The sequence below is a fragment of the Halichoeres trimaculatus genome, unplaced genomic scaffold, assembly GCF_033239565.1.
Source record: "Halichoeres trimaculatus isolate MK-OKI-2021-1 unplaced genomic scaffold, fHalTri1.1 fHalTri1_scaffold_9, whole genome shotgun sequence".
Taxonomy (NCBI): Eukaryota; Metazoa; Chordata; class Actinopteri; order Labriformes; family Labridae; genus Halichoeres; species Halichoeres trimaculatus.
The window spans coordinates 22,262,749-22,806,460 of NW_027437188.1; the positions used below are offsets into that span (position 1 = coordinate 22,262,749).

The 543,712-nt window shown below is 39.5% G+C and overlaps 18 protein-coding genes across 61 annotated transcripts; 7 read left to right on the plus strand and 11 right to left on the minus strand.

Moving 5' to 3' along the window:
* Positions 1–12,566: 12,566 nt before the first annotated feature.
* On the plus strand, positions 12,567–14,704 carry ssr3 (signal sequence receptor, gamma). Its single transcript, XM_074679792.1, has 5 exons — positions 12,567–12,785; positions 13,208–13,334; positions 13,737–13,835; positions 14,108–14,239; positions 14,426–14,704. The coding sequence occupies exons 1-5, from the start codon at positions 12,653–12,655 to the stop codon at positions 14,490–14,492; spliced, it is 558 nt and encodes a 185-aa protein (XP_074535893.1). The 5' UTR covers positions 12,567–12,652; the 3' UTR covers positions 14,493–14,704.
* Positions 14,705–15,711: 1,007 nt separating this feature from the next.
* kcnab1a (potassium voltage-gated channel subfamily A regulatory beta subunit 1a) lies at positions 15,712–137,254 on the minus strand. Of its 2 annotated transcripts, none has more exons than XM_074679247.1 (14): positions 136,968–137,254; positions 55,534–55,577; positions 44,637–44,674; positions 32,614–32,693; positions 31,366–31,410; positions 30,676–30,720; positions 28,955–28,998; positions 28,760–28,846; positions 25,675–25,760; positions 24,058–24,178; positions 21,915–22,009; positions 20,706–20,826; positions 19,440–19,528; positions 15,712–19,352 (listed from the first exon to the last, which is right to left on the minus strand). In XM_074679247.1, exons 1-14 carry the CDS (start codon positions 137,237–137,239, stop codon positions 19,263–19,265), a joined length of 1,257 nt encoding a protein of 418 aa, XP_074535348.1. In that variant the 5' UTR covers positions 137,240–137,254; the 3' UTR covers positions 15,712–19,262. The 2 variants fall into 2 exon arrangements, with proteins under 2 accessions (XP_074535348.1, XP_074535349.1); XM_074679248.1 differs by lacking the exon at positions 136,968–137,254 and adding an exon at positions 107,418–108,583 and having other exon boundaries at positions 15,714–19,352.
* Positions 137,255–155,077: 17,823 nt separating this feature from the next.
* Positions 155,078–161,029, minus strand: vmn2r1 (vomeronasal 2, receptor 1). Its single transcript, XM_074680184.1, has 14 exons — positions 160,806–161,029; positions 159,950–160,241; positions 159,629–159,871; positions 159,320–159,511; positions 159,083–159,208; positions 158,725–158,909; positions 157,798–157,921; positions 157,100–157,327; positions 156,903–157,026; positions 156,591–156,751; positions 156,297–156,492; positions 155,975–156,213; positions 155,677–155,876; positions 155,078–155,399 (listed from the first exon to the last, which is right to left on the minus strand). Exons 1-14 carry the CDS (start codon positions 161,027–161,029, stop codon positions 155,078–155,080), a joined length of 2,856 nt encoding a protein of 951 aa, XP_074536285.1.
* Positions 161,030–163,260: 2,231 nt separating this feature from the next.
* Positions 163,261–175,079, minus strand: gmps (guanine monophosphate synthase). The gene is made up of 16 exons (XM_074680020.1): positions 174,838–175,079; positions 173,242–173,414; positions 173,007–173,121; positions 172,182–172,279; positions 171,234–171,337; positions 169,792–169,985; positions 168,932–169,097; positions 168,629–168,780; positions 168,353–168,526; positions 168,131–168,236; positions 167,910–168,025; positions 167,195–167,320; positions 165,954–166,069; positions 165,726–165,856; positions 165,338–165,510; positions 163,261–165,225 (listed from the first exon to the last, which is right to left on the minus strand). The coding sequence occupies exons 1-16, from the start codon at positions 174,862–174,864 to the stop codon at positions 165,124–165,126; spliced, it is 2,073 nt and encodes a 690-aa protein (XP_074536121.1). The 5' UTR covers positions 174,865–175,079; the 3' UTR covers positions 163,261–165,123.
* A 2,273-nt stretch (positions 175,080–177,352) lies between these two features.
* On the plus strand, positions 177,353–183,117 carry slc33a1 (solute carrier family 33 member 1). Of its 3 annotated transcripts, none has more exons than XM_074679266.1 (9): positions 177,353–177,494; positions 178,157–178,607; positions 178,693–178,846; positions 178,956–179,151; positions 179,270–179,469; positions 179,572–179,756; positions 179,849–179,966; positions 180,653–180,868; positions 180,961–183,117. In XM_074679266.1, exons 2-9 carry the CDS (start codon positions 178,198–178,200, stop codon positions 181,126–181,128), a joined length of 1,647 nt encoding a protein of 548 aa, XP_074535367.1. In that variant the 5' UTR covers positions 177,353–177,494; positions 178,157–178,197; the 3' UTR covers positions 181,129–183,117. The 3 variants fall into 3 exon arrangements, with proteins under 3 accessions (XP_074535367.1, XP_074535369.1, XP_074535368.1); XM_074679268.1 differs by having other exon boundaries at positions 177,353–177,471; XM_074679267.1 differs by lacking the exon at positions 177,353–177,494 and adding an exon at positions 177,501–177,645.
* An 89-nt stretch (positions 183,118–183,206) lies between these two features.
* On the minus strand, positions 183,207–192,027 carry rps6kb1b (ribosomal protein S6 kinase b, polypeptide 1b). Its single transcript, XM_074679269.1, has 15 exons — positions 191,839–192,027; positions 190,567–190,610; positions 190,350–190,470; positions 190,120–190,188; positions 188,588–188,735; positions 188,268–188,325; positions 188,009–188,109; positions 187,725–187,815; positions 186,176–186,266; positions 185,969–186,076; positions 185,548–185,610; positions 185,329–185,406; positions 184,970–185,077; positions 184,721–184,833; positions 183,207–184,560 (listed from the first exon to the last, which is right to left on the minus strand). Exons 1-15 carry the CDS (start codon positions 191,905–191,907, stop codon positions 184,305–184,307), a joined length of 1,518 nt encoding a protein of 505 aa, XP_074535370.1. The 5' UTR covers positions 191,908–192,027; the 3' UTR covers positions 183,207–184,304.
* An 813-nt stretch (positions 192,028–192,840) lies between these two features.
* Positions 192,841–196,124, plus strand: tubd1 (tubulin, delta 1). 2 transcript variants are annotated; one of them, XM_074679877.1, is made up of 8 exons: positions 192,841–193,146; positions 193,232–193,382; positions 193,760–193,976; positions 194,059–194,290; positions 194,454–194,618; positions 194,824–194,952; positions 195,107–195,290; positions 195,463–196,124. In XM_074679877.1, exons 1-8 carry the CDS (start codon positions 192,996–192,998, stop codon positions 195,566–195,568), a joined length of 1,335 nt encoding a protein of 444 aa, XP_074535978.1. In that variant the 5' UTR covers positions 192,841–192,995; the 3' UTR covers positions 195,569–196,124. The 2 variants fall into 2 exon arrangements, with proteins under 2 accessions (XP_074535978.1, XP_074535980.1); XM_074679879.1 differs by having other exon boundaries at positions 193,235–193,382.
* A 933-nt stretch (positions 196,125–197,057) lies between these two features.
* On the minus strand, positions 197,058–210,862 carry vmp1 (vacuole membrane protein 1). Of its 2 annotated transcripts, none has more exons than XM_074678654.1 (12): positions 210,772–210,862; positions 210,116–210,223; positions 209,635–209,767; positions 209,283–209,373; positions 208,695–208,805; positions 203,360–203,521; positions 203,050–203,181; positions 201,644–201,724; positions 201,315–201,431; positions 200,042–200,103; positions 198,577–198,676; positions 197,058–198,046 (listed from the first exon to the last, which is right to left on the minus strand). In XM_074678654.1, the coding sequence occupies exons 2-12, from the start codon at positions 210,192–210,194 to the stop codon at positions 197,903–197,905; spliced, it is 1,212 nt and encodes a 403-aa protein (XP_074534755.1). In that variant the 5' UTR covers positions 210,195–210,223; positions 210,772–210,862; the 3' UTR covers positions 197,058–197,902. The 2 variants fall into 2 exon arrangements, with proteins under 2 accessions (XP_074534755.1, XP_074534756.1); XM_074678655.1 differs by lacking the exon at positions 210,772–210,862 and adding an exon at positions 210,402–210,759.
* A 559-nt stretch (positions 210,863–211,421) lies between these two features.
* Positions 211,422–219,127, minus strand: npat (nuclear protein, ataxia-telangiectasia locus). 3 transcript variants are annotated; one of them, XM_074679841.1, is made up of 18 exons: positions 218,738–219,126; positions 218,394–218,512; positions 218,252–218,312; positions 218,079–218,151; positions 217,940–217,980; positions 217,336–217,578; positions 217,044–217,119; positions 216,703–216,826; positions 216,465–216,556; positions 216,261–216,342; positions 216,042–216,138; positions 215,841–215,957; positions 214,369–215,691; positions 213,933–214,033; positions 213,688–213,781; positions 213,552–213,578; positions 212,281–213,458; positions 211,422–212,048 (listed from the first exon to the last, which is right to left on the minus strand). In XM_074679841.1, exons 1-18 carry the CDS (start codon positions 218,772–218,774, stop codon positions 211,968–211,970), a joined length of 3,966 nt encoding a protein of 1,321 aa, XP_074535942.1. In that variant the 5' UTR covers positions 218,775–219,126; the 3' UTR covers positions 211,422–211,967. The 3 variants fall into 3 exon arrangements, with proteins under 3 accessions (XP_074535942.1, XP_074535941.1, XP_074535940.1); XM_074679840.1 differs by having other exon boundaries at positions 212,281–213,578; positions 213,933–213,973; positions 218,738–219,127; XM_074679839.1 differs by having other exon boundaries at positions 212,281–213,578.
* Positions 219,128–219,198: 71 nt separating this feature from the next.
* On the plus strand, positions 219,199–245,896 carry atm (ATM serine/threonine kinase). Of its 4 annotated transcripts, none has more exons than XM_074678852.1 (63): positions 219,199–219,321; positions 219,573–219,708; positions 219,836–219,954; positions 221,319–221,464; positions 221,619–221,783; positions 221,956–222,121; positions 222,227–222,465; positions 222,656–222,825; positions 222,961–223,127; positions 223,229–223,600; positions 223,691–223,900; positions 224,076–224,177; positions 224,355–224,589; positions 224,676–224,807; positions 224,926–225,051; positions 225,134–225,220; positions 225,308–225,494; positions 225,657–225,850; positions 225,939–226,018; positions 226,199–226,354; positions 226,491–226,566; positions 228,163–228,305; positions 228,433–228,550; positions 228,637–228,807; positions 228,889–229,064; positions 229,158–229,401; positions 229,587–229,702; positions 229,785–229,911; positions 230,028–230,227; positions 230,328–230,502; positions 230,867–231,025; positions 231,913–232,045; positions 232,138–232,233; positions 232,309–232,480; positions 232,579–232,720; positions 232,805–232,981; positions 233,065–233,242; positions 233,346–233,451; positions 234,914–235,072; positions 235,176–235,284; positions 236,177–236,265; positions 236,390–236,492; positions 236,640–236,788; positions 236,906–237,010; positions 237,122–237,241; positions 237,346–237,580; positions 237,697–237,867; positions 237,984–238,103; positions 238,405–238,622; positions 238,704–238,911; positions 239,028–239,153; positions 239,324–239,464; positions 239,705–239,843; positions 241,249–241,331; positions 241,570–241,710; positions 242,495–242,611; positions 242,792–242,941; positions 243,024–243,189; positions 243,544–243,630; positions 243,827–243,941; positions 244,181–244,244; positions 244,338–244,480; positions 244,561–245,896. In XM_074678852.1, exons 2-63 carry the CDS (start codon positions 219,637–219,639, stop codon positions 244,739–244,741), a joined length of 9,273 nt encoding a protein of 3,090 aa, XP_074534953.1. In that variant the 5' UTR covers positions 219,199–219,321; positions 219,573–219,636; the 3' UTR covers positions 244,742–245,896. The 4 variants fall into 4 exon arrangements, with proteins under 4 accessions (XP_074534953.1, XP_074534955.1, XP_074534956.1 ...); XM_074678854.1 differs by having other exon boundaries at positions 219,201–219,372; XM_074678855.1 differs by having other exon boundaries at positions 219,201–219,321; positions 219,576–219,708.
* A 6,492-nt stretch (positions 245,897–252,388) lies between these two features.
* Positions 252,389–264,528, minus strand: bace2 (beta-secretase 2). The gene is made up of 9 exons (XM_074680388.1): positions 263,961–264,528; positions 259,737–259,825; positions 259,316–259,532; positions 257,602–257,733; positions 256,989–257,123; positions 256,571–256,672; positions 255,994–256,143; positions 255,715–255,880; positions 252,389–254,786 (listed from the first exon to the last, which is right to left on the minus strand). The coding sequence occupies exons 1-9, from the start codon at positions 264,252–264,254 to the stop codon at positions 254,545–254,547; spliced, it is 1,527 nt and encodes a 508-aa protein (XP_074536489.1). The 5' UTR covers positions 264,255–264,528; the 3' UTR covers positions 252,389–254,544.
* A 13,913-nt stretch (positions 264,529–278,441) lies between these two features.
* On the plus strand, positions 278,442–403,182 carry dscamb (Down syndrome cell adhesion molecule b). Of its 4 annotated transcripts, none has more exons than XM_074678857.1 (33): positions 278,442–279,217; positions 298,816–299,133; positions 299,388–299,534; positions 357,327–357,473; positions 358,014–358,292; positions 359,350–359,625; positions 361,599–361,895; positions 362,791–363,063; positions 365,896–366,174; positions 366,384–366,503; positions 371,876–372,055; positions 381,949–382,145; positions 382,283–382,379; positions 382,489–382,617; positions 382,755–382,922; positions 383,601–383,671; positions 384,687–384,930; positions 386,310–386,456; positions 387,195–387,350; positions 387,482–387,621; positions 387,802–387,955; positions 389,088–389,205; positions 389,307–389,473; positions 389,784–389,882; positions 392,309–392,497; positions 392,974–393,264; positions 393,846–394,022; positions 394,128–394,158; positions 394,360–394,475; positions 394,610–394,774; positions 397,092–397,292; positions 397,385–397,687; positions 401,788–403,182. In XM_074678857.1, exons 1-33 carry the CDS (start codon positions 279,175–279,177, stop codon positions 402,339–402,341), a joined length of 6,273 nt encoding a protein of 2,090 aa, XP_074534958.1. In that variant the 5' UTR covers positions 278,442–279,174; the 3' UTR covers positions 402,342–403,182. The 4 variants fall into 4 exon arrangements, with proteins under 4 accessions (XP_074534958.1, XP_074534960.1, XP_074534959.1 ...); XM_074678859.1 differs by having other exon boundaries at positions 394,610–394,759; XM_074678858.1 differs by having other exon boundaries at positions 278,443–279,217; positions 387,482–387,615.
* A 57,468-nt stretch (positions 403,183–460,650) lies between these two features.
* On the minus strand, positions 460,651–469,773 carry igsf5b (immunoglobulin superfamily, member 5b). The gene is made up of 9 exons (XM_074679548.1): positions 469,725–469,773; positions 468,972–469,286; positions 465,685–465,809; positions 465,271–465,433; positions 464,590–464,721; positions 464,144–464,168; positions 461,638–461,747; positions 460,953–461,017; positions 460,651–460,758 (listed from the first exon to the last, which is right to left on the minus strand). The coding sequence occupies exons 1-9, from the start codon at positions 469,771–469,773 to the stop codon at positions 460,651–460,653; spliced, it is 1,092 nt and encodes a 363-aa protein (XP_074535649.1).
* A 2,260-nt stretch (positions 469,774–472,033) lies between these two features.
* Positions 472,034–482,459, minus strand: sh3bgr (SH3 domain binding glutamate-rich protein). 27 transcript variants are annotated; one of them, XM_074678865.1, is made up of 12 exons: positions 482,244–482,458; positions 480,767–480,952; positions 480,574–480,654; positions 479,964–480,059; positions 478,190–478,378; positions 477,559–477,588; positions 477,330–477,350; positions 476,622–476,645; positions 476,222–476,248; positions 474,903–474,929; positions 473,361–473,423; positions 472,036–472,613 (listed from the first exon to the last, which is right to left on the minus strand). In XM_074678865.1, exons 1-11 carry the CDS (start codon positions 482,286–482,288, stop codon positions 473,406–473,408), a joined length of 744 nt encoding a protein of 247 aa, XP_074534966.1. In that variant the 5' UTR covers positions 482,289–482,458; the 3' UTR covers positions 472,036–472,613; positions 473,361–473,405. The 27 variants fall into 27 exon arrangements, with proteins under 27 accessions (XP_074534987.1, XP_074534988.1, XP_074534989.1 ...); XM_074678861.1 differs by having other exon boundaries at positions 472,037–472,613; positions 478,190–478,381; positions 482,244–482,453; XM_074678864.1 differs by having other exon boundaries at positions 472,037–472,613; positions 477,559–477,585; positions 478,190–478,381; positions 482,244–482,452.
* A 2,134-nt stretch (positions 482,460–484,593) lies between these two features.
* get1 (guided entry of tail-anchored proteins factor 1) lies at positions 484,594–488,601 on the minus strand. 4 transcript variants are annotated; one of them, XM_074678894.1, is made up of 5 exons: positions 488,527–488,601; positions 486,960–487,125; positions 485,917–485,984; positions 485,714–485,828; positions 484,594–485,032 (listed from the first exon to the last, which is right to left on the minus strand). In XM_074678894.1, exons 2-5 carry the CDS (start codon positions 487,114–487,116, stop codon positions 484,959–484,961), a joined length of 414 nt encoding a protein of 137 aa, XP_074534995.1. In that variant the 5' UTR covers positions 487,117–487,125; positions 488,527–488,601; the 3' UTR covers positions 484,594–484,958. The 4 variants fall into 4 exon arrangements, with proteins under 4 accessions (XP_074534995.1, XP_074534994.1, XP_074534993.1 ...); XM_074678893.1 differs by having other exon boundaries at positions 488,483–488,541; XM_074678892.1 differs by lacking the exon at positions 488,527–488,601 and adding an exon at positions 488,367–488,439.
* A 4,001-nt stretch (positions 488,602–492,602) lies between these two features.
* brwd1 (bromodomain and WD repeat domain containing 1) lies at positions 492,603–512,545 on the plus strand. Of its 2 annotated transcripts, none has more exons than XM_074679842.1 (44): positions 492,603–492,815; positions 492,913–492,971; positions 493,091–493,120; positions 493,329–493,388; positions 495,422–495,572; positions 495,761–495,859; positions 496,208–496,368; positions 496,490–496,711; positions 497,875–497,975; positions 498,779–498,849; positions 499,443–499,543; positions 499,671–499,711; positions 499,800–499,901; positions 500,093–500,243; positions 500,361–500,495; positions 500,626–500,754; positions 501,055–501,203; positions 501,552–501,628; positions 501,782–502,012; positions 502,142–502,325; positions 502,905–502,995; positions 503,180–503,281; positions 503,396–503,466; positions 503,595–503,823; positions 503,961–504,077; positions 504,288–504,395; positions 504,641–504,765; positions 505,091–505,173; positions 505,574–505,685; positions 506,106–506,167; positions 506,256–506,426; positions 506,541–506,661; positions 506,807–506,932; positions 507,022–507,088; positions 507,180–507,230; positions 507,376–507,501; positions 507,601–507,753; positions 507,906–508,066; positions 508,271–508,434; positions 508,611–508,724; positions 508,888–509,067; positions 509,143–509,472; positions 509,604–509,705; positions 509,796–512,545. In XM_074679842.1, exons 1-44 carry the CDS (start codon positions 492,779–492,781, stop codon positions 511,205–511,207), a joined length of 6,669 nt encoding a protein of 2,222 aa, XP_074535943.1. In that variant the 5' UTR covers positions 492,603–492,778; the 3' UTR covers positions 511,208–512,545. The 2 variants fall into 2 exon arrangements, with proteins under 2 accessions (XP_074535943.1, XP_074535944.1); XM_074679843.1 differs by having other exon boundaries at positions 506,271–506,426; positions 509,796–512,544.
* A 749-nt stretch (positions 512,546–513,294) lies between these two features.
* Positions 513,295–530,809, plus strand: LOC141798062 (mitochondrial intermediate peptidase-like). The gene is made up of 20 exons (XM_074679844.1): positions 513,295–513,563; positions 513,755–513,884; positions 514,005–514,178; positions 515,847–515,935; positions 516,079–516,165; positions 516,249–516,312; positions 516,420–516,602; positions 516,756–516,912; positions 517,033–517,081; positions 517,362–517,422; positions 518,022–518,074; positions 518,682–518,835; positions 519,014–519,091; positions 519,239–519,446; positions 519,759–519,868; positions 520,115–520,189; positions 520,774–520,890; positions 521,964–522,085; positions 524,045–524,118; positions 530,376–530,809. Exons 1-20 carry the CDS (start codon positions 513,532–513,534, stop codon positions 530,474–530,476), a joined length of 2,118 nt encoding a protein of 705 aa, XP_074535945.1. The 5' UTR covers positions 513,295–513,531; the 3' UTR covers positions 530,477–530,809.
* Positions 530,810–531,211: 402 nt separating this feature from the next.
* Positions 531,212–541,813, minus strand: LOC141798064 (tumor necrosis factor receptor superfamily member 19-like). Its single transcript, XM_074679845.1, has 10 exons — positions 541,390–541,813; positions 540,941–541,014; positions 540,220–540,333; positions 535,760–535,938; positions 535,537–535,622; positions 533,689–533,853; positions 533,389–533,514; positions 532,706–532,808; positions 532,293–532,573; positions 531,212–531,945 (listed from the first exon to the last, which is right to left on the minus strand). The coding sequence occupies exons 2-9, from the start codon at positions 540,992–540,994 to the stop codon at positions 532,342–532,344; spliced, it is 1,059 nt and encodes a 352-aa protein (XP_074535946.1). The 5' UTR covers positions 540,995–541,014; positions 541,390–541,813; the 3' UTR covers positions 531,212–531,945; positions 532,293–532,341.
* Positions 541,814–543,712: the final 1,899 nt, after the last annotated feature.

Consider the following 543,712-nt stretch of genomic DNA (forward strand, 5'->3'; position numbering starts at 1 on the left):
ACAAGGTCATGCTCCTGTTTCCCTTCAGCTTTGCAAACTGTGCTCAAACCCTACAGTTTCAGAGCCAAACCTTTGGCCCATTTGTTAAACCTGCTTCGTCCACAGATCATCAGCTCAAAGCAAGTCTGAGCACATGTGCTGTCAACATGCAAATCTGACAGCTAGAAGTCCCGAGACAGCTGTTTGGTGGGCTAACACATGATTCTGCAAACTCCTATCATACATCTCTTTGAATTAGCCCTGCTCATGAAGGGTGGAGCTTAGTTCAAGACAAACAGGATGCGTTATGAAAGGTTACATAAAGACAGGATATAGAAAATAAGTCAGATCTTACACAATAGGCATTGCATAGAATGTGAATATGACTCTGTGTTTAAGGAGACTCAGACGGTCTGCAGCAGTAGTCCTGCAGCTTTGATCCCAGTTACTGGGTCAGACTTGAAGTATATTTTAAGAAGAATTCCTGTTATCTCGCACATGTTCTTCAAACACACAATCTGATCTCTTATGCTCGCCATATGGTGATATGTACAAATCCCAAGACTCAAAAACACTCACAGGGGGTGTGCAGAGTGGTGTGTTCATGCACACACAAACTGTCTCATTTCATCTGCACCACATACTAACCTTTAATATGCGTATTCTGTGGTTTACAGTTCAAATAAATACCAGTTTGTTTAGCACTGTCTGTCTCCTTTCACCACTAAGGATTCACCTTGTAAAATATGACATTCTTAGAACACAGATATTTCTTTTTTATTTTTAAGGTCCTTGTGTCTCATGTGCCTTAAAATTATCTTCACCTTTCACTGACCTGTTTGGCACCTTCATGCTTAGAAAACAGAAAAAAGTAAAAGAGTAGTTTTATTTTGTAAAAAAAAAAAAAAAAAAAAAAGGATCACATTATGACACGAAAAGTACAATTTTTGAACAAGAAACTATTTTTTTTTTGTCAAACATGAACATTTTTACCACTATCAGCTGATATGATCACAAGGGACAGCTCTTATCACAGCAGTTCACACCTGCACATCATGCATCATTAAACATTCCCCTATAAACTCATTTGATCTGGTTTCACTTTCTTGCTGCTTCAATGTGCAAATCTACATAAAAAAATAATAATACACCTATGTGAGCTTTAAAGTAACAGGAAAAACATGATAATAAAACGTCATACAAATGCTGGCAGAACAGAGAAGAGTGCACTTTGTCACAGGAAGCTCAAAATCTATCCATCCATTTTCTTAACCGCTTATCCTGCTCAGGGTCGTTGGTGGCTGGAGCACAGACTGTATATAGAGTGGACAGCGTGGCTCCGCCATTTATCATTGTATGTTATTGTATTGAAGCTGTCTCAGGCGCAGCCATTGGTAGCAATTGCAGCCAGAGTCTGTGCAGCAGAGACAATGAGGGATTCTGGGAGAATCTGAGTGGAGCTGGGTGACAAAAATAATATATTTTTTTCTTTCGAGAGTCTAATCACTTCTTGACTCTACCTCCCGACATGTTTTACAATCCCGGGAAAAATATGTGAGAGCGGCAGCTATCAATCATTGTTAAAAGTTACGTAAAGAATCATTTTTAACCTCATATAACTAATAAAAACATTTTTTTTTTTTAAAGAGGACTTGAATACAAGACCGCCAAATGATATCTTCAAATCACTACAACAATCGGACGTGACAAACATTTCTACGAGGAGTATTAATATTTGAAAGTTTGACCACAGCCCATCTGAAATGTCTGGAAAGCCGATTTTCTAACCTATGCTGCAGCCAGCCACCAGGGGGAGCAGTTTTTGTGGAGGCCTCACTCCGAGCCGAGCAAGCTGACGTCCATTTTTTTTTACAGTCTATGGGCTGGAGCCTGTCCCAGCTGTCATTGGGCGAGAGACGGGGTACACCCTGGACTGGTCGCCAGCCAATCACAGGGCTGACACAGAGACAGACAACCATTCACATATGTAATCACACCTAGGGACAATTTAGAGTGCTCAATTAACCTGGTGAGCTTTTTTTTGGACTGTGGGAGGAAGCCGGAGTACCAGGAGAGAATCGAGAGAACTGGCATGAAAGAAATATTATTCCATATTGTGTCAATTTTGCTTAAACATATACTATACAGATACTATTGTGTTTTCAGCTGAAGACTTTATACCACTAAAATACTACTGTATTTTAACATTTTGTTATCTCATCCATTCTGCCATGCAGCATGTCTCTTTACACAGCTTGACAAAATGCCAAGAATGCAAACCCAGCTTTCACACCATGTGCATTGAGACTGACTGAACTTCTAGCTCCTGACACTCCACACATTCAGTACTTCTCCAAGGATATCTTCACCGTTTTGCAAATCTATAAAATGGGCTGACACATACAGCCATGCTCCCATTGTCCATGTATTGTCTGTAAGACTGTGAACAGCTGGGACATGCTGACATGACAATGATAGAGTCTGCGTGCTTCTCTTTGAATCCAAAACCTGGGTGGGATCATGACCACCAGGTCACAAAGTTCTTATTTAATACGACACAAGGACAGACCTGCGCTGGCGTTACGACAGACTCAGACCATGTTTTGGATTTAAATCCTTGCAGCTGCTTCTACAACAGCTGATCAACTGTGAAACCTTCACACATTAAGTTTATCAGAGGTGACAGTGAAGTGAGCAGCCTCGGCATATCAGTACAGTGGATTGGGGTTTTGCTTGATCACCAGCCAACCTTATAAATGTGTAGTTGTTTTTTAATACCAAGTTCAACACAAGTCTGTTTCCTCATGATCTTCATCCAGAACATCCTGCAGTGTGCCTCTTCTGCTAAAATAAATTATATTTTAACAAGAAATGCATGTGAAAAACTGCATCCATTCAAAATGAATCAACAACAAGGCAATGTGGAGAGTTGACAAGCTGATAAGGTAACAAATAAGTAGAGATAGACCGATATGGATTCTGGGGCCGATACTGATACTGATTATTAGTGGGCAAGGAAGCCGATAACCAATATTTGAAGCCGATATTCATTTGCAGTCAAAGTGAAAATATTGGTTTTCAAAAATTTCTATGTAACTGCAATAAAATTGGACAGAATTGAGTATGTGCTGCCTTTTACAGGCATGTAATGCAGTTGAATTTTCTGTTTGGTTTTAACGTGACTGATTTTAAACGACCGTCTAGGGCTTCCATAGTGTAGACAGGAAGATTTTCTGTGCAGAAAAGCATCAGAGTCAAAACAACACAATTTTCATGGTTGGTTTCATATCGGCGGTCAGATTAAAAAAAAGACAGATGACGATATGCCCCAAAACGCCAAATATCGGCCCCGATAATCGGCCGGCCGATAATTGGTCTATCCCTACTAATAGGCAATTCCTATCAGCTAGAATGACAAACTAAGGGGACGTTTACTCAACAACGGTTTTAGGGTGAAACACAAAAGTATTGCGTTTCGGCCTTGCGTTTACACGGAAACTTGATTTAGCCGACCTTAAACGCAAACTTTTGAAAATGGCCTCCAGAGTGGATTTTTTTTTAAAATGCTGACACCACGCTCCGCTTCATGCATGGGCATACAACAGTCCAACAGTACTGTTGTTAGGATCGTTGCGTACTACCATCTTGTGCTTGTGCTGCTAAATTTGCTGAATCTTCTGTCTTTCAATAAAAAGCTGCTTCTGGACAAGAAGTGCCAACTACTGGCCTGGCATGCTTACTACAGTGTTTTTAGTCTCTCAGCGTTTTTGGGTAAGTGCCGATTTTTTTTCACTTTTAGCGTTTTCCTATGAAATGTAAACAGGGCCTAAAAATTAAAATGTTGAATGGACTTTGAAATGCTTGGTCTTTAACAGTCTGAGCTGTAATGTAACAGAGAATGTAGGGGTGTAAAATCTGCTGGAAGGCTTCTTCTAGTGTTAAAGAAAGTGAGTGTTTCACAAAGATAACACTGATCTTGATTCTTTTCGCTGGACTCAGCTGGCAGGACAGAATTTCTCAAAATGTCAGAGTATTCCTTTAACCGTAAATGTTTGCCTCTGGCCTGTTCCTACATAGTTCCTATAAACATCTTCAAAGCAAGAATTTGTGTGTGTGTGTGTGTGTGTGTGTGCAAATGCAAGAACAAATGACTGTGTGTGAGTGAGAGAAACAGGGGGTGGAGTCCAACCGTTCTGTTTGTGCGATGCCCAACACTTCCAGCATCTTTGTTTATAGCCCTCCTCTGCTCTTTTCACACAGAATGATGAGAAAGACACACACATTAAACACATTGCTTTTGGCACTCACAGGGATGCAAACACACACATGCACATGTACGCACTTGCACACATACCGTGCTCCAAAAACCCACCGCAGTGACCTTTCAGATGCAGATGGAACAGCAGCTTCCCTCCACTGCCAAAATGTCAACATCTTCTGCTCCCTCTCTGCAGCTGAGACAAGCCAAGTTGGCAGCAGGTTAGCCTTCATGTCTGTGCACATTGGTTACATGCGCAGAAATGCTTACAACCTGCACACCACACCGACTGCACTGTGCACATCTAACTTGTTACTGGATGTGCTTTGATATACTCTCCTATGTCATTCACTTACCAACAAATATCCTTGCAGTAGATAAGCACACTGTGATGCACAGTGTAACCACGCATTTAAACAGAGCAGCACTAACTTATCTCTTTGTTACACTGAGTACACGGTGAAATCAGGGCCTTACTGGAGTGAAGGAATGAACCACGTGAGTGTTTGTTTTGGGACTGAGCTCTGCCTGCAGGGTCACCACAACTCTGCCAGGCAGAGCTGGGCCTGTGTCATCGCAGTCCGAATAGCTTTGAATCTCAAAGCCCAGGTCTGGCTGACCTGATAAATAATGTCTATCTGACTGCAGCCTCACTTCCACGCCCACACCCTGACTCACGCTCTACTGTTGCTGTCATTGACCAGGAAACGCAAGAAATGTGCAACAAAAAGTGACGCACATTAAGGTCACACTGACAGTTTAACTGTATGATGTGAAGGTGAATCGTTTTTTCTTTTTCTATTCTTTCTTTCTTTTTTTCTTTCTTTCTTTGTTTCTTTCTATCTATCTTTCTTTTTTTCTTTCTTTTCTGCCATCCTTTTATCTCTCTCTTTATTTTGGTCTCTTATTCATTCTTTCTTTTTCTTTCTTTTTGCTCTCTTTTATTCTTTTTTTTACCTTTCTGTGAATTCTCTCTGTCATTTATTGACTCCTTACTTTGTTCGTTCCCTCTGTTTTTTCTGCCTCTTTCATTCTTTCTTTGCCATTCGTTCATTCTACATCTTGCCTCTCCATTTCTTTTTTCTGTCTCTCTGTCATTCATGCTGTTCTTTTCTTCCCTCACTCTCCTTCATCTTTCATTTTCTCACACTCTTTCTTCATTCTTTATTTTTTATCTTTACTTGTCTCTTTATACCTATTCATCCATTCTTTCTTCCTCTGTCATTTATCTATTCTTTCCATTTCTTTCTTTGACTGTCTTTTGTTTTTCATTTGCCCATTACGTATTTTGTCTCTTTTTACATTCTTTCTCTTTCTTTATCCTTCACTTCATTATTTCAATCTTTTCTTGTGTTTTTGACTCTTTATCTCTTGATTTTTGGCCTTTATTTATTTCTCATTTGCATTTGGTACTTTTACCTTTTTGTTCTCTTTTAATGTTTCTAAAATTTTATCATTTCTCAAAATAGAAAACAGATGAAAGATAAGATTTGAATTGAGTTTTGATCTCTTGCTCCATCTCTCTTAGCTTTATCATTATTCTCTCTCTCACACACACACACACACACACACACACACACACACACACACACACACACACACAACACACACACACACACACACACACACACACACACACACACACACACACACACACACACACACACACACACACACACACACACACACACACACACACACAGTGAGAGAGTGTCTTATGTTTGCATGATGGTTCACATGCAAGTGTGCAGCCCTAAGGCTGAGGAAACTATTTATGGAGAAAGTGGGCAGAAAGTGTAAACACATGTCCGGCATCCTTTGAAAAGACAAATATTTCACTCCTTTCCCTCCCTTCCTTCATCTCTCTGAGGGACCTCCAGCCCTCACCTCCACCCACCACCTCCACCATATCACATTCTCCTTCATGCCTTTGAGCCCAAAGGGGAACGTAAATCACAGCACATGGAGGAGATAGGAGAGGAGAAGCACACGCAACCATTGAGCAAATGTCTGTGAAAGGGAGAGATGTGACGGGTAGAGTTAGAGGGATGGATTTTAGGCTGGTGGGAGGGTGAATATAATCCCTTCCTCAAGGACAGAGGAGACGGTACATGACCCTAAATGATGCACAGCACCCCAGTTCAGTTTCACAGTAGCCTCAGCCCATTTTTCCCAAAATGACTTCAGACTTTTCCCACATTGGTTGTAAAACATATTTAATTGTAGGTTTGAGAGATTACAATACATGATTAAAACAAATATAGAAGGAAACTTCTTCCTCATGGCCTGTACCATAGAGCTGTTTAAACCAACACAACACCCTCACTCTTTTCTTCCCATATCCTCAGTAATGATTGAGTAACAGCAGGAGTCATGTTGGGCCATTGAATGTCACATGACCTGAGCCCAACTGCTGCCAATGTGCTGAAATTACCTCACAGCCATGTGCTGGACTGAGGGTTGCCAGCACAGCCAGAAACCTGAGACACTCTGAGACCAGACAAACAAAGTCCCAGCACCGCCATCATGCTGTGCATGCAAAATGAAGTGGAAAAGCATAAAAACTGAAGAAAAAGTAACAATCGTTCCAGTCCAGTTCTTATGTTTGCTTTCTGTGACTTAAGCTCCAGATTTTGCAAAAAGTTTATCCCCACTGTGCTCTGCTAAAGCATGTCAGAAAGGGTAAGATGGCTGAAGAAAACAAATTTACAACCCAATTAACCTTACTTCAATGTTCTGTTATTGTGATTACCTTTCCGCTGAAAAGATTCTCATTACTGGAAAACAAAGAACCACAGTATTATTTTTTTTCTAGACAAGTCTGAACATTTCTTTACCTAAAAAGTGGTTAAAATGGGAAAGTTTTGTACCTAAATGTGTTTGCTCAAAAGATACTTACAATGATAAGCCAACCTAAGGAGAGACCTTTGTAGAAGTTGGGAATAAACTTTCATGGAATTGCAGGAGCGGCAAGAGAAATGGTTCTCCCCATGTCAAAACAAAGTGTCAACCCTTGGTCTAACGATATGATGTCTGTGTGGAAGTGCTAAATAACTGCAGATCAGTTTCTGAAACAGACTGTTGAAGCAAATCGTCAGCTGGGGCCACATTTGAAATAGGGCAGGCTTTGAGCATCTACACTAAGGCCCCGTTTACACGACAACGTTTTATCTGAAAATGCTAAAACGCTGTGAAAACGCAGTGAAAAAAAATCTGCATTTACACGGAAACGCTGAGGGACTGAAAACACTGTAGTTAGCATGCCAGGCCTGTAGGTGGTGCTGTAACTGTCTTGTCCATAAGCAGCTTTTGGGAGATCTCCACCGCAGTAGAGTTGACTCAGTCATCTGGTGTATTGGTGAATAATAAGTTAAAAAGTGGAGCAAAAGATGCACATTTTGTTGAAAGACAGTCAGCAGATTGAGCAGCACAACACGGTAGTCCGTGGCGATCGTAACAATGGTACTGTTGTCCTGTTGTATGCACGTGCGAGGCGGAGTGTGACGTCAGCGTTTCCACTGAAAACTCCGGCTTACTGTTTACACAGCAACGGTGTCGGCAGCATTTCAGAAAAATCCCACTCTGGAGGCCATTTTCAAAAGTTTGCGTTTTAGGTCCGCTGAAGCGCCAATTCCGTGTAAACGCGAGGCTGAAACGCAACAAAACTTTTGCGTTTCACCCTAAAACAGTTGTTGTGTAAACAGCCCCTAAGATCTATGGGAGTAGCGCATGCAAGAACCTGCTGCTGGCGAATCCCAGGGCATGATGTGAATAAAAGAATGTGTCTAAAATATATCACTGCCACTTTCTCTGGTCCCAATCCAAGGATAAAGCAGGAGTATTGTTATTTTGACGTCTTAAAAAAAAACAATAATTGGCACAAGAAAGTGCATTTCAGGTTTTAACCATACTCATGGTGTTCTTTACTCACTTATTGTCTCTCCTACAATGTTTTTTCTCTCTCCTACAACTTCCATGACAATTCCATGCAAATGGTCAATTTTGCACATTAGGTGATAACATGCTTTAGCGACTCCGCTAACAGCCAATAGCTACTTCCTTACTAAGGAGTTAGCAATGCTGGTTGAGTTCAGCATTTTTAATATGGCGCTGTTGTTAATGAGCTTCAAAACCCTGTATTGACAACAAATGGGTGACATCACTAACCCTTAGTCCATATATTATACAGTCTATACTGATAACTTGCAGAACATATGAAGAATATACTATTTGCTAAGTCACACCTGATCTCATGGAAGCCAGTGCTAGTAAATGCAGCTAGCTTGATAATGCAGTGACTTGCAGCTGTTGACCTAGCCTGCTGTATCTTGTCAGGCTAGCACATAGCAGAACAGGAACACACTTTTCCTATGTTGGAAAGGATTTCAAAGACACATGGATGAAGAGTCAGGGTCATATTGTTCCTTCCTTTACCCCATAAAAAACAGAACTTGCTGTGTGATCATAGCCTGCTCTGACAGGCTGTTCCAAATAAGGTGTATGAGTAATGTTAGCAGAGGCTGGGGACTTCCATAATGTGCATTACATGGAAATATACTTCATTCTATTTACATGTTTTGCCAGCTTGTGTCTAAGTTAACTTGAAGATCATCCGGTTTTATGGGCATAGATTTGAAAGAAAACTATTACGTGCTAAGAGATTGATGTTGCTCCTATAGTCTGGATAGCTGATGGGGCAGTACTACTATTTTTACACAGTATCATTAAATTGCACACACACATGTACAGTGTTGTGGCTTTGAGATTTAAAAGATGTGGAGCTCCTGAAGCTACGCTTTGGGCAAGCATGAGATGGTAACTCAAAGAGATTTGTCACTATGATAGGTGATGTGTCATAAATGATCCTGTGGGTATGATCATAGTGAGCTATAGGATACAAACTGCTGCCAGGCATACTGCTCACAGTGTGTGTGTGTCTGTGTACAGTTGTGTTGTCCCTTTTTTTCCTGTCAGCTGTTGCTGTTCGGTGTGTGTGTGTTTGTGTGTGTGTGTTTGGCCCTGTGGATATGTCGGTGGTATCACCAAAGCCAGAGTAATCTGGCACAAACGTACACACTCACACATTACAGGGAGAGGCAGAGAGGGAGAGATTACCAGCCTTGCCTGGCATTGTGTTGGCAGGCCTCTCGGCATCACCTCCTCCCTCACTCTCTTCCTCTTCGCCTCCTTCCTGCACCCCTGAAGTGCACGGTTAATCCCTAAGCTCTATCCCCATTTAAAAGACAGGGACATCACGCAAACCTGCCTGGATGCATTGAATTCTAACACTCACTCACACACACACAAGCCCATGCACTGTACTCAACCACACGCACATGCTGCTTTCTCCTGCAAACACAGGGAAAGAAAGGGAACAGCTCAGCAGGGGGTTAAGCACTGCGGTGGCAGCAGAAGCAGCAGTGGGCAAAATATCTGTCTCTTTTTTTTCCCTCCATGCTTACACGTCTCCAGCAGTAGGCATGTGACAAGATCAGGAAGAGAATGGACTTTTGCTGATGCTCATTCTCTACTAATGGGTGATGTATCTGTCTGAGTGCGTGGTCACACTCTCGTGCTCACCACAGACTGTGGCATGTTTGTCAGATAAGGCTGTGTGCGAGGATGTTGAGTTTGTACTCCTTTGAAGCAGGAGTTCTACAGCAGGCAAAATTTGGCCCTGTAGGGAAGTAAGCAGTCATGTTTACTTATGTTTATGAAGACTAGGATTCTGTCTGTCGTTGCCCTTTGCAGAGAAACGTGGCCTACTCATCCCATCAGTCTCAAACATCTCTCTACTGTCAGTCCACATTGCTGCTTCAGGGCTTTCATTCATCACTCCTTGTGATGAATGAAATCCACCTTGTAACTCCTCTCCAAACTCTTAAAGCTGGAACTTCACTTTATTGCAGCATCATAAGGATTATATGGACCACGAGGACATGACCTTACTTTCCACGATTGTCTGTGAGCTACAGCCTCAGACTTGTAGATGTTGACCTCTAGTGGTCAAAATGAGGATGCAGCAAGAACTTGAGCTCAGAGCAGTGCTGCAGTGACTAGAAAGGTTTGTGTGTTTACTCTTTGAATGATGACAAAAATGAATTTCTAAAGGCAGTATCTTTCTTTCAGGTTGAGACAATGTACTAGTGGCCATGTCTGTTGTTTAGTTTAACAGGAGGAAATTTTATATAGGAACAAAGAGTTATTCTAAAAAAGAAAAGAAAAAAACCTTGAGCAAGATTTAAAAAGAAACCCAGAATCGGCTAATTTCTTTGAGAAAGATGTTTTAATACAATGAGATGCATGATAGCTTGTCTCCACCTTTTGTTCTGTAAGTATTTACCACAGCACATTAAAATAAAAAAGGCAGAAAAATAAAGAAATGTTTTTGCGTTTTTAATGTTTGAAGGAACTTTATTTACACAATAAAAATCAAACAGGCAACATTTAACAATAACTTAACTTTACAACATTACTATCAGTTAAAGAACATACAGGCCCAGGTTATTCACATGCTTGAGTATGCAGACAGCCACATCCCTCCATACTAAGTCTGGGGTCCCTCTGGATAAATTGTATCCCACAGGTGGCTGTTCTACTAGCCAGGTGGACAAGGCCTTGGTTCCCTTCTTGATGAATAGAAAACAATACAGACTGTGGCATCCCATGAAAGCCATTCAAATAAATAAATGATAAAAAAAAAAAGTAGAATAGCAGTTTCTGAATAAATTGTGCTGTGAAGCAGAAGGCTGAAGCAGCTTGCACCAAACTACAAATGCAGAAGAATGCTGAAGATGTAGAATGACTGAAGCAGGGCTGAAAACGGTTGAATACTTTGTGGAAAAGTTTGTGCTGAACTGCTGAATGCTGAAGAAGCCTGTCATAAGCTCTTGTATTAAAGTAGATGAATTAATAGATAAAGTCAAAAGTTTGAATGAATGAATGAACATTTTTAATGACTGAAGTAATTTATGAAAAAATGTTGAATGAATTGTGGAAAAGCTTGCTGCTGATGCTGAATGCAGAATGCTCAGTGCACAGAATATACCTCTGTATTTTTTCTGTGGTCGTGGTGTTGATGACTTGCTCATGTTCGTTAGGGTGAAAAAGGGCAAGGATCGGCTTGTTTTCTCTGGACAACAGATTTTCGTTGAAATCACCACAAACTAAGGTGGGATAATAATCCATGATTTCCAGTGCATCTAGTAAGCTCTGCAGGTTTAACAAGAATGACACAGAATAGCATGGAGGTTTGCAATCGTTGCAGGGATTGAGGCTTCAAGCTTGACAAAAGTCAACTCAGTTTCGCTTAAATACCTCTAAATACCTCTAAATACCTCTAAATACCTGTGCCTTTTTTGTTTGACATGTTGGGATAGTTTTTGTAGCAAGTTTTTATCACGCTCGAACATACTGTAGCCATCTAAATGGAGACTTTCAGAACAAAGGAGCCTTCAAAATGAGTTTCTCTTTGCCACAAGATATCTGTAAGATGCAAATCGACATGACTTTTGATGTCGGTAATGTGTGAAGGAAGTCCCTTTGTATTACGATGGGCAACAGCGAGAGTATAAGCTGTCTAACCTCTGTAACATGAAGTAGTGGCATTGCATGTCCTAGAGAAGCTTCTGTCATGGCAACAAGAGCGACATTCGTTAGCCATATTCATTCATATTCCCCTTGAGTTGTAGACCAAGTTTATTAACATATCATGCACCAACTCTTGTCACAATTTCTACAATATGTGCAAATTCCTGTTGCAAAGGCCAGAAAAGAAACTGAGATTCTTCAGCAGAAAAATGTATAATATATGCTAACCCAGACAGTTCATCTACAGTATTATCTACTAGTGTAGTATTAACCAGTCATGAACGGTAGTACAGTTGATAATTGGTATCCTTTAGTTCTGTGCTGTAATGTAAACAGGAATTGTAAACAGGGTTTAAAGAGGTGGTGATGTTCTTTTTTAGGCTTTAAACTTCTGCCACTGGTGCCCCCATAGTAGCTCTACATAATTCATTGCTGGAAAAGAAAAAAAACTATTTTTCTTACACTGGTCTTAAAAAAAAAAAAAGCGTATTCCAGTCTCTGTCTAAAACACGTCGTTTTAGCTGCTGTCTCTTTAAGAAGCTTTAAATATGATACTGCCGAAGAAAAACCTTTGCAACTCAACTGTATCTACTTTTCTTTTTCTTTTTAATGTTCAAACCAAACTGTACTCACTAGTTTAGTAGCAGGTACATTGTCGCAGTCTTCCAGGAGAGGGCAGCAAAGAAATGTGTCGTCTCTATCACGACAACGAAGAAGACTTACTTCCGGGTTTTTGCTGACGCGTCCCTCTTCTGTCCGTACACCGACGTGTCAGTCCTCTCGACTCCAGAGCTGAGTAGCACACAAGCCGGTCATTTTGCAGACATGGCACCTAAAGGCAGCAACAAGCAGCAGTCAGAGGAAGACCTTCTTCTTCAGGATTTCAGCAGAAACCTTTCAGCGAAATCAACTGCTCTTTTCTACGGAAATGCACTCATCGTTTCTGCCATCCCCATCTGTAAGTATCAGAGGAGCGGCTAGCTTCTACGAGCTAACAAGCTAACACTGATTAAACGAATGATTAATACCGAAAATTAAAAATATTGAACGATGTTCTAATGAAAATCTCTCCGACTAAATATCTTTAACCCTTTTAAAAGTTACTTAATGATTCTTCAGTATCTGAACAAGAATTAGTAAGGGTGACTGGTGTGTCAAAATGAATTATTACCAAGACTATGATACAAAGTGTGATTAAGCTGACATAGTTGCATTATTTTAAGGTGTAAATACGAACTCTCATCTGAAAACTAAAAAACTAACTTGTAATGATTACCACACAGATGTTTTTTTTTTCTAAGGTTATGTGTACCCTGCATGCTTGTAATTAATCAACCTTGCATTTGATAACTTTGTTATTGATGGATTCTGTCTTTTTAGGGTTGTTTTGGAGGATCTGGCACATGGACCTTGTCCAGTCTGCAGTGTTGTATGCTGTGATGACTTTGGTCAGCACTTACCTGGTGGCCTTCGCCTACAAGAATGTTAAGTTTGTTCTCAAACACAAGTAAGTAGAACTTGTTACATTTGCGTATCACCCATTTTAAAGTTTCACTGCTGTCTTCATACAGAGTAGCTATATATGAGGTGTAAAGGGCTAAACTGACAGATTATTTGATTGTTAATATTGATCATTCTGGTAATATGATGTTTTGTGGTTACAATTACAAGAAGAAGTAGAAAGCTCACCATATTTTTTCAGTCATGTGTCATAATTGTTTACAATCACAAATGACCGAAAAAGCATCAAAACCTTTTTTTTTAACTTACCATAGCAAAGGGCAAACATATTTGCATCAAAAACACTGGCTGAAACCTGATCCTTTTGTTGCTTAGCTTTTGAGGTCTGTTTTTGGAGTTTATGAAATATTTTGTGAGTTTTTCTGATTGTTCTCTCTCCGTCATTCAGGGTTGCCCAGAAACGTGAGGATGCTGTGTCAAAGGAGGTAACCAGGAAGTTGTCTGAGGCTGACAACCGCAAGATGTCCCGCAAGGAGAAGGATGAAAGGTGAGAAATTCATTATCTTTTAATGATTTGCCTTGTGTATTGAGGTCAGTGCATATATCTGGGCATTAGTTTCAACAGGAAAGAGAAAGTGCCACCTGAATGGCACACATCCCAAACAATGAGGCAAGGTGTAGAATTTGCAAATGAACGTTGAAGTATTTAGCAAGTAAATCCATGTGTTATTAGCTTACAGCGGACTAGAGAAGAAAGACATACTGTACTGCATTTGAAACAAATAGAAAGTGATTTAAACTGTTATTTCCTCATCAAAGGATCCTGTGGAAGAAGAATGAGGTTGCAGATTATGAGGCCACCACCTTCTCTATCTTCTACAACAACACTCTCTTCCTGGTCCTTGTCATCGTCGCCTCCTTCTTCCTGCTCAAGAACTTCAACCCCACCGTGTATCCTTTTTATCATTCATGTCATCAAATAACCATTTTCTTCTTCTTGCATCTCTCAATCCAGAAAGAGAGATGCCACTTGTTTTCACACAGCAGCTTTTGAAAATCTGTGCTACATCTGTGTCATACAATGCAACTAAGCTCTCTGCCAATGTGTGTTTTGTCCTTAACTCTTTTTTTTATCAGGAACTACATTCTGTCCATCAGTGCCTCTTCGGGACTCATAGCTCTGCTGTCCACAGGCTCAAAGTAAAAGCAGAAGGGAACAGGGGTGGGATTGGGTAGGAGGGTAGGGAATGGGTCTAAAATTGGTTTACTCTACAATGTTTTTCACTAAAGTTAAAAAAGTTTAAGGGAGGATCGGGGTATCACATTTCAGCTTCATGAAATTCATGATCAAATATCTGGAGGATCCTCCTCCAGGTTTGTCTCTGTCTTTTTGTAACAAATAAAGCTAGCTGGTTTATTTGTCCTCTGTGTTTGTTTTGATATCTCTTCTGAAACTCATGGGTAATAACTAGAGATAGACCAATATGGATTTTTCCAGGCCAATACTGAATATTTGTAGTCAAGGAGGCCAATAACCGATATTTGAAGCCGATATTAATTTGCAGTCAAAGTGCAAATATTGGTGTCAAAATTTTGAACAATCCGAACTCCAACACTTAACTTCATTCAAATACCTTAAGCATGAGTTTATTAAACAGCTCCCAGGCTTAGCAGCATGTTTTGTAAAGTTAAATGAAAACTTGGAAAAAATAAATAGCTAAAGTTTCTACAGCAAATAACGTTTTCCAAAATTTACCATAAATAAGAAATGTAAAAAAAATTTTAAACTCAAGACATTCAGTATTGAAATACAGAAAAATAATTTCTTTAGATCACATGAACTTTAAATGTACAATGCATTTTTACACATAACCAAGTTGGATTTGATTATTTTAGAGCTACTGTAACAACCTGGTGACAGACACAGAGCTCTACAGTGCAAATAAATGAAGTGCTACATTTTATTTAAGGAGCTTATTTTTCAGATGGAAAATAATAATAATCCTAACTGAATAGCACCTTATCAGCTGTGCATATAGGCCGAAATTTTCACATCTGCCGATACCGATAAACGTGTTTTTAAGCTTTTATCAGCCAATACCGATATTGTGCCGATAATATCGTGCATCCCTACTTGTAACCAATCAGATGGTACTGTAGGTGGGACAGTGCTGGGGACTGAGTAGTGACTGCAGACAGCGGTTGCATTAGAGCCGCAACAACGCAGTTTTAAATTTTTTGCTTATCGGCCGTCGGATTAAAAAAAGTCAGATGCCGAAATGCCTCATAATGCCAAATATCGGCCCCGATAATCGGCCCGAGCAATAATCGGTCTATCCCTAGTCATAACATACAGAGCCATTTTTCACACACCACAAGTACAAATACAGTTGTATCAAATAAAAGTGAGACACACATTTTAATTGGCAATGCATTTATTTATAATCACGCTTTCTTATAGAATATGTACAGAGAATACACTGCTCAGGAGAGAAATAAATCACAGATGGCTTGCATGGCTAACAGAAAGATCAACCTACCCTCTACATCCATATGTTGTCGAAAACAACACAGCCATAGAACACATTACACTCACTAACAGTTTCACCAGAATGGATTCAAGGTTTGCTTCACACCAGCACAGGAAATCTTCAAAGTGTTAAACGTAAATTCTACTAGAATCTGTGTAGAGCTCATTTCATTGATGCGGTTTGTTGCTTTGTTCTGATTTAGCTGGGATGTTTACCCCAACAACTGGACATAATGAAAAAATCGTTCCAGTTTTCTCTCAATTACCACCATGAGTGCATCCACAATGTCTTTTTGTTGGTAAAGAGAAGAGTAAATGGATGGCTTGCTTTCTGATCATGGAAGAGTCAAGAATTAGTTTTAAAAATGGACAAGGGAAGACACCCTTTCTAGTGAAAACTTAGTGTATGGGGGAATTTGGTTAGGGGAGGAGAAGACTGTTTGGTATTGTATAACAAGAAAAATCCCTGACAGCAAAATTACAGGGCCAAGAAAGGACAGGGTCAAACGACTAACTACAGTCAATTCTAGGAACTCTCTACTTACCGAACAGATAAAGGATCGAATCATTTATATTCTGCCTACGTTTAGTTCTGTTTTCACTGTGTGTAGAAGATCTTTCAAAGACATTTTTACAACTCATAATGAAAGACATCCCTGAATGTTTTTTTTTTTCCTGTAGCGGGACTCAAGTCAAGGCACTCTGTCAGGTGGAGTAGTCTCCACACACACTGGCAGGCCATGGTCCGTCAGTCACTGTTAAGTCAAAATGATTGAACTTGTTGGCTCATGCAGAAAGTCTTCATAACACATTCACAGTCATGAAATAACAGTAACAGAGGTGATGTGACCCAGAAAAGAGACTTTGTGTAAAGCAAATATTCAGTACTTTTGTTTACCAATCAGCGTATGAAACTGTGTGATGAATAACATAATGTTCAGATTTTCTTTGATAAGGAAATGATCAAATGCATCAAGTGTAATATGCATAGTTTTAATTGTAATGACTCTTTGAATCAAAATCACAAGCCAACAATAATCCTTCTGACAGAACAGTGACTGAACTTGAACCTGGCCATCATTTCTGTGGATCTCTGTGATGGCTTGTTTTCCAGAGGAAGAAGAACAAGAGCAACAACGCACAAAGATAACAGCCATAAACTCAAACAGCTGAGACGCCATGTGAGAGAATATGTATCACTGACGGTTTTTAAGATTCAACAGAGGCTTTTCGTGTACAGAAGACCGTTCCTCAAATAATGCCACTGTCATGATATCATGGCCTGACTTCCCATTTGAAAAACAAGTAACACAACCAATTATAAGTATACACACACTTATAATTAAGAGCACAAACTGACTTCTCCAACAATATGAAGTCAGGCAGGAGGAGGAGGATGTGATGAGTGTCAGAAGAGGAACAACAAAATAACTTTATTTACATCTTATTTATATATGAACCATACAGTACAGTGAAGTTCTCTTTGTAAGAGAAGCTTCCTCATGGTTTTATGTTACAAGGTATACTTTAACATTTTCTGTACATGTACCATCCCAATATTTCTTGAAACATAAAGCATATCTTTAAATAAAATAATGTTTTCTAACTACTCTAAAATAAATACTGTTATCTTTGCCACATCCCAAATACTTTTGTGCTATTGAGAAGCCACTTTTGCAGTTTAACACGACCAGACACAAGGTCATAGATTTTTTTTTTTAATTCATCAAAGTCTTTTTCTGCAAGGTTCATTAAGGCAATGAGCCATGCAGGTTCAGTTCACAGGCAAGAACAGAATCTTTTTGTGAAAGTAGTCCACTTGTTTGTTTGTTTGCCAAGCAATATTACTCTCTTGTGTATCTAGTGTTGCAGAGCAGTGGTAGCTCAAAAAGTCCACATGGGGGCGACATGCTCTACTCTTTCCCCCAAAAGAGTTCTTACCCCACTGACACTGCTGTTTCTGTGCTTCTTAGGCAGTCAGAGACAGCAGACAAGCCTGCAGGGTTTAGAAATAAACTCCTTTCTGTACGTCTTTGCTTTTTGCTCTTTGTAGAAAAGAAAAGAGAGGCACACTATAGCTGGGTTTACATGCATCTGTTGGTTAATACACTCAGGAGTTGCAGCCTATATATCATCTACTCACTTTTATTCTGTGCTATACTAAATAGGAGATAAGAGTACATTTGGTAGGTAGTTGAAAGCTAATTCAAGCTAACAGGAAAGTGGCTTGTTGAGGCCTCGTTCATAGCAGCATAGAGCAGTTCATGTGTCGTTGCTGAATCTCACGTTTCATGGGAAAATAAGTGAGTCACTCTTTCCCGTGACTTGAGCGTGCTCCTCTGACACAAGAGGTGAGAGTATTGAGCTCATATGGTAATCTTGTTTGCTGCACTGCATAGCAATTGAATGAAAGCACTGACTCGGGGGGTCATTCATGGAGCTGAAACTCTTCAATGTCACCTCTCTGAAGGTACCACCCAATTTGAAATCTAAGGTGTCATGATGTTCCTCTATGGTTCAGTGAATCCCATGGGTTAAAAACAACTATTTAATCTGAAGTTTGTGCTTAAATCAAATTATAAGACGATTGCACACAGGTGCCTTTGAGCAAGGCACTTCTGCACTTCTAAAGCATCTGTAAGGACTTTGAAGTTTTTGTCAATTTGAGTGACCTCTGCATACAAAGTGTTACTTTTACATTTTTAATTGCTAATCTTTTCTCTGACAGAAACTTGCATCCAGCTGTCTTTTATTGTCAGATGTGTCTCAAATTGTCAATATTTGCGTGTGAAAAAGTCTGTTAATTAGTATGCATCTCCATCGTCTGAAACGTACACCTGCTAAAAGATCACTAAACTGAATTATTCACACTTGTCGCAGATGGTCTCATTTGCTTTTGAGGCTCCAGTCTGTCTCATAACTTGTTAAAAACTCCTTACAGAGGATCCAAATGTTTATGCATGATTTTTCACTGTGCTGTTCAAACTGTAAATGTGTACAATTATGTGAATGTGTATCAAAAAACTGTCAAACTGTTCATATATCTTAATGAGACCCCTGAATGTGTCATGAGAAATAAGCTCTGCATAGTTATATTCAAATGGACCAGTGCTTTTAATTTACTGCAGTAGACTAAGTTGTATTCGAGGCTGCTAAAAGCTGAGTTAAGCGTCGCTTGGCTGATCTGGACTGGACCTGAGATGAACCTGGTAGAGTTGATCTAAAAAAAATCAGGAAAAGTCTCGAGATTACAGACGAGGTTACGGTATGCAAGGCCGGGTTTAGCAAGGCTTTATTGTTCCAGGCTGAAGTTGGCTGGAGCTGAGTGAAGCCCCACGGAGGAACCATGGACTCAAAACTTTGAACTACAGGTCCATGGTAGCAGTATGGTGAAGGAGCTGGGAAAGCAGATAGGCTGACCTCCACTTTGTCCACCAGCCAGGTCTAAGAGCGGTAGTCCTTCTTACTGTACGGCCTGTTGCCCAAGATGTGGTCGATTTCAGACACAACATGAGACGTCATCTTTGGAAGGACCTGGAGTTAAAAAAAGGAAGCTAGAGTAACTTAAGAACTAAGGGGCGAAAACTGTGCAAGGAAGTGTGTGTTCTGGCATATTCTCACCTGAATGGCCCCAAGGTTCTCTGTGAGTTGCTCAGGGTTGGATGTTCCCAATAACACTGAGCTCACTCCTTCATTTCGTAGACACCACGCTGGTGAGAGAAAAAAGAAGGTTGTAGTTCACATAGTGTCCACCTGATGGCAGACCTCTGCTTGTTTTGATCTCAAAAAGACAGCAAGTAAACTGTTTAGCTCTTGGTTTTGCATGTGCACATCTTGTGAGGGGGTGTGACAAATTTCTCATGATATCGATATTTTTTTGATCAGATTTCCAATCCTTTGCTACTCCACCTAAATTTTAGCCATGTTTTGAATTATTGGATGTATTTTGAAATCAGTTGTTATAACAGTCTACCTCACGCTGCTACAGCTACAGCTACACCGATGCCAGATCAGGGGGACAACTTCACAGCAAACGGTCTTCATTTTTTGAATGATTAAACAGATGAGCTGCATTCAGGAGCTGCATCAGCTACATATGCCATGAAAAGTGAATGTTACGGTATTCAGAAGCTACAAAATAGCTTCTTGATACCATGACATTCACTTTTCATAGCTTAGTTATCGCATTACTCATGTAATGCAGTACATCCTAGTGAAGTCTGTGAATTTGTCACCCTAATCAAACATCGGTTTATCATCAGTTTGTAAAATGGGTTTTGTCTGGAAGTGAATAAACAATCGCTCTGCCTAAAACAGCCAGCGAGCGTCTAGGGGTGATGACATAGCAGCGATTGAGTGGTGTTTTGTGTCTAAGGGATGTTTTTTACCATTTCTCCTTGGCCCTTAAAACAGAGGGCCATGGGGAAGGGGTAGACAAAGGGGTAAGACCAAGGGGGAGGGGTATTAGGCTTGTCTCTCACCCTGCTCCAATTGAATCAAAGAAAATCTTACTTATTAAAAAAAAGAAAAAGAAAATAACTTAATATCAGTAAACCTGGCACTATCAACAGACATTTTTCAAGCTACAAAGCCATCTTTCACACATTTGAATGCCTTAGTTCTACCTCTGGGCTGCTCACTCATTTTGTCCTTGATGAACAACAATGCAGTGCAAAAAAAAAAGTCAGTGTAATCTCTTAAAGCTGGAGGGAATGCAAAAACAAGCAGAGGCATTGCATTGTGTGTGATAATCTGCATTTAGTCCTGCTGTAAAGGAAAGCTGGGAGCTGTATCTGCTCCCGTTAGCTCGGAGCAGATATGTTTTCAAAGCCTGTCTTTAAGGCAGCTTTCACAGAATTTGTTCTTAGATGATGATCTGAAACTTACCAACAGCCAGCTGAGGCAGGGTGCAGCCCAGCCGCTCTGCGATGTGGTTCAGCTCCTTTAGCTTGGCTTGCTGCTTCCTTCCATCCTCACTTACTATTTTCTCCTTTAACCACTGATATGACTGGTGTAAAAGAGAAGGACATACAGATTATGTGAGCAAAGAAGAAGATCCTTGAAATCAAGGATCAGACAGAAACACAATAAAGAGTAGAGATGGATCAAAGCAGGTGGCAGGGATGTGTGGAGGTATGTGAGAAAAATGTCTCAGAGTTGAGACACTGTGCCTGTGAGTCATGTTGAACACACCACACATTTTGTAATATGTAGACTCATTAAATTGGAAAAAAGAAATTAAGTTGTGTTTGATCATTGTTGTAGCTTGTAAACCTATTTCTACTCTGAAAAATAAGCTGTCTGTGGAAAGCACATGCAGCTCCTACCCTTAAGTGCAGAGTATTGTGCCTTTTTTCATGGATTCATACCATCCCTGTGGGAACCTCATTGCATCACATTATTTGAATAAAAATAATCCATATTTTTCCTCATACTGGTGTTTTAGAAACTATTCTTTTTTTCGCTGCTGTCTTTTTAAGGCTCCCTGCCCCACAAAGCCCCTTCCCTCTCATTGGCCAGACTTTCAGAGGCCTGTCAGGGTCAGAACTATGGACAGACCTTGGTGTTTGAGGCCCTCCCTCCCAAAGTGTCATGAACTAGTCAGGATATCTTGATGTGATGACCTCATTATTTCAGCAAGTCTCACAAAGATCTTGTTCTACTTTGAGAATGATCCGTTTTGAGCAGTTCACTAACAGATTTAGGGATTTTTATAACTTATTAATAAAAACGTGCACACATTCAATATAGACATCCCGCATTGTGACTTTATATGCATGTTTAAAATATGGAAAACCATATTATCCCTCTTTAAAGGGTGAACTCTGAGTTTTCCACAGATTTCAACATAGACCACCTGTTTTTCATCATGTGCTACATTTGTAAAAGTAAAAGCTGTGTTGTTAATTAAAGGCACAGTCTACTATTTATAATCACTAAATAGGGAATAAAACATGTCACTGCTCATGCCCTCCCCTGTATGGTTGTACGACTTGTAAAATAAGAATGAAGGAGAAGTAAATGTTTTGCTTTGATCATAAATTGTGCTATTAAAATTCATTTCACACAGTCCTTGAAAGTCGACACGTAACCTACCTTCATGGAGGCCCTGGAAGATTCAGGAATGCCATTTTCATATTTCCCTGTGATGATGCCGCAGGCCAGCGGTGACCACGTCATGGCCCCGACTCCTGTCGCCATGGAGAGTTAGAAAGGGGGAGTTTTATTAAGATGCACAGAGGTGTGATGTGCGAAGAAATGTGCAAGAACAGTGCCGGGGAAGTGAAAATGTATGAGAGGATGAGAACAAATGCAGTGATGAGCAACAGAAAGAGGAAGAGTTTATTTATCTGAAGGTAAACATGGGATGTTTGAGCTGATTTTTAATAGAGGATATGCACGTGATGTCCCAACAAGCAGAATTTGCTGCGGTTACGCCCACTGAGTGGCAGAAGGAGGGAGATGAGTGGCAGCGTTGGCTTAAATACCGTCTAAACTCTAAAACAAAATCAAAAATGGGGAAGAGCTGTTGCTCGATTGATTGAACAAACAGGTTTGAAAAGCAATTAGAGCTATCTTTTGACAAGCCACTGAAAGACAAAGAGAAGAGAAACCGATGAATCGCTGCAATTTTCAGAAACAATCCAGGCAACTACAGCTGGATTTGCGGTTCCCATTTTGTCAGTCAACATGAATTTATGCTGTATTTTTGGGTTAAATCATTTACGAAATCTCTAAATGATAGCATTTTTTATTCATCATATTTTTCACAACTGAAACATTTTTGTCTTTGTATGATTATGAACGTTTTGCTCAACATGATTGGTAAACTAAGTCAAACTGAGGCTAACCCAGTTTTCTAAATGGGGGAGAACTACAGCACGAGCAGCTGTAGCTCTGTTGTATAAAGTATTTGATATTAACTGTACTTAAATACCGTCGCGGAGACTAAACATTAAAACAGTCTATGTTAAATACCAAAAGTACAAATAGATAATACTAGAGCTGGGCAATGATTAAAACTTTTAATTGTAATTAATCACATGATTTCCCTGATTAATCATAATTAATTTCATTGTAAATTCAAAATCTAATAATGAATTCAAAAGCAGTGTATAGTGCACTTTTATTGGAATTTGCCATATGAACGAAAGTGCCATAACATCTGTCATGCAAACACTAAATCAGTACTTGTTATACAGTAATAGTTAAATCACATATTTAGTGCAAATCAAATTTACAAAATGTAAATACAAAATTAAAGCTTATTGCCACTGTCAGAGCATTATAGTGATACTCCGGGATAGAACAAGTTGGGTCCTATCACAAGGTTTAGGGCAGAAATTACCCCTACAGCAGTGTTTTTGTGCAGCAGAAGCCCAGAGCGCTCACACCAAACACCCCCTCCCTGCTCGTCAGACGGTTTCCTCTGCACTCAGACGGGGCCATATTTTACTTGACCAAAAACACAAATGAACGGACTCCCACCGAAAAACTCTGATATCGGTCTGCATTCACGATTTATTTAGAGAATTTCCAGCACGTTACTTTCACACAAAAACACCGCTAAATAAGGCTCTTGTTCTCTTCGTGTCTCTTCGTCCTGGCAGACTGCCTGGGTTTGTTTATATCTGGCACGCCGTGCGCGTGGATTGATACACTAAGCGGCGAGCGCCTTTAAGTTCCGTGGCGTTGCCCCTCTTCTCCATGCTTGTTTTGGTTACTCATCGTGTTTTTCCACCAATTTCACTTCCGGTTCCGCCGCGGTCAGCAACAGACATTTACAAAATAAAAGCATGTGAGCAACATGCACTAATGTGCGATAAAATATTCAACGGTGTTAATAGATTGACGGGTTAACGCGAAAATAAGCCCAGCACTAGATAATGCGTGTATTCACTTGGGTAAATACACTTAATACTGTAAATTGAATCATGTAGAGGCTTTTGTAACTTTCAGGCTTTACATTGTGTGTTTTCCTGGCACTGAAATCAGGTACAAATAAATGTCAGGATAAGACCCCTGGTTCTTTGGTAGCTTTAACAAATCGATGTCGAGTCCAACTCTCCATAACTTTATGTCATATTCCACATTTTAACCGGTCTCATTGTGTTTACTGCCGCACTCAACAATGCTAAGTGGTTTTTTTTTTGCTGCTTAGTCCAACTGAAGTGGGCGTGTCCCAGAGGGGAAGTGATGTAAATGCATACCCTCAACAAGAGTTGGTTTTTGTACTTGCCTATCTTGTGGTAGAGTTCAGGGAGTTGAACTTCTACCTTCTCCCTCTGGAAGAGATGATACTCTGCCTGCTCACAAACTGGAGGAATAAGGTTAAACTGCCTCGCCACAGAATACGCCTCCTAGAGACGAGAAAGGAGACAGTAGAGAAAGAGAACAAGATATCTACATCACTCCATTTGTTTTTTTAATTTTTCTTAGAATAAAACAACATCTGAAAGAAAAACACAGGATCACAGCCAGGAAGAAGGATGCACAGGAGTCCTGGTGATGGGAGGTGTTAATCAGCCTGTGGGAATGTGTTAAAAGATCCAAATGCAGGGTCCCTAAGTAAGTAATCCATTAAGATTATCAAAACTCCCCAGGACATCAAGTTATAATTTCATCACATACTATCTTATCTAGATTCACACATGTTCCTCACGTGGGAGCTTATGCTACAGGAATTACACACTCACAGATATACATAATGTGCTCGGTTTGATCCCTTAAAAAGTGTCCCAGCTCTTTTACTTCATGGTCTTCTGCTGGAGGGGGTAACCGAGCCAACATAACACACAGATAATGTTGGTATCATCACTCAACTTACAAATTACATGTTGCCCTTTTCCCCTGAAAGCCACGACACAAGCCTCCAATCTCTGTGTGCATGTGTAAAGTGTGGGAGTCTGTGTGCATCTATACTGTGCTGCTGCCTTGTCTCCTACACAGAGCAGCCCTATTTACCCCCCTTCATTATTGATGCTATCTAAATTACACAGCTTTCATCTGGGCTTGTGTTCTACAAAGATATCTGCTCGCTTTCACCCTGATGGCACAGAGAGGATGTCAGTGTCGCGCTGCGCTAACTGGGGGGAAGGTGACACCAGAGAGAGGGTAGGGAGGAGAGGATGGGTGTTAGGTCCTTGATATCACTTTAAACATATGCTCGTTATGTAACTGTATAGTGGCTTCACGCTGTATGTATGCATATCTGAATGTATCACTGAAGTGAGAGTTTAAACAGGAGGTAAAATTAAAGAGACAGAAGCTTGAAGAAGCCGCTGTGTCTCTGTGGGAACATTTCCTGCAAACACCTGCTCGTCCTTACGATGTTAGACTGTCCAAGTTTCCATTTTCCTCTCGCTGCCTTTTATTTCTCCTTCACTATAAGATGGTGCAAAGTAATAGGCGGCTAAATCAAGTGGCCGTAGCTACACTTTTTATCGGTTTATTAAATGGATCATTGGTTCATCAGAAAGGTCAAATAAAATGGTATGGGGTGAGGTTTCTTTCATCAAAGAGAGTTCTGTCTGTAATTCAAATCAGTGGGATACAAAATCTAATCTACCAAACAGCATGAAACTCTCCTCCTCACTCTGAAGTGCATGAAATTAATTGACGTCATTCCTCACATCTGGCTGTGTGAGGCGACAGTGGGTGTTAACGTAACCTGAAACTGAAATTAACACTTATTCTGCTCCTTACAGTAGGTGTTGTTTAGAAACTTGTTATGGCACAGTTTAATTAGCGACTTAGGGATGAGCCATGTTTTACTATCATTATCTATTTGTCTATACTCAGAGAAGATGTTGGTTTAATTATGTTCTTATTCTACCAAAAGCTCCTCTTTACTTACCATGATCTCCATGGCCGTCCACCGAGATGTTCCCCAGTACATCGCCATGCCTTGGTTGATTACGTAGGTCATAGCCCGAACGATTTCTACAGACATACACACAAAACGAGATATCAGTCAGTTGATTTGAAGTTTGAATTGTTTTAATTCCACCACCGCGCACAGAATATAAAGAGAGGGGTCATCAGTATGTTCTTTCAAAAGCTGTGACACTAATCCTTAAAGGCTCCTTGTACAAGTACACCCTTCACTCTGAGAACTCAATCAATAACACTGTCCAGTCCTTCAGGCTGAGTTCATGAAACTCTTTGTTGAGGGGCATGAGGAAAGGCTTAAGCCCCATTTCCACCAAGCATTCCGGTTTAGATCAGTACGGTTTGGTGCAAGTTTGGTTAAGCCTGGTCCTGTTTGTGTTTCCACAGCCAACCATGCCCCCTCGTGATAGGCGGCGTGTTAGCCAGATGCCGATAGCCACATCAGTTAAATACTGTGACACCATTGCAGTGTGACACAGTACACCCGCTAATAAATCCAACGAAGAAGAAAAACACAACACAGTAAACAAAGAGCAACGATGAAAGACATCCAGCAATTTGGCTTCTTTGTGATTGGCAATCAAGCTTTGTTTCATAGAAGGCTGTGTGCCAGGAGGAGAAATACTGCCATTGTCGCACAGTAAGTGACGATTTTTTCGACCAATCATCGGACTACAGTGTTGTAGCTCCACCTTCTGGGATTGGATGTGTTTAGTTTGGTACCCCTGCAGAAGGGTCCCTAAAAGTGGGACCGTTCATCTTGGTTATTTGGAGATCTGTCCCAGGATTAGTCGGTGGAAACGCTGTATGATGCGAGCCATGCCGAGATGAACTGAAGTGAACTGCTTGGTGGAAACAGGGTTTTAGTGTGAGAAAAAGATATTTCTTTGTGTTTCTTCTTTTCTTAAAGGATTCAAAGAAGTGCAATGAAAAGAAATTGTTTGATTTAATCAATTATTGTGATGTCCTGTGTACTGTGATGTACTGTGGCTTCATCAGTAAGATTAGAAAAATAGGAAACTGTTTTGTGTAATTGAAAATGAAAGTTTGATCTTTATGCAACTTTCCAAAGGATTTCACATCAGGCCATTAGTCTTATCAAGAGGTGTATGATTTCAACAAAGGATGTTTTTAAAAAGTGATTCAAAGAGAAAAAAGTCCAAAACTTCTTTCTTTCTTTCTTTCTTTCTTTCTTTCTTTCTTTCTTTCTTTCTTTCTTTCTTTCTTTCTTTCCCATATAAAAGATCAGCTCAAAGAACATCTTGCACAAGGTTGAAGTGACTTTTTCAGAGGTGGCAACATGTTCTGAATCAATAATAGCCAGGCCTCATGAAAAGACTACGCCAAGGACAGGGAAAAAGATGAATGAAACCCAGGATGCAGTCAAGCAGAGAGAAAGAAAGAAAGAAAGAAGGGAGAGGGATATGCTTTTACGCCAACTTATTCAGAAGTTTGAAAGAGAGAAGAAAGAAACTAGAAAGTCAGGAAGTGTTTAGGATGAACATTCAGGACAAACAGTGGCCTTAAGAAAGTAAACTTTGTCCTTTTTCATTTCTGAAGTAAGAAAAACTCATTGAAGGCCACCTAGCTCCCTCAGTCTTTTATTTCTACCTGCTGACACCCCCTCAACTCTCCCTGACAACCCTGGCACAAACTAACAAGCTCACATGCTACAGCTCCTCTGATCACATTCAGGCTGCTGCATTTTTAATAAAGCACTTAGCTCCAACACTGCCGACTCTAAGAGCCAACGTGCAGTCAGAGCCAACAGAAACTCAGATTAGTGCTGTCATTAGGGTTGTTCATCATCGCCCTCCGCTCACTCCAATTATACTGCAATCCCTCACTGTGGCAGGACCCTTGTATTTCACTCTGCCTAACTGGTTCTGGGCAAGCCAACAGAATATGAGAGGTAAGAAGGTCAGCTGAAACGCTGGTAGGAAAGAAAAGGTTAGAAACAGAATAAGGTGTAAAAGATGAAGAGATAAAAAAAAAAACAGCAGAGGAATGTAAAAACATGAAAAACTCACCCTTTAGTTTGTAAGTCATTATTAAAACCTGGAGCACAGATGGCTTTCTAAATACCATCCTGCCATGGGAAATAACACACACAAACTTTCCTGCCTATTTTCTGTCTCTTAATTGTGTCTTCCAGTGCATCCCTCTCCCTGCCCCTCTGCCACGCAGGTCCTGCTGCAAGCTGTGATCATGCACCCTGTGTGCAGTGCACATTTAAATACTTCTGAAAGCCTTAATTTCCGGCAAAAACAACAGACGGGGACAGAAGATGAGGGGGTGAGAGTGCAATAAGTCTAGAGGAAGGAGGGGCAATAGATCAGAGGCTTGGTGGAATTGCACAGGAAATGAACAGAGCACAGATGATGGGAACAAGTAGATTGTGTTGCCTGCTGGTTGTGTATGGAGGTGAGTGCTTGAAAAAGTATATATGTGGCTTTTCGATATCACATGGTTCACTGCTGCAAGTTCAACAGGGCTCCAGTATCGCAAGACAAAATGATACCAGTGGATAGCACCCGATGCTGTTCAAGGATTCACTCTTTAATTAACGCATTGACAAAGTTAGACCATTCATTTTTATAGTTTTCTTGCCATCACATCTTTAGTTTCACTTTTGATTTGTTGAGATTGATAAAGGCTACACAGAAAGTCCGGCTAAGTTGAAAGCACCACTGAAGCAGAGACAAAATAGAGAGAAAAGCAAAGTAATTAACATCCACCCTTCTTATTGATTTGGCCTAAACACTAATTAATAAGGTATTGACCAAGTGCCCACTGTAAAAAGAATTTAACTGTAGAATGCAAGAGAACAAAACTAATTTATGAAGACTAATGAGGAACCAATGCTCCACTAATATGCTTGTCAATAAGCAGCTTTCTGATAATGCATCATGTTTTCTGTGTCACTTTAATTTTGCTGCAGAAAAAGTTTTACAGGATGAAAACATCCCCTCTCATCATTCTTCACATTCTGATGACAAACGATCTGACCTGTTGTATTATGAGTGATGAGTGCTGATTGGCTGACTCACCCTCCATGGGAGTGTTGCTGTCAGGGCGGTTGGCAAAAACTACATCCACATACTCCAGCTGCATCCTTTGTAGAGAGCCTTTTAGACCTGAGGGATACAGAGAGGTGTGTGAGATGATCGGGTACAGAGTTGTTGAGTTTTTAAAACAATTTTAAAAAGTGTGTATGTGTGTGTGTCTTGAGTTTAATCTCTTACCTTCAATAATGTGTTTCCTTGATAGTCCTCTTTCCGTCTCTGCTCTGATGGGACAAAACATACCACGGCATGAGCAACACTGTTAATCTGTAGCAGCTGAGTTTAACTTAGCTTCAGGTTTTGGACCTTTAGGGAAATAAAAGTTTACATATTTAATTCGTTACTCAAAAGAATGAACAGTTGTTTTGTCCTAAATCTTTTTACGATGAATATAATAAAAAGGATTAGTTTGTCTTAACCCCTTGATGCCTGTTGTAGCAAATTTGCAACATACCCTGTCAGGTCTCGATGCAGACGAAATGACCTTTGTATCTCATTATTACCTATTGATTCATATCCTACACATACTAAAGATCGTATCACATCCACTATGTCACAATATATTGATCAGGAAATGAACTTCTCATGTCTATATCATATAACTTAGTTTTAAATATTGTGTGTACTATACTCAAATTTACAATCTCCACTTAATTCAACATCTGTAAGGATGCAAAAACACATAAAAACTTAAATCTAGAGAAGCTATGGTTTTTGCAGAAAGGATCATTGTCATCTTTCCATTTATATATATATATATATATATATATATATATATATATATATATATATATATATATATATATATTTATACATATATATATATACATACATATATAGGTTATAAGTGTATGAGCGTGCATGTATATGTTTATAGAAATGTGTGTTTATACTGTATAGACTTTTATTTATTTATTTATTCTTTAATTTGATGTCTATTAGCAATCATGCCACAGTTGAACTCATTATCAACTACCTCTGCTTTTGTTTGAAATGACACTTTTGTCAATGTTTTTTTTTTTTTGTAATATCTTCAATATATGCAGATGACCTGAAATATTATTGGACAAACTTCTTTATTTTTGTACTATCTGCAAAAATAATAATAATAAAAAAAAAGATTTAGAAAAAAAAACACATAAAACAGTCTATTTATATATATATATATATATATATATATATATATATATATATATATATATATATATATATATATAATAACTTTTAGATCTGAAAGTTGAAGATGTGCGAGTGTGAATCTCATGCTGTCTTATATAAATGGGTCAGAGAGCTTTCAACAGCTCAGCATCATTATTCATCCAGAACTCCAGAGGAGAGGTACAGGACTGAGTCTTCCTCACAGGAATGAAGGAACACTCTGAAATGGAGAGAATAACTTCGCTCTTATCACCAGACCCAGGTGGACTGTCTCTGCCTGTAACTGTGACAGCCTGCAGGAGAGTGTGAGAGTGTGTGCTGAGGGAAGTTAATCTCCATATTGTGTGCACTCAAACCAAAAAGTATGTGTAGAAAAACCCATGTGTGTTTCAAGTGGTGATGATAGTGGAAGATCGATGTCATGGCAGATTGTGACACTATCATAGGTTTAAGTTGTGATCACATAAAGTTGTGCAACAAAAAGGAGAAAAGAATCATGTGTTGCTATCTTTAGTGAGTGGTGGGACTCAGCAGGAGAATTGGTTCCACTGGTTGCAACTGTATGTGACAAGCTGTGTGTCAGAGTTAAAAAAAAGGCATGAAAAGTTTGAAAAACAAGCTGCTGAAAGTTCACAGCCCTCCTCTGCGCTGAATGACTCTGGATCTCATAAATGAAGCTTAACCAACATTTCACACATATCCTCCTGGCATGAAAATGATGTTTTAGAGAGTCTCTTACTTACTTTCCACCCCAGTAGAGTTTAGTTGTAATGACCAAGCTGGATCGCCTGAGAATGTGAGAAAAGAAATGATATAGAAGGAGAGAAGAAGGGGGCAGCACAGTGAGATGTACGTAACAGATGGCGGCTGCTCAGTGCATGTTGTTTAAAGAGGGGGTACTATTCTTTACTGTGTTCAAAACAAGGATATAAAGTAACAATGCTGGATGCCATTACTAAAAGTGTGTAAAGTTTTAAACTCTATGCACAACAGAAGATTTCAGTCAGCCCTCAGGTTGTGTAGGGTTGAGCTGTATACTATAACAACTGGGGGGAAATGATTCTTTGCAAGGATGTCTTGATGGCTCCATTAAGTATATCTTTAGATGATACAGCTTTTCTGCTCCCTGAGTCTCTAAACAAGGAGGTTCAATAATAATGGTAATAAAAGCTATAAAGGGAAGATTTGAAACTTTATGGAAACTTGACAAACCTGCATGATGGTTGTTTCAAGCTACTGTTATGTGATGCAGTGCGTGAGTGAATGCAAAATACATGTACCTGCACTAACCACAAGGAAAGTAACAGCCATCCTTTTGTTTTATCTTTACTCACACACATGCAACAACTTACAGACTACACACACACACAAATCTATCTTTTTCTCTCACATAACAGTAATGAAGCCATTTGACATATTTCCGTCTCCATTACCTCCAGCATTTCTTCTTGATGATGTTTCCAAGAATAATTTCAGCCCTGCAAGGCAATATAAATGAGCAGCCGTTATGAACTTGCAGTTAAAATTCTTAAAGCATACCTTCGCAATATCAACCCCACCAGTTTACTAGACAACGCTACAGTGCATCGAAATGATGGGTAAATAGTATGTGAGGGAACGGAGGTTTAAAGTTATAGGTGCATAAAAAAATACACAGGGGCTGAGACGGTAAATGATCTGCAAAGGCCTAAATGATCTTGAACAGGAGAAAACATTAAAACCCAAGGAAATTGAGAAAACCAAAAAAGTTAAAACAAAATATACAAATGATCCAAAGCGAGAAAAAAAGGGAATCATAAATCAGCTAAAAGTGTCAGTCTTTTTGCAGCAAGGTTTCTCATTCCAACGGAATTGTTTGCATTTGATTTTGCTTGTATTTCTGAAGATGCATCATTTGTGCATTTGCACCTCAGTCCTCCTGTTGACTATCTTTTCAAGGGAAGATTGCCCTTGTCAGCCACCGTACAAACACCTTGAAAAACAAAAATTTTCATCTGGGCATCAGTGTATTTTGTTACTTCATTTATTTAGTTAGATATTTGGTAAATGAATGGAAACTGTGCGATAAGGTTATTTTAGCAGAAAAAAAGATAAAAACCTACAGACACTGTGCGGGTTTCTAAACCTGACTGTCTCTACTTATAAACTTTTTGAAGGCCCAGAACAGGAAAACTATCTTCTCACTTACCACAATAAGTCTAGTGTAGTTAGTTTTAAAACCTTCACTGCCTCCAAGGAGGAAATTTGTGGTACAACCAAAGCTTAACTAAGGTTAAAAGGTGTGCTGCAGAGTCAGACATCAGTCTGTTAAAATATCTAATTTTTACAGGCTGTTACAGCTGTGTTTCTTTTTCAAAGCAAAATTTCCTGAGGTCACATGAATTTAAACATGACCATTAAAAAAACTTCCCTAAAAAACACACATTTTATTCAAATTGAAACAATTACAAGAAGTGTTGCCTCACATCAACAGCGAGGACACCTTTCTGATCAAATTAACCACTGAAACTCAAGCGTCAGCTGTTACTAAACTGTTCTCTTAGTGTATTAAATCTCCCCATCAAACATGCCTGCTAAAAAGACTTGACAGTGAGACCAGACACCTTATCACACTGAAATATGATCAGGTTAATGAGTTCAACAAAACTGCAAATGATCTCAGAGGTTCACATGACACCCACCTGCCGCCTGCGTAGACCTCAGCTGTGTCGAACAGGTTGACTCCACTCTCATAGGCTATGGTCATTAGCTGCTCTGCAACCTAGTACAATGTAAGAACACACACATGTAGGCAGAGAGAGAGAGATACAGAATGCAAAAAAATTAGTTTTGTTTTAGTTTATTTCACAGATTTTTTAACACATGAAAAGAGGAGAAACCTGGAATTAGCAGTAAAACTGTAGAAACTGACTATCTAATGTTTTCATTTCTACATGTTTGCACTGCTGAAATCTGTGAATTTTATCAAGGCAGGGCAGCTTTATACTTCATCACCATGTCTTTACTTCTTCACTTTAACTTTAAATAGGGATGGCCATTAAAGAGATTTTGTCAAGATCAATGCCCTTATCGATTCTGCTTATTGATCTGATTCTTTATCGATTCCCTTATCAATTCCTGTTGTGAATTTTCTTGGTACAAAAAGTAGCTTTACAGGTTTTCTGTGTCAACAACATTTAATTGAGTTTATACTGTAAGTAAATAAAATGTAGTTGGTCCCTGAGTCTGGATATTTCTGGGCATATGATACAGAAACAGGTAAAAATTGCACACAATGTGACATTGATGTGCTGTGTTGTAATATATTAATAATTCAAGAAGGCCCTCTAGTGTCTCAAAGTGGTTATAGAAATGGTTTAAGTTGTTTGGAAGCTTTCCGTAGCTATGAAGTCAGCCATGAGCCTTTCAATTGCCCGTTAGCTTTTTACAAAGAGTTGATGTGATATGTGTCTGTGATGAAAGTTGAAATTCTATTCTGAAGCTGAAGTTATACTGATGTATGCTAACTGCTAGCATATCAATGCAGTTTCCCATATATGTTAGCATCAAGCTTGACCTATTTTGATAAATAAAGTAATTTATACCATTTCGAATGTACTGAATGTGCATCTCCTGAGAGAGTAATGTACATTTCTTTATGAAGTCAGTTCTTCAGTAAAACTTCAAGCTGAAAATCCTGAATCAGAGTTTTCTTGGGAAACGTTATCTAACTGCTAAGCTAAGATAGTTGCAGCAGACTAGTCGACGTAGGGTCCAGCGGCCCTGGCACAATGGAAAGAATTGATAAGGGAATTGTTAAGCACAAAGGCTAACAATATAGATGGATTGAAACATTTCTTATTGATTCTCAACATGAACTGGTTTTCGATTCCAATCCCTAACTTTGAATGTTTCTTAGTCTGTTAGTCTCACTCAGCTGTAACACTGAGGAAATCAAAACAGTAGCTGACTCAGTGAGAGAGACTAGAGAAATAGGAGTCTAAGAAAGTCAACAAGGGCAGGTAAAGGGGACCGAAGACGGAGGCCAAACATCCACCCTAAGAAAAGGAACACAACCCTTGCATTATTCATCAAGATATTCATGGCACAACTCTTTCTGTCAGTTACCATGTGAACAACTGGCTGTAAAAACCTACATCTGTGTATGCAGTGAAAACTACTTCTGACTGAGCATAACCAGAACCCTTATGTGGTTGCTGCGGTAAAACTGGTCTTATGAAACGCTACATGAGCAGCACTGCAGCAAAAGCACAAAAAGCTAAAAGACAGAGCCCTGTTGCAAAGGATGTGTTGGATACTGTACATGCTGCAATATGTCCTGTGTGAGTATGCTGCAGTAGAGCTCTCAAGTTTTCTGCTTGAACCCACACATACACACACAAAAAGAGAGTGTATGTGTGTTTGTGCTTGCGGTCAGTCTGTTGAAGCACAGATTTTATTGACTAAGTGGGATCACAGTGTAATTATCTGTGATAAATGGCTCTTCTCCGGGATGTACGGTGGTGTCAACTCATTTCTCTTTAGTGAATAAGTGCTTAAACTTAAGATAAATGTGAGTGTGTGTACGTGTGTATATGTGTGGGGCATAGGCGTTGATGTATATTGCAGACACGGTGACCATTTATCATCAGAATGAGGTTGAATTTCTCCATGCTGAGTTTTATTATGAGGGGGCTTTAAGTGAATTTGCCATCATTTCCCTGTGGAGTGTAATTGGTTTGTGAATGTATGTGGACAGATGTGTGTCTGTAATGTTAGTGTGTTTGTATTCAAGTCTGTCTCTGAACATAATGAACCTGTTTTTGTGTGTGTGTGCGTATTTATATATAAGTGTGTGCATGTGCGTGCGTGTGTGTTGTTGCCTCAGTGGTGGTAGACAGTGGAGGTGTAGATGAATTAGATAATCTGCCCTCTGAGACTCAGAGTCTCAACCTCCTCTCTGCAACGAGCTCAAACTGGGCAGCAGTCCAAGCCTTTGTGATATATTTGATACAACAACAATAAACTTCAATAAATAATGCATACACATTGAAGTCTGACACAGAGAGAAACAAATCAAGACAGCAGAAGTATTGATGTAGCATTGTAACAATGCCACAGAAGATAAACTGTGAAATAATACAGAACGTGTTATAAGGAAAAAAAGACCTTGAAAAATGACGGCAATTACAAAGCATGCTCTGGTTATTCCAGCCCAGGGAAGCCTTGAATGTAGATGTAACAGGGTCAGGTATACACCTGATATGTTCATTGTATTTTTTTGTTCTGTTAAAGCAACAATGCTGGATGCCCAGACTGAACATGTGCAAATGTCATGAAATAATGAGGTATTTCTACCTAAGATTTGCCTGACTGTTTATAACACATCAAGGTCCATCCATAGCTCTACCCTCAACTGGCCTCCAGAGAGAAGGGGGTATGTGGAACAGAAGGCATTAAAGGGACAGGAGCCAAAAGCATTTCAGAAAGAAGGCTGAATTAAGATTTTTTTTTAACTCCAAAAAAGGAAAATGAAAGGATTTTTTTTAAGCTATAATGTAAAGCTACCAGAGGACAGAAAAATCCAAAAAAACAACAATATACCCCCTCTTTAAGATACCCTTTCAAAATTCAAAGTTTGGACTGTATACATTTGTCCATTACAGTGTTATCTTTAGTTTAATGTTGTCCAACTGACTTAACAAGACAGTTATTTTAACAGCCAGCTTACATACATATCAAATAAATGGTACAAAGATGCTGTGTATTTGTTTTATATGTGTAGGGCTGTGATATTTACATACTATACTATTTATATACTAAAAAAAATGGACGTCCTCTTGCTCTGCTTAGTGAGGTCGCCACAAAAAATGCTCCCCCTGGTGGCTGGCTGCAGTATAGGTTAAAAAAATCTGGCTATCCAGCCATTCCAGATGAGCTGTGGTCAAATTTAAAAAAATTAATACACCACGTAGAAATGTTTCGTACGTCCAATTCCTGGGGTGATTTAAAGATATCATTTGGCTGCCTTGTATTTAAGTCTTCTTTTTTAAAACCAAAAAAGTTTCGTTTTCATTAGTTACACAAGGTCAAAAACAATGATTGACAGCTACCGATCTCGTGTACTTTTTTCGGGGATTGTAAAATATGTCGGGAAGCAGAGTCAAGAAGTGATAAGACTCTTGAAAGAAAAAAAAAGAAAATTATTATTTTTGTCATCCAGCAGTTAGCAGCAGTTAATTTAATGATACTTTAATACAATGCATTGTGCATTAATGATCTTCACTCATGTGAGTTAGGACCACTCATATGTTTTTGACTGATGTAATCTATCCCAGAAGACATGCCAAGTGTTAATGCTATCCTAATTAAGAGATCAGGAATAGTGAATAGTCTTGGAAATAAACAAGGATCTGTCACATTATGGCCAAGTTTCCTAACAAGGTCAGCTCTCACTGTAGCAATAAAAGAATTAAAAACGTGCACAAAAATAGCATTTCTCTGCCTCATCTGACTGTAACAGTATCTATTTTCATGCTTAGCCAGTGTAATCTGCAGTGCAGCCCTGAAGTCATTCATATTTTAAAAATGCATCATTATCTGATGCTCATCCACTTCTTAGAGAAGAGGCTGAATGGTCAGTGAGGGAGGGAAATGAGAGGAAAAACAGACATGTTTCTAAACAGCTCATTCAGTCAGTGAGCTCCAGTCTGCCATCAGACCAAAGCAGAATGCAGAAACAGAGCAGAATAACGGAGAGGTGAAAGACAGAACAGGTCAGGTAAGGAAGGAAAGTATTGGAAACAACAATGGACTGAGCAAAGAACAGTTTGCTCTTTCTCCTAACTAGTCCCTGCAGAGCACAGGGAGGAAACCATCTGTGTCGCAGGTTTTGGGCACACAGGAGGAGGGTTTTCAGAGTTTGTTGTGCAGGAAAAGACTAAAGAGGCGGCGGATAAAAAGTTTGGTACCACTGAGTGGTTGGGTTAAGTTGTGAGAATTTCACAACAAGCAGTAATTAATGCTAGTTTTGAGGTCAAGGCAAGGTGAGGAAAATGCTGACAACAACTTCAGGCAGGCGATGAAGAGACGCACAACACTGACAGAGATCCAAGATGAGGGCAGCCGAGTCATTTTTCAAAGTGTGACTGTTTGGCTTTTGGTGATTGCTTATTCACAATGAGTCGCAGAAGATACCAAAGGCCAGTCACTGTCATGGAGGGCTTATGCTGACATTCACAAGGTTGAAGTGTTTGTTTAAAAGATGAGGCACCAGCGCTTAGGTAGATAAATGATTATTTATGGCTTTGGATGTATTGGATAAGCTGAATTTTACCCATGTGGTGCATTTATTGTCATTTTAACATGGCGAACAATCTGTCGTACACAGATAATACACCTTCACATCAGAAAAATGCAAAGTCATTGTAAAGTTACAGGAATAGAAAGCAGTCTGAACCTTGGGCTTCTTTTGTCCTGGGGCGGGAAAGGTGCAGCAGAATAGAACAGACATAATAACGAAAGCAAAACTTGTTCTCTCTCAACCCCAGAATCAAGGCTGTGGTAGCCTCCTACATATACCCACACACAGCTCTGAGATGGTTTTGTGGCTGCACTGCATCCTTTCTCCCACTTTTCCCACATCAAAGTGAACATCAGCAAGAGACTCTGTCTCTGAGTTCACTTTATGATGTATGGATCCACTTCTGATTTTTTTTTCTTTTAGAATGAGGAAGCTTTGTTAACTTTTATCCCACCATCCCTCTTGCAGGCCCTTTGTCTGGTAATGTGCCACTGCCCAGACAACCATACCTAAGTGAGACAGACTTCCTGCCCCTTACATAAGTTAGATCAGTGTTTGTCAACCGTTTTTTGAGCCACGGCACATTTTCAACATTGACAAAGTCTCATGGCACACCACCAACCAAAAGTGTTAAAAAATAACACTCTGTAGCCTAGTCTTTTAAACTCACACACTGCGAAACCTGGGCCTGTTCAGATGAGCCAAAGCTGATATCCTGACTTCTTTAACCACGTCAGAGCTGAGCACCCCCTTAGCAATAGCTTTGCAGGCAGGTGGTATTAATGACTCTGTTACAGTGTGCAACATTTTCGATTCAGCAACCAGTTCAGCAACGTGGTAGCTAGATTTGAGGGTTTGCTCCTTTGCGTTTTTTCCACAAAAGCTGGCTGTTTCACCATGTTTTCACACAGGCAAACAAAATCGTATCCTGCTTATTTTGAAGCATTGGGTGGTTCATTCAGAAATGGCATATGCTTACTTGGGACCATGGCAGTATTGCAGTCATTGCATCCTGGTAAAAGTAAATCCAAATGAAAGCTATAAAGAAGTTCACAATCTTTGCTTTCCTTGACTACCACCCATACTAGAGCCTTCATCAAGGTTTGAATTTTGTCCTGGACCTTGTTCAAAGTTTGGACTTTCTTGTCAAAAATTCTCCATTACTGTTGAGGCTACTTGTCTCATGCATCACTAAAGCTGAGTATTAAAGCAATTCGTTACCTGCTGCCACCTACTGACATAAAAGAAAGTACATTACTTTTAAAGCAACTTGACGATAGCATGTTTTCAGGATTTTTAGAAAAATCAAGTGAAACTGGATTTTTTTCCCACGGCACACCTTACAGTATCTCACAGGGCACTAGTGTGCCGCAGCAAAGTGGTTGAAAAACGCTGAGTTAGATAGTATAAGTCAGGGGTAGGCAACCTTTTCCATGACATGTGCCACTTTAAAATACACCCATGCCCAAAGTGCCAAGACTTGCATCTTTCATAAAATCATTGACAGTCGATAAGAAAGTCTCTTTTAAATGGTTTTCCATGCTTAGCTATGCAGTAAGATTAGCTATAACTTCCTTCTGTTGCCTGGTTTTTAACAGTACAGAAAGTTTAGAATGTGTTGCTTTGTTTTGCATACTTTGATAACACTGTTTTGCCGCTAAAAAATGTGATTCTGAGCTAGCAGACTGATGTCCCAAGAGATGCACTTGTAAGACACATTTGTACACTTGTAACTTCAATCATTTAAATCTATTATTAAGATTATATTTAAATTTGTTAAATTTTTACATAAGGACATTTATTGTGTGCTCAATTTCTTGTTAATTGTTACAACACAAAAGTTTTATTATCTTTTTGATTTATTAATTAATTTATTTATTTTGTCTCATTGTAATTATTTTTTGCATGCCAACACAAATAGCCTTGCGTGCCAGCTCTGGCACCAGTGCCCTAGGTTGCCTACCCCTGGTATAAGTCGTTGGTTTCCAAATGGCAAAGATTATTGGAATACATGTAAAATCAGAGACAAGGGGCTTGGTATTATACAAGTGACTTCAGATGTTGTGAGTGTTTAAGAAACAGATCTAAAAGTTGTAAAGTTGATGTATAACAATATCTTACATCATGTTTATGTTACCCTGCTTGCTTTCTCAGAACAGTCCAACTCAATCAATTAGCATTCATTTGAAGTTTCAACCAATATTGTTAGAGAAAGGGTATTTTGCTTGGTCACAATTTGAACATGGACATCAAGTAACAGATGTGGATGGTCACTCTGGACTTGTGAAGACTGAATAGACAGATATCTATTTGTTGTGAATCTGCCTTTAAACTGCTCAGAATATTCATTTGAAAAGTAGCATGAAATCTTGACAAGATCTTTATGTTGCTGAAATGAAGAGTACATCACATAGGATATCCTTCCATCCTTGGTTTATGACACGTTGGGGGGGGCGGGCCTCAAACACCAAGGCTTGCCCATATCTCTACTCCAAACAGGTCGCCATAAGGCTGGCCAATAGGAGATAAGGAGGTTTGTGAAGTTGAGAACCTTAAAGACACAGCAGCTAAAACAAAGGGTTTCAGACAGTGGCTAAAACAAGGGTTCTCTTAACCACCAGTGTGAGAAAAACTTGGATTTTTCCTTTAGATGTAAAATAAAGAAAAGCTGCTATCGGGTACCAAAAGGACAGAACAATACCAAGAATGAAAAAAAAAAACCTCTTACAGCATACAATTTGCAGGTGTAGATCTGTTTGTTTTTGTAAAGAGAACATTTGTTGTGATTTGGTGTGATAAAAACTGGTTGATTGACAGTATGATCTCTACACTTTTTCTTCCTCTTCATCCTCCTCCTCTAACCTTTAGGAAGGGGAAACTTTATTTCTGAAATGTCAGATTTCACTTTTGAAGGCTGGAGTCTTTGAGCACAGATACTCTGCAGCAGTGCTTCGCAGCTGTACTTTGCAGGATAAAAGTCTAACAAACCATTTGAGATATCCTCTGGTTCAAAAGCAGCAATGATTCAGGGAAAATGTTCATGTTTGGTCAAATACGGCTTATCAGAAACGATACTGAGCAGAGAGCAGGTCGGTGCAGCTCTCAGTAGTTGAGCAGCCCTGAAACACATTTTTGTGCAGTAAGTGTGTTTGTGTCCCGCAATTGTCCATGTATTACCAAGGACACAGACCCTGACTGCTGCTAACCACACATTTCAGTTGTTATGATTGCAATGACATTGAATGCGGGGCATTTAGAGCTGTAGAGGACGTTTTAAACCCACAGCATTGCATGTGATTTTAGCACTGAGGCTGTTGTGGAATCACTTTGTGTTTGCGTGTCAGCTGAGAGCGTCTATCTGCACAGGCTTCTTTGTTTCCCTTAGTGGAAATGATCCACTTTTGTGTGTCCACAGGGAGCTTGATATAGTCAACACTGTAATGTTTGAAACCCGTTGGAAGAAAGCCAACCTGAATGTTGAGAACAAATACAAGCTGTCTGTGCCGAAGCCTGTTGGGCTGAGTTTTAACAGTGACATTGAACTGTCAACTTTCAGACTTTTGAGGCTCAGACTCTAGTGCTAAGCTTTGAGTGTTCCATGTGAGCTGATGGCTCATAGCTTTACAGTAAGAAAAAATATATAGTGTTACATAACCTTCCAGGTTCTGTGTCCCCTGGAGTGAGCTCTGTAATCTTTTTTTCTTGAAGGTCACTGTAAGAGCATACATATGTGGTGACCAACGCTGAGACACCAGGAGCAACATCAAAGCACAGGTTTCATCAGAGGGAATGTAAAGGGGGTTAGATCATGTGCACTAACACTCACCATGCCCTTTTTATGTTCTATACAGAAAGAAATTCAAGTTAGTCTGAATGACTGAAATCACTTCACTGAATGAGTCTGAAAGGGCTGTGGAATGTGTGCTGTCATTGTGACATGTGAGGGAGGAATAAAACACAGAACCCAGCTGCAGGCTGATTGGGCCTGAAGGTAATGCAGCTATGTCAGCCAGCAAACTGTCTGATCAAGGTTAACTGTGACACAACTCTTTTAGAATAAAATGTCCCACAGTCACACCAGCAGCACTGGGGTTCACGTGTCCCTCATCACCAAACCGTAGTTTGACTTAGCTCATAATACAGCAAGATGGTCCTACCAACTGTAAGACTGTAATAAAGACAACAAGTTATGAATTGAATGTACATTTTTGGATGTATCTGTTTGCATAAAAGTTTGCAGCTTTCTTACAATTTACAAGGCAAATAGTGATCTCAACTTCTTCACAACTCAATCCCCCTTCTCCCGTCTGTTTTCAGGTTTCTTGATGTCCACTTAAAACTCACTTCCACTCCGTGGCCATGAATGGATGTTAATCTGAGGTGTCTGTAGAGCCATTTTCAAGGTAACATCTGTTCCTTTGTGGTTAGTAGTGATGGGAATAATGATTAATACACATTGATACATGGACACATGCAGGCATGTGAGCATCAGCAGAGAAGATGAGTGTAGATTCAGTTTTGAGATGAAATCACTCTGTTCGAAAGACTTGCTAAAGTGATTTGGTCATCACGTAAAGATCTCCAAAATAGTTTGTGACACACTGAAGAGATGGATCTCAAACACCAAAGTCTGCCTATAGCTCTGCCAACTAGGACGTGGTTACACTGTGCTTAAGTACACTTCAGCCCTATAGCCCAGTTATTTTGGCCAGTGTAACAACAAGCGTGCCATGCTTAGGCATGATTCACTTCTTTGCTTGGCACACTTCCGAGACCTTGGCTTCAGTACGGTTCACTTAATGCACAAGTACAAGCACACGGACAGCACGTATGATCCATAATGTACCGCAACCACTCCTCTTGACAATCATTTTGAACAACAGTGGGGGTGTTAGAAAACTGTGAACTACATTCCATTCGCTGGCCATACTACTCCAACGGGGGAACAGCGCTGCAGGGGGGCGATCGTGCTTGAGCACAGCATGGTTTGGATGGCCAGTGTGACCGCACTCTTAGAGAGTAGAGGGTCTGTGGAATAGGGAGCCCCCTCAAAGAGGATAAAATAATGGCTTTCTAAACCTCCAGTTTGAGAGAAACAGGGATTTTTGAGCTGTAATTCACGTGAAGCTACTTCAGGATTATCAGAGGTTCAGTACAAAGCCTCAAAAAAGCACAATCCCTCTAATTTAGTTTTATCCCATCTACGTTAGAAGTTGCGTCAAAGTGAACCACTGATGCGTGCTATTGTTATGGAAAAACAGCTAGGGAAATGCTGAATAAACACTGCGGAAACCTGTGATCTTCAAATCAAGTCTGGCTGCTGGAGTTAGGGCAAGAGAGGCAACTTTCAAATTGAATGCAGTTTTTCAAAATGCGCCATGGTGCTCCAGAGTTCATCAGCAGTATGACAAACCTTATAACTCACCTGAAGCAGCTTGGCACGAGTTCATCTAATCTATGGTTACTAGCCCTGTGAGTGGTATCGCAAAATTGCCAATTTTTTTCCATGCTCCACTGGGGAACGGTTTTCATTCAAAGAAAATAACTGACTCTTTTATGATAGACCTTTGTGAGAGGCTATTCCTTTTTCCAAGTGATCATAATATAGAAACTGTTTCCTACTGCTCACTGTTGAGATACAGTTGAGCACATAAGAGGATAAATGGTAAATGGACTTGAGCTTATATAGCGCTTATCTAGTCATGGACTACTCAAAGCTGCTTTACACCACAGGTCACACTTACCCATCGACACCCATTCGCGCCCACAATCACTCACTGATGGATCCAAATTTTTTACTACGATAGTTATCCATCAGTATCTTCATACCCATTCACACACCACTGCAGTGGAGCAACTAGTGGTTAAGTGTCTTGCCCAAGGACACATCACCATGTGTCGCCCAGAGCTGGGCTTGAACCTGCAACGTTTCGATCACCGACCAAGCGCATTCTCCAACTGCGCCACCAACGCCCCTCTATTTGATAACATTGACAGGGGGATAACAATCAAACTCATTGAATTGCACATCACAGTCATTTGCTGTTGAATCACAGTGTACTGAATCAAACCGGTGAAGCTGAATCACTCTACGCTATGACTGGAATGTGAATTACATCTTTTGCATTAGTAGTTGCTGCATATGGTTTTAATGGGCCAGACCATTCACAGATGTATAGTGCACACTGCTGCCAATAAAGTTGGAGTAAAATGTTTTCCACCTCTTTGTGAAACGGCTGTGTCAATAAGATTGATCATTCAGAGGACAAGTGTATACCTTGAAACTTGAGCAATCTCTTCAAATGTATCATATCACACACTCACAATCATTCGAATTACATTGTCTACAATGATGAAAAGGAGTCAAAAATGCTATATTCTCACTTTATGGGTGACTGTGTATTTGCCTCCTGCTGGAGCTGCCCAACACGAGTGGTTTGACACATTAGATCTCTCATTTTCAGTTTGTAGAGTTTTGGTCCCTGTATCTATTTGTTAACATCGACGGGGGGGGGGGGAGGAGTATTTCACCATAGTCAACTCAACCAAAGTGTGACCACAATACACAACCTGTTTCATTTTTCATTTTTATAAGTTAAGAGAGAAAACACACCTGTGAGTGTAAGACAAGAACCATGAGTTTACAGAGGAAAAGTTTTGACAAAGTTTGAGGAAGTGCACGTCACCCAGCCTGCAGCCTGGTGCTCCCAGCCAAGTGCGGCTCCAAATCACTAGCCAGACTCTTCTCCTCTGTTGTGCCCAAATGGTGGAATGAATCACCTAACTCAGTACGATCTGCAGAGTCCCTTTCTACTTTTAAGAGACGTCTGAAAACTCACCACTTGTGCACCTAAGCTGGTCCTTCTCCTCTTTGCCCTCAGGGGTAGAATGAGTCATTAGGTCCAAGACTCAGCTCTTATGATTTTTAAGCACTACTACTGAATATTGTTGAAGACTGAAGTATACTTAACCCCCCCCCTGATAAAAAAAAACAAAAACCTTGCACTTAATGGCAGCACCTGCAGCCGAATAACTTGTAGCACTGTTGTCGCACTAACTTGCTTTTCCTTCTGTCTAAATTCTTGCTTGTGTTGTACGTCGCTTTGGACAAAAGCATCTGCTAAATTAAACTGTTAAGTGTAAAGTGGATGCAGTATATTTGTTGTTACAAGTCAAACAGAGGCATTTTTTACTAATTAACTTTTGCCATCTTCTACTGAGAACATTTTAGTATCAATGTCTTATCTAAATGTCACAAAATTTCCTCTGCACATGACATTTAACAACATGATGTTCACTTTCGGCACACGTGTTCAATACGATCCAGACTGATCCTTACAACATATATCGTACAACAAGTAATCTGTATGATCAGTCAGCTCAGATAGAGGAAAAGTTAAAGAAAAAAGAAAGTGTCCATACCTCATCTGTAATCTGTCCTCCGAATGTCACCCATGTGCCTGAGGGAAGAAGAAGACATGTCGCCATTAGAATACATCTCAGTGCTTTCCTTTCAGTGTCTTTGTGTGTCTGCATGCATGATTGATGTCCTGGAGTACACACTGCTAATACTCCGAGCTGTTGCACCAGATTAGGAAGGGTATCACGTTCCCAAGTCAAAATCTGTCCTTTTCCAGCTTACTTCCCATGATCAACTTGTTTCTGGCCTGTTGGCACCTTTTGTCTTCACTAATCCTTTTAAATCCAATTGAGTCCTTTATTACTTAAACAGCCTGTGTGCCCTTCACATGTCTCTGTGGTTTTATGTGTAATGAGTACAGTTATGCACGTCTGACTAGGTGCTCGTGATTTCCATGTTAACATGTCTGATACAAGGCAAAAAACAGACACTATATTCACTAGGTTCCCTCGCTGACTTATGTATGTCTCTTTGTAGTGGTGAGAAATGCTTTCTCGCTCAGGTTATATCAAACCATTTTTAGCTATCTTAAACTGTTTTATTCTGTCAGACAGACGGAGAGGGAGCAGGAGGGAAGAGTAAGTGTCTTTTTATATCATAAAACGTCTGGAGCAGACCTTTAAAAGCTTACGTGCCTTCTGGGAGTTCCAGAAAAATCTGGGCTGCTTTACACCATATGCAGCAGTCTGTGTTAGAGTGTTTGACTATTAGCAAGGGAGTACCAAAGGACTGACTGTCACTTTTTATGTGTTTTTTTTTTTTTTGCATTATATATATATATAAAACTACATGGGTAGTTACCCGTGACAGGGCTCCTTTGCATGGAAAATGGCCTGTTTTGCTTTAAATCGATACATAACGGCTCATTTAAATGTATGCAGATAACTGTACCACAAACAGATGTCAATAGCAGAGCAGTGAGCAGAGAATCTAAGCCTTGGCATGTGCTTTGTAAATCAGATGATGTCTTTTTGGCTTATTTCCACAGGTTTAGCAAGTGCAATCGCTGCACATCCCTTTGTAATTCAAGCTACCAGGATGTTTTGATACAGTAGGGTTGATTACTCTCCACATTGTAATATCATCATCATGTCCTAGGGGTTTAACTCAGAGATGACATCCTGAGAATAACTTGGCCCTGTTGGTGTATAACTGTATTATCCTGACTCCATCAAGAGCAGAAAGCCGTGGTTCTCAACCTGCATCATCAGCAGAGTCATGAGCGAAGGTTGTCTTTTCACTGGAGGAGGGGGAGTTGGGATAATGGTAACTGATGGAACAGTCGCTTTTGGACTCTATTAACACTAGTAACCATGGCAGCCTCACCAGGCATCTTTACAGCCCCACAATTACGGTAATTAGATATCCCCCATGTTATGAAGTATATGCATGTTGTTTTTGCAAATTCCCCCCACACGCATATTTATGAAAAACTCACCGGTGTTTGTGCTATTTGCGTGCATGCAGGAGTGTGTATGGTTTCCAGCGTGACCGAACTGTAATCACAGCCAAAGCTTTGTGTTTGAGCTGGAGGCTCAGCATGGGAGGAACACCCTGCAGGGCTCTAATGCCACAGCCACTGCTCTTTGAGTTCAGCTAAGTTTGATGTTCGATGGAAATAAAATCGGTCCAAATGATCAGCTGTTGTTCTGGCAGCTGATTGCGGAAAGTGCACTTTAGGTGTCACTTGATGCTTCTTCATACAAGATTCAATCTGATGATTTCTTCCTGACACAGTGTAATCCAAACTAAACAAATGGTGAGCCTGTAACATCAATATAAACTGTAGAAAATAAAGTCCTTGTTTGACTGGATTCAAAATTTCCTCCTCTCAATCTTTTCATCTGTGGTTAAATCTCCGCTCTTTTTCTACATATGTCAAGCCCTTCACACAGAGATTTGTAGAAACGAGGCAAAAAACTCGCACGAGATCATCTCTACCAGGCAGAAAACTAGAGAAGAAGAAGTCAAAGGAAAAATATGTGTCCTGGACTCTTCAAGCTTCAGTCCTGGCAGCGTGATAGATGGCACACATTTGCATGAAACATTTATCTCGGCTGAACTGATCTCCAATTTTTTCAAATGTTGCAGCTTCTCTGCCTACAAATTTAATTGATGAGTCGTTTTTTTTTCTTTTTCTTTTTTAAGCCCAGTGCTGAGCTGGTTGTGCTTGCATGGCTTTTATTCAGACAAGACGCACAAAACAGCAAACCAAAGTTTGAACTGGAGTACAAAGCAAAACTGTCCCAGCATAATAAAAAAGGGTATGTACCACAACTGGCTCAGATGTAATTAAATTGTATATTATTTATTATGTATATTTATTATTGTTTATTATCTTCTTTTTCTTGTAAAGTTTCTTGTGAAGTCATCTCAATTAAGTTATTCAGTTAACAGTAACCCAACAGATGTTGGGATGTTCAAGAATAAGGATGGCTACGGAATTAGGTACTTTTATAGGTATCGACCAAATTCTGTCAAAAGCACCAGGTACTGATTCATGTAAAATCAAAAGGTACCACTTTTAGGTACCTAAATGCATCTTTGTGACTGTGAGGGAGTGGAAGAGTAGATAATTTTCCATGCTGGACATGAACACAGCACTGCAAGGTTATATATATGGAAGAATAAAAACGTTAAATTGAAAAAAAAAATATTATTAAACAAATTGATATTTTTTACCACATACACATAAAAAAAGGACCGAAAAGTGGTACAGTTGAGTACCGGTACTGATTGCCAGGTACTAGGCACCGGTACTGTATCGTTTAAAATGTGAAAGTTACCCACCCCTATTTAGGAATGATTATTAATTATGCAAATGAAATCAGGTGTATTTGGCAACAAAGCCAAATATGTAGCTGTTTGAAAACTTGAAAATGTGTAGTGTAGACATTCAGCTGTCCTCTACAATCTTGTAAGGGTTTTAAGGATCCCTGGTTCCTTAAGGTGCTCTGGTTAACAGAATGTCTGGAACAGAGTGTTTCATCTTATCGCGAAAACTCGGGGGATTGAGATTAAACCTGAACCAGTATTGATTAACTTGGGCGTATCTGAAAGACTAAAGAACCTGGAAGCTGCTCAGCAGTGTTTTCTATCCTATGGGCTTCTCACTGCTAAGAAATGAATGATCTTTGAAGCACCTACAGTTAGGCACTTGGAGAGCACACTTCACTTGGGGGGGAATAAGATTTATACTTAAAGATAAACTTGATAAATTTGAAAAAGTGTGGCACCCTTTGATCTCCTTTTTGCAGAGCTGACTAATCAAATATTGTTTAAGAAATGTAAGATGGCAGAAGCTATCCAACTAGCTCTGTCAGTTGGAGATTGTTAACTCAGGCCTGTAGAAATTGTTGTTATTCTAAAAAGAACGATCTATTTAAATGAGCTGTAGAGATCTTGTGTTTTTCTTTGAAAAAATGTATTGAAACACAGGATCCCTTGGTGCAGCCCATACACAAGAACACAGAGAAACAACAGAGTCTCGTTAACATGCATATTTCCCATTTCTTTACTTAAGTGTCTGCTAAAACTCCTCTGAAACAGCTGAGTTGACACAAACTTCATATTCAGGAAACAAACTGTTCTCACTCTTGACTTCACAAATTTAACTTCTAAAATGCAATTTAGGTGTAACACTGTTTCTCCACTGTCTGGATATTACTAACTTTCTTTCCCAGTGAAAGGGAATAATAAAGTCATTTCAGAAAGTAAAAAGTAATAAGAAATTGAGGCATGGCTATAAAACCTGATCTTATTAGTTGGGAATGGCATAAGACACTTCAGTGATGTAGAAGCTGAAGAAAAAGACTCAGAGTGTGAGTCCACAGGACTCAACCTACCTGCTGTCTTTTCTATACCTCAGGACTGCAGAGTTTCCTGGGAGAAACATTTTAAGAATTCATCTCTCAGTAACTCTGCATCATTGCAGAGAGCACCCAGGAGAAAGAGTGAACCTGGACAGCATGTGTCATGTGTGCTGTGAGGGGGAAGAAGTTACCCGTTTGCACATGAGTGCTGATACTTCAAATAATGCTGATCCCAAACCTCTGCATTTGCGTTTTTATTTTGTCAGCCAATTAAAATGGGTTTGCACTTTCAAACATGCACAAAGAGCCGGTGTTCCCAAACCAATTACTGCAGCAGGGTTTAGGCCAGTGTGTGTTGACAGCACGGTGAAGCCATGCAGACCACCCTGCAGTCAGTCTCTCTGTTAACTACTTTCAGTGAATGCGGAGACAGTGAATTATCTACAGCTGCTCACTGCCTGTGAGGGGTCATGATGACATTACTTATCACTTCACTTATCAATTTTTCCTTCTGTAGGCCTCCCCTGGGGGACAATTAGTTTTTAAAAAATCAATTCAGTTTTAATTAACTACTGTGAGGTATTTCTCCTCTAGAAAGAGAAGCTTGTTACAAACTCTGTGACATTGCAGATACACCATAATTGAATTTGTATTATATTGTGCTTGAAATGTGAAATACGTTTTTTTTTTCTTGTTAATGGAATCTAGATAGTTTTTCAGTTCTTCTTAGAAAATGTGGTTGTTATAGTTTCCAGCAAGAGAGAGAGAGAGCATCTTATCAAAACCTCTCCTACTCACTTTGTATGAAAGTCAAGAATGGAGGAGAAGATGAAAGCAGAAAAGCTCGGATCGAAAAGAAAGAGTGAAAAACAGAGGAGAGACAGAGGCCAGCGGGACAAAAGTTAAACTGTGAAGTCAGGAGTTGCATGAATCCTTTTTAATTTTCTCTTCACATCTCATCACCACTCCCTCCGTCCTGCAGTCCGTCCCTTGCATAATGACAGCGGGTGCAGAATACTAATTCAACTGCAGGTTCAGCTTGTCTCCCTCATTAGCACACAGCAAACAAACCCATTTCAAAGAGTCAGTGTTCAGACAATGTTTCTCTAAATCTTCATTTTCCTTGTAATTTCTCAGCTGTACACTCTTAATGAGCTACAAATACGTTTGTAGAATCTGGAGGGGGGATTTCTGCTTATTAAGAGTTATTACAGTGTGTGCAGAATAATTATAGAATAACAAGAAACAATGATTTATGCTCAGGCTAAATTTAAATTTCAAATTAATAGCAAGAAGTTAATGTTTGGAGAAACAATTAACCATGAAAATGACTTGGATGTCCTTTAAATCATGGCACAGCTGGTGGTGGACTTTAACTGTAGCTTTAAACTGTATTTAAATAACTAACGAGGTTTGAGACATTATACTTGGGTGCCATCACATCTGAAAATGTTTCTTCTGATGTCAAATACTTATTTAGGATATTAAGTGCTGCCAGCAGAAAAGCAATTACCAGAAGATGGTTGAAACCAGGGAAACCTACTGTGGAGGAATGGATCGATATAGTTTATGATATGTTTATGATGGAAAGGATTACTTTTGCTCTGAGACTCCACCAAGAAACCTTTTTAAAAAGATGGGAAAGATGGATAAAGTATGTCACACCAATCCGACCATCATTTGTCTGAAGTGAATTTTTTTTTTTTTTTTTTTTTTTGGTTTTGTTTTTGTATATTCCCTCTGTAGAGGGTTTTATATGCCACTGAGATTTACCCCATTGTGTGTTACTTCCTAGTGTTCTTGTTCTTATTTTATTGAAAAAAAAAAAAAAGGTTAAATGTAAATATCACTGATAGTGTTGATATAAGATGGGTACCTCACACTTTTGGACTGCTTGCTGAATGTGGGATACAGTTGTACATCTACAAATGGTCAAATGTGAGATATAACATGTATCATCATTGTTTGTGTGGACCTGGACTTTCACAATAAAAAAAGAATTAAAAAAAAAAAAAAAAACTAACGAGGATAGACAAGCCATTAAGACAATGTGCTCCCAGCATGAAGCCCTGCTTGTTCCACGGACAGTCCCTAAAAGTAGGATGGGAGGTCGCGCCTTTAGTTATCAGGCCTTTGTAATCCTTTGTGTGTCATTATACCCTATACAGATCTTTATCTGCTTTGACACAACTCTTTTATAGAAAAGTTTTGAAACAGCATTTAGTGTCCCTGCTATGTGCCCTCTGTCCTCCTCCTCTCCCCTGCCAGCATCAGGTCCACCCTGAGCGCAGCATGTGGCAGGCAGCTGGCATTATGCTGACCTTTTCCTGCACCACTTTGCTCAGCCAGTTCGAGTCAAACCTCTCTGTCTACCATGAACCACCTGGGGCAGCAGATCTTAGAGCCCACCTCAAAGCCAGACTCTGTTCCCTGAAAAACACAAAAGTTTGACAGTGCAGCGAAACACCTCATTGATCCACCAATAACACTCAGAGAAATACTTTTGGTGCTTTAATCATATGAAGCATGCTTACTGCTTTTTGAATATGTTTTTGGTCTCTTACTCTATCAGAAAGATCATCAGACAGATGGTGCAGCTTAATAAAGAGATACAACCAAAATCAGAAACTAGGATTTTTTGAGGTCAGTGCTGCTGCACATCATAGAGGCTACTCTTTCAAACTCACTTCATCTGCACAACTAAAAATGAGGGAAATTACCCTGTGAATACTGGAGTGTAAAATGCTTCACACTGTGTGAGCCCAGCATCTGATCTTCCTTATGCTGTCTCTGAGAAAGAGAGTTTATTTAACTTTAAAGAGGTGGGATTCCATCTGGGGAGGGAAAATGAGCATATTTTAAGCTGAATACCAAATTTCTTTACCATGCAGACTGTCTACAGTATGAAATGGTGAAAAATGGCCAAATGTGTCTCCTTTTTGAGCATTTGAGTTCTGTACATATGTCATTTTCTACACTTGAAGCTCAAACCTTCATTTGAAGTAACATCGAGCAAAATTCATTTGAAATCATTGCTTTAATAAAAGATACATGTGCCTTGATCCCATCACCAAAACATTATTTCTATTGATTAAAGCCAGTACAAGCAGCGTCTGAAAAAACCATGTTGGTATCTATGCGAAACATACGCCTTAATACGGCATTATGGGGTTTCCTCAGCCAACGGGGATTATAGGTGTTTAACCATAGACTGTATAAAACATGGACGTTGTCTCGCTGACGTCACCCATCTGTTTCTGAAACGGAAAATAAAGCACATCAGCTATAGCAGCCATATTAGTAGTGGCAAGGGCTTCGCCTACAGCCATAGGGTGCCTGTCGGTCCTATGACCCTGAGCCGGGCCTCTGATTGGGGGCGCTCGCGATCTTAATATCCTCTGAACGGCCGAGCTAGAAAAAAATTGACCCCCCTGTACAGTGGGTGCCGGTATTAAAATTAGCGACTCAGACAGGAGATGTTTTTGAACCAGGCTGTAAATAGGTTAATTTCTGCTTTAAAAATGGTTTTTTTTGGCTTTGTATGTATGAGACTTCTGGTACTTGCGGAGCCAGCCTCAAGCGAACACTCAAGAAACAGCAGATTTTAGCACTTCCGCATTGTCTCGTATTCTTAGACTGGAGGTTGCCGCTTGGTCACAACCAAGGCTGTTCCTGTCTCTCAACTACTTAACACAGTTTCCAGCGTGTATACCATTCTCAAACTCAATCTATACTAATATATTCATGTATAGGGGCGGGAGAAAAACATCTAAACACATTGTATCAGGGTTTTTTGTTGGGCAACAGCAAAATCTGGATTTTTTGTGGAAAAAAAAAAAACTTTTTTTTTTTTTTATTCAATTTTTTTTTATTTCAGTCTTTGTTTATAAACTGGATTGGAAAAAGTTACCACTGTCCTCCAGAAGGGGGTGAAATGTTTCTCTATGACTCATGTTATGTGCATTTTATGGTAAAATATGGCTCCTGATAAAGTCTCTACAACTTACAACAGGAGGGTCGACAAATTCCTAAAAAAAAAAAAAATACCCTGCCAGGACCAAACACAGAGTCACAACCATAGACTGTGTAAAACATGGACGTAGTTTAGCCAACGTCACCCATCTGTTTCTGAAAGGGAAAATGAAGCACGTCGACTATAGCGGCCATATTGGTAGTGGCAAGGGCTCCACCTACAGCCATAGGGCGCTTGTTGGTCACGTGACCCTGAGCTGTGCCTCTGATTGGGCGAGCTCGCGATCTTAATATCCTCTGAACAGCCGAGCTAGAAAAAACTCAGCCGTTCGTCATCATTTAACTTTTTCACATGGTCTGGTTTTAAAAAAAGCAAACCAAAAATCACTTAAATTGTAAATATCGAAGCATTGCAATTTAAATCAAATCGGCAGCCCAAAAATCGTAACAGAATCGAATCACAAGAATAGCATACAGTCCCAGTCCTATTCATGTATGCATATCAGAGGCAAGATAACGGACAGCCCATCAGCACTAACTTATGTCACTTCCACACTTTTATAAACTGTTAGCTGTATCTTTGGTAGTACTTCTGAGTCACAACCGTCTCAGTCTTGATCCTGACGCTCTTGCTCAGCACGTTATGTTCACTTATCTACTCTTTCATTGAAGTCCAGAGATATTTTACCCAAAACACTGAGTAGATCACTCCTGGTGAAGGTTGGACTCTTAAAGCTTGCTTAACACTCATTTAGGGACCCAACTGCTGAATTGGGTTTAAACTATGGCAGCTAATCCAGGCCTGGGGGCAAACTCTTGGAGGAAAGAGCCTTTTATTTCAGTATTAATTTTAGAGGATTTTGCAGACCAGCCTGTTATATACCCACAGTAGTTCCTGCTTAAACCTTCCAAACTCCTCAGAGAGTTTCTCAAACAGTTATCATCACAGCTGGTCCACTGATATGGGGCAGGACTTAACTCTGGGGAAAAAGTTCCTCTTCCCCTTGGAAAGAGGTTTCAGAGTTGATGCTTGGAAAGATACATCACATATTTATACATGATATCAGAGTATGCTGTTATAACTCAGCAGCTCCTACAGTTTAAACCGGTTCTCTGTTAGAAATCAGATAAAAAAAGCTATAAATATTACAGTTTCTGGGAATCTGAGTTGTTGATAATTTGGTTTTTCTCTTAAACTTCAAAGATGGACTGTGGATTACTGTATAAATTAATCACATATCTCATTCTTTATTCAAGTACTCTGGTGATCAGTCAAATAGTAAACTTTAAATCCGTCTGTCTAAACCCACACTACAGGGCCTGAATAATGAATTTGGAATTCATTTATAGCACATCAAATGGGAAATGTTTTAAAGAATGACTTACATTAAGATTTTCAATCTTTTACTACGATCCAGAGCTGAAAGAGTTCTTTCATTATTACAATACTAAAACATTCAGTTTCCCCTGTTTTTTTTTCCTGTGTTAATTTATCACAATCTTTTTGCTTTATTTCATCCATGTGATGTTTCTCCATTGTCCAGTCATACATTAGTTCTTTAGCTTTAATAAGTTTTATTTGTCTGTTTGGTGAAGTTATAACCCAATAAAAACATAACACACAACAAAGAGGTTTCTCTGGTATGTCCTGTTTGAAACTCCTGAATAGTAATAAGGATTTTTTTTTTTAATTACCCATTTTATAAATGTTTGATTTGCAGAAAACATATGTATTTCACAGATATAGGCAAGTTCCATGTCTGATGGTATATATCCCACAATAAAGTGACCCATACTGTTTGCTTGTCTTAACCTGGAGCTCCCCTCACACCAGAGAGAGGAGGAAGGTACTGGACGAATATTTTTGGTGGACAGGGGCAGAAAACCAAGAACAAGTTTAAAAAAACACACATACACACCTCTCACAAAACACACACACCTCTCTGCTGTTGTTTGAGAGCTCTCCATGGTGACAGGAATAGATTGGTCAGTGTGTGTGTGCGTGTGCGTGTGTGTGTGTGTGAGCCTGTGTGTGTGAGCCTGTGTGTGTGTGCTTGTTGTCTTCTTCCCACTCTCAGGCTAAATATTGAAGCCGAGTTGGGGGTGGCTTTGACTCTCTTGTGTGAGAAGTTAAGAATTCTATCAACAACCCACACACACACACACACACACACACACACACACACACACACATACACACACACACACACACACATATTTTGGAACAATACCAGCTGATCAGGTTACATTCAGTTTACCTTTTTTTTTCCAGAAAGAAACCTGGACTATTTGTGTCAGTGGGTTTGTGTGCTCGGTCTGTGTGAGTAATTATGATCTGCAGAGTTGTTGCTTAAAGAGACACTAGTATGCCTTCCCATGTTTGAAACATGTATATACAGTAACAAATCTGGATGGCTGCATGAAAATGTGTACAAATTTTCAGGCTGCTGAATTCATATGTTGCAGAAATCCTTGGATCAGTTCATAAATTTCTCAGAATGGTATAGTTTTTTAAATAGAACAAGAACTTCATTAGATCTTCACGCGACTTGCTATAATGATGTCACCACATAAAGATCTCCAAACTGGTTCATGACACATTGGATGAGTGGGTCTCAAACGCCAAGGACTGCCCTTAGCTCTGTCCCAAACAGGCCTCTAGAGGGGTGGCCTATTAGAGGAGAAGGGGTTTCTTGAGGAAAGAGCCTTAAAGAGACAGCAGCTAAAATGAAGTGTTTCAGACAGAGACTGAGATAAGGGTTTTCTAAAAGACCAGTCTGAGAAAAACGGAGAACTTTATGAGCTGTAATTTATGTTAAGCTAATAAAGGGGGACCAGAGGGAAAGTATAACGCTGAATAAAAATGCATAAAACTCTGTCTTCAATATTAAATAGTCTGTACCAGAAAGTTTTACTCCCAATTCTGAATTTAATACTGTTTAACTTGAGCCAAAGGAGTTCATTAAATGTATGAGTACAAGGACTTAGTCAGAGTTCGTTTACAAGAGCAAAAACTGTATAGTGTAGACACAGATTAATATGGTCCTGAGAGGATGTTATCTTTACATCTCACAGAGGATTGCCTTTGGTGAAACAGAAAACAGTGTCTACTCACCAAGTCCTAAGCAAGATACTCTGAGTCCTGACTTTCCAAGGTTCCTGCGAAAAACAGAAAAGGAAATATTACTTCACATGTACTAAATAGACTACACAAGGTAACAGGTTGCATGTTTTGCAAGTCTTGTTATTATGTCTTTTAGCCATGTCCGTGAATAGCATGATGCTACTCTGCCTTCAAGTATTTCTTCTGTTGCTGGGTTAGCATAACTAGCTCGTCCATCTTATTGAAGATAGATCTTACGTTCCTAATAACGATGGATGGAAGGACAGGTGGATGTTGTCACTTCTTAGCTCACACCTGTGAACCAACACGTCGTCCTCACCTCCTTCTCCTCACCTTGTGGGAAAACATCAGGCCTTGCACCAGTTAGCATTGAAATGCTACAGGCTGCTAACAACTGATTTCACATGTAAATAATGTGGCCATGGTTACATGTAGGATCTCAAGACAAACACAGGAGCAAAAATAGTAAAAAAAAAAAAAAAAAAAAAAAACACTGAAGACACAAACATTTTGGTGCCCATAACCAACAAATGCAGGGCTTGAAGCAGGAAAAAATCCTGTGCCTGAAAGCGGGGGGGGGGGGGGGGGGGGGGGGTTTACTGCGTTTAATATTGTTTTTTTTATTAATAATAATAATAATAATAATAATAATAATAATAATAATAATGAAAACAACATTAAACACAGTAACACTAATTTTTTGTTCACACAAACGGTCAGTCAGCGATACAGCATAAGTACCTGTGGCCATCGCTTCCGGTAGGGTCCACAATTTTGTTGTTGGATAATTATGTTTGATATGATCAAGGCGGATGATGAAATGCTAAAGTTTACCTGAAATAGATTTAAAACCTTTTTAAATATAAATGACCCCTGTGCACACTCAAATAAAGACTACCTAAATCAGGTATTCAGCTCTGAAATGGTTGTGCTCCTTAAATATGAAAATATGCAGACTATTGAAACAAAGTAATTAAAGGAGGAGCATAATATTGCATTCAATGAAAGTTGTGAAGGTTGAAGATTAATTGAAAAAATAAAAACTAAACTGAAAAAGCTTTCTAGAAACACTGTCTACTTTAATATTTATTTACAACAGCAATTTTTCACTAATAAACTAGTACCATACTTTCTGGACTACAAGTCACTTCGTAGTACTATCATACATTTTTGAGGTCGTATCAGTCAAAAAAATGCGTCATGAAGACGAAAATAACGTAGGCCTACATAAGTCACACTGGACCATAAGTTTCATTTATTTAGAATGATTTGGTTTGTTTACAGTATTTCCAGAGTGAACTTTTTACATATAACTTTTAAAATGTTTGTTTATTAGGAGGCTTAAATACTGTTCCTACGGCTTCTCATATCTATGATCAGTTTCACTTCTCTACGTGTCCTCCTGTCTTCTCCTCCTCCCCTGCTCAAGGTGAGTGTTACTGGTGAGAACGGTGCACTGTGAGCTTAAATGAGCTCCATCTGATAAATGTCCTCACTTTTAACAAGTTACGGAATATTTGGCGCTAGATTGTGACTTAAATCCCGGAATCCGTTTACCATAGAGAGCAAATAAGACGCGAGGAAGTTTTAAAACACGTTATCAGGCGCTAAACACCGGGAGCTGTCACAGCGTCCGAGACGAAGGCTGAAGACCAGCGCGTCTGGGGCGCCTCTCAGTAGAAGACTTTGCGAAGGGACCAATGAGCAAACACTGTGTGCAGGCAGTGCTCGTGGGAGTTGTGGTGTCGTAGTCTCATACTGCAATGGGTTTAGTATTTCAGATGCCGTTTCAGAAAACTACAATTAAATAATTCAACCCGCCGAAGTCGCTAGTAGGAGTGACGGTTTTACTGAAATTCGCATGGATAAAAAATACATCCATGCGCGCCCGATTGCGTGATTACAGACTCGCTGGCGGCGCAGTTTTCGAGCGGGTATCCCGATTACGTGGTAAACTTGCTCTCTGAAGCCAAGCTTCTTTGTTGTCCAAAAACATCTCTCAATATCACAGCTTCATTATAAGGGGTTGCTACTCCGCTTCTGCTCTCCGCCTCCGTCATTAATTACTCTCTTCACGAAGCACATTTATCTGACAAATTAGACGGACAGTGCCATATTGGACGATCGTTCTGCCAGTCACACTCGTCATAGACCAATACGCATCAAGCCACGGTATGACATAGCGGATTTGGGCCGCTGCTGCTTGTTTGTGAAAGAGAGGCGGGAGCTGCTCTCTGCAGCTCCCGCCTCTCTTTCCTGACTGGTTCAGTCGGAACTCGATCGAGTGAAATCAACGGAGGGCAGTCAGGCCGACCTGCAGGATTTCACAATCTGGCAGGTTTGTCTACGCCGGAATTCCGGCACTATGCCGGAGGTCTTCAAGCCCTGCAAATGAACCATACAAAGTAATGAACCACTCCAAATGCAGAGATGACGATAAAGAGATGACAAATTACAGGAAACGGACAAAGAAGAGAGAGCTGCCACAACAGGCAGCCACAACCAACAGGGCGGTGCCTAGCAACAAATATATTTTTATATTTTATGATACTTTCATGTAGAGAAAACAAACCGAAAGGTGTGATTACGGGGAGGTTTTTCATTCAGAGGCTGAATGTAGCTCTGTTTGTGATCATCACATGACAGCTTGACAGTGTTTGAAATTGCTCCTTGACAGGAAATTGAATTTCGATCTCCTGAAACCCCCTGGTTGGAGATCTGACACTGTTCACCTTCCATCATGTCAGGGAATTGTTTATTGGCTCTTAAATGTGACTGTCCAATCAGCAGGGTGGAAAAAAAAACAGGCATGCAAAACGGAGACAGTAAATTTAAAACACCAGCACATTAACAAATGAAAAACCCTGATTGGAAGAGTGCAAACATTGACTGAAAAGAAAATGCCATTAAAAAGAGAGTATGTTTGTTTACTGGAGAGAAGAAAATATTATGGAGTCTGCCTGTACATTTACTGGTTATTTAGCTTCCTTATAGCCTCATAATGTGTTATTAGAACAACATAAAATCTCTGGTGTGTAAAGTTTCTATGGAAATCTCAAAGACATGTAGACTAATTAATACATCCCTCTATGACTCCACACCTGTCTCCACAAACTCATTAACCCCAAAATGCTGAAAAACAACCTGCTGAAGAAAATGCACATCAACTTTATCCAGTGAAAGATCTCACACAGAAATAGGGATGTCCCGATATTACATTTTCACTTCCGATACGATACCGATACTGCAGCATTGAGTATTGGCCGATACCGATATTAATCCGATACGATATCAGCATTAAACATGCACAATTTTATTACTTTTTCTGTAGTATGTCTGTCATGTTAGAAAAGGCTTAATTAAGTGATATTATTCAAACAAAGAACAGTAGTCAGCAACAGTAGGTATGAGCAAAAAATGACCTATCTATTATTAACCAATGGGTTACAGAAACTGCTTACATCTGAGTGCTTATATCGGAGATTTTAGATGCATTCCGATACGATACCGATACTTGTTTTTTTGCTGATATCGGACCGATATCCAATATCAATATCGGACTGGGACACCTCTACAAAGAAACACAAAAATTCAAGAACTGAGATTGTTTCTGCTTCAACTGTTAGATGTCATTATCTATTTGAGAATACTAAAACACTTTTTGTTCACAAAAGAAATTCATTTTCAACTCCTTTCACTCTCCAGGTCTGTTTTGGTCTCCACCAACTCTACAATCTCCCGTTGCCTAGCTGATTTGCTTACTTTTGGACAAATTGAATTAAATGCATTTAATAACAAACAAAACACAATCCTGACATTGTTCTGATGATATTTATGGGGAAAATCAAAACAGTTCAAATTCATCAAAGCTTTTCACCCAGGAGAAGCTTGACATTGGAAGAGACACAGTTTCACTCTCAGGTTACAGAAATACAGCAGAGGTTGAACCTCCTGTCTGTTTCACTGTTGTTTGTGATCTGGCAGATCCCTGCCGTGTCTGATCAAGCTTGACTATCAATTATTGTACTGTCATGTCAGCTTCCTAAGAGCATGCACATGAACTGATGAGTAAACTGATGCTAAAGGACACACACATGCACACACACACACATTTAGACACCAACCCTCAAACCAGACCTACAGTTTTCGAGCAGGTGCGAAGCTATAACTGCTGCTTTAATTCATCAGCTTGTACAGAGCACAGGTGGTGCAGTGTTCCTGTGAGACCAGGACATGCTTTGTTTTTGTGGCTACTTTTGCTTGCTCAGGAGCCTTGTTCGGAACGAGAACTTAGAATTGATCTGGAAATAAAACCCACGTCATCACTTTTATTTCTGAGCAAATTATTTCTTATCTGACCTCAAAGAGCAGAGGGAAGGAGAGAAAAATCTTTTGGTGTCACACTGTGAACTCCTTGAATGAAACACCAGCTGGGTTTCCATTACACCTAGAATTGCGCACAACTTGAGTAAAGTAAAACGTAACGTCTGTCCAGATGCTGCACTGATAATGATGATGATTCATGAACATTAGTGTTTTTATTCTCTGGTCAAACTTTCGCCCGTGATCACGCTAACTCAAAAAGGCAGGAACAAAACACTGAATGAAAATCATCATCTCAAGCTCACATTCTCTGACGCACACACCTCCGCCCTTCCCTCCTGCTGCTCTCGGACTCTGATCGCAATAAAATATTGCAATAAAGAAACAGGTATATGTTATCATATTTTATCTGCTCTGCTCTTATTTATATGTTAGGGTTAGGATTTTTGTGTTTTTGACCGATCCTTGTGAAGGCATCAGGATGGCTGTGAGCCGGTCAGAGTCCGAGAGCAGCAGGAGGGAGGGGCGGAGGTGTGTGTGTGTGTGTGTGTGTGTGTGTGTGTGTGTGCGTGAGAGTATGTGAGCTGAAGATGATGATATTCATTCAGTGTTTTGTTCTGCCTGTTTTGAGTTAACGTGAACACAGGCGAAAGTTTGACCAGAGAATTAAAAACACTAATGTTCATGAATCAGCATCATCATCAGTGCAGCATTTGTACGGACGTTACATTTTACTTTACTCAAGTTGTGCGCAATTCTAGTTGTAATGGAAACACCGCAATTGTACTTTACGGAAACTTCAGAAATATTGCTTTAATTTTGCGAAAAAGTGTAATGGAAACCCAGCTTATGTCACAGTTAACCCCTTGAAATTTGCAACATACAGGTCTCAACACAAAGAAGATGCCCATTGTATCCAAATAATAGAGCCCAACCGATATGGGATTTTTGGGGCCGATACCGATACTGCGGGCAAAAAAAAGCCGATATCCAATATATCAACCAATAGCCAATATATCGGCTGATATATATAATATATAATAAATTCATTGATATACACAGGATATATACTGTATATAATCATAAATCATTATAATACCCATATGATTCAAGACAGAGACAGAACACTATTAAATTAAAACAAGGAACTTTAATTATAAAACTGTCAACATAAGAACTGTAGTGTAAACCAATGATAAATAAGAACAAGCTGTAAACACAACAATAAATAAAGAAGTCAAACTGTAAACACCTTTGATAAATAAGTCAAACTTTAAACACAGTAAATATAAAAAAAATTAAAAATGTAAACACACAATGAGCAACTTAAACGACCTTAAAACGCCGAATTATAGTCTTACATTAAATAATGGTGGATGTGTGAATTAACAGTAGCATTTATCTCTGTTTCTCTCACAAAAAAGCAACTAACACGACGTTAAAATGTCGTTTTAAAGTCTTTCATTCGATAATGATGGACAGAGGGGGTGGGCACTCAGGCAGTGTGCAGCCCAACACACAGACACACAGGGAAAGGAACGACAAGACCGGCAAGACCGATTAATCGGTCGGGCTCTACCAAATAATGCCGACTGATTCATCTTCTACACATTTGATTTAACAATTTGTTTTTGTTTTCATCTTAGATTACAAAATTGCAAAGTTGCATTGACTGAAAAGTACATTAGTCACAGGTTTGTTTGGTTTGGTTTGGGGGGGGTTGTATGTTTTTGGTTCGTTGTTGTTTTGTTTGTTTGGGTTGGTTTTTTTTTTTTTTTTTTTTGCAATGTTTCATTTTTACTCACCTGGCATAACCTCCTAATGCTATTCATTGCTGTCATGTCACCTGTGTATCCTTCAATATCAGAATCGTTAATTGGGTGTTTTGAATTAAGTCACCCATGGCAAATCAATTTTAGATGATGGATGAGATCTCACAAAATCCCAACACAGCACACTCACCGTTTCATACAAGGTGAAGAACAAGTAACAGGAGGTTATTTGTTGTATGTACATGAAGGCTACAATTGACTTAAAAGCTGTGGCCACAATTTTTATTTTTTGTTTGTTTGGGGTTTTTGTGCTTTTTTTAAATAGCTGGGTAAAAGAAATCTGTTTGCAGGAGTTAATGTTAGTGTGATTAATACTATTTATGAGTCATCTGCAGTCTTTCAGCAAAAGGCAAGCTTCAGCCCTGCAGGTAACCTTGGAGAGAAGGCGGAAAAACAGATGGATGAAAAGTATCTATATACCTCATCTATATTACCTACCCATAGGATAGTTACACTTTTCAGCACTCTGCTGCATGCTGTCTCATGCAGACCTGCATAAATCTATTGAACTTACTTCTGTGTACATATAACTTGCCAATACTGCTAGTTCTGACTCTGAAAAATTAATGTGTTTTTTATTCTGATTAAAGACGATCCTTTAAAAAGTTTTGAGTAAAGGTCTCTTATAGTCTAGTCAGGGCAATCTTTTAAATTTAGATCATGTAGACTGGAGGCGCTGAGTCAGGCACAAGATGCCCCGCCAGCAATTAATGATGATGTCCCTGTTCCCAGCCACGACCATGAATGATGAGAGTCCAGGTGAACTCTATTTCAGGTTTTAAAAGAAACGCTTGGCTGGAGTTGGAGCAGATGGAGACAGATCTCTTTACAAAGCTAACACACAAAAAAAGAAAGAATGAAAACTGAAAAAAAACCTCCCTGCAGTGATGAGTGGAATGAAAACCAACAGATAGTCAATTTGGACTGAGCACTTGCAAAGGAGTGTATTGTTATTATGATGGCGTCATTTTCATAGCTGATGTTTAACACTTCCTTTACACACCTGACAAACAAAGTCTTCCTCTCATTTCAGTGTTACTCATTTTTTACACCACATTTCAAAAAGCAGAGCACAACTTGTTGGTGCAGCTGCTCGCTCATAAAGGTTTTTGGCTTACAGTGTGGGGCAGTGAGGTGGAAAGACGTTTGAAAAGTGGGGTCCACTTTCTTTTAACCACTCTGTGACCTTTTTCTTCCATGTTGACTAAAGTAATAAAGGAACAAATTACTTTTCCCCGATCAGCTTGGTTGGCCTGTGTTCTGCTGAACCTACACAATACATCCTCCCATTCAGCTTTCACTGAGGTAGATTGCAAGATGGATGAGAGAATGGCACTGAAAGGAGGCGAACAGATGAGATGGAGGGAATGATGCAGGGATGAAGAAAATAAGATTACTCCTCTTGGGAGATAGAGTGAGAACATGATCCTCTCCCTCATTTAAAACCTCTTTCAAATCGCTCCTCATAGATATGCAAACTCTTATAGCCACACATATATAAATAGCCAACCCCCTACCACTAAACACACTCATGCTAATGCAGCCGTCCTTGCCCATCAAATATTTATTGAAATATAAACCCCCATAGCTGCTTTCCCAAACAAATCTACCATAACAAGCCTTCTCCTTCAATGATGCTATTCATCTCCACTTAAACATGTCTTCATTTGCCTGGTGATAGACAGTAATGACTTTCTCTAATACCCCGGGAACTGTTGCAATATCATCCTCTCTCTTTATCTGCCAAAACACACTCTCTCTATCCTGCATGTCAACAGTCATCACGACTGATCTGTCACTGATTTGCCCATTACCTCCTTCACTTTTGAGGAGGGAGCTGCTCAGTATTCATCATGAAATGTATTTAGGTTATGCTCCCAGTCTGCATTTTCACCATGATGATATTTTACTCCACGGTTGGATCTAGGCTAAGAAGGCTCATCTCGAGTTGCTGCTCTAGATGTGACACATTTTAAAGAGCCTCTTTGAGTATTTGGCTTATTACAAGATAAACCACACATGATTTGGCTTCACTCATAGCTATGATAGTGTTTTATTTCTAGGTGCACTTTTCCTTTAACAATTACATGGCTGACTTGCAGAGGGACTGCTTCCACCATTGTGACCAATTTTCCAAATGAACGTTGAATTGCCGTTTACACCGTTGAAAACAACAGTTATGAGCCACCAGAGGACATCTGACACACTTCTCCACCTTCTCCATCTAGTGTAAAACTGTGTGTGTGTTTGTGCTTGTGTTGGAGAGAGTGAATGAGACTAGGGGAACACAGTTGAGGCAGAGGTGCATGCCTAAGGCCACCTGAGCTCTAGATAAAGTAGGTTACCATGTCACACTAATCGCTCAAGTTCTAGCATCACACACATTTTGTCTGCAGTGATGCTTCCCACCTTATGGTTATTACACACAAGTTACCTCATAGTTCCTCATGCTGCTTATGTCACTGCTACGTATACGTTTACAATCTCTAGACGATTTCCTCTCTGCATTCTTTTACTTTTGTCCTTGTTGTTTTTTCTTTTATGTCTTTTTTTATCTTCTTTACTTCTTTTTCTGCATTCTAAAACCTCTTTTCCTAGACTTGTGCTTCATTTCAGCCCCCAGCAACCAAACAACCCAGTAAATTAAAAGACGGGTCTGGCTGCAGACCTCACATCTGCTGAAATTTGGGCTGGAAACAGAAACATTTCAATACAGAGTAACTTCTACTCTGTAAAAAAGTTCACATCATAAGAATTAGGAATGGGAGAAAAAAAAATAATGCATTTTTTTTTTAGCGCATTCAGTCCATTTACATTTAACTCCTTCATTTTAGTCTTTATTAAAGGCTGGGTTGAAAATAAATTGAGATGCTAGATCCTCTGAATAAATCTTAAAAACCAACTCACATGTGATGTGTATTTTGGGGGAAAATGTGGCTCCTGATATGGTCTGTAAACATCATCATCTTCATTCAACTTTTTCACTTGGCTTATTGATTAAAAAAATTAAACTAAAAGTCACAAATAACAGAACTATCAATGACCAAATCAACTGGAGTGTGTAAATAAGATACAGTATTGATCGTAGTATACATTAATGAGTAGAACAATAAACTAGAACTGACTTCCTGATTTTGTTTTCAGGTATACTGCTGCTACTCAGAACACAAGCATAGGACCAATGTAGATTTATAATGGTTATGATAAACTGTGATTGGAAAATGGTTTTATTCATTACAGGCCTGACAGTGGAGATTTAGGTCTGCAGGATAAGCATACCTGTCATTATTTGGATTTAAAAATAAGGGAAGTTTTCTAGCTCCTGCTGTGAGCTGTCTCACCAATGTTCGGTACTTCGGTGTGTGTTCATGTGGTGAAAATTTATATATTTGTCATATAATAAAGTACTTAATTTTTTCAGTTTAACACACATATTCTTACCTATAAAAGTACCTACTTTGGTACCCATCCCTAGTTCCACCTCGATATAAAGGGGTAAAATACTCTAGCTTCCCGCCCAAGACAGAAGACTTGACAGCTATAAGGGTAGGAGCTTGAGAGGTGAGGAGCTTGAGTGGTGAGGTCTGCAGACAGACTCTCTTGCAAGTAAATTACTGACAAAATTAATTCTGTGGAAGGGTCCCTCTATTCAAGTCTTTGCTTAAAGGTCCCATGCAAAAATCCCCCCCAAACCCCCTCCCTGCTGCTGCTCCAGCAGCCATCACTGCTTTATTTTTGGCTGTAAACAGCCACATAGTTCCATGCACAAGCTTCCCATCTCGGAAGAAGACAAGACTAAGTGGCTAGAGTTCATTTACCAAGGAAATGTGCCAGCTACACTCAGTAAAACTGTGCATGTGTGTGCTAGTTACTTCACGGCCAACTGCTTTTCCAACTTTGGACAGTACAACAGAGGGCTAGCAAATAGACTGGTCCTGAATCCAGGTGCATTACCAACCATCCGCTAACAAACTTGTGCTTTTCCTCAGTGCCCCCCCTGTCTCTGTGTTAGCTTCAGGATGCTAACTGTAGCTGCGGCGGTGTAGCTGTCGTTTTAGCCTGTAATGTTACGGTAAACCAGCTTCGCTGTTTTCTAAACAATGTGCACTCAGAGCTTGTGGCGCCACTCTCAGTGACACGGAAGAGCGTGGCGGTATCAGGTGTGGCTCATTTACATATGAAGGTCATGCCCACTAAATCAGACCGTTTTGAACATGTTACTACTATTTCACAAAGACATCAATGATCAATACTAAACTGCAAAAAAGGAGCATAATATGGGACCTTTAAGCTTTTTTTTCCAGAAAAAAAAGGCTTGTAATAAAATTCCCTTCCTTTTAACTTGTTTTGGAGTTTGTAAATTAAGCATTGTTATCAAAATAACTACAATCTTATCTTATAAGACCAGTTCCCAGTGACTTGTAAGGGCATCCACTGATACAGCGAACAAACGATATAATTCAGGTTGACTGGATGTCAGTGTTGTTATTCAAAAGCAGGAACAGATACTAGAGGACAGTTATGCATATATGCATTTCTCCCCTTTCCCCTATCACATGAACAATTTCCCCCTCACTTCTTTTTCTATTTTCCATCTGTATCTCAGCATATTTAAACCACTCTGGGTAATTGCTCTTTTGTGCAAATCCAACAAAAGCCTTCACATGCACAGCTCTGAATGTCTGTCAAGGTGCCTCAGCAAATAACTTTTTATTCAAATCAGAACTAATCTTTTTTTGGGTCTTATCGCTGCTGCTGCTGCTGCTGCTGCTGGTGATGATGATGATGATGATGATTTTACTCCTCACAGAAACATGTTGAACTTCAGATTCCTCATTGTTATATCTTTGCTGACTTTACAGCAGAGCAACATCTTTACAGTCTTGTGTTTTTATACCTGTAATCTGAAGAGAGGGAATGTAACTCTTCAGAGATATTTGTAATAACATATTTGTATAAAATCCTCTATTGGCAAAAAAGGATGCCGTGTTAATGACTTCATTTCAGAGGAAAAGAGAGCCATCTGCAGATAATTATCATGTTGTGTGGACTAATTACCTCTCCATATTTAATTGAGTGAGTAATTAAGAGAGGAAGATTGAGGCAATGATTGATTATAAAAAAAAGAGGATCTGCTGAGATTTCAACTATTCAGACATAGCAGTGAAATCCAGACGAGAAAGCTGAAACTCTCCAATTAAATGTTGCAAGTGACGTGCAATATGAGCTGTGTAAGCTTTAATGTAAATAAACCTGTTGACCTGTTAAAATCTGTGGAGAAACCCAAAAAGCGACTCTGAAAAAGGACCGCGCAAGCAGAAATCGAGAAGACAGAGAAAGCCTGACAGTGATAAACCGCACCATAGAGGCAAAGATCACAACAAGCATTAATCCAGAGAGAATGTAGAGAGTTTGTGTTGTGATTAATGATGAAGAGAGTGAAATAAATATTTAATCTTAATTAGACTGAAAAGAGAGAGAAGGAATAAAATCAGATTCAGTGTGCTAGATATGCAGATTCATGCACAGGAAGACAGCCATGCTTTTTGAAGTATTGTTTTCTTTCACTTTGTTAGCACTTTGTTAGCACCTACAAGATCTAACACTTGTGCCTGCAAGGAGAAAGCACATGAACAGAGGACAGACAAAAGGAGCATGAAAGGAGGCAGAGAAAACGGTGATGGATCAAAGCGGATGGTGATGGATGGTGATAATTGACACCTTTCACTGACCTTTGACCTCAGTCAATTACACATGATTCTCCTTCATTATCATGTTATTTAGAAAAAAAAGGAAAAAGCAGTGTATAGTGTGTATATTCTTGTTGCTAGGCGCCGTCCTGTTGGCTATGGCTGCCTTTTGCAGCAGCTCTCTCTTCTTTGTCTGTTTCTTGTAATTCTTTTGTCTCTTTTTCGTTATCTTTGTATTTGGAGTGGATCATTACTTTGTATGGCTCATTTGTTGGTCATCGACACCAAACTTTTTGTGGCTTCAGGGATATTTTTACTACTTTTCTCAGGTGTTTGTATGGAGATCCATCCATCCATCCATCCATTTTCTATACCGCTTATCCTGTTTAGGGTCGCGGGTGGCTGGAGCCTATCCCAGCAATCATTGGGCGAGAGGCAGGGTACACCCTGGACTGGTCGCCAGTCAATCGCAGGGCTGCCACATAGACAGACAACCATGCACGCACACAGTCACACCTAGGGACAATTTGGTGTGACCAATTAACCTGGTAAGCATGTTTTTGGACTGTGGGAGGAAGCCGGAGTACCCGGAGAGAACCCACGCATGCACGGGGAGAACATGCAAACTCCACACAGAAAGACCCACCGGCCGAGATGGGGATTTGAACCGGTGACCTTCTTGCTGTGAGGCTGCAGCGCTAACCGTTGCACCACCGTGCAGCCCTGTGTGGAGATCCTGCATGCACATTAGCAGCCTGTAGCATGTCAGTGCTAACTGGTGTAAGGCCCGATGTCTCCCCACAAGGTGAGGAGAAGGAGGTGAGGACGACGTGCTGGTTCTCAGGTGTGAGCTAAGAAGTGAAGACATGGACCTGTCCTTCCATCCATCTTTATTAGGAACATAAGATCTATCTCCAAAAAGATGGATGAGCTAGCTGTGCTAACCCAGCAACAGAGGGAATACCAGAGGGTAGAATAGCATCATGCTATTCACATACATGGCTAACGAAGCTAACATCAGACACCAACACCATGTTGGAAGAGCTTCACCTGCTGTGAGCAGACAGGATCTAGGAGACAGAGATGGAGCATGACTGAAGAAGCTCAGTCCTGGACCCTGCGTAGGTGGAGGCTGGCTGAACTGGAGAATGATGGACAAGCTGTCATCATCTATTTTCTTATGGACCTTTTTGCACTTTCTATATACTTTCTTACTTTTGTTTTCTTGATTGCTGCTGTGATTTCAATTTCATTGTACTTGTTACAATGTCAATAAAGTTCCATTCTATTCAATTCTATATGTTGTATTGTGCAGGCTGTAACCCCATAGCAGTTATTCACATTTATCCCATGCTTCAAAGTTGCTGCCTAAATCAGTTTTGATATATATTTATATATATATATATATATATATATATTTTTTTTTTTTTTTTTTTTAAGAAAAGTAAATCCAAATCATCACTTTAAAAAGCTTCATCTGAAAAGTAAGCAATCCATAACTGTGCAAGTCACTGTGTGAATGTGCCTCTTCTGTCACGCCTGGCACGCATACATTAACACGTAAATGGAGTTGTGCACACTCTCAGCTCTACATGCACCTGCTTGCATGTTGTGCCTGTGCGTCTGTACCTGTGTGTCCGTCTGAGATAAACTGTTTACCCTGAAATATGAAGCAATCTCAGCAGTAGGGCTATTTCATGCTTATCAAAGCCCAAGCACTGAGTGGAGGGGTGGGGGGGTTAAGAAGTGAGGGGAGAGACTCTGAAAGCCTATGTAACAGTAGAGTAATACAGCAGCCTGTGTATGGGAGTAATATAAAAGCTGTCATCGAGCAAGCAAGGAGAGATAACACCACCAATGGCACCTCGAGGAAGCACACTTTCAGCCAATCACTCCTTTGACACCTTCCCAGCTGCAGCTGCAATACTTACTGCAACAAGGTCAGTAAACGTGAGCTGAGGGAGATTTGTGGTGATGCCTGTGTGCACATGTTGGTTTGTGTGATTATACAGGTCCGGACCAGGGAAAATGTGCATCACTGAGATTTACAGTGCCATATGACTTTGAGCCTTTTTATTTAGATATATGAGAGATCAACAACATCCAAATAAGAATAGGGAGATGTGAAGAATATGACTCTCAGACAAACTCTTTACTCTACTCTTGGCTTTCTACATTTCAATGATCGAAGGCTTCAACAGCCCACTCATACAGAATATGTTCATAAAAATACAGAACATATTTGTAAACACTTACTAATTGGGCTGAACAGTATGCAAATGTCTCCCCTGTAGCATCAACTTTTCATTCAGGTTATTGAGTTCTGTTTTGCTGGTGCAATGCCTCTCTGCTTGATGTATGCCTTGCATCTCCATGTGGTCGTTTTGTAACGTCCAATGTCACAAGTCAGATCTACAGCTTGTACAAGCATCAATGAGTGTCAAAAACCGAATTGAAATGTTGAATTTTAGTCTCATGTTTTCTATAAACATTGGCAAAGTAATTCAGAAAATAAAGTTTTAAATTTAAACTGTGACTTTGAAATTAAATTCAACAAAACTCAGACTGCTTGAAATTACTGAATCTACTTAAAATTCAAAGTCCACAACCACATTCCTCAGTTCATTTTCAAATTTTCAAATTCCATCACAGTCTTCTGAAACACAACTCTGGTTGTGAAGGGAAAGTGTAGATACACAGCACTCTATTTGCCTTAATCAAAAAAACACAAATGACTACTTCCATAGCAATCAGCTATATTCCACTTTCACAAAAAGCAATGCAGCACAAAGTAATGCAATGCTACACTCAGTTTCTATTTTGGTCGGTGGTGGACTGGGACTGAAAAACAGCCCAGTACTTTGACTTGGGCCGGCCCACAACAACGGGAGTAGGGTCTGGAAAAGACTGGCTGCTCGCGAGAAGTCCTGAATTTCCCAACGGCCAGCCCGCCCCTGCAGATTACGCAATCTTCAAATCCTCCAACAACGCTGTCTGGCACTGTCCCCCGTTCGAGCATCATGATTGACAGGCCACTCTGCCACAGCCTGATCCACCCCGCCACCTCTCTCTCATGTTGCGGCCGCGGCCCACAGGCCCATCATCCGCGTACGCCAGTCCGCCCTTGATTTTGGTAAACTCAAACTTGTCTGTTTCCCCTTTGTGTCTCGACAAGAACCTGAACAAAGTTGGTTGGACTGTTTAGTTAAATGCTTCAAGATTTCAGACCTTGTTAGCTTCCTTAACTTACTAACCTTAACTAAAGAAACTTTGTATTTGAAAACAGCCCTTTTATTTAAAGTTAAAAACTAAAATAAATTCAATATAACTGTCAAGATACCCAAGAAGATTTTGAAAGAAAACTAGAATAAAGGAGGATCATATATTTATGATCTAAGACATAAGACCATCTGTCCGTAACATACACTAAACTAATTAATTAGGTCTATGTAATTGCAGCTTAAAGGTATAATTGGTAGTTTGATTTAGATACACTTTTTGTTATGCTGCCCGCCTCCTGCGCGTCCATTTCACTGGCGTGCACATGATTCAGTGCGCATGGCCAAGCTGAGAAGGACGGAGCAGCGCTGCAGAATGGCGGAGAAGCTACCTATACCTCGATTGCCCATTGCCGCTCCTCCAGCTAAACAGAGCAAGAAAAGAAAGACGGAGGTTTTCTTTTCTTGCGCTGTTCCCCTGCCTCTAACTACTGCCCCTCCCGCTCGACCTCGGGCCTGTCCCCTCTGACCCGATGAGGTACTTGGTTCTGGGCTGTAGTTCGGATCAGAGTCTAATAAACTCTAACCACAGGGGCTCTGACAAGCAAAAAAGAAAAAAAAACTGTGATATTTGGTGAGTCCTAGAGAAAATGTACATGTACTATTTGTATTATTGCTTTACTCCTGATATCATGTCACAGGTAAAAGTGGACGACTCTAGCATGACAAAAGCCACGTTTGTTTATTGTTTTTTTTTGCTTTACGTTTCAACGTTTTGGTGTTTCCTTACCTCTAAATGAGACATGACTCTACATAGTGCAAAACATAAAATGATGTGCTGAGTCCGTTTTTCAGACATTCACAATCATAGTTGCAAATCAGCGGCGTCCATGCATGTGAGCGGGGGCGTTGCTTTGAGGGAGCTCCAAGGGGAGGGGAGGAGGGGCTAGGAGGAGTCCTGATGAGATGCTACATTCAAATTCATGCTAGTTTTCAGGACTGCCAACCCTGCCTTTAAGTAGTCAGTTAGTTGATGTGGTAATATGAACCACATTCAGCTGAAAAATACGGAAAAATGTCTTATTCTAAAGTAATAAAAAGACAAATGATCTACTAATTAGGAAAGAAAATTTACTTCATTAGTATCTCAAACAATAGTCTTATTCCAAGAAACTTGACAAGCAAAAATTTTTAACCCAATTGCATTTTCCCCTTGAGATAACTTCAGTCTCTTTTTTCTGGACTTGTCAGGTGAGCCTGATTTTTTTTTTTAGTCAAAGAGGAAATTTTTTATGACTAAAATAAAAAAATCAAACAAAAATATTGTCATGTAAAACAATACAACATTTCTCACAGATACAACTGTTGATCTGATGAAGTTTGTGACTTCCATGTGGCCCATTTGCTTTCTAATAGGATCTGCTTTTGCCCTTGCATGCTATAATATTAAGGATATCAAATAAATGACACTCTCTATATGGAAAATAAATAAAGAACATATGTACGTAGAGCAATCTTGTTCAACACCCACAGTAAACAACATACCACCGGCAGGCATGATGGATCATTATGGATCTACAGCCACGTCCTCTTAGCTCTGTCAGAACAGGGTTTCTGTCTTGGTGGTCTCTGTTGTGTAAATAGAAACAAGCCTCTAGATTTTTCCTCCTGAGGCAAATTTACATTAACATAGGTACTCAAAATGCAAATTACCCATAATGTGCTCCATGCTTTCCGAGACAAACTGCCATGTATTTGTACACGTGTAATGGCACTTATTCACATGCACATACATTAATTTGTGTGTATGTGTGTACATCAGAGTGAGTGCAATCTGTTACTGCAGTTACAGAAGGGCAAGAGCAAGCACAACCCCACATGTGGCTTCAGTGACTCAGAGTGGCTGCGTAGGCAAAGATCCTCACATTTCAGGTCTGAATCACTCTTTCTGCCAAAGTCCCTGATCTGTTTGTTGTCAAGTGGCATCGCTTTTCAGCTGGTTTTCCAAAGCTGTGCAAAGCAAAGTATATCTGTGAAAGGACAAGCAATTTCCTCTGGCCAAGATCCATAACAGCACACAATCGTTCTCAGCAGCTGAGATTAAAAGGAAAAAAAACAGGACAGAATTACCTGACTCTCTGCCGTGAGAGAATCAAGCTCATATCCATCATCCAAACACGGCTCTGCTTTTTCATCACGATAATCAATGTCCTTGCAACTTTCAGAGGTGTTCAAGGGAATCCAGGTTATTTCAAACAGACGGTTAACAATGTCTTGGGGAGGATGAACTAGAAGCAAGTGGTAGTTGTTTTTAAAAGTGAGGCATTTTGGTTTCTGCACAGATTGATTTTTGTTTCTGAATAGTTCTCCGTGGGTATCACACATAAACTACACATCACACACTGTGGAGTGGGGTCTGATGGTAAAATGACAGTGATACAAGCTCAACGATGCTGAGCAGCATGGTTATGTTCTGAATTTGTTAATAATGCAAAACCCCAGCTGGATCTGGAACGATCTTCCCAGGCTCATGCATGCAGGACTTTTTGCTATTTGAGAGTGAAAGAAATCAATGTGTTCTCTATAGTGTGTAAGAACTGCAAGCTTTAGTCTTATTTCCCCAAACCTCGACTGTGGACTGAGATGACTCAGAGCCTTGAGGCAAAACAAAACAAACACCAAATGAGATTCTTAGAAGATCCCAGATTTTTCAGCAAAGACTGCACCCACACAGAGAGGGACTAACACACAAATAAACGTAAATGCACACAAACACACACTATACGCTATGAGGTAGTTGTAATATAACCCTGTATAAAGCAGTAGGAGAGTCTGCTCTATCATGATTGCTTTGGCTTTTCAGTTCTTGAATTGGATTTGCTTTCCAAAAAGTGTGAGGAGAGTATGATGCAAGAATTAGTGAATGGACAAACAAGAAAGAGTGAGTTGTTACATATTGACACAGGATAAAGGACTACCCTTTGAGCCTGTCTCTTTTATTATCGATATATTACCTAGTAACACGCAGTCTGAAATCTTCCCTCATAAAACATACCAACAAATGCTGCCCTGGTTAAAGTAAGTTCACATGCTGAAGTGTCCTTGAGCAGGACACTGACCCTCAAAATGTGCATGTGTACGATTGACATTAAATAATACTGATGGTCCCAACAGCAGCCTCTGCCACCATGTGTGGATGTGGTGTGGAGAATAGCTGTGTAAAAATACTTTGAGGGTCAGAAAGACCAGACTACATAAGTATAAGTCCATTTACCACCTGCTGAGACCAAGATTGCTAAAATCAAACTTGAGTAAAAATACCTGTTTGTGTGGGTTTGTTTATTTTGGGCTTCTGTTAAAGCAAATAAAACCCGATTTATTCTGGACATCAGCCGTCTGTGTGTGTTTATAAAGAGTATAGACTTTCATAAGAAACACTTTTCTATGCCTTTGTTATTGTTTTCCTTTGAGAAACTTTTCCAGCTTTAGAGCAGTCCAAACGCCACCATATTGATTCTGACCTAAGGACAAATCTCTGCTGGCTTTGTACTCAGAGAAGAGAGAGCGCTGCTGCTGAGTGACGGAGCAGGGTGGTACCAGCAGGAAGCAGAGAGAGGAGGAGAGAGATGGAAGGTTTTTGTAACCTGCATTTAGTCCATGGCTAAAAACATGAAATCTTCCTTGCTCATAAATTATGTCAGATTGATCATAGATTTAAGTTAATACACCTGCAGAAGTATAGCTCTTTAATTGCATAATTATAAGCTCTATGCAGTAACATTCTGGGCACTTAGAACCAAACTTTACACCAAGCTGTAGCACTAGCTCTCACCACATTGTCATTATCAAACTCTTCTAACAATTGCACACTTAGGGGTTCAGCTGACAGGTGGGCATGTTGCAGCAGTTTGTAAGGAGGCTGAAGATCCACCCCAAATCCACTTCTCTGTCTTTGTCAGAAATTGATTTCTCCTCAGAAACAAGTCGTTTACACCATTGAGATTATGTCCTTGGTTTGTACAGTCTGTAATTCAGACAGATAGAAAAGGCACCAAAAGCTGTTTGTGGTCTTATCTTATTTTCAGCACAGGTGCAAACATCACAAGTTCAATGTCTTTCTTCCTTTCACTTTTATTGTTGGAAAAAAAATATATTATTATTCAGAAAGTTGCATTCCTAAGAGAGGTTGTAAAGCAGAGTGTTGGTGCCAGAACCACTGTAAGTGGGCGACAGGCAAGGGGCGACATCCGGTAAGTAAAAATGAAGCCTATGCGGAAGTGCTAAAAGTCGCTGTTCGTTAAGAATCCGCTTGAAGCTGGCTGCAAAAAGACCGTAAGTCACATACACACCCAGCCATGAAAATGGACTTTTATGGCATTAAAAAGCATATTCACATCCCGGTTCAAAAAACAGCTTGGGTCTAAAACGCTGATTCCACTATTGGCACACACTGTACGGTGAGTGAATTTTTTCTTTCTCTGCGGTTTATAAGATATTAGGCTTGTTTGATTTTTTTCATTCAGAGGCACAACTAAGGGTTTGTGACCGCCGGGGGCCCTCAGGGTATGCTGAAATCCTGAGGTTGAATTCAATACCTTTTTAAGACTTTTTAAACAAACTCTCAGAAAGTCTTAAGACCTTATGTTGACTAAAGCTGTTGTCAGCAACCAATCTTTGACAATTGTAGTTTGCAGTCTAACATAAAATTAGGTAAGCTGAGATTTGACATTCCCATTACCACAACAAGTAACAGAAGTAATTTAAGGCCAAATTGCAGAAAAAAAACAATAATTTATTTCATCATTATCAAAATTTAGGACATGGGCCTGAGATTGTGTTATTTGATTTCCATCAGGGCTACATAAGGATGGCTACTAAACTACTGTACAAAAAGAGTTTGTTGTCATATTAGCCTTCGGGTATGTTGGGCTGCTAGCTATACATATAGCCCGCGCCTCACAAAATTACAACTTTGCTTGTTGTCACGTTTCAAACAACAGCGGTACGTAACTGTATTGATAAATACCTTATCTCGTCGCATTGTATCCAGTAAAAAGTTAATTTGAACAAAGAAAATTTGTTCCAAAACAAAGACATGCTGGTCTGTGATGAGTGTGTCGAGCAAAATGATCGCCCAATCACCAGGTGCAGTTATTTTTGAAGGTTCAGCCCCTGAAAACATTTACGAACCAGATGGACTATTTCCATTGTGGATAGATGGAACTGTCTGTCTGGCGTGTCACTTTAGTTTGTAACAGTCACAAGGAGGAAAATAATATTCATGGAAACTTTTGGAGTCAAAGCTTAATACCTCATAACATCACAATTAAGATTTTTTAATACTTTTCAAGGGCCTTCATTTTCCCACAATTGATTTATCAACTTTTAATACTTTTTAAGACCCCGCGGACACCCTGGCCGTGTAGCTGCTTGAAGAAAAACTCACAACCAGCGTCAAAGCAAATGTGGCAGCGTCTGCGAATTGGCTTTATTTCATGGTTTCGGGAACAGACAGGTGACATCACGGATGCTTTGTCCACGTTTTATATAATATAGAGATAGGTTTAGCGACCAGCGAAGAAGATGAGAAAGCTGCCCCTTCAGAGGAAAACTTCTGTTTTCCCTGAGGTGCATGTCTGTATTCCATTCATGCAAAAACTTGAAAAACCAAACAGATGTGTTGCCTCTTTTGTGCATCTTCCTCTATCTCTAACTGAGATTTTCTATCATTCAGTTTGTTTAAAGATTTGACTGGAATAAGTTTTGTGCGCATGACAGACACATCCTAGTTTTGCTCTGTTGCGCACACTCTGCACATTACTTCATTAAGTAATGAAGTCTTCTCAACTTCATTATCTTAAACTTTCTACTGAGGATTTCCGCCACTATTCAGCCTGGATGCCACTGTGCAGGGACGGACCTGTGGTATAACTATCCTGTGCCATGAGTGGAACTCCTGTGGATCTTTTGCACAGGACTGAGCTCTTAGGAGTCATGCTGATCTTCACTTCCACTAAGTGAACACGAGCAGCTGGTCGGACAATCTGCTGCATGGCAAAAACATGAAGAACTTGACTTTGCCTGGCCAAATTAGTCTCTGTTTAAATGTCTGTTCTGCTGGCAGGGTGTTAAAAGGTTTTTCTACATTTCTTTACTTTAAACTTCCACCCACATGAGAAATTTATGTTAAATTAAAATATAAGAATGGAACCAAAGATATCTACCCATACCAGACTCAGATATACGCTAATCCAGTTTTAACAGGAATTAGAGGGTTTTATAAACGTTCCTAACAACTGGATGGGGATTTTAAACTGCTGACAAATGAACATGCTCTTTTGCTGTAATTTAGCAGAGTACCCATGAATCTCTAAAGGTCCATCTTTTAATACAGACTGACTCCTCAGCTGCTTACAGTGATGACTCTGCATTGTGCCTGATAAAATGTATAAATTAGGAGCAGAGGCGGGGAAGTGTGCCAGGCCAAAGCCGTGAAATAAAACTCAGCAGAAATTCCTGTCTCAGGTCCAAAAATCTGTCTCTCTAATGTTGCCACCAGAGCAGCTTCACTCAGGTAGTAAAGAGGAACATGTGGCTGATTTGTTTCCCTAGCTCTGAGATTCACTGTCGTCTTCAGTGTGCAGCCAGGGACAGAAGGAGACGGACAAAATGAGACAGCAGCCATCCAAGAGACACTCTATCTAAATGTATTATAGGTTCAAATCCCTGGAGCAGCTTGGGAAGAGAGGAATGAAATAAGAGAAACCCTGGAGCATCGTAAATTGTACAAGAGGGAACAAATGTGTTTTAGGTTGCAGGCTTAGAGTGAAAATATCTTTTTCCTCTTTGTCTTCGCAGCTTCTTCTTTTCTATTTTGGGATATAATAAAATTAGCAATAACAAGACAAAACAAGGACAAGAAGAGAGCTTGTTATGTGGTTGATGAATCTGTCCATCAACTGCTCAACCTTACTCCTGCTGGGCCATTTAACAACCTTAATATAACTGTAATAGATAAATAAATATATAAATAGTAATAGCAACTGTAGTTGCTAGCATCGCCCTGTTGACTATGGCCACCTCCTGCAGCAGCTCTCTCTTCTCCGTCCGTTTCTTGTAATTTTTTCACCTCTTTTTTGTAATCTTTGTATTTAGAGTGGATCATTACTTTGTATGGCTCATTTGTTGGTCATAGACACCAAACTTTTTGTGGCTTCAGTGATATTTTTACTACTTTTTCTCCTGTGTTTGTCTGGAGATCCTACATGTAACCATGAACCATGGCTGCATTGTTTACATGTGAACTCAGCAGTTAGCAGCCTGTAGCATGTCAATGCTAACTGGTGTAGGGCTTGATGTCTTCCCACAAGGTGAGGAGAAGGAGGTGAGGATGACGTGCTGGTTCTCAGGTGTGAGCTAAAGTGACAGCATCGACTTGTCCTTCAATCCATTATTATTGGGAACATAAGATCCATTTCCAATAAGATGGATGACCTAGCCGTGCTAACCGAGGGAGGGGCAACAGAGGGAATACCTGAGGGCAGAGTAGCATCATGCTATTCACAGACATGGCTAACAGAGCTAACATTAGACACCAACGCCATGTTGGAAGAGCTTCACCTGCTGTGAGCAGACAGGATCCAGGAGACAGAGACTGAACAGACTGCTGAAGAAGCTCAGTCCTGGACCCTGTGGAGGTGGAGACTGGCTGAACTGGAGAATGATGGACAAGCTGTCATCATCTATTGTCTTATGGACTTTTTTGCACTTTCTATACACTTTCTTACTTTTGTTTTTATGATTGCTGCTGTGACTTCAATTTTGTTGTACTTTTTACAATGACAACAAAGTTCTATTCTATTCTATTCTATTCTATTCTATTCTATTCTGACCAGTGAAGGAGACTGATGCAAATGTGCACACAAAGAGACACATACTGAATGTTTTCAGACAGAAAAAGAGAAATATTCACAAACACTAAGAGAAGCATTAACTCAAATAGTTCCAAAAAGTTGCTAGGGTTTCAAATATTATGAGTCAGGAAAACACATCATGTTTCAGTCAAGCAGCAACATATAACCATGACAAATACAACAGTTGCTGATGTGTTAAAGACTGCAGTTCCTGGAGTGTCCACTAGATGTGTTCTGGAAGCAACACGAAACCAGTATCCATCTACTACCATAATCCATCATGTAGAGTGTTGAGGCTGTCATTTTGAGAGAAGCTAAGCAAAACAAAGGTTGTCTATACTTGAGGTCATTTGGACACAATGCTGCATTTAATGTCATGATATTTTTGCCACCTGTCTGCAATGCAAGTGTCCAGTAATGGAGGACAAAATAAGTTTACATTTTGCTGCAGGGTTGCATGTATTTGTTTGCGCCCCTCTTAAATTTGTTTATCTTACCTGATGGGAAAAAACACAAGGGCAGCCAGATCTTAAAAGAGCAGGAAGGAAAGAGAGAGGATGACCAAATCACTGCCAGGAATATGGGGTTTGTTCTGGCATTAAAAGTTACTGAAAGACATCAATTAAAGCGTGAAAAGATTTTTAAAACTCAATACACATCCGTTTGAGGAAAAAATCTGATACCTTAAGCAAAGATTAACATGTTTTTAGCCTGGTACTGAAACATTTTGGGCTGAGGAGCCAATTTTGCTATCAGCACACACTGTATGAGGGATGACTCAGATTTTCCACCATGGTGTCCACAGATAATAGGCTTCAAAACTCTTCTACAGAAAGCAATGGATGACATCACTGAGGCATCCATCTTTGGTTTAAGTTAGTGTATGACATGTTTCAAGGAAAATAGCTCCAAGACCTTATAAAAATCTTTCATTGCCTATTCTTTGCTTGCATTTGGCTCCTCTGAATTTAATGTAAGCTTTGTGAGGTTCTGTAAAACCAATCCTCTCATTACCTGAGTATTTTCAGGAAAGCAAACAGTTGACCTCAGAGTTTATTTTCTGTATATTTTATGCATACATGAATAGTAACAGAGTGAGAGCTAGAGCTGACTACCCAAGCTATACATGGACCAAAGCATCATAACACTTAATGTACATTAGGGAATTGTTTGGTGCAAAGGCTTCATATGCCACTCCATAGGGACTCCGTGTTATTCTAGTCAGTGCATAATAGAACAATGGGGAGAGACACAATGAAACCACCTGACATTACCTCCCATTCAAGTGGTCTAATGAATGCAGCTTATAGTAAGGAAGCATCATAGCTCCTATCTGACAATGAGTCCAGGCTTTCATTAATTATTCATACAGGATAATCATTTCTTTCATCTACTGGGTCATGGCAACTACATGAGAGGAGCATTGTTTAAGACTAGTATGTTATCACATGAATGGATGGAGGGATCCATGAGAAAAGTCTCAATTCAGCACAGTCATTAACATTCAACACATGAAAGATTTCACTGGAAAAAAGATTTCACTGAGGGAAAATATCAAATGAAGTAAAGGTAATGTATGCCTGAGAGTCAAGCTAATTAGTCGAAAATTCAAATTGCCTATAGGAAGAAAACTTCGACCTATATTGCTTAATGTTTCTGCATATGAGAAATCATCAAGAAAAACTCAACACAACCCACGTACAAAAAGTATGTACTGCTGCGTCTAAAAGTGTGAGGTAGGAGCCGAGCTCGCCTTGGAGAGGTATGACCTTGTGCAGTCACAAACTGAGAGTTGAATACACTAATGGAAACAGCCTAGAGAATAACAGAACCTGTGAGTGGATGACAAGCTCGTGAATGGATAAAAGTAAAACCACAGGAACTAGCTTCACACCATGAATTCTTACTGTAAGACACAATAAGGATTAAATGAGCATACATTTCAACTGTGCTGGTGATTTGTTTATACTCACATTCACCTGGTTCATTAAGTCATTATATCACTGCAGTGACTTAGTGAAGCAAAGACAGTGTTTTTAACTGTTCAGCAGCCCTTTAAGTAAAGGGTCTGGAGCTTGTAACAAAAATTCACGATGATTTGCAACATTAGTTTTGATATTTTCATATTTTCATATTTAGAATGATTTCTTCAGACTATTGAAAATGGGTGAGTGTTTTGCATATTGTCTGAGTTCTCCATAAGAGAAATGTTGAAAGTGCTAGAATTTTGTATTGTTATTGTGGGCAGTATTAATTCAATGAGGCTCATCGAGACAGGTTGCTTCATACTTCTGTTCATTTTTGTGGTTTTGCATTGAGGTTACTTGTTTTTCTGTTTTGATCAATAATACCTTAGTTTTAAAAAAGCAGCTTCAGGTACACTGTAAAGTTACAGGTGTAATCTTTGAGCATAACCATTAAATGTTTGGCCCCTCCATGTTGTTTTTGAACTTACAACTGATCTTGAAATGTCAGTTTTTTTCCAATCCCTCAAAGAAACTGTACAACCTGTAAAGTAAAAGATGCTAACATGGCCAATAGTACTTTATCTCACGTGGTCTTAGCTTTCAGGTCCATTTTTACTGCTCACTGAACGTAGATATTTGAAAGGAAGATGAGTGGCATGCTGCTGACCAGTCTTTGCCCTTTCCTTCCTTTTTTTTCTATAGGACCCTAATAACAGCCTGCACCAGCATTCTCATTCAATACCAGGAAAAACAACTTCTACAGGGCTGCATGGCCATACAGTCGTATTAATACAGGAAGGAGTTGGTACAATCCAGGGGTGGCCAACTAGTCAGAGACCAAGAGCCACATCACACACACACTTCCTCTCACACATTAACGAAAAGACATAAGATGAAGATCAAAAGATTTCCAAATTTTGAAGTGACATTTATTGCGTTTGTAAGTGTGTCTCAGTTCGTACCAAGAGCCGTGTCAAAGACAAATTTTTGTTTTTACTGCAGAAGAGACAAAGTTTCATCCATCTGTCTATCTAGATAGCTACGAGCACATGTGCGATGTAGAGAAAAGAAACTGAACTATCAATCTTATCACCCAAGTATTGATCAATACTGATCACAACATCAATATATTAATAATTTAGATTGATTGGTACACCACTACTCATAACAATAATGAATGGATCAAAGAGCCGCACACCGAAAGACAAAAAGCCGCATGTAGCTCGCGAGCCGAGGGTTGGCCACCCCTAGTATAATCAAATTCACTCACACTAAAGCACAGGTGTTTGCACAGCAGAGTACAGAGGCAGGAGCAGCTGCAGTACATTGAGAAAGAAAAGCAGTTTTTACTTTTATTTCTCAAGGAATAAAAAAGTAAGAACATCAGGGCTCGGCTTAGGAGCTCCAAATGTGTGATGTTGGTGTGCCCTTGGTGTATAATTAGTTCTTTATGCCAGCCTTTATTAAATAAGAGGAAGGAAACAACTTCTTTTGTATTAAGGCGTTAGCATGATTGCAGGTAATTACATCATGCCTTGCCTCAATGCTTATCCATTAAAAAAAGTATGAAAAATTAAATAAATAAAAGGCTAATTTAAGCCTTGCCTTCTCTACAGACTTTCTAACACTGTTACTGCTGACGACATAACATAAGCAGTTTAGCAATGTGTCATTAATATTAAAGGCGAGTATACGTTCAGTCTGATAGGCTGTAAATGTGTTCAGGGGCCTTTGATCATGTGTAGGGCTGTAAATAAACACTCATAACCACTCACACATGAACCTGAACAGATACGACCACTGCTGAGACTGAATTAAGCGAAAGAACCTTGTGAGATAAGCGCATTTATATCTTTCATAACATACCAGAGTGTCGAGGGACACACGTCCCCGCAGCAGAGCGCACATTAAATTGAATCCACAGAGCACATGGGATGTGAAGAAATGACAGAGCCAGCAGTTTTCCTAGTTGATACTACGTGTGTTGGGGAGCTGGAATGTGTGGGACACAGTCAAGAAATTGCATGGAGCTCAACAAAAAGAATTGCAATAGATTTTCACTAAGTTGCTGTTTTATAGAATTCTCTGCCAACACACAAACACAGACTCACTCCTGCAACAAGCTCTTGGGTAAACACACATTCACTTATACTGAGCCAGAAGTACACACAGTTAAAATGAGCAGTGTAATAAATGTCATCAAACCACTGCGGACTATAAAAGTATAAGATACTAGCCGCTCTCCCAGAGGATAGACAAGCCCTACTGACTCTCATCATCTCATTATCATCAATTATTGCTCTTTTATGGCTGCTCCGACTGTTTATAGAGCTAATAAATGACACTTAAAGTTTATGTAAAATCAGCTACCTTTCTTAGGATAGTTTTCCAGTAATCATATAAAGCTGAGTGTTGTCAGGGGTAATGAAGGCTCTATAAATTGCTGCATAACACTACAGGGAGGGGTTGAGAGTGTTTGTGGGTTTCCATGAGGGGAACAGCAGCTGCAGCATTTCTAAGAACAGGAGGTGGCAAAGTTCAAACTCACAGTGCGTTTACACATAAAGGCACATTCCCTTTTTTTACTTCACTAAATCTCTAACAGCAAGTCACTGATGACAACATGAGTATCAAAAACAAAGCAGGTTGCAAAGTGTGTTCTTTTACTGTTTGCTTGTGTAAAGCATCCGTCAGACTTTTGAAAAGATAGTCCCCAACTATATATTGCAATTTTGTTGCACTTTTTGCAATGACAAATAAAGTTCTATCCTATATTCTGCACGTTAGTGTACCCATTAACAACTTGTAATAACTTGTAATACTGTATAATACAACACAATAAGGCAAGGCTCTGCAGCCTGCAGCTCTTTGACTCATTTGAAGTGGCTCCTAGTAGCTTTAAAAAAAGATATTGAAATCAAGGATTTTGGTTTTCTTACAAAAGGTGTTGATTATTAGAGACACTGTCATTAAATAAAATCATCTATTGACTTTTGATTGAGCTAAATATTCATTACATCTTGCAATAAGCCTGCCACCGCTCTACTTCACCTCCTATGACATCAGCAGCCCACGGCCTTTTACCTGTAGCTAACCTCCAGTTTTACACCCCTGGTAAGATAACTAAATCTACAAAAAGACAAATCTGGAGGAAAGTATAGATTTTATCTCTGTGTGGATGGATCATTCAACTGCCAATGTGGCTTTTAGATGCTCGATTTGTGGCAAGGCACTATCAAACAACAGGAATTGATGAGTTGAGCAATTTTATCAATATATGTTATCAAAATGAAGAACTATTACATTTCTTTAAAATTTTTGTTGATTTACAAAATGTATTTTTGAAATTTTCATAATTGTTTTGAAAATTTAGTAAATTTTAGAAATTCCATAATTGTTCACAATTTTTGCAAATTTTTCCAATTTAAACTTTTTTTACATTTTCTTGCAAATGTATTAAATTTAGATTTTAAAAAAATCTGCTAATTTTCAAATTCCATATGTTTTTAAAACATTTTGCAGATATTGTTATTTCTGAATTTTTCCATTGTTTTTTATATATCTTTTTTTATTTTTGAATCTGTTTACATTTATTTATTTATTTATTTATTTAATTTTGTCAGATTTGATAAGAATAAAAAACTAAGACATCACATGTACAATTTCATAAATTCAAAAACCTCTTTGTTTAGATAATTATTCACAAAATTCCAACTATGCATAGAATTTTATACAATTTATAGTCTGTATTGTGAGAAAAAGTAGATGTTGTGGCTCTGGAACAACTTTAATCCAGGTGAGCTCTGGCAAAGTGGCTCTTATGAAAATAAAGGTTGCAGATCCATCAGCAGCAGCTACATCAGCCCCATGTGTCTCCCGGCTGCGTGACAACTTAATCCCTTCAGGGATCAACAAATGTCTTCAGCTCTTTGATTTAATTGTAATCTAAATAAAGGTTAATGGAACTAATTGAATCTTAAATGAGAAACAACAACATGACCTTTGAAACACTATAGTATTAAAGATTAAGACACTTACTTCTTGGTGCACCAGACAGTCATACACAGCCAGAACATATCTGTATGTCTCTGTAGCTCTAACACTGATGCAGTGAGCCATGACAAAATCAGGCAGCAAACACCACAAAGAAAGATCTCTTTTATCTTCATTTTTTCTTATTGAACATTTCTCTTTCTAAACCGACACGAGAATACATGAGCTGTCAATCTAGCATGTAAGCTGTGAATCAGCTCATGTGGACCAAACTCAGTAAACCTTGCAGGATCCTTCCATCCTGCATTATTCACAACACAGCACCACTGCTCACTCGGCCGTGCACCACACTGCAGCACCCTGACTCTGTCCGACTACAGGAAATGCTGTATTGCTTGCTGTCACCCTAAAAGAGTCTCTTCTCCTATGTCTGTTGTTTCTCTTACATAAACTCTTTTCAGGTTGTGTATCACAGGAAAACATTTACTAATAAGCACACTCTCTCACAATGGATTAAGTAAAGTAAGGAAAGTTAAGAGGATGAAAGATTATTCTTAATCTCATCATAGATCTAGGAAGATCTGCAGGGATTTTACTCAAAGAAAGGTTTCACTAGGTAAAAGTTTAGAGCTATCTTGATTGTTTAAGGTTCATTTTTCTAGTTTTAACTCTACAACTTAGAGGTGTACAACTTATTTCATCCAAATTAATTTGCGCCATTTGCTAATACCACATCATCTTCTGAGTCAATGTTTTATACAACAAAAGACAAGGGCCATGTTCAGTATTAAAAAGTTTAGTTTTGAGATTTAAGTATTTCTGTCATAAATAAAATAGTAATAAAAAAGACATCCATTTATTAGAACAAGGGTCTTCAACCTGTGGCTCTGGAGCCTCATGTGGCTCTTTGACTCCTTTGCAGTGGCTCCTTGTAACTTTGAAAGATTATTAAGATGTTAAAAAAAAAAAGTTATTACAGACAGTATTAATGATTGAATACACTGACACTAAATAAAATCATGCAATATTTTTTGATAACTAAATTTGCATCCTATTGTGCAATAAAGCTTTTAACTTAAAAAAAGCATTTTATTTTACATTTTAAATTCAGAAAAAAAAAATTCTGAAGATTTTTGTAATGTTTTTTTTAAACTTGCAGATTATTTGAATTATTTTTTAAAAAACTAAATATGCATCCTTTTGTGCAATAAAGCTTTCAATTAAAAAAAATAGCACTTTTTTAAAAACATTTTTCAATTTAGAAGAAAACAAAATTTTCTAAAGATGTTTGTAAAAAAAAAAATTAAGATTGCAATTTATTTGAATTCCATTTCTTTGAAAAATTCAATTTTTACAATTTTTTGAAAATTTGGCTTATTTTTGAAATTACTGTATTTTTATGCAACTGAATGAAATTTTGCCAAATTTACTACAATTCAAAATTTAGGGAATTTTTGCACACTTTTTTAAATGGATTTCTTGAAACTTCAAAAGTCTTGAAAATTTTTGCAAATCTGTTAAAAAAAAAAAGACATCATATGAACAATTTTATACACACAAAAAAAACTTCTTGTTTACAAAATTCTCAACTAGAATTCAATATGTTTAGAATTTTGTCCACTTTTTTTTCTTCACTGTGAAAATAAAGTCGATTTTGTGACTCCTGAATGACTTTAATCCACGTGAGCTCAGGTAAAATGGCTCCTATGACAGTAAAGGTTGCAGACCCCTGTATTAGAACAAAGTAAAAAAAAATACAGTTAACTTAAATCTTGTAAATATATGACATTTGCCAACTTAACCTTTAAAAATGTTGTTTTAAAATTTTGTTTACTGGTCATTTGGCGTCTGCATCAGCAGTCTGACTTTGGCCATTGATGAACTTTATTGTTGCAAATCTAATGTCCTCGAACATTAAAAGAATGAAGGTCTTTCCTCCCTCTTATATGTAAACTGAGCTTGTTAGGATACAGTTAACTTGACTTTCTAACTGAGTCAATATTCTAGACAAGTTGGATGAACAAGTGTTTATGTCTGATTGTCTTATTAGACTTAAAATGAGTAACAATCACCTGAAAAGTAAAGTAAATTCTCCCATTTGAATACACTAAAAGACAAAAATGAAGCCAGAATTGCTTGTTAAGATAAAAACAAATTAATAACAGATAAAGATAAATTTAACAAGAAGATTTTTCTTCTTTCTTTGCAGGTTGTTTTACTCTTACAAGCAACTCAGGCATCATTTTTTGTCTTTTAATATCTTTTTTTAATATCTTTTGTCTATTAATATAACTTTGATGGACTTGTGGTCAGTCAATTTGAATTGTCTAGTTACACAATTTCTATGAAAAAAAAAACAAAACACTTGCTTTGATTTCAGGTGCCACGGTGTAATTTGCATCACAGTTATTCATCACCTTTGGTTAAATTCACGTTATTTTCACTTCTCTCACTGTATCTGCACCTGCTGCTTTTCTTTGGCAGCAAGTTTCAGGCTGTAAACAAGGCGTATAATGTGAATCATTTATGTAAACAAAGGTTCCCTCAGAGTATTTCTGCCAGGTGTTGATGGAATAATTTATTTGCTTCTCAAGGAGTATGTGTAATATCTTAGTCTTTAGTTTGGAAGTGCTTGCTCAGTGTCAAGTACTGATAAATACAGTGCTGGCTGTGCACCCCAAATTCCCTCTTTTTCAAGCAAACTTGGTTCATTAAAATGTAATCTCTACTGGGTCTCTGTTGACCTCTTTGCCTCAGTTCCTCACCCAAAATTAGGAGCAATTTCTAAACTACACTCCAGCAGTAGAACTCCCACTCCACTACACATGCTGATAACTGTGAAAAACAGGAAGAAAAAGGGTGAAAAATGAGGAGATGGGGTAATTACAGAGGAACTCGGGTAGAAAGGAAAGAGGTCATTCACTAAAGCTACAATTAGCAAAGTGTAAGGGTGTGTTGCTATGCAGATGTATGCAGACCAAAATGAACATGTCCTCTAAGGGAAACTGCACACACCTCATAAACTCATGATATCAAGCAGAAGTGAATGAGGGTGGGGGAGGGGTGGACAGATGCAGAAGGCATACAGAACACAACTGTTATTCTTTTAGCGTACCACATTCAAATGACAACAGAAGCATTTTGAGCTATTACACATCTGCATAAAGAAAAGAATAGAAGCCGACTCTTCTTCCTCAAACCATTGCAGCATTTCATGAAAACTCTGATATTTCAATTTTTATGGTGATTGGAGTTTGTAAATAAAATGCCATGGCCCTGTGGGACAAAAATCATTTATTCTGTCCTTTCCTATAAACAAAACAATGATGGATGGTTTCACAAACACAGAGCTTCAACTCTGGGAGCAATTTGATGAGTTTGAGAAAATGAAAACCCTTTGGTTGAGGTTGAATGAACACTGTGGACTGTGGTTGAATTTTAATGAAGTACAACATCCATGCTTACTGCTTCTATGAGATTGAGTGCGTTTGATTTTAGAGGGAAAAGAAAATCTGGTCCTTCTAATAGATGCACAAACACAACCAAAACATTGCTTTCAGTTGCAATGAAAGTAAAAGTGATAAACTGAGCAGTGTTAAGTCAAGTCAAGCTTGGCCCATTGAAAGGAAAGAAGCAATGAATGAACTCCACCAAACCATCAGCGAACAACATACAGCTCACCCAGACAGATTTCTCATCACAGCTGTAGATTTCCAACCTTCTGACCACACAGATCTCACACAACCACACAGAAGTCCACAGCCCCACCCCCACGGGGAGTGAACAGGCTGTGTGTCTGGCTCCAGCCAGCATGAAGAAGACCCTCTCCAGGATCAACCCACGCAAGGCAACTGGACCAGACAACAACCTGGTTGAGCTGACAGATGTCCTCACTGACATCTTCAACATCTCCCTGAGCCAAGCTGTTGACCTCAAGGTCGCTTCAAAGCTGCAACAATAATATTACAGTCCCAAAGAACTCCCACCCATCCAGGCACAGCGACTATCGGTCCATAGCACTGACCACTACCATCATGTAGTGCAGGGGTGGCCAACCCGTGGCTCGCGAGCCGCATGTGGCTCTTTACCTTTTAGGGTGCGGCTCCTTGATCAATTTATTAAAAAAAATGTAGGTATTTATATATTATTAAAAGTAGTGGAAGGACGATAAATCAAAAATACAAATATATTGATGCCAACGTTGGGACCAGTATTGATGAATACTTGGGTGATGAGATTGAAACTTAAGTTTCAGTTTCTCTTCTCCACATGTGCTCCTCTCAATCACTCATGTGCTTGTAGCCATCTATTTAGATAGATAGATAGATAGATAGATAGATAGATAGATAGATAGATAGATAGATAGATAGATAGATAGATAGATAGATAGATAGATAGATAGATAGATAGATGGAACTTTGTCTCTTCTGCAGTAAAACAGAAATTTGTCTTTGACACGTTCAAGGCTTCAAGTACAAATTTAAACACACAACACAATAAATCTCATTTTGAAAATTGGAAAATGTTTTGATTTTCATTTTATGTCAATTCGTTTATGTGTGAGAGGAAGTGCATTTTTAAGACCACGTGTGATGCGGCTCTTTGTAGTACCACAGTCATTTTTGTGGCTCTTGGTCTCTGACTGGTTGGCCACCCCTGATGTGGTGCTTCAAGCAGCTGGTCATGGCAAAATCAAATCCATCCTGCCTCTGTACCACGAACCTTTTATAAGGGTCAAAAGTAACGCTGTGAGAGTCGGCCTCAAATCCCCAAACCACCGCACATGGCACAGGAGCCCCACAAGGATGTGTGCTCAGCCCACTTCTTTTCCCCTTACTAACCCACGACTGTCTCCCTACCTCCAGCTTCAACCACATTGTCAAGTTTGCGAAAGATGCAATGATGGCGGGCCTCATCACTGACAACAATGAGACCAACTTCAGGGAGGAAGCACTGGTCCTGAGGTGCAACGACAACAACGTATTCTTCAGCGTGGGGAAAACCAAAGATATTGTTGTTGACTTCAGGAAAGGACATGCACAGCATCCCCCACTGACCATCAACAGAGCTGCTGTGTAGAGTGTGAGCAGTACCAAGTTCCTGGAATTGCACATGTTGAATGACCTCTCCTGGTCTAACAACTATATCCCAGGCCAAGACAGTCTAAAGACGTCTCTTCATACTCCACAAAATGAGGGAAACACGAGTCCCACCCCCCATCATGTGCACATAGCCATCGGCACTCCTCTCCCCTCCTCTACAGACATATTCAACACCTGCCTTACCAGTAGAGCCATTGGCATCACTGTTGACGCCAGGCGATGTTACAGGCAAGGAATAGTTCATGTTTAGACACACATGCACTGATGCACATACTGGTACATACAGACAGGAGAGAGGATGATGAAAACAGTGTGAGTCAGCATGTCATAGCTCAAACCTAATGAGGTTTAAAGTCTGCTGAGCTGTAGATTCCAGTTGCAGCCACAAATGTGAAGCCAAGAAAGTTGAAACATGAACCTGATGTTTTACTATTACAGTTATGACTTGATGGAGTAATTAAATTGTCTGCAATCACCGTTAAGACTAAGTTTCCACATTAGCTTCAGCTCTCTTCTCTGATGATGGCTGGACAGGATCAATGAGAGGATCCACACTTTCCTTAGATTAGGAGCTCTAATAGGCATTCAAAGTTATACCCATTTCCTTTAATGGACAGGTACCAAGGAGTACTTTGAAGTGCTGCAGCAGGTTTAAAGTTACAGCTGCATAATGAGGTCGAACCCCTCATTTTCACGGTTATTCCAAGGGTTACTTTTCCAGGCTTTTCTTGAAAAGATTTAATTTAGTCAGCTTTATGTTGATCAAACAGCAGATTTGAAGAAAAGGAAAAGAAGAGAAAATCCATCTCATTCAGATTAAAGAATTAGCTGAGGGAGGCTGCCTCACCCGGTTTGATTAAATATTCCTCCTCCCTGTTCCTGATGCAGAGCTGTTTCATCCACCACACCCTGACTAAGTCCAGGCAGTGTTTAACACACAGATCACATGCTACACACTTACTCTTACTTCTTTCAACCTCTTGCAAAAGTCTGTTTTAACTGTTTTGCCAATGCTCATCTGTGTCCAGAGGACATACTCCTCTTGGACCGTTAAAGGTTGTTGAAGTGCACACCTCATTTATAGAGTCCCTGCTGCAGCAGTGGCTGGATCAACTCCTGGCCATGGTCCTCAGCTGCATGTCCTCAACCACTTTCTACCCCACCACAAACTGACTATCTTCTGCTGTCCAATCTTTTAGAGATTAAAAAAAAAGAAAACTATCTTATAAGCACTAAAATACCAAAACTTAAAGATGGGGTATTATGCTTTCCTATATTTTAAACATAGTTATAGAATAACAATGTTGATGCACAAGCTTAACATAAGCAATTTATTTTCAAAAATTACCTATTTATAAATTGTAGAAATGCCTGAATCTGTCTAAAACTGTCCAAAACAGTACATTCAGGTAGTAGCAAAAGATCTTCAGGAGACTTGCTAAAATGATGAGGTCATTAAATAGGGATCTCCTGACGTGTTCATGACATGTTGGAGGGGTAGGCCACCAAGATATGACCATTAGCTTTGCCCCTGATAGGCCTTCAGAGGTCAGACCAATCAGAGGACAGGGGGTTTGTGGTGCAGGGAGCCTTAAAGAAACAGCAGCTAAAACCTGTTTCAAGAAGAGGCTGAGAACAGGGATCTCTAAAACCCTCGTTATGAGAAAAATAGTTTTTTTGTTGTTTTTTTTTTAAAGCTGTAAATCATGTAAAGCAGAGGGACAGTACAAAGCCAAAACAGTACAATGCCCCTTCTTTAAATACTGTCTAAATGGATGCGTTTTAACTTACTTGTGATCTACATATTATTAACAAAAAAATAAAAATCTTTAACTGCTTAACCAATTTTCATGATTGTGATTAATTTCTTGATTTAAGACATCTGAACTGATCACAAGCTTTATAGTAAAATTTAACTCAATAAAGTCAAAGGAGACAACAGAATCACAAGTCCTTTTGATTTTTCCCTTTATTTATAAATCTCCAGATATGTACTCACATTTTTACCAACTTTTCATTCTGTCGATAATTTTTGTAACTTTCACTTTCCCAGACTAATTAGAAGTCCTCTTCTGTCCATTTCATTTCAAAGAACCTACATGGTTCAGTATTTCTAAGACAATTAAGACCAACTCTACTGCACAATAATGCCACACAAAAAAAAAACCTCCACTGAGTCAAACCACACGCAGAGACAAGCCCACACGACAGAGCATATTGTACTTGCACTTGCAGTTTCTCCAGTCAGTCACATCTCCATGGAAACTGAAGTCAATTATATGGCCTTCATATGGATACAGACATAGAAACACAGAAAGTCCTTCTCCCCCACAACTCTGCCATGCACATACAGGCAGAATAAAGTAGGAGCACTTTTGTTTTTCGGCTCATACCTCATAAACATGGATAATAAGGACAGTCTTCTCCTTTTGTTGTGCTGAATGTTCAGAGTCATATCAGAACTGAAGGTTACGCTCCTTTCATTCCCTGGATACATATTTCAGCCATCATCTAGAAGCTGCTGCTGCAGCAACCAGCTCATGACAAAGTTTGATAACTGTGTTGACTGGTTTGCAGAGCACTGCTGCAGGAAACTGAACCTTTAACAGCATTTCATCCTTTTTTCAGTCATCCAGACATTTCCACACAATTTGACAAATTTCACTGCTGTTTTCTAAGAGTTCAGACACCTGCCCTGTAATTGCTTTTAGTATTTTCAGAATTCAGACACAGCTGATTGATTAAATTATGAGCTGTTCAATTAAGTGAGTCAATCAATAAACAACAGCCATGACTTCTTTTTTTAAGCTCATCCTGAAAATGCGAATACAAACAATGAATAGGCACAGTTAGCAATGACTGTTTTTCGTCTCAAGCTTATCGCCTAAATATGAGGCATTTAAGGGGTATTTTGCAAAGAAAGTTGAGTGACGGAACATTTTGAGGGGAATATGTTGTTTTCAAACTCTTTCATGTCCTGTATAAGAATATGACCCCTGCCATGTTCCCGTTTCTTGACAGCCTGCCCCCTGTTCCACCTGCCTGCTCCTCACCTTTGTTTACAGACAGATGACAGATGACTTGTTGAAGAACAGTGCCTCAAACATCTTACATGACAGATGATTGACTGCGTGCAACAGACTGTCTCTGAGTCCTACATCTCTGTGTGCAGAGGTTTTGTGGTTTTACCATATACTGTATAAAACATGGGCATGGTCTCCACCACGTCACCTGTCTGTTCCTGATACAATGAAATAAAGCCAATCTGCGGACGCAGCCACATTTAGCATTATGTGACTTTGAGCTTCCTTTCTAACAGCTATGGGGTGCCGGTCAGTCATGTGAGCTGAGCTGGGTCTCTGATTGTACAATCAAACGATCCCAATATCTTCTTAAACTAAAAAGTTCACCCCGAACATTGTGTGCTGATAGCAATTTGGGGTTTTAGACCCAAGCCATTTTTTTATCCAGGCTGCAAATATGCGTTTTAATGCCATAAAAGTCTTTTTTTTGGCTTGGTGTGTATATGACTTCCAGTCTTTCTGCAGCCAGCCTCAAGTGGAACCTTAAAGAAAAGCAACTTTTAGCATATTCCACTTGAGGCTTGACTGGATGTTGCCCCTTGGGTTTTACAGACGTTCTTTCAATGAAGGTCAATTAAAATGCCAGCACACTGCAGATCTGTATCATTTCAGAATTTAAAAAAAATTGAGCTGTAAAATATTAGATTATAAGCAAGATTTTTTCCACATTTTCAAGTCAAAAGTCACATTATTTAAATGCATCTTTTGACTGAGTGACTCATATCCCTTCAAGGAATCAAGAGGCTTAAAACACAGACTTTTTCTCTTTAATCACAGAGTTAACTTCACAACAACATCATTTTGTTGTTTTGTTTTTGATTGACTAACAAAATTATTCAAACTTTCTCAGCTCTTCTTCACAGAGACACGTCTAATGGTAAAGTGCACTCGTGTGATGGTGTTAGTTTCAACCAGCTCCATGGCATGAAACAATTTAGATGTTAACACTGATGCAACCAATGTGTGTTCATTTTTAACAAATTCTCTTTGTTTGTGTTTGTGCAATGTAAAAGTGAAAACTATTTTTCACAGGGTTTAGTACGATACTGCTGTTTGTGGAGAAATGGGGAGAAAAAGTGAAAAGGGAAGGAAAGAGAATGATTTAAGAGACGAAAGACAGAGAAACAGAAGGAAGGGTGGAGAGTAATTTGGAAAGATTGAATGAGAACAGCTGTAAGGGAAGGAAGTAGTGTTTCTGTGTATGTGCGGCTGAGGGATCAGCAATCCACATACACACATCACACACTTTTTCAGAGCTTATTCACAGCTAATTCTGAAATAGTTCTGTGAATCTGATCAAAGTTATTGAAAAACTGAATGAACAAAGAACATTATGCCAGAAAACATTCTCCATCTACATTTTGACTCTTTCCATTAAAGTAGGTTTTGATGGTAATGCAACACAATTTGTCCGCAACACAGTCAGCAGAATCTTAAACCCGTTGAATAATACAGGATGGAACGGAAAAGAGGACGAGATAAGTAGTTTTGTCTTTATTGCTCTGGATGAAAATACTCTGAAATATTCTTTGTGTTTTGCAGTAGTATAACTCTTTTGGAGGATCAAACAAAAAGTTTAAGATCATTTCAGATCGAATATCTGCATTAACACTGTTACCCTATATGACTTCTTAAAGTATGAGAAAGCATGATAGCTGATCTTTGAGTTCGTTAGCGCTCTAACTTTGATTGTTCCAATTATTCACAAAAAGTTTTGCCAGGAGACGCAGGCTACATTTCAGTGTTGAATCCTCTTCTCTTGTCAGCAGGAAGACTCACCATGAGTCCTTATAAATCTGGTGAAAGAGCAGTCAGAGAGCTTGTACAAAGGAAACAGAGGCCCTTAAGATGTCAGATGTTATACAGACAGCAGCAGTCAGTCTGACAGGCCTGTAGCTTCAGCGCTGACAGGAGATGGAAATGTTAAGTCGGAAACAAGGAGGTTGTTTTCCTGCTTGTTCAGCAGTTGTTCAGCTTTTTGGACAGTTTGCAACTTAAGAGGTGCTGGAAATGGGGAGAAAAAGGAGAATGAAATGTGGGGGTGAAAAAAAGGATGCCATACAGTTCCTTTAAGAAGTCATTACAGTTTAAGTTCCAAGCTCTTTCTTCTCAATCACCTGCAGCACAGGGTAGCACCATTAAAAGGGGACATATCATGCTTGTTTCTCCTTTTCACTATGCCAGACTAGGACGCCTGTAAAGCATTTCTGCCCTCAGTACAAGTCATTTAGTTTCTTCATTGTCCCACAATAGCGTTCTCAATATCCTCATTTTAGGCCATTCTGAAGATCTCGTTGAAACGCTCTGTTTTGAGAATGACCTCCAGTAACCTCGTAACGTCACAGCCCTTTGTGCTCTGATTGGTCAGTTCTATCAGAGGGGCGGAGGGGGTACAGCCAGGGGGCGGTTTTTGCAGCATGGCAGTATTTACAAAATCACCACATTGAATGGAGCAGACTGAGCGAGTTTGCTGTTTGCCAAAACTTCATCGTAAGGCATTGATAGCACTAATAAAATGGCAGAGTGTAGGATACGTCCTTTTGTATTGGACCCCGAGTCAGACCTGGACGGTTCTGCAGCTCAGGAGGGAGAAAATCCACCTCCACACAGATCATCTCAGGACGCTTCAGTGTGGTGAGTTAAACTGGTACTGTAACATGTATAGTTTATACGTGGAAATATAGGCAGACTTCACCATTAAACTATTTCTATAACAGGGCTACATCCTGCTCCTTCACTTTTCTCTGTCTGTTTTATCCATCATGCTGAAAGTGTAGTCTAAAGATCACCTCTACCGTCGGTTTGTCACTATGTTATTACCGCCTTTATGCTCGGCTCTTGGTGGGTGTTTCCCTCGGTGGCGGTTGTGTGACTAACTGACTTCACAGAGGAGGAGCTGCTTTATCAGATTACTCCAATAAAAAGAAAAGATCCTCGTGACGTCATGAAGGTCGAAATCTCGAAGCCAAATGTCAATGACCTATTTTCAGAGGCATCAAATCTCGTTCTAGGATATCAGAAAAAATACAGTATCTCATTTTTTGACAATTCAGGGGGTGAAAGGTCTTGTTTTCAACTTTATTATTTTATATGTAAGTATTAAATCGTGGATCAGCATGATATGTCCCCTTTAAAGATACATTGTTGTAAAAGTTAGGGTGACATCTGGCTACAGATGCTTTGCAGGACACAAAACCATGTTCTAAGCGCCGTACTGTTCTCTTTCAAGTTTCAACACAGAACACCCAAAACAGCCTTACAGTTTACTTATTAATAATAATTGCAAGAGAGCCTGAGTGTTTACTGTGATATTGTTCCTGTGATGAACATTAATTAGCAACCCAAGAGGGCTTTGGAGGAACTTTTGTTTCTTAAAAGAGGGAACTTTGTTAAGAGAAGAAAGGTCTACTTTTACAAAAGGAGAGCAGATGTAGGTAACTAAAAACACTGTTAGGGTGAATTAAAAAAAAAAAATCACTGATGAGCTCTTTAAATTTACACAATCAGCTTCTGTTTCTCTTCATTTTATTCACGTTCTATCATTGGGAAGCAAATGACAGAGAGATAACAGATTTTAAATCCTTCACACCAGTCTGGATTGATGCCTTCCTTGATTTCTGGCTTTCAGCTCTGTTTAAATCATTTTCCTGCCACAGTCTCAAACAAACCTGACAGGCTGCATGGCTCTGCTTTTAATTAAGACAGCTACAGTGAGTAAAGAACTTGAAGCTTCCAAACCAGAATAGCACAGTTATTCCACACTCTACTGCACAAAAAACTCAGCATTGATATGATTAGCAGATACAAGAGGTCACAAAAACTGGAAACAAGACAAATGTCATCTGTGCAAGCTCACCCGCCACACACTAAGTGGAATATTCTGTTGATTCAATAACCAGTCATCTCATCAACCCCTGTCTTACATCGGTTAAGCCTTTCTGTGTGTAAGGACACCCAAGGGCACAGCCACAGTTCACAAAAAAACTGTCAGACAACAAGAGACTGTCACTGTTTGTTATCCTGCCTTCAGATCAATATAAATGCCTCCTGTAGGGATTGACTGTGATCATTCATAGATATGACAGACTTTCTCTTTGCTGTCAGTCCCTCCCCATGTTTCTTCAGTGGTTTCTTTAATCATTCCTGCAACCCTCTGAGGAGGATGTTTTCTGCTTCACTAGCGCTATCAAACAGAGTTCACACCCATGTCAAAACTCTAAAAGCCAAAACAGCCTCAACTCAGCACAGCTGTCAACCACTACGTATCCCTCTGCACAATGGCTAACTCTGTATCTTCAGTGCTGCCAGCTGTTAGTGCTACATAACCTGCCAAGATTTCCTTTCCAAAAGTCCAATTAGCAACTTCAAAAGCAACCGTGTGTTTAAATCAAAAGCTGTGGAAAATGAATATAACCCCTGTTTCTGGTAGGTCTCAGCTTAACTCTGGCCCCTTTCAGTGATATGAGTTGAAAAACTAAAAGAAAGGGGTTGACTTGCAATTGTAATTATATATTAAAAAAAAAAAACTTTTTAATTGTGCAGATTTTTAACAAGTAAAAAAACTACCCTTTAGTTTAAACTAGAAAAGCACTCAGAGAGCGGAGCATATTGTGATTGTCACACAACACTTTAGTCCTACTTTAATGTTATACTTTCTTTCAGCAGACTGTCTGCTACAATAATTTGTTACCTCACAGTGTTAAAAATCAAGATGACCCAGTACATATTTCATATTCTGGATCTTAGTATCCAGAATATTGCTACGATCTGGATCCTATTTTTACATCTGCCAGAAATTATAGTGACCTTGTCTTGTATTGTTTTGCAAAGCAATCCGACCATTTATGGTGGAGTTATACACATATGGTGAAAACGACCCTATCTCACAATAATAAAGAATCTTTAAAGAACTTCCGGATCGAGACACACTTCTGGATCACCTCTAAAATTTAATCACTTTTTCCTTACCCTATTTTTAACATTTCCTGAAAATTTCATCAAGATCTGTTTGTTACTTTTTGAGTTATGTTGTTCACAAACAAGCAAACTCTTCCAAAAATAAAACCTTCTTGGTGGAGGTAATAAGGATTGATTTGATCATTTCTGATATGTTCCAAACTGTCAAGAAAAACAAAAGATTGATAGTATGTACTGAACCATGGGCTGCAACCATGGGAGACTGGGCTTTTGTAGCCTCAGTAGACCAGTCTGGTTTACAAAAATCTGTTAAAACTTTTTAACTTAGACAAAGCTGACCAATTTTTCCAAGGTAATCTTCAGGATCTATGCCTTTTTTTCATGAAACTAAATATAATCTCATGGGAAAAATAAGACCTTTGGGATATGTTGGGCAATGAAGGATGCTCCTGTTGTATCCTCTGCACTCTTTTTCCTTTGTACACCAAAGTCTAAACATGATCCATCCGTGCTGAAGGTACAGAGCAAAACCGTTCCACTTCAGTTCAGGAAGCCTTTCAATTCAAACCTAATGACCTATACATAGTAGTAAATATATTTAGCTGGTAGGTTTGAGTGGATTTATGTGTGTATGCCTGTCCTTTAAAGTGTTCCGAGTTGAATGATAGCACTACAGAGCCAAGGACATGATTACCATAGCAACAAGCAGTGATAATGTGTTGGTTAGGGGCCTTCGACTATTTATTGTGTGCAGGTTTGGAGCACAGCCAGGAGGCACAAAGAATTTCTTCCTTTATCCATTATCATTTTTTTCCTCTCATCCTTCTTTTTCCTCATGAATGATTGTTCTCACATTGAGTAAAGCAATGTAGAAATAAAAGGATGCTAAATACCCAACACACAGTTACACACACAAACATGGACTTCTGGTTCTGATATATTCACATTTACTGCATATGTGAGATTAATAAAAGTCTCAATTACAACTGAAACATTTAGGTCTTGCACACACACACAGAGGACACCTTCACACCTCCTCCGCAGAATGAAACAGCACACAGACACTTACAGTAGTTGCTAATCTGGCCTTTAACACCACTTTGCTGTGCAAGCTCTCAGCAGGCTATGAACAGCAGCTGAGCCGACACCGGCCCCTTCTCTGCCAAATTAACACTTTCTGAGTCGGCTCATGCAAAAGCTTGCCAAGTACTCACAAGGCTTTCAAGTTTTGTTTTGTTTTTTTTATTTAACACATGTTAAAATGTCAACCAAACTGGCCTCTTTTTCCACATCACAGCCTTTCAGAGATGATCAGTGAGGAGAGAATTTTGAGAATTGTAAAGCTGTACTGTTACTGTTAAAACCTTTCACTGGACAGGAAAGTTAAGTGACTGTGATGAGTTAGTCCACAGATCTTGACCCTGGCTACTTTAATCCATTAAACCCCTCCAGTCTCCCTTACCAGTTGCCTCTTTTTCCACTTTTCTCCCTTCAGTGAAAACTGTAGTGAACCAGCAGTGTTAGCCATCATAAACACTCAGACGGTCAAATGGAAATTATAAATGGTGTAAAACACAAAGATTAATAGGAACCCACTGTTTACACGTGGTTTTCAATGCAGAAACTGTCAGTTTTATTTCAGGCTGAGATGAGATGTACTTGCCTGGAGGATTATTTCATTTTTCTCTCACAGACGTTGCTGGAAGTACACGTCTTTCAGTCATCAAACTGATCAGTTGTCTCATCTCATTATCAGCTGGTGGCATGCCATTTTTAACAACATCCATCTCTGCTCTTAGAGTACTTAGTAACATGAGAACAGGCTGCCTGCTGCTGTTAAGAGCTATACAAGCTTCACAGAGCTGAAAGTCACCTCAGGTAACAGGATGAGATACCCAGACTTAACAGAAAGGAGATCAACACATCAATGAAGCACAGACTTTGAAATCTCACAAACACAAATGTAAGACAGAATTAAAAAAAACAGGAATCAGCTTTTGACAATCAAAAAGTCTTGTTCTTAAAGACCTGCAGCAAACTGTGAGAGAAGAGGCAGTAAACACCAGGATGACTACTTTTCTCCCCATCTTTCTTATTTTCTTTTAACCCTCTGGGTTATAAAAACCAACCACAATTGAAACAATGTCTGTTTTCAAACAACATACTATACTAACAGCAGTGGTGTGCACATACTTTGTAAAGGGCAGAGGTCAAAAGAAAAAAAAATACACCTTGTTCTCGCCACGGTAGAGGGTAGGAAGATCTTCACGTTTTTTTGAGCCAAGAGGGCAGATTATCATGTTTTAACCAGCCAAGGGGGCAGTTTAGTGTGTTTTACCAACCTGGAGGGCACATAGGAAACCGGCCCACAGCTAAGTTCACTTGATTATTGTAGCACATAGCTTAGTTGCATCTAGCATTTAGCTTGGTTAGACCATAGCTTAGCTGACTTGTTTATTGTATAATGTAGTTGAATTTAGGCTTGCATTTAATATAGCATGTAGCTTAGCTTAGCCGATAGCTTAGCTGACTTATTAATTGTAGCACGTAGTTTAGTTGAGGGTAGCATTTAGTCAGGTTAGCCCATAGCTTAACTGACTTGTTTATTGTAGCATGTTGTTTAGTTTAGGCTTGCATTTATTTAAGCATGTAGCTTAGTTTAGCCCAAGAGTTGGGATGGGTACCGAATTAGGTACTTTTATAGGTACAGACTGAAGTCCGTCTGTAGTACCAAGTACTGATTATTGTAAAATTAAACAGTACCATGTTTCGGTACCTAAAAGCAGCCTTGAGACTGTTAGGGAGTGGAAGAGAGGGCGATTTTCCCTATTGGACATAAACACTTCATTGAAAATTGATATGCTGAGAAATAAATATGTAAAATTAAAAAGGTTTGAAATTTATACAGATTGATATTTATTACCATATAAACACACACAAAAGTACTGAAAATTGGTACCGCCAAGTACTGATACCACTTGCAAGGTACCATGTATCAGTGCCATATTTTTCATCTTTTCAAATGTGAAAGGTACCCATCCTTAGCCAGGAGGGCCAAAATAAAGTACTATTTAAATAGAAACAGGGTCTGCTTATTCTCCTTTTTGTCTTATGTTGTTGTTTATTGCAGATGACACATAGTTTTTAGGTGCATTAACAGCCTCTACTGTGTTTGCTCACGGGTTAGAGTTGTCAAAGCTACTGTTTAACAGTGTGTTACATTAAAAAAGGAGTAAAGCTAATGATAAGGTGGTGAATTTTGACAGTTAAAGTCATTACAGAGGGGACTCCTCTGGCAGGTAACGCTTGTTTTATGTGAAAGTTAAGTCAATTTATTCTATTTATGAACTCTTTTTAAACCTGGTGTTAACTCTTTCCGTCAAAGCGCCATGAGAAAATATGTATGATTATTTGGTATTATATAAAAAGGTTTGATTGACTGATTGAAGTAGTTTTGTCATCAGCTTGGCCATCATTTTCTTCAACTTTCCAAAACCAAAGACCATCAAAGCCTGGCCCAGCTATACTGCAGAAGAGGTGAAACAGAACAGTCATACAAGGCCTACCCCCAAACATCGTATGCTGCATGCAGTATAAACAGAATACTACTAAAGGTATCATGTGGTTTTGTTTCCCCTGAGCATACCTGATAGGATCTGATATCATGAACCATGAATAAGACATAAAAACAGGTATGCAAATAAAAGTTTTTATTTGCTGATGATTAAAAAACGTCAAAACTCTCACATTCCTGATCACCCCGTCATTTAAACAAGTCCCTGTTCATTTTTTTTTCCAGTTTTTCCCTTCCCCCTCTTATTTGTCTTTTCTTTCTTGAGAAAACGTCCATAGAAGTATAAATCCATAAATACCACTGCTGCTCATGTGTATTTCAAATGCTGCAGAGCTCATTATCACAGCACTGAGCAATGCAGGATAGGGGACAGTGGGATAGTTGCACCCTGGTGGCTCAATCTATACAAGAGTACACTGTAAACAGTCGTCATACAACAGCATGAGGCTCGACTCCTCTCATAAGATGTATCTAACTCCAATCTTTCTCTCCCTCCACTCTGTCCCCTTCCACCTGTCTGATTGATCGACTGATGCTAATGTTGTTTACCGAGCCTTGATGTAAAGGAAATCGTTAAGAATTGAATGAGCTCTCACCACTGTGCATCAGAGTGACAGCAGGAGACTGGATGTGGGTTTTTTAACAGACTTTGAAAATAGGCCGGTGAACCTTTTGTTTCAGCTTGACTGTCAGAGGGAAATGCTAAGTGTGGGCGCATTAATCCACAATAATCCAGTATTTTGTCATCACTGTATTCAAATTTATAGCAATGCATAATCACCCCCACTCCTCTGTGCATACACAACCCCAGCCTGCTCCCACTCTAATGCTCTGCTGTGGTCAGGATTGATCAAATTGTACATGATCCGACCAGTCAAACTTGCACAGGGTGATGCAGGAAGCTTTAAGATGAGTCAACTATTGGAAATCTATTCCTGTTCTTTGAAGAGTATCATCACAGACACCCTGACAGTATTTACCTGCCTTAAATTCAATTTCCTTGTCCCTGTCGAAGAAGTGGGTGTTATTTTTTTCCATAATTTCCTCTTGTCAGACTGATGACAACTTGACGTTTGAAATGTGTTCTCTCTGCAAATAAATAAACTAACAGCCTAACCCCTGTGTTCTCAGCATGTGTTACGTGACTGGAGCCCGCTGTATAAGGAGACCATGAAAACAAACAAACACAAGTCCACACTGAGAAGCAGAACATTCTCGCTTGTCATGCTTTCACCTACACTGCAGTGCCAGAGCAGATGGCGTGCATAACCCTAGGTTCACTTCCTGAAACAAAAGAAACAGAGAGAGGGAGAAAGGGAGAAGCTGTTTTGTCCGTCCTGAAGCACCACTGTCAGCAGAGGATGATGCAGTAGTGAGTGATAAGCACACACACACAAATAGGTATCGTCTCTTTCTGTCTTTTTAAGTTTCCACCCCCCTCCCTTCCCCTCGTTATCTTTACTTCCATTGTTCCTATAGAGATGTGAAAAGAAACTCTAGCCCGTCCTCGTCTATTGTTGGAGGTAATTTTCACCATCATCTGCCAACTGAACCTCCATGACAGACTGACAGGGAGACTGCACTGGCATATGGTTTGGCATCCTATAGTGGGAGCTGTGAGTGTGTGTTGTGTTTTGTTTTGTATGTGTAGGTGTTGGTGTTAGCTTTTATTCTAATAGCTGTAAAATTGCTCCCACTTATTGATGCATTTATCAACAATCAAACTTTTCAGTCCATTAAATTCATGTGTGAACTCAGAAATCTGCTGCAACAATTTTGATTAGAAGCACCAATGTTTTCAATGATTGCTTTTTCCATTTAAGTCAGCCAAGCTGGGGGAAGTGTCAGGTTCCATTTATACTCTGTGTGGCCTTGATTTACACTATACAATATGAAAGAAATAACTTTTGTTCATTATCAACACATACATCAGACCTGCCTTTCTTTAGATCACTTAGTCAGTTGTTACAACTGTAACACATGTATGATCCCTTGTATGGCTGACTGGGCTGACGTGGGTAAAGTTGTGTTGTTAACCCATTATGGGTCAAGGAACTGGTTTTGGTCATTCTGCACATTAAAATAATGAAAGAAGTTACACATTTTCACAAAAGTAAAAATGTCTTAGGGTGCGGTCACACTGGCCATCCAAACTGTGCCATGCTTAAGCACGATTGCCCCCCTGCAGCACTGTTCCCTGGAGTACGGCCGGCGGTCACGTTACCCCAATATGAACCAGACTTTAGCAGGTATCACACACGCGCATGGCCCACCTATGTCATTGTGAAGCATCTGTTTTTTTTTTTTTGTGAGATAAACAGAGATAAATGCTACTGTTAATTCACATGTACACCATTATCTAATGTAAGACTATAATACGGCGTTTTAGCGTCGCGTAAGTTGCTCATTGTGTGTTTACATTTCTAATTTTTTTTTATACTTAACTGTGTTTGAAGTTTGACTTATTTATTTAAGGTGTTTACTGCTTGTTCTTATTTATCATTGGTTTACACTACAGTTCTTATGTTGACAGTTTTATAATTTAAGTTCCTTGTTTTAATTTAATAGTGTTCTGTCTCTGTCTTGAATAATATGGGTATTATAATGATTTATGATTATATACAGTATATATCCTGTGTGTATTAATGAATTTATTATATATATCAGACGATATATAGGATATCGGCAGATATATAGGATATCGGCCGATATATTGGATATCGTCCTTTTTTTGCCCCAAAATCAGCCCCAAAAATCCCATACTGGTCGGGCTCTAGTCAACTTGGCTCCATGAGTGAGAAACTCAATTCATCTAAGGCAATGTTTACACAATGTTTCATCCCAAAATGTAAAAATGCAGAGAAAAAGAATACTAAGAGACTGAAAAACGCTGTAGTAAGCATGCCAGGCCTGTAGTTGGCGCTATAACTGTCTTGTCCAGAAGCTGCTTTTGGTAAATCTCCACTGAAATAGAGTTGGGCCGATCATCTGGTGTATTGGGGAATGCTAAGTGCAAAGGTGGAGCAACAGATACGAATTTAGTTGAAAGATAGTCAGTAGATTAAGCAGCACAAGCACAACATGGTAGTTCACAACGATCATAACAACAGTACTTTTGGACTGCAGTATACACATTCACGAAGCGAAGCATGATGTCATCGTTTCCACTGAAAACTCTGGCTTGCTGTTTACACCGCAACTGTGGCGGCAGTGTTTCAGAAATTCCACTTTGGAGGCCGTTTTGAAAAGTTTGCATTTTAGGTTGGCTATGACCCCTAAATTTCTGGTGAAGACTATGCTGACATTTCCAATCCAGATTAAGCACTGGTGCAGCAAGCATTTGTGAAAGTAGAGTTCCAAAACATAGTAACATTGTAACAGCATGTAAAAAATATTAGACAACTTCAACCATTCAAATGTCTGTGTCACTACAGGGGCTGCTGTCACTGGTTTTCTTGCAATGACAGAATTTTTGCCAGACTTTGAGGCCTTCTACACAAGTAGCTTAGTATTTTCAAAAACGGATACCCCCCCACTTTCATCCACACACACACCTGTCAAATCTGCTGATGAATGCGGCTCGAAGTATGCCAAACCCATGTTTGGCAGTGTTTTTCAGATGTGAAACCCACGCCATCCAATCAAAATGAAACCCAGTCATTCAGTCGTGGTGTTTGAGAACCAAAAACTCTATTTTCTGGCGTATACACAAAACCATGAAACCAGAGTTTTCCAAAATCTTCACTTTGGCCAGAGTTTTCAGAAAACATTCCTTTAGTGACACAGTTCTGTGGTTTTGTGCGAACGACAGGCCTAAATGTATGAAAATGTATGCTGTTTCCCAAATACCCATCTACATGTGGACATAGCCTAAACAAACTTGGCATCAGGCACATTTGTCAGTCTTTGAGAAATCTTAAATTCAATAACCTCAACCTTCTTGGCTTTTCCCCATAAAGCTGATTTTCTCAAATGTGCATGTGAGCATGTCTGGTACTGTAAATAACATTTGTGTCCCTGTAGTGGTCATTCAGCTGTTTTTTAATAATGTTTATGACTTTCTGTGATCAACCAGAGCTGGAACTAGTAAAAAGAAATCCAGCTTTTCAGATGTCTCTACCTCAACAGAGCTGAGCTGTTTTGTTGTGGCCAGGATTGTTTGCCCTCAGCTCAGGGTCACCTGCCAGGTGGAGCTCTGTATGTTTCACTTCTGAATCATCATGTTTACTCGCTGCCCTGACCAGGCTGGGCAGCCTTTTCCAAAGCTAAGTGACGTGGCTCAGAGTCTGTGTGCTGCTCACCGGTCAGCCAGCTCTCATTACTGGTCAAGCAGCCTCACAGCCCACTTACATTACACATGTCTAGACTGCTTCAGAGTCTGGACGGTATGTAATGTTAGTCTGGTCTGACTGTCAGTCTTATATTATCTTTACAGAGTGTCACAGCAACACTTCATCAAATCAGTCAGAAGGCCCCATGTCCTGCTGATCTATTCGCAGCATACAACACAAAGAGCAGTAGTAAAAGTTAGGAAAAGCATGCATGGTGTCAAGCTGTTTGTTTTTAACAATAAAGTTTGCTACATCAAAAGCATATCATTATTCCAAGTCCCATTCAGGTGCCTGAACACCCCTCCAAATAGGACGATAACTGAAATTGGCAGCTTGTGTATTTCACTGGAGATTTGATTGAATTTCCTCTCTAGTGTTGCTAAAAACAGCATCATTAACTTAATTTTAGCATGTGGACAGAGCCAAAAGCACCCTCATTATTAAAGCAATACTCATGACTTTTATTTGTAGAATGTAACTTAAGCCCTAAAATAGCCTTTAAATGCTCTTTTTCCAAAGAAGTGAGACACCATCACACTAGCTCAGCACTTCCTCCAGCATACAGTCTGTCATCTTTTCTTCTCAAAGCATGCTAAAAACATGTTCTCTAAATACCCTCTGACAAACAGAAACACAGTCTGCTTTCAGAGTGATCTGCAAAGCTTAAAAAGAAAGTAATGGTAGCACATTTTACGTAATTCACAGCCTGGGGCCGGAGAGTCAAAAACACAAGTCAGCTGAGCAGCAGCACTGCTGAGGTCAAGTCCGACTCAGACACTCTGCCCACACTGCAGAGCTGTCTCACCAAAGCACACAGAGAGGCAGAGAGGAGAGAAGAGAGAGGCAGAAAAAGTGTTGAGGTGTGTGGGAGAGAAGCAGAAGCAAAAGAAGCCTCTTCCATTCATTTAAAGCATTAGAATCAAAGTGTTCGAGTTCATCTAAACAAAACAGATAAGTGCCTGGAAGAGGTTTCAGGTTTGTGTGACGCTGATAGCAGAATTGAAAATGTGGGAAAGATGTGGCAGACTGAACAGACAGAGAAGCTGCAGGAGCTGTCAGTGAACTCTTAAGAGGAGCAGAGGGTGTTTATCCAGAAGCTCTGTCAGGTTTGCTAGTGAATAAATGAGACGTCCCTGCATGGTTTTCAAGGGTCGATCTTAAAAAGTGTGGCAATGCTTACTGAGAGCACACTGCAGTGTTGGCAGAAGGTGCTGGCATAAATGGTCCTGTGAAATTCTACATTATGGCAGCTGCAAGAAAGCGGCACAGGACAAGACGGTCAAGGCAGAGCAGGGTCATTTTGGGTATTTTAGCTATAAACAAGATTAATGGATGTTTTCCATCTTAGACAGAACTGATGTTTGGATCTATTCATGAGAGACTTTTCTTGGTCAGAGTTACTGAAGGTTGGGCTTTGTGGCTGAAACCAGCAAAAATATTTACACTTCCTATTAAAATCATGAACAGATAAGTTGTACAAAACTAAATAGATTTTAAAAATGAGCACATCGCTGATTAAAGAGTGTTAGGAAAAACTTTTCTCATGCCAAAACAATCTTTAAAAAAAAACATTTTTCTTATAATAACTTGTTGGAAGTCAAGCTAAAATTGATAGATCCTTCACTTTGGGATGAGTTTGTTTATTTTGTGTTCCTAGTTCAACACCCTAAAAGTGTAAAACTTGTACAACAAAGGAAAAAGCTGCACTCAGACTCACAAATGGTTGGACAACTTGGTTGTGATGAAAAATTGAGCAGCATGATAAAAGAATAATGAAGCTGTGGCAGCTGAGGTGGAGTGGATGAGAGAATAAATATAGACAGAAACATGAGTAGCATGGCAGTTTATGCCAAAACTACAAAACTCTCTGAGCAGCATGCTGGACAATATGCACATGGCAAAGACATATGCAGGCACAGCTCTGGCACACACCTGTACTTCATGCCAGTGTGTTTCCCCGTTGACTCCTTGAGGGAGATGTGTCGGGGAGTGAAGGAGCCAAAGCTACGGGCGATGATAGCCACTGTGCGGAACTTTGCCCTGGCTTGGTTCACCACATTGGGACTGGTGGCGCTCTGCTTACTGTGGTCCCCATTCCCCCTCTTCAGGTTGTGGTCCGTGCAGGCGATAGACACCTGCATGACTGAGCTAATGTGGAGGAAGCAGAGTCTGAGACGCAGAGGAAAAAGTACAGATGGGACAGAAGGAGAGTCAACACAGCTTCGAAGAGCGTGCTTTTTAAGAATTCTCTTGATTCAGCAGCTCGTCGCTTTGTGAGTAGAGCCTGTGCACAGGTTCTTCTTTGACTTCTGCAGTTGTTTTCTTTCTTAGGAAGCGGATTTGGTCCTCAGCTGCTCACTTTCAAATGCTGTCCCCATTGGCATCGCTTTGTCTCTTGGAAAAAAGAAGAGCTGCACAGGTTTTTTCTCTTTTCTTCACTCTCTCAAGTCTCCCATTTCAAGTCTTTCCTCACAGAAGAAAAAGTCAGTCATCAAAAGCCTGAAAGAAGAAAGGACTCCTCAGTTCTTTGCAGGACCCCCAAATTACTCTGACCAGCTTTCCTTCTCTTCTGCGTCCGCCTCTGATGTCAAGCTCAGGGAATTCTCTCACAGGGTTTGAGCTGCAGAGAGGCTGCTGGAGGAGAGTGAGGAGGGAGATCGCAGCAGAGAGACAGAGATGCAACCCATGCACTCCACTCTCCCTGGTCTGAGTGGAGGAGGAGGAGGAGAGAGAGGGAGAGGAAGGAGGGGGTGAGGGAGGAGGGGGCAGGGTCAGAGAAGGGATAAAGAGACAGTGAGGAGAGAAGCGACAAACTGAAGGGATGGGAGTCACTCGCAGGTCCTGACTTCACTTCTTTTCTCCATCTTCTCTTCTTTCCTTCACCCTCTCCGGTGCTCCATGCTCCTCGCCTGCGTGTCACTAATACGCTTGTGCTCCAATTTCTCTCCTTTACTCTTCTTTCTCCCTCATGTGACCCTGATATTTTTCAAAGCGATGTTTGGATGCTCCTTCCTCCCAGCTATTTCACCACCAGCGCATCTTAAGGGAACTGAGAGGCATGTGGTGCAACACAGCTCTCTCCCTCTCCTTCTCTCAGTCCCACTCCCACACTCTGTGTCTCTCTCATTAGCTCCCACTCTACCTCTCTAACTCAACCTCTCACTCTCTGTTCTAACCTGTCAACAGTCTTTAAAGGTTAATTTCTCTCGTTTTGCCCTGATAGCTTTCCAAATGTCCTCTCTGAATTTGCCGTCATCTTTTGTTATTTTCGTCTCCTCTTTTTTTTTTCATTTTTCTAACCTGTTCAATCACCAGGACCAAATAACTGTTGGCTCTGCATCCTTCAGCTGTGGCAGCAAGATAATCCCTGCTGCTGTAACCGTGCCACCCTCCAGCTCTTTGTTTAACATTAAAATTCACTTCGTGTAAACCGTTCTCACTGCAACAGTCAAATTGACTCTTCAGATTTCGTTGCATCTTGAATGTGCACACACACACACACACACACACACACACACACACACACACACACACACACACACACACACACACACACACACACACACACACACACACACACACACACACAGATATGCAAAAGCCATAGCAGAGTGCACAAGGCAGAACATACATTTGCTGACATTAACAAATAATTTCCCAAAGATGCCCTAAAGCGCAGGATTTACAGAACCAATAGGGAGCATCCAGTAGGAAGATGGATGGATGAGACCGAGGAAAGTGTGCAAAGATCAGAATCCAAAAATCAACATCAAGTAGAATAGAATAAAAAAATATGTGCTAAATTAATCCCTGTATGGAAATTCAGAGTCGCAGCAACAATACAACGAAGTGTATAGTGCAAGAATTCAAGAATTTATACATAGAATAATATCACAAGCGTCAACTGGAAACAAAATGTCCATTAGAGACGACAGATTGGCCATAATTCTCCTTTCAGCCACAGGGTTAAGGACTAAGCTGGCCTTCTTCATCAGTCTGTTCAGTCTAGCTCTCCTGTATCATGTCCACTCACAGAGTGTGAGATCTTTCCAATGTGGTGTTTGTGTCGAGTGTTGTTTCTGTTAGCCATGTCTAAATGGCAATGGTGCTACTCTACCCTCTGGTATTCCCTCAGGTGCTGGGTTAGGACCGCAATGATGGATGGAAGGACAGGTCGATGTCATCTCTTCTTAGCTTCTTACCAGCGTATCATTTGTGCCTCCTTCTTCTCAGTTCCCAGGAAACATTGGGCCTAGCACCAGTTAGTATTGACATATTACTGGCTGCTAACAGCTAAAATTTCATGTGTAAACAATACAATCATGGTTACACGTGGATCTCTGGACACACACAAAGGAACAGAACAGGAAAAACACTCAAGCAGCAACCTCTGGTCTAATAATATGAGACAATGCGGAAGTGCTAAAATCTGCTGCTTCTCGAGCGTTCGCTTGAGGCTGACTCCAGAAGTACCGGAAGTCACATACACACCAAGACAAAAAAAGCTGTTTTCAAAGCAGAAATAACCCATTTATAGCCTGGTTCCTAAAACGTCTCCTGTCTGAGTCGCTAATTTTACTACCGGCATCCACTGTTCTGGGGGTGAATTTTTTTCTAACCTGGCTGCTCAGAGGATATTAAGATCGCAAGCTCCCCCAATAAGAGGCACAGCTGAGGATCACGTGACTGACAGGCGCCCTATGGCTGTAGGCGAAGCCCTTGCCACTACCAATATGGCCCCTATCGCCGATGTGCTTCATTTTCCGTTTCAGAAACAGATTGGTGACATCCACTACGTCCATGTTTTATACAGTCTATTAAAACACCACTGGAAACACAACCAGTTTGTTTTCAGTGGTCAACAAATGTAACCTTGCAGAGCAGATGGACCTGCCTGATTCAGCTCCTGAACTCCTGCAGATCCATCTTGTCAGGCTCCAATGACCAACGATTTCACTCGGCTAAATTCTAACCGGCCTAATCAGGGAAGAGAGGCGGGAGCTGTGGGAGCAGCGTAAGTGACGAGAAGACGTGACGTTGGCAGACTTTCGTACTTGTCAACGTTCCTTTGATTCTTAAGTTAACTTTACAAAAACGGAAGCTGTCGCCTTTTTCACAGCTGTTTCTCATGTTCCTGTAGTTGTTCGTCTATTGTTTCTCAGCAGCGGCACACATAAGCAACGTCATACCGTGGCTTGATGCGGATTGGTCTGTGGTGAGTGTGTCAATCAGAACGGTCGTCCAATCACCAGCTGCTAATTTTTTTTTAAGGTCCCGCCTCTGAAAACAAACTTGAAGAGCCGCTACCCAGATGGACTAGTGAAATATTTCCGTGGCGGACATATGAAACTGTGTGTATGGCATGTCAGGTTACAACAAATGAGCCAAAAAAAGTTATGGCAAGCTCCAAATACATTACTAAAAAGATAAGACAAAAAAAAGACAACAAAGAAAGAGTTGCTGCAACAAGCTGCCACATAAGTGGCGCTTAGCAACGAAAAGTAGTGTAAAAGCAGATAATAGCTGCAGATTGCAATGTCACAGATCAGAGAAGAAAGGAATTAATGCATCAGTGTTGCTGTTTCAGTGCAAGTGTCTGCCTGGGTTTGACTTTTAAGTGCATGTTTGTGTGTGTGTGTGTGTGTGTGTGTGTGTGTGTGTGTGTGTGTTTTGCCATTCATTTTGGGGGGTTTGTATTATGTTGTGTGCTTTTCAGTAATTCTATAAGAGGTGTCAAATGGAGGTGAATGGAGCATTTTGCTGCAGGGTCTCACCAGTCTCTCTTTGTATGTGTGTGTGTGTGTTCTTGTGTGTGTGTGTGTGTGTGTGTTTGTGTAAGCAGATGTGGTGTAAATGTCAGCACTGCAGGGCTTGTTACATGAGTTGTAAGGATAAAAGAGACGGCCGTGTCTAAATCTGGACCCAACCATCTTTTTTTAAACACCTTGATTATGTGTGTGTTACATACGTGGTGGAATTTCTCGTTAAGCTTCTTGTGTAGCCCATACCTTCAACAAAGAAACAAATAAATATAATGATGGCAAACCCAAACAAAGGCTGATTGACTGACAAATAAGCACGAGAGTGTGCCTGTAAATGTCATGTAAATGTCATGCCAACCCCCGTGTTATCAGTTAACATGTTCTTTTAATTTCAACATCCAAACAGGAGGAGAGGAGGCACAGAGCCAAGGACAGGTGAGTAACTGCAGAGCATTCTGTCAATGAAAAATAAATATTCTGCTCATCACGTCACACAGCAGCAAAGTGTGAAGCACATGAGCTGTTGCTGTGTTACAGCTGTAGTGTGAAGGCTCCGGAAACTGCTTCGTAATAAAGACAGCTGTCTCAGAGCGAAACTCAATATCAATCCATCCCTCCATTGATCATGACTCATTACAGCTGTGCTAATGACAAGGATAAAGGTATTTGGCTAATGAAGACGTTGATAGGTGAGGGAAACGTTTGTTTTTCTTTAATGCTGTAAATCGTTGAAAGCTACTACAGGGTACCCAAGGGATTATATTCAGCCCCCCAAAAGCACAATACCTCATTTTTGACGCCAGCATTTCAATGCTTGATCTATCTACTTAAACTGCTGTTGTTGGTATCATCAATCAAATGATCTACTGATCCTGAAATGGGTTCATACACTTTACAAACATGACTAAGTCGTGCCAAAGCCTCAACTGGTCTGTTGCTGTTTAATGGCCCCTGTCTAAATGGACTTAAAAATGACCAGAGTCTTTTTTCTGGAAAAGTGTCTCATAGAAACCAGGCCCAGAGCTCCCTGTGGAGGTAATTGGTTTTATCTGACTGTGACTGATTTGGATCTGGCCCTTTGTTGTTGTCTATTGATTTGATTTCAGCAGCACAGAGGTTAGAAACAGCTCTGAATAACAGGTATGTAGGTCTGACTGTAAATAGTGGTGCAGTGTAATGTAATCTACATTTCTGTTTCATTTATTATGTATCACAGGTCAGACTGTGGGTAATTTCTCAAATCAAATTTCTCTAAATGAGCGCCTTAACTCACCTTCATGCCTGCCTCCTCAAATTTATCACATATCAGTGAAGAGGAACATAACCTCGGATCAATCTCACACCTAATGGGAAAGCCTTTCCTCAGGAGCTTATTCCAGATCGATCCCATCGTTCCCCTTGGGGATCAGAAGATTCTCAACCAATTCAACACCCTGAATTGGAGCTGGAGCTTAAATCTCTTCCCTGTAATGAGTCGTAGAAAACTGCTGAGTGAAAGAGGATTGTGGTTGCAAGATGTGTTTCAGTCTTGAAGTGTTAGCAGCATATCAGTCGTCATCCATCATTGTCAAAACACGAGTGTTGCTATGTGGTGTGTGAGTACAGCAGGGGTACAATTTTCTGCAGCACTCCTAACAGTAAATAGTAGTACATGTGTGTTTTTTGATTCACAGTGTGTTTTCAGCTTTTGAAATGTAGGATACCAAATATGTGTCAGTGAAAAACAAAAACGTTTTTGTTAACGTAACAGTTCTGCAGGCAAAAGTAAAAAGGGGTATGACTGAGGCTGAAAAACATCAAATTTAATGTCACGCAGCTTTTTTTTACTCCACCACCTTCTTTACACACCAGCCAATAATAACTGAAATACAATCTTCAGATTCAGTCAGCGAATAAACCAGTGCTCCTATAAAAAAAGCTAATGCACTCATTACTGTGAACAGAATACATACTGTGGTGGTGTTTTATTATCCGAAACACACATTAAATGCTCCACTGAGCAATAATCAGGGTTTCAGTTTAGCAGCAATCAATACAATCATTCATGTTTCATTAGAATTTTACAGCCACTCTGAGGTTTACAGAAGCCAAAGACAGTTAAAGGAGCTACTGGCTTTTAATGTTTGTGACAGCTGCGGCAGAGCTGTAACTGTAACCACCAGTGGCGTGCACAGACTTTCTGAAGGGCAGGGGCGAAAAGAAAAAAAGGCACCAACAGTGCAATTCTTGCCACTGAAGGAGGCACTAAGATCAGTGTGTTTTTTTCAGGATGCTTTGGACTAGGGATGGCTACCGAATTAGGCACTTTTATTGGTACCAACCAAATAGTGCCAAAAGTACCCGGTACCGATTCACGTAAAACCAAAAGGTACCATGTTTAGGTACCTAAATGCATCCTTGTGACTGTGAGGGAGTGGGAGAGAAGGCGATTTTCCATGGTGGACATGAACACAGCATTGCAAGGTTATACAATGAAGAATAAATATGCTAAGCTGAAAACTTTTTATATCTTAATATTAGACAAATTGATATTTTTTACCACATAAACACAAAAAAAGTATCAAAAATTGGTACCGTTGAGTACTGGTACCAATTGCCAGGTGCCGGGCATCGGTATTGTATCGTTTCAAATGTGAAAGGTACCCATCCCTACTTTGTGCATATTTATATGTCAGGGTTAGGGTCAGTAAATAATGTTTTTTTCAAAAGGGCATTTAAGTGTGTTTTGCCAACCAGGAGGGCACTTAAGCGTGTGTTTTTGGCTCCTAGAAGGAGAGTTTATCTTGCTTTAACCAACCAACCAAGAGGTCAGTTTGGTAGGGGTGGGAGAAAAAAATGAAAATCAATATATCAGGATTTTTTGTTTGGCAATATCAAAATCGGGATTCTTTGTCAAAAAATTGTGTTTTTTTTTTCAAATTCAAAGTCTTCATTTCAGTTTTTGTTTTTAAACCGGATTAGAAAAGTTACCACTTTTCTCCAGCAGAGGGTGAAATGTTTCTCTCTAACTCACATGGTGTGCATTTTATGGGAAAATATGGCACCCGATATAGTCTGTAGACATTACAATCATCATTTAACTTTTTCACATGGTGTGGTGTTAAAAAGGCAAACTAAAAATCCCCCAAATTGTAAATATTGAAGAATCCCAATTTCTATCAAATAAGCCCCCCAAAAATCATAACAGAATCGACTCATGAGAATAGCATATCGTCCCAGCCCTACAGTTTAGTGTGTTTCATCAATCAGGAGGGTACTTTGGTGTAAGGAAGTTCGTAAGAGACAATGGACATGATGTGACTTCATGAAAACAGAAAAAAGAAAAAGAAGCCATGTGTATTGTATATATATATTGTATATATTGAGTTGGACATAAAAATAGGTCATCCTTTATGTACCAGCTAATGTGTAAACTGGGCCCCTTGGTTTTATTTAGATACAGATGTAAACTCACTGCAGTGCATGTTGTATGACCTCGTCTGTGGGTCTGCCTCGAGTGTCATGACGCAACGTGTCAGAGCAGCATCAGGGATGTCATCCCTTCTTACTCCTGGAAGCTGCTCATCCCCTGGCCATCGGCCTGAGCTGTGCACACTGCTGTAGAGTCAACTATGAGTGACAGCTGCAGGGTGGTTGTTACTGAGATTTGATGGTCTGCAGCAAATGAGATTTTTCTTTTTTTAACCATTTCTGTTTTCCCATCAAGAGAAAACAGAATTGTTGTCTAAAGGGTAAAAGAAAGCCACTTCTCCTAGTGTAGTTAGCTCATTTTTCACCGACTTTCAAGATTGATTAATGGATTACAATGGCAATGAAATAGGTTGGTGGCACACTGTTATTTGAGCTTTGTAGATTTTTTATAGTGTTTAATAAATAATATTTACTTATCTTTGTGGGGATGTCACTGGAAATCATTTACAAATAAGACAGCTTTAGAATTTACCAGCATTTCAACAAAATGAAATATTGGAATAATAATGAAGTGGCAGAAATCTTGTCACAGCGTGCCCCACAGTTTGTGTACAACTTGAAATGGCTTCACTCACTCTCCACCATGATATTAAATCTCCTTTACAAGCTGAGTGTATGTTTAAAGCAGCCTTAACATAAACACAATGATAGCTGCGCACAGCTGAGTGATAGCTATTCAAAATTATACTGTACCCACACGCACAGCGATCATCCTGCCATTAAATCTGATTTCCAGCCATGACCAAAAGCCACAGGTCAAGGGGCAGAATGACTGAGAGGGAAAAGGGTTATGAATGCTTCATTAGTCAATCCATTAAAATCCATAAAAGGGGTGTACCCAATTTCACCCCAAGTGTTGCATTGCCCTCCGCTATAAAGACATCTGACCCTAATCCTTTCCATGACATTTTGTGCTTGTGGCTAAACTCAAGGCTGCTCATGTGTTAGATCTTGTGTTTTTATAACACATTTACTTACTACATACAAAGTGAAAGTGAAGATTAATGTATCTATATGTTTTCAGAGCAGGGAATGCATTACATATTATTACATATGCATACATATTCACAGGTGTTTCTGCAGAGGTATCAAAATGCTTGTACTGTCAAATGAAATGACGGAGTTTTCCTTTTTTTTTTTTTACAAGCATCAGCATAAGTGTGCATATGAAGTGATGGTATTGGGGCTTCACATAATCTTTGTGAGCGCTCATATGTGTTATGAGGGGATGATTTTATTTCCTGTGCAGATATTTTATACTCACAGAGCATCCTTCATTATTAGCTTAAACCGTATGTATACAATCAATAACTGCCAAGAGAATATCATTCATTATTTTTTTCCTCTACCATTTCTGCAGTTTACACACTGCAGCAGAGTAGATCATTGGTCAAGGATGAAGCAGCCTTACAGGGGATGAGATGAGTCTTGGCCCTGAGGTCATCACTATGTCAATCATCATCTGTTCCCTGAAGATCCATTTGTGCTGGTTGTCAAAGCAGGAGAGCTGGGACCATGTTTACAGAGGAAGCACGTGTGAGCTTGTAATGGATTCAAATGCGATTTTAAAGACCGATTACTGAGCTTTTTGCAGTTTGTTTCGAAAACAGATGTGAGAAAATAACTAGTTACTCTTATTTGAACCATTTCTTGCTTTTAGTACATGAATAGACGATTTTTGGGGTGCCGATTCAATTTAAATTGCAATTCTTTTATATTTATGATTTTTGCAATTTCTAATTTGCTTTTTTAACACCAGACCATGTGAAAAGTTAAATGATGATGATAATGTCTATGTGGACCAGCTCTATACCCTCAGCAGGGTCCTCGAGGGTGCATGGGAGTTTGCCCAACCTGTCCACATGTGTTTTGTGGACTTGGAGAAGGCATTCGACCGTGTCCCTCGGGGAGTCCTGTGGGGGGTTCTCTGGGAGTATGGGGTGTCGGACTGCTTGTTACGAGCCGTCCGTTCCCTGTACGACCGGTGCCAGAGCTTGGTCCGCATTACTGGCAGTAAGTCGGACTTGTTTCCAGTGAGGGTTGGACTCCGCCAAGGCTGCCCTTTGTCACCGATTCTGTTCATAACTTTTATGGACAGAATTTCTAGGCGCAGCCAGGGTGTCGAGGGGGTCCGGTTTGGTGACCTCAGGATTGGATCACTGCTTTTTGCAGATGATGTGGTCCTGTTGGCTTCATCAAGCCGTGACCTTCAACTCTCTCTGGATCGGTTCGCAGCCCAGTGTGAAGCGGCTGGGATAAGAATCAGCACCTCCAAATCCGAGTCCATGGTCCTCAGCCGGAAAAGGGTGGAGTGCCCTCTCCGGGTCGAGGAGGAGATCCTGCCCCAAGTGGAGGAGTTTAAGTATCTCGGGGTCTTGTTCACAAGTGAGGGAAGGATGGAGCGAGAGATCGGCAGGCGGATCGGTGCGGCGTCCGCAGTAATGCCGACTCTGCACAGGTCTGTCGTGGTAAGGAGGGAGCTGAGCCGGAAGGCAAATTTCTCTGTTTACCGGTCGATCTTCGTTCCCACCCTCACCTATGGTCATGAGCTTTGGGTAGTGACCGAGAGAACAAGATCACAGGTACAAGCGGCCGAAATGAGCTTCCTCCCTAGGGTGGCTGGGCTCTCCCTTAGAGATAGGGTGAGAAGCTCGGCTATCCGGGAGGAGCTCGAGTAGAGCCGCTGCTCTTCTGCGTTGAGAGGAGCCAGAGGAGGTGGCTCGGGCATCTGATGAGGATGCCTCCTGGGCCCTCCCTGGTGAGGTGTTCAGGGCACGTCCCACCGGGAGGAGACCCTGGGGCAGACCCAGGACACGCTGGAGACACTACATCTCTCGGCTGGCCTGGGAACGTCTTGGGATCCCCCCGGAAGAGCTGGACGAAGTGGCTAGGGAGAGGGAAGTCTGGGCTTCCCTGCTTAGGCTGCTGCCCCCTTGACCCGACCCCGGATAAGCGGAAGAAAATGGATGGATGGATGGATAATGTCTACAGACTATTTCACGCGCCCTATTTTCCCATAAAATGCACATCATGTGAGTCAGAGAGAAACATTTCACCCTCTGCTGGAGAAAAGTGTTAAATTTTTTCCAATTCAGTTTATAAACAAAGACTAAAATGAAGAATTTAATTAGAAAAAAAAAACAACAACAATATTTTGACGAAGAATCCCAATTTTGATATTGTCAAACAAAAAATCCCAACAAATTAATTTTCAAATTTTCCTCCCGCTCCCGACAAAACATGCTGTATTTACAGGAAAACAAGGGGTTTTTTAAGTGTACCAGGACCATTGCAAGACGACTAGAAAGATATTTAGTATAAGACACCGAAAAGAAACAAACATTACAGGGCGATTTTGGAGTTCTCATAATCTATGTTTAAACGTGTCCCATGTACTGTGTGTTGTGGGGTAATATGGGGCAGAAACTTCAGGTGATCTGTTATTAGTATAGCTCTGAATATATCTAGTCACATCACTCTCATTAATACATGGATCATTAAGATGATTCACTTTTCCTCCAGACATTTAAGTTTTTAAACCTAAAACCACAAAAGCTGCCAAATGAAGTCCTTGGCTGGAACCTGGAAGAACAATCACATCTCTCCTGTTTAAGCTTCCCTATACTGTCTCTTCCTAAAATCCAAAATAAAATTCCTCCCTCTTAAGTTCTTGATTGTCTGACACCAACCAGGTTTAAAGACCTCATAGCCCTACTACTGTTCATAGAAAATTATTCTCCCCATGAAGGCCTGTCATCCCTAAAGTCTCTAAGGGTGGTGTGGGAGACCGAGCCCTCAGTTATCAAGCTCATCTTCTTTGAAAACATCCACCATTCAGGGTCCAAAAGGTAGATCTCTTCTCTACTTTTAAGAGTAGGCTTAAAACTTTCTTTTTTGATTTATACTTATTGCTGGATCAGGCTTGGACCAGCTCTTGGTTTTGGGATTGTAGACTTGGACCCCTGGGGGAACTGGAACGCTGAGTTCTTATCTGTCTCCCTCTATCCTCTGTCTGTCAGCTTGTCACTAACTTTAAGTCTTAATGTTCTTTTAAAGTTACTAACCACAGATCGTTCTGGTAGTCCCTGAGCTGTCTTATCTTGCAGGTTCCCCTGGATCCTTCTACAGATGGCCTGCTTCTGTGGACTCCAGCTGCTATAATGATTAACATCAATCAAACCATTATTATCACTGTGACCATGCTGGTTTTACTTTTAGATCAGCCAAACTCTGACTGCTTCAGTGACTAAACCATTCATACCACGATTATCAAGTTTACCACTCTAAATGCCAGGATGATACTTGTTGACTCCACTGCCACAAATATTAAGATCAATCTCTCAAAGTAAATTTACATTCCCAGTGTATAGGACACACATTTTTATCATTTTTGCTGGCACTGTGAACAAAAGTCTGAACCAGTTGTTGGTGTTGACTGTTTCTGTCCCACTCTCACCATTTCTGCTTCTCTATCTTTCTCTCCGATCCCAACACAGTAGTGACAGATTACTGTCCAGCACAGGGGTCTGCAACCTTTACTTTCAAAGGAGCCGTTTTTCCTTTGCTCACCTATATTAAAGTCATTGGAGCCACAAAATCTACTTTATCTTCAAAAGAAAGATGAAGGGGAATAAAATTCAAAACAGTAAAAATCTAGTAAAAAAAAAATAACTACACAAGAAGTTTTTTGTGTTTATGATTACCATATTTTTTTAAATAAATTTGCAAATATTTTCAAAAAATGAAAAAATTGTAAGTCATGAATTTTCATAAAATTGCATGAATTCGCAAAATCTATGAAATTTCAAAAGTTTGCCAAATTTTTCAAAAAATTAAAATTGAAAAAAATGTGCCATTATTTCATACATTTGCAATAACAATTTATTAGAGCAGAAATTTTAAAAATTGATACATTTGCAAAGAATTTGTAAAAATCTAAAAAAAATTGCAAAATTTTTCAAATCATGGATTTTACAAAAATTTGAAAAAATTTACAGAAATAAAAAAAAAAATGAAATTTGCAAAAAAATTGCAAGCTCTTCATTGTTTTTTTATACTTGAAAAAAGGTAAAATATTTATATATATATATATATATATATATATATATATATATATATATATATATATATATATATAATTGATTTTATTTAGTGTCAGTATCTTCAATCATCACTATACTCTGTTAGAAAAAATAAGAAATCCTGTATTTTAATATTTTTTTTAAAGCTGCAAGGAGCCACAGCAAAGGAGTCAAAGAGCCGCATGAGGCTCCAGGGCCACAGGTTGAAGACCCTTGGTCTAGCATGAGTCGGAAGTTTGTCTTTACCACTTGTAAGATGCTGAAAAGTTCTCTGCTCACAGTGGATTAAGACACAATTTCTTTTACCAGTAAAACATAGGTATCTGTAAATCTTCTTGAGTAAATAAAGTGTACTTAAACCACAGCTGTGAAAGGGCGTCAATGTGAAAAAGATAGCATGTGGTCTAGAGCTGCAACCACTAACCTTAAAACATCAAACCACACATCCTCCAGATGAAAAGGACCTCACAGTGGCGATACAATATCTCATCTATGAAACAATACTACTCTTGTCGATCAAGAGTTCACCATCAGATAGGCTTTTAATTAATGTTATTTTGAAATTATAAGAGAAAACCCTGACGTGTCAGTGAAAAATCAAGGATGCTTATATTCTCTCTTCACTCCCTCACACACCCCAGCAGGTCCCTGCTGGGTCATCATTCAGACTGTGCCCCTTTAATGACTGTCATTATACTCGGGAGCGTTAGATTTCAGCTGATCGCTCATACTTGGGGGCAGCTGGTAAAGATAAGAAGGGTCAAGGCCTTCAGCACAGTCACAACTTGTAGCCTATCTCACCTTCACTTTGTATTCAAGTATTGCACTTTGAATAGGATCAAATAACATAACAACTATCAATACAGATCAGGTCAGCTGTGAGCAGTCAACGGCAGTATTGATAAATGGTGCAAATGCAAAGTAAAAAAAAATTTTATAAAACTGTAGTTCCGGGAGTGTCCACATGGTGTTGGCCCCAAAAGCCAAGGATTCCCAATCAAGCTTTAAATTAGACAGCCTATTCTTGCAGCAGGTATGAAGCTGTAATGATGCATAAATGTCTATGTATAATATTGTTTATGACTTATGCCAGTGCCCACATCAGTCAACAGTAATTTTGGGACTTACTGTGAAACAAGGTTTTCTCCTGGATTTCTTCGTTTGTATAAAGTTAGATGGATTGGAAAGTTACACTTAACACATACTGCCATCTGCTAGTGTGAAACCGTTCCCACAGGTTTAAGTCATTCTGCAGCATCTGTGCATTGAGGAAATTAACAGTTTGGACCATAGACTGTAGAGTGGACAGTGTGGCTGTGCCGTTTACAATTGTATGGTTTTTAAGCCAAAATACCCCTGTGACAGCCGCAGCCATTGGCAGTGATCGTGCAGCCAGACTCTGCACAGTAGAGGCTATGAGGGACTCAGAGAGAGAATCTGAGTGGAGCCAGGCAACAAAAGTATATATATATATATATATATATATATATATATATATATATATATATATATATATATATATACTATATATATATATATATATATATATATATATATATATATATATATATATATATATATATATATATATATATATATATAGAGAGAGAGAGAGAGAGAGAGAGAGAGAGAGAGAGAGAGAGAGAGATAGATAGATATTATTTAAAGTTTGGCCACAGCCCATCTTGAATGTTTGGGGAGCTGGATTTTTTGACCCATACTGCAGCCAGCCACCAGGGGGAGCAGTTTTTGCAGCCACCTCACTTTGAGCCGAGCAAGATGATGTCCTTTTTTTTTTTTTTTTTTTTTTTACAGTCTATGGTTTGGACCATATGTCCACTCTGAAATGTTACAAAAAAACTTAATTGGTAACGTACTATACTTTCACACTTGTCGCAAACAGCTTCCACTGTGTTGTGTTTGTGAATTCCTTAGTCAAATTGCTCCTCTTGGGATTCAATGTGTGTTAAAACAAGTCTGTGTATAGTTTTGCACTTCCTCTTACAGCAGCTCAGGTCATATCTTTATCCACACAGGGTCCTTGAAGTGTTTCAGGGGAGTAATTGAAAAGAGGATACAGCAATCTTTGTCTGTTTGTTTTGGGGTTTGCTCTGTGAAGCAATTTCCTGCTCTGAACACTGCTCAAAGTATACAGGATGAAAAAAAACAAGCTGATCGAATGCCTTCAAAATATTTCACATTGTTATAAGACACTATTACTTATTTGTGTCAGGGCATCTGAAGCACATTTATAAGGAAATCCATAAAACTGCATGACACAACTGTCATACATACACTTCATTCTAAAATGCCTCAGCATGACATGATACAACCATTTACAGACTTGCTCAATGTAATGAGCACATACTCCCACACTACCTGCTCCACAATTAGCTATTTGTTGCAGAGAGCAGTGTTCCTAGCTGCTGGAGAGTCTCAGATATGAACACTTGATGGTGAAGAGTGGTAACAACGAGAGAAAACCGTCATCTCAGTAATAGCATTGCTATGGAAACAGTATGGAGGCGTTATGTGTGTGGGAAAAGCAGCAATAAAATAACACCAGGAAAGAATAAAGATGCCACATGGCAACCAGGCAGCATCTGGAGGGAGAAGGCAGCCTGGCTACCTTGAAGCCAAAATTGTACAAATTAGGGATTGACGTGATGTGAGGTGTTTAACATTGAAAGTGATGTTTCAGAGAATGAAACGTCTAAAAGGAAACCAGAAATTTGAGGAGGAACACTGAAGCAGAGCCAAAACCCAAACCATGTTGGGCTACGTTTTATTTATGCATTTCTTTCTGCTGTTCTGGTGACCTGATTACCACAACCCACAGTGCTACTGTAGATTTGTTTTTGATGCAGGAAAAAATGTGAATGTAGTGTACAGAGAGTGAGTATATAAATACCTGAATCACTGTCTAGCCTGTTCAGTCATATTCCTCTTTTAGTAGTTTGAATAAGTCTAATTTCGAAGTAGGGCTGTAACCACTAGGTAACCAACAAAGGAAGGGAATCAAAGATGAGATGTTTACAGCTAAAAAATGAACCAAAACTTAATTTTTAATGTCCATCAGAATCCATAAAAGTCCACTTGGAACTCAAGGAATGATGTCATGGTCCAACAACACAGAGGAGTCAGCACAGAGACACTAGTTAACGAGCAACAGGTGTGGACACAGGTGAAACTAATAAAGGTAATCAAAGTGGAGGGAAACAGACAGGCGGGGGAAGTAAAACCAAACAAGATAGACAGGAATTTGCAAGAACAACAAAATAAAACAGGAAACACAATAGACACCGTAGACCCCAACAAAAAAAGAACACGAGACATTAATCACTGATAAACACATAGTAGAAAAAGGAGAGGTTAGGTAGAAGAAGATAAAAGATAAAGAAAAAGACTGTCATAAACAAATTCTTCTGTCAACATCTAACTGTGCCTTCTTATGCATGCCTCAATGTTCAGGTGCAATCATACATGATTGCTCTCTCATCCACCCTTTGAATGTTTGAGGGATGAAGGAGTGGGCAAATTTGACAGTTTGCTTATTTCATCCTCCAGTTCTGATGAGTTCATTACTTTGTTCACTGGACTGTGAAAACCAACCCATGTCTATTCAGACATGCATCTCCATCTGCTTTGATTTGATTCTCACAGTTTTGTTTGTTACTGGTTGGGGCAGTAAAAATGAGGACTGCTTCATACCCTTCTTTTTCTCTTACATCACTGTTAGGGGGCACAATGGGGAATACTGTTTTTTTTTTTTTAAATTAGTGAGTTTTGAGGGATTAATTCCTGGAAATCTGGAAGTCAATTTGATTTTGATAAGTTAAAACTCCAGGGGGAATGCGGGATGGCACGGCCGTGTATGTGCTGGGGTTTGGCCTCATAAAGTAAGGTCTCCACAAAAACTGCTCCCCCTGGTGACTGGCTGCAGTGCAGGTTAAAAAATCCGGCTTTCCAGCCATTCCAGATGGGCTGTGGTCAAACTTACGTTGACCACAGCGTCCGATTGTTGTGGTGATTTGAAGATATTATTTGGCTGTTTTGAAATTAAGTCCTCTTTTTTCTGAAAAGTTTCGTTTTCATTAGGTTAAAAACGAGGCTTTACGTATCATTTAACGATGATTGACAGCTGCCATTATTGTGTATTTTTCTACGGGGATTGTAAAATATGTCAGGAGGTAGAGTCAAGAAGTAATTAGACTCTCGAAAGAAAGAAAAAAGTTATATTTGTCACCCAGCTCCACTCAGATTCTCCCAGAAACCTCATCATCTCTACTGCGCAGGCTCTGGCTCCAAACTGCTACAATGGTGGCGCCTGGGACAGAGGAATTTTGGCTTCAAAACCGTACAATGATAAATGGCGGAGCCACGCTTTCCACTCTATATACAGTCTATGGTCAAGACTCACAAGAGCAGGAAACAAAAGGTGGAAGACCCAAGTGCAGATTTAACAAAAAATGTTTTATTTAACTAACCTCAAAATCCAAAAAACTCATTAAAGAGAAACAAAAGCAAAAAAAAAAAAACACTAGAAAAAAAACCACAAGAGTACACAGATTGAGCCAGGAGATGCAAGACAGCAAACACACAGCGACGCACAACAGGATACACTTAACTGACCCAGAACTCAAGGGCCTGAGTCTTTTTCAAAAAGCTTTCCTTGAAACCACTGAACTTGTTTTTAATCTTGTTTTACTCTTTAGAGCTTTGAGATCCTTTGATGAGAAGTGCTTTACAAACAGAATTTATTATTTTTATCTTTTTCATTACCAACTCTTGTGTGAGATTCATCAAGAGTAGAACAAACTTCATTTAGGACCAAATTAGACATTGCACTACATAATTCCCATTCCACAATGAGACATTTATGTACAATTTATGACTTATCTTATGAAGAGTTAAAACTACTTGGCAGTTTCTTCTTTAAATGGTAATTCTAAAACAGGAATTTATGTCACTTTACTTTTTGGAGAATGATCGTGAGCAAATTGCTTAAACCATAAAAGTGGTGGAATGAAACCACTTTAGGTTAATGGGAGGGTAAAACTGTATGAACGAGAGCGCTTACATCCGTGCCAAACTACTTGGCTCTTCAAAGAAGTGTTAAATTATGGCAAGGCTAATCGTCAATGTCAGACTGCGTTTTAGGTCTTTGCCTCAGAACAAGGACAAAGTGGTCATTTGCGGGGTTAGGCTGCAAAAAAGTCAGGCAGATTTATTCATGACACAATCCCCCTTTCTGGTAGGGCCCTAAAGTCAAACACAAGGTTTGAGTTACTTTGAAATAAGGAATCAGATGTGTTCTTTACAAATTTACTACTGACAATTTCAAATATTAAGAAAAAAAAACATAACATAAAAATAAGAAAGTGCATCCTGCATTGTGCAAGAAATGCTGTGCTGTCTAGCGCTGTAAGCATGTGCGGGCTGTGCATCTGTCTGTATTGATTTACTGTGATTGTGCATGTGTGAGCACAATGATCTACACAAAAGGGACTCCCCACTGCTCATATTTGCTGACACTGAATTTCTGCCCTGCTTGTCACATCGTGTATCATCTCAACAACACACAACTCATGAAGATCCACACGCTGCATCTCTGACAAATTGGTTGGGAAGTGTTTTCAGGGATGTGTTCTTGCAGGAAAGATGGTATCGTTTGATGTAGTGTTACAGTGAAAAAATAAAACAGATTGTGATCATTTTTAAGCGAATGTAATTGATTGTAGACAATAGCTGCAGTCCCGACTAAGAGCTTATGCTGGTATATGAGTCTTGGCCTTGGTCTGATCTCTGATTTCAAGTTATGATGACTAGAAAACCGAGCCTGACAGTCTGTTTTCATGAGAAATAAAAGGGTTTTATTTTCGTATTGTTTTTCTGCCCAAGTCAGCTTTTGATGTTACATCTCTTATTTATAAAGAAGTGGTCTACATGTTTAATCTATGTTTGTAAATCCTCTGTAAGAATTTGAATGGGAATCTGCAGTGACTGCTGTATTTTTGCAAAAAATTGCTGCAGTAAACATTAACCGCTCGTATGGATTATGATTGATGATGCTACTTGACCTGTAATCACACTTATTGTTCATTATTCTGCAGATATGAGCAGTGTGGCTCTACACTTTTGCAGCAAATACTGCAGTGAAGTCCACGCTTGTGTTTGTGTATCTTTGTATAAGCTGAAGCTGTTATTATGATACCGATTTCTCATATCTGTGCCTTTTTCCCTGGTTGTCCTGACCCTCTTCACTTAATAAGCCTTGAGGGAGGCTTTGTATTACACTGGTGTTTCTACCTTCATTACAAAAGATAACAGCACAAAAAAGTCCATATATAACAACAACATATATGACAAACTATAATGGCACAGTCAGTTGTACACAATGAAGACAAGAAAAGGGAAAATACTGGAGAGTCCACATCTCAAGTACATCAGTGCATCAGATTCATTTTGTAAAGTTCGCACTAAAGCAAATAATAAATGACAGTCTTGGTAGGAAGGAGGCAAAGAAACATTGTAATTTTGAAAGAAAGAAGCAATTTAGGACAATAATGTGAAAAGGGCAGTACAATAAAGAGAAGCTTATTGGAGAAAGGTTAAATTCAACAGAGAGGAGAGTTATGGATTAAAGGATGAGTAATTGTTATACGGTTAAGGAGGGGTTGGAGATTGTAATACCCTGTCTCTCAGGGGCCACATTCACTTTTGTGTACGGCTGTGCACAGACTGTATTTAAGCTATAGACAAAAAAATGAGGTAAAAGTGCTCAGGAAGAATGAAACTATGAACAGATAAATACGGCTATAGTTTTGTTATAAATGCTTCATCTGTAATTTTCTTTGAAGCCACTTATAGGATGCTCTAATGAAAGCAGATCCTTAATGCTAAGTATTAATTCTCCTTGGGACAGCCTTAAACACAGAAACATGAGCATTCGCATGCTCTCAAATGCTGTCAAAGTGACAGCAGGTCCACGGCTCCCCCTAGTGTTGACAAGAACAACCAGCACCAAATAATAAACCTCAAAAAAATGTGGAAAAAACAAACAAACCACCTTTTTAAATAGTCTTCATTTCTCATTCTTGTATCCTCCCAAACACTCTATACACTGTATCATCATCATCATCATCATCATCATTATCATAATCATCATACAGCTCATGATGTTAGACTGCAGCTTATATCTTATCAGACGTACAACATAAGAAGTTTTAAGTGATCACCGGTTGCACTACATCACTGTGCACCTCACAGACTGTTGTTGTGGACTGAAGTAATTGCAGGGTTCATACAGCTCAAGGCAAGTTAAATTTAAGACTTTTTAAGACTTTTAAGACTTTTTTAATGACGTTGGAAATCAAATTTTAAAAAAAAGTCGACAACGAAACCAACAAAACTAACAAACAAAAACACCACATGAATTACCTGGGTTACAGGCAATTTTAACCCAATGTTTATTTTACATAAAACATCACTTTTTACCTTTTTTAACTCCATTTTTACAACTTTATGCCTATTTAGCCCCCATTCATCTTTTTTGGCCACTGTCACAACCATTTTTGGAATTTTTACATGGTTTTTGAAATTTAATGTCAAATTTATTTCTCAATTTTGCTGCCATAATCAATTGTCCTAAGCCACTTTTGGATTTTTTTTTGCCAATTTTTCCTCATGATTTTCTATCTCCAGGCACCCTAGGTAGAACCAAGACATGTGTCTGCTTTAAAAGTTCCTGGTGCAACCACATCACCGTTTTGTTAGTTCCGCTATTGTGATTACGCGATGTTACCATGAGAGTAAATCTGGAAATTATTTAGAAAAATTGATAAATGTTACTTAATATTTTTTTTACTTCAAACTAACATAAATCTTACCAATGTGTTCAATTTTTTAAGACTTTTGAAATTTGAAATTAAGACTTTTTAATGCCAATTCAGGCCTTTTTTTTAGAGTTATGAATTCAATGCCTTTTAAGACTTTTCAAGGATCTGTGGGAACCCTGAAGTGACCGTTGTCTCCTTTGCCAAAAGATGCAGAGCCACTCTGAACGTCATTTAATAGTTATGAAGTATGAGTGTGTAAGTGTAGGTTACACAGCTACAGAGCACAGCTCTTTTTGGTCTGGGAGAACAAGACAAGGCTCAGCTAAAGCATTGTCCTCAAACGACCTCCCTGAGACAGAGCACTGGCTCTTAAATAACAGCTTATCAGCCCTCATAAATTATGGAGAAATACCTAGAGAGATGAGCGAGGTAGCGAAACTTAAAGACCAGAGCAAGGAGAGAGAAGTCAATGATATTTGTGCCTTCTTCACTCTTTTCTAATTCACAATAGTAGAACTTATATCAAGGTTTTACCTCTGAAGCTGTGTCAAAGTGACTGCTCAGCTGAGCGCAGTGATCATCAGTGACTGCTCCCCGATAAAAGTCCAGTCCGGTCAGGCACTTCACTAAATCAGCATGTCAATAGGACAAGCTGATGTCCTATCGATCCCCACAGTCAGCTGGTGCAGCTGACCGGGGTGGAATACCAGAGACTCAGATCAGTGTGGGTGTGAAAAGTTGAGGCACTCTGTGCATGGGCCCATATACACAGTAGAGTTGATTTATTAATGAGATTCACACTAAGGATGTGTATTAGCTGGATCAATAGTTGCCTAATGAACTGGTTATCCGTGACTGAGTGTATAGAGTAGTAGGAGTGAGACTGATTTTTTGTGTGTGATTTAAGGTTCAAATCTTAGTGCAGATTTTAGTCACGTCTATACAACTAATGTTGAACTAAACTGATATTTCAGACTGTTTTTATATACGACACATGCAACTTGAACAATAACTATGTCTATCCATGTTTTTGATAATTTTTTTAAGGTTCCGAGGTTCAACTTTTTATGATTATAGAATGCAGATTAAAGTTATTTTAGGTCAGGTTAGTATTGAGCATTACTTCCTACAACGTTACACCTGCTAAGACACCAAAACTTCAATATTCTTGTAACTCATGAAGTTTGGTCACATCAGATCAGAACGCTCTATTTAAATCTTATTGTTGGTCCTGCTGTTATTTCAGGTCAGACATAGAGGCATCTCAGCAAAATATGATTGTTTATCTCTACATCAAAGAAAATTACGAGCAAAGAATTTACCAATGCAAAAGAAGTGTACAGGGCTGTCAGCATGGAATGCCAATTTTGCCACCAAAATCTTTTATGACTGTGGTCCTCTGTTAGTTATTTATCTGTAAAACAAAGGTGAGAAACAAAGCAGTGCTGCTTAAACAAAACAGCAGGATGAAAGAAACTGTTATCTAAGTAAATGTTTATGTCTTATTGTTACCAAAAAAAATATGGTATCGGTACTAAGTGGTACCACTTTTTGGTACTTATGTGTGTGTTCATGTGGTGATAAATATTAATTTGCTTGTTAATAAAATCTCAAAGTTTTAATTCAACTTATCTATTTCTGAATATACAAACTGGAAAATTGCCTACTCTTCCACTGCCTCACAGTCGCAAGGATTCATTTAGGTACCTAAACATGGTACCTTTTGATTTTTACGTGAATTGGTACTCTGTACTACAGACAGAATCCTGCTGGTATCTATAAAAGTACTTAATTCGGTACCCATTCCTACTGACAAGTCCAGAAAAAAAAAGTATTTTTCTGAGATATTCTAAGACAGATGCAATGAGATACAAAAAAATTACACATCAAGTTCTTGAAATCTGAATAATGTCTAAATACAAGAAACTGAACATGAAACTTTCCTGACCACATTGGCAGACTTCTTCTTACTCTTTACAACTAATTCAAGTGTCTGTTTGCCATTTAATGACTTAAGATCAGCCTTTTTACTGGAATTAAATCAACATTAGATTCAGTTTTTGCGGTGCAAAAGAATAAAAGCTTTTCACAAGATTGTTCTTCCTCCACTGTTGCTAGCCAGCAAGGTTTGTAAAACAGAATGCGTGGTGACTTTTCTGCTGGTTTTCTATCTCTTTTAACTTACAGTCATTGCATGTGTAGGTGCCGATGTAAGTAAGTTCACCTTTACTCACAACACACGTCGCTGCAGGTGAAATACAGCGCCGTTTATCACCAGTTAGACTACCGTCATCAATCAACTGTTGCAGCCCAGAGGGGCGCTGTTTCACAAGTTTGAGAAAATGGGTAGTAATTCAATGAACATGGACAGTTGGTGTGTGTGTGGGGATCAGACACACACACACACACACACACACACACACATACACACTCATGTCTGTGCCCAACAAATTAAGTATTTAGTGAGAATAGCAGCTCCTCTGTTAAAAATTCACTTGTTTTCCAGCATGAATTAAGGATGAGCATTTGATTCATTTATCTGCACGGATATGTCTGTGTCTGATTGCAGACGTGTGTCTGTGTGTGTGTACACAGTTTGACACAGATGAGTAAACCGTTCGCTCAGTGCTTCTCAGTTGTGGAATAGTTAAAAAGCAGTGCTTCATTAGGCTCTGGACAAGAATCAAGGCTGACACACGCAGACGCACACACATATATATGGATCAGTCAACATCTGTTTAACACAGATTATTGAAACACACATGAAAACCATGTAAAAAGAGAGAAAATAAATGTACATCCCTCAATCCCACTCACTTTTCTTCTAACTCATGCTGTTTCTGTTTATGCAAAGCAACATAAAACGTAAAGAGTATTAGAGCTGGAACGATTCCCAGAATGATTCGAGGTACTCGATTACAAAAATTACTCGAGTAATTTTCTCCGCCTTGAGGAATCATTTAATTTTAAAAAAGATCAAGGAGTGGTATTTCAAATAGAGCTGAGGCCATATTAAGAGAGTTTTCAGACCCCTCAAGCTACCTCTTATACAAAATAGCAACTAGCAACAAATGTAGCTTCTTTTCTGGAGTTTGGAGACTAATGGGTCATTCTACGAAACGGGTGCCATTTGGGTCCACAACATTTGATGAGATGTACAAGGCATAAAAAAAAGTGTCAAAGTGTGCTTACAAATTTTGGAGCTACCAAAGCAAGTGCTCTTATTGACATGCTGTATCAGAAAATTCTATTTTTTAAAGAGAAAAAAAATCCTTGAAAAATAACTGCTCTTTAACTAAACAAAAATATATTTTATCCGATTACTCGATTAATCGATGGGATTTTCAGTAGAATACTCGAATACTAAAATATTCGATAGCTGTAGCCCTAAAGTGTATGCCTGGACAGCCTGTCCTTACAAAGGTAGTTGCCAGAATAAATGCGCCTGAACACAGGGAGAGTAAATATACAAGACCACAAGTATTGAATAGTTTATTTCATCATCGTTCTTTTTCTTTTAAGAAGTCTGGTTTTAAAAAAATTTTGGGAATAACAAGAAAATAATCAAACATAAAATTAAAAGAAAATACTCTCGTTCCTTTGAACATTTCAAGTGTAACTGATGTCCAGAAATTCAAGTTCTTTGAAACTTGAACGTCTAAAAACACTGAAGGGGCATGAAAGATGGGATGGAAAAAGTGAGTGGCAGAGGAGGAGAGGAACAACTGTGGTGAAGCTGTAACTGTCACCTTCACACCAAAGTCTATCAGCGGGCAGAGCCCATTTAATCAGACAGACTGACAAACATCCAGACTGTCTGCCAATGCAATCACACACACACACACACACACACACACACACACACACACACACACACACACACACACACACACACACACGCCATGTGCACATGACATATGCTTCATAATGTGACCTTCTCCCCTCTGGAGATTTAAATGCCCCCTCATAGCCACCTCCTTACTTGAACGGCCTTATAATATCATGAGCTCTTGAATCTATTTTCCCACTTGGCTGACTGAATTGATGTCTACTTTAATTTGTCGGGTGTGATGAAAAAATCAGAGGAGTGCAGTTGCCTCTGTGCCTGCTCTGACATTTAGGTTAAAAGGGGATGTACCCGGTTTATACTTTGCAACAGGAAAGCTTGATTAATTCAGTAGTTTCTCTTTCAGCTTAACATTTATCTGTTAAAACCTTTGACTTTCCTTGTGTCCAAACTCAGCTGGTGAGTGGCTTCCAAATTAAATCTCACAAAGAGTGTTTTGAGCTTTACAAAATCATAAATTGTGTTCTAAAACACTAAAGCAGAAAAATAATCCTGGACGATAATTGTACAATGCATTATTTTATAAAGTGAGAGAAATTGTGACTTCAAACTGTGCAGAGTTAAAATAAAACACCCATTCAGTTGTGAAGAGTTGAGGAACAACATGTGCATTGAATGGGGCTGAAAGTCAAAGTCTTTCAAGAGCAAAATATTTAATCTTTCTCTATCTGGGTCACTGACCATGTCACATGACCACAGTATCTGTCCCTGACTAGATAAATGGCGTTAACATTTGCGACATTTGCCCGGAGGGAATATTGAATGCATATGTTCTGATGGTCACGCTGGCATGGTCAAGATCAGCCCTTATGTTACACTAAGCACGCATACATTAGAAGCACTAACTTAAATATATGAGATGCTCCTTTACATCTGAAGAGAAATACATACTCTAGAAGAGGCTCATATCTGCACGTCTCTTCGTTATCTTTCTATAGGCTCTTCTTTTTTGTACCTTAGATACACTGACAAAAGAAAAATAAATAAGGAGTGCGTCACTCTAGCCCATTACATGAGGATGCCATCTATGTTGAATTGCTTTAGTCTCTTTCTTTTATGTCAGATCGTGTTGTGAAATTTGCATAATCTTCACAGGACTTTAGGCAGCTGTGAAAATCCAGACAATAAAGGACTCCAGGAACCATCTAGCTCTTAAAAAAGATGTTCCTGAAACCAAAAGTTCCTGGAACTTCCTGTCTAAAAGCACCTTTAGGATTTGTTTCTATCTTTCTTTTTTTATCCTTGTCTGTGTGAGGTTGGAGTACTGAGCACAGGTCTGTGACACACTGATACACACTGACCTGGAAAAGAACGCGGACAACCAGCTGTTTTATTATGTTAGCACAGCAATGAACGTGAGCTCTCCAACACACACACATACACACACAGAGGCCCTTGTACACACATATGCCAAGGTCCTACAGCAAAATGCTAATAGCACATGGCAAGATGAACACTCAATAAGAAAAACATGTCAGAGAAAAATTACTTGGGTATGCTGGTACATGGGGCAAGCTTTGTGGCCTATTTTCCCGTCAGTCACCAGGGGGAGCTCTAAAGGACTGTGCTTACCCTTAAAGAACTTGGGCCACACAGATAGCAGGTGACCCAAGTCACCTACAACTCACCAGGTTTGCAATCTGAGGGCAGCTGTTACCTCTTTCAATTAATGTATACATGTATAGTATTTCAGAACAACTGAGAACAACTCACCAACCAGTTCATCAACCATCAGATGTATGCTGATGACTTGGTCATTCTTTCACCTTACAGTGCTGGCCTACAGCCACTCCTGAGAATTTGTTCTAGCTGTGATGTGCAGTTTGACATTAAATATGACTGTGAAAAGAGTGTGATTGTGGTAATAAGAACAAAAGATGATCAGAAGCTGCAGTTTCCATTATTCTTTATCTCTGATCTAGTCCTCAGTGCGGTGGAAAAAGTCAAATACCTGGGGCACATTATCAAAAGTGATGATGATGATGATGATGATGATGATGATGACAATGTTCAGTATCAGTGCTGTAAGTTATATGTACGTAAATTTCAAATGTACAGAAAAATGTTAAAACTGCTCATTTATGGAGCAACTACAGTAAGGCAGAAATGAAAAAATTACAGGTAGCATAAAACGATGCATTCACAATATTTCTTAAATTACCTCGATGGACGAGTGCAAGTCACATGTTTGTTTATACCAATGTGCCCACATTTTACGCTGTTCTTAGAAACTGTATGTATAAATTTGTGGGTCGATTGATTGAGTCAAACAATGAAATAATGTGACTTACTCAGCTCACAATGAGCAAGACAAGGTTTACATCTTGTTACTGGAAACATTGGAACAAATGTGTCTTAGCGTTTTAATTGGTGTCAATATATGAACTGTGTTTTTCCTTTTAAAGGGGACATATGCTGATGCCTGATTTAATAATTATAAGTATTCAGGGGGTGTAAGGTCTTGTTTTCAAATTTATTATCTTATATGTATACATATAAGATAATAAATTTGAAAACAAGACCTTACACCCCCTGAACTTTCAAAAAATGACATATTGTATTTTTTCCAATATCCTAGAACAAGATTTGATGCCTCTGAAAATAGGTCATTGCCAGATGGCCGCGAGATTTCAAACGTCCTGATGACTCGAGGATCCTTTCTTTTTATTGGACATCTGTGATGTCAGTTAGTCACACAACCGCCACCGAGGGATACACCCACCAAGAGCCGAGTATAAACGTATAAACTATACATGTTACAGTACCGGTTTGACTCACCACACTGAAGCGTCCTGAGATGATCTGTGTTGAGGTGGATTTTCTTCCTCCTGAGCTGCAGAACCGTCCGGGTCTGACCCCAGGCTCACACTGAATCCGTTGCGGGTCCGGTGCAGCTTCCGCATGTAATCCGTATCATTAAAATCACTGTTGTAGGCTCACATTAGTCCCGCGCGGTGCGAGTCCGGTTGCGGGAGCCGTACAGCACTACAGAAAGAATCCGCAAGAAGTCTATCTTTTCCGGACGCCGGAGAGGGTCTACGTCAAGCTGAATGAAATATGATGAGCTATACAGGAAATGAATTGCCGGATGGCATGAAGATCCGTTGTTTTTAAAATAAAGTCAGTGTAAAAACTAATGTAACTTGACTCTTCTTTGACAGCACAGTCGCGCTAGTAGTAAATGTAAACATTATTACACCCGGTGACATGAGGTCGCATTTTGACAACAAAGGGACGACGAGAGACTCATCCTTGAAGTGGAAAGTCATCCCATTTTATATGATACATCCCATACTATTATAAGAATAATACAAGAAAAGAAAAAAGTAACTTGATTAAAAATAATAAACATTAGAGGAATAAAGCTCTCGCGCAAGTCCAGACAAGAACGTGAACCCACGTGAGCTTCTACTCTCGCGAGTGCAGTTTCCGTATCCGGCACCAAAGCCAGCCACAGCCTCTATCCGGAGCTGATGTGAGTGGCAGCTTGCGGAAAATACGCACCGTATCTGGACTGCAACCGTTCCGGAGCCAATGTGAGCTCGGCGTGACTCGGGGTCCAATACAAAAGGACGTATCCTACACTCTGCCATTTCATTAGTGCTATCAATGCCTTACGGTGAAGTTTTGGCAAACAGCAAACTCGCTCAGTCTGCCCCATTCAATGTGGCGATTTTGTAAATACTACCATGCTGCAAAAACTGCCCCCTGGCTCTACCCCCTCCGCCCCTCTGATAGAACTGACCAATCAGAGCACAAAGGGCTGTGACGTTGCGAGGTTACTGGAGGTCATTCTGGAAACGGAGCGTTTCAACGAGATCTTCAGAATGGCCAAAAATGAGGATATTGAGAACGCTATTGTGGGGCAATGAAGGAACTAAATGACTTGTACTGAGGGCAGAAATGCTTTACAGGCATCCTAGTCTGGCATAGTGAAAAGGAGAAACAAGCATGATATGTCCCCTTCAACTTGTGTTTTTTCCATTATTTGTAGTTTTGCTGTCAATATATTTATATGGACCTAAAGGTCTGGAATAAAGTATACAGTAAAGTCAAGTGAAGTTCCTACCCCACCTTCCTCCCTCTGTGTTATTGGACATGCCAGACTGATAAAGAAGTCACTCTGAGCTTTACTTTCCTCTGCACTCAACAATATAAATAAATGTTAGCAAAATATAGCCATAGAATCGGTGGTGACAGAGCCCAGGGAGTGAATGAGCAGTTCAAATGACCAAAATACAGCTGATGGAAATGTTAAGCCAGCAGCCTTCAAATAACCCAGACATGACCATTCAACAGAGAGCGTACAGCATGATACTAGTGAGTGGAAAGAAGAGCAGCATATGAAGAGCAGGTGTATTTATCTTGAATTCACTACCCTTGAATCAAAGCTGTGTTGTGAAGCTGAAGGTGCTTGTCTTCATCAACATTCACGGCTACGTTTAAGCTGAACAGTCATCTGAAAGCTCCATCAGAGAATTAAATGCTTTGTTCTGGATCATTCCCTCCCTCTCTCTCTCTCACTTCATTGGAAACAACAACACAATGAAAGCAGAGCAGCTTCATGCTGCTTTCTAGCCTGAGGGCTTAGCAGCAATCCTCAGTGTCCCAATCACACTCACTCAAACCACTCAACAATATGCAGCTTTGGCACAGCTGACAAACCAGAAGAAAAACAGCACACGAGAGGAACACTCTGTCCCAAAGTGGATTAGTTTAAATAAAAATTATTTAACAGCTGCTTTGGGTCATTTGAGGATGTTTCGATGTATAGATATTTTATTATTTGAAAAGGACGTACAGTTTATTGGTTATTGCAGCGTTAACAGTAGCCACAGTGAAAGTTTTGGAAAGCAATAAGAACAATAACAAAAACAGGGGAAGAATACATATTCACAGGAGCCTAGACCAAACTTTTATTTATCTAACTTTGCTGCTGTTAATTTTTAAGTTTTCAAAAAAAAAAAAGTGCAAATGTATTGTACATATTTTAGAACAGGTCATTCCTTCTTATAAAAGAAAAATTCTTTCAGATCAGAGTTACTTTCCATAAGTACTTATGCAACACACTGACACACTTTCATTCAGCTGGTGGGTTTCACTTTGGGATTCACATTTCCCATGATGATCTGTGCACGGTGCACTAAAGGCTGATCATAAAAACACAGGAGACAATGTTGCCTTACAAGCGCACTGGGTTCCAAATTTATCTCCAATAAAACAAGAAGGACCTCCACTTAATCCTGTGAATTGTGAGCAGCCAAATAACCACAAGCCTTCAACCAATCACCATCCAATGACCAAGAGTCACAAATCCCTCAGCCAAAACGTATGAAAGCAAGATCAAGCCCTCCTGGCACCGATGCTTCAGAGGGTTGCAATAAATCATTCTTTGGATGCAAGTTTTTCACAACTAAGGAGCTCTGCTCTGAATAGTCAAAATCAACACACAAACACACACGAAGACACACCAGGGATGTTACCTGTACACCATCCCGGTTCGGCCCTTGACTGTGTCATGCAGCGATAACGAGTGAAAGTTCAGAAACTCCTCCAGCTGTTTGAGCTCCACCACACTGTTGGGTTTGTGTGCCGTCCATATCAGAGGAGCCAGAGGTCGGGGGCCTGCTGCTGAAGACGTCTGCCTGATGAGCCTCCCCTGGCCCGGGCCCTGAGACTGAACCCCTCCCTGACCCCTGGGCCCTTTTTGTTTAGGGTTAGGGATCTCAGGGCATGTAGCTTTGTACAAGTACATCTTCTTTCCTCTTCACTTAGTCCTCTCTTTTAGTCTCTCCCGTCTTCTCTGGCTCTGTTCCTCAGACATGTACGCTCAGAGTAATCCAGGTAGGCCTCTCGCCTACACACATACACACACACCTCTACATGGAGCAGAGGACTTTAGAGGAGAGTAAAGCTCAGAGGGATGAGAAGTTTTCTTTTGTATGATGCACTACGAAAATCAAACTCCTTTTTTCAGAAAGAAAAAGAAGAAAAAAGCAACGCGGGAAAATCCAGCTTGGAGAAATCATGACTGAAAATAGAAAAAAAACAGCAATTAAGAGTCCGATCTGTCTGCAGGCTGCACATCCGCACGGAGAGGAAACAGCTTTGTCTTTACATGTTCTCTTCCATGTGCCCTGTGCCACATATGTTGCCAGAACACTTACACACATGCAGAATGAGAGAGAGAATCATTCACAGATTTCCCCCTCTCCTCTTTCTCCCTCCCTCACACACACACACTCTCCACTCACACCCTCATCCTGTCACTTTGCCCCCTGCTCAGCCAGTCCACATTATGAGCTCACTTTGGTTTTGCTCCATATTAAATGGCTGGGGAATCTGGGACATTTTTTCCCGCCCTCCCTCTGCTTCTCTCCCTCTTTCTCTCCATCTATTCCTCTCTCACTCTTTCTCCTTTCAACCTTTTTTTCTCTTTAACTGCATCTTATCATGCCTCCAACTCTCTTCCCCCATCATCCCTTCTTTGTCTGTCGGTATTCCTTTCGTCAGAAGCCCTGTCACTTAATCCACTCTTCTCTCACTTCCAGCATGTATTCCTTTGTTTTTTTCCTTATCTTCCATCTTTTTGTGAATTTAAACATGTCCCTTTTTACTTAACTCATGCTGTCTTCTCATGTCTCCCTTTTAATTTCATCTCTCTTGTCATTATATCCCTTCCTCTCTTTTTGCTCTCACCCCCTTCAAACAAAGTGTACTTTGGAGTTTTGCCCATAACAAACACCTAAAATAAACACACACACACTCTCTGACACACACACATGCTCAAAGCTGATGGCAGAGCTTTAGTGTCACAGCTCGATGTGAAATGAAAGGGAGAAGCCTTTTTTGCTTGTCACCTCAAGTATACGTCTACATTCACAGACACCGTCCCACAGTATATGATCTCTCACCTCTGGCCGCCTCGTGGGAGCGTTCAATGACATCACGTCTGGTCCCCAAGTGGATTGTGGGAATCATGAGAAATACCATTCTCCCATATCAGGAGATTTTAGTTCCAGCACACGCTGTCACTCTTCCTACAAATCCCCCTGCACACTCACACACGTACACTTGTACAGTTCCCTGGACGTCTGAGCCTCTGTTCACGTTCAGTATTCAAGGAACACATTCAAGGAATTTTAGCCTGAGCAAAACATCCAAATACAGCCAAGTGTGACATAAGCATACACACACACACACACACACACACACACACACACAAAGCCCAAATAAGACATCAAATCATTGAGGTATTAAAGCTTCTGTGAGGAACTTTTAGCTCATGATGATCTATTGAGCCACCCATGACCAGTGACGTCAGTAACGTGCTACTAAGTAACGCGTTACTCTGATTCTACTGCTTTTTTCAGTAACGAGTAATCTAACGCGTTACAATTCCCAAACCAGTAATCAGATTAAAGTTACTTATCAGAAATCACTGCGTTACTTTTGTTTTAATTTTTCTTGTAAAAAAAGCTATATGCTTTTTTCTTGTGTCTCAAGGAACGAATCGTGTCGCGCGTTCATCAAGTTTTCAGCATGTGAACAACTCACGAGAGTTAGCAGCCAGCGACACAAAGGTAAACAGAGGGGGAGAGGAGAAATGCGCGTTTTCTAGCTGGAAATACAGTCACTGTTTTGAGTTTTTCAGCTAAAGATGACCGTTCAGTGTTCACTCTGTGCTGGCAGTTTGCTTAAGATCTTTGACTGAAACATTTAGGAATCAATTAGAGAGGGATTAGCGCACTGCGTACATAAACGCTTGAGAAGTTGTTTGACTCTTACTTGGGGGAAAGGTGAGTCCCGTCTTTCACTGTACCTCTCTCTTTAACCCCCTCTATTCCAAGAGCTGAACCCTCTGTTTAGCATAAATCCATCCGCTGAGGAGCAGAGCAACATAACGTAGGCTACAACAATACACCCGGTGGCAAGCAGGGGCGTGCCCAGACTTATCAGATTGGGGTGCCCCGAGCAGGGTACTGAGGATTATGTGAGCCCACACTCCAGCAACATTTATTTTTGCTTATTGTATTACAAATACAGAATCAGCTTTAACAATAAATGAAACTAATGGAAATCAAACTAGACTAAAATAAAGGATTTAAAAAGAAAATAATTTAAACCCAAAATTTAACTGAAACAGTGCTGTAGTGTACCAAAAATAGTACTGTAAAAGCTTTTGGTTGTATTTGAAATTCAAAATGTATAAAATGAATATTTTTGTTTTTAATTGTTAAGTACATGTTTTACAACTACCAATGTCTGCATGTTACTTTAAAAACATATTGACTCATATCAATATTCATTTTAATTGCTTGTGCAATTTTTGCCAAATTATGCAGCTGGAAGTATTGTCAGCAGCTGCTAAAAGTAACTGATTAAGTAACTTATAATCTAACTTAGTTACCTTTAAAATTAAGTAGTCAGTAAAGTAACTGAGTTACTCAGTAACTAGTAGAATCAGTAACTAGTAATCGGATTACCTTTTCAAAGTAACTGTGACAACACTGCACATGACACAAAATGATTGAATTTGAATTTAACATATTACAGGGTAAAATGAAGTCATTTTGCCTCAGCAGATAGCCAAGCTACTGCGCCTGGTTTCCAAGAAAACACACAGTTCAGAATTAAAAATCATATCTACCTATGTGGCTGTTTTGCTACTCAAAGTTTACTGCTTCTGTATTGTATGAGCGTTTTACTCCTACTTAGTGCTATTCAGTTTAAAAATATGTAACTACTTAAAGATGTGCTTCTGGGTGCTACAAACTAATTTAACATCACTAATTGATTCTATTTATGTAAAAGTAATGTGTATGCACACACACCAACGCACACTGAAAGTGTGAGTGTATGAGGACAGAGACCTACAATCAGCTGTGTCCATTGTCCAGCACGATGGGTGGAAAAAGTGATCCTGCCTGGCAGCAGGAATGTCAGCTGAGCTTATGCAACACCAGTGTGTTTACAGTGTATTTATAGACACCAGAGGCAGAAACATCCATACACATGGAGCCTACACATGCACACTTTTCAGTGCTGTTTTTAATACAGCTTTCAATTTTGGGTAGTTTTATGTTTTCAGATTTCTTTCTCTAAAATTTGCTCTTCATTTGACCTTTATGATCTTTCATTTTTGCCTCTCCCAATAAGCACAGTCAGTTTTTTTCACAATAAAATCCTCTGAGCACAAACACTGTAGATTTTTCCACAAGACGCCTGTAGGTCCCTTCATGTTTGTGGTCAGAGTTTCTGGGTGTCAGTTCCAAAGACACAAGATCTTGAAGAAACCTGAGAGATAAAACGTGACCACTGAAGACAACCAAACGTGAAGGATGATCAAGAAAACGATCACTGGAAACGGAAAATGGGGCACTATGCACTGTCGGTTCTCGGTGAAAACTTGCTTGGTTTGACTTTGGACCTTCACTTGGATTTTTTATAAGAGTAACCAACCCAACTCTTCAACTGAAGAAGTACTCCTGTCATTTTGCCATGTCACTGTGCTTTTACAGTTAAGTGTTTCAAACTGCAAAGTTTGAAATTAGTTCTGAAATTTTAAATTCATAAGAATTCAGGAAGCTTTAGGTTTCATAAGATGGTTAATATTGATTATTAATTTACTAAATTACGCCTTTTTAATATGCCAAGTCTTTTGAATGTTTATAAAAAACATTCTCCATCTTTTTTTAAATTAACTGAATTACAAATACTATTATTGTGAAATATGAATCATACTTCCAAGCAACAAACTAGAAAGAAAACCACTTTATAAAATAAACAACACCAATAATATGTCCGGATAATGTGTCCAAATAATAATGTAAAAAAAGTAGTCTTAAGATCCAAACCTCTCCTATTTTGTTGCCCTAATACTATCCTCTGATGGTAAACTCTGTAAATGCTCAGAGTCATCCTTTGAAAATTACAGAGGGGGTATCATGCGCCCCCATATTTTAAGTAACAACTCTTTTCTATATTTTGTATAATTCCCTGAATCTGTCTGTAAACTGCTCAAAAAAATCTGTTTTTTTTTTTCAAAACAGCTTTACATGACATCTTCATGAGACTTGCTGAAACAATGCTTTGTTATGTTATTGTTTTTAGCTTTTAGCTATGTAACCGCAACTATGGAGGTACTGGAGGGACAGTAAACAGCCTTTAAAAAGGCACAATTCTCCCTCTTTAAAGTAACCTGTCAAATGATAAAGTTTAGTTAAATGTATTTAACTCTGTAGATTCACTCTCAAAATTTGTAAAGACGACAGGGCCACAGATTCTTTTTATTCAGCTTTTTTGTCAGAAGACTGATTAGCAGTCTTTTTTTCTGTCCATTTGACTTTATTTCCAGTTTTATTACCACCACCCCCACATTCACTCTTCCCTTGGACTGAATTGTTAACTATGTCTGATAATTAACCAGAGAGCTCAGCATGATACTTTTAGTTTAAGAGTGCTCAAAATAATTACATGAATAGAATATTGTGTATTTGAATAAGGAAGCTCTCCCTCTGCCATCTGACTCCTGCAGCCATAATTAAGCCAGTGATCACTCTCCATCCCTCAGGGACTGCCCCGCTCCTATTTAACACCAATGTGTTGGCCTATATTCTCTTCTAAATCCCATTGTTACTATCACTGAAAATCTAAACCCACTTAATGCAAAAGCCTAAGAGCAAAGAGGGTTTTAGCACTATATTCACTGACTGACTTTAATAGATACATGGACAGTCAACCAAGCCCAGTCATTTAATAGACTTATCAGCTGTCCTAAAGCTCTTTTTACTGTGATTCTGCTTATCTCATAATCACTAAAAGGTTTCAAAAGACATGAAAAAAACTAACTCTATTTTGTAGTTTGGCTCCATCAAAATTTGAGCTAATCAAGTTTTTTTATTCTTTTTTTTTTTTTTTTTTTTTTTCAAACTAGCATTCACTTAAAGAATGAATAAATTTTTCAGGAGCAAATGCCAAAAAACATGCTGTGGTATGAATAACACCATTACAATTATGGACAAATTAGTTGGTACCCATCAGTCAAAGAGTGAGAAACCCGTAATGGTCAAACTTAAAACTGACAAAACTAATAATACATAAAAATATTTCTGAATATTAAACAATGGAAATCAGACACTGGAATTTTGGCTCAACTTGATTACTTAAGAAAAAAAAATAGGACAAAATTGATGTGACCCCTAGAAAAGGTTGAAATATTGTGGTCTCAGGGGCTTATCATAATCAGGTGTGTCCTGAGCATTACAGGTTTCTTCAAACATGCAGTCAGTCAGTCTGTGTATTTAAAGGGTGTGTATTATGCTGGACATGGAGCATAGAAAGCTAAGAAGAGATTTATCTCAGGAGATAAATTATTGGCAGTTATGTCAAATGTAAAGGCTATAAGCCCTTCTCCAAGCAGGTCCATGTTCCTTTGACTAGTTTCACATAATATTCAGAAGTTTAAGGTCCTCTAGACTGTTGCAAACCTCCATGGACAAGTCCACAAGAGGAAAACTGATGACAAATTGGAGTGATGGATAATAGAAATGATAACCAAAGGGCCCAGAACAACTTCTAAAGAGGTGAATGATGAGCTCTGAGGTCAAGGTGCACCAGTGTCAGATCACATAATCTGTCACAGCCAAAGTAGACTTAATGGAAAACGAAACAAAAGGACACCAAATCATTACAAATTGAGACCAGAATATGCCAAAATGCACTTGGGCACGCCACAAAGCTTCTTGGAGGATGTTCTATGGACAAATGAGACAAAACTGAAACCTTCTGGCAAGTCTCAGATGTTCATTGCTTAAGTAAGTAAATTAATAAATAAAACCTACAAAGGAAAGAACATGTTACCTTCTGGGAAATAAAAAAGAGACTTGGTTATGTTCTGAGGCTGCTTTGCTGCATCTGTCTTAGGGTGTCTTGAATTAGTGTAGGGCACAATAAAATCTCAAGACCATCGAGTCCTTCTGAGGCAAAAAAAATGTGCTGCCCATTCTCATAAAACCCTGGTCCCAGTCCCAGGTCACAGGTCTCCAAAAGCACACAGGTAAAGTAACCAAGAACAAGACAAAAAAACAAAACATAGGGATGTTCTGAAGTGGCTTTCTGTGAGCTCTTGTCTAATTCTTACATCTGTGGATGGAGCTGAAACATGGAAACCAGAAAACAGTCAGACCTGAGACAGGTACTTCTTTGGCTCAGTGTCAAAGGCAGAGCACACCCACAACCTCTGACGTGACGACGTGATCACATCCTAGCCTAGAAACCACATGGTAACTACCTGTAGCACCGTATTTCTACATGGGAGAGCCTAGAGAGTCATCTCCTTGTCTTAGCATGTTAGCACATGCTAATCGCGGGTATTTCACACATACCTGTTAAGCAGAAAGCCAACTCATTTCCGGTGCTGCTCTCCAAGTGTCCGAAAGCGAGTGAAAGTCGAGCCAAGCTTCGCCTTGTGAAAAAGTCAGTAAAAACGCCTCATCTAGTAAAAATGTTTATCTGTTAGGCGTTTTGTTTCACTAAGGTTGTGTTTTTCTTGTGCTATGTCCACTATTGTAGCAACGCAGGTTAGCTTCTTCTACTCGCTAATCAACACGCAAAGTCACTAGCATTAGACGCGCTCTGATTGGCTGATGTAACCACGCTCACTCTCCGCCCAGAAACGTCTCGATACAACCATAACATCAACATACAGACAGAGGAGAGGGTTAGAAGCACTGACACACATTTATTGAGGCCCAGAAGTGACAATCAAGCAGGATTATTGCTGAAAAAGGTTTTTTTGTCTCGTTTGTTTTTTTTTTTTAATCCTGCAAACTCTACTTTTAAGGGTAACATTAGTTTCGTCCAGGCCAGTTTCATTAGTGTCTTTAAAAAAATGTTATGCTGAACAAAAATACAAAAGCATGTTTGATTTTCATGACTCTTTTAAACAAACTTCTTCCTGTTTTCTTATAAAAAGATACTGTATAACTAAACATAGTAAAAGAGAAGAGGGGGACTGTAAATGATGTTATTGTGAACTACAAAAACTTACATACTATAATCCAGTCACCTTGATCCAGCAAAGAAACATATAATAATTTAAACGCAATACCTGATTATAATGAGGAAAACAGGGAAAGCTTTGACAGAGTGTCTGTGAAAAGCACCTAACCATCAGAGTAATTTGTTGTAGAAAAAGGGCTATTTTTAACTCGTTTAAGCCTGGGAATCCTCTGCTTAAATTCTGCACAAGGTTTTATACAGAATCACTGGGGAGTTGGAAATCCAAGCAATTGCTCTGCTTTAAATGAGAGAGAGGATATCCAGAGGATATGAGAGGATGGTTGGCAAACGGCAAGTTTGTGTGTGTGTGTGTGTGTGTGTGTGTGTGTGTGTGTGTGTGTGTGTGTGTGTGTGTGTGTGTGTGTGTGTGTGTTTGTGTGTGTGTGTGTGTGTGTGTGTGTGTGTGTGTGTGTGTGTGTGTGTGTGTGTGTTATTGGCAGATTGGCAAAAAGGGGGCTTTAAGAGGGGTTGTCTTTTCTAGGTCACAATCAGCCTTTGCTTTTTTCAACAGCTGACTTCCCATCATTAATGTAGAGGTCTTCTGATCAGACACTTTGATCATTGTTGGCTGTCCAGGAGGACACATGCTCTTTCTTTATATGTGTGTATGTATATTAGTCATGCACGGATCGATCGGCTGGCTGATTTCCTTAATTATGGGAGATCGGTGTCGGTCCTTACATATAAATCTTATCTTGTATTCCTCCGGGAAGGTCTGACTGCCAGCCATTGTTGCTATTTGCTCTGAGACCTAAATACCAGGACACTTTATTGGTTGTTTAAGTTAAAACATCAAAACTTTATTGTTTCACAGGTATTGTTCAATGTTTTTCAATAGAACAAGATTGGAACATCGAAAGTATATGCTGTCAGTTATAAAAAATGGGGGAAAAAAATTGGTATCGGCAGGTCAGGCTTTTTTAAAGATCGGTGATCAGCGATCTGCCAGAAAATTGTGATCGGTGCACCCATAATGTATATGAGTGTGTATGCACAGCGGTCATACTGATTTTCTACTATCTTTAGAGGGCTGACATTCACACAGTCACACACACACATACACACACATACTCACACACACACACATATGCAGCTAATCTGTCAGTTGAGCCTTGAGAGGCTGTCATCATATCTTCATGAGCCTGTAAACAAGGAGTATGTGAAGTGTGTAACCACCAGCATCTCACCAATCCAACTTCGAAATAACATCGGGAGCCCTGTCCGTACTGTCCACACAGCAGTTCAAATGTGTTTACATTTGACATAGGTAATGATTTATCTCATTTTTTTTATTTTAGTATAACTTCACTGAGTGTACCCTGTAACACTTTTGCAAAGAGAAAGTGGAGGGTCAGTTCATGCTAAAGCTCAGTGAGACTAAGGTCACATAAGACAAGACTAGAGTTGCCACCTTTTAGGCAGAAAAATAAAAGACACCCCAGGCAGTGGTGGTGCCACTCTGCAAGGACCCAGGCGCCAATGGCCTGATAGGGGAGTGGGGCACCAGTTTTGGGACTTTTAGCGGGGAACTTAATATTAGCCTTAAAATAACTCATTTACTTTGCATTAATTCATTAAATTATAACAAAACAACCAATGCCATTTTTCTGTCAGTGAGCCTGCCAAACTGAACAAAAGCTTGCAGTTGTTTTTTACGTTTGTTGACATACAGTTGACAGCAGAGTTTTCTCATTTCCAGATATCCTGCATCAGTAGGAAGCCTTTCTTGCCCACCATAATAGTGTGATGCTACGTGATAATGATAAGTTGAGTCGTACGTGCATTGGTATCGTACAGTTCAAATTCAGCTGTTAGAACTACACTGCTGAACATAGATCAACTAAGTGATGAGTTGTACTTTGACAAAGAATTCCCCTTAGAGTTAAAAACTAAAGGAAACAAAAGAAATCAAAGGAAATGACTACCAGATAACTAAATTAAAAATAAATCATACTACACTGGTCATTTAAATGTTTAAGGTGTGTGTTTTGTTGTAAACAGGTTTTGTTTTTTTAGCTGGTTTATAGATATCTTCAAATCCTGTTTACAATACTGTTTGTTCATGGCTGATGAAACACTTATAACCATGTAACCTGATGAGTGACTAATAATGATATGGTTTAAAACACTCAACATCCAAGATAACTCTTAAATGACTGAGATTACGTGTTGTATTTGTATTCTGTTATTTGTAATAAAAATATGATGGAGAAATCATAGCACTTGTTGATGTCAAAAATCCTTAAGACTATGAAGTCACATGAAACATAAGACAAAATATCCTGCAAACCAGGCTGCAGATACAGTAATCCCCTGTGACCTTGTGCCAATTTATTTTCCCTTGAAAAAAAAAACCATTTTGGATTATGAAATGCCTGGCTTCATTGTTCTACAAAATTAATGGATCCGTAAGTATGTGTGAGAAGCACTCTGTCCCCCACATCGTCCTCCTGGTTATTAATCATCTTTGACTCTTCTCCCTGCTCTGCTTTGATTTTCTAAATGAGAGCCTGAACAGAGCTAAAGCCAGCAGTGAGACTGGAGAACACAGGCAGGTTTAAGTCAGATAGGGGGATACAAAGAAAAAAGTAAGGATGGACCACAGACTGATATGGTTGAACTTTAGGCTTAAATGATTTGAAGAGGACAGATTAGACATTTGAGACCAAAAAAGAGCAGTGGGACAACAAGAGGGAAGACGTGACAAATGAGGCGGTCGAGTAACCCAACACTGAAAATGCCCATGTGAGAAAAAAAACGAGATGCCACAGACAAAAAGGAGAGATAGGAAAAGGGATTTGCACTTGCTGCACTTATATTATAACTTCCAAAAGAGGAAACAGACACACACCTCACACTCTGTAAACCAACTCTATTGGTGCTTTCTGTCCATCCGTCACACTGACACGAATCAAAACACTCCCTCGGCCTTCATGTGTTTTGTCACCATGGTGTTAGAAGATGTCAACACAATCTAATGTGGCAAGACAGATGCTGGCTATTAGCATTACGACCAGATCAGGTAACACAACTCTAAGCCGGGAGTCGTTATGAGCAGCGTGACTCCTGTGACACACAAAGGGGAAACACTTGTCATCAGATAGCACTGATGGTCCAGACCAAAATACTTTAATAATCGGAGTGCATGAAGAAACCACGTGTTGTCACTGTTTACTGCAAACTCATGCACAATTTGTTGATTGTATTCTTGATGGTTTGAAAAGTGTGTCTATTCATGAGAATAACTTGTAAACTGTGTGAGTTTTAGACCAACAAGAGCTCTACACAATACATGAGGCCTTAAATGTGTCTCCATGTCAAATAACTCTGTGGCAGCAGCTTATGCTCCTTCTCTCAAACACACATACTCACACCAGCTCAACTGACCTGTAGGGCATGCCAGTCTTATTAGCAACTGTGTCTTCTTTGCCTAGTCCGAACATTTTCAGGTACCAGTTGGTCTCCATTTCTCTGATAAGTGCTGCCTTGTTCTTGTACTGCGACCCCTGCTTCCCGGACGAAGAATTGCGCTTGGCATCCTGGGAGTTGCTGCGGTGGGCTTTAGTCCCACTGAGCGAGGCCACTGATTGTTTGCGGTGCACGTGGTGCGGCTGGTGTCCAACACCGGGTCCCCCAACACCCCCTCCGCTGCTGCGGGCCGCCAACATGATCCCAGGGGGCGCCCACCTCCCCTCAAGGGCAGAGTTCAGAGAGCAAGGTGAAAAGAGGGAGCCTCAAGTTTCCAAGTCCTTCAACTTTTGCCTTCCTGGTTGATCCGTCTAGTCTCAGGGGTGATGCATATCTAAGGCACACTTGCACAGTTGTACCTTCAATACCTTCCTTTTTGGGCATCCTCGTTTGTTCTTAAACTGCCATCATATGTCACCTCAGTAATGTTTAAATCTCTTTGAAGGCTTTTTCTCTACTCTCTTAAAGTCTGTGTTTCTTCTTTCTGAGTCCTTCTACGTTTGTGTCTGTGCAGTGTGCTCTCTGCTCTCTTATAGCCTCATCCAGCCTGAAACAGGATCCTGGTTTCCTTGTCTCGTCACTGCCTACCCTGGCCTAAAAGGAGGTAGCCACACATGCCAGGGTGTCGACAATGTGTTTACAGTCATACGCAATTGCACACACACAGGTACACATAATAGGAGTACATAGGAAAGTTGCTGAAAGTGCTAAAGCAACATAGTAGAAATTATATGAAGACACAAACTTCATTCTATGCAAGAATACACTGTTATAGAATAATGCATTTCAAAAATAGATAGTAAAGTGAATATAAAAATATGATCATTCAAATTCAGGCCCAAGAAAATGGTTTATAACAAATTACACACCTCATATTTACACAAAGCTCGGGATTAGTGGAAACCATAAAATGTTTCTTTTAATCTTAAAGGTTAGTATTAGTCACAACTCTAAATATATACACACATCCTGGACCTTGTCCTGACACCATTCCTTGTGTAATGTAACTCCCAGTTAGAATGAGAGAAAGACAAGTTAACACCTGTGTCAGGCATAATAATGTAAAAACTAAAACACATCAAACTGCATAAGGACAGATACATACTACATGACATGATTTTAACATTTAGACTTCCACCTTCGAAACAAGACATATGTGAGGAATGTATAGCGTACACTCCCTCCACCCCTGTAAATTCTAATATAGGGGTTTTGTGAGGTTTTATGTTTCAATGGGGCTCCGTTTGTGTGTGTGTTTGTTCTGTCAGAAGTTCAAAGTTCAAAAGGCATAAACACACAGGGGTCTCTATGGATTCCCTCCTTCCCAGAAACTTTCAAGTAGACATGTTGGGAACTTATTTGGCTGGTGATAATGTACAGCCATATATAGACTTTGTTTCTTAACATAACAGCAAAGCAGCAATATGCAAGAACGTTTGGGGTGGGGGGTGTTAATTAAAAGTTCATGGAAGGACAAAGGAGACACATTATGATCAGCTTTGGAGAGAGTCCTGCAGAGTAGATGCTAGTTAATGTCAGGTAGCTTCACAATCAGAGCAGAGGGCTGATGTGGTCCTTTAATAAATAAAATTAAATTAAATAAATAAATAAATAAATAATTTTGTGCACAAATGGAAAAAGCAATATGTGCTACAAGCAACGTGTACAATGCAGTACCTTACTTTATTCACTTCCAATTCTCAAGGGTTGAAACATCTAATCTCCTGTGAAATTATTTACCCTGTAACCGGCATGAACATGACAGATGATGTGAGGAACAAAATGAAAAAAAAATATTCCTATTCAAAACAGGAATATAGAGGTGATCACTGGGAGAAAAGTGCATGAGGTCGTGCTATTGTTGTAGTCTATTGTTGTCTATTGTGTTTTAATAGAATATAACACTTTATCATGAGGTTTTACACTGACTTAAAGGAATATATGTTTTATTGACATGTGTACAGAACCGTGTAATGCCTCTTTAGACAAGGTGTATGGTCTATTCTGATAGCAGAAACACAGAGACGTGTGTCTTCACAGGTCAGCTGAATAGATCGGCGATGGAGCGTCAGCTCTAAATTATTTAGCTGGGTAATGAGACCCTGATGGCTCACTGGATGTGTCTCAGGGGCCTCAGGGGAAAGGCTGGGGTCAGTGCTGACTGTACTTTGTTAAGGGGCAGATGAGAGCCCTCTGACTTGGTCTGCAGTCAGCAGCTGGTTAGAATCAAAACTTTGCTTTAAATTCCAATTGTACTGGATTAGCGCAGATGGCCTGGCTGTCTAGGTCACACCCAATGAGATGTGTCCTGGAGCAGGTGGGCTGGGTTTGAATCCAACCTGTGGCCTGTTTCAACCCATTTTCTACTCCATCTACTGTCCTCTCCAAAATGATTAAAGGCCAAAAAGCCCAAAAGGAAATTGAATCGCACTAAATGGTTTTATGATGACAAAGTTATGATATTCGCAAATGAATCAAATAAATACCTTCAAGCTCTTGTGAGAAGTTGTTAAGTGGTGATGGTACAGACTGAAACTAACAGTGAAGATTATTCAAACGTGAAAAGCAAAGCAAACATGAGTTTTGGCGAGAAGACACTTTCAATTTAACAATTTAAAATTCCTGCGATTACTGTGAGGGATAAGTCTCAGACAAGGTATTGCACAGCGGACTGAAAGAAAGACCTTTTTCTATTTTTTCCTGAGAAGTTTTTCATACTGAATTAAAAATGTGACCTTTGGAGAATGGGATACTTGCCTGAAAGACAAACACACGTAGGAAAAGTTCAGGGAAAAGTTTACACAAAGTGGTAAATATGATACACACCATTAAAAAAATAGATCATGTATAGAATGCAATGTTGCTCATCAGTTCCACCAGTGTTGTTATAAAAGCCCTTGGGTTGCAAGTTTTTTGTGTCATTGAAGTTTTTGGTTCATTTTAAATTATTCAGGTATTCACAAATGCAATAGTAAAGAAATGAATGAATCAATACAGTTTTAATTTTACTAGTCTTTACAGCTGGAACAGATGAAGGTCACAGAAGTTCTGTCAACAGAAGTTTTCAAGTGTGCAGGGCTGCCTTCGATCTTGAACATTTTCAAGTATATTTGTCCATGTGCTTTTGGGTAAACAGCATCTGGCATATTTGAAACAGCACACACACACACACACACACACACACACACACACACACACACACACACACACACACACACACACACACACACACACACACACACACACACACACACACACACACACACACACACACACACACACACACACACACACACACACACACACACACACACACACACACACAGAGTGGATGACCTTCTGTCACTCAAGGTTGCTGCCTGAGGAGTTTCGTCACTCAAGGTGAATTTAATCTGACTTCCTGGTAAAGCCTCCGCTTGGTGAGAAATTCTAGAAAGGACAAAATCTGAGTCCTTTACCTCGAGCCCCAACTGAGAGGAAAACTGATACAGGGCACAAAGCTAACACTTCGGGCACACTCACATGATGAAGTGATGTTGGTACACTCCAATAATTAGAGCTAAAATGCTGATGCTTTTTTAACTAATTAGCCATCAGTAGCAGTTTTTTATTATCATTTCATGTGCAGTAAAGACTGCTTAGATTTTTAGATACAATTTCAGTTTTATCATAAATTATGACAATTTTTTCTGCATATGACCAAGAAGTGTCAAAAACATACACCAAACAAAATTAAGCACATTGAGATAGAAATATAATAATCAAATGATTTTCACAGATGTTTTTACCCATCGCATTAGTTGATGGGTAATCACAACAAACTCCTAAAAACTCATAGGTATAATCATGATAATAGAACATTCCTGAGCCATTCAAGACGGTTGTCTTAAAACCATCTGCTGCATGTGGTGCACAAGTTTCAGAAGCAGTAAAGAAAGAGTGTGAGCAGAGGGGAGGACAGGGAGAACAGATGAGAACAGAAAGCTTGATGCCATCAGTTGGCTGAACAGTAACAAAAACACACAAACACACCCATGCGTGCATGCATTCATAACCATAAGAGAAACAGCTGTTCCTTCCTCTGAAAACCAGGAGGGGCAAACTGAAAGTTTACTCCTTTTCTAGGTTTAACTGCTCTGCCTTTGAATGATGCTCACGTAAAGTCATGCAATAGCCTTTAATAATATATTGGTATCATATTGTTCTAATTTTTTGTTCGCTTGCATATTATTTGCTCAGAAAAGCTTTTGGAAGAAGCTCTCTGTGCATTTTACCTGTGTCTATATAAGACACATTACAGAGGAACCCATATTATATTTAACAAGAACAAAAGCCATCAACTTTACAAACCTTAAAAAGACTATGGGACACGAAAGCTAAGCTGTGTGCAAACCCTACTTACACTCATAAAGTGATAACATAATGAATATATACACACAGGCTCAAACGCACATTTTGTCTTGATTTAGCACCACAACTCTTGTCAGCTAACAATAAATTATTAATCCATGCCTTCATCGCTCTGTCACCGGGAGAATTTATAACCCTCTACAATGACAGCTTTAAGCTGGCTACACTTCACACCCCCACAAATTCTTGGAAAGCCTGAGTGCTGAAAGGTAAAGGCACACATACTGGAACAGAGCACAAAACCCGGACAGACTACTCGGAAAACAACGCCCATAATGGCACAAAGGCAAACATGAAAAAAAAAGGCGGGCTGCCCGCTAATGCAAAAAAAAAAATTGACAAACTAACTAAATAATGTAGAAATATTATGTCTATATATGAGATACATTAAAAAAAAGAAAATAAAGCTCATCATGATTCATGATATAGTCAATACATACACCTTACAAGTAATATTGGGGCTGTCTTCCTCATGTGTTATGTGAGTACTCTTGAAAAATAATTTCTTTGCCTTTTTTAATTAAAAAAAAATATTGTAAGTCATCCATCAAATCAATCCTGTTTTTATCTCTTATCCAAACAAAATGATTTCAAAGATCAAACGTTTAGTGAACAATTATGTTCCTTGAATCTTTTGCACTCTAAACTGCTGGTGGGCACATTTTTTTGAGAAAAAAAGAGATTAATAACATTTTTTTTTCAATCAAATTATGGCCTCCAGTTTTGTAAATTTTGTGAAGATTACTCTATCTAAAACTAACCTTCATATCTTCTAAGTCTGGATGAAGACCTGAGTTGTGGCAGCAACAGTATCCACAGTGCAACCAGAGTGTTAATTCTTGCAGCTGCTTCCTTTTGCTCCCTCAACTGGATCACTCACCACTTTACAGATGCATATCTACCTTTTCCATTAGGGTCATCATCCTGGGTATCAGATGTACTTTTAACAGCATAATGTTTTGTTTGTTTATTTAAAATTAGAAGCAAGACATGAAACACAAAATAAATCTACAAAATAAAAGGCAGATTATCACATTGAAAGAGCATAGATTTAGATAAGCCTGGGTCTGTTATTACATGGTAATTGTGATGTAGTTACAATAATGAGTTTGTTATTTCATTACTTCTTTGTCATTCGACTGCTCTACACTACAGTCCGGTTAAAGCTGGTTGCCAGCTGCAAATTAAATCAAGAAGGTGTAGATTTAAACATGAAAAAAAATCAAACTAAACAGGAGCAGCTTGTAACATTCACAATAAAGAAATAAGGAAACCTTAGGGCAAAAGTTATTAGTCAGAGGGCTAGCAAATAGACTGGTCCTGAATCCAGGAGCATTACCAACCATCCGCCAACAAACCTCGGACCCTGGAAATGTGAGTATTTTAAATGCTGTGTGCAGCAGATGTAAGAGCTTTTCCTCAGTGTCCCCCCTGTCTCTGTGTTAGCTGCAGGATGCTAACTTTAGCTGTGGTTAGCCTGTTGTTTTAGCCTGTAATGTTACGGTAAACGAGCTTCGCTGTTACTTAAACATTGTGCACTGAGAGCTTGTGGCGCCGCTCTCAGTGACGGGGAAGAGCGGGGCGGTATCAGCGGTGGCTCATTTACATATGAAGGTCATGCCCACTAAATCAGACCTTTCTGAACAGAGGGGCTATGAGAGCCTGGAAACAATGCTGCTGTGCTTGATTTATTGGCTTTTTGGACCAAAACATGTTACTACCATTTCATGAAGACATCAATGATCCATATTAAACTGCAGAAAAGGAGCATAATATGGGACCTTTAATGTAAGGATCCTTTTCCTGTCTTAAGTTTTTCAGCACAATGCTATCAATGCAGTACTTAAAATCCATACTTTTCAAAACTTGAAAGCCAGTAAGGGAAAAATAAATGAGATTCATAGCTTTATTGCTTTAAGAGAAAAAAATAGACCAAAGTTACAGATTTTATCAGGCAATGTATACAGGGGAAACTGTGTTTTCAGCAACGCACTTTGATATTAAGGTCATCAGATTTTGATGATACAAGGAAAATAGCACAGTGTATTTATTTATTTATTTATTTATCAACTTTTTTGTGTAGGTATACATGAGTTACAATCAGCTTTTTGGCAGGATTGGTAACAGTAGAAAATGACATTTACAGTGTAAACTTTTAATGTGAATGATTTGAATGACTTCAGCTACATGTCTTCACTTTCAAAACTGTCAGATGTGAAATGCAAGTTGGTTAACAGAAGTAGTACATTCATCACAGGTAAACGCTGACTTCACTTTAGTTCTACTACCACAACTGACACAAGAGCAGCTTTGACAGTAAATCATCTCAGGGAAATATGCTTTAGCAGGATTTATATCAATATACATCATATCAAAGCATGTGAAGTCAAAAGAGCTTACGTTTTAAATTGAAGTGTTGTTCTTATATAACTTGTTGTTTCAAGAGGTAGAAGTTTCCTATGCACTGGTATTTTAAACATCAAAGTAATCTTTCTAACCTTTTTCTTTCTTTAATTATCGGCTACAGTAGCTGACAGTTAAGTATCTGTAAATATAACACAAGGTGACCTAATCAGCTGGACCAATTGCCAACTACATTTCTTTTTTAAAGATATTATTCTCGTGGCTCTGCTAAGTTTGTCACACTGCTCCTCTAATCATCAATAGAAGTGGATGCAATCGTAGCGTTAACTTCAGTAGCAGCTGTAGCGAGTGAGGCCGAGGTCCCAGTCAAAGTGCCATCACGTGGTTTGGCACGAGGCCTCATCATCTCCTCCGTGTTGCGTTCAGGCTTTACCAGAAGAATGTAACACTTGGGCAGGAAGATGCAGGTCAGAAGGCCAAAGCTGGATGCCAGGATGGCAAAAATCTGGACAGCCACCATGAACTTGCCACGTGTGCTCAGGTAAGCCGGGACAAAGGAGATCCAAACAATGAAGAAGACCAGCATGCCGAAGGTCACACACTTTGCCTCACTGGAAGATAGAATAACAAGAATAAGTCAAGAACATGTATCTTTTTATATATATATATATTTTCATAATTACATAACACAGTAAGAGTAGTCTCTTTATTTGTTGACTTTCTTTTGTTATCCTTTCTTTTTTTTAACTTCATAACATTTTTTTTTAACTTTATTTTTTAATCAGAGTCAAAACTCAACAATTATCAAATTGAATTGGCTTAAATAATAATAAACTTCATAACATTTTGATACAGATTTTTAAACTACCAGTCACTTTTATTTCCTACCTGAAGTGATCCTCCAGTTTACGAGCAATGAAAGCAAAGATGAAGGCCAGAAGAGCCAGCAGGATGTCATAAGCAAAGATACAACAAATAAAGACCACAGAGCCTTCATCACACTCCAGGATGATCTTTATATTCTGGGCTGAGGTGTTTTTGACCGGATGTGGAGGGAGGATGATGAGCCACACAGTGCATGCTATAGCCTGGGAGGAGTAATGATGATTACAGATATATTAAAACCACATTCAGATTCAGAGCTCATGGTAAGATTTAAATTTGTGTTAAATTTCCTTGTATGTACCTGTATTAAAGTTGCTGCAGCAGCTATGGCCCTCTGGTGGGCAAATGTAAGACTGTCAACTTCAGGGTTAGCAAAAGCATTGGCATCATTGTTATGTATTGTGTTGGTTACAATGACGTCTGGGTTTCCACTGTTCGCTGCTGCCTCAGCTGCAGCCTTGGCGGCTTTGGCAGCTGCCTTGTGTCTTGCACGAGCTGCTTTCAAAGCCTGAGCTCTCAGCATCAGAACAGCAGCTTTACCTAAAGTGAAGGCACATTAGAGTGACGTATAGTTCATTGAACTTACACCTGGATTATGTAAACAGTTTTGACCATATACCCACCCATGATAGAGGAGAGGCAGAGAGCAAAGCCCAAAGCCAGGCCTACTTGGCTGGTCATGCAGCTCCAGGGCTGAGGTTCTCCCAAAAAGACGATAGAGCAGAGGAAAGTCACCACCAGTGAGAACAGCAGCGAGAAACTCAACAGAGCATCATTTGCTTTCACAAGGGGGGAGCCAATGTTCAAAACAAACTCCACCTGAAAAACAAAGAGACGGCAAAAAAAAAAAACATTTAATCCCTCACTCACTACATCAAGGGATCTCGTGTATCTGCTTTCTTCTATGTGAGTTTTACCCCAACAGCAATTGTTACAAGAGCTCCAAAAGCTGAGATGACAATGAGAGTAATCCCGAGGGGCTCTCCAAAGGCCAGGAACTCGATGATCTTTGGTACGCAAGCATCATGAGCCTCATTGGACCAGTCATCACCGCTACAGAGGACACACTCACGAGCATCTGTCAGAGAGGAAGGAGTCAATAAGAGGACAGCAGGGTTGTGTTGCAAAAGCTGTTTTTTGACTGTAGGTGTGTGTCGTGGAAATTAGTTAATACTTGTCTGGAACAATTATGTAGAAAGATGGAGACACTCTGAGATCTTTATACTGACTTGTTGTGTTGCTAATTTCTCCATCTGCACATGGGATACAGTCAAAACAGCAGACTGGCTCTCCCTGTCTAATTCCCTTCCTGGTGCCTGGCTGGCAGTTCTCACTGCACACCGACCGAGGAGGCTGCAACATACACACCAACACAAGTTAAACAGAAAAGCTTGCTACATTCACTCTGAATGAGTATGCTGCATACCTCCAAAACGTCATTGTTCCACACAATGGAGTCATTCATGATGGTCATGCTGTCCTCAGGTGCTGCTGAGCCATTGTAGTGTCCTACAGTGACGTACGATATCTCCCCGTTACTATTGACCTGCCAGTTAATGATGTCGTAAAAGGCTTCTACATCTCCATCTTCAAAGTAGATCTCTTCGTCAGTGTGTGGCACTTTGAAATGCACATTCTTCAGGTAGTACATGAGCTGTGGAAAAATAGACAAATCAACATTGTGGTCACTAGTGGTGGGAAAAAAAATCAAACATCGACATATCAGGATTTTTTGTTTGAAAGTATTAAAATTTCTTTGTCAAAAATGTTTTTTTTTTTGTTTTTTTTAAACAAAATTTTCATTTCAGTCTTTGTTTATAAACTGGATTGGAAAAAAGTTACCACTTTTCTCCAGCAGAGGGTGAAATGTTTCTCTCATTTTATAGGAGAATAGGCCCCTGATATAGTCTTTAGACATCATCATTTAACTTTTTCACATGGTCTGGTGTTAAAAAAGCAAACTAAAAATCCTAAGTGTCAAAGAATCACAATTTAAATTGAATCAACACCCCAAAAATCGCAATAGAATCGAATCGCAAGAATATCATATCGTCCCAGCCCACCCGGTCACACACACAGCCATAAAGCGATTGTATTCACTCACATATACAGACACAAACTTGCCTGCCATGGCTCAAAGTCAGTGATGTTGGCACATTCATTTCTTCCATTGAACGGTCCCTTTCCAGGTTCACAGTGCTCCAGGTTGTGGAGTGCATGGGCCACAGCATACACAGCTTTATACACACTGTGGGGTGACATCATGAGTGCAGCTTCATATGTATCTTTATCAGTTTTCTGATTTAACATTAGAGAGTATGATCAGAAGAAGATAAGGGCCACTGATAAAAACATTTTTTGGGGCTTGTTAAAAAAGATAAAGGAAAATAGAAGCACTGTTATGGCTTAACGGTGAGGCTAGCCTTCCAGCAAGTGGCTTGAGTCCAACCTGCAGCCTTTTTCCTGTGTCACTTCTGCTCTCACTGTTTTCTGCTCTACCCACTCTTCTGTCCTCTCTGAATAAAAGCATAAAAAAAAGCTAAATAATAATAATAATAATAGTAATAATAATAATAATAATAATAATAATAATAATAATAATAATAATAATAATAATAATAATAATAATTTAAAAAATAAAATAAAATAAAAAAAGAAGTACTAGTTTCTTTTTTTTCTTGCCTGGCCTCCTTTCCTAGCATCCCCAAAATCTTTTCAGTAGCTCCAATCCTCTTCTGTAGGATCATAGAAATCAATGTTTCTATCTTGTTCCAGTTTTCTGGCTGCAACTGCAGCACATGTCTTCCCATATTAAATGTCTTGTTTACCCTGACACAGCTATTACTCCCCAACAAGATCAGAAATTCCCAAGACATTCTGTGCTAAATGGTGTGATCTGTGTGCCCTCTAGTGGTAGATGGGTTCTGTGTTTCTATGTTGGTGGGAAAGACAGAAGCTGAACAGGCAAGACCATCAGCACAAGGACTGAAAAAAACGTAATAAATCTAAATTGGGGATTCTTGATGCAGAATCTGAGCTGAGGGAACTTACCTGTAAGTGATCCGTAACTGGGAAACATCAGAATAGGTGTTGTTAAGCTGTGCCAGAGACTCACGGCCCGTACAGAGCCCATCAGGGAGTCCCCTCACTGCTATGGACTGTGTGCTGTTCTCCACTTTAGCCCTTTGCTTGGCCTGCCTCACAGCTCTGCCATAGTTCAGTGTACAGTTGAATAACTAGAAGAAAAATATGCAGTTAGATTAGATTAGAAAAATTTGGGTGACATTTGTGGCCATTGAATTTTGTTTCCTTGAAATATATGCAAAAGAAAACCAAACATGACCTCTGTATGAGTTTTAGTCAGGATCAGCCAGTATATAATTTCTAACCAGGTAAAACACACACACACCGATTCCCAGAATTCCTCAGTGAGCTCATCATCATAAGGATCCAGATCCAGTAGATGACGCTGAAGGCCTGGTATGTTTGCCCTTTTTACTCCAAATCCCAGAGTTCCACCCAGTACTGAGCTCACCTGCATACACACACATGATAAACATCAGCTCGTTTGTTGTCCATCTTTAAATCCCCCTTCTATAAACTCATTTACATCATCAGTCTGTAATGATCTGGTTTAAGGACTCACCCCGGGCTGGTTGATGAGTGCAGAGGTCACCCAGGCCTCACTGGCAATCCAGGTGCGATTGGTCACATTGTGGCGGAGAAGCTCAACAATAAGAGGACTGAGGTCCACATCGGATGAGAAGACCACAATGATTTTTGCTGTGGCCTCTACTACAGTCTGAACAATACGCTGAATATCCTCTGGAGAACTCACCTGAAGTTTAGCAGGAACATCACACTTTTTTACGGCATTTAAATTAGACAAAGATTGACATTTAAAGCAAGCCTTGAAATTATAGGATGTGAACACAAATGGAATAAAAGTGTTTACCTTGGGCAGAGTTTCAGAGAAGGAAATACATACACCAGCTTCTTCCACCTGCTCCTTGAAGTCTTTGATGCCATACTTCCCGTAATCATCATCAGCAGCTATGGTGCCCACCCAAGTCCAGCCAAAGTGAAGCACCAGCTTGGCGATAGCTGTGGACTGGTGACTATCATTTGGGATGGTCCTCAGGAAGGTGGGGAACTGGAACTTACTCTTCAGAGCAGAGCAAGTTGAAGAATAGCTGACCTGAGGATGACAACAGAGAGGAGTTTCTTCCTGTGTTCATATTTTCATAAACCCTCATGAGACTCAGCATCAGCCTACCTGTGGGAAGTGATAAAGCCCAAGTATCCGAGCAGTAGCAATGGAAAGGTCAGAGCCCCCAGCGCCCACTAGAGCTGCCAGAGGCACCCCAGTCCCACACCTGTAGTTGGGTACAGCCTCATCTTGGCCTGTCAGGTAAGTTAGGGTGCCCTCTACAGCTTTGGAGATGGTGAAGCAGGAGTCGTAGATGACATAGCCCAGGTCAGTGTTGGGCAGCAGGTCGTTTCTCTTGTTGATTTCATTGATGGCAAAGAGCATGGTTTGAGTCCAGCGAAAGGTTCGGAAGTTAAACCTGGAGAGTATATGTCAAGTTTTATTCTAACAAGAGGTTAGTGACTCCAAAACGTGAAACGCTTGACCCCAGAACTGCCCCCTGACTGTGCCACGGATGGGTGAATGGGATGAGTCAATACTGAGAGGTATGCTGTAATAGCATGCTCTGCCATCAGTGAATGAATGTTGTGTGAATGGGCGCAGCATAAGAACTACTTTTGAAAAATATCTTAATAGTGATAAGAAAAAAGTTCAGTCTTTCTGATAAATTTTGCAAATCGCTTGGTAAAAGGCCCTCCTCCATAATGATCTAGACTGGCCCCGGAGATGCTGCCCTTCTCTGTCTGGACTTCTGAAGTGAAATCAGAGTTAAGAGCTCTCTTGACCTAACTTTTACAGTTAAAACTAATAGTTTGCTGAATCAGAAAATATAATTTATCTTTCAAGAGATAAGTACTGAAAGGTCTAAACTGAAGAGGCCCTTCATATTATTTGTTCAGGTAACTTAAGCAGAAAGATTGAGTTAACACAGCAAAAATGATGAAAAAAGACACATGAATACTTCCACGGATGCTTTACTCACCCCTCACATCCTGACGACACAGGCACCCTTGAAGTGTTGCCATCGCTGGATGCTATCCGCTTGTGTACAGGAAACATTCCCCCAACAACAACCTTCTTCTTTTCCACATTCTTGTAGCCACTCAGGTTGAACTTTGCCTTCAGTTTACATGTGGCCTCTGCTGAAACAGATCTGGAACAGAAGAAAAAGACACATAGTCCAAGCAAGAAGCAACGGATTTCCATCCTATGTGGACTCAGGGAAAGCTGTCGCTGTGAACACGGTGAAAGAAACAGTGAAGTGTGACAGGTGTCCCACCTGCTCTCAGGGGAGATGTTGGAAGTAAGAGGTAACGTGAGAACAGATTCACCTGTTTGGAAAAGAAGAATACTGGCTTAATGCAAATGACAGGTTTTTATTAATCTCTATGTCATACAAACAAATAGATGGATGATTTATTGTAAACTCTGAAAACATAATGATCGTCTTTTATAATATCTAAAACCGAGGGTGTAAAGTTATTTTCCCATCAACACCTCTCAATATAACACTCAGACACAAACATATCTACATGATGTTGAGTATTCTGAAATGAAAAGTCTTTTTTTGTTCATTTCCTCCTGTATATCAAACCAGTCAGCACACAGGTCGTCTGCAGAGTGTTAACTGCTACAGGCTCTGAGTTAATTAGCCGCAGCATGTGGTAACTTGTACCATCATTCTGCACAGATACTGTTCCAAAATCCTGTCCCTTCCCCCAGAGTGTGTGTCTGTGTTGTGTTGATATCTGACTGAACATGTCAGCGCTTGTCTTTCAGTCAGCAGGGACCAGCACACACCTGAAACCCTCAGTACACTGAGGGATGTAGACTGGGCAACAAGGACCAACTGTGCACAAACAGACATTAACAAAACCAGATTATCATTAAAACAATGTTCCATTTTTTATACCATATGTACAAGAAATCAAATTAATGAGACATTTCACACAGGAAGTGTAACCTTTAAAAGTTGGAGGAGAGATCTTTACCTTGAATATAGCTGCTGTTCAGTGATTTGTTCCTGAGCGTGTGCATGCGTGATTAATCCCTCGAGATGTGGCTCAGGCACATGAGTCGACTGATGCGTTCTGCAAGAAATCAATTATGTGTAGTAACCTTCTAAATGTTGCACAGTGGAGACATTTGTAAATACCACAAAAAGAGAAAAGGGCAGTCTAGAAAAACCTGATCAGGTTAACCCTCAAGTCTACCCATATTTTATTTCACTCAGCTTTATCATATAGAAATAAAAACAAAGCTGGACTCCATTTTTATTGAATACATCAAGTTCTGAGTTTGCTGTGATACCTACACTTATGATTTAAATTATGTAAAGAGTCACATAAGCACACAAGGCTCTAAAAAAGCTATCAATCAGGTTTGAATAGAAAGACAGTATTATGAAACAGAAACACAAACCAAGGACTCATCTATTTGGATGAAACTCTCAGAAATATTACAAAGGGTGAATGTTTTATTGTAAATTGCTATTAGGGGATGGGTACTCTGAATCTCATTGATAGTACTGATTCCCATAGAATCGAATGGTACCACGTTTAGGTATCAAGATGTACCCTTTTAACTGTGAGGGAGTGGATGCTGGACATGAACACAGCATTGCTAGTTAATGTATTGCGAAAGAAATATGTTACACTGAAAAACCTTGAGATTCCATCAAATGAACTAATTAATATCTATTAATGCATTGACACACACGAAAGTACCAAAAATTGGTGCTACTAAGTACCGATATTGTTTGCCAGGTACCAGGGATTGGTTCCGTATCGTTTCAAATATGAAAGGTACCCAAAACAAGAAGCTTAAACTGAAATATTAACCTTATAGAGCCCAGCATTTCGCCTGCGCTATGATTTACATTATTTCATTTAGTTTCGAGGGACAGTTCACTTGAAACCGAATATGTTATGTCAATCATTCTTTTTGCGTATAAAATCTGGTGAGTTACACATTCATATTACCTTTTCAACATGTCCTAGAGATCTTCCCTTCCACTAATGTCTCCAGAAATCCAGTTTAAAGAGTAAACAACAAAAACATTGTGATCCAGACTACAGTTGTTCACATTGCTTCTTAAGTTAAATTCACATCATGTTTTTTCAGTTAGATTTTTGAGGGATAAAGCCATGACAATTCTGTATTTATTAAAAATACGTATAATTTTCATTTTCATTAAGTTTAATTGCACTTTTCAGCAATAAAATGACACTACAGCATGTAAAAATGTGAAGATATGCTCTGGCAGGCTTGGCATTGTCAGTCATTAAGGGTCAAAACAGCGAACCTCCATTTTTATTTCTGTTAGAATTAAACACAAGTTCCCTAATGTTCCTATAGAATTATTAAAATCACTGTTGATAGAGGGAAAATATAAGCAATTAATCATAGAGGTAAGAAGTTTCAACATGAAGGTCTTTATTAAAGCTCAGATTTCCATTGTACAAATGTCATCATAGATGAAACTGCATGCAGTGGCTTGGTTTGAGGCACGTTACTAAAGGAGAATGAGCGTTGTTGAACAGAACCAAAGAAAATAAAAACAGACAATAAATTGCATAACTTAATCTTATTGATATTGCAATTTAACTACAAAATTTTATCCCCATTGTCCTTGGGCTGTTGTATGTAATGGAGACATACTGTAACAGAAAAAAAAAACACTTAAAGGCAAAGAAGAGGGAGACACACTAACAGCAGGAAAATATTTTTGCATCGAGGGTATTCTGCAACTAAAGATTAAGGATTAAACAGAGGATGAGAGGCACAAAACAAGTCCTGGAGGCATGAGAACCACCACATCTGAGTGAAATGTCTCTATTTTGGGGACAATACACTTTAAAACTCAGTTAAACCTGAGCACTGTATCCACTGAGATCTAAATGACAAGACAGAAGACTACCGATATGAAGTGCTGCATGTTCAAACAGTGGAGGACAGAAAAACTGATCCATCTTAGACACAGTGAGCTTATGTTAAAGGGGACAATAGTTTGTCCTCTTAACCTGACCTTTGACACATCAAAGTGACACATTAACAATGTGGAGTTCTCAATGAATGTTATGCTGATAAAGCACCAATACTTAAAGGGTGAAAGAGGTCTAAATGTGCAAAACAATGTGCCCTTGTACAACAATGAGCAGCCAAATGATGATAGATGAGTACAGCAATTTACACAATGTCGTTATAAACTCTACTGTTCTTATAATTTTATTATTAGCTAGTCCCCTTGCTATTTTAATCTTCATGAAAAGCATACATATTGCAGCATGAGGAGAAAAAGTGTTTTATTCTCCTTTCCAGGAACATCCACATTCTGTCACCCCAAAGGAATAAACAAAAGCAATCGAACAGGCACATACAAAGTAATCCATCATATTGGCCTCCAGCACAGCTGCATACTAGTCTTCATAATGAGTTTAATCTTGGCTTGCTGTCCACAAAGGGTTCAGCAACGAGTCAAAAGCCCCTGTCAACAAGTGTAGCTTGGAGAAGATCGTCAGAGGAGCCCACAATATCATGTATCACCACAGCATATTCTACGTTTGGCAAAACAAAAGCTTAAAAGTTATTGATTGGTCACAAGGGTTGTCTGTCGAGTATAATCTTAAACAGATAACCTTCTTCATAGCACAGTTTAGAGGCAGGAAGTGAAAAATAACCAACAGAAAGGATCGTCTTCAGTTAAAAACACTCTGACCTATGATGGTAAGACGAACACAGCAGACAGAAAACAACTGCTTAAGATGTTTAGTTCCTCCTTCAGGTGGTCTTTTTTTCTGGACACTGCTGTTTGTTTTCACGTTCAAGCTCGTCCCATAATACGATCTGAGGCACAACATCAAAGTCCACACTCTGAACTTTCACAGCTTCTCACTGCTTGCTTTTATACGTCGGCCTTTCGAAAGGAAGCAGCAATTTACCTTTTATTATGGAGAAGATAAACACTGTTGTACATGGATCAAAAATGACAATATATTATCAATAACAAACATTAATCAGTCCCTATCGCCAAAATATTAAGACCAGAGAGGAGTTGTGGGGAGAGCAGAGTAGAAGCGCCTTCGTGTGTCTGCGCTTGTCACAGTACGATCTGCTTTCCATGGGAATGTTGAAGAGAGGGATGGAGGTACAGGAGAGAAGAGGAGGAGCAGGGTGAAGATAGTAGAAGGAAGGACTGAGGAGGAAAAGAGTTCACCAGCCCTCTCTGTTATCTGCTGAGTGTGTTTGTGCATTGTGTGAGTGTGTGTGTGTGTCCTATAAGAACAATGTTACAAGGGTTTTCATTCCCACTCTGTGGTGCCGGGTGGTTTGGAGGTCAGATCATACATGACTCTGGAAATGCCGGGGATCTTCTTGATCTCATTTACCATCTTCAGAACCACCTGCAAACAAATCAATAAATAGATAAATGACTCAAAATGTAACTCCTACAAAGAAAATTATCTAAAAAATAATCATTTGAGATGAAGCACAGAAGGGTACATGATGTTATACCTCTTCTGGGATATGATTGCCCGGCGTGGCAGGGATGCCAGTCATAAAATCGCTGGTGATAAAGGTGCGGACCACCACAGAGCGCCGACAGGATGGCTGCTTTTGCAGTGGGTCACGGTCAAAGTGCAGGGGGGTCAGGATGACTGGCATCTGGCTGATCTTACTGGAATAGCCTAAAAGAGAGGAAGAGCAAAAATGTCATGAAGAACCAGAGGTAGAAAGTAGCTGCAATACCTCTGACTAATTTCTTTTTAAAAGGAAGGGCCTTCTGATCAAAATAATGCTTAGGAAATCTTCAAAAGGAAAAAAGACAGATTTACCAGATTTGTCTCTTGTGTATCTACTGAAGCTGTAAACACGATAATATGGGTGTATCCTGTACACGTACCAGACTCTCTGAGGATAGAGTGAGCTACGAAGTCAGCCTGTCTAAGCGTGCTCAGAACGCCTGTGGTCAGGAAGGTTGGAGTAATGTCTGTAGGCGGTTCTTTCACGTGGGATCCAAAAACATACACGACTCTGGAAAAACAGACACACAAACAATGAAGTGACCTTGTGTGTTCGTATGCAGAAGCGACTGCCTAAGACAACCACATGGGTGAGAGCTGCCTACTACCTGTTGATGCTATGGCACATGCGAGGGATGAGTCTGGCCAAGAACATGAGAGATTCCCAGTGTGGAGATTCTTTACTTGTGACACCGCACACGTAACTGTAGGACCGGCAATCCCCCTGTGACATGAGCACATTTATTTTTTTTAAATTATGAAGAAAAATGCTGTGTCTATAGTGGGATAGAACCAAAAAGAGAAATACATACAACTTTATGGGTAGCTTTTCAAAAAATAGTTCCAGTTAAATGAGCACTTGTGTTTATATTAAGAAAAAAAAACTCATCAGGTTTTCAAGGCTCCTTGTGTTTGTTTTCTGTCTGCACAACAGTCTGAGGTCTGGAGGTCTGGAGTAAAATTAGAACTCTGGCATCAAACAGGAAGTAATAGGTAACAGGCAAACGCAGTCACGGTCTGACAGCAGTACGTGGGTGACAACAGCAGGCAACACTTCAGAGCAGTACAAATAGCTGGGAAGTTATCTTTTTCTAACTGCTTAATTATTGCAGAGGACATCCTTGGTAGGTGTTGAAAAGAGTGAGTGTTGAAAACTGCAGCAGCTAAAACAAATCCCCCCTTGGCTGAAAAAACCACTGAGTCAGAAAGAGTGGTTTTCTTTGGGTGTGTGTGTCTCGGGGTTAACCTCACAATTATAGTGGAAATGCAGCAAGACAAACAGAAAAAAAAGAACATACTATTTATGGCTTCTTCTGTTTTTGGATACCCGTATGTAGCTCCACACACATCTGTTTTTTTCTAACACAAACTAAAGTAAATTACAAACACACAGCAATGTCTGGCCCTGCCTAGATAAATCCTTGTTTTTACTTAGGCCTTTAGCACATATCAATCAAACTTTTGAAAAACTATTTTAGCGCAGGTAAATACATGTTGACTTCACAAAGAATTGGATTCTGTAAGCGGTCGCTGGATTCCATTAGTGCTTTTCATATTTTTTAAATCCAAAGTTTAACACTGAGTTTGTAAAATAAGACTATGTGCTGACAGCAGACAGTTCATGTCGGGGACTGATGAGACAGTTATTTCACTGCTCTGTTCACGTGTTCAGGAACTCCTAGCTGACCTGTTATGCTCATAACCGGGTTAAGGAAAAGCCGATCTGAAGTAACAGTCATAACTTCACGCTGCTTTTAAAGCAGCAAATTCACTGGACCTTTCATGGTCGGGAAGTGAAAATCAAGAGCAGCTGATTGTTTTTTAGCAAGTGATTAACCAGTCTGATTACCTGGACGCCAACAGTTTTGATAGGCAGCAGAAAGGCATTTAGTGAATGAAGGCTGGTGATCTGCATGAGCTTCTCTTCCTCCTCATCCGATATGCAAGATTTGACTCTTTGCAGCAAGGCGTGGGGCTGTAAAAAACAGGTACAACAATTCATCGTTAGTTTGTCCGAACTGAGTGATCAAATTAACATCTGTTCTCCACAATCTGCAAAGAGTCCAAGCCCGAGTTTCATTGTAAGAAAAAGCAGCAAGAAATTCATCTTATCCACTATCAGGTTTTGTTTCTGGTCTTGATGGTCCTATGAAACATACATGACACAATTTTGATCGAAAATGTCCTAAAATCAAAAGTATGATATGGCTTCTTCTGTAGTATGACCAACCAACCAGCAGGGGCTGCACATCAACTGGGATACACCTGTCAAGATGTGCAGTTATTGCCCTATCAGTGAAGTGTGAAGAACAAGCTTTCACTGCACTTTGTTTGAACATATTTGAATGCATTTGTGAAAAAACCTTCAGCACAATGTCACCACCCCCTGATATGAATACTGATTCTACCAAAATTTTGGAATGTTTCTGCCAAACTCACATTTTTATGTTTGAACTACTGAACTTTTGTTAGTTTTAAAGTAAAGAATTAAGAAGAATGATCACAGTATTTCATGTCCACTCATCAAGGATGAACCAGTTATGTAATTTCTTCGTTGCTCTGACCTTTTTGACGCTTGCTGAGAAGTCTGTGACAATTTTAAGAATGTTGTTCGTTTCAGCAAAATCCTTACAGATGTAGGGCTCCTCTGCACAAATCACCCTAATGGACAACCCAGGACCTGCATGTTAAAAACAATGACAAAATAAAAAGCAGGAAAAGTTAATTGGTACAAGAACTAAAGATGCATATCTTTGTTTTAGCATGCATGTGTGAGTAAACTAGCCTGGGAAAGGGTGCCGGGAGACGATCTCTTCTGGTAAACCCAGCTCTCTACCGAGTGCTCTGACTTCATCTTTATGGAAATCTTTCAACGGTTCGATGACTTTTCCCTGGAGAATCAGAGTAATCGGATCAGCTTTGTGACAGTAATTGTAGAAATAAGAAAAGTGCTGCATAGTTGTGCATTTTGGAAAGAAAAAACAAAAATGTTAGGTATGTGCGGTACCTCATCTCTGAGTTTGCGGATGAGCTCAGTATCGTTGTGGTGGGTTTTGATGACCTCTGCCTTTCCACTGGCGATATGGGAGGCACTCTCAATGAGATCAGGCCGCAAGGTACCCTGGGCCAGGAAGACCTCTTCTGGCTTTAGATTCATCTCTCCTATTACTTCGTTTGCCACCTGTGCAACCACACAACTCATTTAGATAGCTACAACTGTGAGCCAATAAGTGAAGCATTCAGCTGAAATAAATAATAACAACATTTCATATTCTGCACTCACTTTGACAAATGTATCTCCAATTATTTTCCTTTTCTCTTCAGGGTTGGTTGTCATGTTCAACGTCTTGCTGATGCGTTTCCGTGGTGTCCTGTCTTCCTCAGAGATGGGAAGGGTTGTTGTTCCATTGTAGAAGGTGTGAGCTGCATTAACCACTAAAAAGAGCAACAGAGTGAACAACAGACGAAAGACGACATAAGTAGAGAGTAGTGATTTACCATTTCATCAGAGATAAACATGGTTTCAAGGGTACAAAAATGTATCAGAAATCAATTCATCACAATAGCTTTTCATTCCTGCTCCCACCTTTAAGTTTGATCCCCAATTTGGTGAGAGCCTCCTCCACACTTTGACTCTCCCTCTTCCTCATGAAGCCATTGTCAATGTGAACGGCTATCACCTGATCCTGGTTCAGAGCTTTGTTAAGGAGAGCTGTGCAAACTGTTGAGTCAACCCCACCACTCAGCAACACCTGGGGAAATCATAAGAGACAGTCACAAATGTTAAGCATTAAGAAGAGGTATCACACTTCATTTGATATAATCTCTCCCTTAGATTTGCTCTGTAGTAAGTTATTTAGAATTTAAATTCACACTGAATTTGTTGTTTTATAGTGACATATTTTCACGTCATTTAGCAGGTGGTAAAACACAGCACATTATAAACTATGAAGAAACACACACCTGCCAATCTTGAAACCTTGCTAACAAGTTTTGTGAAAGCTTTGTTTTGATCATACATTTATCAAGGCTACAGTTAAGAAACAAGACAAAGAATGTGCATCTGTGCCTTTAAATATAACTCTGCTTTGAGTCTGTTTCCAACACTCATTTATCGCCTTTCCCTCCTGAGATGAAGCCCAGTTTGGAGCTGCTCAGGGAGTCAGCTACCTCTTTTCAGATAAAACAGGGTTTAATTTGTGGGTTTAATTGGTTCTGCTAACTTCCAACCAATTTGGCTGCTGTCTGCCTCAGCAGCAAACGCATTTTATGTTCAATACCACGAGCAAGACTTGAAATCATTTCCCATAATAGGCTGAAACTACAGCGAAAGAATCTCAAAATTATATGTCCTTATTTTGATTATCATTTTGGCTTTTTTTCTGCTGTTACAGAGTTGGAACTGTGCAAACACTGACACTGTTACATTGCTCCAGTTTCACTTACCAGCACTTTAGACTTGTCTACTTTTTCTCTGATCTCATCAATGCAAGCCTGTTGGCGGTTCTGGACCGTGAAGTTACTCGTGCATCCTGCAATCTCGAAAAGAAAGGTACGCAGCATTTCCATGCCTCTCTCTGTCAGGTCGACCTCAGGGTGAAACTGTGTCCCGTACAGCTTCTTCTGTTCATTAGCAATTCCTGAGGGGAAAACACGGGGATTAGAGCAGAAAAAATAATCTGGACTGAAAGTTTTCAACACATTAAACACATTACAGAATAGCTCCACACATAAGCCTTCATGGATTTGAACTGTTTTCACCATTTTTTTTTCATTGTTGCAGCTGATAACACTGAAGCTCATTTTAATTGGGTTTTACAGCAGCATTATTTACATTTATACAATAAAACAATGCTGGTTGCCTGTGAATTCTCCTTGCTGGCAATAAAGACAGAATGGTTTCTTTAATTACTTGTATCATATTTTGCATACTTCATTGAAACAGTAGTAAACTTAAGCTCTTCTCTTTATTAAGTGGAATCAACAGCACCGTTTTTGTCTCTGAGAATCAAGCTAGTAATAAAGAAAGCGAACAATGAAAACCCAAGCAGAGAACAGGAGCACTACTTTAAGAACTTAGAATACTCTCAAGCAGTCATGTATCTCTTTATTTTTCTCTTCTCAATCACAAAATGCAGCAAATTTAACTGGTTCTAGCTCGTTAAGCTGTGTTGTTCCACCTGCGTTGTATAATCTGCTGTATCAACAGTCATCAGGTGTTTCTGGCAGCACTGTATGCTATGGTTATGAGGTCTGGCTGCACATAATCAAATTTGACTCACAGCAAACTCTGACATGTTATACGTTTTCATTCTCCGTGTTTCACTCTGGTCAGAGAGGAAATTAGGTAGCTGTATCCTTTACATTATGTCAGGCATGACCAGAAAATGCATTTAAAATTACCAAACATGACATAATGTCTCAGAGGAGTAAAATGTTCTCATTTCAACAAAATACCACAGAAATGGAATACTACACCCACATCAGTGGATTTCTGAGAGTATAAAAAAAAGACCCAAGTTTATGTTACCTACTCTTTATCTCTGCTTTTATTTTTACTCCATCACATTGATACAGTTAAACAAGGGATATCTGTCATACCAAAGACAACACCGGTAAACAGCTTATAAATCTTCATACATCTACTACCTCAGTGCTTTGACACATAAAATAGTAACAAAAATACTCCAAAGTAGATTTTGGACCCTTTATTAAAAGAAAATCTGATTGAACTGTCCCCTTAAAGGCTATGTTGATTTTAAATACATAAAAACCAGAAGAGATGCAAACAAGAAGAAAAGATCTTAAAAGATTACACACTTCTTTTTCTTCGTTATAGTTTCAGATTGTGTTTACGAGCATTACAGTCAAGTATCTTCTTAACTCACCAGCAATGATATTCCCTGACTGGGCCACGACTTTAAAGCCATCAGCTACCTTATCCACACTGTCTCCATGGGTCAGCAGCACCAGTTCCTCCTTATGAAGGCCTCTGATATAATCAGAACGAGTTATTTAAAAGAATCCATTTTGAATGAGCACATTCAGTCATTACATTTCACAAACAAAAATGCAACACAGCAAAGAAGATGTTATATTCATTATTTAATGACATGATCTTCAACAAATTGATGGAATTAAAAAGCATGAAAAGTGAAATGAAGTACATTAAGTGGAATTTCAGATAAAGTTTGGTGGTCAGCTGAACTATTTTCCAGTGAAAAATATTTTTTTAGGCTCTACCCACACTCTTACACCTTCGCACTATCAATAAGTACTTGTGCTGCATGCCAACGGATACCTGTGATATAGAACTCCTGGAGCTGTATGTCCAGGTAAACACTGGCTCAATAAGTAATTGGCTATTACTCGACCCTGCTCCTTCACTAAACTCTCACCAGTCTGTGAAGTGGTACCATCTTCTGTCAGTTCATTTTCTCTAACCTCTCTATGTTGCACTATCACCAAATAAGGATGTTAGCTCTGCACCCTGGATCGCAGTCAGTAAATATCATGGTCATTTCACCTGCTTTTATTATTTTGGCAGTGTGGGCAGGTGCTGGAAAATGAAACCTTTAGAAGGCGTTTCTAGTTAATTGGCTAATAGGATACCATCAATTTACAATATTGAATCTTTCACAATAAATTGTTTTTCTGATACTGAACTTAACGTTTTTATTCGAGCCATGTTCTGAATCCAGAACCTTTATTTGTATCAGGGTTTTTTAGATTAACTTTTCCACAATTTTCTGCTTAATTGCCTAATTGCTGCAGAACTTATTTCACCTTTAAGATGCTGTATAAATGGAGAAAAAAAACAAGAGCAACTATATTACCTGAAGAGAGAGCAAGTGTTGTCCAGTCCAATGCTGAACACTCCATCTTCCCTTACACTCTTTTTATGAACTGTACCGCCAAACACTTTATTCATCATCTGTCAAGACAAAAAACAAACAAGCAAAACAAGATTAACGGCTGATCACAGAGACTACATTTTGGTATAGAAGATAAATATATGTGAAGTGATGGTTGCCGGTAGGGCTGCACGATATTGGAAAAAAGTGACATTGCGATTTTTTGGGGGGGTTGCGATGTATATTGCATTATTAAAGATAAAAGAATTTTCGCCAGATGACTTGAATAGCTCTGTTTGGAAAGAATTTGGTAGACTCACAATGACACCATTGTATTCCTATAATACCTATCTGTGAATGATGAAGATTGCTGTATAAGAAAAGGATCCAGGAGGCTATGTCTCTGTACAAAATAGAATAGGTTTCAATTTCAGTTGCTTTTTTTCAATTTCTCCAATACATGAGGGAAATGCGATAGTCACATCACATGCGTGATGTGACTATTGTGCATGTGCATATTGCGATGGCAATGTTCAAACGATATATTGTGCAGGCCTAGTTGCCGGTGTTAATCAGTAAAAACTGGGGAATAAATGCTTTTATAGCCCTCAGCTACAGTCAGAGTCGCCTTGAAGGAGTTAAGTGTCCCAACTGGTGTTCAGGAGAGAAAAACAGCTAACTGCTGAATGATAGAATGATAGTTAAGTGTAGCAACTTAGAGGCACAATGCAAAACAAACCCTTCCTGGAGTAGAACAGTGGTGAAAAACCCCACACATCACATAAATCTGCATATGTGCATAGATACCTGCATCCCATAGCAAATCCCAAGCACAGGCTTTCCTATAGTGAATATTGCTGGGTCAAACCAGGGGGCATCTTCTGCATACACAGAGGCTGGACCTCCTGAAATGATGACAGCTCTAAAAGAGGAGTAAAGGAGAAAATTATCAAACCAAATTTCAACATACAGAATACACCCAAAATTTACAGTCACAAAAATATGAGGGAATAATAGTTCTTGTATGCTTCTAAATGCTCACCTGTAGCCCTGTTCCCTTATAGCAAAGGCTGGGGTCTCTAAAGGGAGGATCTCAGAGCGCACACACAGCTCCCGCACCCGCCGGTCAATCACCTTACCATACTGGGCCCCAGCATCCAGGATGGCCACCGCTCCCTCACAGGACCCATTTTGCTCTGCGCTGCTGATCTCCAGCTGTGGAAACACACATTCAGAAAAACACAGTGTTGTGCTTTGAGTGCCTGCAGAGGTCATGATGCACATCAGAACTGAAAAGTACAAGAGCAATTTTGTTACATGTGTTAACAAAAGTGAGGTCTTATTGATGTGTTCAGGGGTCAACAGATTGCCTGTGGTTGAAGCGGGACTACTCCTGGTCTTGACAGTGCTCCATCTCTGCCCACCCCGAGGAGCATGTGACCGAGCAGGGCCTAACACAATTATGGACACGTGAGCTCTAATTCAGACAGTCACTACAGAAATTTGTGCTGGAACCGTTCATGCCATCAGTAGAATCACATGAAATCCACGGGCTAATCACAGGTCATTGATGAGGTGCCTTCATTCATTTGTCAAGGATGCTTAAATGTGGTCTCTGTTTCTCACTTGACATTGGCACAATTCTGGATGTTATTTTTTCAACCTTTGCAACTAGGCTGCTCAAAATCTGGGGGTTACCGAGAAGTTGCTTGGCTGATAGCTGACTATTTTGAAACTGGGTAGGTTAGGACGGCAATAACAGAAACATGACCAAACGTGGCTGTAGATACCACCTTCGCGCGTAGTTTCTAAAACGTTCTTATAGTAGTCATCTCACCCTCAGATCCGATTTGCTTTCAATAAATAGGCGTAATCTTTTAAAGATCAATTGACGATCATAGCCCCAGAAGTGAAACCATTAGATGACACACGACAGTTTTCAGCATGCTTCAAATCAGCTGGGAACACATCGGCTGTGGTACAAGTTGTCAGACCCGGTAACCGCAAGTTGCCTCATACTAGCTTAGTGACGACGTTAGCAAAACTGTCAGTTACTGTCGGTTAATAACAACAGCGGCATGAAATAAATAGGTTAAACATACGCTCAAAGTCATTTTCCAAAACAAGGCAGGGGCGATTTCAACAAAAGATTTTTGTTTAGTTGGAATACAATTCTAAATGAGCAGCAATAGCTAGCTATCAAATCGCCTATGTAGCATGCTAGCTCACGAATGGAATCAGCATTAGCCTGTTAGCAACTGGCTACGTTAGCATTGCTATGCTAAAACCCACGCGGTGCTTGGAGGCAAAGGTGTGCTATTGGGGGTCCTGTATAAGGAGGCAATAGAGTTTACTTGTGAATAGTGTTAAATGTTTTCTGCGCTAAAATAACTGAGACAACATGTCTGCTTGGTTAGAGGCTACGAGCAACATGTTAATACTGCAACAGGCACACGACAGCGTTCTCAATGCTTCTCAGAGGAACTGGTGGTAATGTTATATGCTCTCTAACTTTCCCCCCGCGAGGTGAATAAAGGCCGTAATTTACCCGGGGGGCTGCAACGGCAACCTGGGCTCAACCACAAAGCCAGCCGGGCTACCCTTTAACAGAGGAGTAAAGTGTTCAAGTTCCACTGACCTTGCTCTCTCCGTTGCACAGAGCCATGGAGGACTGCCGTGTTGTGGAATGAGCTCTCCCCAACGCCTCGGCGTCCCAGGTCTACGAGAGAGAGAGAGAGTGAGAGCGTGTGAGAGTGAGAGAGAGGGAACTGCTGCTTGTCTCCGGCTTCGCACGCCTACTACTGTATCAAAAACAGATCGGGTTGTTGGTTTGTAGATGGGATGTCACGGCCTCTTCTCCTTTGGGGGAGGAATTACTTTCACCAAGAGAACACACTAAATAAATACGTCTGTGTTTTGGGGGTGGAGCGCAAAGTTAAATCTTCTAAAAAAAAAAAAAAAAAACGAGAGTGACGGGCATTGGTCCATCTTCTTGGGCCAGACAGCAGCTGACTTTACAGATAATGCTCAAACATATGCAGCTGTTTGAAGTGTAAACATGCTGCGACTGAGAAATGAGCACATCAGGACAGTCTGAATTTGGAATTAAACATACCGAAATTTGACTAACATTTTCAGAATATGCAGTTTATTTACATTAAAGATAATCAAATTATTATTGTATTATCTTATTTATAATCTACTTGACAAAGCTTAGCTACATAATATAATAACCTCATGTTCAGCATGTGTATTGCATATTGTAGCCTAGTAATAAAAAGAATAAAATAAAATTTGAAACAGTCCTACAGAACCTTGCCAACAAATTATTACACTTGATTCAGGCCTACTGTCACACACACTTAGCATAATAAAGTCTATAACTTCCACAAAGAATGGATCTACAAACCAGAGACACATGACGCTGTGGGTAAAAGTAGCAAGTTTGTGTTAGGATCATGCTGTACTTTAACACGTCTACTCTACAGATCCACTGTGAGTGGCGATGTACATTAGGAATTTTGTCCCCTCTAAAACAACATAAGCTGTGAAAACCTTTTCTTTTTTTAACCTGGTACAGCGTTTGGCTTTAACATGTATTTCCAGAAACTGTCTTTGTAGCTTTTGAAGGCTGCTCCAGCAGAAATAAATAGACCAACAAATAATACATAAACAGTTATACAGTTCAGGCTGGATACAGAAGAGATACTATCATAATTACAGAAATTAAACTTAAATTTCATGGTAAAATAGAGGGAATGTCACAGCAAAACCACACATTAGTCAAGCAGTCAGATGTGAAATTCCACTCTGTGCATAGTTTTTTCCCTGCTTATTAAATTTAAAATTAGCGCCATCCTGTGGAAAATTACAGGTACTTAAAATAGCAGGTTTCAACCAGACAAACGAAGACTTCTGCCTAAAGGCCTGACCTTGACACTTAAAACTGTGCTTAAATTGAGATGAAAACTTAATCTTTGTTGATCCTCTCCTTTTCAACTAGTATAAACACCAAGAATAATAATTTAAAAAAATCAGGTCATCAGTAGATTCATATCATGCAGTTGCCATGAACATGGTCTGTAAATAGCAAAAACATTACATTTTTTCCCATTATGATATAAAATGAAAACTAAAATCACCTTTCCAAACATACGAAATACTGATGCTTACATCGTCCCTCTCACATGATCACAACTGCAGCTTCACGGTGCTCCTGAAATCACATGTTGAACTTCCAATATGTGCCTGTTGTACTGTCACATGTCCTCTGTAAGGATAAGCAGCCTCACATGCACTCAGAGCAACCACAAGATACAGCATGCTGTTATTCATTACCTCTAACTCAAATATGGTTTAATGAGTGTTTCATGACTTTGGCAGAGTTCTTTTGATTGAGAAGTTTTTTGTGTGATTTTTGTGAATGGCGAGGCTACAAAACTTTAGAAACACTAATTTCAGGTTGATTTAAATTTTGTTGCATCTATCCCTCGTTCTGCTTTATATCCTGGGAGTCATCTTCCATAGTTCCCAATCAACTTTTGCTTGTGAATAATATGCCTGGATCATTATGAAATAGCGAGAATAGGGGCTTTTGTGTTTCTGAGTATTATAATTAGAGGAGAGGTCAAGAACAAAACAAGATAAGAGAAAAAACGGCAGCTTACTAGAGCTGCCTTTGCTTTTGTATAGAGCTGCCCTAGGTCATACATTGATTTTTGGCAGGAAGTTACCCTGGTCATTTATTCCTCTCCCAGGACCTCTCACCATGTTTCTTTTCTCCTTTCACGCCTCACTTCATGTCTCTTTCCCTCCTGTCAAGTCCAGATTCAAATTTAAATTGATTACTTGACACACCATTTCAATTATGTTACGGCCAAAGCAATGTAAAAGGAAATTGTTATATTTTAAATTTTTTTATTATACACTCTATGTATTTACACTGATAATACGTATTTTAAAGTTCAGAACAATCCTCACTCTCCATCCTCACCCCCACTCCATGAAACCATTTAAGTTGAGTATAAAACTGAAAATCTCTCAACAAGCTGATTTGCTTTCTGAAACAAGTGTTTAGTGTGTCAATAACAATTTTATGTGGTAATGGTATAGCAGTCATGTAGTTCTGTAGATATCCCCGGGCTGATGTGGTATTCGCGCTGAAGCGGAACTACACTTTGCCGTGTTCTGACACGTCAGCTGTAGATGCTGGACACATTTCGGCGTCGCACACACCGCACTTCCTGGTTCTACTGTTTTGACGTCCATCGATGTAATCTTTTTTCCTTCTAAACGGTAGTAAATCTGTTGTGTTTCTGGCATTGTTTACTTGGAGCACGTGTGCGACTCGTCCCATTTCGATCACTTTGAGTTTTCACTGTTTGATTTTGTATATCGGTGATTTGTGATCTGTTTTTTTGAATCGGCATGCTGTCATCATCACTAGGTATGCATGCGTGTGTGAATATCTGCTCACCATTCTGCTGTCATGCATGTTTCGTCCATGATTTTATGTTTTCATTTGATCACTCTGCTTGAAACTATTGCTCTCTGTGTCATGTCCTCTATTTACACATGATTATAGAACATCTGGTAGATTTAAGGTGAACAGTGGCTGGTTTAACACTTGATATGATTCACTGATCAACTGTTGTACATCGTAATCAAGGTTAACCGACTGTTGCAGACATTTCGTCGTTAAATTTTCCTCTTTGTATTTTCTTTCCTAATGTTTCAACAGCCTGTCCGTTGACTGTTGCGCAGAAAAACTGATTCGGTGTATGGTTTCGATTTATCCACTCTGTTAACCAATCTGCCACTGTTTCAGTTTCTGAGGAAATATTGAGACCAAGAGAGTGTCATTGTGAATGCCCCGCATTTTTACTTTTCCTGTAATGTCAAACTAATCAGTCGAACTGTTGAATTGCACCAATACTTATATGCCATCATCTCTGTAGATTTGCTGGGGGCACAGCAATTTTGATGCCTGTGCTCCAACATGGAGTACGATCTGGTCACGCACAAGAACGGGCGACAGAGGAAACTGGCGGGTGCCAACCTCCCACATGAGAATATGAAAGGGGTGCACAGGGGAGAATCGAGCTCCTCTGAACCAGAAGTTGAAGAGGAAGTAGAGGGTCTTATCAAAGAGTCAGACTCTGAAGGCAGGAGAAACAGAATCAAGCCTGGGATTCGGGGCGAGTTAGGCAACGTGGTGCTCCTTCTGTTTCTCTATGTACTACAAGGAATTCCCCTGGGACTGGCTGGTAGTATCCCCCTGATCTTACAGAGTAAAAATGTTAGTTATAAGGATCAAGCTTTCTTCAGTTTTGTCTTCTGGCCATTCAGTCTCAAGCTTCTCTGGGCACCACTGGTGGATGCTCTCTACTGCAGTAGATTCGGTAGAAGGTAAGAAGGAGTTATGTGTACTGTTATGTTGATGTCCTGATCAAAATCATGTTATTCCTGATATATCTCTGTCATGATTCTTCAGGAAGTCATGGCTGGTTCCCACGCAGTACCTGCTGGGCCTCTTCATGCTCTACCTCTCAATGTCAGTTGATCAGCTGTTGCAGAGTGAAGGAGGCCCCAAGGTGGTGACACTTACTGCAGTCTTCTTTATGCTTGCCTTCCTCGCAGCAACACAGGTAGGGGATCATAAAACAGCGACTACACCATCTACAGAAAGATGAATAAAGCATTAACACTATACTTTCTCTTTCATTTAAAAAATGCTGTCTCTTTTCTCCATGCTAGGATATAGCTGTGGATGGTTGGGCCCTGACCATGTTATCCAGGCAGAATGTGGGCTATGCCTCTACTTGCAACTCTGTGGGTCAAACAGCTGGGTACTTCTTGGGAAATGTGCTTTTTCTGGCTCTGGAGTCTGCTGACTTCTGCAACAAATACCTCAGAGTAGTTCCCAAGGACACAGGCATTGTCACTTTGTCAGGTATTAATAAAATCAGATTAAAAATGGAGTAGAAAAATGTGCTATCCCTCAAAAATAAAGTGATACAGTTTGTTAAGTCAGTATTTCATTACGAATGCTTTCTGGTCTTCTGGTACAGACTTCTTGTTTTTCTGGGGGATGGTATTCCTGGTTTCCACGACATTGGTTGCCATCATTAAAAAGGAGAATGAGCACGGCAAAGGAAAGAGAGCAGTGCAGGAAGAGACCCAAGGTGTCATGGAAACCTACAGGCTGCTATTCTCCATCATCAAAATGCCCACACCCTTCACCTTTTGTGTCCTGCTTCTCACTGCTAAAGTATGTTAATATTACTTTATAAATTTCTCTTTTTTCCAAAAAACTGACTTTGCATGCTTTCTGCTAACATTATCATCCTTGTGTGTCCGTTCCATGTTTCAGATTGGTTTCTCTGCAGCAGATGCAGTGACCGGTCTGAAGCTGGTTGAGGCAGGAGTTCCCAAGGAGCAGCTGGCACTACTTGCTGTGCCCATGGTTCCTCTGCAGATTTTGCTGCCTGTTGTCATCAGTAAATACACAGCAGGGCCCAGACCTCTGGATGTCTTCTACAGGGCATTCCCCTTCAGGTTGTTACACAGAAACACAGAGCTGTGCATACACATGTTTAACAAACAAGAAGCTAAGAGGTTTTGCTGCGTTTGTTGTGTTGTGTTTGCAGGCTGCTCATAGGCTTGGAGTATGCTTTTCTGGTGTGGTGGACCCCCAGTGTTAGACAAGAAGGAGGGTTCCCAGTTTATTACTATGCCATTGTGCTGCTTAGCTACGCATTACATCAGGTGTGGTACATTTTCTCTTTTTTTGTAGTGTTTTATGGTACCAGTTTGATGTATTCTGTTTTACCAGTTGCTGGAAATATCTAAACTATCAAATCACATGCCATGAGATATTGTTGATGGTCCCTAAAGCATGAATGTATCAAACTTCAGTCTACCTTTTGACTTTTTCTCTAATGGTACCATTTGGTTAAAATCTTCAGAAAATAGGTGAAATATCTCAGTATTTTACCTAGTTATTAAATGTTTCAAGATGAGGATTTATGCTGATTTGAGTCAAACCCTAACATTTCATCCTACTTTGTCATTGAGTTAATATTTGAACTTTAAATATAAAATGCTTGACATCTTATAGTGTATTGCTGTAAGATCACCAATACACAATTAAGCTTTCCAAAGGCTGAATTTAATGCTGATGCTCATCTCCATCATCAGGTTGAAAGCAATCTAGTTCAGATTTGATGACATGATGTTTTTAATAAATGCTAACTATGAGCATGATAGAATTTAAGCTTTCTGATTTGGGTGTACTGCATGTAATGGATTAAAATACTTAAGAGGGCTTTGAAATGTTATTTCTTCATCTTAACCTTGTTTAGGATCTGTATTAATCATTAAAGAACATAGATTGGGGGGAAAAGGTTTTAAAATTCCTGAGAAGTGAACAACTGTTATCCATGTTTCTATAGGTGGCGTTGTACAGTATGTATGTGGCCTGCATGGCCTTCCATGCCAAAGTCAGTGACCCACTCATCGGAGGGACCTACATGACCCTGCTGAACACTGTCACTAACCTCGGTGGAAACTGGCCTTCCACTGTGGCTCTTTGGTTGGTGGATCCACTGACCTCAAAGGAGTGTCAGGGAGCTGCAGCGCAAACCTGTGGCTCTGTAGAGGAGTCAGCGGTGAGTAAGAAGCAGTTGAGGGTGTGTGTGGGTGTGAGGAGATATTCAAAGTGGATATTTAAACTAAGTTTTTTCCTTCTCCTCATCTCCAGCTCTGTGTAAAGGAGGGCGGTGCTTGTGTGACGACATTGGATGGCTACTACGTGGAGTCTGTGGTGTGTGTTGTGATTGGTTTAGCTTGGTGGGTGTGGTTAGGGAAGAAAATGAGACGACTGCAGGAGCAGAGCCCGGCTGCTTGGAGGTGCAGAGCTGATCAGTAACACCACCAGAAGCACTGACTCTTATGTGTTCTTGTATTCTTTTCTTCATGAGTGACTGAAAGGTGGAAAAAAATACTTCCACCCTTATCTGTCTGTTTAGTCTCTGTGATCACTCTCAAGCTGCTACATTTAGAAAACAATGTTTCTCACAGTTGCTATCATGAAGGACGTAACTTGATGAAAGATACTGTCTTTGAGAAGATAAATCGTTCCTATGGTTCTTCTCTCCAGCTGTAACAGAGGCCTCAAATGTATAAAAACTGTTAGACTAGCTAAGAACCTTTTCTTTTAAACCAAAACATACAAACCAAATAATCAAATCTAGGTTTAACCTGCTTTTATGTCTCGATAGTCGAGTTCATTTGCATTTAGCCCCAAGTGGCAACAAACAAAAACATGAAATATGAGCTCTTAACTCAGCTCTTGCGAATTTGCCTTCCTGCCCTGGAGCATATCAATGACAAAAGGATACTTATAGGGAAGTCCAGGCAAAAAAAAACTACTGTATACCCTTATACTGACTGTACTTGTCTAGAACTGTCCTGTTTTTGTATAGTACACTCACCTGTTAAACACAGCAGGTTAAACCCAGTAAAAATATTATTCCTCTTTGTTCTATCTGTTCATATTCTGTATCACTCTCTTGTTTCATGTGTTTGTTTTTCAATATTTTCTTTCCTCTGATCAGATTTGTGCCTTGGTAGACTTTTCTATTGAGCAATATAGAGATAGTCCTGTTTGAGCTACAGTTAAACTGTCAAAGTGGGCGAGGGCAGACTTTATTTGGGTAAACAAACAACTCTACTGCTTTCATAACCCGGTTATTTTCCATTCTAAGGACACACTCCCTGTGAACTACTCCAACTTGGTCAGTGTAGGCATAAAATATAACCAATGTTATTAATTACTCTGAAAAATTATATTATGGAGAAATTTTCTGTCCTGAAAATCTGGTCAGTTTTACTCATCATAGGACCAAATCAAATCCTTCAAAGTAGTGGCACAAAATGTCATCAAAAGGGTTTAATTGATTATTTTTACTCAGCTAAAGTTGCCATTAGAAAGGTATGTTGCTTTAAAAATACACATACTCAAAAATGATGTGTAATCTGGGTTTGGGTTAGCTATGGTAACTTTTGCAGCATTTACCTGTTACAAAGATGTATTACTGCTCTGATACTTGCATATGTAAATACCACCATAAGGCACTTCAATTAATAATGCAACATACTATTCCAGAAATCCTCGTTTGGAAAGCTTTGTAGTTTAGAAACATTATTCCATGTGAGTGACACATTTACACCAGCCCAGAAAAAAATATACTGTTCATGTGTTTTCCCTTAAAATACAACTGAGAGCCTTACACAGAAGCCCTGAAGTCAATATGACAAACAACACCTGGTAAATGTTTTGTAAATTGTACATAGTTGTACATGTTACAGTATTTTCTCTAAAGCCAGCATTGAACATCCACATGCTTTGTTGAATGTTAATGTTTAAGCACACATCAGGGTTCATGTGGGGATGAACTTTTAACTCATCTAACTCTTCAGCCTGACCACCTTTTTTTTGTTTTGTTTTGCAGCCTTTTCTATAGAAATGCACAAAAACCCACTGTAATATGATATTTTCTACTCAGACGTGTCAGACTACAATCATTCTCTCTGAACATTTAGCGGCTTATTCCAGCTGTGAGAATAAATTTAATTTCTTTGAATGGTTTTTGGGATCACGTTAGACTTTTTGGTGCTTGTAGTGTTTTTGTTCTTCACTTTATCACAAGTTTATCATGAGTGAAATCTTTTGTTTTTTTAATCTTTGCACATCTTTTGTTAAAGGGTCCCAATCTTTAATCAAATAAAAGGATGGCACAGGGTGACGGGGAAATTTAAATATACTTGCAGCTGTAATCTGATGTTCTGATGAGAAACATGATACACTTTGTAGGATGTGATGAGATTTAAAATAAATCTTGTAATAAAAGGAATATGCTCACTTCTGAGTTTGCTTCCACGTCCATTTCTCTTAACTCTGAATACAGATGATGAGCAATACACAAGAAACACAGGGCACTGTACTTTTTTCACATTTTATTATAATTTCCTTGCTTTTCAGGAATTCTTAAATTCCCCTCCTATAGATGGGAATGCTGATGCAGGAGGCTGTAAATGCTGCCCTAGCCTTTTGGAGCACAACTGCAAACCAGATCAACTGGTGTCACAGTCTCTGATTTTCATCAATCTGGGGGGTCAGACTTTCTGTCACTACTTTGACCCACAGCCAGGGCGGAGTCCTGCAAAGCAGTGCCAAGACCAGTTTTATGTTGTCGGTACAGATGGCGATCAAACTAAACGATATGATTCATTTAGAGAGACATCCAAAAGCATTGTATGCCTGAAGAGCAGATAACTGAAGTATGGTTCCCACATCAATTCAACTGTTCGATATCATTCACAACACCAATACCAGAAGAATTTAAAAATTCTACTTTTTTTTTCTCTTTTAATTTGGACGATCTGATCCACCTTTTACCAACAGCACAGTTAATGCATCCATTTCTAACACACTGTTAGACATAAAGCTATAATTATCGATAACAGGAAGCCAACTTACCCGCCACTCCAAATGATTTTTTTGATTCTTTTTTTCATAACAGACCTAATTAATATTTTTTCCTCAGAAGCAGGGAGCACTTTCATCTTAACATGAACGATCAGAATCTCCCGATGGCAGCAATTTCCTTGCTGTCTATCAATCAAATAGCAGAGAGCACTTTTGACAAAGTCTTTTACTGTAGACAGACTGCATTTCTGGGTGAAACTGCTTGCAGACCAGCTAAACAAAGGTCATGGTGCACCCCAAAAAAAGATTTTAAATCCTACCGGTCCATTTCAGAGAGAGAAGGGGTCAGACGATTAAGGTCATGTGACCTGAGGTGTCGGATGGGAAGAGGTGAGATGGTGATGCTGCCAGTAGCACTTGAACTGAAGCACGCTGGAGTTCCAGACCGACGTACAAACTCCAGGTTGTGACAGTATACGTAGTGTGAAGATGTGCAATTTTAAAATTTAAATTGTCTGTAGCATCCATATGTTTTTGCTTTGTTTTAAAAAATATCAACAAAAGAAAAACAAAAAAGAGTCAAGAAAGAAACTCTCCTAAAGAGGTGCGGTGGGTCATAGGTTCATACGTAGATGCTCAGGCCGTTTAGCCACGACGGGATAGGCCTGCTGCTTCATCTGAGCCAGGTTGACCCCGGCAGGCTGTCGGATGGGGAGAGGGGCTGAGGCCTCAGAGCTAGTTGTGACATCCATTTGCTCTGGAGTAGACAGCTCCATGGCCTGCTCCTGTGGTGACTGGAGGACACTTTGTCCAACTCCAGGGACGAGGGGGCTCCGGGCCCAGCATTCCCCTCCTGAGAACTTCACCGGGCTGGTCAGACAGGAAGAGGGGAGGCATTTGTTTAAATGACCAACAGGTTTTAAGCTTCTAGTGCTTCAAAATTGGGAAAAATGAATAAAATAAATAAAAGCAGTAATGGACTGGTATGTGTATGAGGTCTAAAGCTCCTGCAGCAGACACACAGACATACCTGAGAGGTGTTCTTGGGCTGCCCATGATTCGTCTCGGTGAGCGGACTTTTGGCTCAAATGCAAACCTTTCTTTAATGTTTTCCAGGACTGATGGAGCTACATATGTGAAACCCTGGACAGAAAAAAAGATATTAAAGGTAGGCAGAGTCATTTTTGAGACAGTTAGCAGAGCAGTGGATGTTTTTGGTTTGCTTAACCCCGAGTAAAAGAAGAATAAAAAGATGGGGATATGTAGCCAGAGGGATTACCAGGAAGGCTTGGTTGGCACTCTCACTGAGGGTTGAGTCATCTGGACTGTCGACTGGTGTCTGACTGGTGAATTTTGAGTCAAACTGACTCACATCTTCAGCTGATTGCTGGGAATATCAAAGAATAAAGTGGGTAACATGAGTAAATGCCTCAACTGACCTATGTACAAGTAGTGTTATCGTAAGAAAAGACTTGTGCTTTCTTAATATCTCGAAGATATGTAACCAAGACAAACCTCATTTTGAGACTCAGAAGTGTTGTTTATCCGTAATCAACTTCAAACATTCTATTTTTTTTTTTAATAAAAAAGAGATTCATCTGACTCTTGTTGAGTCCAAACTGCAGCTTTTCCACTCACCAAAAAGGGTTTAAAGGGTGGCTCTACTTTCCGAGCAAGCAGATCCTCCCAGTTTATGTGTCGGAAGAAGGGATGAGCCTGTGGGACATCAAATACAAAGAGTGTGGGTGATCAAAGGTTTGGAAAAAACAAAAACAAAAAAAAGAAACACTGCTGCTCAATCTGCCAACGTGGGTCGGTTTTTTTGACTCTTTTGTTCAGCCTTTTCTTACTACTCACCTGAACCTCTGTGGCATCTCCTGCTCCAGCTCCCAGCCGTGATGAGGCGTTTCTCTTCAGCAGCTGAAACCAGAAGTCAGGTGTCAAAACGCACAACATCTCCAGGATTATTTGAGATGTACAAGGTTTACGTCTAAAAGAAACCCTTCATTATAAAACATGCTGACCTTCTGAATTAACACTTTTCCTGTCATTTATAAGTGGTAAACAATGCAACTGGTTTCTGTACTTTGAGAAAAGCAGAAAAATAAATTCATCCATGGGCCACCCTGAGCAGAACAGGCAACCATAAGAAGCAACTACTAGACATCACAAGATTGAATAAAAATGGCAGCCCAAGTCATGTGATTACTTCAGGGGAACAAATCTGTCTTTTTCACAGAGATAACTGTATTCTACAAACATAACATAGAAGAAATACCCGTTTCAGGAGATCCCTGGCTTCTTGTGTGAGGTAGGGTGGGAGGCTGAGCTTACACTTCAGGATCTTGTCAATAGTCTTCTTTCTGTTTTCACCTGTGAAGGGTGGCTGCCATGAGCAAAGAAAATAAGAGGTTATTCAGACAATCCCAGCTATGGTGAAAAGAACTTAAATGATTTCTGGGGAACTCATAAAGTTTGAACTCACCGCTCCTGTGAGCATGTCGTACATCAAAGCGCCCAGACTCCACCAGTCCACCGCTCTGTTGTGTCCACTTCTCATCAAAATCTCCGGAGCCCTGCAACACAGTATACAGACTAATGTTACAGTGTGAAACAGCAGCACTCTATTTGTCACATAGTAAAAGGTCGTAGTAAAACTTTTCAACTTTGGACCCCCTAGGGGTCCTGACACCCACTTTGCTAACCTTGGTTATAACAGATGTAATGATGCTGTGAACCACAGTCATCATAGAACAGCAGTGAGCACAAAAAACAGAATAACTTAATTTGTCAAGAAAGTGAAAAATTGTCTTCAGCTTCACAAAAATTTATAAAGCACCCTAAATCACAAGCAAGACAACAGTCAAAAACAATAATACATGAAAATAAATTAATAATTTAATAAATTGTATAAAATAAAAATAACAGATAATTTTAAGAAGATTTTGACCTTATCAGAATATACCGTGCTGGCTTTTGAAAAGAAGAAGTAAATTAAAATAGATTCCACAGTAGGGATGCACGATATTATCGGCACAATATCGGTATCGGCTGATATGAAAATTTCTGCCGATATGCACAGCCGATAAGGTGCTATCCAGTTAGGATTATTATTATTTTCCATCTGAAAAATAAGCTCCTTGAATAAAATGTAGCACTTCATTTATTTGCACTGCAGAGCTCTGTGTCTGTCACCAGGTTGTTACAGTAGCTCTAAAATAATCAAATGCAACTTGGTTATGTTTAAAAATGCATTGTACATTTAAAGTTCATGTGATCTAAAGAAATTATTTTTCTGTATTTCAATACTGAATGTCTTGAGTTTGAAAAAATAATACATTTCTTATTTATGGCAAAATCAAATGTTTTTTGTCTTGTTTTATGTGTGTTTCATAAACAAATAAGACCTTCACAATTAGAGTAACATATAAATTCCAGTACAGGATAGACTTAGCTTTCTTTACAGTGAAAAAAACAAACAAACTTGTGATTATCAGTATCGGCCAAAAGGGGTTTCGATATATCGGCATATCGGCTATCGGCAAAAATCCACTATCGTGCATCCCTATTCCATAGTCATTACTGTGTCGGCTAGTTAGTATTTCTGGTTTTATATCATCTCAAACTGGAATCAAAAGATTACAGAATTTATCATGTAAATAGTGCAAAAATGAAACTTTTTTGGCAGAGAAAAGGACCAAAACCTTTTAAATAGAGATCACACAAACATCAACTCAAATGTTTGGATTCATTAAAATGACCGAAATTCAGTGGTGAAGTTGACTAAAAGACTACCTTCTGCAATAGTTATCTGCTTTGTTTCTCAACCAAGTGACCCGGCTGACTGGGTTTCCCTGTCAGTTTTAAAACAACTACTGAAAAGTACCTCACACAACCCCAGGTAAAAAATATCCATTTAAAACAACAGTGAGCATGAAAATAAAGAGACTGAGTTAACTTAGCATGTTTGTGTTTGTTGACCATAAATGGCGTGCAGACGGTGTGACTGATGGTGATGAGAGAACAAGACTTACATGTACTCAATGGTGCCACAAAAAGTGTGGGTGACTGTGCCATCGTGAATTGACTCTTTACAAAGCCCAAAGTCTGTCAACTTTACATGACCTGAAAGGAAAACAACACACAAGCTAATAAATTCACAGTTCTCATACCACCTAGTGGCTGAAATAAAAATAGCCGTACAAGTCGATTCAATTTTTGTTTTGGTTCTGTGTTAAACTGTAGGATCACTTTTAAACAAATTCAGCAAAACAAGAGTTCATGTTTTCTATGCAAACATGCATGGAAATACACACACCTTGACTATTGAGCATTATGTTTTCAGGTTTCAGGTCTCTGTAGATGATTCCTTTCTGGTGCAGGTGGCCCAGAGCCATGGAGATCTCTGCCAGGTAGAAACTACACAAAAACAGCAAATCATTTATTTCATAGTTTTATGTAGTAAGTGTTAACTTTGTGGTCAAAAATGGTTCAACTGTTCTGAAGTCAATTCTTTATAAACTTTATCTAACCTAATGGAAGAGATTAATTAGTGTTGTCATTTCAGAACCACTCACCAGGCTGTGTCTTCCATGAAGATGCCCTCCCTCTCCAGCTGCATGAAGAGTTCTCCTCCTGCACGACACACATTTATGTGGTTAACACAAGTGACACACATATGCAGTCCTCTGAGCTGCAAAGTTGAAATACTCTTACTGATGATCTTGAAAGATGAGAAGGATACAAAGAAGAGCGTTTTAAAAAAATTCTATGACTTACAAACAAAACCTGAGGCACACTTCATGAATCCATCCATAACAAATCGTGGTCTTCAACACTAAGCTACAAATACACTGCTTACACACTTTCAGCTGTGTGTACAGAATTTTGGACTCACCACTCAGATACTCAAGAATGAGATAGAGCTTCCCTCCCGTCTGGAAGGCGTAGATAAGATCAACAATGAATGGATGCTTCACTTCCTCTAGGATGTTCCTCTCCGCCTTTGTGTGAGCTGTGTCCTTGGCGTTGCGTACAATCATAGCCTGTTGCCAGCCAATCAGAAGACATGAACCCACATTTGTTAAAGACACAGTGCAGATGTGATGTTTGGCTGCATTGTTGGCTGCTTCCTTTGGCTGTCCTGTAAAAGTGTGAATAGAAAGTATCTCTTTTCCAAATATAAGAGAAGCTGATCTGAATTAACCCATTAACCCACCAGCAATCTCGCTCAGATGAATGAGTGACATTTGTTGAATGCTGCTGATCTAATTTAATAACAATAAAAATCTAACCAGTGCTCTCCAGGGGTTGTTCCAATATCTCATTCAAAAATGTTACTCTTAAGTTTTGCAATGAACTCTAGGCCATGTAACTGCACTTGATTGCGAGTCTTCATGAGTTCTTCAGCTTTATACATGCACCGACAGATCTTTTTTGTTGCTGCTCAAAGCCTTCTGCTCAACTGCTCCAGGGTTTATTCATATTTGCTCTCTCCTTGTGTTACAAGCTACAGCGATGTTGTCACAGTTTGAATGTTACAACTGTGAAGAAGCTTCAATGGGCCAACTGAGGCCAAAATAAGACTTTTGATTTCAATGGTTGCAGTACTTGCAACTAAAGTCTGAAAATGTCCTGACTTCCCGACACTTAATGACTTAAGTGGAGTATTCTGACTTTTCAGCCCCTTTTTCCACCTTTCTGGATGACAATCAAATGTCTAAGGTCCATGTTTGTCAAATGCAACTGAAAATTTACAAACCCTCTGGGATTAAGCCTGGTTGACCTCATGCAGTTTACATCAACCTGATCCAAAATGAAAGTGTGTAACAACTTCTTAGGTACATGAATTATGACTGTCCACCTGCCGGGACCCCAAACAGGTTGGGATAGTTCTGCTGCTCTTCTACCGCCAAGCAAAGTTATGAATAATGTCCTTGTTTGAGCAAGTTAGCAAAGTGTGTTCTCTTTTAACCCTACAGTTAGAGCTGCACCTATGTCACTCTGACAATTCTGGGCAAGTCAAGACTCATTGCTCACTTTAAGAAGCTTCATAAACATTTCACATATGGATGACCTTGCAAAAAAAGCAAACGCTTGTCATTTACAAACACAGGAGTCTGTTACACGGGTAACTATAGCCTGTTAGACGGAAGCAGTGTGAAAATCAAGCAGAACCTAATGGGCTGAGGCAGAGTGTTTCAAGTGCCAATGCTGAAGCTGCAGCACAGCGCAGATGGCAATCTACCAACAAGCTCTGAAACCTAACCCCACTACTAGCTACAAGGACAGCCAATATTTGCAGGCAAACTCATAATATGTATTTGTTATACCAGGCAAGCAATCAAGTCCTTATGATAGACTGAGACTGACTTCTTTGATTAATTAGGAAGGAAATGTTTTGTCATTAATAAAGAAATAATCAAGTACCTTTTTTAACACTTTCATGGCAAATATCTTGCCTGCTGCTGCTCCAACCACTTTGCGAACTTGGAAAACCTGCAAGGATGAAAAATATTTAACATGCTTAGAATCATTAAGTGGCATAACTCTGCTCCATAAAACAGATGGCAAGTGATCCAAGAAATATAATTTAAAAGTCTGCCTGGGTTTTAACTTTACACTTGTATAATTTGCCACTTTGTGGGAAATTCGGGTACCTTTCCATAACCACCTTTCCCCAGAACCCGCAGCAGCTCAAAGCACTCTGGTCTGATGTTCTCAGTTCCCTGATTGACGTTGTCCTCTGATATCTCAATTTTCTCGCAGTCGTCCATATTGCTGCAGAGATTTGTCACATTATGCTCACATCCTTTCTCAGGCAAAGACACATAATTTATGAACCCGAGCCTAGTCAGACACACAAGGAATACTTACAACTCAAATCCACTACACTGGTCCATGATCTCATTGAGCTGAGCCTGAAAAGGGAAGAAAAGGGAAAACAGAATAATTACCGAACTGTAAATGGAACACAGCTCATTTAAGTCTGAATAACATAACATAACATAACATAATACTTAGTACTCACTCATATCAAACTAAAGAAAATGTGTTGTATTATTTTTGCATTAAAGACCTCAACAATTATTGGTAAACTGATCCAGAATTTCTCCCAAGAACCACTAAGACCGATCAGACTATCCAAAAGATTAGCAAAGCATAACCGCCAGTTGGAGACTTTCTGCTTTGCTCTGTTTTGACTGTTTATTTCAACTTGCACAAAATCACAACACAGAAATACATCACATTGTGACAATAACAATTTTAACTATGGCTGTTTCTTGTCATTTTAAAAACCAAACAACTGTGTGATCAGATTATGCAGGACTGAAAAAAAGCACACACACAAGACGTAGCTGTATTTAGACTACTCCCATTTGTAATATAATTTTGGCAATAACATGCCTGTTAAAAAGTGTGTTTGGCTTCATCTTTGCACAGAAGCTGTGAACTGATACTGACAAACAAGAGCTGCAGTGATGAAATAGTTGCCCAATACATGCTAACTAAACAAAAACATGGTGCAGGATACCAAGCGAGAGTTAGTCTGAATTTCAAATTCAATCAGCGTTATGATCGTGGAACAGCAGTTGGTGATATTTTTGTTTTGCATTTATAAGTGTTTAACAAATCGTTAGAGTAGTTGTTATTGTGACAATTTAATAAACGGATTCTGTATAGTGCTACTGCATTTAGGACTCAGTTTGAACAGTTGCACTCAGTTCGCAACATGAACTCAATACGGACCCACACTGTTACAGCCATGCCAAAATAAACTGTTGCACACCGAGCCACATTTAACACTGCAGAACCTTTCATCAAGTAAGGCTTAGCTTACTCAAGTCCAACATGACAGCAATGGCTTTTGAACGGAAAAGTGTTTACGACACATGACTGTTATAACCTGCTGTCGTCAACAATAAAACAAAAACAGAACAAGTGACATCTCTGTCACGTTCGCTGTCAGTATGATAGCGAAGGAGCATTAGCATGTGCTAACTCCGTTCGAAAAGGCCCGAGAGCCCCGGCTGCAGGAGCAGGCCCGTGGCGGCTGCTGGCAGGCTAACAGCTAGCTCGCTGCTGTGCATGAACAGTTTCAGCTGTGACAACTCTCGCAGTGACGTTCAACATCGTCTAGTCAAGTACCTCCTCATTCTCGTCGTCGGAGACATTATCCTCCGGCTGGTCCAAATCAATGTCAAACACTCCAGCCATGGCAGCGCCTCGCTCGGATCTCTCTGTCACAGGCTGCAGGAATAGCAAGCGTCCCCCACCTCATGGACAAACACACACTGCCGCCATAACCGGCTACTACACTGAGCGTGCGCACTGCAGCACTCAACCAAAGGGGCGGTAACTACTGAGCGATTTGCTCTTATTTGTCAATAACAACCACATAAAACAACAAAACGCACACTGTTAACAGAAAAAAACTTCGATAAAATAGACTTTTTTCCCCAACAGATTTTCAATAAAGCATTTAGTTTCTCTGAATAATACAGAATTGTTCCTCTGAAATGTTACAGTTTAATCTAATAAATCCTGTCATAATTTAGTAGTTGCGAACAAAAAAAATTCCCCTGAACTGTCTGGAAATTTGTTATTACCTTTAATAACAATTAAACACTGGAGTAAAGTTCAAAAAGTGATCTTGCACAAGATTCATTATTTTACACTGATAAATCTGCCTTTTATGTACATCAGCCACAGACAAAAAATATTAAAAAGTAAGTGTCTAATTTGGAATGCGAAGAAAATCCAAAGTGCCCACGTAAAAACAAATGCAGAAAACAGGGGAACCAACAGAACGCAAGATGAATAGATAAGAGTAGTCAGAAAATTGAAAGTGAGATTCATATTGATGAAATTGCATGAGTGTAATTACACGTTAAAATAATAATAATAATAATAATATAATAATATAATAATAATAATAATAATTATAATAATAATAATAATAATAATAATAATAATAATAATAATAATAATAATAATAATAATAATATTTATTTATTTATTTATTTATTTATTTATTTATTTATTTATTTATTTATATTTCGTTGTGACTTTCAAATTAACACACGTGAGTAGAAGCTTTATTTTGAAAGCTAAGACACTTGTGGCCGGAAATACCATCTCCAACTTTTCTTCTGGCGGCAAACGACAACACAGCAGCGCCAATTTACTACTACACAGTGAGAATGGGGTTCTGTCAGCACTGCAGACACAGTGGAGAAAGTAGTGGAGTTGAGACTTTGTGACTCAAACCTTTCAGAAAGTCTACACGCGTATCTGGATGAAAAATGTCGGTTGTTACAGTCCAGCTCGGTCAGTGCGGGAACCAGGTGGGTCACGAGCTGTTTGACATCATCTGTAGTGATGCTCAGGAGGGACAGAGAAAGGTGTACTGCACAGCCAGCTGCGAGCGATTCTTCTACCAAAACGCACAAGGAGGTATTACCCCTTCTCTTTCCTGGGTGTAATGGTTTTCTTTCTTCGCTGTTTATATTTTGACATTTTTCTCTTCTTGTATGTTGAGCAGAGCTTGTTGCTCGTGCGGTGCTTGTTGATATGGAGCCCAAAGTTATTAACCAGAGCATGTGCAGATCTGCAAAATCTGGCAGGTGGAGGTACGGAGAAACTTCACACTTTAGCCAGAAGCAGGGCTCTGGAAACAACTGGGCGAATGGGTAAGAAGGTTGGACACTTTTGAACTACATGACACTTACAACACATAAGCAAGACAACTGCCTAATAGATACTTATACTGCCTGTTTTCACAGACATATTTTAATTCATGACAAATTCAGTGAGGCCCGTCTGGATTTGTTTAAAATGTGAAGTCTTTTTGTAATTTTATCCACTCATTATTTCATCAGTCCATTAGTATAACTGTAAAACTGATGATCAAAGTTCTGATTACATCATAAATAGGGGTTTTTACATTTAAAGCCACTTACTGTGATACAGTTAGAATGTGCATATTTTACTAACACACACATACACACACACCTTTAGAAATAACTTGTATGAAGCTAATGGCAATGGGCTTCTTGTTTGATGTCAGGTTTTGTGTCCATGGTCCTCGTCACCAAGATGTAGTGGAGGAGCTGGTGAGGCGAGAGGTGGAGCGCTGTGACAGATTATCTGGGCTAATGGCCATAATGAGTGTGGCAGGGGGGACAGGATCTGGGGTTGGTACCTATGTAACTCGCTACCTCAGAGACATCTATCCCAAGTCCTTCATCCTCAACCACCTCACTTGGCCTTATGGAACTGGAGAGGTATGAAGATTGTCACTGCCCTTTCTTCAAACTAATAACATGATACTTGTTTCTAACTTAACTTTTTTAACTGTCCTTTCAGGTGATTGTCCAAAATTACAACTCAGTGCTTACACTTGCTCATCTCTACCAGCTGTCTGACGCCATCCTTGTGCATGAGAATGATACAGTGCACAGAATTTGCAGTCAGTTGCTCAACATCAAACATATTTCATTCACTGATGTCAATCGGGTCATTGCTCATCAGCTGGGCAGCGTTCTGCAGCCAACTCTCACTTCTGACTCCAATGGAGTCTACAGCAGAAATCCACTAGGTGAGATTGGATAGGACACACATTCGAAGTGTCACTGTATGTGCCCTCATAACATGGATTCTCTCTAATTTAACTGGGTTACAAAGGTTTTAATTGTGTGATCTCTCCAAAAAAATATGGACTGATCACACATTATCCTCTGATGTGTTGATCTGCCTTTTAGGAGAATTAGTAAGTACCCTTACGTGCCACCCAGAGTACAAGCTGCTCAGTGTTAGTACCATACCTCAGATGCCCAGTTCCTCCATCGCTTACAGCACTTTCAGCTGGCCAGGCCTGCTCAAGCACCTCCGACAGATGCTTATCTCCAACAGCAAAATGGAATCAGGCAAGTGCATTCTTTCACTTTTTAATGCACTTAAGATGAGTTTATTGTGTAAGGAATGAAGTACGTTGAGCGCTAAAGCAGGTTTACAGCAGAATGGCATACGTCTAAATCAGATATTTAGGGCAATTGAGTTGCTATATATATTAGTATCATTATAATGCTACTTTTGACATACTATGAACTTGTCTTTTTTTACCTGTGTTAGGTATAGACTGGCAGGTGCAGCCTCCAGCAGCATCAGAGCGGACCAGGAGTGCCCTCGGACCCAGCTTTAACACTTCTTTAGCTAACCTGCTCATACTGAGGGGGAAAGAGGTGTACAGTGTGGACACAGGTCAGAGTCCTGATGCTTTGTAATGCTTAAACTCTTATTTTAGTTTTCCTTACTTTACTGAATGAATTAAAGTTTTATCAACCTTTTCAATTTTATTTTCATTTATAAGATATTGTAGAACAGCACAGTAATATTTTTTCTTACCTCACCACAGGTAGCTTTAATGACCCAGCTCTGTATTCTGCCTGGCTCTCACCAGAAGAAGCTTTCAGTGTGTGGAAATCCCCAGTGCCTTTTAATAAGTATGAAAAATCTGCAACGCTGGTTAGTAACAGCCAGGCTCTGTTCAGACCCTTGAACGACATGGTGGGAAAAGCATGGAATATGTTTGCGTCCAGGTAGGTGAATTACACTGTGAATAAGATAGAAGAAATGCTAAAGATTAGTGCTCCCTGATGACAAGAACTAACTATTAAAGGTGCATCCATGTTGATGTGTGAATCTATTCATATTAATGTGTGGTATCTGCTCTTTCATTTACCTCTTCAATTTTGTCGTTCTCTGTTTCAGGGCCTACATCCATCAGTATGTCAAATATGGGATCACAGAAGAGGACTTTCTAGACAGCTTTACATCTCTTGAGCAGATTATCTCTAGCTACAAGCAATTGTGCTAACAATAAATCACTTTAGGTGGGTGCTGATTTCCTTAATTTTGGGGGATTGGTGATCAGCGATGGGTGATCGGCCCATCCTTACATATGAAACTGACCTCATATACCTCTGCCAGACAGCCAGCCATTGTTGCTTTTTGCTATCAGACCTAAAAATCAGGACACTTTGTTGGTTGTTAAAGTTAAAACATAAAGATTTTATTGTTTCACAGGTAGCGTTTAATGATTTTCAATAAAATAAGATTGGAACATTGAAGGTATATGCTGTCAGTTATAATGAAATAAAAAATAAAAATCGGTATCGCCCCAAATAGGTATCGACAGGTCAGGCTTTTTTTTTTTTTTTTTTTAAGATCGGTGATCGACCAGGAAATTGTGATCGGTGCACCCCTACTTTTGGGACTTGCCTTCGGACTGTGTGTGCGCACAAGAGAAAGCCACTGGACACTACAGAGACTGTAAAAGATTTAAATGCTGATGAAATCATAGTTTCTTGTATTTTATTTAAGCAGCGTAATTTTAGAAATTTTAGAAATTTTAATTTCTAGCAGCAAAGGATAGAGTTGGGGGATTTGACTGTTATATCAATGGCTGCTAAATAAAAAACTTCCAAAGTCCTTCTGAAGTTCTGAAGTTAAGGCAATGTCAACAAATACATTTCAGAACCAGAATCAGACTTAATTAATCCCATAGGGGAAATTGCTTATTTATTAATGATGTATTTATTTATTATTATCATTGCTTATTTCTTTGGCTGCTGGTCAGTCAGCCAAAATCAGGATGTGACCAAAAGCACCTGAAGTGCCACTAAGTTTATCGCATGGTACAAAACTGGAGTTATGGAGTGCAACAGAATACAGGTCAAAGCATCAGACATAGAAATGTAACATCAGTTTAATTTTTTCCTTTATTGATCATTTATTTTACATCACTGTATAAAGAACTGAAGCCTAAAACGAGTGCCATGCCCAGACAGGTCGTTGCAGTAAGGACCAGTGGAGGTGAACGCTGAAGACCCACAACTTCAGCCAGCCTACAGACAGCTGTTGCCGAACAAATTAAACAGCCAACACCAGTCTGATAAGCTAGCTGATGGGATGGGAAAGTTATATTTATGAGGACAAAATGATAGAAGGGAACATATTCTTTCATTTAAGCTGGAGTCCACCAGAGCCTCTCTCTTGCAGGATTTATCCAACACACTGACCTTGAAGTCAGTTTGAAAACTCTCAACAGGACGATGTTCAAATAAAAATGAAAGGAAACAGTAGCTTCGACAGTGAGTGAATAATGTACATCTTATAGATCAATTAAATAAAAATATTGCAGTTGGCAGAAAGTTCACTTACCTCAAAAATGGTCACTACAGAGAGAATGTTGAATTTGTCTTGTTTAAAAAAAAATTACAACCCTTCATAAAACAATCACTTCTTCATGTCCTATAAGAAACTATAAAAATGACAAAACAAGTGCAATGATTTACACATTTTATATATGATCCAATCCAAGGTTCAACCCAAATGTACAGAATAGAAATGGAACTAGTCAGCTGAGAGTACAATGCCACTTTACAAATGATATCTTTTTTGTTGCTGTTTTGGTTCAAGTCAACTCATGTCCACAAACACATCTGCTCATACTGTCAAAAAGATAAGATATTTACACAATGTGCAAACCATCAATACCACACTGTTTTAAGTTGATATTGCTTTTTTCACTGTCATTTAAGACCGACAATTCCAAAAACCAACAAAACAAAAATAAGTTCTTACTGCTGAACAGGACAAAAACATGAGGAAAGTTAAACCCTGAAAAAAAGACCATTCATGGTTATCTCGGCAGCACACAAGTCAAGATCCATCCACACATTAATGGTACAAAATTAAATAAAAATCAAGTTTAGAAGTCAAGAACTATATTCGAGGGAGGTCAGACCTTCCTGTCTTGCATAAGGCATAGCATCTGATGGGCACTGCCCAAACACAGCAGTCACCACCAAACTGCTGCTTTAACATCTGAGGTCAATGAATGGGTTAATTCAACATTTAAGTAACTTGTTAAAATCCGAAAATGAGCCAATCACACTACACATACCTACAGAGTGAGATGAGATGAGAGGAAGAACTACAGAACCTAGAGAAGAGGGATGAACAGTAAATACATACGTCCTTAAAAGCACACACACCATTGAATAGTGCCTAGTTTTTTTGAGCACAGCCTCTGACAATGAACAGGGTTGGGGGGTGGGGTGAGGTTTGTAGTTAAGTTGTAGGTGGCTGTGGCTGAGTGAATGGCTCTCAGCAGCAGCAGGAAACAGTCACTTGGATGTTGTCGTCATCACTTGGTTTTCTCCTCTGAGTGCCTCTGCTGCTGCAGGCGTTTGGCATAGCTCTGAGCCATGGAGTTAACAATGGAAATGACAAAGTAGCAAACCATGACCAGCACCACCTTCTCAAATACCCACGACAGCCAGTTCTCATCCTGGAAAGGCAGAGTTAGAGGGGATGAGGTTAATTGTCATCAAAAAGAACATCAGAGTTTACAGATGCTAACTCATGGTAGGGGGAAATGATTCCCTTAAATGTAACATCCTTGATTTTAGATTTTAGAATGTGTATCAGTAAATACAGACACGCAGTGCAAATGACATGTTCAGTTATTAAAAAAATATTCTCAGGTTTCATAGTCAGATAACCAGAGACCAATCAAATTACAGGTTAACAGTAACTGTTTCTAACACTTATATCCTCATTTAAAGAGTGATGTGTTAAAATAGCCTAAAATGGTCAGAGCATTAAAAAGTTTATAAACCCTTATAATGTTGCCAATGTTTTATAATTCTCCAGTTGTATTGAAAACAGCTATGGATACATCACTTGATGTAATAACATATTCAATGATTTTTAAAAAAAGCTCAAGTACATATAGAAATTTCTCTCAACATAAAACTGGATCAGTGAAGCTCATATTTTTAAGAAATGAGGTTAGTCACAAAAACACATCGTTCTTACCGCTGGTGCACTTCCTCCAGCGTGGTGCAGCTTGTTCCTCTGAGCTTCCAGGTACTGACTGAAGGGCTTCTGGAGTGCTGGTCCCACTTTGGGTACAGAGCTAACAGTGCAGCCCCCCAAATACATCCACACAGGATAGAAAAGAAAAGCAAAAAGGAGAAATAAGATTAATTCACTTACCCATAAAGAAAGCTTCTCTACCATGAAAATACAGCTTCTCCAAAAGTTGTTTTCTAAAAGACTCAAAGAGTGGAGGCTTCACTGATCCAGCACTCAACCAGCATCCTTCTAACACGTGGGCCCCCCTCAGGAGCTTCTACCTGCTCCTCCAACACTGTGAGCTGAGGCAAGCAGCAGGAAGGACTGAAGCAGAAACTCCTCAGCCCTCTTTTTATACTGCCGGGCTCTCTATAGGAGCCTGTGTCAGCCCTTCAATCAGGAAGTGAGTCGACATGATGTCATCAGCTTTACCACCATTGCTGCCTTCTGGGTGGAAAGATATCTAATCAGGGCGTGCTCATATCCTTATTAGGCAATGAAGATTAGCTAGCTATGGGGCCTATTATAATGGATGCCCCTCTGTGAGTGGATGTCATATTGAAACATTGATGTTGTAGTTTCACCATTTGGTCAGCAGAGATACAGCTCAGCATAATGCGAGACTTATTATTACATCGAAAAGAAAATATACTCCAGGCTGCAGCGGTTAGAATGCATAAATCAAATTCTGTGCCTGGTCAGGATGTCAACTGGGCAGGCTGGGTTTTTCAAGGCTTGGCAAAGAAGGGAAACAATCAATTTAATAAAAAAAGAACAGCAACAAAATGGCAAATTCTTATTCAAAATAAATACATTTTGTTGGATTGACTCAGTTCTGCATTCTTCATAAGAAGTACACATGAGTACACAGAAATTAACTCATCCTGTATCAGCAAAGCTTCCATGAATCATAGCAAGTCACTGAGAAGCATCTGATTTTCATGGGAAAAATTTGACTTCTTGTTGTAACCAAACAGAAAGATGACACTCAGTTTAGCCTCATTTCAAATCCAAATATGGAGGTAAAACTTTTTTTGTGTTAGTGTGTGTGTGCGTGTAAAAATGTGAAAGTTTAACATCAACAACCAAGCAGCTTTGTTCAGCTACAAGAGCTTTTTCCTTTGTCTATGGTTGTGTTTCCCACCTCTCAGAGGGGGTCAACATTTTCAATTAAAGCTGAACTTGGTGAGTCAGATCAATATGTTGAGACATGCCAGATCACCAAGGCTGCAGAGATGGGTAATGTGTAGGTGGGTTGATGCACTGCATCGACCCCTGCAGTGAAAAAAACACCTCATCAGTGGTCAGAATGCACCCGCAAAGGTACAAATGCACACGTTACCGCGAAACCAGGGGAAAGACACAGAATGCCACAAAGAAGGTCTTTCTCTCTCACCCACACATACTAGAATAAAAAGAAACTCACCCTATGAGTGACACCATTTGCTCCACTATGTGCTTGCTGAAGGTGATGATCACGAACAGTTTCTGGAAGAAAACAAGAAAAAAAAAATCAAGAATCAGAGGAAAAATTCTTTAACGCTCCTATTTTTAAAGGAACCTGGTGAAATATTAAAGAATGAATAAGAAACAAAGTAGTAACCCAAAATGTTTTAGAGGGCCCTTATGTATAGATTTTTGATTTCAGTGGCACAGCTGTGAAGAATTGAGGCCACATCTGCCACTGTCCACAGACACACTAATTAAAAAACTCAAACCTGGCAGAGAGCTAAATTTCGGGCAGTGAGGGGCTTTGTGTGGTTTGCAAAGCAGCTAGGTGGGGGAGCAAAACCACAATATTTGTCTCCGGCCCTGAAACTGATCAGCTTTAACCAGCATGACACATGGCCCCCTGGATAAAATCAGACAGGATATGACACGTGATGTCCAAGAGGTTTAAGGTACCAGGGTTAAAGAAATAAATACAAAACACAAAGCGTCCCCCCTGCAGCTTCTTACCGTCTACACAATTTCCTTCTGTCATGTCTACCTTCTCACGTCCACTCTACATCCTCCATGAACCCTTTGTCTGTAAGTTTTCAGAGTGAGATCACCAACTGGTACCACGAAGAGATGCCTCAGTTTAGTTTGTCAAGACACTCAGTTACAAGTAAACACACACACACACACACACACACACACACACACACACACACACACACACATACACTTCTCTTAACACAGGTTTAGATTAGTCACTGGTGTGGCAGACTAAACAATACGCTCTGTGATTAAAACATTTTGATCCAGCAAGATTCAAAAAATCTAGCTCTTGTTAAAAAACTTCCTAAAAGCTTCCTTCCTTTCATCTGACGCCAGCGTAGAATGGTTTGGGTGCACTCCAGAGCCAGAACCCGAAAAGGAATCCCAAAAGAACAACATCAGAAAGAAGTCTGCAATTAGAAGTTTCTCACAGTCACCGACTCATGTTTGCTCACTTGGTCTGATCTTTGTTCTCCCACACATTTTGGGGCCGTGGTAACTGTTCAAGGTGTTTTTTAAGTGTGAGTTTTCTAAAACAAACTCGTACTGTGAACTGAACAAAAAGTGTGTTATATTTAAGTCACAGCTACTCTGACTGTGTCACCCAAGACTGAATGCTGAATGGTTTGAAACGGAAACATGGGGTTATATTTGGTGAACCGGTCCTTTAATAGTTAAAGACTACTTCTGCTAAAGCTCTCTCATGTACTACTTACCTGTATATGCATTTTGATGATGGCTTTCCCAATAAGAGTTGCTCCAAAGAACGTCCAGAAGGGGACCAGGAAATGACCACAAGTTATTCCAGCCAAGTCAAAGAGAGGATTTGGGATCTGGAACGTACACAGAAGAAATTATTTGAATTTTACAGGTATTTATTGTGAAGCACTTTAAACAGAGTGGTTTTAAAAGTGTTACATAAATACTGTCATAGGTTATTTTCTTGAATATATATTTTTTCTAAATTAGTTTCTTGAAAGCAACAGTAACTCATTTATCAGAACAAGGCAGACAATTTTAAACAAGAAAAAAGCTGTGAACTCACAGAAGCACAGGCCAAGATCCCAAAAAATCCCACTTTCTGCACCATGTGTTGGACTCCCAGTTTGGCTCTTGTGACAAAATCCTGCACCGAGATTTAAAAAACAATATTTGTTACTCAGAGTCTTTATTGATTTTCACAATGTTCATACAACTGCAACACATTGTTTTTGTGAAACCAGAGGTGTATTAAAACACTTTTATTCTCTGCTTGAAATAACCTTGCTGCACTTCTCGTAGATGCATGGTTTTTCAGCCAAACCAGACAAAATGTCTGAGCGTTATTATAAGAAATGAAAGCTTCAGTGACACGTGCTTGTGGTACAATATCTGCTATTTCTGAGCTCTGTGACATTTTCTTTTTAGCTGATGAATTTTGTGGCTTTGAACTACAAACTGCGTGGTGGAGAAGAGTGCTGGGGATCTTTATGAGCCAACATCCAGCCTTGCGGGGGTGAAATGTGGGTGGTTATGTGGTTGAAGATTTCAGCATGGCTTGAAGATGTTAAGAAAGTACTTTCAACTGTTGGCATCTCACCAAGGTCAAATTTTGGAAGCAGTTTTTCATTTGAGTTTGGTGATTGAATTTTCACGAGTATTCCTCTGTAGTCCTCTGCTCTTAAAGGAGTAATTTTTGGGTACTTTTTCTGCTCATGATCGTGTCACTGAAATGTTCAAGATCCTGCCTCCAGATCAAGTTGACATAATAGAATACGTTAGTCACTGAGTTGAACTTAAAGTTCCTCAGATTTAAACAGAAGAGCCTTTGACTCGTCTGGGTGATTGTACCTTGGATAAATGTCTGTACAAACGCATCCGTGATACATCCCCATGTTGAGAGGCATGTGATGCGAGGTTGGCCTCGCCTGTCTATTCAGCTTAGAACCAGTGAGGTTAGAATAGGTGGTGGAAACGACAAGGCACAAAGCAGGTCGGATTTCTGTTCGGCTGACTCAGCATCTGATCTCAGTCATGTGAAATTGGTTCCTGAAAGAACTGTCTGTCATTCAAATTAGAGGCCGGTGAGAAGAGAGAAGGAGGAAGGGAAGGAGGGAGGTACAGTGAGAGCAAAGCCTGAGGGATGATTAAAGGGGGAGCTGTGCTCAGGGTGAGTCACCCACCAACAGACAGATTTACTGGAAGTGTAAGAAGGAGGGGCTTCACTGAAGTCATATGTTTCTTTGGGACCAATCACTGGAGAGTGACTCCATTGTCAGTTGAGCATTATGAAGGGTAAACCAGATCAGGTATAATCATATCATACTTGGTGTTTTTCAAAGTGGGATCATCTGAGCAAGGAAAGAATCACAGGTAACAACAGGTTGTTCCAATATGAAGTGAAGCTGTTGGACAAAATTCTCTTAAAGCACCTGAAATGAGCGCATATGTATATTGTTTTTTCACTCTCACCTGGGCATCCTCAGCCTGCTCCAGCATCTCCTCAAACTCTTCATAGTCTTCATCATCTGGATCAGCTCCTGACTGACGAGCCGCTCTGGCCATGAAATATGGGGGCAGCTCTCCGATGGCCGTGCCTGCTCCCTAAACCAAGACATTTTCAGCATTTGGTAACTTTGTCCCACAAAGGCACTTTTTCATGCCGCTGTGATGTCATCATTTAGTGAACATAACTGCTCTTTGAAATGTAATCATTATTAAGCTGCCATTTTACTCCATTTTTTTTACTTTATATTCTCTTTATTAAACAAACAGTACTCACCCACATGCAGGCCTCCAAGCGAACCTTTGACATTATCGAGAAAAGGGAGATACTCCCCTCTCCACTCTGGGGGCAGACAATCTGGTCTGGGTACGGAGGCTCTGGAAAGTCCGTAGAGCCGCACTCATATGCTGCCAGAGTAACTGATGCTATGTGAGGACCCTGGAGAAGAGATGGACAGAAAGGAGCTATTTTAACTAACTACACATAAAATGCGACACTTCATGCCACATTTTGAAAGAGAAACTAGAATTTTGCATCTTTTGGGAGTCATTATTTCTTTCCACAGTGTCTAACTTATCACTGAGCTTCAACTTATGCAGTCTCTTGCAGTTTTCCTTCCCAAAGTGGTAAGGTCAAATGCATCTCTTAAATCTTTTTTTTAAACACTCTTCTGCAGACTTTCTTTATCAAGTTGTCTGTATGTTGTCATCCACTCAGCACCTTTTATTTTCTAATTTTTATAATATAATTGTACATATTTAATTGACCATTTCTAGCTCTTCATTGATGAAGTTTTTTAAAAAATTATCCAACTACTTATTCTATTATTCATACAATATTTCCAGTGCTCTTTGAAATCAATCTACTTACCCTTTTAATTGCCTCTGAATTAATTTAACACCTAAATACATTTCATTGCATTTACCTTTTTCTATTACTGCTCTTTTCCTTTCAATTTTCTAATCTCATCTTTATTTCATCATACTGTTTTCACTCCCATAGCTTCTTAGCTATCAAACATTCTTGGTTCTCCTGGCCTCAGATCAGATTATTTCATTTTTGTGTGACTTGGGTTTTTATTTTCAGGGTTTTTCTTTATGTTGTTGCTGTTTTATGTTGGGATATTTGAGGTAAGATTCTGTTGAAGATCTTTTGTGTCTTGTTTTTGTGTATTGTTTTTGACTGTCTGTGAAAGCACTTTGTAAACCCACGCTTTAAAGGTGCTGCATAAAGCAGTTTATAGTTATAATTCTTATTATAAATGTTTTAATGCATGATCCTTTGAAGGTTGTTGTTTGGAATAAGAGGTGTATAAAAAAAATTGCCTATCCATATTGCTTCAAGGTAATGCTTAATACAAATGCCAGTGTAGTTCAACACTAAATGAAACCCTGACCATCCACACAACCACAGGTTCAGACACATTAACAGTAGCTGAGTCACCCAGACTCTCTATCAGGTATGCATGTCATCATTTATCATTGTAGTTAGGCTAAGCCATCTGGCTTCACAACAGTTGGTCCACCTGTGATCACAACAGTTACTCTATTATGCCTCCTTTAAATGATCCCTGCAATACTGACAGTAGATTGACAGCACACTATTAGTCTGTGTTGACTGCATCGACCCCCCTCATGGTATCTGCCCAGCTCACTCTGAGTAAGAGCACACAGGAGGCTTCTCTGGTTTACACAAAGTCTATTTCAAACCAAACAGAACTTTGTCTAAAGGCATCTCTCTGTGACACAAAAAGCCAGTGTTAACAGAAAAGACACTAAGCTGTGACTCAAACCTGCTCTGAAAACCATGAAAGCTACAGCACTGCTGAAGCTCATATTCAACAAAGTGCTCTATGAGGTAAATAAGAGTTACATTACTTTTTTAACCAGTCATGAGTTGTTCAATTTAAGGTTTTATTGATACACTAAACAGTTTACTTCTTTAAGAGCAAAATAAGCTCACTGCATTTTCTCCTGTGGATGGCTTTTTATGATGAAGGTTACTGGGTGGTTTTACGTCACCTAATGCAGCCATTCACATACAGTAACTTTTAGGGTAATGCAGTGCTTTGTTTGAAAATAAAATACCTGACTATTACTGAGTTAGTAAAATTGTATTATTCTTTGTGCACTTCAGAAACTTCAAGACAAAAGGGTCCGGAGATCTTGTTCTTGTGAGGAAAGGGGATTGGGGGGATTCACTTCTTATAATCAAATCTGCTTCAAAACAACAAGTCCACTGTTAACAGCAGAAATTTAAGATTAAAATTATTCATCCACTTTACCCATCATATAAAATCATGCTGAGAATCCAGCACTTCATGCACTTTAATGACCTCTAGAACATCATGATGAATCATAAAATTCACACTGGTGAGTGAATCCCCTTTCCCATGTGCATAGTGATCTCATCCTCGTGGGCCTGTTTATTAATGCCTCAGTCTTGAGGTAAAGTCACAGAATAACTCTGCTGATGGGGTTTGCGGTTCCTCCTTCACAAATGAGGCAGAGCTTTCTGATTTTGACTAAATCAAAACTGAGCCGGCGCTGGAGATTGGAGCTGCATTTCTGAATGGCAGTGCAGAGAGACACTGAGAACTGTCCACGTATGAGCAGATGGCTTACAACACGTGGTGTGGATGTGAAGAAGGTTTTTACTTTTGAATGAAAATGTGGAAGTGGTCACAGGAATTAAGGGATGCTTTGTATAATATGCTGATGGAAATATGCCGTGGCAGTCTCACAAGAGGAACAAAAGGCAGATGACTTCAATTCATCAGCTTCTCAGTGATGAGACTGAATTTTCAGAACATACACATGTGTGAGATTGATGGAGACCCACTCTTCTCTGAGTTGGCTTTGAGGATCAGTACACAAACCAGCATTTTAGCTCAATTCTCTCCTCCTCACCTCTCAGACTAGTTTTCTTTTTAAATCCTCAAAGAGAAAAAATGTATTTCTTTGTAAACCAAAATATAAAAGTTTATCATTTTAGGGGATAATACAAGTGTTAATTTGCTGTGAGTAAACCTCCCATACTTAAAGGAATCCCAATTTTACTGTAAACCTCAGTTGTGGATGTATGACATATATATAGACTTATATGTATATAGAATTACAAATATTGCAAGTTGCTGCCAGAGTTGTTGGTGAAAAGTGTGAACAAACGCCAAACTGCTGAATCACTGTAGTTATCTTCCTTTGTGCTATCCTAGTACTGTATGGTAAAAACGCACAGACCTACTGGCAATAATGGCTTAATACAGGCACATGGTTGTTGTAAACACAGAAAGGCATAAAACTGAGTTGAATGGATCCGTCCCATGCAACAGATATTTGTCACCAATGTCTCATCGACTGCTAATTGTGATACCTGATGCCTATTAAAACAGGTCAGTGAATCCCTACTCTCCACTTACACTGGACTTGTTTCAAAATTAAAAAGCTCAGGGTTGGTCACTCAGGCAGAATTGATTTTTGTTGTATATACCTACAAAATCTAGCAACAAGTCTTGATTCGATATGAAGAATTCCTTTAAACACCAACTCCCTGGACAACCTGAGAGCTAAAGGTTCTTGAAAAACTAGGCGATCTTTAAAGAGGCTCAAAGACTGTGTGAGTGCATTCAAAACAAATGCTAGCAGAAAACTACAGCTTTAGAAAGAGGATGATGGAATATCAACATTAAGGAATTTAAAATCTTGTGATCCTTGGCAGGAAGAAAAAAGATTTGAGAGAGGGAAGCTAGAAAAACCTTTATCATTCTTGATTTGTTCAAGTTAACAAATACTATAATCACTGTTTTGTTGCTCGAACAACAATCTGTCTATTATAAAAGAATAAGTTCAACCAAGAGTAAAAAAAGATTACTTAATGCAATATGGGATAGAACAAAAAAAAATCTGCAAAAAAAAAGGTTCAGACTATTTATGTCAAAAAGTAAAATGTAGTCAAAAGAACTCGGTAACCAAAAAGTATTTTCATAAAATGTTTTTACTGCACAGCCATAGAAACAAAAAATAGGGTAATAGCTTCCATGTTTCTCCATAAAGTGTGAGTGACTACTTATAGCATGAGACCCCCAGTGCACAGTGGGGGTATTGGGTGAGGTCGTGCCTTAAAAATAGTATGATGTACATTTAGTACCGGGTACAAGGACATACACACCAGACAGTATGGGCCAGTATCACTTTAGAGTGGGGATGGTATATAAAGAAGCTGCAGACACAAGAAGAAAATCACAATGCTCCTAAAAAACATGCCAGTCTGTAAAGTATTAAAGGAAGTTTCACGAAATAGAGGATAGTTATGACTTTCCTCTTTTCCCATGATTTCATTATAATGGAAATGGTTGAGTCAGCTGTCCACATCTGCACATGTTCTAATGAACAAAAGCCACATCATCAGCTGAAAGCACACTGTGTCGCAGAATCTATTCCTCTCCTCTAGTTCTCTAAATTCTTTGTTTTTAAAACCACAACCAGGACAAATGACATACATTTTAGTTACTCACTCCAACAGTCATTTTGTGACTGCGAGTTGAGGAAATTCCACACTTTACTTAAGGTTTGCCTGAGTGACAAAATGGAACAAGTCTGAAGAGGAAGAAGATGATGAATATGGTGAGTGAAAATGGCGCCATCAACGGGCAACTGTACTAACAAAGCTTGGTATAAATACTGTGAACTAGAAACACAGTGATAGAATTCAAAACACCAGGCACTGCGATGAGTGGGTGGTATTCATGCTTATTACAGACACATAAGGGCATCCAAATAGGTCTCTTAACAGCCAATGTATTTGAGTATCTCAGTCATTCAGGTTGCAGTAATTCAAAGTTAAACCCTGTTCTGTTCATAATGAGCTAATGATTAGATACAACTACAGCAGACTGCTCTTCTTTCTCGCAATTAAATATATAAATAATATATATTTGCATCAATATGTGCTCTTTTTGATAAAAATTCATTAATAATTCATTAGAAGCTGCTTCAGTTTATTTATCAGATTTTTTTTGTCTGTACTAAAAACATTTTCTTAATTATTTTTTCACTAAATGTTTTGTTAAAACCCCTGGTGCCCTCAGATTGGTGTGTCTTTGTCCTTTTTGAAAGTTTTGTCATTGTACTAATGGTTCCAGTGCACTTTAGAGAAGGGATGCACCAATCTGATCCTGGTATCGGGTATCGGCCTCGATACAGCCCCTTAAAGCTGGAACAGGTACTGGTGGGAAAGGATCAGTCCAAACTTGACACTAAGGCTGAACTATGATTTAGTCTGCAGGGTATACAATTTACAATCAAACTGTCATTTTTGTAAATTCTAAAGCTTTGTTTTAACCAAACTGCTGTTAAACATTTTTCAAAAACATTACCAATCTTATCCCACAGAAGGGCATGCAACTTATTATTTAACACTGCTTTTGGATCACTATCGGTATCGGTTGATATCCAAAGCCCAGGTATCTGTATCGGGACCAGAAAAGTTAGATCAGTGCATCTCTACTTTAGAGATCATCCCAAGCTTGTATTATTCACGTGTTCTTTACAAACCATGTAATCTACAAACTTGACATATAACTGTGGAAAAATAACAGTATGTATTTTCTTACCAGGTAAAGGAGGAAAGTGTGCAGGCCTGTCCCAAGGCCTACTGACGACAGAATTCCAAGGCCAACCCAGTAGGCACACCACAGAAACCTCTTCTCCAGATACTCTACATACTTCAGGAAACAAAGTCAACACATAAGAGAACAAAGCATGCAGAAAATGCTCACTCAAGGAATTTCTCTTAACGACAATTCTAAACAGAGGTGACTCATTTTACTTTTTGTTCAGGATGAAGTATCAAAACACTACAATCTAAGGTTTTCCTGGGTGGGGAAAGAAGATAGTTCAAAGATAATTTTCTTTATGCAGAATGGATTCACAATCAGACATCGCAAATGCATATTTTCTGCAGTTCCAAAGTGACAACAGACTCTGTCAAGAAATATGTAAACAAAACTTTCAGCTGACTGGCTGCATGATCAAGGGTTCGTTGACAACAGAGCAGATCTCATTATCACCCAAGTTTAGCCCTCTACTTGGAAAGATTTAAAGTGGAGAGTGACTTATCATTAACCTTTGCTCAGGTAAGAGATTAAGAACAAGTGTTGATTATTAACACCACTTAAGAAAACAAAGCAGTCCAGGCTTACTTGTTGGTGAGCTCCCTCGGTAGAATAGGCAATGGAGAACAGAGAACACAACACCAAAACTAAGAACACCACACCTCGTCGTTGCCAAAGCCTGACAGGAGGAAGAAAAAAAAAGTTTTTTTTAATAACATTTAAGACAACAGTCTCTCATAGACACTGGATTCCAACACTTCTCAACTCTCAACTCGAGTCAACTTTATTTATTAAGCACAAATTTAAAATCAACCACAGCTGAAACAAAGTGCTGCACATGAAATACAAAACTGTTGAGCTTAATCACATGAAAAGGGAACTGACCGTTCATGCAATGCACAAACAGAAGTACACTGGTAAAACCTGTCAGACTACTTACTTATAAGTCCACTCCTTTAACTTGATGAGGGTCTCCAGAAGGAAATAATGCAGTGTGGTGACAGGCCTCCTCCATATAACCAGGGACAGGCGATCCTCCTTATCTTTCTGTCGCCTCTCTCTTACTGAGAAGTCTGGAGAGTTAACAGAATTGGAATCACTATCATATTCTGTTATACTTACATCCACCGAAATACTTTCTTCCAGCTGACTTGCTACTGCCAAGCACATGATAATTCTCATATCAACAACATTGTTTCATTTCATGTTCTAATGTAAGAAAAGCAGCTTATCCATTAAGAACCGAAAGTAAGCTAAATGATCCAGCTTGAGTGCTTTTACGACTTTTTCAAACCTTGTGGCGGTAGTTATCGTCTTGTGTCAGAGATAACACAACCGTAACTTTACGGGTGAACTTCATCCATGTGCGTCAACTTCACTTGAGATGGGAATGTAAAGAAATGTGGTTGACAAATACTGACCTGTAGACTTTCCATTCTGTCTATCTTTAGCTCCTGCTCGTTTCTGGGGCTGTTCACAGCTTGCTCCATTGGCTGCCATGTCAATCAAGATTTAACCGGTCAGGCGATCTGAAAAGACAGAAAATGACAAACCAGTGGGAACAGTGCTGTTGTTTCACTCCCTGGCCAGTAGAAGTGTAAGAGACAGTTTGAGTCTGAGACTGTACGTAAATCCTTCCCAAACTCTGTGAACCAATATGATAGCAGACTATCAATTCGTAAACAAGCCAGCTGACATTTAACTCACATGTTTATGATAAAGGCACTGTATTATATGTATAACCAAGCCAGTGAGGATTTGTTGCTTGGAGTCCTACTTCAGGGGTACCCGGGTACGGCTTAATGAATCAACCGTCGTTGTGTAGTTCAGTAGTTCTGTAACAAGATATTGTGCCAAATGCGTTCATATCATCATCCCCCACATGCTAACCGGTTAGCCAAAATGCTACTGGCACTCGACATCAAAGTAAGGGTTATAACAACAATAATGTTGAGCTTTTTATGCGACGGAGTCCTTAAAATGTGACCCTTCACCAGTTTGTTTCAATATCCGCATATCAAAAGCAAATCAGAGTCAAAATTAAGTGAGGTTTGATAGAATTAAGTGATACTCGTACCTCTTTCCTGTCCTCGTAACCCGGAAATAAACGTCCGTACGTCATAGGTAAAACTATACCTCTGCTCCTTCGGTTCATCGTTTTCCTCAGAAAAGTTCATTTCAACAATAAAAAAGGTGCATAAGAGTATAATCAAGCTATAGCACTAATATTTCTTTCTTTATCCTTGGTTTGGATTAACATTTCTCAACTTATAAACACTGAACTTTTATTCTGAAAAATGACGTACTTCCGTGATTCATTTAGTTAGCCAATCAGAGGTTGCCAGATTTGCCAAACAACTAACAAATTCAACCCCCGCTAATCAGAATTTCAACTATTCGTTTTTTAACCGTTTACCTCGTAACGTCATTGTCAACAAGATGGTACACCTGAGAAATGGAAAAGCCTGCTCATAAGTACGTCCACTATTCATGCTGTCACATCGTCCCATGTAAAACATGTATGTTGTTGTATTTCCCAACATGAGGAAACTCAACCTTCTTTAGTCCTTTACAAGACATTTTATATTTGTTGATTCTTTGAGAAGTCTCCTCTTTGATATATATATATATGATAAATGGATAGAGGATTAACACAAAGGTTTGTTCATTTTTTATTGCAACATGTATACAAATACTAGTATGCCAACAGTTGCAGTCACTTATGAATCAACTGCACTTAATATGTGACGGCAAAAAACATTGTTTACATTAAAATAAATCTTTAATTAACCTTTTAGCACACCTAACCATTTTCTTATACTCAAAGCTGAAAATGATGAAGAGTCTTCATACTGTGAAACTAGTAGACTGGATTTAAAATATTGTCAGTCATTATTTGCAGAATCTTCGATTTAAAGTCAAATATTGACCAAAAAATGCATTGCCCCCCAAACTTAAATTACAGAAATCCACTGTGTCAGGGAGCCCACAATTGTATCCACTTTGCTGTAGTTCAAAATAATGTTTTCTTTCTGTGAAAAGTGAATATGAATATCAGTATAACAAAGTGCCATGGTTGTGCTGCTGCTGCATCTAACAAGAACTAAGTCAACCAAATCAAAGTTGGTCATTGGCTGCAGAAGATGATAAGGTCCGGAGTAAGTTCCCTACAGGAACCACAGGCACGGGTTCAGCAGATGGCTTGTTTTATTCCCACATAGTGACATAATCAGGCAGTCGTATCAAAGCCTTCCCCTCTTGCTGTGTCCAATTTCATTCATCGTAGTGAAGTGAAGATAGGAATTTGTCCACATCCAAGTCGTGGGGAAAACAGTCCATGAGTTTCTTCCGTTCCTGCAGATTTAAGAAAAGAATCGTTACAAACCAAATATGATTTAATTATCCTTCAATTACTGTCATTTATACACAGCAAATAACTAATTTCTTTGACCAACATGCAGTTACGCCCCAAAATTTGACTGCATTTGTCATCTGAATACTGCTCTTTCCACGATAGGAAAATACATTGTTTTAAAGCCTTTGGCTGCATTAGGAATAATAAATATTCACTTCATGTTGTACTCACCCTCTCTTTCTTTGCAGGTGGGCTAACAGTGGGAGAAGATTGCTTGCGCTTCTTGGAGTTTTTAGAGCCCGCAGTCGTCTTTTCTCCAATCCCTTCCTGGCGCAAACTGTCCTTCAAAGGAGTGCCAGTCCTCGCGATGGCAGCACGAGAAAGAATCATGAGTGTGTGCGCAGCCATGTTGATACTGTTTTCACTACCAGCCTCACTGGCTGGGCTGCAGGTGGGGACATCTGGGGTGTTGGGTGGCAATAGATGTTTTGGAGTTCCCTCTTTAGCCCCCTCTTTACCCTTCCTCTGGCGAGAAGGTGTCTTGGCAGAGTCTGTGGACTCATCCTCATTGAGGACAGTAGCAGGGGTCCTGGGGAGTGTGAGGTCTGAAGTCCCACCTCTTTGTCTTTTGACTGGAGTGCAAGGGGAGTTGTGGCCCTGGATGTCCTGCAGCATCTCTGCTGCCTGTTTGGCCAGAGAGCTGGTTTTTGAGGGAGTTTTAGAGGGATTAGATGTAGACTGGGTTACAGCCTGAGAAGAGGGGTCTCTTGATGCTAAGGGTGACGGTGTTGATGGCTCTTGTGGGCTGCCCTTAATTTCATTCTCCTTGTTGGCCGTTACATTTGGCATCCCCTGAGAGGGAGTCCTCTTTTCTGTGTGCCCTTCATGTGAAGTCTTTTCACTGAGTTCTTTTTTGCTGCTCTCTTTTTCCTTTCTGGTTCCTGATTTCGCTGCAGTGTCAGAGGACAATGACCTGGATGTATGAGAATCCTTTGCGGTTGTTCCCTCATCAGTCTTATCAAAACTTTGTTTCTTGTCAGAAGAACGTGATTTTCTTCCAGAGTCAGGCTTTTTTACAGACTCAAGCTTCGACTGGTCTGCTTTACTTGTACTTTCACTTTGTAAATCTTGGTTTGGTCCACTGTCTTGTTTGCCAGGGTTCTCCTGAACTTGATCTTTCTGCTGCTGTTTTGGAGGCATTAACTTCCCTACGTCCCCCACAAAGCCTGCTCCAGTCTGAGGATCTGCTGAACACCTAACAGGCTGTACCCTCCTTTTGGGCCTGTTGCCACCCAAAATAGCAGGCTTTGTCAGGTTTGGATTACTTTTTTTGATCTGCTGATCAGGCTGTGATGAAGATGTATTTGTAGCTGCAGGTGAGGGGGCTTTAGCAGTTTTTGGTTGAACTTCTGCAGAAGAGTCAAAGCATAAGATTCTCCTGTGTTTAGGACCCTTTTCTGTGTCCTGCTGGCTTGTATTTTCAGCAGGTTGAACCGACTTACCAAACGGATGCTGCTTTATCCCTGGAACTGGAAATGGAGACAGGACGGAGAGATAAGGTAGAAGTACTTACGGCATTGTCATTTAAGAGACATATGGCTAGAAAGTGGTATTTCTCAGCTTCTCAATGCCACTCACCTGAATTTGTAGACTGTTTGGTCCCCGGTGCTGGATGTTGGGCCTTGATAGTTGGAGACTGCTGCACAGTTGCTGGTGTTGGAATGGCAACAAGCTGTAGGAAAACATGTACCTTGAGTTTTACAGCTCTGAAAGTTATGCTATGGGTTCACACACAAAATATCAACCAAAACAAACAGAAACTGCAATATTACCCCAGTAGGGATAAAAACACAATTTTTGTTGGATTAAATTTTGAGTGTTACCTGATTAGACACCATCTGGACCCTTCCAAGAGTTTTCTGGCCTACAACAGAAACAGGAAGCATCACAGGCTTGACAGATGAGGGTAAGATGAGTGCTGGCCCTGTATATAAACAGACATGAAGGTAAATACGTCAAATATTAACACTGATGAAGACAAACCTTACTTCTATTCTATTAAATATAATTCCAACAGTTCTTTCTTATTTATTTATAAAATATCCCAATAGTCAGGTTCAGAAAATTATGTTACTTGAAAGCTGATGCCTGTGTAGTTTTTTTTCTTCCCAAGATGTGAACTCTTTGAAAATACCTGCTAAAGAATACTGCTGAAGCATTTACATCTGTGGTATATGTCGACCAAACTGCCTCTAACCTAAAAGCCACAATGCCCTACAAAAATTTCAAACAAGGTGGATAAGATCTGTTTTCTCTTACCAGGAGAGAAGCCTTGAGAAGTGTTTTGAGCATCTCTAGCTGGAGATTCAGTCACAAGGAAATAGCTAGCAGTGGCTCCTTGCAGAGCCTGGTTAGCGGTGTCCAGGGGTAGCTGGATAATGTAGTTCTGCGGCGTCTGCGAAGTCCCAGTTAGTGGGGGTGCAACTACAGCCCCGGCTTTTAGGCCAAGAGGGCTTGGATGTCCCTCTGAGTTTTGTAAGCCACTAACTGCCAGAGCTGCCTCGTCCATGGTGTGTTTTGGTGTGCAATTGCCTGCAGGAGACTTGGCCGGAGAGGAGAGGTAGATGGTAGGTATCTTCTCTCCGGATATACTAGAAATTGCCTGATTCAAGGCTGCGTCACTAGAAGAATGCTCATCCTGGTTGTCGCTGATGATGATTTTCAAAGAAACTATATTGGGATCAGCTGCATCCTTGCTTGGAGTTGTGTGGATGTCATTTGGAGGATGGAGTGCAGCATCAACTGGGGTACAAGACGAAGTGGATGGAGGTGAGGACGAAGCGAGTGGAGCTGGTAGCGCTGTATAGGTGGGAGCATTTGTGAGAGAGCAAGGTGTCGCAATGAGGGATGCAGAAGTAGAAACTGATGAAGGCAAAGCAGGGAGAGTTGTAGCTGTAGTATTAGCGGTAGATAGAGAAGAGGCAGATTCCACCGTAGAGAGAGTGATCACTGGTTGGTTGTCATCTCCACTGGTTGAGATCGACACATGAGGTGGGTTGGCAGTCTGTGTTGGAAGGTTGTTCACTTCATCTCGTAGAGGTGACAAACATGCAGGCGGGTTGCTTAAAACTAATGAGCAGACTGCAGTGGGTTGTTCTTTAGTTCCTTGTGCCTTTTTGATCTCCTGTATCTTGTCTTTACTTAAAGTCGCCTCCCCTCCTGGTACAGCAAATACTGCTGAAGCTCTTGGGGTGGGAACCGTTGAGTCATTTTGGACAGGTGTGGTCATAGTGTTGTCTTTAGAGGTAGGCTCCATGCCGTCTGAGAGAGCTGGAGGTGTGTTCAGAGCTTCATCGATATCCATTGGAGTTTCAATGACATCTTTATTAACAAGTGAGGCTTTTGACTTCTTTTTTGAGACCCCTCTAGTAGATGAATCTCCTCGCTGCTCTCCTTGACTGATATATAACCTGGCTGAGGTATTTTCAATTCTGGATGCCCTGCCACTAGGGCAAACAACTATTTTCTTTATCAAAGTTGGAGCAGTTGACTTCCTGGTCTTGCGCTCTTTCTGTTCTGGTGCTCTTGTCTTCATAGTGTTTGGTGTTTGATCCAGGGAGTTGACCTCTTTTTGTGCCGTGCCTGAAAAGTAAGAATGAGTTCAGTTTAAAAAAAAAACATTTCTGATTGATAACAGGCACAACCAATCTTTCATGGGACCAATCTCTTCCACACACTTAAAAGTTATTAACCAAACCAGGGGGATTTTTAAAAAAATCTTTCTGGTTTACCTGGCTCATTGCTCTGCAGAGTTCTGACTGTAGCCGAAGGTTCAGGTGTGTCACTCTCTTCAGGACATCTATTGATAATTTCTTCCACTGCTTCTCCATCAGGGAGCTTGTTTTTATCTGTAAATCCAATACATTGATATGAAATACATTCCTTTATATACCTGTACAAGTGAAAGTGCAAACTCAGAGCAAAGTAGTTACTGCAATCGAAGAGGTCGAAGAGCGCCTGAAAAGCTGGGTCTGACTCTGTTTGTTCCAAAATGTCGTGAATGGCATCATCACTCATATGAATTTCCCCCTACAGAGGAAAATATGACAGAAAAAAATGTAATCACACAGTAAAAATAATCCAGTCCTGATGATATATCTATTAATGTTAAAGTGGGGAAGATTTTCAAGTTATATGTATCATTTTGGCACCTGCAATCCCAGGATTTCATCTATAGATTGATCTGCCTCCACTGTACTTGATGAAGGCTTCGGTGTTGGGGGTGTTGGATCACTGATGTTAGAGAACAAAAAAGAAAAAAAAACACATCATAACACAGCGTTGCATAGCTTTGGTTTGAACAGACAAACTCTTATAAGCAATGGCACAATGCACACTTCCAACTTAACACATACCTGGCAAGGATTTTGTTGATGTTTTCAGCAAGCTTCTCTTGCAATGATCGGTCTCCCAATATCTTGTCACGTGCATTTTGTATAACAAGTTGCTGTGGAGATTAGAGTGTGTTTTAATGTCAAAAAATTATGAGCGCTTGATGTAAAGAGAAACATTTAGTCTTGGCCCACAACAATCAAGTGAAGTTTTCATAAAAACTGGATCAACCTCACAAAAGTAACTGTGTGTATGACTTACAGGAAAGTTCTCGTCAACAATTTCTTCAGGTTGGGATTCTGCATTCTGCCCAATGGCAGCCGAGGCACACCTGCCAGGTACACTCGTCACACTAGAAGCACCACTTCTTTTTCTAGGGGTGTCCCTGGTTGCAGAAGAAGTTATCAGAAAGTTAGTTTCTGTCATGTACGGGCACACTTCAGGGTGATGTCATAAAACACAATAAATGAATGCTGTGATCGTGGGCTTAGGAAGGGTAAGATTTGAGACACTGTGGGTTTGAAGGACAACATTGTTTATTGAATTATCCTTCATGGTCAGGCTGTTAACAACAAATGTGAAATAGAAATCCTGGTCCTTACCATTTCCTCCGTCCCGGAGACATGGGGCCTGGGTTTAAACGATTTTCCGAAAGAATTATCTGAACAGGTGAATCTCCTACAATAAAAGATGTCACACATTATGAAAACACTGTCTTTCCTGTCTCTTTTCTTATCTTGAAAATATTGCTTAATATTTTGGACACTTTTCATGATAGATAATAAAAAAATTTAACTCAGATACAGAATATATAGAGATGTATTTTTCAAAATCACACAGTAAATTAAAAGGACTGCCGTCTTGATAGTGTTGTTGGTATTCTGCTATACTTACTTGGAGTATTTACTAATCGGCTGACGTCTTGATTCTGCTGATGGGCACTGCTGCCAGTAGCCTGTCTGCTGGAGAGGACACTGTAGCTCACAGGAGTGGAATGGCCCAGCATGCCATGGGAAGAGTGGGCGGGGCTGATGATGGAGCTTGCGTCAGAAACTGTTGAGCAGACAACAGCACTGGCTGAAGTCACAGCCAAGACCCGCTGTCTCGCCATGTTTGCTAATCCAACCCGTGAACGAGCTGTGAAACACAGAAGTGGATTTATTAATAGCATGACAGAAACACAGAACATATTACAGTTTTTACTTACATAATATCACAAGTTGTATTTACAGTAATTTAGTCTCTTGAATTTAAAATGGATTATTTTTGTGCAAACTGCTTAACAATCCTTTTTTCAACATGCATATGTGCTTAGGCAACAAATGCATCATTGTAAGTGTCTGGTGCATGCACCAAAGCCCTCAAAAAGTACTTCTAAGCCTGCATCTTAACAATACAAACTCATTTTACTCATGCTGCGTTTATGTTTCACTATTGTACTTGATGAAACAACAACAGAACATCAGGTGTAAATGGAAACATTAAACAACAAACTTACTTCTTTGACTTGCTGATATAGATGGGGAGTTTTGCAACGATCTGTGAAGAGACAAAGAAGAAATATTGAACATTTCTCTCCTCAAATGTTGCTTTCTTAGCAAAATTGTAAGAGTCATTCTGATGATGGAAGTCATTACTTAATCTGGTTAACTGTATAATCCAGCTTCTTCCACAAGGAAGTCATCATGGCAGGAACCTCCCGACATGACTCTGTAGAAAAGAATGTCAAGTTAGCAACACAAAGCTGTCATCTTAGTGAGCATGAGCTACAAAAGGTAGATGTTGTGGTAATCATGTCAGGTGAACGCACCTTTTGCTTTCACTGCTACATACTCGCTCAATATTGTTGTTAGGCCTTTCCCGAAGACAGACTGGGTGAGGGGAAATAAGGAGCCGTGGTTTACAGTTGTGCCTTATTGTGTTTGGCATTAATTTTTTAGGGAAGTACTTACAAATACACAGGCAGGAATTGTCCCATCTACCGTAGCGTGGTCGGCATACTCCTTAAGGTTTGGACTTTCGTGAATGAACGCTTGGCTTGTAGCGGTCAGCCCCTCATCTTGGAGGTATCCTGCGGAGGGGGAGGACATTACCAACAGCTAGTTTTGAGGAAACATAAAAAACGTTGAAACAACGCCTCAAATACAATCTGGTATCAGTGATGCGTCACATGTATACCACCGGCTTTAAAAAATAAACCTATATAAGCCCTGGGTCCTTTGTAGACTATTACATATCAACACTGGCTAAAGCTACTGCTACAGCTTTGCTTTATGAACAACAACAAAAGCTTTACCCAAGACAAGCCGGGCGACGTCCGACGGCAGCAACATGGCAGCCTGTTAGTTTATCAAAGGGCCCAACGTTCAGAAGTTAACTGCATGTTCAGTGAAAGGAATCCGTTACAAGGCGTCAAACTTCAACCGTTAGTGTATTACAGTAAACGCGACGTCTGGAGGACACCACTACTACTCAAAAGGCGGGGAACTCAAGCACGTATAACCCGGAAGTTTCAAATGAGAACGTCTTAGCGAATCTGGTAGTTGTAGTCCAACGTCAGGCAATAGACTGACGTACTGCCAACAAACGTGAAAATATACGACAGTTTCTGTTACTGATGATGCCTAACGTAATGTTGTTTGGTGAAACTGTGTTACATTTTTCATTTACCGATTCCGTTTGACTTTGTTGACCTCGAGTCAAATGTTAGTGCACTCACCAGGAAGTGATGTACGTACATCACTGGCGCTGGGGCGGGAATTTCCTGCGTGGTATGCGTGAACGCACGTCAAGATGGCAAAGTTGTGAGGAACACAGCAGCCCTGCAAACAATACAGATCAAAAGTGTACATCTGCGACAAATACAGGCTCCGTGCCTAGGTACAGTATAGTCATACGAGGTCAGCGAACTGAGTGTTTGAATGGATGTTGGTGAGTTGAGTTCAGGACAATCTGTCACTGCAGAAGCAGCACGTCTGACTGGTTAATCGGTTCTTAGTTTCACTTTAAATTAAGACATTTTGTCTGGACTGCTTTGAAGTAAGACGAGTCAATGCTATGCAATCATCTATTTAAGTCAAATTAAGGGTTAACAGTTCTTTTTTTTTTGTCAACATCCTTTTCCCATCAAGAAGAGGGACCTCTAAAGAAAGCAGGTCCATACTGATGCAGTTGTGCACTCATCCACTGTAAAACATGACTCTGGCACTTCATGATCTTCTGGTCTGCTGCCGGGGGCTGGAGAGTGACAAAGTCACTGAGAGGAAGGTAATCACAGCTAAGCATCAATGAAACACACATGCTGCCTTCTGTATATGAAAGCTTCACTAGGGCAACATTTGCTGTAGTGCTCTTAACACCTGTGTTACAGTTATGTCCTCTTTTAATGTCTCAGAAAGAAGCTGACACCTTCAGGCGGCTCATACGAACACCAGAGGTTGTGCAGGAGTTGGATCGCAACTCCGGAAGCAAAGCTAAAGGATCCAAGCAACTCTCGTGGGATGCTGTTTTCAGGTGGATGCCTTGTTTGCATACATGACATACATACATTTTTGCATGCCTGTTGCATGTCTTTCTTGTTTCACAAGAGCCAGATATAAGAACTAGAGAAGTTGCATTTCCTTGCAGCAAATGCGTTGAAATGCTGAAGCTGGAAAAGTTTGAATAAAAGTGGAAAAAACTGAAAATGTAAAATAAAGGAAAAAAAAAATGTTAAGAGAAATGAGGAAAAGACAATGAGTGGATAAAGAAAGTGGATACAGTGGAAATGTAAATCAGCCTACAAAAGTTAAAATAATTAAATAAAAAGAGAGAGAAACCAAACAGTGAAATCTCAAAAATGTAGAAGAAAGCAGAAATCTATGATTAATGTGTAAATGAGATGAGGAGAATAGGACCAGTTTAATGTGTGAACAGAGTCTCGAGTCAAAGTCTGCAGAAGGTAGAAGCAGTTGAAGTTGAAGGAGTAGCAGCCTTTTTTGTTTGATTTGAGTCAAGTTTGAGAATTTTATGGCAGGTTAATCGGCAGTTTTTTTCAGTAGCAGCAGCTGCTTCTCTCAGTCAAATTGAAAACATTCCGCCCTCTGAGAGCAGGAGGAGAGGTGAAAAGAGTGAAAAGTTTGTGTCGCTTATACAGTGAAATCTCAAAAACAGTTGAAGATATTAAAAAAGTTATTACAGATATCAGTAGTGGAAAGATCAGTGAACATTTTAAAGCAAAAATGAAGTCTGTAAGTGGGAGTAAGCTGAAGTTAGAGCTTGTTGAAGTTGAAGCAGATTTTAGTCAGAGGAGCTGATATTTCCCATCTGTTTAACATAGAGAATTTTTTTTGGAAAAAGCTGAATAAATCAAAAAGTTTAATAGTTAGAAAAGTGAAAAGATATAGCACACTATTCCTAAACAAGCTGAATAGTTTAAAAGTTGAACGGTGAAAATCGGACAAAATTTGAAGGCTGTGAAAAGAGCCAAAAAACGTACGGAAGAATAAGAAGAAGTGGAATAAAGTCACAGGATAACAATATGTTGAAATGCTGAGTCAGCATTTCAACATAATAAAGGTCTACACTGCAGTACAGGTCACAAAATGGTTCTGTGAAATGACAGGTATCTTCACTTACATTGGTGTTGTTTGTTTGCCATTCATAACAGTAGGTTTTTCTCATCAGAAAATTATTTCTCTACTGAAAATTACCCTGACCTTTTGTTGTAGTGTTTGCTGATTTGCAAATAGATTACTACAATCTTTATCACTCTAAGCACTTGCAAATTGTACACATTTATACAAAAATTCACTAGAAGTTGTGCCAAAACAAATCACCTTTATTATTACATCCCTTTGACATTTGTTGAATCCTTGTTTTCTTTTTCCTCTCATCAGATTTCTACAGCGTTATGTCCAGAAGGAGACAGAAAGCATCAAATCGAGTAAATCCAATGTTACAGCAACTACACTCGCCATACGACAGAAGAAGATGGCTGATGTGTGCAGCTTAATCAAATACTTCATTCGCTTTGCAAACAAACGTAAGATCATTGTCTCTTACTCTTAGGGGTGTATTTTGTTCGGAGTAACGTTTTCTGACTTATCCTCCTGAGCAGAAAGCAGCAAAAATTCAGTTATTTGTTTAAACATCTTATACAGGGCCTCTGTCATTGTGTTATTTTTTTTCTCTTGCAGGCAGACCCTCTCTAAAATGTAGTGAACTGTTGAGACATGTGATGGAAGTCCTGGATAATTCATACAGCTGTTCAGCCTATGGGGAAGATTATAGCAGCATTCTACTGAAGGATATCCTCTCTGTTCGCAAGTACTGGTGTGACATCACTCCACAGCAGTGGAACGGTCAGTGGGGTATTTATTTACATTATATTTGAATGAAAAAACAGTTAAAACAGAATATCATAAATAATAATATTCATACTGGAGCATTTCATGTTGTTATTACTGTTTTCTGATACTGTAACACCTACTTTCCTTAGGTAACTGTATTTGCCTTGTATTATGTGACTCTCAGGTCTTTTGGAATTGTACTGTGGCTTTTTCAACTCTTCATCCAAGTCTATAAACCGTGTGTTGGTGAGCAGAGTGATCCACACTTTGGTGCAGGGCTTCTGCACGCAGACTGATGGATCCAATAGCTCTCTGTTCAGCTTCTTCTCCAAAGCACTGCTAAATTCCAGGTAATGACTTTTTCTGCCATCATCCTGTTTGTTTTGAGCATGATGTAAACCAGTTGAATTGTTGCACTGAATTGTGATGCACTTACCGTGTCTTTGTTTTAATAGGCAGGAGAAACACTTGTCTGTTTTGGAGCACCTCCTCTCAGCTCTCAACATCTTTTTAAGATCTGCTGCTTTGAACTGTCGCATGAAGGTGTGCCATCTTGGAGAGGAGCTAATGCCTTCTATACTGTATATCTGGGTGGATATGAGGCCCAGTACAGCCCTCAAAGAGGAGATAGTGGAGTTCTTTAACCTGCAAATACATGTTCATCACCCCAAAGGAGCAAAGACACAGGATACAGGTAGGAATGTCTTTTAGCCTAAAATAGAGATGCTCAAGTGAGGATTACAAACAATCTTTGTTGTCAAAACAACACCATAAGATATTTGCCTTAAAACTGTTACTTGTGCTTCATAGCTAACTACTAAACTTTTGGAATAAGTAGGTCTTTAAGTTGCCAATAACCTGCTCTCCTCCCTTTAATATCTTAGATGCTCACGCAGAGGACTGGGTCAAATGGCGGAGTCTACTTTACAATCTCTACGATTCCTTAATCAGAGAAATCAGCCAAATAGGCAGCAGAGGGAAGTACGTGACAGGGACACGGCACATCGCTGTCAAAGACAACCTGATTGAGCTCACAGCTGATATTTGTCATCAGGTAAAAGAGAATGAGTTTCAAGCATGCAAACCAAACCTCACAAAATATTTTCATGTAACTGAAACAGTATTTTACGCTGAACGTGTCAAAGAGAAATACAAATTGGCAACTTTTATTTTATTTTCTTGAATATAGCTGTTCACCGATGACAGTGACACTCACGTCATGGATGTGACTCAGGCAAGAGCCACCCTCAGTCCCACACACGGAGCAGCCAGCAAGCGACGGCGCATTGAGCTGGGCTGGGGGGTCCTCCGGGACCATCTGCAGCCTCAGCAGAGTGACTTTGATGTTATACCATGGTGGGAAAATCTAAACTTATATTAAGATATTTAATAGTAGTCTGTTGTCCATATAATGATCTGACTTGTGACCTCTGACTCAAACACTGTTTTCTCCACAGGCTGCAGATCACTTCAGTGCTCACCTCTAAGTATCCGTCAATGGTGCCCAGTCAGGAGCTGGTTCCTCTGCTGTCGGTGTTGCACCAGCTCCTGGCAGAGCAGCAGAAAGGAGAAAGAGGGCCGTACGTGCTGCGCTGCTTGAGGGACCTTGCTCAGTGCCAGGCTCGCTACCCAGAGAGGGCCCAAGTCCACAGGATGGAGCTAAGCAGGCTGTGGGCTCGGGTGTGGGTTCTTGCACTGCGAGGGGTCAGCTCAACTCAGACGGAGGTCCACAGCCTCAATCTGCTCAGTTCTATTGTCCATGGTGGACTGATCCATATAGACAGGGAGTTCTGGAAGCTGTTCTCAGGATCAGCCTGTAAACCCTCTCAGTGAGTGCCCTTCGTTAATGCTGAAAAATGTGTCATTACATCTGTTTGTCATGTGTTTGCATTAAGTCACCTTTTTTCTCCGTCACACAGGAGCGCTGCTCTTTGTTTAGCCCAGGCCCTGTTGAAGTTCCTGGTTCCAAAAAGTCTCTCCTCAGGCTCAGACAGAGAGTATGTGGGAATGGGAGTCACAGACGGATCTACATCACCTTCCTTGAAGGAGACTCTCACAGCCTGGCTGCTGATGACAGATCAAAGCGATGAGATGGAGGATAGCTCCAGACCTCACCCCATAATTTGCAGGTTGGTTGGCTTTACTGTATGTTTTTGTAGTTATGTAAACCTGCTTCCATGTTTGAATATAGAATTGTTTTTGCATTTATTAGCCTTAAACTCCTTTTTGTAAGTGTTTGTAAAGATTTTTTTCAGCTTTTCATATACTGGTCAGTAACTGTTGTTGTATTTTTCCTGTTTACAGAGACTTCCCTCACAGTCTCATAGCAAACATCCTAGTCTCTTTAACTTTGAAAGACACAAGAACTGGACTGAGGTTTCTGTTGGATGCTGATGGAGGAGAAAGGTGAGGAAACTGAACTGGAGTTCAACAATGTTTTTTTGGTATTTTTACAACTACACAGCCCAATGTGTTTGATTTGAAATCTCTTTCTCTGTTGTTAAAACCTCTGTCTTTTCATCCTAATATTAACTCAGTTTATTAGAATATAACCCTTATTTATTTTTTTTAAACACTTCACAGTGCCTTTTTCCAAGAACAAACCTTATCTACCGCCAAAGGTAACTTGGAGGAGATCGAGGGACTGTACATGCATTTCAGCTTCAACATGCTTCCCTCGGCCAGACAAACGGCTGAGGAGTCAGCAAAGGCAGCCTCGACTGATGGCCAATTCGCTGCTGTTTCCTCCCTCAAAAGCAAGTTGGAACAATCACTGATTTCTGTAGCTGACAACCTGCTCAACGGCTTCTCTCCTGATGTGAGTACACCTCTCTGAGCTCATTTGCCTATGTTTTCGTCACAACAGACAATAGTGGAAATCACTTCTGACTCTTCACTTCACAGTCTCAATCCATCGCGCCTGAGTGTTTGGTGCGCTGTTCCAGTCTGCTTACAGAGGTTCTGGCAGGTTACATCTCCACTGGGTGTCTGAGTGAGGAGGAGGCCTGCAGATCACAGCTCTTCATGAAAGCAAAGGTGTTGTGCAGCTGCATCTTATACATCAAATTCAGTTTATGGAAGCTCATCATTCTGTAGGCTGGTGTTGAAAGGTTAAGTGGATGCTTTAAGTTTTTTGTTGTGTTTATGTCACCAGGCTTTGGCCCAAGAACTCAGTGGTTTTGTTTCTGGTGTGAAAGTGAAGATGACAGAGGAGGGTACGATGAACACACTGCAGTCTGTCATGAAGCTCTGCATACAGTCTGCCTGCAGAAAAAACAAGGTGACGAACATCTCTATCATGAAAAACAACACAGCATGTAGTTTGAAACAATCCTATCAACGTTTTTTTTTTACTTCTACAGAATTTCAGTTCTGTCTCTTCTCGCTTGTTCATCATGGTCCTGCCAGCCAGTCTCCTCAGCGAACTGGCTGAGATCTCCAAAATGTTGGTAAGCTAACAGCTCATATACAACATAGCAGATTTAAGATTTTTGAGCTGAGTGTGAATTATTAATGTCTTTTCTTTGTCTCCTCAGTTGAGCAGTGCTTCTAAGAGAGTTAGCGTTGTAGAAGAAGATGATTGTTTAGATGCTGACTGGGATGTGACGAGGACCCAACAAGGGGACAATAATGATTTATTTGAGGACAATGAGGAGCCCCAAAGTAGCTCTAATGGGACCCAGAGACAGACAGGAGATAACTGTGACAATCCCTGTGGGCCAGGTAAAAACAATCAATCTATGGTTCAGGTTTTTTTTCAGTTATCTCATCACACTTTGCAGAAAGAGCTGGAGATAAAGAGACCTAAAGAGAAAGATCTTTTTATAGTCACGTATCAGCAACAAAATATCCATAACAACTTCATTTTGTACCTGTGTGTATCAGGAGCAAAAAGTCTACTAGCAGATGATCATCTGTCCCCCCATGACCTGGCTGTCCTTGCTATCTTGGAGTTTCTGTGTGAGTGCGGCTCCGTCCAGGCCGTCCACGGTCTTCTCTTCAAACCACAGGAGGTGCGGCGCAGGCTGCTGCTGGCGATGGACCAGATTGACTTTAGCAAAGCTGTGCAGCTCAACATGGTGGGTGTAGCAGCAGGTGGAGAGGGTGGATTGAAAGGGCTATGATTACACAGCTGATGATTGATGTTTATTTCTTGTTCGTATTCAGTATCTGGTCCTTCTGAAGAAACTGCCCACTGAAGACTCGCTGTCTCCAGAGGAATTTGACTCACTTCTTCGTCCCCTAGCGTAGGAAAATTTTGACACACACTACTTTTACTTTTAAAATGAATGCACAGTGAAGATAACATTCCCTCAGAGAATGATCCTCATCCAGTTTGTCTCATATTTAGAAAATTAAATCAAATTAGATTCAGTTATTTTTTTTCTTTTGAATGATAACCTGTGCTCATTGCGCTGTATTCACAGGGACGTATGTTCTCAGTATAGACAGGACCAAGAAGTCTGTGCTGCTTTCCTTCTGAGTCTGCTACCTTCTATACAGAGCCTGGGGAAAACACACCACGCACCAGAAGAAATGAAACATGTTCAGGGATCTCTACTACAAGTTGTGTCTGGATTCTGGTTAGTAGCACTTTTTAACATAAAATGATTGTGTAAATTAAATATTCAATGTGAATAGGAATGTGCTCCTGGTCGTGATGTAGTTTGTGAGTAACTCGGCTCAGATAATGATCTGAATTGATGTGCTGCGTTTCAGCTTCCTGAGCCAAACAGGGAAATGTATAGCAGCTGTGCGAGTGGCTCTGGTCAGGTGTTTTGTTGCTCTGCTTGAGGTAAGATGTCACTAGTTGCATTTATGTTTACACAAGATCTTAAAGGACCATAGTGACCTCTGTTTTGAGGCAAATAAGATTCTTAGTTGCCCCTTTTGTGACTCCTTAAATAAAAAATAAAACTATCTTGTCCTTACAAAATTGCTCTTCCAATTACAGCCGTAGAAAACATTTTGGGGGAGAAGACAAACACTTCCTTGGAGATACAAACTTTTTTATGGGTTATGGTTCATCTTACAATCCTGGGACTAAAAATGAGAATTGTGGCTAAAAGGTCCCATATTATGCTCCTTTTCTGCAGTTAAATATGGATCATTGATGTCTTCATGAAATGGTAGTAACATGTTTTGGTCCAAAAAGTCAATAAATCAAGCACAGCAGCATTGTTTCCAGGCTCTCATAGCCCCTCTGTTCAGAGCGGTCTGATTTAGTGGGCGTGGCCTTCATATGTAAATGAGCCACTGATACAGCCCCGTTCCTCCGCGTCACTGAGAGCGGCGCCACGAGCTCCGAGTGTGCAGTGTTTAGAAAACAGCAAAGCTTGTTTACCGTAACATTACAGGCTAAAACAACAGGCTAACCACAGCTAAAGTTAGCATCCTGAAGCTAACACAGAGACAGGAGGGACACTGAGGAAAAGCTCTTACATCTGCTCCACAGCACACAGCATTTAAAATACTCACATTTCCAGGGTCCGAGGTTTGTTGGTGGATGGTTGGTAATGCCCCTGGATTCAGGACCAGTCTATTGGCTAGCCCTCTGTTGTACTGTCCAAAGTTGGAAAAGCAGTCAGCCGCGAAGTGACTAGCACACACATGCACAGTTTTACTGAGTGTAGCTGGCACATTTCCTTGATAAATGAACTCTGACCACTTAGTCTTGTCTTCTTCCAAGATGGGAAGCTTGTGCATGGAACTATGTGGCTGTTTATAGCCAAAAACAAAGCAGTGATGGCTGCTGGAGCACCAGCGGGGAGGGGGATCGGGGGTATCTGCTTCGGCGGACCAATCAGGTCAGACTTGCTCCTGATTGGTCAAAAAAGGGAATCGCTGATGTCGGCAATTCCCCAAAATCCTAGCGGCTCATTTTAGGTCAGGATTTTACATTCACAAGCACTATTAAGTGCAGGTTTTGTCATTAGATATGACATTTTGTGGGCTGGGAGGAAAGCCAAAGACCCACAAATTTCACTGAAAGACTTAATAAAATGATTTTCACATAATATGGGACCTTTAAATCTCAAATTTTCATCAGAATTTAGTTTTCAGGCCACTGAAAAAATATCCAACTTCTCTGGGTATCACTTTTTTTATAAGGTAGAATGTGGGGATCATATTCACTGTTTTTTCTTTGTCGAATTTACATTCAGTGAGGAAAAACTGTTGTATTCCTATTTTTATATTCCCATTTCTGGCTTCTTTGAACATTTTTAAGTAGTCAGAATTTGACATTTCACTAGCCTAGCTAAAAATTAAAACATGATTTTTCGGATTCCTGAAATTAAAACCAGAATTTAAAAGTGTAAAGAATTAGTTATGTACTCACAATTGTCTTAACACCTCTTTTACTACTTTCACAATCTCATCTGTCTGACAGGCTGATCTGTGTTGTGATTGGGCAATCCTGAATATCAGGGGAAATGACAGAGAGGAAGACCAACCGGTGTCCGTCATCCTCCCGTCCTACCTTGCAGATGCCCACCACCAAGTTCGCATGCTTGTAGCAGTTTCATTGGAAAGGTATGGTTAAGCTGAAGGGGGACGAAGCACAAGTGAAATAAGAAGTATGGATAAATCAAATAAAGGAGTGGACATCATTCAGTTAATCGAAGATCTGACCATCATCAATGTCCTTCTTTACATCTAGGTTATTTCTGGAGCTGAAACCAGAGCAACCAGAAAAGAAAAAGATGCTGCCACTCAAACACCAGCAGGCAGCTTTTGAGAACATTTACCTGAAGGCTCAGGAAGGAATGAGGCTCCCTGTAAGTGTACTCATATGTTGTTGCAAATTGTGCAGTAAATTGTTTGACACATTTTAACTTTGACCTCCTCTTCTGACCCAATGCAGAGAAGCAACTCTTCAGAGTATCGTCAGGATGAGGCATTCAACCGCAAGGCCACATTGCTGAAGAGTTTGTCTGTTGTGTTGTGTTGTAGCCCTGTCTGTGAAAAACAGTCGCTGTTTGCCCTCTTCCAGTCCTACAAAGAGAACAACATAGAGGATCAGCTCATCAAAAAGGTAAGCCATCTATCAGCTGTTTTTTTTAGTGAAATAATTGATCATTGGAAATCCAGTTTAAAAAGAGATATTTCATCACAGATGTTGTGTAGTGTATCCACATCCCTGGGCTACAGGAGCGTGAAAACATTCATCAGATCTCACTTACACTACTTGGTGGCTGAGTGGCTGGCACAGAGACAGTCTGATGACCGCTACACTCTTGGATCTTTTCCTTTCACCCTCTTGGATCACAACACTGTGAAAGATTTTTATAAGTGAGAACATGAGCTTTCTATTTTTATTCCTACTTAAAACAACTGAATGATTGATCATTATTGACCCCAAAAATCCCTTTTGTCCCCTTGCAGCTCTTCCTACCAGGTACTGATCCCCCACCTGGTCTTCTTGGATGACTTTGACCAGGTGAAGTCTATCGGCAGGTATATAGAGAAGGACTGGAAAGAGTTGTTGGCTGACTGTTTCCCTAAAATCATGGTCAGCATCCTGCCTTACTTCGCCCTGCCTGGCCAGGACTCTCAGGTTGCACAGCAGAGAGAGAAAGCCCACAGAGTGTACGATCTGCTGAAAGACGCCAACTGTCTGGGCAAACAGGTAGACCCTAACTTAGTCTTCATTTTTTTTATGTTTTATAAATTGAAAGGTAAGAGGCTTTGTGCAGGGTCATATACTCTTAAATAAATTGCTCTGATCAAAATGTTAAAGATTACCAACTTTACAGTGTGTGCTATAAAATGGTTAAGGTCCAGTCTTACATGTCTTTTCTTGTGTTTGTGCAGGAAATTGACAACCTGATCCACAGTAACCTGGCAGACATAGTGGTGGAGCTCCTCATGACTTTGTATGAAGGAAGTGGAGCTGAGGGGGACAGCGGAGAACTGAAACGATTTACAGGGTAAATGTGGATGAAAAATAAGTGTAGTCTTTCTTACTATTGATTTAATATTTGACTAAATAATGTTTTTCAATCCCCTCAGGGAACTGGATCCTGCCCCAAACCCTCCGTACTTCAGCTCCCTTGTTATTAAAGCCACACTGGACTATCTCAGCAAGTGCCACAGTGCAAACCACAAGTCTTTGGTCGCCATCCTGTCAAAAACTCCCGTAAGAAGTTTGAGTTATCTTCTTTGATCAACTACTTCTCACACTTTTGATTGAAATTCTTGTTTATAAATTATTAAACTGCTTGTGTTCTCCCTTGATACTTTTCTGTGCTGTAGATTTCCATTCAGAGGATTCTGTTGGCGGTGTGTGAAAAAGCAGCTGAGACAACCAACAGCTACGAACGCCACCGCATCCTCCTCATGTACCACCTGTTTGTCAATCTGCTGCTCAAGGAGGTGAAAGATGGTCTGGGGGGAGCCTGGGCCTTCGTCCTCAGAGACATCATCTACACACTCATTCACCATATCAACAGCAGGTTTGTGCACCTGTACTTACAGGTAGCAAAGGATGCAATATAGCACACTCTGTAGGCATCCAGACTGGAACTATTCTCTGTTTCTATTTCCCAACCCCAGACCAGCTCAGTGTGATGAGGTTTCCATCAGGAGTCTCTCTCTGTGCTGCAACTTGTTGACCTCTGTGTGTCGAGCTGCGCTGCAGTTCTGTGATGATGCTCTAGACTGCCATCTGCAGGTCATTATTGGGACTCTCACAGCCCAAGTGACCAGTCAGCCTGCAATATCACAGCAGGTAAGAGGATACAAATGAAAGAAATGTCCCAGATTTATAAATAATGTAAAAATAATTATAAGTGATACACTAATATGGGTGTGCATTGGGCCAAATTACCACTCACAGCCAGTAATGAACAAAAACGAACACTTTTGTTGCAAGTAAACCTTCAGCTGTTTCTCTTTTTTAAATTGTTTCAATCATTCTATTTATTTATTTTGAAGTTTTCAGGATTCTTTAAATTTAGATCAAGTGATTTTACTTTACCAGCTCACACAAATGTTCAAACACTGTGTTATTACCCCTTGATAGAAGTATTTGCCTGACTCCAGCCATGTCAAGCCTTGGGTTTATTTCTTTCCTCCCTCTCTTTATTCTCCAGGTGCTCAGTCTGTTGCACTTTCTTGTGATCGAAAATAAGCAGAGGTTAAAAGGAGCCATCAGAAGGTTGGAGCCTTTCCCCGACATCCCTGAATTCAGAGAGCTGCGGTCTGTCCAGCACCTGCTTAAATACAACTATGAGACCTTTTCACTCCGACAGGTGATACCCTGTCTATTATCTTATTAATGATGTTATACAAAGGATTTTTCTTGATTCATTCTTTTTGACTACATACATTTATTAGCACTAGGGGTGGGAGGGAAAAAAATCGTTAAACGATGTATCAGGAATTCTTTGTTTGGCAATATAAAAATCAGGATTTCTTTGTCAAAAAACTTTTTTTAAAAATTCAAATTCTTCATTTCAGTCTTTGTAAGATGGATTGGAAAAAGGTTCCCACTTTTCTCCAGCAGAGGGGGAAATTTTTCTCTCTGACTCACATAATGTGTATTTTATGGGACAATATGGCTCCTGATATAGTCTGTAGACATTATCATCATCATTTAAACTTTTTCACATGGTCTGGTGTTAAAAAAAACCCAAAAATAGTCAATATCAAAGAATTGCAATTTAAATCGAGTCAGCACCCCAAAAATCGTAATACAATCAGAAATCATTCAGGAAGCTTAGTAAAACTCTAAAATATGGGATTTAATCCTAAAAACATATACCATAGTTTTTAGAACTGTACGTTTTCAGAAATATAAGCTGTTAAGCCAAAAAACACGTCAATAGAAACTTCATTTGATCTGATACAAGTGAATAAGCGAGTAAATTGAATAAATAAACAAATTTTACTCATACCTCTTTGACTGCGTTATAAATAACCTCTAAGAGGATATGAACAGAAACTTCCAACATTACAGATTTTCTCAAAGGTTACAGGTACAGCAATTTGAATTGCACATTCCTCTTGCTAATAGTGTTGCAAAATCCTTGAATTTTTTAAACTTTTATTCTGAGAATTAAAAAAAGTTTTGGGGTGGGTGTTGGTGGGGTAACAGTTCGTATCACCCAACCAAATCCTGTTTTTTTTCCCGCCGCAGGAGATATCCCATTTTCTGTCTGTGACATCCTCCGACTGCCTGCCCCTGACCAGACTGGAGGGTCTGAAGGAGCTGACCAGACAGCTACACACAAACAAAGGACAGATCCGAGAGCTCCTGAAAGAGTGTCACGGTACAGTGCCACATAGAGGAAATACACAGTGTGTTTTTTGAAGGTTTGAGGAGCTTTTTCTTTTAAGTTGTTGCTTATTGTTTTCCCTCTAGCTGACCCAGCTGACAGTGTGCTGGTGAAGCTGGTTCTCAGTCTGCTGCAGCTTTGCAAACATGCTGCCAACCACCCCAGTGGAGCAGAAATTCTGGGTATGAATTCAGATAACTTCTCTGATGTATGGACTACTTCATATTTTGAGTTTTACTAAAAAATCTTTTCTGTAGAGGCAGCAGGCAGCTGTTTGGGAGAGCTGGGCCCTGTTGATTTCTCCACCATTGCCCTGTTTCACGGCAGTGACCCCCTCTATGAGAAGGCTGTGTCTCTCTTTGAGTCCGCTGAGTCGCAGTGTCTGTACATCATCCTCAACTGCATGAACGACGCTCTCACTCAGCAGCGGTACAGAAACTCTTGGTTTTAAAGGTCTGTTGAATGAAAGTTTAGGAGAAAGGAGATAACATAAGTCAGTTTTGTCTTGTGTGTTGTTTTTATCATAGTATTGTGGTGAGGAAAGCAGCTGCTCAGTGTGTGAAAAACATCCTTGCCACCCAGTCTGGAAAGGACTTCTGGGACCAACACAAAGACAACAGAGACCCAATGCTGGCTTATCTCAATCCTTTCAGAAAGGCCAAGAAGAAGGTGGCCTAAATGTGTTTAAGTACAGTATAATGTGTTGTCACTACTGTGCCCACTCAGTTGATACTGACTGTTGTTTCTGAATAGGAGGCAGCTGTGTCTGCTGAGGAGAGCTCAGATGCCAAGGAGAAGCTGAGGAGTCAGGAGTTTTGGATACCTCAAGCAGGCAGACACAAGGCCTGGCTTAAGGCTCTGTGTACAGCCCTGCTCGACAGCGGAGGAGTCAAGAGTGAATGTCTGCTGCTGTCACGACCCCTGTGTGTGGTGAGTGATTGGAAGTTCTGGACTTATCCCCTGATCTAGAGCGCCTAAACTAACTGCACCATATTTTTTTTGGTTGTGTTTAGGTGTGGGTGGACTGCTGTCAGAGGCTGCTGCCCCTCATCATTCACTCCATCCTTCTGTGTGACTCTCACGGCTCATGGAGGGAGCTGCTTTCTGCACACATTCAAGACTTTTTCAGATTTTGTTCCAGAAGTTTTCAAGCTTCCAGCCGGTCTGCCACGCCCCTTATCTCTAACCCTGGTGAGTTTTAGAGAGTGAAACATAATAATGATTTTTTTTGTTTGACTTGTGTTCACAGACATATTTGTGTACTTTTTGTAAGAAAACTGTTTCTTCTTTATAGAGTCAGACAGCAGCAGCCACAGCTTGTATGACAAAACCTCTCTGCGCACCATGCTCACTGTTATCGACTATCTGAGACACCAACAGAGACCACTTGAAGCTGAGAGGTTTGTAGTATTGTTTTGTTGATATTCATGACTCTGTATGAACTGCAGATTGGCATGTAGTCATTCATTTTAACTGAAACATTGAGCCTCACACACTATTCTCTAGAAATGTTCTGACTCTACGCATGAAATAAGATATAAGATCACCATCAGATTCATGACTTATGTGTACCAGCCAGTTTTGTCCTGACCACTTTGCGTATGTAAATGAATCAGAATAATTCTAAAATGGTCGGCCTGCCATAAAAAATAAGACATTTCAATATGTACATTGTCACATTTTTAACTGTAAACTAAGTATTCCATTTAAGAGTCAATATTCAAAGGGGCTGTGAGGAGTTTCTAAGCAATCTTGCAAAAGTCTTTTTTCTATATATATGCATTTACATAATCCACACTTCAAAATGAGATTATCAGCGCCATTATAGGTTAGTTCGAAATGCTGTTTTGCAGCTTCCCCATTGGGTCAAGCCGGACTGGAACAATAAAATGAAGAGTGGGGTTATATTAGCTCTACTTGGTAGCTGACTGGCAGGACATAACCAGGATTCACTAACGTTACATGTTACGGACATGTCTTTGAGCACCAATCTGCCACTAGCACTACATATAGCAGCTGCTAAACTACTGTTGAAACTTACAATGTTTGCTTGTCCCTTTTCAAACTGTAGTGCCACATAACTGTACTGATAAATACCTTACCTTAGCGTGTTGTCCCCAGTAAAAAGTTGTCTTGTACAAAGAAATTTTTTTTCAATCCGATCTCCATTTAACTGCAAAACAAACACATGCCTTGTAAAAAGTCATGTCTTCACGACAGTAAGCGTGAGACTCTGGTCCACAAGGTGGAGAGGTAGTCCAATCAAAACATATCCTCCTCACAGCATCTTTAAATATAAGGATGAAAGGTGTAAAATTTGTGGTTATTTAATGCATTTAGCCTATTCACAGTTTTTATTATTGAGTTCTATCAAAAGCTTTTTTTATTTTTTGGAGAATATTTTAAAGATGTCATACATGTAGTTAAAAGAGTCTGTGTTTACATTTTCTGAGAAAGTTGGTGGTCATCATCTGTGCATAAGCATGGTCTGAGAGAGTTTATTTTTAATTAGTGCTGCACGATTTGGGGAAAAGGTGCGATTTGCGATTAGGTGGACAATATTGCGATTGCGATTGCGATTGTGCTTGCGATTTAATAAAAATAGTTGTGTCATGATGAGTCTACAGACTTGCTTGGTTATCATGGAGAAAAATCTGAATTGCATGTGCTGACATTGCGATTGCGATTGCGATAATCGTGCAGCCCTATTTTTAATGCAGTGCAAGACTGAGTTCAAGTAAGAATATATTGATGAATTCCAAATTAGTGCTTCAAATTTTTGTGTGCAAGGTTTAATTTGTGTGTACATTGTTAGTGAATGAGGCCCAATGTCTGTAATGAAAACTCTTAACCGTCTTACAGTAATTCTTGCCCCACTGTGTGCGAGTCAAACTTCTGGCTGGACCTGAACTACCTGGAGGTGGCGAAAGCTGCTCAGTTCTGCTCTGCACATTTCACTGCTCTGCTTTACTCTGAGATCTATGTGGACAAGATCAAAGCTACTATGGAAGAAAATACTAGGTTTGAAGAATTTCAATATGGACGTGTTAAATCCAGGTGATAACCATAATAAAGTGAAGTATCTTAAAAGCACATTTTTATACATGTGATACAAAATCTGCAGAACCAAGTCCAGAGCAACACGCAAGATCAATTTTGAAGACAGCAGCCAGAACTTTACCATCTCCAGCCTGACTGAGAAAAGCATGGAGGACACCAAAATCAGTCTCCAGGTCAGCTTTAAATTACACGTTAATTTAGCCCCTGGAGTCACTAAATAGAGTGCAAATATAATAATAATAATGTTAAATTCTTCTTGCTTCTTCTTCTTTCTTCTCCTTCTTTTTCTTCTACTTTTTGTTCTTTTTTCTTATTTTCTTCTACTTTTTCTTCTACTTTTTCTTCTTTTTCTTCTTGTTTTCTTCTTGTTTACTTTTTCTTCTTCTAAATTTTCTTATTTTTTTCGTGTTCTTTTCTTCTTTTTTTTCTTCATCTTCTTTTTTCTTGTTTTCTTCTTCTTATCTGCTTCCTCTTCTTCTTTTCTTCTTCATTTTTTTCTTCTTTTTCTTCTTCTTTTCTTCTTCTTTTTTTTCCCTCTTTTTCTTCTTGTTTTCGTCGTTTTCTTCTTCATTTTCTTCTTTTTTAGTTCTTTTCTTCCTTTTTTCTTCTTGTTTTCTTCTTCATTTTCTTCTTTTTTTCCTTTTCTTTTCCTCTTTTTTCTTCTTATTTTCCTCTTCCTTTTTCTGTTTCTTTTTCTTCTTCTTTTCTTCTTTTTTTCTCTTCTTCTTTTTCTTCCCCTTTTTTTCTTCTTCCTCTTCTTTTTTCTTCTTTTCTTCTTCTTTATTTTCTTTTTTCTTCTCCTTCTCCTTCTTCTTCTTTTTTTCTTCTCCTTTTCTTATTTACTTCTTCTTTTCTTCTTAGTTCTCTTCTCTATATTCTTCTTCTTTTCACTTCCTCTTTTTCTTTTTCTTCTTCTTCTTCTTCTTATTGTTGTTGTTGTTGTTATTTCTGCACTCTCTTCAAAGCATAGATTGAGATTGCTTATTGTCTTTTTTCTTTGTTCACTGAGGAAAGTCCCCCTAAAAGGGTAAAAGTTTCAATATTTCATTTATATTTCTCTTACAGGAGCTTCTGATCGAGGTGTATCGCAGTATTGGAGAGCCTGACAGTCTGTATGGCTGTGGAGGGGAAACAATGACAAGTCCATTGACAAGGTGTACAAATAGATTCCTGATCCCTGATGACCTATACATCTTTTTTTCGTATAATAGCTCTTTTTCCTGCTTAGTTCAATGACTGTCAGACATTCAAAGTTTGTTTTGTCACACCGATTTATAGAATTCGAACATATGAGCATGAAGCTATGTGGGGGAAAGCTCTCACATCCTACGACCTCCACTCTTCACTGCCTGACGTTGTGCGACAAGTAGGAATAGTGGAGGTAAGATGATGAGGCTGCTGCGCTAATTGTTATAAAACACCCACTCCCAGTGAGTAAACCGGACTGCGGAGTCACAGTTTTGCATGACTCACAGCAGTATTTTAGCTTCTTTGCGTCTCACTTGTCTTCTCTCTGGTCCACTCACAGGCTCTGCAGAACTTTGGCCTGAGCAGCATCCTCACCACCTACCTGAGGGGTCTGGAGAGTGAAGGGGTCGAGTGGGGAACTGAGCTGGGTGAGCTGCGCTTCCAGGCTGCCTGGAGGAACATGCAGTGGGACTGTGAGCTCACAGAAAGGTGAGGCGAAGCTAAGAGTTAAGCGCTTTCCCATTTTGAACACGCATGTGGCAAAGAAGTTAAAGAGATCTCTAAACTAACACAACTTTTTTTTCCCTCAATATATTGTTGCATCAGGAGTGACAATTCCAAACCAGGCTTCCATGAATCCGTGTTCTGTTCTCTGCAAGCACTGAGAGACAAGGAGTTCTCCTTATTTGATGAAACAATGAAGCATGCCAGGTATGGTTGACACTTGGATACTGGAGTGTTTACTCCAATTTACTCCAACAGGAAATGAATAACCCTGTACATGCCTTAAATAACCCTGTGCATGCCTGTGTGTTCTCACAGGGTTGCAGAGGTTGAGGAGCTGTGCAGAGGAAGCCTCGAGGCCGCTTCCTCTTTGTACCCTACTCTCAGGAACTTGCAGAGTTTCAGGGAGCTGGAGAGTGTGAAACAGTTGTTTTCAAGGTGATAGAAGCATGACAACATCCATAACAACCACAGACTATGTATTTTAATGGACACTATATGTGTCTCCTTCCTCTTTTAACTCTGTGTGCTCTATAAACCAGGCCCTTCTCAGATGTGACGTTGAGGGAGGTTTGCAGCCAGTGGCGGCAGCATCTCAAGCTTCTTGTGGACAGCGACTTCTCTCTGGTTGAGCCAATTCTTGCCACCCGCTCCGTTGCCCAGCACACCTTGATGGGCAGGGTGGGAGACCCCGACAGCAAGCAGTACCTCAGCTCTGTGCTCACCGACCACCTCATGGAGCTCTGCCAGCTTGCTCGCAAGGCTGGGAATACACAGGTGAAATGTGTGTGTGTTTGTGTGTGGATGGATCAGATTTTAGACTTTTTTGAATGGTTTTTAGTGAATATCTTTTTAAATTAAGTTCTCACAGTTTTGTTTGGACTCCTGTCCAGATGGCAGAGCGGGCAGTCTTTCAAATAAAGCAGCAGGGTACCAGACAGTCCTGGTCCTCTTCCCCTGTGTCATCATGGCAGCTGGAGGAAGCCCAGGTGTTCTGGGTAAAGGGGGAGCAGGGGCTTGCTTTGGGTCTGCTGAGACAGATGATAAACAACCTAGAGGACAAGGTAGGGCACTAACATGCTGACACGGTAAATTAGCTTCCCCCTTTGAGAACAAAATGCAATATCAGGGAATCTGTGTAACCTATATTTGATGTCACCATGCCACTATTTTTTTACAGGTAGACATGAATCCTGCTCTGGTCCCAGTGTACACAGAATGCCTCAGGTTGTGTGGTAACTGGCTGGCTGAGACCTGTCTGGAAAGCCCTGGAGTAATACTGGAGAAGTACCTTGAGAGGGTAGGAAGAAGCTGAAAGATTGTCTATTTTCTATTTATGTATCAATGCATAGAGATTAGGCCCAGAAACATTCAGATCAAACTCCTCAAGCAGCTTCACTTGGATAGATTTGAATGTTTCACATGCCTATGTTAGTCTGTATGTATCTGTATGTTTGTGTACATCGTCGTTTTGTAGTGATGTTTTTATAGGCCCAACTATTCTCCTTTTTGCTCTACTTTCAGTGTAATTTTAAAAATACTCTACTGTAGTCTGATCATCCCTTGCCTCTTATGTAATCTTTTCTGTGCTCTTCTTTAAGGCAGTAGAGCTGATCGAGGAAGAGTCAGGAGCTCAAGATCCAAGGCTAGAAGCTCAGCGGACCGAAGCCTTCCTGTCTTTGGCACGCTTCTCTGATGCTCAGTACCAGAGCATCGACAAGTACATGAACTCCTCCGAGTTTGAGAACAAGCAAGCGCTGCTGGAGAAGGCCAAAGAAGAAGTGGACTTAATGAGGGAACGCAAAGTGACATCCAACAGGTCTGTGCTCTGATTTAGTTTTCTTCTTCCAACATTTCTGACTTTAAAACAACAAAGACAATGGTCATAAATCCCTTACAGGTACACGATTAAGGTGCAGCGAGAGCTGGAGCTGGATGAGAAGGCCTTGTCCAACCTGCGGGCGGACAGGCAGCGTTTCCTGTGTAAGGCGGTGGAGAATTACATCCAATGTCTGGAGCAAGGAGAGGAGCACGACACTTGGGTGTTCCGCCTGGCTTCACTGTGGCTGGAAAATGCTGATGTTAAGGCTGTGAATGGAGCGATGAAGGTTCGTGAACTTTACCTGGTTTGCTTGTTATTTTAAAAAAAAATCTGGATTTTTTTTAATTAAGTCATTTGAGAATGTTGAGTTTCTTACTTCTCTTCTTCATATTTGTTTTTCAGAAAGGAGTGAAGCAAATCCCCTCCTACAAGTTTCTTCCTCTAATGTATCAGCTGGCTGCTCGCATGGGAACCAAGATGGCATCTGGCATCATTGAGGAGACAGGCTTCCATGATGTCCTCAGTGATGTAATGCAAAGCTACAAACTCTAACATATACATGATAGAAATGTGTTTCATGCAGCTATTTACAGAGTTTTCTTAATCAGTGCATGCATATAAAACAACAGATTGGTCAGACTGATTGATTGAAACTGTCATTTGCAAACTTCGGCTTTAATTACTTTCTGTCTCCCCAGCTGATCTGCAGAGCATCTCTGGAGCACCCCCACCACACGCTCTTCATCATCTTTGCTTTGGTCAATGCCAACAAAGACGAAAAATTTTGCAAGTCCCGGCTGTCTAAGAGTGCTCCAAGGCAGTCCTCCGCATTTGACGTGGTGAGACTATCCTGAGATATTTCTACATTCCACTTCAAGTATCAGAGATATGTTGAGTTTACATTGGTACAAGCCTCAAAGATGTCGCATGTCGTCTTCTACTGCTGGAAAAATAAGTAAAAGTCACCTCTAGTTAAATAGTTTGTAGTTTGCATTGGTCTCTTTTTTATTTTTAAAGGGATTTTTTTATTCTGTATGTGCTTATGTTTTTATATTTATTTATTTATTTTGTGTGTGCAGGAGCGTTCAGATGTGGCCCGGATGATTATTCACAAGATCAAGAACAAGCGAGGCGAGATGATAAGAGGAATTGAACGTCTGTGCGACGCCTACATCACTCTGGCTTACATGGATGCCAGCAAGCACAAGACAGAGAAAAGTGAGAATAATTAGGCACAGTAAAAATAGTCATTGACCGTTTTCAGCTTTTCAAATCCGATGTCAATAAATGTAGAGCAGATGGGCTGATGGCGGATATGAAATCCTGAATCCCATATTTGATTTTTTTGCATTCAATAGTATTGGACAACTTAATAATGAAATCTGTCATTTCACACACATGCCAATCCAGTATGCATGTTTACCTTCACTAGTAACCTGTTTGAGATGGATTGTTTTAAATTAATTCATGGAACGGAAAAGTAAATTTTGTGTTTTCTACATACTTCAGAAATGACTGTTTATATTTAACAGTCACCAGCAGTTGTCTTAAATTTGATATTCACATAGTATGAGAGACATGTAATATTGTTAAAGATATGTCATCCTATATGATCCTTATGCGATGGCTTAATCATGTAAAAAAGTCTTGAAAATGTGCACACATTTAGTACAAACATCCAGTATTCCTATTTTATATTCATTTTTATAATCTGCGTATACGCCATGACCCCTCTTTAAAGGGGACAACAGCAGCAGCTACTTTGACTGTTCAGCTCTTTTTCTGCAGTTTAATATGGATCACTGATGTCTTCATGAAATGTTAATAACAGGTTTTGGTCCAAAAAGCCAATAAATCGAGCACAGCAGCATTGTTTCCAGGCTTTCATAGCCTGTTCTGTTCAGAACAGTCTGATTTAGTGGGCGTGACCTTCATATGTAATTGAGCCACCACTGATACCGCCCAGCTCTTCCGGGTCACTGAGAGCGGCGCCACTAGCTCCGAGTGCACAATGTTTAGAAAACAGCGAAGCTTGTTTACTGTAACATTTCAGGCTAAAACAACAGACTAACTACAGCTAAAGTTAGCATCCTGTAGCTAACACAGAGACAGGAGGGACACTGAGGAAAAGCTCTTATATCTGCTCCTCAGCAGGGGGTATCTGCTCCGGTGGACCAATCAGGTCAAACTTGCTCCTGATTGGTCAAAAAAGGGAATTGCTAATGTCTGCAAATCCCCAAAATCCAAACAGCTCGTTTTGGGTCAGGATTTTACATTCACAAGCACTACTAAGTACAGGTTTTGTCATTAAATATCACATTTTGTGGACTGGGAGGAAAGCCAAAGACCCACAAATTCCACTCAAGACTTAATGAAGTGATTTTTGCATAATATGGGACCTTTAGTATATTTTTAATCAGCCTTGTGAAAGTAAACAACTGTTGATCTTTTCATTTCATAATGGTTGTAATGTCCTAAATAATTGATCGATGATTGATCCGTTTATCTCTTGTAATAAACATTCAAATTAACAGGCAGACTGTAAATTTAAAGATTTATCATGTTTTGTACTCCCTCAATTTCATCATTTATTTATCCAGTCATCCTTTCTGTTTTAATACAGGGGCGATTCCCATCCCTGCTGACCAGCCCATCATGCAAATCAAAGACCTGAATGAAGTTGTCATTCCCACAATGGAGATCAAGGTAAAAATGGACACAACTTCACTACTTCAGTTATTGCCTTTTGTCTGTGTTCCCAAATGATGGAAGTTGATTGATTTGTTTAATAAGTTGACCAACTGTAGATGGTAATTTCTTTATTTACATGTCAAAGCAACAAATATTTCAGCTTCAATGTTCCAGCTGCTCAAGGAATGTTGCCCATTTCCGATTATTAAGTCAGACTGTCAACAACTGTGATTTGTTTTTGTTGTGTAAACAGGTCGATCCATCTGGTTGCTATGACAATCTTGTGACTGTCAGATCCTTCCTGCCTCACTATCACCTGGCCGGAGGAGTCAACCTGCCCAAGATCCTGGACTGTGTCGGCTCAGACGGCAAGAGCAGGAGACAGCTGGTGAAGGTGGGTGTGTGAATGTTTGTGAGTGCTAGAGGGTTTCCTTTGAGTCCTCGAGTCTGGGACGTTAAGTTTATTCCTCAAAGAAGGAAAAATATTTCTCTCACTTTGATGATAACGTCTGACCAGCTCTCGTTTTCCCTTTTCAGTTGAGTGTTGCTAATGATTAATCTTGTTTCTGTAGCAGGAAAAAAAGTGAAGTTGTTTTCAGATCACACCTTGGAATGTGCTCATTCTTTGCAAACTGTTTGTTTGTCTGAGCTTGCGGGAACACTTGTGAGACACTTGATAAGTAATAATTAACTATTCTGACACTTTAGCGAATCACTGTGAAATAACAGTTTCTTTTAATCTTTAACCTTAGAGGATCATTTTGTAGATTAGATTCATTTAATCCCTTATTTGACACATTTAGAAAAGTGTTCCTTTAAATAAATACATTGAATACATTTGTTGAATAGAATAAGTAGATAAGAATAGTATTTAAGACTGAGTCTATGTTTTGACATTTACTGAGTCTTTGTTACAGCTGCTTTTCCACAAATACACAGCAAGCCCAAAAATATGTGAGGTACTGTGGATGAGACCAAAGTGGGAGTTGAAAGTCAGAGCAAACTCGACAGCATACCGCACTTTCAGCGTATTTTGAGTTAGTTTCAATAGAAGTGGTTGTTTAATATCAAGAGTACAAGCCTAAATACAATGTGAAATAAGCTTCCTCATACTCCACTTTGCCATAAATTCCCGTGTTGTGTTATTTTGGTCATTTCTACATTTTATTTGTTCTCAGGGTCAGGATGACTTGCGGCAGGATGCAGTCATGCAGCAGGTTTTCAGCATGTGCTCAATGCTGCTGCAGCGCAACGCAGACACCCGCAAAAGGAAGCTCAACATCAGACGATACAAGGCAAGATCAGCTGATTGCGTGCTCATCACCTGATCTTTTCTGACTGAAGCGTTGCTCTTACTCTTTAGTTCAGAGAATCATAAATCTTCTTGACTTGTGTCCCGACAATTTTCATTACCATCAATTGTTGAAGCTCTTATACTGGCATCACTTTTTTTTTCCTTGATGTAAATCATCCAGGTGGTGCCGTTCTCGCAGCGTAGCGGTGTGTTAGAGTGGTGTTCAGGAACTGTGCCCATTGGGGAGTTTCTAGTGGATCCAAATAAAGGGGCGCACAAACGGTTCAGACCACAGGACTGGACCAACCTCGCCTGTCGTAGGAGGATGATGGTAACTGTCTTTGTTTTAGAGGTAGTTTGGCTAAAAACTGAAAGTCCTGTCCTAATTATGAAATGTCACATTGCTTTTACAGGAAGCCCAGAGACTTGGATTTGATGAGAAGCTTCAGGCCTACAGTGAAGTGTGCAAGAAGTTCAGGCCAGTCTTCAGGTATTTCTGTATGGAACGCTTCCTGGATCCTGCCGTGTGGATGGAGAAGCGGTTGGCTTACACTCGCAGTGTGGCCACTTCTTCTATAGGTACAGACTAGGGCATGTTTACCCTGTATCCTTACTGTGAGTGTAGGGCCATGTACTATACTTTGACATGAAAGAACGAGTGCATTGAAGTGGGAGATAAATTTTGTGAAGACAAGAATGGGCACAGAAAGAAATACAAGAAAAATTTAACTATGTATTTGTAGAGCAAGTCCAAAGTTTAAGTTGACTATGTGCAAACCCGTGGTGCATTCCAGGTGTTTATTTGTTACAGTTATAAAAGCCAGGACCTTTTTTTTTTAATTTAGTCATAAACAATGAGGATTAACTGTAACACATTTTGGGGACTGAAAAATGAAGATGATCACTAACTTTTCTGCTCCTTTCTGTCCACAGTTGGCTACATTGTGGGCCTGGGCGATAGACATATTCAGAATATTCTGATTGATGAGCAGACTGCAGAGCTGGTGCACATTGATTTAGGTAAAAATATATATATCTTGATGTAACTCTTCTGCATGTCCTGTTTGAATAAATGTTTCAAATTCATGGTATTAAAAAGTTTTGACTCGTGCCAATGAATGCAGCTTAACTCTTTAGTTCCTGAGATCAAGACTTCCAAGACTGAATTATTGCAACTAACACATTGTTTCCTTTGCATTCTTCCTTCGGTGTTCAGGCGTGGCCTTCGAGCAGGGGAAGATCCTTCCCACCCCTGAGACTGTCCCCTTCAGACTGTCCAGAGACGTTGTGGATGGAATGGGCATCACAGGAGTGGAGGGAGTTTTCAGGAGGTGTGGAAAGATCCTGGTTGTCTGGAAAATTCTAACCTCTTAACCTTGAATCTATTTAAAGATGAATGTAGTTAAAAATTTACCTCACTGCATGAATTCACTGAGTACTGAAAGTTTTTTTTTTAAGATGGAATTTTTGTAGATGAAAGCAATTCACTTTGTAGACCCTCTAACAAATATATTGAAGTGTATTTACAATAAACATGGAAAGAAAAACAATCAAAGTTTTCTCTAACCAGATGCTGTGAAAAGACTATGGAGGTGATGAGGAGCTCTCAGGAAGCTCTGTTGACAATTGTAGAGGTAAGAACATTGATAGGGACCCACACAGTGAAAGACAACTCTTAAACTGCCATTTTCATGTTGAGCAGTATCTAAATATATTGTGTTGTGCAGGTGTTGCTTTACGATCCGTTATTCGACTGGACCATGAACCCACTGAAGGCCTTCTACCTGCAACACGATGAGCAGCAGGAGCTCAACGCAACCCTGGGCTCCACCATGGGAGGAGATGACATAGACAACCATCGTAAATCCAGGTGTGTGTGTATGTGTTTGAATGACAGTTTTTACCTCTTTTAAAGCTCCACCTCTAGATTTCATACTTCTCTCTTTACAGTGACAGTCAGAGCTTCAATAAAGTGGCCGAGCGGGTGCTGCTGAGGTTGCAGGAAAAGTTGAAAGGGGTGGAGGAGGGCACGGTGCTCAGTGTCGGAGGACAAGTCAACCTGTTAATCCAACAAGCCATGGACCCCAAAAACCTCAGCAGACTCTTCCCAGGGTGGCAGGCCTGGGTGTAGACCTGGAACACTAAAGGCAATGTGTACAACAGACCATGTTGTATTTCCAGCCTCTTTCTGATATCATCCGTCCACTCTCACTCTTTGCTTGCACCAGAAATCCAGTTTTACGTCAAACTATTGAAAAGATGTTGAAAAAGACAAAGAAAACAAAACTTCTTGTATTTGTAGTCAAAAGCAAATTTACTCCTCATACTTACAAAATGTTACACGGTTCTATCTAAACACCAACTGGTCTATAGTGAATGTTCCTTATAAATTTCTGCTGCTTTGCACTGTAATCTGAAATGAAGTGATCTTATCAAATGTATGCAACAGTTTTTGATTAATAGCCTATTAAATCTCTGTGACAATGTCATACAAACTGGGCATTCTCAAGACTGGAGAGACCATAAACTATGGTGCTGAAAAAGGATGAGGCTGTTAAGTTGGAGGACATGTTAACTGTAAAGTCATGACAACTGTCTGTACACTGCAAAAACTAAAATCTAAGGAAGTGTTGGTTTTATTTTTAGAAATGAAAAAAAGGTTTTATTTGACTCAATGTGAGACACATTCACCTGTGAACGCCAACAAAGTGTCTTATTTCAAGACATTAAAAATCAGCCAATGGGGTAAGAAAAAAAATGCTGTTTGTCAAAAAAAGAAAGTGTTTATATGAGAAATGGAATGAGTACATTTTGTTACGTCCTTTTCAGATTTTTTTAAGCAGCTCATGTGTCATTTTTGTCTTTTATCATCCTTAATTATGATTTTTTTTTCAGGACCTGTCAGGTGAATGTGGCTCATACTCAGCTTAATAAGACATTTTTTACTATAAATAAGACATAGCACCTGCTCAGATTTCAGTTTTTGCAATGACTGTAACTAACTGGTTGTGAATGTAATGTATTCTATTTGTTGTATAAAATGATTTATAACCTCTTTCCAAAGAAAAGATGCCTCATTAGTGTACAAGATGCCTTATAATAAATAAATGTTGAGTTCAGTTTAAAAATGTTAAGATGTTTATTTTGGTTTGTTTTCTAAAAGAATAACACTGTGATATAAAAGTCTCTGAGTTTAACTCTTCAGCTGCAACTTTGCTTTAGGTTGCGTTACTCTCCTAGTCTGTAACAAAGCTGGTTCTTTAACTGATGTAAATAAAAGTCCTGATCTCCAGTACTGAAGTGTAACATGTTTGTCTGTTTACAGCTGATGCAGTGTGGTACCTTTCCATTGTGTGCCCAGTGACAGCACTCAGTCACTCACCACACTCACAGCCGGCAGATAAAAGTTCTCTGTGTTTATGTAAGATAACACTCCTTTTTGTACTTTTTGTGTACTCAGGAGAAACTCTAAACCAACGCTGGTGAAGCACAAGGGGCGGCCTCTCTTGAGATCATACAAACTCTTTGTTTCATCACAGAGTGCTGAGAACTCAGAGGACAGGGCTGAGGGATGTGAGAGGAGAGTTTTATCTTTGGGAACCTAACATAGAGAATTGTCTCTTACTCCTTAATTTGTGGTCAGACCTCTGAGTGGACGTAAATGAATGTCCTACATGGAAGATTAATGCTTGAATCTTCACAGAGAGACACGCCATATATCAGTCAATTCCCAAACATTTGCTGAAACAGAAAATGGCAACCAATCCAGTAAGTGATCACTTCTATTTAACTTCAATGACTTTAATTACTTTACCAAGGTTAAAATTTGTTGTTGTTTCAATTGACTAAATGAAATTATTCCCACTCTTTGGAGAACTGTTTTGGTTTGATACTTGACTGAATTTTTGAAATGTTTTCGCCTAAAAAAAATGTGATGTTTCCATTTATTAGATTGTAACCTCTAAGGTTATGGGAACATTTTCTTTATTTCTGTTGTAGTATTCAAAATCGGGTTCTTGGAAACTTCCCAGCAGTTTGGATGTAAAACCTCAATATGTTCATCACCTGACTCCACCTGAGATCAGCAACTCCATTCCCAAACACAAAGGTACATCTTCTTTTCAGTTTGCTGCTGAGACAGTTATGTCAAAACAGAAATGTTTTCTCTGTATAATAGATATATGAAGAATACATGAGGAAGATTTAAAATCCAATTTAGATACATTTTAAATTCCATCATTACAGATTTGTGTTTGCTTAACAAACCTTGTTAATCCTTTAAGTTTTGATGTTAGTGACATACAGATCATAAAATCAGAACAAGTTCACATTCATAAATTAACAGATAAGCCTGGTGAGAATGTGTAGGGTCACAGTGTGTGTTGTGTCCTGACAGATGTCAAACAGAGGTGTGTGAAGTTCACCGTTTGTGCCGTGATCAGCCTGCTGCTCCTCCTGCTGGTGGCTGGCGTTCTCCTCGGTTATTTCTGTGAGTACAAGACCCATCCCTGTCTGTGTATCTGCTAAGAGACCTTGATTACACACTCATACACAGAGTAGCATCAAACTGACCCTACCTCTGCATCCTCTTGTATCACAGGCTCCTCACCCTGTGTGCACGGGAGGCAGTGTGGTGATGGGGGCTGTGTGTGGGAGTCTCAGTGGTGTGACGGAGTGAAGGACTGTCGTGGAGGCCAGGATGAGGCTAACTGTGGTAAATAGCTTATTTCAAAGGAGGTTCACTCACATGTATGGTCATTAAACACCACCAACATACTGTACAGTTTGACTGAGCAGCAATATGTAACATGTTAGTAAGATTCTAGCACAATCCTGTAGGCCTGCCTGGATTTTTTATTTTCTTTTTTTTACAAAGGAGGATTAGGCAACTGAAAAAAAAAGTATTTTTGGAGTTAAGTCCCGTAAATTTTGTTCACACTTTTTTTGTACTTCTACGAGGAATTCTCAGAATTCTGATTTTTACCTAAGAATAAATGTCAGAAAATTTCATACTACTGACTTTTTTTTTATAGAGTTCTGACTTCTGAGGTCAGATTATTTTCTTTATTCAAAAGTTATATTTATATTTTTATTTATTAGATAACTTTTTTATTCCTTGGGCTAAGCCTCTCCTTAGTTTCCTTGTTTCCCTAAAGTGTTTAAAAAATATGTTCAATTAATTTTTAAACTTTGGCTTTGCAACAACTTAAACCTACATTAAAAACAGGAATATCACTTTTTGATATTTGTCATCTAGTCTACTGCTTTTAGCAAAATGTGAAGTCTTTTTTCTTCTTCTTTGTGCTCAGTGAGGGTATATGGGTCGAGTTTCCTTCTCCAAATATACTCGACTAAGAGTAAAAACTGGAGGACCATTTGCTCTCAGGGCTGGAGCGACCTACAGGGGAGAGCAAGCTGCCAGGAAATGGGATACAGCAGGTAATAAACTCACAGAGTGTTGCTTGATCCTGATATTATGTAGGGTTTGATTCTGTACGGTTTTAACTGAAGTTGTGTTCTCTGTTGTTTGGTTTGAAGTGGCACATTTTTTAAGTGGGGTCACCAGCAGACTGACTCCAGTGATGGATTTGTGACTGTGAAGTCAAATTTTATCCCAGATGCATCCTTTCTGCAACAGCTTGTCCTCAGGTTAGTGAATCAGTGTTAGTAAAGAGTATAATTAAGCAAATGCTATCAAATCTAGACCCAGTTACACTCCAAATGTTGTTGTTTTTTTCCTGCAGCAATAGCTGTCCGAACAACAGTGCAGTCACACTGCTTTGCACAGGTATGTGATTTAACCACACAATTCAGAAACACAGAAAATCTTTAGTTTAATTTATTTCCCTTTGTTAAAGCCGAAGAGCTGTATGACATTTATTTTAAGATCCCCATTCCTATTTGCATATTTTCTTTCTTTCTGTCTTTTATTTTGTCTCCTTAGTCAAAGAAAAACAATTTGAAACATCACAGTCTGATCTTGATGCTTGTCTACCACATCTTTCTTGCTCCCTTAGCAGATGGTTTGATACTAGAATTTAAAATCCTTATGATATTTTGTGACCTCCAGATGTTTCTGGGTTTATATTCTTTCTTTTGACTTTGTTTCTATTTTACTGAAAAATTTAAAGTTATTTTTAAGTATTTAGGTTGAAAAATCAAGGAAAATGCTTTTGGCCTTCTTATTTGTATTTACTTTCACTCCCCTCTTTCCCATATGAACCATCAACCCTGGTTTATAATTTAACTGTGGTGGCCTAGAACTGTTCCTTGGCTTGAACTGTCTTGTATAAGAGCACAATTTTCCTCTAATAGCACTTTTGTCCTCAGACTGTGGTAAAGGAGTGAATTCAACCCGAGCCACTGCAGGTAAACCTGCTTCTCTGGGGGCGTGGCCTTGGCAGGTCAGCCTGCAGGTTGCAGGCTCCCATCGCTGTGGAGGAGCCATTATCTCCCCCTACTGGATAGTGACTGCAGCTCACTGTGTGGCCAGGTGAGTCTGCAGCTTTTAGAAACACTAACATAGTAGTTGTATCTAGATCCTGCTTACACTCTCCTTTTGTTTGTCTGTTCGCAGTGTCTCCAGCCCAGAAGACTGGGCGGTGTACGCTGGTGTGGTGGAGCCTTTGGGGACCCTGTTTAACCCGTCATACTCTGTGAGAAGCATTATAGCTCATGAGGGATTCAACAGACAAACTCGCAAGAGTGACATCGCTCTGATGAGGCTGTCTAAACCTCTGGACCCCACAGGTGCCTAAAGACGTCTTAAACACACTTGAAAGCAGAACATTTTCTGAAGCGTGACCCATTTTTACACAAGTTGCACACAGGAAGAAGTGTTTTTTTTATTTGATCATTATAAATTGGATGGATACTGGAATAACAGAGAGAAATTTCTGTCACACTTGGGTGTCTAAAACAGGCTTAACCAGAGTCTGATGTGACCCAACAAAAGTGAAACGTGTTTTAATGATTCCTGTGTAAGCTTGTATTTGGTGTTTAAACTGTGTCAAGAGAATGCCCACTTTTCTCCTATTCCACCAACGTATATTCTCTTTCATGTGCTAGTTTCCACTAATGTTGGACCTGTGTGTCTCCCGAATGTTGGTTTGGACTTCTCTAATGATCAGAAAGGCTGGATAACACAATTTTCTGACACTGTGAATGAAGGTAAGAAAGATTTCTTGTGGTTTTTAATGTCAAGACAACTGTGGGTACAGCATTACCAAAATTGAATATTAGGATTTGATGTTTACTCTTGGAGTGATTAGAAAGTTCAGGGATTTTGTCCAGCTTTTTCTGAGGACTTCCACTAGATGGAGCTCATGGACTTTTATTATTTACCTTGCTAGCGATTTCCCCCTGTCTGTTTACAATGGACATGAAATAATGATGAACTTGATAGACTAAACAATCAAAGCTGTAGAATTATTGCAGAGGTATTATGTTTTTTTTTGCTCTTTTACAGACTCTGGAACTCCCTACCTGATGGAGGCTCAGGTTGAACTCATAGATACCACAGACTGCAACAGCTCCATGCTGTACAATGGCAGAATAACCCAGGATATGTTGTGTGCCAGAGGGGTGGAGACACCAGGCAGTGCGTGCCGTGTAAGACAAACAAACGACACACACTCAGGCAAACAAACTTTTGTTTGTAAGAGGTGTGAAAGTCAAATGTAAATGTTAACACTAGCACAAATAAAAAAAAGGTTGTATTAGCTGATACTGACATGACACACCCTTACACCAAACCATGTCACAGTGTGGTTTGTTTATTGGAGAGCGTGTAACAGATTGTCCCCTTTCCTTCAGGGATTATTTGTCCAAGCATTTGCTACCAAATCAGAATCAAGAGAACTTTTAAAGACAAACACCTTAAATTGTGATTATACTTGCAAAATTTCCGTGCATAATTTTCATTAAAGTGTCTTCTGTTCTTTAAGAATTTAAAGCATTTCCATGCCCTTGTGTAACCTGCTTTGACGACCCGAGAAAGACAAGCTCTGTACTATGTAAATGGTAACAACATAAAACAAACAGTTCCACTCAGGAGCTTAACTGTCACTTCTTTTCATTGCGCTCAGGGAGTCCTGGAGAGACCTCATATGCTTCTCAATCTGACCGACTTACATTTAGAGTCAAGATTTCACCAAAACAGAAACTGTTAATTCCTTATCAAATAACTGGGTTTGAATGTGAGAAAATGTTTGAATGCGATAAGTGTTACACAGTTTGTGGATAAAGTTTTGTGCTGACTGTTTTTACAGACTGACCGAGGTGGCCCTCTGGTGTCCCTAAAGGATGGAGTATGGTGGCTCATAGGGGAAAATATCTGGGGGCAGGAATGCATGGAGCAGAACAGACCTGGTGTTTATTGTAACATCACCTTTTATCGAGACTGGATCTTCCAACAGATGAAGGTAAATAAAACTGTCCCTCTCTCAAATCCACTTTCTCAGCCCTCCCAGTTAAGGCAGATGTCTGTTTATCAGGAGTCTAATCCCACTGTTGAAATGTGGTTTTGTGTTTCCATGTACATGTTTGTGTTGGAGTATTGTGTGGCCTCTGTAGATGATGAAACAGAGTTCAATCTGGACCTGCACTTTTTGTCTGTATGGTGACTTGCCATGACTTGAAGTTTTAGACCAGGGGTGGCCAACCAGTCAGAGACCAAGAGCCACAAAAATGACTGTGGTACAACAAAGAGCCACATCACACACGTGGTCTGACAAACACACTTCCTCTCACACATAAATGAAATGACATAAAATGAAAAGCAATACATTTCCATCCATCTATCTATCAATCTGTCTATCTGTCTATCTGTCTATCTATCTGTCTATCTATCTATCTATCTATCTATCTATCTATCTATCTATCTATCTATCTATCTATCTATCTATCTATCTACCTACCTATCTAGATAGCTATGAGCACATGGGCGACTGAGAGGAGCACATGTAGAGAAAAGAAACCGAAACTAAAGTATCAACCTCATCACCAATGTATTGATCAATACTGATCCCAATGTAGGCATCAATATAGCAATATTGTGGTGATCAGCACACCACTACTCACAACTTATATATATATATATATATATATATATATATATATATATATATATATATATATATATATATATATATATATATAGGAATGCATCACAGAGCCACAAACCAAAAGGCAAAGAGCCACATGCGGCTCGCGAGCCACAGGTTGGCCACCCCTGCTTTAGAAGCACAAATGAAGGTGTGACTGAGGTTAAGGCAGTCCAACCGAAAAGAAGCCATTTTAAAGTATTTACGTGTGTTTCTCAGAAAGAAAGTGGTTTGTGTCATTCTCATGGAGCAAAATAAATACTTAATCATTCAGACAAAATTCATTTCAAAAACATTAGACTGTAAAAGCATTTGGGATTTGAAGATGATGGTCTTTTCAGACAGCTACACCATGCTAGTCCATCTGCCATGCCCTAAAACTGGCCCGTAAGTTTAAAAACTTTGATAAAAACAAGCTATTAAAAACTCATGTGCTGAGAAATGAGCTTTTGATATCTAAAACTATATTTTGTACCAGGCATTGTTTGACATGGTTATTTTTACAGTAAATGTCTTTTTTTGTGTGTGAGTGTGTATGTGGTTTTCAGTGTTCCTACAGTCAGCCCCAAGTGGAACCTCAAAGAACTACAAATCTTGGCATTTCTGCATAGGCAACACATATTTTACACTGCAAAAAAATGAAATCTTAATCTAAAGACAAAAATTAGGTCAGGATTGCAGATTTATTTTTGCTCATTACAAACAACTCAGACCTCATTTTTGTCTTAAGATAACTTGAAATAAGACACTTTTCTAGACTGATCAAGTAAATGTGGCTCAAGTCTAAAAGATTTTTTTTACTGACAATAAGACAAAAACTGTTGGTAAGAATAAGGTTTTTTTGCGGTGTGACCTGAGTTTGTTGCTTGCAAAAAAAACAAACAAAAAAAAAAACAGAAAAATGAGTGTACAGTAAAAAGAATAACTCCAAGATCTAGTTATTTAACTCATTGCCATGAAATTGTTTCAACAAAGTAAGTCTGAAATTGCTTCATAATCAAAGTCAAAAAGTAACATTTCAAAGGCAGCGGACTGCAGTAGTAACCATGTTAATGTTGTTGGTATGTTCTTCATGTTGGAGCATGTGCAAAATGGAATATTTGATATAGAAATATAACATGAGAACATCAACTAAATCATGTTTTGTTTTTCTGTTCACAGAAGCATCAAGATGACTGATTTCAAGCTTACAGATGAACTCTCCGGGATGTTGTTTCTAAATATTTGCAGAAAAAAAAGTTATACCCATGCCTCAAGAATGTCTTAAACTGTTTCATAACTTATTTCCTGCATGATAGACCTGCATAAGCTTCTGGCTTTATAACTCATGTTTCTGCTCTCTCGGGTGTTGGCCTAGCTCGTGTTTTAAATGCGAAGAAAAAATGTTTTCATGTGATGCTTTTGTAACAGATTTTTTTTGTTTGTTGTATGATTCATATTAAACTGCTCTACTGTAGTCTGTATGCAAATCAAAGTATGTTAATGGTTTTAACACAAGATGTCGCTCTAACAACACTCCCTCTAATTCCAAAATGATGTTCCTGGGTAACCTTTTCCAAAAAAAATATTTATTAATTTAAAATGATCTACATCTTTGATTTGGTCACAAGTTCTTTTGTTTACAAAACATGGACAGTTTTGGGCACAAAAAACTACAAGAATTAATTACTGAACATTCAAAGATTCAAGTGTACCTTCAATTTTACAACTACAAATTTGGCAAATGTTGACTCATTGGACTGATAAAATCCAGTGTTGTACAACAGTCTCAAAGGTAGAACAGGTTTTTTGTATCATTGGCTTTACATAAGCAGCTGTCAGTGTGTAATGAAACTCACGTATTATTGCTTAAGGATGTGTCAGCTTTGCTAAAAAGATATCCAAAGGCTACAGGAAAGGAGTGTGTTTTCTTAAAAAGTCCTTTGGCATTTTGTAGGTTTTTACACAGTGAGCTGTCTGAGTCTATCAACATCTCACAGCTATACAAAAGGAATTTGGAAAACTATTACAATTACATTTAGAAAGAATGAAATACAGTTAGTTGTATATAGGATAATCAAAATGAAATTAACAAAACACGTTTTATAACAGATCGAAAATAAGGCCTTTAGATTTATAATACAACTTTGATTGGCTTCAGAAACAAAGTGCAGTTCAGCAGAGGAAGTCTTGTACTGCTGGTGGTGTCTGTGTATCATTTTGTATAACCAGTCAGTTGAGACTTCAAGGCACAAACGGGGCTGTAAACCTGTTTTTCACTTTAAGTGAAAGACTTTCTATTTAGAGTGATTGTTTAAAAGCAGCTTTTTGACATCAACACACACAGGGGGTAAACTTGACTCCTCAAAAGACATGAAAATGAATCCTGAAACAGCATGGCACAACAAACATGACGTTACTGATTACAGGGGGGATTCAAATGCATGTTGGTGGCACAGCATCAGCTGCAGAGGCACATTTTAAGAGGCTATGTACCTTTGACTGCCCCAAAATGCACCAATTAGTGTTCCCCTGTGACATTATGTGACCAGTAACCAGTGTGAGCAATTACGATGTGCCACAAAACGTGACAATGCAACAGTTTAAACATCAATACCTATCCTTTAGAGGCATTTTAAGGGTAAATATTCCCTTCAGAAGCCATTGATCTGTCTGTTTCAACTTCCACAGGAAAATGTGATGAGTTCAGTCTTGAGTCTGTCAGGCATTCAGAGCTGAATGTCACTGTTTGCTGCGGGTCAAGTGTAGGTCTCATCCCCTCTGCTGTGGATGGTCCCGGCATGCTGCCCCCCTGTCTGTTCACCCTGTCCTCCTGTTCCTTTCCTCTCAGTCACTTGATGCGATGGCGTACCAGCGAGGACTCATCGGTTATCTCTCCTGAGTGTCGTCTGCGTCGACAGGGCAGGACTAATAGGAGCAGCAGGATGATGAGGACGAAGGCGCAGATGGCCATCAAGGCGTAGGAGATCACCCAGAGAAGAGGCTCCTTCAGTGGACCGCTGGAGCAGTTGCCTGACACGTCTGCAGCTGAGAAAGGCCCTGCGATCTCGGACAGAGCCAACCCACTGTTCACTAAAAAATAAAAAGTAGAGCAAAAAAGAATCAATTTACTTGTGTAAAAAAGCTGGAGCAGATTGTGAGGGGCTTTGTTGAAACTAATTTGGGATCATCCTTTAATGAAAAGTTTGATCCCTTTTGGTTATTTGCTGTTCTTAACAGTGACTTATTACTTGACTTTTCCCCCCTTCTTTTTAGATTTAACTACCCATCCCTAGGAACTACAGTCACAAGCCTGTATCCCTAACCTTCAGCCTACATCTGCTCCAAGTAAATTTGCTAAATACTGAACAAAAGTGATCTTTGTACTTTAAGACGAGGGTGGGAGGCCTTGTCGGGAGCTCATGTTTGCACAGCACAACGAGGAAGTAATGCTGTTGTTGTTGGACTGGATGTTTCATGCAGTAACGAAAGGGAAGTTTTTCAAGACCTTCATCAGTGAACCTAAAAGCTTGGTTAATATTACATAGCATTTCTGCACACAGCAACGTTTTTTTTTTCATGAGTTATCAATTAGTCAAAGTACTTAACAGAATTCTGGATGTTATTTTTCTGCCTAAGGTTAAGTATCTTGAAGCCTTTTAATAGCATAATGAAAACATTAACAAAATATAAGTGATGGATGAAAAAAAAAACATCTTTGAGGAAATCTGTAATAGATTCTGCTATGAACAACTTTGAAGAGTCATTTTTTCTTTATCTGTTGTTGTAATCTCAAAATGTTCATTTAAAGTGCATATGCTAATGATGGATTAAGCATAGAGTCTAGTCTAGTTCAAATCTGTAAACACACATACACATACAAACTTCAAATTTCTACAATGAAATCTGTAACACTGTTTCCTTTTGACTTGAATGACTAAAAGCATAAGCTGTGTAAACATGGTTTTGTATGTTTGTTCATTTTTTTCTGTTATATTTTTTGCACAATGTGCACCCTCACCTGCACAGTTGCTCAGTGCAAACCCCAGTCTTCGCTGGGCACGGTCAAACACCACGTAGAAGCCTTCCATGACAGTAGCACCTATTACCAGGCCATTGGATGAGGAAGACACGCCGAAACGGAAGCAATCCAAAGTGCTATCCACTGTGATCGGCTGAATGTACAGCTGTAAGACGACAGACAAGGAGGAAGCAGACAGCATGTTTGTGTGTTTTGGGCGGTTGGTGAACTTCTGGTGGAGGATTAACTTTATCTCAGTGTTAATGTTTATCCAGGCACCTGAGGCAGGATGGTGATGCGAAAGGACTGGCTGGTGTTTGTTGCCCTGAGATAGATGGACAGCTTTGGGAAAAACCTCCAGGGCGTCTCTCCCTTCATCCAGCATGCAAGCTTTGTGCCCTCCCAGAACCCTGAAGAAAACTCCTGGATCTGAACCAAAGAGAATAAAAGACAAAGAGAGGCAGAGGAAGAAGTACAGGGTTTAAGACAAACAGAGGGAAAAAAAGGTCAGCATGGCACCAAAACAGGTTTTGCTATTCTCTTTCATTTTCCTACTTGTGATAAATCTGCAGGGATATTGCTACATTGGTTGAGAACACTGCTTCCAGGTTCAAATTAACCTTGAGCGTTATTTGTGTGCGCTAACAAAACATGAAAAATATAAACAGAATGAGGATAAACACATTTAAGCACAAATGCACACACACACACACATGCATATTTTTATATCAAAGAAACTCCTCATCCTTCCTCTAAAAGCTCCCATGTCCTTGAACAGTGAGTGTGTGTTATCCTCCCCTGCATCTCTTTTGCTTTGACATGTTTCATCATTGTCAGTAGCGAGACAGCGGCGTACCAGAGAGCTGCGTGTGATGGCTGTTACCACGGCATTGAAGACGTTGACAGGAAGACGCAACAGTGTCGTCCCACTGTCAACTATAGCTTTATCCATGTTATACTGAAAGACAGGGAGAAAAAGTGAAGTGCAGTGGGGGCTCTCTCAGTTCAACAGGCTCCTATAGAAGACCTTGAGTGAATAAATAAAAAGAATAAATGAGGAAGTTCCTTCACATGCCACAAAAAAATGCTGCATGCCCTTGCAAAGATGCTATTCAGATTCAGTTTCATTTCCTTGTTGTAACCTTGATAAAATCATCTCACCTGGAACAAATGTTGTTGAACAACCAGAACTACTTTAGCCCAGATTTGTGATTTATTCCTGTGAGGTGAGGGATGGTGTTTAAAAAATGTGTAATCAAATGAGATAAGTTTACCTCCCTGCAGTCCAGGTCTAGATTCTGGTCGCCAACCTCCAGCTTCAAAACCTCCACTTGGTAGTACCACTCCTCGACAATAGGAGTGTACCACACTGTCCCCCTGTAGAGAGTTGGTTCAGCCCCTCCCATAATCTAAATATGAATACAATGACACACAGAATATAGGATTAAAACAGGATGGAAGAATGGTTCATGCCCATGTTGGTTCTGCTTTAACAAATATGTTAGCACACTGTACACACACACAAAGAAGCACCCTGCCATTTTATCCATCTGTCTGTTTCAGTGGGTCACATGATGGAGACTCAGTGAGTGAGACACCTAGGCTGTTAGTATCACAGTGACAGACCTACTCTCAGCAGGATGCTATCTTAGCTTAATTATCTCCACTCTAACCAGGATTGGCTGCCAATGCAGAAGCAGCACTGACAAACAGGACAGCAGCTACTGTGCTTTTAAATGTGTCCAACTGGTGTCTGATCAATAAAGGACAATACATTTCTAAAATTCACTTATTAAACCCAATGAATCAAACATAAAACACTAAGACTTAAAGTAACTTTACTTAAAGTAATTCATAAAACACTGAATATCTCTCCCAAACACTCACAAGGCTTCCCCCTGCCAGGTCCCCAGTGATGCTGGCTGACAATCCAGCCCCACACATCTGGAGGGAAAAGATGTCAGGAATTCCCAGCTGTTTCACCATGGAGTTAAAAAATGGCTCCACAGACGAGTCAGGCTGTTTGGGAGAGAGGAAAAGTATAACCATGAACTCAAATGAACGGATCTAACTTTACGCTTTTTAGTTTGTACTTAAAACTAGAAGTGTGTGATTATTGAGACTGGCTAGGGTTTAATAGTAAAATCTCTTATTCAGTTGATACAGACAACACATACTAAAATGTAAACATTTTGAATAACTACATACTTTTTTAGTAACATTACTTGATTTACAGCTCAAAAAAATCTCTATTATTCTCACACTGGTGTTTCAGAAAACACTTCATCAGCCATATTTAAGCTGCTGTCTCTTTAAGGCTCCCAGCTGTATAAACCCCCTTGCCTTTGATTGGTTGTTTTGGCCTATTGGTTGCAAAACGTAAGGGAAGACCTCTGTATATGAGGCCCTCTGAGGTGTCATGAACTAGTTAGCCGATCCTTATGTGGCTATCTCATAATTTCAATAAGTCTTTTCAGAACGGAGCACATAACGGACTAATTCAGTGATTTCATCAACATATGAATAAGTACAGGTTTGAAAACCAACAGATGTTTAGTGTGAACAACCAGCATTGTTACTTTTCTCTCTATATCAAGCCCTACAACATGGGAAACTATAACAGCCCTCTTTTTTTGTCCAACTTTGTGGTTGACCAGTATCAGTTAATAGGAGAGGTTGGCCGATGACTCATGTATGATGCCCATGTCATGTTTATTTATATTTTCATCAGACATTACAGTAACTATCAAATAAACATAGTTTTAATGATGTAATGTTTCATGACATGGAGCAAAACTCTGAGGAGGAATACTTCCAGATAGAAAGCATGGCGTTTCCTCCTCAGATAGGTTTTAGTGTTCGAGTGGTGGTACCATGCCACAGATGACAAACAGCCCTCAGGCAAGTTGAACCTGGACTCTCAGGAGACATCAGCAGCACAAAGTGGCCTGTGTGGGCAAATCTGCTGCTCCATCACAAGTAATTGATCTTAAAGGTTGCTTTAGTCAGCAGTGGATGAAGGAATGGATTCTGCCGGTGTAAGCTGACGTCACTCTTTTCTTAACAACAGCAAGTTCAAGAAAGCTGATATTGAGCAGCACTCTGTGGGCCGTTCAAACAGTAACATGATATAAAAAGAAAACACTACAGGCTGAAACTAGAAAAGAAAATGTGGATTTTTTTTTTTTAATACATTAATGTTTTTAGTATGAACACATTTGCAGGACTTTAAGAGTAATTGGGGGTAGGATAAAAAAAACTCTACACCACTGGTCAATGAATAGAGCCCATGTACATGAAACCCTTCTGTGGACTTGTGAAATGTCTATAACCACATCCAGGCAAGATCCTAGTTTTAAAAGTCATTCACTAATTTGAGAGACATGTGGGAGAGTTGAGATTTATGCGGAACTGCGTGACGATCTTGATAAAACCTGCTTTTATAAAGTTCCTTATTTTTTTATACTATGGGCCCTATAAGATCTTTTCATTGGTCTGTTTTTAAAAGTACATGCTTCTTCATTTTAAATAAAAACTGTTGTAATAGATTTAACATAAACGCAGTCCTTTTTTTGTTTTTAGATTATCATGCATGTCTCACCCGTGCCAGCATTGGATAGGCCAGTCCAAGGATGCCCTGCCAGTTAACATCAGGAAGGAAAAAGCCATCGGAGGTGAGGATGGCTGCTATGTTGATGACAATGGTTCCATTTGGGCCCTTTGGGATGGAGACTACGTCGATGCCTAGTTCACCTTCCCAGTTACCCTGGGTGTACCGAACAGCTACAGTCCGCCCAGTTGACTCATATGTACTGGAGCTGAACACAGAGAAAGAGGCCCAGACATAAAGAGACTAAGGTTATGAACCAAGAGTAGGGCTGGGTGACCTCAAGAGATAACTGTGACTGGAAAGACTTTGTAAAAGAGAGACACAAAGTTTTAAGCAAAACATACAAATTAAATTCATTTCATCAAAAGAATGAATGAAAACTAGCTGACAGTGTCAAAGTCTAACCACTCACAGCGCTGTGTTGAAGTAGTGCGTAATGAACGGATGTGCAGAAGCTGCCACGGCAAAGTTACTGCTGCCCGTATCAACCAGGATGTTGAGCTGAAAGACACAAAGCAGAAGGGCTTTTAAAAACCATCACACTTAATCCCCTTAAAACCGACAACACCCTGACCTTAAAAGCTCCTGGACTCAGTGTCATAAGTTACAGCCATTCAAGGACTTTAACCTTTAAAACTGCATATTACTCAATTTCAATTTCTGCTTGTACCAGTCTTTCATAATTAAGCATGTGATGGTAGTCCTTTTTGTGAAGCACTTTTCAAAACAAAGTGCTCCACAAAAGAAAATATGATCTAATGTGAAGAGGAGGAAAGAAAAGCAAGAAGAGAAGGAAGGAAAGAAGAAGAATTTAATTCAGCGTCACAACTCCAAAATAAAAGATTTAACCCATAAAAATGAGTGAATGAATGAATGGTTGGATGGATGTACAGACAGATGATGAATGAATAAAGCCTTTATAGTCCTGAGGGGAGTTTCTGTTACACCAACTTCATAAAAATCCCATAAATGACAAAGACTTTTACAGCCATACCAGACAGAGCAAGATTAAACACAGTTATTAAAGAGAACTTCATGAACTTCAAGTACTGCGTGGTTGCTTATGAGGAAGTCCCCAGTGGTCAGTGTGTAAGGTCCAGAATCAGTAGGTCCAGTAACAGTGCTCGTTCAGCAGCTAAATGCTGCATGGGACCAAGGATGGACTGGTGGACTGAGCTGGACTGAACAGACTTAATATTTTTGAAATAGTGGTTCCATGTGTGTATCTGTCAGATTTATGGTGGAATTAAGACAAACGGTACCCAATAGTCTGTCCTTTTTATATAAAATGCAGCCACACAATAATCCCTCTGTTACGAAAACTAAACAAAATAATTCTTTTAGTGTTATTTTTGCTGGATGGAACTTTATGAGAAAACAAGGAGGACAAATATTTATGGAATTACAACTTACTGTTTTAGTTAAGGCTTACAATTTCTCACTGTTAAATGAAAGCTACATGTCTAGGTAAAAGCCATATTAAAATATGATTGAGACATATCTTTCTGGGATTTATAAGTTTATTTCACAAATTCTTGTTGAATGTGAAGAAGATTTGAGGAATTTTCAAAAATCTCAGTTTCACAAATCTGCATGAAAAGCTTAAATGCAGCTACAATGATCACCGTTGCACACAAAGTTGCTCTCTAAAGTGTGATCTATGAGTCAAACAAGATAGCCTCTGGATACTAACATGGCTGTGTGACCCATCATGGTATGTGTCATGTGCACACAGTTGGGACCAGCTAACAGCTCTTGAGATAATGTTGTCTTCCAGGCATCAAGTCAACGAGCAGGAACTAATTAGCCAGAAGACTATTGTCACCTCCGACTACAGAGTGCTGGCCACATTAACACTTAAGTAGTGAGCATTCCTCACCATGATGAGGTCATAAACCTAATGCCCTGCAGCCATCTGATGACTCAACAACAAAGAGATCTATACTGTGTCTCCTGTCATGTCACATGACAGTTTATAAAACCATAAATGTCTGAGCATGCTCAGAAGCATGGGCGATATGCAAGTGCAATCCACATAACAACACTGCACTGTGGCTTTTATCATATTGGACAAACTGAAGCAGCAGGAAGCAGTTTATAAAAGGAAACTGTTTAAAGGAGTGTGGTTCTTTAAGCCTCTCTCACACAGAAACCACAAATAATTACAGCTCCTTCCATCTTTGTACCCTAACCCGTCCTGGGAACCACAAGTGTCATATTTTATGCTTTACAGGAAACATTTCACTGTCATGAAAAGTCATCTTATTATGAAACAACTGGAAAAAAATGCCTGGAAACATCAAAAAGCAGACTCCTGCCTCGCAGATGGCACCAGTCCATTCAAACAAGGCTTGAGCTTGCCAAACAGGCCTTTTGGGAAAACAGTGGAATCCTGAGGGGAATGAGGTGGAGCAGGGGCATTTCTTTATCTCCACACCAGCTTCCTGTTCTCTCACACTTCTCTCTCCTAGCTCAGCTGCTGAGCCTCAGGCAAAACCTCCTCCTCCTCCTCCCACTGCTGCGGCAGCCTGCAGTCGCCTTGCAGTTGAGCATTCAATGCCTAATTGGCACTGGCTCCATGGCGGCAATGTGCATCTGCTACCTGTTTGTACCAATTAGCAGATGTGAGGCTCTCCAGCCGACACCTCAGCCTGGCTGTGCCATATGCTAACAGATGCTGCAATTAGTGGCTCATTTGAATAGTGCCTCATTTAACACCCCGGCCCTGTAATCACATCATCATTTAGCTGGAATAATATAAAGTGTATTACTCAATGCAACTGTATTACAGGGCGTTTAAACCATCTGAACTGCTGTGGATTAAGCTTCACCCTCATGAATAACTGATATAAAGGTTTCTCTGGAGTCTCATCTGTGGTGACTCTATTTCTAACTTTTGTGGGAACTCATGTTACAAGGTATCACAGGAAAATTGAAACGAATTTTGTAAGCAAAAACAGCAGTTTCTTAAAATGCATCGTCCTGGGTGCAACGTTTCAAAGAAATGTTTGTTGAAAAACATCAGTGTTTACTTCCTCTTCAGCTTCCCCGGGCTATGTGGAAAACAAGTCACCTGACAGTGACACAGACATTTTTCACAACTGTCAATGACTTGTCATACAAAGAAACACACTGCTGAGAAAGAGACAATGAAAAACTAATGTCCTTTATATTCAAACCTGGTTGTAGTGCCAAGGTGCTTTGGTGCACATTTGTGGTTGTAAGAAAAAGTCTGTTAGAACTCAACAGGTGCATCCCTACTATTTCATCATCTGTAAATTGTACATCTTTTGCATTCAAAATATACTCTTTTATCACCAAACACTGAGCCCTAATACTTGGACACAAAACTGTTGATTTTGTCAGCCTACCTGCAAAATGTTAATGCCAAATCACAACCCCACCTGACCTGATGCTGGCAATCAGATACTTACAGTTAAGAACTTAACCTTTCTTTTATATTTTTAAGCATCAAGTGGGTCATTTGTTATTAGATGTAGCTTTGGATCATCTGCTCTAACATTAAACTCTGTTTCCCTGAGGTTTGACACAAGACAATTTCAGGACAGACTGAGCCTGAGAACCTGTGCTGTTCCAGCAAAGAGTCTTACAAGCTCTGATCTGCTTAATTTAATATGCAATATGCCAACAAACAATGGATTACTATTGAGAGGATTCTTCTTTGGTTTGTTTAAAAAAAATCTATGAGCAATGCTATGGTAAAGTGAAGCCTCAAAGCTCCAAAACATTCAGGCATGATTTGCTTTTGGCTGTGACAAGAGGGAACCTCTTCACCTTCTAACAGGAGCATTTACTCTTCCTTTATCACAAATATCCCATTTGGCGCTTTATGTGTTCAGTATAGAATATAAAGGCATATGTTCATTCATGCAAAAAAGCAAAACTCTCTGAAGGAAGGAGTTTCTTGAAAAAAAAAAAACTCTAGGGCTGCTCTTTGCTCCTGGGGAGCCTCATAATCCCCGTCAGCTGCCTGGTAAGAAACAGCAGTCCTCCCAGGGCAGCATCATGTGAGTGCATGTGAGGGGGGTTTAGTCTACCTACATACCCCACAGTCCCTAAGACTTGAGCCAGCTGCTTGCACCTTAAACCCATGATACTCCCCTGCTTTGACTGTCCTCCAGACAGACCTGGAAATTAACAGTCGATGTTAAAGTAAAAGTGCTGATTCACAGATGAATATTCAAGACTGCTTCCCATGACCAAAGTTCTGTTGTTTTTCTTCATATAATACACTCACAAATATATCAAAACAAGTGATATTGTACAGACAGTTATCTGAAGCCTCAGGGTGGAACAAACACACCCAGTCCACTCACACACTTAGCCCCCTTCATTGGATCACATGGTGGGCCGAGCAGCCCCTGTTCACACACAGCAGCAGACACATCAATGACTGGTATGTCACACATGGTGGTCCTATATGACTACTACGAGTTAAAGAGAAGGTAAAAATAAAGAAAGTCGAGAAAACACAGGCGTTTTCATATATTTTGAAATGAAATGTAAAAAAAAAAAAAGGTTAATGAAAATGTATCACACAACCATCACAACAATGTAGATAAAAATAAATCAGATATGCACACAGTCACAGTGTGTTACATACATACTCCTTTACCTTTTGACCTGGAGTGCCAAGCGCCATTTCTATGTAGTAGCCTCTTCCAGAGTCCCCTTGCAAGTTATTTACCATGTCCAGAAAGTTCACAGTCCCGGTTGGATCAGAGGCCAAAGAGAGGCCGTTTCCATCAGACGTTAACGAGACCTGTCGGAGAGGAGCCAGATCCACCGCCGATGATAAATTGTACTTCCCTGTGTATATTTTCAGCGGTATGGAAAAGAAACATTTGGATGCTACGAAGTACAAGCTCAAAGAAAATGCCCTTATCACGAATGAAAAAGTGTTTGCCATGTTGTTGTTTCTATAGCAATAACATAACAGGGGAAAGTCTCCAGCTCCTTGCTCAAAGTTTGCTTCTTAGATTAAGTTTCAAGTTCGGCCATCATAAAAACGCCACTACCACTGTGACCGTCATCACGGAAACGACGCCTTTTCACCGTCAGTACATAGCTTAACATACTGACATGGTACACGCGATGTCACTGACTACAATAGCTCGCCTGCAGTCGACGAACTTCACGGAATGTTTCGCCTCCATCCAGTCCCACAATGGAGTCAAGCTCAGCGCATTTAACGTCATGGCTTCCGGTTATTTTCACCTTCAAAATAAAAGAGCATTAACAATTGTTTGACCATGTAAGCCTTAAGTCGGGATTTGACCAGGGCACGGTGAAACACATATGTATATTCTAAAAACTGATATACAATAAAATAAGACGTGATAAAGTTACAAAAATTATTTGGGATACATGGAAGTGTTAAGAAAGTAAATCAACCTCCTTAGCACTTCCTGAATACCTCGTGGCGCTTTATTTGTTTCTTACGCTGTGTAGATAGTGAACTATTTAAAAGTCCGCATACTTAAACGATAGGGCTGTATCTTTCAGTAACAGCGGGTTGGTATGTATGGGTATCTTAAAAGTGTGCCAAAAAAATTAACATTGTGACACAGCTTAATGTGACTGCATTCCAATGAAATTCCAATTCCGTACTTTGGCCATGGCTTTTGAATGTCTTGCAATAGCAGTGTAGATTTTCCAATTGTGTTCCGTCACAGAAAAGGAATTCCCTCGTGTTTAGGCCTACATTTAGTGCTGTCTAGAATTTTCATCAGCATTCATTTTTTAAAGCAGACGTTTTAGTGTCTGATTCAAAAAGAACTGAATCTACATTTGATTTGTATTTGCTTCTTCTCTTGAACAGCTCCAGTTTATCAAGGTGCATAATGCTCCTTTATTTGCCATCAAAACTAACGCCCCCCCCCCAGGTTATATGAGTTCAGCTGTGTATTCTTTTTTTTTTTTTTTTTTTACCAGTTATAAGGACAGCAGGCATCAACAAACACCAAAGAAAACAAAAGAACTTACAACTGGTAACCATCTGACTCTCATAAATTTCCTACTGCATAGAGAAAAATAATGAAAAAAATTGTGCAAGTGTCCTCGTTTGAGTACTTTGGTGTGATTATTGACCATCTGATGTCCCAGAAAGATCCCAGTGGTTTATTTCCGTAAAGAGACAAATATTTTTTTTGTTTTTTCCTGAGATGTTTTGACCAGTTCTTTTACTGCTTTCTCTTTAGATCAGCTTACAATAAACCATTCTAAGGCTGGCAAACACCATCACCCCTGACCATAATCATGCTCTGAATAGTTAATATGAACTGTGCCATTAAACCTTAAACAAAGAGCCCCACAGACAAGGGCCTCTTTTGTTAACCCATCAATTCTGAAACTCAGAAAATCAGCAGTATCATGAGGGCCTCTTCATGTGCAGTCCGTTGACGGGAAAACTTGTTTGTTACGTGTGCACCGTGTCTTCTTTGTTGTACACAAAGCTGCTGTGATGTAACTTGGATTCAAACATCTATTTAAGATAGGGCTGCAGCTGTCGAATATTTTTGTATGGGAGTATTCTACTGAATATCCCATCGATTAATCGAGTAATCGGATAAAATACATTTTTGTTTAGTTAAAGAGCAGTTATTTTTCAAATGAAATTTTTTCTTTTTAAGAAATAGATTTTTCTGATACAGCATGTCAATAAGAGCACTTGCTTTGGTAGCTCCAAAATTTGTAAACACACTTTGACACATTTTTTATGCCTTGTACATCTCATCAAATGTTGCGGACCCAAATGGCACCAGTTTCGTAGAATGACCCATTAGTCTCCAAACTCCAGAAAAGAAGCTAGATTTGTTGCTAGTTTCTATTTTGTATAAGAGGTAGCTTGAGGGGTCTGAAAACTCTCTTAATATGGCCTCAGCTCTATTTGAAATACCACTCCTTGATCATTTTTAAAATTAAACGATTCCTTGAGGCAGAGAAAATTACTCGAGTATTTTTTGTAATCGAGTACCTCGAATCATTCGAGGAATTGTTTCAGCTTTAATTTAAGATATGTATGTTGTCTTCCAGGCAGCAATCTTTGTAACAGTACACTACCATGTATTAAATCAAAATTTTGTAGTGACACAAATTTATCCTTTTAACACATGGTTTAGTTTCAGTTCTGATGTACTTCTCTTACAAACATGTTAGGTTTGTGTCTTCATAATCAAAACACAGCAATTGAATACCTTTTGATTGGAAAAATCCTCAAAAAATAAAATGTATATTTCAGAATATTTACTGCAAACTGAATGACAGCAGACTATACAAGCTCATTCTGTTGTTTTGTTAAACAAAATACAGATGTGTTTTAACAGCTCCCTTTAATCCTTACAGCAAACTCTTTTGACACACTCCGATAAATGAGTTACTTATGATCGAGTTGTCAAAAATAATCCAAATCAGCATTAATGCACACAGCAATCACATGCCTCTGTAGCTCATTCTTTGTTCAAGCCTCAGCTGCTGGCCAGAGATTGTGCTGCATGATGTGAGGAATAATTCCAGCTCTTACTTTGCTATCTAGAACGGTAAAAAGTTATTTTTAAGTATTAGAAACTTAAAGGTTTATTGTGTCTTCAGCCAGGTCAGTCCCCCAAGCTGCATTGACAAGACAGAGAGAAAGGAAGAAGATCTCAGTGGTAAGGCGAGATCAATGTCACAGGCCTTCTCCATGCTGCCTGCTTTACACAGAGGCTACCACTGTTTTGCTCTGGAATCCTCATGAGTCCACAGTTACAGTGTCACATGTTCACCCTATCTCTCTCTCCCTCTCTGTCTCACTATCTCATTGAAGTTAATCACTGTAGTTACAATAACTTGAATAATGTGGGGGAAAGACTGTGACCACAAAAAATCTTCTTTCCGGTGTATTTCTTGTCATGCACTTGGTCTTGTGAATGACCCATTTAGGCACAATTCTTGTTTTTCTTGTTACTTCGAGATGCTTCCTTGGCCTCAGAGTATAAAAGCAAGGGCAGAAGCAAAGATCTATTATCTGTTTGTCTTCCCTTACCAATCAAATACTGTTGAAACAGTGGTTGGTGTGTTATAGCCATTAGGGCATGAGGGGGTTTTCAAATTTTGTAATTCACGAGTGTTAATAAAATTAATCTCTCAGAAGCCTGTGAAATCACTCACATACAAAGCTGAAGATGTAATATCCATGTATCCTTTTATCAAAGAATCTAATGCAGATTTTTTTTAAAAATGATGCAGCATCAATGTAGAAGTGACAGCTTTGATTTGAAAAGATAATCATCATGAAATATATATATGTATTTAATCATTTTTAGGGATTTTTGAAAGATAAATCTCAAGTATATTAAATACAAATCCATTATTTTGTTTGTTTTAATGGTGCGCTTGGTGATTCAGAATATTGTATGTGCTTACTAGCCACATCCTTCCTGCAGTTCAACTCTTGTCCACAACAAGGCGCTCCACACCACCCCTGTGCCTACAGTCCCATGCAGGCTCTGTAGCCTTCAGATTGTCTGTCCTACTCAAAACAAATTAGGCAGCTTGGGAGAGCCAGTGGTCCTACATTTGGCAGCGCAAAGCTCCTTTACTGGGACATTGGTACTTAATCCTGACATCTCTGATCATTACAGCTGATGATGAAAAAATAAGAGAGCTTTACATAATCCCATATGCACCCACTTTTGCCCTGTAACAACAGACTCTCATCCTCACCTAATTACAGATGTCCAGTGAGCCCGGGACTTTAAGGCTTTGTGTTTTTTTTTTCCAGGTCACTAATTTTCACGGCTATGTAGACGAACAGATTTGTGTTGAGAAAAAGCAGTGTACTGATTTTGAAGCTGCTGCTAAATGAGATTATAGACTACTCACTGATGCTAGTTCTGCTCATGTTTTTTTTTTTTAAATGAGAACTTTGCATCAACTAGTTCACACAATATCATGCACTTGTTAAATCACCAGTAAAGTTCATCACCTCTGTAGATGGGACAATATAACTTTTGGATAATACTGTACAAAGCAGTGTAAATGATCACCACTGGCAGCAGCTAATTATTCTTTATATGAATTAATTGCTCCAATTTTGTCCTTTTATCAATCTTTTAGCCTACTTAATTATATAAAATAACAACAAATCCAAACCAGCTTACTGAATTGCCTTGACTTCTCTGGCCTACTACTGCAAACCAAAGTATTTGACATAATCACGGAAGAGAACCAAATATTCAAATATTAAGCCATAATAAGACACATTTTCTTCCTTTTTAATAACTTAAGCAAGCCATAGTCAATAAAGGGCTCTTCAATCTTTTTGAAATAGTGCAAGAGAAACCATGAGCTCTGCTCACAGAGGGCTAGGGATATGTACCGAATTAGGTATTTTTATAGGTACCAACCGAATTATGTCTGTAGTACAGAGTACCAATTAGCGTCAAATCAACGGTACCGTGTTTCAGTACATAAACGCATCCTTGTGACTGTGAGGAAGTGGAAGAGAAGGTGATTTTCTATGCTGGACATGAACACAGAGTAAGTGTTTAAAGAAATAAATGTATTAAATTAAAAAACTTTGAGATTTTATCATTAAACAAATTTATATTTATCACATAAACACACACAGAAGTACCAAAGTTGGTACCGTTGGGTACAGATACTGATTGCCAAGTACCGGGCATTGGTTTTGTATCTTTCAAATGTCCCTAAAAAGGGCTCATCTTACACTCAATGAAGAACCATTAAGCAAATGTAAATATATAATAAATTTAGGAGTATTTTAAAAGCATAAATTAACATTAAAGAAATAGATCCACATTATGTTTGCCATCAGTTTACACAACATACACATGAATGCGTGATAGGCCAGTCCAAAAAAACAGACTAAATGGAAATTAAAGACAGGGATAAAATACTCAACTGACCTGACTGGTAAAAACTTCCTATGTGCATAAATTAACATGTTTCTTAAGTTGCTAAAATGTTGACAACAGATTAGACGTTTTCTGTTTGCATGGATTTCAATACAAATTAACCACTATCTTTGTTTATATTCTTACAACAATGGATGAAGTATGCCATTTAAACTGACTTTAATTTGGAAGGTATATTTGGAAACAAAGTTGAAAAAAAAAAAAAAAATTGGCATAACAGAAAAAAGAGAACAATCACTGAGATGAAAAATAAAAACATGGAACTTCCATCAACATTAAGTTGCCAACTTTGGTATTTAAGAGGCATGTACAATAGTACATGTGTAATTTGTTTGGTTAGCTGTGTAAAAGCCTAAATTTTGTAAGTACATCATTTGTGCTTAGCTAAGCTAATAGACTTGTATTGTACACTCAAACTTACTATATTTCATTCATTTTTTTTTCAGACTTGGTATAACTTGTACTCAGTTAAGCCTGGAAATGGTGTATTAGGAAGTACTAAATTAATAAAATTGTCTGTACAGTGACCCTAGCTCTTAGCTTTTAACAGTGTCATACAAAGGTCTGATAATCAGCCCCACAGACACCCCCAATCACTAAGTCCCCAATGCTGATCACAGATTTGCTGAATCTGTTAGCATTTCTCTGTGATGTCCAATGCAGTGTAATTATAGCACAGGCATGACGGAGCTGGATGAGCAGCAAATGAGGATTACATAGGGCCAGGTCATTATGATCAGGCCGGCTGCATGGTACTGAGACAAATCTCATTTTAATATCCAGTCTACAGTTCTGTAGACTGGATATTAGCGGAGCGGTTGGGCTCAATTAGCTTTTAGTTTGGTCCATTAGAATACCTAAATTGATAAATGCAGCTTGCTTCGTTAATTCATTTGTATTCATCAAAACATGATGTTAATCTTCTGAGGATTTTAAGATCTCTTGTATATATTTCATCTGTTTCCTCTCTATGCATACCAGGGATTGACACATAGTTAGCCTGTTCTTGGTAACAAAGTACTTCCCTGTCTCTGTCTGCCAGAACTGTCAGCTCTCTAACAAGGTGTACATATTCACAGCTGCTGCTGCAGGAGAGCAGCCCAAATGAGGAGAGCTCAAGTAAGATAAGAGGGAAGAACCAGACAACAAGTGCATGGATACATCACTGCTTTTCACTGGTACCACGCTGCATGTTCCCAGCCACACAAAAGACAGCTGCTTTTGATTTATTTAGCTTCTTTTTGCATCAATTACTTGTAGTTTCATGGCAACTCTCACTGCTTAGACAGGCAGGAGTATGACTAAGGATGGCTCATGCTAGTCTCACAGGCTATTCACACATATACTCCCCCTGTGGTGATAGAGTTGCCTCTCTACAGTGTATCTGTATCTGTTTGTTCATGCATAGGAAAAGCATCAGTGACACGTAGATGAGTCACAGAGGCTAGTGTCTAAGCAGGCCACGGTGGGAGTCAGGAACCCTGCCACCCTTCTGCTCCTCGCCTCAAGGCACTACTACTCGTTCCCTCACCAGTCTCCCTGGTTACTCTAACGCTTACATACACACACATATGCCGCCTGTGTTTGTTCAAATACCAGGGATCCCACCTGATGGGCTTGGTGCCACGGAGCAGATGTTGCAGTAGCAGTAGGAGAGGGAGCAGTGGCAGCCTGGAGCCATGCTAATTATTGAAATGCTGATTGCTGTAATTGTTCAGCTGAGACCAATACAATTCAACTCTGGTGTTTATTTTGTGCTGTAAGGTCACATGTGAGGTCAAAGTAAGATGTGGGTTATGGCAGGTGAGGTGGTCCCTCTGGTCTTGTGATAACAAAACTTTAAGTTTGTAATATAGTGTAAAATTTGTATTGTTAAAGCATAAATGCTAGACTTTTTTCTTGTGCAAAGTAAATAACTTCATGGTTGAATTAACATAATAGCAGCACTTTGCTTCGATTTGCTGTAAAAGTCTTTCCTGGCCTGATGGTGTTAATTGTCTGGCAGACAGATGGAGCAGGTGTGGTTGTATATACAATATATGTCACACTCCTCTTGTGACCCAAAGGAGTTATCTCAGGTGCAACACCTGGAGTCTGTTTCTTCATTAAGACGAGCATCTCCAAGGTGATGGCCAATTAGAGAAGGTAAAACCAGGCACTTAAAGGACTCATGGGTGGATAGAGATCACATCTTATATCTCACTTGTAAATTGCTTTCCCAAATATGGTAATGGAGTACTTTAAATACTCATTATAGAGAAGATGTTAGTGTAATTCAGCACATTTCCTCAAACCGCCAGTTTTTTTTCTCTCTAAAGTTATACTCTCATGAAGGCTGGTGCACTGTCTCACCTTGCGGTTGGTATTGAGTCTCCTTTGCGCTTGAGTGTGTCCCTCTGTTCTAACAGCTATCTATCAGTTTCATTGCATGCAGTCTGCATCCTTGCAGCCTCCCACTACCCGCCCACCAGTGCTGTATCTGTTGCGTTATGCCTGCATGTACTGTGCACATGTAGTGTACACAAGCACATTTTTTTTGTGTGAGGGGCAAATGTGTATGTTTCCTGCACCCCCATCTGTAATAAAAGAGAGGGGGGCACCCAGGGAGATAACACCCACTGCAGAGCTGCCCTGGCAGGGGTAGGAGAGCGCAGAGGGTGCTTGCCCCCTGGCAGGATACTACTCTGAGAGGGGAGATAAGGGGCTGTGAGGGTGGCTGTGTGGTAGTAGGAAAGACTGAAGGGAGAAGGATGGAAGGAGAGGGAGGGGGGCTTCTTCATACATTTTTATGACCACATAGATAAGGTCAGTAGTGTGCCATCGTTACTAGGCAACACTGCGACCCTGAGTTGGATTGAGTTGTGAAGCTGAGAAGTCAGATATTCTTATTACAACAGCCCTACTTCACTTCTACTGTGTGTATTTGTTAACAAGCCTGTCTCTGTATGCGGATTAACAGAGGCTCTGAGCCATTGATCAGGTTATTACATTGTTATAACCGTACAGATAGCCTTACCTGTTCATAAACATGATGATAGTAACAGTGATGAAAAATGATGTCGGGGTGTTAGATTATATATTTTTAATGATCCAGTTCATGTGGGGATACACTCGGCTGTGGGTGTATTGATTTTTCCAGTTTTCAAGCAGAGAATGGAGGAGATGAAGACCAGGCGTATATGCAGCCGGAGTACAAATCACCAAAACCCACCCCATTCTCTCCCCTCTTTCTCTCCTTTTACTCACACTCTTCACCTTTACTCCCTTCTCCATCACTCCTTTCTCTGTACCCTCTTTTCCATCAACCTCGCAGCTCTCCTTCCTCACTTCCGTATTTCTGCCACTCTTCCAGCAGCCTTTCATTACCCCCCCCCCTTTTTTTTTCTCGCTCTCCTGCCTCTCCTCTTCTCTCCTCCCATTTCTGTCCCCTTCAGCGTCCTAGTTTAGCACGTCAAGGTTGGCTACAGATATGCTCCTCTGTGCCTTGGGGCTAACCAATGGGAAACCGGCTGGGGTTGCTGTAGCAGGCTGGGGTGCTGGTATGGTGAATTCAGAGGGAGATGGGGAGAGGTTACTGTAGTGCATGTGCTGTGGTCCATTCTGCAGAGTGGAAGTGAGGAGGTGAAGTATTCAGGAAATATGATGAAATGTCTTAACTCTGAGACCTGGAATCACTAATTGGGGCCTGGGCCTTAAATGGAATCAGCAGGTTTTAAAAAGAAGCTGAAGTCTTAAAATTTTAGGAAACTTGTCACTCACGTTTGCTCTCTCAACAATACACAGAAAACTAATGGAATTGTGAAACAAACTAACAAAAAAGTTCTGTTTAAGACATGTGCACCCAACCTCTATGGCCTTCTTCTTTATTGGCTGTCTTCCTGTATTCCTGTGTTAGACTGGCTTACAGTGCCCACTACTGACTAAGAGAAATGACAAGCATTATAAAGCTCAGCTAGCACCAGTAAGCCAGCAAGAATTGTTTTGTACAGTGTGATGCCTCTCCCTCAATCAATCTCCTCTTTTTAGCTTTGTTAAGAAAACAAAGGGAGGCACTCAGTATAATGACAGACATTTTGACTGAAGATTGAGGATTTTTGTCATTCAAAAAATGGAAAAACTTGAGATCTTAATTTTCCTACATAGAATTATAAAGATAGTATTACCTTTTTTTTATTTGTAATTAATTATTTTCTTTTAGTTTGCTTTTTTTGTAGCATGTGAACTCCTTCAACCCTTTTATAGCAGTCCTAATTCAAAGTGTGTGCATGTGCCCTGATGCTGACTGACCTACAGCAGTCCTCATCCCACAGGGACCAGTTGCATGAAAGAGTAGACTGTTTAGGAGGCACATCACTTCTGCCCTGAAGACCAGTAACCTTATACACACTCCTATCAGGAGCTACAAGTGGCTCATCTCTTATCACTGTCATTGTCTTAGCAAACAAAGGGGATCATTATTACAGCGCTGAGAATGTTTCTATTCTGAGTTAATGGGTCACATAGTGTAAAGGCAACCTGATCCTCCTTTGGGTCACCAAGGAGTGAGCCAGGCTGACATTTTGCTGATGATAGGCCAGTCTGTGTTTTGTTTTAAGAGACACTGGGCTTCACAGGAGTTGTCAAAACAAGAGGCCCCATCCTGAGGGATTACACAGCCCGTCTACCCACACGCCAGGGACATGGTCAGCCAGAGGGACAGGGAGAGGCAGAGAGGGGGGAGTGGGTGTGTGTTTATGGACATGTGTGGTGCCCTGCAGAAGATGTCAAATAGAAGAAAAAGCAATGAGGTGAATTGAAAATACTCCATGTTCCTAACATTGTAAATAGAATCACAATCAGACTTGAATGATATTGTGTAGGAGTATGTTAAAGAAACATGTTAAAACAAACTACAAGGAACACTTGATTTGTATCAGCTTATTTTATAATTGGTTTCACTCATGAAACACACTGTGTGTTGTAAACTGTCTAATCTCCATTCATTAACAAGGTAGATGACAGCACATAATAGAGTTTTCACTACCGGGTAAAAGCGCTACAAAGGCCCACTGTAAGTTATTTTATCAAATGGTCCCAGTTTAACAGTGGAAACTCTATATTCTCTATATACTGAAACAAATATACAGAAACAAACCAGACCATCATTTAGACAATTGACTCTCTGTTGTTAATTTTGTATCATAGTTTCTTTTGTATAAATATTTCTAAAAGAGTTACATTGAGGTGATAATATTCTTTCCGTTAATTGCACATCTAATAGAAGAAAATCACACAGACTAAGGAAACCTTCCAACAAAAAGTCAGTAAAATTTGCACAATCCCCCTGCTCTAAATCCCTCATTTAACTAGCCTACTTCCATTGATTTACATCTTCTTTGGTTCACAATAGATTTCCCCAGAAATAGACATCGACATCCAAACAATGATTTAAATACTCAGATTATGGTGCTGCTCCTCTTATAAATAAACATGATTTTATATTCGTCATCCATGCTGAAGTTGGCGGCGAAACAAAGAACACCAAGCACAGATTCCCTGCCAGTGTGAGTGTAAGAGTCAGAGGAGTCACGACCTTGGGTTGAGCTTCACTCATGAATTGTCTCATATGTGCTCTACTTCCTTGCCCGCATCCACACACACACACACACACACACACAGTCAGGGTGGCACATGCAAACACACCCACAGACACGCACGCATGCATGGCCAAGACTGTCTGCAGTGCAGCAGCCCAGGGGCCTCATTGTCACATTTACTTACCACTGTTTAGGCATCATGCCGGGGGGCTAAAATGAACTACACCCGCTTCCTCCCCCTACCCACGCAGTAAACCCCTCCAAATATCAACTCCACTTACATTCAAACCTGACTGTGGACTAACCATGCTATGCTTAATTCACAACATGTAAATATTTACACTGCAGAGATATCACCTGTTGTTTAAGTATGGAAAACTATTGTGTGCAGCTGATTGCCACAAGCTCAAGAATTCATTGTTTTATTCTTTTTAATGTTCCCTGGGATTTCATGGTGTTTGAATTATTAACAAGTAATATATGACTTTGAATTGTTATCAGACAGATCTGATCAATGTCTCTAATAATGCAGTTTTACTGTTAGTGCCCCCCCACACACACACACACTCCAGCAGACCGATGAATTTCATAACAGCAGATAAGTTAAAAGCCTTCGAGGAGTTCTGCTCTAACTTTATGATTTAAATAAGTACTATCAGTCGGGTAAGGACATACGGTTTTGCTGTTTCCCAGCTGCTGAATATGTGTTCCTCCTCTACACGCCTGAGTCTAATCTGTTGGTGGTAATCCCTGAATACCTCTGCACTGGTCACGGGGTCAAGGCTCTTGTCTTCAGAGTGAAAATCAAGGTATTGTCTTTCACATTATGAGGCGTGTGTCCAGTTGTACAGCTGTCTCCTTGGTGTGAGTGATAAACACCAGCACCTGTTGTCATACGGATGGAGGTCCCTGTGTGCCACTGATGCCAACATTTGATCTGTACGTCTAACTGTGGTCAGCTAAATGTGATCTTTGTTCCACCCAAATAACAACGGAGTCACATTATACATTACTCTCATGCTGGTGGCTCTTTTTGATGTTCTTACTCAACATGTGCTGAACTATGAGGTTTGTGTTACTTTAAAGCCCCTGAAGATAAAGAAGTGATTATGTTTTTATCCACAGTTTTAAAGGTTAAAAAGGTCATTTACCTTCACTAACTAAACAAATATAGAAAATGTCAACCCAGTTAATTCAAAATGACTCTTATGCTATGTGTAGTACAGATTTGGGCTTCATTTACACCTGCTGTGTGTAGGTAGTTGTAGGGTCCTTTGGTCAGTGTTGATCTTATCTTTCAGTTTGTTTTCTCTCCAAACACACACTGTGAAACTGTCTGTAGACCAGGAAGCTTCCACATGTGCAGTGTGTGTGTGTGTGTGTATAGTGTTTATATTGAACACAATACATAGCCCCATCCTTCAAATGCATCCTAGCATGATAGAATAAAAAGAGCCATATCGTCTTTTTTCAACACAGCTGATTCTGGTCTAAATGGCTGCCCCCCGCCCTTTTTTTTTTTTTTAATAGATCTGTTATCCAAAACAAACAAACTTAAATCATCCTTTAATTCACATGTCTTTACTTAGATTTATGTTACCCTCAAGTTTCCTAGTTTAGGTTTTTCATAAAATCCTGTTTGCTCAGCTAGATTACAACAATGCCTCATCTTCCCCTAAATGTCAGATGGCACCCTCTAATTCCAAAGATCCTATCTCTCAATCCCTTGAGCCCAAGCAGGATCCTGTTTTTCTTCTCCCTTTAGTTTTTGTTTGTCTTTGCCGGCGGTTAATGTCACCTTCAGTGGCAGAAAAAAAATTCTCGCGTTCACTCGTTGCTGAAGGCAGAACCAGAGGAAACAACATCTAGCTCTGGTATGGTTGATTACCTGTTGGGCATGAGAAGGATTTGCCTTTGGGATCATGCACAAACACAAACAGTCCTTGAACTTTACGGTGGAAATAAAGCAGAGTAAAAATTCAGAGGTGCCCTGTACTGTTCCCTGTGAAATTGCTCAGTAGCAGAAAATTTATGGCGTTCATAATAAAACTGTGACATTTTACAAATGACAACAGAAGCAGGATGTCTATTTAAAGTAGAAAAGATAATGTGTGATTTATTTGCACCCCTTTTTTTAATGAGCTTGAAATTTATTTATTTTTATTTTTTTGCAAACGATGAACTTACTTAACGATCCATGCCAAAAATATAAAGCCCAAACACAAGCATGACGTTCCTAATCCACTCTAAATGACAGGAAGGATCTCTGACCCACTGCCCTGATTCACCCATGTTTTCTCCTCCGTGCTGGACTAAAACTTGTTTGGTCTATCTCGTGACCTATAAGAAAAAAAAAACAAGATGATCCTCACCAGGTTACAGATTAAGTTCGTTACAACAGTGTTCAAAAAGGAGACAACTGTGAGGAAAGTGATCTAGATCTGCGGAACAGGACGCAGAAAAGTGAAAAAAGAAGGAGCACCTGAAGTCACTCTAAGGTGAGCTGGTACAGTTTGTTCTGGTACAGACTCAAGCAAAGGCTGAGCAGTGTTCGTGTTTGTCTGCTGCACAGGAGTGAACACAAGCAGACAAGTGGACAGGCACTGTAGACAAACATATAAAGACTAGTCAACAGGAAAGTACAGGCTGATCAAAACACTGGCTCTCGGATGCAGGAAAGCTCGAGTCATGCCTCCATCTATCTGGACTCAGAGATTAGACTAATCATTTCCTTCATATAAACATACATCTACTTTCACACAAGCATGAATAAATTGAGGGCGGACAAGATATAAGAACAGAAAATGGGTATCCTGAGGTAAATAAACAGGATTTCACTTTCAATATATTCTGTCATGTGGAAGAGAGAATGAGATGCAGACCAGCCCTGCTGGTTATATCACATTCAGTATAACCCAGCTCTGTGGACAGGCCCACAGGCTCCTGCTGCCTACAACAGCTACACCCTTGACCTCAAGGCAGGCATTAAAATGGAGTGGTGGTGGTGGAGGTGGTGGTGGGTGGATTATGGGGTTGAGGGAGGCAGTATGAAGCGTGTTTGTGTATGTGCTGGTGTGGGTGTGGGTGTGTCTGTGCGCCTTTGGGGAGGGGGATGCTTTGGCAAAACCCTTTTTTTTCTGAAACCACTGACAACATGCTTCATTGTCTTTCTATTTCCTTTTTGTTTTGTTGTTAAATCAATGCAAATTATTTGAAAGTGTGATTTAATTAGTCATTCCAGCACTTAGTTTATTAAATAAATAATGTGCGTCATTGGATGTCCTTGTACGCCCACCCCTGTAAGGAACTCTGCTCTGATCCTTTTTAATAGGAAAAATACCCCACTGACTCACTTCAAGCTAGATCCGGTCCACAATGCTGAATACTGAGTGCACCTGCACAACAGCAGACAGCGCTTTCTGTCTGAGCCGGCACATCTCCGTGCGTAAAATTGTTATCCTAGGTGCTTCGGTGCGTCAGGTGCAGCTCATTTCCTTAATGCAAATTGCCCTGCTCACGGTGTGCTTTCACACTCTCACCTCCAGTAGTATTTTGCCCTCAGGACAGACCGGTAGCCGCCTCTGCTCCTTTAAGGCAATGAGGAATTAAAGCGTCTGCAGGGGCAGGGAGAGGGTTACTCTGTGTAATGCTCAGAGAGTCAGTGTGGTGCGATTAGAGAGCGGCAGCGGGGAAGATGCGCTTGCTCGCCTCTTGCTGGACGCACAGAGGCGATGAAGATGATCTGACTTTGGAGTCTCTGAAAAAAACTGTTTTTCATTCTTATTCAGTCACTCTCTCCTCCCTTTTGGCTTCTTTGCTCTTTAGTTGTTTTTAATTTCTTATTTTTCTTTTTACCCCCTCCTTAAGGATGATCCGTCATTCACTATTTTCTTTTCAAAATCGGAGCTTCTGACATTTTAAGATTTAGTTCGGCCAAATTGTTTTTTGCGTTCATTTTTGTTTAAGGATCCGCTCTTACCCGGCTCTGACTCAGCATCACACACACCTGGGCTGGCTTTACCCCTTCAGCATCCTTTTGAATAACAGGGAGAAGCAGCAAGACGCGAAGGAGAAGAAGAGAGTCTGAGCACAGCTCTCCCCAAGACAATCACAGAGGCTCATTTATGATCCCAGCGCTAAGACAGGGCTCGGGGAAAAATAAGAGTGAAACGAAAAAGTATCAAGGATATATTAAAAGTAGAGACTCGGACCGGTTTGCGTAAAGACAGTGGCAAATGTTTAACCTTACCCCAAGCACACAGAAGAGAGACCCAGGGAGGCGCCGGTCGGAGGAAGAAGAGAAAGCATAGCTTGGGGGGATTGAACGGAGCAGGGCATGTGGATATTGGCTTTTATCTTTTTCCAGTGCATCTTGAATGGTAAGTTTCACTGACTCTAATTCAGAGTGCTTTTTATTTAAATTATTTTTTATTAGTGCTCATTACATATTATAAAAAGCAAATGAGTAGTAGACAGCCAAGTGACTGGAGAGGGAGGATGGGGGTCACCTGTGACCCACATGAAATGGATTTTATATGCTTGTCAAAAGGCTGACACCCTTGATAGAGGCAGAGGCGGGAGAGGCATGAATTGCGTTTTAAATCCTTCAAGCTCTCCTGCCAACCATTATACACATTTCTGGCCTTCACATACACAGTGAGCTGGATGAAAATAGAGGATAAATAATGTTTGGGCCTCTGTTTAATTAATTTATTGATCATGTTCATTGCATATGTTTCTAAAGTTTTAATTATTTCAATTTAATTCCAGTTTATTTGATCCATTTATGTTTTATGTGCTACCTAATGACACTTTCTGTCACAGCCATGTTCCACTGTGGCCCTTAGTAATAAGTGACGTATTTGATATAATGGACATTTGGTTTAACCCCTTCCCCTCTCCCCAACAGTAAGCACATTTTTTCAAATATATATAAAATGCATAAAATTGTGTAGTTTATACATTTATAGAACCAGTTCTTCAGGTTCTAATTTAAAAAAATAATACTAATGCTGAATATGAAATTGTTTTCATGGCTCCGTCAGAATCATACCAACATCCCTTCACCGCTTTTTGGCAGGAATTTCAATTTAGTTTCACGGTGATTATCTTAAAACGCACGTTTGTTGAGAGAAGATAAGCACACTTGGTTCACACAAAATTACTCCAACTTTCATTTTATTGATGAGGCAAATTCCAAAGAGGTCATATCTCAAGGAAATCCAAAAGTAGTTCACTAACATACAAGAAATGTGAATTAAATTTTCCTTTCAAATCAACCCAAGTCCCATCCTCCATTCAAATGCTGTATTCAAACACCTAGATTTGGTTGTGCATCTCGTTTGTGATTTTTCTTCTTAATTCACACTTGTATTCGCTTTGGTACATGTGCAGCATTGCAAACACGCATGCAGCATGCATATTTGTGTGCTCGTATAGTGTATCAATAATCAATAGCAGAAAATTGATACTGTTTATTGCATTCACTTATTGGCCACAGTCCCTTCTACAGGGAGGGATTATGGCTGACTGGGTGTGTGCAAAAAAACAGAGGAAGAAAAAGGAAGAATCGAAGACGGGGAGAGAAAGGAAAGAAAATGGAAACATGTTTGTGAGAAAACAAATATGGGGGATAAGATGGGGATTGTTCACATAGTGAAGCAAAAATCAAGCTCGCCGTGGCTGCATTCATATCAGAGGGTCAAGAAAAAACAAATTCACGAAGCAAAAATTTGAAAAGAGGTGGATTTACAGGTATGAAATACATTTAATCACATGGAAAGGCGGTGATTTGATTGTGCGTCCCCAAAATGGATTTCCCCCTCTGGCTGGGGTGATAAAATAAGGCTTCAAAATGGATTTTGTTATTGTGTCGTTGCTTTTTCAGCACGAAGGCAACCCTCGGTCCGTACCGTTTATTGACATTGACTCCATATAAAATGGTATCTTCCACAGCCCAGCTTGCGCTGAAACTCATAAAGAAACAATAAGGAATCCTCATTAATCATAATCATCTGACTCTGACATTAGATCAACTGCCATGCAAGATTGTGTCCGATTATTGCATAAGGGATTATTGACGAGGCCTGTGGCCAACAACTGATAGGGATTAAAGTGTCGATGGTGCTCAGTGCAGACATTACACTTTTTGTGTTCGTCACTGCAATCATGGTTCTTTATCACTTGCTGTTTCTGTTGCCATTTTATTTGATTTCTCCATCACTGTGTGTACAGGAGCCCTGCTACAAGACTTTGTCCTCCGCGGTTGGATGTTTTGTTGATTATCATGAAAATGAGGTGTTCATCGGCTGAGCAGGCGTTGTCAGAATGAATGAATGACCTTGTAGATAGAAGCCGGCGCAGCGATTGGATTGTAGACAATTCTTGCTGTTTCAGAGTTAGGCCTATCACATGCTCACTGGCCTGTCTCTATGGTAACCTCCTTAATGGGTGTCTGGGGCTGCGTCCGAAAACGTTCACTCATTCACTTCTCACTATATGGGGTAGAAAACTATATGGTGTCAGATGGCAGAAACAATATCAGATACTTCAGATCATTCGGGGTTATTGTGGGTGAGAACTTGTTTACTCTTTGTCTGCAGTGCATGGTGGGATTGTTTTTGTATTCTGGGTATAAAGAGCTTCCAAGACGAGTCAGACACCACAACAAAATGGCAGACCAAGGAACCAGTGGATTACAGAGTGGATGATTCAGGATATTGAGTTGTTATTGAGGCTGCATTTGCAGCCGCCACTGAAAAAGATCTTCTTAATCTGAATATCAACACATCCTGTTACATTAATACGCCTGTGGTCACTAACTTTCAATTAGTTTCTTTCCCATTCAGCCTTTTGGCCATTTCTTGATGCTAAGGTCAAACACAGAATCCAATTCATTGTCAAAGAAGGAATAAATGCAAAATGTCAAGTTTTAATCCTGTTTCGTATGAAGATTTCAAGTGATTTACCATTTCTGGCTTCACCGAAGGAAAATAAAGGATAAATTCACACCTGGGATATCTCTGCTGTCACTTGAAATGATCTGGATTATAAAAAAAGAAACTCTGGCATAATGTTTTCTATTTGAGTCTTTATACTTTTGCTATTTGATATCCCTATCAAAGCAGAATCCATAAATTTAGAGAAGAAACATAATTAAAAAAAAGCCCCCTCTAGGTCCCCTCTAGGCAAAACCACAGCAAGCTAAACTGGCCCATTCAAAATCTCATTCAAAAGCTTTAACGAGGAAAGGCTCCTCGCTCTGTCTCCATGAGCACAGAGATGATTAGCAGACAGAAAAACACAGCTTCACCCGATTCTCACCACTCCAAAGGACGTATCACCAACTTTTTAACAAATGAACATTTTATGCAAAGGTCAGCGGATCACACAATCAAAATTTGATCTCAATTATCTGTGACATTTCTCGGGCCAAAGGCAGATCCACTTTGAAATAGGAAGCTCTTTCAGAGCATCTAGCCCAGTGTAACTTTGGGTACAGTAAATAGCTGCCAACATCAGTTAGCCTGCCAATTTTTCCATGACCCCACATTATAAGAAACCTGAAACACTAGATGGAGATGCTACAGGGATCAGGCTGGATAGATAAATTGAACTTGGCTTTGAGTAGATCTGGGGAACCCGGTTTTTGCATAGTAATAAATCCAGAAAGAAGGCAATGAAGGCAGTGCACTAATGAGAGCTTCGTTTGTTGGAGCTGCGAGGTGATTCCAAAATATGACTTAGGATGGTTGAAGATTGGCTGATCAGAGGCGGCTCATAGTCTCTGAACTGACACATGACCAGCTCTACACTGCACTAACAGCTTTTAATGTGTTTACTGATATCAAATTAAGGTTTAGAACGCCTAAATTAGAGAACCCCATGAAAACACAGGGTGCAGTCAAGTGATCATCTTGTGCCGTCTTGCTCTAATATGAATATCTAATGGGCTAAACCCACTTAACTCTTGCTCACTTGTGAGTGTTATGAGAGGGTTTGTTGGGTTATATTCTGAACTCTGTGTGTGATTCCAGTTTAAAAGGGTTGCTAATGTTGGGTAATGGATGCCCTGATGTGTGATCTTAATAGATATCCCCTAGTTCATACATCCTCACCCGTAATGAGGGCTACTCTACTGTACCCAACTCCTCAAGCCTGTTTAGCTCCTAATTAGGAGCAGCATTTGGCGACTATGTGTGTATGAGTGTGTGTGCCTGTGTGTGTGTGTGTGCACGCACTGTGTTTCACCCAATGTAAAATCTAATTACCGATCACACTGTGTCTGTCTGGATTCCACTGAATCAGAGGTGTAATTGCGCAAGCCAGTGTGTAAATGTCTCCTGCATTAAAATGTTAACGATATCATTTAGCATCTGCAGGGATGAGCAGAAAAGCCCTCAGCACCCAGATGTAGGTGTTTGATCATGCGTGCAAAGTGAGGTTGTAGTACATCTGGCGGGGGTTTCCCTCTCAGACAGGGTTCTGAGTAGAGAGGATGTTTTTAATTCACTCAGCACCTGTCAAAGTGACATGTTATATTACTGTGCTGCACTGCACAGGTACTGTAGTGGAGGTGCTTGTTTAAACGCTTTATTTGACAGTTTAAAACAGACTAAGTCAAGGAAGAGGTACTTCTGCGCTTCTTTGTAGTAAGGTTTTAATCTTTCAAAGATCTTCAGGCAGGAGAACGCTGGAGTCAAGCAAACAGAGACATAAGACACGAGACAATCTGCATAAATGTTCCACCACCAACCATCAGAATGTTTAAAATTATCTTATTCTAACAGTCCTACAAAGTCAATAATTGTGGTCAACCAAGCGTTGTTTTAACAAACATTAGGGCTTCAGCACTATTAAACTAAAACTTCACCATGACCTAAACTCTGAGTTACAGCACTATACGGGTTGGTTAAAGGCTAAATAAGGACTTCATGCTATTGCTTCAGTCTTTAATTATTAAGTTTTATGTGGTTGATATGATACATGATGACTAACTTATTTCAAAAAGCTCAGGTTAATACCCGTTCTGAAGGTAAAGGTTTGGATATGAAGCATACACTTAAAATACTGTGTGGTCCACATCAAACTTCTTTTTTTTTTTTTTTTATATTAAGTATGATGTTTTTCACAACTCATTTGCAAAGTGAAGTATGCACCCTTAATTAGATTTTTTCCCATAATATTCCACTTATAACATCTACTCATCCTGATGAGGATCAGCTTGGTCCTAGAAAGTGAAAGACTGAAGTAGGGATGCAGAATATATTGATTAGTTTTGTCAGGCCACTAAAGACACCATAATAGTATATTATTTTTGAATACAATTTTCTTTAATAAAAACAACTGATAAAAGTTGCTGTCACCAACTTATTAAATAACTATAACATCCCAGAACATCAGGTGGCTCCAAAGTTTTACCAAATTGATTCCTTCAAGTCACCTGAAAAATCCTCGCTGTGATAAAAAAAATGCAACGAAGAAATATGAAGTAGCAGAAGCTGCAGCTAGCATAAGCACCAGTGAAGCAGTGGGCTGTGACTTTTTCAAAAGATCAAGTTTAAACAAATTTAAAGTGACCTGTAATTTGTTTGAATACCTCCCCTAAATACACACACACACACACTAACTTAACAGCCCGTCTGATGGAGGGGGCTCCATCAACAACTTTGCAATAAAATCTTAGCAAGGTAAAACATTTAACTAACAGTGAAGTTGAACGGCCGATCTTAACTTCTGATATATTTGCCAGAAACACAAGTCTATCAACTTGATCGGGATCGAGTGTGGCTCCTGGCACACACAGGTATTTACGAGCTAGCTTTGAGAGTCGCGGGTACCTGTAGCCCAGGTTTAGCCCCATTTCCACCAAATGGTCCGGTACAGATCAGTACAGTTTTGTACGGGTTGGATCTGGTGAAGCCTGATCCTGTTTGCGTTTCCACATCCAGCCGTGCCCTCCTTGGTAGGCAGCATATAAGTGAATAGAAAGACTGCTGCAGCCGACATTTTGAACAGGCAATTAGAGTTTGAACATGAACTTTTCACCTCATGTCCGACGATAAGCAACTGCTTGAAACTCGAATAAAAATTGACAGCCCTAGGCTGTAGCGCTGAATTGAGAACCCCAGAAAGTTAATGATAAATTCACTAAGTTTACCGCAGCTTATGACCCACTCTGTTTCCAAGAAATCATAGTAATACTGTTAGTTAACGGCCTGTTTTCAGCAGTAGCCAAATTTGTTGCTGCTGTGCAGACATATACCTGCCTGCCTTGTTTAAGCAATCACTACACAAATTCACAGTATGACCAACAACACTGTCAGTGACATATGTTTTGCCATGACCACATGGGTTTCCACTGTTAGTATGCTGAGTTTGTTTACAGTGGCTGGATCAGATCTTAACATAAAAAAGACATTATCACATGCACAGGTGTACTCGGGTTTGCAGTAAAAATATAAATGACATACAAGGAGTTCTTTGTTTTTGGTGTATGATTTTGCTACAAAATTGTTAAGTGAAAAGTATTACAGCACAAGAAAAACAGAACTCTTTTCTGTACTGGTCCTCATGAGTAGGTTTGTATTGATTACTGGTATCAGCTCAAAAATAAAATGCAGTCATAAGATTGTAGTCTTCTTTTGATGACTGGTTGTGACTTTTCTTAAAAACCTTTTTGGTGACATCATCAGCAACATACATTACACCTAAATGTAAGACTAAAAAACTTTTTTGGGGAAATTAACTAAATAATTCTGCAACCATAATGAAACAGTGAAACATGTTTAACACTTGAACATATATGACCATATTTTAGGATTATATATGAGTATTAAATTCAATCCCTTGGCAGAAAAAACACCAGTGCATTCCCTGCAGTGTACGCCCTGTTATATATGTGTGTGTTTTATTCTGCACATTTTGGCTCACACACTCCTTGCAGTCAGCTCCCCACCAGAGCTTTTGTTCCTTCTAGGAGACAGGTGGCAGAGGTGTGATGGGTTTGCTATCCATCACCCACCAAGACAAACATTCAGGCTAGACCTCATAAATACTGCCTCTTAATCCAGTCCTCCACATACCAGGGCCAGGCTTTGAACTCGACACACTCTGAGGCCCAAGGCTGAATTGATCCCTGAGACTTTGGCTTGGGCATGATGTTTTGTGGCTCACCAACATGTCTCTGTCTCCTCCATGCTGCATTTGTAATCTGTGTTTTCCCCTTATATTTCCAAAATCTTTCTGATGATTTCAAAACATGAACCCCCCTAAGCCCCTCTGCAACTACCCAGCCATATATTATTGCAGTACTTTTTACATTCACACTTTTATTACGATTTCCAGGGCACATCTGCAGGTGTTGTTTCTCTGTGAAAGCTTCCCATGTTTCTGATGCTCCTTAGTCAAATATTAAAGTAGGCAATGGGATAACAGGGAAGGGGAATCAGGATAGACAGGGTGACAGAAAGACAAATGGGTCCAGCTTGGTTTCTCGACACTGCTCTTTATTTTTAAACCTGGCACAGATGCTAAGATTTAAGACCAAGTAAGTGGCGGTTATTTTTAGCAGGTCATTTTTAAAGCGCTGTCATCTTGTAGGAGTTGAGCTAAGGTGTGTGAGAGCTGAATAAAGTGGGTGCTTTATGGTGTATTTGCAGATTTTTTACGTGCAAACACCTACATATCTTGGGAGGCTGATGGGTTTACAGTTTTTTGCATGCCTGTGTGTGTGTGAGCGAGATAGAGAGTGTGTGTGTGTGAGTTTAATTGGGGAGCTGGGTGGGTGGGGTAGGGTGTGACATGGAGTGGAGCCACAGGAGTCTGATTTATGTCCTTCCAGCCACTCATCGATCCCCAGTCCCGGTGTGAGACTGAGTGCATTGTCAATAATCTTAGCACTTTGTGGTATTCCTAGAATTCCCAGACCTCCTTTGCCCAGACTGCTGTGTGATGCTGCAGTACGCCATCTTGTCCAAGATCAAATAAAAGGGCACAGGGCCTGGCAGCAGTGCATTTGACTGTAGGGTAGTCTGGCAGTGAATAGATCATTCTGCAGTGGCTGTGCTGTTAAAGGAAATAGAGAATTGTATGTATTGTTTGTACAAAGGGAGGTAATTTGGACAGAGCCCTGCATGGCTCCCCAGAAGCATAAAACTGTTTACATGTTGCTAAGTGTCCCCATAGACTGTTGCCAGGATGAGCTCTATTATGTGTAGCTCTGTGTCTCTCTATCTAGACCATCCATCCCCACAAGTGATTATGCTAATTAGTGTTTGATCAGATGATTAAATTAAAACTCGATTCATCCAAAGTACTAAATGCTCAGAATACATTTGTGTCTGCTTGGCTGCCTTGCTTCACACAACATGAGTCCCTCAGTGTCCCATCCACTGGAGGTAGAGATGACCGGAGAGAAGAGAAAACGAGAGAAGAGGGGAGAGGGAAGAAATTGCTGTGGGGCTGAGGGAGAGATGAGGAGAGATGGAGAAAAACAAGGAAAAGAAAAAAGTAACTGTGTGTGTGTGTGTGTGTGTGTGTGTGTGTGTGTGTGTGTGTGTGTGTGTGTGTGTGTGTGTGTGTGTGTGTGTGTGTGTGTGTGTGGTTGGGGGGGGAGAGATGGGTTGCTGAAAGGAGCCCTGCTGTGGTCCCTTAAGTGTTGAATAAACATGCTTGGTTTAGGGAAATGGCTGCGATAAATGTTTAATATGATAAGTCCATAAAGACGGTCAAATGAGTCTGGAGTATTAAAATGAGCATGCACGCAGCAGCAGTAGCAGCAGCTTAAAGGAGGAGGAGGAGGAGGAGGGGGAGGAGGAGAAGGAGGAGGGAGGGGTTGGGGGAGGCTGATAATGGCAGGCAAAGCTAACAGGATGAGAGCAACCAGCTGCTGTGACATCAACATTAACACACTCCACCAGCTGCTGGTCACAGACATCTGCTGGACAAAACAAGGCAGCAGTATATCTCCAAAGGGCCACCATGGCCCTGTAATGACATTATCACCTGTACAACATTAGTAGTAAGGGCTGAACATTAGTAGAACAAAATTCAACTCAAAAGGGAGCCAGAAAAGTCAGAACTCGGGTGGAAAATGAGGACATGAGTTGTAGTGGGACCATTGGAACGGGCCAAAAGAATTAATAATAATAAAAAATATATATGTATACCTTATGTCTGTTTTTCATGTAACAGAATGCTTGTTGATTACATGCATCAAACATGCCAAATTTTTATGCTGAACAGGTCTTTAAATATAACATGACAACATGTTGAATATGTTTTCTAACACTGTATACTCCTACAGCACAGCAGTGCTAGCCTTCAATGCCTGGGTTGAGACACTTGGTTAATAGAGGAGATTGTGTTTTTTTTTTGGTTAATTAGAGATATTCCAACGTAACTTGAAGCCAGGAACAGGCATAGATACTAAACTTGCAATTTGGCTCTGACCTTCTCCTTAAAGTGATACTCTGGGATGGAACAAGTTGGGTCCTATCACAAGGTTTAGTGCAGAAATTACCCCTACAGCAGTGTTTTTATACAGCAGAAGCCCAGGGCGCACGCACCAAACACCCCCTCCCTGCTCCTCTGCCGGTTTCCTCTGCACTCAGACGGGGCCATATTTTACTTGACCAAAAACACAAATAAACGGACTCCCACCGAAAAAATCTGATACCAGTCTGAATTTACGCTTTATTTAGAGAATTTTCAGCGCGTTACTTTCACACAAAACACCGCTAAATAAGGCTCTAGTTCTCATCGTGTCGTAAAACAGCGCTACATCCACTGCAGAGCCACAGCTGGCAACGAGGCGCTCGCCACTTAGTGTATCAGTCCGCGCGCGGCGTGCCAGATATAAACAAACGCAGGTGGTCTGCCAGGACGAATTATGCAATAACAACGTGAAGATGAGTGATTATGAGAGCGAGGACGACCTGCCGTTCACTTTGCAAGCAAAGTGAAACGTGAATGCAGACCGATGTCAGATTTTTTGGGTGGGAGTCCGTTTATTTGTGTTTTTGGTCAAGTAAAAAATGGCCCCGTCTGAATGCAGAGGAAAGTGGCAGACCAGCAGGGAGGGGGTGTTCGGTGCGAGCGCTCTGGGCTTCTGCTGCACAAAATCACTGCTGTAGGGGTAATTTCTGCCCTAAACCTTGTGATAGGACCCAACTTGTTTCATCCCGGAGTATCACTTTAAGTCTGACCATGAGGAACATGAATCCTGCACTTTGGTGTAAGTCCTGATTTTTGAACAGATTACACCACCACATCCCCTACTCACCATATCTTATTTTTAAAGTATAAACATTTTTTTATTCTTTAAAACCCCAGTTTTTAGACTCATTGCATCTTTAAGGAGTAAGTTTGTGTCATCATCACACATCAATGTGCTGACTGTGGTCTATTTGTGGTATATTTAAGATTAGCTGACTCTCCTTCAGCTATGGGCACTAAAAATGAAAAAGCTACTTACTCTAGCATTTCACAAACCTGGGCTAGCAAGCAGATCCCAGAAACAAAAGTGAAATGAGATCCTTGCAGGCTAAACTCTGTCAGTGTCAGGTCGGCATCGTACACTGAAACCTCCAGGGACATTTTGTTACCTTCTCTGGCATGCAGGTGGACAACCGTCATGTCAAGACACCATCAACAGGGAATGTTTTGATGGCCCTTAACCTTAATATTTGGTGACATAATCAGGTTGGTTGTCCAGTATGTGCCATGTCTGCTTGCTAAACTGAGGTATGGCTTTTGCCAACAGGCATCTGTACAAGAATGCTGCTGTGTAATCATATTATCACAAGAGGCTGTGTATGCTGCGCATTAGATTAGTTTGGGGGGAATTTGATTATATGTACTCAAGTCTCAATCAGACTTGTTTTAATATAATAGTTAATTATAGAAAGAATCTTAAAGCAAAGACGGTTCTGACATCTGCTGACTGGAAAATGAAAAAAAAAAACATACTGAGGCCAAACTGAGACACTGAGTTCTGCAGAGGTGAAATTTAAGTTTACACACATATCTGGAAATAATTTTTTACCCCTTCTTTCTAGACTACTCACATCCACCTTATGCAGGGGTTCCCAAAGTGGGGGTCCAGTCAAAGGAGCAACATCCATTTTAGAAAAATGAAGCCTACGCAGAAGTGCAAAAAGTTGCATGAGGCTGGCTGCAGAAAGACCTGAAAGCACAACCACACCAGCCAAAAAACAGACTTTCACAGCATTAAAAGGTATATTTTACAGCCTGGTTCAAAAAAATGGCCGGGGTCTGAAACGCCACTTTTGCTACTACCGTACACTGTACAGAGGTGATTTTTTTCTAAGTAGGCAGTTTTTAAGTTATTAGGAATCTGATCATCTGATTGTCCAACAAGAGGCACAGCTCAGCTCACATGTCTGAAGGGCACCCTACAGCTGTTAGACAAAAAGCTCAAAGCTCACATCATACCCAATATCTGCCAACTGGCTTCATTTCAGTGTTTCAGGAACAGACAGGTGACATTGCAGAGACTATGTTCGTATTTTATACACTCTATGGACAAGTGCCACTGGGGGTTCACAAAACAATGATGGGGGGGATGTGAAATTCCTTCAAAAAATCATGAGCTTTTTCCAACTGCACATTTCATCCATTATTGCACAAATATAAACAAAATGGGGGATAAAGTTGATAAAGAAACACGCTGGGGGCCCCAGTCTCCATCACCACTACTTTAGGGGTTGCAGGCTGAAAAATGTGGAGACAATTAACAATGACTACTTACATTTCATTTAACTTGAAGAGGTAACAATTGAATATTCTTTAAGTTTTTTTTTAATGGGATTTTTAAGTTGGGGTTGAAAAAACAGGAAAATAAAATCAGTTGAATAACAAAGACAGCGACCTCAAAGGGTTAATTATGAAAGTCCTTCTCACAAGGCAAAATTACGATCAATTGTTAATCATAGTTGGGGGTTTGGGTTAGCCAATCAGATTTCAAAGGGGCCACCCCTGGCCACTGCACTGATCTGTGTGCAATCCTACTGTGCATGAACCTAGACTTAATTTGGAACTTCTGAGAGAAATTTTGAGGAATAATATTTTATTGAAACACTTGAACTTTTTCATCTACAGTTTCAACTTTACAAGAAACCTGTTGTTCTAAATATACTTAACACATATTAACTATCTGTACCTTACAATCACAAGACTGCAATATTATGCCTCTGCATCTGTGTGTTGTTCAGTCTGTTGTACGCTTCACAAGAATAAATCAACCCTAAAATGTATTTATAAACCTATTCGCCTCGTACTGTTTGTCTAAAGGATAAGCATTAGTTTTCTAAAAATACTTACTTTCATTTTTCTTAATTGGGCTGAGGAGAGGCATCCTCACAGTGCTGCTCTCTCTAGTTCTTGCCACAATTAGAGAACATTTTAATTAATAGGTGAGGTTGAAGGTGCTGAAAGTATGAATAATCTGTAATAACTTCAATCTAATTTTAAAGGGGGTTAAGTGCAGAAGATCACAGTGGCAGACAATAAATATATGTGGCATTTTGTATCAGACTCTATTTTTATTTATTCTAGTTCTTTCCTGTTTTCATTCCTGCTGCTTCTGAAACAAAACCATTGAATTGTACAAGTGGAAGTTTTTAATTCATCAGCAGCAGCAGCAGAGGGAGCTGCTTTAGTTTGCAACTGAATAATCCCTCATCAGATCCTCTCTCATGCACTCATCATCATCAGCTGCAGCATAATTTAGACATCAGTGTCTTTATCACTCAGTTTTACTAAAGTGAGAAACGGTCCAGGATCTCTGGCTTCCCCCTTGATGAGACAGGCTGCCTCTCCGGCCCATTTAAGACGTGAAAATAGACCGGGGAGGAGGAGACTCATCTGCTGTGGGGGCCTTGTTTCAGCGTTACCCGCCCCTCCTTGACATCAGAGGACAGATCTGTCGGTGTGGATCAGCAGCTTGCATACAGCCAGCCCTTTCTACTGTCACAGTACTGCTTAATATTCATGAGAGCAAATTGGAAGACATTCATTTAACTTCAGTGCATGGTGTATTGCCTCTGGGCAGATCAGATCAGTGGGAATGCTTACTCATGGACTGCCAGGCTCTGAATGGCTGTTGTTGCTGTCTCAGGGCTGCTACATGCTATTTTAGCCTTTGAGATCACACAATTACCTTTTCTGGAAGAGGATCATCAACTATTAAACTACACCTTTACAAATTTGGGTCAGGTCACACTCTGATTTTTAGCTGCTGTTGATCTTGCATTGTAATATGACTGCATTAATCAGTCCAATGCTGCTTTCCATAGATCCATAGATTAGGAACTGGACTTTGATAAGGTTGCTGCTCTGGCTACTGTGAGTCTTGAATGTTCGAGGACCAGGTATGATCTTCCTGTCCCAGGCACACTTGCCCTGAGGGTACAAAGCAGAGAGCTGCTTTAATTACCCAGGTTTCCTGCTGTCAGGTTGTCACTGTGAAGCACCCGGTGCCATGATACCATGCAGTGCTGAGTCCCCCACCGCGATGGCGATGACAACCCAGACAATGGCTTTGCTTGCTTAACAGATGCAACACAAGTGCCCTCTGAAATATGGGAAGCTGAATCAATCCCACTGTCTGTGTGATTCTCTCTTTTCTCCTCTTGTCTTCTTTTCCTAACATGTTAGCGGAGAGTGTTCATGGAAAAGACAGTATCAGCAAGAAAGAATATATCAGCACAAAGCTTCAGTTATTAGGGTGTCACTGGTTACCAAATGTTGGAATGAGACCACCTGTCATAGCTCAGGCGTTCTGGTGCCAAGTCTTTTCTAAAATTGGGTTGCAAAATCTAAACTGTGATCATTGGGCAACCTCTAGTTCCTCCAATTCAGCAAACAGTGAGTTAGTGAATTCATCATTACCTGCTGTTTTCTTCATTGGCATTGATTGCACATTTACTTAAATGAAGCGCCCCAGCAGCTCTGAAAGCACACTGTCATGGTTGGTTAAACCCTGTCAACTGATCAGCTCTATTGTGTAAAAGATCACAGCCCTGCAATGGTACTGAACCATACGAGTTATTTGTCAAACTGTAGTTACTCTGTGGAATTAAACCAGTAGCATCTTTACAAATCACATCTTTAATGCTGATTCATCACAGTGTCAACACTGAAAATAACCTCTGATAAATGCTGCTCTAATAATGAGAGTGAGGCATTTCAAGCAAAATACTATACCACTAGTATTTTTTCACGATGAGGTAACAGTCAATTAAACTACTTAGTTTTATATATTATCATATGATTATTCATATTTTAAGTTATCATCACCCACCTGAGCTCTAATATTTTCATTTATGGGTGTGAATTAGAAAAGTTACTTGTTGTGAAAATATGACCCCTTGACCCTGTGGTCCCACCTTACAACCAGTTAGTGTCTCGTAACTTACTGATGTGTTTAGTGCTGAAACGATTCCTCGAATGATTCGAGATACTCGATTACAAAAAATACTTGAGTAATTTTCTCCTTCTTGAGGAATCGTTTAATTTTAAAAAAGATCAAAGAGTGGTATTTCAAATAGAGCTGAGGCCATATTAAGAGAGTTTTCGGACCCCTCAAGCTACACCTTATACAAAATAGCAACTAGCAACAAATCTGGCTTCTTTTCTGGAGTTTGGAGACTAATGCGTCATTCTATGAAACGGGTGCCATTTGGGTCCGCAGCATTTGATGAGATGTACAAAGCACAAAAAATGTGTCAAAGTGTGTTTACAACTTTTGGAGCTACCAAAGCAAGTGCTCTTATTGACATGCTGTATTAAAAAATTCTATTTCTTAAAGAGAAACATTTTCATTCGAAAAATAACTGCTCTTTAACTAAACAAAAATGTATTTTATCCGATTACTCGCTTAATCGATGGGATTTTCAGTAAAATACTCGAATACTAAAATATTCGATAGCTGCAGCCCTAGTTGTGTTTTTCCTTTATTGCTCTCATTAGCTTCAAGCTCTTTTTAGGATAACAACCCACTGTAAACTAGCTAGCCAAGGAGTAGATGGCAAATAGATACTTACTGACAAAAATATTAAAACACCTGCCAATTTGTTGCTAGACAATCCTTTTGGGATTTGTTAGAGTCTAGTGTAGAGCCTTATCAGGCCAGAACTACTAAATTTTGAAGACATTCTAGTATTGACTAACGAATGATCTTAAAAGGATGTTTTATTTTGGACTGGAAACAATAAATGTTAGAACGCTTGGCCCCTTTGGTGAGAAACTGCTAGGAGAATACAAGCTAGGCTCCTCTTTTAACAAATATGCTAATGAGGTCTAGGTTTAAAATATTCACACTAAAGTGTTGTCACTATTCAGCTTTATAAGGAAAATACTTGTACTGGTTATAGACGGTTCTTGCCCATCTGTTGGCCCTGAAAAGAGGTTGAAATCTAACATTTTACTCCTTACTCCCGTCTCTCTTAAGGTATCCCGTTGGAAAGAAAAAACATAGTCAATTATGGATGCATATAATGCATTATTGAACAGTGTCATTTATTTCACCTTTACGGTTGAGCTCATGAAAAATTATGCCAATTACTGATTTCCTCCCGGGCAATGTAGTAAGTGGTTGGGCCCTGAGGCCGTTTGTTGGGGCATGACTCTGTGCTCTTTGTGAGGTCTAGGAGGGTGATGTACCTGCGTCACTGGACCATTTGTGATCTGGCTCCTGAGCTCAGTCAATTAGAAAAACTGAGAGCACAGTGATATGCATCCATCCAGCAGAGCTGTTCTTTTTATTTTAATTAAATCAATCTGGCTATCACTTAGCTTGTTCAAATTGAGTTTCTCTCAAATACTTTTAATATGTGAAATAGATGAATATCGAAACAGCCATGACATAAATCCTAATCCAATTTCTCCAATGCTTGCACAGAATGGAAGCTTTCACAGCAACCCCATACTTCTTTGATCACCTTCTCTCCAGCCATTTACAGTTGTTAGGCTATGATTCTCAAGTATTAATAAACAAAGTACCCAAATACTGTATGCCAAGAATGTTAATGCATTCCAGTTTTGTCTGATGCTTTTTAATAAAGCCAATGCTATTTAGTTTTCTACATTTAAGCGAATCAATTTTTGAAAAACAGTCATTCACTTCTCTCAATCTATTATGCCCACTTTTATACCAGTGGAATCTTGTGCACAATATGGAATATGACACTCCTGAGTAAGCTAAAAAAAGACAAATTTAGAGTTTTATACAACTTTTATGCATTGTCAACATCATGGTCTTTGACATGAAAACCCAAAACCTTATTTCACTGTATTCTTAAAGCATTCATATTGGCTTAAACTTTTAGTTTTGAGAAGTTTTTCTATTTTGAGAAGATACACTGTCTCAGATATAAGTTTAGACGTCCTGTTTCAGATGAAATGTAAAATGCACACAAGGTGCTACAACTGACCATTACCATGAAGGTTTTTAATTAACAAGTAAATCATTTAAAATTTAATTTTAAAATCTGTTCTCAGTATGATTTCCGGACCTTTATTATTAAATCTTAACACTTAAACAGAAATGTGCTGAATGAGAGGCCCATCTTTAGATATTTCCTTGTTCGATTCACAGACAGGAGTAACAAATAGCTGTCTGCAGCAGTGAGTCAGGAGTGGGCATTGTTGGCACTTGCAGGTGAAACCAGCATACAGACAGACAGACAATCTGAGTCACATATATTAAGCGTGTAAAAAAAAAAAAAGAGTTAGGATTCAGCAAGCAGACTGTTCCAATATATACTTTTCTTAAAAGCTGCTCTAAAGGCTATTTTGGAGACAATATGTTGAATAGATATATCATAATTAAAGATAATTATTGAGGAAACCATCAAATTATTTCAATCTTGAAAAGTATTGTCTTATATTTCAAATTTCAGATTTCTTACAACTTACTAAATGAGAGTTGGCTCCTTTAGGACAACGTGATAGTGATAATCTGTGTTTTTTGTTCAGAGCTTCAACTAGTCACTACTGTAGGCATAACCCTTCTTAAAGCCTATTGAGTCTCACTTAAATAGTTCTACCAGCTGTTAAGCAACTTATAGATAATTGATTATCTATAAGTTGTGGAGGTTGTTTATGTTCCTTTATGGTAAGCATTAAATATTTTTTATTTTAGACTGTATGTCTTATTCGAAGTTAACACTTCAGCCAAACTAAGGCCTAGCATAAAAGCAGCTGGAAAGTAGTCTCATTATGTTATATTTTAATATTGTACACAATAGATGTCTAATCACAGGTTTTGTTTTATCAATTGAAAGCTGTTCACACAGCTAGTTTCGAGAAAATGCATGCAAACAGATCTGATGCATCATATTTGTGTTTTTTTATGCCAGAGATGTCGCTGTTTTCACAGTTTGAGGACACTACCAGGAAGGAGCTGAACACTACCTAAAATTGGAGCACATGTCAGGCGATTTAGCCATTGCTAATTTTACACTGAGGTAATGCTAGCTGAAAGGTGTTTTCTTTTCCCCCACTTTCATATCCACATATTTAAAAAAAAATATATATATATATATGATTCATGAATTAACCATAGTGCTTGCTATATTTTAATTGGTGGTATTTTTAGATGTGATTTTGGTGTTTTAAAATTTAAATATAACTTCAATATTCAACAAAGCACATTTTACAGCTACATCTGATTAGCTAGGTCTATAATGCCCAAGATTGCTCGGACTTACGTCTGAGATGATCGTTTCAGTTGAGTCTCCCCCATAGCAGTTTACTCCGCGTAAATAAAAAGTGTGAATTATGTCATTATGCAATAAACAACAGTAACAGCCAAACACTTACTTCATAGACAAACTTTCGTTCGGCTCTTCTGTTAATCCGATATCTCTCCTGAGTATTGGAGAAAGTTGGTGACAGACTTCTGCGTTCAGTGCTGTAATGGACGTCGGTTGGTGAACGTCGCAGGCTGCAGGTGTATGTAAAAGCTGATAAACCCAAAAAGTTCGAGGATACTGTTTTCATCCAGTCTCAGACGTTACTGTGAGTAGTCTTCTCGGTTTGTGCACTGTCTGGCCATCCAAACGGCTATGATCTCTCCTGCTTTCCAGTTAGCATAGCGGTTTCTCTGCTATCACCTTTGGTGCGTTCAGTTGCCCTGTTTTGGTAGCTTCGGCTCATAAATGTGCCTACGTGTGTCCACAAACGGTACTTCAGCGGCGCATTTGAATCACCTTTTTTTCACTTTGGTAGTATATTTGTCTCGTTGACTCCCTTTGAAGATCTTAACAGCCGATTGAGACGCTTTGGGTCTGTACAGGTGATAATCAGTGTAACGAACACCTCTGGAGGCTTTTAGCTTTATTTGGTGGTATGCTAGTGCAGTGTTTCTGCAGAGAATACGTAGCCTGGCTTGATGCTGCTTTGGTTTTCTCACTGTACGTTTTTATAATTTTATGGTCTATGCGATTAACTTAACTCATATAACCACACTGAATTTAAAAAAAGGAAAATTAAAGAAATTAAAATGCTCATTTAAATGAAAGGTTTTTTAATTGTCAAAGGTTAAACTTCAACTGTGAAGATGAAAACTTTGATGATACTGTACTGTAATATACTGTTACTTCTTATTCATGTAGCTAAACACATTTTTTTTTTAAGCAAAGCTATTTTTAAAGCTACCCTTTCAAAATTTGCATTATAGGGGTTACATGTTTCTCCTTTAGTGTTCACAACACTACACAGCATGGGCTGTCTACACAGGTGTTTTCTGCTTTACTGGCTGTTAGGATATGTCTTATCATGCATGACTTGTTTTATGCATTCCCCCACATCCAATAGCATGCATCGCAGGATGTCAGTTTAACTAGCATGTGCTGTTTTTTATTTATTTATTTTTCTTTTAAGCTAAACAGAGCATCTGCAGTTGATTGCACCTCAGAGATTGTGGAAGTTTCTTCCATATGTAAACAAATTATTTTTATAGAACCAACTAGTGTTGATCTTCAATGGACTAATAATTTAAGATTGATAATATTAATTTTGTTACTACAAATGTGTGGATGCGCGCTGGTATAGATGCAGATCATTGGAGTCTCTCATTGCTGGATGAAAGCTGCTGGAGCGTAGAAAAGAAAGGAAACGTCTGCAATTTGAAACCTTGTTAGGAATTTATGAAGTGCTAAAATGTTTTTTCCCCAGGGAGGGTCTCAGCCAGCTGCCAGTGCCACTGTAAGCCACTTAGTGCAGAGCCTCTGGGCTTGTCACCAGGCTGAGATGGCAAGCAAGATTCATATACACACACACACACACACACGCACGCACACACAAATCCTGTTTTCTACCTCTAACACAAAACCTAAGATTCCAGACGTGCTGGCTTCATCTTTGTTGAATCAAACAGCTGTTGATTAGTGTGGAGCTAATTGGTCGAACAGTGACATTTATGATCCCCTCCTCAGGAGAAGCCTTCTGCACACACTGCATTTAATGTCATTCTCTTTGCTGTGATAATGGTTTGAGTTAAAGACCAAACATGATCAAGGCCGCTGACCTTATTTCATAATTGATAGTAGTTTATGTTAATTTAATGTTCTTGAGGCCCAGGGTGGGAATACATTGATGAAATTAAAACTACAGATCATCATTTGTACTACTTACAACAATCTGCTTTAGATGGATTTCTTTTTTTTTTAAATACTTTTTAAATGTTTGATTAACATTATTAAATCTTGAAACCCTAAAATAAACAAGAGCAAGACATATTCTATGTTGAAAATATTTAATCAGCTTTAGGTTTTGTGAGCAGGTTTCTATAAAGGGGTTTATTTGAGGGACTTCTGAACTTATTTCTTGAACAAATATTTGGGACTAATAAAAACACTTAAAACAAAGACATGAATGTATGAAATTTTTTTTATAACGTGCAAATACAATATGGTGTGCTTACAGGAAAAAATTCTGTTTTCTCTCTCAGTTTTCAGTGAGGAGCCACATTACAGCTTATATTTTGTCAATGCATCTCTGCAAGAGGTAGTATTTGCCAGCACCACAGGGACCTCGGTGCCCTGTCCCGCTGGGGGTGCACCATCTGCCTCGCTGCGCTGGTATCTGGCGACTGGCGAGGAGATCTACAATGTCCCCAGCATCCGCCACGTCCACCCAAATGGAACCCTCCAAATCTTCAACTTCCTGCCATCCAGTTTCAGCAAGCTGATCCACGATAACACCTACTACTGCACTGCCGAGAACCTCTCTGGCAAGATTAGGAGTCAGGATGTCCACATCAAAGCTGGTGAGTTCAGAGAGGAGAGCTTTGTGTTGCAGACCTACTTATTATAATACTGATTCTGTTAGAAGTAGTATTTTGATGAGGCTCGTGCCTTACTCCTGGCTTATATGTGAATAGCAGCTTTGGTTTGTATTAAGGTCAAAGTGAAATTAAAAGATAAAGTGACATGTGTAGACAGCTGTGTAACAGAATAGCAATGGAATTCTCTATTTTTTCTTGAAGCTAGTCATGTTTTATGTGTTTGAATTTTTGTACAGTTTCCCGGGAACCCTACACAGTCAGAGTGGCAGATCAAAAGGCTATGAGAGGCAGTGTAGCCGTCTTCAAGTGCATTATTCCTGCTTCTGTGGAGGCCTACGTTACTGTTGTATCATGGGAGAAAGACACAGTTTCACTCAGCTCAGGTAAGACAAAAAAAAATACTCGAATTCTTTTTGTGCTTTCTAGTTTATTATCACTGTGTGACTGAATAGCATACAGAGATTTCAGTGCTCAGGTCTATGTAGAAGTTGATCTGGAGTGAATGAAGCCTTTAAGTAAAAAAAGGACGAAGGGTGTTGCTTTTCGTGGCTGTTTATTGCAGCCCCCTCGCTGCTCCTGATGTTCCCTGCCCTTTGGACACTATGTTCTGTTTTACTCTGAGTCATCTTCTTACCTCTTCATGTTGTAGTCTGCCATTACTGAAGCTCTACTGCTTTGCATCACCTTCACTTCCTCACTTGCCAAAGGACGTTGACGAATGTCACGTTCCGTTACAGAGCTCCCTCCTGTACTCCACCTTAGCCAGCTCCATTTTGGGTCTGACATGGTGTGAGCAGTTTACATAGCGCCATTGACCTAGTTAACCCACTTGTTTGAATCTACTGGCACAGCGAGATAACACAAGACACCCGAACATTGTGCGGGTTGGATTTTTACTCATCTTAAACGGGATGCTTATCTCTTGATTGCTCCATGTAATGCCTGCTGGCTGCTTTTGCTTCATACTGGGCCGTTCAGGGACCTGTAAGTGATCACTTGATGTCATTTGACTGAGGGCAGAATCTGGGACAGTGTTTTGGTGGCATTTTAAATGTGTCTGTTCAAGCATGAAGATGTGTCTTCTGATCCATGCCGGCGACTTATTTACTTGAGGTTACTCTAGTTACTCGCTTTGAGCTGCTGGTTGAAGACATGGCCAAATGTCATGGGAAGCAGAGGAACGTGTAGAGTATAGAATTGATTGGTTTCTTATGATAAAATGGGGCTGTAAACAACAGATAACGACAATGAGCACTTCAGCTTTAAATGAAAGAAAGAGTCCGTATGAAGATCAAAAGGCTCTCTAAAAAAGAAGAATCCTGTAAACTAAGTTGAAAAAAAAACACATCTGTACATGTTGTCACTGTAACTTGTGTCTAAACCATTTTTTATTTAAAAGAATCATGATTATACTGTTAAATGTTTGCTGTCTTTGCACCATAGCTCTTTACAGAGACTCTCCGACAACCCATAGAACATTCTGTGATGTTTTGATAGATCACATTGTATGCTTGGTGTTCTTTAGACTTCTTTTGCAAGCATTCAAAAGAACAGCTATATTGCATTGTCCGTGTTTACTCCAATAAGTATTGCAGCAGGCGAGTGCTGTCAAAAGCATGAGCACACTGTCAAAATCACTGCTGCTCCGAGATAAATATTTGATGGTCGATTCTGATGCATGAGCGGATTCACCTCACACTGTTATGGAGAGGGTATGTTTGCTCTAAGAGTGAGTGTATGTGCAAGTTATTGTGCATGAGCGAGAATGAGAGGCCATGAGCACACCAACAGGGCTTGATCACGGCGACTGGATGCAGAATGACCGTGCCCAGTTTCCTGTCTCCCATCCTCTCTTTTCTTTTTCCATGTTCGTTCATCATGGAAAAGTCTGCTCCCCATTGACACAAAATAAAGCAATACCACATTGTTAATTATTTATCTCAGTTTTTTGTTCAGAGCTCAAAAATTGAGCCCACATCCCAACCTTTGGATTGTTCGTCAGAATGTGGAGAACAACAGATCAGGCTGGAGATATTTCTCTTTACATAGGTGCAACATAACCTGGATTGCATTTCAACAAATTTTGTGGGTAATATTATTTTTTATCCAGCAAATATAGATGATTATCCAGTCTAAACCTTTTTAAGATCAGTAACATCATGTATAGAGGAAGCTAGCTTAAATGATCAAGGCCACTGCTATCTTGAAATATCCAGCAATCCACATTAGGGTCAAAAATAGATGCATAATTACAGACCAGGGCCTGTCTTAATTAATCAGCTGTGATTGAAAAGTTAATTACAATATGAATTACCTCTCAGAATGAGGACTGCTTAGTAGTCATTTGAAGCAGCCTGTTTTCAATGTGAATGAGCATGACGCAGGCTCAGTGGGTCCTAATGTTGCCACTAACATACCATTAACCTGTCATGAATTTTAAAATGGATCTCGCAGCACGAGCTTTCAAACGCTCTGCTCCAATCGCCTCCTGGCTGCTTTTGATAAACAATTGACAGAGCTAATAGAGAGATGAAGGGGGTGGAAAAAAGACAGGAAGAATGGAAGGAAAGCAGGAAAGGGTGAAGTGGAGCCTTGTCCCACTGTGTGTCTGCCAGGGTTATAGATGATGGATCTTTATTTTAATGCATATGTGTTGGTATTGTGACATCAGCCTTTTTATATGCATGCGCTCATGTCACTAAGAAATTTAAGAAGCCTCAGAACCATGTTGTCACTGAGATCTTGCACTTTCCTTTAATATATTGACATTATTAGCTCATCAGTTCATCAGCTTATCAACATGTACAACTGTTTGTGTACATAGTGAGTTGTTGCTGATTTGTTTACCTACCTTTATCACTGAAACACATTTATATCAAGTCAGCATAATCTCCTCATCGTAACCTCAACACAGAGAGATTATCAGTATTTTTAATGTATGTTTAACAATGTGCATTACAGAAATATTCTCTTCCATTGCACACACAGGATAACACCAGTCAGTTCAGTGTTACATATGATTTGATGTCAACGAGTAAAACTGTTGACTTCAGTTGCCTTTTTTTATTGCCTTAATTTTTTCTGTTGATCATATTTCATTGACTTATCCTGCCATTTGCCCTGTAAATCTGTGATTATCAATGCCTTTTTTTCTCTTTCCATCCTTTTTTTCACCCATCATATCACACCAAATGGTTGTTAAGTCTCAGCCCGTTCCCACTGTTGCCAAGGTCTAGCTTGTGGTGGATTATTGTTGAGAGTTTTTAAATACTATAAAGCACTGAAAATGGCTTTTGTGACCTTAAATGGTATCATTTCGGGTTCAATAAATTTAAATTAATTTATTGATAGATCTATGACACTATTTCCATACAGTGACCACTAAAAGTGATTGTATTAAAAGAGGGGTTATTGTGCTTTTTTAAAGTTTCATTCTGTCCCTCTGTACCTCTGTAGTAATGTAACTTTATTTACAGCTCCAAAAAAAAAAAAAAAAAAAAAAATCTATCTGGGGCAGAGCAGATCTTGTTATTTAACTCCAACAAATCATAGTCATTTAAGAGATTTTTACGTGATACTGTCATTATTTCAGCAAGTTTGGTGAAAATCTCTTCAAGGTTTTTTTTCTTACTGTTTTGTAATGTTTTTGTTTTTAGGTGGGATTGTTTTGCCACTGATAGATTTCTGGATTTCTACACCATATGAATATGTAACAGTTGGAAAGTTTCCAAACGCTCAGTATAAAAATCCAGCGTTTTTACTTTATATCTGTTTGAAATTTGGAAAGGCAAAAAACCCCCCATTAACTTCAGATTTCACAATACGTTTTGTTTCATTTTAGTGAAATAAGGAACTAAAAGGCAACATAGGACTTTTACTTTGACAGGGAATATGATAGGAGATGTACGTGACATATAATGTTGCTCATCATCAGATAGGTAATAGGCAGCTGTTTTAGTCACTCTACTGTACTTTTAATCAGACAAAACTGGAGATACAGAGATGTCACCATAGACCAGATCAATAAATCAATTATACATACATATACTCAATGACTGAAAAAAATTTCATTCTCTTTCCACTTTTTGTTTCCTGCACCTAAGCTAAGCAAACACTAGAGCATTATATTAATCCAGTTCCCTTCTCCAGTGGGAAACTAGTCACACCCCCAGAAAGGGGAGTCCAGAGAAGAAAGGAGGGATGGCATCGAGAGGTTTCCCCCTTGTGTCTCGAGATAAGGCTTCCTCATAGGAACAGAAATGCAGAGCTTTCATCTTTTCAGAGCTGAAAAATAGGATAGACATGAAGGAAACACTCTGTGTTAAGATGCAGACTGAGTGCAATGCCAGTGGAGAAGATTACTCAGTAAGCCAGTCCTTCTTCTTGTATATGCCACCATCTTACTTCTCCATCCTCACTGGAAATCACCTTTGATTTCCTTTACCCCAGATGTATCACCAAAGATTTATTGATATTATTCTGTATGCTGTGAGGAAGCCACGTCAGAGTTCTTAGACATTAGATGCTTTGATGGGAATGTAACTCTATGTTAATAAATTTGCTAATCTAACATTTGTTTTAGCTTAATAATGTGTTTTAAATGTGTTTGATGAGTAATGTGAATTATTGCCTACTCATAGGCGGACACACACTTTTGTAACCTTTTTACAGACACTCATAAGGATGAAATGATACAGAGTGCCCCCCGTTTACCTTTTCCTTTTCCTTTTCCTTTTTGTTTTTCTCTTCTTCTATTTCCTTTTCTCTGCTGTCCACCCCTTTCCATACTCCTCCACTGGCCTTGACTATCAGCTTTCTCTCTTCTCATCTCATTGCATAACCTTCCTGGCAAAGCGCCACATTCAATCGCCTTCTGCTTGGAAATTGCGTTTTTTTTTTTATTTGGGCTATGCAAATAAGTCTCTCCAATACTCACAGCATCCGTAAAAAAAACTATCCAGTTACATTTTTCAGTCCCATTCAAGTCGTCTGCTTCCCAGCAGTACATTTAGCATTTGAGCGATGAAAGTGCTTCCACACTCTCATTCTGCTCACTCGTCTCTCATGGGTTCTTGTGAGTGCTTATAGAAGCTAATTAAACAGTTTGCTTGCTAATAGAACCACAGACTTAACCAGCCACCAGCTCAGTCGCTGGAATGTTAAGGATGTCTTTAAAGGGGATAATGTAGGGGCTTGGTTTACAGAATAACTGCTCAGCAAGAATTTATCATGCCAGTGATGTGCCACCACCTCCATTTTTCACCGAGATTGACAGTGAGGGCACTGAGAGGCAGGCGGAGACAGGGCTGTAAATTCAACACGCCCAAAGTCGGGCCAACCTTGAACAGAGGGCACGGTGTTAGAAATGAGCTCGGGAGGGAAGATGCAAAGAAATATAGAGGAGAGGTCAGATTGGAAGACAGGGATGTGAGGAGAGATTGAGAATAACAGGAGAAAGGAAAATTTAAAAGCAGTGTGAGGGAGAGTGGGTGAACAGGGTAAACAAGGGACTGCGTCACTTAAGGCCACCTGATCTTTTCCTCCTCTTTTCTCCCTTCTTCTCTTTCCCACTGTGTGTATACATGTGTGTACGGTGTTTGTGTGTTTATATATGGTGTGGACAGCTTCCTTTTGCATGCCACTCCACCCATTCTGCAGTGAAACCCCTCTGAAAACAACACAGCCTATCATTTTGCTCCCCCTCCTCCCACACACATCAGCAGTTAGTGAAATGCTGACCCTTGTCTTTCACTGCACCCCTTTTCCCAGTCCACTCACACAGCTGCCTTAAAGCTTAGGGAGAGGTGCCTATAATTTGTTCTGTATGTGTGAGAATCTGTAGGTGTAAAGGTCCTTTAAGTATATATATGTATATATGAATATATATTTCCAGCGCCTTTATATATGGGAGTGACAGTGTGCACTGTGTGTCAAGAAGGATGTGACTGCAGCTGCAGGAATGAGCTCTCCTGAAGAAATATAAAAAAACAAGAAAAAAAATCAATAGTTGTGTGCATTAATCATTCTGCTGCCACAAAGAATTATGGGAACATGAGCTGAAGGATGCATTTTGTGCATTTGCAACATACAGTATGAGTGCTGTGTGAAGGGGAGTTTGGGGAATTGGAAGAGGGCGAGACAAGACGCTTTTAGACGTGAGATTCTTGCTAACATAGTTGGGAGTGTACTGGTTCCACCGTGTCTCTTTGTTGGAAACTGAACAGTTTATTTTGCAATGCATGCTGTAGGATTGGTTTAGCTATGTTGAAAGCTTTAATATTACAACTTCAAAATTAGCTGAAAAAAAAAACATTATTACATTGAACAAGAGGCAATATGATGTGGTTTCTAGATGATGATGAAGCGCACACATTTCAACATTATTTAGGTTCCATATTGTCTCTCTGTTGTTTCTATTAAGGAACAAAGAAATCCAGCTCCTCTTTGACTCTCACTTGGAGCTGTTTGAAGTCTCCGTCTTGGCTGTGGTGAAGGCTTGAGGACATGATACATATTTGATAAGGATCGATAGAAGGGTCACTGAGACAGGGATGGAGGGAAATCGATCTTGGACTGAGCTTCCGAAAAGCATCTTAAACCTAAGGTCATCTTTTCAGTGTCCTTGCAGATAAACAACAAGGAACAGAATTGTAATTTGTGCCTGACAATGCTGATTTTTAATTCTTCCTTACTCCAGTATTGTCTCTTCTAATAAACCAGTGGAGTCATCATGTGAGGTTCTAACCTATCAAATTTGTTTACTGTTTAATCTAGCATTTATGTATTATATTATGCTGTCTACTGACATCCTAATCGCTATGCACATAAAACAATAAAGCATCTGTTTAGGGATGGGAGACTAAGCAGACAACGTTCTGGCACAGTGGCTGCGATTCCCAGCTGATACTCCATACGGATAGACAAAATCAACAACTGTTGAAGCGGGCACTCTTCCATCAGTGTTTACTAATAAACAGTAGCAATATGGCAGCCATTAGGCTGTTTAGGCAGGGAATGATTAGAGTAGTGATGGCTGGGCGCGCTGGGAGACAGAACATGCTCTCATCTTTAATAGGCAATTTGGCTTACCGTGATGGGGATGCCCGTTCTTTTTCATCTTGGATTGAAAACAGAGGATTAAATAAGCACTGTTCTGGTGGAGTGTGCTGTCATTGTGCAGGAATCAAGTACAGCAATGTCCAAATATTGTTTTATTGTTTGTGGTATGTGAGTATAACTAGTGCAAATGGAATCCAAAAAAACAAAAGGTACTTTTTTTTGTCAAACTAAACTTGATTATGGATTAAACATTGGCATATCATTCATAATTATGACTGTACATTCAGGAAAAAGTGACACACAAAAGAAAGCAAAACATATAAATAGGATTTTTTGCTGAAATAATACAAAGTGGGGGAAGCTGATCTATCATGCTTGAGCGTATGGATCACTGTAGGACATCGCTGTGTTGAAAATGGTCTGGAGCAAGGCCAGAACTCGCCTGGCTCTAGGCCAAGACACAGATTAGTAATAAGCATGGTGTGAGCTAATTACAGCCGTAACAAGCAATTAATTTCTGTTCATAAACTCTCCTGGATGTGGTCTGCTGGGTGACTGTGGCTGTGTAGGTGCAAACTCCCTCTGTTACAGTTTGTTCCTGTGTGTGTTGGTGGCAGGTGGCGTGGTCCATGGAGAAACCTTTCCATATGCTCCAGAATGAAGCGTCAGGGGGAACTGGAGACAAACTGGTGTCCTTAATTACACCCGATAATACGTCAGTCTTAAACGACTGATTAGATTTCAGAAAGCCCTTTAATAACTGAAATCATTCTACTGACCTAAAAGGGATTTGCACCCCTCTTTGCTTGTCTTCCATCTAACAGAGGATTAATACAAAGTTGTATTCGGCTCTCTGTGGTGGTAAATCTGGAGAAAACACTGTAAATCACATTTAGCCTCTTTAAACTCTCGCATACAGCCTCTGTGACTGTTCCTGCTGGGCATCTGTAGGTCTGAGTTGACACGATTCTTCTTTTTTTACCTGAAAGATGCCAATCAGAAGAAGCTTAGTGAGTATTTTAATTTAAAACAAACATATGGAAGTATACAAGAAAGAGATGTCTCAGATGTTTTTATGTCTTATAACGGAAAATGTATTTCTTCATGTTGTAATGGTAGCATCATTTTTTAAGTACTGAGCTTTGCAAAACTAAACTACAACATCTACACATGGTCATACACCCAAGGCATAGCCACTGGGGGGAGTTTGGTGTATAGCGTCCAGCTCAAGGATGCTTCAGGACAGTTGAACCTGGAATTGAACCCCACACCTTTCATTTGAAAAAAAAAACAAAAAACTTTGGATGTACTCCAATTTCCTCATAAATCAAAATCTATGTATTCTAAATGCATCATCAGGAATAACATCAGTAATGTTGTTTTAATTTTCTGCTATGCCTTTATGCAATGCTTAATGTTAGCTCTATATGGATTAATCCATCTGTCAGGGAAAACTACAAACAAGTAATGGCTGCAGACACTGCAGGCAGTTTGTTAGTTCCCCCGCTATAGAGCAGTGTAAAAGCTATCCTGAATAGTAACATATTTACATCAAAATGACAGCATATCAAATCTTAAACAACAGCTGGCTAGTGTTTGATATAAATATTTGTATAGAATAGAGCAAGGGTCTGTAATGTGTGGCTCTGGAGCCTCATGCGGCTCTTTGACTCCTTTGCAGTGGCTCCTATAGCTTTGATAATATTATTGAAATTGAGAATTTTGTTTTTTCTGGCAGAGAGTATTAATGATAAAAAACATTGACTCTTAATAAAATCAAACATTAACATTTTGATGGATTAAAGATGCATCACATCTGTAAATAAAGCTTTTAATTCTTTTAACTTTTGAATTTCTTTTTTTTTTTTTAATTTTTCATATTTAGAAAAAATGTTCAACATTTTTTGAAGATGTTGCAACTTTTGATATTTTTGCAAATTTTATTTTTGGGAGTATCTGCAAATTTTGCAAATTATTTAAATTCTGTTTTCTGAAATTTTTATTTTTATTTTTTAAGCTTTTTTTCTTAATTTTTCAAATTTTGGACATGACAATTTTTGAAGTTCTTTTTGCAAATTTATAAAATTTGGGCATTTTTTTGTAATTTCAAAACTTTGGGAATTTTTGCACATTTTTTAAAAATATCATTTTATTGGACATTTTTCAGAAATTTCTTAAATTTCTAAAATAATTTACAACTTATTTAAATTCCATAAATGTCATGTCATAAATAATTGTCTTTTGTTTTGTAATATTTGTCACATTTACAATTGTATAAACACAAAAAACTTTTCCTTTAGATAAATATTCACTATATTTTTTTACTTTGTTTAGAATTTTACACACTTTTTTTTTGTCTTTATTGCAAAGATAAAGTAGATTTTGTGACTTCTGAATGACTTTGATCCAGGTGAGCTAAGGTAAAATGGCTCCTATGAAAGTAAAGGTTGCAGACCCCTGGTATAGAGTGATGCTGGTTAGCATTGCCTCTGAGATGGATATAAATCACATTTTGAAATCCATAGCATAGCACAATGTGTTTTTACATTCAAAACATGCTATTTGCTTGCTATTTGGTGATATTATCATTGGATTCAAGTATCAAATGCAACGAAAGCAACATGACATAATATGATATTACAAACCAGCCGTAAGTGGATCTGCTTCTTGCCATCAGTCTCAGCAACAGCTACAGCTAACAAAAAGCACAAGATGTGATGCCATGACAGGACTTACTAGTTTAATCAAAGCCATGAGGCTGGATCAAATAATTATACGTTTTTCAAATGTATTCAGTTTGTGAATATAACATGTCATGATTCAATGACCCACATGAGGTATTAAGCAAACACAAAACTACAGTACACTGCTGCTGTGTTATAACAGCTTTAGTCTTTTTCTGTCAGTTGAGTCAAATTCTTCCCCAGATTGACTCCCACAGTAACAAATGAGCAGTCGACATCAATGCAAGGTGACTCCTTCTCCTTTTTTCTTGATGTATGAGGCATCAACCATCATTATTTTTCTTCAAGGCTTGTTTTCTCTCCTCTTGCCTCCTCTTTAGCTCGAGCCTTGAGAACACACACACACACACACACACACACACACACACACACATACACACACACACACACACACACACACACACACACACACACACACACACACACACACACACACACACACACACACACTGAGTATACTTCCAGTCTGTCTTTGACCTCACCTTGCCATTCCACAGCCAACAACTAAGATCAAAACAAAACCCAAACTCCCTGCAGGCTGCTGCTAAGTGGCTGTGGTGAAAATAAGAGGGCTGGATCTGGAGACAGGCAGCCAGTTCCTGTCGTCACCTGACCGTCTAAAAAATGATCAGAAGTGTTCAAAAGCAGCCAGGGCAATGTTGTGGTAAATATATGTTTGTTATTAAAATGATTGATGGTGACAAAAAAAAAATATTTTGTATATTTTGTTTGATTTTGTTATTTAACATGACAGATTCCTCTTTCAGAAAAAATAAAAGCAAAAGGATGTACCAGAACCCCTGTTCTGTGCTGAGAGTGTGGCCAGTGTCACTGTCATTTGCAGCACTGACGTCACGTGGTGACAGCCAAGAGCAGAGTGGCCTTTTGACAGACGCAGCCTGCAATCTTTACATCAGCGTAGGAGTTGAGCTAGCCAATCAGTGGCGAGCAGCCATTGCTGCACACGCTTATCACCTGCGCACAGCTGCTGTTGCCCCTCCATGGGAGCGAGAGGGGAGGGAAAGAAAGAAAGAACAAGAATGAAGCAGACCGCTTGAGACAGAGGGTGATTTGTGTTGAGCCTTAGCTCGCATCTTTCGTTCATGCAATTTCAGAGGTGTGCGTGTTTGAAGATGTATTTTTCTGGTTACTATAACCCACATTTGTCATTTAGGCGCGATGAAAGGGAAAAACAGTGTGTTTGCTGTGATTAGTGCTGCATCAGCCCAGCAATAGTTAAACTGGGATTTAGAGTGGAAACATGCTTTGTAGCCCTTGTGAAATTAGAAACGAGAGAGAGGGAGAGAAAGAGGAAGAGATAAGCTCATTCTGAATTGATTTTGCTGTTACTTTCTGCTGTACTTGAGTTTCCATAGCAACGTGGTCAGGTTCCCCTCAGCCTCCTAGGGCAAGTGTAATTGTTGTCTGTTCTTCCCAGCCTAACTCTCTATTTCTCTCCCTTTCTCTCCTTTTGCTCCTTCTTCATATTTTTATTTTACAACAGCATCGTGGTACAGATGAGACTCTTCTCTGACTTTTCTTAGATAGCACCAATGATCATCAACAAGCCATGCCGAGAGGTGTTTTACATCTATAGAAGCCTTTCGAAACAAAAAAGGAAGTCTATACTTTCATATTCTTTTGTTTTCACTGAACAGTGCAGGTTTAAAAATCTCAATCGCTCCAATGTTTCATCACTTTTACCTTTTAGTATCACAATGTTTAGGGTTAAAACAGTGTATGGAAATAGCAAAAATCAAAAACACTCTGCTATGCCAAAATAACCAGAGTGGCTTCTATTTGACCATTGTAATGATGCTTTTCTCACAAATGGCAATATTGATTGCGAATTCAAAAGTAAGAATGTTTGTAATTTAGTTACTTGTTCTTCAATAAACAAGCAAAGGCAGCATTGTGATCCATTTTTTGCATGTAAATTTCTATGTTGTGGCTCATCATTTCTCAGCTGTTATAAGGGTTGTTAACAGTTTGGCCAAATGCTTAAAAGAACATTGCTGTTAGAAGGATAATAGTAATCTGAAAGAAGTGTTCAACACAGTCCTAAATATGCCTCAATATTTTAAATAATAATTTATTTGAAATAAAATCAAGCATGTATTTTTGAGCTTTTCAGTGTTTAATTATTCTTTCTTTTAAAACATAGTAAGACTGTCATTGGGTTTACCATATTAGCAGTGGGCCGTGTGTGTATTTGTAATCTAACACTGAGGGAAACAGACTCTGCTGCTTTGTAGCTACAAACAAAAAAACTCCCTTTCACAAAACACTGAGAACTAAGGGGGAAACTTATAGAATGTAGTGTTTTCAATCTGAGTAGCACATCTTGATCATGCAGTGGACTCTCTGATGTTGCAGACGTGACTTTTGTTTAGATGTTCGGATGTTCTTAGCAGGTTTTAGTGGTGCAAGATTTGCTGAATCTCTAGAAACTATTTTCTGGTCTAAATGGACCAGAATTCAGGATATGTTTAATATTCAGCTGCATTTATTCATTTCAGAAGTCACAAATGTATCACATCAGATCCATGAAAATGATGTGCCTTAAATGTTTTATTTCTTAACAATGGGATTTAATCCCAAGCACACAATCTGTGAGAAAGATGTGATCTCACATGAAACCTTCTGGCTACACCAACAGGAAAAAAAGGGACCAGAATTATATTAATCTGTGTTTCCTGCTCACCTTAGGACATCAGGTGGACCCTTTCTTATCTCAATTAGACATTACCAGCTCCCTCTCTAATTCCAGTGATGCGCTGCTGTGCATATAACAAGGCATTCACAGCTGTTTGGAACCTAATGGCTCATGGAGGCCTTGCCTGCTCAGCGGGAAGAGATGAAATGCATTTTGGGCCTGTGATTAGGTCTGCTGATTTAGTTACATTTACATAGTGACTTCCCGGTCATTGAAAGAAAAATGGTTCAAAGTATCCAAGTGAGAGGGGCCTTGATCAGCAATATGACACAGTTAATGTGGGGGATATTTTGAAGACAGGAGTAGGAGGAGGAGATAGACTGGCTGGTGAATGGACACAACTGATTTCAAGAGTTTTAAGCTTTTGACCGTTTTGTGCGTTTTGTGTTGTGCATCAGCTGTCAATTTAACGATAATGCTTCTTTCAAATTCAGCGTATTAACTTAAACCTAACTTTGGATATCACTTGCTACTTTAATTTTTTTTGTCCTAATAATAATGCGTGGCTTTAAAACCTTAGGGGACCCTAACAGGTGGGAATCGTTCTGTTTCACATTTTCTTTACTCCTTCACCTGTCAGTTTGCTGTTTTAGATGTAAAACGTAGATATATTCTGTGCTGTATTTTAAGTAAGCTCCTCTATGTGTGTGTGTGTGTGTGTGTGTGTGTGTGTGTGTGTGTGTGTGTGTGTGTGTGTGTGTGTGTGTGTGTGTGTGTGTGTGTGTGTGTGTGTGTGTGTGTGATAGCCTTGGACCTGTCCCAATCTACTCTGTGTTTTCTTACTCCAGATCAATGCTAATTAATACACTCATCTCCCTCAGGGACGACAGGTAGACCGTGGAAAGAATGGGAACTGACCATCATAGGACAGACTAGATCAGGGCTATGTTTAGGAGGAAACTTAGAGACATATGGTTTGTGCTTTACCTTCCTGAAAAGCACTTGTCTAGAGGCACAATTGAGTATTTGATTGTGTAAACATATGCTTGTTCTTCAGATCAAGTCCAGATGTTCATCTATTCTCTCCATAAAGTCAAACACACATAACCTGCATGCAGAGGTGAGGACACTGAACAATCAGAGGATTGTTTCAGGTCGGCTGTGCCCATACAAAGACTAAAGGGAAGGTTTATGCAGCCTTCTGGTTCTGTGCTTGTTTTGTTTATGCTCCTGTTTCTCATTCTCCTCTTCCCTCCACATCTGCCTCTGAATTGCACTGCTAAAACAAGTGAAAAAATGAAAACGGGAGACATGTTTTTGTGCATGCCTGGCGGACAGATAGGCGCTGCATAACTAGCAGTTTTCTCTGAAGTGGGGAGAAATCTATTTGCTTGTAGAAGCTGCTTGCATAATCCTTTAGTTACACTTGCCAGCTGTGAGCAAAGATACGGCGCTGTGGGATTTGGCATGAATATCATTGGGAGGACAAAGAAATGAAACTGATAAGTGTTTGGTGCACAGGGTCCTTTGCATAAGCTAGGATAACCCATAATCTGAGTACTTTAAAATCATGCACAAATAGATGTGTTGAGAAACTATTAATGAGAGCATGTTGGTAAAATTTGTTCAGTCTTAAAATAACATCAGCATCTAAGCTATTTTAAAATCAGAGATCAGCCTCGTTTTATTTTATCAGAGAATGACTAACGTGTGGTTGATTCTAATTAAGAGGGTGAGAAGCAGTATGAGTTATTGTAATGGCTTTACTTTGTGTACCTCATATGGAGTCTGGCCTCTTCTTACTCAAACCCATAAGAAGGGTTATTTTTTTCTCTTTCTCTCTCTTCTTCTATGTGCTGGTTATCTTTCCTTCCCTGCCAGTCAACAGTACGCGCAGCAATAAAGAAAAAAACACATCACTCAACAGCTTTCAATACATCTGTCCTTTTCTCCCCTCACGTCTTGGTGTGGTTTGTTTGCTCAGCCTCCTCTGCCCTGGCGCCTGCATGAAATACCTCTCTGAATGTGTCAATGGATGGTAAGAGCTGCTGAAAGCTCGCTTTAAATACCACTGAGATCTGGTTTGGTCAGGATATATGGTGCAATGCACAGAGCTTTGCTCGACACAAGACTGCCCATAGCCTGTAAAAGAACAATGAAATGCAGACTGAAATATACGCTTCCATTATTATGTTTTTGCATCTTTGTGTACTTCATACGAAGATTTAAAGAATTCTTGATGTTTAAAAATCCACACACAAACACATATGGATGGATTTTTTTCTTTAACAACCTTGTGAGGATAAGTAGTCTTAAACTAGTCTCACTTTTATGTCTTTTCCTGTTCATAATCCTCAATTTAAAACAAGATTGTTGGCACCAAAATGTGTTATTTCAAAATGCTATTTCTCAGTATCCATGGTCAGATCAGATTTTCTTGGGGCAACACAAATCATGTTGGGATGTATGCACATAGAACATAATGGGACATAGGACATAATGATTATTATGGGCATGTTTTAGAGCTCTGGCTGTGAGTAATGCTGAACAGATAGTCTGTTCACTGTCTGTATGCTAAACTACTCTACAAATTGAGTTTACAAAGTTTGCTTGATACAACCAACAAGCGTTGTATAACCACAAATAAGGACGTAACTACAAAAAGTTGTCTTGAGCAGAAATAATGCGTATATTATGTAGTATGACTGTTCTGTTGGGTCTGTTTTGTAGTATAATACTCTGGTTTTCAGTTTCTGATAGCAAAAGTACAGCTGATGTTTTTTTATTTTTGCCTTTATTATGTTCAAAACTAACCATGGGCTTAGCTATTCATTTTAGTTATTAATATGCAACCAGTTTTTCAATTAGATAATTTAACATAAATCAGTGTTGAAAATACAGGAACAAAACAGTAACCGATAAGTTAAATAAAGGACTTTTTTTTTTGAATAAAATTAAGCAAGGGAAGAAAATGGTTATTGAATTTGAGAGGATTGCTTCTGAGTAATTGTATAGTTTCAGTTTTAGTTTTTTGGTCCTTTTACTGTTTTCAATGGTTTAAGATGTATTTTAATAAAAAAAAGATCAGGGAGATATTTCAGGTTAAAATTGTTATCTTACACCAAAAGTCATATTGTTTATTAAAAAGAAATCCAAAATGTATTGACTTTTTATTTTTACAGCTGACTGTAGGAGTGAACACCTCTTTTCAAGATCATCAGTGTTTCTTTCGCATCGCTTCATTTCTGGCTCATTTGCCGTCTAATGTTAGTGCTGTTGTATTGCAGTTATAATCCCGACTCATTCCAGTTCATAGCAGTAATTCACCTAAACCTGAGTGCCACATACACAAACAGTGTTAGCACTGTGCACTGTGGGAAACAGTGTGCCAAGTAGACTGGTCCATTGCTTACTGAGAAATTTTCCCAGACGTTGAAACTTTTGGCATACTGCAGATTTTGCAAGTAATCAGATACTCCATACTACGCACTGAATTTTAGGCACTGCTGGTGTAGTAGGTGGTTTGGAGAACAGTTAGAGTGATTTCTACCACAGGTGTCACTGCAATCAACGCCAAACAGATAGTCCTCACAGAACCTTTAATTTTTTGTTTACATCAGTTCATGAACAGTTTCTGCAGATTTTGTAGGCCAGGTTACGATGCATTGAAGTTGTCATAGTTTAAATAGTTTTGTAACAAAAACTCTAGCTCTATGACTGCGAGATTAAAGATATAGGGAAAACACTGTTGTTTATGCATCTGATAAAAGAATGCTGAAATCAAAGGAGCTATAAAGTCATGATTTTTTTTTTCATAAGAGGATCCGCCCATGCAAATGGCCTTAGTTTTCTTGATTTGTGCGACACAGCAGCTGGTTGTCAACGGCATGTCTCTCATGCCCAGATAACATTAACATTTCATTATCCAGAGGAAACAATAGAAATGTGCAATACAAGGGAAGTTTCCAGAGAGCTTAAAATATTGATGGGGTTGGGAGGTAAATGGCTTCGAGCCTGAGCAAGAGGTCGAAAACGGGAGCTATGAAGAGATTTAGCAATGTGATGAGGGGAAGACACCACTTGTAAAGCCGGGCATTGAGGGGCTCGGGCGCATAATAAATGAAGTGAAGTGTGTGTTGTATCTGTGGCGTCAGGTTGGGCATCACAGAAGCCAATCCTATTTTTACAGAAAAGACAGGTCTGTTGCTATGCTCTGTGAGAAGGTCTCCTGCAGTCTGGAAAAGACAGAGCTCCTACTCAGGGGTGCATCACACTTTAAGAGTGGACAGAAGGAAAAAAGAGTAGACTAAAGGAACCTGCTTCTCACAGGTGACACATTCGATTGATTATTGATGATTTGATCCATTATGCACTCAAAGGAAGGTGTTGACACCAGCAGAAATAGACTCTGGATTTATTCATTTCTTTTTATGTGGAGGTGTGAATGCAGTGAGACACCCACTGTCTGGCTAAAAAGAAGGTACACATGGGAAGGTCTTTTAATTATTTATTCACAATTTCAATATTTAGTATTTACAACCAAAATTCCAAACCTAAAGAAATAATTTGTTCAGCTTGATGTTGAATTTAATTAAAACAACACATTGATTTTCCTTAAAACCATCAGATCAGAAAACTTATGTCAGACCATCACTGCACATGACTTTACCTTTATCCCCAAGAAAAAATAACATGTATTCATGTTGTTTATTGGCAAGCACAACTATAAATTTTAGACTTCCTAAGTTACTGTACAGACAAGATTATTGTTCAATCAGATTGTCTCTGCCCTTGTTCCCATGTTGTTTTGTCCAGATGTTGCCTATTAGATGTCAGATTAGGAAGAGTGGTGGTGGATTAGCCAATGAAGAGCCAGAATCATCTTAGATTAGATTATAATATATGGACATCTGGGTCGCAGCAATAGCTCTGCTCAAGCAAAACAACATTAAGTCAGTGTTGCACAGCCAGACAGTACACAGACTGTAATCAGCAGCCATGCAGAAGGAGGACGGAGGCATTAGATAGACGACTGAAAAATCTTTTGCCGGTACAACTCCTCAAACACAGTATGGCAACAGGCGTTGCAACAAGAGCAAGTCTGCTGCTTGGTCTTCATTTGTCCACAGTTGGTAAACACAAAAAGAGATGTGTGTTTCATCTGATGGTAAAAGCCCAGGGACTCTAAGTTTGTGTAGGAAGGTGATCAAGCCTCTTGTGTAGCTCTGTCAGCTAATAATTATGTCTTATTTTCTCCTCCTCTCTCCCTTCACGGCATTTGTACCCAGGCCTCATGGCTAATAGATGTGCAGAGATTACACCTTCTAATTGATTCTGTGTCTGTGGGCTGATGTTGTGCCGTGTAGTCAGAACTGCTGTGTAGACTGCTGCGGTAAAGAAGGTGACAATGACCTTAGAAGAATATGTTTGTTGTATGAAGTAAAAAGATTTTTTTAAAAAAAGGTATTTCACATGACCACTGGACGCACATTCACAAATTTATTTGTTGCTATCATCAATCAGTCAGACCTTATCTGTAAGACGCCTTTAATACAACTGTAATGCAACACATCAGCATAAACATTAAAAAACAATCCCCCTTAGCCCCCAATCCCACCTCTCAATCCATATGAAATGTAAGAAAAAGGATTATAACAAAATGGTAAAATCAACTGAAGAAACACTGGAAGTGTATAAAATCTTCAAACTCAATACAGTAAACAAACAAACAAATAAAATACATTAATAAGAATTAATTAGAAAATACTACAAAATTAAACCAGAGAGAATGATGGTACTCTAATGATTAATACAGTAAAATAAAAATTATAAAATATCAAAATGTTGAAAGGCTATTGGTAACAATCTAAAGGTGAAGATTGTTAAATTAAAAATCATCTATTTAGATTAGATAATTAGAAGAATTAGTCTGAAATGCATTAATAAATAATGTAAAAACTGCAAATGGAGAAATAATACACACCTAATGTATTTATGTCCTTTATATTAAAAAACATTTTTCAAGTTTTGCTGAGAATAAATTTCTAATTTTAATCACATTTTCTTTCTTTTTTCTTTTTTCTTTTTTTCAAGTTTCTACATTCCCAATATTTTGACCTAACTTTGTAACTATCTGTCCTTCATACTAAGACTTAAAATTTAAAGTCTCAGCTTTTTTGCATCAATATTTTTATTTTAATCATTGGGCTTATGGCTTATTTTGTTACTTAAGTGTGTTTAAAATTAAAAATGATGAAATTAAAACAAAAACTCGTGGTTTTGAAGTGAAAATGAAGTGGTTTTGCTAGTTCTACTGTTTTTGTATTTAAAAGATTTGTTTAACACTATGCATCCTTTATGGCTATGTTAAAAGAAAATGTACAACTTTACACTTACATTGTAAATCCTTTCATCTGGCATCAGTGAGAGGGGTATAATACAGCTACAGTAAATAAACAAACAAAACATCCAAACCTCATGTCTGGTCTGGCTCACTTCAGTATTAGTGTGGTGCTCCCAACATTAAGCTTGATCTGCCAATACACCAAATTACAAGCCCTGAATTTTTTCTTACATCAGGGCAAAGCTGTGACCAACATAAAAATATCTTGGACCTTTTTAACAGAAGTAACCAACAAACATTTTTATAATGACTTTATGTTTTTAAAAGAAACATTAAAGCTGAATAAAAGAAATGTGATGAAATAAAATAACTGGTCAATGATTATTTTGTCTTTGGGTTTCTGTACACTTAATGTTTTGTGTTAAATAACTAACATTATGTATTCTGCTTATTTCAGCGATAGACTTTTATCACTCATTTAAGGCAGTATATCAAATGGACAATCTCCTTATTGAACATTAAATTTACTTCAAAATGATGTTGTTTTATTAAAGCAACTTTCAGGAGTAAAAATCATTTAACACAATACACACAATTAAGTCATGACCACACATATTTGTGCCCAGCCTTTTGTGTCACTTTTGAAGCTTCATCTGTAGTCTATTCTGCATATAAATGAATCAGGCTGAACAAATAGCTGACACAACGCACATGATGACTGATAAAGTTGTTAATGTGTGACATTATTGAAGGTGACAGTGTGATCTGGTCTCGAGATGATGATGCAGTGGGCCTTCCTATGGGAAGGCATCTCTATCTAAGCTGTTGCATCAGTGGCTCTCTGTCTCTTTCCAAAATCTGGATAGAAGCAAAAGAAAGTGATCTGAAAATGAAATATGACGTGTCATTTTTTTGTATTTGCTGCACATTTTGTGGAGGGTCCCGTGATGCCAGTCTGCAGGAAAATTACGCCTGTACTCACAGGCATGCACAAAAGCACACAGTGCGTCTGCTGTTTGTCATTTGCACATGATGTACAGTGTGTGTGCGTGTGTGACAGTCTGCCTCTCCTTGTGAAAGTGTATCTATGCAAGAATGTGATTCTGGTCGCATTTGTCACTATTTTTTCCTGGGGTGTGTGTGTGTGTGTGTGTGTGTGTCATGTCTGGTTAAAGTTAACCCCTGTGAAGCGGCTGGTACACCCCTCCTTTGTGTCCCCCATCCCCCCTGTCTCTCGTCTCTCCCTTCCTTCACTCCTCCACCCTTATATCACTCCATTCGTTCTCCTTCCTCCTGGCACTCTGACAGCATAGGAGAATATGCTCCCTCAAGGTCCCACCTCCCTTTTCTGGCTCCCACGGGTGGTGTTTCCTTGGAAACAGTGTCAGAGTTGACTGGGTGGGTGCAGATAGATGGCTGCCCTTTATCGGACTACACCACTGGTCCATTAGGAGCAACCAGACTGGACCTGTGAGCACACTTGCACCCCTCTGTTCTCACCCAGAATGGAGTGTTCCACCTGACACGCTTGAATATTAGCTCGACCCAGGCTGAGGGTCTGTGTGTGTAAGTGTGTGTTTGTGTATGTATCTGTGTGTGCGCACATTTTCTTCTCATGTTGAATATTGGTTGTCTGTGTTTATTACTGCCCATGTGCAGTGTGTGTGTGAGTGTATGTGTGTGTGTTAGTGATTGGCAATATCTCTCATTGAACTGGACATATTTGGGTAGAAATTCTGTGCAAGTGTTTTTCTTCTCTCTGTGTCCTTGGGAGAGAAACAAAATGGAGACTGGTCTTTTCTCTGCTTTGTTTCACTCCTCTCACAATGGTGTAAAGAAACAGAGATGCCTGTAAAGCCAGCTTTGTTTGGGTAAAATTCATCTGTCTGTGTAAAAACAAGTGCATAACATTTCCATAACATGAAGTGATTCCAAACACAAGGTCAACATATGATATAACACAGTCTAAGCAAATTCAGACACATATTATGCTGCCTGTTAGCGTAAACATAAGGGCCTTATATGACTGTTAAGACATCTGTCTAAAATTTAGTAGTTTAAGTTCATTTTTCTGAAATACTTTGCATTGATGTTCCATTTTTGTCACCTTTGCTTCTCAAATGGCAAATCATTAACTATCAGCCAACAACCTAAACATTTAAAAACAAAAACTACCACAAAAACACATTCTTCTTACTGTTTTTGGGCTTGCCTTATTTTTAAGTCAAACATCTAAGAAAACAAACAAACAAACAAACATGGAAATGGAAATTGAGGGCTTCATCAGCTGACCTGATACTGTTTTTTTATTATGTGTTGAATCTAACAACAAGAGTTTTGAACTGTATATGAGATAATGTCAATTTAAAGTAGAGATAGACCGATATGGATTTTTTGGGGCCAACACCAATAATGATATTAGTAGGCAAGGAGGCCGATAACCAATATTTGAAGCTGATATTCATTTGCTGTCAAAGTGATAATATTGGCGCAAAAATTTTAACAATACAAACTCCAACACTTAACCGCAATCAAATGCCTTAAGCAAATTTCTATGTAACAGCAATAAAACCGGACAAAATTGAGTTTGTTCTGCCTACAGGCATTCAATGTAGTTGAATTAATTTTCTGTTTGGTTTTACATGACTGATTTTAAATAACCATTTAGGGCTTCCATAGTGTAGACAGGGAGAAATTCCGTACAAAGAAGCATCAGAGCCAAAACTACACAGTTTTGAATGGGTTTCATATCGGCCGTCAGATTAAAAAAAAAAGGCTGATGCCGATATGCCCCAAAATGTCAAATATCAGCCCGATAATTGGCCCGTCCGATAACCGATCTATCCCTAATTTAAAGGTGATGTCTCTACATCTAGTGTGTCAAAATCGTCTAAGTTTAGGGGCCACATACAGCCCAACTGCATTTTTCCCTTTGCGCAGGAGCAAAACAGTACAACAACAACAAAAAGAAAATTTAAAAAAAAAAAAAAAAGGAATAGTAATTTTGACAAATACAAAGGTACGTGGAACTGAAAAATAAAACTCTCAACTTTATGATCAAAACAGCTTGTCATAATATATAAACTGATTTAACATTAATATTCACATCTGTGTAGTAATCATGACCCCTTGAATACCTCACCATACACACTAAACCAATAAGGAAGAGGTAGAATTTGTCCCCCTGCCTTCTGAATGTATAATAGTGCTCATTGAATCTTCTGTTTCTCGACAGTGGATCTTTGTTGATAATATGAACAAAGAGTACTGTAGGGACCTGCTCTTTTTGTGAAGCACAACTTAGTAAGTTGTTGTGAATTGGAGCAATACGTGTTGTATGAAGATTGATAAAATGACCACAGTAATTTACGTGACTGTAACTGACTCTCCCTGTCAGAAATATAGTTATAAAAAATATAATTCATTCATCAAATCTTTATTCATGATTAGATGTAACTGTGGAAAATTTGAGGTAAATAAAAAGTTCAACTATTACTTTATCCAGAGCAATAGCTAAAATCAACACAAAGTCAGAGTTCTTCAAGAGATAGAACAAAATATTTGTTATTGATCCACATGGGAGAAATTTTTGTGTCACAGCAGCTAACAACAGCCATGCACAAAAAAAGTCACAATAAAAATAACATAAGAAATGAATTTTAGAAATATTGGGAAACTAAAAAAAAATCCTTGTTGTTCATTAGAACAAAATAAGTAATCATACACGGTGAACAATGAATACTGAGATGATGTGTGAAATGACTGTATTTTTTGATTATTATACAGCATAAAGGTGTCCAGTTTTGTCATGTGTTTAAATGTGACCTACAGCTCTAAACCTCTGTTAATTGTACAGATTCTATGTTCACAGTCAGCCAGAAAAAAAACTTCAACTTTGTCTTCTTTATCTAACGTGATGAGCAACAGTATTCAGAAGCACTACAAGGCCTGTCCAGTTCACTGTATTACAACCAAACACTGGAAAAAATTAAGGAAAAATTATGATTCTACCTGTCTATTGTCAATTTGTTTATTTAGCTGTTGGTAAGCGGGATTATATTAGCTGGTGGTTATATGCTAAACATAATCTATGACAGGGTGAGACAAGACTTCAACGTGAAGCCTTTTTCACTTAAATAAACAACTCAATGGACTGTCAGACACACACACACACACACACACACACACACACACACACACACACACACACACACACACACACACACACACACACACACACACACACACACACACACACACACACACACGCTAAACACAGTATTATGTATTTAAAGTAATTACCTCAGGCCTGATCCAGACTGACTTTAGTAGCATGTGATAATCCATGGAGGCAGCTTATGGGAGGAGAGGAATTAAAGTCAAGAAGAAAATAAAGAAATTAAAGTATCTTGTTGGCTGTCTGCAGGTTGGCAGGAGGGAACATTAGTCTGCTCCTTGACACACCACAAGGGGTGTGTAGTTTAAAGTTTGTTTGCATCTTTCATTTCATGAATGTATTTGTAATTTTGGACTGTAAGGGTAAGTACTGATGGGGAATTTCTGTGTTGATCGTTCTTGTGAGCTGCACTAAGGATGGAAGTTAAGATGAAGGAGTTCTTAAATGAGTATCAGACAGATGGTGTGATTAATGTCATCACTGGAAACAGAGCATGAGGCTCCATGCTGTAAAAAAGGGTCACCACAGTATCACAGGAGGATGAAAAGCAGCTCCATATTGTCTGAATCACACAGTGATCTTAACAAGCTCCCCTGCAGAGAATTTGTAAATTGATTGAACTGCCAGAGAGCCCATACTTTTGACAAAATCTCATCTAATATCACCTTCCTTTTTTTGGCACCAGGTTATCTTTTCCTGGTTGATTTGCATCAATAAACCTCAGTAAGCAAGGCATTGTTATGCCTAATTAGGCAGTAATGAGCTGTCGCATTATGCAGAGTGCTGAGGTTCAAGCTTATTAGTTGCTTGGTTGCCCATAACATTTTCCAGTCTTCCCTTTGTGACTTTAGAGTATCACGGTTATCAATGCAATCTTTTTCTTTAGCCTCTTTTCCTCTCTCCCTCGTTCATCCTTATTCTTCTCAACTCTCCCCTCTTCCCTCTTTCTCTCTCTGCTGTTCTAAAAATAGTCTCCTATTATCCAGGAGGCCGAGGCCATGTACAGTGAAGCAGCAATCAGCATGACGGCCATGCACATCAAGATTCACAATAGCTGTCATTTTGCTAACGCTAGCTATAATTCTCTTTACATTACTCAGAGCCTGACTGTACTGAACAGAGGGTTGTTTTCCAGGCCAATCTGAATGAAAGGGGTACAGTATATTTTGACAGTCTGACAAAATACCTGAAGTTTAATAAGTCTGTTAAGTGTTTAGAAGAGAGAAGCTCAGGATTTTACACTTTTTATCTGTTGTAACAAAAGGAGGATGTGCTTTAGAGGTGTCTATAAATGAAAATAAAAAATCTATTTCAAAGTGAAATCTGCAATCAAAATCTATCATAAAGGCTCTACATGTTGTAAGGATTAGCTTGTGAATGCTGCCTGTTGCCTGTCTGTAAGAGTAACTAATAAAGTTACTCCATGGACCACAGACAAAGTCACGCCAGGGTCCTGCCTGTGCACTTTTTTGTTGGCTAAATTTTTCCTAGACATGATTGCCTAACACAACATACTTTGACAGCTCAATGAATATAAACATAGAACTTTCTGACCATGTATTTCTCTCCAAACTTTGCCTGCAACCCAGAAAATAGCAGTGCCTGACAATAAAAGGCCAATTTTAAAACTTAAGACATTCAATTTAGCTGACTGTGAAAATTAGATTACCTATGTTCGCTTTGCTGTGTTTTCAAACTTAACTTATTTTAGCTCTTAGCAAGGCAGAACACTAAAAGATAAAGAGGAAGTATAATACATATATAACTTGTTAGGTCATGTGCTGTCAGACAGGAAGGTGATAACTAAACCAGAGAATTGACCAACATTTGTTACCAACATGCTGAGGATAGACTGCTTTTCTGTTTTTCTAAAACAAACTGTGATTCCCCAAAACTCTAGGACAGATTAGAATACATGAGATGGCAGTTATTTCAAGTTATTAAAAAAGTTATCAACAATCACACATAAGCCTGAAGAGTATCTGGGTAGAGAACTATTCCCTGATCCTGAAGACACTAGTCAGATATTTCTCCTGGGGCCCTATCCCACGGCCTCTTGGGGCCAGCAATTAGCACCACAGAGAGTCGCTGTCTCTGTTGGGGTAAAAATAAAAGATTGAGGACGACTGTGTGAAGCATTTTCATCTTTCAGTCTGAACTCAGGAAGAAAAACGGGCCCTTAGGCAACTGTTGACGTTACCCTCAGAGCGACTGTGTGCTGAGCTCCTGCTCAGCATTGTTATAATGTATTTATATAACGCCGCTAAACGGCGGGACCTGTTCCACATTCATCTACATAAAGCAGTACTGTAATGCCTTGGGGTTGAAATAGACATGCACACACACAGACACATGCTTAAACAGGCTTCAGCACATACACACACAAAGTCAAGATTGTTAGGCAAAGCGTTTCTATTGCGACCCCCAACCCTTTTACTCTTTCAGCACTCATTTGTCACTTATGATTAGCAAAACGTGAGGCACCATAGACCATTCTGTTTTTAACTGGGACCACCTCTTGTGTTATCGTAAAGTACACACACACATGCAAAAGATCACACTAACCTTAAATAAACACTCCCTGTCACACACTCCCTGAAACACACATGAACACTGACATAATTTCCCTGTTGCAGTTAAAGACAACGACAAAGTGCAAATCCCCTCAGATAAAAGACTCTCAAATGATGAAAGTAAAGGTTTTCATGCCTGTGATGTTTTGATGTGCAGCATGGATGTGATCAGAGAGGCCTCGCAGTGCCACTCTTTCTCCTTTTTTTTCGCTCTCTTTATAATGCAGCCTAGTTTATTTCTTGCTTTAGTGGGAAACCCTCGCATGAGAGAGATAAGAGCAAACGGTTTCCAGCTGCTTGCTAATTTTTGATCTGATAGTCAAGCTAGCAGGTGTTTTCTGTGAACGTGGTGACTTACTGCCCCAATGAAACAATGAAATGTATTTTCGTATCCTGTGGTTCTTTCTGCTCTGCCTTGATTCTCAGTTGATAGTTTGACTCGGATTCATCTTTTCACGTGTTAGGTTCTGACTCCAGCTATGAGGAAACTTCTGGCTGTGTCAGACTGTCTGTCATTATCTATCATGAACTGGTGCTTCATCATTACAACACCGGCTGGCTGACTGACAGCCATCACTGATTAACATATTGATTCTAATTGACTGTCTGGCTTTTCATCTGAATGACCGGTTTAAGCGCAGACTTGCAGACTGGTTGGCTGGCTTACCGACACAGCCACATGGCCGGCTCACTGACTCACTAATTAACTGACTGACCCACTAAATTCCTGACTCTATGCTGACTGACTGATTGACTTGCTGTCTGCAGACAAACCAATTGACAGTCACCCTGACTCAACTGTCACAGGATGAGATTTCATCTCTGTGGAGAACTTCTGTACTGACTGGCTGATGGCACATTAACATTTTTTTCCATTAGCTCAAAATGGAAAGAAATGGGACTGAATGAAGAGATGTAAAAAGTGTCTGGGAAGAAATAAACCGGGGGCTCAATTTGTGTGTGCATGTGTGTGTGTGTGTGTGTGTGTGTGTGTGTGTGTGTGTGTGTGTGTGTGTGTGTGTGTGTGTGTGTGTGTGTAATTTAAAGAGACAAATCATGAAGTCAGTTCATCTCCTGTTGAAGATATACCTGTCTTGTTGACTGGGTCCATAATGTGCAATCAGTGAAGAAAGGACTCAGAACTAGAAGCTGCAGATTCTACATCTCACTCAGATCAAGGCTTTAAATGATTTCTCTAAACCTTATCTGAATGCTGCACGCTTGACTTGAACAAAGCATCATGGGTGAAATAACTTTAAGTGCTTTCACCTTAAATCAAAGGTCAACCTTTGATCCTTCCAGTGCACCACACTTCATGATTTATCTGTTTGGCAGGCTACATATAGCTTTTTTCTTATTCAGACTGAAATATTTTTTGGTATATTTTTTAATCCCTGGCACGTCAGATTTAGCTGCTAAAACCTGGACTTTTCACAGGTGTAGCTACTCGTGGTTGATTTTTTCATTGGTGATGACCCATCAGCTGATAGAGTGCTGTTTGTAGATGTAAATGTGCAACATATGTATAGAGTGTGTTTGGAAATATGCTTGTGTGAGCATATGTGTGTCTGTGAACAGGACCATGTGTCTGTGTGTGTAGTGACTCATAAACCACAGCAATGAAAGCCATCTGTGACAGCTGCTACATAATCAGATTACTACTGCTTCAATTTGAGCATGTTTGTGTGTGTATCCATTTATTACTCTGTGTGCATGTGTGTGTGTGTCTGTGTTTGTGTGTAATTTGGTCTGGGCGGTTAGCGTCATTCAAACTGGTCCATGCTCTGTACTGGTGGACCTTTTGGGAAATGAGACAAGGACCAGGGGTCCACTGATCTGAATTTTCAAATCCCTGAATCTATACCAATACCTCAACTAACACATATATCGATCAAACCTCATCTTCATCATTATTAAAAAGATACAAATAAATCAACATGCACTTAACTCCACAGAATATGACAATAGCCAAATATTTCTTTGATTATTATACTGTTAGAGCCACTCAATACAAAAAAAACAAAACAAAACAGATATTTGCTTCAAATTCTTACTTCATAGTCAGAACGATTTAGTTTATCTCAGTATTAATAAAAAGGAGATTTCTATTATTGAAGTCAGAAATCTTATTGTTTGTTCTCTTTAGTGACATTATTCTCACTTTCTTTTTAGGAATTCTAAGATTAATGTTAGAATTTTTATTTCAGAATCCAAAAAAATCTTTTTGACTATCACAAAAGTTGTTTTGTCTTTGCAATTCAGCTGAAAGTATTGATACCTCATATCAGCTCCAGTTTTTGTGTGGTTAAACTCTCAACTCTTACTCCTTGGATTGATTGTTAATTCTTTGGATGCTTGGTTCAATTTGTTGCGTTGTATTTATACCCCGCCACCACGCAAAAAAAAAATGGCGAGCACTTATGCCAAGCTGTTGCTGGAGTCAGCATAAAAAGTGTTACTGTACCTGTCGACTCCTAAGCCTCTGAATCTTGCTTCCTCCATGCTATGTTAGCTCTCCATTTAACAGAATGCACAGACTGACTGATGCTCTCTTGATGTTTCAAATTTCAGTGGTCAAAGCATAGAACTGAGTTGAGTAGATCAGCCCTATGCATTGTCCCTTTGTCTCTGATACTGATCTTAGGAAAATCATTGTCCTTTAGAGATTCTGAGACAGGGTCACTGCTGCTGCATGTGTGTGTCTGCATCTGTGCCTGTGTCTGAGTGTGTGTGTGTGTGTGTGTGCCTGTGTCTGTGTGTGTGATGGAGCATACATATGCTCTGCTTCATGTTTTTATGTGCAGGTTGGTTCACAGAAGGTATCTGAACCAGAGCAGCAGAGCTCAAAAGAAGCGTAGCGTGTCAGTGTGTCACACAAGCTTTGCTTTTACATATTCTGCTCTATTTAATGCAGGCACACCAGCCTTCTCATCTTTTACTTTCATCTTTTATTTCCTACATTTCCCTCAGACTTTCCGACTCATGTCGAATGCTCTAAAGCTAATTAAAATTGAAGAGAACAATTTTTTAGTGAAGTCCTCCGAATGCTTTCTGATCTCCCTTGGGGCCATCTTATCACTAGTAGATTTTCATTTTTCATGCATTAATGCTGAATTTTCAAACTTTGTGTAATGTGGTTTCATTTCTTTTTATACTGCTGGGGTTTTGTGAATGTGTCTACAGATCTACTTTGTCTGCTCATACAATTGGATTCCTGTCTGGTAGAATCAGTTCTGGACTCTGATTAAAAAAATGTACTTATTTCTTCTTTTTATGCAAAGCTAACACACATGCAGTTTGGTATGATTTATGTGCACTGTTTCTGTTGCAAAGTGTGCATCCTGTGTCGCTGACATACTTTTTATCTACATGGATGCAACCTATAGTACATAGAAAGGGATACATCTGGTTGAAAACAATCCCTCACAAATTTTTTAAAAAATTGTCATAATTTCCCCTTTTGTCATATGGCAAATATTACCACAATTGGGCAACAATCAGACAACAGAACTCTGAACCCAACTTGAACCGGTCAGTGCGTTTTTTCATTTTTTTATTTTTCTTTTTTTTTTAAATAAGACATTAAATGTAAGGATAAAGTACATAATGAAAAATCTCTTGCAAATAGCCTGTTTTCTCTTTTCTACAGGTGCTAGCAAAGCTTTAATGGAAAAGGGAGCTGCAAGTACTCAGGATGTTGACAGGATAAACGTCAAATCTTCAGGCTTAGTAAGGAGAAAAAAATATCTACAGAAGTTTTAAGAAAAAATAGAAATGCAAATGTCAGCAAAAGTCTCAGCAAATTACTGTAGCTCCACTATAAGGCTTTGGATTTTAATCAGTTAAATGTTTATTTCTAACCATGCAAACCATATTATTTGGAGTTGGAACTCCATGTTTGTTGGTAGACTGATCCCGTTATAGCTTTTAGCTCGTTCACAACTCCTAATGTCTCCTAATGGCTCCATGTTTGAACGACACAGGACAATCAAATCAAGAACAAATAGACTCAGGAACAGTTTCTATCCAACAGCAATAACTACTCTTAATGCCATAAAAAACGATCCTTGACATAACACATGCTACAGCAAGGGTCGTGCAATGATGACGACTGAATGTATTGACTGAGTGTGTTTGTTTGTTTGTTACCTATTTTTTTATTTATTCATATTTGTTTTTAGCTACTCATGGCACTGACTGTCAGACACTTTTTAAATTTCGTTGTACGTTTTACAATGACAGTCAAGAACTATTCTATTCTATTTAGAGTATTTTTGGGGGTAATTCAGTGCTCTTTATTTCCTAGTTGCCATGTTTGACCTGCTGTCATAATTGGAATTGAACTGTTGTCCTTAATCTATATTCCTGGACCAACTGGTTCCCGGTGTCTGTCTCAAGTGTGTGTATTGTGCCCACAGAAGCATTTGGCACCTTCCATTTGGTCTTATCAAAGTACTGCAGAGCTATATGATGTTAGAAAGGTCATCCACACCACAGGAGGCTGCCTGCATGCACAGTACAGACCCCCGACAGTGCTATTTGCTCCTCTGAAGATGGCTTGGACCCTTTTTTCTCCAGTGAAAGTCATTAGAGGTCAGAGGTTGATCAGTCTCAGAGTAAGACGAAAAAAATACAGCGAGCAAAAGTTAGACAGTGAGGAGGGATTGCACAGAATGTCCACAACTTCCTCATTATCTCCTTGGCCGCTAATGCCCTCGTGTAGAGCTGGCTCACTCTGCTTCATTACTGTAAGGAGACTGTCTAAAGGAGAGAATGGCAGACTTCCAGTTGGCTCTATCAACCTGTCAATCACTCTGTTCTAATCTTAGCTCTGCCCCTCAGTGCTGCCCATCATTTCCTGGCATTGTGGCATAGAGAACAGATTCTGGGTGCTTAATATCCCTGAAATAGATTAGGTTGTAATGGAAGGCCTTCTCAATTATGCAATGATGTTTTGTTATCAGGAACAACGCATTGTGTTTGTATTATTTCCTACATACATAAAGAAAGTCAACTATCTGAGTGTTTCCTCGACAGAGTAAGTGATGTCGGACTTTCAAGATTTTATTCTGAAAAGCAGAATTAAATAATCACCTTTTGGAGCATATTTGATACCATCAACCTGTGACAGCGGATGCAGTGGAATAGTCGCTTGCACTCACAAACACACTCGCACACGCACATGCACACGCACATGCACACGCACTCACCCGTCATTCTCTGCTGTTGTCACAGTAACCATCTCACCTTCCTTTTGCAGTCCCGCCCTAATGAGACCACTGGAGGACAGAGAAGGAGAGAGAAAGATTGGAGTGTGTGTATGTCTGTGTGTGTGTGAGAAAGAGAGCAGCCAGGGAGCAGAAAAGAGATGCAGACACAGAGAGAAGCAAAGATATATCATAGGGAAGATAGGCACCTCCAAGGTAAAAATGCTGTGTTGTATCTGCTTTTTGCGCTCAGGAAGCAATGTCATTCAACCAGCCGGGATCCTTCCAGAAACACACTCCCTATCCCGCCAGCAACATGTGCTGATTACACCTAGAGCTTGTGACCACACCACAAGTTCAAAATGCTGCCTTGGCATTTTCATATAAATCCAATAACATTATCGTTAATAGATAATTACCCCGCGCTGCATGATTTGTGACTGCAAACACAGATTAAAATTCAATTAAAGGTAAATGTGTGCGCGGCTGCTGCCTGTTCTGCTCTGCTGAGTGGCTCCATTTAAACCCAATAAATCAAGTTCAGTGATTATATTTAATGTCCGTGTGTGTCATAAGACTGTTAATGTATGTTCATTTGATGAAAGGAAAATTGAAATAAAACTCAGTTTATTGCATGGTATGATATGACAGAGGTCAAAGTTGATACACACACTGATTGAATTGATTTCATTGATACAGCAGGTGTGTGTAGTTGGTCTCTGATACTTAATTCATTTTGGAGTTTTTCTGTCCGCTGAACCACATTAAAAAACCTAAAAAAGTGGTAGAGGCCTAGCATGGACAGCCAATTATACACCTCAGATGATTCAGCAGTGAATCTTACACATGAGCCAAACATGAACTGGTAAACCACTCTTATTAGAATACGTGTAATGAAGCTCTGAGTCATAATGTGTCCAGTGTGTTACCAAGAACACATTACATGCACAATCCTGATAATAAGATATGTGTGCCTTAGTTGTGTGTTTTATAGGTCTTTAAATGTTAAGCCATGGCCCATTCCTTTGAGGGTCTAACTTTAGTCGTGTTTCCACCAAGCAGACTGGTTCGGTTAGTCTCGGTACGGCGCGCATTTTGTGGTGTTTCCACTGACGTAACCTGGGATAGATCCCCAAATAATGTAGATAAGCCGTACCACTTTTGGGGACCCTTTCGTATGGGTGCCAGACTGAACCGACCCGCTTCCGGAAGGTGGAGCAACATACTGCAGACCGTTGATTGGTCAAAAAAATTATCACTTACCCCACAGTGGCTGCGTTTCTCCTGGCGACACACTGTCTTCTCTGAAACAAAGCTTGATTGCACTTTGTATCAAAGAGCTACATTCCAATCACAGAGAGGACGAAATGCTGCATGTCTTCCATCTATGCTCTTTGTTTACTGTGTCGCGTTTTTCTTCTTTGTTGGATTTAATAGCGGGGTAAACTGTGTCGCGCTGCTACGGCGTCACACTATTGTTTACCAGCTGGGGCTTGCGGCATTCGGCTTACACGCCGCCAACCACGAGAGGGCACAGTTTTGCCGTGGAAACACAAATGGGATCAGGCTTAACTGTACTAAACCGAGCCAAACCGTACTGAACTGACCCGGACTGCTTGGTGGAAACGCGGTCTTGTGTGTGATCGGCAGCATTCTCGCTCAGGGAGTTAATGGGTGGAATAGGTGATGATGTAAATTATAAACAATAACAGTGGAGACTAAATCATTCATTTTATGTCACCTGGATTATTGTACACCTGTGTGGTCCTCTGCATACAAGGGTCAACTGAAGAAATTGCAAACTGCCCAGAACAGAGCTGCCAGGTTGGTCTTACATTGTCTAATAAGAACAAACACTATCAACTTTCATGGTTACCTGTAGAGAATAGGCTTGTTTTCAACACAGTTAAATTTTTCAGTTATTGTCAGATGCAGTCAGCTTCATTCGAGTTACCAGGTCAGCTGATGATGGCCAGATCTTGTTGCCACATCCAAAGTCAAATGCCTTAAAAAGGACAGTTTTTTATCGTGTCATCAATCATTGGAATAATTATCCTCTGAGTGTATGGAAATTGAAAAGCAAGTCATCTTTCAAGCACACACCTGAGAAGGCACAACCTAACTTCCTGAATGCCTGAGCATGCACTGTAAGTAGAGGAGTGGATGTGACTTTATTTGATGGATACAACTTGTGAAAGTAATAACCAATCACAATTTTCTGATGATGTTTGTTGTAATGATGTCTATAATGTTTTAAGACTTAAGATCTGCATTGTGAGTCATGTTAGTTGTAACTATCATGTGCATCATGTAATATGTTGTGTGTTGTCTTTCTGTGTGGGCCCCAGGAAGATTAGCTTGTCACCTTAGTGGCAGCTAATGGGGATCCTTTTAAACAATATACAACAACAATAATAACAACAAAAACAACAGTGGGCAAGATATTTATTTAAAATGTTACAAAGAGCTGAAGGGATGTACAGAGTTCAGTAGTTGAAATTGTTGGACGATAGACAGATAAGCAGATGCTTTCTTGCTTTTCTACATAGGTTCTCCAAATGGATAGTTTTTTTTAACTTACCAGCAAGTGTTTCTTAGCTAGTAAACAAGGTTTTAGACACACCATAAGCAACGTTAGACTAAATGAACTTGATAATGGAGACGTAGATGAGGGAGAATCAACTCTAGTTCAAAAGAAACTGTAACACGATTTATGCAGGGGACATTTTTTATTGCATCATAATGAACAATGCTTTTTACAATTCAGCATGTTAAAACATGATATCCTTATATCACTCACACATGTTCATAATGCAGAGTTTAATTTGTTTATCCTAACACCCTAAGTGACTTATTTGTTCATTCATATAGAAACATTCAAAGGCAATCAGCACATATCCAATGTATCACACTTTATGTACACTGTGAATACCATTACAGAGCATCAGCCCCTTCCAGTCCTCACCTTGTGATAGTGCTGGCTTCCAATCAACTTCTCTTGTCAATATTTACTGTCGTCTGCCTCCGCCATGTCATCAGCTGCCTTTGCCATGCTCTCGGTTCTCACCGTCAACTTAATTAGTCACATCTCTCTGTTTAATTACATCAAGTGGAAGGAAGTTGCAATCTCAAGTAGATCAAATTAAGCCCCATGCAAATGTTGGAGTGTCTCGCTCCTGTTCCCGGTCTCTGTGGCAACATTGTCTCTGTCTGCCTTATTTCTGTTGGCAAGAGTAACACAAGACTTGTCATCAGTTGCTAAACGAAATCTTACTCATGAAATCATCTCTATTAGGCTGCTTAAGTGGTTGTCTCTTTGTGTTCCCAATGAGAAGTGACTAATCTTCTTTGTGTATGTGTGTGTGTGTGTGTGTGTGTGTGTGTGTGTTTGTGTTCATACAAGAGATGAAAAGCTGGATAGAGGAAGGTATAGAACATGCACATTAAAATGCAACATTTTGGCGTCTTCATTACTGACATCTTAAAGGTCCCATATTCTGCTCATTTTCTGCAGTTTAATATGGATCACTGATGTCTTCATGAAATGATAGTAGCATGTTTTGGTCCAAAAAGCCAATAAATCAAGCACAGCAGCATTGTTTCCAGGCTCTCATAACCCCTCTGTTCATTACAGTATGATTTAGTGGGCGTGACCTTCTTATGTAAATGAGCCGCCGCCAATACCACCCTGCTTTACCGCGTCACTGAGAGCGGTGCCACAAGCTCCGAGTGCACAATATTTAGAAAACAGCGAAGCTTGTTTATCGTAACATTACAGGCTAAAACAACAGGCTAACCGCAGCTACAGTTAGCATCCTGAAGCTAACACAGAGACAGGGGGGACACTGAGGAAAAGCTCTTACATCTTCTCCACAGAACACAGCATTTAAAATACTCACATTTCCAGGGTCGGAGGTTTGTTAGCGGATGGTTGGTAATGCACCTGGATTCAGGACCAGTCTATTCGCTAGCCCTCTGTTGCACTGTCCACAGTTGAAAAAGCAGTCAGGTCAGACTTGCTCCTGATTGGTCAAAAAAAGGAATCACTGACGTCGGCAAATCCCCAAAATACAAACAGCTTGTTTTAGATCAAGATTTTACAAGCACTACTAAGTACAGGTTTTGTTATTAAATATCACATTTTGTGGGCTGGGAAAAAAAGCAAAAGACCCACAGATTTAACCAAAAGACTTAATAAAGTGATTTTTGCATAATGTGGGACCTTAAAAACAATTTTAGCCAAAAATTCTGCTCTTAGTTTACGCCCCCAGTTCCACAACAGCTGACCCTTAATCCAAAATGTTGATTAAAAACATCATGTTATGGTTTGCAAATTATTTAAAGCATTCACTTCATCAAAAACTATGCAGTGATTACAAATCATACTCATGAGTGATTACAAAGACTGAGAAAAAAAGGATTTATTAAAAAATTGAGCATAAGCAACAAGATGTGCAATTTATACTGTATGACTGTTATCTACAGACCCTCAGGCAGCAATTAAAAACAGCCTGTAGTGGACATTGCTGCACTGGATAAAAAATTGATAATTGCTGGCATTCTTCTAAGCCTGGTCAAAATCTACACCAAGATAAAGATATCAGATAAAGATAAATCCAGCATCTGCTAAAAACTTCTTAAACTGTAGTAAGTTACCTTTCCTTGGTTTTCATGATGCTACTGAAAGTCCAACAAAGTCACAGATCACACACATAAGTTTTTTTTTTCCTCCAAGGTGTGAAATTGTGACAGGAGCAAGCCAGTGAAACATGACCTTTGGTGCATGTACTTCATTCCAGAAAGCAGCCTTTAATTAATATGCCTTGGCAAATGGAAACTGTGACCTTGTGGCATGTGGATTCCTCTCACCAATCTGATCCACTTCATCATTAAAATTCAAGCCCTGGTCGTCTTTCTTCCTCATGAGCCCGTGCCCTTCCTCTCGCTTTCTTTTCCCATTCTTCTGTCCTCTCACCGCACACATGAGAGACGCAAAAACCGTGTGATACTAGCAGAGAGCACATATACGGTATATCCCTGCCTGACAGTTATGAGAGGATAAAAGGGAATTTGGGAGAGTAGGTTGCCATAAGGATTACTTCTTACTTTGCTGCGCTGCATCACAGAGTGTTAAATAACTGATGCACAGTAAAGTGATAATGGCTTCACCGTCTAACCATTGGTTTTCAGTTTAGGCAGGTACTCATTTGCCTTAATCTGATGTTATTTTATTCAGTGTAGCTAAATCATTTGTGTGGCTTACCCCACCTGCATAATGTCATCTTGAAAACAAACTTTAGTATGAAGCATTCAGATCAAAACAATCTAAATTTAAGGAAACACCAAAACAGCTTTTGTACGTTTTTGATCCTGGATTACATTTTGTACACTTTGCTGACAAGAGACTGAAGCCTGCCTTATTAAAGATTTGTAAATTTACACATCTTTAATCTTCTATACATGATTTGCATTGACAGGGGATTTTCTTTTGTTGCATATTCATTTGTAAATTCTGGTGTTTTGTGTTTAAGGAGACACATGGTTCTTGATAATCCTGTTCCATGAAACAGCTGGCCATTGTTCACTGGTAACCTGGATGATCCTCAAATATTAAATTACATATTTGGAGATCCCATGTAGACATGGGAGGGGATATTGACAGGATGTGATGGTAAAGACTCAGTTTTCACTGTTTCTAATGACAATAACATATCAATCGTAAGCCAGACTTTACTACACATGATGAGCATAACATGAAAATTCTCTACACAACAAAAACTGAAATCTTATTTTTGTCTTTCTTTAAGTAAAAAAAATCATATTTAACTTGATATAGGCTGCATTTAACTTAATAGCCCAGAAAAATGTCTTGTTTCAAGTTGTTTAAAGACAAAAAATGAGGCCTAAATTTCTTGTAACAAGTAAAAAAAATCTGCCGATGGAGCAAGAAAACATTTGCAAGAAGCTGTGCTTGAAACTAGAATAATATCTTACTGCAAGTAACTTTTCTCTTGTTCCATTTGTAGATTTTTTTCACTTGTTGCAAGCAATTCAGACCTCATTTTTGTCTTTAAATAACTTAAAACAAGACATTTTTCTGGATTAGTTTGGTGAATGTAGCTCATATTAAGTCTAAAAGGAAATTTTCTACTGATAATAAGACAAAAACACTTAATAAGATTTCAGTTTTTTCCAGTGTGTCATATTTTACATTTTATATATACATGTTATATTTAACTATATAACAGAATATTTACCCTCCCTAAATGCTGTTTCTCTGTATCTGATATCAGCACGTAGACCCACATCACTTTGATGACTCTATGCTGGCTATCAAAGTTCAACAGTGAGAAACAAGTTGACCAAATGAGAAGCAAAGTCTGTTTTTTTTTGTTTTTTTTTAAGGAAACAAAGACTGCAGCACAGAAGAAAGCTAAATGGGAGAGTGATAGAGCACGAGCTACATTTCTACAATTTCATTTAACAGACGTTTTTGTCCAAAACGACATACAACTGAAGGCCAAAACACGAGCTAGGCTATTTTTGATCATGTTTATTCCAACCCACATGCAGCAGATTTTCTGCAGTGGTCTGTTCAAACTTGAGAGTCTATCAATAAAATAAAGAGTGAGGTTACGGAAGTTCTGTTTGGTAAGGTTGGAGTTGATAGATTAGCACTGATAGGACATAAGCCAGGATTTCTCACCTTAGGTCAGTGCTGTTGTTGGGTTCACTACTCTATGGTGCAGTATGCTTTCAAATAATAGCACCACTTAAAAAAAAAAAAATCATGAGGATGGGAAACACTGGGATGATGATTTCATCCCAGAAAAACACTACAGATGGCCACAGGTGTCTATGCAATCAGCTTCGAACAATGCATTAATTATATGACAGGTAACAGTACGCAAGCTAACATGACACCTCAATGTGATTTAACATTAAACTATGAACCTAAGCAACAAACTGATTGTAATTCAGTTGCAATCCACCAATCTAACATTAACAACATTGTCCTGCTGATCAGTAAAAAGTACTGATTCAACATTTAATGTAAATCTGTACACAGAGATTGTACTGAAGTAAAATTACTTTCCTCTTATGTCGTCTTACAGCGCTGGTTGACACTTAACAGCTCCATGAAAGATCAAATAGAGGTAATTTGTGTCACTCTCTGACAGCAATGATGGGCTGCATCTGGCTACACCCACTTTGTGTATTCAGAAGAGCTAAGAGATGATGAGGGAGGGAAGAGGAGGAAGGGAGGCAGACAGTGGAAGAGAGACAGTGACAGAGAAAGGGACACGGAGAGAGTGCACCTTTCTCAGACAGCTGGTGATGTGCAGCTGTCTAGGAGGCTGGATTACTCCCTAAAGCCTGCCCTTAGAGGGAGAGGCGAGAGGGAGAAGAAAAGAGCCAGGGAGGAAAATAAATAGAAATGGAAACTGAAATGGGGACAGAGGAGGAGAGGGATGAAGACTGCGAAACAAAAGGGATTTGAGCAGGCGAAGACAAGGGGAGCAATATAGAACAACAGAGAAACAGATGTGGGCTATTGAGGTAGAGGATGATGAAAATATCATCAGGAGAGACCAAAATGAATCAATGAACCCTGAAGATACAACTTAATTTATACTTCTGATTTCAAATATTTAGAAAAAAGATTTCTTGCTTTTCTTCCCTAAAAACACAATTTTTACACTCATCTTTTATTCAGCCTCTGCAACCGTGTAAAACAGGTGTGATACACAATACAAATTTAAGTTTAGAGATTTGTGTGATTCTCACGTGTACACGTCATCATAAAACATTTTTTTACTACAGCACACAATGGCCTTGTGTAGCAGGCCTACCTGTCTTGCTGCTAAGACGTGGGTTTGTCTTGTTGATGTTGCAGTACTTGTTTAATTTGATTTGAAATACTCACTATGTCATGTGTTTTGGCTACTAGTGCCACCTATGGGCTTTATTTTGCAATACAGAATAACTACTGTCTGCATATAGAGTGGACAGCGTGGCTCTGCCATTTACCATTGTACAGTTTTGAAGCCAAAATACCCTTGTCGCCGGTACAGCTATTGGCAGCCGTTGTGCAGCTAGACTCTGCGCAGTAGAGGCTTTGAAGGACTTGAAAAAGAATCTGAGTGGAGCCGAGTGACAAAAAGAATATATTTTTTTCTTTTTAAAGAGTCTAATCTCTTCTTGGCTCACCCTCCCAATCTATTTTACAATACCCAAAAAAATCACACGAACGGCAGCGTTCAATCAATGTTAAACGTGACATAAAGCCTGGTTTTTCATTTCTTATAACTAATGAAAGCAAAACTTTTCAGAAAAATAGAGGACCTGATTACAATGCAGCTAAATAATATCTTCAAACCACCACAACAATTGTTGGTGAGAAACATTTTTCAAACAATTTTCTAAAGTTTGACCACAGCTCATCTGGAATAACTGGAGAGAAGATTTTTTGACCTATACTACAGCCAGCCACCAGGGGGAGCAGTTTTTGTGGCGACCTCACTTTGAGCTGAGCATGACGTCGATTTTTTTATTTACAGTCTATGGTCAAAACTGTCTGCCACAGTACCAAATCTGACGTGCATTGACATGCATTTCGTTAAGGAGTTTGTGACAGTCTGTATAGTTTTTTTTTCTTTTTAGTTATTGTAACTCCCCTCCACCCCACAGAGGATAAGACCAAATATCCTGCCTGTGTTTTGTATCGAATGGGGTGACAAACTTGTGTCTAATTGCTTGGTTTGAAATATACAGTCTATAGTATTTTGTACCTTTCTTTTCCCGAATATACAAAGATACGCGTTGATGTGTGTCGGCAACTTGATGTTGTCTTCCAGTTGAAGCATTTGCCGACACATGAAGTCAACATTTGACGACCACTCTCCACCACATCAGCAGGACATTTTCTGTGATTTTGTCGTCAATTAAGATTTCAAAGTGAACTTCATAGCCTATCCTGCTCAGATCATATTAAAGGAGTGTGCAAGGTCAGTTCTGGCTGGAGATCAGTAGCAGATGCTGCCAAAGAACAGGAACAGTAGCTAGCTGCTGGCAGGCTGCTCTAATAATCAGACAGTCTTCTGCCCATTTGTTCCCCCCAGACTAAACTAATATAGTTTTTGCTGGGTAATGATACTGAGACGCAGGCTCACATTCCCCTGTAATTGATCCTGCTGGCTACCGCCACACACTAACAAGCTAAACGAGGAGGAAAACCCTCCTAGCAACTGGAGGGTGAGAGAGGTAGAGCGACTCTGAGGGAGAAGAGAGAAAGGAGGGATGGTTTAGACAAGCAAATAAATGCATCTGAGTCAAACTAAGGTAAAAGAGGGAGAGAAGCTTTTGATACAAAGACAATGAGATTTTGATCTGTTGCTATGACGGCGGCATGCTGTAAGGAGATCAAAGCAGGTAGTGTAAAATGGTTGAAGAGTGCAGGAGCTGCTTGATTATTCACTTTCTTTTTTCTCTCTATTCCAGAGAGAATGAGCAGAGAGAGAAAGAGCGAGCAATGCGGACAGAGCACCAGTGCACGCTACCTCTTTCATCTTTGACAACATCCACAGGGGGATTGGGCTATTGTGAATTTGGAGTGAAATATTTCAAAGGGCTGCCGGAGTAGAGCTGGGGCTAGGCTTCTTGGCTGGGTTCAGGCTGTGTTTCAGAGAGATGAAACACACCTGGTTCTCAGCCTTCCCTCTGATTAGATGAGGTTTTGTACCCAATGCCACAGGCACTCACTAATTACTCTTGTCTTAATTAATGACTGATATTACTGATATTAACACAAGTTAGTTTTTGTTTCAGCAGTGGCACACCTTTGAATTTTTGTTCATGGTTTTATTGTCTCCAAGGCCTTTCACATTCATTCAAGTCTTTGAAATCAGAAAGATTTTTCAATGAATCCAGTGCCATTGAATTTTATTTTGAGGCCCTGATAATGAAAAGTCTTAGTGACATGAGAAGGAAAACTTGCTCCCTTTTTTAAAGAATGGGTCTATATGTGCATGTATTAAGGACTGCTCTGGTGGTCCTCTCCTGGCTTTTGATCATTATCTTTTAAATGTCCATTTCTAAACACTGTGACAAAAAAGAGGAAATAGACAAATGAGCTTAACTCTGCAACACGTAAACAATGGCTGATTTCATGCAGTGGGTGAAGTTGAAAGACCTTGTCTCTGTGTGTATATGTTTGTATGTGTGTGTGTGTGTGTGTGTGTGTGTGTGTGTGTGTGTGTGTGTGTGCTTTCTGCAGTTGTGTGTGCATGCTTGCAATTGCATGCTTGCACCTACTGTTGTCTGCCTAAACAGAGATGGAGACTGCTGAATATTCATAGCATCTGTTCTCGGTTGGGGCTGAGAGATAAGACGTTTATGTTCTGGCAGCCGAAGAAGGAAAGATCGTGTGTGTGTGTGTGTGTGTGTGTGTGTGTGTGTGTGTGTGTGTGTGTGTGTGTGTGTGTGTGTGTGTGTGTGTGTGTGTGTGTGTGTGTGTGCCTGTGTGTGTGTGTGTGTGCATGTGCGTGTGAATTGGGTTTGGGGGGAGGGAGGCCAATGGGCGGCAGAGATGTGTCGACATCAGAGGTTTAATGGTTTGAATCTAACTTGGGCCAATTAAAAAGCATGCCGCGTGCACTAGGGTGGGCTCCCATTCATTTCGGGGGAAATTGAGGTTGAAATGAGCCATTGTGGGGCCACGTGGCCGCTGTGCATACTGAGCGGCAGGCCTGCAGAGGCTCTCCAAAACGGTGGATAGAGGACAGAGGAGAGTCTTTGACCTAGGACAAGGGGTGGCAGTGTTCGCTTTGAGACAGAGAGGAAGAAGAGGGGAAGGGATCCACACAGAGGGAGACAGGAGCAAGGGATGGAGGCAGAAGGAGAGTGAGGAAGGAGTAAGGACAGAATGACAAGAGGCTGGAGAAGTGTGCATAAGAAATAAGAGGAATTGGAGAGAAGTGGACAATGATGGTGGAAAGAGAAAGAAGATGGTGACACGTAAATGTATGTCAAAGGGAAAGGTTTGCAGAAGACAAAGAGCACAGACAGAGCCATATGGGTGCACAGTTCCAGCTTCCACAGAGCTGGGGATGGCGGTTTACTGATTGGTTGGTACAGTAGATCTTGCCCCCCTGACGTCAGCTGGACAGCATACTGTGGAAGTGCTGACTGAGCTGTACACACACACACACACGCACACACACCACACAAGAGAAAATGCCTGCCAAGACGAGGCCTGAAAATTGTACATCAAAGCATATCAAGCAAATGTGTGTGCCTGTGTGTTTGTGTGTGTCATAGAGGAGGAGCTCCGAAATAACAGATGTCCCATCAGATCTCATACTCAGATAGCACAATTCCTGTCTGTGCAGTCACTCTTTATCTTCAGCGGGTTATAACATCGTTCCCAGATGAGCACATGTTTCTGACTACTAACAAGACCCCCGTCGAATAAAACAACCCAACATTTTTTCATCACCAAGAGTCCTCAGGTTCCAAATCTGGATTTGAGCTGCCAGAGGCGATTATGTCACAAGGCTGTCCAATCCAGAACAGATCCACGCTGCTCAGTGTATCACTTCCTGTTGCTCTCCTCCCCTCCTCCTCCTTGAACATGGCTTGATTGGATGATAGCACATGTATCCCTTCGAGCCATGGCTGCTGCTGTGGAAGGAGTCTTTATGAAGCCTTTGGTTAATGTCAGATGTCACAAACATGCAACGTCACAAGACAGAAATCGTCAATGACTTTTTGTTTCCTGCTTTTCCCACACACAGGATATGTAGGATACAGCAGACCACCAGGAAGACATTAATTTTCTCTCTGTGTTTATAATTGAAGGGGAAGTAGCACACGAGCAGTCACTCTATCATGTGGATGAATAAAGTGTGGTATTTACTTAAACAAAGGATCAACACCATAGCTTGTGTTTTAGGTCTGCAAAGTTCTATTCCTTTTTTTATATTCATTGTTTTATTTTTATTTCATTATACAATGTATACAAAACCAACTGATACAAGACAAACAAAAGACCAATAAAAAGAACAAAAAATAAACAAAATAAAATTAATGGCAAATTTAATAATCACATCAACTGACACATCAAACAAATAAAGTCAACTCAGTCTTCTTCAAAAACACTTTTTTTTTGTTAATATCTACTTTCTAAAGAAAATTGACACCTCATGAGGTGATACCTCATCTAAAACTCAAATACTGCTTATTTTTATTGAGCTCATTTTAATTTTATAACCAAAATCGTTACCATCTTGAAATTATTTAAGGACATACCTTCTGAAATAATTTTGTTTCATTACCATCCATTCTTTTGAAGCAAAAGAAAAGCTTATCAATTACAGAAATTAAAATCTAGCCCTAGGAGTGTAGCATAGCCACAGAAGCCAGGAAATGTTGTCTGGTGTGCAGCTTCTCCAAAATTATACATCAAAAGAACGCTGATCTCACTCCCCGTGATTGGTTTGCTTAACAGCATTGTGTTTCTTCCTTTGAAATTAATTAATGTGCGTTGGCCTGTGCATTCCATCTTCTCCAAATGAACAGAATATGATGAACTCACTACGAAAAAGCAGGAACAAGAAAAAGGAATCAGACTGTGGTGGTGCATTGCAGAGCAACTTGGACACATTGACACACAAGTATGTAGGGCTCAAAAACATGCTGGCCACTTGAAAGTCAACGCAGAATTAAAAAAAAAAAAAAAAATTAAGCTTGATTATAAAAGTGGAGACTTGTGCATCCCTGAAGTTTCACTTTCCTTCTTTTTCTGCACTCATCTATTAAGTAGCTGTAGGAAAGTCTTTGTTGCATGCACAAGAAATCCCTTTTGTTCTGGGCACAGTGAATTTAACTGAATTTGTATTTTGGGAGTATTTTAAACCACACAGCAGGTAGTCACTGAGATGTAATCATTGAGAGGTTTCTTATGTTTTTATAGATGCTGGATTGGAGAGTTGGGTCTTTCATCGCAATAAAACACTAAATGAGTGTAAACGAACATCAGCAGAGTTTTGCATCAGAGCACTGCATATATTCTGACCTTTCCTGAAAGCTTTTCAAAGGGCAGCCATCAATAATACTATATTCTCTGAACCAAACTTAATTTCTGACAAATGCTGTCAATAATTCTGTTAGGGTCCCTGTTCTCACTGAAGCAGAAGAGGGATAGATTCACAATCTGTTATTCGTGTACTCCATGGCTCCTGAGGTGATGTCCGAGAGATTTTGTCCACCTCTTATAAAGACTATGTTACTGATACAGCATCACACTGCAAAATACTGAAAACTAAGCAATTATTTTTGTCTTTTTTAAAATTCATGGGATTTACTCACCAGGTTTCTTGAAATGTTAAATATCTTAATTTAAAGAAAAACAAACTTTCATGGTAATTTTCTCTAACTCCTGGCAAAATACTTTTTTTTTTTTTAAATAGGAAACTCAGATCTTATTTTTACTTTTTATATCTTCAAATAAACCATTTTTCTTGACTCAACGGGAGTATATGGCTTATTTTAGGTTAAATAAGATCATTTCTAACAAAAAGTAGACAGAAACAACTGGAATGCTTTATATTAAGGTCCTGTAATGAGCATTAATAAGACCTTTGTAAGTACTTATAAGATGCTTATTAACATTATTTGTTTATAAGACTATATAACTGCTTAATAAGTGTTTAATAAGGTCAGTGTAATAGTTACTACAAGACAACTTAATCTATAAGCTATATGGAACCTAACCCTAACCCTCTTTGTTTTTTGTCTTCTGCTTTTGTCTCTGATGAGCCCTTAGGCCTCACGCCTAACCCTTACTATGACCTTATTAAACACCTATTAAGCAGTTATATAGTCTTATAAACAAATAATAATGCCAATAAGCATCTTATAAGTACTTACAAGGGTCTTATTAATGCTTATTACAGGACCTTAATATAAAGCGATACCGAAACAACTTTTTAAGTTTCGTGTTTTTGCAGTGTACTGGCTTGATGACACCTATTACACACTTCTTTGTCTTATGATAACTAATGACTGGGGTAGAAAACAACCATAAACCTTTTTTATTTATTTATTTATTTTTTTCAAAAACTCTGCATAATTTTTCTAACATAACTATTGATCACATAGATTCGGAAATAAGGGGATGTTGTATCTGAGATCTTGCAGAGTACATTGTATCATACAGAGTTTCACTGAGGGACATTTGAACAGAGTGTTTGTGCGGAGCAGTGTTGTTGTGGTTTTGTTGTTGTGGCCTGAGGTAGACTTGCATACACATAAAGATGTGTATGTTTCTGTAAAGTGAAAGCTAAGACTGCACAGTATTTGCTGACAGGTGGGCTTTAAAGTCCTTCCTGAAGCAGTGAGGGCCCCACACTTCTAGGAGGTAACATGATGAGTACATTATTAGAGTGCAGTGAGAGTAAAGCTTTGTTTTAACCAATTTTTACATTAAAATGATTCATTATTTTTCACATCAAAAACTTGACTCACAGAGTAGAAAAAGCAGAGGAGTTTGTTGATGAAAATAATGATGTAAAATGATAATCACAATCTCTTTATCCAGGAAGAAGATCAGTGTCACTGGGTATTAAAGAATAGCAGTCTGGATTGGTGTGTCCACCAGTCTGCGTTGTAGTTTTGACAGCTTGCAGCAGCCTGATGTCATTACATGATCCTACAGTTGCTGACAAAACAATAACCTGCCCGTGTGTCTAAGTGTTTTTTAAGCCCTCCATGAATATTGAATGTTTAAAGTGTGCTTGTACAACTATATCTGAAACCCTGCATCACATACAGGTGCAGTCTGTCTTTATTATTCTCTGTGTATCACTATGTCATAGTAGTTGTGCTTTGGTCTGTGCAGAGCAACCTAGGGAATCGATTATTGAGGGGGCCTGTCAGCTCTGCTCACTGGATGCAGTAGAATACATACTGTAGCAAGGGAGTACCCTCAGTTGCCCTGACAACACCAGTGCCTGTCAACACCTCCGTCTTAATAGTGACAAATTGTACTTATTACATCAGCGTTAATTCCCCCCGATCTCCCTCAGATGAAGATACTTAGCCCCGCACTGATCAAATTGTGTCAGCATAATTACTGGGAACAGAACCCTATTAAAAACCAGGGCCTCAGACGCACTGTCCAGACTCATCCACAGGCCTATCACTCAACATGCATCTCCGCGTAGGAAGTGGGGAGGGGGGAAGTGGAGGGTTCAGGATGGCAGGGAGTTGGGAAAATGAAGGGGGTGAGGAAAGAGGGAGTGCATTATGCTGTGCTACTTTAATGCACAAAGACTGCTGGATTCATCCACTTAAAGCATATTTCAACTGATCTATTGTTGCTGCCACCAAAAAATTAAAACCAGAATCTGAACAAAAAAAAAATCAAATTTCTGTCTGTAATGATTGGTTAACTCAAGGAATAAAAAAAAAATCTGCAAAAAAAAGAGGTTAAGATCATTTAAAAGTAAGAATCAGTTCTAAACTGTATTCATTCATTAAAAGGTACTGCTGTCTATAAAATAGTGATAAGTATTTTTATTTTTAAGTATTTTATTTATTAGTAGAACATTAAATGGCTAATAGGATAGACGTTCCCTCTGGCGTTCATGGACAAATAAACAAGGCTCTTGAGAAATAAATACCACACAAACTTTTTCTGTAAAAAAAACAAGTATTGCTTAAGAATGTTCACTAGAATAATGTAAAATTTTTGATAGAATTGTCGTGTAGATAGCTTATATGTCACTGTATTGTATTAAGAGTGTTTTAGGTTATTTATCTTCCTCTAGACAAAACTGGAAATGGTTCGATCGACTACTGGCTTTAACTTCTTTTTTCTTTTTTTAAAATTTTTCTTTTCTGTGTATGTGTGTGTGTGGGGGGGCTTTCTGCCTTTATGCTATCAGAGAAGATAGGACAGTTTATAGAAAAAGAAGCAGGGTGACAGTGGGGAGTGACATGCAGGAAAGAGGCTGCAGATTGGATTTGAAACCTAAACCTCTAGACTATTTGGGGTTTATTTATAAATTTTCACTAAAAATCACAACAGAGGTGCCACTTACCTGTGGTGGGTGTGTACTTCCTGACTGAAGCCAGCTGTGAATCACTGCTACAGTGTTGGAGGCAAGTAAAGCTGCTTTTCCACCAAGCAGACTGGTTCGGTTCATCTCGGTATGGCGCGCATTTTGTGGCATTTCCACTAACTTACACTGAGACAGATCCCCAAATAACGTAAACGAGCCGTACCACTTTTGGGGACCCTTTCGTATGGGTGCCAGTCTGAACTGATCCGCTCTCGGAAGTTGGAGCAACACGCCGCGTACCACAAGAGGGCACAGTTTGTCGCAGAAACTCAAACGGGATCAGTTTTAACTGTATCAAACTGTGACAAACCATACTGAACCGAACCGGACTGCTTGGTGGAAGTCAAGTTAACCAAAAACTGGGATGGAGTTATAAACACTTTTTTTTAGGATAATAGTTATCAAGGCATCAGGGACAATGAGCAACTATCAAATAGCCCAAATATATGGTGTCAGAGTGAAATGTGTCTGGAGATGGTGGGCCATAGGACAAAAAGATGGACTTGGAGTTCATGTGTGAATGTACTGCTAAGAAAATTGATCAAAGTTATTTCTGTTTAATAGAGCTTAGTACATTTTAAGTATCACATACCAATTACATTTTAGTTTTGGTGTAATTTTTAAAGACATTGTCTCATATATTTTTGTTTTCCTTTTTTGTAATGTATCAGTGCAGGGTTGTTCTGTATTAGGACCATAATAGTACTTCTATTGTTATTGGTAATTCAAATGTGTGACTGTAATGGTCATTTCATCAAATCTAAGAATGGATCATAATTAAGCCTTGAACCTAGTTTTACAAATATCCCCAGAGTGAGCAGAAATCATTGTTGGGTGGAACATTCAAATCATTTTTCTAGAGAGTAGAGACATTTTATTGGGAGTCAGATGAGGAAACCCAGCATCCCTTTGGGGAAAAGTTGGTAAGAGTGGACTACACAAAAACAAATGATTAAAATTGGAAATTTCATTAAAGCTTCAACCTAGTTTTACAATAACTGCAATTACCATAAGCAATTTTCACAGCTTTATAGATATGGATTTAGTATTGCCAGTAGCTCAGCGGTGAATTAAGTCCTATTCTTTCTCTCTCTCAGTGTGTTGGTCTTGAATGGTGCTGGAATGGAATTCACAAATTAGTGTCGTCTGATGGAAATGTGCTAATTGCTGTTGTTAAGCTGCTGCAATAATTAGGTTATGATGGCAGACTACTACAAATGATGCACAAACACACTCACAGAAACGCACACATAACCAAGCTGGCCATAGCCAATATCCTTCCTCCACTATGGTTGAAATAAAAGGCCAAATTTAATTATTCATTTTACTATCAATCTGTGAGGATAATTTTCCAGTCATGGAGTCAAACACAGACAGCAAAAGTTAACAGCACTTTCTTCTGCTCTGGGTTAGTGAGATGTTTTGTTTTGTTTTAAATTACAATCGACTATAATAGCACATGATTAAATTAGTGAGCTGGCCATGTGGCTTTGGAAATATGTGTGTAGTGAGATAAAAGAGACAAAGGAGGGAGGCTAAATGTGGGTGCTATAAGCCTCTCTCTTCTTCCTGCTTAAGACTTTTTTCTTTCAACAGATAAAAAGATGAGAGCCTTTTTTGTTATTGCAGAATTATAAATTGCATTGAATTTAAACATCTAGAATTTTGTTATCATGAATGCACATAATGGGAGCTGAACACCATGTATTGAGTAGTATTAAGCATGGTTACATGGACATGGGAAACATAAGGCTATGTATTTTATATGATTTGATGATATGATTTGCACTTCACTTTTTTCCCTCGTGGCCATTTTTGTACAGTTTTAGACTGCGCTGATATGTATTGAGGCCATATTTGAGGTTTTTGTCCTGATCATATTTCTTCCTCCATTCTTTTACACTCACTGCTCAAGCAAATTTTTCTTTTGCAGTAGTGACTTGCCCAGCACTTCTGTCATACCTTGAAGAAAAATGAGTGAATGGCTGAAATTTGGGAATTATTTTGTGAAGCAAACACAAACAGTAACATGATCTGGATCTGTGGTTATTGACATACACTGTGTGTTGTTGCTTTAATGCTGCTGTCCTGACATTCTTCAGCACACAGAGCTGCTTAGCAACATGCTGTTTAATGGCTCTGGCCTTCAGCAGAGATTACCGGACTGCAAACCTCATCAAAGACATCAACAACCCCCAGACTCTTTAACCTTGGAGAGCTGACTCTACTTTTCAGCACTTTTTGTGATGAGATGTGTGTGTGTGTGTGTGTGTGTGTGTGTGTGTGTGTGTGTGTGTGTGTGTGTGTGTGTGTGTGTGTGTGTGTGTGTGTGTGTGTGTGTGTGTGTGTGTGTGTGTGTGTGTGTGTTTAGTAGGTGTTTCAGTGGGTGTGTGCATGCCTACAGCCAACCTCAGCAAGCTACTATACATTAATGTAAAATTAATCCTCTCTCCATGGGCTCTTGTACAAGGATGCCCTCCTGTTGTAACACAAACCCTCTTCTCTCAGACCCACTGCTGCTCTTCCTGTGGCTCCATCATTGTAGAGGGCTGTTTTACACCCTACAACAGTGTACCCCAAAGGGGATGGCGGTGGTGGTGGGAGGTTCTCCAAACACTGATAGGGTGGTTCTGAAAACCCTCACTACATCAAAAAACTATTTCTGCAAACTGTGTACATTACTGTAAAAATATAGATATATATGGGTTAAATTTGATATAAAATCACACAAGCAGACAGTATTTTATCTTTTTTTTCACTTTCCTTTGTTGCAATGGAGGCTTGGAGCTGACTAGGCCAGGATAATGATGGTATCTTGGTTGTAGATTAATTTAGGAAATCGGCTAAGTTAAACAACTTTGGCTTTTTTCCCTCATGGTCATTTTTATCCAATTTTAGACTGCGCTATCAGAGTATTCCTAAAGTGAGGGGTCGCTGGTCATTGATACCTTTATTTTTGGGGTGTCGGGCAGGAAACATTGCAGAGCAATCATCAACCTATGGCCCGGGACGTTTCACCTCTTTTATAATTTGTCTTTGACAGATTGTTTAGAGGTTAGACTGGGCTCTCTGCTCGACTCAATTTTGTGGAAAAGTTTAGCTTTTGTAAATGCAAAAACTTTGCGTGCTCAGTTAAATAGCTTAGTTACCAAAACATCACTAACTACCATCAAGCTTTGAAAAGATGTAGTTTAACTACTAAAGCTGCTATTTGCAGTGCTATTCAACTGTGACTGTAAGGGAGTGGAAGAGTAGTTGATTTTCCTACTAGACTTGAACACAGCATTGCAAGATTATACTCTGAGAAACAAATAGGTTAAATAAAAAAAAAAATGCAATATCATTTGATTATTATTGTTGTTATTATATCACAAATTAATATTAATTGCCACATAAACACACACAAAAGTACCAAAAATTGGTACTGTTGAGTAGTGATACCGATTGACAGGTACCGGGCATTGATACTGTATTGTTTCAAATGTGAAAGGTACCCATCCCTTTGCCTAACAGTTGAAGACACTCATGGGAAATGTAGTTACTATTCTGATAAAAGGAAAGGGGGTTTCAATGAAATGTCTCACCAGAACAAAAACACCATAAACATCTCTTACTGTGTCTGTAATGTGATTAAATGTTCTCGATCAAACATGATTCTTCAATCTGTGCTCACTCCTCCCCTTAAGAGCAGTTTGACCTGGGCTTGCAAAAAGGAAAAGCTGCTGGGGGCAGAGAAGAGGTCCCATGATTTATTAAAATAACATCCTTCACTTGTTCAGTTGTTTATTAAATATGAATTGTTCATCTCATGGCAGTTGGACATTTTTTGCATGGATTACAATGCACAAATAATTCATGATAAATGAAAACCCATTTCTAATTTAGAACAGTTTTATAACACTAAAAGCCACCCCAGCCCCACCCCCACCCTGTCTTTTGAAAATATCTTTAATATGTCATAATTAAATCTTAAGTGGAGTGTTATTTTGAGAGTTATTTATGCCTTAAACACTGATTTTAGTGCCAGTAAAGGATGCCAAGCAAAGACAGTCACACCATCTGTAATTTTAAATGCTGTGAAATAAACAAACCATCCTGTTATTAGTCATATTTCTGTTTGTTACACCACATTTAATCTGAAGCTGAGTTGAGGTTACATTTGGGGTGCAATCATGCTTAAGACAAACAAGCAAATTTTAAAACATTATGGAATAGAAGTGCCGTCTTATCTCATGTATATTTGTAAATATGTGTAAGAGTATATATATATATATATATATATATATATATATATATATATATATATATATATATATATAAATGAATATTATGTTTATATTTATTTATTTTCTTTATAATGGAGAAAAAGTGAAGTACAGCTTATAGGTCAAAACGTATAGGAAGAAATAGAGGTTTTGTCCCTATGGATGTTTGAGACTGCAGGATGTCATTGCGGTGTTCTGACACAGCCAAGCACTGTTTTAGCATTCAGGACACAGAAAGAAGAGCTAGGGAGGGAGAGAAAAAAGAGAGACCAAGAGAGAAGAAGCAGGAGAGGAAGTAGAATGAGCCAAACAGGAACACAGGGGTTTTTGAGGCTGAATAAGAGACTCCGAGTGTCTGAGCATATCAGCTCTGATGCCAAACTTTCACTTGAACCAAGGATGCTTTCTTCACTGGTTTTTCAATGGAAGCTCTGTCATTTATGTGTATTCCTAAAATCTATTCATCTAGCAGGTGCAGCTAGAGAAAGAGATTTTTATAGGTGACTTGTACAGGTGCTGATGGCCTCTTTATTTTAACATGGTATAACAGTGCAGTATTACTGTATATTTTAATGCTTTACTCATGTATGACTGTATCTGAATAAGTATAAACCAAGTGCACTTTTTTTTAACACAGTTAATCCCCTGCCTTTTAGAATCCCCATTTTTGTGCACATGGAATTATTGGAATAAAATGGAGACACAAAAGCTCCACTTTGGCAATATATAAAATCTGAATGTGGTTTTACTATAACCCATGAACATTATGGGTGGATGCACCCTAAAAAACAGCCTGTGTCTTCATGTTTAGGATGTAATGACATACATGCTCTATGTAGGGTAAGAAATGAGAAGCCGCCCCAACTTTTTCATCACTTCATCAGTCTTTATTCGTATAGTGCAAAAGCACAACAAACATTAGACAACAAACTTTTTGCAAACAAGTCTGTGCTCTGGTAGAAAAAGAACTCCTAGTCCATCCATGTCCTAGATCTACTGTTACATGACACTTACGCCCTTCTATAGGCTGCTATACAGCAAAATACAGAGATTGAAGTAAGTTTTAAAAATCTTATTAGACTTAATATGTGCCACATTAAACTGACATGTCCTGAAAAATATCATTTTCAAAAGACAAAGACAAAAATGATGCCTGAATTGCTTGTTAGAAAAAAAAGAAACAGTTAGAAAAATTGTCTTTTTAAGTTGTTTTTAATAAGAAAATGTCTTAATGCAAGAAAACAGATAAGTAAATTCTTCCTACCTCATTGACCAACTCTCTTTCATATAATCCAGGTGACGTTTTTCTGGACTAGTGTGAATGTGGCTCATTTTAAATCTAACTTAAGAATACTCTTGAAAATATGACATCATCACCTTTACATACATTGACAAGCTGACCAGTGAACAATGCTTAACAACCCCTCTGATATGTTTACCCAAAAATGTAATATTTTACCTGTATAAAGCAGCCAACAAGCCAAGCAAGGTTGAAAAAGTAACATTTTCAGCAGGGCACAATACTGTAAGATATATTATTAGATTATGTACAGAACCCCTATAGTCCTACTCCCCTCCATTGATCTAAATGTTCTGCACATTATGTCAAATCTGCCTGATTTGTTGTCTCATCCTACCTGCAGCAATGAGAATCCAACATTAAGTTTTTGTTGTTTTTTTATGTTTGTTTTAAAATCTGCTTCCTTCTCAATGAGTTCAGTTTCATGGCATTCTTATAGTACAGTCCTTTGATAGAGGAGAAGGTTGTACCCATTGATTTAACAACTGTTACAGTAATATGATGTTAGAATATCTGTTTTTGATTTAAGAGCCACCAAAAGATTTAAACCCAAGACAGCACAACATTACCTGGTGATCTGCTGAACACAATGCCTCAGTACAACATAGCCAAGTCAAGACTTTCTTTAATAGTAGATAAACACATTATTCATGGCTGTTAATCATATTGGATAATATAACAGCCAGACAGTCAGAAGAATTAACAGCTGCTGTGTCTTTTTTGTGCTGCAGAATAGTAAGAGTGCTCATTTCATTTTCTCTGCATGTAGACATAAAGCCCTGAGGAGCTCTGTGTTGGAGCATTGAAGAGTTCAGTTCCCTGATCTGACCCCAATCAACTCAGATTAAAGCTATGTCTGCCCCCCTGCACTCTGCTTCATGTTAAAACATACAGCCCCTCACCCACCTATCACACTCCTTCAACTCAGACAGGCAGGAATTAGTCAGAAAACACAGTCTGCACTTCTCTGACTTCAGAACTAAAGGAGACAAACCAGTAAAAACATTTTAAATGTTCTGTAGGACTGTGTCACCTTTCCTGTAAAGATATTTTTTGTAGTCACTGAGTAAAGAAAGCTTAGAGACAGTTTTCAGTTTTAACTAATTTTTTGTCTGATCTGACACAGGAGAGTTAAAGTGGAGCAGAGAAGTTACCACACAGACCTGGAACATTCATAAGCCCATTTTTCATCTCTCTGTCTCTGCTGACCCGACTAGAACTGGGTCCCTCATCACTGTCTGACTCAGTGCACTGAGAGCCGGTCCCACCTTCCTCTTTAAACAATAACAACTCTGACTCACCAGCTCACCCTTTGCACAAGACACTGCTGTCAGTGCTAAACATCACTGGTCTGTAACAATGAGAGTGTGATAATCTAAAGTTTCTTACATCATTTCTTCCTGTTAAACATAAACATCAGGCAGTCCCCTCACTCAGGTGGCAGCATGCCTAAAATAGGTTTAGTATTGGTAATCTTCCAAGAAATATGAAGCACTGTCAAACACATTTGCATTTGCAATTGAAATAAACACATCGGCAGTTTAAAACTAATTTGCTCTTGTTACTGTTCTGCAGATTGTCAGCTCCGACCTGACCAGCCTGGCTCTCATTTAAATCACAGTGACTTCAGAGCGTCTGTTGGCAGTGAGGATGATGTGACACTAGCTCATCTGTACGTCGAGGCTTATTTAGCCTGCTGAGAGTGAGAGCCCGCTGTTCGTATTAGATTCTGTCTCTGGCAAAGTGGGGATGATTAGATAAAGTGTGTCTGGTGGAGTGGAGCACTTTTTCACTTTACAGCAGCTGTGCCTGTGAATGAATGGAGGGAAGGGCTCAACTCTATGTTAATAACACAGAAATCTCTGTCCAGGGCTTTAAAATACATCAGGGAACTGAGGCTCAATTACTGCCTTAATTAATCCATAACAGTTTATATGCATCACAGAACTACACTGCCAGTTAACAGCTCTTCCTCACAAGTTTTTAAAGGACAATGTGCAGAGTTTCTTCCTCCACAGACTGGCAGTAGAGACAGAGACTACTCCTTTATTAGGATGCAGTGAGTTAAAGACAAAGCAGAAGAAACAAAGGGGTTGGTTTGTAGAAAGAAGATACAATAGCTCTCAATTTGAATCCCCTCCCTACTGTACCGTCCCCTCTGCCTGCACTTCATTCTGTCATAACACAATAACTGAGCTCTGACGTCTTAAAAGGCATTGCAGGAGCATAGAAGTGCTTGAAGAGAAAATTGCAGCAGCTCATAGCGGCTGGAGTGAAATACCATTTTGTCTCACTCAAGATGGATTCCACAGTGTGATTTCAGAGGACCAGTACAGAATCAAAATGGAGAAGCCTAAGGGGAGGAGACAAAAAAAGGAAAAGAGGCACAGTGTCTGGAGTGGACAGCTTCGGAGGAGATGTCTGAATTCTGCTTTGTCTTTTGTTTTGTGATACATAATTTCATGGGTTTTACCTGCCTGGATGCGTAAATATTTGTAAAACAAGTTTTTTTTTTGTACAGATCACAGCCTCTTTTGACTCATAACAACAAAGTGTTTTAAAAGTATCATAGTTACAGTGAAAGAGGCTTTGATAAAAGAATTGCTGAAATGTAAAGCCACAGGAGAGGAGAAATGCGCTCTGCCTCGACTGTGTGCAGCTGTACACTGAACAGTTGCGATGTAGCTTTAAAGCGAAGGCTATAATCATAAACACTAATGCTTTTTTTTTTGCATCTGGCCTCCTGAACCTCTGAGAAGATTTCCTCCCACCAATTGTCTTGCACACAAGCATGCGAGCTTGGCTCTCTGCATCTGCACACACACACACACACAGTCACACCCTCCACCCTCTTTTTATATATTCCACTTGCTGGTTGCCCATCTAACAGCCCTGTATATAAACCAGTGAAACCCTTCAGGACATAAGATCCGTAGAATCTGTTGTCTGTTCTATCTAGGTCAATGCCTACAATAGCTGTGCAATATTTTCCTTCTCCTCCTGCCTCTCTCTGTCTTCCCCCTGCTTACTTAACCCCAAAAGGTTGACTTTCCTTTGCATGTATAAACATCAAAAATGCGTGTAAAATTAAAGCATATTAAGCATGCTTTGCTTCTTTCATGCATATTAGTCCTAAGTGGAATATTAAAACATGCTGTGGTATGATGTTAACACAAGTGTACAGTCTACTGTTTGAAGAAAATTACTTTGAGGTTACTTCTCATTAATATTTGTTCACCTAATTGTTTTGGACCGTCTCATTATTCAAACAAAACTGCAGAGAAAGACGAAGTCAACACAAACTGCAGGAAAAACAACACAGCAGTGAAGTGAAATATGTCTCTGCGATCTTTAGGGAATCACTTCTGTGACTTCCAATGGCGGCTGCTAATTTGTTAACCCATGCAAAGAGAACCTCAGCACCTGCTTGTTCATGCATTTTTCATATGATCATGAGATTTCTATTTGAGAAAGAGAACAACAATAAATTTGAAAGAGCAGCAGTGTAATGTGAATCAGCAGAGCCTTTCTGATCCCTTTTTTTCCTTTGATTTTTTTTATTACGTAAGTAAAAAAATCCCTTATGTTTTTTTTAACGCTCTGATTTAGCAACACACGATAAGAAAACCTAATGCTTTAAATATTAAACTTCAAAAGATCATATGCTACTAATCGGTTTTAGCTGCTCCCACACAGCCCCACTGTGTTCTCATTTCTGATAAATCGCTGATATGACTGCCTTTAGAAATGGGGTGCAATCACAATCCAATAAAACGATTTCTGTTTCGTATTTGGCAACATTTGTCAAAGTTTATCAGATTTCATCGATCCCCTTTATGTAGGTATTCGTACATACTCAGTCGTCTAAAGGTAGCTGGGATGCTTCCATCCAAAGAACAACTTTCCCAGACATTTAATCTCTGAGTCCAGTAATCACAGCAAATAAAAAGTCTGAATTTGTTTGGGTTTCTTTTGTCATTGTGCTAAGTTTCTATGTTATTGTGAACATCATGTGATGCTCTGTTTACTGTCAGTCAAATGAAACACAAGAAACTGAAACCTTCTCTGAAAAACTCAAGAAGCGTGCCATTCTTCGAAGAAACTGTCACAATTTATTCCTCAAATGTTTTGAAGATAATTTAAAGCAGAGCATGTTTTTCATGAAATGAGGACTATTAATTTCTCCTTTTTTTCCTCTTTTGTTTAACCTTTGATGCCCTTGTACAAAATATTTCCTCGTAACTCCATCAGTCGGATTTGTAGCTGTCACAGTTGTTCCTACCTGAGCCACAAAGGCTGAAGTTATCTCTATCTTAGCAGTCCTGATGTTGTACAGTGTTCGGATTCTCAATAAGAGCATCTTTGAGGAGATGTTTCAATGATAATCAACACCACTTTCCTCTTACCTTCTTCGAAATGAGGTTTCATGTATTGATAGAGCATTATTGCATTCCCTGAACCTGCACTAACTGATATAAAGAGGTTGGTTTTATATGCTAGATATTGGAACCATTTGGGTCAGTGTATCAGGGTGAAAGACACGGTCAGCTGTTAAAACTGATAAATGTAAATAGGTGTTGCTCGTATACAAATCTGATTTTAGAAAAACACACTGCAAAAAAAAAAAAAAATCTTACCAAGTGTTGTCTTATTTTTTAGTAAAAATGTCTTTTTAGACCAAATACCTGACTTGTTCACTTGACCAGTCCAGAAAAGTGTCATAATTCAAGTTATTTAAATACAAAACTGAGGTCTGAATTACTTATGAGTAAAAAAATCTGTCAGCGGGGTAAGAAAAATGTACTTGCATGAAGACATTATTCTAGTCTTGACAAGCACATTTCTCTAACCCCACTTTTTTAACTTGTTTCAAGCAATTCAGACCTCATTTTTGTCTCTAACTTGAAATAAGACACTTTTCTGGACTGGTCAAGCGAATGTGGCTCATATTAAGTCTAAAAATACATTTGTCATTGAAATAAGACAGAAACACTTTATAAGATTTTAGTTTTTTGCAGTGTAATAATGGGAAAAGTTGCTATGAATATCATTGAAGAAGTCTACTTCACAGTAAAAATGAAATTTGAAATTATTTTAAACCAACTGACCCAAAAATAGAGAGAAAACATCATACTGACTTGCATACTGGTATGTACTTGCTCAGTTCAACAAAAAACATATTATCAAGTTTAGAAATGAAAGTTTAATAAAGTTTCAGATAATAATTCATAACTTATTTCATTAGTTCACTTTCCTAATTTCTTGGAAGGTGTATTATTTAACACTTCCCATGCTTTTGTGGTTGGATGATTTGACAATTTTATAGGAATTATCCTTTATTTGGTTAAAATTGGTAGAATTGGTAGAAAATTGGTAAAAATGTCAAATAAAATACCATGAAACAGACAGAACTGCAAAGTTCACATTTAAACAAACATCTAACATGTTGTGTTAAGTTTAGAGATTTTTTTCATTCATACTAACCTTATTTGTCACTGTCTCATCACGAGAAGTCATGCTGCTGACAATAACTTCTGTGACAGTTGATATTCAGCTCTGGATAGATTTTTTTAAGCGATTAAGGCAGCTTCAAATAGTAATAATGTATCCTTTTTGTTACACTCTCAGAACAGACTTAAATTCTGTGCACTACAACATTTGTCTTCTATGATTCTTCAGCTTTTCACATTTTCCTTCTCTTGTTTTCTATCTCTCTTTCTCTCTCAGGACAAAGATATCTTATCACATCCACCGGAGCCTTGTATATTCTGGATGTCCTGCCTGAAGATGGGCTGAATAACTATCGCTGCACCACCCGCCACCGCTACACTGGCGAGACGCGACAGAGCAACAGCGCGCGTCTCATTGTGTCAGGTCAGTATAGCTTTAAACCAGAATCAACACATATAGAAAACCTTAGACTTACCTGAGTCAGCATCACTGAGAGTTAAGACTATTTACTGACTCAGAGGAAATAAATTACAGACACATTTGGACAGACTTTAAAAAATAATCAAAATGATTGCCACCACAAAGGTTACATCACCAATGAATTATGAGACTGATCGGTTTGTGAGGTTGTATGAATTGACGGGCAACCTTTATACTGAATGTTCTCAATCAGAAACAAAAAGCTCTGCAGTGTGTGCTTTGCTATAGTGTAGGTTTAGTTCAGAAAGCGTGCTTGATAAATGAGAGTCAGTTAAAAGGGTTCAAATCAGTACGCAGAAGGATGAAGTGATGACAAAAGAACAGGGTAGATCCACAGCACATTTCCTGATTTGACTGTGACGCAACAAGTTTTATCAAGAAATTTTAGGAACATATTATGTCCACTCACTTCTCTCTCTGTTACTGCCAACCACCTGGAAAGGCTCACCAGTAATTAACACTGAATCCTCCACTTTCTCTCAGACCCCACCAATGCTGAGCCAAGCATTTTGGACGGCTTTGACCACCTAGAGGTGATGATTAATCATCGGGTGGAGCTGTCCTGTAAGGCCTCAGGCTACCCAACGCCCAAATACCGCTGGTTGAAGGACAACAGCCCTTTGGAGCCTGACAGTCGCTTCCGACAAACCATCACAGGGTTGCTGATCGAAAGCACACAGCCCAGCGACTCTGGGATATACGTTTGTGAAGTGTGGAACAGTTATGGTAACGCTGAGGTTATGGGGCGCCTGTATGTCAAACGTAAGTGGTCACCTGTTTTTCTTTGGCTGTTATACTAACTTCTCTTCTAGGTTTAAACAATATCAGACTTCACTGATATATCAAGCTTACCAAATGATATGTCGCTACTTGAGAATTAATGTTCAAGACTCTTTTCAAGCATAATAATTATTTTTTATTGTATTCCTCATACATGTAAAAGAAAACATAAAGTTGATGCTCTATAATAAAAGCCAACATTAAACAGACTTGAAAAGTAAATTCACCTGTAACTGACCTGTAACAAGTGACTGAAATGAGCAGGCATGTTGAGTGGCCCTAAAAAACATTTATTATAAAGTATCAACATGGAACACTAAAGTTTTAAACACAAGGGTTAATTTGAAGAATTTATATTAAAAACAATGACATAAGAAGTTGCAAGTGTAAGTATTTTCTTTCTCCTTTATGTACATATATTTGTTTTTAGGGGGTGGATGGTATTTGTGGATGACACCATGGTGTTGAAACGTGTGTTTGTTACATAATGGATGTATTGGTCTGATCAGGTTTGATTTAGGAAATGAAAATAAAGGCCGTAAGTTTTTTAATTTTTTAATTTTTTTTTTTTTGGAAAGCTAAATCCCATGATTATTTTTAAATAACATGATTTATTTCATTATTTTTATTTTAATTAAAAAAAAAACTTTTTAAAAAGTACCAAAACAGATACAAAAAAATTAAGTCCAAATTGACAAATACATTTGATAATGTTTTGACCAAAACCCAAACCAGTCAGTCCAACAAGAACAAGATTAAAGCTTAAAACATGATGTGAGGACAGATTTTTCCTTATTTTACTTTTAATTTTATTCCTAAATAACAAAAATTGCCTTAATTATGATAATGAATTGCTGATTTTCTGACTGGGACTGCTCCATGAATTTGTTCTTGTCCAAAGAAAAATGTATTTTCCCTCTGCCCTTTGTGTCTTTGTTGTTTAAAAGTCACTTAAGCTTCCACATCTTGCTTAATAACTGTCTGCCCTCTTAATATCAGAGACAGTTGAACATTTTTTTTCTTCTGTTTGTGTGTTCAGAGCCTTTGAAAGCAGTGGTCAGCCCCCGAAAGGTGAAAGGCAGCGTGGGTAGCAAGGTGTCTCTGTCCTGCAGCGTGAGTGGCTCAGATGAGTATGAGCTGTCATGGTACCGTAACGGAGAGATCATCTACCCCGGCAACAATGTTCGTTTCACTGGGCTTAACCGAGAGAACCTCATCATGGAGGGAATGTCCAAGAGCGATGGTGGGGCCTACCAATGCTTCGCCAGGAAGGGCAAGATGTCGGCACAGGACTTTGTGCAGGTCATCCTTGAAGGTAAAATGTGTTCACACTGGTTTGAAGGGCGATGCACATAAACCGATGCTGACCACAGGGCTCACTGTAGCAGCTGTCCTCTGCACAGTCAGTGAGTTAGCAGAAACAGATTCAGATCTTGAAGATCAATATAGGCTTATGTGTTAATGGCAGCCTGTTGTGACTCTGCTATTGGCCGCCTTTAGAATGATTGTCCCGGACTCTACAAACACATACAGAAATTCATGCACACACACACTCTTGAATCCAGCAGCTTACATTGGCAGCGTTGCTCAGGCAACTGTCTCCTGTGGCCAGGGAGCTGTAAAAAGAAGATATTGATAATCTATAATCATGTGGAACAGATCTACATTATCAGAGAGCTGCAGCAGGCGCACATAGATATTTCAAAAGCTAACCTCTTTCTGTGTGTGTGAGGAAGGCTCCTGGATTACTGCTCATAATGAAAGCCACTGAATGGGGGATCTGGACAAAAGCAGCTCACAGCAGAAACACATCTTCTTACAATGAAATCACAATCCCTGGTTACTGATAAGTGGCTGACAGTTGGATGACATGACATGTTTATTTAAAAAAAAAAAGAAAAAAAAACATTTAAAAAATCTTCTCTTTGGTATTGTGTAAAGGTTTTTGTTTTTTATCCTTAGCTACCATACTGTACCACAGTGGTATTGGTCAGAAAAATGTCTTTGCTCTGATGATAGATAGAATATACCACTGACATGTTTTTACACTTTATTTTATTTTTACTTGGTCAAAGGATGATTTCAGGTTCAGTTAATATCCAGTGTCAATGATGTTTGTAAAAGCTATGATGATAAACATTCTTTTACCTTTTTTTGAAATAATGTGCTTTTTTTGTTAATGAGAGGACAAAAGACTAAAATGTCAGTGGTCTGTGAGACATTCAAAAAAATCCAAAATCTTTCCCTCTTCTGTGTGTCTAATCCATCCATTAGTATACAACCAATACATGACTAACTGGCTGAATTGGTTGACAAGCACAGTTTTAGTGTTAGTCTTGACTTCACCAAATATATTATAATTTCTGACAAGTGGAGGTATGTTACTTTTATGATAAACACTTCATTTCTGACAAACTCTTTACAATAAAAGTCACCTGCTATAATGTCATCAGGAAAACTTAGCTCTAAAATAGCTGTATCATGAAATGATGTGTCAGATTGACAGATCCCAAACAGTTAAGTACCAGTAGATGCGTACATTACATTAAGATGTAGTTAAAGAGAAATGCATAATTGTATCACACAAATTTAGTTCTGAACACACTGCCTTATAAAACATGCTTCTGTTGTATCAGTTGAATGTTGCTTTGCAGAGCTGGAGCCCTCATCATTTTGTGATAGGCTACTGCAAAAAAAGGTTACATCAAAAGTAAACAAGCAAGCAAGTAAATATATACATGAATAGATTGATAGGTATGCATGTATGTATGCGCTGTTATGTGTGTATGACTCTGATTTGGGGGTTGTTTTCATCCATTAACCGTCAAAGAGGAGGTGGAATAGTCTAGGCTAGATTAAACAACTAAAGGGAAAAGAATTTGGATCTTACTCATGTAAACGCATTAAGACAGTGACATGCTGCAGATTTAATCACATAGTAAAACCTTGATGATAATAATTGGTAGGTTAATTTACAGAGAAAAAGCATTTTGGCCTTTAACAATAATTAATATCTTATTACCAGAACTGGACTCAATGCTTTAATTAGAAGACCACGTTTAAGAATCGTATCTTATATGTAGTCTGTGCTTGTCCATATTTTATCTCATTGACAAAACATTTATTTCCCAGTCTGATTGATATTAGAATTAGCAGTTAAAGGAATTACCTGTTGACATAACATTTTAGCTAGCCACCTTCGAAAGCCAGTGTGTGCTCACGGTTTTATAATTCTTATATCAACCTGCATTTTTTCCCCTTCCTGTTCCCACTCCCCTTCCACTACAGATGGTACTCCAAAGATCCTGTCGTCCTTCAGCGAAAAGGTGGTCAACCCAAACGAGCCCGTCTTCCTGGTCTGCAACGTCAAGGGCACACCCCCTCCTAGGTGCTCCTGGTCCCTGGACGAAGACCCCGTCATCAAAGACAGCCACCACCACCTGGGACACTACGAGACTCATGAGGGCCATGTGGTCAGCCAGCTCAACGTCACACACACCCAGGTGCAGGATGGGGGCTCCTACAGGTGCACGTGCAGCAACTCGGCTGGGGTCGTGTATCACCAGGCTCGAATAAACGTAAGAGGTGCTTGTCAAATCAAATCCTCCAAGAACAACAATACACATACCTGTCTGTTTCTGTATGTTTGTCCAGTTGAGATTCAGAAGTTGTGATACACAATTCTTGCTCAAAGGTTTGAGGAGACGCTATCCTTATTTCAATCTTTTTTTTGTCCATTTTAAATTCTTTTTTCGGCCATTTTAGTTTCGGAACTACAATTTTAATCAAAGTTTCCTGTAATCCTTCCATCAAATTATTACTGTAGTTTTCTGCGGTATTCTAAAATAGAAGGAAACACCCTGGTTTGCTGCACACAAGAATAGCTCAATATTGGGTCCAAAACTGGCTGGTTTGTAAATTGCCAGGAGAAATGATATTTCTTCTGTGTGTATGAATAAATTTATTTATGGTTTGCTTGTATTACTTGTGTGAGTGAGAGTTCACGTCTGTGTCTGCGTGTGTTTACTGAAGCAGCCAATTCAACTCCCTACAATCTGATGATAAAGCAATTACTCTGTTTCCATTTTATGAGACATTGAATGCTTTTACTGTCATATTTGTAGGGAGCTGAGTTACACTTGGAATCAGGGATGCAGTATTATTTAAATGGTCATGTTTCTACAGATGGCTGTCGTTTTGTCACCTCCTCTTTTGAGTTAAGTCTAAAATCTAGAGGTAGGACCAATGTGCAAAGCAATAACTAAGCATTCCTCTGAATCAGTAGTTAGGTGTCTGGCACCGATTATGTATCGATGTTTTACCCAAAGTTAATCCTTCCCCTTTCAAATTTTTAATAAACAGTTATTTTAATTTTATATGTGTGCATACAACACTGAAAACAAAGCACCATTCACTTGATGTCCCTCTCCATTGAATTGCTTTATGGAGGGTCTTCCTCTCATTCTCTGTCCTTCTCTAGGCCGTGCCAGCATTCGTCCAATGAAAAACATCACAGCCATTGCCGGAAGGGACGCTTTTATTCACTGCCGTGTGATAGGCTACCCTTATTACTCTATAAAGTGGTACAAAAACTTGGCTCTGCTGCCCTTTAACCACCGACAGCGAGCATTTGAAAACAACGGCACTCTGAAGCTGACCAATGTGCAGCAGGTTGATGCTGGCGAGTACAACTGCAAGGTGATGGTGCAGCCCAACAAGATGGACTCTCAGAGTGTGCATCTTCGTGTGAGAGGTACGTCACATTTAGTTGTGTAAAGTTATAAATGTTTGTTTATTGTTTATACCAGTGAACCTCAGCTTTACACATTGCTGTCCTTTTAACGGCTGAAATACAACAGATGCATCTGCAGTCCGTCTCTGCTTTATCACGGCAACAGATCAGATAGGTTTCCATTTTAGTCAGAAGACACTGGATTCGTTCCGTTGCAGTCTTTCTGCATCCTATTTTTTCCAGGCACAGAGCTGTGATGCATACATTCAGCGAAGGGGAGACAGAAAGTTGTGACTGGGAACCCCTTAAAAACACTTTCAAAATAGATCAAACCATGTCAAATCAGTGAGTATTTAACTTGATTACTACAGCAACAAATGGACATAAAAAGAGGAGCCAGACTAGGAGTCAACAGGTTTGAGGTTTTACAGTCCAACATGAATGTAGAGAGGCTTATCAATGGAGTGGGAAATGTGGAAACTTCTGGGGTCTTGCGACTCCAGCTGTCTGTCAGTCATGCGTTTTGCCAGACTGAACATGCAGCCGGTGTGAGTTGATAAACACAATCACCACACAACACGCAACAGAACAGAGTCGGAGTGCAAACGTATCTGACGTATTTGAGGCATGAGAATAAAATAATGAACTATCAACCACTTTTATTTCTCCCAATTATAGTCAATGCTCAATGCAAAAACTTTGACTATTATTTCAAAAAGTATTAGGAAACGTTTTTTTGTAATTTTTTATCCAGTCATGCAAAAAACAAACAAACAGTGGAATTAGGCTCAGCTAAAGTGGTTCAGTGTTTGGCAACATTTAATCTTTTCTTTCATACACAGTTTGTGGGATTATGATTTATTTCCAGGTCCCTTAATAAGGCCAAATGGAAATGAAAGGCACATCTGTTTTTTTTTACATAAATGTGAATCTAATAATTGTATTTTTAGAAAACCCATTGCTAAATACACAACTTGTAGAAGGGTCTTTATTTAACACTACACCGTATTCTCTAAATGAATCTGCGTTATATTCCTGAGGATATCATGGTATCAAATGAAGATAGTATCAGTGCAGCTGAGCCAAGCGACTGATCTCCACTGAGATCTTACAGCTGTAATGGGTTATACTAAAAAGGGCTTTCCCATTATGCCCCATTTCCTTCCTGCTTTACAATATGCTCAGTTGTTGTCACTATATTACACTTTCCATTGGAGCAAGTGAGGGAGTGGGAGCTAAAAAGAGAGTGATGATATAAAGCAACACTTCCCAGAGGTGCTATAGTGGGCGAGTGCATTTGTTAATTTACTCTGCTCATGCTTAAAATGCGGAAGTGTCTTTGGGGATCCCTGGAGTCCATTATCTCCACTTTGTTGTGAATTAAATAAGGTGCTAAAGTGCTGCTTATTTCACTGTTATTTGAACTCACTGGACACTCAAACAAAGATGACTTGTGTGATAGCTGAAGGTTTTCCAGTGAGTAGCGCTGAGGCAATTTAGATAAATCTTATTTAGAATTGTGTTGTTGTTTTATACAGACAGATGGACTTAAACACTTGTTTTCACATAATGTGAACTGATTGTGTAATCAACATTTCAGATCTGTGTGTATTGTAGCAGGATAATGATTAATAGATATTTATATTTGAGGGGAAATGTTTAGTTTCAGTTGTCTGAATGACTCATTCAGAGTTCTCTGGCTCCGTATTTTTTTCTTCATTTTGGTTTTGTAGCTCTCTGTACTGGAAGGACAAAATGTTTCAGTCCAAGAATAAATTTGAAACTTTGCAGAATGCTTCAATATTCACGTCTGTTGCGCTTGCAGGAGATTATCCTGATGAATTATCAGAAAAATGACTCGACCCAGGATTCAGTTTTCAGCCTCTTGTGGGTTTTGTTCAACACACAATACACAGTTCACATCTCTGAACAAACTTAGGCAGACGAGCCCAGACCAAACTTTTTGAGCGTCTTAACAGCCTCACTTGGCTCCAACTGAGCAGTATCTTGAATTAAAGCCAAACCTCATCATGTTTCAAATAGCCCGGGCCAGGCTGCTGGTTTCACACACATCAACCCAGTGGTCAGTTGGCTCCCCAATAACAACTTAACACAAACCATTTCTTCAGCTCATCTCAATGGTCTGCACACATGTTCATTCCACTTTTAAGAGCACGGTCACACTGGCCATGGTAAGAATGGCCAGCACTTGAATACCCGCCACTCTTTCTACAAACTCATACTAGATGCTTGGCCAAGCCCCTGCTGCTTCAAAATACCAGTTTTTAGTTTGTCTTATGTTTAAGGTGTGACCAAAACATTTTTAAGCAGCCTTTCATTTACATGAAATTAGAGGCTACAACTTATTCTGATCTTGATCTTTCATTGTGAGAGAGCCTTGGCATACACCACGCAAGCGCCCTTGACCCCTCAGACCAAAATCTGGCTGGCTCGCCAATGCGTAGGAGATTTTCCTGATGAATTTAGCCTTCCAGCGACATCATTGTTTTCTGTTTAATCCACTCTTCTTCATGGAAATGAACTATGGCTGAATTTCTCTTGAACAATCCTTGATTTATTGCCTGCATCCTGTCAAAATATTTATATAACTGGAACATGCATGTTCTGACAACTCATCTCTTACTGTTTGGTTTCTGGTAACATGAACTACTGAACCTTTCCTAAACGTTACTGCCAATGAAGAAATCTGCTTCCACATGCTCCTCCTCTCAAAGCAAGACTGAAGATTGTAGGACTACTTTGAGAAAAAGACACCTGACCTGTAGCCGAATCTGGTGAATTAAAACAGTCTTTGAATAAGCTCTGTGGGTCTCTTTTCCCCTCTGTTTTCAGTTCCCCCCTACATTCAGCCCTTTGAGTTTCAGCGTTTCACCATCGGTCAGCGCGTGTTCATCCCCTGCGTGGTCATGTCCGGTGACCGACCCCTGGATATCACCTGGCAGAAAGATGGAAGGCCAATCCCCGCCAGCCTGGGTGTGACTGTGGACAACATCGACTTTACCAGCTCACTGCGCATCTCCAACCTGACACCAGACCACAACGGCAACTACACCTGCATTGCCCGCAATGAGGCAGCTGCTGTTGAACACCAAAGTCAGCTCATTGTGAGAGGTGAGGAAGCACACAGGAACAGATTATGTAACTGATGGAACCTGGTGGACTTTTGTTATTTCAAGTACGTGCAGAGGGTTTCATTCTGGGCCACTGTCTGACTGACTGCCTGTTAATGAAACACTGACTTGTGCTGTAGAGAAACACAGGCTGTAAAAACATAGCATGTATCAACACCTACTTGAACTTTCATTAATCTGTCTGTACAGTTCCTCCTCAGTTTGTGGTTCAGCCTGAAGATCAAGACGGGATCTATGGGAAAACTGTGACCTTGAACTGTTCAGCAGAAGGCTACCCACCACCCACTATCGTATGGGAACACTCCAAAGGTACAGAAACACAGCATGTGTCAGCCCTGTAGGCCCATATCAGCCGTGTGACCGCACCCTAAAATACATTATTAATTAGAGATAAATAATTTTGGATACAATACATGTCAAAGAAAGATAAAATAGCTACAGTTCACAACTGTTAAAACACAAACTGGTATTTTTTCAATTGTTTCCAAAGAAAGAGATGTACTTTGTGAAGTTTAATATGGGTTGAATAGCTGCCTCATGATTTTATTTTGAGAATAAATTCATCAACATATGCATTTGTAACTGAAATTTCTCAACACAGTATGAAACAAGGGGGCATTATTTGACACAAACACATAGCTTACACTCACTCATCTATCTTGATAATTTGAGAAAGATTCTGAGTGTATCATCATGAGCTACCTGAAGCTTTTTCATTTTAGCTTTACTATGGCTGCACTATTAAGGAGCAGTGTGAATATAGTTAGATGAGATTATAAATACAGTTTATTTCCTGTATGCATCAGAAGTTGACATGCCTTTCATGCACAACCCCTCTTATCCTTCTTTCATGGCCCAGTCTTGACCAATTGGAACGCTCTGTTCAGTGCCTGTGTACACAGTCTGCAGCATTGATGCAACATAGAAATTCATAGCAATTTACATTCAGTGTTATTAATAGTGTTGGGCAAATTACTTTAAAAGTAATTAGTTAAAGTAGTTACTGATTGTTTTCCCCAAAAAAGTAATAGAATCAGTAGCTCAGTTACTCCTTCATAAATTTAATTAGCTAACAGGGAAAGTAATTATTGCATTATTGGCCATCTTTTTTGAAAAACCTTTAAATAAGTATAAGAATTAAGATTTTTGGCCTGATACAGGCAAAGTGAGTTACTCACAACACACACAGACAAACACTTTGCTTTGGGACATAATGTTCACGTCACATGTATGTTTTTGCCTTTTACATCAATGATGTGAAGTAGTGTCTGTACTTCCATCCTGAAAATGCCAGTTTTAACTTGACAGATCCCTCCAGACTTGCCAGTGTTGCATCTAGTTCTCTTGCGTGGCTTTTAGCGGCGCACCGAGATTTTAAACAACAACATCCACCTATTTAAACTCCAGCACTGAGTGGCCTACCATAACAATTGAACTCTACCTTTAGCCAATCATCATTACTTGCACGTCGATCACATAGACTGTAAAAAAAATGGACGACCACTTGCTCGGCTCAAAGTGAGTTCTCCACAAAAACTGCTCCCCCTGGTGGCTGGCTGCAGTATAGGTTATAATATCTGGCTTTCCAGCCATTCCAGATGGGCTGTGGTCAAACTTTAAAAAATTAATACACCTCGTTGAAATTTTTCTCACGTCTGATTGTTGTGGTGATTTGAAGATATCATTTGGCTGTCTTGTATTCAAGTCTTCTTTTTTCTGAAAACTTTTGTTTTCATTAGCTATACGAGGTTAAAAACAAGGCTTTACGTAATGTTTAACGATGATTGACAGCTGCCGTACTCGTGTATTTTTTTCAGGGATTGTAAAACATGTCGGGGGGTAGAGCCAAGAAGTGATTAGACTCTCAAAAGAAAAAAATATATATATTTTTGTCACCCAGCTCCACTCAGATTCTCCCAGAATCCCGCACAGTCTCTACTGCCAATGGTGGCGCCTGTGACGGGGGTATTTTGGCTTCAAAACCGTACAATGATAAATGGCAGAGCCACGATGTCCACTCTACATACAGTCTATGGTCTAACACCCCTACCCCCTCTCTAAAGAAGGACAATCAGAAAATTAAAAAATATGTTTGATATGTATCGAGCAAAAAAGACAATTTAACAGTTGTAGTCTTTAAGGATAGCATGATTGTTGATGATCATGAGGATTTTTTCAGACCACATCACAGTTACGTGTAAGACTGCACCACAACTCTGTCTCAGTCTGGTGTAACTTAAAGCAGGTGTGGATGAAGGTGAGGGCTGCATGCAGCTGGTACAGCTGTAATTGTGTTTTTACAGATGAGTGGGTTCCATTTGTTTTTCCCAGAGTCAGAATATATGTGTTTGATATACAAACACACACACACAGCCGTCTGTACTATAAACATGGGCTGGGGGCTTGCAGGGGGTTCCACCTGCATCATTAGAGAGTCATCAGGAAGAGAGAGATAAAAACAGACAGAAAACAGATACACATAGGCCGAGATGGAACGCCAGGAAACAGACGGGCAGGGAGGGAGGCAGCAGGTGCGTTCAGCCACTTGAGCAGGGCAGATGAAGAGGGGCCCCAGGTGTTTGTTCCATCATCCATATAACTAGGGATGAAAGCTTCACCAACAGAGGGACAACAACCAATGAAGAGTGGTGCATGAGCGTTAGTGTGTGTGTGTAAGTGTGTGTGTGTGTTCCAGGCTCTAAGATCAAAGGCATGAGACAGGATCAGATCTGTTTTTTGACCCTTTGATTGGATTTGTGTGTGACTGTGCGCTTGTGTCTGCCTGTTTGTGTTTGTGTGTGGAAAAAACAAGGCCTCATGCCTGATTAGTAATGTCTGACCCATCCTGATCAGGATGTAGAAATGGAGCTCAGCAGTGTCTCTTTGAGTCAATGCAGTCATTGTTTTTACATCAAGATTTATTTATCCAGCAGAGGGATTAGGAAAACCTGCAGGTTCAGGGTCCTCCTCGGGTTATTCTTACCTCAGATTTCCAGTCCAAGTCAAGAGGCGATGAAAACCACCTACCTCAGAAAACATATATTCAGTGTGTGTGGCTTGGGATGTTATTGTCTAATTTGTTGTAGGCTGGAGTGTAGTTTGTCCAGAGAATAGCTGTCTGGCATACTTTTACTGCACTAGATGTAGCTAAGAGCCAGATGAGTGTCTCTGGGAGATATGGAACAGTAAGTAAAGGTCAACTACTATTAGCATAACGACTTGCACCATTTGGGTATGTAAAATCCATAATTCAAGGAAGAATGCATCTCCCTTGCTCTTTCTCTCCCCTTCCCTCTGTCTCTTTCTCAGAGCCAGGGGAGCAGGAACAAAGTCACCACTTGACCCTTTACTCGCCACAGCCACTTGACTGCATTTTAATTAAAAAGAAAAACCCACAGCTCACTAAATAGCCTAATCTCTACACGCTTACTTTAACACGAGCTCATGCAACGTCTGGCTTAGTTCACACATGTGTTTAATACTACATGTGCAAGGTGGAATACAGTGCTTTCATCATTAAATGTAACATAAGGGCAGGCCACTTGAAAGATGTTAACCTGATCATTTGTTGTCAAGGTAAGGGCTAACCAGTTATCAGTTAAAAGATTTAGGCTTACCTAACAACCCACGGGGTTAAGGGAAAGACATGGCAGTCACTGCTACCCCAAAGGTCTTATATGTTATCAGGAATGCCATTGATTGTAAAAAAAAACTTTCTGTCCTAGACATGTCCAAAGCTATCTGCACATGTGGATTATTTTGTTCTTTTACAGAGAGTGACAACAGCAGGTACTAGTGGAAACTGGTTCGAAAAAAAAAGAGTGTGTCAGAGATGATGGTTATTTTATACTTTTTTTATTATACAAACTGGTGACACGCAGGGGTGCATATTGGGTCCCATGATATTTGATCGTACCAATAATTTATGCAAAAATATTAAAGATTCAATTCTATTTAATCTATGTTGACAATACCATTTTATATGCTTAATTGTCTCCTCTAACCAGTGGAATCAGCAATCTATGAGCTGCATTTACGGTTACGGTATACCACTTATTGCTGCTAATTTTTTACCTCCCTCCAAGGAGGTTATGTTTTTTGGGAAAGTTTGTCCTTCTGTTTGTTTGTCTGTGAACAACAAAACTCAAAAAGTAAAAAACTGATCTAGATGAAATTTTCAGGAAATGCTCAAAATGGGATAAGAAAGAAGTGATTAAATTTTGGAGGTGATTCAGATCACCGTCTGGCTCCAGGATTTTTTTAAGGATTCTTTATCATTGTGAGATAGGGCCGTTTTTACCATATGTGTTCATAACTTATAGTCAAATTGCTTTGCAAAACAATACAAGACAAGGTCACCATAGTTTCTGACCGATGTAAAAGTATGATCTAGATCCTGGCAATATTTTGGATACTAAGATCCAGAATATGAAATATGTACTGGGTCATCATAATTTTGTTTATTGTCAGGTAATAAATTATCGTATAAACCTGCAACTAACATCAAATAGTAGCAGACAGTGTGCTGAAAGGGAGTATAACATTAAAGTAGGACTAAAGTGTTGCGTTACAATCACAATATGCTTCGAAGAGATCTGCACTCTCTGAGTGCTTTTCTAGTTTACTGATGTAATGGTTACTTACATTGTCTGTCTGTACATTGTCAATTTTAAAAGAGGTTTTGTATCTCAATAGTAATATATCTGGTATGATAAAGGTTAAATAGAAATAAATAAATACAAAGTCTTAAAATTTAAATCAGTGTCATTGCAGAAGGACACACTGCATTGTCAGACCATAAGGGAAGAATGATTATATCACTTTCCCTTTTAAAAAATGGAACAAGGTCAAGTTATGTACAAAATGTCAAGGCCATTGATTTTAACAATGGTTCAGTGATAGATATCAAATAATGATTGACTGAACTTTAGAGAGTTAAGGAGATAAGTGAGGAAAGCTTTACTGTACTCATCCTCAAACCAGACAGATCCTTGCCTTTTCAATTAGACTCCCCTTGTCTTAAGTATCTTAAAAATGTGTCCAAGACCATTTATATAATCATTATTGCTAAGTCATCAGAGTCTATCATCTCAGCAAGAGAAAGTATTAGATAAATCAAGGGAATTGACACTGAAGAATAAATATGGAGAAAATTTTCTTGCCTAGCTGCATTTCACATCCCTGATTCTCACTGGTCTGTCCCAGAGCTGAAGGCCAACAGCGATGCAAAGCCTCCCTACTCTCCCTCTGTTCTGCCTGTGTTTTGTCTACACCAGTCTGCTGTCTTGTTAAACACGAGCATTATGTCTGTTGTGATTGCATCACATCAGCAGCTTGGCCTGCTTCACTGTGCTCAGCAGCTGTTTGGCGATTTAAGGATTTAGGCCCTGTGTTAAGAAACATGTTTACGAACCTCCCTAAATCTGACGGGCTTTGTCATCAAATCTGTAAACACAGACGCATGGTCAAATGAACGTGCACACACACACACATACACAGGCATACACTGACACACTCAAGTTCAGCTAACTGTTCTCTGATCCTTTTATTTATTTAATCTACGCTTAGAATAACAGATTAATATACTGACATGTTTCTACATTTATAAATTCTGAAACTGACTGTTTTACTCTCTGTTGTGTTTCTTTTTGTCCCTTTGTTCTTTCTCGTCATTGCACCAGGTGCTGGTGTCCCTCAGTTTCAGCCCATCCCACTGAACAGCAACTCCCGTGTCCAGCTGCTGAGCAATGGTTCACTTCTAATCAAACATGTGCTGCAGGACGACAACGGCTTTTACCTGTGTAAGGTCAGCAACGACGTGGGAGCTGATGTCAGCAAGTCCATGTACCTCACTGTCAAAAGTAAGAGCCTGCGCCTGATGCATGATCAATAACAGCTGATAGGCAGTAATGATTCTGTATTTTAATGTCTGGGTTGGACCAGGGTCAGGAATCCTTGTGAAAGGATTTTAAAATGGCTCGTCTTAAAGTCGTGCACCAAGGGAGATCCAAAAAGTAATTCAATATGCAAGCTGTGCAAATGATAAACATAATCCATTCAAAGCATCATCTCGCTGGTCTAAATTGCCAGTGAAGGGCTAAAATAAACACTTTACAAGCTTAAGTAGTACAGCATTGTTGAAATAGTGCAGGCCAATGCTCTGAGTATATTGGTATTTGTATGGATGTATGAGAGTTTTTGCTGCTTTCTTAAGCAGTTGGCATTTGAATGACCCCAACTACTGATCTCTTTCCTCCAGTAGGCATTAGCATATAGTAACATTTAGTTTCTCTATAGTGCTAGGAGTGGTTTCTCATTTTATGGTGATCAGATGTGAGTGGGGCTCTGTGCTCATGTTGTCTAACTGGAGGACCTCCTCTGATGGGCAACCTTTTTTCCACCTCTGTCTTTCTTTCATTCTTTTTTCTCTCTTTTCTTCTTTCCTAGCATTGGAACAAGTCTTAAATAAAATCACAAAGAACTAGATATATTACAGTATGAGAATGTTACAAGTATTTGAGTCTGGTGGGATGGAAGTTGAAACTGACCCTGGTCTCTGACCTTTCTGTTCAAAGAGAAGCCAGTGAAATAATTTTGTCCAAAATTCTCCTCCTGGAAAAATCAGCACTTGTTATCCTTAATATCAGCTGACATGTCATGGATATTCATGTGTCACTGTAATTAGGCTTTGCAGTGTACATGGTTGGGAGCTGCTGCTGTGTGAAACTGTCAGGGTTGCAGCAGCAGGCTAAGAGATGAACATGCTCTCTGTGTTTTCATAGGTCAGTTTGCTGACTGTAGCACCCAGTTGCTATGCAGCAAGTTGACCTATGGCTGTCCAAACATTTCTTTCTCGATTTTTCACCCAGCAGAGAGAGAAAACTGGGGCTGAAAATGCGTTATATTCGACTCACGGCAGCAATTCTGAATCCAAGCATTAAACTTTTTTTAATTATTTGAACTAATTATATGTAGAAGTGAAAAAGGTCTTGTGTCAAACAGGGAAACAGTGGTGGTAATATGAGGCATGCAGGGTGAGCACAATCAAGCTTTCTGTTTTGGCCTACTTTCTCCCCACTGTCTGTGAGTGTGTGTATGCATGTGTGTGTGTGTGTGTGTGTGTGAATGTGTATACAACCTCCACACACACACATAAAGACTCTGCTCAGCCGCCTTGACACCAATCCCACTGCACCACCCTGCTGAGAGCCCTCTGCTGTTCGTTGTACAGTATATTTTGTGTTTAGAGAAGACAAACAACAACAACATACCTGAACTGGACGTACTTGAAGGTGACCTGCTTTACGTGTATTCTGTTTTTCCTTGACTATTAGCAGCCATGGATTTATTTTTATTGATCTTGTTAGAGACTTGTATCTGTGGTAGAGAAGAGAGGGTGTTTACTCTGCTACTGCTCAGAGCTATGGTTGCACTGCTCTCCTTCAAAGACTAAATATTAAAGCTAACCACTTATATCCAGCAGTCCGATAACATGACTTACAATGAATATTGTATATAAAATTACTCTTTCAATTTTTATGTTTTATTTTATCAAGATGTATCAATAACATTCTAAAACAGGATATTATCTTAAACTATATGTTCTCAATCCATTCACTTTACTTGAAATTAATTTTCAATGCGTTAAAACACAAAACTTGGAGTACAGATGGCCTAGTGGTCCAGGTTGCGCTCCATGACATTCACCCGCAGACGGCCTGGGTTTGAAACCAGACTGTGGCCTCTTTCCCGTACGCCACTCCCCATTCTCTTAAAACTTAAAAAAAATAACATTCGTTTATCTTTATAGTTATAGCAACATATTAATTTATCTGTCCCTCTGGGAAAGACTGCATAAAATGACTTCAACTGAAATATTTCCAGTGACTTCAGATTTCGTTCCTTGCAATATTTCTGCAGAACAAGTCCAAAGTGAAGGATTATAGCAATTATGAAATTTCGCCCATGTAGGCCTTTCCTGTTTGAGCATTTAGAATTATTTTAACAGTGCTAAACAAACCCCATTTTCAGACTTTTTAAATGATTCATAAACATACAGTAAGTAGGCTTGTCAAAACATGTTTCATAACATAAAAACATGTCTTGCTGCAAAAACCCAGGAGCTCTCAGTGTTTGATTCCTCAGTATCTTCTTAAGGTTTTTTTAATCATCAGCTCATCCCTGAATCACACATAGACCAAATATTAAACAGTGATAAATACTGCACCCAGCTAACAATGCTTTCATCACAGCATCTAAATGTGTCATCATCAGTGACACTGCATATGGATCAAACATGTGTGTGAATATGGGCCCCCTTCATTCTCAGTCAATTTACTCCAGAGTTGCCTTTCTCCTGAGTGTCATCTAAAGCCTCTTAGTCATTCATGATTCAGTTAGGATTGATGTGTCATATCCACTGCTGCAATAATTCAAATTAGAGGAAACAGGTGTAAGTTCTTCGGCCTCCAGTACTATACTGCGCTGTCTTCCTTTGCTGCTGGGCTGGCTTCTGAGTCCATGCTGGCTCAGCTGCACAATTATCACTTAATAACTGATCATGTTTTGTACATTTTGTACCTAAATTTATGCCTGAAGATGCTGATTAATTGTTTTCATATTTTCTCAGGGACACTTGAGTTTTTTAATGTGTCTTTATTTGTGCAGCATTGTGTCTGCACAAGCATGCGCCGGGGTAGGAAAGTGCATGTGTGAGAGAGACGCTGGAACTCTAAAGTGCATTTCAGCCTCATTTAAATCTGTCAATACTACAATTAGAGGCCGGCAAAGGGACTCAGGGGAAAGCAGTTTGCATGTTTGTCTGCTTTTATTTTTACATTCTTGTTATCTAATGTACATTAGATATCCTAACATGAAAAATTGAAAGGCATAAATGAAACATGATTTGCTTAATTAGAAACTCTTATACATTTACTGCCAACTTTAATTGTCTCTCATGTGTCTACGTCTTTTAATGCTAACTTCAATACAGTTATACAGTGACAGACTTCTCTGAATAATACCTGTAATCCCAGAAAAATATCAGGTTTGGTACTTATACATATTTATGAATCATTTTTCATCAATTTTTAGATTGTCTACACTTAACACTTAGTCCTTTTTTTAAGAAATAAATTCCAAGATCAATATAGACTTCTGAAGTGACAGAAACCATTGCTGAAATGTGGTGTTTTTCATGTAGTAAACTTATGCTATTTTATATCTAAAGCCAGATACAATTATATTCCTATATTTACTATTCAATCTTTGTATAATTTTTATGTATGACTTAAATTTTTTAATGCAAAGTGGAATCAACAAGTTTCCATTTGTGCTGCAAAATCAAATCCTCATATTTAACTGAAGCCCACTTTTTGGAGAAGATCTTTTCCACAGCTCAATAAGCATTTCTGTGTTCTGGACAATAAGTTTTAATCCTCTACAAATGCTGTTGTTAGCAATGTTAAAGTAGTTGTCTTTTAATTTGACTGTTAAAAAAGTCAAAAACAAGAGATTCAAAGATATTGATTTTATTTGCTATTAGAAAAGTTAAGCTGCAAAAGTGGGAAAGGTTTATGTTGTGTAGAGCTTAGCCTCAATGTTTAGTACAAGATACTGTACAAAATAAAGTACTTTAATGAATATTTAGCTTTATTTTGCTTTTGATGTGTCTTCAGAGTTCGTCATAATGTGTCAATTAGGAGTCAGCTCCAAAAAGGAAATGGAGGCAGTGCTTGTTTATTAGATACCTGGCACTTATAAGACCTGAAAGCAAAAGTTATTATTATAATAATAGTGTTATAATATTCTTATTACAATAGATAGTATTGGCATATTTAGTATTTACTGAACAAATTGCACTATAAAGCTCATAAGATAATTTTGGGTTTAGCTGTGCCAGCTTCTGCAGAAACATGTTTTCTACAATTATACACATGATTAAGCTCCAGCAGTGTCCAGTGGTGGAAAGTTCAAGGAGAACATGACTTTGCTAAGAAGATCAGAAAAGAGTAACTTCTGTTCCATCTCATCCCTCTGTACCTCCCTCATCTTCTGTCAGCACCTTTTTGTCTTTGTTCCCTCCCTCTCCTTTTTTCCTCTTCCCCCTCAGCTCTCTTTCTCCCCAGCCTCCCCTCTTCCTACTCACACTACCCGCCTGTGTTTTATTACCATGCCCCTGCAATATTGCTGGATATTAAAAAATATACATCAACCGAGCAATTATGGGCTATCAAAAAGATTACGTTTTGCCCGGGGCCCTGCTAGTGCTGCACAGTGGATGCATAGAGATGAGATGAGAAGGAAGCAAGTTGGCTCACCTCAGCTCGGGCCACTGAAGCACGACCAAGAAGGGTGCAGATTGTAGAACATTTTAGATACTGCGGTCTACAACACATGGTCGCAATCTTGAATACATGAACATGTAGCACGTTTCAGCCTCACATCCACACACATACATACTCAAGGTCATAAAGGGATAGGAAACTGCACAAATGTCAGTTTTTTGCATGCATATTTACATGTTGAAGTATTCCTCATACACGTAAACACAAACCTGTGTGTGCTTATACAAATAAATCAGGGTCAGTTTAATACACAATTAAGGACTCAATTCAAAGACACACATACCCACACACACACACACTCACACAAAGCCTTGGGTGCTGTCATTGTCTGCCCTTTCTCCTTCTCTTTAAATACACAGACAACCGCCATGTTGATGGTAGCTTGCATTGCAAAGACCTCAGACTTGAATGGGGCAAAATAGCCCCTGTTAAGGAGCAATAACATTTAGAAAAAGGTCTGAGAAGAGTCTTTTAATAGGACTCACTTAAAATTCATAGTTGCTATGCAAAATAAATCAGCGATTTCCTGTGTGGGGGCAGTGGGAGAGGGGATGATGGTGTGGGGAGCGAGGGAGAGGGAGGGGCTGCGAGTGAATAAGAAATGAGGTTTAAACGTCGGCAGTCCCAAGTTTGACACATTCCATCATGATGGGGGGCTTGATGAGGGGTGAGAGTACACACACACACACACACACACACACACACACACACACACACACACACACACACACCCACACACACACACACACACACACACACACACACATGCACACACCCATGCACACAGTTGCAGATGCACACATGAGTCTTAACCCTTTGGAGTTTTGTTTCCGGCACGATAAAAGGAATGACTCTGTATGAGGAGTCACGTTTGAGTGTTTTTGTCTGTGTAGGAGGGTTTCTGTTGTTTGTTTGTTATGCATGTGCTTGTTAACTCTTGATTTGATGTTACAGAATACATCTATGGAAAAACAGACTGACTGATATGGCAGCGTGGCTGATAATATTGTCAAGCATAGTTTACTACATTCATCCATTATCTTTACGGCTTTTCCTTCTTACAGTCGTGGGGGGCTGGAGCCTATACTAGCTGAGAGTGGGCGTATAGAAACAGACCACCTATACATGCAAACACACATTTGCAATTTAGAGTGACCACACGATCTGAAAAGGATGGTTTTATAGACTGTTGGTGACCGGACCAGAAACTGTGCTGGTGCACCACCATTTTTTATTTGTTTATTTTATTCTATTTTTTAATTTAAACTTTATTCAACCAGGCTGGTCCCACTGAGATAAAAAAAACTCTTTTTCAAGCGAGACCTGACCAAGACAGCAGCAGCAAAATCACAAAGTTGCAGACTGAAATACAAAGAGAGACAAAGTACAATTTACAAAGCACAACATTATGGGATAAAGTAGAACCATCTATGAGTCATTATGGGAATCAGTTGTTCAAAGAGCCGAGCTAAAACATTGACATCCTATGGAATCCGCTTCCATGTCTTTTATTTTAGATTTAAAAACATTTAAGAACACCATCTTCTTAAATTTCAGTCATTTTGCAGCATAGTCCAGGCTGAGGGTGCAGAGTACCTTAGAGCCCTTTTCCCAATTTCTGCCCCAAGGGACTGAGACTGACGGCATAAAGAGGTCCTGAGAATGCAAAGAACACTGTTCTGTACTTCTCTGCATGATATAAACACATAAATAGGGGTAAAGCAGACCAAGAATTACCTTGTGAATAAAGGTGTACCAGTGTATGAGCCATCCAACCAGAGAGGACAACTCACAATGGCAAGTCGGATGTTTACAATTTGTAATAAACCTCAAGGAGGCATAGTAGGCAGCATCAACCATATGGAGACACTATGCAGAGTTGTGCATGTACAAAAGATCACCATAATCTAAAACAGGTAAAAAAAAAAAAAAAAGTGCCTTAGCTTGCTTAAGATAACTTGAAAGTTTTTTTGTACCAAAACAGCTGAATGTCTGTTGCTACAGGAGAGAAATTCATACCTGAAAACTTCTGGACAACCTCCACACAAACTGCCTGCTTTAAAAAAGGAGGCAGCTTGATCTCTTTAAGTTATGCGACACCGTAGTGATAAATGCCATTAAAACAAGAGCAGTCAGTAGCATTTTGTCTCAGTTGTGCTGCAGAATAGGTGAAGGGAAACACACCAGGACAATTCAAACGTTGTTATGCACGTCGTCATTCAGACAATTATAGTATAATATGATCCATTATGAATTCAAGTGCTTTAATTGACTTGTGATTTTCTAACCTTCCTGGCACTCATGGTAGCAGATGGGTGCCTGAGTGAAGCCAAAACAAATGATTATGAAGAAATCTACAAACATTATTTGACCCAGGGAATTAATGGGATTTATAAATGAGTGTTTTCTGCTTTTTTTGTCAGTCATTGCCTTCTCTGGTTGGCATTTAATCATGAGCGTGCATCCCTCTTATTTCTTTTAATTTCTCCGAAGTCTCCTGCAAAGTGTTCAAACGCCTAACATCATTTCTTCTGTTTTTATCTTTGTATGTTGGTGAATCTGCCTGTCTGTACAGTGGTTGTTTGTATGGGACAACAGCTCGTCCAGCTGACTCGTCTGCTGCATATGAATAATCAAAGTGGTCTCTCTCATCATTAAATCATGGCTGTCCTGGTGGGAGCCTTAGGGGGGAGATGAAGCAAGATAGCAAGTGAAGGGGAGGGAGAAAGATCATAGTTAGCGCTGCAGGGGTACATGCTCTCCCTCTCCTCCATCGTGTAGTGTGGCTGAGATGTGTCATGAGCACAAGTCTTTTCTGCTCTCTGTGCTCGCCCACTTAGCTCCCCCAGACACAGCCGCTCTCATCCACACACACTTACACATATGCAGTCACAGTATAACACTCACAACCATGCACACAGACACATTATTCAGGGCTGTACAGACATTTATACACTGACTCACGCACACGTTCTGCAGTCATTCCTAGAGCAGGCCTCCAACATCCAAGTGTGTGCTACGTGTAGCTTTCCAGTTCAGTTTTCTGGTCCACAACTTTTCTCTTTTAACTCTCATCAATGTGGTCTTTCCATTTTAAAGCACACCAAATTAAAACATGAGTGAGTATTAGAGTATCCTCATCAGATCATCTTACAGGACTCATACGAAATAATAATGTCTCTCTTTAACATGCAATAAGTTTTGGATAGTTTTTGTAGCAACAGCTGCGTTTTGAGAAATTGTAAAGTATTTTACTGTAATTGGTATTTAAGAAAGGTGCAAAAGTAAAGTTCAGTTTATCAAGCCTGGTGTGACAATCTGAAATTAAAGGCATGTAGATGGGGAAAAGTTAGTTATGTAGTGATCATGCTCCCTTTCTCAACCTTATTGCTGAAATTTTAGAGGCAATGATAACGTTTCATCTATTATTCATTTTATTAGCTTTTATTTATTGATTTTATTTATTAGATATTATTTACCTTGTATTTGTTTGAGGGCAGGAAGCTTCTGAGTGCACAATACGAATGATCCCTCTTTTGCCAAGTTTTTACTATGCCATGATGGTTTACAACAACAACCACACCTTTTCTGTTTCTCCTCCTTTGTTGTCCAACCAGCATCCACTCATCAAGTAAATAAACATGTCTAGCTTGTATTACTACTGTAGATGACAGGTTGATGGTACTGTAGGTATTTAACACTGATGTTTACAAAGAGGAACGGGTTAAATGATTTAGCTAATTTTCTTAGACTGTATGATGTATGACTATATAGATGTAGTGTCTGTGACATCACCCCTTTGTTTCTGATATTAAGTTCTGAAGCCCATTGTAGATGGAGGCCATGTTGGAAATGCTGAGCTTAACCTAGCTTTGCTCAAGTTAGGAAGATGTTGGTAAAGAGGTGGGACTTTGGTCTCTTTAAAGACAGTTACAGACTGCCACCATGCCAGTCAAGTCTGCCATGCCCTTACATTAGCAACATTTTTGAGTTTAATATATTTGAGTATAGTGAGTTATTAAAAAAAAAAATCAGCCATTACACTCTTTATACCCAAGCCTCTTTTTGCACCAAGCTGTAAACATGGATATTTTTGCATTCAAAATCAGATTTCCTGGCTTGGTGTGTTTTATGGTTTGCAGTGTTTCTGCAGCCAGTCTCAAGTGGACTCTCGGAGAACTGCAGGTTTTAACACTTCCACATGGGCTTATATTTTTTGACTATATAAATAATCTCAATAATAATAATAATACAAATCTGTTCAACTAACTGCAGCTCAGTACTATACACTGTGCATTCATAGCTCTCTTTTTTTCCACGTGCTATTTAAAGTTTGTTTGTTGAACATTATTGGAACTAACCATGAGAAAGCAAGTGAGCTGGTGTATTTTATGGACACACAGCAGACTGGAGCTTTGGTTAAATTTAATCAGTTTTTGTCTTGAAAAGAATTTCATGTACTTCACTAATTAAGATCTTTTTAGGGTGTAAAACATCAAACAACTACCATCAATGTATATATTATATCTAAAGAGATAACCAATCTCATTTAGATTAAACCCAAAAAAAGAACTGCAACACATCACTGTGTTCAAAATCACGAGTTCTGCACTTCAGAAATCATTAAACTGTGAATAATACCTCAAAGTCTCAGTGAGCTTTAAACTCAGGGGACTGCTTTAGAAAATCAAAAACAGAATGAAAGAAAGAGCAAGAATGGGAATAGTGTTTGTGTGAGTCCAGACTCTGTTGTTTTGGTGAGAGACATTTACAACAGATACTCATTCTGCTGAGCACCACACGCTCACTCTCACACACTCACACACTCACTCTCACACAGGCTGGATATGCTTCTAATGAGCCTGGTGTGCGGTTACGGCGTAGAGCCAGACCGGCTCCACGCTCAGACCGATGGGAGTTCAGTCAGGAGTCACTACTTTCTCTTCTATTCCTCTGCCTCATCCTCAGAAAGCAGCACGTTATCATTCGCTGTCATTATCAAAGCAGGCGCTGGCTTACCTAAAGGCTTTAGTTTTTAGTCTCTCTTTGTGGGAAGCAGGTGGAGTAAAATATGAGTTCATGATGAGCTCTGAAGTGCTTAAAGCATTGTCACAATTCAGAGAAAATGAGGAATGGAATTTTCTTACCAAGACAAGAAATGTGTTTTTTATTTATACTTTAGTACAATTAAGCTGCTGCTTGGCTAAAGTAGATGAGTAGTAAAGATTAAGATGCATGTGATGGTGTAGTGGAGTGCCAGAGTGATGTTAAATGAGAGGTGGGGAAAAGGTGATGTTCTTTTCTTTGTTGACATCTTCATTTTCATCTTCTTCTCATGTCTCTTCTCTCTCTTCCCATTCTATTCCCGTTCTATATTCCTAATCTGAATCTCTGTCATTTTCATTTAGTTCCAGCCATGATTACTTCCTACCCCAACACCACTCTGGCTACCCAGGGCGAGGAGAAGAAGATGAGCTGCATTGCTCAAGGGGAGAAACCCATCATGGTGCGTTGGGAAAAAGAGGAACGCATTATCAACCCTGAAACAAGCCGATACGTTGTCACCGTCAAAGAAGTGGCTGACGAAGTCATCTCAACACTGGTGGTAGGTGTTGTGATAAAACGTGGCATCATAGAAAGTAGTTAAGGAGTGGGAACATGTATTTTTGTATGGTATAAAATTGCGAAATGTTCCTTTTCCATCTAACAGTTGGTCTTCATTTGGTGTGTGTGCCTCTGTAGATCATGCCCACTGTTCGTGAGGACTCAGGTTTTTTCTCCTGTCATGCCATCAACTCATTTGGTGAGGACAGAGGCATCATACAGCTGACAGTACAAGGTAAGCTACTGCAAGTCTTGGATTCACTTGAGAGACTCTGCTCCTCATACTTGCCTTTTCTGTCTCAGAAACACTGCCATCAGTGTGTATTGTTCTCACTTCTCTCCAGAACCACCTGACCCTCCAGTGGTGGAGATTCGGGAGGTTAAAGATCGGACCATAGCTCTCCGCTGGACTATGGGCTTTGATGGCAACAGCCCCATCACAGGATATGATATTGAGTGCAAGAACAAATCAGGTAGATGCAGGCTGAGATGGGTGTATTTTGAGTGTAAAAACTTTTTATAGCAGCGGCTCAAACTGAGCTAAGAGTTATGAAGAACTACGTCATCAGATAGACTTATTGACCACTCTCTGTTTGTTTTGTTTTTTTAGCGTCATGGCTATCAGCCCAGGTAACCAAAGATGTGTCACCACAGCTCAACCAGGCCACTATAATCGATCTCCACCCCTCCTCCACTTACAACATTCGCATGGTTGCAAAGAACATAATTGGCAACAGCAACCCAAGCAATGAGCTGACCATCACTACAGATGAAGCAGGTAACTGGGCTTGTTTACCTGCTTTCACATAAGATTTTCATTGAAGGATCAGAGCGCTGCAGACATTAAGGCAGAATTCCTGCTGCTGCTGGAGTGATTATTTAAAACACTATAACCCCAACTTCTCCACATCGCTCATTAAAGGTGTTAATTTTGCCATTATTAGCTTTTTTATGAACACCCTGTCTGGAAAAGGTTTGGAAAGACATCTTCTGCTTTAGTTTACATTTCCCTCTGGCCCTCAAACCAGCTAAGCCATCTAGCTCATTATTACTTTATGGTTGCTTTAAATGGAAGTCATCATCTTTTATATCGGAGGAAACATATGAGTTCACAGTTGCTTTTAGCTCTATCAGCATTCACTTATGTCTATTGCCTGTAATGTTCCCCTGAAGGCACAGCAGCACATTAAAACGTCCCATTTTTCTGGATTCATTGCTTAAATAAAGCCATAAACCTCATGATTTAAAAGAAATCTATAACAATTTCAACATTATTTTAAAGGTTAAAGTTGATCATTGTACAAGTTATTTCAGTGTAATTACTGAGTAAAGGTAACTGCAGAGTACTTAGAAGAGGAAGAGAAAGATTCTTTACTCAATGGCGCCATCTAGCGGAGGAAAAGCTCAGTGGTGGATCGTCTTTTCAGTGTTACTGAATGATGTGATTTATTCACAGCTCCTGATGGCCCACCACAGGATGTCCTTCTGGAACCCACTTCCCCACAAAGCATCAAAGTTTCCTGGAAGGTAAAGACCAAAATTTATACATTTTACTATCAGCATTTAAATGGATAATGACATTAATAATACTGATTTGTTACAGAGAAGTAGCATACACTTTGTCTAGGCAGACAGGGCTTTATATTATAGCTGATAAAAAAAGTGTTTGCCATCGAAGGTGAAAGCATCTCAGGACGTACAGACCATAGACTGTATATAGAGTGGACAGCGTGGCTCCGCCATTTATCATTGTACGGTTTTGAAGCCAAAATACCGCCGTCTCAGGCGCCACCATTGTAGCAGTTTTGAGCCAGAGTCTGCGCAGTAGAGACGATGAGGGATTCTGGGAGAATCAGAGTGGAGCTGGGTGACAAAAAAAACAATTATTTTTTTTCTTTCGAGAGTCAAACCACTTCCTGACTCTACCTCCAGACATATTTTACAATCCCCCCAAAAAATACATAAGAACCTCAGCTGTCAGTCATCGTTAAACATTACATAAAGCCTCGTTTTTAACCTCGTATAACTAATGAAAATGAAAATTAGACAAGACAGCCAAATAATATCTTCAAATCACCACAACAATCTGACGTGAGAAATATTTCTATGAGATGTATTAATTTTTTAAAGTTGACCACCGCCCACCTGGAATGACTGGAAAGCCAGATTTTTTAACCTATACTGCAGCCAGCCACCAGGGGGAGCAGTTTTTGTGGAGACCTCACTTCAAGCCGAGCAAGCGGACGTCCATTTTTTTTACAGTCTATGGTACAGACTGAAAGTTTGTTGCTAGTTTGGACTGACCTTATAGTCTGTGGCAGTGAAAAATAATTATTTAGTCCCATCACTTATTAAGCAATATAACTAATACAGTAAAATACTATTTTCTAAGTAGATAATTTAGTCAAAATCCATCACTTTGCTAATCTTTAAAAGTGGTCTTTGCCATAAAATTCAATTTTTTTATAATTTGTGTAAAGCTTAACTAATCCACCTCTAAGTAATATCCTAAAAGTTTTCCTCATTCTGTCCTCTCCTACAGCCTCCCCAGAAGCACCTGCAGAACGGTGTGATCCGCGGCTACCAGGTGGGCTTCAGGGAGTACAGCCCTGGGGGAAGCCACCAGTTCACAATCATCAGCGTGGACACCACGGGCGACACCACAGAGAGCATCACACTGGACAACCTGAAGAAGTTCACTCAGTACAGCGTGGTGGTTCAGGCTGCAAATAGAGCAGGGACCGGGCCATCGTCTCAGCAGGTGGTCACCAAAACTCTGGAGGATGGTAAGTCATAGGATTTTAAATGATGTGATCCAGTTGAAGTTTTTCATACGATTATGGAGCTTTTTCACACATTGACATCATCTTTTTTATTTTTATTAATTGGGGGAGCGTCTTGTTGGTCATCTTGTTTTTTCAAAACAATATTTTAACTCACAAACCAAACTTCAACCTCCAGTCCTTCTATACAGTTCTTCAACACTCAACCAGCACCACGAGATGCATGTGGCAAGGCTGCCCTCTAATGGACATCTGTTGAATGACATCATAAAATCAGTGCTGTGTGTCAAATTGGATACTTCCATTGGTACACTTATATGAAATACACCACGTACACAATGTACTTAATAGAGCAGTGCATAAAATCTTAAAGGGCAGTGTTGTCTCAAATCAAACACTGCTGCTTCACACTTTCTGGAAGAGACACTCGCTTTTAAGTTAACAATGTTTGAAAGAACAATCCACAGGCCTAATTCTTTTCTAAGCTTATCATAGTCCCTCCTACATTTTGCAGAGTTGAACATCTATCTTTAATTCAAACCAAAAAGACATGAAACATTTCATTTTCCGATCCTTGGATGTGAGAGATGGATGTATTAAGTTTCAGGACCATGGATAAGGCCTGATCATGCAAACATGGCAGAGGATTTAGGGCAAACAGGCAACTCAGACTGTAAAATGTAACCCAAAACCTTATTGATTAAGACTTAACATCATTGAAATAATTTAGCTAATTAGATTAAGTAAACAGTTTGCTCTGATATGCTTCATGTAGTCTTTCTGGCTTTCCTTTTTGTGCATCATCTCAAATTCATTCATCTGTGGTTGGAATAGAAAAACCAAAGGAGGGATTGATCCCCACCATCACCCCCCAAAAAATCACACACTGACTGCAACCATTATACATGGTTTGATCTCTTCCACGCTCAACTTTGACTGTATTGACTTATTGATATATAAGTTTTATTTTCATGATAATAAATACATATAAAGTCAGGTTCTGTATCATTTATCTAGCTTCATTTAAAGTGTACCCTCTTAACAAAATGATATTTATACCCATCATTATGCCCACTCTACTTTAACATTGTGTATGTAGTACATTTGAATTGGCATTTTATTACAAGATAAGCTAAACTTTGTAATGTTTTTCTTCTTTTTTCATTGGAGAGTTCAAAACTCTAAAATAGTGAATGGCTAAAACCGTTTAAGAACTAAACAATATTTTACATTAATGGTTTTTATGCCAAAAAAATCAAATTGAATCACCAACTGCTGTTTCACCATGATACATGTTATAAGCATTTCAATCAAATTATCCAGGTCATCACTCCTGTTTCCACTCCACTCACAGCACGTTTGTCTCTCTTTGCGTCTGGTAGTTCCATCCCGGCCCCCTGAAAACGTCCTGGCTGTGGCAAAGTCCCCAGAGGTCATCTCTCTGTCTTGGATGCCTCTTCCCAGAGAGTCTCTCAACGGAAACCTGCAGGGATACAGAGTCATCTACTGGGCCAACCTTCCTGATGGAGGTATTTAAATCAACACTTCTGAACATTAAGTGACAGCCCAGTCATTCTGGGTTTGTGTTTCTGCCTTCTGTGGTCCATCCACTAGGGGAAGCTGTGGTATTGTTATATATTGGTTGAGCTGCAGAAGCAGGGTGACTTTTATATTGATATCAAGACTTAAACTTGTTATTTAATTCAGTGTAATTTTAATTTTTTTTATTGTTTTGTCAACAACAGTTAAAGCAAAAAAAAAAAAAAAACTAAGAATAAGGGCTCATTAACTAATCAGTGTAAACAGCTACATAAATAAGAATCTGTCAGTATAACTGCACACTAGAAAATATTTAGTTTCATATTAGCACATAAATGTAGCTACACTTCAGCAAACTGAATGAGCATCATCTGCAGTCTTTGCCTCACTGTGTGCCCTTCCTATGTGTTTTCCCTGAATGTAAACCAGCTGTATTTTTCTGCAGTCTGATCTCCATCAAAAATTCACAATGTTATACTTTAGTGAGGCCGATTGCCTCAGCTCTGAGTGACAGAGCACAAGAGAAGAGAGAAAGGAAGAAGAGGAACCGCAGCAAGAGAAAGCATGCAAATTTTGAGTTATAAAGAACTCCATATCAAGGAGCTCTTCACATAAATTACTTTAACTTAACAAAATATCCCCTGATGATTCTGGAGGAAGACTGGGACAATATTTCAGCATTAAATACATGAAACTAATATCCTAACATTGATCCTTGTCTGTGTCAGAACTGGGAGAAATCAGAAACGTGACCACCAATCAGCCGTCTCTGGAGCTGGACGGTTTGGAGAAGTACACCAACTACAGTATCCAGGTGTTAGCCTTCACCAACGCTGGAGACGGAGTCCGCAGTGAACAGATTTACGTCCGAACCAAAGAGGATGGTACGACACTACATTTTTACATCCTTTTTAAGATTTCAAATAAATCGAGGATCAGAAGTCATACACTCGGAGATTTGGATTGTATATATGAACTCCTGTGACATCTGAACTGCTCTCTTCTTCTTCTTCAGTTCCTGGTCCTCCAGCAGGGGTTAAGGCAGCGGCCTCCAGCAGCTCTGTTGTGTTTGTGTCCTGGCTGCCTCCACTCAAACTTAACGGCATCATCAGGAAATACATCGTCTTCTGCTCAAACCTGCATCCCATGGTATTAGCATCTATTTACCAAAAGATTGAAGAAATTTCTTTCAAATCTGCCTTCCTGCAGTGTGTGGTCTAATGTACCTCATTCATGTGTTGCTCAATTATGTGATACAAACCCTTTTCCTGGCTCTCTGGACACGACAGCTACCCAGTGATACATTTATCTTTTCTCTGTTTTTCTATTTTACAGGTGATGAGCGAATTTGAAGCATCTCCAGACGCCTATTTCTACAGGATCCCCAATCTGGCTAGAAACAGACAGTACAGTATCTGGGTGGTTGCTGTGACAGCTGCCGGTCATGGCAACAACAGTGAGAAGATCACAGTTGAGCCCCTGGCTAAAGGTACGACACACAGAGCAGTCCTGCCTAATAGTTTCTGTGACACTGTCAGGATTTGACGTTATGTTTTATCTCATGCAGAAATTATTATTATAAAGCTGCAACTTTGGTCTGAAATTGTTGTGAGAGCTTTTTATCTCAGTGGTAAACACATGTAGGTTGTCTTTAAGAAACAGTACAAATTCTCAAATATAAATCATGGACATTGCTTTTGCTGCAGGAACCAGACCTTTAAATGAACAGACTAGTGTTAGAAGCAGGCCTTATTTTAGCAAACTCTTATTTTTAATGAAAGTTGTCTTCTAAGACTGAATATGAGCAGCGTTTGCCTGACAAGTCCAGCAAAATGTCTTATTTCAGGATATTAAAAGACAAAATTTTCCTTTGAATTGTTTGATCATAGAATAAAATGATCTGCCTATGAGGTGAAGAAAATTAACTTGACAAGTTTCTTCAACTAAGATTAATGTGTTAATACAATAAACTAAACAAGTTATTTTTTCTTACTCCATTGTCAGACTATTTTTGCTCTTTCTAAGCAATTAAGGGTGTAATTTTTGTCTTTTAATGTCTTGAAATGAAATATTTTTCTCCTTCCATCAGCAAATGAGGGTCATATTAAATCTTACAAGATAATGCTGTTGAAAATAAAACGAACTAGTGAAATTCACAAGGCATATGTACAGGACTAAATGCTCTTTGGCACTGCAAAACTTCCAGCAATGGATGAATAATCACAAATCTGTATATAGTGAGTCATAACTGGAACATCAGCTTATCCTATCTTATTAAAAATCAGAATAAATCAGTACAACAGAAAATGAAGGCAAAATTGGAGCAAACTGCACAAAACTGCTGAACTTTTTGGGCATTTTTATGAATAATATTATAAATTTATTCCTGCAGTTTTTTTTATGTGAATCAGAGCTCCAGATCCATAGAGAAGGCCCCTGTCCAATAATTCACCCCTAAAGGCTGTGATCACGGCCATGATTAGGAGCCTCGCCACAAAATAAACAACTAGATACTGTCTTTACTGGCAAATGTTATGGTTTAAGATAAATGTTTACAAGAAATTCAACCAGTTTCATGATAAGCATAATTCTATGTATTTATTTGTTACTATTGTTTTTAGCACCAGCCAGGATTCTGACCTTTAATGGGACAGTTACAACCCCTTGGATGAAAGACATAGTTTTGCCTTGCAAGGCAGTTGGGGACCCTCCTCCTACTATCAAGTGGCTCAAGGGAAAGTAAGTTCTGATGAAACGGTTTCAAACTACATAGAGGAGGATTATAAATCAGACCTCACTGTTAAAATCATTTTCCTTTCTTTGCGTCTGTCTTTGTCCAGCACAAACGGCACTCCTACACCTGTTCTTGTGGATGGTCGTCGTAGTGTCCATGGAAATGGCAGTTTTATCATCAGGACAGTGAAAGCAGATGATTCTGGGAACTACAGCTGTGTGGCCAGCAACAACTGGGGGTCAGATGAGATCACACTCAACCTGCAGGTTCAAGGCAAGCAGAAAAACAATCCAGCATTCATAATGTTTCAGTGATTTCACCCACAAATTTCTTAATCAGGATGAATTTTAGCCAGTTTGACAGGAATTCAAACACATAATGGCTCTAGGCTTTAACAGCTGCTGGGTTATGTAACTTTTCTCATCCCATCAGATCTGAGAGTACAAAGGTGTCTGCTCCCCTCTTTATCTTGACCAGGAGAATCCAAGAGATCCACTGCAGTGTTGTTCCTAAGCTGTTAAAAGAAGACAAAAAGCACTTTAAGATGTGCACTAACCATGCAGTGATTGTTTTTCACCCTCAGTCCCTCCTGACCAGCCACGCCTCACAGTTACCAAGACAACCACTACATCAATCACACTGTCATGGATACCCGGTGACAATGGAGGGAGCTCCATCAGAGGTGAGAGCAACACAAAAAGGACCGGAGTCAGCACAGCGCAAATTTTCATGATGACTTAATGTGCTGTGTACAAACACAGAAAGGTTTTGCAACATACATCATCCCATGAAAAAAATCCCCTCCTCCAAAGTCACCTCCTACTTTACCTGAGGAGCACCCTTGTTTTCTGCTCCTGTTTCTCATTATCTGGTTGTCAGGCTGAGTACTGGAGTCCCAAAAGGTCGATTAAAAAGCAGCAAGGAAGATTAGGTCTGTTTTAGTGAAAGATTAAAGCCCTCCATCTCAAAGAAAGAGCAATCAGAGAGAGACTATTTGTGGTGATTCATCATTGCTACTAATCACGGAGCTCCTGTCTTTGGAGTTGTGGCTGCTATAAAAACTGTCTGTGATACCTTGCCTGTGATATTTGTTGTGCTTCCCTGCTCATAGCATCATCCATCACTAAAATAAAACATCCAGGGTTACAGTCATCTATTTTTAGACAGGCGTGCTTGCCAGGCTTGTTGGAGGGAAGGCAACGTTGGTGCCACTGGCTCCCCTTTGGACTGTCACAACAAACTTAATCACTGGATGAAGCAAACTGAAAAAGATATTTGCAGGGCCCAGAAAACCAGTTGTGGGTTTCACTCCATGGTTTCACAGTTAGAGTTAGAAATACTGGTTAAAACATTGACTTCATCCCAGCTGGATTATTTTCACCTGTCTACAAACGATCCAAAACACTGCTGCCAGACAGTTAATCAGGTCCAATCAGGAAAACCACATCACTCCCATCTTAGTCTTCTATCACCGGTTGTAACTCAAAATCAGAACAATTCAAGATCCTCTTAATAACCCATACAGCTATCAATAATGAAGCATGAAGCACTGTGTATATCTCTGTCCTGTGGCATCCTTAAAACACGTGTACATCCCTGAGGTGTACTCAGGTGTGCTTATTGTTAGATTGAACAAAAAGGTGATCGTGCCTTTGAATATGTGGCTCCAATTCTTTGACACAAGCTCCCTCTGCAAACATGCTTTGCCATTTCTGCTGAAGCTTCCAAAAAGAAGCTTTAGACATGTTTGTTCTTAAAAGCGTTGGGCCATCTGATGTCATCTTGTATTTTGGTTAGAAGTGTTAGTTATTCATTTGATTTATTCTTAATTTTTATTGTTTGGATATTGATATTTCAAGATGCACTTAACTCTCATTATACATGCCACAAGAACAGGTCACAAAGCTCAGATTGCAGTAAGTACTAGATATTATGTAGAAATCAGTGGCGGTTGCTGGTCAGCCAAGGAGGGGAAGTTCATTTTTTTTCTGGCCTACATCATAAATTTGTTTATTTATTTAAACGTAAACTCTACCCTCCGTGCCAGCTTGCTAGCAGCTGGAGCTGCTACGTGAGACTACGACAGGCTGTAAGTGTGAGTGACAGGGGGAGAAGCTCCGCAGCTGTAGCTGTAGCTGCTTATTGGTGAAAAGAGAGAGAATCTTTAAACACAACGCTCATTTTTAAGAAAAGTAAACTTGCTGGGGATTGATAAAGCCTCTGGATCAGTCCAACACAACTGACTGTAAAACTCAGAAGATGCTCCGGTGGAGGGTTATACTTCAAGATCGCTGACTGGCTCATTTCACTGTCAATCAAAAAAGGATTCGGCCTCAGACAGATCATCCAATCATCATGCAGAAGCCCAACATCCAGGCCAGCTCGTGGCCTCATAGACCCCTAGAGATGCTTAGCGTCCGAGGGTGGGACAAAGCCCAGCGTTTATCCAATGACCGTCCAATTGCCACAGTGGAACGACCCACTCTACGCTTCCCTGCTAAAGTCAGAAGATGCTCAGCGCCCAACTGTGTTAAATCCATAAGTTAAATCACTGAGATGCTGCGGGGATGAATGAGGAGGAAGTCGAGCCAGTTACCTGTGATAGGTAGCTGATTCTGAACAAAAGATGAAGGAATTCTAGTGCATATTTTGTCAATGAAATGTACACACAGCAGTGCATGTCACCACTTTTTTCAGGGACATTTTAGGGGAAGCTGAGCTTCCCTTGCAGTCTTAGAGCAATCGCCACTGGTGGAAATGTACATATACAGGACTCAAGGGTATGAAATAATGAGCGAATAATTCCTTTCAACACAGAAAGTGCAACATGTGCAGATGATTCTATAGTCATGCAATGGTATTGTATTACTAGCAGATAGATGAATGGATAAGCATCCTCACAGCACAAAATATTTTTGGTTTTGTTTTCCCCTGATATCTGGTGTTGAATATAAGGTGCAAGAAAATAGAAGTCCGTTTGGGAAATGATTTCTGAAGGGTTTGTACCTGTTTTCGTGCAGCCAAAATTAAAATTTCTAAAAATAATTCTGAAATCTTGTGTCGCCCCTGTTTTCCCCTCTCCCCTTATTTGTTTGTTTGCTCCTTCAGGTTACATCCTGCAGTACTCAGAGGACAACAGTGAGCAGTGGGGCAGCTTTCCCATCAGCCCTAGTGAACGTTCCTACCGCCTGGAGAACCTGAAATGTGGCACCTGGTACAAATTCACCTTAACGGCCCAGAATGCAGTTGGGCCTGGACGCATCAGTGAGATTATTGAAGCCAAGACTCATGGAAAGGGTATGAAATGCAGCATTATTGGCCTAGTTCTTAGTATGTGAGTGTTAGTTCCAGTGAGTAACAGAGCCCTGTGACAAAAAGTAACAGTAGTAAACATCAGCTTTTTTGAGTTGTGTTGTCCTGCCATTGTTGCAGTTCTTCCAACAAAGGTAGATGGCTGAAGGAATAATGTGTTTGTTTCCTCTGCCACTGAAGTTTGGGAACACACATTATTTTGTTATTATTGATCTTAAAAAGCTCATAACTCAAAGCTCTTGTAAAACCCCCAAAAGAGGCAAATTACAGAAAATGAAGGGGGAAAAAAAGTTTCATTTCTTGGTGCTCACTCTCAGTGTTTGACTTTCTTGAAGTTCACAAAAGTTTTGATTTTGTACTTTTTTAAGGAAGCCTTTCGTATACTAATGTTATTCTTAGTTGCACTGATTCAGTGTCATTGTTATCAGCTTTGTAAATGAAGTTCTCTGTCTCTCCATCAGAGCCACAATTTGCCAAAGAACACGAACTCTTCACCAGCATTAATTCCACCAGGGCCAAGCTCAATCTTGTCGGCTGGAACAATGGTGGCTGTCCAATCACCTCTTTCATACTTGAGTACAGAGCAGTGGACTCAGCCACCTGGACCACTGCCCAGCGCACATCGCTGACCAAGAGCTACATCCTGTACGACTTGCAGGAGGCGACCTGGTATGAACTGCAGATGAAGGTCACCAACAGCGCCGGCTCAGCAGAAAAAAGGGTCATGTTTGCTACTCTCAATGCTGACGGAAGTGAGTTTGGATTTCACAGATTGTCACAGAGTTGTACCAATGTAGAGGTTAAAAGGATGAGGAGGAATTTTGGAAGTTGTTATTAGCAAATCATGAGGTGACCAGTAACTATCCTCCAAACATGGCCACGCGCATTAGTTAAGAGATAACATGAGAGATTTTGAACAGAAAAATAAGTCATTTGAGCAGTTCAGAGAAATGGGTGATTTTCTTCCTTGTATTGTGTTGTTTGATGATAGAGCACTGACTTCACATTGAAGTCACCTGTCACATTAACACACTGTAAGTGAGGGGAGTTCTTCAGCATCATTTCATCATGATGTGTCTATCCGTCATTACGGAGGGGTAGACAATAGACACCAACGTCTGCCGATAGCACTACCGTGACAGGCCCCCAGAGGCCAATTGGGGGCAAGAGGGTTTGTAAAGAGACAGAAACTAAAATTAAGCATTTCAAACAGAGGCTTAAATCATCATATTATCATAGCTTTATTTTTACCAATGGTGTTTTGATTCCTGAATGTTCAGATGAAGCTCTGGATCTGAAGTTTAATGAATGTCCTTATGTGTTTTTTTCCAAGGTACCATCCCTCCCTTGTTAAAGACAGGCGATCCCGTCTCTGACAACATGTCAGGCAGCGGGGGTCTGAAGATGGTGGTGACCATCACCTCAATTCTTGTGGTCGCCGTACTGATCTTCATCATGCTTATGGTGCTAAAGAGAAGAAGAAGGGAGCAGAGACTGAAGAGACTTAGAGGTAGGCTATATCAGTTTTTGTTTTTAGATGTACAACACATAAAAACCAATGGAAAAACTTAATCTGCCTGTGAAAAAACATGACACCTTTTTGCTGACTTCACAGACGCTAAAAGCCTGGCAGAAATGCTGATGAGGTATGTTTGCCTAATTTTTATTTGCGCTGCTTTTTGCTAATAATGCATCCCAGTTACAATTCCTATTAGTGAAATCAAATAAATTGTTCTGATTGCCTTTTTACAGTGACTTGTCAACTTTGATTGAATCCAGTAAGCATGCATGCAGTACAGTGCACAATCCGGTAGCAAGTAATGGATTTTTCTTATTAATCTCCTCAGCAAGAACACTCGCACGCCAGACACAGTGAACAAACAGCAGCAGACATTAAGAATGCACATCGATATCCCCAGAGCTCAGCTCCTCATTGAGGAGAGGGACACCATGGAGACAATCGGTGAGACTTTAGGAGAGATGTTTTCATCAGTCAACAGACTTTTGATGTACAAATTTGACCTCTGTCTCAATTCTCCTTTTCTGTTTTCCTCTCTTTTCTTTCTTCTGCTTTCTTACTTTTTGTTTGTGTCTCAGATGACAGATCCACTGTGCTGTTGACAGACAATGACTTTGGGGAGACAAATAAGCAAAAATCATCAACAGTAACCCACACGGTCCACTACCAGTCTCTGTCTCAGGCCACTGGTCCACTGGTGGATGTGTCCGATGCCAGGCCTGGAACCAGTGAGTCCCACCACCGTCAGTGCTCAACATTTATTTCCTTTTACTACTAACATATTACGACTGCATGCCTCCTGTTACTAACCATGACAAAACATTGAAATAATGTGATGGGTTTGCTTGTGTTTGGTTACACAGCGTCAGTCTCTCATCTACAATTTAAATAGACTCACGTAATATAAAACATCTTCAGCACCTAAGTTGTTAATATTTCTCAGAAAATTTGATTGCACGTTATTCTGCATTCCATGTATAGCACATTGTTTAAGCTCATCAGTGAAGTGCTATTAGATATAATGCAAGCCAGCAGTGAGTGTACAACAACTCAGCAGTTTTGCTGCAGAGTGGCCTTCAAGTTTCACCGAAGCAGAACTGATGAAGATCAGCAATCTTCCTGCCTCTTCTTGACACATCCTCACCTGATGTCCCAACCACCAAACACGCTGGTTAAACCTGAGTGCATGTGTATGAAAATGGACACACACACTCAGATTAGTGGTGAACTTAAAGGTCCCATATTATGCTCCTTTTCTGCAGTTCAATATGGATCGTTGATGTCTTCATGAAATGGTAGTAACATGTTTTGGTCCACAAAGCCAATAAATCAAGCACAGCAACATTGTTTCCAGGCTCTCATAGCCCCTCTGTTCAGAAAGGTCTGATTTAGTGGGCGTGACCTTCATATGTAAATGAGTCACCGCTGATACCCCCCCGCTCTTCCGCGTCAATGAGAGTGGCGCCATGAGCTCCAAGTGCACAATGTTTAGAACACAGCGAAGCTCATTTATCGTGATATTACAGGCTAAAACAACAGGCTAACCGCAGCTAAAGTTAGCATCCTGAAGCTAACACAGAGACAGGGGGACATTGAGGAAAAGCTTTTACATCTGCTGCACAGCACACAGCATTTAAAATACTCACATCCAGGGTCTGAGGTTTGTTGGCTGATGGTTGGTAATGGGCCTGGATTCAGGACCATTCTATTTTTTAGCCCTCTGATGTACTGTCCAAAGTTGGAAAAGCAGTCGGCCATGAAGTGACTAGCACACACATGCCCAGTTTTACTGAGTGTAGCGGGCACATTTTCTTGATAAATGAACTCTAGCCACTTAGTCTTGTCTTCTTCCGAGACGGGAAGCTTGTGCATGGAACTATGTGGCTGTTTACAGCCAAATACAAAACAGTGATGGCAGCGATGGCTGCTGGAGCAGCAGTGGGGAGGGGAGTGGGCGAGAAGGGGGAGTGGGGGTATCTGACCATACAGGTCGTACTTGCTTCTGATTGGTCAAAAAAGGGAATCGCTGACATCGGCAAATTCCTTAAATTCCAAACAGCTGGATTTTAGGTCAGGATTTTACATTCACAAGCACTACTTAGTATAGGTTTTGTCATTAAATGTCACATTTTGTGGGCTGGGAGGAAAGCCAAAGACCCACAAATTTCACTAAAAGACTTAATAAAATGATTTTTGCATAATATGGGACCTTTAAAAATAGAGGCCTCCCACTTAAGTTGGCCAGAACACATTGGTTATTGTAACTAATCTCTTTGGAGGGATTTGGAGTACAGATAGATCCATGTGTTGTGTCTGCATTAAGCTCAGAGGTGACAATTTGAATCCTCTTAAATGTCTTGGCTGCACAACATCTTAATGAAGATGACTGTTTGCTTGGTCGGTTTAATCTGACCAGTGGGGCATGAACCCAATTTGCTGACTCATCTTTCTTTTTGTGGACCAAACACCTGCAACATTACAGCCGTCCATCTCTGCAGATAGAATTACTGTCTGACCTGCTACAATTACCAGCACCATTCTTCTCTGCACAGATCCAATCCTGGCCTTTTCTAAAGGGCCTCGTTCTGATTTGGCACAGTGCTGCACAGTGCAGCAGCCGGCCCAGGTCAGACTGAATATGATACTATTTGTATGTCTGTATGGTGACAGGGACAAAGCAGAAGATTGATGATAATGTCTTCCCATGGAGCTGTGGGGTGGTATTGTTGAGTGTTCACTGAAAGGGCAAACTGTTCCACCACTCAGCAGGAAAGACTAAATCTGTAAATTCACTTCTGTCTTGGTCCAGAATTTTGAAAATTAAGTCTCTTGAAAGAGTCTGAGAGTACAGTTTGCAATGCAGTATAGTAACATCCATTTCCAGGTAAACGTTCACTCTTTAAGGAATCACTGATGTTTGTTCTTTTGTTTGGTTTGTTTACTCTCAATTATTTCTTAAATCCTAATTCCATGAACGTATGCCAAAGATTTGAAGAAGCTGAATCACAAAGAGTGTTTTAAGTTCTGTTCACAACCCCTCATCCTGTTTAATCTCACCAGATCCCACTGCCAGACGCACTGCCAAAGCTGGTCCTGCCTCAGCACGGAGCCGCTACGCCAGCCAGTGGACCCTGAACCGGCCACACCCCACCAGCTCCTCACACACCCTTACCACTGACTGGAGACTCCCCACACCACGCGCCACTGGATCTGTAGACAAGGAGAGTGACAGCTACAGTGTCAGCCCCTCACAGGATACAGGTAGAGTAGAGCGCCATGGAGTAATACATGACTGAATGGGAGAGTTGGCAGTGTGTAACAACAATCAAATATGCCTTGTATGTTTTCTCCAGATCGTGCACGGAGCAGCATGGTATCAACAGAAAGTGCATCCTCCACCTATGAGGAACTGGCCAGAGCCTATGAGCATGCAAAGATGGAAGAACAGCTCCGTCACGCCAAGTTCACCATCACCGAGTGCTTCATCTCTGACACTTCATCTGAACAGATGACAGCAGGGACCAACGACTACACTGACAGCCTGACCTCCAGCACACCGTCTGAGTCAGGCATCTGCCGCTTTACTGCTTCACCGCCCAAACCTCAGGATGTCAGTCGGGTCATGAACATGGCCGTGCCCAAGGCGCACAGACCTGGTGAGGAAGTTTAGCCCATGAATCCCTCAACCTTGTGTCACTTGTACAGTCACTGATCAGCCATTTTGCACGTCTCATTTCAAAGCCATCACCATATCTTTTTCTTTATCTAGATTAGACAAATATTTATAGTGCTGAGAAAAGGAGAAAGGTATTTGTCCTGACCACTTCAAAACATATGCAGCCAAACAACCACTTAACACAATTTAAACAAAAATACAGGGAAAAAAACGTTAAAATCAATGTTTTTGTCATCCATTAACATCCTCAATTTGAGTCCTTGCAGCCTTTTTACGCTCCACCACTCTCCAGGTGACATCAGCTAAGTCTTTTAGGGCTTAAGGCTGTTGGGTGTAGGAAAATTGTGATTTAGCCATGGCCAACTACCATCTTAACTTGTGTCAACCTTAAATACTGAGCAGTCAGTCTGAAAACTGGTGTTTCATGCTGTTATTAAATGTCTCATCATTTTTCAGTATGCTATTTTTTTAAATTGACTTGCCTGTTTTTTTCTTTTATTTTGAAAAACCTTGACACAGCAAGTTCAACAGAATCATTAACAAGGACAACTCACTGTAGTTCTTTCAATAGCAGCGTATACTGCCTGTATTGTAAAACAGAAAACTTCTTTTAAAAGACAAAAAAGTTAATTCTTTAAACTGGATTAAGATTCTGTCTCCAAGGACTTTCATTACATTAGCAATTTGAGAAAACCTGCCCTGTCCTCTGCTCTCAGATTGTAATCTTACCTCACATAACCCTCTACCCTTCCACCTTGCTCTGCAGATCAATTACCAGCTCTGACAGAGTGTGTGACATGCTGAGGACCACACACTGGAGCACACACACACTCAGGCAGACCTCCCTTTCCTGACACATGTTCACTGTTCATCCATCATCTCATCTCCAGCACTGTTAGAGGTGTCTGGGGCAGCTGATAATTAGTGTGGTCGGAGGTGTCCTTTCCTGAGGACCAAAAATGTTGCTGTGTGTGTGTCTGTGTGCGCATTCATGCGCAAAGGTACACAAGTTTCTAAACCTGAGTTTGACCAGAGAAGAGTTAGGGCCATCAGATCTCCGTCTTTAGTTTCAGGCTTCATTATGTTTTGAACGTTTGTGCGCCTGACAGCGGACTCATTACAGCTGAACAGCAGGGAGAGAGGGCATCTGAAGGCTATCTGTTAACCTTATCTGACGCTATTGTCACTTAGTACAAAACAGCACTTTACCACCACAGTGAAGAATGTTCACTGTAACACCAGACTGTTAACCTTTTAGGATGCAGCATCACTGAGAGTGAGACTCTGGTGTCAGGTGCTAGAGGGGAATCAAGTGTGGCTTCTAAAGTTTCTTGATGGGTTAACTGGCAATTTGTCTGTCTTTATGTTTTTTAATTTGGCTCTTAGAAGAAATCCATATAGCTTTAAGTTCAGAAGCCTTCAAAGCAGTGATGGTAACTTCAGAGCCACAGGGAACATTAGCTTGTGATAGGTCTGAAAAAATGTTGAGTAATCTCACATGTAAACAAAACAAGGATATGAAGATGTTAATATATTATCTGTCAGTTGTGTGGTCACTTTTAGAGATTGATGAGGCCACAGAGAGTTGCAGTAATATGGTCACACATTTGGTTCCATTACTGTACAATGTGCAATTTACCGGTTGATGAATTCTCAAAAAACAAAAGGCTCCCACAGGAAAAGTTTAATCTATATTTAATTCAATTAACACCCCTTGCAATTTATCATCTTTACTGGCACCAATAGGTTTATTATTTAACACAGTAAATTATGCATTCTCACTGTGAACACAGAAATCCATTTTCACACGTTGCATGTTGGACTGAATCTGCAGATATAGACTAATCTGTGTAGCCATTAACTCGAAGAAGCTTGGAGATTGTGTGTGTGTGGGGGTGTGTGTGTGTCTTTAAAATTTACAATTTACACTGACATTCATGCGTGCGTGGGCTCTGTACATGTGAGTGTGTAGGCATGTGTGGGCAAGAAAATCTGTGCTGTAAAGTTATTTCAGTAGCTCATTCTGCACCTGCCTGTTTGATCTGTGGTCCTCTTGAAGATATGAGAATGCAGAGATACAGACAGGCTCAGCGTTCTGGGTGTTAAGTCTCCAGAGAATCCAACAGAGACTTGAAACTCACTACCCCTTTTGTAAGGGACCAGTTTGCTTTATTAAAAACTAAGCACAGTAGCAATAAATGCATCAAAAGCTTGCTAAACTGAATCAGTGTCAACTGTATTTACCTCTTATCCACTTAGTTAAAGAAGGGATAGTGTATTTTCTGCAAGGGGTGCTTTGATCATCATTTCTGGCTGATCACTGATCATTGATCTTTAAAAAGTCTGACCTGTCGATACCGGCATAACTGACAGCATATACCTTCAATCTTATTTCCAATCTTATTTTATTGAAAGTCATTGAACAATACCTGTGAAAAAATGCAATCTTTATGCTTTAACTTAAACAACCAATAGGTCTAAAAGATCAGTTTTATTTGTAAGGATGGGCTGATCACCAATCCCCCAAAATAAGAAAATTGGCTCCGAGTGAATGGTGCGTGTCTGCTTTCTCCCCGTTCATACAGTAGTTCAGTAGCCATCCATATGTAGCGCTTCTGACAGCCCAATGCTGTGAGACGTGTCTGTATTGTGTAACGTCACTGATTCCTGGTTATATCCTGCCAGCTCTCGTCTACCAAGCAGCGCTAACATAACCTCACTGTTCATTTTATTGATATAGACGTAAGTTTGAACAGACCACTGCAGAATAACGGCTGCAAGTGGGTTGAAATTAACATTATCACTAACAACTTAACCCTTTTAGCCTTTAGCTCAGTCTGTATCACTTCCCTGTTTAGCTTTCTTCTGCTCTTCTGACCTTTTACTGTCTGACAGTTAGAAAATTAAAATTACAAAATTAATCACAGAATTTTTTTTCAAAGAGAGTAAAACACAGATCTCTCTTTTCACTTCTAAACTTTGTCAGCTGGCGTGGTGTTGTCTTGGAGACTTGCCATGCACAATTTGGTTCTGCTCGACCCCATAAGGTAGCTAAGAAATAGCATTTCAAAATATCCTATATTGATGTTGATAATCTCACTTTAAAATGTGGATTGTGATCGGGTTTATATCAAGAAGGGAGACTTCTTCAAGATCACTTTGAAACTCCTCACAGCCCCTTTAATTATATTTCAAGAAACAAGATTTAATGTAATACATTTTCATCAGTCGCCAATACAAAAATCTAAAATCTATCTGCAATTCAGTTAGAGAAGAGGACCCCACAACTTAGCCATTGCATCAGGCCCTGATTCTGACTTCAAAGATAACATCGTAACATTTGGCTTCCATCCATGCTCTGCTCTGCACATTTTTCATGTTGGCTTCTGTTTAGTCTGACACTTCTGTTAAGTTTCACACTCGGTGAACATTGGTATTACATTAAAATAACAACTATGTGAGTCATAATCCTAGAAGGGCTTGAGGTGAGAAAACAAATCAGTGTGAATGTGAGTCAGAATGGATTTTTGATCTCCATGCAGGAAAACTAAAAGAAAGGAATCAGGCAAACCCAAGACTGTGGACAGCCATAGACCAGATTAAAGTACAAACAATGCACAGATTGGTTCATACTGATCTATGCCATTTACAGGTGAGAGAGAGCTTTTTGGTGAGTCTTGTGTTGGAGCCAATCTAATCTAATCTTTAAAATCATCTAATGGTTGGGGTAAAGATCTCTGTTGGCTTAAACATTATAATTGTCAGTTTTTGGTATTGTATAACAATTCCGCTGAAGGTTTTGTGTCAGAGTTTCCTATGATTCTATAAAGTGTTGACTCCTGGTCTTGACCATATGCTGCCTCTCTCTGTTCTCCACTCCCCACTCCTGTGTCTCCTCAGATGTCCAATTTATCCTTGCAAAAATGTTCAAAACTCAAGTTTAAAAAAGTATGGTGCTTCTGCAGACAGGAGAAAACAAAAACTCGGTGTTGGACATTGTGAAGTGTGCCAGTGTTTCTGCCTCTGCAGACAGATGTTACAGAGTATTAATATATTTCTCTCGTCTGTGATCTCTTTCAGGAGGAGAGCTGGTTCACCTGCCCCCTTACCTCCGTATGGACTTCCTGCTGAACCGTGGTGTGCCGCTTGCAGCCAGAAGTGGAGGAGCCAGCAGCAGCAGCAGCAGTGTGGGAGGAGGAACCGGAGGAGGAGCAGGAGCTGTAGCTGTAGCTGTAGGAGGAGCAGGAGCAGGAGCCGGAGCAGGAGCAAGTGGAGTCAGTGCTGGTGCTACAGGGGAAACAAGAGGAGGTGGAGCCATGGGCCAGACCTGTCTGGAGCCCCAGAGGAGCCGTACCCTGAAGAGGCCACCTCCCATGGAGCCTACCCCAATGGAAGTGCCGTCACCCAGGGAGGTGCAGCAGTGGCAGCCAGGAACTGCCTCCACTCTTCCCCACAGGGATGTCCGGGAGAGGGGAGAGGCCCGGGGTGAGGTCAGGGCAGAGGCCCCCTCCTCAGGAGACCTAGCCCAAGCACAGGCTGCCAAGCTCAGCACTTCCCAGGAGTCACTGCTGGACTCCAGAGGACACCTGAAACAGAGCAACAACCCCTATGCCAAGTCTTACACTCTGGTATAACACTGGGACACACAGCAGACTGCTTCAGACAAGAGGACTACTACAGACACACTGAAGGAGGACGGACCAGAGACAGAGGACAGCCACTAGATGGACAGTTTTTCACAACAGACATTGTTGTATATAGAGCCATTTCCGACATGCGTCTGAAGTGGATGCTTTTCTTTGAGTCTGTCTTTCTTTCTTTCACTTTTTTCTTTTATCCTCTCTCACTCTTCTCTGTTGATTTCACAGTTTTCATTCTTTCACCTTGTTCCTGTTCAAATGAATTTTCTCTCACAGTTTTTATTTTCTACTTGAATATTCTTTTATTCTAAAGTGACAACATAAGAGGATTGCCAAAATGATTTATTTAAAATTTGAGAAAGAGAAAAAAACTATTGAATTTATATCAAGGACAGTTATTGCCATTATTATTATTATTACTACTATTATTATTATATAAAAACAGAAAATATCTAAAAACATGAAAGGTAAAGGAGGAAGACTCTGGAGCATTCTGCAGGAGAACATTGCTTTCTTAATTTATTTTATATTTTATTGTTGCAGTGTGATAAAATCTGTGATTGGATATCTGAAGGAGGTTTAGCACCACAAAGAGCCAATAGAGGAGGAGATGAGTGATACTGGACTCGACCGCCAATGCTGACCAATCTTAATGTTTTTCAACCTTTCTGACGACTGCATGGCGACTGATCAAATGACAATTAATAGGAATGGCTGGAAATCCAAAAAAAGAGAATTTTTGTCACTCTATGAAATTATACAATGTGAATATATATAAAGAGATCACTTTTATTTGTGGATATTATGGGGAAAATGATTTGGTTAATAAAGTCCTTAGTCATGTTTGCACACTTCTTGCTTTGGTTTTTATTGCTTATGCCCATAATCTGTCCTCTGTTCTCTCACAGGACCTCTCCATCTGCTTTTATCACAATCATCCAAAGCAAAGGGTCACCAACCTTTTTGAGACTGAGAGTTACCTCAAGGAAAATGAGTGATACTTGTCTGATACATGCTTCCTGAACAAAGTTGCACAATCACTTTTTAACTGCAATAATAATAGCAGTAGAAGTAATACTGTGTGAAGAGACTGCTTACATGTCATTGTTAAATATTCTACGACTATTATTAATTATTTTCACAACAATGATGGTAGGAAACATTTCTGAGAGTTGCTCCATTGTGACCAGTGCTGTTTTTTGGAACATGCCTCGTGGGTGCCTGAAGTGGTTCTTGCAGGTGCCCAGCACCGCATTGGTTATCCCTGGTCTTAATTTTATTATTCCTTCAATTCCATTGGGAGTTAGTGTGAAACAGCAGACCTAAGTAAAACATATAGTCACAGATAATCAACTTTCAATTCACCACCAAAAAGCTAAAAATGCATGTGGTTAATTCCACACAACATTGATGTTTAAACAAATAAACAAGTGTTCATGCAATTTTGGCTTCAAATATTGGTAAAAAAAAAAAGAAGTATTTGATTAAAAGCATGAAAATCTTGTGATACTGTATTTAAAAATAGGGTATTCTACTTTCTCTAATTTTATACATTTATAAAGTAGCAATGCTGGATGTTCAGACTTAAGCGCGCCCATCAAAACAAAGGGGTTTGTGAAGCGGGGAAGTCTTAAAGAGACAGCAGCTACAACAACATGTTTCAGACAGAAGCTAGAATAAGACTTTGAGGGATTTTTGTTTTTTTGAGCCGTAAATCAAGCTACTACAGGAGCACTAGAGGGACAGTATAAAGCTTAAAAAAGCACAATACCCCCTCTTTAAACATAGCATTGTGATGTTTTGTTTTCTCTACCATTAATCAAAGGGATGGTTGTTACACAGTTGAAGTGTTGAGGGTTTGATCCCTACTGATGACATGCCAAATGTCCTTTGGCATGTCACTTAAGCCCCAAACTTCTCCCTGTGGCTGTTGTGGTGTGTGAATGTTACAGTTGGTGCAGATGGGTGGTTCACATAACGGCCTCTGCCATGAGTGTGGTGCGAACGGATGAATGTGACAGTGATGGGGACTTGAGAAAGCACTACATATATACAGTCCATTAGCAGTACATCTGATTATGCTGTGATCCAGCAGCAACTTCTTTGTCAGGGATTCCTTTTCCTTACACGGACTGATGAAAGAAATGACCAAGGCCAAGGGAATCTCTTCAGATTAGACTTATTATCCCACAGCAAATGAATGTAGCTCAATAGAAGAAAATGATTCAAATCAAAAATGTAAGTGTGGGGATCGTGCAAATTTAACACCTGAAATCACAACACAAGATTTCACATGAAAGAATCAGTGTTGTACCCAATAATTTATGATAGAAAAGCAACAAATCTCTTTGCAACAGTCTGCAGAATTAAAGTGCTGTTCTTCTGACCAGTTAACATACTAATAATGAGGAGAACTGCTTACAGAACGACTGCGGTATCAGGTTTTTATAACCTCGGAGTATGAAATAATAAAACACCTTGATGAACACATTTGAAAGTGCACTAATGCAGTTTGATATTGATCCAGTTATTTTCCATCAACAGATGGCGCTGTGCAGTCACTGAATTAAGTCAATTTGCTTTTCAAAAAGTGTGTTTGAGAATTTTGAGCAGGTGGAGAGGGATGTTTCTGCACCAAAACTATTTGTGACAATCTGGAATGAGACATCAAGGACAACCCAGCAGTCTGTTCTGGTGTGTGTCGACTATTTGCAGGAGCACACCACCCAGAACACTGTGAATTATTCATGCCAGAACTAACGGTGGAACCTAGATCGAGTTTACACCGTCATGCTGATCCTTACAGTGCTGAAAGCGGGTATGAGACAGCAGAGGTAGAGAATATGTTGCGTACAAACAGTTAAATAAGCTTATACACACATGCACTGTTAAACTTTTATGCTGCTGTATAAATAAAACCGGGACAGTGGTCTCTCTTGGTCACTCTGTACTGATGGAGACTGCTTTTTTTATTTGATTGTGAGGCCCCATCACTGGTGTGTAGCTTTATATGAAGATAGATGGCCCATCCAAATGTGGAGAAGATTTATGACTTTGCAGTTAGCCTCATACATTAATAAAAAGCAGGACTGAGTGTTAGTGAACGAGTCCTTGCTGCAGGACATTATCACACTACCCACTGTGCAGCAGCTTGAGAGAAACTCAGAGATAGATTAATATGAGGAGGAAGTTTCTCTTTTGAGACTTTAAAGTGAACCCTTTCAATTTGTCACATTAAAAAAAAAAAAAAAATAGATTATTTATCCATTTTATTGTTTGATGTTAATATTTTGGTAGATTTGGTCAAGTTTGAAATGAAGTTACTTTCTCGTGGTATTACAATGAATCATGAGTTGCTTTGGTTGGTGTTGCACTGCACATCCTTTTTTCATTTCCTGTTGAATTTATGTTTCTTTTGGTTTCTCTGTGTATCTAAGTACCAATTAAGTCTCCACTATATTCCGTTTTATTTTAAATTACTTGTGTTTCTACTTTAGTTTTACTCCTTGTGCCTGTGTTGTTCATTCCCTCCTGGTTGATTGCTCTCATTAGTTTTACCTGCGTGTGTTGTCACACCTGTGCTAATTACCCTTTGTGTGCTTTTCTGTCTCTCTTTTGCCATTACACTTAAGGCTGGAACACATTACAGGATTTTTCAAACCTTTCCACACTCAGGCCATGTCCACATAGCCAGGTATTTTCAAAAACGAATACCCCCTCATGGTTCGTTTTTAAAAACACTTCCGTCCACGCGCAGCGGATAAATCCGCTGAGCGGCTCGAGGCATGCCACACCCTTATTTGGCAGTGTTCTACAGACTTAAAACCCGTGCCAGCCAATCAGAATGAACCTCCGTCATTCAGATGAGACGTTTGAGGATCGAAAACTTCGTTCCCCGGCGTCTACACAAAACCATGACACCAGAGTTTTCCCTAAATCTTCACTTTGGCCGGAGTTTTCAGGAAACATCGTTTTTAGTGATGTGACGTTGCGGTTTCGTGTGGATAACACGCGAAATATATGCGGTTTTCCAGATACCTGGCTACATGCGGACATGGAGACCGCGCCATGATGATAACACAAGACTGCACATAATTTCTATCCTCCAATCTTATAGTGTGTGGTGTGCTCTGTCGTGCACACCACACATTAACAGATTCTTCAGCAGAGTGCAAGGTCCCCCGGGCTCAAAATACCAAATTTTGCGAATTAAAACTTGACTTCAGTGTAAACAAACATGACAGGAAGAAGCAATGGTGGTTGTTTTTAGTCTGAAAAAGACACACAAAGATGAGAAAGGATTTTTGAAAAAGTCATCAAGACAGCGGAATGTGGACTATATGCAGTGCGAGTTGGAGGTGAGTAAAAATGTCACAAGTCTCACAGATATCTTGAAGAGCTTCCTTCCTTTCTTTACATCCTCTTCCGTCAGTCTAAATCAGCTCACACCTTGATTGGATTTCGTATCTGTACACACAGCACTGGATTTCTGGTTGCAAATATTTCACATCTTCATTATATACAATCTCTCCTTCTGAGGCCTGTTTGCAAACTTCAGACAATCTGGCCTTAGCTCACTTCAAACACAAGGGAAGTCACTAGTGTGTACCCATCTTTAGTTTTTCTCAGTTTTCTTTTGAGTTTTTCTCTGTTTCCTTATTTCCAAACTCTTGTTTTGTTTTGTTTTTATTTGATTCATGGACTTTGAATGATTTGTTGAGTTTATACTTTTATAAAACAGTATAGCTATGGCTCAAATCACATAAAGTGCACTGCGTACATTATGCACAAAATTTTACATGGTAGTGTTGTCCCAAATCAAGCACTGCAAACATTTCAGTCAACACAGAAATGTGTTGACTGAACACACACATACACACATACAGCTGGGTTGTATTGCTATAAGCTGGTGATTTTTTTTTGAAAATATTCTTGCTGTAATTTGAAGGAATCTTCAGCATTATTGCACACCTTGTATTTGTTTTATGCTTTTTTTGTTTTGTTCTTTTTACTGTCCACTGAGAATGGATGGACATACATTGTAAGTGAGCAGAGCCAGCTAGGAATAGACCATCACACTCCCAACTGAGTTTTCTAATGAGGTGCATGAAGAGTTGAGTTGAGACAGGGGGTTAATTTACGGAAGACTCTTCCCCCAGTGTTCACCCCACAATCCTTCTATCAGTCACACTCTAATGTCTCTCTGTGGCCTCTCCATGCTCACTTTGTCTCTGTTTCAGGCCCATTATTTTTCCTCTCCACTATGATTTGACCTCCATCCCTCTTCTCTCAGTCTCTGATTGCTCCATCGATCCAGTAGTGTGTCTGTCCTTGTCTTCAGTGAAGGACTTGGTGAGCACGGGTTGTTTCTGACAAGGAATACTTTCCCTTGAGTTTTTTTTTTTCATATAGGTCAAACAAAGGCATTCGCTGCAGCTGATAGTAATCCCACCAACAAACCTTTTTCTCCCAGGGGTTATGCTGCCCATCCTCAGTCACAAGGGAATGAATAAAGAGCAGGAGAACTCAGAATAAATTGTATGTAAACATGCAAATGTATTGTACTGTGCTACACTGTTGACCTGCGTGTGGAGCTAAGCATGAATACAGCAAGCTATCAGGAGTTTGAGTTTCAGTGTAGCTGCTGTGTTCATGGTATCCTGTGTAATCTTGAAGCACTATTTTGAAAACTCTTCTAACAGCTGACACACCTCTCCTCATATTTTGCTCACTGTATGAGTTAGGTTGCACTGATCCAACAATTTTCAGTCCTGTTACTGATGCACATACCTTGGCTTTGGTGTTGGCTGATACCAGTCTGTTGTCAGTGTTAGTTTTAGAATCTGTATTCATTCATGGGAAGATAAAATGGAAAACGACTTTTTGGCATTTTCAGACTTTTCTAACTTTGAACAGATAAGAACAGTGGATTGGTCCATTGCCACTGATATTCGATCCAGCATTTTGAGTCTGAGTTGGACCAGGATCAAATTTGTGCATCCCTACTTGTCTAGTGCTCTTGTTCAATATGATAATTATTGATTTTAGTGCTGACTCGGTCTTTACTTGCATAAAATGGACCTGTTTTCATCAACATTAAAGTCAATTTACAGCTCTTTGCCCATTCCACCACTAATTTTGACACCTGAAAAAAATTATTTAGCATTTCCATGATTCTATCTAGCTATCATCTTTGCTAGCTTTGAATGCTGTTGTGAGTTATTGCAGCACTGTGTACGTGTTGTTATTTTCACCAAAAACTCCCCCCACCATGCTTACCCCTTGTTTATCAAATCAGATGTGTGTTCCTACAAATGTGTCAAGCAACATATGAACAATTTGAACTTTAAGAACCTAACCCCTCAACCCATCCGGGGAGACAGGGAGAATCAGTGTCAAAGAAAAAATACATTACCAGATTGTGATAAAGAAACACCTAAGATGAAAGATTTCCTAGGGGTGCATGATGACTACCGAACTGATAGTTATCGGTTCGATAACGGGAAATTATTATGTCATTCCTATCGGTCTGATATTACTGCAGCTAGCCATGCTAACGTGTATCTTTGTCAGCGTGGCGGTGCCCCGCTCCCACTGTAAGACATGAATGGCCTGCAGTGAGTGATGCGTTCAAGCACCGTCGGCGAAAACAAAAACAAAAACAAAAAAAAATGCTTCCTAGATAGATAGATAGACGGACAGGAACTTCATTAATTCCTTGGGAAGGCTACCCCAGGAAATTCAAATTCCAGCAGTAGTAGCGCCAAAGAATAGAACCAGCACACAAGTAGAAAAAAATATGTAGGATACAAACTCAAGTTATATACAAGCACTATACTGTACAGTAGCTGGAACTATGATAGTATTTTGGTTTTGTTTATAGAATTCAAGTCATGATCTTAAGTTAATATATAAATGTTTGAGAGTGTGTTAACGGTTATCAGTATCCGTATTGGCCTGTAGAAGCTGAAAGTTATCGGTTATCGGTATCTGTTCAAGAAAAAAGTTATTGTGCATCCCTAAGATTTTCCTTAGTTTTTTATAATCATTTGTACCCAGAACAGAAATGTGTGTCCATTTTTCAGGATTAAGATGAAAAATGTATGGATGAGTGCCGTGTGTGAATGTGTCACTAGATGAAATGTCCTTAGACAACAGATGTTAAAGCCACAAACACTGAATTATTCCAATTAGAGCGGATTGTTTGACCTAGGTTGATAATTTTTAATTTTAACTTCACACTTGTTGAACATGTAGGAACTTCTCACTCTTTATCAATTAGTGTGTTTCTTAGTACACCATTCACCCACAAATGTTTTCCACCCAAAGAGTTCTTCAGTTTATTCTCCCATTCCTGTTTTCAGTCTGTATAAATAAATGTGAGTTTTTCAGTGTTGACCAAAGCTTGAACCAGTAGTCGCACAAAATCCCAACACCTTATGTATTTACGTTAAATAACAGTCCCACCTTGGGACTGAAATCTCTCTTAAATGTTAAAGTGTGTGGGGGGCATTTTCCCTCATACTCCAGTGAAACAGTGAACACCCAGGAGTAATGATTGTTTAATGTTAACTTTCCAACATATGGCTCTCTACATTCCTACATACGGAGAATTTAAGGATTTATCCTTTCTGAGATCAGAGGGAAATTTCCATATGTAAATATCTCGATTTGGATTCTTTTATCATGCACTCACACAAGCACAGGGAGGAGACTAGCAGAGCTTTGAGGGAGCAGTTATTCTCTGAGGACCCGGGAACGACTCGGTAGGATCCTCTTTAGAAGTCATGAGGGTGGAAAATAAAAGAAGCAGGAAAACAAACAAGAAGCTGTGCTGAGATTCTAAACAAGACTGTGACCTTTATTGCAAGGCCACTCTTAAAAAGGAGTAAGTGAGGCCTTCTTTGCATTTCTTTGACAGTATAATAAGGTGTTTACATACTGCACAATGCTGTAAACAGTTTTCATTGTTTTAAATGCAGCGAGGGCATTGTATTAGACTGTACAACATCTGGCTGGGGATATCATAAACTCTGCTGTACTTGTCGTGGCAGTATAATCCTCTCAGGCTTACAGAGATGATCTGTTGTGAGGATCAGTTCCCTGGGGTGTAAAGGTCATCAGCACCCTTGGTTAAATAAAGTTCAGTGACCCACCCTCCAGTGTCATGAACTGGATTGTTGTAAATTCAGAGAATCTTCTTCTTCTTAACCCAGGATCTATAACATGTCTTAGATTTTTAACACTCTGATGCATGGATTAAGAAATCCTATGTCAAGATTTTCCTGAAGTGCTTTTATTCTTTCTAGGGATTTTAAAAAAACTTTTCTTGTTTTTTTTTATTATTATGAAGTTACAGACATACATCAGAGGGATAAAAAGCCTATCATCTATGGCATGCACAAAGGTAAAATGTGTGAAAATATGCTAAATGTTTAGCAAAGTATTAAAAGAAATAATTACTCATGGAATTACCCAAAAAGGAAATGAATAAGTTAAGATCATACTTTTTTTTCTATTGAAACCCTTGCATTTAGGAGAAAATGACTTTTGGAAAGCTGTCCTCTGCAGTGATCACTATGTACCAGAGGGTTAAATGATGTCTAATCTTAGATTTTTGTTTGAATTAAGTCACATCAACCAATTGCAGGCAAAGCTATAAATAACTTCTCTGTCCAAAATCTTGATTTCTAACTGGGAAACTGGCAAATGATATCTTTCTATGTTGCAACAGAACTATGATGCTGTGCTATTCCTTTGAAATATCTTTAGACAGTAGCACAAACAGTATCTTGTCCTTTTTTGTGCTTTCAGATATTTCCTTATGCAGACTAATGAGGGAGACCACATAATGTGCCTGGGCAGTATTCCCTATAATGATGGATGCTTTGTTCTGCTCAGTGATTGAATATAAAAAAGGAGAAAGAGAGGAGACTGTGCTTGTGACAGCTGCCTCAAAGCAAAAAAACCTTGGATGCCTAGTTGTTAACGCGGAGCAGAAGGGAAGTCAAAGACAGTATGGAGCAGAAGCTAGCCAAGCAGTCCAAGAATCCAAATCAGATGGTTCCTGAAATACTGTTTGTGTTTTGTTCCTTTTTATTCAAGCATATCAAAGAGAGGAGTAGCATTTGAGGTCATTCTGCACTACATGGTGAAATATGAATCTATAAGCAGGAAGTGAAACAGATTATTGAGCAGGTGTATGTTTTTAATGTGCCTGAGGCTGAGAAGAGCTCAGTGGGAATCAGTCAGCCAGATAGCCTGGCTCTACATGGAGAAGGTCATCAAGCTGAGATGGGAATAGATTCAGCTGAGCTCATTCTGAGGTTTCTATTCATAGTTCGTCATCAGGCGATTAGTCCCTCTGCTATTTACCCAGTGTGCATATGATCACAGTTTATACTTTGACAACTCAACACAGATTTTTAACTCTTTCATTGATTTTTTTCACTTACAAGCACTCCAAACAAGGTCCACACAGAGTCTTTATTTATTCAACTTAAATTAATACACAGCGTTTTAGACCATGCATGTAAGAAAACAAAAGAGGTGTCTTTGTCTGGGTTTATATTTTTGTCTAAATGGAAAGCCTCAGGCCAGGATTTCTATAAACAACGTTCGGTCTAACATCAGCTTTAGTGCCGTCTACTCCCTCAGATGGAAGTTTTTCTGGAAACAGACCTGAGCCTCAACGAAAGAAACATGCAGGTGTTACGATGAGGCGAGGGAAGTACAAAAACTTACTCTAACACAAACACCAGTTAGACTACATGATGAGTAGTCCGAAGTACACATGAAACAGGACAGAACCCAGATCTGTAACTTAAAATGAATACAGCAGTCAGTTTATAAATAATAATATGAATAATGGGATGATGAGAATTCACAGATATGTTGTATGATAAATAGGCTATTGCATTCTCTTTCGCCCATTTCCATCACAACCCTTCAATTTCCAACTGGAATTTGTTTACATGCAAAAGTCACACCACAGTCATTGTGTCGTCGCCTCCATCTGTGGTCTCTATACACAGTGGCAGAGCAGCACGCTGCTCACTAGGACTTCTCAACATGCTTCTTCTTCTGGAACTTCCTGAACTGGGACTGGATGGCAACAGCTGCCTTCTCAGTCTCAGGGTCGTCCATGTCGATGTCGAAGTCCTCTGGGATGTCCGTCTTGGAAGCATCTAAAAGGCAGAAGAAATGACAGATGTGAGTCATATGCTTCACAGACTGATCTGTGTCACAGGTCCCGTGGTCAAGTCTCTCCCTTGAACAGCAACCTAAGCTTAGTAAATGATGAGGAACAGCAGTCAGATCAGTCTTAAAATGCAGAGTAAACGTAAGGCTCAAGTAAAAACAAAACTTTTCACCTCTCCAAAGCAAAACCACTGCAGTTGTAAAAGGAACTGATAATGACAAACTAGATATTGGCAATACACTGATTAAATCAATGAACACCACAGTTTAAAACTATTTATTCAAAGATCACATCTGTCATAGCTAAACTCCATAAACAGTTCATCATTTTTTGGTTTGATAAAAAGTCATTTTTATTTAGTATTAGACTGTAAAATGTCCACAAGTGAACCTCATCCCAAGGGAAGCCCGAACAGTTGTTTCTCAGGTCAAAGACCAATAAACAAATTTATCTGCAGCTGTTAATCCTTTGTGGAACTTAACCAACAGAGACTGGGAGGACGTGGTCATAATCCTTGTTCAAACCTTTGACTGTTAAAGGGATAGTTCAGTTTTTTGAAGTGGGGTTGTATGAGCTCCATGTGACCACTAAGGACATTAGATACAGTAGAAAGGTGTCTCCTCTCACTCAGTAAGACACAAACTGTAATCGCTGGTGACGAGGAAATAGGTGCTAACAGGGAAATACCGTACCAGATTCAAAGGCTATTTTCTCTGCCTACAAGAACTAAAATCAAAAAGTAATACCACAGTTTAAGAGTACGCTACATAAAATATTTTTTAAGTGCATTAAGTCTTCGGAAATATAAACATTTATCCGGACCTAACTAACTGGTCATGTGTCCTTCCGCGCAGCGCTAGTGCGCTCCGTCCCCCTCCTCCTTTCAGCCGTAGGGAATGTAAACAAGCTATGCTTCGTGCACCGGTTGTAGCCTCGTGTAAGTTTGATCAAGTAAAGTAATTCTTTTGTTTGTACTCTAAGGATTGTGAGGCAGCGTAGGAAATTCAAAATGAGTGACTATGACAGCGCCAGTGAAGTTCCATTCACTTTGGAACCAAAAGGATACCTGTATGAACCGGAGTACACAGAAGAAGAGCTGCTACAGATGGCGACTGAAAGGAATACAGAGGAAACATCCTCGGACACTGGACATCATTATCTGACATGTTAACATATTAACAATGTTCTGATGATTGACTGTACATCAGCTGTTTGCGATCTTTTTATTTTGATTTGTTATAATGAAAAGCTTGTTTTAGGAGTTGTACTGTTTCTTTGTCTTGGAAAACTTGGGTAATAGATTAGCCTTCCTCTGTGATCAGCGGTGACACACACTTGACAGACAGCAAGGGGGGAGTGATTTTGGTGGGATGTATGGGGGTGGGGTACAGTGGACTTGTATTGACTGAGCAGCCAACCGTTAAAATCCAATGAGATCGAGCTTCAGCAGCTCTGTTCTTTTTGTTCAAGAAGCAAACATGACCTGCCGTATGACGCTGACGCCTGCGTTTTTATTTGATATGGAGCTTCTCAGTGCACTGACACATGCTGCTTTCATCCCAGAGGCATTGGTTATTGAGTTGTGCTCAGCACCATGTCAACACCAGACATTTTTGTAATTTTTTGATAAAAACTGTTGACTTGTATGGAGAGAAAAAACAAAAACAATGTCCAGACTGTCAGAGTGATGTGTAAAGCCACTGCTCTGTATGATCTGGTGTCAGATGCTGGAGGAAATACTGCAAGTACTGCAAAGGAAGTCAAGTTCCTGTGTCCTAGGCAGAGACACAGAGATGCAGAGACGTGGGCATATACCTTTTTGGTTTGACAAACTTGTGGTCAGTATGCCTAAAATAAAACATATCCAGGTTGTAAAATCAGTGTCTTAAACTTTTGAAACCATGGGCCAGGTGAAGCAAAGTCCAAATAAACGCATTTCAAAGTGTTGAATTTTAGAAAACAGCGATGTTCGCAACCATCTAAATATTGCAATACAGAACTGTTTACATGATTGAAATAAAACTATAAGAAGGAAATCTTATAGTATTACATTTTTCTAAAAACATGTTTTTTTAATAGTATTTAATACAATTCTATATCATCTAGGCGATCACTTTAAAGCAGAATTAGCTTTAATCTACGGATCTGTACAACTAATATTAGAAATTATACATTTTAATACATTTTATTTGAATGGCACACACAGGACACTCAAGTACACCTTACAATACAAAATAAGTACAGGAGTTAAAATACACAAGTACATAGGATGTAGAAAATACTGTAAAAACATGGATAAACCAAGGGAGGGAATGAATTAGACAGCGCTGTCTGTAGCTTTGGCTGCTAATGATGTAGTTTGGATTGTATGCTTTATGGGGACAATAGAAACTTGCTAAAAAATATTTTTCATTAGATTCATGGTATTTGGCTTTCTGTCAAAATGTGGTTTGAAAGCTGCTCTGGAGGCCAGAGACAGCTGGGACATCTTACTATTGAGCCCTGAGAGGGATTTGTTGAAGTAGGATGGACTTTAGTTTGACTTTTTCACCTTTAATATGGAGAGAGCCAAGATTATAAGGAGGATTGTGTTTCATGGATGTTGAAATGTTATAAAACTCTTAGCAATGGATGTAGTTCAGTTTTTCTTCACTTTACTTTAACATTTCCATGCTATATATTAACACTTTAAGCCTGCAGTATGTTTAAGACTTAGAACTATCATCACCATGCCTGTGATGCCCCATGATCAACAAAAACACCAGGTTACTGTCATTAAAATTGTTTTTAACTTGTCCTCTGTGGCTCTCATCTGATTAAATTTCTGATAAAACAAATCTGTCACATGCAGACCAGAAAAGCCTTTCATGACTTTTTTCTTTCAGTGGTATGTAGACTGTTCTTCCTTTGAGAAAACTGGGACAAACTTTCAGATAATAAGAAAGCATTTATTTATTTTTAAAGAATTACTTTGTAGTTACAAGAAAATTAAGGGACCTGAGAACACTTCTGTAGCAACATAATTAATACTGCAGAATAGGCAACAGGAATGCCAGAGGGGAGAAAGCTGCTTATTTCAGGGGGGGGATTGCTCTTTGAAGTTTATATTGTAAAGCCAAATAAAATGATGTGCTCATAAACGGTAAAATACGGCACTGAAAATCAGCTGCTTTAAAAAAATTTGCATTTTCACCATAGCGTGTAGATTTTAATGATTGTTTTTCAGTGTTTGATCTTCTGTTTAGGATAAAATAAACTTGAAGCCCATTCACAAATTAAATTGTTTTTGCCTTTCAAGCTCAACAAATTAGAAGACAAAAGCTTTTTTGACTCTTGAATTGAATAAAATTAACTGCGCAGTAAAAAAAATGTTGTACTGTACAGTATCAGATAGCTTTTCTACCATTTAAAAAAATATTAGGGTCAAAGTACAACATAATTATTGTATAAAGCTGAAAAAGTCTTGAAAGGTCTGGGTTATTTTGCACTGGGCATCATCCCTCAAAATGAATTTGCAATCTATTGTTCAGAGTCAGAGGCTGCTTTGTTTCTTATATCTGAAAGGTTGTTAAGATAAATGTAAAAACAGAGGACAACAGAAATCATTAAAAAAATCAAAAATGTAATTGACAAGGGTAACAAAAGCAGTAATACCTCACACATTTCAGGATTTTTTTAGCCTTTAGATTACCAAAACAGGTAAGGCTTCATTTAAAAAAATATACATACTCACTAAAGCTATGTTAATGTTTCCATAGAAGCTCACTTATCTGGGATTACAACGTTCATTTTTCAAGGCCAAAAGAACGTATAACTGAAGGATAGAAGATATATGCCGTTTTTTGTGAGCGTGTATGCATGTGTGTGTAAATACCGTGCCTGCCAGTGATTTTGTGTCTACAGTTCAAAGTCATTGTGTGAAAGTCAAGAAAAATACCAGGGACCCTGAGGCCTTGTAACACCAGAGAGGGAGCAGAGCATGAGAGAGACAACCGCGATCGATACATAAACCCACATGAAGGACAGGCCCTGTATTGATCGCAGCTGTGTGCTTGCTTTTTAGTGTGTCAACTTTTGTTTTGCCTTTGGGAGGAAACGTCTGCAGAACGTTGGTCCCACATAAATAATAGACAAATACAAAGCCAGAGATTTTCAACAAACTACAAAGACAGCGCATCTTTCAGCCCTCTCTGGCACAAAGAGCTTTTGAAAAAGAAAATATGATGATTTACAAACAGCATCTGACAGAATAAGACAAATTCATTACGGCTATAATTGAGTACAGTGAAGCTAATTAAAAAGTGTTTGGAAAATGGGTCATCTTCACTTTGAGAGCTTGACGCAGGCTAATTATAAAAGGATGACTTTGATCTCTAAGGTGAGCCAATTTGAAATTACGCTTTTGCCGGTTTGGAATGGATGGGGAGGTGCTGTTAGCTCGGCAGTTTCAGCGCTGTTCTTTGACAATTCTCTGCGAGGAAATGGAGCAGACGGTGATGTCTGGGATGTGGTGCATGAATAAGCAGACGATTTTTTCACATATAACAATATCATACCAAAGGATTACGAACTGCTGCCCTTAAATGTTCCAGTCAGTGTTGTGTGTGAATGTGTGTGTGTGTGTGTGTGTGTGTGTGTGTGTGTGTGTGTGTGTGTGTGTGTGTATATATAGAACAGCTGCATGTAAAGCTCTAGTAAACCCATGTTACCCAGCTGTTGTGGTGACGGGGACAGTTTGCTTCCTGCCTGGACACATAAAGGTCAGCAAACATAGGGAGCATATGGCTCAAGTATAACACATCTGGACTCCAACCATATGGACCAATGTCACAGAAGATGGCTCAAAACTTTCTTTAGAGGGTAAAAATCTGAGCCTGTGGATGTGTTATGAGCATTTAGAGCTTCAAACTGATGTAAAATTGCTGTGTCGATTAATTTTCTCTTTTTCCACAAAACATTTCCATTCTGGCTGATGTGTGTTTTCATTTATCTGACGGTGTTGAAAATTATGATGACCAAGGACATATTTCATATTCCGGATCTGAGTATCCAGAATATTGCCAGGGTCTGGATCGTACTTAAACATCTGTCAATAATGATGGTGACCTTGTCTTGTATTGTTTTGCAAAGCTATCAGACCATATATCGTGGAGTTATATACCCATATGGTGAAAACAACCCTATTTCACAATGATCAAGAATCCTTCAAAACAATACTTGATCCAGATGGTGATCCAGATCACCTCCAAAATTTAATCACTTTTTCCTTTTTCCATTTTGAACATTTCCTGACAATTTCATCAAGATCTGTTTGTTACTTTTTGAGTTTTGTTGCTCGTAGACAGACAGAAAGACCAACTTTCCCAAAACATGACCTCCTTGGCAGAAGTAATAAAAAACCCTTAATTGTTCATCCATGCATGTTCAGATGAGTTACTTGTTTCAAAGTTATGAATTTAAACTGAGTTGAGAGCAGGGTAATGGTGAATTAACCAAAATCGGGGTAGAAGGTTCAATTAATCGTGATTTTGATTTTTCCTGTAATCGCCCTGCCCTAGCACAGAGCATTGTGTTTTCAAAAGAACAAATTTAGCCGTTTCTTACACCAACCCAAACCAAGCAGGACAGCAAATCAACAAAAAACAGTCAGCAATCTAATCTCTTATTTGTTTATTATAGGTTTGTTTATTAAAATACCTTTTCCATCTGAGTGGACTGACTGTGTTGTTGCACTGGTTGAATAAGTGTTGTGGAATTAAATGTTTTTGGATTTACTCACACAACAGGTGAACACAGCAGGAGAATAAACTGCCTCTGGTTTATTGTGAATTTTGAAACTTTTACATAATTAACTATCTCATCAAACATTTAGAATACTTCACTGGGCACAGTAATGGCTGTAGAGTTTGTTTCAGCTCAGTCTTCCCCATCAGCAGCTAATACAGGGTTTTTGATAATGATAGATTCTTGGTTGTGTCATTTTGCATATATCAAAACCACTATTTTGAAGTAAGGCTTTAAAGGCACTCTTCTGTTTAGTATTTCTGATTTCACTCCTGGAGCAAACATAGCAAAGCCTCAACTTTTTCCTTGAGTGTATTCAGCTTTCTTTCCTTCCTTTTTTTTTTACTTGGCTCGTGATGTCCACTCATCTGCTACAAACAGACTTTTTTAAGTTTGGTTGTATTTTGTCTCATTGAAGCCAACAGACCTGACGAGCTGATAAGTGTTCTGCATGTGGAAAGCAAGTTATTCTGATAGCAACATACCGAACCAAATAATTTTCCCGTGTGTGAACACCTAAACCAAGATGAGGGTCAAAGTCTCTCACGTTTAATCTAATTATGTGGTAGACTGAAACTCATTTGCATAAAACTGTTGCATATCTTGCATGATGTTCCTCCCCGCAGTTTTCACTGGAGGCTGAGCAGACCTGCATCCATTGAGGCTAGTATATTTATTAGAGCTGGGGTGATATGCTAGTCTTGCGATTTGACTCTATTACGAATTTTAGGGGCCTGGTCGGATTTAAATTGCGATTCTTGGATGTTTACGATTTTTGCCATCTTTAGTTGGCTTTTCAACACCAGACCAAGTGAAAAAGTTAAATGATGATGATGTCTACAGACTATATCAGGAGCCATATTTTCCCATAAAATGCACATCATATGAGTCAGAGAGAAACATTTCACCCTCTGCTGGAGAAAAGTGGTAACTTTTTTCCAATCCAGTTTATAAGCAAATACTGAAATTAAGAATTTGTATTTGAAAAAAAAAACAAAAAAGTTTTATTTGACAAAATATCCCAATTTTTGATATTGTCAAATGAAAAAAAAAACCAATACATCAATTTTTGATTTTTTTCTACCACCCCGACTATTTACTAGTAGCATATAACTCATTCAGTATCATTCTAAAAACACTGAAATGTACCTTTAAAGTCCTAGATTCTGGGTGTCTTCTATGTAGATTTCCTATTTTTTCTCCAAGTAGATTCAAGGTTGCTCTGAAACTAGCCACAGGGACGTACACAAACCTGAGTTGTCCTCAGTCTATGAACATTGAGTCTTGTTCTGTCGTTTGTACATTAGACACTTCCACCCTGCGCCTCCTGTTACCAGGTAAACCATCTTTGTTGTATCCCTGAGGTGCGTCACACTCACATGTACACATACCTTTCCATTTCAAAATAAGTCCCAAAGAATATGCATACGTCTCTCTGTAGCTAACCTTGAGCCTGTGAGAGGTTGTCTCTGAAGATTGCAGCTGTGTGTTCAGGGGATGTGAGTGTGTGGGCGAGAGTCAGGAGCAGTGTTACTCCCTTATCACACACTCTGACAGCGCTCTCTCTTTCTCTTTCTTTCTCTGTGCTTCCTGATTCTGCTCTGCATTGAGAGGCATGCTTCAGACACGCTGGGAAAGCAGTATTTTCAGGCATCAAATTAATTGTCAAGGTCAGACAACAAAGGAGGGCTTTGAATGTGTGTGTTGTGTGAGTTTGTGTATCTGTGTGTACTGCTATCTCCTTTTATTAAGTGAGCAGAAAGGTAGTCCTGCAAACAGGCACTGAAAAATTGGTCTCTCTCATCACTGTATTCAAATGGCTTGGGGTAATCTGGATCCTTATAATGTATGGTTATAAATAATGTTACTTAGAGGTTACTCTGATCTTTTTTTCTTTCAAATAAGGTCATTGGCTGTATGAGCGGGTTTGACGTTCACAAATATTCTCACATTCATGCCTGTATTTCTCCCTTTCTTTGGTCTCTATATTACATCTTTCTCTTTTAAGAAGCAATAAAATGTTTCATGAAGATTTTTTAAAGTTTTAGTTTTTATTTTTTTCTGTATAGAAATTTCTCGGTAAATTTTTAAAATATCTTAAAAGATGTCATCTTTCAAAAAAATTTTTCCAGGGTCTGTCATTGACTGACAGAAGTATATCAGCTCAGTATTGAAGGTAAATAGGCTCAGTTTCCTCTTGAAACCCTGAGAGACCAGCTCTTGCCACAGGGGATGCAGTACAGAGGATGTTTTGTTACGTTTGGTTTGAGCACCCTGGGGCTTATCCTGCTGTAACCCTCACCCAGCCTCTGGAAGTGCAGGCTGACTAATTCCCAACCGATCCCAAGCTTTGCTTTAGCTTCATGACTCTTCTGTTCACTATGACCCTGCAGCTCTGTTCACCCTGGAGTTCTTGTTGCAGCAGCTGAAAATCTCCTTGTTATTCTGGGTTCAGGTCTCTTCTGTTCAACTGGTCACTGTCATTCTGAAGGCTGTGGGAAAGCTTTGATCTAAAGCCTGCTTGTCCAATGCTCACTGCTTCTCCATATCACGCTCCTTTTCTCCAGTTTAACATGGATCATTGATATCTTCATGAAATAGTAGTAACATGTTTTGGTCCAAAAAGCCAATAAATCAAGCACAGCAGCATTGTTTCCTGGCTCTGGTAGCCCCTCTGTTCAAAACGGTCTGATTTAGTGGGCGTGACCTTCATTTGTAAATGAGCCACCGCTGATACCACCCCGCTCTTCCATGTCACTGAGAGCGGCGCCACGAGCTCCGAGTGCACAATGTTTAGAAAACAGTGAAGCTCGTTTACCATAACATTACAGGCCAAAACAACAGGCTAACCGCAGCTAAAGTTAGCATCCTGAAGTTAACACAGAGACAGGGGGGACACAGAGGAAAAGCTCTTACATCTGCTCCACAGCACACAGCATTTAAAATAATTTCACTAAAAGACTTAAGAATGTGATTTTTGCACATTATGGGATATTTAAATAGTTAAATTTGAATTTTACGAGGCCAAAAAGTGTCAAGAAGTGGCTACTGACTGTTTCAAAACTGATGGAAAAATGACTAAAGTGAAACAGAACTGATTCAAATAAACTTTAATTTTTCATGTTGCACCTTATCCCTTTACTCTTACTAGGAGACTTTTTTCTTTCAATTTTTTTGTCTAGTCTTTTGCTCTTAACCCTGTAAAACCTGGTCCCTCAAAAAATAGACAGAAAATTCTTTTTTTTAGAACTGAGGTGTTTATTAACCCTTTTGGCAAACAAAATTGCTACATAATTTTGTTTGTCATTTATTTTTTATGTCATGTTTGACATAAATGTGATGTAAATTTATTAGTCATTAGAAGAAAAATATATACTATAACATTAAGTGTGTCTGATTTGTATTGATGAAAAAATTAAGACATTCAACAAATTGTGGAGTGACATAATAATTTGCTCACATAACATTTTAGCTGAGTTGAACAGCTTTTATTTTGCATTTGCTTTGCTAAGACGGTAACAATATACAGCTCTATGACTCTAGTTTGTAAAGCATTAATTGCCACTTGTGCAAAGTTAATTATAAAAAGGCTCCTGTGTCATTATCACTCATCCCAGTTGAGGATATTCATAAAGTAATAAACCAGTCAATCATTATTTATGGAGCACCAACTCAGATCAGATGTCATCTCTAGACATTTGATGGGCAGACCGAGACTTCAGTCTTTGTAAGTGTAATTGGTCATTGTAGTTGTAATTTTAACAGACTAATTAAATACATAAACTCAAGTTCACTAAAGCCCTTCAGACCTTGAATTTAGTAGTTGAGCTTTGAGAACATTGCCTGCTGGAAATGCAGTTATATTCCTTAAATTGAGCCTTATATTTAAGAATTATTTTTGATTTAAAATAAACATGATTCTGTTTTTTAGGCTTATACTGATGTTTTTCATTAATCTAGTTATTAACTGAAATCCATTTGATGCATTTAAAATGTGATTAATTGGGATTAATTAATGAAAAAGCTTCTAAATAATTAGATCATTATTTTTTATGTAGTTCCACTTATGTTTCTCAAAGACCCAGCATCAAGATCGGATAAAAAGTTAATCCAATTTTATTTTGAGATTCATTCTCATTCGTTGTTAATCTACTAAAAGCAGAGGATTTTGCAGCATTTAGAAAGTTTGGTACTCTGGACCGCACAATTTGTAATAAACTGTCTACTCAGCCTCCTTCTCATTCTCATCCTCATTCTCATCCTCATCCTCATCCTCATCCTCATCCTCATCCTCTCCTCTCCTCTCCTCTCCTCTCCTCTCCTCTCCTCTCCTCTCCTCTCCTCTCCTCTCCTCTCCTCTCCTCTCCTCTCCTCTCTCATGTCTCTTTCTTCAGTTACCCTTCTTCAACATGATATGAATCCTTCATTTGCAATAACTTTGCAGAACTCCACATTGAAAGAGCTTAGAGCAGAAGCTGTTTCATTTAAATTACAGACTGAGAAATCAAAATGAAATAATGAAATGTTTTTTTTTAACATAATCTGATCATTAAATTTATGACAAAACATGTCTGTTTTTGTTACCTTGTGCTCCAGATGTCTTGTTGTTACCAGCAGCTGCTCCAGATCCTTGTCTCTGCAACATTAAAAGCAAACAGAAATCATACATAAGACTCCAGCAGACCTGAATATAACAGCAGACAGTTTTCCACAACCTTATAATCCTAACCACAAGGGTTTAAACATGCTGCTGCTCCGTGTTGTCTAATTTAGCTCTGTACTTGTAATTATTCTGACATGTACTGCAGGCTTATCTGTTAAAACATTCTCTAATGCTGCCATCCTGGAGCTTTTTAACCAGTGGAGTCTGTTTTTTCAGTGCACTAAACATGCATGGGGGACCCTGCAGGGGGAGGACACTGTGGCTTAGAGGAGACAGCATACACTTTGACAGGAAGTGAAATAACGAATCATAGCAATCTACCACATCTTGGCACTGTGACGGCACAGAGGACACAAAAATGTGAACCTGGATCAAAGCAAATTACAGAAGTGTTGCTTTGATTTATTGTTCTCATTTTGCAGAGAAAAGAGCCTGATATGAAATGTTAGCTATCACATCATCCCCAACAATCCACCAACAGATCTCCTAAAAATGTACATGAATAAGAGTTTCTCATCTTAGCATCTCATTTTCATTTTTAACCTGATTTCAAATCATGATGAACACTTATTTAATTATTTTTGCACAATGTTAAAAAAACATATATTACAACTTCAGAGTGAGAAAAAGACAGAAAGACCTGAAGCACCAGGTCTCACTGCATAGTCTTCGGCCATACAACTTACTTTTCAAAATCTGCATAATGATTATAAGCAACACTCTGCAGATATGACACAATTATGAAGTCTTCATACAAAAGCACCACTTTTTTTCAGCTGTCAACTCTCATTACCTGACATCTCTGTCATCATATTACCACTATGTTCCAAACTCATTACACTGCAAATAAGCAGTGATCTCTGATAAGACCGGAGAACGATTCGAGAGAAGAGTGCATTAAACTTCATGTTAGAGCAAAATCTGGTAATATTTTGCTGCGGCTTGCAGGGGGCAGTGGGTGTCAGGGTTTTTAGAGGTGTGTAAAGGTAGAGCAGATAATGTTTTAGAGAGAGGAGCAGTCACACTCCATCACAATAGGTGGATTAGTCAAAGCTGTTCTTGTATCCATAACATAGTCCTGCTTTTAATGTAACAGCCATTTGCTTGGCTCGAAGTGAAGTCTCCATAAAAACTGCTCCCCCTGGTGGCTGGCTGCAGTATAGGTTAAAAAATCAGGCTTTCCAGCCATTCCAGATGGGCTGTGGTCAAACTTTAAAAAATGAATACACCTCGTAGAAATGTTTCTCATGTCCAATTGTTGTGATGATTTGAAGCTATCATTTGGCTGTCTTATATTCAAGTCCTCTTTTTTCTGAAAAGTTTCGTTTTCATAACTTATGAGAGGTTAAAAATGAGGTTTTATGCAACGTTTAACGATGATTGACAGCTGCCGTTTTCTCATGTATTTTTTCCGGGGATTGTAAAATATGTCAGGAGGTAGAGTCAAGAAGTGATTAGACTCTTGAAAGAAAAAAATATATATTATTTTTGTCACCCAGCTCCACTCAGATTCTCCCAGAATCCCTCATCGTCTCTACTGCGCAGACTCTGGCTGCCAATGGCTGCGCCTGTGATGGGGGTATTTTGGCTTCAAAACCGTACAATGATAAATGGCGGAGCCACACTGTCCACTCTGTATACAGTCTATGGATTCATCTCATAACAAACACATCTTCCATCATGTCTGATAAGCTGTGTGATGTGTCAGAATGATTGCCGGAGTACTGATAGGAGGCCTCACTCTCATTTAATAACTTCAAAAATGGTCAATAAAAAAAAAAAAATTCCCACAAGTCACAGCCATCTTTAAATCTGTAAATCTAATTAGATTACTGAGGGAAATGATACTTAATACTCCAGATTGTTCCATCAACTTAAGCATGAAATGACTTCACATGGTTAACACATTAGCTCTCATCCATTTTCAGCTGTTTTATATGGTATGCCTAGCATAAGTCTCTATCTTCCAGGGTTAACATTTAAAGTGGTCACTTAGTATGAAGCCGTGTCTGCCATCTGTTAAGGTAGTTTATGAAGTCTGAATTATAAAGACACCACTAGCCCTACACTTTCCTAAAGTAACAAATATTCCCACTATTAGCTTTTAACTTTATACATTATCAGCACATTATTTCCCAATGACTCAGCAAAACCAAAATTTGAGATTCATAAATGTACAACACTTCCTGGATCTTAAATCCAAAGTACTGCAGCTTAATTTCCACATACATAACACATGTTATCCATTTTTTTAATTCTTTAAATGAAAATATAATTGGGGTTAATGTCATTTTGGTCCCTTTTTAATCAAATTCTTTGCCAAGCTGATATTTTCAGCCTCTCGATAAAGGATTTTTAATTTAGGACTTTTTTACTCATTGGAGAATCCCACCACAGCATTGACTGCTAGGGTTGGTAAAATTTGCGGTGTCACATGAATCCCATTGTTAACTGATCCTCCATTTCAGTCAGTGCAAATTAATTCTGCATTGGCCCTCCCTGTCATGGTGGAGGTCCCCAGGTCTGTGTTTGCAGTGGCCCTAATGGGCCATTTATCTTCACTGCCAACTAAGAGAAAAGCAAAATTTCTTATTCCAAAACTCTGTCACTTCCACAAACCAAACAATAGGTTTCAGTGCGACCCAGTGGAGAAAAGTCTCTTTACTGAAGCATGTTGTTTGTTTTCAACAAAGGTTTGGTCAGAAAGATAATCTCTTGGATACCACTCAATAAAAATGTGTTAGTCAAGCATGAAAGAGATGAATTAAGTGTTTTCAGTAATGAGCCTGTACCTGGCTTTCTCCAGCCTCCAGCCACTTTTGGTACAAGCTTTAGACAAATATCCTCACTCTTACAAAGGTTTCCCATCAGGTCATGTTGGAAGGTTGCTTAAATAGTCGAGAAGCTGGGAAGGCATCGTGCAATGTGTCCTCTTTTTCAAGCCCCTCTTTCTGCATTATTAATCCAGTTCTTTCAATGGGTTTCTAACAGTGTGTGCTGTGCTTTGATGCTGAGGAGAGGGCTGCATGGTGGTGGAAGTAGAGGCAGGGCTCGCAACACAACACTGTGTATCTTTTGGGAGAGAAGTGTTACATTGAAGGAAAGCCTTTGATGCAGTTTTGGGAAAAAAATATGCATACAACAGTGTCATTTATGTTTACCTTTCAGACCAATCAGAACTGTCTGCTCATTTCAGGAAAAGAAACTGAAAGTCATCAGAAGTCTTTCTGGAGTTTCACAGTGCACACATACACCAGCGCTCCCCCACGCCTCCTCAGAGCTCCAAACAAATTTCAGTGTTAGATAAGAGCACAGTTTTGTTCCTCCCTGTTACTAATCCCAGTTCAAAGAGAGGAGTCAAGACTCTGCATCAGCCCCTTTAAATGGCCATGAAATGAAACTGTTGCCTGTGCGGGAGCTTCAGTAGTTTTTCATCACAACACACAAGTGTGGTTAAAAGACAAAACAAAGCAAAAACAAACAAGTGTAGCTCCAGCTGGTTGAGAGACAAGAACCATCAGTCAAACCTCCATCAGCACTATGCAAACAAAACTTTCCTGAAGCTCATTTGGTTGACTTGCTTTTGCACAATGTGTAGATGCAGCATTGCAGCATTGAAATGTACAAACTTTGGTTATGCTTTTGCATCATTTATTTATCGTAAAACAAGAGTTGGAGACATGTCACATTGACCAGACTGTTGTTCCTCATTCTCAGAATGAGCATTCATTGCAAATTTTTAGTTCAGTCAGGACCTTTTCCAACAAAAGAACTGCAGTAGTAAGAATGCAGTGAGTACAGAAGAAAGATAAAGATAAAATTTCATTGATACCAATGCCATTATGGATCCTGCCATCAATCCAATTTTTTTAATGATTTTCCTATCAATTCCTGCTGTGAATTTTCTTTGTGCAAAAATTAAGCATCACAGGTTTTCTGTGTCAGCATTTTAAAAAAATGATAGGTAAAAGAATACAACATGACGTTTGGTAATTATTTTGCCGTGACAAATGTTTTTAACAAAATGATGGTGTTGCCACCCTTGCCCGATATTACAGTTCTAAACAAATTTCACTTTGCGCAGTTTATGTACTTTTTGGTGAAGTGAAGCACACTTTCTGTCTCTTTTATGTGCATATATTTAAAAACGCTGAGGCTGGGAGAGCAACAGCAAAGAGGGGGACAATAAGTTTGGCGCAGGTAAAGTGAGACAGCAAAGGGAGGCACTGGGTTGGAGGTTTGGTTGCAATGGATTTGCAGGAGGAGAAAGGAGTTTTAAAAGGCAGTTTCAGAAGAGTTTTGGTTGTCTGATTTGTTAGAAACGTGTCATTGCAACAAAATACAATACTCTGTTGGTTCTGTGGATAAACAGGTCGCAAGACTGTGAAACACAAGACTAGAGGTCAGTTTATTTGTGAGAGAGCATTGCTCAGTGCAGAGGGTAAGGGAAGCTCTACCACTGCCAGGAGCATGCAGCGGAGGAAGCATGAAGGCTGAATGACTCTGGAGCTGAGCCAAGTGCAAATTGCAATAAAAGCAGCTTCATGAGTGAGATCACTGATGAGGAAAGGGTCTATCCCCACACTGCAGATAAATATGCAAAAAAAAAGTAAGCACACCAAAGAACATAATGTGGAAATACACAGAAATACACACCCACACACACAAACACACACACAGTGTGAAGAGAAACAAGAAGCAGAGAAACCAAACGAGCAGCATCAAACTAATTACGGGATGTTGGGGAGGGAGATGAAGAGCAGAGCGATTCATACTGTGGGTCTTATTAATGATCAACAGACTCAGAGGGACACAAGGTCAACAGACAGTTTTTTTGATGTGTGTTTTTTCATGTGCCTTGAGGTAACATAATACACACACACACACACACACACACACACACACACACACACACACACACACACACACACACACACACACACACACAGCAGAGCTACTGTAGCATACTGCTTGCAAACTCCACAGTGGCTGCATCAGAGTTTGTGCCTCCAGGCTTTCAATTAGGATACTTCAAGGGGAAAAAATAAACACACACACACATACACACACATACACAATACACCCAAACACACACTTTCACTTTCATAGTGTGAATCAAGTAGAATAACAGAGGCTTCACTGAACATGCACTTAAAACACATTGCAAAACTGAGCAGTGTAAATATGTTGCATCTCTGATCAGGCGTTCATCAGGGTGTGGACAGGGAGAGGCGTCGGGCTGTTTTCAAAAAGAATACTTTAAAATAACCACCTCTCGACATCAGACTCTAATGGGTTGAGGATTTTTCGTCTTGGTTGAAATGTAGTGTCACAAACGTTCAAGAATGACTCCAACCAGCTTAGTGCTATCTTCATTAGTGATGGGAAATGAAGGGATTGGATTCAGTGTAGTGAATCAGTAGAATTAGTTCAGTAAACTGATTTGTTCAAAGATTCGTTCACTGAATTGTTCAGTACTTCTACAAACTGCAATTCAGAATTGAAAAAGCTGAATCAAGGCCAAATGTTCAGTTCTGCTCAGGATCTGACTGAGAATGGCTGGTGTTGAATAATAAGCCAGTGAGCTGAGAATTCAGGGTGGTAAAGCTACAGTTTGCAAACAGGAAGCTGCTACAACAATCACATATATTTTTAATAGAGAGACTCAGAGGCAGAGCTCTCTTCTATGGGACCCATAATAATAATGATAATATATGGACATGGATAACCCCCTACTGTCATGTTTGTTTTTGTTATTTTATCTGATATATTGTTCAGCTGTTAAAAGATATGTATTTTGGCACTAATGTAATATTTAGTTGTTTATTGGTGGTTAAAATGAGCAAAACTCACACAGAAGTTTTGGGGCAGCTTTGGGGTCTTTGGTATGCACGAGTGCACGTGTCAATCATTAGATCAGGATGACATGCAGTATGCAGCCACGTTGAGCTCCTATGCTTGTGTTTCTGTATTTACAGGTGAGCAAAGTGGTGAAACTGTGTATAAATGTAGCGAGACGGATGGAGAATGTGTATTAGAGAAACAAGACTTATGTTCATGTGAATAAGTCATTTTATGGTGAAGTTTTACAGGTTAATTAGTAGTCTTTGAAGTGCAGCACTTGTAGGGATGGGTACCTTTCACATTTGAAACAATACAGGATCCAATGCCTGGAACCTGGCAATCGGTACCAGTACTCAACGGTACCAATTTTCAGTATTTTTTTGGTGTTTATGTGGTAAAAATTATCAATTTGTTTAATAAAAAATGTATATATTTTTTTTCCATTTAACATATTTATTCCCGAATATATAACCTTGTAGTTCTGTGTTCATGTCCAGCATGGATAATCGCATACTCTTCCACTCCCCCTCAGTCACAGGGATGCGTTTAAGTACCTAAACATGGTACCTTTTGATTTTTCGTGTACTCGGTACATTTGACAGAATTTGGTCGGTACCTACAAAAGTACCTAATTTGGAACCCATCCCTAAGCACCTGTCATGTTTTTCCTGCGAGAAAATACTGAGCCTAACCACCTGTAGCTGGCTTTAATATTTACTGTGTGTGTGTGAATTACAGTGCAAACCGATGTTTATCCCCGTGTGTATGAGAGAGCAAATGTTGTGCTCGTGTCATTCAGTAGACCAGGATGAAATGCAGTATGCAGCCACGTTGAGCTTCTGTGCTTGTGTTTCTGTATTTACAGAGAGCTGCAGTAAAAGTTATTTTTAAGAACCCATGCACGCCTGGAAAGTCATTTATTTGTCCAAGTGTGCAACTGTTGTGTTCATTCCGCGAACACGCTGAACAGGTGCTCTGAGTGTCTCTCTTCCTCACAGTCAGTCAGTGAGTGATTCATGTCGAGCTGTCATTCAGCATGTTCAGTGAATGACTGACTGAACATGAGAGTGTGAGACTGTCAGTCACCACTGTACTAATTGAGGCTGCATTTACACAACGCCAAAAGTGGTCAAATCCGATAACATTTTGTTGCGTTTTGGCCTTGCGTTTGGATGAGACTGCATTGTGTTTTGTCTTAAAACGCTCTCCAGAGTGGAGAGTTTTCAAAATGCTCCTTCATCCAGCCTCATATAAACACAGAGTCGGGGTGAAACGCTGACATCACCACATGCAGTTTCAGGTGAAGGTTGCGTGCAGCCACAACTTCCAGTTAAGCCATTCCAGTCCAGTTGGTGGCGGTAAAGCGCCTCAAGGTTGGATTGCCAACCGTCTCACACGATAAAACAGCAGAAAAAGAAAGAACAACCACAACAATGATGGCTGATTTCCAAGTAGCATATATACACACATATATCCACATCACCACCTACTGGCCTGGCATGGCCACCCCATCATTGTGACTTGTCCTCTTGGAGTCGTTTGCACGCGGATCGTTTTCACCCCGTCCTCATGTAAACGCGAGTGGCTTTTGGAAACGCAAACGAAGAATCTTTGAGGGAGTCTCCTTGTAAACGTGGCCTGAATCACAATCAAATTAAGCCAATCCTTTGTGGATGTTAAAACAGTCAGCTGAGTGAAATGAAGTCAGATACACAAGCTGTTTGCAACCTGACAGCAGCTGTTAAAACCACATACATTTTCGCAACACCTAAATGTTAAGGGAGATGCAGGGGTGAGCTTGAGCGACACAAGGCTTCCTTGAATTGGCATTGCTGAAACCTTGCTTAAAAAATTATCACTGATACAGATGAAGGGATTGGTATTCCAAACTTATATTTTTATCTTATTGATTGGTTGGACGTTGGTGTAATATTTGGCCATTCCATCCACATCTGGCTGCCCAATAAATTGGTGTATGCATTTTGATGGTCCAACCTCACTCCTCTCCTGCCTCTTCAGCTCTCCAGAAAGCAGAGCGCTCATCCTCTCTGTGCAGGCAGTAGGAGTGAAGCACGAGTTAGTCTCAGTCGTTCTTTTTACTACACGTGTGTGTGTGTGTGTGTGTGTGTGTGTGTGTGTGTGTGTGTGTGTGTGTGTGTGTGTGTGTGTGTGTGTGTGTGTGTGTGTGTGTGTGTGTGTGTGTGTGTGTGTGTGTGTGTGTGTGTGCCTGCTACAGACCACTCATCTGTATGAGCTCCATTGGCAGTTACATAAACCATACTGTCGTAAAGGCTTCAGGCCATACTGAAACATTGCCAAATCAGTGTTGGGTCAATAACTCCCCACTGCAGATTTTTTTTTTTTTTTCATTTTCTTTTCTTTGTTGGGCAGCCAGTGAGCGTCTGGTTGAAAGTTAGGATGAAGTTCTTTGCTGTTGCTGTGCAGAACGTAGGTCAGAAGTTACCATGGAGCACAATTACTTTGCCTGGGACTTTTTTAATCAGGAAAAAGAACAGTTTGACCTCTGTGATCAGAGAAAGAAATGAAAAGCGCAGAAAACATGAAATGAGGTTGAAGTTCGTCATACCTGCAGCCGTGCTATTTCATCCTGGAATATTTGATTTGGTGCATTTTCTATGGTTACAGGGTGGGCCAGAAAGATTTACCCATTGTATGTCTCTATTTTGTTTGCTTAGCTTTTGTCCTAGAAACTTAAAATTTTGGATAGTTTCTCTTAAAAGGCACAGCTTTTGATGTACCTGAGTTCATTTGTTTACTCCTTTTGATTGTTGAGTATGACATCAAAGGGTAAGCGCAACCAGATTGTGGCCTTGAAGGAGGCTGGACTGACAACAATGCAAATCATGAAAAAGGCAAATGTCATGAAACGATACAAGGAGACTGGCAATACCACTAGCAAGCCAATCCCTGGAAGAAAACGTTCAGTCCGGACCAAAAGGGTTATTGAGATGGTGAGGAAGAGAATCCAAAGGAGCATGAGAGAAGAATCATCAAACAGGATCTGGGACTGAAAGCACTAAAAACGCAACACAGACAACTGATTTCAGCCGTTTTTAAGAAAAAACGACTTGACAGGGGGAAAATGAGGCTGCAGGAAATCCAGAGTGCCGCAGGCAAAGTCCTGGTTTGGTCTGATGAGAAGATCTTCACCGTTCAGGCAGTGGTCAATTCCCAGAATGACAGGGTTTATGCAAATAGTGCACAGCACCTATCCGAAGGCTGCAGAACTCATTTTCATGGTCAGAAGCCAGCTGGAGTCGTGGTGTGGGCTGCTGTTGCATCTGATGGCTCAAAGTGTCCTTTGGTCTTCATTCAGGAGGGTGTGAAAGTGAACAGCCAGGTGTACCTTCAAATGCTTGAAGAAAAAGTGTTGCCTTGGTGTACCAATGGGTTTGGATACCAGTATGTCTTCACACAAGATGGTGCACCAGCTCACACATCCAATGTCACACAGGCCTGGTGCAAGCAGCACTTTCCTGGCTTCTGGGACAAGAACATGTGGCGTCCGTCAAGTCCGGACATCAATCCAATGGACTTTGCGATCTGGTTTATCCTGGAGAGGGAGGTCTCAGGAGTATCTTGCAGCAGTGTCACTGCTTTGAAGACAGTTCTGATGAAGTCATGGCCAAAACTTGATGCATAGACAGTGCAGCGCTCATGTCAGGCAGTGCCAGGTCGTCTCCAGGCTATGATAAAGGCAAAGGGTGGCCATATTGAGATGTAAATCTTTTTGGTGACAGAGAATAAAGTGTAGAAACTGTGTTTAATGTTTGTTATGTTTGTCTGCAAGCATTTTTGGATAGTGCAGAAAAAACAATGGGTAAATCTTTCTGGCCCACCCTGTAAAGAGTGAACATAGCAGCAGCCAGGGTAATCCATAGAGTGATTAAATTGTGGACATCTTGAAATCACTCATTTCTTTCTGAAGCTGAGTTTCAAAGCCTGTTGCATATGGTTGGCATATTGGAAATGCTGTCTCAAGCCAACATGTACCCCTGTTTTAGAACCACTGATCTAAACTACTGAGTCAGAAAAAAGCAACCCCAGTACAGTGAGTGTCATTACAAAAAATCAGGTCAGAGGTTGCCGCTTGGTGTTGTCCCAATGCCAGAGCAGGTTTTAAACCATTGAAGATGAAGATAAGGTTCTTGTATCTACATTGTGACTGAACAAAATATTATTAGACCATCACAACTAATGCTGTGCTGAGTACCAGTGTCCACAGTATACCATCAGCCTACCTCACAATGGTATGGATTTTCAGTACAGTGGTCATCAATCATATTATTCCCCACTTAAGCAGGCTATTTAGCTCCCGTTACTCTCAGCGCACTATGGTTGTGTCGCGTGTTGCATAGTTACATGGTGGGGTCTCCTATCAACTCTGTATTCTCCACAGACTGACAGCGGGAGAGGAGGGCCCTGAACATCCTCACAGGTGTAACATAAATATGATTTATTTTTTTATTTTTATATTAAAGTATAATAAGCCCTGAAAGGTCTTGGTATGGACAGTGATGGGAAGGAGTTAAAGAGGATGAAATTCTTCTATTTGTCAAATCTCAATATTCTTATATTCCACTATGTTTATGTACGCTGCATATTCCCCATATCCTCTGTGGCAGCCTGGACTCCTCAGTAAATGCTGGGGGCTACAGGAGATGGTGTTGAAAAACATCTCCCTCCTCACATATTATCATCATAACTTTGCTTTAGCCAAGCAGCCCTAACCTTTATCTCACCCTTGTTCTCAAGCAAACAACATTAGCCTCTGTGATGCACACACCTGTGGGTGTGAAACACATTCAGCTTTTTCTTCTTTCTTTGTACTTCTCTGAAGTTTGGGCTTGGATTGGCTTGTAGAGAATTTTAGAGTTGAAGAGCCCACTAACGAGCTCTGATCAAATCATTCACTCTGACTGAGAAAACGTTTTTTTAAATCTCATATTTGGAGGACTTTGCCATCCAGCAGTTAAGATCTGCTTATATAAAGAAGTCATCATCAACCCAAGAAGTATTTACAGCTTTGCAAATCGGCCCCAAGTCACATACTTTTGAGAACCTTTAGTAATAAAAAAAACTTTTCATTTTAATGCAGTTGTACTGGTGTAATAGTATTTGACTTCAGGATGTTTCCACAAAGATAGCTACAAAGGAAGGAAGGAAGGAAGGAGAGATGAAGAGGGGAAAGAAACACATTACAGCTCCTCTTCGGATTATTTGTTGATGAGTCTTAAACTTGGCATCTTACATTTTCTCTGTTCCCTCATTCATGTAGGTGTCACCAATATTCAGGGACTGGTGTGCTTACTTTGGGATGCTATAGGGTGCTGCCACAGAGCACCTTGTAGTGGTGATAAGTGCACCAAACTAAGAAGGAAGCCAGTAAACAGATCAGGGAGTTTCTGAGTTTTGGTGCAGTCAGCCAGATGATAAATGGAGCAAGGAACCAGTTACAAATGTTTCACAATAGCACAGATTCACCAAGTGCTGACAGCTATAATGTGCATTTTACATTTTGAAATTACAATAAAGAAGTTCCCCAGTTAAAACAACCTCTTCAGACTTTGAACTTTGTGTTTGAATTTTAAGATTTCAAAAGAATTTTAGTTGAGATCAAGACCAAAAATATTTCCAAACACCTGCTTTGTAGCTACTTTGGCAAACTCCATCAATGTTTACACATAGACTACAATTTTATGGTTTTACAACTGCTTCAGAGTTCCATACTTCTGTTTGTGTTCTTTATGCAGGCGGTGTTTGCTTTGATTTCATTAAACTGATTATTTTGAAACTCTGAAGCAGCCTTAAAACCATAAAACTGTAGAATAGCATAGAAAGTATTTTATTATATCCCCAAGGGGAAACTAAGAAGCAGACAGGATACAGGAGAAAGAGACTGTTCAGACTGCTGAAGAAGATCAGTCCTGGACCCTGTGGAGGTGGATACTGACTGGAGAATGATGGACAGGCTGTCATCATCTATGGACCTTTTTGCACTTTCTATACACTTTCTTACTTTTGTTTTCTTGATTGCTGCTGTGACTCCTGAAGTTCCCCTCGGGGATAAATAAAAGCTTTTTCTATTCTATTCTGTTCTATTCTATTCTACAATTGTATGGTCTTACAGCTGCTGCAAAAAAGCAGAAATATGGAACTAAGGCTAAGTCAAACTAAAGAAATGGAGTTTTGTCGCCTCTGAACAGGTATGTGTTACTGCTACATGAAGAAAATGAAAAGAAATTTGGTGAGACACCTGCACCAGAAAGGAGAGGGTTTGAAAGATCTCTTACCAATATCCCAGTCTGGGATATACTCAAGGAGCTTGTACACCTGAATCATTTGGAGGAGTTGTATCAAAACAGTGATTGTTTATCTCCTTAAGTTAGCTTATTTGGGTGTAGGTAAACACAGCTATCACTCTAATTCAGGACAAAACTGGCAAGCCGAGACTCTACTCTTCTGAGTGAACCCTGGGGCTGCTTGTTTGCAAAGAGAGTGTAAACGAACCAAGCAACTAAAAAAATAGCTGTTTGAAACATCTCACTCCAGTGGTAGGTGAGGAAGTTAGCTTAGAAATAGCAGTAGGCTAACATTACTCAGTGTTTTCCATTCAAGTCAATATCAGCAGCTGGTGCTTGGTGCGCATATCACAGGACGCAAACTTTTATATTTTTTATAAATTTGCTTATTTGCCCAATGTTTTGACCTCTTCATGAAATGCTGGGTACACGTAGCCTTTTACCCCTAACATAACTATCTAAGGTCAGTTTTCTAACTTTGTTTATCCACATTTAAGAATTTGGATGCCGTCCTGTTCTACCTCTGTACCGAGTCCTGCCTCTCCGTGCCACCTTCCTATAGAAACATCAAGTGTAACTTTTCATTCCTCATTAGAAATTTTGATCCCCCTATGGCTGGGCTTATCTATGCTGCATAGGATACTGAAGCAGCCTGGTATGAGCAGATGAGAATATGAAAATCAATACTGTGGTACCAAAAGCTTCTTAGTTTGTTAATCTGTAATATCTGATTTATTTTCCCGGTGTAATGCTGATGATATTTGAGGCCATTTCCTCTGGCTCAGCAACACGAAACGTTTTGGGCTCAGAGAGCTAAGACCCAGAGAGGGTTGGCGTGTTTGTTGGCCAGCGACTCTATTGCTCGAGCCCAGTGCCAAGCGTCCATCAGCTGGAAGGTGGGTCCACGTGACATAGAGAGCACTTGCTTTGCATCCAGGCGACCCAGATAGCTCTCCAGTCTTCTTTTTTGGGCCAAGCGGCAGGAGAATAGGTTTGCAAATGAACTGAAAAGAGCAAGGTGATCAAATTAAGACCCTACTTATGAGGAATGATGAATCTATCCTGTGTATGTGCTGTCCCACCCAAGACTCCCAGGAAGCAGAAAAAGGTATTAAATGTGGCACCAATGTAGGGATTCTTGAGAACTTCTGCTCCTCTTCTACCATCTGATTAATAAATGACACAGAGTTTGTGTATTGTGTTAACAAAGGTGAAAGCAGTCTGGATAAAGATGAAGGATGCAGGGAAAATAATCCAATAGCTGTATTTCTGAGGTTGTTTTAAAATTTGGCAGCTAGCAGAGTCCAATAGTTTCCAGCCACATTCAGTGGCCATGAAGAATTGGGGGAAAAAACAGAACTGGGCCACAGACAATTCAAGCAGAAAGAACATACGGCCAAAAACGCCTCTTCTTTTCAGTCTTCAAGAGCAGTGCACAGATGAGCTGTTGGTCTACCAGCGAGAAACTGTAGAAAGCAGCAGAACAGTGACGGACAGTACACTCCAAAAAACTTATTTGCAGAAGGAGCAGAAGAATCAATCAAGGTTTGCTTTAAACACCTCTTTCAGATCCCCCGTAAAGATTTCCTCAGACTCTGCAGTGAATTTGTAGCAACGCAGCAGAAAGAATGTGTTTGCTTCGGGCTTTTGTCTACTTGGGAGAGGTGTATCAGACAGATCTGCTCAGAAGAAAGACTGATACAAATCACTTGTAGGAAACAAGGGTGCAGCTAGTTCAACAAATAGTTTTCTTTCTTTTTCTTTTTCTGAGCAGTGATACAGCAAAGATCATAAACACTAGAGTACTTTGCAATCAATGACAACTGTGTGAATCTCTTCCCACAAGCTGTCTCATCTGTGTCCTCAGTAATACCAAAGGTGACCCATGGTTAACTTAGCGGGTTTTCTGCCACTTGAGGTCATCAAGCTCAACTGTAAGACTCTGTTCAGTCAATAAAGGAGAGAGCCCAGGGAATATAAGTCTAGAGGTGGTGTATGTACCCCAACCAGTTCTGACCTTCTTTAATAAGCTTGCTTGGTACTTCTGTGGCAAATCAACACCCCACTAGCCTTCGCTTTGATTGGTTGGCTAGGCAGCATCATATTTATTTACAGCATTTTAAAGATTGCCCTTCTTTGGCTGTACATTTTTTTCCCCTTTGACATCTCCTTTCTAAGCCTCAATTCAATGATTGGTCTTTTCTGGAAACATGTATTACATGTATTAGCTCCAATTAAGAATAAAATACCCCGAGTTGCTGTGACAAAACAAGCAGAAAACCACAAACAGGTGATCTAACTGACATGGGCCACAATGCCCACAAGCAGCAGAGTGCAGCACATTGACATATAACAATGTAGTTACTCCACTGCTGAGGAAAAACATGCTGGAAACATTTATTTTTCAGTTACTGGTAACCAAGCAGTTGCAATCACAGTCATCACATAGTAAAAATTATTTGATCTTATACCAGCAACAATTTAACATCCTCTATTCCTCAATATGAAGATGAGATGGACAATGACGATTGGACAGATTCAGGGGTTTCTAACACAAGATGAGATCTATACATCTGCTCTCTGCCATTGATATCCAAACTAGCTTTTTGAATTTGTATCTATGGTAGCCGACAAGGGCCAAACGCACTGCAATGGCTGAAATGACATGTATAATGATAAATGTGCATCATATTCAGAAATGCTACTCACCGAAAAAGAAATTAAATGGAAAACACACACAACCAGGATACAACAGCAAACGCAGAAACTCCCACAGGCTTTTAACGGCTCTGTGGTACAGCTCACCAGAGAGACAGAGGTGCCAATTTAGCAACTCTGTCGCTACATTTGGCAACTTTATAGACCCAACTGGTGACTTTTTTTTTTTCTTCTTCAAAAAAGCAACTAGCGACAAATCTAGCAGCTTTTTTATAAGCAAAATGTGCTGCTGTGGGCCCCTCCCTTATCCAAAGCAGTCACAGATGGACAAATCATTTTCTAAATCGTCTTAAAGATGCTATGAGGAGGATCTGTTTTAATTGGACTGCCTCACCCCCTTGTGGCCCATTGTCTCACCCACACTGTTGTAAAAATGTGACGTGTTTGTTTTGGGACTCATTTTCTTTGTTCAAGGCAATGTTTAACAGATTCATTGCGACAAGGTACGGGATTTATCAGTACATTTACATAGCGCATGACAACTAGCAAACGTTGTAAGTTTGTACAGTGTGTCAGTTGCCAGCTATGTGTAGCGCTACTAGCAGCCCGGTGCTATGAGGTATCTGTAGGCTAATCTTTCAACAAGCAAACTGTCACTTTGTACAGTGGTTTTGCAGCTGTCCATATGTTGTGCTACTGACAGCCTGATGCTGTGAGACGTGTCTGTAACGTGTAATGTTAATGAATCCTGGTTATGTCTCGTCTACCAAGCAGAGCCAGCGTAACTTCACTTTTCATTTTATGGATTAACTCTCAAGTTTGAACAGACCACTGTAGAATAACTGCTGCATTTGGGTTGGAATGAACATTACCACAAACAACCCTTTAAGCCTTTAGCTCAGGCTGTATCACTCTTTCTTGCTTTCTTCTGTCCTTTTTCTGTCTGACAGTTAGGCTCCTGTGTCCACCATTATTACAAAATGAATCCAAGAAATTGTTTCCAAGCAGAGAAAAACTGGATATCTCTTCATAATTCTTAACTTTGTCAGCTATGAAGAAGCTACGAAGTAGCATTTCAAAATAACCTATATTGGCGCTGATAATCTCATTTTTAAGTGTGGATTGTGATCTAGTATAAATCTGCAAGGGAGACTTTTTCAAGATCACTTTCAAACTCCTCACAACCCCTTTAAGGTTTGAGATACTTCTTATAATTCTGTAGCCCATAAAAATGACCAAAAAGAGGCAATAATTAATTTTTTGAAGTAATTATTTCTTGAGAACAAAGTGGTGGTCATAGATCAGGTGTTTCATGACTTAATGCTATGTTGACTGAGAGACTCCTACAAATTCTATATGGAGAGTAAAGATTAGTTAAACCTGCTGGATGAGGTTACAGGGGAAACAGCATTTTAAACAAGGATTTCTTTTTCACCAAAGATGTAGCTCTGAGGTAAACTGGGGCTACAAGATTGACTCTGTAAATCAAACTACAACTGTTTAACCGAGGCAACAGCCCAATTCAGAAGCAGGTGTTCGGCAGGCATTGCATCTGTTCGTGGATGTCAACACAAACCAAAGTCAGGAATAAATTGTCTTGAAGACTTATGTTACCTTCTGGTCTCCCTAAACCTGATTAATAGAAATATGAGCACAGATTCACGCTCACTGTATGCTTTTTATTCTTCAGCTATTTAAAATGTTTTGTTTTTAGGAATAAAGAGGAAAACAAGTTACAACAGACCTTTTCATTCATTCATTTATTTATTTCTGCACCCTGAAATCAGAGGCAGGTTTCTTTAACCTCCCTACTTATTAGATTGACCTGCAGACCCCAGCAATCCCTGAAGTGATATTTCCAGCCTCAGCTCCATGGAGTGTGATTTTGTAATGATTTTGTGGGAGGCAAATTTGCTGCGTGCAGCAGTTATGTCGCTCCGCTAATTCTGCCCTCCCCCAACGGCCCAACTTCTGAGGTGAATGACTGAAAACCTACACACACGTACACACATACTCTGAACTGTTGTTGGCCTTGCAGAAGTGTGTGATTGAGTTGATAAGCAAATAACATTTTACAGTTGTAGCTGTTTCATCTTCTGTTTTACAATTTGAATTATTATGTTAGTATTCAGAAATTAAAGTTTGTATTCTTATCAGAACTTCAAGTTGAACGGTATTTTTCATGTTAACAGTTTTGTCCTTTAAATTTATGTCGTCAAATCTGGTCGTGACTCGTTTATCTGCAGCAGGACGCAAAAAGCAGCTTCTAAAGCACTTCACCAAAGCCACTGGCCTAATAAAAACGTCAATTTACTTTATTGATTCACTCGCCATTGCAATCTGTAATACTGAAGAACAAGAGCCCCGTGAACACAGAGTGAATTTATTGCTACATCATACAGTATCCACACAAGATTACACATGCAAAGCTCTTTGATTGGTCAGACGAGAAAAAGAGCTGCATGAATACAATCCATTTACCATTGCAATAACTGTTTTCCTTCCAGTCCCCTCGCCACCCAGTGTGTAAAAATGTTTGCATGTGTTGGGCGGCTATCCACTTGATTTATGATGCTCTGGTTGAGCAAACTGCTCCTCGTGTTGTCTCTGTGGTTAATACACTTTGTTGATTTGACTCGCAAAGGAACTCTGACTTCAATCATCATGAAAATAAGTCAGCTAAAATAATTAACCATGGATGTGATGATTTACAAAAAGAAATGCGACCAAACCAACAAATTATTGAAACCATAAGTTGTGTCTTAAAATGTCTTCTTTTTTTGGTAGGTGTTTCATGATTTTGCAGGTCTTTTGCTTTGCACCAATGTTGTTTTTAGAGCGAGCTGGATGTCAGTGTTTTAGTTAAGCTGTAGCATTTGCATTTCACTTTTGTGTGTGTTGCAGTTTGTTTCCCCTAATGCAGATTTTTTGGGCAATTGCATATTCTCTGCTCGTTGACCACCATTGGTTAAAAGGTTATGTGAGTTTTTTATCATTAAAAAAAAAAGGAAATTAGCAAAACAATGTGGTTCTGCCCTTTTTATCCTTGTGACCATGCAACAAATGTGGCTAGAAATTACCAAACAGATGTGACCATGCATCATTTATAGTCCTCTTTCACAGGGCGAACATCTGCACTGGTACGCGGCTGTCAAAAGGTTTTATTACTGGAGCAGACACTCTGTTACAATAACAGTAACAGACAAACAGCTTTTAATCACAAGTGGGTGATATCTGCAAGTTTACATTTTTGTCTGTTAATGAAGCCAAATCGGTTTAACCCTTTGAACTATCAGAATGAAAAACAATTTCACCAAATGTGTCCCATCTGTCTGATGGGCGGTGGAAAAAAAAGGAGTACAGGCCGGCTACGTTGTAGGCCGGGAGCAGATAAACACAACTCACAAAAGTCCTCTAATCCGGCAGGACAAGCGCTAAAGCAGCTTAATATTTCAGTGTAGCAGCTGACAGTTCCTGTTGTAAGGTCAACAAATCTGGAGATCTTAGGGAGGGCTTAGCTTTTGGTTTCACTGAGCACTAATGTTGATTTCCTCTCACAGATATTTTGTATATCTTATTTTACAAGATCTGGACTATTACAGTTTAATTCCACCAGAGCGATACTTGGTCTGCCGATGCCCCATTTTAGCATCGGCGCTAAGAGGTTTCAATCCTTGCCGCTGTTTATGCTTGCTTCAGCTGGCTGCACTGTTTCAGTTCAGGTAATCCAAAGCCCTCCACAACAGAAACATGAGACTTCTGTTTTTGTTGGATGCCAGAGATACCACTACTATAACTACTATTGATTAAATGTTGCCAGGCTCAATAAGAGCTGATTTTGCTCAAAAACACTGAGTTGTGATTCAATGGCTGCAGAAAAATAACAAAAGTAGAGTGAAATGTAAACCAGGAATACCTGAAGGAAGAGGTGTGTTTAAGAATACTTGATGAATGATTACATTTAGGATGCTTGTCAAGCTAAAGATTGCTAGCTGCATAGCTACCTGGTATGTTGAAATTTCTTTTTAAATACTTTCCATGACAGGGTTTTAAATACTTAAGATCAACAAGTCCTGAATTAAATACATCTGTCTAATTATATGTGCCACAAATACCGTTTTTGTGCGCCTTCCTTCAGTTACCTGCTCCCTTGATTCATTCCACCAGAAAATCAGTGGAAGTTAGCTCAGCTGTCCTCAAAGTTACCCCCCCTCTCCATCACACACAAAAAAGTGGTGGTCTTTGTGCTATATCGTAATCAAAAAATTAATTACTGTTATTCAGAAATATTCCGAAATTGAATAACAATATCTGCTCGGAATGTGGCTCTAGTGTGACATTTGAGCTGTCCGAAAGTGTCAACCATAGACTGTACATAGAGTGGACAGCGTGGCCTCGCCATTTATAATTGTACAGTTTTGAAGCCAAATTACCCCCGTCACAGCCATTGGCAGTAATTGCAGCTAGAGTCTGCGTAGTAGAGATGATGAGGGATTCTGGGAGAATCTGAGTGGAGCTGGGTGACAAAAATAATAATTATTTTTTCTTTCGAGAGTCTAATCACTTCTTGACTCTACCTCCCGACCATTTTTACAAACCCAGAAAAACATACGTGAGAATAGCAGCTGTCAATCATCATTAAATGTTTCGTAAAGCCTTGTTTTTAACCTTGTATAACTAATGAAAACAAAACTTTTCAGAAAAAAGAGGACTTGAATACAAGTCAGCCAGATGACATCTTCAAATCACCACCACAATCGGACGTGAGAAACATTTCTAGGAGTAGTATTAATTTTCTAAAGTTTGACCACAGCCCATCTGGAATGACTGGAAAGCCAGATTGTTTAACCTTTACTGCAGCCAGCCACCAGGGGGAGCAGTTTTTGTGGAGACCTTACTTCAAGCCAAGCAAATGGACGTCCATTTTTTTACAATCCATGGTGTCAACAAGCAGTGGGCGAATTTTCTGCCAGCCCACAGCATGGGCTTTCTGATGCCACAGATAAGTTGTGTAAGTTTTATAAATAGAGCTCAGGATTACACTAACTTTGGTGTTTGGGCCTGACTTTCTTAAAATTAATTAAATTGTGTGGTAGTTCTGGCCCCATCTGGAGCTTCCATTCTGGGGCCGAGGAACCGGCATCCCCTCATTGAAAAAAGAACATGAAAAAGAAACTACTACCCCTTTTCCATTTAATATGGTGTAACATTAAGTCACTGATTAAAAATGTAACCCTCTTCCACTGTTTTCTCCTCTTCTATCAATGATGTGTGAATGCTACATCAGTCAGACTACACAATGAACTCGTATTCAGTGTTACCTCTTATTTTTACTATATTATAATACTGCTGTGCGTTTTATGAGGCTCAGGAACATTGTGATTCCACTAACAAGGTAAAGGAGATGACCGTACAAACACAAAGCTTTAGCTCAAGCTCCCAGGAAATATACGACTTCTGTCAGGGTGCTTGGTTGGTTTGTCAGTGGCTCAAAGTCGACCCTGAATGCAACAAAAATGTTTTACAGTTTCTGAGTCAGCAGTCCTCCACCATCTGGAGCACCTGACAATATTTCAGTCTCTCTCGTTTGCTTTTCATCCCTCTGAGGTGCCAATACCCTGACAGAAGCAAGAAGCAAGAAGGGACTTGTAGCTTTGTTGTATTGTTTTCAGATTTCCTTTTTGTATTACGATATTTAGTTTACTGTAAAGAAGAACCAAATGAAAAAAATGCGTGAAAAGAAGTGTTTGGATATCACATTACAGTAATGATCTTAATGTCTGCAGTTTGGGGGTGGACAAAACGAGCACAGTGAGTGCGATGGGGATGAAGGAGAAGCGCTGCAGTGCTGACCACTGCCAGGCTCATTCATTCAGAACATGCTGAGCTGCTTTGGCTCACTTGCTGGCTTCAAGACAAGTTTGGAGACTGCATACACTCATGACTTTGAGAAAAACTCTGTGACACAATAAATCAACTCAACAGAAAAATCTTAACATCCTCGTTTCTGTGGCAGCCTCCTCCAATTTACACTGAGACAGTGTTCTCCCCCAAATCACAAAAAGACTGTGTGTACTTTACATTTTATCATTTAACTGAAAGGTGCAGGTGATTTTGCTGCTGGCTTGGGATTTAGAAGCTGTGCAAACCTTTAAGTTATATTTTATTTAAGTAGTCTGTGAACTATTTGTTTTAATCAGCTTGCAAAACGGTACACTGATGTCTGCAACAGAACCATCCAAGGGACAGGATGCTCAGAGCAGTGAGTCAGAGGAAGCATTGCTGCTCTTTTACAATGTAATCCTATAAACTTTAAAAGTATATTTGATCCTTTTAAACGGCTGCAAATCCACCAGTGGGACTGAAACTGCAATCCACTCTCTGTGCTACTGTACTGATCTGCAGAAAAACACATTTCAGATTTCTGACACTTCTGACACTTTGATCCTCACAAAAAGTAATTTAAAGAAGAATGATGCCATTTTATTAGTTTATCTGTCTGAGCTGACAAAGATATCTGCGGAACATCCTGTTTTACACCTGATGTGTCTCAAACGGGTAATTGGTGACATTACAGTTCACTTTTAAGACAAAACTGCGCAAGTGTTCTCTTTCATCAGTCTGCTGTCTGTCGTTGAAGCTACCAACCACTTGCGGTTTCGAAAACACTTCACTGTGTTCCTTATAAACAGTGATCTGTGTAGCTTTAAATGAGAGTTCGCTGAATGAAGCGCATCACTTTTATCGCAATTGGTTCATTTTTATCGCTCCATCCCAACGCTGTGACTAAAAGTTTATGGTTCAATCCACACCGTCGTGTTTACACCCTGACCTTAGACAATGCAGTGAAAAAATAACATAATTTAAGGCAGATCTACGGTACTGTTGCTTCATGTGCGCGCCTGTGTGTGATAGTGTAGTCCATGGGGGAAGCCCACAGTGCATAGAGCACCCTGGTATTTTCAACACTGATGCAGTTTAGCGCTCAGTGACAAAGCAGCTGTAAGGCACAGGATGTAAAATTGTTTAAATTAATCACACATCTGTCACAGCGAATGTCGAGTGATGACTTCATTCAGGTAGAGGAAAAAACAGAGCGCAGCAGCTCACTCCACGATCAAAAGAAACCCGTTCGCGCTTTGACGCACGAACTGCGCGTAATTGGCTTTCGTTCCAACGTTTCTGCGTTTGAAAACATAAAAGAGTCCTACCTCGCTCATGATGGATGCTGATAAAGCGGCTTCTCGGCTGCTGTCAGTTGGCTCCGTGAAGTTTCAGCAACAGTAGTCTTAAGGAGAGTGGACCGCCGCGGAAACAGACGCTTTATAAAGAGTAAAGCCCGACTCCTCCGTGTCATCACGTCACTAATAAACCAATAGGAACGCCTTGAGCAAATGGGTGTCCTAAGTCACCACCCAACTCCTTCAAATATCCAAACGCTGTGTAAGCCTTTTTTTTTTATTTCATCAAGATCGGCCAAACGCAGCATCTCCTCCTGTTGATGAACATCTGCTCGTACAAATGTGAGCGCTGGGTGGCATTTCATACTCATGTCAGCCCATTATCGACAGAAGTCATCTTTTTACTACATTTTACTTCACATCTATGCAGCCCTAGAAGTATTGCGTGGACGTATGTTTCACTACTATTTACAGTTTTATTTGATAAAAAACGAACCGTAACGATTCCTTTACATGCATTTCGTTTTGGGATCAGTTTTATCGTGGAAGTCCAGTGTGACATAATAAGCACACATTTCTCCATTCCCAAATATCAGCATGATAATATATTTAATGCATCAACGGGCTCAATCTCCACCATTTACCTACATTTATTCCCGTATTTGAATGTAAACAGGATTTTGATAGCAGAAAGAACTGTATTTGTATTTTTGCTGGCTTATATAAACCTACATTTACTTCATTGTAACTGCATACAGCCTTATTTATTCCTCTTTTCAAACCCTTACATGTGTATTTCATGTAAATGGAAGAGTTTCATGCTTACACTCTGAGAACCACCGGTGTTTAATAACTAATACACTATACAAAAACTGTTCATTTATTCATTTGCTGTGAATAACTTTTTTTCCATTTACATCCATCTTCATCTATAGAGAACATCAGAGTTGGCAAAGTGCCATACAGTTGTGACATGGGAAGTGGGAAGGAAACTAAAAACAAAGCAAGGCAAACATAGACAACAAAATGACAAAACAGACTATTAGATAGGGCCTAATAATGACAGGGCTCGGAGTAGGTGAGATTTGAACACCGGCAGCGTGGGAGCCAGCCTAACCTGTGGAATATCTGGTCTCCTCTGTTCCTCAATGTAGCGTTAGGTGTAACCAGAAGCAACTGATGTGCAGACCTCAGTAACCAGGGTGGGATATAAGGCTCTAAAAGGTCAGAGAGGTAGGATGGAGCCTTCCCATTCAATGCTTTGTAAGCAAACAATAAAATCTTAAAATTGATCCTAAAATTGAAAAGAAGCCAATGAATAGAGGCCGAGACAGGAGTGATGTGTGTGAGTGCTTATGAGTTCCACCTGTAAAAAGCTTTTTACTTAAATCCCTGCACAATAATGTCTTTGATAAATTTCTGTTTTCTTTAAAGTTTTTTTTTTTTGTGATAAAAAGCCACATATATTTTCAAGGGTTTCTAGAAACAGATTTTGAAACAATGTTTCAAAACAAAGTTTTTATCGTTTTGTTTTGTACAGGCACAATGACTCAAAGTTTCCATCCCAACAGTGCATTGTTGGTTAAACTTCAAAGACATCTTGTTTGTCAAACCGAGCATTCAAACAGCGAGCAGCAACTTCAACCCAAAATCATTCTGGCTCCTGCACATCTGAATGTAAATTCTTTCTGACACACAGAAGCAGGGCCAATATTCACAAAGCTCTGATGTGGATGCAACTGGAAGGCTGCTTGGCTTCCTGAAGGTCTGTCAGTAGAGCACCAGTGAGGTCCGGATGGAGATGGATGGGAGGAGGGGAAGTGGATTGCAAATGAAGCCGAACATCGCTGCTGCTCTGACATGACCTACGTGTCTCTCTCTAACTCTGTGCCTGACAAGCAGCAACGTATTTGCAGTGAAATCTGCTTTGTGGTCTTTATTCTGCTAAAAGACTTCTCTGCTTCATTTGATTGGAGTCACTTTATTGTACTACGTGGCGCAGAGAGGACCTAAGCTCCTTATCCTTAGTTAATGCAGTGTCTCATACACTTTGAGGGGCAGCGTGAGATTAGCTTTAACACCTTCTTAAAAAATCTGTCATCTCACATGGAGGTAAGAAGGAGCTTGGAGTTTCTTAATGGTTGGGGGATGAGTAGAGAACATGAGTGAGGATGACAAATATATTTCTTATATGTTATATAACAAAGAGCACAGTCCAAACCTAAACTTATTCCGGTGAGAATCAATTTATGAAGTGAAAACACACTTTTATACTTATTGTACTTTTTACTTTTATGAATGTACATGTTTTGTGCGCGAGGACACAAAGACAAAAACGCAAAACATCCGTGAATCAGGATAAATAGCAGTGAGAATGAATCAGAGGGCTGTGAGTTTAATCACCAGGAGCAATGACTGGAAAACAAATGTGATCAGAGCAAAGAGAAGGAATGTTGCAGTACTTACCAGTAGAGAAGTAAAACATTTGCGAGCAGGGTTGTTGAAGGTGAACAGCTGGTCGTCCTGCTGGAGACAGTTAGCATTTCCTGAAGGCAAGATGTGATGTTGAAGTAAAAGAAAGAAACAGAAACAGAGAGCTGCATATTGTTTTAGATGGGTCACCTAAGGTAAAGTGTAGCGTGTGTGTGTGTGTGTGTGTGTGTGTGTGTACAGATGATTTCAATATTTCAGTATGAACGTTTTAAGGCTGTTTTGCAAAATCTCCCCACATTACACTTTGCACTTGCGAACGTTTTGACTCTAGCATCGAGGATGAGAGCTCATACAGAGGATTTAACCTTGAGCCTCTTTGGTGACTAATATATTCAAACACAAGTACTATTGTTAAATTGCTTTTCTGGAAAAATTGCAAGACAACCGCTTTTCATCTCACAGAAATGCATAAAGACAGATAGCCGAGTTGTTTCCTTTAAGTGTTATTTTGTTTTCCACTGTTTCCTTTAAGTCTGCATGTGCTGTCACTTTCCAGTGTGTAATGTGCTGAATCAATTCTCTTATATTTCCAGCAGACTCATGAATTATTCTCAATAACCTTTTCCTGCTCTGTTGTGTTTGTTTAGCCTTCCCCCTCAGACAGTTGTAGACTGTTTTTGAACAAAGCAATGTTTTTGTGTGTATTTGCAGATGATCTGATCCTCTTAACTGTGCAAATGTATATTAACTTTGCCTTTTGTAAATGTCAAATTGTCTGTTAATGTGTTTTTAATAGTTAAAAAGTGAAGAGTTTGAAAGAGAAAAGTGAGCACAAGTTAAACCTTTAACAAGTTAATGATTGTATAACTTAACTAAAGCTACCTGCCAGCATCCTAATTAAATATAAGTACCATATTGTAAGTGTAAGTTTGTTTACTTCAACTAAATGATAGATCACACTACATTAAGAAAAAAAATCTCAAGACTGTCATGTGACTGTCATGCTGTTTGCCGTTGTGAATGTATTTAGTTTTTACATACTTCTTAAACCATAATGTAAGAATACTCCACTACAAGTAAACGTTGTATGTTCAACTTTATTGTTAACTTTTAATAAATCTATGTTTTCATGTTATTTGATGCCATAATTGACAAATCATTCGAGGCCTGGCAAGTTACTTGTTCCAGACAATAGTTGGTACACATGTTGTTAGTTTTAAAGGTAGGGCTTGCAGGAATTTTTGTTAGTTGTTAGTAATCACAACATTCAAACTGGGCCCCTCCTCTTTGGCTCAGTGCCAGCTGCAGCGCACACCCACAGGCACTAATCACAGGCATTTGGCACATACTTGTAAGCAAAAAGCCACTTCCCTCTACCCTTTGTCCCGAGCTATTTTCCAAGTGCCAGAAAGCGAGTGAAAGTTAAGCCGGGCTCCAGTTTCATTTAGGAAAAAGTTTTATCTGTCTAGCGTTTCATTTCACTTTGGATGTGTCTTTCTTTCTCTCTGCTACGTTCACTACTAGCTGCTCTGATTACCTTCCACTCGCGACCATCAATAGAGAGTCGCTTGCACACTGGGCACTCTGTGATTGACTGATGTAACCACGCTTACTCCCCGCCCAGAAACACCCCAATACAACCAAAAAATCAGTATACAGGCAGAGGAGGGGGCCGAGGCAGACACAGACACTGACACACATGTACAGAGGCCCATAGGAGACGATTGAGCAGGATTATTCCTGTAAAAGCTGACATTTTGTTTTTTTAGGAAAATCCTGCAAAGCCTACCTACCCTAACAGTTAATAAGAAATTTGTCCCTCAAATCAGTTAATAAAGATTGATAACTGTATTGAAATATGGATCAAAATAATTGTGATGATCGTTCTAACTCAGGCAAACGTAAAGTAAAATTCACCATCACCCTGTGCTAGAGTGGGAACATCAGCAGCTATATAATGCACAGTTGCACACACAGCAGAAATCAGTCAACACAGACACATCTGCCCCTCAGTGTATGTGAGCTAATGTGATTGTATCTGCAGAGAGGATTGATTTACCCTAAGCATTCAGACTCTACCGGAGAATGAGTCTGCTTCAGTCCCCAGTCCTGTTACGCTAGTCCATGTAGAAAAATAGTGTCATGACTTACAAAGAGAAGAAACTTTTCGTTTCAGCTGGAAAAACAGGCAAATCCTTCCAGTTTTGCTTTTCAGTATCCTTATACTTACTGCTCATTTCAGTAAATCTTAATTTATTTAGATAAACAGCACGTTATGAGAAGCCACTTAAACTATTAAAAAAAAAATATGTGACCATCCTGGATGTGCAGGACCAACAGACATTCAGTTTGTGTTAAATGATGAGAATGAGCTCTCATTTGGAGAGATAGTTTACTGAAAGTGTGAAGAAAAACAGGAAGACAATAAAGATGGTGAATTTACACAAATGAAGTCTAATTATACAGCTTCAGAAAATAGAGACCATTAAAATCAAGTTTTTATGCAAATCATTTCTGGGTTTTGATATCATCAAAAATGTGTTTGGAGTTCAACCCCACCTCCAGATTATGTTCTATCAAGGTTTCATCTTATTACCTCCGCCAAGGAGGTTTCGTTTTTGGGAGAGTTTTTCTGTATGTTTGTGTGTCTGTGAACACCATAACTCAAAAAGCAACAAACGCATCTTAATGAAATTTTAAGGAAATGTTCAAAATGGGATAAGGAAGAATTGATTAAATTTTGGAGGTGATTCGGATCACCATCTGGATCCAGGATTATTTTAAAGGATTCTTTACCATTGTGAGATAGGGCCGGTTTCACCATATGTGTATAACTCCCCGATAAGTGGTCAGATTGCTTTGCAAAACAATACAATACAATGAAATACAAGACAAGGTCACCATAATTTCTGATGGATGTAAAACTACGATTCAGATCCTTGCAATATTCTGGACAATAAGATCTGGAATATGAAATATGTACTGGGTCATCATAATTTTCAACACTGTCAGGTAACAAATTATCGTACAAACCTGCAACTAACACCAAACTGTTGCAGACAGTCTGCTGAAAGAGAGTATAACATTAAAGTAGGACTAAAGTGTTGGTGACATCATAATATGCACGGCGGAGGTCTGTGCTTTTGGAGTGCTTGTCTAGTTTCATTCTTTGCCGGATTGGAGTATTGGATATCAGAGCTCATCTATTGTAAATTTAACTGTTATGAAAATATGTAATCCTTCCAGTGTGTTAGTATGTCTGTAGACCAGGGGCACAGTCTGGATGAAAAGCTGGAGGGCACAGAAGAGAGGCGGCCTTATTTCTGTGGTGTCAGGTTGTTCTTTTTGTGAGCCTCAAGCCTATGAATCACTCAGCACTACATCTCTTGTCTTCACTGGTTTGATTAAAGTACCGCCACAAGCCCATTCCAAGTGCAGCTCTTACAATTCTGGTCAGGGTTACTGAGATGTGTAAGTGCAATGTACTGTTAAATTGTGCTGCTGCTGCCAGAATAGCATAGAGCGATTTATAAGGCTCATAACTAACACCCTGATAACTAAACGTACAGAGCAAGTCCAAGTATAACTTCTTGCCCCATCGTCTTTGTCATTAAGGAGAGGAATGAACGTTGCTGCTCAGTAGTCTTTTAACTAAATGTGAGAGAATTTTTAAACAATGCAATCACATCTGGGTATATTTACTGTGTTTTACTCTTATTTAGAGGTAGGACACTGCAATCCAGTCTTGTAATGGCATCATACTGGTCTTACATTTAGAATGGTTATCTTTATAAGCTGGAGTTACTCTGTTCCCTTATATTAAAACTCCATCTGTACATTTTACTACATGTGACACACAGTGACCCTTTATAATACTCCCTAAACATTGTGTCAACATCTCTCTCTTACTGCCCCCTACTGTGGGCCCCCCAACTTCTCACAGACCTCCTCCTCACCGCCTGCTCCTGTGATAGTCCCCGTCTGTTTGAAGTCTGCTGTGGCCAGGACTCCTTGTGGGGAAACGCTCCTCTTCATCAGAGAGTGCAGAGCCATTTTTATAAGAAGTGTTAGCCACTGGGCAGGGATATCCCTAGAGATGATCAACTCCTATCAGTACACAGCTTACTGAGGACAAAGGAGGGTCAGATGTAATGAGATGCACACTGTGTTAGTAAGGGGGAAAGGAGCAGAGGCCCTCGACTTATATGACAAGTCAAAATCGTTGTTTTAACAAATTTTTAATGAAAAAGTTAAACTTAAAATGATTTTCTCAACTCTGGTGCATAGTGCTCTCCTGCTCCACTCCTTTGAGGTTCATTAAGTGATAAGTTGATGTAACTCTGAGTACATTTTCTCTGACTTCAAGATGACCACCAGAAAATAGCACTTGAGGACACCTGCTGATCCTCTATTCCAAACCTCTTCTTTCAAGAAGAAGAGGTCAAAAAAGAAAATAAAGGAAAAACGATGATATACATTAACATCTAAGAGATAGTATTATGATAAACCATGTGTCCACTGAAGTGGTCATCAAGCAACAAGTATATTTCCAACACAAAGTTAAAATGGGTGAAAATATGTTAAAACTTTTCTGCAAAGCACAAAAAGAGATAGTCATCCATAGAATTTGATTTTAAAAAAATGTGCGGTTTAATGTTTGGTAGTCCAGTCTGCAACTTTTTTTAATCATTATTTATTAATTTATTTTTCTGATAAGTTTTCAAATACAGACTTGGCTTTGGTCCAAGCTTCACCAAGCTTCACCAAGCTTCACCAAGTAAATGTTCAGGCCTAAACAATGGCCTTTTACAAAGTTTAAATGTGTATAATATATGTTAAAGTGTTTTGTTAAGAATTAAAATAAATAATTATTTAGGCAATTATAGAAAATATATATATTCATTTTTCCTTGGACAAACAAAAGCACTTTTACTTCTTTGATTTCCAACAAAGATCTACTAGTTTTAGTTGTACTGCTCCCATTCTCTGCTGGATATCTGCTCCATGATGGAAGGATTGCCAAACGAGGACTGTACATTTTGTGGTCTGGATTTTTGCTTCATGATGAGGAAACTGTTTCAGGTAGACTGTGAGTTGGGCCTGTGGGCTTTTTGTTTGGCAAGAAAACTACCATTTAGCTAAGCTGCAACTTTGCATTGAAGGAAGAAAAGTTCCATAGTTCAAAGTAGGGATATTGTGCTTTTTTCAGAATTTATACTGTCCCTCTGTTAGCCTTTTATATGATTTACAGCTAAAAAAAAAATAATAATAATAAAAATCCTTAAATTTCTCACACAGACCTTGGTGTTTGTGGCCAACGTCTGCAATGTGTCAAAAACCAGTTAGCAGATCGTTATGAGATGAATTCTTTATTTCAGTAAAGCCCCATTTCCACCAAGCACTTCAGTTCTTTTTGTCTCGGCATGGCACGCATTTTATGCCGTTTCCACTGACTAATCCTGGGACAGATACCCTAATAAATGAGACGAGCTGTCCCACTAATTGGGACCCTTTCATAGGGGTGCCAGACTAAACCGATCCAATCCCAGAAGGTGGAGCTATAACACTACAGTCAGTTGATTGGTCAAAAGAATCTTTGCTTACCGTGCGGCAGCAGCTGTATTTCCTCCTCCCAGCACACAGCCTTTTCTGAAAAGAAGCTTGACTGTGCTTTGTAACAAAGAGCGACATGGCAATTAGAAGGCAAATTCCTGGATGTTTCCCATAGATGCTCTTTGTTGGTGGGGTACACTGTGTCATGTTGCCATGGCATCCAGCTCATATTTAAGTGATGCAGCTATCGGCATCCGGCCTACCACAAGGGGGCATGGTTGGCAGTAGGACCAGGCTTAGCCAAGCAAGCTCGTACCAAACCCTACTGATCTGCTTGGTGGAAACAGGGCTTAAGTCTCATTAAGATCTTGAGCAATCTTTTTTTCTTTTTTGAGTAGTTTATCGACAAATTGGGGATTTGGACTACATATGACTATAAGGCAGTCAGAAAAATTTCTTACATTTAGTACACACACAAAAGAATGAAAGACAAAGGAAAGCACAATACCCCCTATTCAAGTTCATCCTTCAAGGGTAAATGAGCTACCTTTTAAAACAGATGAACTCCACTGCCCTATCATTTTCTTCAAAGTAATTTCCAACATCATGGCAGTGAGTGTGGGGAAGTGCTGCTTAAAAAAAATGAAAACACACACACACACACACACACACACACACACACACACACACACACACACACACACACACACACACACACACACACACACACACACACTCAGATTTGACACCTTTCTTGCCCTCTACACATGATTTTCCTGACTTTCTTCTTGGCATGAACTGTGGGAATCCACATCACAGCACAGCCTGTTCATTTCAGCCAGCTTTAAGCACTGCAGTTATTAGTACCTAATTACTGGGACTGTTGCCAGTCAAAGCAAAGCGATGATTGGCCGTCTACACGCTGAATGATTTACTGAACATCTGCCTGGCAGAAAATGACAGCAATGAATGAACTGGAGCCTCCAACTTGATGTTCTCAGAGTGAATTTAGCACTCTTTGCCTGCTGGTGAGATCTGAATCCAATTTGTCTTTCCATGTCTGCCCTGCTGATCAATACTTACTGTATTAAAAGTGGAGCAGAGCCAAACAGATGTGCACAGTCAGCATCTCCATGTGGACGAAGTGGTCTGGGAATATTGGCAAAGGTCTGCTGCTAATTCATAACAGGACAAAACATGATGGTTTTAACTGATACGATCTTAAACCAATTCCCCTATCAGAAATTTATCTATAGCAAATAAGGCACACTTGTATTTCCACTTAATTGGCTTATAGAGTCACAGGAGCTACACACAGCATGAAAGAAGCAGTCAAAGCAAACTAAAACACACCTCCTTGAACAAACAGCTTTTGCAATCAAGTGTTTTATTTGTGCTGAGATTAGCATGAAGAAATAATTTCCTTGTTACAATCTGGTACAAACATCTGCGGCTGAGGGAGTAACTGGGAGTGTACCTGAAATCCAATTTAACCTGTTCCACTGACAACGACTCAGTTACAGTGCAAACAAAATTATAAAGTCTTATTATGGCAGAGATTTTATTAGTGTTAAAAACATTTACAATCTTGTATTTGTGAATAAAAAATCCACAAAATGACAAAAACGTAAGCCACCACAACAAAAGCAAACACTAATAGATTTATTCTGAGTAAGCAGATGTGGTTGTCATCATGACAGCTGCTTCGACAGCACTTAAGGCTGAGTGACAGTCACCTGTCAGGATGGAGTGGAGGAGTGCAGGAGTAGCTGCTGATTCCTGCCATCTCTACGCCAGAGAGGGGAGTTTTTGCCAAATCACGTCTGATAGCTGGAAACACACTTGCCTTCAGCAGCAACACGTGGAAAACTTGTTTATATTCTTTAAGAAGAGGGCAGAAAAGGAACTGCACAGTGGGCATTCTGTCTGTTAGACGGCTGATTTTACTCAGTCTATTTGTTTTTAGCTATTAAAGTCAAAGAGGGGATAAAGAGCTTTCCCATATTTTAAACATGGATTCAAAGTAACATTACTGGATGTTCATACTAAATATGTGCAGATTTCAAAACAGTCAGCCACATATTTATATGATATAGAAATCCCTGAGTCTGTCTGCAGACTACTTACAACACTCCAGACGAAAAATAACACAAGATTTTCACAAGATCCTAACAAAACTTGCTGAAATAATACTGTCATGGCACAAGGACCTCCTAACTTGTTCACCACGCATTGAAGGGGTGGGTCTCAAACACCATGGTCTGCCTATGGCTCTGCCACTAACAAGCCTCCAGTGGGCTGACCAGTCAGAGGAGAGGGGGTTTGTTGAGGGAGGAGTCTTAAAGAGAAAGCATCAAGAAAGAAGCGTTGAAGACATGGCTGTAATTTTTTTTTTTTTTTTTTTTTTCAAAGCGTCAGTGTGAGTAAAAAAAAAAGATTTTTTCTATCCAGGAACCATGTAAAGGTACTACAAGGGTATCAGAGGGACAATATAAGAAAAAGGACAATGTACTCCCTCTTTGATTGCTGCTTACTTTTGTTTGAAACACTGCTGCTTGCAAGTACCACAGGATTGGTGGTAACATTCAACTTTGGCAGGACTTTTTCTTCCCTGGAGTGATTCATGCAGTTTCTCAGTCTATGACTATTCTGCCCATCCTTATCAGAGAATATATCAAAACACAGGAGAGTTTTATCTTAAGGTGGAAAAAAAAACTCCCCCATCACTTGGTGCAGCTTTTTTTGTTGCCTAAGAGCACAAAGATGGGCTGATCGGACAGTGCATTCAATGAGATGTTTTTCTCCAGCGGCTGTTATTTCTCTTAGGATGTTCAACACCGTGCAAAGACAAATTTAAAGTAAAGGGGTTGTGCATTTACAGTTTCTCTTCTTGTCCTTTTTCTAAACAAACATATTATATCACTGACTGAACAACAATATCAGCCCAGAGGGCAGACCAAGAAAAAACCCACTAAGCTGCAACGATAACCCAGTGCATAAGCAATGCACACCAATGAGATAGTTTCTTTAAACTCCCCTGTGAAATTACTGAAAACTCGCCTTTGAGATTACCTCAAGCTGTATTTTATGAGATATGAAATTGCTGAACCAAGCCTCCAGAGGAGGAGCACAAAAGTCCCTGGCTAAGCATGAGAGTACAGTACAGATGGTCTATCAATAGCTATTAGCTTTGAACCCTATTAATCATTTCTCAGTCACTCAACTGCACTGGTTGAATGGGAAAGACAGAGACAGGCAGAGAATCCAAGATAGGACCCATTTGGTTAGCAAAAAGCTATAGACATGGTAGTAGGTCAAATTACTGTGCTAGAGTAAAAAGTAGTGTTATTCTGTAGCAAAGACAGTAAGAACATCTTTGTTTATTTTTTAGAACTTCCCTGCTGCAAATAGTGATAGAGGCATGGGTCATGGGAGGCTTATGTAAAGTAGGAAATTTTACTTTTTAGTTCTTTAATTCAAAAAGGTTGCAAACTTTTTCCTCCTTTATTATAAAGTTTTTTTACATTAACAGGAAAAACTCGTTGAATTCTACAGTAAATTACTGAGGTTATTAAATAATCTGTATTACAGTCAGGATTATCGGAGCTGAATATGGCACACTTACCATCTTTTCTTTATAATTAAAGATTTTACATTTTGTTTCATGTTAGAGGACACTTTGTGGTTTAGTGTTAAAAACTGGAACATCACCTCCGGCAATAACCCAGTAACCAAGTCAGTGTTGCTCTCCACAGCATCTTTGCAGGGAAAAATGGGCCGTTTTCCTGTGAGAGTGTAATTCACAATTGATTTTTTTCCCTGCATTCTGCATTACAGAATGAAGTGTGGGCAGCTTTTCTCCTTAAGCCTGAGGTGAAATTTCTCGTATATAGAATGGAAAAAAATCCAGTGACGTATGGTCAGGGTAGACGACGTAAGCAATACCTACTGTAGAGCCATTCAGGATTACAGAGATTCACCTTGTAGGTTTTTGTAACCTGAAGTGGTAATTGTCTGGATTGGGTTCTGATAAGGTTTGGTCTGGATTTGCGGATCGTTATTGACACATATAATTAGTATATATATATATATATATATATATATATATATATATATATATATATATATATATATATATATATATATATATATAAAATAAAATATTAAAAAAAAAATTAAATATATATATATATATATATATATAAATATATATATATATATATATATATATATATATATATATATATATATATATATATATATATATATATATATATATATATATATATATATTTTTTTTTTTTTTTTTTTTTTTTTTTTTTTCTATCCAATTTGCCACATGTAGTCCTCTATAAGATCATATATTGTGAGTGCATTGCTGCATTCAAAGCAATGAAACCCAAAGAATAAATATTCAGTCCAAAGATCTCCTAAACTGGGATCACCTAATATCCTTGCTCTTTTTAGTTTTACCACTCTTCCTACAGCTTACTGACTGGACTGCCAATGGGCCTTGACAAGCAGGAAAAGGAAAGCAGAATATAACAAGCCACTGGAGACATCATCCTGAGCTCCAGAGAGCCATTAGCCAAAGTTTCCATTTATTTATCCAAACACCACCAAAGTTGTGCTGCGACTTCTTTCTAATTATCAACAGAAAACAGTTTAGAGAGCTGCACCCCAACAGCTGACTCCTCCTTTGTTGTCCCTGATGTTCCACAGTGTTATTCTGTGTGATGCATGCAGGGAGTGCATGGGATGCTGCACTGACAATGGATTTAACGCAGACATCAGATAACAGTCTGAGAAACAGAGTTACACAGGATGCACATGTTCTTACATCAGTGGAGAGGAAATGAATGGTTCTAGCGAGTTCTAGAGATTATTTTACAGATTCTTCTAGAAATGTTTTAAAAGAGATCAGGAATTAAAACTTGGTAAGAGTCTTGTGAAGAGCTTCTAGCTGATGCATACATCCAACTGTTTGGAAAAGGTTAAGAAAGTTTAACAAGAGGGACCTTGTTTGATTCTTGCTTTTGGGAAGGCAGACACAAGTCAGCAGTGCCCTTCTATTCTAAGCTTAAAGAATCAACACACAATTTTGTAGAGTGTTTACTAACACACATGAAGTGACCTTAGCATGCTGGGGAAAAGTGATTTGAGCAAGTAAACAAGACGCTGATCAAGGTTGTGTCGAGGACATCTTATTTTGCCCGTAAATTTGTGTGAACAACAAAAGGAACCTGGTTTATTTAATAGCCTGAGAGCCAATGCCAGTGGATGAGAGTAAGTAAACAGAAGTCAGCAATGACAAATGTGTTGCAGGGGGAGAAAGAGAGGACAAATGTGTTCTTCCCATTCAATAATGAGATGCGATTTCCAAAGTGCAGATCCGTGTCAGCCATCTGGTGAAAAAGAATAGCCGTCTTTAATAATTCAAGCATGCATGCTGCCTCTGTGTTATTGCCAATTTATGGGAAGATTTCTGTGAAAAAATCAGGTTTTGGTGTAATATCTACACTCTAAAAGACTTTGTGCTGATCATAGGTTAAAAAATGTGCCCCCCTCTTTGTGAAAAGATCAAAAAGTCAAAACAGAGGTGTGTCCAACAATACAACAGAAAATATCACCTAAAAAGTGGTAAATTTGTTTTATGTCAAGTATGCAAACAATGGCACCAGTCACATTTCATCATTGATTATGGTCCTGACCACTACTTTATATTTGGAACTGAGATATTCATTAACGCTTTAAACAAGGTCAAAAATAAAAACAAATAAAAAATGAAAATTTTAATTGGTATTAGATATATTTTGTTTCAATTTTTATATGAGGTTTTTAGTAAATATGCATTTTTTTATGTTGAAAATACTTGCTTTAAAAAAATGAGTTAGAATTTAGATGGTATTCTTCCTGTAGCTTCTTGAAAATTAGCAATGATTTTCCTGTGTAGATAATTCTATGAGAGTGTCCATTTAGAAAAGGCCCAAAATATATCTTCAGTTGCATGTAGTGGCATGATAATCCTCAAAGGGGGTAGAATACTTAAAAAAAAACAAAAAAAAAACAAACAGGTTTAAAGGAAACTCATTTCATCAAATCATGTTGATGAAATAGAGGTCTTTAAGACTCATGTATCAAATATGACACGTTTGGCATTATAGGGTTAATTTATGCTCAAAACGGATTTCCAAAATGAGAATTACAATGCCATCCGTGGTATGAGAGTATGATCTCTGGGACACCTGCAGTTTAAGCATGTTATGAATTCAGCAATACGTGTGTATAGAGAAGCCCATCTCCTTTGCATCCTTTACTATTATAAAATGCAAATTTTATGTCAGCCACTTCATGCAGACATAAATCTGTAGTTCACTGCAGAGAGCCCACGCTTCACATCACTTTTATTGCAGCAACAGTCACATAGTGTAAATTTACACCCCAACCTTAAATCCTGTTACTATATTTCATCAACATTCCCGTTGCATGTTTGGTGGCTTCATTAAGCTCGAAATGCTCCCGCAGTGAAAAACAAACAAACAAGGAATGGTCACATCCTGGAACTGTAAGATCAGAATGTTTAATGAATGAAACAAAAAAAGAAGGCTGCAAGAGAGATTATCTTTTGTGGGCGGGCAGTTGTTGATAGATTAGTCACTTATCTCTCCATTACCTGTCAGGCCTGAGTTATTGGGTCTACCTAGACACTGTACCCATTCATTGGTCAAAGAAGGGTCTTCCAACAGATTGGAAACACTGGGAAATATGTGAGAGTGTGAACAGGGGGAAAACTGCCTACCAAATTAACACATTTTCTGTTTGAGTTACCAGGTTTTAGTTAAGTTCTTGCCAAGCAGCAATCTCTGGTCTAAAAACAGCAAACCAATTCTTCAAGAGTCTGCTTTAGGCTGGCTGCAGAAACACTGGAAACCACATATGCACCAGCCAAAAGTGTTTGCAGAAAAATGGCTCATTTCTCTGTGTGTCTTCCCACCTCTTTGGCCAATGCAAGCAAGAACAAAGCTGGGTTGAGTTCAACATCTTCAATATGGCCCCCATTGTTGGTCGGCTTCAAAACTCCACATCAGAAACAGGTGTATGATTTTATACTCACTACGCCCATGTATTTCACAGTCTATGGTTCTTGCAAGTATGCTGATGTAGCAAGATTAACAGTGGAGCAAGCAACTGGGGTTTTCAAGAAAGGACAAGACAGGAAATGGATCATTAAGTGCAAGCTAATCAACAGGGGAGCCCTTTTCCTCTGAGCGGCAGCTGTTAAACTGAATGCTTGCTTCTGCACACATTTACAATTCAGGCAATGATTAATCCATGGTAAAACAGAGAACTGTCATACCTAACACTTCATAATCTTGGCAATCTGAGAAATTAGTTTACTAGTACTAGTTTACCTCCTTATCTGCAGCTCACGCATTATTACCTTCACACAGTACCAGCCCATTCTGACTCAATTTTCACTTTTTTTGAGCTTTTGCAGGGGATTTAATTTCATTAACTAAAAAATCAGTCAAATGCAATGAAAAAACAGGAAATAACTTTAATTTGATGGTTTTGCGATGCAACATAAAAAAGAATAACAGTGTACTATATAGTAGTTTTCATCATTAAATTGCTTTTATACAAAGTAACACAACATTTGCAGTTAAACTGTTGTAATCATCCTTGAATTTTTAGAGCTCTTTTCTGAAAGACACTCATCGTTGCTCTCTGGATGTAGAGCCAAGGTGCTTGGAGACACAACATCAGGGACCTGTGGCACAGCAACAAATGTAGGCTGTAATTAATTAATTGATAGTGAATGTAACAATATAACAGAACAGGTCCAGTTTGTTCTGATCAACATGAGAGGAGGAGGCAGGTACCCCAGTTGTAGAATGAATGGCTTCATTATTCAAACACTGTCATCCTCGCTGACGTTTAGTTTCCCAGCCAAACTTGCCTTACCTTGTGAAAGCTGGTGAAGTCTGTGTGGCTCTGAGTTTCCAGAAACACCTCATTGCAAACTTCCTCTGTGGGATGAAAACAGAAACTTGGTCTAATCTAACCAATATCACAAAACATCACTTATCAGACCAACAAAACTTGAATAAAATACCAAGAATTAGGGAGTTCAAGGGACATTGATGTGTTTTTTGTTTTTTGGACAGTGGGATATATGCCTGAATATAATGAGGTTTTATCCATTTGCATTAACATATGATTTGCAGTTGTTATGCAAATACTTGAATAGCAGATTAGTTATCTGTTACACACAAACACACACACGCACAGGTCATGAAATAAGGCTGATTGGGAAGCAAAAAAAACATCTATTAGAATTGAAACATTCAAATTAAGAAAAATGAAGCTTGGCGCAAGTTCAGTCAGGAAGACTGTCGGTGCTCACAGTCTTATGTTTTCCTTCACTCATTCTTTCCCACTTCTCACAAGTGATCCTGATTGACATGTAGTTTTGTAACTGCCTGGTTTACTGCTGCAGCTAAAAACTGTCATCACTATAAGAACATTTTGTCAGACTTGTACAAAAAATCATCTCTAGTAGCAGATTTTCTTCTGTCAGGAGTGTTGTTATAATGAAAAAGAGACGATTAATTTAACTTTGTGAAGTTTAGTACAGCCACCCTCTCACCTGTGGGTCCCTCACTAGTGAAGCCAAAGTTGATATTGCCCCCTCTCCCCTCAGCAACTGAGCTGGTGCTCCATGAGTGGTCAAACCGCCAAGGTCCCATTTGAGGGGCCCTGTGGAAAGGAAACGTTTTTCTGTCATTTAGTCAAAGTAAATCAGAGGCTGCTTTAGCGGATTCATCATTAATTTCTCTCTCTATCCCTCTCACTCTGCCTGTGTGTGTGTATGTGTGTGTGCATGTGTAAATATCAATTTATATTTATTTTTGTCAGGACTGTCACATTTAACTTGTTAATGCATGTTATTTATAGGGATTCATTATTTTTTAACTTGAAATTTAACAATCATTTGCATGACTAGGTAATACTAACTCAATGTAATGTCTAATGACACTGACAGACACGTTATCCCACAAGTAGCCGCCGAAGGATCAATCCCAGGATCCTTCACGTGTTGAGCAGAGAATCTCATACAGTTGGTTTAGTCTTAAGCTGTGTTTCCACCAAGCAGTCCGGTTTGGTTCAGTATGGTTTGGCACATTTTGGCACATTTTGGTACAGTTAAGCCTGATCTTGTTTGCGTTTCCACAGCAAAACTGTGCCCTCTTGTGGCAGGTGGTGTCTAAGCCAGATGCTGAAAGCGGCAGCTGTTAAAAAATAGCGCGATGCCGCAGCAGCGCAACACAGTTTACCCTGCTAATAAATCCAACGAAGAAGAAAAACGCGACACAGTAAACAAAGAGCACAGATGGAAGACATGCAGCATTTCATCCTCTCTGTGATTGGGATGTAGCTCTTTGATACAAAGTGCAATCAAGCTTTGTTTCAGAGAAGTCTGTGTGCCGCCAGGAGAAATGCAGCCGCTGTCAGGGTAAGTGACAATTCTTCTGACCAATCAAAGGTCTGCAGTGTGTTGCTCCACCTTCCAAGAGCAGATTAGCTCAGTCTGGCACCCATATGAAAGGGTCCTAAAAAGTGGGATGGCCCGTCTCGGTTATTTGGGGATCTGTCCTGGGATAAGTCAGTATGCCGTACCGAGATGAACTGAACCGGTCTGCTTGGTGGAAACGCGGCTTTACACAACATAAGGCCAGTTTATGGGTTGCATTTGCGACTTATATGAAGAGAAACTCAGCTAGCATCTACTTTAAAGGGGACATATCATGCCTATTTCTCCTTTTCACTATGCCAGACTAGGACGCCTGTAAAGCATTTCTGCCCTCAGTACAAGTCATTTAGTTCCTTCATTGCCCCACAATAGCGTTCTCAATATCCTGAATTTAGGCCATTCTGAAGATCTCGTTGAAACGCCCCGTTTCCAGAATGACCTCCAGTAACCTCGCAACGTCACAGCCCTTTGTGCTCTGATTGGTCAGTTCTATCAGAGGGGCGGAGGGGGTAGAGCCAGGGGGCAGTTTTTGCAGCATGGCAGTATTTACAAAATCGCCACATTGAATGGAGCAGACTGAGCAAGTTTGCTGTTTGCAAAAACTTCACTGTAAGGCATTGATAGCACTAATAAAATGGCAGAGTGTAGGATACGTCCTTTTGTATTGGACACCGAGTCAGACCCGGACGGTTCTGCAGCTCAGGAGGAAGAAAATCCACCTCGACACAGACCATCTCAGGACGCTTCAGTGTGGTGAGTCAAACCGGTACTGTAACATGTATAGTTTATACGTTTATACTTGGCTCTTGGTGGGTGTATCCCTCGGTGGCGCTTGTGTGACTAACTGACATCACAGAGGAGTATCTGCTTTATCAGATTACTCCAATAAAAAGAAAGGATCCTCGTGTCATCACGACGTTCGAAATCTCGTGGCCAAATGGCAATGACCTATTTTCAGAGGCATCAAATCTCGTTCTAGGATATCAGAAAAAATACAATATCTCATTTTTTGAAAATTCAGGGGGTGAAAGGTCTTGTTTAAATCAGGCATCAGCATGATATGTCCCCTTTAAATATATTGAACTTTGGTCTTATGGAGAGAGCCATCTGGCATGACTTCAAGGCTAAAGTTGCCATTCAAACCTTCTTTTTCCATTTCTGCTCAGGAGGGTTTTCCCGCCAATAATCCAAATATGCTAGTAGCATGTAGCGGTTAGCCCTCAGGATAGGCAATCTTTTGGCCATCTATCTCCTCTGCATTTTATTAGCCAGACCTAAATGAGCTGTCAAACATCATCACAACCTTTTTGTACTCATCACCATTGACAGCAAGCCAAAGTCCTGGTGTTTGGTCAGAACATAATAACATTGATGCTACTTAGTACTGCAGTTTTACATCACATTGGTGCAGCATCTGTGGGTCACATCAAAGGATGGCTTTGTATTAAAGATCACCCTCTGGGTATGAATCCTGTATCAACAGGCCACATATCTGCAAGTCACCCTTAACATGAGACTCCAAGATTTATTTGTCTAAACAAGAAGAGAAGAGGGTTTACACAGAGATTAAACAGACAGCATCATGGCTCAAAAAGAACAGGAACAAGCTCTTAGATTTTACCTCATTTCTTCCTGTGGGCCTGGCTCTGAAAAGTAAAAAATGATGCATTACTTAGATGTAGCTTTACTGGAATAATGTTTCTCTAAAGGGCACAACTGTATGAATAGTTTAGACTGAGGCATGACAGTCATTACCTCTTCTCGTTAAAATATCCTCAGTTGTCCTTCAATACAAACCATCAGCTCTACAGTCATACATATCCTTTGCTAATCTTTGTGCTGCTGCTTTTTCCAGAGGAAAAAAAAAACTTTCTGCTGACAACAACTGTTCTGCCTTTGTCAGAAAAGATATTGCGTGCCCTTGGTGAAGGCCAGCATGAGGCGGTGCAGAGTCACACAGCATGTAACCACCTGTCTTCCTCATTATACTTTAATCACACTCTCTGCACTGAGGGGGAGGTGACTGTTTTTCACCTACAGCAATTTAAGAAAGAGAAAAGTGCCTACTTGCTTGTCTCCTTTGTCTGTACCAGTGGACAGCGCAGATGCAGAGCAGGAGGAGCAGCAGAAGAACAGAGAGGGAGGTTGTTACCGCCAGCGGGACTGTGCAGTCATCATCTTCCTGCACCACCTCTGCAACTGAGCAGAAAAGTTCTTATCGTTGGTTTTTGGTGGGAAATGCTGTAGCAGGAGTGCGATTTAGCTTATCAGAGTCACATTTTTGCAGACATTTTGCCAAGAAGGCTGTATACAATTCCCTGTTTTAATTTATAGCATGAGTATGTGCTGATGAAAGCTTCCCTCTAGATTGAAAAACTATCAGAAATATGAGTTGTTGCATTTTTTTTTTAACTTCAATCAAACCAAATGTTTGTATTTTGAATCAGCCGGCCTTTGAAGCCAGTCACACTAAAGAAAACATGAGCAATGATCATCCGCCAGCTCTTTTCTGACTCAATCTCTTTTTAAACAATAAGGCCCATTGATTATCTGCCAGCAACCTAAAATATAAATGAATATGAAAGAGGAGCAAGAACAAAATTAAATTAATCAAAAAGGACAGGTGAAAGGAAAAAGAAATAGAAAGAGACAAAGAACTTGAATCAAATAAAGACAGGCTCCCTCTGTGCTTTTATGTTGTTTCACATGTTTGAATTTTTCATTGGAAGTAATGGCTGTGTCTCTCACCCACTGTGAGACGGATGCTGCTGTTCAGTGGTTTGGGCATGGCAGACACTGAGGCCAGACAGTCCACATCAGAGCTCTGTACTGCCATCACGCTGAGGCTGCTGCTCGCAGAGAAGAGGCTCCTACTTGACTTTTCACTGATGTTGAACTCAGTCTGGCTTATCTTCACACCAAGCAACAGAGGAAGTGATCAGAATTGAGATAGAGTTGAACATAATTGGGATGCCAATACACAAAGATCACCATACTTCAAAAAATAACTCAAGTTGGAATGAGCTACATAAAAAGTATCTGTTTCATGAAACAGGGATCATTAAATTTCCATATTTGTGTCTTTATCTGGTGTTTTCTAAAGTTACAAAGCATTTAATTATTTTATTGAAGTGCAGTTGATGATGAGGATGATGGTGTTACCTCTTTGTTGTTCACCTGCCACTGTAGAGTAGGTTTGGGGAACCATCCTACTGCGTGGCATTCAAACAGTACCAACTGCCCTTTAAATGCCAACTTGTCCCCAAAGACTTTCACGCTGCCCTTTTCTGCAATCAGAAGAAAATACATCCACAAACCTGAATCAGATTCTTTTTTAATATCTGCCAGCAACAAAGGAGCTTTCACTGCTCTGCTGAGCACAGTTGTAGGCTCAGATGAATGACATTCACATGTCAAAGTTTCCTTAGGCTGCAACCTGTGTGTGTGCATGTGTGAATGTTTATAACAGAGAGCAAATGCTGATAAACTGCCTGCACTTTGCATAATAACTTATTTCATCCAGTGTGTGAACAACCAAATGGGGGTGTTCAATGTAAAGCACATAAAGAGTTAAAAGGCTCATTCTTCTAACAGGGGTCCACTGAGGTGAGATTGTTGCTTCAGCAAAGACTTATACAAATCTGTGTGTTGGTTTGGCATCACATGGGCAGTATAAATAACACATGTACTGTGTGCATCAGTTAGAATTCATTCTAGTCAAGAGAGTGCAGGCAGTCATCACAGGCACGCCTACTCTTCTCTGATTTATACCTCCTTTTCTGCAGCTTAAGCCTTTTGGGCTGCACCCAGCTTCCACCTTCAACAGTGCACACAAGCATCTTTATTTCTAAAGGGAAGTGCTTGTGAGCATGGGCTGTATTTGAGTTTGTGTGAGTATAAAAAATAAGCAGAAAAGATGCAAAGCAATCCAGGGTATGTGGTGATAGTTGTATCATCTTCTTGAATATTGGACAATTAATGTGCAGGGCGTGGACAGCACACAGAGTTAACCAGCTCACAGTAGATTTGTGGCCCTGTTCCAACAATATATTTGGAGCTGCAGTACACAAATCACAGGCAGAGTTGCTGACTGTTAGCTGGACTTGCCAGGATGCACAATTAATTCAAAGGCTGTGTCAGGCTATAGTGATCCTGTGCATCCAGACTGGGAGGCCTGATTCTCCATACACTACAGTTAATGGCTGCATATGTCAGTGGGGATTTGTAGCGCTGGCAGCGATGAGGGCTTTCTCCATAATATATTGGAGATGATGGGTCATTGGTTTTGTTTCCTCTGTCTTTTTCCAGAAGGTTTGTTGCCACACATGTTGTTTTAGCTGAGCTCTGAGTGTAGGTTTTTACATAATTTAGACATAAATAGTAAGTTCAAGAGAAACACCCTTTTAGAATAAAAAAATTAAATTCAATGTGTGCATTATGGATAACACACAATGTTCAGTCTCTACTTAATCAGGCTATATTTCAACCAAGAGAGCTTAAAACAACTGAATATATTTCTTAGATCATTCTGTCTCAATGAAAGAAAAATGATAGTGTCCATTTCTAGTCTATAAAAATGGTTTGGCCATGTCACTCAGCAAAAACAAAATCAAATAACTCTATTTAGACTTTTCCTCGGATATCGAGTTAAATATAAATTTGTAAAATTGCCAAATTAAGAACAAAAACAAATCTTACTTTCTGGTTTCAAACTTATTTTCCTGTGGTTTGGTATGTTTATCACATCTGTGCAATCCTGCAGGGGTGGGAAAAGCGCTACACTATTGACCCTTTTCCACTAGCATGCCTTGGCCCTTCTCTTCTAGGCCCTACTCGATTTTCAGCGTGTTTCCACTGGCCTGGTACCTCCTAAAACAAGCTAGTTTTAGTACCTACTCCGCTCTAGTTCCAAGCAAGCTGAGTGGATACTAAAAGATGACGTCACCAACTGCCTGCTACTGATTGGTCAGACAATGTCGTCATCAATGAGTCATGAGCGCGACACCCAAAACAAGACGGGACATAAGAAAAGCTTCAAAAACTCTCCTGTACTTCTCAAGGTTATTTCTTCTCACCACCTCCAGCTTTCTTCTGCTTTCCTCTTTCATTTGGTTTGTGACAAAAAGCCACAGACCGAGCAGCAAGTACACTATTGCCTCCAAGTCCTCCATTGTTGTGTTGTGCTCAAAACAAGGTGGACGTGGTGTCGCCCAGCTGTTTTTATGACCCCGCCCCCCTGTGGTAAAAAAAAAACGGGCAAATGGAAAACCATCACAAAAAGAGTTGAGTAGAGTCGGGCCGATTACAGTAGTGCCAAGGTGTGCTAGTCGAAAAGGGCCATATGGGGATAATCATAGGGAGGACCATTATGCAAATTCAGAAATGTTGCATATTTAACCTGCACTGTCCCTGATGATTCAATGTTTCTCCTGCACTTTTAGTTCACAGAGCAGTGTCCTCTCCAGTTTGGGGGAAAAAAACATCTTCAGAATTGCAAAAACTGTTAAGTAAGTCCGTAGTGTTTCCTGTTTTATTTTGAAGTTCTTGCTCCCTGTCTGCCAGGTTTAGTTCAACTTCCTGCAACCTGTGTGTTTCCCTCCACTTTTCTGTTATCTTCATTAGTTTCAACTGTGTCATTGTGCCACAATTGTGTCTAATTACCTTGAGTGTATTTAGTCTTGGTGTTTGCACCTTTCACTGTTGGTTCATTGTGTCTGTCTCCCTGAATTTCAAGCAATATGTGTTGTTTTGCTTTATCTCATTAGTGTCTCCTTGTTTTTTAAAGATATTTTTTGGCTTTTTATGCCTTTAATTGGAAAGAAGAAAACAGCGGATAGAGTAACTCACAGACCACTAGGCGCTCCAGTGCCTCCTTGGTTTTTGACAGCATTTTTTATTTCACGGATTAATTGGATTTCCATATTTTCTTTTATTTAAGGACATTTGTTTGTGAAATACTTTTTGTTGTTGTGTATGCCTTTGGACTTTTTTTTAAATTGCTTTTTATAAGTCCTTGGTTTCTCTGCACATAGATCTCCCTCTTTTGTTTCCACCAAATGTCATATTTATATCTGAGGACAAATCAATTTATCCCCTACACTATCATCACCACAAATGCACCGAACATTCTTTGACATCTGGGCTCTACTGCAAAGGTCACAAAGTCTCCTCATCCTTAATGTTTAGAAGGATCGATATGGTTGAACTGAACTAAAATTTTTCTCTTGAATCCTCAGCAACTCTAATGAAACCAGTGAAGTCAATGAAGAAAAGTATACACTTCACTTTTCATCGCTTACTTTTTGTGTTCTTTTCCGTGGACTTTAACTTTTTTTTGTATTCCTGTTTCCTGGGATATTTGCAGTGTACATGAGCACAAGAGCAAGAATTCCTGCCTCTCTTTCGTCCATAACTTCATGTAATTCATGCTCACATGTAAACGTACTGACCTTGTACAAACAGGTTTCCTGATGCTGTGGTTATACCCTGAAGGTCACACGTCACACGTCCCTGGTTGTGCCTCTCTGTGTGTTTCAGGACAAACACCCAGCTGTCTATCTTGGAGTCAGGCATTTTCTCTGCTGTCACGTTAGGGTTGACGGAGGGCAGGACACCAATCTCATTAGAGATGGTGATGACAGTAGTACCATTAAGGAGCCACGTCATAATGGTCCACTCAGTGTTGGAGGTGCTGCAGGTGAACCTGGCCTCCTCTCCTCGAAGGACAGTTTGTTCTTGAGGTGACAACTTCAACCAAGCCTCAACTGTGAAATGTGCAAAGGGGACATACATTGAAGTCTTTTTTTTGCTTTGCCTGATGAAAGTCAGATAAAGTGACAACTTCATTCAACATCTTTGTTCATGAACATGCTCACAGTCTGGTTTAAAAAAACAGTTTGGGTGAACAAGGAATTTTTATATTATCCAGTTGTTATAAAGTTATTACGAATACAAGTTTTGCATAATAAGAGGTACAGCTGACTTAACTGGCAGACAGGCAGTGTACCAGCAAGAGTCCACTTTTCACAAATGGCATCCACTGACAATAGTGTTCAAAACTCTTCCTCAGAAAACCAACATGTGACATCACTGATGCTATGACCAGGTATAGTAAAGTATGGGTGCTGATATAAAGTACTTTAAAGCCAAAAATATGATTCAAAAGCATTCCTGCCCAGTTTCCTACTGATTTTAATTCTCACCTTGAATCCAGTATAACAGCAGGTGCACCAGCAAAGAAAAGCTGCCCATGTTCACTGATGTGAACCCAGTCAGTACTCCATATATCTATGAATGAACCTGAAAAAAGGAAGTTATATACTTTAGATTAAGATTTTATTTGTGAGAGATGGCTCAGTATTGACTGACATTTACAGCTCCTAAAGAATAATTTGCTCAGTTTGGACTTAATTTAATATCATTGACATTTAAGGACTAAAATAAATAGCATAAAAACATGTGAAATGTCTAACAATGTAAACTTTTAATTGCTGTAGTCTTCAAAGTCTTCCAGCTAATGAAATATCAACTGATGAGGTTTTTCCAAAAGAAGAAGAATGATTGTGTATAAATAACCGTCAGCACTGCACCTGTCTCTTGACTAGTTCTTTCACACTCAGCAGCAGTTGAGTAAAGCTAACGTCCAGGCAAAGTGTACAGAAAATAACTAAAATTCCCAAAACACTGCTTATTGTCTTACTTACCTCGATCATGTATCCATGATGATCAGTTTAATATAAAGCAGGTACATGTCGAGGATGCTGCCTTTTCTCATGCCTTCTGCTCAGCCATGTCACCCAAAAACTGTCCAGTTAAATATTACCAAGTGAACTTTGCCCAGTGCTACAGGCAGATGTAAACACTGGGCAAAGAGTGACTCAGACAAGAAAAATCCTTTTTGTGAGGTCCCAGGTTCCCAGGCTCTCTTCAAATGCATGTGTTCAGGCACCAAACAGGAGCTGAAGTTTGACATTACTGTGATGGCTCATGTCTGTTTATTGTGAAAACTTTTGGGTACACAATGTTAAATATAGAATTAACTGCTGTGTCTTAAGTGCCCCAAACACCATGCATCTCAATACAGTTTAAAAAAAAAATACTAATACAAAAAATGTAACAGACTTCACTTTTTCCAGATGGATTTAAAAATTAATGGTGTGATGAAAGTTAGGAAGTGTTTTAAAAGGCAGAAAGCTTGTTGGAAAATAATGTAAAAATATTTTTTGATTTTTGACCATGACTGAGGGATGATACTTCTGGCAGTAAAGTCATCACAACCAGTCCAGTAAATACACATTTACAATTACAAGTGTCTTTGTAAGATCGTCAGTCAGTAGATTGATTTATTTTTATTCAATTTTTTGCTATGGTGGATAAGGTCATTGTTTGATTTTTGACATAATTTTGTGCTAAACTAATACCTCAATATATTTCAAATAAAAAATAATGTAAGAATACCAGAAGTAAGAGTGGGGGAAATAACAAATTATTCACGTTTCATCTTTATCGTTATGAGTCTTTGAAATAATTCTAACTTTTGTAGTCCAACATTGCACATTTTCTACCACATCTTTTGAGCATTTCTTTTTTTTCCGCGCGGGGAGGGGTGGGGGGTGGGGTGTCATGTTATATCTGTTACATGTACAGAAGAGGATTAGGGCCATGTGAGGGGTCCCTTTATGCTGTATATTCTTGGACTTCAGTGCCATGTGCTGACTCATTAGCTCCCCCTCTGAGCTAGTGAGAGGACCTCTTCAGAGTTGTTTGCCTAAGCACCACAAAATCCCTTAGGTTATTCACCTCTGCGTTTTGTCTCCTTAAAAATAAAAAGTTTGCAGGAAAAGTAAGATTTTTTTTGCAAAAAGCAGAATAAACTTTTTGGGATTGGCAAAGCAGATCTGAATTTTTTTTTCATGGATGCAAGCCACTTTCTCAGCTCTGCAGCTCATCCCACAAACATGTGTTCCTGACGACTATGTTTCTATTGAAAAGGAAAGTAAACAGGCTTTCCATTGGTTTAAGATTTATAACCAAGAAGCACTGTGACAACAAAGAAAGACTATCGGACACAAATGTCTGTACATTTTTTGTTTAGTTTTTTTTTATGTTTGTCAAATACTTACATTTTTTTTTGTTTTGTTTTGTTTTCTTCCAAGGCGTCTCTGGCAGCCATATCATTTTGGTTGAGGAGTTTCTCTGGGTCTCTCTGATGTTGTGATCTTCTGTCAGTTGCTTGACAGCAGACCTTGTTTTGGCCTTTATTTTGATTTTTTAGAAAATTGCTTGGTGGTTATTACCTCTGGAATAACTTTAAAGTAACAATGATTGTGGCTTTGAGTTAAAATTCTGACCTCAATCTGGCATTAAAGTCAGAATATTGACTGGACCCATCCTGTTCTATAGATATGGCCACAAAATGAATCTATATTCTATAATCAAAGTATGTGAAAATAAACTATAGGATAAAATGAAAATAGAGCAGCTCAGTTTGTAGATCAGATTACTTTATTGCAACATGTTACTGCATCCAAAACTCATTTATGGAGCATTCAGTAGTGCATTGATTAGACAGTAGTATTTGCAGAAGCATTCATAGAGATAGAGCAGTTTCCAGGTTTCAAGGATGTGCATATTTCATCAAAAGTCTTTGTTTGCATTTTTACAGTTATTGATAATCAACAAGGCTCATAATTGTTAGTAGAACTATGGTTAAAAAACATTAATAGAGTCTTTGTCACAGAGTCTGATGTGAAACATTGAGATATGAACCTCCTGAAGTAGAGCTGGCAAGGCCGTAGATTTTTCTCAACCTTCAACATAAGAATTCTGTTTGAGTTTTACAAAATAACTGCACATAATAACAGCATGTCTCTACAGACAAAATATAAAAATTAAGTCAACATCTCAGTCAAAAAGATAGGGAAAGGTTGGGGCAGTTGTAGGTTTGGACTTTTCAGTATTTTCAGCATACAACCAACAGTTTCCAGTGAAGTCCACAGTGGCTTTTGGGAAGGGTAGAGGGGCTGTCTGACAGGACAGAGGGAGGTCAAGCTTCATGGGTCAGGGAGAAGCAAACACAGGGCTCCTTCAGGCTGAAAATACAAGGCCAACAGATGAAATAAAGGAAAAAGAAATAACACATTTTTGAGTTGTCCGTGGTGGCCGAGGCAGCCACTAACACATGCTGTGCTTGTGTCACCAAGCTAGCCCGCTCCTCCGGAGGCACATCTAAGCTCACTTTGCGACTTCCTCTAACACGGCATGACAGGGGCTCGCAGGGGTTTGGTAGACAGCTGAAGAAGAGTAGCATGCATTTCCATCCTTCAAAGCCTGCTCTGTGGCTCTTTCCTTAGTGGGTCATAGAGGCCTGACATGCAGAGGAGGACTGGAATTTGGGCTTTGAGGATTTGAATTCTTATCAACATCATCATTAATGCTAATGCCCTGGGAGAAAGGGAAATGTGGGGTGGTTTGAGTGGCTTTACATGATCCCCTTGTCATTATGTAGTCTCTGAAGCTCTAAGCTGACAGAGACAGCAGTGGCAGTTCCTAATGTATAGTAAAAGTTCAATCTGTCTACAATGTAAATAAAGCAAACAATCAAGCAATTTTTATTCCTCGGTCCAAAGCAGATATGAGTATGAACACAAAAGTAATAAAATATTCCAAATTCTTTCATCGAAAGAGATTTCCTTTCAAATATATTTGGTTACAAACATTTGTGATATAAAGCAACACCCACAGGGTCTACTCATGTTGCAATATAGTGATTTATCGCCCTCTAGTGGTAAAGTAAAAGCACTGGCAGAAGCTGCAGCGAAAAGAAAATGCATTTTTACCTGGACAGATGCAAGTCAATGTGACTGATGTCCCCCAAGTAATGTCTACTCCGCCTCTTCCTCCTGTTAAAATACAGTTACACATGTGACTAAAGGAAACATTTAGAAAATTAGCAAAGATCTTGTTTTGTTTTTTTGTTTATTTGTTTTAAGGCTGTTCTGTGATTGTTATCTCTCAAATGGTTTTGCTATGGCACCATGTGGCTTGTCCTTTTGGTCTTTTCATTTTGATAGGCTGGGTTAGGTTGGGACTTACGACCAGGTGTTAAGGTCAGAGTTTGATCTGCTTCTTTTTTAGCTTGATAATAAGAAGATTCACAGATTTGATAAAAGAAAAACTGGGAGTGTAAAAACAACTTGTTTTGTCTGATCTCCTTCATCAGCACCAAATTCATGTGATCCTTTTCTGATCATCTATAAATCAGAGATCCAACAGATCTTCTGGACAAGAGTGGGACATGATTCTCTGCTGTACAGGAAGCATCTTAGATTTGACTTTCTTGTTTTGTTACGTTTCTTCCAGGTCTTCTTCTTATTCTTTTGAAGTTAAAAGAAAAAAGAGAAAGCATGGAGTTATGTGAGGCCATGGTCTGAATTGCAAGAAGGTGACAGAAGGACTTCGAGTGCAAGTGTTGAAATAAGAGCAGTTCAAAAAGGGAGAGGACATCATCTGAGTGCAGTCGCAGCCAGTGATAGCAGGGAAGAGGAAACTAGGACAACTAATGACCCGCAAATCCTGGGATGACCTTAGAGAGATAAAAGTGGTGCTTGGTTGGTCCCAATAGATAAATCATCATCCAAGTCATCTTAAAATTTGATACAGCACTTTGCAGCTGAAGAGACTTATAGTAATCAGTAACTTCAACAAGGGACTAGAGAGGTGACACAATAAGCTGAAATAAGAACCAAGTCATTGCTCGATCCAGCTTGTCATACAGCTTAATATAGTGTGAATCGAACACTATGAAACCAACAGTTTCTGGTGCAATTTTTTCAAATTACTCGGCTTGTTGTTATTTGTGTTTTGCACAACAAAATTACTTTCATGTTCATTTGGAAGTTAGTAATCCATTTTTCACAAATGGCTCTAATTAAACAGGAAAAGACATTTCCCTTTGTCAAATCAGGGTCCCCCCTTCAACAACATAACAAACTGAAAACATGTCAAAGTCACTCTGCTCACTCACTCAAGAGAGTTGCAGGGTTATATGAAAGAAATGTTCTTAATGTAGCAAAACAAACAAGCAAGAATGTTCTGGCAATAAATGCCACAATGGATGTGTTTCACTTTTACACTCGACCAGAAAAAAACTGCAGTGTTCCGTCATTTCTAAAGATATGATTATAAGTCAGACCTGGTGTCACATCTCAAAAATGGTCCACTGACCCACATGACACAACCACCTTATGGAAAAACAGTAATAGAAGTTTCAATGCAAAACTACATCACTGTTTTATGCAACCAGGTCATGCATTAAAATGCCAAAATGATTCACATCATGCAAAACATTAACTAAGAGTCGGCATCAAGTCTCAATCTACCTCTTCAACTTCAGCCTCTTCTTCTTCCTGTGAAAGATGAAATCAAAAGAGTAAGTGAAGGCACAGAGAAGGACAGTGTGATAATGTAAGGGGTCAGGTTGTTGCCATAACACTATATCCACCTGAGGTACAAATAAAATGTGGTTATTTTCATGCTGCACACCATCAGGCCTCTGCATGGGAAAGAAGTCCATGCAGCACACAAAAAGAGAAAGAGAGAGAGAGGTAAGACCGTGTAAGACTACTCTGTAATGCCTGAAACACAAGAGGCCACAAACAGACCACAAAAACTACCTCACTGCCATGTTTGTCTTGTTCCTGCAAGAGAGGTGGGTCAACAAGAAGATAAATGTAGAGGTAGAAGGAAAAAGGCAAAGCAAAGCTAAGCAGCGATGCACAATGACAGAAGATCAGGCAGCAGCTGGAATGAGCCTCTTTGACACAACTTTCAGTGAAGAAATATTTGCTGTGCTTAAATTCTGTTTATACTTCAGACTATCTTTAGGCTATCGGGTGTTGCTTGCTGAATTGGTCAACACCCTAAAGCCTAAACCTGATTTGGGATCCAGTTACGTCTAGAGGTAAGGTAAGGTAACTAATTGAGCAATCTTGCAATAACAGATGTTGAATGGAACACATACTGAATCTTGCTCAAGATACCCGAAGCTCTGTCCTTAAAGCTGTATGAGCAGTGTGAGAAAATTGGAAGCAAGTGCAGAGCTGTGGCCTAAACATAATAGAGTCAGGAGTTTCTGTACAACTCTTGAATGGAAGATGATAAGGGAAGTGGAATAGTTTGTTTTCTCAATGATTTATCTTTCTCCTATCATTTATTTTTAATACCGAGATTAAAGAATGGATTCTGAGAAAAGAAAACCAATTCTCACTTTAGTATCAGGCTTCTCCAAAACATGTAAGAATTCTAACTTTTATCTCAGAATTCAAATAAAATATCCAAATGCTAAGAAAAGCTCAGTATTTGGAAAGAAAAGGCCCTTTTATTTTGATCTCAGAATTCAGAGTGATACATTTCCAATTTAAGAAAAGTCTGTTTTCCCCCCCAGAATTCTGACTTCAATCTGAAAATACTGGCTGTAAAATCAGAATCTCAACAAACTATCCCTGATTTGTTTAAGGGATGCCTCTGGTTCATTTCATTTGTGAAAATCTAAAGTCTAATAAAAGAGAAAACCAAAGAAATGTGTAAAACTCTTTCAGGAATGAACAAAACGTTAAATGACTAAGAGTGGTTGAGATAAAAACACAAGCTGAGATAAAAGAAGGCTAGTAAAGTAAAAGAGGAAAGCATGTAAATCTACCTCAAGCTGTTGTAGCTCTTCTTCCTCCTAAAAGGAATAACAGATAGCAGGTCAGCAGGCTGTGTGGGGAGCAAAATAGCATGTTGTGCCACAGGCATGTTAGGTGAAAGGTTTTCTGGAAAAAAAATCCCTCCAACTTATGGGTAAAGTTGAGGTTGTCAGGAAACGGCTACTGAACCAGGAAGAAATGAGGAATGGGATGTTAGCTTAAAAGAGGATAAAAACATGAATGCAGAAGAAAAGATACGACAGAGGAGAGATGCAGCAAAAGAGGAAAGGAGTGGAAAGAAAGAAATTCAGATGAGTGGTGACAGATGAGAACCCATCCCACCACGAAACAACAAATAGTCCAAAATCTAGTTGGAGATGCCACAGGGAGAGGCAGTCATCGCACAGTTACCTCTGAGAGTAAATCCTCTTCCTCCTAGAGGGAGCAAACAGAGGGATGGACAAAAAAAATGGGGAGGGGGGTAAAGAGGGGATCAAATACCATTAGGAACATGCATGAAAAAGAATTGGTGTAACTAGCAGTCAAAAGATCTCAGAAATAAGTCAGCTGTTTGGTATGAAGTTTCTTCTGAGCTGCATTACTCTTGAAAAAATCACAAGGATCACAACATTCAGGTCTTTCTAATAGGGCTGAAATGTGGTGGTTTTCAGGTGTATAAAAAAGAGGAAAAAAGTAGCATTCAAATACTACACAAGTCAAAAAAATTCAAAAAATAAAGACACCCATCATCCTTTAGATGAAGAGAGTCAGGTTACTCTAAAACATGTTTTACAGTGCTCTCATATAAAGTCATAGTTGTCTCTCTATACTGCACAGATGGACGCACTACACAATTAAAAAACAAGATCAGACACAATTTTAAGGCTTTTTAGACCACAGGAAATAGGGATAATAAACCCACGCTTTTCCATTCACTTGTTTTCTAGCAGTAACATTACATTTTTGGGCTCTTTTGACTTAAACTCTTACTTGAAGCTCAGCTTAGCTTTCTTTTCTCGAGTTTCAGCCAGCATAAAATGCAGCTTGCATTAACTGCCCTTGTTTTCTATATTCTTTATAAACAGCACCCTTAAGATTAGTGACAACACCCAACCTTACCCTGTCATCACCAGCTTCCTCCTGTATAAGAGAAAAGACAGGGTAACCTTTTTAAAACCATTTTCCCCAATTTCATTCAAGCCCTCCATATATTTCTTACTGTTTATGATATGCGTATACTCTGCTACAATTCAACTTGTTAATGTATAAACCTGCTTTTTTTAATGAACTCTGTAACATACATTATTCCGTAAGTGTAAAGTGCTCATGTGTGTTTCAAGAAACCTACCTGTCCTTCTTCCTCCTCAGCAGGAGCCTGCTAACAGAAGAAAAAACTTAGTGTTAGAGATGTCATATGATGAATTTGCACATGCTACGTCATTTGTTTATGTTCATTCTGCACTCTGAAAAACAACAGTGGTCACAGATCAGGCTTTTGAACCAGACAAACCAGGGTGCACGACAAACCTTGATTAAAAAGAGTCAATGGCTATGCAGTGTAACTTGAAGTGTAAAATTATGAAACGGCATTGTAACATAAGAGAAATACAAAGACACATCCAGGTCAAGAAAGACAGACAGGAAACTTGAAAAAGTTGCAAAAATATGACAGTGGAAGAGTTAGCAGTACAGTGATCCTAAAAGATGCAGAACAGGAAGAGAAGACAGTGACTCTACTTGTTGTTAACACATTACTGTACTTATAGACAGGGAGATGCAGGACGGGGACAACGGGAACTTGAAAAGGCAGGAAATGTAACATGAAAGGAAAAATGGAGATGCTAAGGGGAGAAAAACAGAGCATTCCAGGAATGATGGGAGGTGGGAAGAAAAACACTCATTCAAATATTCAGAAAGACGGAGGAAGGGAATGTGGGTTTGGACTCTTGTTACGTGGCGATTAATATGCTTTCTGTGACCTCATCTGTTTCTTCTTCTGCCTCTTCAGCTTCCTCCTCCTCTGCCTCAGGGAGCTCCTCTCCAGCTGTTTCTTCATCATCTGCAGCTTCCCCCTGTTCTTCTTCCTCCTCATCAGCTGCAACTAACAGCTCTTCCTCCTCCTCCTCCTCCTCTGTGTGTGCAACTCCATTACGCTCCTCCACTGGAACCTCCTTGTTTTGAGGTGAAAAAACAACTAGTGGTCAAAGCAAATAGATGAGATTAAAAGAAGAAAATCATATGTATCAGTGGCACTGACTCAACACCACTTAGATGCTCTGCAAAACCTGAAAGAAAAGTGTTGATCAATCCCTGGGAATAAATTAGAGAAGGGAAGTAGTGGTGGCAGTTTGAGGTTGACCATATCAGCCCTGTTACTGAGCCAGAACAATGAAACATTAACTGAAAACATTTTATTCTTAGGTGACCTATTTTGTAATCTTTGGAGACAGACGTTAAAAAAGTGGCAGTTACTTACTCATAAGCTTTCTTGTTGAAAGAGGAATGACCATCAGATTTTGTAATAAATTAAAGCTTAAGCCAGCATCTAAACAGCCTGCACTTATCACTGTTAAAAGATATTAAAGTATGTTCACCAGCAACAAATTATTATAAACACCTTGTCAAATTGAAATACTCCAGTATGTTTGCTGTTGGGGTTTTTACATACTGGATTATCGCAGATTAAATGCCAATGGATGAGCAGTAGAGATTCTTGTGGGCAGATTTTGGTATCTTCTGTTGACAGTTTCACTTTGTTCCCAGTCCTTTTAGTGACGCTAAATTAACCAGCTTCACTTTCACCATACAGCATTATAGGTAATACTTCAGCCCACTTTCTGCCATTTAGCTAAAATGATCAGATTACAACACCCACATCATGCTGGTTGGTCATCATTGTCCTCATTTGCAAAAACTTGCAAAATTTCCATTTCCTTCAGATTTGCGAAGACGGTGCGTTTTCAACATCTTTACGTTTACTCCAACCAGCGCCTACAGCTATTTGCTGTTGCAAAACTTGTTTAACTTTACTTTAATCCCCAGGCAACAGGACTGTCAGGCAACAATTTCCTTTCAGACCACTGAACTATTCACTTCAAAGTCAAAACAACACACAGTAGAAGCAGCTTCTGTATTCCTGCAAAAAATGGTGTAAATTAAGAAAGTTTGTATTTTTATTCTGGATAGTTTTAGGGGTGGAAAAAAAGAAGAAAGAAGATTAGAAGAAAAGCAAAGTTAGATTTTCAGCAAAGTCCATCAAGTTTTCTTCTGTCAACTTTGAGTTAAAGGAGAAAATCATTACTGTTAATAGAAAGATACCTATCAAGAGTTACATAAAGAAAGCTAAGAGGGTGTATTTATATTAGTATATCATATTTATGCACAAGTTGTTGAATGTTCACTGTGCTCAATGTTAGCACAAACAGGGACTCATACTAGGGAGGAAACTGTTAGAAAATATGTGATCAAGACCTATAAAGAACACACACTGCCTCTAAGAATGGATCAGGCAAAACCAGAAAAAAATGAGCGGCCTAATGTGATGTAATGTAATGACCCAGTGTTATGATGATAATTCAGTATTGTTTGTTAAATGTCTCACTCATGCAAGCATGACTGGGACACAGCTGCTCAGGGAAGATGAAGGTCTGTTCAAGAAAGAAGTAATGTGTCATAATGAATGAAGAGGAAAAGGTTAGAGAGGAGCAACAAAAATCAGGTTATGAGGGGAAAAAAAAGTGATAACAGCATTACTATTGAGTCATCAGGGTTGCCATCTCCGTCAGTTTCAGTTTTCTCAGTGTGGGTCCCATTGGTCACCACATCTGTGTTGCCAGCCTTTTCTGCTTCCTGTATTAACAAAATGATGAGATTTAAATGAGTGTATCCTACATGTTGAGGACTAAAAATCGTCTCTTTAATCACCAGTGAGTCCTTAAAATATCTTAGTCCAAATTACTCTAGTTGTTTTTATTATTGATTTTTTTTGCCATCAGCCTTACTTCCACTGTCCAAAACATATACACACACAAAAAACAGTGACTTATACTACCACAAATACAGTATACTTCATTCAAAAGCCGTAGATACAGTGCAGTACTTACTACATAACTATGTAGTATGTAGTAATGTTATTTCCAGCCCACTTCACAGCTTTTCATTTCTCAAGCAAACATTATATAACTAATTTTGGAACAAAAATTAAGGATTTTGCTGGGACATTTCCCAAATCTTCAGATACAGGTAGCCGTCATATTAGCAGTATTGTTCTAGTGGTTCAAATGCATAAAGTAATATCTTAAATGGATGCATCGTTCTTACAAAAATAAGACACATGGTGTATTCATTCAAGAAAAGTTCTAACCTTTGACCCTGGAGGAGGGGCAAGCCCCAGGAAGGCATGAATCGAGTTGTCCTCCTTGGCATCAAAGAACGTCTCATAGTCCTGTATAAAAATTTAGATAATTCATTATTCCATTACTTTTAAACCAGGGCTGGTATATTAAAGATGTTTCTTCAGAGTATTTATTATTTTTACTTTTTCTTTATGTGCTTACCCCACAGTAATCCTCATCATTGAAGATCTGAGGAGGCAGGGGGATGCCACTGGTGGGCTTCTTATCAGCTGGAACGTTCTGCCTCATCCACATGCGGTTCTCCTCATTGCAGGCAATGTCCAACTGAGTGTAGTCCACTTTGAGAGCCTCCAAAAAGCCCACCACATCTTGCTGCTTCTTTTTGATCTGAAAAGAATAGATAATGCATTACAAGTTTAGGGCTAAGCAGGTTTAGTTGGGGTTTGACATTTGATTTCAAAGGCTGGAATCTGAATGCTCAATTCAAACCTAGTACATAACATTCATCCTCTTATTCTGAGGTCATATCCAATCATGTCACTATACTAAATATACTTACTGAAAAGACAACTATAATTCACTGAGTTTAATAATGCATGACTTGTTGGATAGTTAATTTAAGGAGACAGAGTGTACTACATGGCCACGTTGACTGGGCTTGACATTCTTTATGTTTTGGCTTTAAGACTTTGACAGTTTTTGGCCTATTTCTCTCATGTTTCTGACCAGCGAAAGTCATTTGAAAAAATGCATGATGAAACAAATACAAAAGCGGTTATTTTCTTCAGTTAAATTCACACTCCAAAACAGAATCAAGGGTAGAAAAACTGTAAGGTGGACTGTAAACTGGTGCATTTGATTAATAATTGTCATACTCTCAGCATGGACTTGACTGAACTTACAACAGGTGAACTGAAATTTATTCAAGTATGTTTTTGTCTTATTCTTTGGAAAAAAGGAAAAATGTCTTAGATTGTAATGTTCTTTTTTTTAAAATGACAAAAAAAATTGCAATTCAGTAGTTTTTTTTTTTTCTTTAAACATCTTGAAATCATTTTTTTTCTGAACTTGTCAGGTGCATGTGGCTCATATTAAGTCTAATGGGACTATTCTTGCAGTGTAAAGATGCATACTTTGTGATAGTTAAACATGTTTGGCGTGGAACAAGTTACAATCGGGTTCCCACACGATCTTTAAGTTACAAGACAGTGGCCCACTGCTGACTAACCGGCCCACCATGCCACTCCTGAACTGGTTCACATAACTTAAAAGATTCAGAATCGTATAAATTCACCACTCCCTGCTAGAGTAACCACAATGCTTTAATTCAAGATGCATCCTGAGACAAAGAGGAATAGAATACTATTTTTTTCCTGAATAAAAAGTCCTTACCAACACCGTTATTGTGGTATACTTTTATACTCGGCTCTCCGACATGACTGGCTGTGAGAGACGCTTTTCTAGAAGGCTCTGTTCAACACATAGACTTGGAAGAAGACTACCTCAGCACCGCTCAAGCACACATCTCAGTGCAAACATGTTAGTACAGGGTGACATAGCAGATTGAAAATCTACTCATTTTGGGGGTTGCAAAAACTAAAGGAAGGAACTTAGCGAAAGTCGGTTAGTGGAGTTCAATAGGTTAAGTTGTCTTAAGTCGCACGGTTTGGTTGCTTACCGCAGTTGATCCTGATGACGAGGCGGTGAAAACTTTGATAACCATTGTGTTTCTTTATTTTTTGAGGACTATGCAACAAGTAGGCTCTTAAAGGAGCAGAGTGACTCCTATTATTAGTTCGCACTCAGGACGAAGACATAGCACTGAGATCACAAACACACACCCGGTTATTTTTGTCCAGGCTCCATCACTGCAGGATTGGCGGGTTGGCCCCAGGGGGTGCAGCTAGTGGGGTGGAGTGATTGGCAACTTCAGCTGTCCATCCGACGGAGGACAGTGAATAAGCATACAGGACTTGGTGGAGTGCATATATGGACAGAAATAGCGCTGACCAGTAGGCCTGCTTAACCCAAACACTCCGGACCCCACTGTAACTCCTTTACTTTGTGTATTTCACATTGTTGTAAAACGTAGACTATGGCCTACATTAGCTGTGCGTGTTAAGTGTCAGTACGTTTTTCTGCCCCATGTTCTTAAAATAAGAGCATTACAAAACAGAGCACTGGGTGATTTAAATTAAGTTAGTAAATATAAGTAGTATGGGTTTTGTTATGTACTTTTGTTGCTATGGAAACTTCGACCGTAGGGGAGACAGGGTATGGTTGCAACATAGGGAAAGTTGGAGGGCAGCAGCATGGCGTCATAGTTTGGGGCGTGACGTTTTGGGGTCAAACTCAGGATGTCTGCAGCCTGCGATAATAAAGGCATAAAATTAAAAACCCCAACCTAGAGAAAAGCTTTTTCACTTCATGTCCTACACTGAGTCAATCCTACCATTTGATAAAAAAAATAACATAAAATAAACATTGGTACACTAAAAATAGTAGGATCAAATTGTTGCACATAAATCAGAAAAGACTTGATGAATAATCCAACCCTCAAAATGTCATTCAGCAAACAAAACTTACAGATATTTTTAATTCTTTTATTGTGAAAAAGAAGTCTTACTGCAGCTCTTTAGCATTGTAGGTAGGTTTTTTTCCCAAGCATGCACATGATGTGATTTATGAGCTGTTGGGAAAAAAAAAAAAGATTGGCAATTTATTTGAAGGCTTTTGGAACAACATCTAGGACACATGGGCAAAAATTTGGTGCCAGACTTATTGAGTTGACATCATCAACCTGTTAGGCGAATGTTTTGTTAATACCTGGAATATTTTTATTAACTCGCATATTGCCCATCAATTTTGCCCAGGTATATTTTTTATACAGTACTACCATTGATTGGTGACCACGTAGGGTGGCCTTGAATCATTAGGAACAAGTCAGGTGTGTTATTGTTAACATTCCACCTCAATTAAATAGTAAAACTACGCTAAACCTAAATTGAAAAGGGCTTAAACACACCATTGCCAGAAATTCTCATCTCTGAGACTGGAACCATATGAGTGCAGTATATATCCACCACACAGGAATCGCAGTCACGACTTCACTATTAACTTCCCTGCTGCTTCCTACATAGCAGTACAAGGTTGTAACTAAAGAACACCTTGTATTTGGCATAGATGTTGAACCAAAAAGTTGTAGATTCATAACCAGTTTTTTAAATGTCCCTGTGCAGCTGATGGTAAAAAAAAAAGTTGTAGAACCGAAGTTGAAATAGATGGCAGAAATTTTTATGAAGGTTAAAGACACTGATCTCTGTTTCAAACCTGTTGAAAGATGATCCATTCTTTAAACCCAGTCAGCAGTGGGTAACAGAGGAGCCAGGAGTGGGATTTATAGCGGTAGCCAAAACAGGTCAGAACTGAGCATCATCACACAGTGGTGCAGCCGGTTTCAATTAATCACATTAATGCAGCGTTATGGCTGTGACTAGTGCTTTATTTATGTAATCCAGACATGTTTCGGACATATACAAACACTTATGACTCACATGTGTTGCAATGGGTTTACTTATACAGAAATATAAAGATAACCTTCTCTCCAATTCTTATAATTCATTCAACACATCTGATCTTGACACCCTCCCTCTTCCCATGCCTCATCTGTCACTACAGACAGACCACAGTCTAGCAAGTTGATGAATCAATAGACTTGGGCCTGCCGCAACAAAAATCCTGGCAGAAACAAGTCAATTGATCAGAAAGTCCAATTAAAGCCTTAAGGAGTAAGGAAACTTCCTTATAAGAGGGAATTTTAAACTTTGTTTCCTGTTGAGGGATCCAGAGGGATTGATTGAGAAGCCTAAGTATGAGTGAAGGCAAATTTACAACAGGAAGAGCTGAATCGTGAGAAGATGTTATGTCCAGTTTGTACACAATCATAGATAAGAACATTGTAACTAAAGGATATTGGATAGCAGTAACAGCAGAGGTATTATCCCTAGGTAAATGATGATGGACCCAAGAGCTATTGAATGTTTATTTCAATCTGTAAAAACAGGTAAGATAATCCACTGACCTGTTTTGATTCTGAATTCTCAGTTTATGATAAATAAGTATTTAGTTGATCATCTTTTCTCAGGATGATAACCAAATTATAACAAAAATTCCAAATCATTTTTACAAACATTATAAACTCAAATCATAATTATTAATAAAAAAACAATAAAAATTATCATCAGAACAGCATTGAAGTATAAAAAAATCAATGAAATGCACTGCATTTTCACAGTTTAATTTAAGCAGCTAACATAACAGGAAGTACCAACACTTGTAATCTTTTAAATAAAATGATCAGTGTAAAGCCTTCAAGTAGACACTCAGCGTTTCTCTAGCTAACAGCATGAAGACCCAGCGTGATTACTTTGTTGCAAACCACCAACCAGCATGTAATTCCCACTCCACCTGAAACAGAATTAAAAAAAAAACAGATCTAGAAGTGACTCTATATTAAGCCTAGTTCGTAGACAAATTTAAGTCAAGCAATAAATCCAATCACTGTAACACACATTAGTGTTTTCCAAGTGTAGACAATCAAAAACTGGGTGGACTACACATTAACACTTTTTCTTTAAAACTCTTGGTTTAGATTGTCATTAACTTTTAATAAACTAAAAAATCCCTAGTCTCTCCCTTTCCCTCACTTCTGTCAACCTGCAGCACTGAACACCAACTATGCAGGTGATCAAAGAGATGAAGACAGGTACTGTAGTTTGTCCCCACTGTTGGTGTCTGATTGAGATGCAATATCGGATATAAATGTAAGCTACCTCATACAGTTTGAAAAGTTACTTGAAGCTGGGTGCTGCCACTGTTATCCAGTTTCTTAGTTTTTCTGGTTATTGTGTCATTAACTAGTCAAAAGAAATAGGGTAATACCCCATGTACAATGTTATTCTGTGGGAAACACTACATGTATCAGCATTGTGCATATCAGAATAAAGATTCTCAAACGACTAACAATCATAATGGCAGTGAATCTATCCACTCTTCACAGAGTTTTTTCTGTATTACAAAAAGGGAATATACAGTATAAAAACAGACATACGCACATTAACCAATATGTTTGGTGCAAAAATGTATTACCTGCCACTCCAGTTGGAAAAGCTACAAGGCGCTCCACAGGGGCAATCCATTTACTTGGCACCACAGTAACTGGATCAGAGTAATACTTCCATATCAAAGAGATCATCAGAGCTGCCTGGTGAGGAGATATGTAACAAACAGCATTAAATATTTTGGGGAATCAGAAAGATGGCCCAACAGTGTAGTTGTTGTTCTTCACCCACCTGCAGTATATAGAAGACAATATTTACAACCCATTTCATTTTGGCTTGTTGTGCCGTTCTTGATTTCACTGTTTAAGAGAAAACAGAGCAGATACGTAGTTACACTCAACACATTGTCTTGTGGCAATAGAGCCACTTAACTGACTCTCTGACTTTTGGCCTGTTAATCAAATGTAATGTATAAAAATATATGAACCTTGTAAAAAGTTGTTTGAATGTCCTGAGTAAAACTAATAAATCACAGATAGAAGTTTACATATTATGAAAGCATGACATAGTGTTATTCCAACAATAAGTACACAATTAGAGAAAGATAATGTGACTACAGACAAACTTGAGTCAGCCCTTGCTCTGCTTCACACATTTCGTATCAAAGTATGTTGTACTTATGTCCTTATGATGGTTAGAATATTGCCTGTCCAGAGTAGGGGGTGCCCTTTTTGTAATACCAGCACACTTTTTACGGTGTGCTCATACACACCAGGGTTAAGCCTGAGACAGGCTGGCACTGACTTTGTGCGCAGTATGTGAGTACTGTTTCTAGTGTTTCTAGGCTGGAGGGAGTATTTTTGAATGAGACCTTTTCTTTTGCAGTGATGTTGATCTGCACTTCAAGAGAGACAATTTGCTTCCAACTAAGGAATAATGACACATTAAAAACTGACAAAATAAGCTGATAATGCAGAGATGCTACCTGCTATGCAGCAAAGTTTAGGGAGCTTTTTATCTTTTGGGTCCGTCTGATTTTTAGTGTTTATATGACACAATTGTTCCTGAACCAGCCCCCTTCATTATGTAACCCAGATTTTTTTTTGACAGTTTTTGGGGTTGGTGTTGTAACACTGATGACTCTGTAGTAGATATTGTCTTGTGGAGGACACAGTGTTTCCTTTAATTGTACAAATGAGTTTAAAATGAAACTGTATTTACAAGTTTTAGATGTGTTTTTGTGTTCCAAATGTCTTTACACATTCTAGTTTGTGTTTCACCAGAAGGCCCTTGTCACATTCTCTATAATATGTAGTTACAATAGTGTCTCTCACCATGCGTTTTCAGCTTGTCGGTCATTTTGTTGATTTTCCGCTCCAGTCTGGCATATCTTGCAAACTCATCCATCATGCTAATTGATGACTGCTCTTTCTTCATCTCTTGGATTTCACTCCTCATCTCACTCTCTTGCACAGCATCTTTCTGCATCATCTTGGATAGCTTGAAATGGAAATAAGAAAGGTTATGATTATGGCAACTGTGAAAACGTGGTGGTGAAATTCTGACTTATTCATTCTAGTGTGTGCAGTGGCTCAAAATGTGCGCCTTCCTCATTTTTTTTTCTGTTTGACTCCAAACAGCTGATGTAAGCGTTATGGCACCTCCTCACCGAGGCAATGTTTGCTAATATGCTGCTTATGCTAACAGTAGCTGAGCGAACAAAACGCAAAACTCTGTTTTGTCCCTCTTACGTTCTGTGTTTTAACTAGACGTAGTGATGGGTTGCAAGCCGAGCGTCTACTTTCGATTCATGAGTTTACCCTTCTAGATGTGATGAATCAGTATTAAATTGTAGGGAAAGGTTTGAATATGGAGAACAACCGGCAACTTAGCAGTTATAGCATCCAAATGGCCGCAGTGAGGTGTGTGTATGAGTTTAAGGCCCACTGTTAATGAAAACATGCACTGCACCATTGCTCATGTTTGTTCCCATAGCATTATTGCCCGTGGCTTCACATGTGTGTACCTCATATCCTACAACAAATAAGATTGTGATTTTGGTAAGGTTGAGCCCCCACACTTGGCTACGTAGTCGGTTCCCTAAATGAAAACAATGGTGATGCTTCAAACCGCCCCCCCCTAATGTATAAGTGTCGTAGGAACCCCACCCTCTGTCGGCAACTGGACAGACGGGGTGTAATGAGCTAGTTGGTTACCCCCATAGGCTGTATAGGTTACCCCTATAGCTCCAACGGCTATATCATACTGTGAGGTGAGCAACTCGACGTTAAGTTACATCGAGTACCCCTTATGGCACGAAAATTCAAGTCAAAAGTGTAAAGTGCATTTCTACTTACGAATGAAGATATAGTTGGCAGGAGTGTTTTCATTAAATTACAGAGAAAAACCGAACCGAGAACAAGGAACCACGCATAGCCGGCCGCCATGTTTGTTTCTCTGCAGCTGCAGAGCAGATGGGGCACAAAGCGCAAGTTGAAAGACTACTGGTCGATTTACATTCAGCTCGGTATAGATAATCATGTACTGAGGCTGTTTAAATAGCAGGTCATCTGTACATTATTAATCAAAAAACTTCAGTCTAAACTTAAAATATTGGCAGGGAATTTATCACTTTGCGCTTTGAAAAAGATTTTCTTAATGTCATTTGCCCAGAGGTTGATCCGGCTTTAATCGATACACGTGCACTTAAAATACAAACTTTACACGATAAACATACATACAATTAGGGACAGCAAAAACGTTGGACATACACATACGCCACTCCACATTAATTAACCCATTTTCAAAAACATATATAACTCGCTTCAAACCAAACTTAAAAACACTAAAAACACACCGTAATAAAAAGTATTTTGACTGATTGGCGTACTTATTACCCACACAGGTAAGATGTTTTGATTCAAAAGCGTGTTTCCTTGACCTCAACGCCAATCACTGAAAGGAAGGGGCGGGGAGAAACCCCTGGTAGGTTGGTAAGGGAAGGGATAAAATATACTGAAATATGGGATCCAATCCGATCTAAGCTAGTCCAGCAGTGCTCGGACGTTCGAGTGAAAGTGCTCATAGAGCTAAGACGCACCTACTGTCTTAAGGTGTTGCAAAAGGTGTTCGACTTCTCTGCGAGTCTTTGGTAACTCTACAAGCTTAAGCAGCTGTGAAAGGTTGTTTCATCCCCTTATCCCCGCCGAACAACTTACGCAACAATGGGAAAGAAAAAGGTAAATTCCAATATGTGTGCTTTATGTAATCATAAATTCAAGAATATCTATATCAATCTTTAATGTTCTACTTTGTGCATAGGGGAGGCGGTGACCGTATGTGTGTTAATGCTTTTTTTATACCTGCATTAGATGTATCGTTATAAATGCATTCTTCCGTGCGTCCATGTGCTTCTCAGCAGCCAGCATTTGCTGCCCTGTAGGTATTCCACCCTGTTGATACAGGAAAGTGGCGCCTTTTTACTTGTGAGCCTATAGTACAACGTGCAGCTTCACTGTATGTAAATTGTAGGTGCTGAGATAATGCTTCTTCTTCACAAAGTTAAATAGCGAAAATGGTAATATTGAATATGAATTTTTCTACACTGTGTGCTGACGTCAAACCAATAATAACAATCTGCACTGAGTAACATGTTGCTGTTTTAAAGGATTGTTCGTAATTGCTTGTGGACAAACTGTGCACACATTGAAGCACGGTGTGTTTTAATTGTTCTTTTATTTGCTGCCAACTGTTTTCACCTGTTGTTGAGTTTTTTACTTAAAGGTGGCGAACTTCACAGTAATTATTCTCAGGATAATCAAGACAACAATACATTTTCCCATTGCGCAAGTACTACTGTGGTTTTGATATGTTTGAACACATCGCAGATTCCTTAAATGATGATTGCAGTGTTTGAGGAGAGCAAAACTTCCCTCCACTTTGAGTTGCGACGACACCACGCTTCCCTTAAACATCCCTTTCCTTATCGACAATTCTCCGTGCAACTTTTCAAGATAAAAGTGCAAGTTGCTGGATGTTTCTGTCGATGAAAAAGCGTATATGATTTTCTTTGCCTACTTTAAGGTTGCATAATTTCAAAGGGACTCCCAGAGAGGGAAAGGTGCCCATCCCCCCTGCATCACACACCCACTTCAGCTCACTCATGAATGGTTGTTGATCCTGTTTTATTAATTTGTTTCTCCTCTCTCTTTTCTGCACAGTCTCCCTGTGATGCAGATGCAATTGCTGAGGTTAGTATATGGGTCTTGACTTTAACCTTGCCTGGAATAGGTTATGACATCAAAATGAACATTTTGTTCTACTTTGCATGAAGACTGAGAGACAATGTTTGTTGATTTAAGATGTCTCATTCAGAGCCACTCTCCACCTAATATAAACATTAAAGTCAGAAACTGGTCTTTTAAATATTGATTGGGTCTCTAACTTTGTCTAAATGTTGCAGGAATAGTGATTGAAAACCAAATCTCATTGTTTGCTTTGATTAGGCGCTCATCCACTAGGGGGTGCTAGTCCGCCAGCACTCCATATTTTGGCACCATTTCCCTGAAACAAATCCCAAGCATCAATTTCAGAGTATATACAGCTTAAAAGACCTATAGGGTTGTAATTTTAAGTCCACAATAAAGTGCACATCGAAAAAAAAAGTATTTGTTTTGATATCAAATTCTATGTTAACAAGGTGTTTTGTGAAAGCAGTTCAGGATTCTCCATAATGCAAATCAAGATTTCAAATGTATAAACTTCTGTGCTTTTTTTTCTCAGCCTATAAGAAAGTCCCCACGGTTCCAAAATGTAAGTGAAACAAAGCCTTATAGAGACCCTGTTTATTCTGCACAGGCTGTAATCTATTCTTTCGATTTCTATCTATTATATCATGCCTGTTTTGTGACACAAAATTTCCTTGCTTCATGTTTTGCAGAAACAACAGCCGAAGAGGACTAAGGTAAAGGATATTATTTGTTTTTGAGTGGCTTTTTTCACAAAACATTTTTGACCAAAACATTTGTGATAGTGCACTTCATGCCACTTTGCTTTTTTCTTTGCAGGAACCTCCTGCAAGCAAAAAGGCTGCTGCCAAAGTACAGGAAAAAAAAGCACCACCTCCAGCTGAACCTGAAATTGAAGCTGAAGCTGAGAAGGTACCTCAAGAAGAATCTCAGGACGTGACAGAAGAGGCCCCTACAGAAAATGGGGATGCTAACTCAAAGGAGGTATGACAAGTGACTTCTTCTGTGGTTGATTATGCAATTTGCATTTGTGCAGTGTTGGAAAAAAAATCATCCATGTTTCTCCACCTACTAGTCGGCTGCATCAGCGGATGAGACCCAAGATGATGCTGGAGAGAAGGAAGAAGAGGCTGAACAGGGGGACGAAAAAGAAGAAGCCGAGTAGTTGTGACACAGTGAAACTCACTCAGCAGGGTGCCTTCTCTCTCTTTGTCTGATTCAGAGATTATTTTTGGCAACAACTTTCACAAGGCAGTAATTGCCTTAGAAGGTGGAACTGCATTTATAAACCCTACCAATTCCTTTCATTTCCGAGGCTTCTGTGAAGGGAAATATCAGTAACTAGGGTGTTTTTTCCTCTTATTAGTGTATTGTCTCTTTTACTTATTTGCTTTTATAGCCTGTAGTCTTTTGCATGACATGAAGTCATGTATACGATGTCCACATGAGTTTTTCAGAGATATTCCCAAGGTGTGTTGATGCATGTTGTAACCTCAGACTGTTTTTATGCTAATACATTTAAATTGGTAGGGACCAGAATGATCCAAAGTTTGAGTGATGGGTGAAATGCTCAGATTGTTATGAAACATTTACCAATGTGTACCTCTGATGGGCTCATTTAAGTCAAAAGAGGAAACACATCATATAAAGGGTTAATTTTCAACTAAATTGTTATGAATTTCTCTTTTGGGGTTTTATTCATTTTGGTTTGGGGATTTTTTTTTTCAGTCTATGTACAGTTTCTTTTATTAAAAAAAAAAACAAAAACAAAAAAAGGAAAGGTGTTTGTTAAAAATGGTATAAAATGCCAATTAAAGTGAATATTCTCTTAAGTTTGTTGTTGTTTCTTATCAATAGTGTGTTTCATACCACCCTGCGTACAGAAATTGAGCTAAAGTGCTGTTGTTTGACTGTTGAAAATATGAAGTTCTTATAAAATACAATTTAAAAAGTCAACTTTTAATTAAATTTGGGTCTGAAATTTCAAGTTTTTGATACTGGTTTATAGTCATAGGGACACCCTTGTACCATAGTTTATATGGTAGAGGACATTTGGAGACTTGTTACATTGGGGCAGGTGCCTTTCTTTAGATAAGTTGTGTGACTCATTTGCCTGAAGTTAACTTATTGGCCAAATAAAAAAGTCCATACTACATTATTGCACTCTTTAAATCGATTAAATACACACTTGCACATGAGTGACACTGCATGATAATATTGCAACAGGTATTTATAATGTGTTATATGTCTCTTTATCAGAAAAGAAAGTAGTACTGTCTTAAAAGTTAAGAGAAGATGTAGGCCTATTTGAAATAAAGATTCATTTCTAGCTTTCCTAGAAGAGTTGACGGTTTTAAGATGCTAACTCTTAAAAATATGCGACCATTGGAACAATGAATTTCATACAAAGGTCACTTAGCCTACATCGCAACACAACCCAATTGGACCCGTGTTAACCATAGACTGTAAATAGAGTTACAGTTTACAGTCTATGGCGTTAACCCCGAGGGGGGGTCTCTTTGTTGCAAAAAAAAATAAATAAATAATAAAATAAAATTGGAATTAATAAATAAAATACGAATGTATATTGCTGCCATATCAATGAGTTTTGTTGATCAAAAATTGCAAATCTAAAGCAATCAAAGAGGTGAACATTTGCTTGAGTCTTTTGTTGAAAGTGCCTCTCCCCACCCCCTTTTTCCTGTGTTACTCCGCTGTGGCGGAAGTAAGTCGTATCGCTGAGGCCTCATCCTTCCAATGGCGACTGCAAACAAGCTGAATGGAAAGCGGGAGCAACTTGCAGGGGTACAGGGCGTTGTGATCTAATCTAATCAAATATATCATATCCTCTGCAGTTATAAAGTTCTACGTAAATTGTTTCACCTCTCTAAATCACGGTCGATTCAATGGCCAAAAATCGGAACATTTCGCTCCTTGAGTCGGGTAAGACGCAAAGGAAACACTACTGATGGTTTAATTTACACCATTTATACTTTATGTAGTTATATTCACCGCCAACGTCCACACTCTTTAATTTCAGAGCTCTACTACTTGATTACTCGTTTTTTGACAACGGGTCCGTGTCGGAAAGCAGCTGAGGTAAGCTGGTGAGCTTTGACTGTCGTCGGGTGTTCTATTTCAAAAGAGTTGTCTAGCATCTTATTGATGAAGTTACTATATCAAACTTAACCTTAATTTACTCTTTTAACCTACTACAGGTCCTTGTGAACGAGCTAGAGGAGTATCAGGTGTGTACCACCGATGCTTATGCTACTTGTTAACTGCTAGCTGCTAACCGCTGCTCTTCACTGAGATAGGCTTAAAACTTGTCGCAATTATTTGGCCATTAAACACCATTGTTTGTGTCTTCATTTTAACATCACTGTTGTATTATTGTGAACATGTATATTATTGCGTCTTTGTGGTCCGTAAAATGTGCTTTACTGTATTGGACAGCTGTTACCCGGGAGATTGGACTGGCTAGGAAACGAACACCCGAGAACATATGAAGATGTGGTAAGATATCACTGTTTTGTTTTGTGTCGGAACTTATTATCGAAGGACCTCAGCATTCTACGTCCACGCTCGACACTTGTTTACGTTCTTTGTTCTTTCACTTGCTTGGTGGGTGTGGGATTTCTTTGAGCTTGTGACACCCACAAGGTCGCACCTCCTGCTTTCTATTAAGAGTAAAGATTGAGTGGTGTTATAGACGCTCTCTGGATAATAAAAGAGCATACGTTTTAATGATATTAGTGTCGGACTGTTATTCCAGAAAGGGTGGGATGTTCGGCTTTTTGCTGTAGCCGGATGGCCGTGTTAGCCAATCAGAGAGTGAAATGCGCTATTTTGCATGTGACCTGGGCTGTGATTGGCTGTAAAAAGAAATGGTTTGCATAGGAAGCCGCGCCTCTCGATACAGGAAGAGCTGGGTAGCGCATGCAAAGCATGTCACACAACTGTTTTGACACATCAGTGTCAGAATAGAGCCTCTTAGTGGGTATTTTAAAAACTATATGCCCATCTTTCCATCTGAAGTTTTCGTCAATTCCCTTTCAATACCAAATTAAGTGCCTCAGTAATAAAATGGAGGGTTACCCTCATCTTTAAAAGATGAAACCATACAACATTAGAAAACAGAAAAATATACAAAGTATACATTCGTTTATCATTTCATCAGTGATTAGAACTGTGATTAGTTGAAAGACTTAATAAATATATCAATCTAATAAATCATAGGTTTTTCAAGTAATTTATTGCAATTTTTTGCATTTTAACAAAACAAAAATTATTTGAACAAATTCAATTATTTAAAATTTGACTTTTCATAAACTTGATTGTAGGTTGGCAACACTGCATGCTTGAAGCACCTCTTTCATGCATGCTTGCTCATACCATATTCATTCTTTGGCTGCTACATGTCAAGCCTTGAGGTGATACTTGAGGCTAGATTTGTTTTGATGATATGCAGTCTCTGTCTGCATTATCATTCACAATCAACATTGCTCTCATCATCCATTGGAATATTTTATTTTAATTAATTTTCTATCCTTTGGGCCTAGCAGCACCATCTCATTCACATTGTTTGATGTCAGCCAGGCATTACTGGGGCTCTTTTGACATTGGGGGGTGTCACCTTATGTATCGCTGTGATTAGTATGCTGAAACTTGCGCACTGACAAATGTTTCCTGTTGTTTGAACAGCAACAATAAACTGCATTAAAATGTATTTAATTTTAATGCTTCTCTGTAATTCATTGCTGCATTAAAGTCCCGGCATTAATTATAAGCCTTCTTTTCAACAAAAACAACATAGGCCTTAAACTCACCTGTGGCCAACAAGTCCTCATCCACAGTTTGTGCTGGGTTATTTTAATGAGGCCTAGTAGGTCCACATTTCCACAATAGACTGAACAATATAGTATGTTCATTGCTGGGTTCTTTTGATGGGGGCTGTGTCCTGGAGCCTTCCTTTTCAGCATGACGGCTAGCCTGCCTCGCGTTAGGCAGAGGGTCCTGTCATGATATATTTGGCTAGCTAAGCAACGACAGCTAGGTGAGATTGATAAACTTATGTACAGACAAATCAGTATCAAACCCATGATGCTCTTTTTCGGAATTTGAAACTGAGATGTCTTAGTTCTCTATAGATCTTTTTTGCAACCTGGAACATAGAGCTTAAAAGCATCACAGTTACATCCTGAGAGGACAAAGTCACATACTGCAGCTGACCAGTTTGCAGCAAAGAAAAGAACATAGAAAGTGGGAAAACATTATAATGAGTTAGGAATGTTTCAACTTCAGAGTTGTTGAGTGACACAGATGTAGGCAATAAAACTTCAATACCATATAATCTATAGCACTTTATCAGAACTGGTTGGAGCACAAAGAAAATACCACCAGACCTTAAAAGTTAAGCAGGGAGGAGGTAACATTTTTGTATGTCATGAAAGCAACTGTTAATTTATTTATCATTAAACCTGTGCTGTCATCCATTTCAGGGCCAGAATACTAACACTAACACTAACTCATTCATTGTTTCCTGACAGGTTGCAGCCACCAGACATATTGCACCAGATCATTTGCTACAGATATGTCGACAAATTGGACCAATCCTTGATAAAGATGTGCCATCATGTGTCCCAGGTGTGCACACTCTCCTCGGGTCAGGAAAGCAGTCAATGCTTCGGACGGCAAAAGGTACAGTCTCTAAGTGTCGTTTGGGATGTAAATGTATGAACTTTCTCTTTGTAAATAGAAATAAAGAGTGCCTGCTACGCTGACATTATACGAAGGTTTGAACCCATTCTTTGTATACACAGAATTGATATCTGTCTTTTCAAATGTACTGCTGGGATTCAGCCATGTTTTTTTTTTTTTTTTTACAGACTGCAACAATGTGCGGTTAAGGGCTTCATCATTTGCAGCCCTTCACCGAGGCAGACCACCAGAGAGGCCTTTTAACTGCAAAAAACCTCCTCACCTAGGTAAGTCTGGTTTAAACTCAAAGTTGCTTGCAGCGTTGGAGACAAATCGCAGAAAGTGTTCCTGCGTGTACTTGTTCTGGGATTGCTTGGTAGTGCTTGATCCATTCAGCCCTTTATGTTTTTTTTGCTCGCAGCTCATTAATTACTCATTTGCACATTTTTCCTCACATTCTTGTTTGCTGCTGATGCTGAGACATAAATCTCTCTTGCAAAGATTCAACATGTTTATTTCTTTTCTCTTATGACCACCTCAAAGAAAAATTATCATACACCTGCTGCATTTGTGCTTGGGTTGTTTTTACAGTATTATCAACCTGTAACACTTATGTTTTGTCTCTGTATCAACAGTGAAGGTCTGTCGAGGCAGAGAGCTGACAGGAGCACAATGCTTCAGCTCCATTAATCCTGTCAGTAATTATGAGCACATGCGGCTCCACAGGCGCATCCTGGGGCATTTATCTGCAGTATACTGTATTGCATTTGATCGCACCGGACTCAGGATCTTCACAGTAAGATGGAACTTTTAACACAAGCCCCCTGCCTCAAGATAAACCTTTGTTTGTATTGACGTGTTACTGCTCTTGTCTCACTTCTCATGTTAAAGCGTTTTTTTCTCTTTGTCTCTTTTAGGGCTCGGATGACTGTTTGGTGAAGATATGGTCTTCTTTTGATGGAAGGCTTCATTCAACACTGCGAGGACACTCTGCAGAGATCACAGACTTGGCAGTTAACTACGAAAACACATTAATTGCAGCAGGAAGCTGTGACAAGACCATCCGTGTATGGTGCCTTCGTACCTGTGCCCCTGTGGCTGTGCTGCAAGGGCACAGTGGATCCATTACCTCCCTACAGGTGAAGACATGTTGGAAACTGTCAATCTCCTATTTTTTCTGGCCCCATATAGTATTTATTGTTCAATGACTTTAAATTTACTTCTAGGGGATAAAATCCTCTAGGAGGCAGTTTGAGTTTTCTCCTAACACAACATAAAAACAAAAGTTGTTTGCATAGGTGAGCATGCAGAACCGGTCCTCAAGCATTCTTCTTCTTTCTGTGGTTTAGTTTTGGTGTCACTTAGTCAAGATGTCAGAGGTTACAGCTCGATATGTCGACTGCTGTATTGTTGGTTGCAAAAAAAAACAACACCAGTGCTTATGTTCTGTCACAGTGCTAGAGGTCAAACAACAGTTGTTGCTTCTGAGATTCAACAGTGTGTCAGCTACAGCTGGTGTGAATGTGTTTGTGCCTACTAGTTCAACTCCACAGCAAGAGCAGACCACATTAAGTTACAAAAATGGAAACATTATTTAAATGATTTAAGTTGTATAGCTCAAGGCAGACTCTTGTAGCTGTGGCTGTATTGCATAACAAGGACTGGTCATTGGAGGTAGGGCTGCAGTTATGGATCATTTTAGTGTATGAATATTCAATCCATTACTCAAAGAAAATATCAAGTAATTCAATAAGAAATGTTGCATACTCAGCAGTTTTTTTTTCATTCGATATGTAACTGTATTTAAACATTTCTGTTAAGTTAAGGTGCTGTATTTTACATCTAATAAACAAGTACAGCACTGTAAGAGTCCTGAGACTCTTGTTGAAGTATGATGTTGGGATAGCTTGATCAATAATTGTTATCGATGTTTGTTCAAAAATGTTCGACCAGTCTTGCCTAACTCCCCTCTTGATCAAGCCACAGCAAATAGATTGATCAGTAGGTGAAGTTTTCTACCAACTTATCTCTTCTGTTTGAAGCTTCAGTTCTTCCTTATAATCCTCTTATATTGCATTGTAGTCCACTTATATGACTGCATGAATGATGATGAGGTCAGAAAGTGAGAGGCTGCCTTTGTGATGGTATTTGTAACTGAATTCGAAACCTTGCTGAAGAGACAACCAGAACATGTTTTAAACAGTTAAAATACCAATTTCAATTTACCTTCACCTTAATATCCATGTCCTGATTAAGCTTAAGGATTCAGTTACTTAATTTTGTCCTTTTTTCTTTGTTTTAGTTCTCACCTTTTGCAAAGGGCTCAAAACGATATATGCTATCAACTGGAACTGATGCCACAGTCTGCTTCTGGCAGTGGGACGTTCACAACAACAATTTCAGGTGAGAGCTGCTTTTAATGACAATTAAGATTTTTTAATATGGTGACAATCACTTGTATGTATATGTATATATTCAGCACTGCTTCCCAAAAATGTGTTACATTCATCAAATTGATATTTTTCTCATTTTGCCTCCATTGGTTTGAAAATTTATAGGGAAGTGATAGGTTTTATAGCAATAACATGGTATAATTGATTCAAGCAAAACTTAGAGAAAAAGGTTTTATCTGTTGTTGGAGTCCATTAAACTGATAAGGCCACTAGAAAACAGCTGAACTGGTATATGAACAGAAACAAAAATTGTTGTACTATAGGAATAGGCCTAAAGCAGAGTAACCCAACCAAAATTTGTTGACAGGTTTTTGTTTCTGTAATGAGTTTTGGTCTTATTGGTTAGAAAAGCTCATTTTACATGCAGTTCCAATTGATAAACAAGAATCCAAGTATAAGTAATAAGCAATATGGAAACTCTTTAATTGACTGTACTCATTTCTTTGCTTTGAGTGTGTGGATGAACTTTACACAGCACAAAACAGCTGACTCGACAGCTTTCACTTTTTTCCTACTGCTGCTAAAATTCCAGTTCGTCGAAATTTTACTTTGACAGTTCAAAAGATGAGGCATCAGGTAAAACCATGTTTAGAAACCCCCAGTATTGCATCATCATGTCCTGTCAGTGTCTATGTGCAAGAAAGTTTTGGTTTTATAGTTATGAAGAGCAGAGGAGTACCTGGGTCTGCCAAGTAAACACAAGTCAGCAGTTCTGTAATGTTTAACATCAACCTTTTTCTTCTGTTCTTCAAGTGATCGGCCACACAAATTTACGGAGCGGCCAAGGCCAGGAGTTCAGACCGTGTGTTCCTCTTTCAGTCCAGGTAATTAGGAAGTGAAAGCAAACTGAACTGAATATTACTGCTGTTTAAAGAGGGGGTGTTGTATTTTAAACATGGATGTAGAGTAAGAATGCTGGGTGTCCAAACTAAAAGTTTGTAGATTTTCAAACTGCTACAGATCCACATGTTGTAGAAATCCCTGCTGTCAGCTCTAAAAATAGCACGAGATCTTCACGAAGCTTGGTAAAATGATGGCATTTCATTAAGACTTCCTAACTGGTTCATGACACATCAGGCCTCCATGATCTGCCCTTAGCTATGCCCCTGACAATCCTCAAGAGGGCTGGCCAATCAGAGAGAAGGGGTTTGTGGCATAGGGAGCCTTAAAAGATTGGAGCTTAAACAAAGTGTGACAGACACAGGTAAAAGAGCTTTCTAAAACACCAGTGTGAAGAAAAAAAAGAAAAAAGGGACAATTTTGGGCTGCGAATCAAGTAAAGCTACTACAGGGGCACCAGATGGATGGTTTAAAGTCTAAAAAGACACAATACCCCATTTTAATGAAGCTGTCTTGCTGTGTTTGTCTTGCAGACTTAAAACAGTTTGAGCTAATGCTTTTTATTTTGTGTTTTCAGGGGGCATGTTCTTAGCAACAGGAAGCACTGATGATGTCATCAGGATATATTACTTGGGCAGTGGGAGTCCAGAGAAGGTGTCAGAGCTTCATGAGCACACGGTAAGACCATTAAAAAAAAACCCACCCAAATTTTTGCATCTGCAGGAAAATTTTTAAGCCAAACATTTGCTGCATTGGAACGTTCATTAAATAATGTTTGTGATCCATATCTCCTCACTCTTTTCAGGACAAAGTGGATAGCATCCAATTCTGTCACTCAGGGGAAAGGTAGAGTCATTTTTTTAGTTTAGAAAACATTTCTCTAGAAATAGGACTCAAATTTTCACAGATTGTAACATGGTGATTGCTGTTTCAGGTTTGTGAGTGGAAGTCGAGATGGAACTGCACGAATCTGGAAGCTCCATCAGCGGCAGCAGTGGAGGTGCATCCTGCTGAACATGTCTGCCACTCTCCCAGGGTAAGTGGCTTGTGGCTGTGGCAGGCCTGTATGCATGTTCAGTAGCTGATAAGATCATTTTATGCTACACAATATGCACTGTTTGTGCAAAAAAGCAATATGTCGTGAGATGCATACCGCAACAGAAATTAGGGACACTTAGTGGAAAAAAACATGGACCTACTTTAATACAATAATGTCTGATTTCTCAGTGCTGAACTCAGTGATGAGGAAACCTACTTCAAACCCAAAGTCACCATGGTAGCGTGGGACCGCCATGATAACACAGTCATCACAGCTGTGAACAACCACCTCCTCAAAGTGTGGAACTCATACACAGGACAGTTGCTACATATCCTGAAAGTAAGCTGTTTCTTCTTCTTCTTTTAGAATAAAGCTTAAAAGGATTAACAAAACTCCTTGTTGAGCTTCAGAAATAAGCAAATTTGAAAGCAAGACTCGCTTGTAAACTGTTTTCAGGGCCATGAGGCTGAGGTCTTTGTCCTGGAGCCACATCCTTTTGATCCCAGGATTATCCTGTCTGCTGGTCATGATGGGAACATCTTCATATGGGATCTGCTGCGAGGGGAGAACACACAGCATTACTTCAACATGGTACGCTGACACTTTTACGCAACATGGGTACAACACGAAAGCACCAAGTTTTAGGATGTTTTCACCAGCTCTACCTCCTTCCTCCCACTAACTTTCTATAACAGGAGTATTATTTGTGTTTCTTTTATAGATTGAAGGCCAGGGTCATGGAGCTGTTTTTGACTGCAAATTCACCCCCGATGGCCAGCGGTTTGCCTCCACAGACTCCCATGGCCATCTGCTTATCTTTGGTTTTGGCAGTTCCAAGCCTTATGAGAAGGTAAGGATAAAACCCACATGGTCAATGCTGATGTACTTTGTTGTTGTTGTTGTTGTTTTTGTAGCATTAACAGTGTGAACAGTAATGCCTTTATGAATATTTTTGTGTTAGTAAAGATTTGGAAAATATTATAGTCACTAAATCGAATCTCTTTCAAAGTCCGTATCACAGGGTGTTATAATGATAGGTATACCGAAAGTTAAAATAACCTACATCACATTAATGTGGCTCCATAAAGTAGGTCGAGACATGCCTTAATCTTTAACTGATGTTTTTGTTTTTGTCCTTGTCCTTTTGCAGCTTCCAGATCAGGTGTTCTTCCACACGGATTACCGACCATTGATCCGGGACTCAAATGGCTTTGTGCTGGATGAACAGACACAGCAGGCACCTCATCTCATGCCACCACCCTTCTTAGTGGATGTAGACGGAAACCCCCATCCTCCAAGGTCAGGACCTTGGATTTGTCTTTGAATTAGCGCTGTTACTGTTGGCGTCTTAATCGAATTTTCATAACGGTTTTCTATTTACCTCCATGATTTGAAACACCACCACCTCTCTTTCAGCACTTTTTGTTTAATTTAGGTAAAACATCACAGATGTACTGTGGATTTAAGCTACCTTTCATGAACTAAGCATATAAGTACAACCACATCACAAAGCTGGCAGAGCATGATTTGGAGTGAATTAGTTGTTGCAGATCCGTGGATGAAACTTGTACCAAAAAAACAAACAGAAAAAGTAACTAGACAGAACAAATTACTGCAGTAACTGAAATTTCTTGTTATAATTTTCAGGTACCAGCGTCTTGTCCCAGGGCGGGAGAACATTGCTGCTGAGCACCTGGTTCCTCAGCTGGGATATGTAGCCACAAGTAAGAGTAGAATCACACAGGAGCCTTGACTGAAACATTCACATTTTAAAATACTGGACAAGCTTGATCATCTTAAAACAGCTGCACAGTGTCTTTTCAGCTGCCATGATTTGACATATTTTTAATGAACAGTAAACTAATGTATGATTCCAGGTGATGGAGAGGTGGTGGAGCAGGTGATTAGCCAACAAACTGCAGAGCATGATGAGGTTGTAGTAAGACGAGTCAACCTCCTTGATGAGGCCATACGGCATCTCCAGCAGCAACAGGACCGACAGAACCAGCAAGTGACGGAGGCTGTGCCAGGAGCCAGAACAGGACCAGAGGGGCAGGCTGAGGCACAGGGCCCAGCTCTTATACCAGCCCCAAACACACCACGCAGAGGTAAGAAAACTTGACCTCTTGTTTTGGACAGTGTACGCTGACCATTTTAGAAGTGTGGTTTTAAAAGCTGCACGATACCCCTCAGCGATCACATCAACATTAATATGTTTGGTATTTACTTTATGATAGTGTCTGTGAATGAACGGGCTGATGTGCAGTCACCTCCCAATGTGGGCCTGCGACGCAGCGGGCAAGTTGAGGGTGTTCGGCAGATGCACCAGAATGCCCCTCGGAGCCAGATAGCCACGGAGAGAGACCTGCAGGCCTGGAGGCACAGGGTGGTTGTGCCTGAACTGGCACCCAGCAGCTACAGGTAAAATACCAATGACAACATGGCTCATGTTTGATCTGAAATAGCCATGCTTTACATTGCACAATGATAAAAGTTAAAAATTTGCAAAAAGCACTTATAATAGTCTTTTGATTTGATACTTTTAAGTGAGCTAAATTGATGCTCCTCCATGTTTAGATAAATTTCAAAATAACTGAACACCTAAAACCCTGCCTCTAAACGCTTCCTTTACCAAGATTTGAACACAAGCTCTCTTATTTTCTCCAATTCTACAATTTCATTTAGCAGACGTTTTTGTCCAAAGCGACATACAACACAAGCGAGAATTTAGACAGAATTATATTTTGAACATGTGTTTACCACAATGGAACGATTGAAAGGGTAAATGAATATGTAGCTATGTTGTCAGCATCACAGTTACAAAATAACTCTTCTGGTCTTGTCAGTCATCATTTACTCTTTTTAATTACATTGTCAGACGAAGGTTTATTTCAGGCCATACCAATTAATTTGAATACACACATAACATCAATAGCCTTTGTTATTGAATAATTTTGACTTTTTGTCTTATTTTCTAACACTTTTAATTTAATTTTTCAGGGACCAGGAAGAGATTCGAACAGCCAAAGGTGAAGAGGAGACGCTTCTGTACTGTGCGAAGAAGAGACGCATCATCAACAACATCTGTGGGGTAAGCCTCTGCTTCTACAAGACTAAATGACAACTTTGAGGATACAGTTTTTACTTTAAGCATCTTTGCAATGCTACTGTTCAGGATACATTTAGAAAAATAATCTGCAAACATTAAAAAAATGTCTTGAAAATTAGATAGAAATTGTTGCGCTTGTGTTGAGTCAGTGGATTTGTTTCTTCAGGATGATTCAGACGATGAGCCCTCAAGCACAAAACAAGCAAGCGACGCGCTGGATTTCATGGACCTGTCTTGTGAAGAGGGAGAGGAGACTGCAAGTTCAGAGGTACTCACTGAGATATCCTGTTATCTACTGTAATGTATCTGTGAGATCTCATTTAGAGGTACCTGTGAGGTGCTGTTTGGAATTTAAAGTTTCCTGTGATTGTGTTTTTTCAAGGACAATGAACTGGAGGGCAGTGACCTGGATTCCTCGAATGATGAGGAAGAGTGGAATAGTGACAGTTCAAGGTGTGCTTTATATTTTCTATACGATTTCGTCAGGTGACATGAATTCTTTTTATATGTTTTTTTACCTTTGTTCATTGGCTTTTTAAGACTTGAAGTTTTTAACCATCACACTGGTTTTGACTGTACAGACACACATCCAGTGAATATTCTGACTGGACAGCAGACGCCGGTATCAACCTTCAGCCATCCACCCCTTTGTCCTCGAGGAAACGCAGACAACGCAGACTCAGCAGCTCAGATGAGGATGAAGATGACAAGAATGAGGGAGAGGAGGAGAAACAACAAAGTGATGAGGAGGAAAAACCGCTTAAAAAAAGCAAAGAAAAGGCCAAGAAAGCTAATAATAAGTCACCCAGGGTGAGTTGTGAAACAGTTTCCTGTCCTATTGCTCTCAGGAGATTGTGGTCCTGATCTTACCTGGTGCAATAATATTTCGTTTTTACGACAAGATCTCTTAAATGATTTACATTTTTCTTTCTTGGTACTTAAATCAGCGTCCAAAGGCCCGACCATCAATCAATAGAGAGGTGTCAAATGAGTTCAGGCCCTCACCTTGGATCACTGATGTCATTCCCAGGAAGTCTCCTTTTGTACCTCAGATGGGTGACGAGGTATGAATGTGTGACATAAAAAAATTAGTTATTTTAACTTAGCTGGAAATTGTGCAAAGAGTGCACAAAAACTCTAGAAAGGAGCAGACAAAAATTATTAGAAAATATTAATAATAATATAAATTTTAAATACACATCTGATGAACAGGGTTGTGTTCTAGCCTGATGTTGCAATGACCCCTAATGCTTTAATACTCTTCTATCTGCCAGGTGATCTACTTTCGGCAGGGCCATGAGGCATATGTGGAAGCTGTGAGTCGGAATGATGTGTACCCAATCAATTTAGACAAACAGCCCTGGAAGAAAATGGTGGTGCGGGTAAGACTAAGACAAATGAGACTGACAGATCATAATGCAGGATCTCTTTTTCTGTCTGTTGCTCTTTGATCGTTCAAAGTCATGAAAAGCAGACACAGTGTTTTTTGAATATATTATTTTAAGATACAAGTCTTGTTTTTATTTTGTATCACAAACGTGTCATTTTAACCAAAACTGACTAATTTTTTAATGTGTAACTCAGCTGTACATACATCAATGTAAAATCTGATTTTATTTTACTCCAGGACCAAGAGTTTGTGAAGATAACAGGGATCAAATATGAAGTCTGCCCTCCAACGCTTTGCTGTCTGAAGCTGACTCTTATTGACAGTGGTACAGGAAAAATCACAGACAAGTCGTTTTCTATCAAGTAAGCACACAAACTTCCTTTCCTAGCTTCTTGATAAGCATAAACAGTTCTGTCGTCATTCTTACTTCTAATTGTTGAATCGTTCTTGAACACCATACACTTACATATGGAGTAAAACTGGGTTTTTATTATAACGAAGTAACTTTACTTTTAATGAGATACTGATAGGATCAAAATCTGTATTTGGCTTTGATACACTGACTAATTTTTGCTGTAACATTCTTGGCAATATCTTTTTATTAACACTAGAATTCTCTGTTTCATCAAGACATACTTTAATGACTATTGTAATCCTTTAAATGAGAGTTGTTGATTTCTTTTACAGGTACCATGACATGCCAGATGTAATAGATTTTCTTGTGTTGAGACAAAGTTACGATGAAGCGCTCCGTAGAAACTGGCAACAAAGTAAGTTTGTCACACTTCTACAGATGTTTAACACTTTTTTTTTATTAAAATCCTAGATTAAGACAAAAAGTAATCCTAGTTCTTACTGGACAAGTTCTCACATTTTGGAAGCATTTTGTTACTCTTGCTAGAAGCATATTAAGCATATTCCAATACAAGTTTCAGTTTTGGCTCCTACTTTGCTGTTTCTCAGCCAGTGTCTTATTTTTAGTAACAACTGTCTTATTCGACTGAATATAAGCCGCATTTACCTGTCAAGTCTGAATCAATATATTAAAGATATTAAACCGTGAGGGAGTAGAAGAGTAGGAGATTTTCCATACTGGACATGGACATGAATAACTCAAACACTGTATGGATGTTTCTTTTTCTAAGTCTGTTAACATCTTTATCTCCACAGATGACAGGTTTCGCTCTGTGATCGACGACGCCTGGTGGTTTGGGACCATCGACTGTCAGGAGCCCTACCAGCTAGAGTACCCTGACAGTCACTTCCAGTGCTTCAAAGTCAGGTGAGAAACACACATTGAGGCTGCATAGACGCAGTATTATGGTCTAAATGGTCTGGCTGCTCGGATCACAAGAACACAGCTCAACAGAAAACATCAGATGAAAAAAAAAAGTGATTGATGCAAACTTGCAGCTCAGAGGGTAAAGAAGCCTGATGATGATCCACATTCCTGCAGTTCATCAGTAAAATATAAGTAGTCCCTGCAGGCGGAAAACTGTTTATAGTGGGAAAATAAGAAGCATAACAACAGCTTTTTTGGCGGCATTGTAGTGACAGAAGTAAAAGTTATGCTTTGTCATTTTTTCTCACTGAAACATACAGAAAGATACATTTTTTGTCTTGCCTGAGTAAAATTTGCTTTTGGACTTGAGAAACTGACAAAAAGATTTAAAATTGGAAATATGTTTTGCGTTTCCAACAGATGGGACAATGGTGAACAAGAGAAACTGAGTCCTTGGGATTTGGAACCTATTCCAGATGATGGTAATTAAAAACTTTTCCAGTCTTTCCAAAAATAGACACTTGAGTCTGTTTATGAAACAGTGTTGATGAGGTTTCAATAAATTTTGAGGTCTCTGCTCTGCAGCTCAGCAGCCCGACACAGAAGGAGGCGGTATACCTGTGACGGCCGACGAAATGAGCGAGCTGATGTATAAGCCTCTTCCAGGGGAGTGGGGAGAGAGGAGCAGAGACGAGGAGTGTGAGCGAATCATTGCTGGCATAGATCAGCTCATCACTGTCGGTAAACAAGTTTACGTGACTGTTTAGTTCCCTAAGGGAAACAAAAGCTTCTGTAATTTGCAAGAATTTCCTCCCAGTTACACTAACCCGGCTCATCTTTTGTTTTCTGCGACAGAGATTGCAGCCCCCTTCTCCGGTCCTGTAGACTTAGTACAGTATCCTTCTTACTGCACTGTCATTGCCTATCCTACTGACCTGGGCACCATCAGGCTCCGTCTGCTGAACAGATTCTACAGGTGAGTCACACACCTGATTTACATCATGATGTATTTGTGCTCCTCCTGTCCCTCTCTTTATTTCCTGTTGAAATTCAATTGTCTTTTTTTTTTTCCTCATGGGTTTTGAGACTCTGTGTAATCTTTTAACTTCTTTGATCCGCAGGCGCCTCTCAGCATTAATTTGGGATGCCAGGTATATTGCACACAATGCCCGCACTTTCAACGAGCCAAGCAGCAAGATCGCCCACTCTGCAAAAATCATCACAAATGTCCTCCTGAAATTCTTCAAGTATGTTTTGCTAGTTGTTAAATACAGCCTTAGAAAACATGGAATGATTTGACGATGGCATAGTTTGACTCATTTTGCTCTTTTCTCAGTGACACAGGCTGCACAGATATCATGGGTATCTACAATGCTGTCGAAGAAATGGATGATGATGATGAGGTGAGCCTGAATTTACTTAAACTTATATCATTGAGACGCTTTATTTTTTATCGAGTTTAAAATAATACAGCATTCTCTTTACTCCTCACAGGAAGAGGATGCTGAAGCACCAGGTACATCCTCTGGGCACAGACTACGTCAGGTAAATCAAGCCACCCAACAGCATACCTAGAATAGAGGACTTGAAGTCTTAAAAGTGAGAAGGTAGAGATTGTTGAGGAGTCAGTGGTAGCAGAAAGGAGAGCTTTATCAGGTTGGCGTCAACTTTCCTTTCTTAATGTTTGCAGCGATCTGTCGAGGTTGTGCCCGACCGGGACGCCTGGAAAGATCAGTGCAAGAGTCTGATGAACTACATATTCAGTTGTGAGGACTCAGAACCGTTCAGACAGCCTGTTGATCCTTTGAACTATCCAGTAAGTGAAAGACCATGCAGTCAAATGAATAAAACATCCAGGTTGTGCGTGAAATTGTGCAGAATAAAGGTTTAAATAATTTCTTTTACATCTGTTCAGGACTACCATGATATTATCGACACACCGATGGACTTTGGAACAGTGAAAAGGAACCTGGAGGAAGAAGGTTATGAAAACCCAATAGAGCTGTGCAAAGATGCCAGGCTTATTTTTGCTAATGCTAAAGCCTACACTCCTAATAAACGCTCCAAGGTAAGAGGGATTCTTTCAGTTTATGGGAGAAATGTGAGATTAACTGTTCATGAAGCAGAAAACAAGCATCAGATTTTGGATTGACTCACCTCGTGATGTGTATTTTTGACTGCAGTGTTTGTGACCTTGGGCATCTTTTCTTCTGTTTCCAGATTTATAGTATGACTCTGCGGCTCTCCGCTTTCTTCGAGGAGCACATGAGAACTATCATATCAGAGTACAAAACTGCCGTCAAGAGCAGCGATAGACTCCGGCGCAGTCAGAGGTTCCGCAAGAAAATGCAGCAGCAGACTCAGGCCTGCACCACAACAAGGTCTGTTTGAGCCTGTGTTGATGTGTGTGACCACAAGACACAAGATTTATTATTCAATAACAGTGATTTATTCAGCATGCATTCTTGTATGGCTCTAAATATTGTGTGAATGATTTTTCTTAGTGTATGGTACAGATTCAGGAAGATTAAAAATGTCAGTTGGACATTATGAATGATTTGTGTCAAAATTCTTTATCTCTCCAGTCAAAAGAGAGCTGCTTTAAAAACTCAGGAAAAAGTGGAGTCGATGTCAGTGACCAAATCTACCTCAGCCAAAGCATCATTTCCCGATCGAGTCAAGAGGAATCGATGCAGCAGCTCAGGTCACAGCTCCTCGGACGACTCCAAAGGTGCTTCATCAACACAGGGTGAGTAGAAAACACCTTGAATAAGGTTTGCCAAGTTAACAAAATATTTTTGAACTGTTTTATTGCATATTCTGCACATTTATTATATATAATTTCTCACTGGACAACGGTGAGATTCAAGGAAAGGTGCAACAGTGCAATTCTGTTTATTTACTAATTTGTTTGTGTTCTTGCAGAGTCTGAATGTGAGAGTGAGCTGAGTCGATCAGAGGGGGAGAAACATGCAGGTCGCTCAAGGCAACATCACCTCAGACAGAAAGCAAGAGTTACAAGAAGCAAGCGGAAAAACAGTGAGGCTTACTTCTATTAATACTTTTCAAATTTAATCTATAAAAAAAAAACAAAATCACACAATTACAGTGAGGAAAAAAACCAAAACCAAACTAATATCAAGATCATAAGAGAAAATTGGAAGAAACGATTATGAGAGGTGTCATTTTTATTATTTTCCAGTTGCAGAGAGTGATAGTGAAGAAGAGGAAGAGGAAGCAGAGGAGGAGTTTGACAGCGAGGATGGAGAAGATGCAGAGATGTCCTCCCAGTCCTCAGGTCCTCGTTACCCCAGCAGGACTAAAAACAGCAGGAACACAAGGTGGACCAGAAGCAGCAATGGCACAGACAGGAAGCAAACAGGTAACACTGTCCACTTCTAACTTCAGCTCATAGATCCCAAAGCAAAAATCTGATCCTCTCCTGACTTGTTTTCAGAGGGCAGAGCAAAGGTGAACGGCCACAACAGCAAGCCATCTCGTGGGGAGAGACGCCAGCACCAGGACTCAGACGGAGCATCATCCCAGGGCTCTGAGGGGGAGGAAGAGGAGGAGGAGGAGGAAATAATGGGTCGAAGATCAAAGAGGAAAACAGCTAGGGCAGCCGTGAATAAGATGAAACTTCTTGAGGCCTCAGATGAAGACTATGAGGAGGAAGAGGAGGAGAAGCCAAACAGGAGTAGTCGTCTCCAGCGTGCAGCTCATGCTAGCAAACGCACGGCAGTGATCCAGAGCACCTCTGAATCTGAAGAAGAACCACCATCAGGGGGTAAGCTGAGGTTTTACTATTACGCATTTCTCTGGTGAAAACTATTTCAGCATTTTATTTGGTTATTTATTGATTTAAGGAAGCTTACAAGATACATTTCAGCTGATTCTATACTTCACTTTACTCGTTAGCTTCACGGAAAACAAAAGAATCAGGACATGAATTCAAGGATGAAGAAGATGACAATCAGAATGGAGACTCAAGGCCCAACAAACAGAGGACACTAAGACAAGGTAAGAAGATCTGTCAACGTCTGGATTACGTGCCCACTGAAGTATGATAAAATCTGTAAGAGTTGGATTAATTTCTCATTCCTTTCACAGATAAGTTGTCTCACATGAATGGGCACAGTGCAAAACATCACAAATTCAACAGCAACTCTGAGCCAGAGGAAGCCACTGATGAAAGCTCTTCAGGTGCCGAAGAGGAGGAGGAGGAGGAGGTTGTGCCTCAGAAACCCCAGAGACCCACAGCAACTGCTGCAGCCAGGAAAAAAAGGATTACAAGTGAGGATGACGAGGAGGAGGAAGATGCTGAAAGCAAGACCACACAACACAAACCTTCTTTAAGCTCAGGTGAAGAGGATACAGACCACAAGTCTCAGAAACATCTCTCCCAAAATGGAAGAAATGTGGATGATGCCATCCTCAAAGACTCTAAGAAAAAGAGAAGGGACGTGTCCTCAAAAAGCCAAGTTCGACAAAAATCTGCCACGACTAATAAAAAAGAAGGTGCAGATTCAGAGGAGCTCAGTGATGCTAGAAAGAAACGCAGCTCAAACAAGAAAAGACGGAAACGAAACGGAGGTAGTGAGGAAGACAGCGAGAACTCCTCTGAGGAATCTGAAACTGAAACCAAGTCCAAGAGGCCAACAAGAGGCTCAGGTGAATCTAAAAGGCCTCATCATGACACCTCAGAATCCGAGAGCTCTGGGCAGGAATATAAACCCAAGAGAAAGTTAAGAAGGAAAAGCTCCTCTGGCTCATCAGATGAGGAGTCAGATAAATCAAACATTGTTTCACGAAGACGGTCTAACCTCCGAGCCCTGCCAAAAAAGAAATACATCAATGAAAACTCTGCCTCTGATGAGGATTTTGGTTCTTCAAACCATAGCAAACAGAGAAACAGCAACAACACAGCCACAGCATCCTTAGATAACAGGAATAATAAAAGAGAGTTGAACAGAACCTCTCGCAACGAAAGCAGGTATCAGCCATCTTCCAAGAGAAAACGTATTTACACCTCAGACTCTGATGACACAATGGAGGAGTCTACGAATAATAAAACAGGCCGATTAGGCTCCTCAAGGCGTTCCAAAACAGAGTCCAAACAAGAGGGGGGTAAGAGAAACAAGAATGATACCTTCTCCGAGTCCAGTGAAGAGGAAGATGTTAGTAGTCCAAGAAGAACCAAGAGGAACACGAGGGGGCAAAATCACAAACGAAAGGAGAGTGTCAGCAGCAGCAATCCCAGTTCTGACTCTGAATCTGAGCAGTCGTCTTCAGCCTCAGAAAACTCCTTCGCCTCAGGGTCCTACAGCTGTCCAAAGAGAAGAAGCCACAGATCGTCTGACATTGGTGAAAGGACTACTAGCCGCCAGCTGAGGCAGCGCGGCAGGCGATCTGCCTCAGAGGAGCAAGACACAGAAGAGTCAGACAGCAGACCGCATCGAAAGAGACGTGTGAGCACCCGCAACCGAGGAAAGCGGACGGTAAATTATAAGGACAGTGAATAAACGGGCGTTCTGACTAAATGCTGTGGAGTGACATTTACTGGAGACCTTGAAGACACTCAATGGTAACATTATGGTAGTAGCACTGGAGTCCTTGAGAGAAAAATGCTGTGAATCTGTTTCATTCAGGGATATTTATATTTTCTATGAAAGACACGGTTATTGATGTGATACCAATTCAAGCATTTTGACTGCTGGGTGTCATGAAGATACAAGCAAAATACCACCTTCCATTCTGCTTTTTTTGCCCAGCAGACAAACCATTCTAGGGGAACTTATCAGCTTGGGTGCTATCTAATATACCTCTGTTTAATCAAGCATATTGCTGGCTTGCACTAGGACACACTGTAATGAGGTATTTCATACACTAGTTTTGCATTAAAATCTCAGGGGTCAACTAAGTTTACTGTCAGACATGCAATTGTTTTTGAGCTAAGGTAAGGACAAGAAACAATTTAGGGTCGGCAGATGTCCAAGCACACTCAGTGGGACAGAATTAACCTATGTTCAGACTTTTGACTATAGCACTCCTTTGTAAATCAACACATTAAATGCTTTACTGTATTACAAGTTGATGTGAGCCAAATGAACAAATATGAATCTTTTCCCCATGCCATTTCATTTTTTTTACTTAGTTATTGTTGAGTTCTAGTGAATAGATGTAAATATATGATTGAGAATAGCTGTCTGAAAGGTTTTGCTGTCAGCCAGTAGCAAAAAAAATATTTAATTTTGATCTTTTTTTTTCTTCTTCTTCTTTTTTTTTTTTTTTTTACTTCAAATGCATCGTCTTGCCATATGTCAAAAAGATTGGTACTTTTTGCCAAGTACAAGTTACCAAAAGTACTTAAAGCAAAACACTGCAATTTCTCATATTGGGAAGACCTTTAATTGTTGTCCTGTGTTACCTACTTCCAGTATTAAATTCCTTTTCATTATTGACTCCAAATGTTTTGGCAGTCACGTGGTTTAATTTCGCTTTGGGGAGGTTTCTAAATACAGTTGCTTTGTAAATTTTTGCCTGATGTTTTCGTACACCTTTAATAAGAAGAGATTTCACAGAAAACTTTAAACACAATGTGGTTGTTGAGTGCAATGAGTTATTCATCCTATTAATAAAGACATCGTTTCGAGGTGTTATTAGTGTTTCCTATTGATACTATGAGCATGACTTAGCTGTTTATGATCCTTGGACATGGTAAATGGTATAATGCACAAGAATATCTGTGCTTATTGAAAAATACTCCACCTTGAGAAATTATTTTTTTGATTCATAATGCAATATTGACTTCCCTATCAGTGGTCTATCTATCTGAAACTTGAATTAAAGTATATTGCATCCTTATTTTGTGGAGGACATAAACTAAAAAGACTAATAAATAAAGCATTACACAAACATTACTTCTGAAAGGTGTGCAGAAGGTTTATAAACCTTTGACACAACCATCTGCTTGTAACTACGAAAAATATAGTGTTCATTTTGCTTTGAAGGAATCCCACATTAGGAATGTATGAATCATACCCTGTCAGTCAAATCTAACTTCTTGATGTGCTGGTTTCTGTTTGCAAAACTGAAAATGTCTTGGGAGTAATTACCACTTCCTTGAAATGTCACCCTTAATGCAGCCTTTCTCAAGTATCCTCATGTCCTTTACTCTGCACTAGTGTTGTCTCCTTCCTGTATATTAGTATTAAATAAAAAATCTTGCACTATGATGCCATAAAACAAATTATAAATAGCTACAGGAAATATCAATATCAGAATCAGAAGAATCAGAATCAGAATCACCTTTATTGGCCAAGTATTTTCAAGAATACAAGGAACTTGACTCCGGGTTAAACTGCACAGTAAGTGTTATATGGCAGTAAGTGTTTTGTTTTTCAGCCCCCCCGATCAGATTTGTAACATTGACATCTAAAGGAAGAAAACCGTGTCGGTTAGGTTAGTCTCTTGTTCCGAAACCTCTTCTGATGAGCATCCTCAGAAGCCTCCAGGTGTTGTTTTGTGTGAAGGCCAGGCTTTTATTGTGAAGGAGTTGAACTCAGTGACGTCACGTCCACTGCGTGCGAAGATTGCTTTCCGGCGGTTAGTCGCACTTTCGATACATTTCACAGCTTTTAATCATTGTTGCATATAAAATTTTATAAAATACAACTATCATAAAAAACTAGAAAATGTTTTGAAATTTAACATACTATGGAATTACCTCCATAAAATATAGTTATATCTAATTATTTTTGTTGTAACTTTTCGCGAAAATGCTATCCCATTTCTTCACACGGACAAAATTCATGTAGGGAACCAGTGGTCGAAGTATGAGCACAGCATGAGCAGGAGCTCAGTTTTCAGCATTGACAGGTACGCGTCTTAGAGGACAGTAACCTATGTTATTAGCTATTTTTAAAGTCATATTTTACCAAACAGGCTGTCATTGAAGCTAACGTCAAGGATGTCCCCGGTCATCCTCTATCTCCAACACAAGCTTCAGTAATAAGGTTAGACATCAACAAAGTGCGCACATAGATTTACAGAATGTTTGCGTCCAAAAGGTTGCTGAACTTTGCTTCGCATAGAAGCATTTGGGCTCATGCTCGTAAAACGGTAACAACATGGTCTCCTGTCGGAGCTGCTTTCGGTGCCAAAACACAGAGAAGGCTGAACTTGTTGGAGAAAAACGGGGTTTGTATTTGTTCTCAATTATTTTGTTAACCATCAGCACTGCAACATAAGATAATGCACCCTTATCAATTTGAATTGAATGTGTTCACTGTGTGTGTTTTGTGTGACCCCTCGTTTCAGGGTTTGTTTGGAGTGCCAGAGCTCAGCTGTCCTGCTGGTTTTCAGGTGGCAACAGTAAAAGCTCTGAAAAACACAGAGCGTTTGGTGGATAAGGCTTGTTCTTGTCCCCCAGGGGTGAAGACAGTCGAGTACTTTGACCAGCTGTCAGATGGTTTGTGTAAAGTAGCAGATCTGGTGAGTCACAATGAAAAACCTGCAAAACTTCAACATTTTCTTTAACAACAGGTGTAATGAAGTTGTTATTATGGACACTGTAAAACCCATATTCAGTAAAGTCAGTTAAAATTTGCTGTTCTTTGTTAGCTTTAACAATTTTCCAGGGCAGCGTTAACCTCTTGTACAGGGCATCACTGATTAACAGAAACAGAATGGAATGTAATATTGAAGAACTTAATTTATACAGTCTTAAACATGAGTGATAGTAATGCAATAAATGATACAACTTAATCTCATTTAAAAACATGGGACATACTGTATCAGAGGTGTTCTGCAGTGCTACTGATTACACATGAAACAAAACCAAACAAATGAATAATTCATAGCTGCAACACTTTATGTTCCAGTGCTATTTTAAACAGTCCTCGTTTCAGCGAGGGTGGCAGATTGCAGTGTTGTGCCAGTTAAAAGTGAGATAGCGTAAAGTTAAGTTCTCACAGCCTACAATGAACTAGTTCTCGCTCATAGTTCAGTTTTTTTAAAGTACAGAATTTTTTAAAAAATGAGCAAGTTCACATCAGTGTTTTTCAAGCTGTACCTGCTTTCTTTTGCAAAAGGAACATTTGTTCTTTTATCTCCAGCCCCCAATCAATGAAATTTCCAAAACCAAGGGAATTACTGTATAGTCTTCAAAAGAATCTTAGACAGACATTAAAACGTAGAAACAGATTTAACTGCAATGTGTCGGCTGAATATTTGACTTAAAGAGAAGTAGAGGTGTCCCAGTTCGATATTGATATCGGATATCGATCCGATATCAGCAAAAAAACAAGTATCGTATCGTATCGGAATGCATCTAAAATCTCCGATATAAGCAGTTTCTGTTACCCATTAGTTAATAATAAATGGATCCGTTTTTCCTCATACCTACTGTTGCTGACTACTGTTCTTTGTTTGAATAATACCACTTAATCAAGCCTTTTCTAACATGACAGACATACTACAAAATAAGTAACAAAAGTATGCATGTTTAATTCTGATACCGTATCTGATTAATATCGGTATTGGCCAATACTCAATGCTGCAGTATCAGTATCGTATCAGAAGTGAAAATGTAATATCGGGACATCCCTAAAGAGAAGGTATTGTGTGCTTTTTCAGGCTTTATATTATCCCTCTGGTACCCATATACAGAACCTGTATTTCAGCCTCTGTCTGAAGCGCTTTGTTTTAGCTACTGTCTCTTAAAGGCTCCCTGCTCAGCCCTCTGGATGCCTGTCATGAGCTAAACAATGGACATACCTTGGTGTTTGAGGCCCACCCTTCCAACTCATCATAACCAATATCAGTAATATGTAGCAGTTTAAAAAAATTGCGCACATCTAGCATTGTTGCTTTAAATCCATGTTTGTGTTGCATAAAAATTGGAAAGAAGGTTTTGATGTCTTGTAAAATACAAATTATTTAGAATGAGAAACCCATAGTATATGTGCCGTCTCACGAAATCGTGGTAGACTTAGATGATACTATCAAGGATTAAAAGCAAGTGGGCTAGGAATGGCAGTTCAGTGTCTTTGATTGGACATTGCACTGTTGGATTTTATAACTATTTAAAAATGTTTCTTAATGAACTGTCTTGGTAACTTTATGGTTGTAAGTGAGCTGTTATTCCTCCTCTTACAACAGGCAGACTTTGTAAAAGTGGCACACCCAGATCCAGCGTTTCGAGAGGCAGCAGAGAAGACCTGCATAGAGATCGGCACAGTTGTAGAAAGGTAGGTTGTACAGTAAAAAAAAACACTGCGTATTCAACTCCTGAGCAAAACGTGTATTTTTACACCAAGCTCACTCCTGACTTTTTCTGCATCCTTTGCAAATACAGGCTCAAGCACCATTTGTTGACGTTTGTATGTTTCAGGTTGAACACTAATGTAGAGTTATGTAGGAGCCTAAAACAAATGCTTGACAACCCTGACGTAATGGCCCAGATGGACCCTGATTCCAGGTAATTATAGCACATTTATAAGTTGATTCTGAAGTAAGGTTGTTTTGGATGTAGAATCTATTTCTTTGTTTCTGCCCATCCAGACGAGTCGCAGAGTTGTTCATGTTTGACTTTGAAATCAGTGGAATTCATCTGAGTGATAAACTGGTGAGATGCTTGTCACTAAAAACATGAATGAGAACTTTATCTTAGAAAATCCTTGAATATGCTTTGCATTTGTGTCCATAATCTTTTTTGTCTTGCTCCCTCTGCAGAGGAAAAAGGCAGTCTCCCTTCACGTCAAGCTGTTGGATCTTAGCAACGAGTTTCTTGTTGGTGCTCATCTTCCGAACAGAATAGCGAGGTCTGTTATTCCTGAGCATTTACATCTGCACTTTGCAAGTGAAGGGAGCTTTGTCCAAGTTGCAGGATTGCATGCAGATTCCCCGGATGACTTGGTAAGTATTTCAATCAGTAAGTGGAGCATTTCTCCCTTTTCACCAGCAGGTGGCGCCTATAAACCAGAGCCATGTTAGATACTATGGGTTGATCTTTACTCCTGGTTTATATTTGTGATGTGAGTGTTGCTCTCTCCTCTCTGCAACTTACAGGTGCGAGAAATTGCCTACCGGATTTTTCTTTATCCAAATGCAGATCTCATGGAGTGTCTGGAAGAGCTGCTGAAATGTAGATATGAACTGGCCAAACTAGTGGGCTATGAGACGTACGGGCACCGAGCCTTAAAAGGGACAATGGCTAGAACACCAGGTAATAGTTTGAAAATACCGCAAGTTCTCCTTCAGGAGGTTGATTATGGGCTTATCAGTTATCTTTAAGTTTTCCTCAAAAATTCAACATGCTTCAACTGAATTTGACTTTGATTCACAGAGACAGTGATGAACTTCCTTCAGCTGTTAACTGACAAGCTAGCAGACAGGTAACTGTCTAATCTGAACATTTTTTCTTCAACATTTGATTGAGAATAATCCAGCCAAAAAATCACAACAAAATCTGTTCAAAGACAACTTTGTCATTTAAGACTTTCAGCTGACTGCTCTCCAATTAAGGCCCAGATGTGTGATCTTCAGATATATTAACTGCCATTGTTGGTCATAACTTTAATTCCTGAATAAAGAGAAGCTCTAAAAATCTGGAATTAATGCTTAGTTTTTCAATAAATCATAAACTGTTCTTGTGTTTCCCTTAAACTCTTGCAGCACAGCTAAAGACTTTAAGATGATGGGCAACATGAAGAAGAAACTCAACCCCCGTAATTCTGTGAGTAATTTTTTTTCTTTATCAGCAAAAACTTTTAAGATGGGGAGAATATATTTCTTAGCTTTCAGGCATGACTCAGGCAAATTCTAGATTCGAAGGTTTTTATTGTCAATTTTCTATAAACACATAACATAATATATAGATTAATCAAACTTCTCCACTTTTGTGATTTACTCTGTCCAATTTTAACACAGACTTAAGGTACAAGGCTTGATGTAGAAGGGTTAAAGGCTGTCCAGCTGTCAGATCTTTATGCTAATAAGAGCTTTGATGCAGACTTACCAAATGAGTCCACAATTCTGCAGACATTCCTGTGCAGTTTGGTCAGAGTTCAGTATTGGTGATTTACAATGTGGCTGTCCAGCCTCCCACAAGATGTAAACACAGCGAAAGATTGTCATATAGAGAAAATATTTCTTAAAAGAAAGAAAACTTGTAAACTTGTTTTATTGAGCTGTATTGTGGAGTGGAGCTTATGGGAGTGGCTCTATCTAGAGGCCACTCAGAGAACTGCAGTTAATGAGTATTTATCATTGATAGACGCTCCACAATTTATTGTGTTAATTGTGTTATGTGTTGTGTTATTTGTTCATTTGCAGGAGCTCATGCCATGGGATCACCCGTTCCTTAGTGGTGTCTTGCGTGCTGAAAGGTGAGGACCTACTGTCTTTGACTAGTCCAATTCTGAATGTACACTTGAAGCACATTCACAAAAAAAAAGCTACACTGCAGCAATTTGGCAGTTTCAGTTTTATTTGGATAACACCTTGTGTATGAGCTGTTTGAAACTTAGGAGTAGGACCCTCGATCCTTGCTCCTTAACCTTTCACAAAAAAGGAATAATGTCACTTTAAAATAATGTAAGTAGCTAGCTAGCTTCACAATATCAGATATAAAACTTTCAATCTTTAAGATAACATATTCAGCTACTATGAGTCTGATATATCCCTGCTGATCTTTTGGACTATGAAAACATGTTCAGAGAGAAGCGTATAAGTACTTTGTGTTTTTTGCTGGTATTTCTCTCTGTTTCAACACTCTAAATTCAGAAAAAAACATTCTCATAAATTTAGCTGTCTTCTGAAGCATTTGCATTTTCATGCCCTATTCCAAATCCTGCAGGGTGTACCACAGAGCAGGTTTTTGAGGGAAACTATCTGGGGAGTGTTATTTTGAGGCTAAAAGGTTTATTGGACAAGGCTCATTATTTATTTTGAGTTTTTAATCGCCTCTTTCTTTATTGTTTTTGATCACGGCAGGTACAACATAGAGCCAAGTCTTTATAGTCCTTATTTGTCTCTGAGTGCCTGCATGGACGGTTTGAACAACCTCTTCTCTCAGCTGTACGGTGTTTCCCTCATGTCTGAACAACCTGCTGCTGGAGAGGTCTGGAGTGAGGATGTCCGCAAGCTGGTAAATCCTTTTATAATCCCAAACATCAAGGATGTGTTGGTTCTTAACCTTTTTTTTAATCTGAGTCATAATTGATGGTTTTTATTTGAGAACTGCAAAAGTCCATAGTTCAAAGATGAAAGGTTTATAAACTGTTTGTGTGTGCTAAGTTATGTTTTATGTCTGTGTGCATCTCTAGGCTGTTGTACATGAAGAGGAAGGATTATTGGGATACATCTACTGTGACTTTTTCCAGCGCCAAGATAAACCTCATCAGGTGAATTTGGGCATTTATCTCTAAAGTTCTGATGATTCATGTTAGCTTCCCTTATGTAAACTCTCTAATGTAAGAAATATTGGGGCAAAAACCAAGAATACTCATCAGCCTACTGATGATCCCTCCACACTTCCCCTCTCTAAATAGGACTGTCACTTCACCATACGTGGCGGCCGCTGGTGCCAGGAGACGGGTCAGTACCAACTGCCGGTTGTGGTGCTGATGCTGAGTCTTCCCCACCCAACCAAGAGTGCCCCCACCCTGCTCACCCCAGGCATGATGGAGAACCTCTTCCATGAGATGGGACACGCCATGCATTCCATGCTGGGACGCACTCGCTACCAACATGTGACAGGTGCATTAACCTGACTCTGATAGAAACTACACATCCCCAAAATATTTATTTTACAACTTCATACCTCTTAGGCTACATAAAGCTGTCACCATGGAAAGATCCTTTAAAACAGTGGTTCCCAACCTGGGGTCTGCTGTCTTGTCTTTGACACAAGTAGTGGTGGCACTAGGGAAAAAAGATTTGGGACCACTGATTTAAAAGCGTCACCATTGTGAATATGTGGTATGTCCACACCCTGCAAGAATGAGCACTGCCCTTTCTTTGTGTTACTCTTTCTGTTTGGATATCTAATCTCTCCCATCTCTCATCTAGGAACCAGATGTTCAACTGACTTTGCTGAAGTCCCTTCTATACTCATGGAGTACTTTGCCACAGACTCAAGAGTCATCGGCCAATTTGCACGCCACTATGAAACAGGACAGGTACCTTAGACCCTTAAAATGGACTCCATTATGAAGTCTTTGCTTAAAAAACACTGTTCAGACATCTTTTGATAACCTTTAAAGTATATTTTACACCTTGACTACATCTATCTATCTCCCCCTCAATGATACATGACAGCACTTAACAGCAAACAACTTTATCACAGCCAAAAATTTGTTAAAAATCCCTGGATGACATGAAAACAATGTTAAACTGACATAATAATTCTGTCTGCTTCTGCTCAGCCTCTGCCGGATAGTATGGTGGCTCGCTTGTGTGAGTCCAAGAAGGTGTGCGGAGCAGCAGACACCCAGCTGCAGGTAATATGATCAACCATACATACATGACCTACAAATATATCTAAAAGGGATGGTCATATTTAATGTACAGAATACAGAGGAGTATTTAATTTAATGCCAAGAGAAAAGTCAACATGACAGTTTTCCAGACTCAACTTAAGGGTCAGAAAGTGTCAGAAAAACAAAAAAATAAGAGTTTTGTAGAATATGAGAAAAACTCTAACTTATCAAAAGAAAAATTTGAATTTTTAGGAAAACAGTCAGTAAACTGTTGTATCTTGAGATTCTGAGATTGAAGTCAGATGTCTGACTATAGCCCTGGAATTCAAACTTTTAAGACAGAATCAGAAGAAAAAAAATCTGAATCAAATTACTTTGGTTAAAGTTTCTTCATAATTTGTTACTCATGCCACAAGTACAAAGTATATCTAGTATGAAGCTTAAACCATGTAGCAGATAAAAAAATCACAGGGTTGTTAACTCAGTCCAAGTCAAAAACAGAAGCAGGTAATTGGTTTTGATGTTTCCTGTTCTTTTGATGCAGTGCTTGTATCTGTTAGACCAATTCAGTGAACAATTCTTAATACTTGATTTTTCCTGGACAGATATTTTATGCTGTATTGGATCAGATCTATCACAGCACACCTCAGAACAGCTCCACGACAGACATCCTCAAAGAGATGCAGAAGAAATTCTACGGCTTGCCTTATGTAAACAATACAGTAAGTTCCTCACTCTCTGTGTGCCACTTTTACTGATCAACTTGTCTTTCAAATACAAACCTAAGATTATATACAGGAAGCTCTATATTTGACTCAACTCTCAGTTTAGGTTATTGAAAGACAAAAACTAAAAGATTCTTGATGGAGAGGTTCTTTAGCCTCTTCTGCCTTTCTTTTCTTCATCCTCTTGCTTTCTGCTTCCTATGTTTAACTCAGACCCTGTTTTGTTTAAGCCATTCAAGCCTTTTATGGAGCTCTGCGAAAAATGACAACAGCAGGACATTTTGAATGTGCCCTCCCTGGGGGAAATATCTGAAAGTAATCCTCAAAAATAAAAAGAGCTCTTCCCCTACTTTTGCAGCTGTTGCTGTGAGTCAGCCAGAAACGGCTTTCATGAAGCATTTACTTCTGGACTATTATTATAAAGGAGACATCAGGAAAAGAGATTGTAGATCAGCTGTGTATTCCCCATCAAATGGAGTCCTTCCACTTTTCAACTTCTGCTTCAAAGACTGTGGTTTATCGTATATAGTTTTCCACCAATGGAGTCAATCCCTCAAGTCTATAGACTGTTGTTTAATTGGGGAAAAAAGATTTATTTCCCTGAATTTATGTAACACATACATTGTGATGTCAAAGGTTTTATGTGTCTAATGCTAAGGTGAAAAGTTATAATTATGGGTTTCTTAACTTTGGCATGCTTTTTGTCTTAATGGTTAAGTGTTTGGGTGTTTGCCAGCTGAATTCCCCCACAGCACCAGCTGTGCAGCGCATAAAAAAGACTGACTTCAAATACATGGTGGACCTCCAGGCAGTTACACTGATAAAAAGAAGAGAAGGAATTCCCAACTTTGACTGTGGTCTTTTATTAGAATAGTTATCCCCAGTCATAGTGACTTCACAAAGATACAAAACCTTTCTGTATATCTTCAAAGCATTCCCTGATATCTATTCTGAGGACATTTGTTCATTCATATCCAGTCTTGAGAAGAAGAAAGACTACCTTTTCTCTTATACAGTGTTTCTTTTAGGTGATAACACTGTGGCTGAACTGTTATTAATGTTCTCTCTAGGCATGGCAGCTGAGATTCAGCCACCTTATTGGCTATGGAGCCAAGTATTACTCCTACCTCATGTCCCGTGCTGTGGCCTCAATGGTGTGGAAACAGTGCTTCATGCAGGATCCTTTAAACAGGTGAGTCCACTGGAGGTTGGTAGTATCTCAAAAACAACACTTTGAATTAAGCACTTAATTCAGTCTTTTTTTAAGTGCATGCTTTACAATATGATCCTTTAAATCTCAACAACTTTGACACAACAGCAGAAAGACAGAGAAAATCAAAAAAGGACAAAAAACAAAACGAATGCTTTTACTGTCACAATTGTTTGGATAATAGTTTGACTTAAGCTGCGTTTCCACCAAGCAGTTCGGGTCGGTTCAGTACGGTTTGGGACGGTTTGGTACAGTTAAGCCTGATCCTGTTTGTGTTTCAACAGCAAACTGTGCCCTCTCGTGGTAAGCGGCGTGTGAGCCGGATGCTAAAAGCCCCAGCTAGTAAACAAAAGCGTGACGCTGTAGCCGTATCTGTCCCGGGATAAGTCAGTGGAAACGCTGCAAAATGCACGCCGTACCGAGACAAACCGAATCGGACTGCTTGGTGGAAATGCAGCTTTACTGTCAGACTATTATCCAAACTGAAGAAAATACTTTAGCTTGAGCTGCAGAGGGCATGGGATAACTAGGGATGGGTACCTTTCACATTTAAAATTATACAATACCGATGCCCAGTACCTCCCAGGTGCCGGTACTCAATGATACCAATTTTTGGTACTTTTTTGTGTTTATGTGGCGAAAAATATCATTTTTTAAATAATAAAACATATATTTTTTAATTTAAAATATTTATTTTTCAATATGTGACCTTGCAATGCTGTGTTCATGTCCAGCATTGGAAATTGCCTACTCTTCCACCTCATAGTCACAAGGATGCATTTAGGTACCTAAACATGACACCTTTTGATTTTACGTTAATCGGTACCTGGTACTTTTGACAGAATTCGGTCCATACCTGTACAAGTACCTAATTTGGTACCCATCCCTAGGGATTGCATTAGTGTTGAAGATCTCAGGAAATATACTGATGCTGCTGATGCTGACGTGTCACACCTGTCATTCTTCAAATGGACACACATTGTTTGTCTCATCTTCTTGCCAAATAACAAAAAACTTTTCATTGTTTTTGAATTAGTACATTGACAATGTAACAATTCAAACTAAAACTTTTAGGTAAAAAACACCAAAATGATATCTTTAGAGCTGTCTTTCTAGTTAAAAAAATCAACATGTCCATGTACCTATTGTAATGTCTTTCAGTGTAATTCTAGTTGTTGTTTTTAGTTGGAGTTATTGTAGAAACCTTGGTGCAACTTTCCTTAGATGGTAGATTGAAGATTTAGCCAATCACAGTGAGAACAGTGATCGATTTCATCATTTTATATCAAGTCAAAACTGTGAGAATGCTCATCAGTTACTGGGACATACTTAACACCTCAGACAGATGAAGAGGAGCTCATTAAACCCCTGTAATCAAGTTTCCAGGTTTGATCTATTTTCTTTGTAACCTGTGTTTTGCTTTCCATTTACTCATTGTGTTGATTAGTAAAACTGTTGATGTAAAGACACAGCTTAAACCTGTTTGTGTTGCGTCCTGAGATGGGTCACCTTCCCAAGAGTCTAACGAAGCCTTTGCTACCTGACATTGAACATTAAAACGATATGAAACTCACACTAACTTGATAATTGTCTGCTGCATTTCAGAAACACCCACATTTATTCTTAATGACTGATCTCCTCAAATTACCTCTAAAGAGTTTATTTTTTAAAACAGAGCTGCTTCTATTTCTTCATTTAAGAACCATTGGAGCTTTTCCCCTGAGCCTCTTTTTCCTTTTCCCTTTCTTCTTTACTTTTTGTCTGAGTCAAACCTGCAAGTTCGAAAAAAAATTTTTTCCTGTCACCTGACTGAACATGCAGCTTAGAAGGCCTGGCCCTGGTCTGTAAGCGGTAGCTGTGGTGGTGTTATTGCTGGCAGAGTATGTGGAGCCTACTGTCTGCTTCATAATCTCTTTGCTCTGTCTCTTTTGTCTCCGTCAGGGACATGGGTGAACGTTACCGACGGGAGATGCTGGCACACGGAGGGGCCAAAGAGCCAATGCTGATGGTAGAAGGTAAGGCACGTTCAGGCCTCAATTCCCTTGCTGCGTTCTTCATTTTTGGTCTCTCATCCGACTCAACTGCCGACAGGCTGTAGTATAACTTCACTTTAAGTGTTTTAATGAAAAAATGATTATTAATCACTGGATATTGTAAAGAGAATGCTAGAATTAGAGTTCCACTGGAGTCAAATCAGAAAACAAAATGCCACTTCACTAATTCCCAGGAAGGATCATTTATTATTACCCCTCCTTTTGCCTTTGATCGGCTTCTCTTTCCCTGCATCTCGCTGCCACAGTGGCTTATCGACTGCAGCTGAAGAACAGATGAGAAAAGGCAGACGGGGGAGGGAAGGAGTAGAAATATCAGGTGACTTTTAGGAGTGTACTGTAAATCTCCCCCTCAGAATCTCCTCCCCCCTGAGTCCAGAGTGTCCTTCTAACTGCTCCAGCCAGCCTCCTGAAATTACAGCCACCGACAGATCAGAGCCTTAAAATGATATCTACCGTTCTTGTGTCAATATTTGCTTTTATTATTCCCTTTGAAGTGAGTGCTACCCTCTTTACAGGCCAAAGTCCTGTGTGCAAGTTGAGTCGTATTCATCTTTTGTCTGCCGAAAGTCCCAGGAGAAGCCTCAAATTAATAGAAATATCTTTTTTATCGATGTTATTTCCAGTTTCACATTTTTAAAATAATACCCTCAGAGCAGACCTTTCTGCACCTGCAGTTATGGTAGTCATCTCAGACCATTTCCTCCCTTTTTGAAACCAGGGTTACGTGTGTTCACTTTCTGGAGAAAGGTTCAAAGCTATAGTCAGATAAAGCTGCAACAGAGAGTGTATTAAAGCATTTCACTTCTATGTTTGTAAGATTTAGTGGAATGGAATAGGGTTTTGAAACGAATCAGGATTGCCCTCTCAAATACCTCGAATCTTGGCAAGAAGTTGAAAACTAGAAAAAAAGACAGAATCCAGATCTAATCTATTTACATAATCCTTTCACACAAAGACCCTCAGTGGTGCAGGTGTGTAGCATTTCCACTCTGTTCCCTTTGGTGAGTTGGTTGAAGGAGAAGTGGAGCATGGAACTGGAGCAGGCCTGGCAGAGCCTGTTAGAGGTTAGGTTTTTTCCAAGTGGTCTTTGGAAACAGCAGTATCACAACTGTGTGAGCGAGTTGGAGAACAGAGGAGGTAAGAGCAAAGACAAAGAAAAAAAGGGACTGAAAGGTGATCAACTGACTAATCCTTGGCTCTGATACAGAGAAGGCCTTCATGGGCCAGACTGTTCCTTTATCCTCAGGGGGCTGAACATGGAAAATGGATCTAGTATGGCTTGGTAACTTTGTCTCAGGAACCTTTTTACTTCATCTGCATCATTTCTGCTGAACATAAAAGTTGCACCATTTTCTATTGGGTCCCATTGTTGTTCAACTTCATTATCTCTCCTGATAATTCCCCTTGATCCTGCCCTGTTTCTGCTCTTCTTGACTTAAAAATGCAGTTCTCTTTATAAAGGGTCAGATAAATCAACATTTTTATTCTCTTTGATTACAAAACTTGCATTTAGATCCATACTTTGTAATTTTTAACTCTGGATTATCTGTCAGGAGCCCCATTCCTAGTCCACATCTAACACTGAAAAACTAAAAGTGACTGTAGTGACTAAATTCATTCATTTCATTGAATAAAAAAATTCATAATCATTGTCCTTTGCATTGATTCACTGAATCATCCAACCAGCAAGTTGCTGTTTGATCTTGCTAGCATGTCATAGTCTGCTAGTTAAATCTAAATACTACAACAACAATGTATGTATCAGGGCTGAGTCAGGATTTTAGATTAATCATTTGATTCTAAAAATCAAATTGTTTATGTGACCAGTGTCTCATCCTTTAAGGTAGAGTCTGCAGCAATTTTTATAGTTGTTCGTAAACACAAATTCAAACCGGGCTCCACCTCCTTTGCTCAGTGCCAGCAGCAGCGCACACCCACAGCCTCCGACCATGACTACGTGAACACACTCATTAGCCCAGCAACCACCTGCAACATCACATTTCTTTGTAGGAGAGACTTGAGAGCCAAACATTGTACCTGGCATGTTAGCACAAGCTAATCACGGATATTTGACACATAACAACTTGCTCTTTGTCCTGTGTTGCTCTCCAAGTGCTCAAAAGCAAGTGAAAGTCGAACCAAACTTCACCCTAGTTTAGGAAAAAGTTTTATCTGTTTGGCACTTCATTTCTCTTGGGTTTTGTCATCTTCTGTGGTTGCTCCAGATAGCTTCTCCCACTCGCCAATCAACACACAAAGTCACTTGCATGCTGGGTGCTCTGTGATTGGCTGGGGTAACCAAGCTCTCTGGTCAGAAACACCCTGATACGTCCCAAAAACATTAGCAGTTAGTTAGAGGAGGGGGGTTGAGGCAGACACGGACACTGACACACATGTCTAGAGGCGCGTAAGAGATGATTAAGCAGGATTATTCCTGTAAAAATTGACATTTTATTTTTTATTTTTAGGAAATCCTGCAGACTCTGCCTTTAAACGTTTCTTTTTACCAGCTCCTGGTTATGTGACGTAGCCACCACAGCATGTTTGCAGGGTACCTGAAATCTGTTTGCAGTTGAATAACAAAAACTTTCACAACATACAAAACAACATGAGAAATTATAAGTGCTGATTGCTGGTAAAACGGGTGCGATTCAAAAATGTAGAAAAACATGGAGACATCAAAGAGTGCTGGGAAGAACTACTGCAAAAGTATTTTAAAAAATTAGGTTACATGCAAACTTTGCAAGAGAACATTCAAAATAATTGGTGTATAGTTAGCAGTGATTATAGAGTAGTATTCTGTCTGAAATGCCCATCCCTAATAAGTACAGGTGAGACAGAGGGCAAAATCATTAGTGGTGTTGGTTTCATGTCATAAAATTGGGTGGGAGAAATTTGATGAGAAGTCTGGGACTTCTCAGTTTTATTTAAGTCTATCTAGTTGGTACCAAGAGTCAGTGGGACTTATCGTTGGATCATATTTGTCAATAAGCTGGAAAATACAGCCCAGAAATACCCAGAAAGCTTTGCTCACTTTCTGGGCCTGTTCAAAACTTCTTCAACTTCAAAGGCGTAATTACAGAGGCAGTAAGCTGAAGATTTCGCCCCCAGGTTTGACAGAGGCAACTCTTCTACACACCGTGACATGTTAAGAATGGTTACAAGCAGTGACTGAAGAACTTCTGAAGCAGCTAGAAAATGTCTTTCAAGAGTCTGATCATAAGCTTAGGTGGCCCAAAGCATATGTGGGGTAGTGTGAAGTTTTAGAAAAAGAATGATGGTTTGTACACAAATAACAGAAAAGATATAAAACGCTGAGACTACTATTTTATTGATCATTTCACAGGAGTATGGTTTATTCTCCTGGTTAAATGCAGATTTTCCTCATTACAGCTCTTTGATCTTCATTTTAAGAGCTCATCAGCAGTCATTATGGTCACAGTAAAAAAGCATTTTGCAGGGCTATTAAATGACGGCAACCAATAATAGTTAGAAATGCTGCTTTCATGTGGCTGCCTTTGTCACAGGATCCAGGGGGCTTGTGGCTGTGGGACCGCTGTACATTAGTATCATTTCGTAGCCAAGGGGCAGGGTGCAACCAGCATAAGAGGAGATGATAATCCCTACTCTGCTGCTTTTATGCACGGCAGCTCACTGCAGGCTGGGCCAAGCTTGCTATCTCCAAGTATCTCTTGAGCTAGTTCTAGGATGTCAACAACATGTGTGCGTGTGTGTGTTTGACTGTCCTTGCCCTGCTGTGCCTCCATGCATTCAGAATACTCTTTGTGTCCCCGCTCATGGTGCCTGTGCAGACTTGCTTGTTTCAGGGTATGTGTGTATTTGAGCGACTAAGTGTGCACATTAGAGGTGACCAATGCTACAAAGAGGGGGAGGGAGAAAGGGCCTATTTACATTGGCAGCAACACAAGGGGAAATGAACTGACATCAAAGCAAGCATTCAGCTGAATTGTAAAGCAAGCAAAAGAGACCTCCACGCATGAGCTGGCAGTCAGGGTCTGAAAACAGAGGGAGACGTTAACAGGGCTTGCTGGCTGGCTGAGCAATCTTATTTGGTCTGCAGAAATGGACACTGTATTAATAAGAGTTCATGAGTGTGTTGGCTCAGGAATATCCTTTTAATGCTCTTTTGATAGTACAAAACAACTCATAGTTGTTTTGCAAATGTAAATGCTGATAAAGTCAGCAGTTAACCCTTTTTGTTCTTCACAGCTGTGCCCTGTTTAGAAGAACAAGTTCAGTTCATTTTTCCTTCAAAGGTGTACTCTCCCTTTCAGGATGAACTCAGATGAGAATTGTGATTTAAAAGAAGTTAATGGCAAATTACATCAGCCAATCGAGAAGGGTGGCCTCGGCCTCCCTAAATTGCTATTTTATCATTATGCCTTCAGCTTCAGGCACCTAGCACAGTGGTCACTGCCCCCTGAAAGAGCTCCCCCTTGGTTTATTATGGAGCAGTCCGTATATCCGTCACTCCCTCCTCTTTCATATATAACAGCTAGGTTACCTTCTGATCTCAAGACCCACCCTATCATCTCTCACCTGCAAGATGTGTGGAGGAGGGTCTCCAGACTGTTCAAAATTAACCCTTACTTAAATTTATCAGCCCCTATCTGGGCAAACCCTAAACTACGTATAGGAAATTCTACATTCGTCTGGAAGGAATGGGTAGTGAGGGACATCCACACCCTGGGGAATTTATATGAGGGCGGCACATTGAAGTCTTTCGAGGGACTGGCTCAACAATACAAGTTACCAAGAAATCAGTTCTGGAGATATTTGCAGCTGCGACATTTGCTGGTGCGCACATTCGGATCTCCTCGGCTAACCCCCATGGGTGTGGATCTCCTGAAACACGTCTTGGATCTGTTCGGACGGGGTCACGAGGCATCTAATTACTATGCTTTGTTTATGGACAATGATTTAGATCATAGCAAGATAGTCACAGCCCTTAAAACAGTTTGGGAAAGGGACTTGGGTTTCACTTTTGACGAGGATGAGTGGGACACGATCACAGGGATCTCTAAAATGGTATCCAGGGATATTAAAACCAGGTTGATACAATTTAAAATCTTCCACCGTTACTACTGGACCCCCTCCAGACTCTTTAGGTTGGGTCTGAAGGAAGACCCTTGCTGCTGGAAGTGCGAGGCAGAGGAGGGTTCCTTAGTACATGCCCTTTGGACTTGCTCCAAAATAAGAGATTTTTGGGAAAGCCTTCATAATCACATTTCTGCAATTGCAGAGACTGAATTCAATTTTGCCCCCAGTCTATATATTTTGGGGAGCCCTCTGTCTCTTAAGCACATCCCAAAACCAATAGCAGATTGGATACAAACGAGTATCATGATCGGCAGGCAAATAATAACGAGGGGATGGAGGTCCCGAGAAGGGCCTTCATTCAATAACTGGCTTCTAGAATTAAGTAAAGTTGCTGCTTATGAAAAGATTTCTTATAACCTTGTAAATGGAGGTGGAAAATATCTCAGTAAGTGGGGAAAATACTTAGAATTTAACTCATGGCAAACTGTATAGGGAGGACATATACAGGGGTAGTTGTTTTTGATCTCGTGGCGAGGGACCGGACTGACTGGAACTAATGGCATGGAGTGGTTTGAGGTGCAAGGGCTGCAGTTATGTAAACATCTTTACATTACTGGCTCTGGCTCTGACCTGTTTTTTTTTTTTTTTTTTTCCTGTAATGTGCTGTTTCTTTTTTGTTTGATTGCTCCTTGTTTTTTTTTTTTTGTTTTTTTTTTAATATGTATGTATGTATATACATGTACATATATATATATATGTATGTATTTGTGTGTGTGTGTGTGTGTGTGTGTGTGTATGTATGTATTTGTATATATATATATATATATATATATATATATATATATATATATATATATATATTTTTTTTTTTTTTTTTTTTTTTCTTTTTTCTAATTTTTTTTTTGTTTGTTTGTTTGTTTTTTGTTTTTGCGTTTTTTGTTTTTTTTTCCACAACGTTCGTTCGGCAGTGTGCTTATTTGCTTTTTCTGTTTTACCATTTTGTTTGGTCTTTTGTCTGTCACTTAAGCCTATAAGTGCAACGGCACTGCGGTCGGAGTGTGTATGTCCACTTAAAAATGTTTAAAACGCTCAATAAAAGTTTAAGTCATAAAAGAAGTTAATCATTACTTTCATTTGTGTTTGTGTGTGTGTGACAGGGATGCTGCAGAGGCAGCCCACCATTGAGGACTTTGTGGATGCCCTTGTGTCTGAGCTCCAGCCAAATTTTGAAACATACATCATGGACTCTGAATCCTGAAAAATACCCCTGGAAACATGAAAATGGACTTTAAACTTCAGGAGTCAAAGAGATCTGTACCTGTGAATGGTTTGGTTATCCAACATTTTTATATATTACTGCTCTCCTTAATGTCACTTTGACTTATGTGGTTTTCTTTACTTGCTTTGCGTTCAACAGGCTATGAAAGAAGAATAAAAGACTCTTAAGAAATAAAAACTTGAAAATTTATCTCTATAAACAGAACATTGGAAGTAGGAGTAAACTGTGTCCCATCAACAAATGTTTGAAATTCTTTTATATCTTGTAAGATAAGGGATCGACTTTTCTGCGTGTGTGTGTGTGTGTGTGTGTGAGTGTGTGTGTTTGAAGTGAGGCTTTATAAAGCACTTATTGTGTCCCACGTGGGTCTGTAACCTTCATGAAAGCTAAGCTATGTTCCACTGCAGACAGGGTTTCTACAATCACACACTTTGGTCAAATAAAGTGTCCAAAATTTAAAAGCATTAACCTTTTGATTAACATGTGCATCAACTTTTTTACTGCTTCAGTTTCGAACAGCTCCTCTGTAACACTCAATGGTATTTAAACTGCTCAGTAGTAACATGCAGCAACACAAAGGCTGATTAATCATTAATACTTTCTCTGCTCAGTAAAAGCTCTGCTGGTAATACGCTCTGTTGTCATCTACTGATAAATCATCCCTTTTATGGTTATTTTGGAGGCTTAAGTTGTCTTGCATTCAGACTGTGTTACCTTATACCAGAACAATTTTACTAATAGTTTTTATCAAATCATTTCATGTCATAGAGGATGACCTAACAGAAACCCTATAAATAGGTAACTATACTTAAATATGGGATTCAAAGAACTCATTTATTTAGACACACACTGTGTGGAAACAACAATCCAAAGCAATCTTCACCATAACTGCAGAAAGGAACCAAACATGTCTTTTCTATGTTACACAAATATAAACCTATTAAATATTTTACAATACTTACAACACACTGAATTTTCAAACATTCCTCATTTCATGATTCTATTAAAAACTCAAGTTTTCTTTACACTCAAAGCTTCATAATACCAGCTGCTAGGTCAGAAGAACAGTTTTTATTCTGTGCAGAGGCTCACTTTGATTCACTTTCCTCTGCTGGAGAAGAAACTCCTCAATGTTCGGACTTCATTTGATCCTTCTGGGCCAGTGAGTTCACATTCTGTTTGTTTTATATCTACCCGTGGTTTTCACACATTTCTGTTCCTCAGCAAAGTTTTTTTTATATATATATAAAATTTGTTTCCACCCTTCAACGCAAGACTCTGCAGCCAGCAGCGGGCATGTGCAGCCACACCTGAAAGTAGATGCTGGTCGTCTCTGGTGAGAGGAATCCGGGGCCAGTGAGATATCTGATAAGGAATCCGGCTACAGATGTTAATGTGTTCATGGAGGCTCAAGGCTGGAACACAAGACAGTAGAAATCCATATCATCCTGTAGAGAGCAGGAAGAGAAGCAGTGATTTAAGACATATCAACCCAAAAAGAGCAAGGGGCAAAATTCTAGGAGGAAAGACTCGTCTACATCAAAGGGTTCAAAGTGTTTCCATTACCAGCTGCTCTTCATAGACTCACATAATGCTTCAGGCCAGAATCAAGATTCTTAATAAATCACATTGTACTTCTAAAGTAGGTAAACCTTTCTGTATTTTTCTGAACAATGAGAAATGATTAAGAATAACTGAAGCTATAACTTTTAGTGTGAAAAGTGTGTGTTTGTAATGAACTGTTTTCTGAAACTAGAGTATAAGCACAATCTTTATTCTAACTTCTTTGACTCACCTTCCTGACTTATGAAGTGCTGTCTTGAAGGGAGTGAATCTTTTCAGCATCACTTCTGTTCAGTCTTACAGTTAAAATCCCACTTTGTCTTGCACCTTTCACCTTTATCCATCTCTTTTTCCTCAGTCTGTAGCCTCTCGATGGGTTCAGCGTTACACAGAGTCTGCCCAAGATACTCTGAGGGCTTGAAAATTCCCCTCATCTCAGACGACTCTTTGGAGGGAGAGTCTGGATTTTCCCCACATTGCATGGGGACACCTCCCTCATCCTGGTCTCTTTTTCTGAAGAGCACGCCATAAAAAAGATGTGGTTATTAACTGTGGTTAATATCTACATATAAAAGTAAGACTAACTAAGCTTTTTTTTTTTTTTTAAACTTTATTCCACCATCATCTCGCGCAGGGTTCTCTCACCTGTCACTTGGGCTCATTTGGGACTCGAAGGGCCTCCTCTCTAGGTTTTCATCCAGACCATAACCCTCATCATAGCACAGAGATGGAATCAGATGGACTGGACCTGAACATTACACACAGGTCAGTTTATTCTTGACACGGTGGAAACACACACACCTCCATGAGCCCACTCTTAAAGTGCAGCTTGCAGCTCAATGGCCTAGAGTGGCCATCCTCCTCTGACCTCTGGCACCAAAAAGTCATTTTCAAATTTTAAATTTTAAATCCCAGTAGATCAGCAGTTTGTGAAATACTTAGATCAGCCTGTCATTCAAAGCCACTTAAATCAGCTTTCTCCCTCATTCTGATTTTTGGTTTGAACTTCAACAGGTCATCTTCACCATGTCTGCATACCTAAATGCACTGAGGTGCTGTCATGTGATTGGCTGATAAAATATTTGCACAAATGAGGAGCTGAACCGGCATACCTTATAAAGTGGCTAATAATTGACTATTGGTGTGTTCATATAATAACCAAGTAATTAGATTTGGTATAGAGAACAAAGTAAATACAAGAGGAAAGTGTTCATTAAGCTTTTCTCTTGTCATCAATTTGCAATCTTTGGTTTTAGAAAATATGGGGAAAAAGGAGTATTAATTTTCTCAGTGGCTATTTTTGGACAAAGTTAAGTGCATCAGCGTACCATAGGTGTGTCCAGGGCCCAGGTGACACTGACAGCAAGGCCTCTGAGGAAACTCATGTAGCCAGTGTGGGTCCAGGCAGGACAGCTCTGCTCCACTGTAGGGGTAATCCTGAGCCCTCAGAGAGGCTGCTCAGAGGACAAGAGAAAGTCAGCTGCTGAATTAAACAACAGTTCTTCTCCCAGTAATGTAATGATGGTGTCCTTTATGAGAGTTATTTATTGTCTCAATGAAAAGTTGATCAAAAGCTAATGCCATTTTTGTGCAATAGGAATGATAAACGTGCATATGTTGTGACTTACCACTAGGTTTTCTCTCCAGCAATTGTCTTTTGCAGTAGATGACACACAGGACCATCAGGGCCAGCAGAACAGTGGCCAGAGCACTGCAGATAACTGCAGCCAAGGCCATGTCCTGGGGACTTCCAACCACAGAGGGCAGGAGCACCAAGTTCACACGGCCACTGCCTGCAAGGGATACAAAAGGTCTGTATCAGCCATCAGGGCAAATGAGCACAGTAAACCACCATCACCACCCCAAACTCCTCTAATGTAAGTTGCACAACCCTAAATTCAGACCTTTTTGACTATCTCAAAGACCTCCGCCAGGGATACGGGCAAATCTACTCCTGAGTATGAAACTCTGCCTACAACTCTGAGGATAGGCTGGTTAGGCTCAGAAGTTCCTTAAATTGAACCGTTTCACCAACAAACCACCAACAAAAAGTCTTTCTCCACTGCCTCCCAAACCTGAGTTTTTCCATCCACTAACCTGTTAGCTGCCTCCAAAGCCCACAGGCTTGTCAAGCCCATAAGGCCCCCTTCTTTAACCTCACAGTTCGCTAGATCTGGTTTAAAAGTTTGTGACCATGTTGGATGCCGATGGTTTTCTGGCCACAAACTCTTGGCAGCTGCTTCCAAAACGAAGGTTTTAAACATGGATCACTCAGACTCTGCATTCCCCCTAAGGTGCACCAGTAACTCTTCCATGGGTGGGATTTGGAAGACCTTGCAGACATGGGCCACTGCCAGACATTACCAGCTTACCTTTACCACATGTTAAGATTTGGTGGTCTTTCTACACTTATGAACCACCCATGCTTGAACACTGTGTTTGTTATAGCCAATCTATGATTAGCACATGAGTCTAACAACAAAACACCACTTGGGTCATGATCAATAAGGCCACTCCTCTAACTCAAAGCTGGGATCTTGAGAGTGTCACTCACCCAGCACCTCACATCCACAACTCTGGACAAAGACATCGTCCAACCTTTTTATACACTGCAAAAACTGAAATCTTATCAAGTGTTTTTGTCTTATTTTCAGCACAAAATTCCTTTTTAGACTCAATATGAGCCAAATTCACATGACCAATCCAGAAAAATGTCTTGTTTAAAGTTATTTAAGGACAAAAATGAGGTCTGAATTGCTTGTAACCAGTAAAAAATTCTGCCAATGGAAGAAGAGAAAAGTTACTTGTATTAAGACATTGTTCTAGTCTCAAAGAAATTTTCAAGCATTTTTTTCTTGTTCCATTGGCAGATTTTTTTACTGGTTACTGGTAAGCGATTCAAACCTCATTTTTGTACTCTGATAACTTGAAACAAGACATTTTTCTGGATTGATTAGTTGAAAGTGGCTCATATCGAGTATAATAAGACAATTTTGACTTAAAAAAAGACAAAAACACTTGATAAGATTTCAGTTTTTTGCAGTGTAGAAGTTTGTTTCCAGATTCGGACCTGTCTGTGGTTGTGATCCCAGCTCTATCTGTTTGATAGCACTCTACTTACCACGCCAAGTTACGCTCCTCGCCCACCAAGGAGGTAAACTGGACTGGAAAATGCCAGTCCATAAGGCCCCAGCCCTCCCCATTGCACCCAGACCCAATGCCTATCAAGGCAAGTGGCTGCTCTAAGTCATCTTTTTGGACCAAGCCCAACCTCAAAGACACTCGCTCATTAGAACGAAAAGTGTAGGTAAACTCTCCTGTTAGTTTTATGCAGAAACCCCAAATCACAGCATTATGTTTATAAAAAATAAATACATACAGCATAATCTATGCTAGATGTAAGGCTTTAATCTAATAATCCCTAAGTGGTGTTTGACCAATTTATGCCAGGAGAGAAAAATAAGCAATGTGCTTACAGTGAGGCTCATAGGGTGGTGGAGGTTCCCCACAGATTATACACTCCATGTCTTGGAAACCACTTAACTTGTTCTTCCTGTAATATCTGCGGATGACACAAAAGCATGTTTACAACAAACATAATAACACTCGTATTGAGTTACAAAGTTTTTCTTCTTTGTTGGTGTCAAATGTTATTTCAATTTATAGCCGCTCTCTGCTCATAACGTTTCGTTCTCCTACCCTGGCAGACAGTCACCACACACAGCATTGCTGGTGGTGGAACAGTTCCCCTTCTGAAAGCGGTTGATGAGTCCACAGTCCAGGCAGGGCTTGCACTTCTGCAGGCTGCGGTCCTCTTTAAAGCGACTGCTCCTGCAGGGCACGCATCGGGCATCCTCTCCATAACCAAAGCCACATTCCTGGGAGGATTAATGGGATAAATACACTGGGTAAGAGTTGAAGGTGGTGGTTTGGGGAGATGTGTGGCTGGTGAAAGAAGAGCTTGAATGTTGACTACTGGGGGTCTGGAATTTAAGAATAACCCCTGCTTGTGAGATCAGAGGAGAACAATGGTGTGCCTCTTTAGAGGGGCCATCGTACACTGCCAATAATCTCCCAAGCTCCCTTAGTGTGAATGAGCTGCCTTACGCTGGAAGACCAAGAAAGGCCAAGTATTTAAATAATAAAGGACCTTGAGGACACCCACTGTTGTATTATAGCAATTTTATAGCTTGGTTTTTGTTTGACTCTCTCTTCACGCACTCTTAGTGAGTTTACCATTGATTCAAAAAGCCATCAAGAAAAAGGAAATGCTTCAGGAAGGGCAAAGGATTATGGAGAGGTATCTGGGAAAATGAGATTATTAATATTCTTTTGATGTTTAACAATTGAAAGTGAAAACACAGCTTCAAGGGTAGAAGTTTGACTTAAATTTTGCCCCTTATGCATAGAGGCTATAGTCCTCAAAGCAAGAAGCTCTGGTTCGATTCCAACCCGCGGCCCTTTGCCACAGCACATTCCATACTCCCCCTACTCAGTTTCCTACTCTATCCATTGTGCAACGATTCAGTAAAGGCGCAAAAAGCCCAAAATAAGTGCCAAAAAGCAGCAGTTGGTAATCTCACACTTGACAAATTTTTTGGGAAGATATTCAACTGAGCTTTAAGGTTAGTTGATGTTTTTTAAAGAGAGCATAAAATGTTAAAACACTTTTTCATGTGTTGTTTGACTTCAGCTGCAGTAAAAGAACTTAAAATATATCCTGTTTTTGTTACAAACAGCAACTGGCAGAAATTTTTAAACAGGTAGATTTGGACACCGTTTTAAACAGGAGACTCCACTCCCTGCATAGTTAGTCACAAATATTTATAAATCTAAATTATTGCTTTTATGTTACTGCTTTTTCCCTCTTCTAAATTGATCTCTATTATGTCCATATTAGATAAAACTACAGGTTACCTCTGTGACAAAATCCCATAAACCAGACAGCTAATATTACATTATACCACAAAAGATGAAAACACCCTGCAGTATTGACATAATACAATGGTCATTCATGTTGGCTTCTAAGCAGCTGCCCTCCAGCTGTCCAATGTTTCCACACTGCAATCCAAAGCAGGGAGGACAGATGGGTGATGGAGGTGTGGGCTTCTCATATATCATTAAAGGGAAGCCAACTTCAAACTGCGCTCTTCCCCTCTCTTCTCTTCTCGCCCGTGTCCCGTTTCACTGCCTGGGCATGCAGTCTTGTTGGAATGTGGGCATAAGAGTCTGTCAGGGGGGTTGGTCTGGGAAAGGAGACTGGTAAGAAGGGAAAAGGGAGCTAGAGATGAAGTTGTGATCGGCTATGAGACACAGGGATATCAGTCCTGGTCCCCCTCCGGAGAGCCCGGTATTGAACATTTGGGTCAGGTGTGGCCTATAGTGGTACAGGGAAGGCTCTCATGCTGAGGTGGAGGCAGGGAGTGGGACAGAAAAGGAGGAACAGTGAGGGAGTGGCTGACGAGTGCTAAAAGAGGAAAAGAAAGAGATAACTTTGACTGGGCTGCCTGCTGTACAAGCCAAGATCTCCATTGTCTGAGGAAAATTAATCTCATATTCAACAAGAGAGACTGAAAAAACACCACACCATTGGTCCCTTACCCCGGCACTCAGGCGCCACACAACGTGGCAGTGTTACCCACTTCTACAGAATAAAGGGGCAAGTTTTACCCATAAAACTCTGTCTGTTTAAGACATGAAATGGGTAAAATAAGTAACAACAATGTACACGCTTTCCCAAAGAGACCACTGACAAAATATCCAATTTAGTCTTCTCTCAAGGAATGCCACATTTCTAAGATGTGTAAGGAGCACTTAGGTTACCGTAATGATACTAATATGAAGGCAAGATATCAGCAAGAAGTCTCAGCTGTATTTCAGGCTGATTTAAATACAAAGCTGACCAAAAGCAAGATTATTTCTACTGTAATTCTCTACACTGTCCCTCGATAGTCTAAATGATACTGCTGAACCTGAAAGAGGTGAAAGGAGAGAAGCAGATAGAGGGTGGAGAGCTTGCTAAAACCTGAAGCAGCAGTATGTCTGAGATTAAGAGGAAATCAAACCAAGGGCAGCTAATAATCTGATGTGGCGTTTATGATCAAGTAACTGTTGCATTATGTTAAAGAAATCTTTCTGTTGAGGACAAAAAGTGTGACAGGCTACATTTTTTGAACTGATATACTGTCTTGTGTGAAGCATCTTTGATTTAGACCGTTTTGCTGCTTCTTTCAGTGCCTTCAGAAGATCTCCGCCCTGTGAGTATGCATGTCTGAAAGAAATTGCTGCAGATGTTGACACATCAAAGTTGCCTTTTTTTGCTGCTGGCAGTATTCTTCCATGTACTGCTCAGTGATCTCTTTCATGCTCAACATAAATCACCTAACTGTGTACCCCCTAGACTGTAAATAATTAAGTGAATAACTGTTTTTAATTGAAGTTCTCTTTGTATTACTGTTCCTTTTGGTACATTCAGTGTAGAGGGGCAAACTGATGTTTGTCAGCCCACTTAACAGTCGCTCCAAAGGCAAACTTCCAGAGCAAACTGGGAACACATTCCTCTGGGTTCTCCATGGCAGCTGCACAGAGGGAGATTAAAAGTCTGCTTTCCTCTCAACAGTTAGTCGTGCCACTCAGAGTATGCTCATATTGTCTGGGTAACATAGCGCTACGATCAGAAATTATGGAAGTTGGCCTTAGTTCCTGCCTCGAGCTGACACCCCCTAACTTCTGGGAAAGAATGAGGCAGAGAATTATTAACTCCAACCTCAGTGTAGCTAACACAGAGACTACTGAAGCATTTTATAGAGAGGGCTTAAATGCTTGTGTGCAACAGATGTTTCAAGGGTGAATCTGAACCTGAATCTGGTCATAAACTGTGCCAGAGGGCTGACCAATCAGAGGAGAGGGGGTTTGTAGCAGGGAGCTTTAAAGAGACAGCAGCTAAACAAAACTCTTTAATCATACATTTGAAAATAAAATACAAGTTTTTGTCAAAAATACCTTATGTGACATCTTCTATTCAATAAAGACTAAATATTAAGTAAGGGAGTTCACAAAGGTTGTTGACGGTATCAAAGAAGTATTAATACAGCAAAACAAAATAATATACTTTGAACTTTGCTTTTGATACCTCAAGTAGGGGGGCACTTGAAGATACAGTATTGTGGGCACAGTGTAAAAAACAAACTTGTTGGGGGCAATTGGTTCGATGTAGGGGGTTAATTTTCAAAGACACAAAAACAGAAATAAGGAAAATGTTAAAGAAATTGAAGAAATCCAACTAAATATGCTATGGCATTAAATGTTAACAGAAATTACAAGGAAACCACTTTTGAATGTTCTTGAAATCTTTCTCTATAAATACGCTTTTTCTATAAAATAGTCCTGAGATGGCTGCCCTGGACTGTGTAAAGATCTTGTTTATGTCTCTCATGCTTGGCCATTCAGCTCCTGCAGAGACCCCAAACAAGATTAGTTAAGTTGCTCCAGACTGTACTCTTGATATCATCAGAATTTAATGATATAATAAAAACATTGGCCAACTTCCTATAATTGAAAACTTCTGAGTTGAAAAACAGCATCCAGCAAAAACTGATGCATGACTTTTATCAAAGAGGTTAGCACTCTGGAAGTTTGTTTGCACATAAAAACCTGCGGCTAAGGCGATGGAAGAGACTTTTTTCCAAGTCAAGAGTGCAGCAAGCTTAGGCATGGCTTGCTTCAAACAGTAAAGACAATATGTTGAAGAGGGAGCAATAGGGAAAAACAATGCACCCATTCATCTGCAGAAGGTCAAAAGAATGGGTGTGACTGATTAAAGAAGTGTTTGTAGTCTGCAAAAGCAAAGAGCACATTTTCTTTTCTCTGTATGAAAGAGAGGAAGTAATAAATCACGTTTCATTAAATAAGATACACTTTGATGTGATGTCCTTTCTTTTACGAACTTATCCCTTTTACTTTTTGTAGTACATTATTTTTCTTATCATCGAATTTACCCAGATCTTTTATGGTTATAGGATTTATCCCGAGATTAATTTGGCTCAATACATTTTATCATTTCAAACCACTTTGAAAAATTCTTGGATGTGAATTCAGATCTTCTCTGTTTGAGCTAAAGTTTGCTTGTTCAGATAAGGTGACAAGAAGGAAAGTCTAACCTTTGATAGCTCTTGTCCTGGATCACACTGCTTGCAGGGTTTACAGTTCCCAAACCGGTCCTTGAATTCCAGTTCTCTGCATTCTCTGGTCTCCTCCTCTGCCCAGATAGAAATCTGTATGGGACAAACATCTGAAAAAATCAGACCCCTTCATGGTATCACAGCTTTGTCCATAGCTGAAATAAAACTGATTTAAGGGCCAAAGACTACACCCAGTGCAGTTATCACTAGGTATGGGCTTACCGAGCAGGGTAAAAGCAGAAAAGCATGGAGAAAAATGAAAAATGACTATCAAATCTGTCAGAATGATACGGGCAAAGATGGTACAGATCCTCAGTGTGAGCGTGCTGTAGTGCACGCTGTTCACCTAAGCCATACATTTACATTTCAACAGACACTGGATTGGAACTTGGAAAAAGTAGCATTCCTTTTCATTTTTGTTGATCAGTTTTTTTTTTATCAGCCACTGGTGAAACTATTAGATTTCAACCTTCAGTAAAACACAAGCTGGAAAAAAAATCAACAGTAATAACCCAATTAAACAGATTAAAGCAATAATCATCATCTATCTTGACTGTGTTTTTTTTATGTTTATATGGGACCCAACCATCAATCTTAACTTACTGCTGTTGAGGACAACACAAGACTGTAAGCAAATTGAAAACATAAATTTGTATAAATTGCACATGTTCACCATAAGTAATTTACTAAAAATACTTACCAGGAGTGAATACATGACTTGCAAAGCAAGCATTAGTGATACTGTGCAGACCATTTTGATGAGCTTCTTGTTGCCTGTAGTTGGTGAAAAAGCACAAGTGTGAACAACTGAGGACTTCTCTTCACATTGGCTATTAACATTTCTCTACTGTAATAAAAAAAAAGAAAGAAAATACGTTTAGTTAGTTGGATTGCAGTGTGGAAACATTTTAGTGCTACCTCAAGAAAAGTTTAGTTTATTAGATTTCAATGTTTAAAACAGCATACTAAAGACCTATTGTTTTATGATGCTGCCAGACAGTGTCGAATTGTACTGAGATTAAACACACAGTACATGAGACGTGAGCACAAGAGAAAAATAAAGTTCAAAAAAGTTTCAGAACTTGCTGATTATTTTGTGACTCACCCTGAGTGCAGTGACTGACACAAACTTCAAAAGGCTGTTGTTACCTGCTAAAACGGAGCCTGTCGATCAAGTTTAAGTTGTTCGGGATCCACAACAGACCGGGGACAGTGGCGGTTTGCTTCCCGCACTGGTCTGCTCACCATATCAGCTCTCCTTCCCTGGCCAAGCACAACATGAAGCGTCTGTAGATCGCAAAGAAAGCCACCGCCTGCTGCCCGGATCAAAGACTGGGAGAAACAGAGAGGGGGTGTGGTTTTGGAGACGTGAAGCGTGTCTATCTGATCTGCGATCAGCCCGAGCACATTAAAGACCCGGTCCAACAGGGAGCCAGTCACACACAGTCAGAGCTTAGTCTTGCTAAGACACACATGAGATCAGTTAAAGCGTTTCAGTTTATCTGCTTGGTAATGACAGCCGATTTAGAAACGATGGAGTGAGCTCCCAGAGAGCACCAACAGGGATCCTAACGTTGATTTCTGATGAAAAAAAAAACGAACTGACCCACTTTCGACCAATTTTCAAGCAGCTGATTTGCGGTCACAACACCTGATGACATGGTTTGAAAAATAAAAAGGAGATGAATTATTTTACAAAGTCCTCTAGAAGAAGTCAATAAGAGCGCGCACGTGCAGCCCTGACCACGAGAGCACACGACCTGTGGATGATGACGTAGTTCATTAATGTCTGCTGGCTGACCCAGTCCACAGAATCATGCTCTGCATGTTCCCTCTATTATCACTGCATTAGAAAACGGTGTTGTTTTTAATCACGTTCAGGGGCCTGGAAATCAGAATGCTTTTCTAATATTCTTGTTTTGTTTCTTCTGTTTTAGTAATTGAGATTGCAGACGTTTTTGTTTTTTTTTTTGTTTTTTTTTTATAAGGACCTCTTTCACAATACATGTAATTTTGCCCACAGCCCAACTTTTTGTTTATTGTGTGGTATTTGTAGTACACCCAGATACTCTCAAGAATATACCTTTAGAAAATCCAAAAGTCATCCAGGGCCTGTACTATGACCTATTTTATGATCATTGCCATAGGTGTGAGCCAGGGTGCACACTTTACCCCAAAACTTACTCAAACACAAATAATAAATCATCAAATTGGGTCAAATCACCTTCACTGAAGTCTGGTGCATCTTCTGAAATCAAATGTAAAGCTAAGTATTACAATTGCTCAATAACAGTGGTAAGGTATTTTTTTTGTCAATGCTAGACTTTACATTTTAGAGCATTGAGTGTTTTATTTATTTAGTTGAAAATCAAATAATAATGAGTAACTTTATGTTTTAGGATATTTCCGAACTATAGTAAGTAGCTGTAAAATAAGATAGACCAACAACTGCTAGAGAAATATAAAATTTTCTTTCATGTAATTGAACCTACTTTTTACAGAAAAGCAAAAAGTTATTAAGCTTTGAGTAGTTGCTAAATGAAGGTGGTAATGTGGTGACACCCAACCGGTTGCGCTATTTAAAGGAAGTGAGATCCAAATGACTTGTTTCTGAATCCAGCTTGTTCATTTGATCCAGTGATCAAATTAGTCATTTATATATTACTCTATTCTATTCTATTCTATTCTATTCTATTCTATTATTCTATTCTATTCTATTCTATTCTATTCTATTCTATTCTATTCTATTCTATTATATTATATTATATTATATTATATTATATTCTTATACAGTTAAAGTTAGTAGGAAAGTTTTATGCACGAGGTGCCTTGAAAATGGCAGATGAAAGCCGTTACATGCAGAAGTTTGTTTAATCAAAAACTTATTTACAAGGGACACTGGTCAAAACATAAAGGTCCAAGTCTGGATGTCTATGAAAACTTTAAATTCAAAGCAAGTCTTCTTTTTAGTTACCCAATGGTAGCTCTTGTCAGTTTTTCAGTTAAATAAACCCTAAAAAGAAAAAGAAAAAAAAAAATCGCAGAAACTGACCTTAGGATGGCTACTTGTGCAAATGCAAACAGACAAAGTGTTTTGTACCCCTGACTCTAACTAGACTTCTTCTTGCCAGCTCCCATCTTAAATCTCAGCAAGATGTAAGTGAATGTGTGGGCACAGCAAGTGGAGTCAGGAAAATGTATTGCCAGCCAATAGGAAAAGTGATATCTTAAGTTCACAAAAGTTTCTCTGTTCAGAAATCCCTTTATATTGGTCTGCATTAGATGCTTTCTACTAATGTGTTGTCAGACAGAACAGAGTTCGAATTGTGACAAAATGTCTAATTGAAAAAGTTTGTTGCTGTCAGGTGCATGTGAATATGTTGACACAATTATTCATACCGAATCAAAGAGTTCCTTTTTGAACTTTTTCATTAAAAAAAAAAAAAAAAAAAATTGTTTGAGCTTTGTGATT

Coding starts and splice junctions, on each gene's coding strand:
- ssr3 (XM_074679792.1), top strand. CDS start 12,653: ATGGCACCTAAAGGCAGCAACAAGCAGCAGTCAGAGGAAGACCTTCTT. Junction 12,786..13,207: donor CGTTTCTGCCATCCCCATCT/GTAAGTATCAGA, acceptor CTGTCTTTTTAG/GGTTGTTTTGGAGGATCTGG. Junction 14,240..14,425: donor AAGAACTTCAACCCCACCGT/GTATCCTTTTTA, acceptor TTTTTTTATCAG/GAACTACATTCTGTCCATCA.
- kcnab1a (XM_074679247.1), bottom strand. CDS start 137,239: ATGTACTTGTACAAAGCTACATGCCCTGAGATCCCTAACCCTAAACAA. Junction 31,411..32,613: donor GAGGTCTACGCAGGCGGCAG/GTGGGTGTCATG, acceptor ATTGCCTTGCAG/GGCTGAAATTATTCTTGGAA. Junction 19,353..19,439: donor AGAACCTTGGGGCCATTCAG/GTGAGAATATGC, acceptor TTTTAACTCCAG/GTCCTTCCAAAGATGACGTC.
- vmn2r1 (XM_074680184.1), bottom strand. CDS start 161,029: ATGGAAATCCGTTGCTTCTTGCTTGGACTATGTGTCTTTTTCTTCTGT. Junction 159,209..159,319: donor CACTCATCAACCAGCCCGGG/GTGAGTCCTTAA, acceptor GTGTGTATGCAG/GTGAGCTCAGTACTGGGTGG. Junction 155,877..155,974: donor CTGCAGCAACTTTAATACAG/GTACATACAAGG, acceptor TACTCCTCCCAG/GCTATAGCATGCACTGTGTG.
- gmps (XM_074680020.1), bottom strand. CDS start 174,864: ATGGCTCTGTGCAACGGAGAGAGCAAG. Junction 173,415..174,837: donor TGTGCAACGGAGAGAGCAAG/GTCAGTGGAACT, acceptor GTGTTTCCACAG/CTGGAGATCAGCAGCGCAGA. Junction 167,321..167,909: donor TCTCAGCAAGCGTCAAAAAG/GTCAGAGCAACG, acceptor TGTTTTTTACAG/CCCCACGCCTTGCTGCAAAG.
- slc33a1 (XM_074679266.1), top strand. CDS start 178,198: ATGGAGTACGATCTGGTCACGCACAAGAACGGGCGACAGAGGAAACTG. Junction 178,608..178,692: donor TGCAGTAGATTCGGTAGAAG/GTAAGAAGGAGT, acceptor ATGATTCTTCAG/GAAGTCATGGCTGGTTCCCA. Junction 180,869..180,960: donor GCTCTGTAGAGGAGTCAGCG/GTGAGTAAGAAG, acceptor CCTCATCTCCAG/CTCTGTGTAAAGGAGGGCGG.
- rps6kb1b (XM_074679269.1), bottom strand. CDS start 191,907: ATGGCTGGAGTGTTTGACATTGATTTGGACCAGCCGGAGGATAATGTC. Junction 186,267..187,724: donor TGTGGCACCATTGAGTACAT/GTAAGTCTTGTT, acceptor ACTGTGTTGCAG/GGCTCCGGAGATTTTGATGA. Junction 185,407..185,547: donor GAGATGCCACAGAGGTTCAG/GTGAGTAGTAAG, acceptor GATGTCCCACAG/GCTCATCCCTTCTTCCGACA.
- tubd1 (XM_074679877.1), top strand. CDS start 192,996: ATGTCGGTTGTTACAGTCCAGCTCGGTCAGTGCGGGAACCAGGTGGGT. Junction 193,147..193,231: donor CTACCAAAACGCACAAGGAG/GTATTACCCCTT, acceptor TTGTATGTTGAG/CAGAGCTTGTTGCTCGTGCG. Junction 193,383..193,759: donor GGAAACAACTGGGCGAATGG/GTAAGAAGGTTG, acceptor GTTTGATGTCAG/GTTTTGTGTCCATGGTCCTC.
- vmp1 (XM_074678654.1), bottom strand. CDS start 210,194: ATGGCAGCCAATGGAGCAAGCTGTGAACAGCCCCAGAAACGAGCAGGA. Junction 203,522..208,694: donor ACACTTTCCTCCTTTACCTG/GTAAGAAAATAC, acceptor TCTCTTCTCCAG/GGTCCTCACATAGCATCAGT. Junction 201,725..203,049: donor AGCAGGCTGAGGATGCCCAG/GTGAGAGTGAAA, acceptor ATCTCGGTGCAG/GATTTTGTCACAAGAGCCAA.
- npat (XM_074679839.1), bottom strand. CDS start 218,774: ATGTTGCTGCCGTCGGACGTCGCCCGGCTTGTCTTGG. Junction 216,827..217,043: donor TCTCCGGGACGGAGGAAATG/GTAAGGACCAGG, acceptor TTCTGCAACCAG/GGACACCCCTAGAAAAAGAA. Junction 212,049..212,280: donor CACCTGCAAAGAAAGAGAGG/GTGAGTACAACA, acceptor TTAAATCTGCAG/GAACGGAAGAAACTCATGGA.
- atm (XM_074678852.1), top strand. CDS start 219,637: ATGACTCTGGCACTTCATGATCTTCTGGTCTGCTGCCGGGGGCTGGAG. Junction 229,912..230,027: donor CCATCCTGTCAAAAACTCCC/GTAAGAAGTTTG, acceptor TCTGTGCTGTAG/ATTTCCATTCAGAGGATTCT. Junction 236,266..236,389: donor ATGACAAGTCCATTGACAAG/GTGTACAAATAG, acceptor ACCGATTTATAG/AATTCGAACATATGAGCATG.
- bace2 (XM_074680388.1), bottom strand. CDS start 264,254: ATGGCAAACACTTTTTCATTCGTGATAAGGGCATTTTCTTTGAGCTTG. Junction 259,533..259,736: donor CACTACTTCAACACAGCGCT/GTGAGTGGTTAG, acceptor CTCTGTGTTCAG/CTCCAGTACATATGAGTCAA. Junction 256,673..256,988: donor TAGACCTGGACTGCAGGGAG/GTAAACTTATCT, acceptor CCTGTCTTTCAG/TATAACATGGATAAAGCTAT.
- dscamb (XM_074678857.1), top strand. CDS start 279,175: ATGTGGATATTGGCTTTTATCTTTTTCCAGTGCATCTTGAATG. Junction 359,626..361,598: donor TGTGCAGGTCATCCTTGAAG/GTAAAATGTGTT, acceptor CTTCCACTACAG/ATGGTACTCCAAAGATCCTG. Junction 389,206..389,306: donor ATCAAGTGGCTCAAGGGAAA/GTAAGTTCTGAT, acceptor GTCTTTGTCCAG/CACAAACGGCACTCCTACAC.
- igsf5b (XM_074679548.1), bottom strand. CDS start 469,773: ATGGGCAGCTTTTCTTTGCTGGTGCACCTGCTGTTATACTGGATTCAA. Junction 465,810..468,971: donor AGGAAACCTGTTTGTACAAG/GTCAGTACGTTT, acceptor TTCTGATTGCAG/AAAAGGGCAGCGTGAAAGTC. Junction 460,759..460,952: donor ACTTCACCAGCTTTCACAAG/GTAAGGCAAGTT, acceptor GCTGTGCCACAG/GTCCCTGATGTTGTGTCTCC.
- sh3bgr (XM_074678861.1), bottom strand. CDS start 482,288: ATGGTTATCAAAGTTTTCACCGCCTCGTCATCAGGATCAACTGCG. Junction 478,382..479,963: donor GCAACCCTGATGACTCAATA/GTAATGCTGTTA, acceptor CCTCAAAACAAG/GAGGTTCCAGTGGAGGAGCG. Junction 477,589..478,189: donor CAGAAGAAGAAACAGATGAG/GTCACAGAAAGC, acceptor TTCTTCTGTTAG/CAGGCTCCTGCTGAGGAGGA.
- get1 (XM_074678891.1), bottom strand. CDS start 488,072: ATGGCGGCCGGCTATGCGTGGTTCCTTGTTCTCGGTTCGGTTTTTCTC. Junction 487,126..487,982: donor TGCCAACTATATCTTCATTC/GTAAGTAGAAAT, acceptor TTCCATTTCAAG/CTATCCAAGATGATGCAGAA. Junction 485,829..485,916: donor TTGTCTTCTATATACTGCAG/GTGGGTGAAGAA, acceptor TCTCCTCACCAG/GCAGCTCTGATGATCTCTTT.
- brwd1 (XM_074679842.1), top strand. CDS start 492,779: ATGGCCAAAAATCGGAACATTTCGCTCCTTGAGTCGG. Junction 497,976..498,778: donor GTTCACAACAACAATTTCAG/GTGAGAGCTGCT, acceptor CTGTTCTTCAAG/TGATCGGCCACACAAATTTA. Junction 500,244..500,360: donor AGTTGCTACATATCCTGAAA/GTAAGCTGTTTC, acceptor AACTGTTTTCAG/GGCCATGAGGCTGAGGTCTT.
- LOC141798062 (XM_074679844.1), top strand. CDS start 513,532: ATGAGCAGGAGCTCAGTTTTCAGCATTGACAG. Junction 515,936..516,078: donor ATCGGCACAGTTGTAGAAAG/GTAGGTTGTACA, acceptor TGTATGTTTCAG/GTTGAACACTAATGTAGAGT. Junction 518,075..518,681: donor GGTGTCTTGCGTGCTGAAAG/GTGAGGACCTAC, acceptor TGATCACGGCAG/GTACAACATAGAGCCAAGTC.
- LOC141798064 (XM_074679845.1), bottom strand. CDS start 540,994: ATGGTCTGCACAGTATCACTAATGCTTGCTTTGCAAGTCATGTATTCA. Junction 535,939..540,219: donor CAGGACAAGAGCTATCAAAG/GTTAGACTTTCC, acceptor TAATCCTCCCAG/GAATGTGGCTTTGGTTATGG. Junction 535,623..535,759: donor TGTGGTGACTGTCTGCCAGG/GTAGGAGAACGA, acceptor TGTCATCCGCAG/ATATTACAGGAAGAACAAGT.